The sequence below is a fragment of the Callithrix jacchus genome, chromosome 12 (genome assembly GCF_049354715.1).
Source record: "Callithrix jacchus isolate 240 chromosome 12, calJac240_pri, whole genome shotgun sequence".
In the NCBI taxonomy this organism is placed as follows: Eukaryota; Metazoa; Chordata; class Mammalia; order Primates; family Cebidae; genus Callithrix; species Callithrix jacchus.
Window position 1 is genome coordinate 14,597,440 of NC_133513.1, and position 487,587 is coordinate 15,085,026.

Below are 487,587 nucleotides of genomic sequence, written 5' to 3' on the forward strand. Positions count from 1 at the left end.
ATATTTCCATTCACCCTCCCTCTTTCTCTTCCTCTTTCTTCCTCTCCTTTACTCATTTTTTTTCTTTCCTTCTCTCAAAAAAAAGAAAAAAAAAAAAGAGATGCACTGGAATAACTGAGGACAGTCTGGGGGTGGTGTTTCCAGGGGCTGTCAGGGGAAGTGGCCCCCAGCCTTCTTGGTGAGATCCCTGAGCATTAATCCCACACGTAAGTTTCACTCCGCAAACATGGGTTGTAAAAACATTATAATCTGTCCAGGTGCAGTGGTTCATACCTATGATACCAGCACTTTGGAAGGCCAAGGCAGGAGGATTGCTTAAGGCCAAGAATTCCTGACCATCCTGGGCAGCATAGCAAGACCCCATCTCTACCAAACACACACACACACACACACACACACGTCAGGGTATGTTGGTGTGCACCTATGGTCCCAGCTACTTGGGAGGCTGAGGCAGGGAAATTGTTTGAGCCCAGGAGTTCTAGGCTGCAGGGAGCTATGATTACACACTGCACTCCTGAGCAACAGAACAAGACCCTGTCTTTTATTTTTTTTAAGCCACAATCCATTGTTTTTTCTAAATTAAATGGAATGTGTTGCGAGCTACAATCATTTTATTTATTTATTTTTGAGATGGAGTCTTGCCCTGGTGCCCAGGCTGGAGTGTGGTGGTGCAATCTCGGTTCGTTGCAACCTCTGCCTCCCAAGTTCACGCGGTTCTCCTGCCTCAGTCTCCCCAGTAGCTTGGATTACAGGTGTGCGCCACCACACCTGGCTAATTTTTGTATTTTTAGTAGAGATGGGGTTTCATGATGTTGGTTAGGCTGGTCTCAAACTCCTGGCTTCAAGCAATTCACCTGCTTCAGCCTCCCAAAGTGCTAGGATTACAGGCACGAGCCATTTCTCTCACTCCCCAGAGCTGAGAGAAGGTCTCAGGATCATCTCGGGTCAGGAATGTGTGGAAAGGCTGTCCAGGCTCAAAGCCAGGCTGCTGGGCCTGCTCTGTGCCCTGACTCCAACCTCTAGGAGCTCTCAGAAGTGTAGCTTCACTGCTCATGAGCCAAGCCTGGGGACCAGGACCCTTCCCAGCAGCCAGGAAGTGTCTTATTCTTAGCTCTTTTTATTTTTTATTTTTTTAGAGACTGGCCAAAAGTCTCTAGAGTCTGACTCTATTGCTCAGGCCAGTGTGCAGTGCTGCAACCTCAGCTCACTGCAACCTCAAACTCCTGGGCACAAGCAATTCTCCCACCTCAGCCTCCTGAATAGCTGGGATTACAGGCATGCACTACCACACCTGGCAAATTTTTAAAGTTTTAATTTTTTGTGGAGACAGGGTCTTGCTATGTTGCCCAGGCTGGCCTCGAATTCCTGGCCTCAAGCAATTCTTCTGCCTTGGACTCCCAAAGTGCTGGGATGATAGGCATGAGCCACCATGCCTGGCTCTGTTCTTAGTACTGAGGGCCCTCATGTACTTGTCTCTTCTCGGGACTCTGCCAAGTCCCAGGCTCTTTCTCAGCCTTGGGGACAGTTCCCAAATCAGCACATCCACTTCCAACTCCCCACCTCACCCCAAATCCTTCCCTCCGGCATCTAGAGCCATCCTGAAGTTTCTTTTCCTGAGTCTAGCACTCCTGGGTATGCTTGGGGACTGAAATGCTCAGACTGGCCTTACCTCTTGACACTGTAATTGTTCCTTATTTCCCATTAAACAGAAACCCTGCTTTGTGTAGTTCAGTGCCTGCTGCCAAGTCAGAGCTGTGACTTCAAGGAGAGTGGCCCAGCCACACCAAACCTCAATTTCCATATCAGTCCTGGGATCCAACATGACTTTCACACTACGTGTTACTTCTCTCTGTTATCTCCGAGAGTAAACCAACTCAATCTGGCTTAAGCAAAAAGGGTACTGACTGGGTCATGTAACTGAAAATTGTAGGCATAGGTGTGACTTCAGGAATGCCTGGATCCAGGCACTCACACATGGCATCGGGAGTCCCTCTCCTGGCTGTTGGTTTCAGTTTTCTCTGTGGGGGTTTCATTCAAGCACTGGTTCCCTCTTTATAGTGGCAAGGTGGCTGCCCAGGACATGAAGCTTATATCCAAGGTCTCAGCTCCTTAAGAGTAAGTTCCATCAGAGTCCAAGTTGGGGCCGAGTGTGGTGGCCCACCCCTGTAATCCTAGCATTTTGGGAGGCTGAGGTGGGTGGATCACTTGAGGTCAGGAGTTCAAGGCCAGCCTGGCCAACACAGTGAAACCTTGTCTCTACTAAAAAAAAACCTCATGAAATTTAGCTGGGTGTGGTGGCACTTGCCTGTAGTCCCAGCTACTTGCAAGGCTGAGGCAGTAGAATCACTTGAACCTGGGAGGCGGAGGTTGCAGTGAGCTGCGATGGTGCCACTGCACTCCAGCCTGGGCAACAGAGTGAGCCTCCATTGGCAATGTCTGGGTCATCTGTCCAGTCCTGAACTGGTCACTGTGTCAGGTAGAAGCACTGATTGATTGGCCAGGCCTGGGACACATGACCATCTCCAGACCTAGGAATGGCATCGTCTCTACCCAAACACCAAGAACCAGGAGTGGAGGAGGAGCAAAGCTTCAGAGGAAACTCCAGGCCTTGTCATCAAGCAGAGGAGGAAAGGAGGCCAAGCAGATGGAGACATCAAGTACCCACTGTGCCCTCATCGCCAGCTCCTGCCCTGGCCAGTGCACTCCTGGACCCATCGCTCCTCCCTGTCTTGTTCACATTCATCCTTTCACCCCAGCAGAGATCAGGCCAGGGGACTGGTGGCAAGTGAGTGAAGGGTTTCAGCAATGGGGCCCCCTACATTCCAGGCACAGTGCAAGTGGACCCCACATACACACACCCCCCCAAGAGAGGGGGCTCTCCTAGGTTGTACTGTATCCTCCCAAAATTCACATCCACCTGGAACCTGCAAATATGACCTTATTTGGAAATGGAGTCTTTGCAGATGTTGTCAAGATAAGATGAAGTCATACTGTATTAGGATGGGCCCTGTATATGGTACGACTGGGGCCCTTATATGAAGAGGGACCCTGGCACACAGATGCATACAGGGTGAGCACTGTGTGATGAGGAAGGCAGTGATTGCAGCGATGCTGCCACCAGCCAAGGAGCCACCATCAGCCAGGAGACAGGCATAGATCCGATTCTCCCTTTGAACCCCCAGAAAGAGCCAGCCCTGCTAACACCTTGGTTTTGGACTTCTGTTCCCCACAACTGTGAGACAATACATTCTGTTGTTTTAAGCTTTATGGTAATTTGTTACTGTAGACCTGGGAGAGGAACAGCAGGGTAGACAGACACTGATCAAGTAAGCAAACAAATTGCCCTATGACAGGGAGGTACAGGGTGCCTGTGTTGGGGAAGAATTCTCTGAGACTTAAGTGAGAGAAGGAGTTAGCTAATGGGGCCAAACAGGGGTCTGCACATGCAGCTCACTCTCAGATCTCATTCGCCCAGTGTTTTTGCAGGGATTAGGAACTAAGAATGGTTTTGCAGGAAGAGCGTCCCAGGCCAACAGGACAGCATGGGCAAAGGCCCTGAAGTGGGAGGCGCCCTCTGTGAAACCAGCAAGCTTTCAGCCACGTGGGTCTCTCTCAGGCCTTGTCTCTGCCACAGAGGGCTTTAAAAAGCCCTGAAACTGGACAGTGCCACTGCCCGTGGCTGTAGCAGCCATTAGGTGCCTGTGGTTTCAGCTCCACCCGTTTCACGTGTCTGTGTTACCAGACTGGCCCCCGAGGGGATCTGTGTGCCAGGCCCTGACCTGCCAGGCTTTGGAAACATCCTTGCCAGCGTCCCCTGACCTACACCCTGCCTTGTTGAGCGAGGCCTGGTTGCCCAAGCTGGCTGGGCCGGGCTGTTTGCTGTTTCCAACACACAAAGGACAGAATGCTTTTCATTGCATCTGAGAACTCCTCGAGGCCTGGCGGGAGATGTGGCTGGTGTGAGGGGTCCCGGACCTGCAGTACTGGGAACGCACCCAGTTCTGTGGCGCTTGGTCCAGCGGGGCCTAGAGCCGCCTGGGGGCGGGGTCTCGGGCTGTAGGGGCGGGGCTCCGAGCCGCCTGCGGGTGGGGTCTCAGGCTGTTTGTGGGCGGGGCCTCAAGCTGTCTGAGGACGGGGCCTCGAGCCGCCTGGTGGAGGGGCCTCATGCTTTGGGGGCAAGGCCTCTTGCTGCTTGGGGGCGGGGTCTCAGGCTTCAGGGTCAGAGCATGGAGCTGTTTGTGGGCGTGGCCTCAAGCTGTCTTGGGACTGGGCGTTGAGCCTCTCAGGAGCAGGGTCTTCAGGCTGCCTGGGGGCGTGGCCTCGATCTGCAGGGGCGGGGCAATCTGTTGGGGAGGAGGGTCTCGAACGGCTGAGGAGACCACAGTGCTTTTGCTTCCTCTAGGAGGCCCGCTGCACAGGCTGGAACACGCCATCTCTTTGCCTGTTTTCCCGTCGATAAATCCAAGACATTACTCTCATCATTTCATCATGCCTTCCTCTCTAACAATAGTCATATCTGTAACCCCTTGGTAAAGCAGTTGGAAGAATTAAACAATAGGAGTTGCTCTTTCATTCAGCAAATATTTTTTGAGCAGCTACTAGGTGCCAGGCGTTGTTTTAGATGCAAGTGATACTTCAGGAAGCAAAGTCAGACAGACAGACATGCCCTCCTGGAACTTACATTCTGCACCCTGTGGCTCACAGGCCAGATCTGGTTGACCATCTGTTTTTGCATGGACGATAAACTAAGAATGATTTTTGCATTTTGATTTTTATTTTACGAAAAAAAATTTTTTGGCCGGGTGTGGTGGCTCATGCCTTTAATCTCAGCACTTTGGGGGCCAAGGCAGGTGGTTCACTCGAGCTCTGGAGTTCAAGACCAGCCTGCCCAACACCGTGAAATCCTGTCTCTACTGAAAATACAAAAATTAGCCGGTCATTGTGGTGGGTGCCTGTAATCCCAGCTACTCTGGAGGCTGAGTCAGGAGAATGAATCACTTGAACCCGAGAGTCGGAGGTTGCAGTGAGCCAAGATGGTGCCACTGGACTCCAGTCTGGATGACAGAACCAGACTCCATCTGGGGGTTTGCTGTGTTTCCCAGACTGGTCACAAACTCCTGGCCTCCTGTGATTCTCCTGCCTCAGCCTCCCAAATTTCTAGGATTATAGGCATGAGCCACTGAGCCTGGCTGGTTTTTGTGTTTTTATATGGTTGAAAAATAATCAGAAGAATAATAGCATTTTATGACATGTACAAACTATGAAATTCATATTTCAGTGTCATAAATAAGGTTTCAGGGGAGCATAGCCATACCCACTTGTTTGTGCATAGTCTGCCAACTTTTGTGATATATGGGCAGAGTTGAGTAGCTGTGACAGAGCTGAAAATGGTCTGCAAAGCTGAAAATGTTTACTACCAAGCCCTTTACAGAAAAGGTTTGTCAACCCCTGTTCCATAGTCTTGTTATTTAAAATGTGGTCTCTGGGCCAGGCATAGAAGCTCACGTCTTAATCCCAGCACTTTGGGAGGCCAAGGTGGGTGGATCACCTGATGTCAGGAGTTCAAGACCAGCATGGCCAACATGGAGAAACCCCATATGTACTAAAAATACAAAAATCAACTGGCATGGTTGTGGGCTCCTGTAATCCCAACTACTTGGGAGGCTGAGGAGGAGAATCACTTGAACCTGGGGGGTGGAGGTTGCAGTAAGCAGAGATCGCGTCACTGCACTCCAGCCTGGGCAACGAGAGCAAAACTCCGTCTCAAAAATATAAATAAAATAAAATAAAATATCTGGACCAATAACTCAATATCACCTGGACATTTGTTAAAAATCCAGACCAACTGAACTAGAATCTGTATTTTAGCAAGACCACCAGGTGATCTGTGTGTACATTAAAGTGTGAGATGTTTTTTGTAGCAACAAGCATGGAACTGGAGGTCATTATCTTAAGTGAAACAAGGCAGACACAGAAAGACAAATATTGCATGTTCTCACTCCCAAGTGGGTACTAAAAAATGTGTACATATGGCAGCAGAGAGTGGAATAATAAACCATGGAGATTCAGAAGGGTGAATATGAATTCTCATCATTTACAGTGGTGGATTATGAGAAATAATTTAATGCTGCCAGGCGAGGTGGCTCATGCCTGTAAACTTAGCACTTTGGGAGGCTGAAGCAGGAGGATCACTTGAGCCCAGGAGTTCAAAAGCAGCCTGGGCAACCTGGCAAGACTCCATCTCTACATAAAATGCCAAAAATTAGCTGGGCATGGTGGCATGCACCTGTAATCCCAGCTACTGAGGAAGCTGAGGTGGGAGGATCGTTTGAACCTGGGCGATAGAGGCTGCAGTGAGCCATGATTGCACCACTGTACTTCATGCTGGGTGACAAAGTGAGAATCTGTTTATAAAATAACAATAAAAAAAAAATCACTTAATGAGTACATTGTATGTTATTGGGATGATGGAGATCCTAAAAGCCCTGGCTTAACCATTTCACAATCTGTGCATATAATGAAATTGTATTTGTACCCCATATATTTATGTAAATAAAAAATTTTAAAAACTGTGAGATGTGTAAAATGATGCAAAATGCAGAGTGCAGGCCCTGACACTTAGCAAGAGCTCCATGAATATTAGCTAATGTTGTAGATAGACTCATGGTCTCCCAAAAGGGTCTGACTACTAATCCCCAGAACCTGTGACCATGCTTGTTTACATGGTAAAAGGGGCTTTTCAGGTGTGATCAAATTAAGGCTCCTCAGATAAGGGAGTTCACCTGGGTTATCCCTGTGGGGCCCAATGATGTAATCACAAGGATCCTTTTTTTTCAGACAGAGTCTCGCTCTGTTGCCCAGGCTGGAGTGCAGGCTCGATCTCGGCTCACTGCAACATCTGCGTCCCGGGATTAAGCGATTCTCCTGCCTCAGCCTCTCAAGTAACTGGAATTATGGGTATGCGCCACCACGCCCGGCTAATTTTCGTATTTTTAGTAGATACGGCATTTCACCATGTTGCCCAGGCTGGTCTGGAGCTCCTGACCTGAGGTGGTCTCAACCTCCCAAAGTGCTGGGATTACAGGCATGAATCACTGCCCGGCCCACAAGGGTCCTTATAAGAGGCGGTGGGCAGGACAGAGAAGAAATGTGAGGCGTGAGGCTGGAAGCCGAGGTTGGAATATGTGCTTTGAAGGTGGAGGCACCTGCTTTGCAGGGGGCCTCTAGAATCTGGAAAAGACAAGGACTCGGATTCTCCCTTAGAACGCCCCGGAGGAACCAAGCTCTGCTGACACCCTGATTTTAGACGTCAGACCTCCAGAACGGTAAGAGAATAAATGTATCTTATTTTAAGTCACTAAGTTTGTGGAAGCTTGTAGGAGTAGCAATACAGAATGAACATAGCCGCCATTCTTATTATCGTTGTTTGTCGAAGGCTGGCTCTGCCATCTCTGCGTTCAGTTTCAGGCAAGTTATCGGGTCTCTCTGAACTTGTGTTTCCTGCTCTGTAAAATGGAAACAAGAAGTTTTCCTACTTTGGGTCATTGAGAAGCTTAAATGAGATAATGCACGTAAAGTGATTCCAGCTGTTCTGATTGTTGTTGCTCTTGTTTAAGTAAAGGCAGTGGCCACAGACCGGCTTTGTGTGACTTTGGACAAGTTATGTGACTTCTCTGAACTTTAATTTCCCCGCCTACAAAGTGGGGGTCATGACAGTATGTGCCTCCTGAAGCTGTTGGGAAGCTGGAAGGAGAACTTGAGCATAATTTCTGGGCCCATGCCTTGCTTGCAGAGAACGCAGGTGTCATTCTGGCCGAAGTGGAGCATGTGATCTCTAAGCTGCCCTGATGAGGGTCACCTGTGTTGGACCGCAGCTTCAGTCTGGCTGGCAGGAGAGTAGATGATTCCTATTCGCTTTGCCTTCCCAGCTCTTCCCGAGTGGACACTGCAACCCCACTGGCTTTTTTGAGATGGAGTCTCACTCTCTTACCCAGGCTGGAGTGCAGTGGTGCAATCACGGCTCACTGCAACCTCCGCCTCCCAGGTTCAAGCAATTCTCCTGCCTCTGCCTCCTGAGTGTCTGGGATTACAGGTGCATGCCAGCACTGCTGGCTTATTTTTGTATTTTTAGTAGAGATGGGGTTTCACCATGTTGGCCAGGCTGGTCTCGAACTCCTGACCTCAAGTGATCTGCCCGCCTCAGCCTCCCAGAGTGCTGGGCCTACAGTTGTGAAACACCGCACCTGGCTCCCATTATCTTTTGTTGTAACTGCAGCAGACTCACTGGGGGCCTTCTGTCCCCAAAGGGCCAGGGACTTGAGTTAGCTCATTGCGGAAGTGCAGGGGCCACTGAGCTGAGGAGGGGCCTGGACATCCCAATGTGAGGGTCCTTCCTATGCTGAGGTTCCGGCGCCCGAGGCAGGCGTCCGTCTGAGGCCTAGCCATGGGGCTTGGTTTCTATTCAGGCTGGAGGGTGCAGACTGTGTGCTTTGCTGGGCTTGGCTCCCTCGGAGTGTTTGTCTCCATGGGTTGCATCTGTGTCTTGGGGGTGTTCTTTAAAGGCAAGGACCTGATGGACTGCACACTGCAGTGCTCCATGCAGGGTCTGGCACATGGAAAATATGTATTTGGACCAGCAAACGAATAACCCAAGGGACTGAACATTCCCCAGCAAACAAAAAAGGAGTTTGTGTTAGTGGGCTGTCACCCAGGCCCCAGTAAAGGCTGGCTGACCAGGTCTTCCCTAAGCTCTGGGTGCTGCTGAAGTGGCCTAGCTGCTCTGGAAACAACAGGCAGCATTTCCTGAGTGGCTACTGCGTGCATCTCAGCCTCATCTCTCCTGACGAGGGCCTCTCGCTTCCTATGAAACCAGGCTGGAACCTCAGAGAGGTTGGATGGTTCACCCCAGGCTACACTCAGAGTGAGTTTGGGGCGAGAGGCAAGGACACGTGGGGTGGCTGCCCGGCTAAGCACCTGCACAGTGTTCTGTGGGAAAGGGAGCTGTTAAAAAATTTGTTTCTACCTTTTTCTTCTTGGGTTTAATTTCCCCCAAACATTTTGAAACAGCAATGACTCTAACATTTTACTAAATTTGCGTGATCACATATCCATCCCTCTATCCTTCCATCCATCCAAATTTTGGGTGCATTGTCTTCACATTTTTTGTTGTTTTTTTTTTTTTTTTTTTTTTAGATGGAGTCACACTCTGTTGCCCAGGATGGAGTGCAGTGTTGCTATCGTGGCTCACTGCGACCTCCACGTCCCAGGTTCAAGCAGTCTTCCCACTTCAGCCTCCCCAGTAGCTGGGACTACAGGTGCATACCACCATGCCTGGCTAATTTTTGTATCTTTTAGTAGAGATGGGGTTTTGTCATGATGGGCCGGCTGGTCTTGAGCTTCTGACCTCAGGAGATCTGCCTGCCTTGGCCTCCCAAAGTGTTGGGTTTACAGTTGTGAGCCACCACACCTGGCCCACATCAGTTACTTTTTATCCAAGCACCCTGTTCTTTTTTTGAAATGGAATTTCATTCTTGTTGCCCAGGCTGGAGTGCAATGGCACCATCTCAGCTCACTGCAACCTCCGCCTCCCAGGTTCAAGCAATTTTCCTGCCTCAGCCTCCGGAGTAGCAGGGATTACAGCCACCACGCCCAGCTAATTTTTTGCCTTTTTAGTGGAGATGGGGTTTCTCCATGTTGGTCAAGATGATTTTGAACTTCGACCTCAGGTGATCCACGCACCTCGGTCTCCCAAAGTGCTGGCATTACAAGAGTGAGCCACTGCGCCTTGCCCCAAGCACCCTATTCTTATTCTTCATAGGATGATTACAATTAGATACACACTATTTGTTTCCTTTTGGGCAGGGCCTTTCAGGTCTGTCTTGTTCCCTCCTGTTTCCCAGTCTGGCACTGGTTACATGTTCCATAAGTATCTGCTGAATGAACAGATGAACGAAAGGGAGACGTTACTGGTCTTTGGGTCTCCAATGCTGACCCCCATCACCCATGTCATGTCCCAACATGTCTGATTTCCTGAGAGCTGCTTATGTGCCAGGCATGACACTGAGCCTTCTCTGAAGCAGCCCTCTGAGGGAGGCATCCCTAGATCCTACATTTCACAGAAGTGGCAGCTGAGGCACAGAGAGGTGAAGCGACAGGCCCTGGGTCACACAGCACCTAGGGGCAAGTCAGGATGTGATTGCAGTTGCTCCAAACCCCGGGCAGTGCTCTGAGTCTCTGCACAGACATCCTGAGATTCCGAAGTGGGTTCCCATCATTTTCCTGCTCTCCCCTCTCCAGAAGCAGGACCTAGAAAATTTGAAGGGGCCCCAGTTACCCAACCTGGACAGCAACCTGGCTTGGGGCAGACCTGCCTCCCAGGCTCTGCATTATGTTCCGTGCTTTCTCATTGCCTCCCAAATTAGTTCCACGTTCAGCTCAGGGCCTGTGGTTTCCACTTGTTTTCTGTAACCAGAGCTCCACCAGTGCTTGGCACCAAGCTCCGTGACTCGGCGTCGGCTCAGGTTCCTGATTTCCTTGGACAATTTCAAATGATTTCTCACTGGCAGAGAAAAGCCCAGCTGGGGGTCAGTGAGCAGATCACTCCCCTTTCCCATAATCAGGCAGAAAAGGATCACAATTAGCAGTCCCTCCCAGGACACACAGGCTGTAGGAACAGGCCACCTTTTCTAATTTCACCCGGGAAACCACCTTGTGGGATGGCCCTTATGATCCCCGTCTCACAGATGGGAAGGTCCCAGAGAGGTTGGAGGCTTTGCTGAGAGTTGCACAGCAAATGAGTGGCAGGGCAGAATCTGCCCCTGAGTTCGCTGGCCCCAGTACCAAACCTCTTCCTCCCAGATTCCTTTCTGGCTCCAGGCTGCAGCAGGAACTGCTGGGACCCTGGGGACTCAGAGTGGTGAAAACCCAGACCTAGCCCACAAAGAGCTCAAAGTCGAGCAGAAAAAGACTAGATTGAGTGCAAACAGTGATCAAAGCAGCACCCGCCAACATGAGACAATATGTATTTTTAGACAGTGAGTCAGTCCCGATGATTCACAGGCCTGGCTAGGTTTGCAGGGCAGCCCCAGGACACCAAGGGCAGGGCAGGAGATGAGCTACCCGGGGGGCCAGGAGGCCAGAAAGGGGTGCAGGGCTGCACCTCCTCCTTCTCCATTGTGTTGTGAAGGGCTGGAGGTGGGGCTGGATGCTTTCCCACTTGATTGGAAGATGTATTTTTGAATAAGTACTTAACTAGCTCATGGTCACAGAATTAGAATGTGATACAAGCCACCTCCCATCATTTTACAAACATCTTCTCTGGGCTGCGCACTGTGAGGGATGCTCAGGAGATGGCAGAGCATGAAACTGACCTTCCAGAACAGCTGTGAGCACTTTCTCCGTAAAGTGCCACATATTAAATATTTTAAGCCTTGTGGACCATTACAACACTTAAGGCTGCAGTTGTAGCAGGAAGGCAGCCATATGCAATATGTAAATGAGGGGTGTGGCTGTGTGCCAGTAAAACTTGATTGACAAAATCAAGGAGCAGCTGGATTTGGTCTGTGGGCCATAATTTTCTGACCCCTCTTCTAGAAGATGGCTTCCTCCACACCCTGACTCCACTCATTTGCCCTCTGATGTGTGACTTTGGGACCCTTGATGGCCACACGGACTGTGGCCTCTGAGGCAACGTGCTGCTTTTGCAGGTGAAACTGCTATAGTACTCTGTGTTCCTTGAAGATGTGTGTGCATTTGGCCTCACAAGACCCTAGACATAGCTCTTTCTGGGTCATGTTGTACTGTAACCTCGTGGGTGGCAGTATCCATGTGTCCCTTAGTTCAACCTAGTGCTTGGTCCATGGTGGGTGATGGATGAACACTGGTAGAATTTGCAGAATGAACAGACCCAAGGCTGCGCCTAGTCCTGTGTATCCTCACTTTAGTGAGAAACTGGCAATAGAGGGGGTTGTGACAGAGACCAGGGCCCCCTCTGGTCTTCCTTCTTGTAATCCAGGGGTCTAGGTACTCCACTGTGTCACCCCCACCCCATGCACACACCATAGTCCAGGAGGGAGGTGCAGGGCATTGGGGAGGGCCTGGCTTATTGTGGGCACCAGCGCTGAACTCCGGCTTCCTCATCTGTGAAGTGGACGGGGATGTCTCTCCCATAGATTGCTCATGGGCTCAAGTAAATCTCTGCGCCGGCTCAGCCAGCAGAACTCAAGATCAGCTGTAAGTGTGCCTCTCAGCCCTTCTAAGAGGCTCTACCTCTTTAGCACCACTCTCACAGGTAAGTTAAGACTGGGGCATCCAGGGACTTGCTTAAGGTGATAGCTAGCAGGTGCAGGGTGGGGTTCAGACCCAGCCTCTCTGTGCCTCTCTTGACCATGGGTCACCCTCTGCAGTCGGCAGCAGGATGGCCACCCACTGGACTCTCCCACCCCTGCATCTCTAGCAGATGGTCTTGGATAAGGCAGTCTCATCTCATACCTGCCTGCCCCTCCACCCATGCCCCTGCCTTCCACCTGTACCCATTCAGTGGCCAGACCAGGGGATGGATGAGGCTCCTGACTGCCACATGGGTGTTTGGCGAGTGGGGCAGGCAGCCTGACAGAGCCGTTAGTGGCAACCTCCCACCAGTGCTTCCAGATGCCTGGACTCTGGGGCAGAAGCTGCAGAACTATCATTCTCAGATTCAGGCTCAAGTTCTGTGTCAGAGGACAGCTAGTCTTGTGACCTTGGAAAGTGCTGGAACTCTTCCAAGCCTGCTTCTCATCTGTGTAATAGGAATGGTACATGACATGCACGTATACATAGTGGATTCTTATTTGCGATCAAGTCCCTGGATTGGCAAACACTGAGTTGGCAGATCTGGAACCATTGCTCCTAGGGGAAATACAGGTTACATTCCTACAAGCCTCTGTCACACTTTCATCAACTGATCAATACCTAACCTGGGTTTATGTGTTTCTGTGTAGACACTTTATTTAATATATAAGTGATTCTTTAACATTGAACACAATGGCTGGGTGTTGTGGCTCACGCCCGTAATCCCAGCATTTTGGGAGGCCAAGGTGGGCCTATGGCTTGAGCTCAGGGGTGTGAGACTAGCCTGGCCAACACAGTGAAACCTCCTCTCTATTAAAAATACAAAAATTAGCTGAGAGTGGCAGCACGTGCCTGTAATCTCAGCTACTCGGGAGGCTGAGGCATGATAATTGCTTCAAACCAGGAGGCAGAGGTCACAGTGAGCCGAGATCATGCAACCTCCTGCCTCCTGGGTTTACAGGTGCGTCCAGCCTAGGCGACAGAGCAAGACTGTCTCCCAAAGTGCTAGGATGACAGGCGTGAGCCAGATAAGAAAAATTTATGCCACTTTGAGAACTTGCTTTGTGCCTGCCTGAGCTAAGCTTTTCAAGGCCTCACTTAAATCCTCACAAGGGTCTTGTGAATTTGGTACTGTTACTATCCCTGTGTTACAGATAAGGCACAGAGAGGCTAAGTAACCAGCCTACCATCACACAGCCAGCAAGAAAAACGCAAGCCTGCGCAACCAGGCACCATGCACACAACACCCCTGCTATGGGACTAGCCTAGTGTTGTTAACAGCGGTGTATTCTGAGCAGCGAGGGAACCCAGGCCTGTCTGGGTTCAAAGGCCACCATACCGGGGAAGATGACTCTGGGTAAAGTTTTGTTTTGTTTTTGTTTTTGAGACAGGCTTTCTTACCCAGGCTGAACTGCTGAGGCATGATCTAGCTTACTGCAGCCTCGAACATGTGGGCTCAAGCACGCTTCCCATCTCAGTCTCCCAGGTAACTGGGATTGTAGGCATGTACCACCATGCCCAGCTAGTTTTTCTTTCTTTCTTTTTAAATGGAGTCTCTATTGCCCAGGCTGGAGTGCAGTGGCACGATCTCAGCTCATTGCAATCTCGGTCTCTCAGGTTCAAGCAATTATCCTGACTCAGCCTCCCAAGTAGCTGGGATTACAGGTGCCCACCACCACGCCTGGCTAATTTTTTTTTTTTTTTTGAGACAGAGTCTCACTTCATTGCCAGGCAGGAGGGCCATGGTGCAATCGCAGCTCACAGCAACCTCCACCTCTCAGGTTCAAGTGATTCTCCCTCCTCAGCCTCCTTAGTAGCTGAGATTAGAGGCTCATACCACCACACCCAACTAACTTTTGTATTTTTAGTAGAGATGAGATTTCACCATGTTGGCCAGGATGGTCTTGATCTCTTGACCTCATGATCCACCCACCTCAGCCTCCCAAAGTGCTTGGATTACAGGCATGTGCCACTGTGCCCGGCCTAATTTTTGTATTTATGGAGATGGGGTTTCACCATATCAGTCAGGCTGGTCTCAAACTCCTGACCTCAGATGATCTGCCCACCATGGCATCCCAAAGTTCTGGGGTTATGGGTGTGAGCCACCACATCCGGCTCCCAGGTAGTTTTTAAACTGTTCTGTGGAGATGAAGACTTGCTATGTTGCCCAGACTGGTCTTAAACTCCTGGCCTCACGCCATCGTCCCAAGTCGCTGGGACTACAGGCATGAGCCAGTGCACCCAGCACATACATTTCTTAGTGTGCATGATAGGCACTCCATAAAGAGTGTTTTTAGCCTGGCCAACAGGATGTAGGGTGTTAGAGTTCAAAGAGACTTCAGCCCAAAACGGAAGAGGACTTCTTTTATTTATTTCATTTTTTTGAGACACAGTTTTACTCTCTTGCCAAGCTGGAGTACAGTGGCACAATCTCAGTTTACTGCAACCTCCACCTCCTGGATTCAAGTGATCCTTGTGTCTCAACATCCCCAGTAGCTGGGACTACAGGTGCCTAGCACCACGCCCATGTTGGCCACTCTGGTCTCTAACTCCTGACCTCAAGCGATCCTCCCACCTTGGCCTCCCAAAATTCTGGGATTACAGGTGTGAGCCACTGCACCTAGATGAGGAGGTCATTTAGATCATTCACTTCTTCATTTATTCAGTTAATCTGTGACTTGAGTACCTTCTGTGTGCCAGATCCAGGACTAGGAACATGGAGGAGAATGTATATGCAGGTCCTGCCCTCAAGGGGCTCCTAGTCCATGAGAGACAAACCCCCAGCAACCACAGATTCACATAAAAAGCAGGTTGCAACTGTGATGAGTGCCACCGAGAAGGGAGGAAGCACATGTGCCCAGCTTCAGGGGCCAAGGTGCGAGGGCTCTGGCCCATTGTGGCAGTCCCTTTCCAGACATTAGTATCTCAGCTACTCTTGTAGTTAGAAGAGGCCATGTGGTCTGGACGCGGTGGTTCACGCCTGTAATCCCGCTGCTTTGGGAGGCTGAGCGGGGGCAGATCATTTGAGGTCAGGAGTTTGAGACCAGCCTTACCAACATGGTGAAACCCCTTCTCTATTAAAAATTTTTAAACAGCTGGATGTGGTGGCACATACCTATAGTCCCAGCTACTCAGGAGGCTGAGGCGGGATAATCGCTTTGTTAGAAATAGTGAACTCTGAGTTTCTCTTTGAAGAATCAGTATGTCCGTATGCTCAGCTCTGCGTTTTAAAGTTTAACTCTTTTGTAGTTTAAGTAACCTTTTCTACCAGTTGTAATCAGTAGTTCTCATCTGTTCCCCCGGTCCTGCTCCATCCTGACTCATCCCTAGGTCACCTGCTCCGGTAACCTGCTCTGGTCACCTGCTTTCACCCCTGGTGACCTGCTCTGACCTGTCCTGTAACTGTTCTTCCTGCCAAACTACCCACCCCACCATTCTGGCTCGTACCCCTGCTCTCTTTAAAATAGCCAGTCAGAATTAGTTTAGACTGTGCGATCAACCCGAGTCAATAGGGGAGCAAGCAACATAGCAGAAAGGGCAACCTGCGTCAGGAATCAGAACCCCTCCCCCTCCCTTATCCAGGTGCACACTTGCCATTGCTCCATCTGTGAGACGCACCCTTCTATAGAAGTAAATTGACTTGCTGAGGAAATTTATATGAGTGCCACTTCTTTTGTGGCACCAAAACTTAATATATAACAGCTTGAACTCGGGAGGCAGAGGTTGCCGTGAGCCGAGATTGCACCACTGCACTCCAGCCTGGGTGACAGAGGGAGACTCCGTCTCAAAAAAAAAAAAAAAAAAAAGTGGCCATTCTAGCCAATGCAAAGGATAGACACTCTTTCTTTCTTTCTTTCTTTCTTTCTTTCTTTCTTTCTTTCTTTCTTTCTTTCTTTCTTTCTTTCCTTCCTTCCTTCTTTCTTTTTGTGGCGTGTTCTTGGCTCACTGCAACCTCTGCCTCTGGGTTCAAGCAATTCTCCTGCCTCAACCTCCTGAGCAGCTGGGACTACAGGCATGTGCCACCACACCCAGCTAATTTTTTGTATTTTTAGTAGAGACAGGTTTTCCTCATATTGGCCAGGCTGGTCTTGAACTTCTGACCTTGTGATACACCTGCCTCTGCCTCCCAAAGTGCTGGAATTATAGGCATGAGCTACGGCACCCAGCCTGGACATTTCTTCTGTCTCTGTGTTGACAAAGGATGTGGCAGCCACTTTGCAGCCGTGAGCAGACAGGCTGGAGGTGGAAAGCCAAGGGTGGCAGAGTGAGAAGACAGGAGGAACCTCAGTGCTTTTACAAAAATTTTTATTTTTGTTGAGACAGGATCTTGCTATGTTGCCCAGGCTGGTCTTGAACTCCTGGGCTTATGTGAGCCTCTTGCCTCCACCTTCCAAAGTGCTGGGGTTACAGGCATGAGCCACTGCACAGCCAGAACTTGGATCCTTGATGCAAAGCACTGCAGTGCTAACCTCTGACCTTCTTGTCAAGGATAGCCACTGTCTGCAGCTTAAAGTCACTGCCAGGTGGATTTCCTGTGACTTGTGGTTGAATGCACTCCTGACTTAGCTGCCCTGGGGGCCAGCTGTTGTGGTTGGGGTCTGTCAGATGGCGAGTTCACTGGGCACAGAATAGGATCACACAGCTTCTGACTCTTCAGAATTTGCTCTGCTCTGCTCACTGGTTCCCAAAGCTTGGGCCTTGGTTAAGCTGGGTTCTGCTTCCAGGTATGAATGCCGCCACCTCGTCCCTCAGGTATGGATATTCCAAACCACAACCCCTCCCCGGCCTCCTGCACCACCGTGTCTCCCACCGTGTCCCCACCATGGGTGCCGCGTGCTCTCTTTTTCAGCTCATCCCTCCCCCGCCCGGCCCCATTCCTCTAACAGTAAACTTGTTTACAAAGGACACTTTCCATCACCATCAGTGACAAACCAGTATCACTTGCCATGAAGTGAGGACATTGTTCCATTTTTCCCCTCTCTGAAATGGGGCTTATAATATTTTGCTGTGTTTGGTGAAAATGCTTAGAACAATGTATAGCTCTTAGTAAGTGCTCAGTAAAGGTGTGTTGTCACTGTTACCAAGAATAAGGTCATTGTAAATGCAAAGAAATACGCAATGTAAATAAATACCATGGTGGGACCATATGAAATCATGATCTGACTATTTTCAAGCTATAATCATAGCAGATGATTTGGTGTATTTTGTTTAACAATATATACGTACATATAAAGTGTAATAGCTGGGTACAGTGGCTCACGCCTGTGATCCCAGCACTTTGGGAGGCCAAGGCAGGAGGACTGCTTAAGCCCAAGAGTTCCAGACCAAACTGGGCAACATCGTGAGACCTCATCTCTATAAAAAGATTTTTTTTTAATTAGCTGGGGTGGTAGTATGCACCTGTAGTTCCAGCTACTTGGGAGGCTGAAGTGGGAGGCTGGCTTGAGCCTGGGGAGCTTGAGGCTGTAGTGAGCTATGATTGTACCATTGCATTCTAGTCTGGGCAACAGAGGAAGACCCTGTCTTGAAATAATAACTAATAAAGACTGGGCATGGTGGCTCACACCTGTAATCCCAGCACTTTGGGAGGCTGAGGCAGGTAGATCACCTGAGGTCAGGAGTTCAAGAACAGCCTGGCCAACATAGTAAAACCCTGTCTCTACTAAAAATTCAAAAATTAGCCAGGTGTGGTGGTGCATGCCTGTAATCCCAGCTACTTGGAAGCCTGAGGCAGGAAAATCACTTGAACCCAGGAGGCAGAGGTTGCAGTGAGCTGAGATGGTGCCACTGCACTCCAGCCTGGGTGACAAGAGTGAGACTCCATCTCAAAAATAAATAAAACCAACGAATAAATAAAGTGCAAGCCCTGGTGTGTGTGTCTGTCCTTGCCTGCACCTCCTCTTTCTCTCTCTCCCAGCACAGTATGTTATATGTATATATAAAAATAGAGAACAGTTAGCTATTCTAACTGAAAAAGCCCTGGTCTATGAAGCACAGAAAACAGTCTCGCTCTCACTGTGGTTACACTCTGCCCTGTGGGGACCCCTGACTCGAGGAGGGCAGCTGAGAGTTGGTTCCAGGCTTCAGAGTCACATGGAGTAGGGTTGGAACTGTGGCTCTGTCACATTCTCGTTACTGGGCAGGCAGGGGACAGCCTCTCGGGTACTCTGTCAATATCTCCCTGCCCAGGTGGTATGCGTGTTAATGTTAACTGATGTCATGAATGTAAAGTGCTTAACCCAGGCCAGGTGCAATGGCTCATGCCTGTAATTCCAGCACTTGGGGAGGCCGAGGTGGGAGGGTCACCTGAGGTCGGGAGTTTGAGACAAGCCTGGCCAACGTGGTAAAACCCCATCTCTAATAAAAATGCAAAAATTAGCTGGGCAAGGTGGTACACGCCTGTAATCCCGGCTACTTGGGAGGCTGAGGCAGGAGAATCACTTGAACCTGGGTAGTGGAGGTTGCAGTGAGCTGAAATCATGCCATTGCCCTTCAGCCTGGATGACAAAAGTGAAACTCCATCTCAAAAAAATAATAATAAAATAGAATGTTTAACCCAGAGCTCAGCGAGTGATAAGGCGTTTTCGTTTCTCTTCCTTCGTTCCATTATTAGAACATGTTTAGTTGTTATATCGTGTACCAGTCAATTAAAAGCATCTGTCACAGGAGTACAGACAAATAGTTCCAGGAGGGCTTGTGCTGCGCAAGTGGTGGGGAGGGGAGGCCCCCTTTCCCCCCCTTCCCCGATTCCCAGTCTCCCAAATGTGGTGTCAGTGTCCCGCCAAGCCGGCCTTCCTCCAGCTCCACCCTCATGGCCTGGTCCCTCGGTAAGCACCGTCCTTCCTGTTTCCTTCCTGCACCTCGTCGAGTCATTCATTTACTCAAGAACCCTTTCTTGATGGCCTGGGTCATGCCAGGCCACCTGCCAGCCCCTGAGGTCACAAAATGAGCCAGGAGGGCCCTGGCTTCCCAGAGAGCACAGTCACAAGATGGAGACAGACTCAGGACCAAACCCAGAGGGCCTCCCCAAGTTCAAGTCTCCAGTTCAAGAAAAACAAGCTGGTCCTCTCTTTAGAAAAAGCCTGAAGCAGCCAGGCGCAGTGGCTCAAGCCCGTAATCCCAGCACTTTGGGAGACTGAGGCGGGCAGATCCCTTGAAGTCAGGAATTCGAGACCAGCCGGACCAACATGATGAAACCTCGCGTCTACTAAAAATACAAAAATTAGCTAGGCACGGTGGCGGGTGCCTATAATCCCAGCTACTTATGAGGCTGAGGCAGGAGAATCCCTTGAACCTGGGAGGCAGAGGTGGCAGTGAGCTGAAATCATGCCATTGTACTCCAGCCTGGGCAACAAGAGTGAAACTCTGTCTCAAAAAAAAAAAAAGAGAGAAAAAGCCTGAAGCTCTGCACACTTCTGACGATTGGCTCCCATGCCCATCTTCATACCTCCTGCCTTTGCCCTTGGACCAGCCAGAATAAGACATTTATAATTTTCCAAAGGCAGGCGCAGAAACTAAGAGTGTAGGCTCTTTGCCTATGTCCCCCTCTCAGCCCTGTGACCTTGGGTGAGTGAAAAACACCTGTGGTCAGTACAAATAGATGCTATGGCCAGGCATGGTGGCTCACATCCATAATCCCAGCACTTTGGGAGGCCAAGGTGGGAGGCCCGCTTGAGGCCAGGAGATTGAGACCAGCCTGGGCAACACTGTAAGACCCTATATGCAAAAATAAAAAATAAAATAAGCCAGGTGTGATGTCTTGTGCCTATAGTCCTAGCTACTCAGGAGGCTGAGGCAGGAGGCTCGCTTGAGCTCAGGAGTTGGAGGCTGTGGTGAGCTGTGATTGCATTACTGCATTCTAGTCAGAGTCACAGAGCAAGACCCTGTCTCAAAACAAAAGTGAGGTACCCAACTGGAGCAGTTGGTGCCTCACTTGAGTGAACAGCAGTGTTACCAGCCAGGAGCAGGAGCCAGCATCAGCTTTCTCCTTTCTCTTCCCCTTGGCCAGCATGTCCTGGGGTCTAGAAGTCATATCAAGAATGATTCTGCGCCGGGCGCGGTGGCTCAAGCCTGTAATCCCAGCACTTTGGGAGGCCGAGGCGGGTGGATCATGAGGTCAAGAGATTGAGACCATCTTGGTCAACATGGTGAGACCTTGTCTCTACTAAAAATACAAAAAATTAGCTGGGCATGGTGGCACGTGTCTGTAATCCCAGCTACTCGGGAGGCTGAGGCAGGAGAATTGCCTGAACCCAGGAGGCGGAGGTTGTGGTGAGCCGAGATTGCGCCCTTGCACTCCAGCCTGGGTCACAAGAGCGAAACTTCGTCTCAAAAAAAAAAAAGAATGATTCTGATTCCCACAAATCATTAAAGGTGCTGTTTCTCAGCACTGGCTGAGTCACTGGGAGCTTTAAAATGTGTATGTCTGAAAAGGCCAGCCTCATGCCTGTAATCCCAGCACTTTGGGAGGCTGAGGTCAGAAGTTCAAAGCCAGCCTGACCAATATGTTAAAACCCCATCTCTACTAAAAATACAAAAATTAGCCGGGCATGGTGGCATGAGCCTGTAATTCCAGCTACTCAGGAAGCTGAGACAGGAGAATTGCTTGAACCAGGGAGGCAGACGTTGCAGTGAGTGGAGATCACGCTATTGCACTCCAGCCTGGGCAATAAGAGTGAGACTTCGTCTCAAAAAAATAATAAGTATATGTCTGGATTCCACATCAGCCCAATTAAATTAGGCCCGTGGATGCCATGCAGAGGCTTTGTTTTTTTTTTTTTTTTAAAGCTTCCCCCATGATTCTGAAGCAAAGTCAATGCTAATAATTTCTGTATTAAAATAAAAGATCAATAAAATTAAATAAAAGTTACATCTAAAATTAGCAAAGAGAATTTTAGATTTTTCTTAGGCCATTCTCCAACTTTTTCTTGTAAACGTTTTTATACAGGCAGAAAACTTGGAGGAAAAAAAGTACCATAAACCTACCTATCTATCCACTACCTAGATTCAGTAATTATTATTTTCTGTGGAGGTTAAAGATAAGTTAGACCTTAGATACATCACCCTTAAGTACAATTAACAAATTTCAGAATATTCTAATGGCCTGTCCACATTCCAATATTCTCAGTTGTCCTAATATATAAAAATACATTTTGCTATGCACAGTGGCTCACACCTGTAATTTCAACACTTTGGGAGGCCAAGGTGGGAGAATCTCTTGAGCCCAGGAGTTCAAGACCAGACTGGGCAACACGGTGAGACCCCATCTCTACAAAAAATACAAAAACTAGCCATGCATATGGCATGTGCCTATAGTTCCAGCTACTCAGGAGGCTGAGGTAGGAGGATCACTTGAGCCTCCCAAGCTGAGGCTGCATTGAGCTGTGACTGCACCACTGCACTCTAACCTGAGTGACAGAGCAAGATCTCATCTCAAAAAAATAACGTTTTATAGCCAAGTGTGGTGGTGGGTGCCTGTGATCCCAGCTACTTGGGAGGCTGAGGCAGGAGAATCGCTTGAACCTGGGAGGTGGACATTGCAGTGAGCCGAGATCACACCACTGCACTCTAGCCTGGGTGACAGAGCGAGACTTCCTCTCAAATAAGTTAATAATACATTTTATACTTTATTTTATAAATAATAAATTCATAATTATTATATATCATAAATATATTATGGGCTCGGGCAATCCTCCCCCTGTTGCCTCCCAAGTGTGACTAAAGGACATGCCACTGTGCCCAGCTGATTTTTCTATTTTTAGTGGAGATGGGGTTTCACCATGTTGCTGAGGCTGGTCTCAAACTCCTGAGCTCAAGCGTTCCACCTGCCTCGGGCTCCTAAAAACAGTGGGATTACAGGCATGAGCCGCTGTTCCCAGATACATTTTAGATTTTAAACCAGGATCCTATCACGCATGCATTGCAAGTTGCATTTGGTTGCATTGTTTCAATCTTTGGGTCTATTTTATTGTCCTGCCATTTCACCCCACCCATGACACTGACTTCTAGAAGAGTCTAGGTTCTTTTTATATTGTAGGTTATCTTAAATTCTATACAGCATTCCCACCTTATCCAAGGGGGATACCCTCCAATAACTCCATTGATGCCTAAAACTGTGACTAGTACCGAGCCCTATGTATATTAATAGTATGTCTCTTCCTGTAGATAGATACCTGTGACAAAGTTGTTTTAAAATTAGGCACAGTAAGCGATCAGTGACAAGGACTCATGATAAAATGGCACAATTATAACAATATGCTGTAACGAGTTTTACAAATGTGGGCTCTCTGTCAATATCCTGTTATAACGTAGTCACCTATTTTCTTTTTTTTAATTTGAGATGAAATTCTGCCCTTGTCACCCAGGCTGGAATATAATGTTGTGATCTCAGCTCACAGCAACTTCCAGCTCCTGGATTCAAGCAGTTCTCCTGTCTCAGCCTCCTGAGTAGCTGGGATTACAGGTGTGTGGCTCCAAGCCTGGCTAATTTTTTGTATTTTTAGTAGAGACAGGGTTTTCCCATGTTGGCCAGGCTGGTCTTGAACTCCTGACCTCAGGTGATGTACTCGCCTCGGCCTCCCAAAGTGCTGGGATTACAGGTGTGAGTTACCGTGCCTGACCAGTCACCTATTTTCCAACCACAGTTGACCGTGAGTAACTGAAACCTGGGAAAGTGATACTGAGGATAAGGAGGGACTACTATATTTGTCTAATTTTTTTTTTAGTCTGAATCTCACTTTGTCACCCAGGATGGAGTGTAATGGCTCAGTCCGGGCTCACTGCTGCAACCTCTATGTCCCAGGTTCAAGCAATTCTTGTGTCTCAATCTCTCGAGTAGCTGGGGTTACAGGTGCCCACCACCACACCAGGCTAAATTTTGTGTTTTTAGTAGAAATGGGGTTTTGCCATGTTGGCCAGGCTGGCTTCAAACTCCTGATCTCAAGTGATCCGCCTGCCTTGGCCTCCCAAAGTGCTGGGATTATAGGCATGAGTCACCGTGCTCGACTTCTGTATTTTTCTAATTCTTTCCTCATAAAGCTGTTTATTTCTGTATGTATTTATTTTTGAGATGGAGTCTTTCTCTGTTGCCAGGCTGGATTGCAATGGCGCTATCTCAGCTCACTGTAACCTCCATCTCCCGGGTTCAAGTGATTCTCCTGCCTCAGTCTCCCAAGTAGCTGGGACTATAGGCACGCACCATCATGCCCAGCTAATTTTTTGTATTTTTAGTAGAGACAGGGTTTCACCATGTTGGCCAGGATGGTCTTGATTTCTTGACCTCATGATCCACTCCCCTTGGCCTCCCAAAGTGCTGGGATTACAGCTGTGAGCCACCCATGCCCAATCTCGTGACGCTGTTTAACTTGTACATCTGTCCCATTTATTTCCCGTGCCCTGGAAAGTTAGGCCTAGATGAAACATTTTGGCACCCGACGGGTAACATGATGTTGTATCACATCACAGGGGAACATGCCAGCAGACTGTACCACTCAGGGGTGCTGAGTTTATTGCTTCATTTACTTCTTCACTGCCCAGTGTCCTCGTTGTCAAGCCATTGTCCCTGTGCCATAGGTAATCTGTGGGGTGCTGTCCTGGCACCGTGGCGTCTCGTCATGACCCTGGCCTGAATCGACAATTGCACTGGGGGTTTGCAAAACTGTGATTTTTCTAATTCCATTATAACTGCTACATTTTTACCCGTAATACTCTATAGAAAAGAGCTTTTCACTTTGGAAGGCTGAGGCAGGTGGATCATGAGGTCAGGAAATCAAGACCATCCTGGCCAACATGGTGAAACTCCATCTCTACTCAACATAAAAAAATTAGCCGGGCATGACGGCGTTTACCTGTAGTCCCAGCTACTCAGGAGGCTGAGGCAGGAGAATCACTTAACCTGGGAGGCAGAGGTTGCTGTGAGCCAAGATTGTGCTACTGCACTCCAGCCTGGGTGACAGAGTGAGACTCCATCTAAAAAAAAAAAAAAAAAAAAAAAAAAAAGAGCTTTTCTGGCTGGGCACGGTGGATCATGCCTATACTCCCAACACTTTGGGAAGCCGAGGCAAGAGGATTGCTTGAGCCCAAAAGTTTGAGACCAGCCAAGGCAGCATAGTGAGGCCTTGTGTCTACAAAACATTTAAAAATTAGCTGAGCGTGGTAGCATGCACTTGAGGGGCTACTTGGGGGGCTGAGACAAGAGGATTGCTTGAGCTCAGGAGTTGGAGGCTACAGTGAGCTGCGATTGCATCATTACACTCCAGCCTGGGCGATACAGTGAGACCCTGTCTCGAAAAAAAAAAAAAAAAAAAGAGGCTTTCCCCTATTTTTGTTTTTTAAAGTATGGTGAATTCTTTTAGAGTGAGTTGTGTTTTTTAAAGCTACCTCAGCAAACATTGGATTGAGGCATGCTGAACCATTGCTCCAGGGGAAATATAGGTTTGGTTCCTGTAAGTCTCTAGTCATGTTGTCAATCGATGAATACATAACCTGGTTTTAGCTGTGTTTTTCTTTGAAGATGCCTTATTTAATGTATATGGTTGGTTCATTAACATTGAACTAAAGGTCAGCAGCACTGTAACTTGTGTTTGAGTGAAGCTTGTCTGACATACACGTTTTCTCTGTGAGGCACATCACGGTCTTCCTTGCTTGGAAACATTGGACACCAAGGCCGGGCATGGGGACTCATGCCTGTAATCCCAGCACTTTGGGAGGCCGAGGCAGAGGGATTATCTGAGGTCAGGAGTTCAAGACTAGCCTGACCAACATGGTAAAACCCGTCTCTACTAAAAATAGAAAAATTAGCTGGGTGTAATGGCACTTACCTGCAATCTCAGCTACTTGGGAGGTTGTGGCGGGAGGATTGCTTGAACCCAGGAGGCAGAGGTTGCAGTGAGCTGAGATCGCACCACTGCATCCCAGCTTGGGCAACTCCATCTCAAAAAAAAAAAAAGAAACATTGGACGCCACCTTAGCAGTACACTAAGACCATTTTAAGTGATAAAATTACCAACAAAAATGCAAACATTGTGGCACATCTAGTTAAAAAGACTGCAAAAAGGACTCTTGTTTACAGTATGGGAGCTGAAACGAAGCCGAGTGTCACCTTTTTTGACCTCCTCTGGAAACACGTGCATCAGGGGACTAAGATTTTATTCACTGCTTTGCCTATGTCTGTGATGGACAATGACAGTGTTGCAAGTGCTGTTGACTTGGGGGTTACAAATAAATTCTACTGAGTAGACATATGTGCAAATATCAGATACTTGAATAGTGAGGATGATTATCAATATGGACACATGGATTTTTATTTATCATTATCAACATTATTCTTATAGATGTTTAAAAGTCCCAGTGTGGCCAAGGGAAGTCCCTTCAATCTGGCTTCTATGTCCCTTTGATGTGGTTTTTTGTCTTTGGTAGCTTTCTTGATTTTCTGTACAAGATACTGTAAGCTTAGCTGGAATCAGCCATTTCTCCAAAGTGCCTCAGTTCTTAGTTAAGAGGAAATGGTGTTTAGAAGCCAAGACCTGGGTGTTAGATGTGCTCATTGCTGCTGGGGTGTCATTACTCCTAGACTCTTTCAGTGGACAGAGATAGAAAATGTATTTTTAAAAAATTAGGCATGGGTTGGGCATGGTGACTCATGCATGTAAATCCCAGCAGTTGAAGAGCCTGAGGCAGGCAGATAGCTGGAGCCCTGGAGTTCAAGACCATCCTGGGAAACATGGTAAAACTCCATCTCTACAAGAAATACAAAAATTAGTTGGACTTGGTGGTGCACACCTGTGGTCTCAGTTACTTTGGAGGCTGAAGTGGGAGGATCACTTGAGCCTGGGAGGCAGAGGCTGCAGTGAGCTAAGATCATGCCATTGCACTCCACCCTAAGTGATAGAGCAAGACAAGAAATTTTCTCAAAAAAAAAAAAAATCATGCATGAATACTGATAAATCTTATATGTATACACATAAAATTGAAAACTTGGGAAGTGAAACAGAATATAACGGGAATATCAACAGTGGATAATTGATATTTCCAATTTAAACTTCACATATCAAGAGTGTTTTCTTAACTATTCTATTGCGTTAAAATATGCATAACATAAAATTGACCTTCCTAACTTTTTTTTTTTTTTGAGACAGAGTCTCACTCTGTCATCCAGGCTGGAGTACAGTGGTGTGATCTTGGCTCCCTGCAACCTTTGCCTGTACAAGATACTGTAAAGAGATGCTGCTCTATTTTTAGTAGAGACAAGGTTTTGCTATGTTGGTCAGGCTGGTCTCGAACTCCTGACCTCAGGTGATTCACCCATCTTGGCTTCCCAAAGTTCTGGAATTACAGGTGTGAGCCACTGACCTTTTTAAGTTCAATGGCATTAAGTGCATTCACGTTATTGTGCAGCCCTTGGTACCACCCACCTCCAGAATGTTGAAACTCCACATCCTCCTCCCAGCCCTCAGCAACACCATTCTAGTTCTGTTTCTATATATCTCACTACTCTAGGAATCTCATATGTGGAATCACACAGTGTTTGTCCTGCCATAACTGGCTGCTTTTACGAAGCATAATATTTTTGACAATCATCTGTATTATAGCATATCAGAATTGCCTTCCTTTTTTAGGGCTAAATAATATTCCATTGTCTTTATATACCATATTTTGTTTATCATTCATCTGATAATAGACACGGGTGTTAATTCTACCTTTTGAATTATTGTGAATGATGCTCTTTTGAATATTGGTATGAAAATGGCTACTCATCCTAAGTGCATTTATTTTTATTATTTTTTGAGGCAAGATCTCACTCTGTTGGCCAGGCTGGAGTGCAGTGGCACAATCACAGCTCACCACAGCCTCTACCTGGGTGCAGGAGATCCTCCCATCTGAGCCTCCCAAGTAGCTGGGACTACAGGGGCACACTACCATGCCTGGCTAATTTTTCTTTTCTGTAGAGACTAGGTTTTGCTGTGTTGCCTGGGCTGGTCTCAAAGTCCTGGGCTCAAGTGATCCTCCCACGTCAGCCTCCCAAAGTGCAGGGATGAAAGGCATGAGCCACCGTGAGTAGTTGCCTCATGGTAACTACTTTTGTATTTCTGTCTCTTTTTTCACACACTGAAAATCTCCGTTCCTAATGACATTGGTATTTATCCTACACTATGTATATAATTGTTCAAAACTTTTAATAACAGCAACCTCTAAAAATCAGCCTACAAGAGCTAGAAAGCAGATTGGTAGTTTTCAGGGCCTGAGAGAAGGGTGAAGTCAGGAGTGGCTGATGCGTGGGTACGAGGCATTCTTTTAAGGCCATACAAATGTTTCAGAGCTAGATAGTAGTGATGGCCACACAATCTCCTGAATGGCCTAAATGCCACTGAGTTGTAAACATTAAAACTTTTATTAATTTCGTATTTGAGTTTTACCTCAATTAAAACACATACACACACACACCTGGGTGCTATTTAAAATGCTGATGTCATTTTTTTTGTCCTTAAAATATGTCACTGAATATATATCACCCTGAGGAGGTACAAGTCAGATCACTGTGTTCAACAGTTATTATTAACAGAAGTAAGTTCTCGGCTGGGTGCAGTGGCGCATGTCTGTAATCTCAATGCTTTGGAAGGCCAGGGAGGATGATTATAATGTCGAGAGATTGAGATCATTGTGGCCAACATGGTGAAACCCTGTCACCACTAAAAATACAAAAATTAGCTGGGCGTGGTGCTGTGCGCCTGTAGTCCCAGCTACTCGGGAGGCTGAAGCAGGAGAATCGCTTGAACCCAGAAGGCGGAGGTTGCAATGAGCAGAGATTACGCCATTGCACTCCAGCCTGGTGACAGAGTAAGACTGTCTCAAAAAAAAAAAAGAAATAATAACACTTTATCAGATGTTGTAATTTTTTTTTGAATTTGTCCTTTGCCATTCATTTTTGTACATTGCCTTAAAAAGAACAGGAATGTAAGATCTGTATGCGGCCCATTTTACCATCAGGAAGCTTCATGGTTTCTTCTCTCTGGTGCTGCGTACATTTTCTTTTTGCTTTTCTGGTGTCTTTGCATTGAAATATTTAACCATTTGCCTTTGTTTCCAGGTGCAGTAAGAATCAAACTCTGCTTATTTTCCAAATCGCTGGCCATTTTGAATGACAGATCCTTTGCCGCCTGCTTTGCTATGCTGCCTTTACTGCAGACTGAGCTCTCGCTAGGGACCGGGTCTCTCTCTGGACTCTCTTCCAGTCCATCCCTCTGCCATTCACGTTGTTGTAGTTACTGCACAGTGTCCGCTGTAGATCTGGACCAAAAATTCCCCTGGACCAGAGAGTGGGGAGGTTGGACTGACTCCCTTCGTAAGGGTCTAGTTCAAGGCAAATCACGTGGCTCAGACATTCAGATGGCCCATTCAGGTGATACCTTCTGCTCAGGTACTGTTTTCAGTGCCAGAAACAGAAACATGATGAAGGGGCTGGACGCGGTGACTCACGCCTGTGATCCCAGCACTTTGGGAGGCTGAGGAAGGCAGATCACAAGGATCAAGACCATCCTGGTCAACATGGTGAAACTCCGTCTCTATTAAAAATACAAAAAATTAGCTGGGCATGGTGGCGCGTGCCTGTAATCCCAGCTACTCAGGAGGCTGAGGCAGGAGAATTGCCTGAACCCAGGAGGCGGAGGTTGCAGTGAGCTGAGATCGCGCCATTGCGCTCCAGCCTAGGTAAGGAGGGAAACTCCGTCTCAAAAAATAAATAAATAAATAGAAAGATGATGAAGGTTCGGTCCCTAAGGCCCTCAAGGGTGACGACTGCAGTGTTGAAGTTGAGTTTTGAAGATTGGATAGAATTTTCAGGGCAGAAGAGGAAAGGCAGTGGGGGAACAGAATGTGGTGATCTTAGGGAGCATGATGGGGAGCTGTCCAAGCCCACTTGGACAGGAGATATCACGACCAGAGCTCAGGGCCTGCACCCTATGGCTGGAGCAAGGATAGGAGTGAAAGAGTGTCCCAGCTTTGGTCTTGGGTAGGGAGGCAGGGCCGGCACTTTTTCCCATTACCGGTCACTAGAGAGCCACTGCAGGTTTTATGCTAATAGAAGCAGAGTAGCCTGGTTGGCTCTGGTTTGGTAAGATGGGCCGGGGGTTGGGTGGGGAGGCAGCTGCTTAGAGGGACAGTGAGGGTCTGTCTGAAAGGTCTTCCCCATTCTCGTGCAAGTCCCTCTGGACTTAGATTCAGAGCCAAGGGTAACTCTGGTATGTTTGGAGGCCTCTCTGTCTCCTCCTGGCCTTGACTTGGCCCCGGGATGCGTTACACGGTGTGTCCTTCCTGTGGCCCAAGGTCTTCCCTCTCCTCTTCCCTCCCAGGACCTCCAGAAAGATCCAGGCTTGCTTGTAATCCCAGCACTTTGGAAGGCTCAGGAGGGTAGATCACTTGAGGTCAGAAGTTTGAGATCCGCCTGGGCAATGTGGTGAAACCCTGTCTGTAAAAAAAAATACAAAAAAATAAGCCAGGTGTAGTGGTGAGCCTGTAATCCCAACTACTCAGGAGGCTGAGGCAGGAGAATTGCTTGAACCTGGGAGGCTGATGTTGCAGTGAGCTGAGATTGTACCACTGTGCTCCAGCATCCCCCCCAACCAAAAGAAAAAATCCAGGCTCAATTCTAAGAGGCGCACTTGCTTTGAGCTCACACTTTCTTCTCACTCCTCAGCCGTGGCCTTGATGTGTGTCCTGGGAGGGAGATGTTAAGCTGGTGGGGGCCGGGTAATTCTGGTCCCTTACGGTGCTGAGGGAGCATGATGGGGAGCTGTCCAAGACCACTTCACCTTCTCAAAAGCTCCTTCAGATGCCCCAGGAGGCTCACTGGGCAGGCATGGAGATTGAGCCTGGGGACTTGCCCAGGACTTGGGGAGAGGAAGTGCACAGATGAAACTGTCCCCAGGCCTCTTGGGGCTTCAAGGAGGGGAGTGGACAGGAGAGGTGGGGTGTCATGGGGCTGGCTGCCAGGAAGGAGCTGGGCCCAGAAAGGAAAAGGGCCCCCAATCCCATGGGTGGTTGTGAAAAATCCCAGAGGGCCTGGGGCAGGTGGAGAGGGCGGGGACCTCCGTGCAGGTTCACCAAGCCTTGTGACTCACAGTCCTGCCACTGGGCTTCTCAACTTACCAGCTCAGTGAAGGAATCCCTATGGGTGCGGAGCCCTTTCTGAGTCGGCCTTTCCCCTCGAAGTGTCACTCATCGTCTGGGACCATGTAAACCCAGTTCCACCCCAAGTGTGTCCTGCCTGCCCTGTGGCCTCAGCCAGGGCCCCTGCGCCCCTCCCCATTTCTTTCCTCTACTGCAAAATGCGAGGATTGTACGATATGCCTGGTTCCCAGTCCACCATCAATACACAGCGATGCGGATGGTCTCGTGTCTCCCTCCTGCTCCTTCATCTTGGCAAAGATGAAGAACCTCCGGCTTCTAGAATGATCAGCGTGCAGACCAGGGCTTCTGCATAAAGCTCCCCTGATACTCAGCCAAGACACAGGCTGTTCTGTTTCCCCAGCTCCTCTCTCCACACCCTTCCTTCAGGCGATCAGGTAACAGGAAATCCGAGGGACATGGGCAAATCCCTTCCCCTTCCAGCCTCGGTAAAGCTCATCTCCAAGGCCAGAGTTGAACCCTGTAGACTTTCCCATGTCCAAATTCCAGGATCACTTTTATTTCTTCTTCATATGAATGAGATCAAATAACATGTGACCATTTGTGTCTGGCATCTTGCACTTGGCATGATGTTTTCCAAGCTCATTCCTGTTTTACTGTGGGGTATCAGGACTACTTTTTTTCTGAAGGAAGCACACATTCATAAGAAGTCAACTTTTTTTTTTTCAGACGGAGTTTCGCTCTTTTTGCCCAGGCTGTAGTGCAGTGGCACAATCACAGCTCACTGCAACCTCTGCCTCTCTGTTCTCCTGCCTCAACCTCCCCTAGTACCTGGGATTACAGGCATGTGACACCATGCCTGGCTAATTTTTTATATTTTTAGTAGAGACAGTGTTTCACCATGTTGACCAGGCTGGTCTCAAACTCCCTACCCCAAGTGATCAGCCCACCTCAGCCTCCCAAAGTGCTGGGATTACAGGCATGAGCCACCACACAGGGCCGAGGGCTTCATTTGTTAATGGCTGAATAATATTCCACGTGTGGACAAATCAGTTATTCATCCAGACATCTGGGTTGTTGCCCCTCTTTGGCTATTATCAATTGTGCTCCTGTGAACTCTCATGTATAAGTTTCTGTGTAGACAGATGTTTTCAGTTCTGTTGGGCATATGCTTAGGAGTGGAAGTGCTGGGTCCCAGGATGACTCTAAGTTTGTTTGTTTGAGGGGCCACCAGACTGTCTTCCATTGATGCTGCATGTTGTACGTGAGGGTCCATTCTGAATTCTCTATATTTACTTCCCTGTTAGGGGAAATCTCAGGGTTTTAGCAAAAAAAAAAAAAAAAAAAAAAAAAAAGAGCTGCAACAACAGAAGTGGCCGCCCATCCAACCACAAGCCTAATGAATTGTCCGGGACCTCCTTGACCCCTTACCCAAGAGATCCACCCTCTGAGGTGTGCTGTGTGGAGTCCGACCCGCAGACCCTGACCCAGCAAGAGATGGACAAATGCACTCAGACACAGATATCCAGTGAAAGAGCAGGCCAGGGGTCCAGGCCACTCACAGACCCTAAGGAGGCTGCTGGAAAGAGTCAGCAGCTGCAGCCCTCACAAGCTGGCACTGTGGGCATTTATTCAGTATAGATTTCCTGACAAAGGCTTTGAGTCAACACACTTGTGGATAATTAACATGGTCGCCCTCCCTGGGGACACCAGTCCTACAGGTGATTAAAGGCCAGGTTGGGAGGCCTAAGCAGACTAACTTATCTAGCTCAGTTTCTTTACATCCCTTGCTAGCTAACCTAAGCTTTCAGGCACCAATAAAAGAATCTGGCTGCCTTCAGCTATATCCTATTCCAAGGCTTTGGCAAGACCCTCTGGCCTTCCAAGAGTGTTTGCGTCCTTTTCCTACACATTTTCAGTCAGCACCCTGACTGAATTCCTACACTGCTGCATGCCAGCGCCTCCACCAGAAGGATGATGAGGATCCCAGAAAGTTCCATGTCCATTACTTTCATCCTGGCTGTAGCCTGCCAAGAGGATACTGTTAGTATTATGGACACTTTTTTGGATAAGAAAGTGAGGGCTCAGACATTATAAGACTTGCTGGGGCCAAGCCTGGTGACTCACGCCTGTAATCCCAGCAGTTTGGGGGGTCAAGGCAGGTAGATCACTTGAGGGCAGCAGTTTGAGACCAGCCTGACCAACATGACAAAACCCCATCTCTACTAAAAGAACAAAAATTAGCCAAGTGTGGTGGTGCACACCTGTATACCCAGCTACTCAGGAGGCTGAGGCAGGAGAATCACTTGAACCTGGGAGGCAGAGGCTGCAGTGAGCCAAAATCGTGCCACTGCTCTCCAGCCTTGGCTATAGAGAGAGACTCTGTCTCAACAACAACAAAAAGACTTGTTGGATGTCACACAGCCTCATAGCAACCCACCTGGGATTTGAAGCCAGGCGCCTGACTCCAGGCTTTGTGACTGTAACCATGAATCTGCATTGCCAATGCCTCTTGCTCCTGAGCTGGTTGGGCACTCTCTGCTTTCTGATATTTCATTAGTAGAGGGGTCTGGCTCTGTTTGGAGAAACTGGGGATGGAGATGCCATGCTGATGACAAGAGGCCTCCTTTCTCTGATCCCAGGGGAGAAAAAAGTAGGAAGGGGCCATGTGGCCAGCCATCTGCCCCCTGCCCTGTGCCCCTCACTCCAGCTGGCACCAATGTGAGTTCATGTTGCCCAAGCCATCTAGCTGATTAACCATGGCTGCCATCCCCGGGAGACTCCAGGAGCATCAGAATGAGCTGATTACTCAAACAGCAGGGCCCCTCCCCTCCTTGGCGCTCCTGCCTTCCTCCCCCTGGGGACCTGTCCTCAGCTAGAGGGTGTGGTGGGGAGGGAGGAACAGCTGGGCATAGTCCTGCCCATGGCTGCCCCAAGAAGAGGGTACCTACAGCTTGCTTTAGGACGAGGTTGTATAGGAAGGCTCCCAGGCTAGGTCATGTGCTCATGACCTGTCTGTCTAGAAGAGTCTTTGTTTTTTTTTTTTTTTTTGGGACAGAGTCTTGGTCTTATTGCTGAGGCTGGAGTGCAATGGTGCAATCTTGGCTCATCACAACCTCCTCCTCCCAGGTTCAAGTGATTCTCCTGCCTCAGCCTCCCTAGTAGCTGGGATTACAGGCGCCCACTACTATGGGCCCACTACCATGCCTGGCTAATTTTTTTGTGTTTTTAGTAGAGACGGGGTTTCACTATGTTGGTCAGGCTACTCTCGAACTCCTGACCTCAGGCGATCCACCTGCCTCTGCCTCCCAAAGTTCTGGGATTACAGGCGTGAGCCACCACACCTGGCCAAGTTTTTTTTTTTTTTTTTAGAGGAAGTCTTGCTCTACCGGAGTGCAAAAGCTCACTACAACATTTGCCTCCTGAGTTCAAGCGATTCTCCTGCCTCAGCCTCACGAGTAGCTGGAACTACAGGCATGTGCCAGCATGCTCAGCTGATTTTGTATTTTAGTAGAGACAGGGTTTCCCCATGTTGGCCAGGATGGTCTCGAACTTATGACCTCAAGTGATCTTCCTGCCTTGGCCTCCTAAAGTGCTGGGATTACAGGTGTGAGCCACCACGCCAGGCTGGGAGTCCTTATTTTTAATTTTTTTCTATTTCTAATTTATGATGCATTTCAAAGCAGGGGGTCTTTATTTTTTGTCTTTTTTAAGTTATAAAGAAATAGGATCTTGCTATGTTGCCTAGGGTGGTCTTGAACTCTTACAGTCAAACAATCTTCCCGTCTTGGCCTCCCAAAGTGCTGGGATTACTGGGGTGAGGAACCATGGCTGGCAAAACTAGAGTCTTTAGAGACCTCTCTGGGCCCTGGGATGCTGCCTTCATTCAAATAGCTTTAGTGAGATGTACTTTACATACCAGAAAATTCCCTCATCTGAAGTGTTTAATCCTATGAGTTTTAGTAAATCTATGTCATTTTGCAACCATCACCCCAAACTATTTTTACACATTTCCATCACTGCTAAAAAGAAACCTGGGCATCCTACGTTTTTATTTGTGAAATCTGTCAACCCTGGCATTAAGCTTCATCCTGATTGGCCAGCCCTGAGCTGAATGACAGCCCTCAGCCACTACATGCAGGGGCTGGGACTGGTCTAAGCCATCAGGTTAATCCTGTGGGAGGGGGTGGAATATGGGTGTCAACCCCTCCTCCCAACCACTGGGCTGAAGGGCTGAGGGGTGCTGGGGAGACCACCCTCCTCCCCCACCATCTCTGAGAAGACAACTATTGTGTGTCCTTCTCCTGCCCAACCTGGAAGACTGACTGGAATGCAAAATCCATAGGCCCAGGTGACAATCGACCCTCGGTCCCTCCTCGTCGCTACTGAACCACCGTTCACCCATTTTGCAGATAGAGGGACTGAGGCAGGGATCCTGGGGACAAAGCTGGCCAGCCACTGAATAGCTCGTCACAAAGCGGCACCTCTTCGGCATCTCTCTCTCTTTGTTTTTAAGACGGAGTCCCACTCTGTCACCCAGGCTGTAGTATATTGGCGCAGTGTAAGCTCACTGTCACCTCCGCCTCTCGACCTCAAGCAATTCTCCTGACCCAGCCTCCTGAGTAGCTGGGATTACAGGCATGCACCACCATGCCTGGCTAATTTTTTGTATTTTTAGTAGAGATAGGATTGCACCATTTTGGTCAGGCTGGTCTCGAACTCTTGATCTCAGGTGAATCCCCCACCTTGGCCTCCCAAAGTGCTCGGATTACAGGCATGAGCCACCACAACTGGCCTATTTGGCATCTCTTAATCTTTTTATGTCTGGGATTTTGACAGGGCTGGAATACTGCTGTCACACCCACCAACCAGGAGGTACTGTCACCCATCACTTCTGTCTCAGATTGGGGAGGACGTTGTGAGGTATTGTTATTCTTTATCTGTGGCCCAGAGTGTGCTGGCAGTTAAACCCCATTAGAGAGGGTCACTCCTGCTGTCACAGAGGCCCAGGCTGCAGAAATGACTGGCCCAGGTGACATGGTGACTTAGGAGGCAGGCTGAGCTCTAACCTTGGGCTACTGGTTTCTGATCCCAGAGAAGCTGTTTCTGCTCATACCAGCCCAGATGAACTTGACTTTCGAGGTCTCTTTCCAAGAAAGACCTGGGGACTTTCAGCTTTGTAACCCTACCCACCCCTTGTACTTACTACACTCAAGAAGGAATACACCAGAACCAGCCTGCGCCCTGACCTTTTTTTAAAGACAGGGTCTTCCTATGTTGCCCAGGCTGATCTTGAACTCCTGGGATCAAGTGATTCTCCCATTTTAGTCTCCCGAGTAGCTGGAACTACAGGCATGTGCCGTCATGCCCAGCACCCGCCTCTTTTGTGAAAGGCTAGGAAGGGGCCCTCCTGGGTCTAGGGGTTAAGAAGTGAGGGCCTGAGACCCCCCCTCTTCTCAGAAGGTGGACAGAATGACCCACTAGTACTCCTGGCCAAATACATGATGATTCTAGGTGGTACACAGGGGAGCCAGGTTTTCTTTCGTAGTTACTTTCTGTAAAGCCATAGGGGGTAAAATATAAGGAGCCCCTTGAACTGTGCCTTCACCAGGTTGCGATAGAGTACTTTCACTTCCAGTGAATGATGAATGAACGTTTGTGCAGTTCTGCTGTAATACAGCCATTAGGTGAGTGGCGGTGAAGATCAAATGTGTGGAGATGGCAAATCCTCAGGGATCTGGGAGCCTGGGGTGAAATTTGGCAAATACAGTCTCCGTGGAAGCCGCTGGAAGGCACAGCCCACAGTTTCCTCCAGCCTGAACTTCCTGCTGCAGTCGCAGCCAAGCTCCGTTGATGGGCTTGGAAAGAGTGACTCCAGGCTGGCCTGCCTCGGAGGTCAGAGTGACCGGGAGCAGGCACCATGCCTGCTGCCTGATGCACCACGCCCCTTGGTCAGCAGCTCCCATGGCCATGGTGGCCCATCCCCTTAGCCTGCATGTGGGTCAGGGGCTGGAACTCTCCCAGCCAGGAGCTCCCTGTCTCTGGCTCACTCTCTCTGCTGACGTCTGAGGAACCCCCCTACCCCCCACCCCCATCAGAGCCAGGTCTGCAACACATCTCCTTTGAGTCCTGCCCGGCTGCTCCACTGCACCTTCTTGCCGGGACTCTACGGGGTGAGGGGGTGCAATCGGACGCCCATTAAATAGATGCCCCCCAGCCAACTGGTATGTCTAATGCAGCACAAAGCTCAGATGGCCAAAACTGGGACCCCAGCTCTGCCACTTGCCCTCCATGCCTCATTGAGGCCTAGTGCAGATTGAACAAGCTGAAATAGTAACGCACTTGGAGCAGGGCGTGGCATTCAGGAAGCGCCATGTAAGTGCACATTCCTGCCGCTGCTGCGGTTAAGCCTCTGGGCTCTCAGCCAGCATCATTCCTCATTCTTGAGTCACTTGCATTTTGGGAGCATCGCTACTTTGAGGTATAAGTCTCTTTTCTTTGGAGAGAGGGTCATGCCACTGCCAGGCTGGAGTTCAGTAGCACCATCATAGCTCACTGCAGCCTCGAACTCCTGGCCTCAAGCAATTCTCTCACTTCAGCCTCCCTCGTAGCTAGGATTACAGGTGCACCATCATGCCCAGCTAATTTTTAAATTTATGGTGTGGAAATGGGCTCTTGCTGTGTTGGCCAGGCTGGTCTCAAATGATCCTGGCCACAAACGATTCTTCTGCCTCAACTTCTCAAAGTGCTGGGATTATAGGCATGAGCCCCCGTGCCTGGTTGTGTCAGGGTTTGGATGTGTGGTGAGAGCGGGCGCTGTCTGCAGAGGACACAGGCAGGTGGAGGGATGGTGTCTCCACCCACCCTCAGCTCCTTCCTAGCTCTGGCCTGTGCCCAGACAGGGTGATGGGGTGGGGTGTCCAAGAGCCCAAGAAGTGGGATGGAGACCTTTGGGTCAAACATGTCTTAAGGACAGTCAGCCCTGACTTCGGGATGCGAGTCACTCTTATCAGTGCTTCACTCTGAGGCACTTCTTCTGGGAGATAGATCCCCAGGTAGAGGCCAGGAGAAAGGGAGAGGCTGGGACATGTGAAGTCCTGCGCCCTGCAAAACGTGCTATCCTTTCATTGTGAGAATCTTTTTTTTTTTTTTTTTTTTTTTGAGATAGGATCCTGCTCTATTGCCCAGATGAGTGCAGTGGTGTGATCTTGGCTCCCTGCAACATCCGCCTGCCGCGTTCAAAAGATTCTTGTGTCTCAGCCTCCTAAGTAGCTGGGACTGTCGGTGGTCACCCCCACACCTGGCTAATTTTTGTATTTTAGTAGGGATGGGGTTTTACCATGTTGGCCAGGCTGGTCTCCAACTCCTGACCTCAAGTGATCCTGCTTCAGCCTCCCAAAGTGCTGGGATTACAGGTGTGAGACCCTGCACCTGGCGAGAATCTCTTCTTGATAGCTGATAAGTCTGACCCCTTGCAAGCATCGGGGCATGGCCAAGTGTGCATGGCGGAATATGTTTCAGCTTTTGAGGTGCCATGGTAGAATTGTCTCCAGGTTCTAGGGGAGAAGGCATGGAAAGGGACCAGGGCAAGTTTCAGGGAGGAAATGTCTGCAAAGGAGTCGGTCTTGGGACAGAGCAGAGGTATCCCAGGAGGAGGGAACTGGCTGTGCAAAGGTTGTGGGGCACGAGGGAGCCTGTGGTGTCAGCTCAAAGGGGTAGCTTGAGGCCCATCAAGCTGTTATTCCGGGGTTTTTTTGTTTGTTTGAGACCGAGTCTCACTCTGTCACCCGGGCATTGTGGCTCACACCTGTAATCCCTGAATTTTGGGAGGCCAAGGCGGACAGATCACTTGAGGTCAGGAGTTTGAGAACAGCCCAGCCAACATGGTGAAAACCCCTTCTTTACTAAAAGTACAAAAAGTTAGCCAGGTGTGGTGGCAGGCACCTGTAATCCCAGCTACTTGGGAGGCTGAGGCCAGATAATGGCTTGAATTTGGGAAGCAGAGGTTGCAGGTTGCAGAGCCGAGATTGTGCCACTGCACTCCAGCCCAGGCGACAGTGTAAGACTCTGTCTCAAAAAATAAATAAATAAATAAATAACCTGAGGAAGGGGAGTGAACCAGCACAGCTCATCCTCCCCACATTGTCCCCGCACCTCCACTGCCACCACGCATGCTGAGAGCTCTCGGACCCCTGCAGTGACGTCTTCACTCCCAGCCTTCCCAGGCCCAGGAACCAACTCCTCCCCATCCCCCAGACTCTGGGACAGCCCAGAGAGCCTAAGCTGCAAATGCCACCTCTTCTTGGAAGACTTCCCTTCCCTCCGACCCTGTCCCATTGGTAGCCATCGCAATCTTTACCCTCCTCCACCCCACCCAGTTTCTAAGAAGTTCACAGCAGCCCTGGACATCTTTCAGCCCTGCCCTGCAGGTGTCCTGACACACATGTGACCTGGTGTGGCCGGATTCCACAAGGGTGTTTAATCGTTACTTATTCCCTTTACCACATGTGTGAACATACAGCCGTCTGCAAGAATTCCCGGGCTGAGTAGCATGTGAGTCAGCGCTCCGGTGCACGCCTGCGTGCGGGTGTCTGGGTGTACGTGAGCCCACCCATGCATATCGGGTTGGTAGACTTACATCTCCATTATGGAAAATTTCAAAAATGCGCAGTAGAGAAGACCGAGCTGTCATTCCGGCGTCCCCACCCTGGCTTCAGCAGCAGAAGCATTTTGCCAATCTAGTTTCACCTCCTTGCCGACTCCCTCTGCAGCCTCTTCCCTCTTGGCTGAAGTATTTCAAAGTGAATTGCTGACATCATACCATGCATGTCATATTTTAAAACTTTACATTTTGATATCATAATAGATCCACAGGAAATTGCAAAGAATACCAATGTGGCCCGTTTATCTTTCACCTAGTTCCCTCCAGTGTGCATCTCACATGAGCTACGATATCCAACGCCCAATAGTATCTGTCATATCAAAACTTGGTAATTGACATTGGTATTAATAAAATGTGTGTGTATAGTTCTGTTTTTTATTTCTTTGAGACAGTCTGTCTCTGTTGCCCAGGCTGGAGTACAATGATGCCATCTTCGCTCACTGCCTCTGCCTCCTGGATTAAAGCAGTTGTCATGCCTCAGCCTTCTGAGTAGCTGGAATTACGGGCACCCACCACCACAACCAGCTCATTTTGTGTTTTGGGGGTTTTTTTGTGGGGCTTTTTTTTTTTTTTTTTTTTTTTTTTGAGATGAAGTCTCGCTCTGTCACCAGGCTGGAGTGCAGTGGTGCCATCGTGGCTCACTGTAACCTCCACCTCCCAAGTTCAAGCAATTCCCTTGCCTCAGCATCCCGAGAGGCTGGGACTGCAGGCGTGCACCGCCATGCCCGGCTGGTTTTCTGTATTTTAGTAGAGACGGGGTTTCACCATGTTGTCCAGGATGGTCTCAATCTTCTGACCTCGTGATCCGCCTGCCTCGGCCTCCCAACGTGCTGGAATTACAGATGTGAGCCACCGCGCCCAGCCTGCATTTTAAGAGAGACAGGGTTTCACCATGTTGGCGAGGCTGGCCTTGAACTCCTGGCCTCAAGTGATCCACCCACCTTGGCCTCCCAAAGTGATTACAGGCGTGAGCTACCCTGCCAGGCTGCATGTATAGTTTTATGCCATTTTTTCCATGTGTAGACTCACACAACCACCACTGCAACAAAAAACAGAACTACCCTGTCGCCACCAAGATCCCCAGGTAGTCACACTCACCCCATTCCCCCACTGTCCCTGGCCCCCCAGCAGCCATTCATCTGGTCTTCATCTCTGTAACTTTGTCATTTGAGAATGCCATAGAAATAGAATCATCCGGGATGTGACTTTTGAGGTTGGCTTTTTCCCCCAGGCAGGTTAAACGCCCTTGAGATCATCCAAGCTGTGGCAAGTATTGGCAGCTCATTCGTCTTATCGCCCAGTGGTATTGCGCGGTGTGGACGGACCATGGTTTGGTGAAGCATTCGCCCATCAAGAGGCATCTGCGCTGTTTACAATTTGGAGCTCTTATGAATAAAGCTGCTGCAGGTTTCCATGTGGACATCAACTTTCGTTTTTCTGGGATAAATGCCCAGGAGTATGATTGTATAAATGTCTAAGTTTATATTCCGTTTTCAGGAAACAGACAAGCTCTTCTCCAGAGCGGCTGTGCTGCGGATCGTTGGAGGGGGAAAGGGAAGCGTCTGTTGCTGGTGGCCCAAGGAGCTGGCCTTGGTGATCCTGAGCAGCCTGCATTCAGCTCCCACTACCCAGTACTTACTGTGTCCTGGGTGCTGTGCTAGGTCCCTGTTACAGGATGTTTAGTTCCCACTTGACAGAAGAGAAAACAAAAGTTAGCAGGCTGAGCAAACCGGCCCCAAGCCAGTTAGCAAATAGTAGCATCAGAATTCAGATCCAGGCTGGGCGCGGTGGCTCACACCTGTAATCCCAGTGCTTTGGGAGGCCTAGGCAGGTAGATCACTGGAGATCAGGAGTTGGAGACCAGCCTGGGCCACATGGTGAAGCCCTGTCTCTACTAAAAATACAAGAATTAGCCAGACGTGGTGGTGGAAGCCTGTAGGCCCCAGCTACTCAGGAGGCTGAGGCATGAGAATGGCTTGAACCTGGGAGACAGAGGCTGCAGCAAGCTGAGATTGCACCACTGCACTCCAGCCTGGATGACAGACCCTGTCTCAACAAAAAGAAGAATTCCAATCCAGCCCTATTGGGGTTAATATTTAACCTGGTTGAGTGGCAGAAATTGGTGCTGAATATTTTGAGGGGACAGTGAGTAGACCAGGGGAGTTGGGGGGAAGCCGTGGCAGGAGGAATACAGATTCCACTGACAGAAGGGGAGAAAGACTGGCTGCTTCTCTTTCCTGGCCAGACTCACCTGGCTCCTTCCCCCCTGACCTTTGCCCTGTCCCTCCTTTCTCCGTCACAGGGGAAGCTGTTGCTCTGTTGCTCCTGGGTCGCCTTGGTCTCGATGGGTGCTTCTGTCTCCCATGGCACCTCAGTCCGCAGGGGAGAATCCTCACACAGCCCCATCTTCACCAGAACCCCCAGCCGCCCCATTGTCTTGGGAAGCAGTGGGTAACACAGAAAACTCGCTCTTCGTCCAACGCTGCCGCCAGCTCTGAGCCTGCACCCTCTTTGTGGGGCTTTGGTCGGGTGAGGGGCTATTGGTGGTGAGGATGGCGATGCTTACCCTCTGCTGGCCTCTGTAGGTGGCACCTGAGTATATGATCTCTCATGACCGGCGTGATTGCCAGGCAGCGGGTGATATCACCACCACTTCAGAGACACACAGCGTGGGGCTCAGCTAGGTGAAGCTCATCCAGCCCACAAGTGGCAGAGCTGGGATTCGAAATCATGTCCATCTGACTCCAAAATCTGAGCTAAGTAGTTAGGAACGGTATCTTTTTTTTCTTTTCTTTTCTTTGAGACAGAGTCTCACTCTGTTGCCCAGGCTGGAATACAGTGGTGTGATCTCAGATCTCTGCAACCTCTTCCTCCCGGGTTCAAGTGACTCTCCTGCCTCAGCCTCCTGAGTAGCTGGGATTATAGGTGCTCACCACCACACCTGGCTAATTTTTTATATTTTTGGTAGAGATGGGGTTTCACCATGTTGGCCAGGATGTTCTTGAACTCCTGACCTCAAGTGATCCACCTGCCTCGGCCTCCCAAAGTGCTGGGATTACAGGCATGAGCCCCTGTGCCCGGTCCTGGAAGGGTGTCTTGTCAATGCTGCTGGAGGGGGCTTGTCTTTCATGCCCAGGATGGGGCAGCCTGAGGCTCTGTGGTATGTGGTAGACTCAGGCACAAGTTGCCCAGCTGCCTGGCTGTGGGTCCTCCGGGGTCCAGGTGCCTTTCCACAGGGACCTCTCTCTGCTCAGGAGCCACCAGAGGGCTCAGTGTGAACCCTATGCTTCTGCTGTTTCCCCCACGGCTCTTAGGTGAAGCCTACACTCTGGCCTGAGGTCACAGGCCTGCCCTTACGTCACAGCTAACCCTCCTAGCTGTGTGAGCCCAGGCAGGTGGCTCAGGCTCTCTGAGCCTCCTCACCTCACCTCTTCCAAGTGGGGAAATCAGTGTTTCCCATTTCAGGAAGGCCCAGCCATGGACACGCTGCTGACCTGAAAGACACTCAGTGGTCAGAAGGAGGCTGTTGGGCCTGGAGGGTAAGGCCCCTGCACCCCTGGCCCCAGCCCTGGTCCCTACACGCAGTATGACTCAGAACAAGTGGCTTTAGCTCTCTGGGTCTCCTTTCCCACTCAGCAAAGATGGCCCTTCTGCCAGGTTTGCATGGCTAGCCCAGGAGGCGGCTCTTTGTGAACTGTGAGGTGCTACACACATGTGAAGCTTTTCTGGTTCGTCAGACCACAAGCTTGGGACTCTGTATTTTTAATTTCTGAGTCTGCTTCTCTTTCGTGGCTCTGATTTCGTTGTTGTTGTTTATTTAATTTTTCTGTAAAGATGTATTTTTACTATGTTGCCCAGGCTGGTCTGGAACTCCTGGGCTCAAGTGATCCACCTGCCTCTGCTTCTGCCTCCCAAAGTTCTGGGATTACAAGTGGGAGCCAGTGCACCCAGCCTGATTTTGTTTTTTAAAGTTTAGCTGGGCAAGCGTATTTCTGGTCAAATCGCAGTGTCTGTACAGCTGCACAGCTGGGGGAGTGGGGACCGGGATCCCTGCTCCAGGCCTGCTTTGGTTGGACATTTCCTGAGCATCCGTTGTGTGCCAGGCCCAGTGCTGGGATGGAGAAAGAAGCCAGGCAGGGTGTCGGCCCTAGAGGCACCCCTGTTCTACTGGGACATCAGGAGTAAGTAGCCCATCCGATCCAGGGTGGGAGGCACGGCAAATGAGGGGCGTCGCAGGAGGGAACCTGATCACCCTCCAACACCAGGCGGGGTGGAAGACAGCTGATCAGGGAACTTCCAGAAGGCACAGGAACCCCAGATGAATTGTAAGAGATTGAGGGGGTCTGGGTAGGCAGAGAAGTGGAGAGAGACCCTTCCAAGCAGAAGGAACAGCGCAAGTAAAGGCTGGGGGTGTGAGTGCAGTCACACAGCCTCCTCAACCCCCATGAATCGCAGGCATGTGAACTGCCCAAATCCCCGCCACGGGGCTCCTCCTGCTGGATAATGAGGTTCCCCTTAAGGCTGGGATGCTTCTACCATACCCAGTTTGCACCTTAGACGGGTGAGGTGTCCTTCTCTGTCCTCAAGTTTTCCCAACCAGCCCTTTCTCTGTCTGGCTATCTATCATCTATTCATTATCTATTTACCCATCCATCCGTTAATTGATTTAACTATGCATGTTTTCATCTGTCTCTTCATTTGTCATTTATCCATCCATATAATCCAGCCGTTCATTTATAAAGCATTCATCCATCCATTCATCTATCTATCCATGTATCTACCTGTATATCCATCTAATCATCTGTTTCTCTATGTCTGTGTTCACCTGTCCATCCACCCTTCCTTCCTTCCGTCCTTCTGTCCATCCTTCTGTCCATCCATCTGTCCATCCATCCACCATTCCATCCACCCTTCCATCTACCTATTCAGCCAGCCACACATCCAACAAATAATTGTTGAGTGCTGACAGTGTGCCAAGATCTGCTGGGCAGAGCCTTGGTGGGGAGGTGCAGGGCAAGTGATGAGCAGATGTGGGCCAAGGTGTGCCTCACTCCCTGCGAGGGCCCTACCCAAGACAGGCGCAGACTTGTCCCTAAGGTTCCTCCCCATCCTGGGCTGCCTAGTCTTGTTAGGAGGAGGCGGCCTTCACCTCTGGGCTTGGGAAAATGTCCCTGGCATCCTGCTCTTGAGAGCATCACTGCATTCGTCTGTTTTTATACTGCTGTAAGAACTGCCTGAGACAGGGTAATTTGTAAAGGAAAGACGTTTAGTTGACTCATAGTTCAGCATGGCTGGGAAGGCCTCAGGAAACTTACAGTCACGACAGAAGGTGAAGGGGAAGCAAGCACCTTCTTCACAAGATGGCAGGACGAAGTGCCGAGCAAAGTGGGGAAGAGCCCTTATAAAACCATCAGATCTTGCGATAACTCACCATCATAACAGTACAGGGGAAATCATCCCCATGGGTCCATTGACCTCCACCTGGTCTCTCCCTTGGCATGTGGGGATTACAATTCAAGATGAGATTTGGGTGGGGACACAAAGCCTAACTGTATCAGTCACCTCTGCAGACAGAGGGTGAGAAAATGCACCCAGACCGCTGAAGGCCACACTCTCCTCAGGCCACCTGCCTCCCTCCTGCTCTGGCCTCAAACACCCGCCCCCCCTGCCCCCCCCCCCCCCGCCACTGCCTTTTAGGGAAGGATGAACTCTGGGCATACTCGGTCACTGCTGCAGATCTCTTCAGCTTTTCTTCCTCATCCCAGGCCTTTGTGTTTCCAGACAAGATGCCAAATATGTGTGCTGCCCACTGAGCATTTTTTTGGTTTTGTTTTTGAGATGGAGTTTCGCTCTTGTTGCCCAGGATGGAGTGCAATGGCGTGATCTCGGCTCACTGCAACCTCCGCCTCCCGGGTCCAAGTGATTCTCCTGCCTCAGCCTCCCGAGTAGCTGGGATTACAGGCACGTGCCACCATGCCCAGCTAATTTTGTATGTTTAGTAGAGATGGGGTTTCTCCACGTTGGTCAGGTGGTCTTGCACTCCCGACCTCAGGTGATCTGTCTGCCTCAGCCTCCCAAAGTGCTGGGATTACAGGCATGAGCCACTGTACTCGACCACATTCTTTTTTATAAGATGGGATCTTGCTATGTTGGTCAGGTTGGCCTTGAACTCCTGGCTGCAAGCAATCCTCTCATTTTGGCCTCCCAAAGTGTTGGGATTACAGGCGTGAGCCACAGTGCCCAGCTCCATTGATCTTCTTGGTTAGACCATTCTCAGCTAGTCCCAGAGCCTCAAGGCAGCCTTTTTAGTTCTTGGGAAAGCCAGTTTCCACTAATGTTACTGAGGAGCCCTTCTTATGTCCCCCAACCTGAGCTTATGTCCCTGAACTTAAGACCTGAGCTTGTATCTGTTCACTTAAGATGTGAAAATTCCAACCTACCACCCCTCCGGTTCAGGGGGCTCCAGGGTACAGATGGGGCTGGGTAGGGGTGCCCCCCACTGCAGAACCAGAGTGCCAGGGAAGGCAGGGCCATCCACTGGGACCTAGAAGACCCAGCTGGCGATAGAGCAGTGGTTCTGCCTGTGATGGACAGAGGAGGGGCCTGGGGCAAAGAATGAGAGGCAGGAGTCAGCCTGGCCAGGAAATAGCAGAAGCCGGGCCCCTTCCCTGCTCCTGTCATTGGGGTCTGTGATCCCCCGCCAGGCCTGCCCTCCCAACACCCCTGGTCTCCGTTGTCCCCCGAGACCAAAGGGCATGGTACAGAGCTGACATCATCCGATGTGTCTGCAGTGTCAACCACCTGCACGAGATGACACTCAGATCACTCCAGGAGCTGGAGTGTGTCCTGGTGAGAGGTGAACCTGTGTGACCGTCATAATCAGGAAAAAACATTAAACTGCTCCCAGCACTTTGGGAGGCCGAGGCGGGTGGATCATGAGGCCAGGAGTTCAAGACCAGCCTAGCCAAGATGGCAAAACTCCGTCTCTACTAAAAAAAAAAAAAAAAAAAAAAAAAAAAAAAATTAGCCAGGCATGGTTGCAGGCACAATCCCAGCTATTCGGGAGGTGGAGGCAGTGAGCTGAGATGCAAGAATTGTGTGAGCAATTCAAGAACTGCTTGAACCTGGGAGGCAGAGATTGCAGTGGGCTGAGATCACACCACTGCACTCCAGCCTGGCAACAGAGCAAGACTCTGTCTTTACAAAAAGATATATATTAAGCTGTGTGTAGCCACGCATACCAGTTTCCTAGGGGTGTTGTAAAAAATTACTGCAAACCGGGTGGCTTAAAACCACAGAAATGGGTTTTCTCAGAGCTCTGTAGGCCAGAAGACAGAAATCAAGTCATCCACCAGGGCCACTGGGTATATTCACAGGCAGCTGGGGTGAAAATTTTAACATATCTTTTTGGGGAACATAATTGGGCTCACAGCACCATAGGGTTCTGATTTTGTTTAAAACCACATTTGTGGCTGAGTGCAGTGACTCAGACCTGTAATTCCAGCACTTTGGGAGGCCGAGGCAGGAGGATCTCTTGAGCCCAGGGATTCGATACCAGCCTGGGCAACATAGCCAGACCCTGTCTCTACAAAAGTTTAAAAAATTAGCCAGGCGTGGTGGCATACACCTGTAGTTCCAGCTCCTTGGGAGGCTGAAGGAGGAGGACCACTTGAGTCCTGGAGGTAGAGGCTGCAGTGAGCCATGATGGTGCCACTGCACTCCAGCCTGGGCCACAGAGTGAGACCCTGTCTCTAAAAAATTTTTTAATTTGAAAGACAAAAGAACACACACTTTCATATCACGTTCTGTTTCTTGATCCAGATGCTCGTTACATGGGGGTTTTTGCCCTAAAAATCCATCAAGCTATACATTTATGATCCATGCATTTTTCTGCAGATATGTTGTATTTCAGTCAACATATTCTCAAACACACACGTGCTGCAAATAGCCGATGTGCCATGGGGTCAACAGAGGCCTCCCTGGTGGTGGGTTTGGTGATTAATTTCATTTTCTCCCAAGTGTTCCGAGTTGTCGGCAGTAAGCCTGCATTCACTTTGTGGCACAAAAACAGAAAATAAATGTGTGCCCTTAAAAAAGTGCTGGACATGGCATCTTCCCTCCCAGATCCCTCCCTGTCCCCAAAGCTACGGTAAAAGGTGGTGAGATTCGAATGGAAATTTGGCTGCCTCAGGATTCTTTCCGAATTCATATTTTTAGCGCCATTACGCACCGCTTCAAATGTCCTGCTAATGATTTGTGGTCCTGGTTATACAAACTGTCTTTCTGCGGAGTGATTTGTGTGGCTCCAGCCGGAATCTCACCTGTGTCCTCTTCCGGAGGGCAAGGTAATAATAGCGCTGACCTCATGGGTGGCCAGGAGGCTTAGTTGGGATAATGCACATGAAATCCCATGCCCAGGGCTCTGGCACAGGGGAGCAGCTGCCACAAGTACCCTGCTGATAAAGGAATACCCAGACTGCGGGGCAGGCGCCTCAGGGGCCTCGGTTCATGGCTCAGCTTGTTTGGGGAAGTCTGACACCCTCCCCTGTTCCACATGATCATCCCTGTGGGATGGACAGGAATGCTGGGGGCAGCCCTTCCCTGGCATGTTCCCTGTTTTGTTCCCCCGATTTATTTATTTATTTGAGAGGGAGTCCTGCTCTGTCATCAAGGCTGGAGTGCCGTGGTACATTCTCAGCTCACTGCAACCTCCACCTCCTGGGCTCAAGTGATTCTCTTGCCTCAACTTCCCGAGTAGCTGGGACTGCAGGTGCTCACTACCACGACCGGCTACTTTTTGTATTTTTAGTAGAGATGAGATTTTACCATGTTGGTGAGGCTAGTCTCGAACTCCTGACCTTAAGTGATCTGCCCACCTCGGCCTTCCAAAGTGCTGGGATTATAGATGTGAGCCACAGCGCCCGGCCCCAACCTTTTAATGAATGTTGGTGCCCTTTTCCGTCTGTCTTCCTCATTTGTTAGGGTTCTGTACTATTTCATCCTATGCGTTTAAGGCAACGTGCTGTGACGACTGTTCCGTGATCACAGGAAAGCTCGGATGAAGCTGATGGCGGTGAGATGGTGGCAGGATGGGGGCGACAGACAGAGAGGGGGCATGTGTCCTTCTGTCTCCTGGGTCTCTACTCCTACCCAACCCCGCCAGGGCTTTGGAATTTGGGCTGAATTATGTATAAACCTGGTCTCCTTGGGCAGTATCTGTTCAAATTACCAATGCGGAAACCCTCTGTCCCAGAGGGTCTGGGGCCCAGTAGCAATCCTACAGATAAACTGGGGCTTGTGAGACCTTACTTACCTCAGAGGTTATTTTTTTGCAACATTGTAACGCGAAAGATTGAAACAACCTAAACACTCTTCAGCAAGGCACTAGTTAAAAATAAATGCCTCGGGGCTTGGTGGCGCATCCTGTAATCCCAGCACTTTGGAAGGCTTAGGCAGGAGGATCACTAGGTCAGGAGAGCGAGACTATCCTGGCCAACAAGGTGAAATCCCGTCTCTACTAAAAATTACAAAAACTAGCTGGGCATGGTAGAGCGTGATCCTACCATGGTAATCCCAGTGACTCAGCAGGGTGAGGCAGGAGAATCGCTTCAACCAGGGAGTCGGAGGTTGCAGTGAGCCGAGATCGTGCCATTGCACTCCAGCATGGCGACAGAGTGAGACTCTGTCTCAAATAAATATATAAATAAATGGCACAATATGTATAACTGAATATACAATGCAGCTGTGAAAAACCAGGGAGGAACCCTTTCCAAGCTTTATTAGGTAAGAAAAGCAAGTATGCAGAAAGCAAGTATACCTCTTTGTGTAAGAAGGGGAGGACGTGAAAATAGGTTTGTGCAAGCTTACATTTACATAAACTGTCGCTACTAACTGAATGGCAAATGTTCCTTATGGAGGTGGAGGTGAAACTTAGCAGTTAGGGGACATGGCTGGGGCGGGGTGCAGATTTGTTGATTGCTTTTGGTGGACCGTGTACATGCACAAGTTTTCAAACTTTTCCGCTTAGAAAAATGTAGTGTGGTTAAACAGCATGTTTTGAAGGGAGCAGTCGGGGTTTGAGCGTCACACTGGATCTTGTTTCAGCCTCTCAGCTGTATGACCTTGGATAAGTTACTCAACTGCTGTTTCCCCATAGATGGAATGCAGTTCCAACCTGAAATAAACTATGCCCAGCACGCAGCATGAGTTAGTGGTGACAGTGGGCTTCCTAAAAGCACGAAAGTTTCAGACAGCTTGCTGGGGGCCAGCTGTGAGCATTCTCCTGCCCGGCTGCTCTTTGTGTCTTACGTACGCGTTGGGGATCCTGAGATGATGGGAGTTGCTCATTATCAGTGCAGGGGCCTAGCCCCCCTCAACCTCCCCTCCCCCTCCTCTCCTCCCCCTCCTTCCTACCCCCTCCTCCCCTCTGCTTCTCCCCCTACCCCTTCCTCCCCTCCCCTTCTTCCCCTCCCCCTTCCTCCCTGCTCCTCCCCTCCCCTTCTTCCCCTCCCCTTCCTCCCTGCTCCTCCCCTCCCTGCCTTCCCTTCCCCCTCCTTCCTCTCCCTTCCTCCCCTCCCCATCTTGCCCTCCTCCCCTCTTCCTTCCCCCTTGTCTCCTCCCCTTCCTCCCCTGTCCTACTCTTCTCCCCACCATTTGTTTTCCTCTACTCCCCACTTTCTGCCTTCTCCTCCCTCTTCCCCTTCCTTCCCCTTCCTGCTTTCATCCTCCTGCCTCCATCCCTCCCCCTCCTCTCCTTTCTTTCCCTCCTTTTCCCCCCTTCTTTCTCCTCCCTCCCTCCCCTGACACTACTCTTCCCTCTGTCCTTCCTGCCCCCCCATATCACATGCCTTCTCCCTCCCCTTCCCCTCCATCCCCCTTCCACTGCCTCCCCCACCTTCCCCTGTATGTATTTTGGTTAATATCCAAAATGCATAAAGAACTCCTACAAACCAATAGCACAAAACCAAATAGCTCCAAAAATGGCCAAAGGACCTGAGCAGACTCTTCTCCAGAGAAGACGAGCGCATGGCCAAGAGGCAGACAAAAAGGTGCTGAACACCACTCACCAGCAGAAATGCAAATGAAACCACAGTAGGCTATCGCCTCACACCTATCAGGGTGGCTGTTCTCAAAAAAACAGAAGGCAACAAATGTTGACAACGTTGTGCAGAAAAAGGAACCCTCGTGCACTGTGGTGGGATTAAGACGGTGTAGCCACGATAGAAAATAACATGGAATCGTCTCGAAGGAGACAGAACCACCACAGGACCCAGCAGTCGCACTTCTGGGTGTGCATCCAAAAGAATCAAAATCAGGATCTCAAAAAGAGATTTGCATATTCACTGCAGTGCTATTCACAATATCCGAGATACAGAATCGACTCAAATGTCCATCAGATGATGAGTGCACAAAGAAAACATGGTATAGTCATGCAGCGTAACATTACTCAGTCTTAAGAGGGGAGAGACTGGGTGTAGTGGCTCATGCCTGTAATCCCAGCACTTTGGGAGGTCAAGGCAGGTGAATCACCTGAGCCCAGGAGTTCAAGACCAGCCTGGCCATCACGGCAAAACCCCATTGCTATTTAAAATACAAAAAATCAGGTGGGCGTGGTGCTGTGCACCTGTAATCCCAGCTACTTGGGAGGCTGAGGCACAAGAACTGCTTGAACCTGGGAGGCAGAGGTTGCAGTGAGCCAAGATCGCGCCATTGCACTCCAGCCTGGGCAACAGAGTGAGACTCGTTCTCAAAAAAGGAAGAAAACTCTTAAATTGAGAGTCTCCCTCTGTTGCCCAGGACTTCACCCATCTTAGTCTCCCAAAGTGCTGGGATTATAAACGTGAGCCACTGTGCCCAGCCAAGATTAACAAATTCTAAGGCTGGATGCAGTGGCTCACACCATAAATTGAGCACCTTGTGAGACCAAGGTGGGAGGATTGCTTGAAGCCAGGAGTTTGAGAGCAGCCTGGGGAACAAAGCGAAATCCGGTCTTTACATAGAAATTTAAAAAAATTGGCCAGGCACAGTGGTTCACGCCTGTAGTCCTAGCACTTTAGGAGGCCGAGTCGGGCAGATCATGAGGTCAGGAGATTGAAACCATCCTGGCTAACATGGTGAAACCCGTTTCTACTAAAAAAGTACAAAACTTAGCCATGCATGGTGGTGCGTCCTTGTAGTACCAGCCACTGGGGAGGCTGAGGCAGAAGAATCGCTTGAATCCAGGAGGCGAAGGTGGCAGTGAGCCGAGATCACACCAGTACACGGCAGCCTGGGTGACAGAGTGAGACTCTGTCTCAAAAAAAAAAAAAAAAAAAAAAAAATATATATATATATATATATATATATATCCCTGGCACTGTGGCACGTGCCTGCAGTGATCCTCTCACCTCAGCCTCCCAAATACCTGGGAGGCTGAACTTGGGAGGCTGAGGTGAGAGGATCACTTGAGGCCAGGAGTTCGAGACTGCAGTGAGCCATGATTGCACCATTGCATTCCATCCTGGGTGACAGAGCAACACCCCGTCTCAAAAAAAATTAGAAGTTCTAGAAATCTGCTGTATAACATAGTGCCTATACTTAACAGTACTGCATTATACACTTAGAAATCTGTGAAAAGGGTAGACCTCAAGCTAACTGTTCTTACCAGAATTTTTAAAAATAAAAGTCAGTGGTGGGGGCTGGGCATGGTGGTTCACACCTGTAATCCAAGCATTTTGGGAGTCTGAGGTGGGTGGATCACCTGAAGTCAGGCGTTTGAGACCAGCCCAGCCAACATGGTGAAACTTTGTCTCTACAGAAAATACAAAAATTGGGTGGGTGTGATATAATCCCAGCTACTTGGGAGGCTGAGGTAGGAGAATCGCTTGAACCCGGGAGATGGAGGTTGCAGTGAGCTGAGATTGCACCACTGCACTCCAGCCTGGACATCAGAGCAAGACTCCATCAAAAAAAAAAAAAAAAAAAAAAGTCAGTGATGGGAGTTGGCTTCCTGGATATAGGTGTCAGTTCCTTGTCTAGGGTTTCAGAAACCAAAGCCACAAATGGCATTGGTGCCACTCACGAATTGCCCCTCTCGCTGAAGGCAGTGAGTAGGAGCAGGAACCTCTTTGATTGGAAGGAAGGAAAAGGATGAAATGACTAGAGAATTAAGAAAAAAAAATCAGGCTGGGCGCAGTGGCTCACACCTGTGATCCCAGCACTCTGGGAGGCTGAGGTGGGTGGATCACGAGGTCAGGAGATCAAGACCATCCTGGCTAACATGGTGAAACCTCGTCTCTACTAAAAATACAAACAATTAGCTGGGTATGGTGGCACACGCCTGTAGTCCCAGCTATTGGGAGGCTGAGGCAGGAGAATCACTCGAACCCAGGAGGTGGAAGCTGCAGTGAGCCGAGACTGCACCACTGCACTCCAGCCTGGGTGACAGAGTGAGCCTCTGTATCGAAAAAAAAAAATCAGATTTTCATCCTCAAACGCTGGCTCGTTTGTGAATCGTTTTGTAAGTCAAATATCACTCCCTGATTTACCTTTGAGGGGAGATATATTTTCCTACACTGATTTGCCTAAAGCTACCTGCATCCAATGCTCCTGGGGTCATCAGATTCTTGAAAGCTCTTTGTGCCCAACCTGAACGTCTCTGCATCTGAGCGCCCCAGGTATGTGGCTAAGGCCTCCTGCTTAGGGGTCCAGCTAGTCTGGATTGCAGTCCTGGACCTGCCGTTTTCTGCCTGTGTGACCTTGGGCAGGATATTTTGCCTTTCTGTGCCTCAGTTGCCTTCTGTGTACACCCAGGAAAACACACATCACCTGTGCTGAAGGTTGTCAGAAGACTCAAATGAGACAGTGTTTTTGTAAGATGCTGAGCACTGGGCCCACTAGACGTGGGCATGCAACAAACAGAAATTGACTACCCAGTGTTACACTCTGATTATCTTGGGGAGAGACTTGGGGCAACCGATTAGAGAGATGATTAAAGGGTAGAAGAGGCTGGGTGCAGTAGCACACGTCTGTAATCCCAGCACTTTGCAAGGCTGAGGCAGGCAGATCACAAGGTCAGGAGTTCAAGACCAGTCTGGCCAACATGGTGAAACCCCATCTCTACTAAAAATATAACAATTAGCTGGGCATGGTGGCGTGTGCCTGTAATCCCAGCTACTCAGAAGGGTAAGACAGGAGAATTGCTTGAACCTGGGAGACGGAGGTGGCAGTGAGCTGAGATTGTGCCACTGCACTCCAGCCTGGGCAACAGAGCGAGACTCCATCTAAAAATAAAAATAAAAAGGCTAGAAGAAAGCCCAGCATGGTAGCAAGTGCCTGTAGTCCCGGCTGCTGGGGAGGCTGAGGCAGGAGGATTGTTGTGCCCAGGTGTTTGAGTCCAGCCTGGTGGCCCACCTGTAATTCCCAGTGCTTTGGGAGGCTGAGGTGGGCAGATCACCTGAGTTTAGGAGTTTGAGACCAGCCTGGCCAACATGGTGAAACCCCATCTGTACTAAAAAAAAATAATAATAATACAAAAATTAGCTGGGCATGGTGATGCGTGCCTGTAGTCCCAGCTACTTGGGAGACTGAGGCAGGAAAATTGCTTGAACCCAGGAGGTGGAGGTTGTAGTGAGCCAAGATCGCGCCACTGCACTCCAGCCTGGTGCAACAGAACGAGACTGCACTCCAGCCTGGCAACAGAGCCAGACTGTGTCTCAATAAATAAATAAATAAACTAGCCAGGTGTGGTGGCGCATGCCTGTAGTCCCTGTACTTGGAAGGCTGAGGCAGGAGAATCACTTGAATCCAGGAGGCAGAGGTTACAGTGAGCCAAGATCATGCCACTGCACTCAAGCCTGGGCTGCAAGAAGGGAAACTGTCTCAAAAAAAAAAAATCAATCTTGGGCATGGTGGCATACGCCTGGAGTCCCAGCTACTCAGGAGCCTGATGGAGGAGGGTTGATTGAGCCCATAGAGACAGAATCTCATTACGTTGCCTGGACTGGTTTTGAACTTTTGGGCTCCAGTGATTCTCCGCTTCAGCCTCCCTGAGTGCTGGGATTGCAGGCATAAGCCATTGCACCCAGCCCAGTGGTGTTACAAGAAAAATATTAAGCAAAGAAAGTAGACAGGAAGAAAAATCATCCTGACTCAAGCTCGGGAAGCTCTGGGGTTGAATGGCGGGTGGAGTTCTGGGATAGAGAGCCAGGGGCATGACGGGGGAGTTTGGAGCAGTGAGATGGGAACCACGTATTTATTTATTTATTTATTTATTTATTTATTTATTTATTTATTTATTTATGTGTTGGAGTCTTGCTCTGTCACCCAGGCTGGAGTGCAGTGGCGTGATCTTGGCTCACTGCAACCTTTGCCTCCTGGGTTCAAGAGATTCTTCTGCTTCAGCCTCCCAAGTAGCTGGGACTATAGGCACACACTACTGTGCCCGGCTAATTTTTTTTTTTTTTTTTAATAGAGATGGGGTTTCCCGTATTGGTCAGGCTGGTCTCAAACTCCTGATGTTGTGATCTGCCTGCCTCAGCCTCCCAAAGTGTTGAGATTACAGGCGTGAGCCACCGCGCCCAGCCACGGAGCCAGGTATTTTTGAAGGGATGCTCCATGACCCTCTAGTTACCTAATATTTCTGGGCCTCAGTTTCCTCACCTGCAAAATGGGGCAGGTGATGACTGTGAGAATTCAGTGAGATCAAGCAGATGATGCGCCTGGCACAGGGACAGTCACATCCTAACGCCCGTGGATTCGGTTTTAGGGTGTAGGGAGCTCAGTGCATTGTGGTGCCCTGGATCAGACCCTAAAACGGAAAGAGCGCACTGGTGGGGACCGAGGGGAACCTGACGACGCCGGAGGGCAGTTGACAGTCACGGCCAAGGTGAGCAGCTGTTTGGACTTGGTCGGGTAAGATGCTAGCATTGGGTAAAGCTGGGCGCGGGGACTCAGGACCTCTCTGTACCATCTTTGCAACTCTTCTGTGAGTCTAAAATTTCTCTTCTTGGCTAGGCGCAGTAGCTCACGCCTGTAATCCCAGCACTTTGGGAGGCCTAGATGGGCAGATCACTTGAAGTCAAGAGTATGAGACCAGCCTGGCCAATATGGTAAAACCCTGTCTCTACTTAAAAAAAAAAAATACAAAAATTAGCCAGGCATGGTGGTAGGTGCATGTAGTCCCAGCTACTCAGGGGGCTAAGGCAGAAGAATTGCTTGAATCTGGGAGGAAAAGGTTGCAGTGGGCTGAGATCACGCCACTGCACTCCAGCCTGGGCCACAGAGCAATACTTCATTTTAAAAAAAAAAGAAAAGACCCTATCTCTTTTTATAGAGATAGGGTCTTGCAATGTTGCCCAGGCTGTTCTTGCACTCCTGGAGTCAAGCGATCCGCCCACCTCGGCTTCCCAAAGTGCTGGGATTACAGGTGTGAGCCACTATGCCCAGCTGCTGCTAACTTTTGAGCAGGGGAAACTGTTTTCATTTTCAAGTGGGCCTCCTGACAAATTCTGTGGCCAGTCCCATGGGATGTGTGGGCTGTCTCCCCACCCCCCCACCACATCATCACATTAGTTTTCTATGGCCCTGTGGAGAATTTCCACAATCAGTGGCTTAAAACAACTATTTGTTTTCTTACAGTTCTGGAGGTCAGGAGTCTAAAATAGGTCCATAAGGCTTCATTCTTTCTGTTTGTTTGTTTTTAGAAACAGGGTCTCACTCTGTCACCCAGGCTGGAGTACAGTGCTATGGTCACCCCTCACAGCAGCCTCAACTTTCCGGGCACAAGCAATCCTCCCACTTCTGCCTCCCAAGTAGCTGAGGCTACAGGTATCCACTGTCACACAGAATAATTTAACATTTTTTTTGTAAGAACAGGGTCTCAAACTCCTGGCCTTGAACTCCTGACCTCAGGCAGTCCTCCCACCTCAGCATCCCAAAGAGCTGGGATCACAGGTGTGAGCCACTATGCCCAGCTGCTGCGTTCTTTCCGAAGGCTCAGGAGAATCTGCTCCCATGCCCTTTTCAGCTTCCAGAGGCTACCTGCTCTCCTTGGCTGGTGGCCCCTTCTACTGTTTTCAAAGTTGTTGATGTAATATGAACGTCTTCTCTTCTCTCTGACCTCTGCTTCCATCCCTACCTCTTCTGACTCTGACCCTCTTGCCTCCCTGTTGTGAGAATTCTTGTGATCATTTTGGGTGTACTGGGATAATTGTATAATCTCCTCATCTCAAAATCTCTTATTTAATCTCCTCTGACAAGTCCCTTTTGCTACATATGGTGACATATTCACAGGTTCCTAAGATTAGGATGTGTGCATCTTTGGCTCAACAATGGTTGAGCCAGCTACAACCATAACCTTGATAGCTGGGTATGCAGGGCCTCATCTGCTCACCACTGCATCTCCTGACCCGGCATGATGCCTAGCACATGGTAGATGCTCCATAAATAATTGTGCGCTAAGTGAATGAGTGCGTTGAGGCATTGTGTATGGCTGGAGCACCGGGTGTGGGGACCAGGGAAGGCAGGAGACTGGCTTGGGCAGGGCCTGGACAGTTGCTTTTCGGGATGGAGCTCGACTTATGGGTGGTGGGCAGTGGTCAGTGAGAAGCTGACTTTAGATGACAGAAGCCCAGAGAGGTGCCAACTCATGGGCTTGGTGCCCCCTTGGTCTTTCCAAGTCCGCCCAGCTGGTGTAGCATTTCCTGACTGCCTGGGGCAAGGGCACATGGCCCTTTCTCCCCATGCCATCACCTCCTCTGCCTTTGGGGATTGGGGGTGGAAGCAGTGAAGCAACCTGGATATTGCAATCCACACTGAGCTGTGCCACAAAGGGAGTTGTGTCATCACAGCGGGGACGCAGTGACCCAGTGACCTGGCGGTCATGCCCTAAGCCCCTGGCTCTGTCCTCAGACTGGCCCTGGGATGGTTTTTCTTTTGGTTGTAGCAAATGCTGAGTGCCGACTGTGTACTAGGCACCCTGCATGCTAGGCACTGTGCTAGATCTGAGGATAGGGCAGTGACAAGAGACAGGGGAGTGAGGGCCCTCGGTACTGAGAACAGGGCTAGGGGCAGTGGCTCACCCTTGTAATCCCGACATTTTGGGAGACCAACGTGGGAGGATTGCTTGAGGCCAGGAGTTCAAGTCCAGCCTGACAACATGGCAAGATCCCTGTCGCTACAAAAAATACCAAATAAAAAATTAGCTGGGTGTGGTAGAGCAAACCTGTAGTGCCAGTTACTTGGAAGACTGAGGTGGGAGGATTGCTTGAACCCAGGGATTCAAGGCACGATCTCGGCTCACTGCAACCCCTGCCTCCTGGGTTCAAGCGATTTTCCTGCCTCAGCCTCCCAAATAGCTGAGACTACAGGCACATGCCACCACGCCCAGCCAATTTCTGTATTTTTAGTAGAGACAGGGTTTAACCATGTTGGTGGGGCTGGTCTCGATCTCTTGACCTTGTGATCCACCCACCTTGGCCTCCCAAAGTGCTTGGATTACAGGTGTGAGCCACTGTGCCTGGCTGAGACCCTGTTTCTAAAAGGCAAACACACAAATGGAAACCGCGCACTTGACCCAATAACCACACTTTGGGCATCCTTCTGCAGATGGGGAGAGAGGTCAAAGAAGCATTGCTGGTTGATTGAAGGACTGCAAACGGCCTACACAGCCATCCCTGGGGAAGGGGTCAAGGCCTTAAAATGCATCGAGGGTCATTGCTAATGGGTAATATTAGCAAGCTGTGAGAACGAGACTGATCTTTCCGTATTAGCCTGGGACGACGTGTACGGAATTTGCCCATTTCTGTAAAAATGCCAAAACCACATACATGCCGGTGGATGACTGCGCAGAGAGAAGGGTATGAAAGGAAAAATGGGCGCTCGTTACCTCCTCTGCGGAATGTGGGGGTGGGGAAGGGTCTGGAGATTGCGAGGTTAGCGGGAAGGGAAAGAAAGAAACCTGGCTTTTTCTTTGTTCACCTCTCTGCTGTGTGGCTTGTTTCAAGGAACATACATTGCTTCTGCAGCTCAAAAGGAAAATCCGATAAAAAGGATTTTTAGAAATGTACTGAGCTAGGCTCTGTGCTAAGAGTGTGCTGTCTGTGCTTGGAGCAGCTGTCAGCTCTCATAGACCCTCTGTGAGCACCGTGGGGTGGCTGCCTTCATCACCCTGATTTTTTGCATGGGAAACTGAGGCTCAGAGAGGTTGAGTGACTTGTCTAAGGAAGCACAGCTGGCAAGCATCACAAGTGGTGCCTGGGGACAGAGAAGGGGAAGGTGGAGTCTTACAACACAGTTTCCAGGTTGAGGCGGGGGCAGCACACAGGGCTGGTGAGAAAGGAGCAGCCTCGGCTAGCGAGGGTTGAGTGGCAGCGCCTCCACTTGTGATGTCTGCTGAGTGAGTGTGGAGGCTCCTACCCACAGAGGGAAGGGAACAGCCAGCTGTTCATATTTGATTGGGGCTTAATTTCCCCAGCCTTCCCTTTCAGTGTAGTGGGCACTGTGGCTCATGCCTGTAATCCCAGCACTTTGGGAGGCTGAGGCGGTAGGATTGCTTGAGCCTGGGAGTTCAAGACCAGCCTGGGCAAAATAGTGAGACTCCCATCTCTACAAAATAAAATAAAAAAAAAAAAAATTAGCTGGGTGTGGTGGTGTGTGCCTGCAGTCCCAGCTACTCAGGAGGCTGAGGTGGGAGCATTGCTTGAGCACAGGAGGTCAGGGCTGCAGTGAGCTGTGATTGAGCCACTGCACTCCACCCCAGGTGACAGACTGTCTCAAAAAAAAAAAAAAAAGGCCAGGCACTGTGGCTCATACCTGTAATCCCAGCACTTTGGGGGTCCGAGGCAGGCGGATCACATGAGATCAGGAGTTCAAGACCAGCCTGATGAACATGGAGAAAACCCCGTCTCTACTAATAATACAAAAAAATGAGCCAGGTGTGTTGGTGGCGCATGCCTGTAATCCCAGCTACCTGGGAGGCTGAGGTAGGAGAATCACTTGACCCCAGGAGGCATAGTTTGTGGTGAGTTGAGATCGTGCCATCGCACTCCATCCTGGGCAACAAGAGTGAAACTCCATCTCCAAAAAGGAAAAAAAAAAGGAAGCCTTATGGTCTGGCTTCCCTCTTCCCCCACCTTAACCCAGCCACACGGTCCCAGTGCCTCTGGTCTATCCAAGGAGGGCCACACCTGCAGATGTGTAGCTTCTGGAAGGGCAGCAAGGGGGCTCAGCTCCAGTGATGGCCGTCAGGTTCAGTTTCTCTCCAGAGCCTCAGCAAATGGCATGGAACGTTTCCAGCACCGAGGGGAGTGTGATCATGCGTGAGAACCATGCCAACACACTCACCTCCAGATGGGACAACATTGGAACCTGACTACTGTTGAGCATGATGGAAAACATGTGGCTAGAACTAGAAACCCTACAGGGAAGTAAGGTTTTGTCGCTACTGCAGTCATTCATTCAACAGATGTTTTGTGAGCTGCTAAGCCTCGGGCATGTTGGAGGTGCTGCCTATGGTGTGTGGAGGTGAAGGAGAGTAGAGTCTCTGGCTCACAGGGCTTCTGTTCTGGGGTTGGGGTTTGGGGTAGGAAAAAAAATACCACGTGAACAAATAAATGAGGATGTTGGCTTTAGAGTTGAGTTAGAAATGATCAGAAGCAATGAATCCTGCAGGGACCTGGGAGAGGTGCTGTCCCAGGCAGAAGGAATAGCATGTGCGAGGGCCCAGGGGCAGGAAGGGGCTTATCGACTTTGAGGAATCAGTGGGGCACCAGTGAGGGGGCTCTGTGAGCTGGAGGAAAATGGTGGCGCTGGGCTTGGAGAGGCAGTCAGGGTAGGGATGTGTGAACCGGGGCCAGGGTGAGAGCTTAGATGTTCCTGTAGTTTTCCAAGGGACACTCATTGAGGGTTGTAAGCAGAGTGATGTGGTCTGGTTTTACCATAAAAGATCACTTTAGCTTCTGGACTGAGGTGGCTACTTTTTTGTATTTGGTAGAGATGGGGTTTCACCATGATGGTCAGGCTGGTCTTGAACTCCTGCCCTTAGGTGATCCACCTGCCTGGCCTCCCACAGTGCTGGGATTACAGGTGTGAGCTGCTACACCCGGCCCTCAAGTTCCTTCTTACATAAGTGATTTCTACTCCTGAAGTCCTTATCTTATAGTCCACTTCTGGGAGAGAGGAAGCTAATTTCTAATACTTCTTTTCACCCTCCAATCCAGTCTCTAAGTCCTATCAATTCTTCCAAAATGCATCTCACATTAATGTGTTTCTCAACTCCACAGCCGCTGCCCTGGCCCAAGCCACTGCTGTCTCTGACCTAGGTAACTGTAATAGGAGCTTTATTAATGCCCCTCCTTCCATTCTTGCCTCACTTCGATCTGTTGTCCATACGGCAAAGGTATCTGTCAAAATGGGCCTGGTGGCTCACACCTGTAATGCCAGCCCTTTGGGAGACCAAGGCAAGAGGATCACTTGAGGCCAGGAATTTAAGACCAGCCTGAGCAACACAGTGAGATCCCGTCTCTAAAAAAGTTAGCTGGGGCTGGTGGCTCACACTTGTAGTTCCAGCCACTTGGAAGGCTCAGCTGGGAAGATCCTTAGAGCTCAGGTGTTTGAGGCTGCAGTGAGCTATGATAGCACCACTGAACTCCATCTAATTAATCGAACCCACTCAATCAAAAATGAATTTTTTTTTTTTGAGACGGAGTTTTGCTCTTGTTACCCAGGCTGGAGTGCAATGGCGCGATCTCAGCTCACCGCAACCTCTGCCTCCTGGGTTCAAGCAATTCTCCTGCCTCAGCCTCCCGAGTAGCTGGGATTACAGGCACGCACCACCATGCCCAGCTACTTTTTTGTATTTTTAGTAGAGACGGGGTTTCACCATGTTGACCAGGATGGTCTCGATCTCTTGATCTCATGATCCACCCACCTCGGCCTCCCAAAGTGCTGGGATTACAGGCGCCTGGCCAAAAAAAAAGAATTTTAAAAAGTAAAAAAAAAAAAAAAAAAAAGGTAAATACAAATAAAAATAAAGAAAATAAATGAAGAAGAAAAAAGATTACTCTTCTGGTCACAAGTTCCCATTACTTTCCCAACACACTAGGAGAAAATTCCCGACTCTTTCCTGTAGCCTCCAAGGCTGGCAGGATGCGGTCTGACCCACCCTTCCTTCCATCTTTGTCTTAACTCACTTTCCTCCCCACTCTCTCTGCGGCAGCCAGACCTTGAGAGCTCAGTCTCTGTTCTTTCTTGGGGACATTGCCTGTGCAGTTCCTTTTACCCAGATATCTTTCCTGCAACTCTGTATGTTTATTCTTGTGGGCCCGGTTTGAGCATCATCTTCCTAGAGCAATCTTTCCTGATCACATGATCTAAAGTTATTCTACTCGTCACGTTCTCCCCTCAGTACCTATCGGTTTCTTTCGCGATACTCTGTATTTGTAATTGTTTGGTTATTGGTTTACTTTTGTCTGTCTTATTCCCGAAATGTCGAGCTTCATGAGATCACAGACCGTGTCTGCTGCTTGCTGCCACATGCCTCACACCTTGTACGGTGACTGTCACATGGTAGGTGTGCAGCAGTGGATTGTTGTATAAATGAAACACTGACGTTAATGTCTTGGGAACCCACCACGGGACATACCTCTCTTCACATAGATGACTTGGCAGGGTATTTGTTGGTACTCAGGGACTCTGTCCCCTTCATCTCTGCCACCACAGTCTCTGCCTCTGAGAGGCCCAGATCCTAGGATGGCAGACCTGAGTTATAAAATCCTGGCTTGGCATCTTTGCTGCGTAACAAACAATCCTCAAAATGTAGTGACTTAAAAGAATAACTTATTTGTCAGGCTGGCTGCTTCCTCTGACTTCACTCATGGCCTGCAGTTGGCTGGGGTTACTGGGCTAGAGGGTCCAAGGTGACCTCCCTCACGTGTGGCAGTTGGCCCTGGCTGTTGGCTGCATTGCCTCAGGTCTCCTTCATGTGACCTGTCACCTTCCAGCAGGAAAGACCAGCTTCCTTACTGGAAGCTTTGGGTAAGCATTCCGAGTCAGTTCACACAGAAGCTTGGAGGCGCTGAAGCCTGTTCTCAGGACCTGAACAACACTACTTCTGGCATATTCTATCAGGTGACGTAAGTCAAGAGGACAGCCTGTATTTAGGGGAATGGAGAGAGAGACTTCACCTCCTCTGAGCCACAGGGAATTTCTGGCCATATTTAATCCACCACAGTGGGCCATGAAGTCTGGGGCCAGCCACTTACCCTCCTGGTGCCTTACTTTCTTCTGTAAACTGGGTTTTTTGGGATCTATTTCAGAGTCATTGTGCAAATTAAACAGATGATGCATCCGAAGTGCTTAGTGTAGTACCTGTCCCTTAGAAAGGCCCTAGTGGATAGGAACCACTGTTAGTATTACTGTTATAATTACATTGGGAACTTAGCAAATTGGATGCATGGATAGATGGGTAGGTGGATAGGTAGGTGGATGGAAGGACAGGTTAGGTGTATGGATGGATGGGTAGGTAGGTGGGTGGATGGATGAGTGAGTTTGGGGATCGATGGATGGATAGGTGGGTGGATGGGTAGATGGATGGATAGGTGGGTGGATGGGTAGATGGATGAATGGATAGGTGGGTGGATGGGTAGACGGATGGATGGATAGGTGGGTGGATGAATGAGTGGGTTTGGGAATGGATGGATGGATGGGTAGATGGATGGATGGATAGGTGGGTGGGTGGATGGATGGATAGGTGGGTAGGTGGATAGATGGATGAATGGATAGGTGGGTGGATGGGTAGATGGATGGATGGATAGGTGGGTGGGTGGGTGGATGGATGGACAGCCGGGTGGATGGGTAGATGGATGGATGGATGAGTGGTCGAATGGATGGGTAGGCGGATGGATGGGTAAGTGGGTGGATGGGTAGATAGATGAATGAGTGGATGCATCGATGGGTAGGTGGGCAAATGGATGGATGGACAGGTGGATGGATGGATAGATGGATGGATAGGTGAGTGGATGATGGATGGGTAGGTAGATTGATGAATGGATAGATAAATGGATGGATGGATGGATAGGTAGACAAATGAATGCATGGACTGACAAATGGCTTTTGATGTTCAAACATGTAGCCTGCTGACTTACCTGTCGATGATAAGTCATCTTATTTCACGGCGTTTAAAATAAACAGTAGCTCTTTGCTGTTGAATTCAAACACCCTTCATATCTAAAGAGACCTGACCTCTCACTCAGCTTACTTTTTCGTCATCTGTGTTTGTGTAGGAAGAGCAGTAGTGGGGTGAGTGTCAGGTAATTCTGCTTCAGGCTTTGTGTTTGGGAAATATGCAAGCTTGTGCCAACACCCTCCTCTCACTCACACATGCACTCCCATCCACAGCCTTCGTTAAATGCCACCAAACTCTGTGACAAACAGCCAAGCTTGCCACTGCAGAGTTCAGCAGCAAAAGTTTGCCAGTACACATCCCTACAAGCTGGGGCCAGGTGCAGCCAGGGTGAGCAGCTGTGAGGGGCAGCCCTGCTGGCCCCTGCAAAGTAGAGCCCACCTCCTCCCAGGTCCTACTTCAGACACCTGGCTATACTCCCTGGAGCCAGAGCCTGTGTCTGGGGCTGCCATGGGTGAGGCTGGAGGCGATCACGGAAAAGGTGGCACTGAAGAGCTTTTGGCTCTGGGTTGGCCAGGTGAGTTGTGAGGGCTTGGGGACCACTGCCACCTGCTAGTGACATGTTTTTCTGCACCAGCCTGACACTGGGTGTGCAAGAGATGGGGAGAGGGAAGAGGTGGGGAGAGGCTGCAAAGGTAGATTTTTTTCTTAGGGCTGCTTTAATCAACTGTCACCACCCCTTGAGGCAAAACAACAGAAATTCATCCTTTCACAGTTCTGGAGGCCAGAACTCTGAGATCAAGGTGTTGGCAGGGCCCTGCTTCCACTGCAGGCTCTAGGGAATAATTCATTCTTGCCTTTTCCTGGCTCCCGGCGGTTGGCCATCCTGGCTGTTCTTTGGAATGTAGTTGCATCACTCTAGTTTCTTTCTTCTCATGGGCTTCTCTGTGTGTTATCTCTGAGCATTCTCTGCTCTTTTTCTTTTTTCATTGAGACAGGGTCGGTCTCTGTCACCCAGGCTGGAATGCAGTGGTGTGATCACAGCTCACTGCAGCCTTGAACTCCTGGGCTCAAGGAGCCTCCTGCCTCAGTCTCCCAAGTAGCTGGGATTACAGGTGTGTGTCACCATCCTCGGCTAATTTAAATGTTTTTCTTTTTTTAGAGATCGGAGTCTCACTGCGTTGCCCAGGCTGGTCTCAAACTCCTGGCCTCAAACAGTCCTCCCACCTTGGGAGACTCCCACCTTGGTCTCCCAAGGTGCTGGGATTATAGATGTGAGCCTCTGTACCTGGCATTCTCTTCTTATGAGGGCCCTGCTCAAGGGACTTAGAGCCCACCTGAATCCAATGTGACCTCATCTTAGTTTGATTACATCTGCAGAGACTGTATTTCCAATAAGGCCACATTCTGAGGTTCTGAGTGGGCCTGAATTTTACAGGGACACTATTTCAGCCAGCACAGAAGGTAAGGCAGAGGCAGAGAATGGGCATGGGAGAAAAGCAAGGGTGCAGAGCGCAGAAATTCTGCAACATAAACCGGAAGGCCATGAGCAGTGCTGTCTTCAGACTCGGGCAAGCATGGCCCTGTGATCTGGAGGGTGATCCACGCTAATCCTCCTGCAGCCAGGCCCTGCCCCACAGGGCAAGGAACTGTGGACCCAGAGTGATGTGCCCACCTGATACCCGTACCCTCCTCACTTCTGAATCATGTACTGGAACCCAGGACCCTGGGATTCTTTGCCTCAGCAGCACTTAACCTCACACCAAAGGCTTTGTCTTGAATCTGCCCTACTCAGAATGTCCACGCTCACCAGCGTGGGCCTAAAGGATGGCAGATTACGGGGCTCCAGAAAGTACTTGGACTCTGAGATGGGAGTGCTTCCTTGTGTACTGGGCTGCTGGAGGTCCAGGATGGAGAAGGTGTGGTCTGCAGAATTCCAAGGAGTCTGGAGGAATTTTCAATTCAGACCCAGCCTTCCAGCTGGGCGTGGTAGCTGGCCAGACATGGTGACTCACGCCTGTAGTCCCAACACTTTGGGAGGCTGAGGCAGGTGTACCACCTGAGGTAAAGAGTTTGAGACCAGCCTGGCCAACATGGCAAAACCCCATCTCTACTAAAAATACAAAAATTAGCCAGGCATGGTGGCAGGTGCCTGTAATCCCACCTACTTGGTAGGTTGAGGCAGGAGAACTGCTTGAACCTGGGAGGCAGAGGTTGCAGTGAACCAAGATCGTGCCACTGCACTCCAGTCTGGGCAACACAGAGAGACTCTGTCTCAAAACAAACAAAAACAAGACCCAGCCTTCCAGGTGGTAGTGAAGGTGTGTTTGTCAAAGAGGGAGGATAGACATGTTTATGCACATGGTGCGTTACCTCGATTTGCAGCTCATCAGCACACAGGCATCCATACACGAGCCTCCATTTCTACCCTTACCCTGGGCCTTGCGCACGTCAGATCTGAGTCAAGCTGGAGGCATCCAGAAGCCTCTGGACTCAGGGTCCAGATTCACGGTTGGTCCCATCGCTCTCTGAATCATGTCAATGTGTGTGTGTTGGTCTCCCTCACTGGAATATAAGCTTCATGAGAACAGGGACATTTTTTTACTCATCTGTAAAATGGGATCAGTAATAGTCACTGCTTTATAGGCAGCTGGGGGAGTGGATGAGTTGAGGTTTCGAGGCACAGAGCCCAGGGCCTGGCTCTATGATCAACTGCCATCTTAGGGCTGCCATGATCCACTTAGGGTTGCCATGATCAACTGTCACCAATCCCTTGAGGCAAAACAATAGAAATGTATCTTTTCACAGTTCTGGAGGCCAGAACTCTGAGATCAAGGTGTTGGCAGGGTCCTGCCAACACCTTGCGATCACAGCTCACTGCAGCCTTGAACTCCTGGGCTCAAGGAGCCTCCTGCCTCAGCCTCCCAAATAGCTGGGACTACAGGTGTATGTCACCATGCTTGACTAATTTAAAACATTTTCTTTTTAAGAGATGGGGGTCTCACTGCGTTGCCTAGGCTGGCCTGAAACAGTCCTGCTGCAGCACACCGTGAGCATGTGTACCTGCTGCTCTTGCCACCTCTGTAGCTCCAGCACAGGGAACAGTGCCTGGGAGACACTAGTGAATATTTTCAGAATAAACAGTGGCGTGGCTGAGGATGCAGGGAGCTGTGTCCCTGCCAGCTCTTGGGCTTGAAGACTTTGTGACTGAAACCTGGGTGGGACCAAGGGGTTGACTGCAGGATTCTCAAACATCCCCAGAGGCAAATGTGTGCCTTCACATCCTGAAACCCAACCAGGCTGGACACAGTAGCTCACATCTGTTATCTCAACACTTTGAGAAGTAAAGGTGGGAGGATCTCTTGAGGTCAGGAGTTTGAGACCAGCCTGGGCAACAGAGTGAGGTCTTATCTCTATAAAAATAAAAATTCAAAAAGTAGCCAGGCGTGGTCCAAGCTACTCGGGAAGCTGAGGCAGAAGGGCTGCTTGAACCCAGGAGTTTGAGGCCGCAGTGAGCCACAACTGTGCCATTCCATTCCAGCCTAGGTGACAAAGTGAGACTCTGTCTCAAAAAATAACAATAGGCCAGGTGCAGTGGCTCATGCCTGTAATCTCAGCACTTTGGGAGGCCAAGGTGGGCAGATCATTTGAAGTCAGGAGTTCTGAGACCAGCTTGACCTACATAGTGAAACCCCATTTCTACTAAAATACAGACAAAATTAGCCGGGTGTGGTGGCAGGTACCTGTAATGCCAGCTACTCAGGAGGCTGAGGCAGGAGAATCGCTTAAAGCCAGGAGGCAGAGGTTATAGTGAGCTGAGATCTCGTCACTGCACTCCAGCCTGGGCAACAGAGCAAGATCAAGACTCCCTCTCAGTAATAATAACAATAATAATAATAATAAAACCCAACCTGCCCCAACAAGGCAGTGTGATCAGATTTGCATTTTGAGACAGTTCCTCTGAGTGTGACGGGGAGCTAGACTGGAGAGGGGCAAGAGTGACTACAGGAGAACTAGGAGAGAGGCATTTCTAGAAGGCCAGGGAGAAGTGAGGGCAGCCTGGTTATGGGTGGGGACATGGATGAGACAGGGAAAGAAGCTGCTTCCAGGGCCGCCAAGGGAATCGATGGGCAGGACTTAGGTTGAGATGTGGGAGAGAGGGGACCTGGAGGAGTCAGAGGTGGTACCTGGTTTCTTTCTTTTTTCTTTTTGTTTTAATGAGGCAGCGTCTCACTCTCTTGCCCAGGCTGGAGTGCAGTGATGGAATGGTGTGGTGTCAGCTCACTGCAACCTCCACCTCAGCCTCTGGAGTGGCTGGGACTACAGGCACATGCACCACACCCAGCTAATTTTTGTATTTTTAGTAGAGACAGGGTTTCACTATGTTGGCCAGGCTGGTCTCGAATTTGTGACTTCATGATCCACCTGCCTTACTTAGCCTTCCAAAGTGCTAGTACAGGCATGAGCCACCGTCCCCAGCAGATACCTAGTTTCTAGTTAGCATCTCTAGAGTGGCAGATGAGGGATGTCGGAAGGAAATCAGTTTCAGGGGAGGCTCTTGAATTCAGTTTTGGTCAGTTGAATTTGAGGAGCCACAGAGACACTGAAGAATTAGCCCAGGTTTGAAATCCTGAGCACATAGTGAGCATGTTACCTGGACAAGCCTCCCTCACCTTTCTGGGCCTCAGTTTCCCCATGTGCAAAATGGGGTGCCTCACTCCGTAATTGTGAAGACCCTATGCAGGAATATAATAAGCAAACTGCCTGCCTTAGAGTCAAGGCACCACGCAGGGAAGCAATGTAATCGTTTACTTCCACTCTGTCAGCAGGAAGCAACAGACACAGGTAAACTGGCTTAAGCAAAAAAAGAATTTACTATTCCGGTAACTGTCAAATCCAGGAAGTAGATCTGGCTTCCCTAGAGCTGCATCTGAGGCTTAAGCATTGTCACAGGGGCTCCGTATCTTGGAGGGCTTCTTATATTTCTCTGGCACCGTCCATGTGTGTTCCCAGTGGGCACCAGCTCAGCAATGGTGGGGCTGGGGAGTCTTTTCTTATCTAGCAGGAGTCTTGAGAAGATTCTGATTGGCTCAGCTTGGTCAGGTGCTCATCACAGAGCCAATCACAGTAGCCAGGCCTGGGTCACATGACTTTCTGCTCCTGGAAGATGGCCGCAGACAAGTAGAACCAACAGTGCAGCTGCTGACAGGTTCCCAGCCGGTCCGATGGGAGTTTCAGTTGGGAACATGTGGAAATGTGGTTTGTGGCGTACAGTAGAAACTCAATTCATAGTGATGGTTTTCATTATGATTCTGGAGGTATCAGGTCACCAAATGGCCCTCCGTTTGGTTGTTTAAAGTCCTTTACAAATGTGGCCTTCACCCCAAAATCCCAAGTTCAGAGATGTCCTCAGCCTCCTCCAGATAGTCTGTCAGCATGCTTGGGAGATGGGTGGAAGAGGTCAGTCCTGGGGGACTTGAGGGACCTTTTCTGCAACAGTTTTAGGGATCACATTGTCTGTGGCCAGCATGAATGGGCTCTGAGCATCCCTGTCACTGATCCTAACCAGGAGACCCAGGGACTCCCCATGCCTCCTAGGGAAATTCCAAGGCCTCTGGTGTCCCCCAACAGCCAAATCAAGAAAACAGGTTCTGCAGAGTTACGCAAAGACCTTTGCGGTTCATAACGTCAGCGAGAACATTCCAAAACCTCTGAGCGAGCTGTAGTGTGGACGCTCCTTTCAACAACCTGGTTCTGATTGGAGCTGCCTGGGAGCTCCCTGCCAGTTAGCAGCCATGCTGCGGAAACCTGGAACTTTATAGCTTAGCAACGAGAAATCTGGAAGAACTCTGGAATTAATTTAAGGAAAGGAGAAGGAAAACACCAAGAAGGGAGTTAGCAGCCAAATAATCAGGCTGTGCGTTTGTATTAGTACCTTTGCTGCCAAGGTAAGTAATGAAACTTTTCAGCATTAATTACCAGCAAAGAGGGAACCAGTGACATATCTTGTCTCAGACTCTGGGGCTGATGTTTTTCTGTCGTCCTCAGCTACTGCTGAAGCAGGGGTGTGAGCAGAACTAGGAAAGTGTGGTCGGAACAGGTAGAATAATTGAAAACACACCAGTCCTGCCTGCCACGTCCTCCTTCAGGAGCCTGTCTCTTTGCCAGTCTTTTTCTGGGGTCATCTTCCATCCTGCAACATCATGGATAGCAGCCTGACTGAAATGGGAAGTGGAGATCCAGATGGCTATAGAGGGTTTCTGTGATTTCAGAAGGAGGCACAGTCGGAGATGATAGCAGTTTTTTTGTGGGACCATTCAGTGACTTCCCCCCACCCTCCCCATTTTTTTTTTTTTAAGATGGAGATTCGCTCTGTCACCCAAGCTGGAGTGCAGTAGCACAATCTGAGCTCACTGCAGCCTCAGCCTCCCCAGTAGCTGGGACTGCAGGCATGCACCACCACATCCAGCTAATTTTTTGTATTTTTAGTAGAAACAGGGTTTTGCTATGTTGGTCAGACTGGTCTCAAACTCATGACCTCAGATGATCCACCTGCCTCGGCCTTCCAAAGTGCTGGGATTACAAGTGTGAGCCACATGCCTGGTCCATTCAATGACTTTTGAGTGTCATTCATGTGTCTCCACTGAGACAGGCTACAAAACAGTGAACGTCACACACCCACCCCTGCCCCTGTGGGCTGACAGTCTAGCCGGGGGGGGGGGAGGCTAGATATTAATAATCAGCTAATTATACAAATAGCTGTGTGATTACATTTGCACTGATGTCACAGAAGAAAGGGTGGGATGCTAAGAAAAGGGTTACGTGGGTGAAGGGAGGGTGCAGTGAGAAATCTTATCTTGTCCTTGCTTAGAATTTCGTAGGGGTGAGGTGGGGTGGATTGCAGAGAGAGACTGGACCAGGTGTACAGAGGCAAGTGCACCAAGGGTCTCCTGGGCCAGCAAAGTTTATATAGTTTGTCCTAAGGCAACGGGGGGAAAATGAGAAACCATTTAGGTTTGCATACTGGGGCATGGGACAATTAGGTTTATGATTTCTAGCACTTAAGTTGCTTTGGGGGTAGAATAGGATGCCAAGCCATGGACCCCTGCAGAGGCCACTGAGATGACATGTGGGCGGAACCTCCAGGGTATCGGAGACACAAAACCCTAGTCCTTCAATGGGGTCTTGATGGTTGTTGTCAGCCAGCTTCATCCCAAAGCCTCATTTCCTGGAAATGACAATTTAGACACCTTATTGTCTGTGGGGTGGAATGCCCAGCTAATCCCAGTTGGCCCAAGGTTTTCCTGGTTTTAGCACCTCATGTCTCCAGTCCCAAAAACCTCCTAGTCCTAGGCACAAGGGATGGCTGGCCACCCTGCTTTGGGACAGTATTCATTACATGGACCCGAATAGGGCTTCCCTGCACCATCTCCCCAAGCAGCATGAGCACAGACAGGCTTAGCCAGCAATTTGCGATGTGGCCCCAGTCAAGTTACTTGGCCTCTCTGGGCCACTGTTTCTTCATCTGGAAAATGGTCTGGAGAGCTTTTCAGTCTCCTGGCAGCACTGATTTCTGAGCCCTGCTTTGGCATTTCAAAGCTTCATCAGTGCACAGAGCGCTGAGCACAGAAGACAGGGGCCTCATACCAGTAGTGTGGCCTTGGGCAACCTATCTCACTTGTGTCTAAGCTTCTTCCTCCACAAGATGGAAATAACATGACTTAGCTCATAGAAATGTAAGCACTAGTCCAGGTGCAGTGGCCCACGCCTGTAATCGCAGGACTTTGAGAGGCCAAGGTGGAAGGATCACTTGAGGCCAGGAGTTTGAGACCAGCCTGGCCAACATGGTGAAACCTCGTCTCTACTAAAAATAAAAAAGTTGGCCGGGCATGGTGGCTCACGCCTATAATCCCAGCACTTTGGGAGGCCAAGGCAGGTGGATCACGAGGTCAAGAGATCGAGACCATCCTGGTCAACAAGGTGAAACCCCGTCTCTACTAAAAATACAAAAATTAGCTGGGCATGGTGGTGTGCGCCTGTAATCCCAACTACTCAGGAGGCTGAGGGAGGAGAATTGCCTGAACCCAAGAGGCAGAGGTTGCGGTAAGCCGAGATCGTGCCATTGCACTCCAGTCTGGGTAACAACAGCGAAACTCCATCTCAAAAAAAAAAAAAAAAAATACAAAATTTAGCTGGGCATGGTGGTGTGTTCCTTTAATCCTAGCTACTCAGAAGGCCGAGTTAGGAGAATCACTTGATGGGAGACAGAGGTTGCAGTGAGTTGAGATCATGCCACTGCACTCCAGCCTGGGCAGCACAGAAAGACTCCATCTCAATCAATCAATCAATGTGAACACTAAATGAAATGATCCTGTGTGTTTGCCATAGCTAGATACTCAGTAGTTGGAAGGTATGGATGTTCTGGGTAATGAAAAGTATGACTGGGAGTTTCGACTGCCAATTGTTTTAAAAAGTGGGCTATGGGTAAGCATCCTGACATACATGGATGTTGTCACAGCACTTCGCTCTATGGAGACTGCTTTTCACCCCTGAGTCGAGTTCCATGAGTTGGAGATTAGATCCTTTTTTGTCACTGTCCATTCATAATAAAGATTTGTTGAGCAACTAACTGAACAAAGGTCACATTACGCCCTCCTTATATATTCTTTTTATTATCTTATTTTGAAACAGGGTCTCATCTGTCCTCCAGGCTGGAGTGCTGTGGTGCAATCACAGTTCACTGCAGCCTCGACCTCCAGGGTTCAGGTGATCCTCCTACCTTAGTCTCCCGAGCAGCTGGGACTACAGGCATGCACCCCCATTCCCCACTAGTTTTTGTATTTTTAGTAGACACAAGGCTTTGCCCTGTTGCCCAGGCGGTCTTGAACTCCTGAGCTTAAGCAGTCTGCCCATCTCAGCTGGGATTACAGGCATGAGCCACAGCACCTGGCCTATTTTTAAAAAATTTTTTGTAGAGATGAGGTCTCACTATGTTGTCCAGGCTGGTCTAAAACTCCTGGGCTCAAGCGATCCTCCTGCTTCAGCCTCCCAAAGTGCTGACATTATAGGAATGAGCCACCATGCCCAGCCCCCCTGCCCTTTTTTTCTTTTTTTTTTTTTGAGACAAAGTTTCACTCTTGTTACCCAGGCTGGAGTGCAATGGCTCAATCTTGGCTCACCGCAACCTCCGCCTCCTGGGTTCAGGCAATTCTCCTGCCTCAGCCTCCTGAGTAGCTGGGATTACAGGCACGCGCCACCATGCCCAGCTAATTTTTTTGTATTTTTAGTAGAGACGGGGTTTCACTATGTTGACCAGGATGGTCTCGATCTCTTGATCTCATGATCCACCCGCCTTGGCCTCCCAAAGTGCTGGGATTACAGGCTTGAGCCACCACGCCCAGCCCCTTTCTTTCTTTTAACATTAAATAAAACTGTATGCCCATTTTATAGATGAAAAAATGAGGCTCAGGGAGGTTACTGATCCTGCAATTAAGTGGTGAAGTCAGAATTTGAACCTGGATCTGATTCAGGGTCCTATTCTCTCCACTGACTGGCCCTGCTGCTTCAGGGGGCACAGAGGGAGGGCCGGGGTGATGGGGAAGGGATGGAGGGAGGCAGCTCTTATGGGAGTTCTCCCAAGACAGCAGCAGCACAGGGCCTGGCACAGGACATTGGAGGCCTGGCCTCACCCTTATGGGGACCAGAACTTTGTGGATGCGCCTTTTCCTCCCCACTGGTTACCATGGAGACGGGGGTGGGATGTGTGAAGATCTATCTCAAGCCTACTACTACTCAGGCTTGTCCCAGAGATGCCAGCAGTAGGTGGACGCAGTACTGTCGTTCTGTTGGTTTCCTGTGGTCTGAACCTTGGTTATAGCATCTCCATAGAAATGTTATGTGTTCCTCTTCCCGCTATATTTCTTAGAAATTAGTAGTTAGGTCTAGAAGTGAGTCTGTAGAAGCTCACTTAGATCAATGTTTGATTTTTTTTTTTTTTTGGTATGACTACTTCCTGTTGGGGGTTATGTGCTTCCGTTCAAAGGCACATAATATCTGGTTGTTCCTCTTTGTGATGTTAGCAGCTATTGTTGATGATCATTGTCTAGCTCTGCAGTTTCTTTCTTTTTTTTGAGGTCTTGTTCTTGTCACCTAGGTTAGAGTGCAGTGGTACAATCATAGCTCTCTGTGGCCTTGACCTCCCGGGCTCAAGGGATCCTCCCACCTTAGCTGGGACTGCAGGTACATGGCCATATCTGGATAATTTTTTTTTTCTTTTTGCAGAGACAGGGTCTTGTTATGTTGCCCAGGCCTGTCTTGAACTTCTGGCCTCAAGCAGTCCTCCACCTCGACCTCTGAAAGTGCTGGGATTGCAAGCATGAGCCACGACACCTGGCGCATTATTTCATTAGAGATTACAACATGGTGGCATACTGATTCTATGATTCTGTCTTTGGTAATAGAAATAGGTCTATAAAAGATATAAACTTCTCAACGATTTGGCTGCCAAAAAGAATGGTTTGTACCAGAAAGGATAAATGTTTCTTTCCCTTTCTTTGACAGTTTTCAAAATGAGTTGGTTTTCCAATATCCTCCAAAGGTGACAAATGAATTTTTCTTTTCTTTTCTTTTCTTTTTTTGAGACAAAGAGTCTCACTCTGTCACCTGGCTGGAGTGCAGTGGCATGTCCTTGGCTCACTACAACCTCTGCCTCCTGGGTTCAAGCAATTCTAGTGCCTTAGCCTCCCAAGTAGCTGAGACTACAGCTGTGCACCACCATGCCCCGCTAATTTTTGTATTTGTAGTAGAAACGGTGTTTCACCATGTTGGCCGGGATGGTCTTGATCTCTTAATCTTGTGATCCTCCCTCCTCGGCCTCCCAAAGTGCTGGGATTACAGGCCTGAGCCACCATGCCCAGCTCTTTTAAAGTATCATTGTCAACTCCTAGATTTGGACATGTTTCAATCCATTACAGTCATTATTCTTTTTTTTTTTTTTTTTTGAGACAAAGAGTCTCACTCTGTCACTCAGGCTGGAGTGAAGTAGCACAATCCTGGCTCACTGCAACTTCTGCCTTTCAGGTTCAAGCGATTCTCCTGCCTCAGCTTCCCAAGTAGCTGGGATTATATGTGCACACCACCACACATGGCTAATTTTTTGTATTTTTGGTAGAGACATGGTTTCACTATATTGGTCAGGCTGGTCTCGAACTCCTGACTTCAAGTGATCTGCCCACCTTGGCTTCCCAAAGTGCTGGGATTACAGGCGTGAGTCACCGCACATGACCAACAGTCATTATTCTTAATGATGCTCAAATGCTTCCCTTGGGAGTCTCTCCACATTGTCTCCTGCATCCTTCTCAATATGACGCTGAAGATCATTGACAGCTTTCTTGCTATGAAGGAAGCAAGGAATGACCAGATGTTCCATGCTCCCGTTTACTTTTTTTCTTGCCTCTGACCTAGAATTGATCATGTCTCCATGCCCTCTCTAGTTTGAAGTGGTATTTAGAGACCATAACCTGGCTGCTAGGTGTTCACTGCTACTGGATGGCTCATTACTTCTAAACTTTGCTGTGGACAGAGCTAGCAAACACCTGCTTTACTTTGTAAGACAAAAATATAGCACAAATTCGTACTGATGTTTCCAATTCCAATTTGGGGCTACAGGTTTTTCACCTTGTTTCTGTGATCTTACATGGGTATCTGCGTTCTCATAGTAGATGAACCAGCTGCTTCCAGTGTCCTCTGTGTGGGTCCTCACACCTCGCTGCTCACCATCCTGGCCGCACAGTGGCATCACATGGGGAAGTATAAAAACTCTCTGATGCCTGTCCCCACCCACCTTAATCACAGTGAAGTCAGATTCTCTGGGCCTGGGACACTACCGTCATTCTTTTTTTTTAAAGAATTGCAGGTAGGCCAGGCATGGTGGCTCACGCCTGTAATTCCAGCACTTTGGGAGGTCAAGGCAGGCAGATCACCTGGGGTAAGGAGTTTGAGACCAGCCTGGCCAACCTGGCAAAACACTGTCTCTACTAAAGATACAAAAATTAGCTGGGCATGGTGGCAGGCACCTAAAATCCCAGCTACTTGGGAGGCTGGGACAGGAGAATCACTTGAACCCAGAAGGTAGAGGTTGCATTGAGCTGAGATCGAGCCACTGCACTCCAGCCTGGGTAATGGAGCTAGACTCTGTCTCCAAAAAAAAAAAAAGAATTGCAGATAATTCTACTGTGTAGGTAGGGGTTAGAATCCTGCTCTGTTCCTTGGTTCTTGGCCTAGCAGATGAATTCTGTCTTCAAAGCCCATTAACGTAAGCTTGAATTCTGGCACTGCCAGGTTCTAGCTATGAAATCTGAACCTGACGGGCGTGGGCTCACGCCTATAATCCCAGCACTTTGGGAAGTTGAAGCAGATAGATCCTCTGAGGTCAGGAGTTTGAGACCAGCCTGGCCAGTGAATCTCTATTAAAAATACAAAAATTAGCTGGGCGTGGTGGCATGCACCTGTAGTCCCAGCTACTCAGGAGGCTGAGGCAGGAGAATCGCTTGAATCCAGGAGGCAGAGGTTGTAGTGAGTTGAGATTGTGCCATTGTACTCCAGCCTGGACGACAGAACGAGACTCCATCTCAAAGAAAGGATATCTGAATTAGTGCTAATCGGCAGCACTTGTACAGCCTTCAAATGGTCTATATCCGCACTGTCCAGCGTGGTAACCTTCAGCCACACAGGACTGTCGGGCACTTGAACTCATTGCTAGCGCAGCCTAGGGAGTAAACTTTAAAATTTATTTAATTTTAACTAATTTACACACCAGTAGTCACAAGGGGCCATAATAGCTACTGTCTTGGACAGCACTGCTGTAGAAGATTACCGAACGTCTCGTGGCTTCACATCTGTAAAATAGGGAATAATAAGGGTTATTTCACGGGATATTGTCAGGATTAGACATAAAGTATATAAAGTCCTGGTTCCCACAAAGCACTCAATAAAATGCTGCTTGCTTATTAACATCAGCCTGATACTTAAAAAAAAAAAAAAAAATTGGAAAACAAATGTTCAGAAGCACCCTACCACAGAGGCTAAAAACTCGGAGCCATTCCAGAGAAACTCAGAAAATACTCCTTAATTGTACAAGTTCAATTGCAGCAGGAGGTTATCAGTTACAAGGGCTGTATTTCATTACAGAGCCAGCCGCAGCTCAATAAATTAAGCAATCACTCAGAATAACATGTTGCCTTAATCCCCTCTCTTGGAGCGGTTCCAAGTTGCTTGGTTTTATACGCGCTCGGCCCTGAAAGGCAACTCATACTGGGCTCATTTCTCTCCCCTCAATTCATCAGCCCCGCTCTGGAAACATCTTTGCATCTCCCAACTGGCAGGAGAGAGGATTCCAAGCCAAGCAGCCCTCCTTTTATCAAAGCTGGAGCCTTCTCCATCCTCTGGCCTTGACACGTTCCACGTTTCGTTTGCTAAAATTACTGGCAGGTTTATCTGCAATGAAAAAAAAAAAAAGACACCTCTTAGCAGCCCAGTTCTGGGCATGTAGAGCTGATTCTCGGCGGCTTTTCCATTCTCGTCTTTTCTCTAGTGGTTTATAATCTCACAGTAGAATGTTGTTTCCCCTGGAAACTTGGCACGGGAGGTGTCAGCCTGGGAACATATTTGTTTGTGTAAATTAAAAGAAGAATATGTTTTGGCCATATTTAAGTTCTAACTGCACTAAAGAAATAAATACTGACTTGCAAAACACTTCTCGCTGCTGCACGGTTCTGGCTCACCTCCCCAAACTCTGCCTTTGTTAATAAAACCCACACTAACAAGAGCTCTAAATAGCTTATCTGCTCAGACAGCTACAGGGACGACCTCAGAACCCATGTCCACCTTGGCCCCGGCCCACATTGAAAATCCACTTACCTCATTTGGGATTTGCTTCTCCTGACACACTGAATTCTTGCTGGAGTAGAAAAGGGTATAAGAAACAGCACCCTTACAGGCATAGGGTTTTTTGTTTTTTGTGGGGAGGATAGGGTCTTACTTTGTCACCCAGGCTGAGGTGCAGTGGTGCAATGACAGCTCACTGCAGCCTTGACCTCCTGGGCTCAAGCAATCCTCCTGCCTCAGCCCCCCAAGTAACTGGGACTACAGGCATGTGTCGTGATGTCTGGCTAATTTTTGTATTTTTTTGTAGAGACAGGGTTTTGCCATGTTGCTCAGGCTGGTCTTGAACTCCTGACCTCAAGCCATCTTCCCACCTCAGCCTCTCAAAGTGCTGGGATTATAGGCGTGAACCACTGAGCCCTGCCTCTACAGGTATACCCTTGATGTGCATGTGAATGATAACCTTTTGAAGGCCCTGGGCAATAGCTGTAGAAATTTAAAATGCACACCTCTTGGCCGGGAGTGGGGGCTCACACCTGGAATCCCAGCACTTTGGGAGGCTGAGGCAGGAGGATGGCTTGAGCCCAGGAGTTCAAGACCAGCCCAAGCAACATGGTGAAAGCCAGTCTCTACTAAAAAAATACAAAAAAATTAGCCGGATGTGGTGGTGTATGCTTGTAGACCCAGCTATTTAGAAGGCTGAGGCAGGAGGATGGCTTGAGCCCAGGAAGCAGAGGTTGCAGTGAGCCGAGATCACTCTAGCCTGGGCAATAGAGCGAGATTGTCTCAAAAATAAAAAAAAAAAAGCACACCTCCTCTGACCGAGAAATTCCACTTCTAGGAATTTATCCTACAAGTATTCTTGGCCACATGCCAAAGACTATAGATGTTATAAGGGCAAAATCCTCGAGTTAACTGAAATGTTGGCCAGTAGAAGACAGGTTAAGTATGATGCGGTGCTGGAAGTCATTAGGAAGAATGAGGTGGGACTGAGAGCTGTCGGGATGTATTATAACACCCCCAACTTTCTACCACTCTGAGCCAAAACAAGGGCATGCTTTCAAAATTTATGAAGATCGTGCAAACTGCCCACAGTGGTCACGTCTTATAAAGTAAGGTTAGAGTTAAAGAAAAATTGCAGGGCAGACGTGGTGGCTCAAGCCTTTAGTCCCAGCACTTTGGGAGGATGAGGTGGGAAGACTGATTGAGGCCAGGAGTTCGAGACTACCTGGGAAACATAGTGAGGCTCTGTCTCTACAAATGATATTAATAATTAAAAAGAACTAAATAAAAATGGTGGCATGAGCCTGCAGTCCCAGCTGCTCTGGAGGCTGAGGTGGGAGGATCGCTTGAGTGCAGGAGTTCATGGCTGCAGTGAGCTATGATCACGTCACTGTACTCCAGCCTGGGTGACAGAGCGAGACCATGTCTCTAAACAAAATGAATAATTAAGACAGGCAAATCGCCCCTTTATTTCCACCTTATTCTCTTTTGTATTTTTTTCTTACTATAGGCACAGTTGCATTTTGAAAATTTGGGGTAAAGAACATACAACAGTGTTTTAAAAATCATTTCCACCCTCTGAGCTGCAGTAGTAATCATACCACATAATCCTCTCTTTATTGCATGCCTGCTGGGACAGTGGAGCTGGGAGGGGGTGAGAACCTTTGCTTTTCCGATTTCTTTATGCAGAGAACCTGCAGTGGGCTAAATGGTGGCCCCCAGGGAGATAATCAGTATGTCTACTTCCAAAGTGAATCACTGGGAAAAGACTGATTAGGGATCTTGAGAGGAGGCATTTGTTCTGGATTATCCAGATAGGAACGAAATGAAATCCATGTATCCTTATAAGAGAGAAGCAGAGACCAGGACAGAGAGAAGAGGAAGGTGAGAAAACAGAGGCAGAGACTAGAGTGATGCAGCCACAAGCCAAGGAATGCCAGAGCCACCAGAAGGTGGAAGAGACAAGACATATTCCCTAGCGTGCCTGGAGGGAGTCCAGCCTGCTAGATTTCCAACTTCTGGCCACCAGAACTTTTAAATAAATCTGTTGTGTGAAGCCCTGTGGTCTGTGATAATTTGTTATAGCAGCCCCAGGAAAAAGATGCAACTATAGTTTCCTTATACCTATTAGAAGAAGAATGAACTGCACAGGCACTTGAGAAAAGAAGTTTGGTAGACCTGTGTTTGTTGGCAAACACAAAGAATCTATTCGACATATTTATTGAGCATCTGTTAGGTGACAGGCACAGTTCTAGGTGCTGAGGATACAGCCAGCACAAGATGCTTGCCCGCCTGGGGCTGACATTTCAGTGACATAAAAGTAAACAACGTAGATGGAACACAGAGGAGGGTAGATGGGGGTAGAAGGTGCTAGAGAGTGTGAGAAACCAGGAAGGAGGGACGGGGGTTTGCAGGAAGGGGTACTGGAATAGAGGCTTGAAGGTGAGGGGTGTGTCTATCTGAGCGAAGACAGGTAGAAAAAGGAAAATAGGGGCTGGTCATGGTGGCTCATGCCTGTAATCCCAGCACTTTTGGGAGGCCAAGGCAGGTGGATTACTTGAAGTCAGGAGTTCGAGACCAGACTGATCAACATGGTGAAACCCGCCTCTATTAAAAAAGAAAAGAAAAAGGTACGAAGTTAGCTGGGTGTGGTGGCGCATGCCTGTAATCCCAGCTACTTGGGATGCTGAGGTAGGAGAATTGCTTGAACCCAGGAGATGGGTTGCAGTGAGCTGAGATTGCACCATTGTACTCCAGCCTGGACGACAAGAGCGAAACTCCGTCTCAAAAAAAAAAAAAAGAAAAAGAAAAACGAAAACAGGCAGAGGGAACGAATACAGAACTTGAGCCTATGAGTGACACACTGGTTGGACCAGAAATAATAACAAAGAACTCCCCTTTTCTCCTTCTTCCTCCCCTGCCTCCCTCCGATACTTTCGACCTGCCTGGTGTGTACCAGGGCCTGGGGTACAGAGATGAATGAGGCCTCATCCTCAAGCTCGATGTCTCCCCTAGTTGGGGGACAGTCATAAACAAATCATTACAAATAAAATGTAGGCGTCACAGCAGAGGCCAGGGCAGGCTGCACGCGCGGGCTAGAGTGGGAAAGTGCGCGTGGGTTGGGGTTAAGGTGGGGGAGGTGGAAGTGAATTGATTAGAGCAGGACTTGAAATCCTAGCACATCCGTTGAGTTTCAATTCAGCTGGAAATTAGTAGGAGGGCCAGTGGTGAACATGGATATGGGTCTGGGATTCTTTGAAGTACAGCCGGCACATCGGGAGGAGAGTAAGAGTTCTGAGAATGACCTGTCTTTTTCACTTCTGCGCAATTCACGGAAAGGAAAACAGTCCCCAAGTCCTGAATCGGGACACCGTGGGTTGCAAACAACAGATGCTGAAGTTGATCTGAATAAGGTGGAATGAGGTATTTTATTCACCGTGTAGCTACGATGAGGACAGGGAAGAGGCTGTGTGTTGCTCTCTGGGATCCAGGGACTGGAAGCTCTGGGTTCTCTTCCTGCCTTATTCCCCCTCACTTCATCTCTCATTTCTCCTTTTCTCTGCTTATTGGCCTTATTGTCTGAGGCCACTGGTAGTTCCAGGTCCACCTCTTTAAGGCCTGGATGCCAAAGAGGAGGAGAGAGAAAAAGAAACACCCTCCCTACAAGCTCTGCAGACAATCCTGAATTTGCCCTGCTTGGTCACATGACCACAGCTGGAACAATCACTGTGTCCCGGCTCAGAAGTGGGCTGCTGTGATTGGTCGTGCTTAGTCACATGACTATGTACCAATTACTGTAGCAGAGGAACAAGTACTGTGGGCGGCCATATTTGGCCACCTTCCCATGGCATGGCAGGTCTGTTACCAGAAGTGGAGAGAGTGTGTTGGCAGGAACAAAAAGCCACCTGCCTCCCCGAGGGCCTTCTGACTGTGTTACTGCTACATTCATTCTTTTGGGAATTGTCTCACTCTTGAGCCAGACTCTTCTTTAAGATCCCACTCTGGTTGTCTACAAACCCCAAAGCTACCAGCCAAGATTTACCCAGACTTGTCGCTGTAGTTCTTTTTTGTCGTTGTAATTACGCGATTTTGATCAGATTCACAATGTTTTTTTCATTGGTTTATGACTGCCTCTGCCCGTAAGCGTCGGAACCTCATCTGTCTTTTGAATACATACCGCTAGCTCATGCTCAGTCCCCAGCGCCTGTGTACAGTAGGTAGGCATGTCGTGAAATGAATGAACATCCCTCAGAGAACGGGAAGAGCTGCAGAGTCCGCATCTGTTCCCCATGAGTCCTTTTCCGCCTCCCTCTCACACCTTTCCTAGCCACCCTATACGACATGACAAGGCTCTGTTGGTGTAAGTGCACTTGGATCCTGTTCATGTAAGTCCCTGGATGTCAACCCAACATACACTGGAGGTTCCGAATCTCTGGCTGTTTGAGTAAAGATGATCCTTTGGCAAGGATAATGGAGTTCTGTCTGAGCTCAGAGGGACTGGGCACCATGACTGGTTGGCAGTGTCTCCCATGGCCACCTGCCATGTTAGGCATCCCTGGTCCTGCTCTGTGTTGTTTGCTAAACAGGGGGACCTCTGTTTTGTTGTTGTTGTTTACTCAGGAGTGTCACTCTGTCAGTCAGGCTGGAGTACAGTGGCGCTATCTCAGCTCACTGCAACCTCCACCTTCAGGGTTCAAGCTCTTCTCCTGCTTCAGTCTCCTGAATAGCTGGGACTGCAGGTGTGTGCCACCACGCCCCTTTTTGTATTTTAAGCATAGATGACGTTTCACCATGTTAGCCAGCCTGGTCTCGAACTCCTGACCTCAGGTGATCCACCAGCCTCGGCCTCCCAAAGTGCTGGGATTCCAGGTGTGAGACCTGTAGTCTCCCAGCCCGGCCATCTGCTGGGATATCGGAGTACACTCAGACTCCAGGACAAAAATGGTGTGGCCAAATAGAACAACTGCGGGCTCTTAGGGAAGAAGGCTTAAGACAAATGGTTTTCGTTTTTTTTTTAGTGCTCATGACCCACATGTCAGGTGGGGTCATCTTATTTTTGGAGATTCAAATGAAATGGGTTTGAATCTTGTCCCACGTGCCAGGGGAGACCCAACTGTCCTAGGAATCTTTCCAGGGATTGGAGGTACTTCTGTCTCACCCATACACTTAAGGCTCTAAATTCCTGCGTCCGTTGAATCAGTTCTGCCTGGGCACTTTTTGCTAGCCCCAGGAGAAGGCTGGCCATCAAAGGCATGGAACCTGTGCAGTGACACCTGCCCACGTTGTTGCCATCTTCAACTTTATAATAATATTTGAACAAAGGGCTTTCCATTTTCATTTTGTCCTGGGTCCTGCAAATAAGGTGGCCGGTCCTGCCACACTCAGGAACCATTCCTTCCTATCCCTCATTGATTCTGCCCCAATTCCTCATTCTCCCCAAATCCCATCCCACACAAGGATGTGGGTGTAGAAGATCCGCAAGGTTTGGGACAAAAGAAAATATCGACCTTTCAGCCAAAGAAACAACATCAAATGCAATGCTTGAGCCGCCTCTAGAAACATCACAGGCAAAAGGCTGAGAACTGGATGATGGGTACTGGGCGCTTGTTACATACCACATACTACTTTCAGGTATGGTGGGAAATTTCCATAGGACAAAGTTGTGGGGTTTTATTTGTTTGTTTATTTAGAGACAGGGTTTGGTTCTGTTGCCCAGGCTGGAGTACAGTGATGTGATCATAGCTCACTGTAGCCCCAACCTCCTGGGTTCAAGTGGTCCTCTCGCCTTGGCCTCCCAAAGTATTGGGATTAAAGATGTGAGCCATCGCTCACAATTTAAACTCTGTAATACAAACTTTAAAAAGGTAATTAAGGCCAGGCAAAGTGGCGTGTGCCTGTGGTCCCAGCTACTCAGGAGGCTGAGGTGGGCAGATGGCTTGAGCCCAGCAGTTCAAGGTTGTGGTGAACTGTGGCTGCGCCACTGCACTCCAGCCTCAGTGACAGAGCCAGATCCTGTTTCAAGAAAATAAATAAATAAATAAAAAGGCAATATATTAAGACTTGCCCCTGGCAGTTCCTCAAAATGTTAGGTTTGTCTTCCGGCCCAGCAATTCTACTCTGACCCGTATGCCCAAGAGAAATGAAAGCACGTGTTAACAGAGATTTACACATGAACGTTCATTGCTGCATTATTCATAGCAGCCAAAAAGTGTCAGCAGCCCATACGTCCATCACTGACAGTGGGTAAACAAAATGGTGGTCTATCCATAAGACAGAATATGATTCACCTTAAGAAGGAATGAAGTTCTGAGCCAAACTACAGCGTGGCTGAACCTTGAGAACGCTGTAGTCAAAGGATCCAGTCACAAAGGCCCACGGAATTGTGTGGTTCTTTTTATAGGAATTGTGCAGAATAAAGAAATGCATAGGGGCAGAAAGTAGATTCGTGATTGCTCGGGGTTGGGGGCATTGGAGGATTAGGGCGCAGGAGGGTTCTGGGTTTCTTTTCTTTTCTTTTGAGATGGGATCTCGCTCTGTCACCCAGGCTGGAGTGCAATGGCACAATCTCGGCTCACGGCACCCTCCGCCTCCCAGGTTCAAGCCATTCTCCTGCCTCAGCCTTCTGAGTAGCTGGGCTTACAGGTGCACACCACCACTTCCAGCTAATTTTTGTACTTTTCGTAGAGAAGGGGTTTCGCCATCTTGGCCAGGCTGATCTCAAACTCCTGACCTCTGATGATCCAGCTGCCTCAGCCTCTCAAAATGCTGGGATTACAGGCCTGAGCCACCGTGCCTGGCCCAGGGTTTCTTTTTGAGTTGATGGTGTTCTAACATTGATTATGAAGATGGCTGCACATCTCTGTGTATACACTCAAAGACACTGAATCGTATGCCTTAAATGGATAATAAAGCTGCTTTAAACAAAAGGCCACCCCTTCCTCTCTGACCCTCCTGCTAGGAACCCTCCGGCTCCAGCTCCCTGCCCTTTTGGGAAATCCCCTCTCTCTCTCCTCTACCCTCTTCCTACACACACATACACTCCGCCGCCATTCTGTCTTCAGCTATTTTCAGCCGGGCATGGTGGCTTATGCCTGCAATTCCGGCACTTTGGGACGCTGATGTAGGAGGCTCACTTGAAGCCAGGAATCCAACACCAGCCTGGCAACGTAGTGAGACCCCCATCTCTACAAAAGAATAAAAAAATTAGCCACGAGTGATGTTCACCTGTAGTCCCAGCTGCTCAGGTAAGCAAAGTGGGAGGATCAGTCGGACCCAGGAGTTTGAGGCTGCACTGAGCTAAAATGGCACCCATGTACTCCAGCCTGGGCAACAGAGCAAGACCCTGATTCTTTTTCTTTTTCTTAGAGACGGGGTTTCTCTGTGTTGCTCAGGTTGGTTACGAACTCCCAACCTCAGGTGATCCACCCACCTCAGCCTCCCAAAGTACTGGGATCACAGGCATGAGCCACCACACCCGGCTGAACCTGATTCTTTAAAAATAAATGTATTTTTATTCTCACTTCAAAGAAGTGGCTTCCACAGGTAACATGGACCATGGAGGTATTTTTCTAAACTACAATACTTTTTCCTCTTTAGAAGTTACTCAGTTGTCAGCTACTAAAATTACAATGTTCAGATCCCCAGGGTATTCTATTGTGGCTGTCACTAAGAAATCCTCATAGATCTAATTTCCAAGAGCTTCAGAATTCCCTCACAGAAGGAGCCAACCTAACCTCTCCAGAGACAGTGGTCACCTGTTCTGAAACCTAACTCTGTCACCTCGCAGGTGGGAAGAAAAGAACGTTGCCAGGGCCAACTTCATGATGTTCTAACTGAAGGGCAGGTTTTGCTCTGGAACAGGAGTTAGGAAATATTTATTTTTGTAAATAAAGTTTTATTGCAACACACACCCATATCCATTAGTTTGTATACTGTGTGTGGCTACTTTTGAGTTAAAATGGCAGAGTTGGCCGGGTGCGGTAACTCATGCCTGAAATCCCAGCACTTTGGGAGGCTAAGGCAGGTGGATCACAAGGTCAGGAGATTGAGACCATCTTGGCCAACATGGTAAAACCCCATCTCTACTAAAAATACCAAAATTAGCTGGGTATGGCGGCACGTGCCTGTAATCCCAGCTACTTGGGAGGCTGAGGCAGGAGAATCGCTTGAACCCAGAAGGCAGAGGTTACAGTGAGCCGAGATGGCACCATCGCACTCCTGCCTGGGCAACAGCAAGACTCCATCTGAAGAAAAGAAAAAAAAAAATGGCGGAGTTGAGCAGCTGCAGCAGAGGCCATACTGCCTGCAAAGGCTAAAATCTTCACCATCTGGCCTTTTGCAGAAATGGGCTGCTGACCCTTGGAATGGACAGTCCAGCCCTGAGCCCCAGCTCTTCACATGCTGGGCGTGTAGCCTTGGACAAGTCAGTGCAGCTCCCTAAGCCTGCTTCCTCATCAGTAAGCTGGATCTCCAACAGTCCCTTTTATATGTTGCACATGCAACTGAAATGACTTCATACAGGTGTAGCACCTAGTACATACAAAATATTTAGTGCACATCAGTAGTTATGAGGTTATTTATAAAATAAAGATGACAGCTTCTGCTTCACAAGTGTACTTGAAACAATGGATCACACCTGTGCAAACAGCTGGCAAAGAAAAGTATAAATATGTGTAAGTCAGGTGCAGTGACTCAGGACTGTAATCCCAGCACTTTGGGAGGCTGAGGTGTGTAGATCACTTGAGGTCAGGAGTTCGAGACCAGCCTGGCCAACATGGTGAAACCCCATGTCTACTAAAAATACAAAAATGAGCCAGCCGTGTTAGTGCATGCCTGTAGTCCCAGCTACTCGGGAGAGGCTGAGGTGGGAGGAACGCTTGAGCCCAGGAGTTCTGGGCTGTAGTGTGCTATGCCAATCGGATGTCCGCACTAAGTTCGGCATCAATATGGTGACCTCCTGGGAGTGGGGGACCACCAGGTTGCCTAAGGAGGGGTAAACCTGCCCAGGTTGGAAATGGAGCAGGTCAGAACTCCTGTGCTGATCAGTAGTGGGATCACACATGTGAATAGCCACTGCACTCCAGCCTGGGCAACTCAGCAAGACCTCGTCTCTTAAAAAGAAAAAATTAGCCAGGCGCGGTGGTGCGGGCCTGTAAACCCAGCTACTGAGGCTGAGGCAGGAGAATCACTTGAACCCTGGAGGTGGAGGCTTCAGTGAGCTAAGATCATACCACCACACCACTCCAGCCTGGGTAACAGAGTGAGACTCCGTCTCAAAAAAAAAAAAAGTTTACAATTGTTATAAATATCTTCTAGGCTTTTGAGACCATTCTTTGCTTCTTAGTACGGTTTAGATTTTGGAGTTTTGAATGTCAATGATCTTCCAATTTCAGAGGAAAGGGGATCTTTCCTCCAAACTCTCTCACTGACCAGTTCAGGGGACCACAACCCCTGACCCCCAGCTGGGTCTTGAACCTGCCTAGAACTAAAATCCAACTATTATTTGGGCTATACCCTGCCTCTTCCCCAGTGTAGGCACTCCAGAAGCCAAGCCCATTTGCCTTTATTTTTATTTATTTATTTATTATTTTTATTTTTTAATTTAAAGATGAGGGTTTCACCATGTTGGCTGGGATGATCTCAATCTCCTGACCTTGTGATCCACCCGCCTTGGCCTCCCAAAGTGCTGGGATTATGGGCATGAGCCACTACACCCGGCTTTATTTTTATTTATTTATATACTTATTTATTTTGAGACAGAGGCTCACTCTGTCACCCAGGCTGGAGTGTAGTAGTGCAATTTCAGCTCACTGCAATCTCTGCCCCCAGGTTCAAACGATTCTCATGCCTCAGCCTCCTGAGTAGCTGGAATGACAGGTGAATGCCACCACACCAGGCTGATTTTTGTATTTTTAGTAGGGATGGTGTTTTGCCACGTTGGCCAGGCTGGTCTCGAACTCCTGACCTCAGGTCATCCATCCGTCTTGGTCTCCCAAAATACTAGGATTACAGGTGGGAGTCACGACACCCGGCCCCCACATGCCTTCAAATACTTGTATTACCTTTGAACCCCCCTACCCAGAGCCCATTAAGCAGGAATCTACTCCAAGTTGTGGGCACACAGGTTTGGGGCAGGGGGAGGATCTTAGGGGACCCTCAGGGGCTGTCCAGAAGCCTGCTGGGGATTGGGGTGGTGGTGATTGGGATAACTGACACCTGACATTGCACCACGGACTTGCTTCCTTGGAAGGTGTCATTTAAGTAGGTTAGGCCCCGTGAGATATAGCAGTCTCTGATTCTGTGACTTCATGTTACAGCTATTAGCTGAGCATCTAATACAGACTAGGCCCTGAGGATACAGCAATGAAGAGGTCATGGCCTCTGCCCTTAGCAACTGTCCTGCCTGCCTTTTAATGGAGGCAATTCAGTCCCATAAGAAGTCTTCATATTCTCCCAGGATCTCAGTCCCACTACAAAACACCATGCTCATGACTTGGAAAATGACTGTGGGCCTGGCTGTGTGAGGCATAGCTGGTAGGAGTTAAGAGTGACAGCTCTGGAGTTCCTTGGGTCAGGGCAGAACTGGCTACATAATTTGCAAAATGGAAGTCTGAGTCCCCTTGTTCCAAAGTTATTAAGGATAGAGTGCAGTGGCGCTATCACAGCTCACTGCTGCCTCGACCTCCTGGGCTCAAGCCAGCCTCCCTCCTCAGCCTCCTGAGTAGCTGGGACTACAGGGGTGTGCCACCATGCCTGGGTAATTTGTTTGTTTGTTTGTTTTAAAGAAATGAGGGGGCCAGGCGTGGTGGCTCATACCTATAATCCTAGCACTTTGGGAGGCCCAGGCAGGTGGATCAATCACGAGGTCAAGAGTTTGAGACCAGTCTGGCCAACACAGTGAAACCTTGTCTCTACTAAAAAAAAAAAAAAAAAAAAAAAAATACAAAAAATTAGTTGGGTATGATGGCACATGCCTGTAGTCCCAGCTACTCAGGAGGCTGAGGCAGGAGAATCGCTTGGACCCAGGAGGCGGAGGTTGCAGTGAGCCAAGATCATGCCACTGCACTCCAGACAGGGTGACAGTGGGAGACTCCATATCAAAAAAAAAAAAAAAAAAAAAAAAAGAGGGTCTGGCTATGTTGCCCAGGGTGGTCTCCAACTCCTGGTCTCAAGCGATCCCCATGCCTTGGCCTCAGCGCAGTCAACTAAGTGTGGGTCCCCACCCCCCAAACCAGCCCTGCATCCGAGATCACACTGCTTGCCTGCTGGTTAGCCTCAAATACGTCTCTTCACCAGCCCAAGCCTCAGTTTCCCCAGCCTGAGATGTCAATGAGGCGCACCTGTGGTTCGTTGTGGCCATCAGGTGGGATGAGGCCTGTCAGGCGTTTAGCACAGAGGACAGGCTCAGCCACATGACCGATGATCCTGGCCTGCTGTGGCTGTCGAATTTCGTCTTACAATAATAGTTCACATTTAAAAATATACAAATAATAATAATAGTTCACATTTATTATTATATAATAGCTAAGACTTATATAGCACATCGTCAATGTCAGGTGCCGTGCTTAGTTCTTTACAGACGTTCATGTATTTCACCCTCACCGCATCCCTATGCTGTGCCCTAATATTCTAGTAACTGTAGATGGGGGAACTGAGGCACACAGAGAGGAAGTATTCTTGGCAGAGGTCACCTGACCACTCAGCACAAGAGTCCACGTTCAAACACCGGACAGCTGGCTCCGGGGGTCTCTATTCTTCATCCACCTTATTGTTGGGGCTCAGAAAACGATACCCCAAAATATGGCTCTTTGATGTGCTGAACGAAAGCAGCTTTAAGGTGTCTCCAACCCCACCCCCGCCCATCCTGTTTCTCCACCCTCTGTCCCTCTCAACGCCCAGGAGGAGGCTGCTGCCTGGAGTTCCCTCATCTACCTGGAAACCACACCCGCCAAAGAGGAACACAATTGCCTTCGACTGTTTCCCAGAAATTTCATTAAACAGAGAAGATGGAAACTCGTATGACAGAGGAAGAGAATGAACTGAAACACCACAGCTGGAGCCCAGGCAGACTTCGTCCCAAACTGTTCTGTGCAGCACTCCGGTCCCATTCGAATCCCTAAAGGAATTACTCACTGACCATTGTACCAGCATCAGACCTACTCATTCCTCCTAAAAATCATTCACTACCCCTCAGAGTGGCTACCCTTCCCCCATCTCCCTTCTCCTGTGATGGAGGTCTTTATTTTTACATATTTTTTGAGACCAGGCTGGAGTGCAGTGGTGTGATCTCAGCTGAATACAACCTCTGTCTCCTGGGCTCAAGCAATCCCCCTGCCTCAGTCTCCCGAATAGCTGGGACCACACGTGCATGCTGCCACGCCTGGCTAATTTTTTTTTGGTGAGACAGAGTTTTGCTACATTGCCCAGGCTGGTCTCAAACTCCTGGGCTCAAGCAATCCACTTGCCTCGGCCTCCCACACTGCCAGAATTACAGGTGTGAGCCGCCGCACCGGCGATGGAGGGTTTGTAAATATCTGGACCTCACTGGGTTACTGGGTAATCATTCTCCTGCCACTCCCCTGGCATTTATGCACGGCGAATAAATTTATATGCCTTTTTCTCCTATTAATCCACCTTCCAGTCTTTTTTTTCTTTTTTTTGGTAAAAAAATGTTTAAAATAAATATAACCGAGCACAGTGGCTCATGCCTGTAATCCCAGCTTTGGGAGGCTGAGGCAGCAGATCACCTGAAGTCAGGGGTTCAAGACCAGCCTGGCCAACATGGTGAAACCCTATCTTGACTGCAAATACCAAAAAATAAAAAATTAGCTGGCCATGGTGGTGCACACCTGTAGTCGCAGCTACATGGGAGGCCGAGGCAGGAGAATCACTTGAAACCAGGAGGCGGAGGTTGCAGTGAGCCGAGATTGTGCCACTGTACTACAGCCTGGAGTGAGACCCTGTCTCGAATGAATGAATGAATAAATGACAAGGTCTCACTACATTGTCCAGGAAGGTTTTGAACTCCTGAGCTCTAGTAATCCACACCTCAGCCTCCCAAAGCGCTAGGATGATGGGCGTCAGCCACCGTGCCTGGCCTGTCAGTTATTTTCAGCAATGCTTTAGAGGGTGAAGGGGCAGCCTTCCCTTGCCTCCTATGCTATATGTTCTAGGAGCTGACTCATGACAGACACCCATGCACGCTCCCTTCTGCGATCCTGACACCAAGTATTCACATCGTAACGGGATTATTTCTTTGCTTCTTTGATCTGCCTCCCCTGACTCAACTGTAAGTAAGCCCCGTGTGGGCAGGGACTGACTGGTTCCCTGATGTACCTCCAGCACCCAGCGCAGCACACGTCTGCCTAGTGAAGGAAGGGCAGAAGCAGGGTCCAGCCGCAGCAACTCAACCCAGAAGCGACAGCCACAGTTCCCTTGAGTTTTTAGCCTGCATGATTTATAAGCTTGTTTTAGGCAGCATTTGGTGGCATGTGCCTGTAGCCCAAGCACTTTGGGATTTGGGCGGCCAAGGCAGGACAATGGCTTGAGCTCAGGAATTCGAGGCTGCAGTGAGCTATGGCCACACCACTGCAATCCAGCCTGGGTGACAGAGAGAGACCTTGTCTCAGTTAAAAAAAAATGTTTTGGGGCAATCTCCAACAACTCAGGAAAGCATCTAACTGGTCCCAGGCTTTTCTCACTTGGGGCTCCCTGGCACTGCAGGTGGAGAGATTTAAGGGGCGCTTAAGATACCAGCCCCCATCCTGGCAGGCTGCAAGGGGTGGCTAGGGGGTTTGTTCTGGCAGCAGGGCCAGCAGCTGTCTGCAGGCCTCTCGATGCCTGCCCTAGCTGGCCAGCAGGGCCCCGCTGCCACCCCCCACCCCATGACGCAGCAGAAACTGAAACCAGAGTTGGCCCCTGCTGGCTGGGAGTGATCACCCACTGTTTCCCTGTAAAACCACCGTCCCGGGGGGCTGGCAGGCAGCTGTGCCCAGGTCCAGCACAGGGAGGCCTGTCAGGCGAGTGCCCCTCGAGGCCAAGGAGGTGCCCTGGCCAGAAAGGAGGGTGCTGGGTCATCGTGACCCTAAAACGAGAACTCCGAGGTATGGATGGATGCAGGAGAGAGGGTGTGTGGGGTCCCAGTGGTGTCAGTGAGCAGGGAAGGGTGGTTTCTCGGCCCCAGAAAGGAAGCTGTGTGACACCAGTTCTGTCATGCTGGAGCCCTTTATACATCTGAATTGGCAATTTCCCCCTCTCCCCTTGCCCCTTTCCACACAGACTACAGGCGTGCAGAAAATCCCTAAGACAAACAAGAACTCTTTAAAAGTGGACCTCTGGGCCAGGCGGGCGTGGCTCACGTCTGTAATCCCAGCACTTTGGGGGGCCAAGGTGGGCAGATCACGAGGTCAAGAGATCGAAACCATCCTGGCCAACATGGTGAAATCTTGTCTCTACTAAAAATAGAAAAATTAGCTGGGTGTGGTGGTGGGCACCTATGATCCCAGCTACTTGGGAGGCTGAGGCAGGATAATCACTTGAACCCCGAGGTTACAGTGAGGCGAGATCGCGCCATTGTACTCCAGCCTGGCGGTGAAGAGTGAGACTAAGTCTTAAAGAAAAAGTAAACAAAAAGTGGACCTCTGAAAGTTACAAATGACTTCCTTGATTTCTGCCCCATCCTCAAGCCCCCAGTGTTGCTTAATATTTTTCTTTAAAAAAAAAACCCCACACTTTTTTTTTACTGATAACAATTGATGGGAAAAGGGCCCTTGTCTCCCAACCCTAAATGGTAAATCAACCAATTGCCTGAAATAGAAATCAGCAGTGCAAAGAACACCTATCAGGATAATTTTCACCTTTAGCCGGGCACCCCTTAAAATCAGAGGTGGGCAAATCAGACTTAGGAGGCATCTATTCCGAGTTACGGGTTTCATGCCTGAGGGCTTTGTGTCTCAGAGAGGTTGACTCACTTGTCCATGGTGACACAGCAAGGCAGCCACAGAGCTCAGGCTGGAATGCAGGCCTAGCTGACTCCAGAACCCAGGCTCAGGGCTGGGCTGCCGTTTCCCCACCATCTGAATTTCCTCTGCAGTATCCATATTATCACCTTTCATGTTTAATGCCTGGACTACCCCATTTTTTTTTCTGAGACAGAGTCCGACTCTATTACCAGGCTAGAGTGCAGTGGCACGATCTCAGCTCACTCCCACCCCCACCTCCTGGGTTCAAGCCATTCTCCTGCCTCAGCCTCCCAAGTAGCTAGGACTACAGGTGCCTGCCACCACGCGAATTTTTTGCATTTTTAGTAGAGACGGGGTTTCACCATGTTGGCCAGACTGGCCTCTATCTCTTGACCTTGTGATCCACCCGCCTCAGCCTCCCAAAGTGCTGGGATTACAGGCTTGAGCCACCGCGCCCGGCCGGACTACCACATTTTCAAAGCACCTTCAGAGCTTATGTGTTGTTAGAGCTCATTATAACATCAGATACATCCAAGAACCCTTTGAAGCTGCAGCAGGGGGTGTTGCCCCTCCCTTGGTGTATGGGGAAACTGAGGCAGCAAGCGGGAAAGTGTTGTGTCTCAAGGAGCTAGCAGGTGAGCCAGGACTGCCCAGGGCCCCCTGCCAAAGCGATGATCCTAGAGGCCCTGGCTGCTAGGACCAGGCCTCGCCAAACAGGTAACACTTGTTTGTTTCCACTTTCCCACTTCCCGCTACAACCCCCCAGAGCAAACGCTGACGCTGACAGGGAGCCACAGCTGAACTCTTTCCCAGGCCGGATCTCAGTGTCTGCCCCTGGAGGGCAAAAGCACATTTGGCAATCAGCGTCTGTGCATGGCGTCTTTGAATTTTCACAGTGAGAACCAGTTCTGAGCACAAGAAGACATCTCTCGGGGACCCAGAAGACACTACAGCAGGAGAGTTTGGGGAACAGCTTTCTCTCTTAGTTGCCGGAGGAACTCCGAACTGAAGTCTTCCCGGCCCAGGCACCCCCGAGGAATACTGCAAGAGCAATAAGGATTTTTAGGGGCATTATGATAGTGGAATGGAAACACATCTGCCCCCAAAAGTCCCTCATTTTCCCTGCGGTAATGAACCAGCTGGCACGACGTGGTAGCACTCAGAGCACCAAGAGCCAAAACTAAAAGGGAAAAAATGTACAAAATTAGAGCAAACTTGAAACAAGTGAGTGCTTTCATGGTGTACGGCGGCTCCGAGCAGGCTCACGAAACGGGCCTCGTCTTCTCAATAATTGGCCAAATAGGTCTCAATGCAGCAGCTTCCATACAGAAAACCACAGATCTGGAATCCCAGAGCAGGTTCCCAGAATGGATACAAGGATTATTCCCTAAAGCCAGGCGCATCACAGGAGACGTGAGACGTTTCCTCCAAACCTCGAGTTACTGTTCCAGACCCTCATTAATGATCTAAGTGAACTCCTTCAGCACCTCCTCCTCTGGAATGTGAGAAAGTCAGTCCCCTTGGAAATGCTGATGAAAATATCTGGTTTCCACAACACGGAAGGAAGGGCTAAGGCTTGGGTCGGGGAGTTGAGTGGCTATCACTGGTGGGGCAAAAGGGGCAAAGCGGCCGGGCGTGGGCGCTCATGCCTGTAATTCCCGCACTTTGGGAGGCCAAAATGAGAGGACTGCTTGAGGCCAGGAGTTCGAGAACAGACTGGGCAACACAGCAAGACTCCCCAGTCTCTGCAAAAATAGCTGGGTGTGGTAGTGTGCGCCTGTTCTCCCAGCTACTCAGAAGGCTGAAACTGGAGGATCGCTTGAGCCCAGGAAGTTCAGGCTGCAGTGAGCTGTGATCTCACCACTGCGCTCCAGCCTGGGCAACAGAGTGAGACACTGTCTCAGAAAAAAGGGGACGGGTTTTACTGCTAAGGTCCCAGGTACCATCTCTTGGTCCAGCCACCAAGATCTGAGGAGTAAGGAATCCAGGGTGTCTTCCCCAGGGTATATGACCTTTCAGGTTCCTGCAGCCGAGTGCCTCCTGTGCCAGCCAGCACCCTCAGAGCTGGGAAAGGGTTAACCCCTCCCCATGGCTGACTCCAGAGGAGCTGACTCCAGAGGCTGGCATATCACACTGGGCCATCTCAGAGAGGAGAGGGCCTGAAAGCAGCCTCTTTGAGTTCTGTGGATGAATGGGAGTAAACTCAGTGCCTTCAGATTGAGAATGGGGTGAAAAGGCATCCCCATCCAGAATGGACTCCCCAGTCGCTGGCTGACTCTCTGGCACCCGTCGAGTGGCCCCGAAGCTCTGGCAGGGACTCTGGGCATCTATACCAGTGAGCACCCGGCCATCTCAGCCAGGCCTGTGAGGGAGCGATTCTACCCTTGCCATGTGACAGCCGGTAACTGGGGCCCAGATCTCTTCTTTCAGGTAGCACCTAAAATATTCTCTGGGTGAAGCTCGGGCTAAATACAGCATGGCCTACGAGCACCGGGTCTGGACCTTTTAATGCCATTCTAAGATACGATCGGGAACCCATGAGGCCTTTGGGTGGCGTGGAGTCCAGTTACTGGGGCCAAATGGGAGTCCCTTAGGTTTGGCTGACTCAGGGCTGGGTGCGACCTCCTGGAGTAGGCACATTTTGGTGCCAGGGCAGAGAGCTGAAGACTGTTTTCTTCTGTGTTTCAGCCTAGAATACCAGCCTAGGTCTCACTCTGGGCAGACCCCCAAGGTGGCTTAGTTAGTGCTCCTTTTTCTGTCCACCTGGCCCACTTATTTCCGCTTCTAGCCTGTAGCCCTGCCCCTCCAGGCCTGGGTTTTCCTCTCAGCCTGATCAAAGCAAAGGGCTCAGCTCCCAGGTGGGAGGCCTCACGGAGCTGGAGGAGAGACCAGCAAACACCTGCACAGTAACTCGCATGTGTTGTGCTGTGTTGCTGGCTGGGAGCCACGCCTCCTAGGCCCACCCCAAGTCAAAGGATTGTGGCCCGAGTGCCAGAGAGCAAGGACCGGGGGCTGGGCTGCATAAGCACAGCTTTGCCTCTGAGTCTTCTAGAGCCACGTTTGCGCTCACACAGGACAGATTTGCTCTGAGCCTGTGGGACAGCCTCATCTGTTCCCCTTTGAGCATTTGCAAGGCTGAGTTTAGCAAAGTGGGGTTCTGCTTTTGCCAGAGCCCACAGGGTCACCAGGCTATGAAATCCTGCTGAGTCTCTGGGGAGGCTCCCTTTAAGAGCCAAACACCCCATCTTCTGGCCAAATTGCTGCAGGCTTCATCCCGGGAGGAAAGACCCCCAGGCACCTGTCTGGACTTGTCTGGGCACCAGTAGTGGCTCTAAAGCCACATCTGGGCCTTGGCTGGCAGCAATCTGGGCTGTCTTGGGCACTGACACCAGTGCCAACAGGCCCCGTCCCGATCTCATGCGTGATTCCAGCAAGAGAGCCTCGAATTTTCACATCTCTGAGAAAACTTTCATACCACGCCTCACAGCTAACCTCAGGCTCAACCAGCCACTGACTCCTCTCCCTGCCCAGGCGAAGTCCCCAAGAAAAGCCCAAATCTGTCTCCCCCACTCCATCTTCCCAAAGCATTTTTTAAATGGCTTTCTTCTAACATCCAAATCTGGGTTTTTCACTTTCCAGGGGGGTCCGTTTGCTGCAGGGGTGCAGTCTTTCAGGGACACTGAGAAAGAAGTTTGCTTTGTGGTTCCATAAGCCTCGATGTTTTATAGAAGGAAGATGATGTAAAATCAGAAACTTTATTTTAAAGCTTGGTAAATATGTGCATATGTCTCCTGCAACTGGGGACGCTAGGAAGGCAGCATCTGAACATTGGCTGCTTTGAAAAGAGACCAGGAGAAGGGGAGAAAGGGTCAGCCAGGGGATGAGGTGATGGAGGGAACCCCAAGTCCACTCCTTCTAAATTCTCTCTTCAGCATCCATCTGTTTCCCTGAAAAGTCAGCTTGGCTCCTAGGCCTGAAAAGTCTAGTTGTTTATATCATGTCTATAAGTGTCAGTGTTTCTGTTCAGGGTTTATTTTCACCTGGTTCCAGATAGAAGAAGCAAAAAGAACTCTACACTTCCTGTGTTTGAGGTGCTCAGGCAAGGCAGAAAATGCCTGCTGAAAGTCATTGATCAACAATGTTTCGTTTGTACACGCACTCATTTGTACACGCACTCATGTGTACACGCACTCATTTGTACACGCACTCATTTGTACACGCACTCATGTGTACACGCACTCATTTGTACACGCACTCATTTGTACACGCACTCATGTGTACACGCACTCATTTGTACACGCACTCATTTGTACACGCACTCATGTGTACACGCACTCATTTGTACACGCACTCATTTGTACACGCACTCATTTTCTGGCAAGTGATTTTAAGTACCAAGTTCGCCTTAACTTTTCACTGCACTCATTTTCATCCTCGTGGCCAAAATAGCTGTATTGACTCTACAGTCTGAATTAAAGGAGGGTGAGCTGATCGACCTTTAGGAAGCTATCCTTGATCTGGCAAGAATTTCCATCTTTATGCACGTAGCGTGAGGCTGGGGAGTTGCTAGCAAGAGAAACAGAGACTGTTCTCTTGGAGGGACTTTTATAGCTTTCATTGGTTTGGGTCACAAATGCATATTTTATTTTTAAGGAAGTATGATATTCATCGCAGAACCACCTCTAAATATGTTACCCCTTGCCGTGCCTTATTCTTTGCTATGGAAAGATCTTTTTTGCCTGAGATCAGCTATGGCTTGAATATTGCTAAGAATGAAATTCAAAGTTGCTTTTTTTCTTAAATCCACACTTCTTTGGGGGTGTGTGGGGAGGGGGAAACAACTGCTTAATGAAGTTTCTCACACAGAAGCAAAAAGAGAAAAGCCAAAATATATTCAGTGTATCCAGCAGTTCCATGTTGAATTTTTTTTCCCTTATTGGTTGAGGGGGGTGTGTAGGAGGGTGGTGGGAAAGATCTGAAAAGAAGCTGTGAGTCTTTGCTGAATTAATGATGACTTCTCACTGCAAAATGCTGATTTATAATCTCTTCACCATACTAGACTGTTTCCAGACTTGGGGCGGGGCGGGGGGAAGTTTGCTAAATGTATTCATAATTACATGCACAGTTTCAGACAGCTGAATATAAGTGATGCTTGTGCTGTTGCGAATGCTCACCACTAAAGCAGAAATCGTTTCACATTTAGCACTAAATTCTGTCTGATTTTGCACACGTAACAAGTCAGTAATTTTAACACTCAGCTTCGTCGCCTCGATTATAGTTCAATATCTTGGAGAAACAGTCAGCGTTCCAGCCTCGTTAATTCACGTAAAACACCCTATTTGTGGAAGTTTCATTAAAGGCTAATTTGATGAGATATCCTTATTTAGCAAAGCAAATAGGATTTGACAGTCAGCTCCGGGTGGCAATTCAGCAAAGCACAAACACAATTCACAACGTGACAATTTCCTATCCTCGAGCCTTGCTGGAATTGTGGACTCCTGAAAATTGTGCTGTTTCATCGTGTCCCATACTAAAGAGAAAGAACTCTGGAAGTAACTGTTTTTGCCAAGGCAGCACAAACGTCATCTGTGTGTACATGTGGCCTGTCTTTCAAAATACGAAATCTATCAAGAATGCTGTGTTCAGAAGTTTTCTTCAGGTACAGCTCACTTTTCTATTCCCTGCAGTGTAGACTGAATTTAAATCTAGACTTGCAAATAGCTTAGGGTGTGTGGATGTCTATATAGGTTATGACTAAATAGGCTGTGTGTGTGTGTGTGTGTGCGCGCGCGCGCGTGCGTGTGTGTGTGAACACACTGAAGGTTCATGTTCCTCAAGGGGCGTTTATTCCCACTACCCATGCTTTGCAGACATCCCCTGAACATATTACCCAGCCTTTTATAAAATGCCTGGCTGGGCGCAGTGGCTCACACCTGTAATCCCAGCACTTTGGGAGGCCGAGGCAGGCGGGTCATGAGGTCAGGAGATCAAGACCATCCTGGCTATCAGGGTGAATCCCCATCTCTAGTAAAAATACAAAAAATTAGCTGGGCATGGTGGCACACGCCTGTAGTCCTAGCTTCTTGGGAGGCTGAGACAGGAGAATCACCTGAACCCAGGAGGTGGAGGTTGCAGTGAGCCGAGATCGGGCCACTGCACTCCATCCTGGGCAACAGAGCAGACTCCATCTCAAAAAAAAAAAACGCAAAAACAAAAAACACCTTCAACAGCAAAGTAGCAAAGAGTCACAGAGACGTGTTGCAATTCCAGGTGGAAGCAAACAGCTGGTTGCTCTTAATTCAACAAATGGAAAGACAAATCTAATGACATTACAATCCATAATTTCAGGAGTGCCTTATTTGGGGGTTTCAAACACTTTCCCACAACTGACATCCTACGAATTCCTTTCCAATCCAATCCTGTCCCTTAAACCACTGTGGGGGTTGTAGGGGGGATGTACTTTCCCTTCCTTGCATCGTTTTGCGGCCTCCCAAGGAGAAAACACACTCATAAGAATACTGCCCTCGAAAGGACCTTTTAGTTTCATGGAAAGTAGCAAACCTCTCCCTGCCTTCTCCCCCCAGCCGGGTTTTAGACGCGCTGCCTGGGGATGGTAGCTCTCTACCCTCACCCTCCCGGGAATGCCGGGGCCTGAATCCCTCGCTGTCCAGAATGACCCCAAAAGCGGGACTTTGAGGGCCAGTTGGATAAAAAATAAACTCATCTCGCCCTCAAAACCCCGATTCTGGGACCACAGCCTCTAAAACCTCTTTCTCAAGAAGTGAGTCCCCTTCACGGTTGATAGCACCGGGCTAGGCCGCCTTGGAGGCAGGAGTTTGGAGAATCTCGGATCATTGAAGGAACTGATACCGGGTGTTCCCTCGGGGACGCCGGTTCATCTCACCAAAATGCCAGGGGGTCGCTGTGGGAGAAGGGGGCATTTGCCCACCCCATGGCTGAGGGCAGGAGAATCGCTTATTCCGGGGTGTCTCTTCCCTCCCGGATCAATAACCAATTTCGCCCAGCAAACAGGCCTGGAAGCTTCCCAGAGAACACGAGGGGCGCCCCAAATGTCCCTTAGCAGCGCATAAATCGGGTGTCCCATGTGCTTCGTACAGTCTCCCCCACCCCCATCTCCAGCTAAATAAAGTTTGGTTATTTGTGTCCTTAATCGTCTCTCATTAAAGTCAAATTTGCTGCGCGTCCAAATTGGGGGAAATGATTTCCATTTTAATAGCTCAATTGGCCTCTGGGTTCTGGAAAGGCCACTCCCCCACGCACCTTTTCTCCTCATTTTAACCCCCTCCTTTTTCACAACTTCTCCTAAAAATAAATTATAAATATGGATGTGTCCTCAGAGGACATGAGCGGCGCATTCCAACGCTCCGCTTGGTGGGGATTGGAAGCAAAGAGAAACCAGAAACGCCACTCCCCCCACTCCCAAATCAAAATGCCTTTTCCTTTTTTTTTTTTTTCTGTTTTCTAACTTCTTTTCCTAACTTGGTGTCGTGTCGGGCACAGACACCCCGCTCCGCACCCCGGAACCTAGGTTTTTTTTTTTGCCCCTGTCCTGCAGAAGCTAAAGCCAACGAGCCATGGCTGCCTGCTCTTCGAGGGGAGGGCGCAGACAACTTTATTTGGGGGCGACGGCGGTAACTCTCCGGGGACGGTGGTTCCCGGCTGGTCCGGAATCCCCGGGGCCCGGCCCCCGCAGTCGCCGCCGCCCATGCCAGCGGGGACCGGGCGCACGTGGAGCAGCGGGCGCGGCCGGCCTGCTCCGCGCGCGGCATTGAGATCGGGGTCACGCAGCAAGTCAGTTTCCCGAGCGGGCTTTCCGGGGTGGGGGCGGGGAGGCGGGCGCTCCACCGCCTTGTCAATTTCCAAGCCCCGACAAGAGGGAGTCAGGGGGCGGCCTCGCCCCCTTCCCACCTCCTGGCCTCACATGCCCTCCTGGGGAGCGGGGGAGGGGCCGGGGAGAGGGGCCGAGGGGGAGCCTGGGGTGGCGGCAGTGGCGGCGATCGCAGCCCAGACAACCGTCTCGCGCCGGGTCCCGGGAGAGCCGCGCGCTCCCCTGCCGCCACCACCCCGCTCCAGTTCCCATCCACCCCGCCGGCAGCCGCCCCACACCCCTACGGCTTTGGGGGCCTGGGCACCCACCTGCCGCGATCCCTGCCCTGGCTGGGGGAAGGTGCCAGGCGGGAAGAAGGGGAGCACTCACCTCCGGGGGTGCAGGGTCCCCCTCCCCCCGGGCTGCGCCTTCCCAGGCTCCTGGCAGGCTTGCGCCGGGCGGGGGGCGCCCCGCGGGCCCTGCAGCCTCCGCCTCGATTCGAGCCCAGCCTTAAATCCTCCACTGTGGAAAGCTGGGTACTTCCAGAAAAAAAATCCGCCCCTCCCCAGACGAGATCCAAGTGATGGGCGGGGAGCGTAGAAAATCCTTTTCTGCAGAGAGCGCGCAGCCGACGGGGCTGCACCCGGCCTCCACGGTCCGCTGCCGCCACAAAGCCGCGCCCCCGGTCTCCCCCGCCCCCCCAGCGCCCTATGGCCGGCCCGGGGCGGGGGCTGGGCCAGCCGGGGGTTGGCCGCGCTGGGGAGGCGGCGGGGCGGCTCCTCCCCGGCCCGGGAGAGAGGACGAGAGCTTGGAAGCCGAGCGGGCCCGAGTGGGGGCTGGGGCGGGGGCGGGGGCCGGGGTGGGGGGGCGCCTTCCTAGAAACCCTCGCCAAATATAGTCAGCGGATAGGGGCATTCCTAGAAATGCGGCGGCGGCGACGTCAGCCTCGACCTGGGAGCGGGGGACACAGCCCGGGGTGCTCCAAACGGGGGGAACGGAGGAGGGGAAAAGAATCTCCACTTCCAGTACCACCGCAGCCCGGAGACGAAGCCGAGACCCGGCTTCCCTCCCGAGGGGCGTTAGGAAGTCTTCCAAAGGCGCTTGAGGTATCCCGGAGCTGGGGGCGCATCAACTGAAGATTCAGACCCGGTCTGCCCCCGTCTTTCGGGAACACCCAGTGCCAGTGCCAGTGCCAGTGCCAGCTGGCGCTTCTGGCCCTTCCCCCAATTTTCAGCACCACCCCCCCTTACACACACAACCCCCGTGAACAAACAGTAAAAGTAGGCGCAGCATCAGGCCGGGTCCCCAAGCTTCCTACACCCACCCCTGGGCGGTCCCTCACCTCCTCTGGATGGCTGGAGCCCCTGGATCCCCAGGGTTGAAACTGCACAGACATGCCGTGTTCCCAAGAACTCCCCCAAATACCAACCCACCTTCGGGCCAGAAAATAAAGTTATGTTTCCTCCTCCCCAGTCCAATGTCACTGTTGCTGCTTCCGGGGCTAAGGGCTCTTGGAGAGGTGCTGGAAATTGGGGGTAGGGCATAAGGGTGTCCCCGCCACCTGGCAAAGATCTGGCCTCTGGCGCTGACACTCGCACCAGACACAGTTGTAATACTTTTCATTTCCCGGCGGTAAGGGAGACGCCCACACCCCCACCCCAGCAGGTCATCCCCCTCCTAAAATCTGCTCCACCCAGACCCCTGCCCAGGGACCCCCAAATCTATCACAGAGGTGGCCTCTCTTTCGCAAAGAGAATCCACATAACTGAGACATGACTTGTCCCTCTCCAACGCCCAGCGTCTCCGTGCGAAGACGTGACTGGCCTAAACCTCGCAGAATCATAAAAAATGTATTTTGCTGTCCTCTGTTGGCCAACTCGGGTCACACAAAACATACCACCCAACCCAGCGGGCGGTCCTGATGCCGCAGAGGGGTCCTAGGGACCCCAGCCAGAGGGAGTAAGCTGCACTCCTGTCCTCCAGCCCTTGGCGTCCCTGCCCTCTCAGTCCCCTTTCTTATCTTGCAGCACAGATCTTGCTGGTGTCCCCTTTTCCTCATTGGGCCCTAAGTCCAGTAATCTGGAGAGATTTCTTCCTTGTTCTAGGGGAGGCAAGGACGGCTGTGTTCACTCTGGACCAAGGGCACAGGGACCCCCAAAGGATGGTTTTTCCAATAGCAACTTGGAGACGAAATGTAACAAAAAGGCAACAGCTGATCACTGTTAATAACAGACCCATTCCCCCAGCCCCAGAAGACCTAAGCACATGAAGACTACTAACTTACTGAACTGATCCATTTTCCAGATGAAAAGACTGAGGCTAGGCCAGGCATGGGGGCTTATGCCTGTAGTCCCAGCACTTTGGGAGGCCGAGGCGGGTGGATCACTTGAGGTCAGGAGTTTGGGACCAGCCTGGACAACATGGTGAAACCCTATCTCTACTAAAAATACAAAAAATAATCGGGCGTGGTGGTGAGCATTGGTGGTCCCAGGTACTTGGGAAGCCGAGGCAGGAGAATGGCTTGATCTTGGGAGGCGAAGGCTGCAGTGAGCCAAGATTGCGCCTCTGCACTCTAGCCTGGGCAACAGAGTGAGACCCCATCTCAAAAATAATAATAATTAAAAAAAAGACTGAGGCTTAGAGGTCAGTTGTTCATGGAACTAACACCTGCTTGCCCTCTGTGTGCCAGGCACAGAGCTGCTGCTAGAGCCGCCAGAACTACGGTGTCCAACAGCACAGGTCCCTGCCCTTGAGGAACCAGAAGTCTAGGGGAGAGCCTTGAGTCAACAGGTGAGCTGCCATCATGGTTCAGGCACTGTGGCAGAGTGAGGCTGGACTGGGGGTGTCCTACCCTGGCCCTCCTGCAGGGGTTGTCTCTCTCCAGCCTGCGGCATCCTCGCCAGCTTTGCACGGTGCATTGAAAGAGAGAGGCTGTGTCTCCCCCTGCTGCATGTCGCCAGCTTGGGGTCCCTGGGCACCGCTTCACCTCTCTGGGCCTCCATTTCCTCATCAGTAAAGTAGGAGTCACAAGGCCTGCCTTATAGGACGTTTTCTTTTTTGAGACAGAGTCTCACTCTATCGCCCAGGCTGGAGTGCAGTGGCGTAATCTTAGCTCACTGCAACCTCTGCCTCCTGGGTTCAAATGATTCTCCTGCCTCAGCCTCCTGAGTAGCTGGGATTACAGGTGTGCGCCACCACACCCAGCTAATGTTTTGTATCTTTAGTAGAGTAGTAGAGTTACGGTTTCACCATGTTGGCCAGGCTGGTCTCAAACTCCTGACCTCATGATTTGCACGCCTTGGCCTCCCAAAGGGCTGGGATTACTGGCATGAGCTACCACACCAGGCTGCCTTATTGGACTTTTAGGGGGACTGCTTGAGACAGACACCCTGTAGGAGCACATGCAACAGGGATTGCTTGAGCTCGATGTTATCACCTGGAGGAGGGGGTGTGAGAGCTGAAACTGCCAAGAAGGAAAACACTGGGGCTGGGCTCCGTGGCTCACACCTGTGATCCCAGCACTTTGGGAGGCCAAGAATCACGTGAGGTCAGGAGTTTGAGACCAGCCTGACCACACAGCGAAACCCTGTCTCTACTAAAAATGCAAAACTTAGCCAGGTGTGATGGCATGCCTGTAGTCTCAGCTATGCCAGAGGCTGACGTGAGAGAATCGCTTGAACCCGGAAGGCAGAGGTTGCAGTGAGCCGCGATTGCACCATCACACTCCAGCCTGGGCGACAGAGCAAGACTGTCTCAAAATAAGAAAATGCTGGGCTGGTGGGAGGGGTGGAGTCGAGGCAGCAGGCACAGTATGTGTAAAGGCCCGGCCACTCTGAGGAATGAAAATAGCTCAGCAGTGCTGGCTTGGGGGCCTCCAGGTGCTGTCCCTACCCACATCTGTGCCGTGAGCCACAGGATACTGGAAGCTCACCTCATCTCTCCAATTCAGGCACTGCCCGAGCTCTGGGACACCTAGATGAGTGTAGAAGGAAAAACCAGGCCGCCGAAGGCAGCCAGGGCCCGGCCTTTATCTTGCAATTGAAATCCCCTTCAGAGATGCCCCTGGATTCTTCTGAGGCCTGCCCTTGCCAGGCCTGGCTCGGTTTCCCGTGACTCAAGTGAGTGGCGGCCTGAAATCCAGTTCAGCAGTGGAAGCACCGCCAGACTCTAGAGAACAACCCAATCTCAGGCCAGAAACCCCGGAGGCCCACCCTGGCCTTCTCCCAGGAAGGAGCCCCACCCCCACCCAGGTTTCTGGCCCCAGGGCAATGCCAAGGCCCCAGCTAGAACTAGTGCTCGGCCACACCAGGGAGAAGGAGCCCTGGAGCCCACACCAGGGAGAAGGAGCCGCAGCTGGGCTGAGCCTCTGGGAAAGGCCTGGACTTCAGGCTCCCAGGCCTGCAGAGAGAGGGTGGGCACAGGCCTCACTCTGCCTGCCTGTGGGTGCTTTCCTTGGAGCCTGGGGACAGGGGACAGGAAGGCACTAGCTCCCAGTTACTGCCACCTCCTGAGCCTCCCAAAATAACCTCAGTGAGAAACTTCCCAAGCAAACATTCAAAACGTATTGTGCGATCGGTGTTACACACTTGCGTTGAACGGATGTAGGCTTGTAAAACACGGACACACAAGGTGCCATTGCCAGGAGACGATGGTGGCCGTGGGACAATGGTGGAATACAGGCGCTTCCAGAGGGATCTGTGGGAAAGTTTGTTTTTTTTAATTGTCTTTTTTTTTTTTTTTTGAGACAGAGTTTCGCTCTTGTTGCCCAGGCTAGAGTGCAGTGGCACAATCTCAGCTCACTGCAATCTCTGCCTCCCAGGTTCAAGCTATTCTGCCTCAGCCTCCCAAGTAGCTGGGATTGCAGGCATGCACCACCACACCTGGCTAACTTTTTTTTGTATTTTTAGTAGAGATGGGGTTTTACCATGTTGGCCAGGCTGGTCTCAAACTCCTGACCTCAAGTGATCTGCCCACCTCAGCCTCCCAAAGTGCTGGGATTACAGGTATGAGCCACTGTGCCCAGCTTGGGACACAGGTTGAAATGGTGTGATAGCTGACTTTCTCGTTCAACCCCATCAGAAGGAGGCTGTGATACCCACCCTGTGATACCTTCTGGAGAGAATGTTAAGAATCTAATCTAGGCCTGACTCAGTGGCTAATACCCATGATGGTGGAACTTCAGGCAAGGGTGGATGGAGGGCCACCTGAGGTCAAGAGTTCAAGATCAGCCTGAAAAACATGGTGAGACCCTCTATCTCTACATAAAAAAAAAAAAAAAAGAAGAAGAAGAAGGCTGGTGCAGTGGCTCATGCCTGTAATCCCAGCACTTTAAAAGGCTGAGGTGGGTGGATCACCTGAGGTCCAGAGTTCAAGACCAGCCTGACCAACATGGAGAAACCCCGTCTCTACCAAAACCACAAAATTAGCTGGGTGTGGTGGTGGGTGCATGCCTGTAATCCAAGCTACCTGGGAGGCTGAAGCAGGAGAATTGCTTGAACCTGGGAGGCAGAGGTTGTGGTGAGCTGAGATTGCGTCATTGCACTCCAGCCTGGATGACATGAGCAAAATTCTGTCTCAAAAAATAAATATAAATAAGTAAATAAAAAGCCAGATGTGCTGGTGGGCACCTGTAGTCCAGCTACTTGTGAGGCTGAGGCTGGAGGATCACCTGAACCCCGGAGCTGGAGACTGCAGTGAGCTATGATGGCATCACTGCTCTCCAGCCTGGGTGACAGAGCAATATCTTGTCTCTGAAAAAAAATCTAGTGTAAAAATCTTTCTGAATACAAGGTTTTAAGTCAAGTGTCTCTTAGAAGCTAGATCCAGCGCCACCTAGAAACCGGAAGTGTCTTCACCCATCCCAACCTCGGACCCATGACAGGGAGCAACTGGAAGGCCTTTCACTGTGCCCTTGCCCACCTGCCTCGATGGTATCTGCCCCTCTGCAAGGAATGGCAGAAATTTGGATCAAGGGTGGTGAAGTAAAACCACACTTTCTGTGGCCCAGGCCTTCGAAGCTGAGATGTCAGGTGAGGAGAGCCTACCCTTCCTTAAGGCCATCCAGGGCCTTATAAAAATGTTCCAGAGGCCAGGCATGGTGGCTCATGCCTGTAATCCCAACACTTTGGGAGGCCAAGGTAGGTGGATCACGAGGTCAGAAGTTCGAGACCAGCCTGACTAACACGGTGAAACCCTGTCTCTAGTAAAAAGGCAAATATTAGCCAGCCGTGATGGCACACACCTGTAATCCCAGTTATTCAGGAGGCTGAGGCAGGAGAATTGCTTCACCTCAGGAGGCGGTGGTTGCAGTGAGCTGAGATTATGTCACTGCACTCCAGCCTGGGTGACAGAGTGAGACTCCATCTCAAAAACAAACAAACAAAAATTCCATAGGCGCGATGGCTCACACACCTTGGGAGGCCCAGGCAGGTGGATCACTTGAGGTCAGAAGTTTGAGACCAGCCTGGACAACATGGTGAAATCCCGTCTCTACTAAAAACACAAAAATTAGCTGGATGTAGTGGTGGGAGCCTGTAATTCCAGCTACTTGGGAGGCTGAGGCAGGAGAATCGCTTCAACTCGGGAGGCAGAGGTTGCAGTGAGCTGAGATGGCACCACTGAACTCCAGCCTGGGCAACACATCAAGACTCAGTCTCAAAAAAACATATAGGGCCAGGCACAGTGGCTCAAGCCTGTAATCCCAGCACTTTGAAAGGCTGAGGCGGGCGGATCATGAGGTTTCACTATCCTGGCCAACATGGTGAAACCCCGTCTCTATTAAAAAACACAAAAATTAGCTGGGCGTGGTGGCATGCGCCTGTAGTCCCAGCTACTCGGGAGGCTGAGGCAGGAGAATTACTTGAACCCGGGAGGCGGAGGTTGCAGTGAGCGGAGATTGTGCCACTGCACTCCAGCCTGGCGCCTGGCAACAGAGTGAGACTCTGTCTCCAAAAAAAAAAAAAATATATATATATATTATATATATGTAATAAATATATATATTATATAATATATATTATATATAATACATATATATAAATATTAAAATATTAAAACATATATTTTTTCCTTGTAGAATATGTGTGTGTATAGATACACACACACACACAGACACACACACACACACACACATTCCAGTCTGGGCACAGTGGCTCCCGCCTGTAATCCCAGCACACTTTGGTAGGCTTGAGGTGTGTGGGTTGCTTGAGCCTGGGAGTTCATGTCCTGATGCTGTGCTGGGCATCATCTTCTACACCCGATACCACCTCACCATCAAAGCAACCCTACAAAGCAGGAACTGTCATTTATCCCTGTTTGACAGATGAGGAAACTGAGGCCACAGCAGGGCAGTCACTTGCCCAGGCGCCTCAGTCCAGAAACTGCTAGAAGGATGCTGGGAAGCTCAGTGTGAGCTGCCAGCCCCCTCATGCTCAGCTCCATGGGTGGTGACATCCTAACAGCTTCCAAAGGCGGGGAAGACGAAGACAGGATGTGGCTTGCACAGGGCCCCCCTTTGGGTACCCACACTTTTGAGCCGATGCTTCTATAGGTCTTTGATGTTATGGTCTACCGTGTCTGGAGTATCTTCTGCCAACCCTCTGTCCCCACGCCCTGGGCAGCTCTTCCACACCTTCCAAGCCCAGCCAGGAGATTTTGTTAGGTCAGTGCTGTCTCTGCTCACGCCCATGTGTGTCTGTCCTTTTTTTTTTTTCTTTTTTGAGACAGGGCTCCCTCGCATCGCTCAGGCTGGAGTGCGGTTGTGTGATCTCGCCTCACTGCAGTTTTGACCTCCCAGGCTCAGGTGATCCTCCCACCTCAGCCTCTCTAGCAGCTGGGACTCCAGGCATGTGTCACCACCAGCTAATTTTTTTCATTTTTAGTAGAGATGGGTGTATCACTCTGTTGCCCAGGCTGGTCTTGAACTCCTGGGCTCAAGCGATCCTCCTGCCTTGGCCTCCTGAAGTGCTGAGATTACAGCCTTGAGCCACTGCTCCCGGCCTCTTGTATCGGTCCTTTCCTTACCGACATGCTCATTAGTCCCCTGCCATTCCTCTGTGAGTTCCCTGGGGAGGCCACCCATCTCTCGTGACCAGCAGCCCTGGCACCATGCCAGGTTGGGCACAATGAAGACGTATTAGAAAATGAATGATAGGTGGGCAGACTGCTTGAGCCCAGGAGTTCGAGTCCAGCCTGGCCAACTTGGTGAAAACCCTTCTCTACTAAAAACATAAAAATTAGCTGGGCGTAGTGGTGCATGCGTGTAATCCCAGTTATTTGGGAGGCTGAGGCAGGAGAATCTATTGAATCTGGGAGGCAGAAGGCTGCAGTGAGCCGAGATCATACCACTGTGGCACTCCAGCCTCCATCTCGGAAAAAAATAAATAAAATGAATAAAAGAAGAGGCTGGGTGCGGTGGCTCATGCCTGTAATCCTAACACTTTGGGAGGCTGAAGTGGGTGGATCACTTGAGGTCAGGCATTCGAAACGAGCCTGGCCAACGTGGTGAAACTCCGTCTCTACTAAAAAATACCAAAAAATTAGCCATGTGTGGTGGTGCACGCCTGTGATCCCAGCTACTCTGGAGGCTGAGGCAAGAGACTTGCTTGAACCCGGGACATGGAGGTTGCAGTGAGCCGAGATCTCACCATTGTACTCCAACCTGGGTAACGGAGCGAGACTCTGTCTCAGGAAAAAGCAAAAAGAAAGAAAGAAACTAGAGGAAGGCCAAGCACGGTAGCTCATGCCTGTAATCCCTGCACTTTGGCATTTTGGGAGGCCGAGGCGGGAGAATTGCTTGAGTACAGAAATTCAAGACCAGCCTGGACAACATGGGGAGAGCTAGTCTGTACAAAAATAAATATTTTTTAAAAAGTAGGGTCTGGTGGCATGTGTCTGTAGTCCCAGCTACTTGAGAGGCTGAGGCAGGAGGATTGTTTGAGCCCAGGAGTTCAAGGCTGCAGTGAGCTATGATCAATCACTGTACTGCAGCCTGGGTGACAGAGACTCTGTCTAAAAAAATAAAACAAGGCTGGGCAGTGTCTCACACCTGTAATCCCAGCACTTCGGAGGCTGAGGCAGGCAGATCATCTGAGGTCAGGAGTTTGAGACCAGCCTGACCAATATGGAGAAACCCCGTCTCTACTAAAAATACAAAATGAGCCTGGTGTGGTGACAGGTGCCTGTAATCCCAGCTACTTGGGAGGCTGAGGCAGGTTGCAGTGAACTGAGATGCTGCCATTGCACTGCAGCCTGGACAAGAGTGACACTCCATCTCAAAAACAAAACAAAACAAAACACTAATGTAATTCTAACGCAAGTGGAAATGCAAGAGTTGATCAATTTACCTGTCGGCACAGTTTTTCTCTGGAAACCACATCGCTAGGGTTGTGGCACCAACTCTCAGACCAATGCCAACTTAAAAATAAATGCTGCTGCATTTAAAGTGTTTTGAGCAGAGGTTGCAATTGGCAGCCCGCAGGTCCAAGTGGAGCCCACAGATGTGTTTCATTTGGCTTGTGGAGAATTTAAAATAATAATAATAAATTTGACTTAGTGGCCAACATTTTTAAATCAGGAAATTTCATATTTTAAAAATCCAGATTTCTGGCTGCTCCAAAAAAAAAAAAAAAAAGGATGATCTAAAAGATTTGGCAGCAGAGAGCCTGGGTTCCCACAGGGCCACAGTCGCTCAGAGCAGAATAGTGGTATATTTGTTGGGGTATGCTCGCTGCTGTTACAGACAACCCCAATCTTTCAGTGGCTTAGCCCAATACATGTTTATTTCTTGCTCATTTCACCACTATCCAAGGAGTAGTGGGAAGGCAGCATTCCCAGAAGACAGGGATAACATGGGGGGCACCCTAGCATCTATTCACCATACTTTTCAAAGGAAGATGAGGGGCTTGTTATTTTCATGTTTTGAGAATTGCTACAGTTGTTGAATTTAACAAGGCCTAAGTTTGGGTTTTTTTTTACCCACAGCAAGTAAAAATCAGCTTGCTTACCTGAATTAGTAGGGCAGAGTGGAAGCAAAAAAAAAAAAAAAAAAAAAAACCCAGCGTGGTGGGAAACGTTCGTTGTGCGGCAGCCTGGTGATTTGCTCAGCAAAACTCAAGTTGATGTGATATAAACAACGTCTGCTGCTTCCAGGGGCCTGCCACAATATTTTCTTTTAAGTGCTACTCACGCCTGAAATACACTTCTGGTTTTGAAATGTGGTTCTCAGCCCATGTACGTCTACAAACCACCCGCTCCCTTATTAAGAGTTCCATTTTTAATTCTTGAATGTAGGTTTCCTAAGCGCATGATGTCAGCCCAGATGGGGGACCTGACGGGGCAGGGGGACGGGAGGCCTCCTTTTGGAGAGGGTCGGTGTGATGACAAGATGGGGCTTTTGCACTGGGACCTTAGCATCGTCTCCGTTTAAGTGGGCACTCCACGTTAACAACTCTGCTTCCCAGAGCCCCGAAATCTGATTGCTCCTTATATTTTCTTTTTTTCTGTTGTTAACTTTGTTCTGCTGCAAAAATAGTAAATCCAAAAGTCATAGCATCTCTTTGCCAAGGCCATGATATTAGGAAAAAAATTGAGAATTTTCTCTGCAATTCCTCCCCACCACTCACCCCACCTGGAGATATTATCAACAGCACAAGGCATGGGGAAGCCGTCACAGGGCTTCTCTACATCCCAAGACACCAGAACCAACCACACATATACACATATATGTAATGACAAATGTGTGTATTTATTTTTACAAAAACAAGATATCAAAAATTGGTTATACACAACGAATAAGTTTGAGAGCTCTGCTGTATATAGATAACAGTAGGAGATGGTGCACCTAAACATTGGTTAAGAGGGTAGATCCCATGTTAAATATTCTTACCACACACATAAAAGGACACACGAAAAGCTTTCGAGGTGATGGATATGTTTATTACCTTGATGATCCTTCTTTCTTTTTTTGAGACAGTCTTGCTCTGTTACCCAGGCTGGAGTGCAGTGGTGCAGTCTTGGCTCACTGCAATGTCTGCCTCCCAGGTTGAAGTAATTCTCGTGCTTCAGCCTCCTGAATAGCTGGGACTGTGGGTACACACCACCACACCCAACTAATTTTTGTATTTTTAGTAGAGACGGAGTTTCACCATTTCAGCCAGACTGGTCTTGAACTCCTGACAAATGATCCACCTGCCTTGGCTTCTGCAAGTGCTGGGATTACAAGGTAATACTTGATTCTTGATTGTGGTAAGACTAGCAGCAGTTGCATGCATATGTCCAAACTCATCAAATTATACACATTAAATATGTGCAATTTTTTGGTATGTCAATTATACCTCCAGATATCTTAAAAAAAAAAAAAAAAAAAAACAGGCCAGGTGTGGTGGCTCGCACCTGTAATCCCAGCACTTTGGGAGGCCAAGGCGGGTGGATCACCTGAGATCAGGAATTCAAAACCAGCCTGACCAACATGGAGAAACCCCATCTCTACTAAAATTATAAAATTAGCTAGGCGTGGTGGCACATGTCTGTAATCCCAGCTCCTTGGGAGGCTGAGGCAGGAGAATTACTTGAACCCAGGAGGTAGAGCTGAGATCACACCATCGCACTCCAGCTTGGGCAGCAAGAAAGAAACTCCATCTCAAAAAAAAAAAAAAAAAACCCAGAAAAACCCAGACTATCAGCTTTTCTCATTTAACTGTATTCATTATCATGTCAAGTCAATCTGTCAATCATTCCTTTAAATGGCTTCCCACCATGTCACGACACAGATGGGTCAGCATTTACTGAACCGTCCTGGCTGGCTAATGTTTAAAATGTTGTTTTCAGAACAACTCCATGACACAGGAAGCTAGTGAATGTGAGTCATTCCGAATTAACAACGGGAGAAACGGAGGCACGGAGCCGTTAAAGTGGCCAGTCCAAGGCTCTCGCCAGTTCCTAAGAGGTGTGAGGGGCGGAGTCTAGCACTGCTCTTGCTTCATGGCTCCACAAGATGTCACTGTTGAACTTGCTCCTGCACAGCCTCTGTTGCTGAAATAAAAATAGGATCCTCACAGGAACCTAGCTTCCCTCTCTTGCTTCAGAAGTCCTGTTAGGCTGGGTGTGGTGGTGCACACCTGTAGTCACAGCTACTTGGAAAGCTGAGGCAAGAGGATTGTTTGAGCCCAGGAGTTTGAGGCTGCAGTGAGCTATGATTGTACTGCTGTACCCAGCCTGGGCAATAGAGAGTGAGACAATGTCAATCTCTCAAAAAATAAATAAATGAAAAGTTCTGTTAAACCCTATTCTGCCACTAATTAACTGTGAATAATAGGAAGGTGGGTTGGAAGAGTTTAATTTCCTCTTTCCCAGAAAGCCACAGGCTTCTTAAGCAACTCGACCTCCTCCCTCACATGTGGTTATTTTGCATACTGGGGTCCCAAAGCATCTCCCTAGGCTCTGTCTCTACTGCTTCTCTTTCCTCCCCATCCCCAGCATCAGAGCCCATCTTATCTTCCCTTTACACGTCCAACAGAGATGAGGGATTGATTCTATGAAGAACAAGGCAGTTGACTTCAAGGACACCTTCAGACATGAAATTCACACAGAAGTTATAGAAATTCAAACATGGCTTTTTAGATTCACGAACACAAGTGGTTTAAATGAACACAACATATCTTGCTCATTCAGACACCTGATCAGCTTTGCCTGTTTAAGTGTAAACAGAACTTGCATCAAGGATTTAGCTCACTAGTTTCTGATACTGCAGCGTGTGCCAAACTGCTTGCAGCTCCGGCACCCCCAGACTTCAAGCAGAAGTTACAGTTTTGAGACCTGTGTGTCATCTTTCAGGCTTGAAAATAAAAAAAAATAAAACAGCAAGCACTTCTCCCTACACAAATATATATATCCTTAGTCATTTTGTGTAAATTTTTTTGTATAAATGGTAGCTATGGCATATTATGTAGATTGTGTTTTTCTTATGTGTTCTCCACCTGATGCAGACTGGCAATGGTGGGGACGAGAATGGGCTCTCTCCCGGGGTGATGTCACAGAGAAGAAGTGCTGGTCTACTCTGAGGATGGGGAGAGAAAGACAAGGATAGGAAATCTGGGTGGACAGTTCCATGCTCTTCACAGATACTGGCCTACCTGCCCAGGAGCAGTGGTCTTTTTTTGGGGTGGGGGTTGAGTTTCGCTCTTGTCACCCAGGCTGGAGTATAAAGGTGTGATCTCAGCTCACTGTGACCTCTGCCTCCTAGGTTCAAGTGATTCTCCTGCCTCAGCCTACCCAGCAGCTGGGATTACAGGCACACACCAGCATGCCTGGCTAATTTTTGCATTTTTTGGTAGAGATGGGATTTCACCATGTTGGTCAGGCTGGTCTCAAACTCCTAACACCAGGTTATCCATCTGCCTCGGCCTCCCAAAGAGTTGGGATTACAGGCACCCAGTCCATACATGATCTTTTGTGGCACCTTTTCAAAAAGAAATGAACGGGCCAGGTATGGTGGCTCATGCCTGTAATTCCAGAGCTTTGAAAGGCTAAGGCAGGAGGCTGAGGTGGGAGGACTCTGAGACCAGCCTGAGCAACATTCCGAGACCCCCATCTTGGCAAAATAAAAAAAGCCAGGTTTGGTGCTAGCGTCTGTAGTCCTGGCTACTTTAGAGGCTGAGTTGGGAGGATCCCTTGAGCCTGGAGGTTGAGGCTGCAGTGAGCTATAACAGCACCATTGCACTCCAGCCTGGGCAACAGAACAAGATCCTGTCTCCAAAAAAGAAATTAAGATTAAAAAATAAGAAATGAATAGATGCTCCAGTGGAGAAAAGAGAACATTCAGTATTTATTTGCTTTAATTCTGAATTATTCTAATTTGCCTGTGTCCCCAAAGGTTATTGTTGTGTTTCGGTGGGGGTTTTGGGGGACAAGGTGATTGTGGGGGGCGGGGAATTGCACAGGTAATACAAACAAATCATCTTGAAGAAAACCCATACAATATACAGCACATTTACCTGGTAAGAAGTAAAGGCACCCAAGGGCCAGGTGAGGTGGTTCATGCCTGTAATCCCAGCACTTTGGGAGTCCGAGGTGGGTGAATCATGAGGTCAGGAGTTCGAGATCAGTCTGGCCAATATGGTGAAACCCTGTCCCTACTAAAAATATAAAAAATTAGCCAGCTGTGTGGTGCATGCCTGTTGTCCCAGTTACTTGGGAGGCTAAGACAGGAGAATCACCTGAACGTGGGAGGTGGAGGTTGCAGTGGTGGTGCCACTGCACTCCAGCCTGGGCAACAGAGTGAGACTCTAACTCAAAAAAAAAGTGAAGAAGGAACCCTTTCAATAGCTTTTCTAGTCCACTTCCTTCCCAGGGGATGGTGCTATTTTGGTGTGAATGCTTCCAACCCTTGGCTGGTCCATGGGGACCAGCAGCACCAGTATCACCCCCAAGACACATTTTAGAAATGCAGCGTCTCAGGCCCCACCCCAGACCCCAGTCGCAAAACCTGCTTCTTAGCGCCATTCCCCAGGTTGAAGTGTAAGAAGCACTGGTGTTTGCTATTTTTATATCATTAACTTACCTATTTATATACATGTCTACACACCAGCTCCTTCCTGGGTTGAGAATATGGCTGTCATGGCCCGGCGTGGTGGCTCATGCCTGTAATCCCAGCACTTTGGGAGGCTGAGGTGGGTGGATCATTTGGGGTCTGGAGTTCAAGATCAACCTGGCCAACATGGTGAAACCCCATCTCTAACAAAAATACAAAAATTGCTGGGCGTGGTGGCACACGCTGGTAGTCCCAGCTACTCGGGAAGGCTGAGGCAGGAGAAACGCTAGAACCCAGCGGGTGGAGATCTTGGAATAAGCCGAGATGAGATCGTGCCATTGCACTCCAGACTGGGTAACAGAGCGAGACTTCATCTCAAAAAAAAAAAAAAAAGGTTGGGCACGGCGGCTCAAGCCTATAATCCCAGCACTTTGGGAGGCCGAGGCGGTGGATCACAAGATCAGAAGATCGAGACCATCCTGGCTAACACGGTGAAACGCCGTCTCCACTAAAAATACAAGAAAAAAATAATTAGCTAGGCTTGGTGGCAGGTTCCATTCGTTCCCGTTACTTGGGAGGCTGAGGCAGGAGAATAGCTTGAACCTGGGAGACGGAGGTTGCGGTGAGCCGAGATCGTATCACTGCACTCCAGCCTTGGCGACCCAGGGGAGACTCTGTCTCAAAAAAAAAAAAAAAAGAAAGAAAGAAAGAAAGGAGAAAAGAAAAGCAAATGACCCGGGCCCAGCTCAAAGAGCAGCTGAATGCGGAAGCTCTGGGGCGGGGCCCAGCAATCTGTGTTTAACGAGCCCTCTAGGGGAGGCTGATGCGAGCTCACAGGTGCAGAGCCCTGCGGTGGAAGGGGGACACTTACCCCCCGGCCGCTCCTTCCCCCTACCTCTCTCCCTGTCACTTCGCGAGAGCCGGTTCTGGCCAGGCCAGCTCACCGAGGGACGCCCAGAGTCCAGTTTCACCAGGCACACACGAGACGCTCCACGAATGCTCCCACCAGTTAGGAAACTCGGACTGATACAGACTTCCCCAAATTCGCTCAAGCTGGTTTTCAGAGTGCACCATACAGCCGTCCTGGGGGTTGGGGGTCACTGCACAACATCCTCAAAGGTATTCCACAACCCCGCGGTGCATCCTTTGCATGCAAGGAAAATCTGTGCGACCTGCCTGGAGCTCTGTCGACGGAGGCAGCCTCCACAGCAGCCTCTCCAGATAAGCGCCCATTTTACAGAGGGACAAGCCGAGGCTCAGAGAGGGAGTTCAGATTTGCGCGTCAGCATTGCTCCAAGCCTGGGCAGGGCTGCTTCTCTTTCGAACGCAATGCCTACAGTGGATTTCCTTTCAAAAATAGCAAACCAGACAGACACCAGCTGACTCGGGGTGTGGGCTCTGGATCAGGCAATGGCAGGGGTTTTGTTAGAGCGGATAAAATTGGATTTTCCTGTGCAGAAGAATGTGGAGGGGCCCTTAAGCCAAACGCTAGCAACTGAAGGTCTCCTTGCTCGAAGGGTGTTGGGGGTTCCCCGGGGCCATGATCTGCAGGCGATCCTTCGAGTTTGCGAACGCCGCCCACTCTTGGAGCCCTCTACTTTCTCCCAGGGTGTGAAGCGCCCCAGGGGTAGCAGGCGGTGCTGTGTGTAGGGAGCCTATCGACCGAGCCCGCCACACTTCAGGCCCAGACTCTCCGAGGCTGGACCACCCAGACTTCCACCTTCTGCGAGGGAAGGAGGGGAGCTTGAACCCAAACCCTTGAAGGAAAACAGTTAGCCGGCCGGGTCTGCAGTCCAGACGTAAGGATCCACTCGCTGAGTTCCGCAGGAGTCGACCACTCCTAAAAAGTCTCCACCCTATAGGGGAAGGCTGGCGGCAGGCACGGACGGGGTTCGAACCCGTGATCTTCGGTTTACGAGACCGACGCCTTACCACTTGGCCACCGCGCCTGCGTTGCGATGGCGGCCTCGCGAACCTCTATGCTGGCGCGGCTCCCGTGCGCTCGCCCCGCGGGCACGAGCGCGCACGGTCCCCTTCCCTGTGGTGGCCGGCGGGGCGGGGCTTCAACAGGCGCGCGCCGGCGAGCTCCGCGGCTCGGGAGAGGGGCCCGTGGGGTCCTCAGTCGCCTGCAGAGGGCTCGGGGACCTCTGGCGCCAGGGCTCGCTGGAGCCCCGGTGTCCCGGGGGGTCCTGCGGACTCACCTGGAGGCGCGAGTGGGCCACAGGCGGGGCGCCAGCCGGCGTCTTAGAACCCGGATTCGAATCTCGGCTCCTCCAGCGTTGCAGCGCCCTGGGGCGGATCGAATCCGAGCCTCAGTTTCCCCTCTAAAGAGTGAGGCGCTCAGGAAGCGAGGAGTGGTGGCAGTTTTCCTTATCAGCCCGACTTCGGGCCCTGCACCGCCGCCTTTCAAGGAGCCCACGCCCAGCCAAGGTTGCTGGATCGAGGCGTGAGAATTAGAAAATAAAAGCTCCTGCAATCCCCGCGTTTTGGAGGATCGCTTGAGCCCTGGAGTTCGGGGATGCAGGGAGCCGAGATCGCGCCACTGCACACCAGCCTGGGCGGCAGAGGAGACCCTGTGTTAAAGAAAAGAAAAAGAAGGGAGGGAGGGAAAGAAAGAGCCGAAAGTTTCTTCTTCCCCCAGTTTACCTGTTTAACCTGGGCGTGTCCTGGTCCCAAGACCAGCCCAGCACCCGGGATTTTGTTAGAAATGCAACTTCTCTCGCGCTCATAGCTGCTGACTCAGCGGCTAAGTCAGCCCGAAGGCACCTGACTGTTTAGTGCACGCTCATATTTATAGATTCAAACATGCCCTTTGATTTCCACACAAACAGACTGATTTACTGTTCTCTGCACTTTGAGTTTTCATGAATTAATGTATGATGTGTTAATTCAATGGCTCTTGGTAGGTAATACAATATAATCACCACAACTAATAGCGGCATTGTTTGAGAAATATATCAATTTCTATTATTCATGAATGTCATGTATAATATTAGCACAATGTAGCACATCACAGATACTAAAGTATATATTGTGATTAGTGCGATTATTATGCATGAACGAGTTACCTTAGTCTCTAGCAGCTGGATGGTTTTCCATTGAGTGGCTGTGCTGTAATTGATTTAATCTGCTGCTGGGAGCTGGGCATTAGGTTGAGCGGAGCTGCTTTTTTGCTCACAGAACATTCTGCTGTGTGTCTCTGCTTGCTGGTAGCAGTGAAGCTGTAGGGCATATAGGAGCATACACTGAGAAACTCCACCGTACACCAGGCAGGTGTGCAGGCAAATAGGAAGCTGAAAAACACCAGGGAGTTGCTTTAAATGTCAAGGTTTGGGCAGGTGAGTGGAAAAGGCATACTTTTCCCTCCAGGTATTAGGACTTCCACTTCCACCTGCAGTGCTGTGGCTGTAAGTGCAAATCACCTGGTAGCTCCCCAGTTAAAAGCAAGAATTGGAGAACGTTTGCAGAAGACGTGCATTAGCAAGCCTTGCTTCTGAAGAGCAGATGATAATACTGGCTTCCCTGTTCCCACCTGATTTATTTATTTATTTATTTATTTAGTGGTGTTTATTGGGTTGTTGGAATTATTGGCAGAGGCTAATGAAAAGAAATTAGCAAATGAAGGAAAATCACATGGGGGCTGAGCCCAGAACTAACTGGGAGGTAGAATGGAAATTGAATTTTAAAGGGTACTTTTAAAATCTTTGTCTTCTGAGAGAAGGGAGGCAGTTCAAAGCTTCAGGTGTCCCAGGCACATGAAAAGGGATGTATGTACCTTGATCAGCAGGCGGGATGCCCTTGGTATCCTCACGGTCTAGGGGGCCCTCTGACCCTCTGTAAGCCCTAAAATAGAGCACACAGGTGGTAGGTGTAGAGCAGATACGCCCGCTTATCTGGCAGGTGAAAAGCAGACCCGAGAGGCTTCGGAGCACGGAGACTTGGATGGCGGATCTGTTTGTCCTGGCCCTGGCGTCTGCTCAAGGTAGGTCCTCAACAAACATTGTCGAAGGTGCCAACATGCGTTCCCTTCCTTCCGCGTGGTTCTGGGGACCCTCCGACTACCGTACCAGCAAATGTCTCAGTAGTGAACTTTCAGCAAGCCTTTTGCTGACCAAGCCGAAAACGTTCAGTTTCTCGGTCATAAGGAATTGGCCGTCATTCACTCTTACTGAGAAACTAAGCAAACATTCCCTGTGCCCTGACAGGGTCCTGGTCCAGGTGAAGTCCTGACGGCACACAACGGTGACCCAGTCCCAGGCTTCCCAAACGCTAGGGCAAGAAACCAGGGTTGGCTGAAGCACACGGTGGTTTCAAGGGACTAGAAAGGTGGTATTTTAGGTGAGAAAATGTCAAAATTGATCTGGTGACAAAGACAAGTGCCATTATGGAATACTTTTGATCTTTTTGTTTCTTCTGTATAATTAAGTTGTCTAGATCTGAATAATTTATAAGCATCCATTTTTCCTTTGTGTGGAAACTTGGGCACTCTTTTCTGTTTTAGATATATTCTAATCTTTTTTGTCTTTTTCCTGCACCTCTATTTTCCTGTGCCTATCTGTAAAGTAGAAATTCTTAGGCCTGGTGCAGTGGCTCGTGCCTGTAATCCTAGAACTTTGGGAGGCCCTGTTTGGGAGGTTGAGGCAGGAGAATCGCGTGAACCTGGGAAGTGGAGATTGTAGTGAGCTGAGATAGAACTAGATTGTCTCAAAAAAAAAAAAATTTTTTTTTTTAAAAAATCTGAGCCCATGCACTCAAGCCCAGGAAGTGTGTGAAATCCCCAAAAGTATATATAAAGTTCATATGTAGTTTTCCTGGAAAAGGGATGTTGCAACTTACCAGTTTTGTTTTTTGAGACACAGTCTCTGCTCTGTTGCCCAGGCTGGAGTGCAGTGGTGCCTTCTCAGCCCACTGCAACCTCTGCCTCCTGGGTTCAAGCAATTCTCATGCCTCAGCCTCACAAGTAACTGGGATTTACAGGCTCGTGCCACCATGACTGGCTAATTTTTGTATTTTTAGTAGAGACGAGGTTTCACCTCAAAATTTTCTTGCTTCGGCCTCTCAAAGTGCTGGGATTACAGGTGTGAGCCACCACACCTGACTGTCATCAAGTTTTCAAAAAGACCTCGTGAGGGTCTTAGAAGACTGAATGCCTTTTTACTTCCTCTCTCCCTCTCTGATGGTACCTGATTAACCTAAGCCCCACCAAGACACAGTATCTATCTAAAGTGGTTTAGCTACAGCTGTGGGTGTCTAAACGTTTGTTTCAGAACAATACAATGGCAATGTTGCCACACTTTCTACCTCCAGGATGACCGGGGCTTCTCCCAGCTCCTCCATCCTGGCTCACCTTGCATGCCTGGTACCAGCTGCCCTCCATAGAGTGGGTGTGGGCAACAGATGCCCTTCCTGGCCTGTGAGGGGCTTGCACCTGTGTTACCTCAACTATGCCTTGGCGGTGGCTGGGCCTCACCTGCAGACGTCGTGAAAATGCAGGCTGATTCAGTCAAGTCTGAGCTGGGCCCGTGGGGTTTGCATTTCTAACCTCCCAGCTACTGCAGCTGGGCTGGGGCCTCACTTTGGGAAGCACTGCTTAGAAGTATTCCTGGAGAATGCTGGACGAGGTGGCTTACACCTATAATCCCAGCACTTTGGGAGGTCAAGGTGTGCGGATCACCTGAGGTCAGGTGTTCAAGACCAGCTTGACCAACATGGAGAAACCTTGTCTCTACTAAAAATACAAAATTAGTCTGGTGTGGTAGTGGGTGCCTGTAATCCCAGCTCGGGAGGCTGAGGCAGGAGAAGAACCCGGGAAGTGGAGGTTGGGGTGAGCCGAGATCTTGATGTTGCACTCCAGCCTGGGCAACAAGAGTGAAACTCTGTCTCAAAAAAAAAAAAAAAATGCATTCCTGGAGAAATTCATTTCCGTGTGGAAGAGCAAAAACTCTCAGGCTTAGATATTTAGGTCATCTGAGGTCACGACAGCAGGGTTTTTACTAACACCCTAAATAAAGATTTTACCTGAAGAAAACACACTTAGCTACTCAGAGTATCCCAGCTTCTTGAGGAAGGGGCACTGTGTTGTGAGGGATGGGCAGGGTTCTTTCTGTTTTTTAAAGAGACAAGGTCTTGCTCTGTTACTCAGGCTGGAGTGCAATGGCACGATCATAGCTCACTGCAGCCTCCAACTCCTGGGCTCAATTGGTCCTTCTGCCTCAGTCTCCTGAGTAGTTGGGACTACAGGCACATGCCATCATGCCTACTTGGCTAATTAAAAATTTTTATTATTTATTTATTTATTTATTTATTTTGAGATGGAGTCTCGCTCTGTCATCCAGGCTGCAGTGCAGTGGTGTAAACTTGGCTCACTGCAAACTCTGCCTCCCAGGTTCAAGTGATTCTCCTGCTTCAGCCTCCCTAATAGTTGGGATTACAGGCATCTGCCACCATGCCTGGCTAATTTTTGTATTTTTAGTAGAGATGAGGTTTCACCATTTTGGCCATGCTGGTCTTGAACTCCTGACCTCAAGTGACCCGTCCACCTAGGCATCCCAAAGTGCTGGGATTACAGGCATGAGCCACCGTGCCCAGCCCTCATTTTTAAATTATTCTGTAGAGGTGGGGGAATCTTGCTATGTTGTCCAGGCTGGTCTTGAACTCCTGGGCTCAGGTGATCCTCCTGCCTTGATCTCCCAGAATGCTAGGATTACAGGTGTGAGCCACCGCGCCTGACCTCAGCACCATTTGTTGAAATGATTACCCTCTCCCTGCTGCATTGCCTGGGTACCTTTGTTAAAATTCAGGGAGCTGTGTCTGTGAGGTCTATTTCTGGTCTTTTTAGTCCGCTCTGTTCATCCATATGTCCATCTTTATGCCAGTTAACACCAGTCTTGATCATCATATATTTATAGTGGGTACTGAAATCAAGTATTGTAAATCCTTCCACTTTTTCTTTTACAAAATCGTTTTGCCTATAATAGATCCTTTGCATTTCCATATAATTCTTAGAATCGGCTCATCAGTTTCTATAAAATGCCTTCTGGGATTTTTATTGGGAATGTGTTGAGTCTACAGATGAATTTGGGGGAAATTGATGACTTCACAATATGGAGTGTTCCTATCCATGAATATTTCATTTCCCCATTGTTTGATGCTGATGCCTATGAGTCTTTAATTCTGAATTCATTTCTTTGGAATTTAATTATGTGAGTTTTCTGTGATTTTTCAGTGGAGGAGTAGTTGAAATGATGATGGAAACTGTTTTCACCTCCTTTTAGCACTCTGTCCAAGCAAAAATCCCTGCCACGTGTGGGAATTCTGTCAGCATTGGCAGAATGCAGCGGGATGTGTGGTCTGTGTAACCAAAGATCTTCTGGCTTGAAAAGGGAGGCGAAGATGATTGTTTCAACACCCTTAACGAATAATGGCAACCACACACAACATGTTACCGGGATGAAAAGTAGATTTTTTTCTGCACAGGAATTACAGTTGTACAGCATGCCCTGGTATCACCTCATCAAATCAATCTTTGAACCTCTCTAACCTTGGAAAGTATCTCTTTAAATTGGTTCGTTCCAGAGCCAGAACAAGATCAAGTTGGCAGCTATGAATAATAAAAAAGTTCTGTTCTTTTTTCCCTTTCCTTTTTTCCCCCCAGATAAGCTCTAAAAAGGTCAACCAGATTATCTGAGCTACAGCATTAGCATGCAGAGTAGACAATGGGTTGATCTGTATAAGAAGCAGTAGACAGTGAAAGAACAAAATCGCTATTTCTCTTATCATTCTTCCTGCATGGAGCAGAGGCCCCACCTTCCCACCTCTAAGTTCCCTTCTTCCCTCCTTTCTCCTCCTCTTTTTCAGGGTTGACCACTGTTATGAATTTGCTTGGAATCGTTACATATCTTTTCCTTTGCTTTTCTGTTGATATTGATATATCCATAGGAAATACAGAGTTATGGGTGGGATTTTTCTCCCCACAAATAGTATTGTATTGTACACATTTTTTTTGTACACATTTTTTAATGTACGTATTTTGGATTCTATAGCACCAAAATATGCAGGTCTAGTCATATCCTTTATGGCTCTAGCTCATTCCTTATTTGCTGCATTCTAATTCACTAGGTGACTGCACCACAGTTCTGATAATTCCCTGGCTGGGTGCTGTAGCTCACTTCTAATGCCAGCAGTTTGGGAGGCCAAGGCGGGCAGATCACCTAAGGTCTGGAGTTCAAGAGCAGCCTACCCAACATGGTGAAACCCTATCTGTACTAAAAATACTAAATTAGCCAGGTATGGTGGCACACACCTGGAATCCCAGCTACTTGGGAGGCTGAGGCAAGAGACTCTCTTGAACCCGGGAGGTGGGAGACAGAGGTTGCAGTGAGCTGAGATGGCACCACTGCACTCCAGCCTGGGAGATAAGAGTGAAACTCAGTCTTAAATAATCATCATCATCCCCCTGTTGCTGGCCACCTAGCTTGTTGGCAATTTTTCTTCGTTACAAGCAGCAGCTTTTGCATTGCTGTAGGTGTCCCTCAAGCACACATGTGGACTTCTTGGCCATAGATACAAGGTCAATTGCTTTCCTAAGATGACCTCTTTCTGTCCTATTATACCAGCGTTATCTGCTAAAAATATCTGCTTGCTGGTGAGCAAGCTGGCCATCGGTCCCACTGGACTCCAGGACTGATGTTCGCTTTTGCTTGAGTCTCTCTCATTGTTAGCTTTGCGTGGGGTTAGTTGAGAGGAGGTGGAAATGATCGGCCTCACCCTTCGTGTGACAAGGTGGCTGACGTTTACCCAGCTTCTTGAGACATGTGTTATGGGTTCAAGTACAATTGTACCAAACCAAATTCCTTTGGTTCTTTTTAGTGTTACGAGCTTGTGTAAGACACAATATGTAAATTCCAAAATTAGTTCTTTCACATATTTTGTTACTTTCTATCAAGTGGCGGGAGAATCTCACATGATGAATGATAGATGGTATGCATTTCTCAATATAGAAAATAATCATTTCTTTCCCTTTATATATACTCATATTATACATTTCAAAAACTCAGACTTTACTCATATTATCCAGGAAGTAACTTTCATATAGTCACTTGTTCCCGGGCCTTGTATTTTAAAATCCCTGCTACATAAATGACACAATCTTCTGGGTTGCAACTTTTTAATTTTGATTTTAAGAGATGAAGTCTCACTCTGGCACCCAGGCTGGAGTGCAGTGGCTCAATCTTGGCTCACTGCAATCTCCATTTCCCGGGTTCAAACAATTCTCCTGCCTCGGCCTCCTGAGTAGCTGGGATTACAGACAAGTTTCACCAGGCCCAGCTAATTTTTGTATTTTTTAGTAAAGATGGGGTTTCACCTTGTTGGCCAGGCTGGTCTGGAACTCCTGACCTCAAGTGATCTGCCCACCTCAGCTTCACTAAGTGCTGGGATTATAGGTGTGAGTCGCTGTGCCTGGTCTAGGCTGCAGTTTTTTCTTAACTAGCACAGTGTTTTGGTGAATTTATGCTTCCTCTTGGGCTACCGTCCAGATACACACTCAAGCAGTATGTATGTGGCTAGAGACGGGCTCTATGCTATGAAGTTTAAAGTGACTATTTAAAAATGTCACCTCCTGTCATCAGACACCAATTACCATCTCCTCAGTTTTTGGTGTGGGAGGTGATTATTCGCAGTGCTGTTCTTGGCAACCTGAAAAGATAAATGGGTGGAGGGAAATGAGAGCAAAGTGTGGTGAATTTACTTACTGAGCCAAACATACCTTTTGTGTCTTTCCCTTGCAGCTGGCTTCAGTGCTGTAAAACTGTAAATGTTCACGTGAAACTCAGGTGTGAATGAAACTCAGGTGAAAATGTCGAACATGACCTTTATGTTTTTCCTTTTTCCATTGTGGACACATTGGAACTTCTGGATGGAAACGCGAATAACATTTTATCGGAAACATCTCCTTGTTCTTTTTCATGCTAAATGCTGTCATTGTGTGTTCTTTTAAAACTTTCTGTCTTTGTAGCTGTTTGTTGGATGCTCGCTTGTTGCCCTGGAAGTCTAAATGGGTTTTCTGTGGTGTTTACCTCTGCATCTTTTCCATTCGTTATAGTGTATTTGTATTTAATCCTCTGCTATCTTTAAACATAGGTGAGGCACAGTATCTCACACCTGTAATCCCAGCACTTTGGAGGCCAGGGCAGGAGAATCACTTGAGCCCCAGAGTTTGAGACCAGCCTGGGTGACATGGCAAAAACTTGTCTCTACAAAAATACACAAATTAGCTGGGTGTGGTGGCATAAGCTTGTAGTCCTAGCTACTCTGGAGGCTGAGGCTGGAGGATCACTTGAGCCCAGGAGGTTGAGGCTGCATGAGCCATGCTGGTACCTCTGCACTCCAGCCTGGGTGATAGAGACCCTGTCTCAAAAAAATGAATAAATAAAAAAATAAAAATAATGTGAGGGAAAATACTTAGAGAACATACAAACTGTAGCCAGACCTCATCCTATCTCAGACAAAAGGTACTAGTTCCATCCAGGTAAAAACACCTGTAGAAATCTAGGCAGTCTCTCTTTTTTTTTTCTTTCAAATTGAGTTGTTTGCATTGTTGTTTCTTTATGTCCTTTTTCATCCTCTCCCACCCCCAACAACTGCCATTCTGCTTGGTCACCATGTGTTAGTTTGCACATCTTTTTTTTTTTTCTTAGACAGTCTTGTTCTGTCACACAGGCTGGAGTATGATGGCACTATCTAAGCTTGCTGCAACCTGTGCCTCCCGGGTTCAAGCTTTTCTCCTCCCTTAGCCTCACCAGCAGCTGGGATTACAGGAACCCTACTAATTTTTATATTTTTAGTAGAGACAGGGTTTTGCTATGTTAGCCAGGCTGGTCTCAAATTCCTGACTTCAAGTGATCCATCCACCTGCCTCGGTCTCTCAAAGTGCTGGGATTACAGGCGTGAGCTGCCACGCCCAGCTAATTTTTGTATTTTTCGTGGGTACGGGGTTTCACCATGTTGGTCAGGCCGTTCTCAAACTCCTGACTTCAGGTGATCTGCCAGCCTCAGCCTCTGAAAATGCTGGCATTACAGGCATGAGCCACTACACTGAGCCCACATCCTGGAATTGTATATAAATGGAATCAAACAGTATGTGCTCCTTTCTCCTTGCTTCTTCCCTTCAGCATAACTGAGACTCACCTGTACTGTACATTATTGTACACTAAGGATTCATTCCTTGTTGTTGCTGAGTGGTATGAACATTTGAATCATTTCTGGTTTTTGGCTATTACAAATAAAACTACTGTGAACATTTGTGTACAAACCTTTGAATAAACACATGTGTTCATTGCTTTTAGATAGAAGCACAGTGGAATCCATGGGTAATATGTTTATTTTCTTTTATTTTTTATTTTTTTTTTGAGACAGAGTTTCGCTCTTGTTACCCAGGCTGGAGTGCAATGGCGCGATCTCGGCTCACCGCAACCTCCGCCTCCTGGGTTCAGTCAATTCTCCTGCCTCGGCCTCCCGAGTAGCTGGGATTACAGGCATGCGCCACCATGCCCAGCTAATTTTTGTATTTTTAGTAGAGACGGGGTTTCACCATGTTGACCAGGATGGTCTTGGTCTCTTGACCTCGTGATCCACCCGCCTCGGCCTCCCATAGTGCTGGGATTATAGGCGTGAGCCACCGCGGTGGGCCAATATGTTTATCTTTTTAAGAAACTGAGAAACTGTTTCCCCAAGTGGCTGCACCATTTTACATTTCCACCAACAGTGGAGGGGAGTTCAGTTCCCCCATAACCTGGCCAGCACTTGGCGTGTTCAGTCTTTTTACTTGTAGTTATTCTAATAGGTGTGAAGCGGTATTGCATTGTGGTTTTAATTTGCATTTCTTTTTTTTTTTTTTTTTTTGAGATGGAGTCTCACTCTGTTGAAGGCTGGAGTGCAGTGGTGTGATCATGGTTCACTGCAACCTCCGCCTCCTGGGTTGAAGTGATTCTCCTGCCTCAGCATCCTGAGTAGCTGGGATTACAGGCACCTGCCAACTTACCTGGGGAGTTTTTGTATTTTTAGTAGAGAGGGGGTTTCATGAGCTTGGCCAGGCTGGTCTTGAACTCCTGACCTCAGGTGATCTGCCCACCTCGGCCTTCCAAAGTCCTGGGATTGCAGGTGTGAGCCACTGTGCTTGGCCAATTTACGTTTCTTTAGTGCTAAGATATTGAGCATTTTTTTCATGTGTTTGTTTATTTGCCATTCATTTGTTGTGTTGGGTGAAGTTTCTGTTTGATGCATTTTTGATTTTTTTTTATTATTGAAATGTGAGATTCTGGGGTTTTTTTGTTTTAAAGGCTGGGCAAGTTGAGCAGTGGGGATGGAGAAGGAACAAAGACATTTATAACTGGTTGTGATCAATTAGTTGTAAAGTACACTCAGATCAGTGAGATTCTTGATATGTTCTGGATATAAATCGTTTATCAGATATGATTTCCAAGTATTTTGTCCCAGTCAATGGCTCTTTTTAATCTTTTAACAGTATCCTTTAAACAGCAAAAGTTTTAGATTTTGATAAAATAAATTTATCAATTTTTCCTTTATGGATCATTGTTTTTTTTTGTTATAGTTTAGAAAGCTCCACCTAACTCAGTTATACATGGTTTCCGCTACAAATTTTATAGTTTTAGATTTTATATTTAGGTCTATGACTCACTCAGAGTAAATTTTCTATATGATACAAGTTACAAATTGAAGTCCACTTTTTTTTTTTTTTTTTCTGGAGACAGAGTCTCAAACAGTTGAGTACAATGGTGTGATCTCAGCTGGCTACAACATCCGCCTCTGGGATTCACCTGACTCTCCTGCCTCTCCTGCCTCTCCTGCCTCAGCCTCCTGAGTAGCTGGGATTACAGGTGCACATCTGCAAATCCTACTGATTTTCTGTATTTTCAGTTAAGACTGGGTTTCACCATGTTGACCAGACTGGTCTCAAACTCCTGACCTTGTGATCCACTGGCTTAGGCTTCCCAAAGTGCTGGGATTACAGGCGTGGGCCACCGCGCCCAGCCTTAAGTCCTTTTTTTGCATTAGTTTCAGTATTTTTGTTGAATAGACTGTCCTTCCTCCACTGAATTGCCTTTGCACCTTTGCCAAAAATAAGCTGACTGTATATCTGTGGGTCTCTTTTTGACTCCGTTTTGTCCTGTTGATCTGTTTGTCTTATCTTTACTGTCGTAATGTAGCTTGTCTTGAAATCATGTAGCGTGAGTCTTCCAACTTCGTTCCTCTTTTTGACTATTCTATTTCTTTAGCATTACCATAGGAATTTTAGAATCTGGTGACAATTTCTACAAAAAAACTGTTGGCATTTGGATTGCAACTGCATTAAATCTGTAGGTTGATTTGGGGAGAAGTGACATATGGCAATACTGAGTGTTCCAGGGCAAGGACATTCTATATCATCTCTTGATTTACTTAGGTCTTCAATTTGTCTAAAAAGTGTTTTGTAGTTTTTAGTGTACAGACCTTTCACATCTTTTGTCAGATTTATCCCATGTATTTCCTGTTTTGGATGCTATTATCAATGGCACCATTTAAAGAAATCTCAATTCCCGATTGTATATTGCTAGTAGATAAAAATATAATTGACTTTTATATATTGCACTAATGTTCTGCAAATGTTTTTCTGTCTTTCCAGTCCTTAAGGGACTCAAATTTCTGACAGAGTGGGCTGCCGCAGGTGGTCTCACCGCACGGATGCTCATTTGTTTCATTTTGGGTAGTTATTATGATGTCTTCATATTCCCTGTATTTTTTCTATAATTTCTCATTTTCTGTTATTCCCAGTGTGCATTTTTCATCTCAGACGTTGTAGTTTTAATCTCTGAAAGGTCGATGTATTAAAAAAAACTGTTTTCGTTTCTACTTCACTTTCTGATCTTATGGAATTCAGTTATAATGGTTTTAATGTCCTTGTCTGCAAACTCTGACATTTGTATCAGTTCTTTTTTTAACAGCTTCTGCCTTTAATAAATCTTTTTCGAAATAACTTCCTGGTTGGTTATAGTTATTCTTATTAAGTGTGTCATTTTTTTTTGCTTGTATTATTTGTTGGATAGATCGGGAGCAGGGATGAGTTTATAATCCTCAGCGCTGAGGAAGGTTTTTTTTTGAATACTTCTCCCTTGCCTACCCTTATATTAGTCCCTTGCATTATGAGTCTTCAGCTTGGCTGGTGGCAACAGGCACTATTCCCAGCACTGTGTGAGTATCGGGAGCTGTTACCTGTAGTTTTGGGGGAGATGTTCTTTCCTAGGCCGTCTGTAGCGAGCTTCTACCCATGCACCCGTTAGTGCTCTGCTGAACACTAAAAGAGAACCTCTGTAGATTTCCAGAGTGTTTCTCAATGTAGTTCTCTTCTCTAATATTATGTGCTACAAACCCAAGCTGTCTCGGCCTCTTGGATTCGTTGCCCTCACTGCCAACTTAGGAGTCCACTGGCTCTACCTGACTTCCCTGGCAACAGGAGAGCTCACCTTGTTCCCTGTCCCTCAGAAATAACTTTCTTTTGTTATTTGATATCTGGCATTTTCCAAAGGGTTTTGTATATTTTGTCCATCTTGGTGGTTTCAGGTAGGAAGTCAAGTCTAGTCCCTGGTACTCCTGCTTTCAACCAAAATGAAGTCTTCCGTCTCATCGTTGGGAGGTAGTAAGTTTTACAGTGGTTTATGATGCATCAGTAAATAACCGGAAGACTAGATTTGAGGACACAAAAAGTCACTCTCAAAATAAATGTGCTTAAAATAAATGGATGTTTACTAAGACAATTGGATTTTTTTTTTTTTTTTTTTTTTGAGATGGAGTCTCATTCTGTCGCCCAGGCTGGAGTGGAGTGGTATGATCTCGGCTCACTGTGCCTCCACCTCCCTGGTTCAAGTGATTCTCCTGCCTCAGCTTCCTGAGTAATTGGGATTACAGGTGTGCATCACCACGCCAAGCTAATTTTTGTATTTTTGTAGAGATGAGATTTTACCATATTGACCAGGCTGGTCTTGAACTCCCGACCTCAGGTGATCCACCCACCTTGGCCTCCAAAGTGATTGGATTACAGGCGTGAGCCACCACATGTGGTTTTGATTGGTATTTGTCTCAGGTCAAGTATCTTTTCATGCGCACATTGACCATGTGTATATCTTCAGATTCTTTACCCATTTAAAAATTACTTAGCTTTTTATTACTGAGTTGTATTAGTCTTTTATACATAATTTAAGTAAAACTTTTTTGAAAAATCAGATACATGATTTGAACAACTTCCTCCTATTTTGTGGGTTGTCTTTAATTTTCTGAGCAGTGTTCTTGGGAGCACAGAAGCTTTTAACCTTGGTGATGTTTTTTCTTTTATTGCTTATGCTTTGTCTTCTTTCTTCCTTTTTTTTTTTTTTTTTTTTGGAGACAGCGTCTTGCTCTGTTGCCAGGTGCCAGGCTGGAGTGCAGTGGCACAATCTTGGCTCACTGCAACCTCTGCCTCCCAGGTTCAAGCAATTCTCCTGCCTCAGCCTCCTGAGTAGCTGGGACTACAGGCACGCACCACCACGCCCAGCTAATTTTTTTTGTATTTTTAGTAGAGACGGGGTTTCAGCATGTTGGCCAGGATGGTCTTGATCTCTTGACCTTGTGATCCACCCACCTCAGCCTCCCAAAGTGCTGGGATTACAGGCTTGAGCCATCACACCAGGCCTGCTTTGTCATATTTCAAAGGTTTTGCTGAACCAAAGGCAGCACAGATTATCTGTTGCCTTCTACAAGTTATATTGTTTTAGTTCTTTTAGTTTGATCTATTTTGAGTTACATTTTTACATGATATGAGGTGGGGAGTTCCCAAATTCATTCTTCTGCACGTGGACATCCAGTTGTCTCAGCACTGTTTGTTGAAAAGACAATTCTTTCCCCCATTGAATTGTTTCAGCTTTTTCTTGGGGTGGGGGAGAAGGGTGTGAAAAATCAGTTGTTCATAGTATGAGAGTTTCTCTCTGTACTCTTAGTGCTATCCTATTGATCTTTATGTCTGTTCTTCAGCAAGCACTACACTTTAAATACTGTAGCTTTGCTCTAAGTTTTTAAATTAAGATGTGTGCGTCCTCCAACTTTGTTCTTCTTTTTGCATGATTTTGGATATTTTAGGTCTCTCGAATTTCATGTAAATTTTAGGATCAGCTTGTCCATTCTAGCAAAGAAGCCAGCTGAGATTTTGATAGGCAGTGTGTCTAATCTGTAGGTCAGTTTGGGGGAATATTAACATGTTAACAATATTAAGTCTTCTGATCCATGAAAATGGAATGTTTTTCCATTTATTTGTCTCTTTCAGAAACATTTTCAGAGTATAAGTAGTTTTCAGAGTATATATATCTTGTACTTCTTTTGTCAAACAATTCCTAAGTATTGTTTGTGATGCTATTATAAATGGCATTGTTTTCTCAAATTCATCTGTGGTTTATTCACTGCTACCATATAGAAATGCAATTGAATTTTGTAACCTGTGACCTTGATGAATTCATTTTATTAGTTCTAATAGATTTTTAGGAAATCCTTTAGGATTCTCGATATACAAGATCATGCCATCTACAAATACAGATTGTCTTATTTCTTCCTTTCCAATCTGGATGTCTTTTATTTATTTTTCTTGTAAAATTGTCCTGGGTAGAAACTCTAGTACAGTGTTGAACAGAAGTTCTAAGAGTGGACATCTATTTTTTCCTGAGCACTTGGGACAAGCATTCAGTCTTTCACCACTGAGTATGATGATAGCTATGGGTTTTGTGTAGATGACCTTTAGTGAGAAAGTTTCTTTCTATTCCTAGTTCATAGCATTTTTATCATGAAGGGGTGTTGAATTTTGTCAAGTGCTTTTTCCGTGTCTACTGGGATGATCATGTCGTTTTTGTACTTTATTCTATGGATATATTGTTTTGCATTAATGGATTTTCAGAGGTTAAACTAACTTTGCATTCCAGGAATAAACCCTACTTGGTCATGCTGCATAATAGTTTTTACATATTACTAGATTTGATTTGTTAGTATTTTATTTAGGACTTTAGTTTCTACATATGTCAGAAATACTGTTTTTGATCATCTTTATTTTACTATGAAGTATTTCCAACTCACAGAAAAGAACAGGAAGAATTAAAACAAAATCAGCTAGTAAACATATTAGTATTTTACTATACTGGCTATAGAATTGTTAAACAAAATCTGAGAAAGTTAAAGCCCTCTTTCAGATGTTCCCCAACCAGACTTTTTCTTGCAGAAATATTCTGGATCTTAAAACTGACCTGAGTCCTTACCACCCATGTTTTTATACTTTATAAAACACACAGCCTTGTTTTAAAATGTTACTTGAATTATGCAGGCTTCATTCTGTACTTTTTCCCCCCTCAGCATTTTGTTTCAAGATTCTTAGATTCAGTTCATTCCTGTAAATGGTGTGTTGAACGGTTCTCCGATTGAAAGACGTATGAGTTACTTGGAATTTTTGCTTTGTAAATGCTTTAATGTTCATTCATTTACATGATTTCCTGTCTACATCTGTGTTTCTCAAGAATGTGTATCAAAAATACTGATTTGTTGGATCACAGAGTTTGTGTCTTCAATCTTGCTAGGTATTTAAAAATCTTGTTGCTCTTGAGCTTCGGTAGGTGCTTAAATGGTTACAGCAGTCCCAACAACACAGTGTTTAATAACAAGTCATTTTGTATGGCCCAATCAGCAGAGTTCACTTAAAATCCTCTAGTCTTGGAATCCATATTCTGGCTGGAGTTAATCTAGTAAAAAGCCACACATACAGTGGATGCCGTTAAACATTTGTGAGTAGCTACTTCAGAAAATGTGAGAAATTGAGGAGGCTTGAGTCACCCAGGTCTAATCAACGCAGTTTGTGGAAGCTCATGATAGATGTGAATTAATTAAGCTGTACTCCATTGTATTCACAAAGTATCTGGACAAAAGCAGAAAGGTGTATGTAGACTCTGCAAGAATGGTGCTATGGTTTGAATGTTTCTGTCCCTAAAATTCATGTTGAAACTTAATCCCCATGCAGTGTATTAGAAGTTTGGGCCTTTAGCCTTCAAGGTTAAGTCATGAGGGCTCCGCTCTCATGAATGGAATTTAGTGTCCTTATAAAAGGGCTTGTGACAGCGTGTGTGTGTGTGTGTGCATGCGCGCCTTTCTGTCCCTTCTTCTCTGTGAGGATGCAGCAGCAAGGCACCATCTTTCAAGCAGAGATCTGGACCTCACCAGACACTGAATCTGCTGGAGCCTTAATGTTGGACCTTCCATTCTCTAGAACTGTGAGCACTACCTTTCTGCTGTTGAGGTATTTTGTTATAGCTCCTTGAACAGACTAAGATAAATGGTTTGGGTTTGGGGGTTGCAGAAACTTGGTCTCAAATCTGTGTTGTTTCCTTTGTGATTTCAGGCAAGTCATTGGCCCTCTCTGTCCTTAATTGCCCTATTTATAAAATGGGGATAGTAAGAGTTCCTACCTTACAGAGATTATGATTAAATGAAGTTATACATATAAAATGGCACAGGGCCTGGCATACAGCAGCATTTATTTATTTAATTTATTTTTTTTTTGAGATGGCGTTTCACTCTTGTTACCCAGGCTGGAGTGCAATGGCGCGATCTCGGCTCACCGCAACCTCTGCCTCCTGGGTTCAGGCAATTCTCCTGCCTCAGCCTCCCAAGTAGCTGGGATTACAGGCACGCACCACCATGCCCAGCTAATTATTTTTTTGTATTTTTAGTAGAGACGGGGTTTCACCATGTTGACCAGGATGGTCTCGATCTCTTGACCTCGTGATCCACCCGCCCCGGCCTCCCAAAGTGCTGGGATTACAGGTGTGAGCCACCGTGCCCGGCAGCAGCATTTATTACGTTTGTTGTTAATACTATTGTCTGTCTCTCCTACCGTGTTTGTTGATTGGCACTGGGCAACTAGAGCAAGGAAAAGGGTGAAGCAGCATTTGGTCTTTGGTTATGGCATCTTCTTTTAGTCTCTGATTGTAGTTTCTGTATCTCTAGTGAATTTATGTCTTGGTCAACTTTCCAAGTTGTTTGATAGGCAATTTAAGGAAAGAAAATAGGCTACTTGTTTAAACAGCTCCGTAGACTTTTCTAGTGCTTACAAGAGTATTGTATCAGAACCATTGTAGTTTTTGTCTAAAGACTGTCATTAGACTTTTTGTCTTTAGACTTTTTGTCTAAAGACTGTGCAGAGAAGCTTTGTTGGAAATTCTGCTTAATGTGACTTAGGGGGTTACCTGTGAGTGAGAAAACACATCAAAGCCTTTATTATTTATTTATTTAATTTATTTAGAGAAGGAGTTTTGCTTTGTTGCCCACGCTGGAGTTCAGTGGCACAATCTTGGCTCACTGCAACCTCCAGCTCCCTGGTTCAAGAGATTCTCCTGCCTCAGCCTCCCAAGTAGCTGGGATTACAAGCATGTACCACCATGCCTGGCTGATTTTTTTTTTTTTTTTGTATTTAGTAGAGATGGGGTTTCACCATGTTCATCAGGTCTCCAACTACTGACCTCAGGTGATCCACCAGCCTCAGCCTCCCAAAGTGCTGCGATTACACCAAGCTCAGCCTCAAAGGCCTTTATTTGAATCTTGGATGGGAAACACTTTAAATTCTCAATTAACCTGACTAAAAGCCCTTTCTCAACACCAATCAAACTTCAGCTTTGTCCTCAACAGTACTAGCACTGGAATCACTTGGGGTTTGGATGCTTCTCACAAGTCTTCTGTATGTCCAATGGCAAGCATGAGGATGCTGCGGAGTGCACACTCATAGGGCCATCCTCCATGGATTTCCCAGCAGAATGATCTGTGACCCAATGGCATCCAACAAAAGCGGGAGAGTGTTGACTAGCATCCCTGTTTCCCATCTCCTCACACAATGTAGGCTTAATTTAATTAACTTGTCATACATATTAACAGAAAAGACAGGATATCAAGATGAGATTTCTTTCTGAAATTTAAATTAAAACACCCGGCCAGGCACAGTGGCTCACTTGTGATCCCTGTACTTTGAGAGGCTGAGGCAGGTGGATCACCTGAGGTCAGGAGTTTGAGACCATCCTGGCCAACATGGCTGAAACCCCGTATTTACTAAAAAAATACAAATATTGGCCAGGCATGGTGGTGACTATAGTCCCAGCTACTTGGGAGGCTAGGCTGAGGCAGGAGGCAGAGGTTGCGGAACTGAGACTCCAGCCTGGGTGACCGAGCAAGACTCTGTACAAAAAAAAAACCCAAAAAAACACCACTGTTGCAAGAAGAAAAAATTTCTCAAATTAACTCTGACCTTGCCTAAGGGGCTGTCCCCCATGACAGCTTCCCCAGAGCTCCCTGTGGCATCCCTTGCTCACTCCTTTGGGCTCCCGGGCTGTGCTCTCTTTGGCACAGCTTTCTCTCACTTCAGCAGCGAGGTCTGTGTTCTCCCCAAGGGCAGGATCTCTGCCTGGAACATATGATACTCTACAATTGGCTTAACCCTTTGCGCATCATCTCCCTGGTGTGTTGAGGCTGCACTCTGGCTCCCTAAGTGTAATGAACATTTTGTGTGTTTAGGTGATCAATATCTTTACTTTCGCCCTTTCTGTGTTTGATGCTATGTCCATTTTCTTAAATATTGATATCAATTATAGTTGTTAATAGGTTGACTCATTACTATTTTGTTTCTTCAATGCAAAGAGAAAAAAATAACCTTTTAACAAAACGATTTTAAACGTTGGCTTCTGGGTTGAAATTAAATGCCATCTTAGCAAAAGAATACTGAATTCTAAACACTATTTTATATGGTCTACAAAAATGCCTCATGTAGATTGCTGCTTCTGAAACTTGGCTAGATTGAAGGGTTGTGTGGGTCTTCAGGGACTGTGACGGCGGTGTATTATACTATCGAAGCGAGGGAGTTTTCACTGTGCGCGAGTGTGAAAATCAACCCTCTGGGGAGAACGACATTTCTAACTTTCATTGTGGAAGAAAGAAACTAACTTTGGTGTAATTCTTGACATGTTCAAGTTTGGCTCGTACCTGTGAGTTTTTATTTTGGATCTCATGGTCCTGGATCAGGGGGAGGGTGATAAGTTCACAGGCTTTGCCTGGTGGCTTTCCGTTGTGAGTTGTTTGCTAAAGGTCTAGTGTCTCCAACCAAATTTGTTCCTGATCCACACTCCACAACAGCTCCACCAACCCACAGGGAGTGGTCTTTCTTCTGCACAGCAGGAATCATAATACATCAAAATGTTTTTTATTTGAGACACAAAAATGCAAAATTGCTGAGATATCAAACATTTCCCGATCAGCTACAATACTGCCACTATGTACAAAATATCTGATGATAAATGTGCACACATATAAAAATACAGTATGCATTACCTATGTACAGTACATGTGCAAAATGTATGGCATTCAAACATGATACGGAATTGATTTCAGGGGTGCAAACAGCAAATACAAAGGCATCATGGTTTTTCTTTTAAAAAACAACATAAAGGCAATACATGAATGGACCCCCGATTGCCATAATTTTTTGTTTATTAAACTAGTGCTTCAACAAGCAGGGCTCTGTAGATTGGTATCTTTCTCCTTTTTTTCATAAAGTGAGATGCTAAGACGTAATGTGACAATGAAAATAAGAAGAGAAACACCTATCACATTGCATTTCTATTGCAAGCAAGAAAAGAAGAAAACTCATTTCTACATAGAAAAAAAAAACTTCGTATTACTACTGAATATTATTCTTAAACCAACAAAACAACTCTATACTATTTTACATGAAAACAATAGAGAAATATCTACATCTTTGTGAAAATTATAACCTTAAGTGGATAATACCTTTTTGGGACTGATCTTTGAGATCTCATGAGTCTCAAATTTTAAACAAAAGTGCCTCCTTTTGGCAAATACTTGGCAATGCCTTTGGTTCCTTTAAAGCAAGTTTGCATTACTATTGGTTACTTGAGGTCAACTACTTTTGGTAGATACTAAACCCTTTCCTCAATGCCTCCTCTTCCTGCCACATTAGCAAGATTCTTTACAGCATCACGTAGAGAGGTAACTGTTACGAGTTTGAGTGATTCTACAAACTTGGTTAAAGCTTTGTCTTAGTAGTTGGCATAAAGCTCTGTTAAACACTGTGGATGTGATGATATCTCCAATAACATATTTTATTTGACTCCCGACAGCACCTTGTAGATCCGAGATTGCCATCTTGTTGTCACAAAGCTGTGACATGACAGAGCAAAGTGTCTGCATGGCGGATAAGAGCTCTTCTGTAAACATGTGCAGCTTTTCGAATTATAGGCCTTCCATGAAAGATTTCAGGTAGAAATCCTTTGTAATGTGTTTCCTTGGATACTGCAAGAAAGGGCAAATGCGGAAAAAACATGGACCTGCTTATTGCCATGCAGACAGAGTCACTTTACAAATAAAAATGTAGCTCAGAGAGACTGCTGAATGAGCAAGTTATTGAAGGTTTGAACCAGGAAAAAAATAACTTTATCTTAGTTGTTTTCCAGTTTTGACTGAAATCACTTAAAAGATGAGTTGAAATGCAGTTAGGATGCTCTCCAGATACACATTGATCCACTTTTAAGCTATGTTCCTTGAAACACCTCACCTTCCAGTTAACGTGCTTCGATAATTTTGGGCTGATTTTTTGTGGCCTCTAGGGCAGGTGGGATGATTTGTATGGGTATCCTCTTGTCAGCATTCAACATTCATGTTTATAGTAATGGATAGTGAAAAATGGAGAGTTAGTTATTTGTGAATTTAGTTAAACTGACATGTGTTGGTCTGCTGGTAGACAGTAAATAGCTGTTCTCTTTAAATTTCTCTAAAAAGTGCCCAGTGGCACCATGAGCTCCCCACCAGAGTGACAGCCAGGACTCCTCTGAGGCTAGCACCAGGCAGGCACACGGAAGCTGATGAGGATGTATGCTGAAATGTGGGCTTCTCACAAATGTTTTAAACTCTGCCAAAGTGCTTTAAAATAGTGGCCTTCTCTAAGGCCAAGTCCATTTGAGGACAGTAAAGGGACTATCCCGTCACTTGTGGGGGACAGCTGTTTGGTCAACTGCTACGGCTGATTTCAGCCTGGGAATTCTGCAAGGACTCTGAAAAAAGCGATGCTGCCTGGAATGATCTGGGGTTGAGGGTCCAGGAAGCCTGGGTCGGCTCTGGTGACTAATAGGTAGTGTGCTCCTGAGCCGTCACTCTGCATGCTGACTGCAGAGCTCAGAGGCTATCTCATTACTATGACTTTGCTGCCCACAGTCAGTGGCTTGCAGGCACCACCACCCTGCTTTTGCCACTCTTTCTAAATAGCACTGAAAGCCAAAAAGTGTCAGTTACATGGATCACAGAACCATGTGGCTTTTAAAAAGAAAATTTAAATAAATCTTTTTAGAATTACAAAAATATTCATATGAAACAAACACATTATCTAAGCAAGAAATTCCACGAATTCAGAATACATCTATGTACAAATATGTGGCAAATACTATACAGTAGATTGCACATTTCAGGAAAAACACTAGAACGTGAACCACTAACACTGTCCTAAGAGGTTGCCTAGTAGACACTTTGCTGAAATGTACAAAATAACCATGTACCCCTAGACTTTCAAAGACTTTACAGAAGTTTTGGTAAAACTTTTAAAATTCATCCCACCCCCCCCAGCAGGAGGATCTGATATCTATGTACAGCAGAAAGGTAAGGCTGATACTACCGGGTTTTGAGAACATGTAGGGAAGTTAAGACCGGGGATGTGAGAATGAGTTTCTAAGAGTTAGTTATTTTCTTGGCACTATGATACTCTGCAATATGATATACAACAGTACTAGTGCTAAACTATACAAGTGCATAATGAAAATTCAACTGGCAATTTTGACTTGTGCTGTAATGGCTGTGAACTAACTTCAACAACGACAACCAGCCGTCTTTAGTCAACATCGACTCTTTCTCGTTGCACTCACCATCATGTGCAGTGAGTCAGCTCAGAGGGGCCTTGTTTACACAGTATCATCTTTGGTCATGTCACATGAGTGTGAGCACATAGCGTGTCCTCATTCTAACCTGGAACATGTAGTGGAGATCCTGGAGAGCAGCACTCGTGTCACAGGTGCCTGGCTGGCTGGTGACTCATGCAAGGAAAGGAGGGCCAAGCAGAATGGAGCAAATGGGGTGGCTTGCAGAATTGATGGCTAGAGATGCCTTGCCTTCTTAAACATGAAGTACTGGTATGTAAAGGTTTAAACACATATGTGAAGTGGGCACTTTAGCAATTCATAGTCAAAAGAGACTAGGACGAGATAGCATTTTGTGCACTGGACAGTGTATTTTTGGAGAGCAACCTTCCTGTGGCATGTTTCAAACCCTGTTTTAAAAAGCAATAAAGGGACCCAAGAGCTAGAAAACTATGTACACAATTCAGGATTATGGAAATATAAAGTTATTCAACGAGAGTCAATGGCACTAGTGTTCGGTTACCTCCTACAGTCCCACTGATATTTGGTGCTAATTTAATAAGCCATTCAAATCTGAATGAAGAAGATGCTCAGAGTCTAAGTATGGACCTGATAAACCCAGACAGACACCCACAGCAAAACACCTGTGGCCAAGAACTGTAGGAAAAATACTTTGCCAAGCAAATAGCCTGGCCCTGGAGACAGGCCCCCCTCAATGGAACTGGCTCGAGGATTCACAGAACATCTAGTGTGGTAAACTCTTGTAGGGCTTGGTCAAATGATGGTGTTCTGGTTAACAGAGAGTTACTGTATCCCATGCGTTGGTTTACCAATTTCTGAACACTTAAACTATTCATCACAGACTACACTGAACACAGTGGACTCTGCCTTGAACCGTTTGGAAGGCACATGAGCACTGTTAGTGCCTCTGAGTCAGGAAGTGCCAGTGAGCAGAGGGCTCCAGTGTGCTCACGCTGGAAAAGCAGACTTTTGTTATACATAGTAAAATTTATAAACCACACACACACAAATCAGAAATAAGATCAGCTCTTAGGCAAAACATAAAACCAGAAATGATTCACAAATTCTTTCCAAATACCGGGTCAGGCTGCCTCTCATATGTCAGTATGGAACATTTACCACATTGTGACCCAGGGGAACCGACCTGTCCCGAGGGTTTACACAAGGGTGAGGTGGAGAGCACAATATTATTATTTAAGAGAAACCTCCATGCTCTTTTGGTAATTTGTTTTTTTGTTTAGTTATTTACATTTTGTCATATGCCTAAATGACTAGCTTGAAATAATCCTGTGATAGTTGGCATTTTAGAAAAATCTTAAGAAATGACTTAACAAATATGTAATTTTTTTCTATATATAAAAAAACAAATAAAACCTCCAGTTTTTCAATCTTAGGCTTGACAATACAGTGAGAGCTCTGGCAGAACATCCAGTTACAAGCCTGTAAAATGATAACAGGGATTAGTGACAGAAGAAAGAGGGCCAGGGTGGGACCTGGAGGCCCACCTCATGGCACAGTCTGCCCTATACTCATCATGGGAATGTCCTGGGTAGATGACAGACCTTCCCCTTACCTTTCATTCTCCTAACTCACCAGCTCAGAAAGATATTTCCTGCTAAAGCCTTTTCTTGGTTCTCTGAGATGGGTCTGGTTACCTGAAAGTTAGTCAGCAATTCTTTAAATACAGAAATACATGTGGCTCAAGTACTCTAGAAATATTCGAGCTATTAGAAAAGTAGGACCTTGGATACCCATTTCCTTACCCCAATGTAGGCTGTACAAATCACAATGTCAGCATACATACAAATGTCTAATATATACATTAAAGTCAATCTAACCAACCCAGAGGGTTGCTAAATAATTTTCAGTGTTAATCAGTATACCTGGACTTCTGACAGTATTTTGTAGATATCTTCTGATTATGGTGAAAAATCTTCCATTTTAATTTAAATTTGGAAATACGAAGTAAGATTCCAAAAATTGCAAAATAAACTACACCACCAAAAAAAAACCATAGGTTTCTGAATAGAACCAAAAGTCTTCAGCCAAAGTTGTCACTGAACTGGCCAGGGCTCTCCACTGCCTTTGACCCCTGCTGTGTCTTGGGCCTGGCTCTGGCCATCTCTAAGAAGTACCAAGTGCAGTGACCTCTCACCTCCCCAACATCGGCCTTATTTTTTGAGTGGAGCTGTCTGCCTTTTATTTAGGGTCTTAAAGAGACCAGAGAGATTTAAATGTAGTTAATTACCAGAATCCTAACATCACTGTGCTGCATACATTACTTTTCTTTGTATCTAAAGGTACTTTGCATTCTTTACTGAAGTCTGGCAAAACAGATGAGTCTTCTTTGACTAGCGTGTTTTTCAGAAGGCCCTGCGCTATGTTAAATTGTAGAAATTCACTACTGAACACAATGAAATGTTTTCAAACTTGGGTTCCAGGCTATGACCTTCCACCTATTCTTTCTGTGACAACATTTGAATTGCAACAATGCAACTATAGATCTATCGCTAAAAACTGACCTTTTAGAATCTTCATGTTCTTAAACCTCATCAACTCTGACAGAAGAATCTGTGACGTTAGTCCCATGGTAGTGGTAGGTCCTGTGGGTCTAGAAAGTCGGCAGAGAACATGCTCGGTGCAGCGGTGCTGAGAGGAGTGAGTCCAGAAGAGGAGTTGGGCATGGTAATGTCTAACCACTCCATGTTGTCCAAGTTTGAGTCTGACAGGTCAAGAGACAGACAGGGAGTACCTGCAGCAAATTGGGTCTCAGAAGTCTCCATGGGCGAGTGTGAATGGTCCAGCACACCTGAGTGACTGAGCAGATCATTCTGGAGGTCCTCGATCAGAGAGAAGGGCTCTCTGTCTTCACTGCTGCTTTGTAGTGGAACAATTTCATTGGCTGAGGGTAAAGTTCCATCCAAGAAAGCTTCTAGTTGGTTCTCTAAGCTGGCAGATAAACTGCTCATAGGTTCTAAAGATATAGGTGGTGCCATTTGGACTTGGGGTGGTGGCCGGGACACCACTGTATTCACTGGCATTGTGGTGATGCTGGCTGTCACTGGTCTCATTTTGGAAATAGGAGAAGGCTCTTCTTTTATGGGGAGGGAGATCTCTGCAAAATAATTGAAGTAATTAGTATCTAAAGACTTACTGATATTTAAAAATTAATTACTAGGACAGTTACTTTCTTTCTATGCATGTCCACCTCAGGTAGGAAGAGAATGCTATTGGTCAGATACAATCCTTGATAACCTTTAGGATGATGGATCATTTTTGTTAAATAAACATGTTTATTACAGTCTTTTTTATTGTAAATTTAGTCAGCAGACCATCCAAGGCCACTTTATTACATTCTGATATGCTGTAAATTCTTTTCAGTAAGACTTAAGTATTAAAAGCATTTACAACACAGTAGACATATTATTTTGAGTCCTTATTTTGTCATTTAAAGGTTTAAGATAGGGATCATACCATCCCATGAATCTATAGCAGCAGGATACTCTAAATGTTGAAATGTACATCCTGAGTTTGTGCAGAGACCTGAAGTACATCCTCAATGTTATGAAAGAGGTAATTATACTCTTTTTACTTTTTTTTTAACATTACAGTTGGAATGGGTACCCAGTTTAGCCATGTGCGTTCTGTGTAAAGTTCTCAAAAGATGCAGTGGCATCTGAATTTGTTTCTGAATTAAAGCTAACACATGATTCCTTAAACCTTTTTCTTTAATATGACGTGGATCACTTGCTTACTTCTTTCACTTTTTGGTCTTGTTTTCTGAATTTATGGGAAATGTCTTCATAAGCACCAATTATATGTTATTCCTTGCCAGATCAAGTAGCAAATCAAAGGACCATCTTCTATAAATACTGGTGTTCAGTTAACTACATACATTAGAATAAAGGATCTTTTTCCCTGATGGGGAGCCAAATTAAAAAAAAATAGAATAAAGGATCTTCTAAAATTTTATGAGGATATGATTGGTTTCATTTATATGCAGATACACTAGGAAAACTAAATTTAACAATAGCTCTAAAAGCTCAGTGACTGGTATGTGTCAACTGTATGTACTGCATTTGTTTTTGAAGGGTTTATGTTACTTTTAATATCAGTAGTCATCTCTTAAAATTGTTTTGAAAGCTTTAGGTGTAATCTAAGTAACTAGTCTTTTTTTTTTTTTTTTTTTTTTTTGAGATGGAGTCTTGCACTGTTGCCCAGGCTGGCTAGAGTACAGTAGCACAATCTCAGCTCACTGAAGCTGCCACCTCCTGGGTTTTAGTGATTCTCCTGCCTCTGAGCTTCCTGAGTAGCTGGATTACAGGTGCCCTCCACCATGCCCAGCTAATTTTTGTATTTTCAGTTTCACCATGTTGGCCAGGCTGGTCTTCAACTCTTGACCTCAGGTGATTGCCTGCCTTGGCCTCCCAAAGTGCTGGGATTATAGGCATGACACTGTGCCTGGCCCTAAGTAACGAGTCTTACAACTAACTATATAAAACTTGGTTCTCGTTATTACTGGTATTAGTAAACAATAAGATGCAATAATATACTTACTGGATACTTTGTCATTAGAAAAATCATTCTATTTAGAAAATATCTCAATTGTTTGTGTCACATTTTAACTTCCAAGTTTAAGGTCCCTGCTACCACACCCGGATAATTTTTGTATTTTAGTAGAGATGGGGTTTCAACATGTTGGCCAGGCTGGTCTTGAACTCCTGACTTCAAGTGATCCACTGCCTTGGCCTCCCAAAGTGCTGGGATTACAGGAGTGAGCCACTGAGCTTGGCCAGCTTAAATTATTTTTGTAAGGCCAATACAGTTCTTAGCAAAAAATACTATTTGCGTATGAAGATCCGTAGTCAAATATCAATTCTCTGTCAATGTCAACTTCAGTACTAAATAATACCTGCTACAAATGGAGAACTTTAGATCACTATTTGAAAATTCAAATAAAACTCCTTTCATCAGGGTAATTTTAAGACTACTCTAAATATGCAAATACTACTCAGGAATATTTTAAAATAGTGATTTTCATACTTATTTTTAAAGGTAAGTAAGCTGAGGCAACAATAATCCTTGCTTTTTTTGTGGCTAATGTCCCTTTTTAATAAAGATGATATAACTCTATAAGATTTCATGTTATATTGTAGAAAATGCTTTGGCATTGACTTTGAATTTTAATGAAGATACTGGAGCCCATGCTTGGTAGCCTGATGTCACATCATTAATGTATTATTGGAATGTTTTAATACCATTACAATGACATATGCATGGAACAGGTTTTGAGGCTTTTCAGCATGGAATTTAAATCTGGTTCTACTGCTATTTGGTCTTTGCTTTTAGCAGGCATCTATCTGTGGATAAATCTCGCATTGTCTTATTCTTTTAAGCTATCACAGTTCACTGCAGCCTTGACCTCCTCAGCTGAAGCAATCTTCCTATGTCAGACTCCCTAGTAGCTGAAACCGCAGGGGTGTGCAACCATGCCCTGTTAATTGTTTAAATTTTTTGTAGAGTTGCTGTCTCATTATGCTGCTCAGGCTGGTCTTGAACTCCTGGGCTGAAGTGGTCCTCCAGCCTCAGACTCCTAAAGTGCTGGGATTATGGATGTGAACCACTATGCCTGGCTGTGAGTTCTTTTAATGGCCTAAATTTAACAGATATTAAAACAATACATTCAGTTAGAAGAACATGTTTCTCAGTATCTAAAGATAAGCTATGAGTGCTTAAGAAAAACTTTGATGTACTTGTGTTAAGATATGACTTCCTGTGAGGGTCTGATTTGACTTTTAACTTACCTCCACTCTTAATGAGGATATCAAAGAGGTCATCCATCTGTTGACTGTGTGCGTTGGAAATCTACAATGAAGGAGAGTACAAATTAAATTTCTTTCATACAAACCTGGAAGCATTATACAATCAGGAGTCCTAAGGGACTTTCTAGACAATTTAGTTCTAATTGATCATGGGATCATTTTGAAAACACTGAGGTCACCTGAGAAGTTAAGCCATTTCCCAAGATGTACAGCTGGTAAGCTGACACAGCAAGAACAGGGCTAGTTAGTACCCAGCTCCACTCACTTCTATACTTCACTGTCTTTCTTTTCTATCATTGAATTGCATTTTTAGAGGCCTCTAATACCTTATTTTACAAGTGTCTTTTTTCATTTGTATTTAGGTAAAAAATCTGTATAAAGGTGATCACACATTATACATATTTTCTCAGCTCTTACTGAGATTTACCTGACATACAACAAGCTGCACTTACATAAAGTATATAATTTGATATGTTTTGACATACAAATATACCCTTGAAATCAACAAAATCAAGATAATGAACATATCCATCGCTCCTAAAGTTTTCTCATCCCTTCATCCCCTGGCAAGCCCCAGATCTGCTTGCTTTCACTATGGATTAATTTTATATGAACGGATTCATAGTGTGTGTACTTTTTTGGTGGTAGGGGGAACGACTAGCTTGTTTCACTCAACATAATTATTCTGAGATTTATGCATCTTGGAGAGTGTACCTTAGGAATAGTTCATTCTTTTTTTTAATTGCTGAGTAGTATTGCATTATATGGAAATATAGCAGTTTGTTTATTCATTCACTTGTGGATGGACATTTGGGTTCCCAATTTTTGGCTTTTACAGAAAGTTATTGTGAATATTTGTGTACAGGTCCTTGCATAGATATTTGTTTTCTTTTCTCGTGGGTAATTACCTAGGAGTGAAATGAGTGGATCACAGGATGGGTGTAGGTTTAACTTTTTAAGAAATGGTCAGACTGTTTTCCTAAGTGACTTTTATTTACATTCCCACCCAGAGCACACGGTATAAGATTTCTAGTTGTTCTACATTCTCACCAATACTCTGTAGTCACTCTTTTCAGTTTTAGATATTCCATTAGGTGTGCAGTAGTATTGCACTGAGGTTTTAATTTGCATTTCCCTAATGACTAATGATGTTGAGCATCTTTTCAAGTGCTTATTTGCCATCCATTTATCTTCTTGGGGAAAATGTCTGTTCAAATCTGGCTACTGCAAATTTCTGCTTGCTGTTTGCATGGCAGATCTTTTTCCAACCATTTACTTTCAATGTGTCTCTATTTAAAGTATGCTTCTTGTAGATTCATGCATTAGTTACCTATTGATATAAAGTATTGCAAAACTTAGTGGCTTAAAATTACGTCACAGTTTTGTGAGTCTCAGGAATGGTTCTGATGGGTGGTTCTGGCTTGGGGTCTTTCATGAGACTGCAGCTACCGTCAACTCTAGGTGTGGCTGGGGAATGTCCTTGACTGGCAAGTTAGTGCTGGCAGTTGATGGGAGGCCTCAGTGCCCCTTGATGTGAGCCTCTCCAGATGGCAGCTGACGTGTCCACATGGCATGACAGCTGGCCTTTCCAGAGCGAGCAATCCAGGGAAGAGCAAGGCAGAAGGGGCATGCCTTTTATGACCTAGTCTCTGGAGTCACACACCATCACCTCTGCCAATTCTGTTTGTTAGTAGTGAGTTGCTAGGCTGAGTGCAGTGGTTGACACAGCACTGTGGTAATCACAGCACTTGGGCAGGCCGAGGTGGATGGATCACAAGGTCAAAAATTCAAGATCAGCCTGGCCAAGATGGTGAAACCCTGTCTGTACTAAAAACACAAAAATTAGCCAGGCATGGTGGCAGGTGCCTGTGATCCCAGCTATTTAGGAGGTTGAGGCAGGAGAATTGCTTGAACCCGTGCGGCAGAGGTTGCAGTGAGCTGAGATTGTGCCGCTGCACTCCAGCCTAGATGACAGAGTGAGACTCTGCCTTTTAAAAAAAGAAAAAAAAGATGAGTCGCTAAATCCAACCCAGGGAGGAATGTCACAGAATTTATAGACACATCTTAAAAACCACATATAGTTGAGTCTGACTTCTTTTATCCATTCTGACAATTTTTGCATTATGTGTTGTAATTATTGACATGGTTAGGTTTATCTTGTATTTGTCTTCTATTCATCCTTTTTTTTTTTTGTTTGTTTGGTTGTTACCCTGTTTTTCTTTCCTGTCCTTAAAACAAATTGGATGTTTTTGTATTCTAATTTTTGTTTTTTTTTTTTTTTTTTTTTTTTTTTGAGACGGAGTTTCGCTCTTGTTACCAAGGCTGGAGTGCAATGGCACGATCTCGGCTCACCGCAACCTCCGCCTCCTGGGTTCAGGCAGTTCTCCTGCCTCAGACTCCTGAGTAGCTGGGATTACAGGCACGCGCCACCATGCCCAGCTAATTTTTTGTATTTTTAGTAGAGACGGGGTTTCACCATGTTGACCAGGATGGTCTCGATCTCTTGACCTCGTGATCCACCTGCCTCGGCCTCCCAAAGTGCTGGGATTACAGGCTTGAGCCACCACGCCCAGCCGTCTTTTTTTTTTTTTTAAGATCGTTTTTCTTTGTCACCCAGGCTGGAGAGAGGCACAATCTAGGCTCACTGCAGCCTCAACTTCCTGGGATCAAGTGGTACTCCTGCCTCACCTTCCCAAGTAGCTGGACTACAGGTGTGCACAACCACACCTGGTTAATCTGTCTTTTTTTGTATAGATGGGGTTTCATCATGTCGCCCAGGCTGGTCTTAAACTCCTAGGTTCAAGTGATCCTTCCACTTTGGCCTCCCAAAGTGTTGAGATTGTAGGTATGAGAAATCATGCCAGACCTTTTCATTGCTTTTTTGTTTTTTAAAGCTATCCTGTATTTTAAAAATTGTTACCAAAGATATGTAATACATATCCTTAACTTCTCATAGGCTACTTAATGTTGTACACTGAATAAAACAGAGATCCTGCAACCATACGGATCCACTTATTCGCTCCCCGACCCTTTATTAACTATTCTAAGTACTGTCCACACATGCTATAAGCTCCTCAAGACAATGTTATCTTTGGTGATGAATTAACTCAATTTTTCTTTATCTGAAAACATCTTTAGTTCACTTTCATTCTTAAGGTTTCCTTTTACATCGCTGAGGACGATTGATATAGTTTAACTTGATACAAAATTCTGGGTTGACAATCCCTTCCTAAAAACTTTTAAACATGCTGTTGGACTCTTTACCAGTTTCCATAGTTTTTGATGAAAGGTTGGGATTAATCAAATAGTTGTTTGCTCTGTGTGTAATGTGTTTTTTTTTTTCTTGATGCATTTAAGATTTTCTCTTTTTCAACAATTTGACTGATCTGATTTATCCAGCTTGTTTATCAGGCATCTCAAAGCTATAAATTTGTCTTTCATCATATTTGTGAAAATTTCAGCCATTGTTTCTTCAAATATTTGCCTCTCCAGTTCTTTCTTCTCCTTCTGGGACTTGTTTTCTACCAAGGCTAGACTGTTTGTTTGAATTACATAACAGGGTTCTGAGGCTTTGGGAGGCCAAGGTGGGTGAATCATGAGGTCAGGAGTTCGAGACCTGCCTGGCCAACATGGTGAAACCCCATCTCTACTAAAAATACAAAAAGTTAGCTGGGTGTAGTGGTGGGCACCTGTCATCCCAGCTACCCGGAAAGCTGAGGCAGGAGAATCCCAGAGGTGGAAATTGCATTAAGCCGAGATTGCGCCACTGCACTCCAGCCTGGATGAGAATGAGAGTTCGTCTTAAAAAAAAAAAAAAACAAAACCCAAAAAAACAAAGACTTTTCCCCACTCCCTGTTACTCAGATAAGTTATGATCTATCTTCAGGTTCATGACATTTTTTCCTCTCTGCCGTATCCATTCTGCTAAATTTATTTATATATATTTTTTCATTTCAGATATTGTACTTTTTTTTTTAGGTCTTGAATTTCCATTGTTCTCCTAAAAATCATTTCTATATCTGCATGGATCCCTTTTCATTTATTACAAACTTATTTCCTTTTACATCATTGAGGATAGTTGTAAGAGTAGTTGCTTTGAAATCCTTGCCTGCAAATTCTAACATCTAGATGGGCTTAGGATTGGTCTCAGCCTTTTTCCTTTGAGAATAGGTTACATTTTCCCGATTCTTTGTATGATGCATGTAATGGATAAATGTTATGGATGTTAAATTGTGACAACTGAATTCTGCTATTATTCTCAGATGAATGGTTTCTATTGTTTTAGCGAACTATTAACTTGGTTAGACTGAAACTTCAACATCTTTCTTGGGCAGATGTTCCCGTCTTACTTTAGATCTTTTGTCTTCAGCTGAGCTGCTTTGTGTCTATTCCACGCCTGTATGGCTTAGGAGTCAGCTGGAGATGTGGGCACAAAGAATTTGGGGGTCTTCTCTCTAGCTTTTTCCCTCTGGTTGCTCTCAATTCAGTTCTCTGGATTCCCAGACCGTAAAGATCAAGGCTTTTCCACAGTAACGCTGCCTCTTAGCTTGACCCCAGAATAAAAGCAGCAAAAAGAGGGAACTCAGGCTACATCCCTCTCTCCCTTTGAGTGTTAATTCCCCACCAGATACTGACTGCTTCTATTTACTCTTCAATGCCTTCAGGTAGTTGCTTTTTGTGTCATGATCAAGATTAATAGCTATTATCTGTGGGAAGACTGAACTGATAGGGCCTTACTTAGCCAGTAGTGGAATTGGGAATCTGAGTATCTGAGTAAATGTACTTAAAGGAAGTTTAGTGCTCAGTGGCATATAAGGAGGTCCTCCAGGTGGCTACTCGTTTGAATAACCAAAAACCAGTATGTAGAACCTGTCTCCTTCAGTCTATAAACAGGAACCCAGAGACATGTAAATACCAGGTATTCCAGTCAGCTGTCTTAGGTTACAGTGGAAGGTTCGGTAAGTAAGCAGGACTTAGGAAGGATGGGTGCTATCTTTTTGTTTTCTTAAAAACTGCATTTAAGCTCTTGGGAATTCCCTTCATCTCTGCTCCCCTGTGAAGAGAATAGATGTCACTTCTGAATGGACCATGAGGGAGCACAGTGCAGTCCAGCACTGCCTATTTTACTTCTTATTGCAAATGTTTGAACCTATCTTTGAAATCTGACTTATCTCTCACAGACAAGGGCCTTTGCTGAGTCTGTAACTAAAGGGACGTCTTACAACTCAAAGTTAGTTCCCTCAGTACTCAGTGAATACAAAGAAGCATGTAGTAGGTTCCACATCCTCCAAGAGGGAGCCCTGAGTATCCCTGCATGTCCTTAGTCGGGGGGCCAAACTGACACTGTCCCCTGGACTGAGCAGCTTCTGCAGATGCTCACTCAGGCACCCAAGTGGGTCAAGGCAGCATAGGCATGACTGCTACTCCCTGGGTGAGGGACTGGCTTGTTTGCTGCTTGCTAGAAAAAGCACACAGCCCTTGGCCACGTTCCTTAGGTGCAGTTTGAGCCACTGCATGCACAGCCACCATGTGGCCCCAACAAATTACCCCATGCAACACAAGAGCGGGGGAACTGGCACAACTGCGCTGATGCTCCTGTTGTTTGCTGTGGGTAATAAACAGTTCCGCTCAGATACTATCTCTTGCTGGGCGCAGTGGCTCACGCCTGTAATCCCAGCACTTTGGGAGGCCGAGGCGGGTGGATCACGAAGTCAAGAGATCGATACCATTCTGGTCAACATGGTGAAACCCAGTCTCTACCAAAAATACAAAAAATTAGCTGGGCATAGTGGCGCGTGCCTGTAATCCCAGCTACTCAGGAGGCTGAGGCAGTAGAATTGCCTGAACCCAGGAGGCGGAGGTTGCGGTAAGCTGAGATCGTGCCATTGCACTCCAGCCTGGGTAACAAGAGCGAAACTCCGTCTCAAAAAAAAAAAAACAAAACTATCTCTTGGTGTCCACCTTTAGCACCCCTGGAGTGGTATCAGGGCCACTCCTTGTACCCTCTGTGAGGCTGGGGTTCTTCTGTGAATATAAGGTTAGTTTTAAGCTTTGACAGAAAGCTTTAGAGAGGAAGGGAGATTAGAGGAGTATTTAGGGTAACGTATGACAAGTACTGTTGTGACTGGGTACCTATCATGGGCCATATGCTTTTACAAATAGGAACCCTAATTTCTTCCATTGCTTGGTCTAGTTGGGGCTATTCCTGTTTTATCAGTGAAAGGAGGAAGGCTCAGAGGCCACGTGGTCACCATGTGGGTATTATGTGTGGTGAAACCAGGAGAACCTCCGCTCTGTTCCCCTCAAGTGCATTTGCTCACTGTATGAGCACGGTCATTTGGATGGGCTGGCCTGCTGTGGGCAGAGATTGCTAGAGACCAAAGAGAGATGAAGCAGGACCGAGTCAATTTAGGTGCTGGTGGCTTTGAATGTCAGCCAGGTGGAAGAATGATACCATGTGTCTTAGGTTACAGTGGAAGGTTCATTTTGATGCTGGCGTGACACATGGTGGCTTTAGAAAAGAAGGGACCTGTACAAAATATGTGTTTTAGTCATAATCACATCTATCCCTAACATGACTGATGCCCTTACCCCAAAGGAAAAGTTAAGAGACAAACCCTGCTGGGGACGGTGGCTCACACCTGTAATCCCAGCACTTTGGAAGGCTGAGGCTGGTGGATCATGAGGTGAGGAGTTTGAGACCAGCTGGGCCAACAAGATGAAATCCCATCTCTACTAAAAATACAAAAAATTAGCCGGGTGCAGTGGTGGGTGCATGTAATCCCACCCACTCGGGAGGCTGAGACAGGAGAATCACTTGAAACTGGGAGGCGGCAGTGGCAGTGAGCCAAGATGACACCACTGCACTCCAGCCTGGGCGACAGAGTGAGACAGTCTCAAAAAAAAAAATTTGGGGGGTACAAACACTAAATTTCTGAATAAATAGTAAATGCAGTTATACTGCTGCTGAAAGCAAATGGTTAGGGTCTTCATGATAAATGACATTTTGATTTTAAATAACCATGTAAAATACAAGGCTCCTGGCCATTATTTTTGTATTTCTATTGAGGCAAGTCAGTTTCAGACAAGGAATTCTGTATAGGTCTGCCTGAGACTGAAGATGAGCACATCCACTGTAGCCTTACACAGGGTGACCCTACCCTCACTTACCTCTGGCAGGGTGACCTGTGCGCTGCGTGTCTGCTTGATGGCCTCCTCATAGCGGGGGGGGTCTTTCGTCTTGGCGACTGGGCTCCCAAATAGAGAGTGCTGGACGACAAATTGCTGGGGTGGTGGGGGTGAACTAGGCTGTGTCAAATAAAGGAGGAGAACATATTACCTCTTGGCAACAAACCCTCTCTTTTCCTGGCTAGACTTGGCTCTGCTGTTCTCTGTGCAGTGGCCAAATTAGCAGGTTCTTTTAAGCACCTGTGAGGCTGACAGCACTGGTGGCCACCTCATGTGGGAAGGATCATCTTCACTGTAATAATAGCTGAGCTCCTCCTTCACAAGTTATCATCATTGTATCTTCAACAATTTTATCCCATTAATACTGATAGTCACTCCAAGCCCAAAGCACTAGGCTTTGGAATGATTTTATGTCCCTGTAGCACTGTCACTGATGCACAAGCATCACAGGGTTACCTTGCTGGGTGTGTTAGGTCCATTTTGCAGGGATGGAAGTGGAGCATTTCTGGATTGAAGAATGCTGTTGGAGGCTTTATTAATAAAGGGCTGCTGGGCTGCTGGAGCAGGATGTTTCTGATATGGAAGAACTGTATTTGATGATGCTGAGTTTGTGAAAACCTGTAATGAATAAATGTTTCTCCATTAATTTGTTCTTTGGCTTTTCCTAATGAAGTAAAGAAAACCATGTTTTACAGCAGAGGTGAGCAAAACTTCTGAAAAGGGCCACTAAGTATATAGTTTACGATCTGTGGGCTACCTGGGCTCTGTTGTTACCACTTGGCTCTGCCATGACGACCTGAAAGCAGCCACAGACAGCACACAGATAAATGGGTGTGGCTGTGTGCCAATAAAACTTTATCCACACAAACAGGTGGTGGGTTGGATTTGGCCTACAGGCCAGGGTCTGCTTACCCCTATTGTCAATCATAAGTGGTCTTTTTACACAGTAACTGCCTTTGATAGTGGTGCAGACAGAGCTTTGTAGAAAAATAGTGCTTGCTCTTTACAATTCTCCTCTTAAATGATAGCTGAGTTTCTTCTATTCCTTTGCAAAGTGATCTCATCTACTCTCAAGGCTTTAATGGCCATGATTAAGCTGGTATTCCTGAGCCACTGCTCTGCTTCCAACCTTGCTCCCAGGCATCAAAGCCACTAACATCATCTTCCTAGATACCTGAAATTTAAAATATTCCAAATTGGATTTTTCTCCTTTTTTCCACTACTCGCTGCTTCTCAGCTTCTGAAGGAAAAAAAGTTCTATTTTTTTTTTAAATTTAGGTAAATGGGACTATCAGTCAACTCTGCTTTCTCCCTCAGTGCGCACACATCTCAGCAATGCTTCTTGAATATGCCTCTGCTCTCTGCTGTCCTGAGCCTGGCCCTGACTATTTATCATAAGGATTCTGCAGCAGCCTTGCGGCACAGGCCCTCTGCTTACCCACCCACTGCTGTAAGGTGTTCTCAAGGCACAGCCCCTACCACAACTCACTGACTCTCCTGATTTGGGTAAAACCCTCATCTTTGGCTGGCATGTAAGTTTCTTATTACCTGGCCCCTTTTCCATCCTACCTAAAACCTCAACCATGCTGTGGTCACACTCAATTTTCCAGTTTCTTGAAAATTTATTCAAATACAAGCAAGGCGCAATTTAAAACTGGCCCCTTCTGAGAGGCTTTCTGTTCCAACAGGCAAAGGTGAGAACTTCTTGCTGTGGAACTCTAAAATGTTTTGTTTAACGCCTCCATCAAGAGCTACAAGTTTTAGGGTCTTTAACAAACATATGTCCATATTGCTGAAATTGTTACTATTACTACTTCACAGAACTCGGTTTGCTCATAAAAATATGTAACATGTTCTATACTGCTAATATTCTGAAAAACCTCTGTATTTCATAAGCCAGAAAGTCTCATGTATATTCTTCAAACAGTACAACATCCATGGTGATGAGTTCTGTAAACACATTCCTATTTGAAAAAATACAATTTCCTTATATTTGATAAAAAAAATTACTTCCTTTACACTAGAAGTAATGATTCCTAATTCTAGTATTTTGAAAAGTGAAAAAGCCCTAATTTATCTTATCTAAATATCATTTTTTCCTTTCCTTCCAATTGTCTTAACATTTGAACATATACTAAGCTTTTAATTATACTAAAATGGTATTTTCAGCTTTCCCCAAACTCAGTAACATACAACCATGATTCCTCGCACAGAAGAGATTCTCAAGCAGTACATGTGTTACATGTGACTGCTGTTGTCTGTCCTTAAAGCTGGTTTAACCCAGACAGTTCACACTATCCTGAGGCAGATCACAGGCACAACTAATTATCTGTGTTCTTTTATGTTGAAGAGTAAAACTCTGGGATTAATAATTTTAAAGGTTTAAAAGAGTAAGACCTGTTTTTGAGGCCTAAGATTTTTCTGACAAGGAGATGTGCACATAGCTCCACCTACTGGCTAATGGGGAATGTGGGAGAATTTTTTTGGTAGGAATTTGTATAGAGGACACTGAATCCTAGGCCATCAACTTCATTTTAAAGATGAGGTAATTGACTCTCAGGGTAAGTGAATTTTGCATGAGGCCAAACACCTAGGCAATGGTGGACTGGAATTGATAAGACCTTCTGGGAAAACTCTTAGAAATATATTTCAAGATCTTACTCAACATAAAAGTTTTAGAAGTATATTTTTCATGTTCAGATATCTTTTCTAAGGGAACAACATATATTGTTTTCTACAATATGTTTAATTTGAAAAAAATTATTTTAAAATTAATTTAATATATAAGGAATGAAGACAAACACTTCTGAAACTTTCCGTTGTTAAAGGGGTTAACTGTGAAGGTGAGCTATCTTTAGTAACGAAAAGCTCTTTTTCCATTCCAAATAACTAGAAAATCTGCAGCCAAATGGCATCCACATAAGGCTCATTCTATGGGAGATGGATTACAGAGCAGAGTGAACAGGGGCTTCCCATAGCTTCTACAAAGATGCTTGTTAAATGGATGATCAGAGGATAGTAAAAATCAGCGACAGTTTATTGCTCAGTGGCATTTACAAACCTTTCTGACTTGTTGAGGCTGACTGAGCACATGCTGTGGGAACGTGTCTTGTGTTTGAGGTACAGCTGGGGCTAAGCCTGGGGCCAAGGCAGCAGTTGATATTTGTGCAGCAGTTGCTATTGGAGGCTGAGTCTGCATTCCGGCTTGTGGTGAAGTCTAGGAGGTGAATTGAAGAAAAACATCAATTTAATTGTCAGAATCAAAGTTAGAAATCAGAATTCAGATGTAGAACCATTGGTCACTTGGGAACTGTACGTAAATAAAATAAGACCAAGTTTACAGATACATACTTCATCTGCACAGAAATCTGAATCTTGATGATTCTAAACTAGAGAGGGAAACACCAGACCAGTCAGTCACTGCATGCTCTTATTATTCCTAAGTAGCTAAGATTACCATTTGTAAATTTTGAGAAAGTAGAAATGGAAATAAGAACTTAGGGCAGTTCTACACATAATAGCTCAGGTACTGTTAAGACTTTAAGAGTAACAAGGAAACTTGTGAGACCTAACTGTCCCAATTCCTTCTTGTAACTCCATGTGCACTCCCAAAGGAGAGCCAGCAACAGGCCGGGTACCCTCAGACCCAAGAATAATAGTTTTTGTTTCCACAAAAGCAATGGAAGATTTGGACCAAAACATTTGTTTTAGGGATGTAAACAGACTTTAACAGATACTCTGAAGATAAAACAGAGGAATTAAATTTTTTGTACATGCCAAAGAGTCTGCAAGCCCTGCCGGCCCTGCCTCCTAACCACAAGGGTACAAGATGATTCCTCTCTACTGTTTCAGGTATTTGGGTGTCGAGGTTGAGGAGCAGTGGTCCAAATGGTTTCTTGTTCATTCGTAATGTATGCTTGGTTAAAACTTACCAAAACTGCATGACACAGAATACCCTCAGGTAAATGCATATGTTACGTGGGCACAAAAGGGAATTTCATGCTCATCAGTGTTTTCTCATCTCTTTCAATAAACATCCTCACTCCTAAATTTGTGGCCACGTTTTCCTTAGTTTAGGCTTCTTCATGTTAGCAGTGGTTTTTGAGAACTAAGTGTGGGATGCAGAATCTAAGAATGGGCGTAAGAGTAAAGGCTCTGCAGGCAGAACACCTGGGTTTAAATGCTACCTCCATCCTGGGGGAACTCAGTGTCCTCATCCAGAGATGGATGGTATCACTTAGATCTTCTAGGAGAAGGGACGGTTAAGTGAAGCTAGCCATTTAAAGTACTTAATGCAGTGCCTTGCACAGAAAAAGAGCACAGCGGCAGAGACTGTGATCACAATGATCACGTCACTGGCGTGTAAAAAATGTCTGCATGGATGCTACTGTGTTCATTAAAAGTAAAGGTAACAGAACTAGAAAAGTACCCTGTGTTTGTTTTTACTATATAAAAACAGTGCTAGATATTCAGATTTTTGAATAACCCTCTCACACATGCACACGTTTTCTCTGTGAGGTCTGCTCTGGATGCATTTATGAAAGAGCTCAGGTAATTCACTTCTTAGCAGGGTTTCCATGCATGCTGTGAGGCAAAGTAGTTAGAAGACACACTTCACACCTGGAGTTTGAGGCTGCCTACAGGGAGTTGCACTGAGGTGACACTTGAACCCTGGATGGACACTGGGAGCAGCAGTTGAGCAGTCTGTGTGGTCAGTAAAGCCTGGGGCTGAGCAACAACAGCAGGCGGTGGCTGTCCCTGGGAACTCACATAAAACTGCGAGACGACACTCTGCTGCTCTGCCTGGGCCACAGGGACCTCCTGCTTGATAACCACAGCCTTTCTGGCAACAAGGGTCTGGCCACCTGTCGAGACAGGCTGGCCTACAGAGTGGCTGGCTACTGGGATGGACTGCCTGGAGCTGGAGCAGTCAGGGAGTGAAGCCTCATCTTTGATGGAGGAGCCAAGGCTGCTGTGTTTCTGATCTGACTTGTTGACAGAATGACCTGGGGTACTGGGCTGGTATTCCAGGGGCCGCTGCTGCTGCCCTCGTTTTTCAACCTCAAGTTGCATTTTCAGCACTTCCACGAGCTTCTGCTCTTGTTCCAGTTTCCTCTTCAGCTCTTCGATTTGCTTCTCTTTCTCCTGAAGCTTGCGATCCTTCTCGGCTGCATCCAGTTCTAGGTTCGACAGAGTGCTGCTGGTGGGACTCAGACTGTCTTCACTATTTGTCATTCTCAAAGGAGACGAACACAAGAACTGTGAAGGAGACATCATGGTCATAATCTCAGTGAAAGTGTCTGCCATGTTTGTGTCATCGGTACTGAGACTGGACTGTTCGGAGGGAGATGGTGAAATGGGCAGAGGGGAATGAACACTGTCCACACGGGCTGTGTTGCTGGTTCCGGTAGATGGCAATTCTGCCTTGAGAGTGGAAACTGAGCTAGTCACAGTGTTGTGTAGTGTTGTAACAGGCAAGGCCACAGTGACTTCTGGGTTACTGGTGACAATGGCTGACGACGACACTGCCACGATGCCCCCAGCAGCAAGGCCGCTGCTGTTCACTTCCTGGTAGGGTTTCAGGCGCTCAATGAGGTCTGGTTTGGTGCCCGACACTGGCAGACCCCTTAACTTCAGTTCTGTCTTCAGTTCTGATACCTGGAGGTACAAACATAGTAGATCTCTTGGTATTAGAGCTTTCTGGCAAATTTATAGTCCACTTTGGTGATGGAAAAGGTGCCTATGTCTATCAGACAACTCCGTGTTACTGCACACCTGAAAGTGGAACTGTTTGTTTCTTTTCCATTTTTTTAGACAGAGATTCGCTCTTGTTACCCAGGCTGGAGTGCAATGGCGCGATCTCGGCTCACCGCAACCTCCGCCTCCTGGGTTCAGGCAATTCTCCTGCCTCGGCCTCCCGAGTAGCTGGGATTACAGGCACGCGCCACCATGCCCAGCTAATTTTTTGTATTTTTAGTAGAGATGGGGTTTCACCATGTTGACCAGGATGGTCTTGATCTCTTGACCTCGTGATCCACCCGCCTTGGCCTCCCAAAGTGCTGGGATTACAGGCGTGAGCCACCGCGCCCAGCCGGTAATTCCACTTTTATGTCAAAGTGGAGAAATACTACCAGGAATGATGATGACAAAGCTGTATTTATTGAGTAGCTGTCATGTGCAAGACACTATTGGAAGTGCTCTACTCTTTCCACTCATCTTCACATGACCCATGAGATGTCTGTATCATTATTCTTCCCATTTTTATAGATAGGGAGGCAAAGGAAGAGAGAGGTTGAAGCACTCACTCAAGTTACCACACAGGCAACAGAAGGCTTAGCTGTGATAGAAACCTAAAAAGGCTGGCCCTAGAGCTCATATTTTTAACTGTTATATTTTCCTGCTTCTCCCAAACTTGGCATTGAGTAGGGAAGAAAAAAATCACAGCCTCTGGAATCCAGCGGAACTGGTAGGTACCTGCACAAGATACATGCTCAGTAAGTGACAGTTGTTATTAGTGGAAGTAAAAAGGAAATAGCTTTATAAAGATTGTCATATTGTCGGTAAAGTTGAATGTCTACTGAAAACCGCTTAATGTCTGCTAGACAAATATGGCAAATCACTGACATATTTGTGGTACTTATGGGTTAAATAGCTCTAGTTGGAATTGTCACCTTTAAGTCATCCAGGCTAGAAGGCAGAGGTCCTGGCTTTCTCACAGGAGCAGCTGTATTCTGTCTTGGTATGTTAGGTGTGGTATTGTTCAATGCTGAATTCCCACTGTTATTATTTTTGTCATTGAGTGGCCTTCAAAAGAAAAAGAAAATTAGAGCATATAATAAAATAATTTCTAGATTTGACATTGCTTCTATCAACAGTTTGACTAACTTATGAAGAGAAAAATACCACGATGATAGATTAGAAGGCTCAATATTATAAAGATGCCAATTATATTAGATTGCAATGAAATACCTGCAGGTTTAGTTTGCTAGTGTGGTGGAAATTTAGGGGGTGAGTCTATGCTTCATATGGAAATGCAAAGGATCAAGAATGGCCATGAATTCTTGATGAAAAGCAAAGTTGGAAAGAGTCTCATGACCAGACATCAACACGTAATTAATGTGGTGTGTTGCTGATACAGGGACAGAACAACAGGCAAATGAGAGATCCCAGCAAATCCAGAAATGGTTTTCTGCATACCTGGACCCAGGAGTTAATAAAAAGAGGACACTGTGATGCAGCAGATAGAGGGCGGGACTTTGGATGGCACCATGCTGCATTGGAAATTCACACGGGAAAAACCAGGCCTCTTGACTGGCCTCACCTCACCTCATTCCAAAGTCTACATGTGAATTATGAAAATAAAGCTTTCAGAAAAACACTCAGGATAGTATCTTCATGGCCTTTGGGTAGACAAAGATTTATTAAATAGGACGTAAAAAGCACTAGGTAACAGTGAAAAGTCAAGCCACAGTCCAGGACCACAGATCTGTAATATATTTCTGACAAAGACCTCATATCTAGAGTATATAAAAAGGTCTTTCAAATCAGTAAGAAAGGGACAGAAAACCCAGTGGAAATGTGGAGGAAAAATCTGATAGGCATAGCACAAGAAAGCATATCCCAATGGTGAATACACATGTGAACAATGGTTCAACCTCACTAGATGTCAGGAAGATGCAAATCACAACACAACAGCCCTGCATTTTCAGTGGAATTGCTATAATGAGTAAGACTGGTGATACCAAGTACCTGGGACAACCAGAAAAATCACACACTTCTGGCAGAGGTGTGGACTGGTGCAACCACTTTGGAAAACTACTAAAGGAAAACATCTTTTCTTTGAAACTTTGCTTTCACAGTACTAAAGGAAAACACCTGCCTATCCTATGATCCTGCAATTCCATTCCTAGATAGACATCTAACAGAAAGACACAGGTATGTAGGCCAAAAGACACAGACTAGGATATTTACTATGGTGTTATTCATAGTAACCCCAACTGGAAGCAACCCAACTATGGATCAAGAGTAAGCTGGATGGCTACATTATGGTGTAGTCAGCGATGAAATATTAAACTAAAAAAATGAACTATCAGCACCAACAAAGATACACCTAGGTGTACTGTAAGATTGCATGTATATAAAGTTCAAAAACAGGCAAAAGTAATCTCTGGGGATAGAAGTCAGGATCATCACGGAAAAGGGACACAAAGGGGGCTTTTGGGCTACTGATAATGTTCTTGGTTTGGTTATTGGATGCAGGAGTGTATTTTCACATCAATTTTCACTTATAATTTATGGACTTCTTTATATGAAAGTTATAGTTCAATTAAAAAAGTTTATTTAAAAGAAGTTGGTGCATCACTTGTCAAATTCTACTACAGTTAGGGGCTTTGTACTAATTTCCCTCAACTCTTTCAGTATCAAAACCAGATCCCTATCTAATATCTTCCAACTGTGATACTCTTGGTAACAGTTGTGTTTCCATTTCTGGATGGTTGACACTTAGAGCCGATTCCATTGCAGCTTCAGACTTTACTATCATGCAAGGCCGTGATGCTGAAGCCAAGAGACTTGGAACTCCACACTCTGAAACAGGGATTTGAGATGACAGTTCCTACGGGTTGATGGTCATAGTTGGGTGAGCTTTCTCTGAGGAGTTTCAGGAAGCCTGTGGTTGAAGCCAATGCTGGCCTTTGTCAATAGCTAACTCTTGACGTTCATTTTGGGGTCTTCTAAAACCTGCCTGAATTTGTTGAAATTAAATATTTGAAATCTTTGGGATGAAGTTTCTTGACAATGGATGAAATGACAAATATTTTATGCATCATTCTCTTTTCCAAAAATTCATCTTTAAAATCTCAGAGTTATGAGAACATTTTCTTTAAATCAGTGTTTCTCATCCTTATTTTCTCACTCATTGTCCCCTTAAGGAGCCTTTTAAACATTCTTCTCCAAATCTCTCCCCCCATGAAGTTTCAACACCATAGACATACTGCAAATGTTTAAGGACTGTATGTAAGTCTGTGCTTTATCACTTAAGAGTAGTCTCCCTGCCGAGCCACCTTTTGCTGCTTTGTGAGTGCTATTATCCCCTTGAAAATGAATAATTATTCTACATAAGGAATTTGGTACAGACTGGTATTTGACTCAACCTTTTTTTTTTAGATGGAGTCTTGCTCTGTCGCCCAGGATGGAGTGCAGTGGTGTGATCTTGGCTCACTGCAACCTCTACCTCCCTGGTTCAAGCAATACCCCTGCCTCAGCCTCCTGAGTAGCTGGGGCTACAGGCACACATCACTACGTCTGACCAATTTTTTTTTATATTTTTAGTAGAGATTGAGTTTCACCATGTTGGCCAGATTGGTCTCAACTTCCTGACCTCAGGCAATCCATCCGCCTGGGCCTCCCAAAGTGCTGGGATTACAGGCCTGAGCCACCACACCGGGCCTTAACTCAATCTTTACAATATAAACATGTTAATCTATTTTTCTCCCAAAGCAATAGACAGGGGTGGGGGATGGGGGGAAGGGGCTTGCTGACGAATGTGATCACTGTGCAGATGAGATTCCTGAGTTCAGAGGGATGCAGTGGCCTCCCACTGTGCAGACAAGGTGGGTTTGACTAAAGCCCAGACCCTTTGGGAGCCTGCTCCTTCGTAGTGGCAAAGAGCTACATGATTCAGGTAAAATCCCACCCCTGTGGGCACTGTAGGACTTCCATGTTCAGTTTCTTGCAATAGAATTTTGACAAGCATAAACAATGCTTTAGAAAGCACGATACCCATTTTTAGGATCTGGAAATTGAACAGGACTTAGATTCTTTTTGGGGTGAAGTAATACACAAAAATAAGTGTTCTTTCTTCTCCTAGTATCTTGGGTCTTTTTGTATGATACTGTTCTTGGGTGAGCTTGGTTATTTTAGAGGTTCTGAATGTCTGAATAGGAGAAGGGAACTGAAGCCTTAATGGAAAGACAAAGAACTGGGAAGAGTTCAGCAAGCTCACACCTCTGATGGGTTCTTCCCATCTACAAAGCCAGTCACACAGCCAAATTCTTTCATTAAAGAAAAGATTGTTTAAAAGATATCAAAAAATCCTTTGTGATTTTCACCTTAACGGCGTCCTCATCTGGGAATGTTGTCAATAACAGCAATTCCTCCTAGACTTGCAGAAAGGATCAGGATGATGCACAGTTTTAAGCATAATGCATTGTAAATGGTGAATAACCAACCACAAGCCATCATTACCATTATTATTATGGGTGCCCAATGCCAAAGGAGGATGGTAGTGGAGGAGGCCTCCCGAGGGCCTGGACAAAGGTGTAAAGTAACAGCAGCTTGTCTCTGATTTTCTTCCAATTCTCTTTGGCCCTCACCTGATTCCCTTCCAACGTCAATAGCTCACTCGGGCCTGCTTGCTCTTAAAGTAATAACTGGATACAAAGTTCTTTCTCTCTTCATCTCCATGCTCTGATGTTTTAGATTTAAGCACTTCACAATTGGGTCTGAATTACTAATAGGTTTAATCTTCCTTAAGATATATGAATCTTAAGAGAGAAAAGAAAGAGAGGCTACCTATGAGGGAATGCTTAGGCTACACGTAGAAAATAGAAGTTTCTACAGATCATGTGATTGCAAGTTGAATGACTTAATCACAGATAATTTTTCCTCATTAAAAAAATGGTTTTGCATGTTTTTCTAGAGTCAAACGCAAATATTACTTTCTCCTGAAAAGCAAAATGAAGAAAAGATCTTTGCATTTTTACCTGTTTCCCAGAAAAATTGGGAATGTATATCCAGAAATTTTCTTTATTACATAATTAAAATTAGCCATTAATGTCTTGCTGCAAATTCAGTCTCAGAAATTGTCGAAATTCACTCCCTTCTGTCCCTCAAAGTTGGGCTCAGACTTTGAAAACACCTTACGTCTACGCAGTTGCTGGTCACCAAGGCCTTTCACTGTCTTCTGAAACACTCGGTCTGCTGTCAGAGCTCTTCACTGCCTCCAGATGCCCCTTCAATGCCAGTGTCCAGCTGTTCTTGCATTTCAGTCTCACTGCATCAGCAGCCCACTATGAAGCACTACGTTGTCTATCTGCTATGTCAAGTAAGGTCTTTTCTGCTCAGCTTCAAGTCCCCTTAGACATGACTCTACTTGATTCTGTCTTCCACTTTTTTCTTAAAAATTAATCAGATTCTTTGTTTAGGCAACTTTTCTCACCTTCCAACGAAGAGGTACTGCTTACTCTACATCTTCCTCTGTACTAGTACTCACAGCATTCCCCTGTGCCTGGAAAGGCCCTTCTCGAGGCTTCCACATACAAAGATCCTACCTTTTCCACCAGGCTTTCCTTGCCCATTCGAGCTTTCATGCCCATCTTTCTCTTCTTTTAGCTGTTTATGCCAGGTCTTGTACTTATGCTTTTCTCAGAGCATCTAGTACTGCTTTTGTGTTGTAATAATAGGCAAATCTGGGTGAATAATTGTGAAAAGGCATTTCTAACTTATAAAAGTTCAGAACCTATTTTGGAGGATACAAACTGGACTGGAATGCTGGCTATTCTCAGCATGTGGACTTCAGACACTGTATGATAAGCTCTGATAAAAAATAACTACCAAGCACAAGGAAATAACAATATTTGACTTTTGGTAACGTATAGTTCCTCATAAACAACCACAGGACACCCCGCGTTATGAGGATAGCATGGGCCCCACCGTACTTGAATGGTGCAGGCAGGATGGTCTGGTAGTTGTAGTGCTGCTTTTGCTGACTCAGGATCTGCAGCTGTAGGAACAGCTGCTGCTGCTGGAGCAGGCGGGCGTAGTTGGAGTCCATCTGTGGTTCATTCTTCTCACCCTTCTGATCTGGTGGTATGTATTGGTGGTACTTTAACTTCTTTACCCGTGGTTTGGGATCTTTGCACTTTTTGCTACGGTGTTTGTCATTTGAATTTTTGGGATGGCTTTGCTATTTTTGAGAAAAAAAGAAAATAACATTTAAAGAGATGTCGTCACATGAAATATACCGTATTGTGCGCCTAAATGATTTGAAATTAAAAAGAAATGTACCTTAGATACACATACGGTTACTTTGGAAAAAAATATGCTACATTCATTTCAAGAGCCATGAAAATCTTTGCAAACTAACTTTGACCAAGAAATTTTCTCCTGCTGCACTGTTCCCTTGGGGTTTGGGTAAGATACTGAGCGTGAGCTATTCAAACTCAATGCACACTGACCTTGGGTCTCCTGTGTGAACACCCTACCCAAGTAATAATATACACATATAATCTCCTAGTGAAAAACAGGCTACATGATAAATATATAGTAGAGAAATGATTAAGTATACTTCCTCAAAACCATGTAATAGCTAAAAATTTCTGAGGAAAATATGTGGGGAAAAAAAAGTTTATATTGTTTTCTTCTCATTGGAAGCTATCTCTAAAGAAGATAATACAAAAACTACTGAGTGATATGAATATGATCTTTTTTTCAAAAAGACTACATTTTTACTTTGAAACTGGGATGTGAGACCATGTATCTCTCAAGATTAGGAATCAGATGATGTTTTCCTGAGTTTTTGTCTTCTCCCCAGTTTATAATTTATCAGATCACTTTATACTTTTCACTATTCAGATTCTAAGATAACTTCATCTATCAAAACCCATCCAAACAAACAAAAAAACAAAATATAGGAAAGTATTCCTAAGCTGCTTTAGTGAATATACCCAACTTAATACAAAGACTTGAGAAGTACTCAATTAAATGGAGCTTTTGATAAGATCACATTATCTATATTCATATCCAAAGAATTAGGACACTGCCACCAGAGATAGGAAGAAAACAAAACTCACTGCATTCTATAGGTTAGGAATAGTCCTATTTCTAATGTTAGGCTATTCTAGCATTCATAGAATGTGACTATTAACATTCCTTTTTACATCCTTCCTTCCTTATATGTTTTAATATAATTGGGATGATACCATCCATCTACGCTTATTAACAATGTGCCTTTCTCTCTCTTCGCTTGATATGTCATGAATTCTTAAATCCCTCATATAAAAGAATGATTCTGCAACAATATTTTTATGGCCGTTTTTACATAACAGTTTATAGACATAGCCAGTGAGGTGCTGGAGCCAGCTCTTACTCAAGAGAGACAATAGTGCACCTTCCCCCAACTCTGCATTCAGCAATATCACATTGGTAGCCTGAAAATGGTCGCTGTGGGAATATTTACACCATGGGAATTGGCAAATGCTATAATCTGCCCTCTGAGCCCAGCCACTTATTAAACATTTACCCGCATACTACCGGACATAAGATAATCCAATTAATTAGTAGCCTATTTTTAAGAACTGGTAAATAAGAATTTGTAAAAAGTAACTATGTGTTGGAAATGATTTATTCTTGTTAATCTCATCTCATGCCTTCAGCCTTGACCATCAGGACCTGGCCTCCTCCTAGTTCTTAATGACTCCTGTGACACACCTGACATTCCCACTGCTCCTTACTTTCTTCAACATTACTTCAGTCACTATTCATGGTGATTTTAATATCCACACATACAATCCTTCTAACATTCTGCTCTCTCAGTTCCTTGACTTCATTACTTCTAGATATCTCCTCTCTCTCTGAGTCACTGTGTGATTATAGCCTAGGCCTCATCATTATCTAAACCTCACTTCCCAGCATCCTGGTATCTGATACCCACCAGGTGTTTTGTCATTTCACTCCATCCAGGATGCCAACTATAACAATTATTTGATGCCACTGAGACCTATAATCCCTTTCTGTTCCAACCTTTATATGTTCCTCACTTACCTCCTTACCCAGCTATATCCCACGGTCCCCTCACTTGCACAGTACCCTCTTTGTCATACATGCCTGGCAAAACACTTATCTAATTAATTCTCTGTCTCCTTCTGTTTCTCGACAACGGCTCTACTGATGTTTTGAGCTAGGTAACTGTGTTATGTGAGCCCATCCAGGGCACTGTTTGATATTTAACAACATCCTTGGCCACTACCCATTAGATACCCCTAGGAACCTCCACTCACCCCCCCTTGTCCCCCACATTGTTGTCCCAACCAGAAATGTCTCCAAGCATTGCCAGATGTCTGCGGTGGGAGACAAACTTACCCTGCTAAGAACCAGTGGTCCACTTCATACCTGTACTCATATAACTGAAAGTGGCTACAGGAAAAACATAAAACCATGCTGACAAGTCTCACTTTAAGCTCATGACTACCTACTTCCAAGGGCTCAATCAGTGCTACCTGGCTATCCTGTTACATTTTTCTGGTCCTTTAATTTTCCCACCCTTCTAGAATATTGCCTTATATCTTCTCTTCTCTCCCCAAAACTTTAATATTCCCCCAACCCCATCCTCACTGTCAACTGATGTCTCATTGCCTAAACACTGAGAACATGTAAGTGATCAGCACAGAGCTTACGCACATTGTGAATGCCTGCCTGTGCGGGGACTCTGAGTGCTTTTCTTCCTGCTGGTGCTGCTGTCTCAGGCTGGCCCTTCCTTCCTCAACTGGATTCTGTGTTCCCTTGGCGACACCTGGCTGTGGTTCCCTGCTCTTCTCCTGGATCACTCCCATGGGATCACAAACAGCTTTCCTGACCTTACAGTGCAGTGAAGCTAGATGTATTTCTTTGTGCTCTGAAGAAAAGCTTTCTGTAACACCATCTCCAGCTCTGACTTTCAGGCTTCCTTGTGACCACCCATACCAAGTTTTCAGAAACTGTTCTTGTCAAGGTCACTGTGCTTCAATGCAGCTAAACCAAGGCCAGTTCACAGCACTCATCTTAACTGAGGCACAGCAGCCTTTGATACAGTTGCTCTCTCGTCCTTGAAACGTGCTGGCTTCAGAGCCACCTTGCCTCACTCTTGCTGGCTGTTTTTGCTGAGTCTCCTTTGCTGGTTCTTCCACTCTCTCTCAAATGTTGGTGGTTCCCAAGGACTCATTTCTTTCATAGCTTTTTATCAGTACTTAGACCCTAGCTAATTTTACTGGGTTTCATGACTTTAAATGCCACGTATACACTGACAACCTCTCGCCTAAGGTCTGCACTCATCTATCCAGCTGCCTCTAAGCCATCTCGACTAGTTGCCCATGCAGCACTTCACACTCCGGGTGTACTCCTTTCCATTTCAGGCATGGCAACTACAAGCTGCTAGTTGTGCAGACGCAAAACAGTAGATGGTTCATGACTCCTCTTCACACCACATATCCAACCTGTCCGCAAATCCTGCCAGCTTAGCCTTCAAATGCAGCCAGAATCCAACCACTTCTGTTATCTTGCTGGCTGCCATTGTCTCCTGCTGTGCATTTTACCTGTCTCTGCTTCTACCTTTGCACCCTACTGTTTCTAACACATTTGCTCAAAATATTCCAGCAGCTTCTTCCCTTAGTGGTAATACAAAGCCTAACTTATTTTTTTTTTTCTTTGAGACAGTCTTGTACTGTCACCCAGGCTGGAGTATAGTGATGTGATCTCAGCTCACTGCAACTTTTGCTTCCTGTGTTCAAATGATTCTCCTGCCTCAGCCTCCTGAGTAGGTGGGATTACAGGTGTCCACCATCACACCCAGCTAATTTTGTGCATTTTTAGTAGAGATGGGGTTTCACCATGTTGTCCAGGCTGGTCTCGAACTTCTGACTTCGTGATTCACCCACCTTTGCCTCCCAAAGTGGTGGGATTATAGGTGTGAACCACCGCGCCCGGCCAAAGCCTAACTTCTTACAAGGCACTACAGATGCTGGTCTCTGGCAACAACCTGGCTGCATAGTTTACTTTTTACTCCTCCGCTATCGCTATTGGAGTCATATTGGCTTCCTTGTTCAGAGACTTCAGATTTGCTTCCCACAGATATCTTTATGGCTCACACCCTCACTTCTTAAGTGTCATCTGCGTATCCCCAGACCACCTCTTTTAAACGACACACCTCTCCTTGCCCCCCAGCATCCCTGTCCTCACATTATTCATCACCACCAGGCACACAATCTACTTGGTTGTCTGTTTTTCTAAGAGTGAGGATTTGTGATGTTTTGTTCCTTGCTTTATCTATTCCTAGTACCCAGAACAGAGCCCAGCACATAGAAGGTGCTTGAATAAGTATCTGTTGGACAAATGCATGGTGAATGTGTATGCTAATTTGAAATCAGTTTAATTATCAGGCATTTAAGGTATATACCTCAATGTCAGAAAACACTTTCACCTACTTATTCCTTCAGTCTCACAATATTAATCATGTCACTATTTACCTGCTTATTTCATTATAAACAATACATTTTATTTATTTGCTTATGAGACAGGGTCTCACTCTGTCACCCAGGCTAGAGGGCAGTGGCATGATCTTGGCTAACTGCAGCCTTGACCTCCTGGGCTCAGGTGATCCTTGCACTTCAGCCCTCTGAGTAGCTGAAAGTATAGGTGTGCACCACCATGCCAACTAATTTTTTTGAACATTTTATAGAGATGGGGTTTTGCCATGATGCCCAGGCTGGTCTCAAACTCCTGCGCTCAAGTGATCTGCCTGCCTTGGCCTCCCAAAGTGCTGGAATTACAGGTGTGTCACTGTGCCTGGCTATACATTTTATTTTTAGTCCTTTAAAATTGATCTTAAGAATGAACTGGGTCTAGGATAATTTATACTTAAAACAGGATTCAAGAATAATTGTTGTACAGTGATAAAAATAATTGACCCAGCCACGTCAGAAGGGCACCTGTAGAGGAGCACATAAACATAATATCCAGTGCTCCTCAGACCAAATCTGCTATTACCTGTCAGCCCCCACAGTGAAGGATGGGAAACAGCTTTCCTTATAGAAACCTTGAAAGAATTCTGCTCTGTTTCCTAATGTGTTCCTGTCTCCTCCTCTCGGCATAGTCCTAGAAGTCCCTTACCAACCCCTGAATTTCACATTCTTCAACAATGCTGCTTCCTTTAGAACCAAAGCTCTCCTTAAAGACATCAGTGAGGAGCAGACATTCAGAGACTGGGTAGGGCAGAGAACCTGTTTTCAAGATCAGCAGGGAAGGAGGGCTGGGCATGCAGACCTTCTCTGTGCCACTGGGGCTGCATGCATGAGGATACTTGGAGAGGAAGTAAAAACTGATTTCCCGGGCAGGGTTGCCTGCCACTTGCCACCCTATGTAATTTCTGGTCCCAGTGCTAAGCGATGGAAGATGGGGAAATACACTAACATATGTCCTGAAGCTACCAACACTCAGCCATGCTTACAAGAGCCTTCTCTCCTGGAAGGTCAAGAACAAGGACAGTCCTGCAGACAGAGGGCTGTAAGAAATAGGCATCATGGTCATCTCAAAGATGCTCCCTTGCCTCAGGAGAGTGCTGCAACAGGTGGGGGAGGCAGGAGAGAGCTAGACTTGGATTCGGGTGGTTGGGGCCCTTCCTGGCTCTGTCATTTCTTCTGTGGGCCTCAGTCTCTCCATCTGAAAGGTGGTGAAAAGGTAGCTAACTATAGTATCGTTTTTGAGTTTTAAAAATTTGAGATCTCTATTCTGCTAAACTATTCCTCACCTTATTCTCCTCACCCACCTTATCTAGAAGTTCTAAACACAATTTTGAAAAGTTAAAATCTGTTTTTCTTATGTTTCATCTTAGTGGCCTGGGTGGCAGAACTGGGGCTTTCTGCATAGCCCAGTAGTTTGTTTTGTTTTTTAAAGACACAGGATCTTGCTCTGTCACCCAGGCTAGGGTACAATGGTGTGATCATAGATCACTGCAGCCTCAAACTCCTGGGCTCAAGTGATCCCCCTGCCTTGGCTGCCTCATAGCTGAGACTACAGGCATGCACCACTAACTCTGTCTAGCTTTTTAAATTTTTTATGGATATAGTGTCTTGCTATGTTGTCCAGGCTGTTCTTAAACTCCTGGCCTCAAGTGATCTTCCCACCTGAGCCTTACAAAGCACTGGGATTCCAGAGGCAAACCACTGCATCCAGCCTCTAGTGTTTTAAATAGACCAAATTTTGTGCCATTTTTCTGAGACTATAGCACAATTTTAAATATGAAGACCCCAGTCTAGCAAGTCTTTGCATGGTTTAGTTTTCAAGACTTTGGCTGAAAGGCAGGCTGAGCAACTTAGATAAATGCTTTGTCTTCTGTTTACCGGGGTATAGACAGAGTCACATATAAAGCCACCCAACCCCCAGGGTGCATCCAAAGTACCCACCTTCACCAGTGCTGGGCCAGGCTTTGCTGAGGACACAGTGTTTGTGGGGAGGACAGTAGCTGCAGGCCGTGAGGGAGGCTGATCTGCAGTTGGAGGAGTTTTCAAGAATTCAGGAACTGCTGGGGACACTGAAGCGAACTGGTAGAAAAGGCAAAAACGTACAAGTCTGTGAAATTAATGATCATAAAAACAGAAAAATCGCAATTAAAAGGGAGTGACCTGGTTTTTAAGTCCACTAGAAAAGAATCAAAGGAAAAATATATGATTGTGTCTGAGGCCCAGCTGGTGGAGTAACATGCTTTGCCTCAGTGGAGCAATCATTTCGTCTTTGCTCCAAGAGCAGTGAATAAGTAAAGGCAAGTAAGGTTAGACTGACTACACTAGAATATTTTCTCAGAAAGATGGTCAGAACCATTCTTTTTTGGCAGGGAAAGAAAAGTCCAAGACACGTGTATGTCTGATCAAAACAATACTTGGTAGTCATAAAGTCCGCTTGCTACATAGGTTATGTGAACCCTGGCTAATGCAAACGTAACCTTCAGGCTTCCCTGCAGAGCCCGGTGAGTCCCTGTATCACACTTGACCCACCCTCTGGCAGCATCTCTTCCTAAATGCCCATGCACCCATATATCTGTAAATGTGCTCTACACTCTCTGTTTCTCTCTCCAAATCTGACTAGAACTCTCATTAACCATATTTCCCCATTTCTTGCAACAAGATTTAAAGAATATATTTTGGTAAGATTGACCTGTTTCACTGACAGCATTCTCTCACTTAAAAGAAGCAGTTTTGTTACCCAGGCCAAAATCAACAGTTACTGAATCTCAGTTTGGGGTCACATATTTTTAACAAGGCTTTACTAGGTTTTATGAATGCTCATTAGGAATCTATATTACATAGATCTTAAGTATTCATTTATTATAAAGAACAATTACTATTGTAATAAACCAGTCAAATTTTGCATATTGATGACTACTTGGACTTACCATACCAGGCTTATCTTATGGAAAAATGTCCTCCTCTATCACTTCCACTTCCCTGAACAGCTCTCAAATTCATTACACCAACAACCAAGATCAGTTCTCTTGTTAAAGTATTTGCATTGGAAAATAGCAAACTGTGTTTTTCCTCCTTAAAATAAATGACCTGAAAACTCTGAGGGCTATTAGCAGCAAAAAATATGAAGCTTGGCACATACTAGTTAACTCAAATATTTGTTTAATTGATGAATGGCCATTCCTTCTGGCTTTACTCAGTCTAGGTCACGTTCTCAAGCCCAGCTGAGACTGTGTGTGCGTGAGCATGCAATTCGTCGTGCGTGCCCATGTCAGCTCTCTCCCTGAGGTTTCAGCCGCTGGTTTCAGGTTTTCAGTTATTGGTAACTGTCAGTGTTGACAATATGAAAAAACTTACTTTGAAAGATGGCTGCCTTCAATTTCATTTTTAAACAGAAATGAGGGAAAGGGCTCGTCTAAGAGACTGGACACCTGTGTTCCAGCAGATTTCTGTCCCCAAAGAGCCTTGAGACATCCGGCTCCTCAGCAAATCTCAGACCAACCAAACCTCACACATAAAGTGAAAGATGACGTTAGCTGATCACTTCTTTACTGAATATGACTTTATGTGATTTATTTTCCTTTCACTTTGTATATTTTTTTGAAATGGAGATACTTATCTCTGGGTCAGCTTTCACAGAGGGGCAAGCATTCCTTGGCTATTATATAACTGTTATGTGAAGCAGACTCAAATGCTTGAATTCTGAACTCTATATAGATTTCCTTGCATATACGTCCTGCTCACCTGGCAAGGTATTTTACCAGTCCAGCCCTCACTGACTGATGATGAATTTGAGAGCAGTAAGTGTTAATCATATGAAAAATAACTCAGGAACATGGATGTGGTATCAAATCTAAGATTTATAAAAAAAGTCTTGCCTATATTACTAGACTGTGCCTAACAAACTGTAGCCTTGATTACTGATATGCCTATCTTATTAGCTTTTTTGGTATTTTAGCATGACTTTGCTACCAAGAAAACCACAGATTCTGGCATAACACAAGAATAACCCAAATGAAATACAGTGATTGTTGACTCTATCTAATCTGAATATGAACATATCAAAACTTCTAATTTTGCCAGCCATTTTAATGTGCCTTAGAAAGGACCAAAACATAACAAAAGCCCCTCCCTTCCCCTACCAAACCCCATTTGGACTGTATTAAGGGGTCAGGCTCCTAGTGGCTATAGTTACCAAAGAAGTGACAGTATTCCAAAAAGCATTAAAAGACTATCCAGGCATGGAGCTGGGGGCTACTGTAGCAAACTAATGCAGGAACAGAAAACCAAACACTGTATGTTCTCACTTACAAGTGGGAGCTAAATGATGAGAACACATCAACATGTAGGGGGAACAAAACACACTGGAGCCTTCTTGAGGGTAGAAGGTGTGAGGAGGGAGAGGAGCAGAAAAAATTACTATTGAGTATTAGGCTTAGAACCTGGGTGACAAAACAATCTCTACATCAAACCCCTGTGACACACAGTATACAAATATAACAAACCTGCATACCTGTGAACCTAAAATAAAAGTTAAAAAAAAAGTATCCAGGCCATGAGAGATACTTAAATTTATTTTGTTCCATATAAACTCAACAATATGTCAAAAATTTAAAAGAATACTTTTAAGATTTAAAATGCAAATAGGTTTAAATTGCCACCAAGACCTAAGTTCACCTGTTGTTCTACGAAAATTTAATTTCAAAATGATTCTGAATCATTTCCCCCAAAAAACAAAAAAAGCTGCAAACTTTGCTTTGTCTTATTGGATCTGACCAATGTTTCCATTACAGGCTACAGGTCTCATGAGGGCCAGATCTTTAATTTTCATCAGAAAATTATGTTTTCTGATGAAAACATCAGATATTTATGTTTTCATCACCATAAAACAAAATATCAGAAAATGGTTTTTAATGATGGATATTTATGCTTAAAAAAAAAAAAAAAAACTAAAAAGGCACTTGTGATCATAAAGACTGAGTTTTCTCCTACTAGAAATGGCTACAGGAAAGCTTTGCTACAACAGAAAAAAACCAGAATTCAGAGCAAAGCTCTGAGGAGATAAAAACTCTATCCTGTTTCAGGTGTCTGCACTGTTCCTGCTGCATTAGATGGTGCACATGCCAAAGGCCAGTCACTGCTCCAGGACTGTTTCTCTTTATTAGAATTTCTTTATGCTGTTTTGTATTGTATATTTTAAGTCAATAATGTGTTTTTAACATAGGATGCAGCGGAGTTCTTAACTAAGACGGCAATATGCAAATAAAAATGCAAATACTCTTTAAATATTGTTTAATGTTCTGAACATTAACTGAACATTAAAAGTGAATTTCCTTGCACAGAACTTTCAGTGGGTACCTGATGACCTGTTTGGTAGGGAGAATTTGCATGTATCCCTGCTTTAAAAGTGAATTAAAAAAACATAGTAAAATGTATATAACATAAAATTGACTATTTAACCATTTTTAAGTATATGGCATTAAGTACATTTATATTGTTCTGCAACCATCACTACTGGCACTTCCAGACTTATTCACGTTCCCAAGCAAAACTCTGTACCTATTAAACAATGTCTGCCTGGTCCCACATTCCCCTCACCCCCTGACAACCATCATTTTCTTTTCTGCTTTTATGAGTTTACTACTCAAAGAATGTTATGTAAGTGCAATTGTACAGTATTTGTCTTTTTGTGACTGGGTTTATTTCACTGAACATAATGCTTGAGTTTCATCCAGGTATTGCAGAATTTCCTTTTTAAAGGCTGAACACTATTCCACCGTACATCTATAGCACATTTAGTTTATCCATTCATCTGGCAGTGGACATTTGGGTTGCTTCCACAATCTGGCTATTGTGAATAATGCTGCTATAAGCAGGGATAGACAAATATCTGTTCTAACTCCTGTTTTCAATTCTTTTGGGCATATATCCAGAAGTGGAACTGCTAGCTCATTTGGCAATTCTATTTTAATTTTTTTGAAGACCGAACACTGTCCACAGTGGTTATAACATTTCACATTCCCACTAACAGTACACAAGAGTTCCAATTTATCCCCATCCTTCCAAATTTATTTTCTCTTCTTTTGTTAGTAGCCACTGTAATGGGCATGAGGTGGTGTGTTGGGGTTTTGATTAGCATTTCCTTAATGATTAGTGATGTGCAGTATCTTGTTAGATGCTTATTGCCTATTTGCATGTCCTCTTAAGAAAGATGTCTATTCAAGTCCTTCACCAATTTTTTTTTTTTGAAGCATAGATTGCAACAAAAACCACATTCAAACCTTTGCCCATTTTTGAATTGAGTTTTTATTTTGTTGTTTTGAGTTGTGGAAGTTGTTTATATACAATAGATATTAGTCCTGTCTTAGTCTGTTTTGGATTGCTATAAAAAAAATTTGGCCAGGTGCAGTGGCTCACACCTGTAATCCCAGCACTTTGGGAGGCTGAGGTGGGCGGATCAAGAGGTCAGGAGTTCAAGACCAGCCTGATCAACATGGTGAAACCCTGTCTCTACTAAAAATACAAAAATTAGCCAGGCGTGGTGGCATGTGCCTGTAATCCCGGCGACTCAGGGTGAGGCAGGAGAATCACTTGAACCCAGGAAGCGGAGGTTGCAGTGAGCCAAGACTTTGCCACTGCACTCCAGCCTGGGTGACAGAGCTAGACTCTGTCTTAAAAAAAAAAAAATTGAGGCTGAGTAATTTATAAAGAAAAGTTTGACTCATGATTCTGCAGATTGTAAAGGAAGCGTGGCACCAGCATGTGCATCTGGCGGGGCCTCAAGCTGCTTCCACTTTTAATTTATTTATAGCGAGCTCTCATGGGAATTAATGCAGTGAGAATTCACTTACCTCTGAGGGAAGCCATTAATCTATTCATGAGGGATCTGCCCCCATGACCCAAATGCATTCCATTAAGTCCTACCTCTAAATATGGGGATCAAATTTTGACTTGAGGTTTGGAGGAGACAAATATCCAAACCATAGCAAATCCTTATAAATAGTTTGCAAATATTTTTTTCCTTTTTTTGGGGATTGCTTTTTATTCTGTTGACATCTTTTGATGCACAAAAGTTTTAAAATTTCTTGTTATTTATTTTTGAGACAGGTTCTCTGTCACCCAGGCCGAAGTGGTGCTTTCATAGATCAATGTAACCTCAAACCTGGGTTCAAGTCATCCTCTCATCTCAGCTTCTGGAGTAGCTAGGACTTTAAGTGTATGCCACCATGTCCAGCTAATTTTTTTAATTTTTATTTTTTGTAGAGATGGGTTCTCACTATGTTGCCCAGGTTGGTCTTAAACTCCTGGCCTCAAGGGATCCTCCTTCTTTGACCTCCAAAACAGCTGGGATTACAGGCGTGAGTCACTATTCCTGGCTAAAACGTTTTGGTGAAATCTATTTTTTCTTCTGCTGCTTTGTTGTCATATCAAAAAAAATCAATCAAATATCATAAAGCTTTCTCCTACTTTTTCTTCTATGAGTTTTAGTTATTATATTTAGGTCTTTGTCCATTGAGTTAATTTTTGTGATGCTTGATAAAGGTCCATCTTCATTCTTTCTTGCATGTGGATATCCAGTTTTCCCAGTACCATTTGTTGATGACACTGTTCTTTCCCCACTGGATGGTCTTGGCACCTTTGTTGAAGATCATTTGATCATATTACCTAAGGGCTTATTTCTGGGCTCACTGTTCTGTTCTACTGATCAATCAATCAATCAATCAATCTATGTATGTATCTTTATGCTAATACCACAGTGTTTTAATTACTGTGTCTTTGTACTAAGTTTTAAAATCAGGAAGCATGAGACCTCCAACTTTTTTTAAATTCAAGATTGTTTTGGTTTTTCAGGATTTCTTAAGATTTTTCTACTTTTGCAAAAATCAACATACGGATTTTGATAGGAACTGTACTGAATCTGTAGACTGTTTTGGGTAGTAGTGACATATGAATAATACTAAGTTTTCCATGAACACAAGATGTCTGTGTTTGACACTTTGTAGTGCCTTGCTTTGATTCCCTTCTCCTCTCCTTTTGCATTGTGGAAAAATAGCCTGTCGCATGGCCAATAGTATCTGATGCCATCTTGAAGCAAAACTACCATGATGACTGGTGGTTGGCCCGTTCACACCAAGGTATTCTGCAGTAAGGTCTTTAAACAATGCCTATAGCATAGATAACCCCTCATAAAGATGCTATCAAACTTCCCCAGTGGTCACATCTTGGTGAGAAAGTCTGAAGATGTGACCAGCTGCACATATTTTATCCTAAAAGCTTGCTAGATAGATAAAGAGTATCTTTGGGAGGCTGAGGTGGGAAGACTGCTTGAGCTCAGGAGTTTGAGACCAGCCTGGTCAATATGGTGAAACCCTGTCTCTACAAAATTAGCTGGGCACAAATGAATGAATGAATACTTTCTGGAGGGCAGGTGTGGACAATCACTTGAGACTTTGCTTCTGTTTTTAAGTTCCTATAAAATATTTCTCTCTGAGAAACTGGATTGTCAGCCTCTTTCTTTGGCTTCTCAGCTTCTTTGGCTTTTGGGGGTAGATTTGTATTTGCTTGTTCACAGATTCTACAGGCTTTTTGTTTGTTTCCATAGGAATTACAAATAACATCTTAGAATTATGACATTCCATCTTAGGTTGATAACAACTTCATTCCCATACAAAAATGCTACTTCTTTACAGCCTCACCCTCTCTACGTTACTGATATCATTCACAAACTACATCGTTATATACCGTGTGGCCATTAACATAGATTTGTAATTTTTAATGAATGTGTCTTTTAAATCTTGTAGGAAAAAAAGTAGAATTACCAACCAAAATTATAATAATACTGTTTTTATATTTGTCCATGTATTATCTTTCTCAGATAACTTTATACTTTCATAGGGCTTTAAGTTACTATCTAGCATCCCTAATCATTTCAGATTGAAGGATTCCTTTTAGCATTTCTTATAGGGCAATTCTAGTGGTAATAAACTCCCTCAGCTTTTGTTTGTCTGGGAATGTTTTAATTTCTCCATTATTTTTGAAGACAGTTTTGCTGGATATACAGTTTTCAGTTAACGGTTTTCTTCTTTCCTCATTTTAAATATATTATCCCACTGCCTTCTGGTTTGCAAGGTTTCTACTGAGAAATCCACTGATAGTCTTATTGAGGATTCCTTGTGTGTGGCCAGTTACTTTTCTCTTGCTGCTTTTAAGGTTCTCTTATTTGACTTCAGACAGGTGAATATAATGTGTATTGTTGCAGGTCTCTTTGAGTTTATCTTCTTTGGAGTTTTTTGAATTTCTTGTACAGGCATTTTGGTCAACAACAGACTGCACATATGAAGATTATAATGGAGCTGCTCTATATGGGTGTAGTATTTTAAAAAAAACCATTTTCACTGTAAAGGTACACTGTAGTAGGTATAGTATAGGCTATATCATCTAGGTTTGTGTAAGTATACTCTATGATATTTCACAACTACAAAACTGTCTAACAGTGCTGATATGGTTTGGCTTATGACCAAATCTCATGTTGAATTGTAATCCTCAAGTGCAGGATGAGCAGCCTGGTGGGAGGTGATTGAATCATGGGCGCAGACCTCTCCCTTGCTGTTTTCATGACAGTGAATAATTTTTCACGAGATCTGGTTGTCTGAAAGTGTGTAGCACTTCCCCCTGTGCGCTCTTGCTCTCTCCTGCCATCATGTGAAGACATGCTTGCTGCCCCTTCACCCCTCTACTGTGACTGAAATTTTCCTGAGCCTCCCAAGCCATGCCTCCTGTATAGCCTGTGGAACTGTGAGTCAATGAAACCTCTTTTCTTCATAAACTGCCTAGTCTCAGTTCTTTATAGTGGTGTGAGAACGACTACAAATGCTTTGCTGAGAATGTATCCTTGTTATTAAGTAAAGCATGACTATACTTGCATATCCATGTATTTCCTTATGTTTGTGAAGTTTTGGGCCATTCTTTCTTTTCTTTTTTTTTTTTTTTTTTTTGAGACGGAGTTTCACTTTTGTTGCCCAGGCTGGAGTGCAATGGTGCATTCTCGGCTCACTGCAACCTCCGCCTTCTGGGTTCAAACGATTCTCCTGTCTCAGCTTCCCACGTAGCTGGGATGACAGGCATGTGCCACCATGTCTGGCTAATTTTTTTTTTTTTATTTAGTAGAGACAGGGTTTCACCATGTTTGCCAAGATGGTCTCGATCTCTTGACCTCGTGATCCACCTGCCTCGGCCTCCCAAAGTGCTGGGATTACATGTGTGAGCCACCGTGCCTGGCCCCATTATCTCTTTAATTAATCTCTGCCCCTTTCTCTCTCCTTCTAGCTCTCATAATAAATACATTGATCTGCTTTATGGTGTCCCATAATTCTCTTAGTCTCTGTTCATTTTTCTTTATTCTTTTTTCCTTTCGTCTTCAGACTCAGTTTCAAATAATCTGTCTTCACATTTGCAGATTCTTTCTTCTGCTTGAGTGTGTTGTCCAAGCCCTCTAGTGAAGTTTTCAATTCAGTTATATTTTCGATTATAGAATTTGAGTTTTAAAACTAATTTCTACCACATTCTCAGTTTGTTCATATATAGTTTGCCTAATTTCCTCTAGTTTGTTGTCCATGTTTTCTTTTAGTATTGGGTATATTTAATATAATTATTTTAAAGTCTTTGTCTAGTAAGGCAGATATGTGTGTTTCTTCTAGGATAGTTTCTGGAGATTAATTTTGTTCCCTGAATGGTCATATTTTTTTCTTTGTATCTTTTTTTTTTGCGGGGAGGGATGTGTGTGCAGGGTTTCGCTCTGTTATCCAGGCGATACAGTGATGTGATCCTGGTTCACTGCAACCTCTGATCCCCTGGCTCAGGTGATCCTCCCACCTCAGACTCCCAAGCAGCTGGGACCACAGGTGTGCACTACCACACCCAGCGATTTTAAAAATATTTTTAGTAGAGATGGGGTCTTACCACGTTGCCCTGGCCAGTCTTGAACTGAGCTCAGGCAATCTACTCACCTTGGCCTCCCAAACTGCTGGGATTACAGGTATGAGACACTGCACCTGGCTTTTTTTTTTTTTTTTTTTTTTAAATAAATGGGATTTTGCTGTTGTCCAAACAGGACTTGAACTGTTGGGCTTAAGTAATCCCCCTGCCTCAGCTTCCCAAGTAAGCCAGGATTACAGGTGTGTGCTACCATGCCTGGCTTCTTTGTATCTTTTGTTGAAAATTGGGAATGTGAAAAAATAGCCACCTCTCCCTATTTCTAGTGTTCTTATTTCTCCGCAGGCTCAGCAGTATCTGTTGTTTCTTTTCTTGACTTTTTAATAATTATTCTCATGGCATGAGATGCTATCTTACTGTGTTTTTGATTTGCACTTCTCTAATGATCCGTGATGTTCAAGGTCTGGCTATGTTGCTCAAGCTGGTCTTGAACTCCTGGGGTCATGTGATCTTCCCACTTCAGCCTCTCAACGTGCTGAAATTACAAGCCTGAGTCACTGCCCCCTGTCTAGATCAGGCATGAATAAAAAAACAGGGAAATCAGAAAAATGTGTTTAAGTCAGGGGTGTCCAATCTTTTGGCTTCCCTGGGCCATACTTGAAGAAGAACTGTGTTGGGTCACATATAAAATATATTAACATTAATGATAGATGGTGACCTAAAAGAAAACACTAAGAAACCTCATAATATGTTAACACAGATTATGAATTTGTGTTGGGCCACATTCAAAGCTGTCCTGGGCCACATGCATCCTGTGGGCTGTAGGTTGGACAGCTTAGTTTAAGCCATAGGATTAAACATGCAGCACAAAATGAGTATTAAATACATGAAAAAATCTGGCTCAGGCACACAAGAAGAAAAGTGAAATCTATGGTAGAGATTTCTCTCAAAAGTATGACTGTGGACCTCTATTACCTGCCTGTGACCAGTCAGGAAGTCACATATAAATTTGATATTACCCACCACTTGTACTTTACAAGAGGATTAGTCCATATGCATTGAAAATTAAATGGGTAGGGCATGGCAGTGGCTCACACCTGTAATCCCAGCACTTGGGGAGGCAGAGGTGGGCGGATCACCTGAGGTGAGGAGTTCAAGACAGCCTGGCCAACATGGTGAAGCCCTGGCTCTACAAAAATACAAAAAATTAGCTGGGCATGATGTCGGGTACCTGTAATTCCACCTACTTGGGAGGCTGAGGTGGGAGAATTGCTTCACCTAGGAGGCAGAGATTATAGTGAACCAAGTTTGTGCCAGACTGGGCGACAGAGTGAGACTCCTTCTCAAAAAAAAAAAAAAAAAAAAAAAAAAAAATTACCTATCTAAAAAAAAAAACCAAGCTAGTTCTTCACTACAGCCAAATAGGGGAGTGATCAACAGCAATGAAATTTGATATCAAACTCTTAAAACAAGTTATTTTTAAGATTAAAAACTAAGAATCTCAAAGAACCCCTGAAAGACAAGACATGTATGTTGCTCTTTTATGATCTTTTCTTTACAAGAGCATTTTAATAAACTGTGTCACAAGTCATCTTTGTGGCAGTGGTAATGATGGTAATTCTAAATCAGGAAAAAATAAGACTGCAGAGAGAGTCTCCAAGATTCCGTCAGTATTAAATCAGTAACTACCTGCTGTGTGCTGGAGCCCTGTGCTCAGTATGAGGTTACTAAGACAAATCCTGTCCTCTAGGAACCTGGTCTCTAAGGAGAAGCTATGTGTTAAGATCCTTTCTCCTTGAGCTGTGAATGTGAAAGTAAGCATATTTAGGTAGATACATATATTTTAAATATACTGAGTGAGATGCCTGGACAAATTCTATAACCAAACACTGGATAACAGTGAAAATAAAGTACAGAATTTGCCAAAACAAAACCTATCACCTCTAGATGACACAGAAATCTCAAAGACTTTACAAGCATCATAAAGTTTGCCTCTGTAGTTAATTAAAAAAAATGAAACCAAAATGAAGCATCTACAATGTATTCATAATTCTCTTAAGAATTACCTTTCTTTGACATCAGTGTAGCATAGTTACCAGGGACATGTTTCTTTAGTTACATGAATTAAAGTATAATAAGAATCATTGTCAGATTTTTAACTTATAAATACTAGAATTCTTAATACAAAGGGGTTTTATGAAGGACACAATTTTAAGAGATCTCTAGGCACACAGAACAGAAATCACTGAACAGGCAAAGCTATAGTGGAGCCAACCCTGACTCCAGGTTCTTTTTCTTTAATGTATACATAGGAACTGTGAACATCCTATAACGTGGGTCTTTTCTCATTACCCTAGTTGACAGATAAAATGCCAACTGGTAACAGTCTGCATGTAACAGGCAGAACTGGCAGCAGCACTGAAGGTACTCTAAAAACTAATGCTTAAACTCAGGAGCAACCCAAGGCTTAATGTGTGTTGCACTAACAATAAACAAACCATATTTATTCTTTAGGAAACAGTGCTATTCCTATTTTCCTTGAAGGAATTCTGGAATATCAGCTCACTGGGTAAGAATGCCTCTGGTTAAAGTGTCTCAATTAAAAACTAAGTAGTAACAGCAATACAGAGAAGAGAATTATAATCGTTTATGCAGGTAGAATGGTCATGAAGTTATAAACAATAGATGGCTGTTGTGACACAAATTCTGTATTACTAAGAGTTAAGGCCATGCTAATAGCTGTCTGACACCCTAACCTACTCAAACAGTAGCAGAGAACAAGCAACCCAAATGGATACGTGTTAACTGTTTTTTAGTGGTATCTACTCACATACTTGACATTCTTTTACCAAGTTTTTATTTTTATTTATTTATTTTTTGAGACGGAGTTTCGCTCTTGTTACCCAGGCTGGAGTGCAACGGCGCGATCTCGGCTCACTGCAACCTCTGCCTCCTGGGTTCAGGCAATTCTCCTGCCTCAGCCTCCTGAGTAGCTGGGATTACAGGCGCACGCCACAATGCCCAGCTAATTTTTTTTTTTTTGTATTTTTAGTAGAGGCGGGGTTTCACCATGTTGACCAGGATGGTCTCGATCTGTTGACCTCATGATCCACCCGCCTCGCCTCCCAAAGTGCTGGGATTACAGGCTTGAGCCACCGTGCCCGGCTTACCAAGTTTTTAAAGCTCAAAACCAGGGTACAGCAAATATGTGAGAACGCAGTAAGGTTTAGTCTTCTTTGCTCTTGCTTTCTGCCTGCTCACATCTCAGACCGTGGGCTGGTCACTGACCCTCATCCTTCTTCTAGGCCAGGGTCCAGCACAACTGAGGGGCCACGGTCACCCCTGCCCTGTGAACTTGGAGAGGACAATCTGAACTGCAGCCACTCACACTACCGCTGAGGAGTCGAAGCTATAGACGCTCTACTTTCAAATGGAAGAACAGAAATAAGCTTCCACAAGCACTACGTCAGTCTGCACTCAAGGTACTCAGTTCATTTCAGCGTTTACTAACACCAAGCTTACTGAGCACCTTTTCCGTACTAGGCCCTGTGCTAGATGCTCAAGGTATATGTCCTCTCTCTCTTCCCCTACCTCCCTCTCCAAAGTAGCTCTTGTATTCTAACAGTCTCTCACAGGCTCACATTTTAGCTGCAGGTACAGAGACAAACAAATTAACACATTTCAGATCACGGCAATAAGTGCAATGAAGAATATAATGCTGAAAGACATAGTTCCTAAGAAATCAATGCTCATGAGTGAGAAGAAATGCTGTAAGAAAATGGGCAAATATAATGAGAACACATGGACACAGGGAGGGGAACATCACACACACTGGAGTCTGTTGGGGGGGGTGGGGGCTAGGAGAGGGGTAACATTAGGAGAAATACCTAATGAAGGTGATGGGGGATGGAGGCAGCAAACCACCACGGCATGTGTATACCTATGTAACAGTCCTGCAGGATCTGCACATGTACCCCAGAACTTAAAAAGTATAATAATTTAAAAAAAAAAAAAAATGGGCAAATATTTTTAATCCCCATACTTCTGTGAACCTCAGCTGCCTCTCATATAAGGGTTAAAGCAGATAATTGCTAAATTCCTTTTTGACTCAAAAATTCTGCGGTGCCAGGCTTAGGGATATTTTCTGCTGAACTTGATCATTCCCATTAAGTTGTTCAGTAGTTTTTACTTTAAAATAACACTTAAAATTTCAGTAAGGCAAAAACGCCATAAGCAGAAAAACACAGCAAATGATGTATAGCACAGGAATTCTTATAAAGCCAAAGGAAACATTGACACTCATTAAAAGATAAGAACTGTACATGTCCAATGCAATTACCAATATACATTTCTTGCATTCCTTTGTATTAGATTGTGAGTTCTCAATAAATCTGAAACGTAATAGGTGCTCAATGTATATTTGTTGAACAAAGGAATTCAATTCCATCAATGATCAAAACATTCGACTCTCCAAGATTTCAGGAAATGATATTATCTACTTGTGATAAAGATATGGAAATCTTTATTACGTTCCTGAAGGGCAGTTAAGTGGCTGCCTTATGCCTAGTAAATCAATTTCAATCAAATTCAGAATTTTTTACTTGTGAAAATGTATTACCTTAATATATTAAAAAAACAAGGCAGTTTCTCTATTTAGGGGTCAAAACCAGAAAGATAATACCTGGGCTGGAGTGTTTGTAGTCACAGGAGATGGCGATTCACTAACTTTTGGCTCACTTGGGGATGAGGCTGACCCCTGTGACTCCTGACTTGCAGGCTGGTCCGGAGACAAAGCATCACTGCTGTCTTCGTCAAATGAGAAATCGCCCTGAGTGTGGGGATATTCCTCCTTCCCAACGCCTAAAAAAAGAAATGATTTTTGACTTATGTTGGCTTTGGAATACCGAGCTTAATGTGAAGGAGGAAAAGATTTTCCTATGGAAATTTATGAAGCGGCTTTAAAAAAAAGTCAAACCGATGTACTTTCCACAGTGCAAGAACACACCACTACCCATGATGCATTCTCGGGTAGAAAAGAAATAAAAATCAAACCTGCATTAGATTAAGACTTGGGGTCCAACCACCAGTTACAGGAAGTACTAGTGCCAGTAATCTTAATAACACCTGGGGATACAAATGGAATCCAGTAAAATCCAGAATGTGGGACATGCTAGAGGATAAAACAAGTCTGTTTTGTCAATAAATAAGTAGTAAGAAAAAAAAAAAAGATCCACCCAATACATTAAGATTTAAGAGACATATCAGTCAGAGGCAGCGTGTGGACCTTGTTTGGATCCTGAGGGGAAATCCAACTGTTAAAAGACAAGAGACAAGGGGGAAAATGGGGACATGACTGGGTGTATGTTGATAAGTTCCCACTTTAGGGAGCAACTCAGCTACACTGACATCTCACTTTTTTTTTTCTGCTAAAGCTTATACCAGAAACAAAAAGGGAAACATTAGTAACTGTGATAAGACCAGGATAAAACAGATACTACCCATTCTGTACTCATGTGCTATTCACCTTCCTGAACTAACACTGAACATGCTATTTATCTTTCCTAGAAGTAGATAAAATAATGAAAAGTTAGTAAACCACAGAATCTAAACGTAAGTTTAACTTAGAAACGGTTAGTTTTCATCATTCCTAAAGACTTCATATTTTGTACTGGTATGTGTTTAAAGCTCAGGCAATTTGTAGTCATGAATTCTGAGCAGTACAATCAACCATGATTCCACGCAGTCCTCAAGAGACGAACCCCAAAAGGTGAGATGAAATCAGAAAGTAATAATTAAACCTCAGACCTAACAAGGGAATCTGTTAACTGGCAGCAGATGCTAGTCTTACAATACATAATGAAATGATAGTACCATGAATCACTGTGTTAATTTCTAATTACCCCAAAATAATACTCACAATTGGTGCTAGCCTTTAAATTACATTTGTTTTATCTAAAACTTCCAAGTGTCTCTTTCTCCCCACAAATAGTAAATTTTTAGAGTCTTGCCTATAATTGCTTCTTTAACACTGGAGTCTACAGGAAGGATGTTTTTCTCTACCAGCTCCATAGGACCAGGTCTTTGAGCAATCTTTTCATTCAGATCATCTGCTAGTCGAGCTCTTTTCAACTTCATCTGAGTAGCCTGCAGCGATGGCTCTGCAAATGTTTCTAAAAGAGGAAACAGTTTTAACCATTATTTGAATTACTTTTTCTATTCCATAACGTTATTTCAGGCCAACTAACTGAATTTAAACTGATTTAGACATATTTTCGTGTTCTCAATGTATTTATGGAAGGAGAAAATGACTGTTTAAGAATGCTTCCAGTATGCCTTTTGTATTTTTTAGTCCTGGATAGCTTTACTTTGTCTATATAATTTGGATGCCCACAAACTCAAACTAACAAGTCCTTAAACTAAAAATGGGGTGCTGCTAATGTTTATTTATGGTAGGAGGATCAAATTCACTTTTATTAGGTATTGGGGATCCAGAGAATGAGCAAGACAGATGTGGCCCATGGCTCAAGAATTTGACAGTCCTGGATTTGGCATCTTTGGAAAGTCAATTCTTAGAAGGGAGACACACTGCCTCTTAGGGTTATAAGCTTCTCTGCAGAGGTCAGTGGGAAGAGCTATCATTCATGTTGATCCCTCTGTGTCTCGGCTGGTCATCATAATTTACAATTTGGGGCCAGGTGCAATAGCTCACGCCTGTAATCCCAGCACTTTGGGAGGCCGAGGTGGGCGGATCACGAGGTCAAGAGATCTAGAACATCCTGACCAATCTGGTGAAACCCCTTCTCTACTAAAAAAAACACGAAAATTAGCTGGCTATGGTGGCATGTGCCTTTAGTCCCAGCTACTAGGGAGGCTGAGGCAGGAGAATTGCTTGAACCTGGAAAGCAGAAATTGCGATGAGCTGAGACTGCACCACTACACTCCAGCCTAGTGACACAGCAAGGCTCCGTCTCAAAAAAAATAATTGGGTTTATTTCTAAATGTATATCTTTGTGTCAGAACATTCAACTATAATATACAATAATTAATGGTTGTATAGAGGCATCAACTCATCTACCTACAAATGCATGAAATTGGTACAACCAATCAACCAAATGTAAAACTATTATAAATACCATAATTCAAACCATCTGCTTCTTTCTGTCAATACTTGTATTTCTGGTAACTCTCGTTAATGTTTTTCCATTGTTCTAAAAAATATTTATAAATGATGAAAAATAATGATGTGTGTCCCAAAATTCTGAGTTGAAAGTTGCTTGCCTCTTAAGTTATACTACAGAAGGTCTTTTAATGAAACTCCCCATAAGTTGGCTTAAGATGAATTGATATTCTTTATTCTGTAGGTATTAATAGAATGTTCTGGCTGAAGCCCAAGGCTGACTGAAAGCACATGGCTAGGAGGTTACCCTGAAGCACATACGTGCAGCTTCTCTATCCACCAGCTGAGCTGCATGCGTGCCAAAAGTGAGCACTGAGTGTCCAGAAAATGATTCATATCTTTTATGACGACTACTGTCAATATATACTTAACTAAATGTCATGAGAAAATGATAAACTTCAAAAGTAAAATGATTATTTCTTGAAAACTTAAATGCTTTGGGAAAATTTGATAAAGGTGAGTCATTAAAAAAAAATCACTGTCAAATCTGGGCAATTAACTGTAAGAAATTTGGGGAAAAGTTTGTAAAATCTAGGATTTTACAGCTCAGATTGTTTTTTAAGTGTCTTTATTTCTGTTGTACCATACATGGAAACTGTAGGTGCCATACACTGTCTGTGCTTTATGCAGTGAAGATGATGTGAACTCCATTCACTGAAATTTTACCCAAAGAGGAGGCCCTAGCACAAGGTTGGAATATTGTAAATAAAGGTAGATTTCTACAAGTTAAAATAAAATGTATGTCCATCTCATTTTCATTATTTTCCCATACAACCAACTGTAGCCCCAATCTTCTGAGATAAAACAATTAACCATGTAAGATGATAGTTGGGAAGAATTGGACAGTAAGAATCACTCCTAGGTTGGTATTTCAATGCTTCTGGTTAAGATCTAGGTAGGACAGACTCTTTCTCCTCTCTTCCATTACCATCACCTGAGTGATAGCAATATATATGGAAAGAAAATATTCCGAAGTAAGTAAGTAGAGCCTGCCATTTTGGTATGTTTCTGTTACTGGTCTTATTACCTATATCTCCATGACTGAGGCTAAAGTCTAGCTGCTGAACTTCAGGAAGTAATTTAGACTCTTGCCTGCCAAATATCCAATCAAATCAAAATCGGGTTAATGTTAACATACAGTTAGGAGTGGTGGTGGTTTTATGATCCTTAAAAAAATAAAATGACATTCTTATTTCAGAAATCCCAACTTGAGAACAGATGTCTCAAAAACATCATTTGATTCATTGATAAAAACAGTGGATAGTATTTCTTTTGAGACTTGAATGTACTTTCCTTGATTTTAATTGTGGTTAATAAAGCTTGTTACAGTTGGAAGGCAAACTGAAAACAGATAGCATATTGTCACTACAAAAATGTCCCTTATAGGTCAAGATGTTTTCTGGCAAAGAAGCAACCACTTACTTGGCTACTTATCAGTAAACTTGCTTCTTTGAAAATTCACTTATCCCTGACCGGTAGCTGCTCTACCCTACTACTGGAGTTCTGGAAAAGCCTTTTTAGTCCAGCGGACTTCTGAGAACACAACCCAAAGTAGAGAAAGGGACATACCTCTCACCTCCTGCCCCTGGAATGAGGAGGACAGCCATAAAATAAAATTCTTTACAAAGAAGAGCCCCTACTTGGGGTTGTAGAGACCACCTTGATGCCTGGAACTTCTTTACCACATCCTTAATACTGTGAGTTTTTTTTCTATCATCGCAGCCTGTTAACTTCCCATGGAGTTCTTCTCACTATCTGTAATTCACTTGTTTTGCTTGTTTGTTTATCTGTCTCTGCTACCAGACTGCAAGCTCTGTGAAGTCAGGCACCCAGCTTTCTTGCTTACTTGTTGGGTCCCTGGGGTCTAGCACACTGGCCAATGAAGGAACACCTCTAATAATGGTAGCCATATCACCTGCTGAAGATTTCATTTCTGGACATGTCTGACCTTTAGGATATTTTTTCTTATGTTGAGCTACAATCTAATACTTTGTAATCAATCTAACTCACTCTAATCCTATCATTAGACCCAGAGAACAAACTTTCCTTCTACCTGAAGATTGTCTCTCAATTTTAGAGAAGTTTTCAGATTCTTTATCTTCTCAAGACTTAACACACCCAAGACTACCACAGAATCCTAGTCTTAATAAATTCGTTGAAGAAGCAAAACAATGGAAGAAAGTGTAACTTGGGAGTTTACAGTGGAGGTATAAGCTTTTGAGAATACTTTGCCTTTAGAGAGAATAACATCCTGGCCTGACCCATGTGTTAACCAAAAATGGAACGGAACTGTCCTTACCAGCCTTTAAGTGATGAGGCTACACAACTGAGATAATTTGGTGGAGGTGAGTGAAAGGTGCTAATGGTTAGCTCAAGGTGACTTGTTGTGGGTAAGTGGCAATGAAGAAAAAATGTAGGGGTGGGCACTGTACCAGGTAGACACAGACAACGTCCAAGCAGTTGAACATCTAGGGTTGGACTTTACTGCATTCTGTATGACTTAAGGGGGTACATTTCCCTCACTGATAAATCCTCTGGACCCCAATTTTTAAATTTTTTATTGAACAGTATGGTAGCGGTATCTGTGGTACCAGCTGGTGTGGAAGTGTTAGTCCACTACTTGGTTATGTGAAGAATCACACCTTCCCCGTATATCTAACATAATGTTTTAGCTTTGGGTTTTCATGTTGCTACCCAATTTGGAGGATGTAAGGTTGTAGAGTAAAAAGTTATTAAAATGGAAATAAAGAGAAATGGTGGAATTCTCACTTCTTTTCCTGAAAAAATACATCAAATTAAGAATAAATAAATCCTTTACCTTCTAAAATGTGCATCCTGACAAGTTCAGAACGATCTGGTCGACTCCGAATCTTGTGTTTCAAAAAATTTTCGGTCTTTAAAAAGAAAAAAAGAAAGTCTTACCATAAGTTATTTATTATGCATTGTGGTTTTAAATAAGGTACTCCATTTAAATAAACCATATACCCTTTTGGTCACGTGTTTGAGAGGAAGAGTAGAAATTAGTGCTTTAGGAAAACTATTATTTAATACATGCTTTAAATTGTAGGCTTCGAAAGTGTACAGGGACGTGCAGAGTATGTTGGTGTAAACTAAGCACTTTATAAACTTTGAAAACTTGTCAATATTGAAAGGTCATCTTTTGAAGATAATTAAAAAAAATTTTTTTAATAAACATAGCATTTAAATCACTTAAATATCTAAAATCAATAAAATCTATACTTCAGGTCCAGTAAAAATCCACCTAGATAACAAATTTCCTAAAAATCCTAATGTGTTTTCTTTGATAAGCTCATATTTTCTTAATTAGAAATGTATTCAACTCTTAAGAAAGCCTTAATATGGGTTTTAAAAGAGTAAGACATAATTACAGCCTTCTAGAAAAATTCTTAAGAAAATTTTGGAGTATTCTTATTTTCATGTTGCATGATAGAAATTTTCTCCAAAACAGAATGAATATTCATAATGGCACTTAAAAAATCTTAAACAATTATCACATGCAAGTATGATGGTGCCGTCTGAAAGAAAGAATAAATGTACAGGTAAAAAAGACCCAGTAGGGAAATCACCTAAGGATCTGGTGTCAGCACATCCTAGACTGTCTCTGTGCAGGGGTAACAAATGACAGAATTACCCCCTCTTATGCCTGTAAAAACTGTTATGCTCTGAGAGCAAGAAAGCAAAGAAGTATGATTTGTCCTTTCTGTACAATACAAGTTACTGGTTTTAAAAGAACAAAATTTGAATGTCATGTATTTTCTTCAAACCTCCAAGATCAAACTATCCCAGAGTAAATATTCTCTAGGCCATGTATCCTGAAAATACACTATTTTTTCCTCTATTGACATATTTAGGAGTAAGACTGCTACTTGTACACAGGTATTTTAGAATAGGGGAGAGAAGGAGAGAGAAGTAGAGCATTTTAAAGTGAAATGTCTTACTCTGGCTCGTTCCAAGCTTTTTATCTGTTCATGGAATGCCGCTGGGCTCTTCAAAGCTGTGAGAAGAAAAGAAATTATTTCCACAGTATAAATAGAATTCATACTTCAGTCCAATGTTATATCATGTTGATAATCCTATTAATAAATCACATCTACAGTTCCATTAGGAGACCCACAAAATTTGAAATCATAAATGTTACAGGATAAAAAAAATTATGTATTTCATACAGCAAGTAGACATTTAAAACATGGTTGTATACAAATGACAATGAAAATATCAGCTCAGACTAGTTCTGACCACTCATAGCACAACTTCATTGCTGAGGGGACTGTCTGACTCCTTGATGAGTCTTTGCTCTTAATGGTCATATAAGCTATAGAAAAAGCCCCTATGTCCTTGGGAGTGACGTAACCTTGAACACGGACAGGGACACACTGCACTTTGTGTCCAACAGAGCTGAGGTATCATTTATTCAGAACCCATAATAGGCTCTGTGCTTAACCATGGCTATGTTGAGGTGGTCTCACGATAACCTTGCCAAGATAGGTATAAGTCCCAGTACAGGTGAAAGGCTTAAAGAGGTTAAGTGAATTCTTGAAGCCATATAACTAGATGGTGGTCAAAGTGATATTTAAATCTAGATTTTTGAATTTGAAGGGTTCATGCTCTTTCTACTATACCCCAGGGCAACTCACTGTAAAGACACAGTGACTCCTTAATATGCTAACTGCTGGTAAATCAAATACTCTGTGGCATCCTAGTGTGAGGGTAAGCAGTGCTTACCCAATCGTCACCTACAACAGTTTTCCTATCAATTACCTTTGCAAACTCTTATCTGTGTATGTCCACCATTTCCCGGTACCACCCTGCACTTACAAGCATGGGCAGTCAGATAAGTGAATGGGACAGAGGACTAGGATTCCTTGGCTGTCACCTCCAAGACTTGACCAATCTGCTTTTACAGCATTATTTTCAGCTCTGGCGAATGAAGCACCACAGAAACTCCCAGGAGCCCAGTCCAATCAGGTCTGGCTAGGGACCGGCCCCCAAAAGCAGATTAGAGCTGGCCTAGTAATGGTGTCTTAAAAATCATAATTTGATCCTCTTTGATTGATTGGTTCATAGTCAGGAATGTGGTAGTGGAGAAATCTGGCAGATTATCAAAGCACCTTTTGACTATCATAATGCTAGATTGAAAATATTTAGATTCTCAGTAGTCCAGAAAAAGTTTTACTGGGAAAAACAGCTACTAAAGAGAAAAATCATACCTTACCATAAACCAAGAAACAGCTTATCATAGCCATGATTCAGAAGACTGAAAAGCATAAGTTGATTTTGTAATTTCTTTCTAGTGTTTTAAAACGGAGTAAGTTACCTCTTGGAAAGGTCAATTTTTATACAAAATCCGGATACACAGTCCTAACAGCCAACACCAAACAACCACTCCTTCCCACTAAAATATAAAACCGCTTCCAAACTTGGTGATTAAAGGTAAAGAAAACAACTAGGACAAATATTCTAAAATTAATCAACTCTAAAAAATTTCTTAAAGGAACAAACCCTAGGGCTACTAGGGAAATAATCTGTACTTGAGCCAAAAATATTATAAATGGAATGTTTATCAGTCCTGATACATTTAATTACTGTATATAGACCATAGTGTAGCACCAAAAATAATTACTTGGAATTAAATAAGTCTAAGAGAAGATTGTAAATTAATTTAACGTTTTTTGGCAAGTCTAATGAATTACAAATCCATTAGTATAGTCGTTAGTCGTTTGAAAACTAAAACATTAAAGTTTAAAGAAAGAATGAATGTTAGCCTAATTACAGCATAAGGATGTTCTCTGTGTAATATAAAATTCAAGTCCATCTTTTAAACTGTATCTGGTTTTTAAAATGTATTCTAAACGATTCACTTAGGTGCCTGATTTTTCCTTAGAAATCCACTTGGTAATTGTTTGTTGATTAAATGGATACAACTGAAAGCAGAGCAAAATGCAGGCTCTTCTTGGACATGCCTGTCATGTTCTGTCATGTTAGGGATGGCTGTAAGGCTGTAAATCTTACGTGGCATGATGCCCTGGTCCACGAGTTGTTCTCTCGTCCTCCTTTGTTGCAGCCTCAGCTGGAGCACTGTGAAAAGGAAATAATCACCATTGGAGTTAATTGGCAACTGTGGGATACAATTATTGTGATTTCAGAGGAGATACAATTAAGTTTTATCAAGCATCTTCTATTTCACAATTAAACAAGAAGGATAGTACCTGGCACCATGTAACCTGTTAAAGGAAAATTATTTTGTAATTTCTACCTGTTTAGTGAACACTAAAGTTTACACAGAATAAATTTTTTGTTTAGTTAATCCTAATTTGATCACCAAAGCTATGTATTTCTTATTTAAAACATTCATAATACTCAAGATAATAAAAATAGTTGGCTTATATATTAAGATATGCTAATATCTCTAATTCATAGAAATAGAAATGTGAGATTCTTTGACCCACCTTAATTTTTTTTAGAGCAAATTAATAGCAAAAATGTATTCTAAGGAAAGACTGACTATAAATAGCTTTAATGAGGGCTGTTTGCGTAATGAAAATTAGACCTACTATGACATACTCCTAATGACCCAAAGGGAAATTTCTAAATTAGGGACTGAAAGTTTAGTAATCTTTGCACAAACATAATACCATATCTCATTTTATATGTTCTAAGAAATTCACAAATCAGTTGACACCTTATTACTTTAATAAAAGAGTAAATTATTAGAACTGGCAGAGAACAAGACATACATCATGAAATGCAGGCATCCAGTTTGCCAAATTTAATCAAAAATTAATTTTTTTCCTAGATTTCTCAAGCAGATTCCTTTTATAAGCATCTACATGGTTTTATCTGGAAAATGAGACTATTTCAAAATAAAGGGAATACAGGAGGTGACTCTGAAAAATATTTTTCTTGCTTTGTTTTACATTCAAACCAAGTTTCCATTGTGATTTTAACTTGCCATTTTGATTTTTGTTTCAAACCATGGATGAAAACCAAGATTAGAATGAAGAGGCTGCTTAAGGGTTGTCAATATGCTAAAAAAAAAATTTACCTACGTGTGTTTCTTAAATGGTGGGAAGAGAAGACAGAATTTTTTTTTTTTAAATTATACTTTAAGTCCTGGGGTACATGTGCAGAACATGCAGCTTTGTTACATAGGTATACACATGCCACAGTGGTTTGCTACATCCATCACCTTGTCATCTATATTAGGTATTTTTCCTAATGCTATCCCTCCCCTAGCTCCCCTCCTACCCCCAACAGGCCCCAGTATGTGATGTTCCCCTCCCTGTGTCCATGTGTTCTCAATGGTCAACACCCACTTATGAGTGAGAACATCTGGTGTTTGGTTTTCTGTTCTTGTGTCAGTTTGCTGAGAATGATGGTTTCCAGCTTTATCCATGTCCCTGCCAAGGTCATGAACTCATCCTTTTTTATGGCTGTATAGTATTCCATGGTGTATATGTGCCACATTTTCTTTAGCCAGTCTATCATTGATGGGCATTTGGGTTGGTTCCAAGTCTTTGCTATGGTGAACGTTGCTGCAATAAACATATGTGTACATGTGTCTTTATAACAGAATGATTTAATCCTTTGGGTATATACCCAGTACTGGGATTGCTGGGTCAAATGGTATTTCTATTTCTAGATCCTTGAGGAATCGCCACACTGAGAAGACAGAATTTTCTGGTGAGTGGTGATGGCTGGAATGAGAGGTTCAAATGCAATGCACATGGTGTCTCCTCCTTGCAATAATAAAACCTCAAGGCCTGCACACACAGACACATGGACCCCATCCCTTGTTTTTCAGTTGGTCTTGTGCTGACTGCAAAGCAGAGGAGTCTTAGGTAAACTTCAGAAAGAATCTAAGCTGTAACATGGCTTTTAAAAATATTTTATCATTGTTAGATACGAATGTCATCATCTATTAGATACAGAAATAGCTTTCAGTTTTTGTTTGGTTTGAGGCCATAGGATAACAAAGCTTCACTGATACCCCACACTTAAAACTGAAACAACTGTCAAAATTCTGCAACATAAAGCAAAAGAAATAACGTTTCCTAAAAAAAGATATGCACATTCCTGACATTAAGATGTTCTGTGATACTTTAAATCAATTGTGCTCTAACTCAAAGATCTTTTCCCTAAGTTGATTGAGGATAGTATGTTCCCAATGTACTAGGAACAAAATAACCAAGGAGCTGACCTGTGCGTCTTACAACATTCAGAGACCTGCATACTCTAACATTCTTTTAGGAATGCTAGTCTGTATTTAAGATAGTCATATTCCAGAAACAGAATCTCAAGAAAAAGACAACTGAAAGCACAAAATGGTTGGAACAGTTCTCTAGTTCAAAGGCTGATACTTCTGGAACATGATGGTCTATGTCTGTTGGAGAATCTCTAGCAAGAATATCTTTCCTTTCCTCCAAGGGGAACCCTCAAAAGAGTAGAAAAGAGAGAGTAATGAAAACAACACTAGCCCTCTGTTTGGATTAAAACAAACAAAAAAACAAAACAAAATCGCCACACATTTGTGACACAGCTCTATCAGACAAAATACATTTTTTTGGGTGAATGGCAACTTTGAATGATGCATACATTTGCAACAACTTGATCTGCAAACCAACACTGATGACAACAGCTGGTTAGTCTTGGAAGCAACCCCTGATTGTACACTGGTCATCTCAGGTGCCTTCCTTTACCAGAAGAGCAGTCTTGTCAGCTGTATCATCCATGACCAGAAATCACACTTTCAAGCTAACATGGAAAGAGAGGTACCTGCTACTATGAGGGTAACACACAACATGGATGTATGTCACTCTGATCTGTTTCTATTTCCAACACTTCTGACACCAGATGTGTGAGCTTTTCCCTCATACCAACCAATTCTCCAACTCTGGATGCCAACTGGCTGTCCAATGATTCAATTCTGACACTATGTAGTTGGAGTTAGTGTTGGATCCTACAAGTTAAAATGCTCCATCCCAAGAGACTGCCCTCACTTCAGATGCCAATTGTTTGCCCAAGCCCCCAGACTTTTGACCAATGGGTTATAAAGTTAGGGGGTTCTCATAATCCCCTTCCCAGGTTTGATAATTTTCTAGAATAGCTCACAGAACTCAAGAAGGCACTTTACCTACTATTAGTAGTTTATTATAAAAGATACAACTCAGGGACAGCCAAATGGAAAACACAAATAGGGCATGGCATGGGAGAAGCAGTACAGAGCTTCCATGACCTATCTAGGTACATCACCTTTCCTCTGGTCATGCCTTGGTCTTTCTGGCTAGCAGGCCCTATCCAAAAGCTCCCTAAATGCCTTCAATTACCTGTCACCTCAGTAGAATATAAAAACCACTCTCACCACTCTAGAGAGTCCAAATATCTTAGAAAGAAGCTCTTAAGAACTGGGAAATAAGACCAAATGTATAACAAACAATGTTCCTATCACTCAGGACAATCAGGAAAACTTTAGAAGCTTCTGTGCCAGGAACCAGAGACAAAGGCCATATATTCACAATATCATAAACACCAATCACCAATTATTAAAACAAAAAGCCCCCACAAACAATTTGTGTTTTCTATCTCCTTTTCTATGTGGTCAAACAAGCAAACAACCCTACTTGTACTGCTTGAAGGTAGAATAATTTCCCCAATTAAAGCTCTCATTATTGCCTATACAATTTTCCCAAGAAGCAAGAACCTCCCACTACAAGTAGTATTCAAAGCAGCTGTGGTCATCAGCCTCCCCCAGGCATATTCATTTATTTAGAGCATATCTGTTAGGTGTCTGGATACAGCATGGGGTACAAATCCATGGGAAAGAGCAGCAGCAGTAGCTGTGAATGGATCTTTTTAAAGCAAAGACATTAGGAAGAACATGAATGGAAGGGGAGGCAAGTAACTAGCCATTTTGTTAAGTCTGTTGATTACCAGTTTTGGTTTTTTTTTTGGCTTTTATCTGCACCCATAGATGGACAGTACTGGACATATTATATTGAAAATAAAGCACTATGCCCTATCAAGAGATCAGGTACATTGCTACTTTGGGTTAGCATTAAAACACAATTACAGTTTGGGAGGCCGGAACAAGACGGGCAGATCACTTGAGGACCGAAGTTCGAGACCAGCCTGGCCAACATGGTGAAACCCGTCTCTAGTAAAAATACAAAAACTAGCCAGGCAAGGTGGCAGGCGCTGTAATCCCAGATATTCGGAAGGCTAAGGCAGAAGAATCATTTGAAACCAGTGAGCCGAGATCGTGCCACTGCACTCCAGCCTGGGCAATAGACTGAAATTCTGTCTCAAAACAAAACATACAATTATATAATACATTATATACTTTATACATACATATATATGTTTTAATTTTTTTTTTTTTTTTGAGATGTAGTCTCGCTCTGTCACCCAGGCTGCAGTGCAGTGGTGTGATCTCAGCTCACTGCAACCTCTGCCTCCTAAGGTTAAGTGATTCTCCTGCCTTAGGCTCCTGAGTAGCTAAGCTGATAGGCATTCACTACCACACCAGGCTAATTTTTGTATTTTTTAGTAGAGATGGGGTTTCACCATATTGGTCAGGCTGAACTCCTGACCTCAAGTGATCCACCCTCCTTAACCTCCCAAAGTGCTGGGATTACAGGCGTTAGCCACCAAGCCCAGCCACATGTATTACATATTTTATGATAAATTATATATTATTTGTTGATGTCAACTAAAATCAGTCATTCACAACTTGACAAAGGCTATTCTGAGAGCAACTACTACTTATAAAAAGTACTAATCATATAGGTACAGACTCATAATTTTAGAAAATATCAAACTTCCTTTCAGAACTTCTGTTCATCAAATTAGTAACAAAATTGCTGTATAAGTCACAGTAGATACCTGCACCTTAGACGGAGACCATCTAAGGCCAGGAAGAACATGGTTTGAATGATACAGACGCTTAACTGTCATGCAACACAGGAGTAGGGCAGAATGTGCCGGTGCTTACCCAGGACTGAGGAAGGAGTAAGGGACTCTGAAAACAGAGGACTACACTTTTAATGATCAGAGCGGCATTCATGGTTGTGGGATCAGAAATGCTTTATCAAGTTTCCCTGGGACTAAGTTTGGAGACCTTCTTCCTTTTCAGCCTCTGTGCTCACCCTCCGTGTTTATATTTGCATGGAGGGAAAAAAGGCTTAGACCACTGAATGTCACTCAGCCTTGCACAGTTGCCTGACACACTGTGCTTGTGTTGACAAGATTTCATATCTGTAGCCGCAACCAAAGATTAGGCACTGGCCTGGTACTGCTTTTCAGTAGCAGAGGCAGTTTGGCAATGGCCTCATGTGTCAAAACTGTACCGTAGAGCATTCTCCCCTGATGCCTTGTTGAGTGGATGAACTACACTACTGGGTTGACATCATAGCCTTCATCCTCTTGGTAAGTTGAGTCACATTCAGTGACTTCCACAGCCATCTTGCAATTAACTGCATGCAAAGAAAGGATATATATACAAAATATAGAATCCTCAGGGGAATAAACAGTTCAAAACAGTGTGTGTACAACCTTTCAGAAATAAAGGACATAAAGAGAAATAGATTTCGTGTTACAATTGCTCACATTTGAACATTTTCAAAGAATATTATTTTTGAAAAAGGTAAAGATGAAACAATCTAACACATGGTCCTAAGAAGTCCTGAGGTTTAAAATCATGGTTTAAAACAGGGTGTAAACCTGTTTGATTTTATCAAAAAAGGGGGCAGATATTAAAAAAGCATATCTCATACAGGTAGCATTGGATTCTCTGTGCAAAATATTAACCCCAAGTTGAGAATTCTGCAACAGCTCTATATTTCCAGATGACACAGACCACGAGAGGCAGGCAAAGCAACCTCATGGATGGAGAGAGACGAGGTTATAAAGCCATTTATTTATGGCATGTATCCTATCTTTCTTAACTAGCCTGGGTCCCAGGCATTTTTATTAAAAAAATTTTTTCACACATGATAAGAGTCAAGTATGTTCATTACACAAAATATGGAAATAGAAAACAGTAGGATAAAAAAACCTTAAAAAGGCACGGGCATGGGTGGCTCACGCCTGTAATCCCAGCACTTTGGGAGGCTGAGGCAGGTGGATCACTTGAGGTCAGGAGTTCAAGACCAGCCTGACCAACATGGTAAAACCCTGTCCCTACTAAAAATACAAAATTAGCCAGGCATGGTGATGCTTGCCTGTAATCCCTGCGACTCAGGAGGCTGAGGCAGGAGAATCGCTTGAACCCAGGAGGCAGCAGTTGCAGTGAGCCGAGATCGCGCCATTGCACTCTAGCTTCCAGCCTGGGCAACAAATTGCAAAACTGTTCCAAAAAAATAAAAATAAAAAACTGAAGTAAAAAAGAAAATCACCAATAATATCATCATCCAGAGAGACACAACTAGAGTTACCATATGGTATAGTTCCTCTGTCTTTTCTCTCAGCATAAATTTTGGTTCTCTGCTTCTACATATTCCGATCACTCTATAACTACAATGATAAATACTCTCTTTATTTTAGTGGCTAAATAAAATATTCTGGTAGGTGGATATGGCATAGTTTACTAAATAGTCCTTGTTTATCACTTAGATTGTTTCCAATTTTTTTAACTATAAATAATCCTGTGGTGGAATTTTTGTGTATAAAGTGAATTCCTCATGTCCAATTATTCCCTTAATTTGAATTCTTAAAAAGTACTATTCCAATGTAATCTACATAAAGCATGATCATAAAGTAATGAGACTTAAGTTCCTCATGTCTGAACTGTTGTCTTTTGCAACTGTAGTAGACATATGAGAACATGGATACAGATGGCTATCCATTTCATTTAGAGAAAAATATTTAATTATTGGTTTATTATCTTTTATCTCTTAGGGCTAACATTTACTGTTTCCTATTATATTTCAATAAGAAAATGCATATAATTTTGAAATTTTTACTTAGTACTTATTCCTTATCACAACAGATAAAAACAGTATTATGTCAATAGAGGTGTTTTGAATTTGCTCTACTTTTATGCAAGAAAAGTAAAAATTTGATTTTAATCCCATTTCCAAAAAATGAAAGGTAGCATATCCAATGATAAACTGAAAATGTCACTCCCAGCAATATGGCAGTTTAGATATTAAGTATCTTAAGTGTTACAGCTCTTTTAGAATTTGTCTAGCAGGTTTTCCATTAAAAAAAAAAGGATCTTCTTTTAGTTCCTTTCCCCTGCTTCTTAAATGGTTTACAGTACTTTTAGAACAAAATTTTAAGATTAGTTTCCAATATAAAAATACTGTGGGCCAGGTGCGGTGGCTCATGCCTGTAATCCCAGCACTTTGGGAGGTCGAGGCGGGTGGATCACTAGGTTAAGAGATCAAGACCATCCTGGTCAACATGGTGAAACCCCGTCTCTACTAAAAATACAAAAAATTAGCTGGGCATGGTGGTGCGTGCCTGTAATCCCAGCTACTCAGGAGGCTGGGGCCGGAGAATTGCCTGAACCCAGGAGGCGGAGGTTGCGGTGCTCCAAGATCACGCCATTGCACTCCAGCCTGGGTAAGAAGAGCGAAACTACATCTCAAAAAAATAAAAAATAAAAAATAAATATAAATAAATAAATAAATAAAAATAAAAATACTATAAGGCCAAATGTGGTAGTTCATGCCTATAATCCCAGTGTTTGGGAGGCTGAAGAGGGAGGATGGCTTGAGACCAGGAATTTGAGACCACCCTGGGCAACATGGTAAGACCCTGTCTCTACCAAAAAAAAAAAATATTAGCTGGCATGGTAGCACACACCTGTAGTTCCAGCAACTTTGGCAGCTCTAAGGTAGAAGGATCACTTGAGTCCAGGAGTTTGAGGTTATACAGTGAGCTATACAGTCTCAAACAAACAAAACCCAACCTTCCAAATACAACAATTTCTTTCACGTGATACTTATAACCCTAATTCAAAAATTTCACATGCTTTTTGAATCAAGATGCATCTTCTTCTCTATAGTTTCTATAAGTAGAATGTTGAATTTGTTGTTGTTGTTTGAGACAGAGTCTTGCTTTGTCACCCAGGCTGGAGTGCAGTGGTGTGATCTCAGCTCACTGCAACCTCTGCCTCCTGGGTTCAAGCGATTCTCATGCCCCAGCTTCCTGAGTAGCTGGGATTACAGCTGTGTACCACCACCTCTGGTTAATCTGTTGTATTTTTAGTAGAGGTGAGGTTTTGCTATGTTGACCAGGCTAGTCTCAAACTCCTGGCCTCAAGTGTTCTACCCGCCTTGGCCTTGTGATGTGTGAAATGTTATCTTTATATGATGTAAGTACTGTACCTTTCCAGTCTAAAGGGAAAACATATTTTATGTAGCATATTAATAACAAAAAGCAGTTTAGTTTGAGTTGAGCAAGCCAAGCCAAAGCATGGCTCTGGCCTTGAGTTTTCAGTGGGACATCTGAGGATTGTATGTTACCAAAACAAGGCAGAAATGACACTTTCTGGGAAGCATAATGGCAGGCAGGCATGATCTTGGAAATTCTTTCTGAATAGCTGGATTTCAGTTATGGGGTATGAAAGAGGGTGGGAGAGAGGAGAGGTGATGAGCAGCTATCTCTGAGTTAGAAGCTCCAATGTATATTATTTAATTATAGGACAATGGACAGAATAAACTTCAGAATCATGAGGAGTGAAAAAAAAAACCCTGAGCAGTAGTCAAGTGAGGGTTAGATGAACCATCTTGGCAAAAGCAAAGATGAAAAACTAAAGAATACTCTAGAATTGGCTATGTATTGACTCTGAAGTCAGTACTAGGTAATAAACAGATCGTAGTTTCAGTTGTTTATTTTTCAAACAGACGTCAGGGTAGTTAAGAGAACGAAGTGGTTGGACTTTGGCAAAAATTTATTATGTGTTCTTTAAATAGTATTAAGTGAAGGCCTGATCCTGTAAGAACAAGACAGTTTAGAAAAGCCCACTTCCTCATATTATCTTTCGAGCCTGGATACAGTAGGCATCAATTGGATTCTTTTCAATACCTGTTTCAATGTTTCATCAGATAGCAGTGTAGTGGCCAAATGTAGAATTGTGCTTGTTTAATCAGGTAAGGACTTGAAAACAATTACACTGAAAGGGCAAAAGACTGATGAACTACTTTTCCTTTCTCTTAAAAATAAAATGTTTAAAATGATGGTGGCTGTTACTAATTATCACTGCTACTATTACAGTAGACACTTGGTGAAAATAACATTTTCTTCTCCAAATATAAAACATAAGGCTTTAAAAATTTTAATTCCACAAAGATTCACAGATTTATAGTTCTCTGCTGTGAACAGTTTATCTTGCAGTCAAAGGGGAGAAAGTCACATCATGAACTTTCCTTCTGAGCCCGGGACTCAAACAGACCATGATGCGTACTGCTAGCATCTTGATTTAAGAATCCTTGTTTTATAATACATTTTTCATTTATTTGTTAAAGCATACATGTACAAAAGAGATATTTTAAAAAGAAGAGTGCAAATTAATCCATCCTACTTCAGACTTCCAGTCCTTCTCCCCAGAGGTAACCACTGTTAGATTTCTATGGCTCCAGAAGATGTTTTGTGAATTGTTCACTAAGGTTATATATAAAATATGCAAAGGAAGTATATGTGTGGGATAATACTATTTATATAGTTTGGTAATTTGCTTAAAGAATGTCACAGAATCTAGTTCATTCTTCTTAATGGCTGTATCTAACATATGGATGTATTATTCATATACTTATGTTACCAGATTTTTGCTATTACAAATAATGCTATAATGAATATCCTCATTCATTTTGGGGGCATCTTTTGATGACACAGCTATAAATTAAATTTCTAATAATGGAACACACACTTAAAATTCTAATAGGGTCGCTTTGCCTTCCAAATGGTTGTATCAATCTGTAGTGCCACTTACAAGGTAAGAGAATACCTTTTTATTTCTCCCCTTCCCCACAATGTACATCATTAAGATTTAAAATAAGTTTAAATTTAGAAACAGATTACCTCCTCTTACCTAAGGGTACTGGTGATATCATATCAAATAATATATATAACTAGTAAGCAGTAAAGATCTACAAGATATGAAAAGAATTAGTGAGAGCTGGGTTTCTGACTCAATGGGGAGATACATGCCATGGCTGTCAAAAGCTCAGGGCAAGCTTTCTCTTCAAACCAAACATTTATTTTTAAATTTCACAGAATTTTTCTGATGTTCCAGGATAGAAACCTTGGACACAGAATTTCTTTTCTTCTTCAGCTCCATCATGGCTGAGAGATGTAATGAACAGATTTGATATATATTTAGAATAAAATTAAAAGGTATGGTAAGGGATTGGATGGTAGGTTTGGAGAAGGAGGTCACAAAGATGATCCTGGGTTTCAGGCTTAAGCACCTGGGTAGAGCACTTACTGAGATAAGGAATGCATGCTGGCCATTAGGAAATACAGTCTTGGGCATGTTTGAATAGGAAGTGGAGATGTCAAAATGGCATTTGCCTACACAGGTCCGGATTCAGGAGATCTTGGTAGAGAATGGAATTTGGAAGTTGTTGCTTATGTAGTATTTGAAGCCATGGGAGTTTGCTGAGGTAGAGAATACTAATAGGAAAAGAAAGCTCTTAAGAAAGCCAACAATTAGAAGCCCAGTTACAGGTCAGATAGGGAAGGAAGATCCAACAAAGGAAAGCAGAGGAAGTTGCCTAAAAAGGCAGAGGAACCAGGAGAGTGTAAGAGTTTTTAAAGGGGGCATGATCAAGTATATCACTGTTTCAATCCCGGGAGGAGCTACTTGTGTAAAGCGATGGATCTAAGTCAGGCTGGAGGGGTCAGGAGTGAATGAGAGGCAAGAGTACGAGTGCAGTTAGTGTAAGCTGCTGGCCAGGCGCGGTGGCTCACGCCTGTAATCCCAGCACTTTGGGAGGCTGAGGCAGGTGGATCACGAGGTCAAGGGATTGAGACCATCCTGGTCAAAATGGAGAAACCCCGTCTCTATTAAAAATACAAAAATTAGCTGGGCATAGTGGTGTGCACCTGGAGTCTAGGCTACTTGGTAGGCTGGGGCAAGAGAATCGCTTGAAACCAGGAGGTGGAGGCTGCAGTGAGCCAAGACCGCACCACTGCATTCCAGCCTGGGCAACAAAGCGAGATTCCGTCTCAACCAAAAAAAAAAAAAAAAAAAAAAAAAAAAAAGAGAGAGAGAGAGAGAGAGAGAGAGAGAGAGAGAAAAGATGCCACCCAGGAAGAGCAGGAGAGAAAGTAAAACCCTGAGGGTGTCAAACTTGAAGTTGGAAGATACTTGAGCAAGTTTGTAACTGATGAAGAGCTAGAGAGAGAGAAGGGGAGAAGAAAGAACAGAATAAATAAGAGTGAATGAACAAAACCACAAGAGATAGCAGGTTCCTTGACAGCAGTAGGAAGGGGCCAGATGTACAAAGACATCCTTTTTTAAGAGACACTTCCTCTGTCATAATAGGAAGGCAATGAAGATTGGCTATTGCTGCAGGAAGCTTTATAGCTTTTGTCTGGGACATCTAGGGAGTTCCCTGATGATGGCTTTCAAGTTTTCAGAGAAGTTGAAAGAAAGGTCATCTGTTGCAAGTGAGATGGGTAAAGCGAAAGTTAATTTGAGGCTAGTGAAGGAAGATTGGAATAATCACTGTAGACTGTGAAGAGAAAGTTGAAAAGAGAAACATGGTTATGTATTACGGAAGCTCCAACTAGCAAAGGCAACAGCCAGGGGGAGAGAAATCAGGAAACAGCTTGGCATGTTATTCACTGGCTCTAAATGGTATTTTTATCAGAGGAAAAGACCACAAAATACAAAACTAGATACAAAACTAGAACATTTAGCAGTTCTTTCTAAAATCTTTTCTAAACTCTATATAATTTTAGTTAACAATTGCAACCCAGCAATTCTACTACTAGGTGAAATAAGACTTGGAAACAGGTATTCAAACAAATACATGTGCACACATGTTCACAGCAACTCTATTTACAATAGCCAAAAGGCAGAAACTGCCCAAATGTCATCAACAGATGAATGGATAAACAAATTGTGGCACGTCCATACAATGGAATATTATTCAATCATAAAAAGAAATTAAGTACTGATACATATACAGTGTAGATGAAACTGAAAAGCATTAGAAGGAAAAGCCAGATATAAAAGCTCACATATTGTATGATTACCTATTTACATGAAATATCCTGAATGGGTAAATTCAGAGACAGTGCAGACTGGTGGTTGCCAGGGATTGGGGGGAAGGGGGCATGAGAGCAACTGCTTAATGGCCAATTTTATGTTATATGAATTTCACTTCAATCATTAAAAAAAAAAAGAACAGCCAAACAGACTTTAGGATACTAATTTCTCAATAATCATATTTATTATTTCCTACCCACTCCTGGCTGGCCCCTATCACCACCATAATTCCATTAACTATTAATGATGACTTGATCTTTTAACAATTTGATTACTACAATAAGAACTACATTATATATCGCTCATCACACTGCATTTTCTCTCTCTCTCTCTCTATCACCTTCCACAATGCTTACCATATGTAGAAGTTTTAATAAACATGTTTTACTTAAGTTTGCATGGTATACTTAGAGCATATAACAGAGCTGCTATTTTCTAAGAAAAGAGAATACTATGTCATATTTAAGAATAAATTGGCAAAATAATTTTCTATGGGAAAGTGATTATCATGGGGGCAAAGTCAACACAGTTTCACTTCATTGTGGAAATCTGGAGTTTGGGGTTATTTTTAAATTGCTGATGATTGTGGGAATGAAGACAAAATGTAATTATGTTGTTCTGAAGGGTAAAAGAAGACTAAAAAGGAGAGGCTATGAAAAAGAAACTAAAGAAGGCCATGATAAAGTGGTAGATTTCTCCACTTAGAATTAATGTGAAATTCAAGCTGCATTAAAGAAGGGAAAGCATGGCTGGGCAGAATGCCTCATGCCTGAAATCCCAACATTTTGGGAGGCTGAGGCAGACAGATCATTTGAGGTCAGGAGTTCAAGACCAGCCTGGCCAAAATGGTGAAACACCTATTAAAAATACAAAAATTAGCCAGGTGTAGTGGCACACACTTGTAATCCCAGCCACTAGGAAAGCTGAGGCAGGGGGTGGTGGGATGGGGATGGCTTGTACCTGGGAGGCAGAGGTTGCAGTGAGCCGAGATCACACCACTGCACTCCAGCCTGGGCAAAGAAGTTAGACTCCATCTCACAAAAAAAAAAAAAAAAAAAAGGGAGAGAGAAAGCATTTAAGTACTCTCAGAGAAGATTAAATACATTTAAGTACTCTCAGAGAAGATTAAATAGTAGTAACTGAAGATCACAAATTTTGGGTTATATTTCAAGGGTGCTAATTTGCCAATTACAAAATAGATTCTTCTACAACAAATTTTAAAAAGTGGAATGCAAAGAGGCCAGAAATAAAATGGTGGTTTGTTCTACAAAAGCTGTGCTGGCCGGGCGTGGTGGCTCACGCCTGTAATCAATCCCAGCACTTTGGGAGGCCGAGGCGGGTGGATCACGAGGTCAAGAGATTGAGACCATCCTGGTCAACATGGTGAAATCCCGTCTCTACTAAAAATACAAAAAATTAGCTGGGCGTGGTGGCACGTGCCTATAATCCCAGCTACTCAGGAGGCTGAGGCAGGAGAATTGCCTGAACCCAGGAGGCGGAGGTTGCAGTGAGCCGAGATTGAGCCATTGCCCTCCAGCCTGGGTAACAAGAGAGAAACTCTGTCTCCAAAAAAAAAAAAAAAAAAAGCTGTGCTATCTGCACTGAGTAAGCAAACTTCCACCAGCACTTCCTGTCTGAAACAAAAGCAGGGCTCCACAGTGTGCACATATCAACTCCAGAAACTACAAAGAACAAATAGCATTTTGATCAGGAATTTTGATATCGTGACTATTTTCTGATTAAAAGGGAGCAACAATATCAAGTTAACTGAAAAATTGCTCAAATTAGTGTTTGAAAAAAGTTAGGCTCTAGACCAAGTGAAAATATTGCCTTTGATTTCAACATAAGAAAGTGTACTGCATCCTTATTAAGTACACAGAATTGGAAAAGGAGGGGAAGTGGCAGGTGGTATAGACCTTGGAGTTCTAAACCAACATCTCTTGCCTGTAAGAAAGTCCCACAATCTTCTCTTAGAAATTAAAAAGCAAAATTAAAGGAAAAACTAAAATGCTAACAGGACTGCCATTATTCCAGACTAACACGGTGTAGGTTTCCTGCAATCATCTGCCGCATGAGGTCAGGAAGACAATGTTTCAACATTCAGCTTTGGAAATTTACAGGAGCTCTGATAACTCTCTGGTTGGCTGCTGCTTCTGTTGCCATGGAAACAGACTGCTAAAAATGGGGCATGTTTCTTTAAACTCATCATACCTTCACACAAATTCCTTTCTCCTTTATGTCAAAAGTTGGAATGAATTTAAAGTATGCTTCTCGTGATATGACAGTATGATGTCAAGCCAGGGGGCCTGGTACAAAATGGCAGAAGTAACATTAGCCTGAGGCAGATATACATAAAGATATTACACATATCTGCATTTAAAAAAATCTCATTTGGTTAAAAAGTAGTAGAAATAAAGTCCACAGTGGGATCAATATAAGTATAACACAAATAACAGGCACTTCAAGAACAAAATCATCCACTTAACTGTATGATCACCAACAATGCAGAGGTTAAAACAATATTTGATTTTTCAAACAATTTTTAACCTGTAGGATCATGTTGGTTCTCCTCTTTAACTTCCAAATTCCTTACCTATATGGTTCCCAAAGAAGATAACGTTTACTTTTCTTATTTTGGGAGCAATAAAAATTCTACATTCCACCATGGTATTAGAATTTCAGTGTGCAGCTATAGGTAGAGCTAGTACTATGAGTTAAAGCTCTGCTTCTGAATCCCTCTATAGTAATGTACATTGTACAGAATACTGCATGTTTCTTAATACAAATTCATAAGGTGGGCTTTCTGAATAAAAGAATAATTAACAATGAAACAGGGATTCAGGAGAATATTGTTTACCTCCATTTTTTTCCAGAACAGTAAGCACACGCTACTCTGTTGAAGTCAGGTGATCCACATTCAATATTTTGGTTTTTCTTTCAATTTTGTGGATTCAGGAATGGGGCTGATACAAACACACACTCATATATATCTACATATACACATTTGTATACATACCTATGTTTACACACACACACACACACACACACACACACACACACGTGTGCAATTTGCCCAGCAAAACAGAAAGACAACTAAGAACCGCTATAACTTGTGTGTTATTCCAGTATCATAGCAACTGTGCAAGATGATCCAGATGATGATGGGACAAGCAGCCATGCACAGCCTGGAGGGGTGCTGCATTATCTCTTGCCACATACAACAGCCAATTGTTCTAGTATTAGAATGTCATGGTTCATAAAAGTAGTATGTGTAGAAACGTTCTGATGTTTGGATGTTTTTGGTGTTTAAACTCCAAGATAGACAATCTACTTCTCTACTGTTTAGATTCAAATAAACAAGAAAAAGTGCAACTCTAGCACATGATCAATCATACTGGAATGCAGAGACTGGACACTTGCACCTCCTCAGAAATCATATTCAGTTGGGAAATCGCCAGCCTGTGGGTGTTCACCTGCTTCAGCAGCCTTGAAATTGGTTTTACTTTGCCTCATACTGGAAAGGATGACTAAGTAGGGCAAATAGAGCTTTAAGGTGGGCTCCCTGTTTGTCAGGCTCCATCCTGGGAGCTTTACGGCTATCACCACATCTAATCATAATAACTCTACATGGCGGGTACTAATATTTATTTTTACAGAGGAATTAAGCATTTATCCAAGATCACACAGCTAGTGAGAGCCAAAGCCAAAATTAAGGAGGAAAATTTGTTTTTCCACAAGATAATTTTTCTAAAGGAAAAAAAAGCATACAAAAATATTTCCTAATATGCTTTTAAGTTTTGGCTACTGTACCAAATAACCTCATCAAATAACCTCATTAGTGCTTTAAAATAGAGATCACACTATCTCTATTTTATAAGAAATCCTGCACCTTCAAATTTCAATAGAAAAAGTTCTTACATCAGTAAGAATTGACTGGTGTTATGCACTGAATTGTGTCCCTTTCAAATTCCTATGTGTGACTGCATTTGGAGAAAGGGCCTTTCAGAGGTAAAGTTAAATGAGGTCATGAGGTTGGGACCCTGATCTGACAGGGTTAGTGTCCTCATGAACGAGACACCGGAGAGCTCACTGTCTCTCTCTCCCTTGTGCACGCACAGCAAGAAGGCTACAAGCCAGGAACAGACAGACCTGCCATCAGAAACTGGCCCTATGAGGCTTCCCAGTCTCCAGAACGGTGAGGAAAGCAACTTCTGTTGTTTAAGCCACGCAGTCCATGGTATTTTGTTACTGTAATCTGAGCTAATACAAATGGGAAGATATGAATTTTAAGATTACCCTCTTTGCCATTCTGATGACTATTCAAAAACCCTGATAAAGCTATCTTTAGGAAACAATGGAAAACCCAGTGTTTCAAACTTATCTACATTTTTTCCTGAAAGCTTTTAATAAATTAGAGTGCTGTTATGATAGTACAGATGGTTCTTTACTTAGGATGGGTTTAAGTTGAAAACTACAAGTCAAAAATGCAGTTAGTACTCTGATAAACCCATCACAAAGTCAAAAATCCTACACTGAACCACTGTGAGCATGTATCACCTTAATGAGGTGAGAGTGATATGATTAAATAGTAGTCAACATCTACCCTAATGCTGAATGTAAGCTTTAAAATGGTTTAAACAGTATGTGCCTTTTTTCCTTTAGATGATGGAATCAGGAAAACCACAGCAGCTCCAGGAACACTTTCCTGATTATTCTATCCCAGGAGATAAACATCCTCCCGTGAAGTAATATTTACCGAGTGAGCAGCAGATGTCATGGGCCAGCAGGTGCAAGCACAGTGGGGAACAAAACAGACTTAGTACCATCCTCATAGATCTTACAGTCTTGAGGGGGAGAAGGATATTAAATAAATAATCGTGATGGATACATACAAAGACTAAAAGGATCTAAGTCAGTCTGAGGAGGAAGCAGTGGTACCGAAGGACCTCTGTGAGAAGACAACATCTGAAGTGAAACTGAAAGGGTGAGCTGCAGGTGCTCAGGCCAGGGGCTGGGCAGGGGAGGCATTCTAGAAGGCAGAGTGATGAAGGAGAGGGAGTCCAGTGGTTCTGGAAACATAGGCAGGGCCTTTTACTCCACAGATTTTTGAATTTATCCCAAGTACAATGGAAATCAATTACGAGGTGTGAGCCAGTAGCACAACTGAATAGGATTACATTTTAAGATGATCGTGATGATTTTTTTTTTTTTTTTTGAGGCACGGTCTCACTCTTGCCCAGGTTGGAGTGCAATGATGCAATACGATGATCACTCCTGACATTAGTGGAGAGTGAAGGAATGAAGAGGGCCAGAATATGTAGGTGGGGGGGGAGAGGGGAAACCAGTAAGGCAGTGCTTTTTCTGCTGGAGTAAAGACATCTATAAATATGTTATCTGAGTAAAGGGGGCCTCAACAGGGCTGCTGGCCATGGTGATACAGTGCTGTGGACAGATGAAGTATTTCTGAGGTAGAACTGGCAGCTTTGGCGGCAGGACTTGGTGACAGGTTCTAAGGAGGTCAAGGAAGGTGTCAAGAATTGCTCCCAACTAGGTTCCTGGCAGGAGCCACTGGGTGGACAGAGGTGCCGTTTACCGAGATGAGGAACCCTGGAAGAATGTTTGGTGGGAAGAAATAAAAGGCCCACTGGAAACATCAGGGAGGCAGATGACTGCACAGGTCTGCAGCACGAGAGGCCCAGCCCTCAGTCTGTAATGCTTGCTCATGTGGAACAAAGCATATACAGTTTTTTTCTGTTGTCTTATGTGTGTGTGTGTGTGTGTGTGTGTTTAACTTCTATATTATAATTTAGTTTCTCACTCTTTGGGCTATCAACTCCCTGAATGCAGGGGTTTACAGAAGTTTAACATATCTGGCATTGTGCTATGTGAAAGCACTCAAACTTCTGGTAAATAAAACTATTCCTAATTTTAAAAAAATTATAGAACTTCATCTCAGTAGCAGTATGCACCTTTTAAAAATATTGAATAATGTCTGTAAAGAGTGATCTTTTACTTTTTCATTTGTATAGTATATTGTAAGAACCATATCTTGTATCTTTTTAAATTTACTTTTTGAGACAGGGGTCTTGCTCTGCTGCCCAGGCTGGAGTGCAGTGGTGTGATCACAGCTGACTGTAGCCTCAAACTCCTGGGTTCAAGGGATCTTTGCACCTCAGTTTCCTAAGTAGGTAGGCCTACAAGCATGAGCCACCACACCTGCCTAATTATTTTGCAGAGACAAAGACTTGCTACGTTGCCCAGGCTGGTCTTAAACTCCTGGGCTCAACTGATCCTCCTGCCTCAGACTCCAAAACTACTGGGATTATAGGTGTGAGTCACCATATCCCACTCTTTTAAAAAACGTTAATTTAATGGCAACTCCCTTGTACAACACTTTCAATTAGTGTAGAATGTTGGCAGAAAACAAGACATTCCAAAAGAAGTCAAAATAGATGGTTGCAAAATTCAGCTGCTTTGTAACATCTTCTATAAGTTTTAACTATTTGTCTATTTTATTTTTAAAATGATGAGAAGCAGCAATCAGAAAAGGAAGACCACCCCAAAGTGGCAGATGACAAAAATCAAACAATAAATAGTAATTTGAGTAATCTAATAATGATCCAGCAATCATTCTGTGCACGCGCAACAATCTTACATACCTCAACAGTACCTTCAGGGCACCACGGCATTATATGTGGGGTGAGTCATTAATATATAATGGAACTATAAATTATATCTGAAGGTATAATTCCAATTATTATATTCTGTTTAAGAGGGCAGAGAGGGGTACAATACTCTTTAAATACTTATACATAATAATAATGTGTCTACGAGATGCAGGACATTGGGGGATGAGGTGGAAAAATAGGCCAGACATTTCTTTCTCTACGACCTATTATGGGGCCAATAGTAAAGACAGTGCATATTTATATTATAACAGCATAAGGTGAAATGCCATAAAATGATACAGATACAGTTATGGGACTATACAGGAGAGAATAAATCATCATTCGCTGATGGGATCAAGTGCCCTTCTGTAAGAAACGGCACAAGAATTGGGCTTGAAGAGACAGGGCCTGCAAAGCTGGAGTGAGAGGAGCAAAGCACTGAGTAGCATTGTGCAGAGCTTTCTGTGAGGACAGAAATGGAAACGTTCAATGCAGCAGCCACTAGCCACATGTGGCTCCTGAGTAGTTGAAATGTGGTTAATGTGACTGAGGGCTGAATTAAAGAGAAAATTATTTCATTTTAATTATTTTAGATGTAAGCAGCCATATGTGGATAATGGGCAGCACAGGTAGAATATGTATAATTTCCATCATTTAAAAAAGCTCTGGTGGTTTGGTAAAGTGATTTATTTAATCTCTATGTATGTCCAGGTTGGATTATTTATATATCTCAGACAAATGTTTATTTTCTTCTCAAAGCTATTACAGACACATCCCAGTACAATATGTTAATTTATTCCACTGCTGGCTGGGCCAGATACCACAAACTTTCATGTACTTCATCTTGGGTATTAGCCAGTCTGTGGCAGAACTGGAAATATGGCCCCCCCAATTTTATAACTCCCTCCTACTCCCTTAACACTCATGGTTGAGCCACACAATGACAGGAACCCAGGTCCCCAAGTCACTTCTTGGAGGACAGCAGCCGAGGACAGTTGTTCACACTGGACTGTGTTTTGAGCAAGAAATGCACTTTGATTGTTGTGTATTAATTACTTTGACTAAAACTGCCCTGCATTTGGGGGTTGTCTGTTAGGGCAGTTTTAGTCAAAGTAATTAACACGACTCAGTTTTCTTTCTGTAGTATCTTACTTTTCGCCATTAGCGAGTCCTTTATATCAAATACCATTTTTTCCTCTTAAAACCCATTTGCTACCATTTTGGTTGTGATCAATATGGAACATAACTAGCCAGGAGCATTAGTTAATTATGATTCCTTTATCTCAGTAATGACTCATGTTAAAACACTTATCTGAATTAAATCATCTCAATTTATTTGATTTTTCCTGAAAATACCTAATTATCAATTCTTCAGTTGTCACATCAGAGTGGCTTGTAATAATACCCTTCTTAGTTATAGATCCAGAAATTAATTTAAAGCTCAAGTATGTTGAGTAAAATTAGAAAATGTTTGAAGCCTTTTGTAGGCAAGTTAAAAGTTGAGATTCCCTATTGCTGCTTTGACAAAAGAAACTAGTCTAAGAAGAATTTTCTATTTTGAATTTGTTCAGGGGGAATTCATAATATTTACTGCTGTTCTCTCCTAGAGGAGAAAATAAATTCTCCAACCACATACATTGGTTGGTATTTATCAAAAAGTTTATATAAGCATCAACAAAGCTGTGAGACGATATGCTTTATTATCCAAACAATTCTCTGCAGTGTGATGACAACTATTCATAGGTGGTCAGCACTTAGAACTTTCTCCTCTTTTAAATTTTCAAAAGGTATGACTAAATTTTCTTGTTAAGGCATCCCATCAATTCTTGAGTCCTACAGTATTTCCTACTAAAAGCTGTTTTCCCTTCATAATAATTTCAGCCAACTAGCATTGTCAACAACTACAAGAATTCTAAAATATCCGAATACAAGGAGGCAAGCAACTACTTGAAAAGCAGAGTAGCCTTCCAAGCCCTGAGAGTAGACACATGTCAGAAACACAAGAGCCCAAGCTTGTGTCTATGTGATTAAAAAATTAAATGAAGCAAAACTTATCCCTCCTTCATTACCTAGAAATTTGTAATTCAGACATTAAAAATAAATTCTAAAGGTTGCTCTTTCAAACAACCCAAAAACAAGCTTTTCAAAAATGAGTAGAAAACTACTGTTGATATAAAATATAAATATTTTTTAATGAGTGTCCTTTAAAACATGAGGTATAAACTATTAGGGATTATTAATAGTCATTTATATATTTGTCTCTTTTGACAAAACAGCATATATTTTATTAGACTCAAGGACTTTTTAGAGCAAAAAGTTAACCGAAAATATTTGAATAACTGCTGCTATCTTAATCAACTTCCATGAATTCATGTAAATGATGCAGGACCCAATACTTAAAAGCAGATGAAGTTCACCAGGAGGTTGTTCCGAAGTTAAATTCTACGAATCTGATAAGCTGAACACTGTTGTTCATTTGCAGGGAGGATCAGTGACATGCTGAATTTCGGGAGTTCAATTTTGCAAAGAGAACCAAGTTATTTTTTGGTTGTAACTCCAAATTTTAAAAGTGCCTATCATTTTTATTTTTTTCACTCTAATTAAATCCAGATATAATCCTTTCAATGTCACTAACTTTGAGGCAGCAAATTACCCTTAATGTCTATATATATTATTTTACCCTCAACACTATCTGTTAGAGAAAATGAGCAGAAGTATTTAGCCTGCTGAGATATAGAGCAAAACCCAGTTCAAAGCAACTACAGTGAGACATTAATTTTATCAACCAATTATTTCTGTGGAGTGTTTTAAATATAAAGTTTCTCTCCTCTACCTCTTTATATTAATGAATTTAACAAAACAATAAGATATATAATATTTCTATTTTGTAAATATAGGCAGGATTTTAAATATAAATTTTAAATAGAAGGAAAAAGAAACATGGAAAAAAAAAAAGAAGAGAGATGAGAAGCTGGCATTAACAAGGCATCTTATAAAATCACTTTGAGGTAGGTATTGTTTCTCCTCATTGTACAAATGAGGAAGTTAAGGCTCAGAGCAGTAAGCTTGTCCAGGATCACAAACCTGGTAAATGGTACATGTAGAATTTGAACTCAAGTATTTCTCACTCCAGAGTTTATGCTCTTTTGCCGTTAAACTATTTCACCCGTATAAATCAAAAGCATGGTCGGAATTGTTAGGGAAAAAAGTATATTATGTAATCATCTCAACTCTATTTTATGGTTCCAGATGATGACTCTCTTACGGTTTTTACATTTTTAATCCTTGCTTTCTATGTGCCTTAATCCCACTGCTGTTGTGACATCTTTTTATTTCTCTTGTTCTGTTTTCCTCTACTTTCCTAGTTTTTCGAGTACACAAAATATGTTTTAAATTGATAGTATTACTAGGAGCTTGACACTTGAACTTGACTTAAATGACAGATAATTCTCAAACTTATAAAAAATTAATGATTTAAGAAATTTAAGTTCCGCTCAATGAGACTCCCTAAATGTATCCTAAAAATTCCACTGGCATTGATTTTTATAAAAATCGACAATAAGACATGCTGTGTACAAGCAGAGGCAACTCCATTGTTTGCTTCCCAGCAACAGCTATTTATACTTCACCGTGTACCATGTATTTCGACCTAGGAGTTTTCCCTACCCATACCCAAAAGTAGTTCAACTACAGCAAGTCTAACTCTTGTTTCTTCTTATCATTTGAAAGAAGCTCAAATTGCTACTTAGGCCAATTAACACTATATTTACTCTCTGGGTCTCTATAAGACAAGCAAGAGCAAAAGTGGGGAGGCAAGGGGGTGGCTGATGGCAGCAGCTGAAAGCAGAGAGGCTGAAAAATTGGATTATTGTGGGGGTTTTTTTGCCTCCCAAAGATGACAAGGAAACCAATTTTCAAATTAAACAAGCATTGAGATGAGTGACTCTCATGTCTCAAATTCAGGAAAACTTATTCTCTGTAGAATAAGTTTTTCTTAAACACTGAATTTCTTAAACACTGGCTACAGTAAGGCACGCTGTGTACCAGTCTTGCCATGCTTCTGTAGCCAGGACAGAGGACAGCAATGCCCACAAGTTTAGCTATTTCCTTAAATCAATCAGTGAGGTACCTATGCAGTGTTTACTAACAATAATAATCAACAGTATTTATTCTCAAGCTTATTCTTTGCTTGCTTTGCTACAAAACAAAACGGAGCTATGCAATGTGCTTTTTAAAACAAAAACGATGCAAATGTGTATTACAACCAATTAACCTATCATTGTAGGATTTAAGAAAGAGCTAGCTACTTTCCTGGTTTTAAACAATAAAAATCATAAGCATCTTAATTGAAAAATGAATTTTTCTGGAATTATGCATTTGGACCTAAAAGAAGCAGTGTTCTCACCAACACTAAAAAGGAAATGGCCTCTCTGAAAAGAGAGAAGAAAAAAAAAGGAGTAAAATACATAAAATTAACCTGGGAAGATTTTACTGAAATGAGGACTGACTGCGTAAATCTTCTTACTGTATTAATTATTGCAAAAGCCCTACAGTTAGTTCCATCAGCTAATGAATCTTTAGTCACAGCTACCCAGAACAGCATCAAGCTTTCATTTCAAAGAACTTAGAACGTGTAAGGTACATGAGTGAACAGAGAGAGCAGACACACGGCATGGTAACAGACAGACACGCTCAGCTGACTGACCAGAATATGAATTTGGCAGTTTTGCCCCTGTCCAGACAGACTGACCTTCCTTGAGACTTTTCTGGTTGCTCCCCTCAAGGCATTCCTTTTCTTTTAATGGTTCAAAATCCCCAGCAGTTAAAATCTCTGGGAAGCCCTGTTGCTGCTTCTTGGAGCTATCGATCATGGTGAGAGGCTTCCGAAGACAGGCAGCATCAAGCAGGAGAAAAGCTTAATTTGCAGAAGAGCGAAGCGCAGTGCTCAGAACACTCTGGTCCCTGGGTCCCTGGTTGCTCCCCACAATACCCCAATCGCTGGGCAATTATGTCTTTAAGCAGCTGAAGGCAGCCATTACCCTTTAGTTCCCAGCTTGACCTGCAAATACACTCATGCTGCTGGAAGCCCTTAACTCTCTCCCACATCGGGAGGCAGAGCTACACAGGCACGATTCTAAAATCCCACCCCTTTTCCCAGCCAGCCCACTTTCCCTTGCCATTCCAGCTTCCCCCGCGCTGGGGACTTCAATCTGCAGTTTGATGGTCCGAATCATCTGACAAACACTGAGTCAAGCAGTTAAAAATAAATCGTCTAGTTGTTAAAAGAGAAGACTTTGCTGATACCTAAGAAGACAAATTGCTGCCTGTGGTCTCTCTCCCGCTCTCTATAAACACAGCTACAGGCTGTGGAAATACTTTATATTGGCGAGACAAGCACATTTATTACTCATTAAGTTCTCCAGCTACACAAACGGCATTCTAGGGCATCTGAAGGAAGCGGCTCTTAGCAGAGGCACACACTGAATAAACATGCTACCAGCATATATGAATGAAGACAAGTCATTTCACTACCAAAGTTCTTTTGTGATGTGCTTTGTGCTGCGTGTGGCTCTTCCTGGCAAAGCCGACGCTCTTTGTAATAGGGAAATGTACTGTAATTGCAGCTTTCTTCCTCTGGTAATTCAGACCCGAGCAGTTTTCCTTGGTGCCACTAGTCGGCTGAGAGAGTTAACATCGCCATGATTTTTTTTTTTTTTTTTTTAAGAAAAATTATCCTCCCATGCATTAAAAGCAGTGACACTGAGAGCTTCTATTTCATAACAGAGTAAACCAACGACCAGACCAAGTTTAATTTTACATGAGCTATCAAGGATGGGCACCTCTCCTGCAAGTCACAGGCTGCTGATCACTGCATACAGGGATACTGCAGGAAGGAAATCTCTAGATGCAGAAATTCTAGGCAAATGTGGAGATAAGCCTGTTTCCAAATACTCCAGATACAGATCTCTGTAGCCAAAATAATCTGATTTTTTTAAATGGTTCAAAGTGTGTTCCTTTGCAAAGGAGTTCCCATAAAACCCAACAGAGGTTAGAAGAGCAGTAGACTACAAATACAGTTTCATGAGGATCTATTTTGTCCACTTTAAAAAAAAAACAAAAAAACTTCTAGCAGAGTGCTTGGAATATTAAGTGCGCTCAATAAACATTTGTAGCATGGTTGAGTGAATGAAGTGAAGCAGAAGACGGTGTATCAGGAAAACTTCCTTTAATAATACCCAGAATTCTGAAGATGTCCTGGCTCAATAACAGCCACTAATTTTAGATGAGCAACTAAGTAAGTTCTCTAAAGGAAACACCTTTTCTCTTTAAAAGAAAATATACAGATACATTTTAATTGTGCAGCTGATGAGATCCTGCTGAGGGATAAAGAAAGGCATACATTGTTACAGCCAGAAAAATCAATATTCTTTCCACCAATCAAACACAGGTGGGACTGGATGAAGTATTCTGTTCACTGTCCCTGGTTACAAGGCTGGTGTGCACTAAACCCATATTCTTCTTGAAAGATTGCTATCTATCCTTTTTCAACATCTCACATGACATGCTTCTTGTCAACTGAAATTCCTTCTGAGGCAAGTTAAGTCCACCCTTGGTAGTCCACACCACTGCAGGAACAGTGACCAGCTTATCACACTCTCAAAAATGCCCTCAAACGTTCTGTTACTATCTCTGACCCTACGGCTTGTATTCTTCTAAACAAGCTACTCCTGCACGTTTCAAGGAGTAATAAAAATAACCATCATTCTTTGAGGACGTTCTTCAGGTTGGTCATTTAAATAGACGTTTTGCAAGGTTTACCGAATTTAACTACCCACAACCCCTATGGTGGCTATGATTATTTGTGTATGTTATAGACATTTTACACACCAAGACTCAAGTTACAAAGCTTCTCAGTGGCAGGTATGGAATTTAACCAAAGTCTTAGTTCTCCAAAGCCCAAGTCTTACTATGGCCTTGCCTTGCGTTCCGTCTTCTAGAATATGCCCCAACTCCAGGCTTTAGTTTCATCTTGAGACAGACTTAGCAGCAGAAGCCATGACTTTTATGATCCTCTAGTATTTCTACTCTTGGTGAGAGGAAAGAAAGTCAACATAATCATACTAAAATGATTTTATAAAAACATTTTAACTTCTCATGAAATAATAACAGCAGCCAACCTTATTTAGTGCTTACTATATGCTATAGACTAACTGCTTTATATTTATTATCTCATTTATTCTACAGCAAGACTTGTGACTTTAGCATTATTTTCCTGATGTTCACATGGGAAAATGGAGGCTTAAAAAACATCAGGCCAGGCGACATTTTGGGAGGCCAAGGTAGGTGAATCACTTGAGGCCAGGAGTTTGAGACCAGCCTGGCCAACATGGCAAAACCCTGTCTCTACTAAAGATACAAAAATTAGCCTGGCATGGTAGCATGTGCCTGTAATCCAGCTGTGCAGGAGGCTGAGTTGGGACAGTCGCTTGAGGCTGGGAGGCAGAGGTTACAGTGAGCCGAGATTATGTCACTGCACTCCAGCTTGGGTGCAGACTCCATCTCAAAAAAAAAAATAAAATAAAATAAAAAATAAAAAAAAATCAAACACTTTGTCAGACTTGGCATATCTTCTAAGTGGTGGCCAGGATTCCAAAGCAGGCAGCTTGGCTCCAGGGCCTACATGCTTAATTATACTGCAAAAAGAACAACAAAAACAATAAACTCCAACTTTTTTTTTTTCTGCTTCAGAATGTTGTTTTTAAATCTTGAAAAATGCCCAACTGTTTTTAGGTCACAAGTCTATAAATCTGAGCACACACACAATTACACCAGCCACTTTAAAATTATTTACCGTATCTCTGTGTGTGTGTGTGTGTATCTTCAGCATGTGTTGAATGTGTTTTTAAAAAGTTTATCTTTTAAGAAACCTCTGCATGCTTATTTGTATATCTAATAACTATCAAAATCCCAACAAGAAAACACATTATTCTGCTTAGAGTTATATCGAAAGTTGTGGCTTTGCAGTTCTGAAAGAAAGTTCTCTAGTGGTGAATGCACCTGAAAGAATATTTAGCTATTTAAAATTTTTTTGAAATAATTTCAAATTTACAGAGTAATTCCCCCAGAATCATCTCTGAATAGGTTCTAACATGATACTTCTTACCTTAAGTGCTCTGGTGTATAATTCCTATAAACAAAGATATTCTCCTACAGAACCAAAATATAATAATAATCATCAATATCAAGATGATACTGATGATTACTTAGATGGTATAGAGATATCAAATTAACACTGATAGGAAAAAAACAGATAAAAAGAAGAAACAAATTAACACTGATATATTTGCATTCAAGTTCCACCAATAGCCCCAACAATATCCTGCATACTAAAAGGATCTAAACCAGCATCACATAAGGCACTGAGTTCTTGAGTTATCAAGTCTCTAGTTCTTGTCCATCTTGAACAATTCCCTCAGTTTTTCTTATCTTTCCTTGAATTTTGATTACTATAGGTCTCTTATTTTAGAAGGATAGAAGTCTTATCCTCAATTTGAGTCTGTCTGCTGTGTCCTTATGATTAGGCTCAGGTGATGCATTTTCAACAGGAATACCCCAAAACAATAATGCAGTCTTTGTATCCTATCAGATGGTTCACAAATTCAAGTATATTCAGTAGTTGTCTCAAAACTGGTGATGCTTATTTTGACACCTTGGTACTGGCCAGATTTCTCCATGGTGAAGTTATTCTTTTTATATATATTTATTCTGTGGGGAGGTGCTTTGAGAACAATCCTTTGGTTAACTTGGCTGAATTATCACTATGATGGTTGCCAAATGGTGAATTTGAAAACTCCATCATTACCTCTATACTTATTAGTGGCGTATCGCACTATAAGAAAAAAAATTCTCTTTACGTGGTCTAAGTTACCTATTAATAGTCTCCTATTTCATGTAACAGCTTATAATCTGTGACTTCCATTATTTATCATGATGCCCAAATTGTCACATATTTGGCTAGTGGGAACTCCCACAGTTTCTTATTGTCATGATTCTATCATTCCTTGAGCAGTTTCTTACTTTCTTACTTCCTGGCACGGGATGCCCCAGGCTCCTCCTGTACTTTTTCCTGCCTTCTTTAGAACCTAAGGTCTGAATGCTAGGTATGCTCCTTGCTCCAAGGGTGTCACTGCTGCCAGGCCTTCTCTGCAGACAGAGCTGTGGAACATGTCTGAGTTTATATGTGTGTGGATGTATACACATACATCTGCATACATTTATAACTCTATATGTGAATGGATAAAAATATACATCTATATTTAAGTACATATATCTGTATTTATTTATATGTATTGAAAACCATGAGTTCATCACAATGCCTCCAATTCTATTCCAGTGCCACAGGTTCACTCTCATTTTCTTTTCTGTATTTGTGTGGCCCCTTCTCCTACTGGGAGAAACTTGTCTCCCATGGCTTCTGCCACCCCAGTCATGGACACCTGTATACAACACCCCTGCCACTGCTGTGGCTAAAACTGTGCAGAAAACCTCTTCACCCTAAACTGGTCTGCCTCCCCAAATCTCACAGGGCAGCTGCCTGGCTCAGCCCCACACAATGCCTTTTGGGATGCATTAGGGAGACAGGGAGAGACCTGCAGTATCCCTCAGTAGGAAAAGCCCCACCACTGTCACCTGAATTGCTTTCCAGTATGTTTGCCTTTGTTTCTTACTGTATGTGGTACATCACCTTGACTGTCATTTGGCTCTAACGTTACGAGTGACATTACCTTCAAATAATATGTGATGAACGTCACTTCTGCTATGATAAATCTGCTTCCACAGTGTTTGTGTGTATGCACACTCAACAGAGCTGTTTTAATATGAAAGAGATGACCATAAATCAAGTCCATTTTCCCACCACCCCAAGCAGATATTTAATAAGTATGAGAAAAACTGTATGGCTTAGAGACTAGGAATAATCCAAGAAAGTCTTCAGGGAATCAGAATACAAACAAATGCAGCTCAAGGGACTTACATAAAAACTTGGCAGAGTTAATATATGCTTATAAAACTACTGATAAAAAGAATACTGCTGTGATGATGCTGTACTTCACTATGAAAAAACCTGATAATATTTCCAACTGGGCAGTGTTTCACAATGTAAAACTATTCAAAAGTAATGAAAAAAGTAATTAGTAACAAATGCAAAGAGACTGGTAAATACTAAGGCATACTTTTCTGGTAGCATTCTTGACACAAAGGTTGAGTAAAGATAACCTTCTCTTTTCATCTTCTATGTCTCAGTACTTGGTAAAAGGTAGTCAGTAGCTATTTATTCAAGTGAATGATGGTAAACTTTGCGGCTTCCTTCACACAGGCTGAGCCAGAGTATCACAAAATCTACACAGATAATTAGTTTGGATGTATTTAGGGAAAAAAAAGTTCAGTCTAGAGTACACATAAATTTTTTTCCTAATACTACCATATTTTTAGTAAAATACATATTTGACCCATATTTTTCTCCCTTTCAATGTTATAAACACCCCTATAAAATACTATACCTTGAGATCATTACTAAATGGTTATGGTAAATCCCAACAGTTAATTTAAAATTTTTTTTTTTTTAAACAAAGGACAATTAAAAAGTGCTATCTCAAATCAGAACAACATGTCTTAAAAGTTCTTTACGGCTATGACTTTTAAAATATATATTGAAAAAGTCCTTTATTTTATCACTTTAAATATATATACTGAACATACACTACTTCAGATGTAAACAGATTAACAAATTAGCCCCTATGAAAACCACTGTTTCATAAGGAGGATACATTTTTCTGACCTTTCTGGGGTAATAAGATTTCCAAGGAAAGCATCCATGTTTCGCGGTAAGGTACTGCAGCATAACGGAACACCACAACAGGGCACAACAGCCTGATCATTGGTTTGTCATGTGTGCGTGTTGTACCTCACGCTGGAACAGACTGGCACACCAGCACATGCAGCACCTCCCTCCTCTCTGGGTTTGCTTCACCCTCTCTGAGGACATGAAAGGCAACTAAGGCTTTTCGGGAATAGAATTTCCCCATGCATGGTCTTATGATTGGCCTTTGCTGGGACTGAGAGAGAGTGTTGTGTGGGACAGGGGAATGGCAGCACAAGCAGAGGACACCTTGCACAGCTCCTCTTCAGGCAGCTGTTCCCATGACAGCAGCAGCGTACAACACAAGTAAAGTGTTCTGACTACACTTGTGTAACAGCCTGGGCCATTGGTCTTTTCCTGCTCAAATCATTAGCATGGATAATTACAAAATGACAGCACACTTTTGTCAACTTAAAAAAGTCATCCAAATCCTTTCTCCATTTCTAAGCTCTATAGTTACTTACATAAATACAACTGGCGACAAGATTTACAACAAAGAGCTTTCCTCAGATGATATAAGTCTTCCTCAAATTCTGAGATAACCTCCCTAGCTATGGATATCTGAAAGACTTTTAATGTCATTTCATCACCTCACTGATACAAATACATCTAGACATCATTAAAGTAACTCACTGAGGGCCAATGTGCATCTACTAATATCATTCTATGCACTGGAGACATGTTAGGTGTGTGTGGGACAGTATCTGTCTCTCAAGGAATATGGTCTAGAGCTTTTAACAATTTCTGACTGTCACTTTCCCTTTCTTCCCCATTCTTTTATTAGAATGTTCTTCATACCAGTGCTTGTAATTATCTGTGGGTTAAGAGAAATATTTTAAAATTTTCAATCTGCTGTAGACCAATATGTAGTCCCACTATGCATGGCCAGTAGGGTCATGTTAGTTTGGCGATATCCATACTAATCTGCACTCTGTTCAACAAGAGGAGTCCACTAATCATGCACTTGAGTGTCTTCCCAGTGTCATACTGCCATGAAAGTCTCTAAGCACTCCCGAGTTCTCAAGCAACCTCACAGAAGAATGGTACCAAAAAGCCTGTGGGATGGCACAGCACATGGACCACACTAACTAGCACTGCTCTCTACATATCTACTTCAGTCTAGCCACTCCCCAGGCTACTGGCTCATGCTCTATGTGCATTTCTTTTCCTTAGTTATCTTTAAGTCTAGGATAAACTATTTCAACCACTAAAGTCTTTCACTGTCTTCATATTCTGCCATTGTTCCTCACTTATCCCCTGCCCCCAACTTACTAATCTTAGTCAAGCAGTAGTCAATCACAGAGTCTTAGAATTTCATAGAACAAATACTAGGACACAAATTTCAGGAGTTCAAAGATGTATTCTTGGGTGTTCATGTATTCTTTATGGAAATGTACGCAATTTGTTAACCTGGAAAAAAAAATCTCCTTGATCACCTGGATGAGTTTTTTAAATCAAGAGTTGCCATACAGTAACAAAACCAGACACGTTTGAGCCTAGAGAAGGGAAAATGAAACCCGGACTCTAACAGTTTGAACAGAGAAAAGGAATGGGATCTATGAGTCATCACGGCATAAGCCAGACAGAGCTAGAGTAGTGAGGACCACTGTCAGGTATCAAGCAACAATCACATTTATGTAAAAATGCATCACATCACAGTAAGTTAATATTGATCTGCATTTCATTAGCACTGTGGATTTCTGTAATTAACATGCAAAGTGTTTCAGTTTTGTCATTGTATAAGTGCTACTAAGTACAAGGAGTTTACACTTCATTCATTTATGACTGTACATAACCCAGCAATGTTATACTAACAAAAATTAAGTCATCTGGCTGGTGTGGTGGCTCATCTGGCTATAATGCCGGTACTTTGGGAGGCTAAGGTGGGTGGATCACTTGAGTTTGGGAGTTCAAGGCCAGCGTGGGCAACATGGTGAAACCTCATCTCTGCAAAAAATTTAGCCAGGTATGGTGGCGTGAGCCTCTGGTCCCAGCTACTTTGGAGGCTGAGGTAAGAGGATCGCTTCAGCCCAGGAGGTTGAGGCTGCTGTGAGCTGAGATGGTGCCACTGTACTCCAGTCTTGTTGACAAAGTGAGAACTCGTCTCAGCAAAAACAAGAAAACAAAAAAAAACACCTCCCCCGTGTCCCACACACAGAAAAGCCAAACTAAGTCATCTACAAACTGTTTTTAAAAGTTTTAAAACTAGTTCACTTTGTAACTCAAATGGAGAGGAGATTCTACTGCTTGGCTTACACAACACTCTCTTAAAGTGAGAATTAAGCTTTTGCCTTTGTTTACCTAATCTGACTGAGTGTTCTATTTTACTATCATGTGAATTACGGCAAAGGTAGAGAACAATAAAAGCACAGCTTGAGAAGCCAAGGAGCCAAGATGCCAAGATGACTACCAAATCCAATATGAAGTCATGCCATGCCCTCATATAAACTCCAAAATGTTTTCTTTATCTCTTATAGACCATGAATCTCCTGCACCTCTATTCCAAAGCATTTTCATTTTTCTCAAGATTACATTACCCTACCATCTTCACAGCTCTCTCAGCAAGTAACTTGGGCCCCTAGATTCACTACTACTATTGAGATCTTCAGACATAAATTCTACAGCACCTTCCCACTCCCATCCTTCCTTGCGTCGTTGAGGAAGAAGTAAATTTTTTTTTCTTGCCATATGGAAGCCAATTTGTTTAGGTCTATAATCTCTCCTGCCTACTTACAAAACTATGATCAATGTATTATACCTCTCCACTAGGATCCTTTGTGTCTACCAAGATATTTGCATTTCCCCTCACTTTCCTCTTTTCTAATCTCCTAAGATTTGGACTCTCCATTTCTGCACCATCTCTGTTAATTTCAAACTTTGTACTAGCATCAACTATTAACTCTAAACACCCAGCTATGCGCGCGCGAGCGCGCACACACACACACCCCACCACCACCACCACCACCACACCCACCCTACATCTGGTTCATGTTCTTGCTTTCTAAATAATAGTTTCTAAATGAGTTTTCTTTTCATTCTTTCTTTTTCTATTTTAAAGACAGAGACTTGTTCTGTTGCTCAGGTGGTGCAATTATGGCTCATTGTAGCCTCAACCTCCCGGGTTCAAGCAATCTTCCCTCCTTAGCCTCCCCAGTAGTTGGGTCTACAGGCTCATGCCACAATGCTCAGTTAATCTTATTTTTCAGTAGAGATGAGGTCTTATTATGATGCTCTGGCTGGTCTCAAACTCTTGGGCTCAAGCAATCCTCCTGCCGTGGCCTCCCAAAGAGCCTAAATGAGTTTTCTTTCTGGAGTTCAGATATCTTTGTTTTTAAGATTATATGCTATACTCAACTAAATCATCTAATTTTAAAAGAAAGGCTTTTGCTAGATGGAAAAACAAAAATTAAAGAAAAAAAACAAACCCCAAACTTACAACAGCGAGTAATGGGTTAGCCTAGACTTCAGGTTGGTCCAGTTCTGGACAGTGCACTTAAACACCATGCCATGCTATCTTATTCATCGTTGCAGTCCCAGACACTATGACGGCTTAATTAATGCTGCCTCTACAAATAAACAAATGCCACTCAACTGACCAAACCTCTTCCATTCCTCTCCCCTATCTACTTAAGTCAGCCCACAGTTCTCAGCTTGGCATTCAAAGCCATCAGTGCTTTGTCTCTCACCTTCCTGACAGCGTTATTAACTCCCTACATGTTCCCTATGCTTCAGCTAATTCGAACTGCTTGGTATTCTCTAATACACTGTGTTGTCCTTGTTTTTGCACAAGTTTTTTCTTCCTGGAATTCCCTATTCCCTATCTCTGCCCAGGGAAACTGTACTTAAACAATCTTCAAGAACTAGTCAGCTAATCTGAACTGCCTGGTATTCTCTAATATGCTCTGTGTTGTCCTGGTTTTTGCACAAGTTTTTTCTTCCTGGAATTCCCTATTCCTTATCTCTGCCCAGGGAAACTGTACTTAAGCAATCTTCAAGAACTAGTTCCAATATCAGTCTTTTTCAGAAGCTTTCCAGATGTCTCTCTCCACTTCCGCGAGTCAGGTCTGTTCCTCTGCATACTCTGAACACTCATGATACCTGTCATCGGAGGACTCAGCACACCATGTGTTAACAATAATGAAGATGATGATGATGCCAGTTGTTAACGTTTATATGCCACTTACATTTTACTGCATTATATTTATGCATGATGTTAAGTGCTTTACATGTGTTCCCTCACTTTACTCCACTCAATAACTCTCTCTACTACTATCTTCATTTTACAGTGAGGCAATGAGAGGTCAAGTCACTTGTCCAGCTATACAGCTTTTAAGAAACAGAAGAGCAGATTTTTTTAACTTAGTATTGTTTCAGTCTAGCTTTGCTCAATGGTTTCTGTGAGGAAATTAGCCCTAATATTCAAAGGTATCCATTGTATATGATGAATTCACTTTTCTTCTAAGAATCTAAAATGGTATTTGGTATGTCATCCTTGGAAGAACTGAGAAAACAGTCACAGAAATCACATTTGTAGTGTTTAATTCTTGGGGCTGAAAAAGGCTGGATGTGTCCAACCTTTTATGCTTTTCCTTTTCCTCAGCATCAACACTTCTCGGTATACTTTTTTCATTTTCCTCAGATCCCTTCCCCATCTTCATAAAGTTTACAGTCTTTGAGAGCTGGAACTGTATCTCATTCATCTGATTCCTATAAGATCTATGCCAGTGTTTCAAGCAATTTTTACACGGTCAAGATTCTCTTTAATTAAACTCTTACATTTATAGCAGTCCAGGCTATATGATAAGCATCTTCCTTATAATTGGTCAACTAACAACAATAACTTCTTGTTATATATTTTTTGGTTGTATCTAAAAGACATCTCAAAATCAATTTTGCTGAGATATAAAGATGATAAGATGCATATCCATTTAAAGTATATAAATTAGTGAGTTTTGATGGAAGCATGCACCTATGAAACTACAGTCACATTTAAGACACAGGATATTTTCATCATTCCCGAAAGATTTCTCCTGCCCCTTTGCAGTTTCCGGATAATCACTGATCTGCTTTCTATAACTATCAATTAGTTTACCTTTCGAGAATTTCAAGTAAATGGAATCATACAGTAAGTGGTCTTCTGTGTCTAAATTCTTTCCCTTAGCATAGTGACTGCGAGATGCATCACACTATTGCAGCTCATCACTGGTTGGTTCCTTTCTATTACTGAGTAATACACTGTATGGATATACCATGCTTTGTTTATCCATTCATCTGTTTGATGAACATTTGTGTAGTTTTCCACTTTGAGCAACTATGAGTAAGTCTCTTATGAAAATTTGTCTATTAATCTTTGTGTAGATATTTATACTCATCTCTTCTGTGTAAAGGCTTGGTTATGTAGAAGGAGTATGCTTAGTTTTTAAAGAAATTGTGGTTTCTTTTTTTTTTCTTTTAGAAACCGTGGTTTCTTCAATATAAATTTATTGGCAGGCTTATTTGTAAAAGCCAAAAACTGCAATCATCTACCCAAAGTAAATGAATAAAAATGGGCAAATTCATATAAGAGAACACTACTCAAATAAAAATGAATTACATACAACATGGATGAATCTCAAAATTATGCTGAATTAAGCAGATAAAAAGATCACATACCATTTATGATTCCATTTATATTAAATTCTAGAAAATGTATATTATTCTATAGTGACACAAAGCAGATGAGTAGCTGCCTAGAGACTGAGACAGAAAGAGGAATGGATTACAAACAGGCATGAGGAAATTTCTAAGAGTGATGGAAACTTGTTGTCTTGATTGTGGTGATGGTTTCACAGGTGTAACATATGCCCAAATTCTTCAACTTGAATACTTCAAATATATGCAGTTAAGTGTATGTCAACTATAGTTCAATAAATGTTTGTTTTTTTTTGTTTTTAAGCCCACAATGGGACTTGTGGGAACAAAGAAATTCCTGTATGTAATACAATAACCCCGAAACAGTCTCTACTAATACAAAACTTAAATGCAACAGATTATTTACCTGGGCATCTAAACTACGAAAATGACTGAGCAGAACTGCTTGAAAGGATCTTAAAAAAAGAAATAAAACGAAAACAACAAAACCTATTCATCCATTCAAATAAATCCCATCTGTAATATGTGAAGAATGATTTCTACAGTGCACACTGATAGTGTAATGCAATGAGCTGTGACTGACAAGCCTATACTATTTGGTTAACTGATGCGAGTTACAGATCAGGCAAAGGGGTAATAATCCTAAAAACAGAAAATGTAAAATTCAAGTAAAAAGAACTATATAACACTGGATAACAGTGAAAGGAAAAAAAAAAATGAAAAAATTACATGTGACAAAGGAGGACACTTTTTCTTGGGGTTGGGGAATAGAGTCTCTTACTCTGCTGTCCAGGCTGGAGTGCAGTGGCATCATCTCGGCTCACTGAAATCTTAGCCTCCCGGGCTCAAGCAATTCTTCTGCCTCAGCCTCCCAAGCAGCTGGGATTACAGGTATGCACCACCATGCTCTGATCATTTTTGTATTTTTAGTAGAGACAGGATTTCACTATGTTGGCCAGGCTAGTCTCCTCAACTGATCCACCTGCCTCAGCCTCCGAAAGTGCTGGGATTACAAGTGTCAGACAATGAACCTGGCCAGGAAGACACTTTTTAATGCTAAAAGCTACATAATCAGAAATGAAGCTGTAACAGCTATTACCATGCACAAAACAACAAAGCAACCACTGTTACAAAACAAAAAGGATAAGAGATACAATGTGACTTGGAAACAATTAATAGGAGGCTTTAATCTGCCACTCTTAGTATAAGACAGATAATGAAGATAAAAAATAAGAATATATAAGGCCAAAACAGCATAATCAGTAAAGAGATCTTATTGATGTATATTGAACTAATCACGGCACTAATGATAGTGAATACATTTTCTCAAATATACATGGAATCCTAAAAAAAAAAAATCATATATTTAGTCACAGGGAAAACTTCAAGTCCCATAAAGTAAACAAACAAACAAAAAAAAACAACACTCTGATCTCAACGTAAACCCACTACAGATTAATAAAATAAAAAACTAATTGCGTATCTTGAAATTAATTACATCTTCTATTAACTCACAAAAAAGGAAAAACACAAACTAAAATAGACTTTCTAGAAAAAATTAGTTGTTTTGTATATCAGGACCTATGGCATGCATTTAAGCAGTGATCAGAGAAAAATTCAAATCCATAAACCATTATATCAATAAAAACAGAAGAATGAAAATAAAGTATATGACAAAGAGGAAAAAGATTATAAGACAAAGAACAAAGCCCCAGTGACCCATGAGATGATATAGAAAGTTCTACTGTACATGCAAGTGGAGTCCCAGAAGGATGGCAGAAAGAGAATGAGGCATAAGACATATTTGCAAAAATAATGCCTGAAAATTCTACAAATCTGAATTTGAAAAACATTTTGAATCTGAAAACCATAAATTTACAGCTCCAAGAAACCTGACCAACTTCAAGTAGGCCAAATTCAGACACATACAGAAATTAATAGCCTTCAGATACACAAATAATAAGCAGTTAGAGATTATAACAGTAGAGAAAACTCCATTAAGGACAGCAAATAAAGATAATAAAAACTCTTAGGAATAAGCTAAACAAGAAATGTGTAAAACTCATAAAAAAATACTGAAATAGGCTAGAGCAAATAGAAAGACAGTTCTTATTCTTGGGTAGGGTAATACAGCATAAAGATGTCAGCTTCTTTAATTTACAAATTTAGTGCAATCCCAGTAAAACACCAACAAGCGTTTTAACGGAGCTAAGGCAAGTTGACACTCAAGTTCATATGGAAAATGTGGGGGGAAGGGCCTTACCAGAAAAAAATAAACTCCAAGAGGATCAGAGACCGGGATTTAAATGTAAAAAAAAGAAAACAAATGAAACCGTATGAGTATGCTGAATAAATATTGATGGGATTCGTATAACCTGGACTTAGGGAAAAGTTTTCAGACTGTCACCTAAAATCTAGATGCAATGAAAAACTGGTTGGATAAATTTTGGCTACATTAAAGGAAAAACCCAAAAACATACTGAAGAGGAAAGGCTAATAGACCCAATATGTAGGTAACTCTAAAAATTGAAAAGTTCAAAAACTTGACCGAGAAATAAACAGATAATTCATTCCCTCCCTCTACAAAACATTCTGAAAGGGTCCTTCAACAACATATTGAAAAGATGTTCACCCTTACTCATAATTTGAGAAACTCCAGACCATGGAGGAATAAACATTCTCTTACAGTGCTGGCTGGAATGCAAATTGATGCAACCCTCTGGGAAAGCAATGTCTAACAAGACTACACATGTATTTTCCTTTTGACCCAGCAACCCTATCTCTAGGAATTTACCTGATAGATAAATCTCTGACATCATAAAAAATATACCCCAAAAGTTATTTACTGGAGCAGTTTGTGACAGCAAAATCTAACAAATAACTTAAATGTTCACACATAGGAGACTGGCTGAATAAAACTATGGTACAACTATACAATGGAATACTATATAGCTGTTTAAAATAAGGAAGATCTCTATGAACTGATATGATGTAGTTTTCAGAATACCGTGAATGAAAAAAGCAGATCGCAAAATAGTGTCAATATGTTACTTCTTGTGTGAGAAAGAAGAGGAAATAAAATACAGCTGCTTGTTTGTTGGGGGAGATGGGGGAGAAGGAAGGACAAACTAGAAATCCATGAAATTTATACCTTTGTTGGGTGGGGACACAGGTTGGAAAAGGATGGAGGGATGAGAATGGGATAGGAGAGAAAGGTGAGGAGTGACATTTCTCTGAGGACATCTTTTTACATTTCTTTGACTTTCAGAACCTATTTAACATTTCAGGTACTCAGAAATGCATAAAATTAGCTAGGATAGGGGACAACCCAAATTTGAACATAAAATAAATGAATGCAACTGTACTTCAAATAACATGGACACAGTGAACAAAGGACAGAACCAACATTTACTTCTGAATACAGATTTTGACCATACGCCTGTAGGCTAAAGACAAAAAGGACATGAACAAATATTGAACGCCAGTTAGTAGATATTTTTTAAAAAGCTTTGCTGAGATATAATTTGCAAACCACAAAGTTCACCTGTTTAAATGTAACCATTTATTTTCACAGTGGAACAGGTTGGCAATTCTAGAACTACTTTACGTGTATTCTAGAATTAAACACATAAAATATACTGTGGACAATGAGAGCCAGGTTCTAGGTTCTCACTGTCAGAGAACAGACTTACAAATACAGAAAGGGGAAAGGCTAAAGGAACACAGTGATGTGGGAATAAAATGGAGTTATCACTAAGGACACCTGGTTTTTAATATATACAGTGATAGAGCCAGAAACAGAGATGTGCGTATGTTTATTTTCTCTTTTTTTGAGACACAGTCTCACTCTGTTGCCCAGGATGAAATGCAGTGGTACAATCTCGGCTCACAGCAACCTTCGTCTCCCATGTTTAAGGGATTCTTTCACCTCAGCCTCCAGAGTAGCTGGGATTACAGGTGCCCACCACCATGCCTGGCTAATTTTCATATTTTTAGTAGAGATGAGGTTTCATCATGTTGGCAAGGCTGGTCTTGAACTCCTGACCTCAGGTGATCCGCCTGCCTTGGCCTCCCAAAGTGCTGGGATTACAGGTGTGAGCCACAATGCCCAGACTATGTGTATTTTCTATTTCTGTCTACTAAGAGGACCTACAAATAATGAACACACCTAGTTCCAAGACCTTAGTTTATAAATACTCTGCTAAAAGGTAGCATATTTTCTTTGAGAAATAGCTAACTCCAGGGCTGGGGCAAGAAAAGCTCCAGTTGAACCTGGAACATTTTGTTGTGCCAGAATGCAAATAAATGCTCAGAGATGATACTGGGGCCTGTTAAAAGGACAGAGAAACCAGCTTGAAGGAGGTCGCCAAATCTGAGACAGTCTGAGCATCAAAATAAATAATAGTAACAGATTATAACCCACAGAATCCATGATTCTATAATGATATAAGTTAAAAGGGAGAAAGAACGAAAACTTTTTTTAAAGTAGAATGTCATCTGTTAATAAATGTAAGGAATGATGGAATTAGAAAATTACCACTTAGCAATTACCCACATGTAATAAGACATTTTTTTCAAGGAGACAAGAATACTGTAAAATACTTTAAATGCCATCAATAAAAGTATAAATATGTCTAGAAAGCAAATGGAAATGTATTCAAGAATCCAGAAATAGGTCTCAATTCTCTGACCCTGTAACACCTATGACTATTCTAAATGAATATTCTGGAATATACATACATTATATATCTATTTATCATTGTGTGTGTATATATATATACACACACACACACACAGTACACATAGTATATATCTAATATATATAAGTATATATATACAGTATATATCATGTATATATATATATGCCAGAGTATTGGCATGTATATATATTCCAGAAAATTCTTCATGGAATACCTAATAACATGGAACAATGTTCATATCATATACATATATGCACTGGAGCTTATATGCAATGGTATTCACACCGGCATTAACTATAGCAGTAAATTCTAGGCATGATCTAGATGTTAATCAATAGGGGAGTGATTGAGTTATAGCACATTTCTAACAATATTGCAGAGCCATTTAAATTAGGCTTCAAAATCAGAAAATAATTATTGAATGCTTACAATGAGCCAAAGAAGTAAAAAGTAATTTTATTTCAGAAGTTTTATTTTTTTAACAGGGAGAGACAGGGTTTGACTATGTCACCCAGGCTGTGGTTTCAAAGAGAACCTCTTGCCTTCTGAGTAGCTGGAAAGCAGATGTCCATCACCACACCCAGCTACTTTTTAAATTTTTCATAGAGAGGCCTCGCTATGTTGAGCAGGCTGGTCTGGAGCTCCTGGCTTTAAATGAACCTCCTACCTCAGCTTCCCAAAATGCTGGAATTACAGGTGTGAGTCACCATGCCCAGCAGAGAGAAATCTTTAATAATGGAACAATGTTTGCTATAAGGGTGATAGGAGAAAAGGATGCAATAAAAACATGATCAGTACGATCTCCAATGAAAAGAAAAAAAAAACATGACAAAATACTTGAAAATGTTACAGTGGTTATCTGAGTGATAGGGCTTATAGTTTATTGAAATTGCTTGGCTTTTATCTTTCTGAATTTTATAAATGATCTGTAATGAACATACGTTATATCTATGATGAAAAAAGTCCAAACTCTAAAAAGACATTTTGTATCTTAAAATTTCTTTTTTTAAATTAAAAATTCTTATTTATTTTTATTGAGATAGAGTCTTGCTATGTTGCCCAGGCTGGTCTCAAGCCCCTTGACTCATGCCAGCTTCTCGCCCTAGCCTCTCAAGTAGCTGGAATTACAGGCATGTACCACCATGCTTGGCTTACCATTTCTTTAACTGGTAACCCAAACTGTCTCTTCATAGTAACTGCCTGTGTGTAATTCATTTAAACAAATTTTAAGGTTTTATATTTCTAAAAACTGATTTAAAAAACTGATAAATTAGACTTTATCTAAAACTAAAGTTTTTGCTCATAAAAAGATAATTCAAGAAAACAAATACGAAAGCCACAGAGCAGGATAATATATTTGTAAAACATGTATTTGACAAAGGATTAGAATCAAGGATATATAAACAACTCCAAAATTTCAGAATTGAAAGACAAAAACCAAGTTAAAAAAATGGGCGAAGGTGTTTTGATGCTATTATGTTTTATGAAATATTCAGAATCAGACCTGAGTGGAAATGACAATAATCTCAGAGTACAAACAGGGAGGAAAAGCAGACAATGGATTAAGGGGAAGAACATAAGAAGATGAAGCGCGGATAATTTGTTCTTGCTCAAATAAGGACATTTTAAGCAAACACTGAAGTTGATACACTTTAAGTCTTTAGAGAGATGTATACAGATATGTGAAATATGTCAAAATATGATTGATGGCCAGAGGGAGACAGGTAAGTGAGTACATCTGGGATAAACAAAGCACGTTAAAATACTAATGGCAGAATCCAAGTGGGGTATACATGAGAGCTCACTATAACATTTAATTCCCTGTGTGTTTAAAAATTACTATAAAAAACTGGGGAAAAAATGAGCAAAAGATTTGGAAAAAATCTGTCACATAAATAGCTAATGAGCACATTAAAAAGTGCTCAATATCATTAGATATAATGAAAATGTAAATCAAAACTTTAATGAGATATTAACACACACCCACAGGAACGGTTAAAATGGGGAAGACTAACTTTGCCAAATATTGGTGAGAATGTGGCACAACTGGAACTCTCATACATTTATGGGAGTATAAAACGATGCAGCCACTTTTGAAAAGGGCATGCAGATTTATAAAACTAAATATTCACCCAGCAACTACTCTCCCATATACATACTCAAAGAAATAAATACCTGTACAAGACTATTCATAGCAGCTTTAATCATACTAGCCCCAAATTGTAAAATGTCCAGGTTTCACTAAAAATAAAATGAATAAACAAATTGTGATCTACTCATACACTGGAATACTACTAAGGAACAAAAAGGACTGATACATGTAACATTAATGAATCTCAAAAACATGCTGAATGCAAGAAACCTTCTACAAAAGAACATATATTACACAATTCCATTCATATAAAACTTGAAACTCTAAAAAGAAAGATAAACCTACTGTATGGTGAACAAAACCACAACAGTAGCTGTCTCAAAGGGGCTGGGGTAGAAACTGATTGGGAAAGAGCAGAAAAGAACTTTCTGGGGTGATAGCAATGCTCTATAAACATGTTGGGCACTTAGGCGTATGCATATGTCAAAACATCCAATAGTGTGCCTTAGATTTGCACATTTTGTTACATATAGATAAGCAAAACCACATACACACTTTAGTTTTAAAAATGTAAACCACTGACCAATGGAACAGAATAGAGAACTCAGCAGTAAGACTGCACATCTACAAACATCTGATCATCGACAAACCTGATAAAAAAACAAGGAATGAGGAAAGAATTCCCTATTTCATAAATGTTTTAGGAGAACTGTCTAGCCATATGCAGAAAACTAAAACTGGGTCTCTTACTTACACCTTATATAAAAATTAACTCAAGATGGATTAAAGTCTTAAATGTAAAACACCAAACCATAAAAACCCTAGAAGAAAATCTAGGCAATAACATTCAGGACACAGGCAGGGGCAAAGATTTCATGACGCAAACATGAAAAGCAATTCCAACAAGAGCAAAAATTGACAAATGGGATCTAAATAAATTAAAGAGCAAAATAAACTACCATCAGGGCGAATAGACAACCTATAGAATGGGAGAAAAGTTTTGCAATCTATCCATCTGAGAAAGGTCTAATATCCAGAGTCTATAACAAACTTAAACAAATTTACAAGAAACAACCCCATTAAAAAGTAGGCAAAGGACAGGATATAAACAGACATTTCTCAAAAGAAGACATTTATGCAGCCAACAAACATCTGGAAAAAAGCTCAATATCACTGATCATTAGAGAAATGCAAATCAAAACCACACTGAGAAACCATCTCATGCCAGTCAGAATAATTATTAAAAAGTCAAGAAACAGACGCTGGTGAGGCTGTTTTAGGGTGAAATAGGAACCCTTTTACACTGTCAGTAGGAATGTAAACTAGTTTGACCAATGTGGAAGACAGTGTGGTGATTCCTCAAAGATCTAAAAGCAGAAATACCATTTGACCCAGCAATCCCATTTTGAGTATATACCCAAAGGAATATAAATCACTCTATCATAAAGATACATGTACATGTATGTTCACTGCAGTACTATTCACAATAGTAAAGACATGGAATCAACCCAAATGCCCATCAATTATAGACTGGCTAAAGAAAATGTAGTACATATACACAATGGAATACTATGGAGCCATAAAAAGGAACAAGGGACCTGGATGGAGCTGGAAGCTGTGATCTTCAACAAACTAATGCAGGAACAGAAAACCAAACACCACATTTTCACTTTTAAGTGGGAGCTGAACAATGAGAACACATGGATACAGGGAGGGGAACAACACACACTGGGGCCTGGCCCAGGGGTGGGGGCAGGGGGCAGGAGAGCATCAGGAACAATAGCTAATGCATGCTAGGCTTAACACCTAGGTGATGGGTTGATAGGTAGAGCAGACCACCATGGCACACATTTAACTATGTAACAAACCTACACATCCAGCATATGTATCTTGGAACTTAAACAGTGACAAACATGTAAACCACTTTTGTATTTTATACAAGGAATTGTTTAGAGGTAAAGTGTACTGATGTTGATATTCTTTTTTGAAGTGCATTAAACATTCTGATGGACTGATAAGTGGATAGAAGAATGCATATGTAATAAATCAAGTATAAAAAGTTAATTATAGAATCTAGGTGTTTATTATATGGATATATCCTGTAAAATTCTTTCAGCTCCTCTCTATGGTTGAATTTTTTCAAAATAAGATGTTGGCAAAAAGAAAAAAAAAGAAAACCCACCTGCACACATGCACACACACACACACACACACACACAACTCCCTCCTCCACACACAATGTATCCTTTAATTTCTGTTATTAGAAGGTAGTATGTTCTTCCATTCTTCTTAACTTTTAAACAATAAAACTGACATGCACATTTGGAAGTGGCTGCTCTATTTTGCAAAGAAAGCAAGTATTATTGTAATTTCTTCTTTCAAATCATTATGTTCTACTTCTTACTTTCAACTATGGGGAAGGAGAATTAGAAACATATGGCTCTCTCTGCACAAACGACCTCTTGTCATTTCAAGTGAAACATCCAAAAAGGGTTAAATTACAAAACAGTATCTGAAAACCAGGGAATGCTAAATGTTTTACAGAACAAAGTATACTGGAATTGAAAAGATACACAGAACAGTAATCACAAATTCAGGCTTATCACTGAAGGCAAAGGCTATTAACCATTTTTTGGCTCAGAATGACAAATTAAGAACTATTTCCTGTGAATCATCTAATTGGGTGAACAAAGAGAAAGCAGGAGTGTTTCCATGAACAAGGTTGTAGGGATGAGATGGGGAAAAGGGAGGACAGTGAGAACATGTACAAGAAGGCAGAGAGAACAATATGTACAAAATATCAAGTCCCAAGAAAGAATGATGTATGACAAAGAGTGAGTAGTGCAGCAGGGCTGAAGCACAGGGTACAGAAGGCAAAGGCGGCTAGGCAAAGTCCAGGACATCACAGGACACACAGTCTGTAGGGTGTTTGGTCTTTATCCTAAAGGCAAATTGGTGTCACTGAAGAACTGCAGAACAAGAGTGGCATGCCCAAATACACGCATCAGAAAGATCACTCAGCCTCTATGGGACTTAGAGGAACATCAGACTAGAAAGGAACAGATAAATTAGCAGCCTATTCCAATTCTCCACAGCAGCAAAAATGAGAAAAGAACAGATCGGAAGTCACATCTCAGAGCATCCTTCTATGCACCACACGACCTATCCACAATTGACTGTGAGGACTAAACTTTGCAGCAATACATCAAGCAATTGAATTATCTAAACTTACATCAAACTAATATTAGAAACAACCCCATCTGATAGGAAACTAAGCATCAGGAGAAAAGATTCATCATGGAAACTTATGTTTCTAGAAGCCAAGACAGCAGCAACCATCTGACCCTTTTTGGCTTGGAAAACAGTGCTAAAATCTTAAATATAAAACCTGAAAAGAAAAAAAGATGTGATTAGAAACACCAGGTAGTTTTTTTTTTTTAATTGGCTTCAGCTTTTCTTTTTTCTTCTTTTACCTGCAGAGTCAACCCTAAACCTCAATAACTATTTTACTTTAAGAAAGCAAAAATGCTCATAATTGAGCATCAGCTTTGGTGTCATAAAGATCTGGGTTCACGGCAACCAACAGAATGGGAAAAAATTTTTGCAAGCTACCCATCTGACAAAGGGCTAATATCCAGAATCTACAAAGAACTAAAACAGATTCGCAAGAAAAAAAAATCAAACAACCCCATCAGAAAGTAGGAGAAGGAAGGAGATAACAGACACTTTTCAAAAGAAGACATTTATGCGGCCAACAAACATATGAAAAAATGCTCATCATCACTAGTCATTAGAGAAATGCAAATCAAAACCACATTGAGATATCATCTCACGCCAGTTAGAATGGTGATCATCAAAAAATCTGGAGACAGATGCTAGAGAGGATGCGCAGAAATAGGAATGCTTTTACACTATTGATGGGAGTGTAAATTAGTTCAATCATTGTGGAATACAGTGTGGCGATTCCTCAAGGATCTAGAAATAGAAATACCATTTGACCCAGCAATCCCATTATTGGGTATATACCCAAAGGATTATAAATCGTTCTATTATAAAAACACATGCACACGTATGTTCACCGCGACACTGTTTACAATAGCGAAGACCTGGAACCAACCCAAATGCCCACCAATGATAGACTGGATAAAGAAAATGTGTCACATATATACCATGGAATACTACGCAGCCATAAAAAAGGTTGAGTTCATGTCCTTTGCAGGAACATGGATAAGCCTGGAAACCATCATTCTCAGCAAACTGACACAAGAACAAAAAAAAACAGCTTGTTCTCACTCAAAGGTGGGTGTTTAATAATGAGAACACATGGACACAGGGAGAGGAACATCATGCACTGGGGTCTGCTGGGGGCTGCAAGGCTAGGGGAGAGACAGCAGGGGGTGGGGAGATTGGGGAGGGATAACACTGGGAGAAATGCCTAATGTAAGTGATAGGGAGATGGAGGCAGCAAACCACCAAGGCATGTGTATACCTATGTAACAATCCTGCAAGAGCTGCACATGTACCCCAAAACTTAAAGTAAGATAAAAAATTTTTAAAAATAATGAGCTGGGTTCAGACAAATCCCAGTCTGCCACTTCCGGTCATGTAACTTTGAGCTTCCAAATCTCTAAAAGCTTCAGTTCCTATTAGTTCCTTATTTGTAAAACATAAAAGAAAATTCTTATCCATCTTGCAAGATTGCTGATGAGAATTAAGTGGGATAATGCAAAAAGCACCAAGTGCAGTGCCTGGCAGACATGAAGCTATCAATAAAAACAGATGCCAAAGTAAAGGAAACTATTGTATCAAAAGGGATACCTGCTCTCCCATGTTTATGGCAGCACTAATCACAATAGCTAACATATGGATCCAATTTAAGTGTCCATCAGATGAATGAAGAAAATGTAGTGTATATACATACATCCACCCCATCCCCACACAACACACGCAAACACACAATGGAATACTATTCAACCGTTAAAAAAGAATAAAATTCTTTTATTTAAAGCAATATGGATGGAACTAGAGGTCATTATGTTAAGTGAAATAAACCAGACACAGAAAGACAAATACTGCACATTCTCACTCATATGTGGAAGCTAAAAAAGCTGACCTTAAGGAGACAGAGATATAAAGTAAAAGAATGATAGTTCTGAGGCTGAGAAGGGTATAAAGGTGCAAGGCGGGTGCTGGAGATGAAGAGAGATTGGTTAATGGTATAAACATACAGGTAGATAGAAGGAATTAAGTTTTAATGTTCAACAGCAGAATAGGGTGACTTAGTTAACAAGAATATATTATATATTGCAGAATAGTTAGAAGAGAGGATGTGAAATGTTCCCAACATATAGAAATGATAAATGCTCAAGGTGATGGGTATCCTAAATACCCAGACTTGGTAAATGCACATTCTTTACATGTAACAAAATATCACATCACCCCCATAAATATGTACAAGTATCATGCATCAAAAAATGTTCTCATTCCATTTCTCCTAATATCTGTGTTTTCTAGTGAACATAAATAAAAAGTTTTTTGTTTTTTTTTTTGAGATGGCAGTTCGCTCTTGTTGCTCACGCTGGAGTGTAATGGCGGGATCTTGGCTCACTGCATCCTCTGCCTCTTGGGTTCAAGTGATTCTCCTACCTCAGCCTCTGAAGTAGCAGGGATTAGGCACCTGCCACCATGCCTGGCTAATTTTTTGTATTTTTGGTAGAGAAAGGGTTTCACCATGTTGGCCAGGCTGGTTTTGAACTCCTGACCTCAGGTGATATGCCTGCCTTGGCCTCCCAAAGTGCTGGGATTACAGGCGTGAGCCACCACGCCTGGCCAAAAGTGTTTTTTTTTTTTTTTTAAGTGCAATACAGATGCATGTGAACTATATGGAAAAAGAGCTTTCACGTGGCCTCGATCTTTCAGTATGCAATATTACTAAACAGCAAACATAGCTGGGGCTTCTATATAATATTAATTGATAGGATAATGCTATAATATAAGAAAATGTGTTGAAGATAATAATAGTCTAGGCTGCAATGACCTGATCTCCCTACAAATTATTTTCCTTACATGAGAAATTGAATCACTTCTTTAGTCTCTTTAAATGGTCATACCTGACTTATTTCCAATAGAGTCCCAAGAAAATCTATCGAAAAGACATAAAAATATTTTTAAAAACTAGTATGAAATGAAAGAAAGCAGCTTTTGAATGCAGTCTTGATTGTATACCCTCAATGAGATACAGTCTAAGAACGAAAAGAATGGAAAAGAAATCTTGACCTTAACAGATTTGTTAGTAATAGTAAAATTGCTGGTGTTGTAATTCTGAAATGATTTTACATACTGTAGGATTGAGCAAATGAGTAAGTATGTTGGTGTTTTTGGGTATCAAGGTTTTTCACTATAGGTCAAAATATATACAATCAAGAACTGGGGGAAGCCGAAGAAAAAGGCTATGGTGTTAGATTGAAATTGAAATTAGATTTAGGATTTTTCTTTTTACCTTTTTATGTTAGTGTAATATACATGCAGAAAGGTACACGTCATAATTATATGATTCACTGAATTTGTAAAACTGACCACATCCACACAACCAGCATCAGGAAAGCAAACATTTTCTGCATTCTAAGAGCTCCTGCCTTGTGCTTACCTTCTAGTCACTTCCTCCTGACAAGGGTAACCACTATCCTGATTTCTAACACCACAGAGTAGTAGTTCAGCCTGTTTTCGGACTTTGTGAAAATGGAATCATATAGTATGTACTCTTTTGTGATTAACTGCCTTTGCCCAATCTTATTTTCAAAAGATTCATGCATTTTCTTACAAGTAGTTGTAGTTCGCTATATTCCACCGGTGAAGTATTACAGTTTATTTAACCATGCTGCTGCAGATGAGCATTTGGGAAGTTTCCAGTCTTTCTCTACAAAAAATAGTGCTGCTATAAACAGTCTAGTAGAATGAACCATATAGAATTGCCAATGGTACCTACAAAACATGGTAATGCCATATAGTTAAAAAAAAAAAAAACCCATCATCTTTTTGGGGAGGGACAGAAGGAAACAAGGTCTCACTCTGTTGCCCAGGCTGGAGTACAGTGATGTGATGATGGCTCACTGTAGTCTTGGTATCACAGGCTCAAGTGATTCTCTAGCATCAGCCTCTCGAGTGGCTGGGACCACAGGCATGTGTCACCATGCCTGGGTATTAAAAAATGAAAAAAAGTTTTTTTGTTTTTTTTTTTTTGTAGAGATGGGGTCTCCCTATGTTGCCCAGGCTGGTTTTGAACTTCTGGGTTCAAGTGATCCTCCCACCTTGGCCTCCCAAAGTACTGGGATAACAGGCATGAGCCACCATGCCTGGCTAAAAATTCATCTTTTGATGAACATACATATGCATGTCTGTTGACTGTAAATCTAGAAGTGTAATTCTGACACCCAGGGTAGAATTATACTTAACATCTTTCTAAAATGGTTATACCAGTTTACGGACCCACCAATTGCTCTAAATCCTTGACAAACCTGGCATTTTCTTTTTCATTTTAGTAATTCTCGAGGTACTGCATATGTACTGCTCTGGTGACTAATGAATACACATCTTTACCCCTATATATGTATATCATTTGGATATCCCCTTTTGTGAAATATATGTATCTGTCAAAGCTCTTGTCCATGGATTATACTGGCTTGTAGAAGTCCTTCTATATTCTGAAGAAGAGTCTACTGTTCAATATATGTGCTGAGATTTACCTCTTCTTACTGGGTGAGTTTTCTCTCTCAATGATGTCTTTTGGTACACCAGAGTTCTTAACGTAAATATAGTGCAATCTATCAGATTTTTTCTTTTATGAGTAGTGCTATTTGTGTCCTATGAAAAAAAATTTTGTGCACTTTAAGATTATGTAGATGTTTCTCCCCTGAAAACTCTACTATTTTATCTTTGACAGTTGGATTCTGTGTATATGGTATGAGTTCAATCCAGATGAATTTCTTTCCACAGGACATCCAACTAATCCAGAACCATTTACTTAAAAAGACCGTCCTTTCCCCATTGTACGTGTTATCTCTGTAATCAATCAGGTGACCGAATGTTGTTCATTTCTCATTCTCCATTCTGCTGCATTGGTCAGACTCTCTGTCTAAAGTACTATATGTTATAACAGGTCTTCCTATCTGGAAACATAAGTCCTCTGGTTTTGTTCACCCGCTTCATGATGGCATAGCTATTCTTGGCCTGAACTCATGATTAAAACAAACAAACAAAAAACAAAAACAAAACAACACCTTCTAGCACTGCCTACTAAATCATGACCTGAATTCACGATTAAAAAAAAAAAGTCCTGGCATTTTCTACTAAAAAGGAATAGAAGCAATGACACCCAACTAACAACATGTCTATTTCTCAGATCTTGGTTTCTAAATATTATTCCTCACTAAAAGGAACCAGAAATTCTTAGTGCAAGGGCTAATTCCAAGATGATGCCAATTAAAGCATGAGATTACTCTGAAATATCTTATGCCAGAAGGTAGGAAAGTATTAAAAAATTAAGGTGGATGGGTCAAAAAAACATAAAAGCCACCATGAAAGGGGTCACAGTGGCCAAATTTGGGACAATATATGCATCAAAAATTATGACCATAATGGATAGGCTCTTTCCAAGTTTAAAAAATAAAATATCTGTAAGTCCATAGAGATACTTCTCTTAGAAAAGAAGCCTTTTTTTTTTTTTTCGGAGACAGAGTCTCACTCTGTTGCCCAGGGTGGAGTGCAGTGGCACAATCTTGGCTCACTACAACCTCTGCCTTCTGGGTACAAGCAATTCTCTTGCCTCAGCCTCCTGACTAGCTGGGTTTACAGGCACATGCCTATAATTAGCCCAGCTAATTTTTGTATTTTTAGTAGAGATGGGGTTTCATCATGTTGGTCAGGCTGGTCTCAAACTCCCGACCTTGTGATTTGCCCACCTCAGCCTCCCAAAGTGATGGGATTACAGGCACAAGCCACTGTGCCTGGCCAAGAAGGCTTTTTTTTCCCATAATAATGCTAGTGAATAATTAGAGAAGTAATGTCAGAATTAAAACATAATTTTGCAAGTTCCTTTATAATAATTTTAGGGAAGAACTGTCACTCAAATCACAAATGAAAGGAGGTTGGGAAACAGAAGTCTTATAGTCTCAAGGTATTACTCTATACATTACTTATTAATTACAAATGGAAATAGTATATTTACATAAGAGAAAGTAGCTGGAGCAGGGGAATGTCACCAAGTGATCAAACTTAATTTCACCAATAATGGGACAAACTGTCATGTATCTTCTGATATGATCCCATGAGGATCGATCGCCTATGTAGTGTTATCACTGACAATATTTAGCCTGAACTGCTCACTAGGACTGATCTGACAAATTCAAATTGGAGTTATTCTGCAAAATAACTGGCCTGGGGTCTTCAAAAATGCCAAGTCATGAAAAAAAAATCTTAAAAAATGAAGAACTCTGCAATGCTAATGGTTTAAGGCATATGACAACTAAATACAATGAGTGATACTTGACTAGATCCCTGATTTTTCAAAAAAGCAACAAAGGGCCGGGTGCGGTGACTCAAGCCTATAATCCTAGCACTTTAGGAGGCCGAGGCAGGTGGATCACAAGGTCAAGAGATCGAGACCATCCTGGTTAACATGGTGAAACGCCGTCTCTCTATATATATAAAAAAAATAAAAAGCAATGAAGGACATTTTGGGGAAGGAGGATAAGGGCTGTGTATTAAATGATATTAATATGCCAAGGTTACATTTTTTGAGGCTGATAACTACACTGTAGTTTACAGGAGAATGTATTTATTCTTAAAGATGCATAATGACCTATTTGGGCATACCTGTAACTTACTGGTAATTGATTCTTGAATAAAGTTAATAAATTGCTCTAACTCCAGGGGTTAAAAAGATCATGGAAAAACCATTGTTGCCCTACTTTAGGAGAAATTAGAAGGGGAAAATGTCCATTTGTATTTTTTCCACAGAAAAGATTCAATTGATTTATAGAATAAAGGCAGATTTTTAAATTTTTAAAGTGATATAAATTCCCATAATAATCTATTTTTAGGCATTCAATTTTACTAGGAAATGTGAAAATATATAATAAAGTAAAAAAAATTATTATTATTTGGACATCTTCTACTAGAGAAACTTTTAAAATTTCTTCATTTAGCTGAGTACCTTCAAAAGTACTGGGCTAGAATGAAAACACATAAAACTGACCACAGTTCTATGTTCCAGACTACCAAGGTCCTTGGTTGTAAAGTAATTCTTCCTAGCATGGCAACATTTTATGACTAAAGTATAAAGTAGACTACAACTTGAGAACACTGAACAATGAGTTTTTCTTTCTTTATATGAGTATCTAAACGAATATACCTAGTAAGGTCTCACCCTTTTGCCCAGGCTATAGTGCTGTGGCGTGATCATGGCTCTCCAAGTCCTGGGCGGAAGCCACAACACCTGGCTAAGTTGTTGTTGTTGTTTTGTATCTTTATGAGACACGGTCTTGCTATGTTACCCTTGCTATCTTGAACTCCTAGCTTCAAGTGATCCTTCTGCTTCAGACTCCCAAGTGTCTGCAATTACAGGCGTGAGCAACTGTGTCTAGCTCTTCACATGAATGAACTTTATATAGCACACCTATTATTTATGTTGATTAAACTTAAATGAAAGGGAATCTAGGCAAGTTCAATGAGGTAGATAGTTGACTACAGAATGTCTTAACCTTCAACAGACTTTTAAAATAAAACTATTCTGCTCAAGTAAAATATTAACTCTTTTTAGCTGTGCATATGATTATACCTTTTGTAGCTGTATTCTTTACATAAAAATTAAAAGCATCTTAAGGATCTTAAAAATACCTTTATATAAATTGTCTTTCAAATGAAAGTTATTGTTCTTTTACATAAGCAGAAAGTTATTTTTTCTATCATAATAGCACTATTTATAACCACAAGAAGTAGCTTTAGAGCCAATCATATACTTTAAAATTTTATTCTTTAGCTAGCTGAGTGTTTTCACATTATTTAATTTCACTGACCTTCGATTTGTAAGTCTTATAAAATGGAGACAATTAAAATCTACTTCAAAGGTAATATACCCTTGCCTAGTCAGGAAAGACACCCTCTCACTACTGGCAGAATTTAATACTTTACCTGGCTATTTACCAATTGGTTCTAGGCCTATCATTCTACAAGAAGGAAGAATGTGGAAATGTGCAGAAACACATGGAAAAATCTAACACAGTGCCTTGTTTGTAGGCGGATCTATAAAAATATGTGTTGATTGCTTACATTATCAAAGGGAATGAGAAAAAAAGTGGTTTGTTTTTGTGAGAAGACACATGATAAGAACGTCAAAATAGAAGTGCTAGGTATTCAATTTACATGACTATAGTCCTTAACAAAGCAAAGGTGGGGGAAATGTCCCTTATAAAAACTGTATAGCTTTAAAAATTCTATTGGAAAACATTCTGCAATAACACATTAAAACCAATTAATGCATTAATTCAAATAATTACATTTTCATTTGGGCCAATAAAATGCAACTGTATATATGAAAGTCATTTGATAAAAACAGAATATGATATACTCTAAAGTACAAAGTGTTAAGTATACATTGATAATTCTAATTTACAAAAACACGGTCTTTTCGCGTTTCATTTATTCAGTGATTCTCATTTATATGGCTTCTATCTGTAGTATCAGCAGGTCACTTGGACCAAATGAACGTGAAAACCAAACCCATTAGTTCTTGCTGGAGCTATATCTATCTGCTGTGGATCAGTTATTCTCCATCTCTTTGGCCAGTTTTGACACAGAAGCCTCCCTTACCAAGCCCACTACTAGAGATTCCTATCTGTTCTCTGTCTCCTAACTCCCACGCTGGCTTCTCAGCAACTGTGAGACAGACACACAACAGCTCACATGGGCAGTAAGGGGTAGCCTTGTGAATGAAGGTGGGAACCTTAAACCACTGGGCCCAAGGCTAAAAAGTAGGGTGTATGAACTTTGAGGAGCCAGATTATGTTTCTATGATTATGCTGATATATACTTTTGAGTGGTGTAATCAGATAATTTCAGTGATATTCTGTTTTATTTCTATTCTACCACTGAGAACTCTTTATTAACCTAAATTCTTCTTTAAAGGTCTGCTCTTCAATAAAGAATGAGAATCTATGACATGTTGTGAAGATTCAACTTGACAACAAGTAGGCTCTAAGTAGAATTCTCCCAATATCACAATGTAATTAGGAGCTACCAAATCACTCTGATATTCCCTATTATATGACATTTGTTTAAAAAAGATTTTTTCCTTCATTGATATAAAAGTACTATGTGTACATTATGAAAAATGAAAAATATAGAAAAGAGATGAGAACAGTTCATATGTATGTAAATTTCCAAAAATAATTTGATATATTTCATTCCAGGACCCTTTCCTACGCATGGGGCAAGGGGCAGTGGCTGATGGGAGGAGAAGTTGACGGGAGGGTGTGAAGAGGATGGTTAGTTGCACCCGTGATAGATCTATAATTTTATTCCTTGCTTTTTTTCTTACTATAACCTAGATTATCTTGACAAGAAAGTTCCCATTTAACATACATGTGAGAAGGAAAATATAGTCTTTAGTTATCTCTTTTAAAGGCTGAATCTTTTCCCAAGTTGAATCAAATTCAAACACTGAGGAAAAGAGACTATTTTAAAATTTCAGTATTTCTATAAGAGAAAATAATATGCAATCAATTATTTATTAATGAGGAATGGATTCTGCCAACCATTGAAACCTTTCCTCTTTGAGGCTTCAAATTAAAAAAAAAAAAAAGTTATTGAACCAATGGAACGACCAAGCCATTATCGCCAAGCAATCCCAGAGGCTCTAGCATGGCATCTTCTATGACAGTCTTGCTGACCATTGTGCACCAACAGCAAAAGTGAAAGCCCATGAGAACCAACTATAACTATTAGCCTTAGTCTTTAAACAACAATTTGGTTTCATTCATCCACTGATCAAAAAGCAGAGCTACTCCTCCCAGTAAGGTCTGAGGGTTTGGGTGAGTTCAAAAATAAACTGATACTGCTACTGCAGTCCTAGTCAGAAAGTTCAGCTATATGTACTGGAGGAAACATGTGTCATAGGAAAGGCACAGGTCTTATGTGAAAATCCCAATTCCAGACTCTCATTTTCCAGCCATGATGGAATAACAAACATTGAACTTAACTTCTTGCCATAAGAAACTAGAAAACTGGGCAAAATACATGAAAGAATTGCTTTCATGCATCGTGAAACAGGTAATGTAGGATTGTGGCCCCTGAGAGAAGGGAAACAAATGAGATGAGCCCCACAACTGCCCTAAGTTTCTGCCTGGAGGCAATTTCTAGACTGTGTGTGAGAGGAGGGGGAAATCACACAGGAGCCTGTTAGGCTTGTTGAACTGAGGAGACAGAGATGAGAGGAGAGCTTGAGGAGGCTAAGGCAGCTGAAGTTTCAGGGAAGATTTGTGAAAACCAGGATCTATGCTGAAAAACAGTTCCAGAAACCGGCCTAATGGTGCCCTGGAGTCTTTGCTGAGTGCTAAGCTGTATGTACACAGAGCAAAATTTCACAAGGTCGGGCAAGAAATGACCAGGGACTATACGCTAACTAATTCCCAGAGTGCATACAAGGTTGGGAAATGTCTGAGCTCCAACCAGCCTAAGTGAAAAGTCCTCCCTGGGGCACTTAGCAGGGCATGCAGCAGAGATACCTTTAAAAGAGGGTCTCCTTGGCATGAATGCTACCCTAGATCTTTTGTAACACAAGTTAAGAAAGGCCTTGAAGGTGATCCAAAAGTAATTTAGCTGCCTACCAATCCAAAGCCCAACTCTCTTTGATTGAAGACAACAAAACCAAATTCCAGACACTCAGTAATGCAACATTCACAAAGTTATATCCAAAGTTACTATTCTACTTACACCAGAAAGCAGGAACATGCAACTCTTAAAGAGGAGAAAAATTCATCAATAAAAAGACCCAGAATGATAAAAAATAAGTGAAATTATTAACAGCTACTGTAACTATATGCCAGTATTTAAAAGAAAACATAAATATAATATGGAGAAAAATGGAAAGTACAAAAAAGAACAAAATAAAACTTCTAGAGGTAAAAGAAAAATATCTAATAAACTTTTATTGGGTGGGAGTAGGAGCATATTAGATATGCATTTTAAAAGATCAGGGAATACTTAAAAAAAGGTGTATCTAATAAGGCACTGTAAAATAAAAATAATGTAAAATGGGGAAAAAATTAAACAAGGTAAGAGAAGAAGAACAAAGTGAGAGAGAATACATCAGACAAAAACACACACACAAAAAAACAAAAAACATACAGCAAGATGATGGATGATGGATTTGAACTCAATTGTGATGGGCTACCTTTAGGGTACCAGGGATCCCTGCCTCCTGGTATTTATGGCCTTTTATAATCTTCTCCCTTTGAGTAATTTGTTTCTGATCAATCATATATGGTTAAGTTTAAGGAATGTTACAAAAGATTATCACTCAATCTTGCCAGAAGCCTTCTCTCTTACTGGCTTTCATAAATAAAGCTGTCATGTTGGTGAGACCCAGGTGGCAAGGAACTGAGGATGGCCTCCAGCCAATAGTCAGTAAGGAACTCAGGCTCTGAGTCCAATATTTCTAAAGGAACTGAAACTTGCTAAGAGCAATGTTAAGTAAGCTTGGACATGAACTCTTCCCTAGTTGAACCTTCAGATGAAACTCTAGCCTTGGCTGACACTCTGATTACAGACTCCTTAGAGTCCCTGAGGCAGAGGTACTCAGCTAAGACATGCCTGAATTTCTGACCCACAGAAGCTCTGAGACAATAAATGTATATGCTGCGTATGGCTGCTATGGCTTAAAGTAACTTGTTACAGAGCAACAGATAAATATTATACCATACATACCAATAATTATCTTAAATGTAAATGCTCTAAATATTGCAATTAAAACTGCAAGGGATTATCAGACTAGAATATAAAAAGATTCAGCTCCATGCTATCTATAAGAAACCCACTTCATTTTTAAAATTCTTTTCTTTTTTTATTTCTATTTTACCTTAACAGCAAGCTTATGCTCAATATTTAAAAATGTTTTCAAAAATGGAGATGAGGTTTTGCTCTGTCACCAGGCTAGAGTGCAATAGTGTGATTCTAGCACATCGTAGCCTTGAACTCCTGGGCTCAAGTAATCCTCTCATCTCAGCCTCCCAAGCAGCTGGAAATACAGGTTTGTGTCACCATGCTTGGCTAATTTTTAAATTTTTTTTGTAGAGAAAGAGTCTTGCTTTATTGCCCAGGCTGATCTTGAACTCCTGGGTTCAAATGTTCTTCTCACTTTGGACTCCCAAAGTGTTGGAATTACAGGCATGAGCCACAATGTCCAACCAGAAACTCACTTTAAATATAAAAATACAGATGGGTTAAAGGTAAAAGCATGAAAAAAAGGTATTTCATGTAATTGTAAGCACATGATACTTAGAGGGCTATTGATACCAAACAGAGTAGACTTTAGGAGAAGGATCATTACCAAGGATGGAAGGACATTTCATAATACAAAAGGATCAGTTGGCCGGGCGCGGTGGCAAGCCTGTAATCCCAGCACTTTGGGAGGCCGAGGCGGGTGATCACGAGGTCAAGAGATCGAGACCATCCTGGTCAACATGGTGAAACCCCATCTCTACTAAAAATACAAAAAATTAGTTGGGCATGGTGGTGCATGCCTGTAATCCCAGCTACTCAGGAGGCTGAGGCAGGAGAATTGCCTGAACCCGGGAGGCGGAGGTTGCAGTGAGCCAAGATCGCGCCATTGCACTCCAGCCTGGGTAACAAGAGCGAAACTCGGTCTCAAAAAAAAAGGATCAGTTGATCAAGAAGACATAACAGAACCTCAAAATACATGAATGAAGCAAAACTCATACTGAAGGAGAAATAAATGCAGTTGAAGTTTTCAACATTCCTTTCCAATTGGTAGAACAAGTAAAAAGAAAATCAATAATAAAAAAGACTTAACAACTTTACTAAACAACTGAACCTAACTGACATTCACATAACCCTCAAAGGTACATGAAACATTTGTGGTCATTTAAGAAATTTATGTATTTTCATGACAGAATATATTTTAAATTGTTTCAGTGTAATAGTTAAAAACCAGTGGACCTTGACAGTTATAATCCAGGACTAAGTTCTTCAATTTCTTCAAATTAAAAATTTTTTTAGTCCTAACTTGATATGATTGATGGGAGTTTAAGTTCTATAGTCTAGAAAATCCTTCAAATTATAATATTTGGGTATTCAAATAAAATCTTAAACTTTTTGAAGGTGTAAGCATTTTCCTTCTCTTGAAGGTTCAGAAAGCACTGAGCAAGCCATCAAGGAGCTGCAAGATTTCTATGCACAAGCAAGCACAAAAGTATGCAACCAGAGGTTTCATTGGTTCATTGGCAAATTGTTATTCAACCAAATTCCATTTCTTTGAAAAAGATGAAGAGACTAACAAATATAGAGATTAAAAAAAGTTGTTAGAAAACATATTAGAGAAGTAATACTTTTTCATATTAAGATCATGTCTAGTTAAATATCACTATTATTCTTGGCTTGAGAGAAACACATTTATCTTTTTCAGCATATACATTTTATTTATATTTTAAGCATCAATAAAGAGCCACCCAATTCTCTAGTACAATCAATAACTCAATAACTAATTTAGACCGATTAAGCAATTTATTATTTCATTTTCATTTCCTTTTTCTTTTCACTAAGAAGACCTAAAATATGCTAGGTAATGACAGGTTATTAGAACATGATAACATGAATTTTAATTTTAGTACTAATTTTATGAAGCTTGGTTGAGTGCATCATAAATCAATTTATTTGTCTGTGTCCTATTTTTAAACTCATTCCCAAAATATATGACATTCCTAAACAGAATCAGATATCAAATCATATGAAATTTTTGATTGTATAGGACTTTTATTTAGCAATTAAAACTGTTAATTCAGTTAAAGGATTAAATCTAAAGGATTAAAATGAAACAGACAAAGCAGGAAACAAACCATACAAAATTCCCAACAAACCTGGTCCTTCCAACGTGGAATACTGTTCAAGCTGGAATTTTTTACATGCCACTCACAGACTTCACATGAGACCACCATGAGGCTGAGCCAAACAAATCCTAATTACCCATTTCCTTAAATTCTCCAGGCTATCTCTTGGGTTATGCCCTTCTCATTTATTTTTAGCATTATATTCTTTTTTAAAAAAAGAAATGTATAAAAATACACAATAAAATATTTAAAAAGGATCCACATTAATTGAAAAACAACTTATAGATCCAGCCCTCTAGTGACCTTAAAGCATCATGTAAGCAGCTGCCATCACACCAAGATTTCATAGAAGAGTACTCTACAACACTGGAACTGTTTCTGTTTTGCATATTCCAAAGGTCACTGTAAAACATATGGTATGTATATATTTATGTATACACAAATACATATATTTAACATATATTTCTTTATGCCAAGGTAATGTCTGAATTTATTCAATTTCTTTGTTAAATGATTTGGTTTATGATGAAAGAAAACTTAATTTAGAAATGTGATTATGACACAGATTCCCTGGAATCAAAAAGAAAAAGAATTTAGAAGACAACTCAGAACACAAAATCTCTTTAAACATTACAAGTAACTGTTTTATTACTTCGAAATACCAAAAGTCTTCTGAGTAGTACTTATCATATATATCAAATGTCTTTTAAAAAGAGTCTCAGCAACCATATCTACTATCTTAATCTCTTCAGAACAAGTATATAATAAGGAGAAAATTCTATAAATCAGTCCTCGATGACAGAGGGTTTGTTTAGGAGTTTACCAAATGGAACAACCCTGCTGGAATTCATTCAAGTAGCCTGTGAAAATGTCAGAATGGAGTCTGTTTTGGAGGTCATAGTCCCCAGGGAGTTCTGAGTTTTGGCCTGTTTGTCTTTTCACATGCTTTAATATTTGAAAATCCTTTTTTGTAGACACTGACTGATGCCCAGGGAATGCAAGGATTGTGGGAACTGGCAGTACCAACAAGAGACGAACTTCATGGGAAATCAGTGCCCACCGCCTTTGCCCTCTCAGCACTCATCAGATAAGCTGCTCTTCAAACGTTATTAAGGTATGTGGTCAGATACTAAGAAACTGAATGTCATTTTGCCTTTTTGAAAAAGAACTGCTTGTAGAAAATGGGAACAAAAGTCACTGGGACAATTGAAAGAAATGCTAAGTTATAAAACATCATGGTGAAAATTCTGAAAAACTACATTCACTTAAATATGAATTAAAATACAGTTGACGCTTGAACAATATGACTTTGAACTTCACAGGTCCATATATATTCTGATTTTTTTCAATAAATGTGTTGCATGAGGTCAGGAGAGCGAGACCATCCTAGCCAACATGGTGAAATCCTCTCTACTAAGATACAAAAAATTAGCCGGGTGTGGTGGTGCACACCTGTAGTCCCATCTACTTGGGAGGCTGAGGCAGGGGAATCCCTTGAACCCGGGATGCGGAGATTGCAGTGAGCCAAGACTGCACCACTGCACTCCAGCCTGGCAAAAGAGCATGACTCCATCTCAAAAAAAAAGATAAAAATAAATAAAAAAATAATAAAAGTGTTGCAAAATTTTTGACAGATATGTGAAAATAAGCGCAGATGAACCACACAGCCTAGAAATACTGAAATAATTAAGAAAAAGTTAGGTATGTGGTGAATATATAAAATATATGGGGATACTAGTCTATTTTATCACTTACTACCATAAAATATACACAAACCTATTATAAAAAGTTAAAATTTACTAAAACTTACATACACAGACAGACCATATGTGGCGCCATTTACAGTTGAGCAATGTAAATGAACATAAAAATTAACGGGAGTAGATACTGTACTACTGTGACAATTTGGCAGTCACCTCCTGTTGCTATCACGGTAAAACTCAAGTGCTCTTAGTACCGCCTAAACACCAAATGATGCTCATTGTATCTGTGTGAGCAGTTGTCTCTCCAGGAAATTGCACATTGAAGTAAAAAGTAATCTCCTGAGGCTCTCACGTATTTTTCATCATGTTTAGTGCAGTACCTTAAACTTTGCATAATGAGACTCTATGAAGTGCCACTCACTTCTGGAGGTGTTCCCAAGAAGCAGAAAAAAGTCATGACATTAGAAGAAAACGGTGAACTACTTGATATATATATACCATAGATTGAGGTCTGCAGTTATGGTTGCCTAGCATTTTAGACAGATGATTCATTTTATAAACAGACTATATAAACTTCCAGTATTGATAAATACAGTAAAATACTGCAGATGTATCTTCCTCATAATTTCCTTTATTTTATTTTTTACAATAAGGTCTTGCTATATATTGTCCACACTGGTCTTGAACTCCAGGCTTAAGAGATCTTCCTGAGTACATGGCACTACGGTGTGAGGCACTGAACCCAGCTTCTTATGGTTTTTCTTAATAACATTCTCTTGTTTCCAGCTTACTTTATTGTAAGAATACAGTTCATGACGCAAATAACATATATGGTGTGTGTTAATCAGCTGTTTATGTTTTAAGGAAGGCTGTCAGTAACAGCAGGCTATGAATAGATAGGTTTTGAGGGAGCCAAAAGTTATATGTGGATTTTTTTACTGCACGGGTTTGGGGCCCCAACCCGTATACTGTCCCAGGGTTAACAATACTGCATTCTCAAAATACACATATTAATAAATAAAGTGCTAATCATGTGCCTGCACTATTCTCAATACTTAAATTAGATTACTTGATCTAACCCTCAAAGCAATCTTACGAAGCAAATACTAGTGTGATCTCCACTTTGCAGATAAGGACACGGAGGCAAAGGGAAGGTAACTAATTGGTCCAGATTCACATAGCAAGTAATGGTGTGGCTAAGATCTAGACTTAGGGTGGCTCCAAAGTTGATGCCTCCATTATGGTATTTTCATGTCAGGCATGCAAGGCTGGGTTAATTATAACATGTACTGAGAGCCTAAGATGTGCCGTATATGTGCTAGTCATTTTAAATGCTTTATTTCATTCAATCTTCCCAATAATTGAGGAGGCATATGTAAGATTATTCCTAACTACAGCTTTGAGGGACCTGCCACCACACATTTAGTACAACAGAGCAGACTCTTAGTAGGCTTAACTTTACAGCCCTTCATCTTTAAAACTAGGTTCTTTTTTTCAGTTATCCACAAGAATCATCCCCAATTATTTTTCTGTATATAGTAAGGGAAATGACTTTTATCAAAAGATCTATGTGTAACAATTTCATGAAAATATACTACATCATGAACTTTCAACCTTGCATAAGAGGCTTAAAAATCTAGGAATTATTTTAGGGTAAGAAGCACAATGATCATTTAATAAATGTCTGCTAACAATAATTTTAAAAAGTATCATTTCCATTCTTGAAATATAAATTTTTTAATACCCTGGGAGAGCTGAGTATTCGGGAACAGCAAACTTTTCCTTTCTATAATACATGATAGTGGTTTGATCAAGTGGTCCAATCAACATTCTTCTTAACTGCTATGTCAGGATAAAGGCTTCTGTCAAAGAGGGTCTTCTATTTTGTAGCTATGAATCGCAAAGCTGCAGAGTGCTGACCAACTCTAACACTTGTCAGTTTTTAAACTTAGCCTATGAGAACCAAAGGCAAGTCGTGAATCAGACTTTTTTGCTTTTCTTATTATGCAGAGGCCATATATCAAAAATTTAACTGGTGAAACAGACACACAATGATTAGCATTTTCTTAATGAAAACAACAACACAAATGACCATAAAAATATGAATTTGGGCTTTAAATAGAGCTGAAAATAATTGTCTTTTAACTGATAGTTTGATGCTATGATAAAAATGTTAACACACACCTGCCAACCGTTAAAAATCATTGATAGAAAGATACTACATATTCTAAATTAGATACATTATTTTTGAGAAGAACAAATAAGTTGATTACTCTCTTCTTTAAATACCTTGGGAAAGTCTGACTAATTGAGAGAGCTGGCATCTATGTTTACTAAGACAGCTGTGAGGTCTGTATTAAACAGCAACACAGCTAATTCGTATCTAAGAAAAATTCCATTGGTTAGCTGAGATAGAAGTTATCTTCCATTCTTTGTTTCTTGTGCCCAATGTATAGCACACGGCATACTTGATAATGAGATATAAGAACACATGATGTAATGAGGAAGAACTGCCAGGGACACACATGGGCTGGAGATGTCATAATGGGCAAGGTGTGACACAGAGAATGCCTTAGACTTACCCATGCTCACACACTGAGTCAGCAGAGGAGACTGAAGTCCTGACTCCCAAAAGACTACACTTCCTGTCAATAACAGTGAGCGCAGTCGGTGAGGGCAGTAGAGCCAACATACGGATTAAGGTCAAGGAGTCAGAAAAACATGATATTTGCTTATTAGTCTAGGCGATTATTAATTACAAGCCAAAGAGAAAATTCCAACACACTGGTTACTTTAACATATCAGTCTTACTGTTTTCTGTCACAAGAGTACTTTATTTTTGATATCTTAAAATGTAAGCTAAATAACGAAGAAAAATTGTCGTGGATTACTTTTTTCCCCGTACACTCCCTGTGTTGTTTACTAGGCTCTTTCATAGGTATGGTAGAGAATAGGTGTCCAAAACCATCTTTTCTCTTTTTTTTTTGAAATGGAGTCTCGCTCTATTGTCCACGTTGGAGTGCCGTGGCACGATCTCAGCTCACTGCAACCTCTGCCTCCCAGTTCAAGCGACTCTCCTGCCTCAACTTCCCAAGTAGCTGGGACTACAGGCACGTGCGACCATGCCTGGCTAATTTTTTTGCATTTTTTAGTAGAGCTGGGGTTTCACTGTGTTAGCCAGGATGATCTGGATCTCCTGACCTTGTGATCCGCCTGCCTCAGCCTCCCAAAGTGCTGGGATTATAGGCGTGAACCACCACCCGGCCTTCTTTTTCTTTTTTAGCTACAAGAAGTCCTTATGATTAGGTTATGTGGCAGACATAAGTAGAAGGAGCCCCACTTTAATTTTCCTAAGTCTCTCAGCCCTACAGAGGAACTAATTATAAACTATTTAATTCCACAAAGTCTTGAGAGGTCTAAGTAGCTAGGAGGTTATAGTTGAGTCGTACTTATTAAACTTATCATTTATATTATGTATATTATATTTTATAATTGCTTTCTGAGGAACAGCAAAGACTATTTCTAAATAAATTTGTTTTAGTTTGTTCACCAGTCCATTATATAATATAAATCATATGGTGGGCTATTGTTTTATGAAAATTATCTCAATCTATATAGAAAATAATGTACTTCTATGACTTCAGTAACCCTAAAATGTTAAGTAAACATAAAACAAGTAAACAAATTTAAGATGATGTGGTCTCATCGTCAGTTTAAACTGCTAATTACTATTATGTTTTAAATCTTACTGTTAATAAATGTGTTAACTGTGATGGCCCAGGGGTATTTCAACAAGTGGACATGATTTAAAGACTAAATAAATTACTCAAAATGAGCTTCAGGGGTGCTATAATGGGTCCATGGTCTTGCTGATGCACAAGGCTTCATCCACCCCATCGTGGATAACTAAAGTAAGCCTATGCTAGCATTCTGAGGCTGCCACTTCAGCAGGAGATCAAATTCATTGCCAGCTACAAATGGGAGAAGGTAAAGTCACACACAGCCCCCTGCCTCCCTCCAAACACACTACATGGGTGTGTTCTGCAATGTACTGAAGAAAATGAAATCCTTAATAACAACACAACTGTCTAAATAAGACTCGGTAGAAAAACAGAAGGCAGACAGGGTTACAGGTGCTTATTTACATTGTGAAACAAAACCTACTAATGGGAGACATTATAAAGGCAATTATGACAGAGAATACCTCACCCTTAAGGTACTTACAAGGCTTCTTTTTTCATTTTGAAGGGTTCAAGAGATTTTTCACAAACAAAAAGAGTAGGAGAGCTGCCACAATTAATTAAGAATTTCATTTGCAGTTGCAGGGAACCTTATAGCTTGCTTTTAAAGCTATAGTTGTATTTACTATAAATCCTAAAGCCCAATTTTTAAAAATATTAATTTAGAACAACTAAGGAAAATTATATTCATGGAGTATACATTTCTCTTCTCAGTCTAAGTACTCTAACTCCTGAAAGCAGGAAAATAAGTTACTTAAATTTATAGGAATGTTTATTGATGTGCTCGAGAATTACATGAAACACTCCAGATCCTAAATATGTTAAAGGCAAAGCCAATGACAAGATTTTAGAGAAAATTACTCTTTTCTATTACTTCCAGTTATAGAAAGGGAAAGCAAGAACTCCACAACTCTGTCTTGGCTATTGAGCATCTATTTGTTTCCTGCCTATGACACTAGGACAATTTTCAGTCTGGCTATCTGCTCCAGAGAAAAATAGAAATTTCCTCTCTCTCCCTCACCAATCTCCATTCATTCATTATACCAGCTCACCCACAGCCTCAAGAACCCAGTTTTAACCAAGACAAATGCTCAATGCCCTGTGTATTTCCAGATACTTGGACTGACAGTAAGCTTAGCAGGTTAATGAGGAGTAGGGAAATGCCTTCCAGGTAAAACCCTCAAAAAAGGCCAGCTGTGAACATATGCCATCCATTTTCTATGGTGCAAGGCAAGCAGTTTTCTTTGGCTGGTTTCCATGGCTAGGCAAAGTTCACCTGACTGTTTGCAAATATGTTAATACATGTATTGAATTCAAAGCAAAGAGCCATGTTGGGTTCCCTTGTATGCAACAAACTTCTAAATAAATTATTTCTCTCTAGCAAATGATCATTCAAGAACTAAAAAAGAGCTTACCTAAATTTACTCAGTATGATAAATTTAATGAATGGAAAATCTTAGAAGGAAAGTTCAAGATGGGATTATGAGCTCAAAACCCTAACAACTGCAGTAAATAGTAATACCAAAGTTTAAAATAAGAACAGCAAATATCATTCTTCCTTACTGAGGCCTAAAACACACTGACTACTTCACAGTAAGTAGAGTTTTAAAAAGCCTTTTAATTCAGGAAAACCGAGGTAGACAATACTGATTTTACAAAAGTCTAAATCAGCTGGCCTGTGCTGTATTTGTGACTGTGTCAACATGACTGCTCCTCACCTTCAAAGTACCTGGACTCAAGACATACCAAAAAGTATTAAAATACCAAACAGTATTAAAAAATGAAAATCTGTATTAACTTCTCTACTCACTCCTATAATAATACTGGCAATGACTTAAAGCTTAAATTCAACAGCCAGTATCCCCAAGAGTTGCTCTGCCTGACAGCTTAACCGTCCTGCATATGACCTAAGAAGGAACAGCATCTCGCGCAGGGTCCCCTCAAAGTGTGGGCACAGGCAAAGGGCTGCAGCTCCTTCAGTGATGTTTCTACTCACTTTGTCTCTCCTTGGTGAGCTTTTCCAATTTAAACACTGAAGTCCTATTCCTTTGACTGGTTTCGTTTTTATTCCCAGTCTGCTCAGGCGAAGGAATGTAAATCGTGAAAAAGATGGATCTAATGTGTATTTTAAAATGTCGGGAAAAAAACAAACAAGCTCTTTCAAAAATGGGCAAAGGATATGAACAGACACTTTAAAAAGGAAGACATACATGAGGCCAACAAACATGAAAAAATGCTCATCATCACTGGTCATTAGAGAGATGCAATTCAAAACCACATTGAGATAACATCTCATGCCAGTTAGAATGGCGATCATTAAAAAATCTGGAGACAACAGATGCTGGAGAGGATGTGGAGAAATAGGAACACTTCTACACTGTTGGTGGGAGTGTAAATTAGTTCAGCCATTGTGGAAAGCAGTGTGGCGATTCCTCAAGGCCTTAGAAATAGAAATTCCATTTGACCCAACAATCCCATTACTGGGTATATATCCAAAGGACTATAAATTGTTTTACTATAAGGACACATGCACACAAATGTTCATTGCAGCACTGTTTACAATAGCAAAGACCTGGAACCAACCCAAATGCCCATCGATGATAGACTGGACTGGGAAAATGTGGCACATATACACCATGGAATATTATGCAGCAATCAAAAATGATGAGTTCGTGTCCTTTGTAGAGATATGGATGAATCTGGAGAACATCATTCTCAGCAAACTGACCCAAGAACAGAAAATGAAATACCGCATATTCTCACTCATAGGCAGGTGAGGAAAAATGAGAACACATTGAACAGGGAAGGGAGTACTACACAATGGGGACTATTGGGGGGAATAGGGGAGGGACAGCAGGGGGAGGGAGCTGGGGAGGGATAACCTGGGGAGAAATGCCAAATGTGGGTGAAGGGGAGGAAGGCAGCAAAACACACTGCCATGTGTGTACCTATGCAACTATCTTGCATCTTCTGCACATGTACCCCAAAACCTAAAATGCAATTAAAATAAATAAATAAAAATAAAATTGAGATTATTTTCGATGAAAAAAATGTCAAAATGAAGCTCAATGCCCTGCATATGCATTATTTTAGGAAAGGTAGATTCTGCATGTGTTTCTGTATATCCATTTTCCTTCATTAAGGCCTCACTTGTGAGGAAAAGTTAATTGCCTAAATGGCTGCCTTACTTTTGAGGTACTATTTTGGTCACATTCAAGGGTAAAGGAAAATCCCAGCTTCTCTTTACTAAGTATCTCCCCTACATGCTCCAGTAGTGGGAATATCCTGTTGCTCCACTATCATCAGCAACATAAATATGAATGTAAAACAAGGGAAGATCCAGGAATCATTACTTAAACATCAACTTTATTTTCCTTGTAAAGTTTATTTAAACACTATTATATATTACCCTTTTAGACACTAACCCCAAACTGAAATAGCTCCATTTTTCCCCATAACAGAAAATAATTCTAGTAAGTGAAACTCAAATGTTTAGGATTAACAATAAAACACAATCACCAAGAAAATCTGAATTTAATTATTTCATAATATCTAAACAGTACTTTGTATTGATTAATTTTGAGGCCAACACCTGCATTTTGTTTATAATATGACTTAAATGTTGCATTAAGACCTAAAAAATTAGTTAACATACCTGAAAAAAATCATTAAAGTAAGAATGTTATGGTCATTTCATCTATATATTACTTGATGTGAACATACTCTGCTCACATAACTATAAAAAACCTAGATGTTATAAAATTTAATATTTTTATTTTTATTCTGACGCTGACAAAAATTGTATTTATCATGTACTTTAAAAATATGTGTATACTGTGGAATAGCTAAACTGAATTAACATATCATTACTTCAAATATTTCCCTTTTTTTTGTGGTGACAACAATTAAAATCTACTCTCTTAGCAATTTTCAATACAATACATTGTTATTAACCTCGGTTACTATGTTGTACAATAGCTCTCTTGAACTCATTCCTCCTACCTAACTGAAATTTTTTATCATTTGACCAGCATTTCCCCAAAAACCTAGATTTCTGACAGCCAAATAAGAATGCCTTTTATGCCTTGGAATGGACATGCAAATTAGGTTAATATATCATAAGCGTGAAACTGTATGTCTGAATATAAAATAAGGCTTCTATAATAATTTCCTGAAGTCATTTATCAGAAAAGAGGAAACTGTCTCATAGTGGAGTCCCTGCATGGTATCTCAAAATATGAGATGTTCTTTCATTTACTCCATATTGAACAAAAAAGTACTCTTGGAGAAAACACACTGGTTTAAAAACTAACTTCATTTGAGACAGTGCAGTGATTTCTCAAGGACCTAAAAATAGAAATTCCATTTGACCCAGCAATCCCATTACTGGGTATAAACCCAAAGAACTATAAATCGTTCTACTATAAAGAAACATGCACATGTATGTTCCCTGCAGCCCTGTGTACAATATCAAAGACCTGGAACCAATCCAAATGCCCATCAATGATAGACTGTACAAAGAAAATGTGGTACATATATACCATGGAATACTACGCAGCCATAAAAAACAATGAGTTCGTGTCCTTTGTAGGGATGTGGATGAATCTGGAAACCATAATTCTCGGCAAACTGACACAAGAACAGAAAATGAAACACTGCATTGTTCTCACTCATAGGTGGGTGTTGAACAAGAGAGCCCGTGGACTTAGGGAAAGGAGCATCTCCCACTGGGAACAGCTGGGGCGGGTAGGGGAGAGACAGTGGAGGATGGGGGGGAATGCCAGATATAGTATGCAACTAAAATAAAAAAATGAATAAAAAATGTTTTAAAAAGTCAAAATTTAGTGATATGTAATAAAATAACAAAAAGCAAAATAATATAATATTTACAAAATATATGAATGGGCTTAAATATATATATGAATGGGTAAATGTAGCTGGGGCACAAATAAAACAAGATTGACCAAGAATCAATATTTGATGAACATGGGTGATAGGTACATGGGTTTTCATTGTTCCATACTCTATACTTTTCTATATATTTAAGAAATTTTCCTTAATAAAATTAAAATAGAAAAAGAAAAACCAACTTCATTTGAAGCTGTTTTCAGGTTTACAGAAATATTTTCATCAGAATTAGGAAAACAAAAAGGAAGAGAGAAAAAAAATCAAGACATTATTCCCAGTTAGAACCTTAAAATTCAAAGTGTTGGGTGTTGTTATAAAGCAGCCTTTTAAAAACTGCTTTTAAAAAAGTAATTAAATTTTATTCTCTTAGAAACAACACTAGTAACAGTTAATTCTGGGAAAGTAACTGTGCAGGTAAGGGACAAGATTGGGAGTAAAAGTAGGATTACCTACTTTTCACTAGGTAATCATAACATTTTAAATCATATGACTATATTATCTGCTTAAAAAAAGGCAAAATTCTGAAACAAAAATTAGAGCCCCATAAAATGTAATAAGCAATGACAAATCAAACAAGTGATCATGTTATAGAGTTTATAAGATAATTTTAAAAAGTCATTTTGTGAATGGTAATGGTGATTTAGACATGAAATTTTTCAGTATCAAATCATGCACATGTTAAAAAACTGCTGTAGCTCAAACAAAAGAGACAGAAATGAAGATGTATCCCGGAAATTAGTGCTAGATGGATGATGCACCCCTGTGCATCATTCTACTGCTGATAAAAACACTGACCACAAAGAATCACATATAGACTTTGAGTAGGATGGTTTTATGAACAATGAGAGTGGTTAAAACAATCCCACATTATTGCAATGCTTCATAAAATGTAACTACATACAAATTAAAACTTTCACCATTTCATCTACTTCCCTAAAAGTTTATAAGGGGAGATTACTCTGTATTTGGGCTTACCACCTAAAATTCTGGCATACATATTAATTTTTGCTGTAAATGACCATAAAGGATGAAGTCTCCTCACACTTTCCTCCCCATTACAGAAGACCATTATTGTGTACAACTATATATTCTGATTTTATAACAGTTCAACTCTTACTTTCTTTTACAGTAATAATTTGGACGTTATACTGCTCCAAGGGTACTGTGTAAATCTGATCACACTTAGTCGTGTTTTAGTAAATGGGGCTATGTTCTCTCAACCACTGTCTAAGGTAAATGGGGGCTCCTCAAAGATGGAAGGTTTAAAAGTTATCACCAATAAGTTAACCACAGCTTCCTGAAGGTTTGACGGCACTTACGCTAAGATGCTGCTTTAAACCTATCAAAATGGTCAAGGGTTGTGCTTAACAACATTCAGATACAAAGCAAAACACATTTTATTTGAAGGAGAACAAGTACATACTAAAGACATGTACCAAAGGCCTGAAAAGAGTGGTATGTATGTTTTTGATCCATTTTCCTAAATAAGGTAAGTCCAATAATCAGGAGGACTGGGAAACACCCAGGACCTAGGAAAGTAAGTGACAAGGTACCTAAGGAGGCATTCTGCAGAAAAAGCAGTTTTATTTCTTCTTTTTTTTTTTTTTAAAAAGTGAAATTTACAAATATACTATACTGGTATAGTAATTCCAGGTAAAATCCTTAATTGTTTTTTAATGTGTATGCTTGGAGTGTTTGTAAATTTTAACATTACTTTGTATTTGTTAGATTTTATGTCTTAAGTATTAAAGGTATATGTCATCTATCTCTATTTATTTATGTTAAAAATTGACAGTATTGTGTTTTCTGGAGATTCTGAAATATCTCTGTGAGCAATGAAAATTTCCTGAACAGATAATGAATAAATAGAAAATATTCATTTTGTAGACAATGATGAGGCAGCCAAAGACTGAGAATATGGCTATATCCAATATCCATTAATAAAATAAATACTCAAAGAAGAAGTTCCTGACTTCTTAATCATCACTGAGACAGCTTTCTCACTTCTGAAATTAAGGTGCAACACACTGGAGATGGAGAAAGTGGGAGGAGAATGTAGTCATATCCACAATTGATTTCCCTGGCACATCACAAGAACCTACTTTCCAATGCCATTACAGCATAAAATCATCTGCTTGTGCTAAAATGGCTAAATCTAAAGTTTATTTCCAAAGGTAACATCACTACCAAAGATACTTACTAGGAAAATAGTGAAAGAACTGGATGGAAAGTGAAAATCTGCCTGTTACCAAAAACCATCCAATATCTCTGTGGGGTTCTCCTCCATGACAGACTGCCAAACTGACCAAAATATTACCGCCCAAGAGGAATAAACTGGCCTCCCAAAGAGGAGAAATCTTTAAATCAAACATCCCATTGCACATGCTGAAGAACTCACCATTTTTCCTTTCGTTCAGAGGAGGTAAGTTTTGACTGGACTGCAAGGAGAGTTCCTGGAATTCGTGAGCCACAGCTTCACTTTGAGGACTTGGAGCAAGATGGGCTAAAGGTCCCACTTCATCCTCAGTGTCTATCGCCCCTGTGTGATCCATCGTGTTCCAGCCACTGCCAGCAAGGAGTACCAGACACCTCTTAAATGTGGCCTGTTGAAGACACTGCCAAAATAAAAAACGTGAAAAGAGATGGTGCAGTTATTTTTCTCCAATTTGCACAAAAGTATTAAAATAAGAATCCTGGGTTCTAGTCCAGTTTTACTGCTGTATGGTCATACTAATCCCATTTACCCTCTCTGGACCTCAGATTCCTTATCTGACACACAAAAATAACACACTTCCCACCTAAAAACAAGCAATTACAAGGTAAATAAAAGTTGAAATATATTTTGCATATTTTTTAATACCATGGATTAAAGAAAGTCATAGCCATTGGTGGCACTGAAGATTTAATGCATGCTAAAAGGAAAAGAGTCAACAAATGCTGATGAAAATAAAGAAGCAGTCTGGGTTGAAAATTCATCTTACTTCCTATTCATCAAGCAAGTTTAAATTAGTCAACATTCACAGCAACCAGTAAGGTTTCAGATAATGACTCTTCTATCAGCCTGAGTCTCAGAGTGAGAACAACAGAAAACAGAACTTTCAGCTAATCCACAGTGGATATACACTTCATGACAAAGAAACAAACTTTTATTTTAAGTCACTGAAATTTGGGGTTGTTATCACAGTATAACCCGGCTCATTCTGACTGATAGGAAAATCAACAACAGAAGTACCAAAGATACAATAAAAATTCTAAACATGTGACACTGGCTTAAAGGCTAAAAAGTGGGCAGCATAAAACTGTTACTGGAGGCTAGGTCAGTCCATGTTGCAGCAGTGGCAAAACAGTCCATAACATTGTTCGTCATCTGCTTATTTAGTAGCATTTCATCGCACAGTGTGTTCATCCTCTCACCTACTGATGGACATCCATTTGGATTGTTTCCAGTTTTCGACCACTACAAATAGGGATGCTACAAATGTTCCTGTACAGGTATCTATATGAACATGAGCTTTCACTTCTCTTGGGTAAACACCAAATATCCTACTGTTGATGGCATTTACCATCCTGGTATTTACCACTTCTCTTGGGTAAATACCATCTTTCACATGAAGTATGTATCCATATAGATACTTCTACAGGAGTGAAATGGCTGGAAACATGACAGGTCTAGGTTTAAATTTTTAAGAAACTGACAACTGTTTTACAAAGTGGCTGTACCATTATACATTCTTATCAGCAGGGTATGAGAATTCCAATTGTTCCACATCCTCAGTACTTCATTCGGTCAGTCTTTTTCATTTCTGTCACTTTAATGGGCAAGTAGTATCTCACTGTGGTTTTAATTTGCATTTCCTGAATGACTAATGATGTTGAGTATCTTTTAATTTGCCATCCCTATATCTTCTTTGGCTAAGTATCTGATCAAATATTTTGTTTATTTTTTTTAGGTTAGGTGGTTTATTTTCTTGAGTTTTCAGAGTTTTAAAAATATATTTTGAACACAAGTGTTTTATCAGATATATGATTTACAAATATTTTATCTCATGATATGGCTTTTTTATGCACCTAATAGTGTTTTTTGAACAGTAGATAATTTTAATTTGATGAAATCCACTATTGATCAATTTTTTCTTTTATGAATCATGTTTCTGTTGCTGTAGCTAAAAAAATCTTTGATTAGCTCAAGGTAATAGATTACTTCCTGTTTTCTTCTAGATACAGTTTTATGTTTTACATTTAAGTTTATGATCCATTTTAAGTTAATTTTTATTTATGCAGTGAAATATGAATCAAATCTTTCAGTTTTTTTGGCATATGTATAATTGTTCTATCATCATTTGTTGACAAGATGGTCTTTATTAAATTGCCTTTGCATTTTTGTTGAAATTCAACTGACTATGCATAAGTAGATCTATTTCTTGACTTTCTATTTAGTTCCCAAAAAGAAGTGAGCCACAAAGTGGGGTGGGGGGCAGGAGTATGCAGCACTGTGCTCCATCTCTGGCTGATCCCTAAACTATATATATGCAGGGCAGACTCCATGCAACCCAGCTAAGGCAAAAAGAACTGAAGTGAGATCTCTGGAGGTGCCCATCAAAGAAAAGACAACTTGCAAGAGTTCAGTCTGCTGAAACAGAACACCACTCTTAAGAAGAAACCGAACAGAATCTGGAGTCTCTACAACTGTCAATCTGAATTACATATCCAATGAAAATATCCTTTAATAAAGAAGGCAAAATTGTCACCAGCAAATCCAAATTATAAGAAATTCTTAGAAAACTTAGACTGAAGAGAAGTGATATAAGATAAAAACTTAGATTTCAGAAATGAAAAGTATCAGAAATAGTAAATGTGTAGATAAAAAAACTAAAGATTAGCTTTTCTTCTAAACTTCTTTATTATCATTCAAAGCAAAAATTATAACAGCCTGTTGTGAGATTTACAACTATATGTAGATCTAATATATATGACATAAAAGATGAAAGAGGGGTAGATACGTTCAGTGTTTTTACATTTCCATACATCATTAAAAAAGTAATTTTAACTTCAAGTAGACTGAGAAGCTTGTATACAACTACTTAAAACAACTATTTAACAAATACAAATAGCTTTAGCTAAAACATCACAGGGATATTAAAAATATCCAATTAACTCCAAAGAAGAAAAAGATGCATAACTAAAAAGAGATAGGACAAGCAGAAAACAAATAGCAAAACAGACCTAAATCCAACCTTTTCAATAATTACATTAAATGTAGATGGTCTCAACATTCCAATTAAAAGAGACAGGATGAATTTTTTAAAGCCTGTAAAGTATGCATATAAGTGATATACTTTAAATATGAAGAAATAATAGGGTAGAAAATGAATAGAAAAGGACAGGTCATACAAACAAAAATTCCAAGAAGCTTGTGATGACTATATTAATATCAAAAAAAGTATACTTCAAAAAAAATGTGTTAGGTGAATTTGCACGTCAAATTACTTATTTCACTAAGGAATATTAAAATACAACTCCTAGACTTTTTCAAAACTATGAATTTTCATTTCAAATTACTCATATGAAATAAAATCTGTTCATATCAAATTAATTCTAAGATACAAGTACCATAATGCCCTCATAATGGAAAGATGTACAAGCTCTGAACATCAGTGCTAATGATTTGGAAGATCCTTTAGGCACAGATTTTAAAAAATATTTTCATGCAGTATTATCTGTTCTTCATACTGAATAATTTTTTCAACCTATTATGGCTTGACTTTATGCTCACCTTAAACTCCCACACATCCTTCCCAATTATGAAAATTATAAGCTAAGGAAATCTTTATAAAATGTAGGAAAGGCAGAAGATTAAGTTTCCAAAAAATTTTAACTTAATATTCATGAATATTTTTGAGAGAGTATAGACTAAATCTACTCTGAAATTTTGCAAACTGTCATCTTAAGGTCTACTTAACTACTTGATGATTTTCTTTTGAAAATAAGATCCCACATCAAACATAAAATGGACTACTCTCTGTCCAGTAGTTAATAATTGAAATGTTAAAGAAATGGCATTAAAACAGATTATTTCGTTAGACCATAATTTAATAACGAAAGTAAAACAATCATTTAGTTTTCACTGGACAAATTGTGATAAAATAATAATTTGTCTAGAACTGACAGCATGAATGAGAAAGTCACAATCTTACAAATTCCAATAACATAACCGTAGTCCAAAACAAAACAAAGCCAATATTGATCCAGCATTAAGTACAGCATAATACTGTAAAATCAACCTGGGATACAACTTCTCTCAAAAAACAAACCAGTTCATTGAGATATTATGCGAGAGGTAGTGATAAAAAATACAGAAAAAAAAAAAAAAAACCCAAGAGGTATTACACTTTCAGTTTTCATTTATTCATTCACTAATTTTTTTGAATGGAGTCAAGATAACACCAATAATAATGACATTACGTTTTAAAATATACTGGGCTATTGGACTAAGGTAGTCCCCAAATCAGTGCTAATATGTGTTTTGAACTGAGGATACAAGTGCTTCTGAACTCTCCTCACAATATGATGATAATTTGGGGAGGTTTAAAAAAAAATCCCTGCTAGGTAGGGGTTTTTGGGGAGGAAATCTCCAGAGATTGTACTACAATCTGTCTGAGACAGAGTGATTCTACTGTGTAGCAAGCATTGAGAATCACTGGTCTAGTAGAACCTCTCGTTTTATACAGATTATAAATCATTTGCCCAATGAGTGGAAAGAGGTCAAAGGCAATTATTACTACATTTGTGAAAAACAGTAGAATATAAGTGGGATTAGTAGGTACAAAGTGTAATTTAGGAACTTTGTTTTGGGTTTTTTTGTTTTGTTTTTGAGACAGAGTCTCGCTCACCCAGGCTGGAGTGCAGTGGTGCAAACTCCGTCCACTGCAGCCTCTACCTCCCAGGCCCAAGTGATTCTCAGGTTTCAGCCTCCCAAGTAGCTGGGATTACAGGCCCCACCACCACAGCCAGCTAATTTTTCTATTTTTTAATAGAGACAGGGTTTCTTCATGTTGGTCAGAGTGGACTTGAACTCCTGACCTCCGGTGATTTGCCCACCTCGGCTTCCCAAAGTGCTGGGATTACAGGTGTGAGCCACCGGCCTGGCCTCTATTTAGGAATCTAAAGAAATAAATGTCTAACTGTATTTGGGTAAGTTAGGGAAGTCTTCAAGGATGAGTAGGAGTTCACTAGGCACAGAGTTTTTCTGATCAGTAAAAGGAAACAGCACAAATATCACCGAACAGCAAAAAGTTGGATAGGGCCAGTGTACAGGGCATGACACAGAGTGGCAGAAGATAAGGCTGGTGCGATAAAGTACAATACAATTATAAAGCAAAGTGGACTATAAAAACCAGTGATATGATTGATTTTATATTTTTAAAAGATAATTCTGACAGAGACCAGTTACTGATAAAGTCTCAGGCTGAAATGTTGAGGAATGAAGACAGCTGAAATGCAGAAACAGGAATAAATTCAAATATAGTCATGCTTAACAACCGGGATAAACTCTGAGAAAGGCTTTGTTAGATGATTTCGTTTTGTGCACACTTACAAAACTCTAGATGGTACAGCCTACTAGACTCCTAGACTGCAGGGCATAGCCTATGGCTCCTAGGCTACAAAAACCTGTACAGCATGTTACTGTGCTGAATGCTGCAGGTGACTAACACAGCGGTAAGCATTTGTGTCTCCAGACACAAAAAAGGTACCAGAAAAATAAAGCATTATAATTTTATGGGACCAATGTTATATGGTGCATGACTATACTACTGAAGAGGCAAAATGTCAAGGCTTGAGGACGGCTCATTTGCAAGGTAGAGATTAAAGAGCTGAGGATAGCTGAGGTTTGCAGATTTGGGCAGCTGGAAAGGCTGGTGGTATCATTAACACCAAGGCAGGTTTGAGTACTGACGGGCTACTCACAAAGAGTGTTCACTTAGAGAAACTACAGGCCCCCAAGGTCAGAATGCTGAAAAAGGTATAGCTGTAGAGATAGCCATTTGACTTCAGACAAATCATTTATCTCTTAGAGATCTAGTTTCCTAATTCTGGAAAATGGGAATGACAAATGAAGAGATGGGAAGAACATTTACTCAACTTGATATTAAACCTAATCTAGACTTTCCTTAATTTTGCCCTAATGACTCCTCTCTGGGTATCAACATTCCCATTTTATAGGTGAGAAAGTGAAGGCTTGGAAGGATTAAACAAACTTGAGAGTCTAGCATCAAAGTCAGGTTTCCAACTTCAGAGCTCATATTCCTACTATGATAACATGGTATGTATGTGCCAAAATGCAAATAAACTGGAGCCAAGAATTGGGAGAGACAGATGTTGGGGAGTGGAGTAGAGGGAGAAGGGGAAAAGGAAAACAAGGTTGTGAAAAAATCCATTTGTACAAATTCTTAACATGTATATTGAAGGCCTACATTATTAGGCACTGTACTGGACTCGGCCTCCAGTGATGAATAAATCACGATCCCTGCTCTCAAAGAGGGCAAGACCTAGTCAAATAGGCAGTTACCACACTTCAGTGTTTAACAGGAGCTTCATGGTCAATGAAGGAAACCCTCTCCTCTTGTTCCATTTTGCAAAATGCTGAAAGCATGACTGGAATTAAACTTCAGACAGGAAGAAGATGAAATCTACAGTAGTAGATGCACTACATATAAACAGGACATCTTTTTGATGCTAGGTTACAATTTTTTCAAATAAACAACTTCTAAGTAGGATTTGGATTTGTAGCTGTTGGATTTTTATGTGTGGCCATTAAGTATATAGAAAAATGTACTATAAAAATAGCAAATACTGACAATACACTGTATAGAAAAAGTTATATAACATTCCTGTGCTGGAAGTGGCTATTATAGTTCTAAGAATGCCAATGTGAGGATTTATTTTTTTAACTTCTCCACTAAAGGAATAACTTTCAAATGAACATAACATGGAGCAAACTGCACACTAACCCTCCAACATAATACATTCTTAATAAGTACTATAACACTTAAGTAAACATCATTTCCTGAAATATTCATTATAATCCAGCTATAAAAATTTGAACTAGCAAAAGTTTCAAACACATGCAGCTTTTAAATTAAAAAGAAAAGGAAATAGAAAATGTTATTTGTTCTCCAAGTAAAATGGCCAAAACCCAAGTCTTTTCAGTTTGAACAACTGTGCTTTTAACTGTATTCATAATGAATGAATCTCAAAGAATAAGAATTGATTAGAGGATTAATTTTAAGCAAGGATGATTTCCATATTTAGCAAATATTGGGTTAAAAACAAGCTGTAATTTTGTTTAATTATAATTACCATGATTTATATGCTAAGAAGTAAATGTTTATAAACAGATTAAACAAATGTTCTATTTAACAGATAAAAATATATTGTATTCCTGTGTCCAAGTTCTCTAAGGCAGGGAGACAAAGAAGGGAAGAGGTGAAAGAAAGAAAGAAAGGGAAAGAGAAAGGGAAACTGAAAAAAAGACTTTTCATTTTCTAGTGTTTAACTTTTGCTATTAGGAATCGATGGAATTTAAATTTACATTTAAAACACGTGAAAAAATGAAGTGTAATTTACTTGTCTAAGATATCATGACTAAGTGCAGCAGTGGGACCATGAGTCCCCTAATTTGTAATTCTGTTGTTTAGCATTTAATTAGCTAGAGTCAGAAACCCCAACAAACCGTGCCAGTTAGTTAGTTGGTAAACTAAAAAACTAAGAGTCATTAGAGGAGTCATTAAAAATGATACGCACAAATCTTAAAACATTATTCTTGAATCGGAGTGCATAAATGTCAGCTCATTTGCCAGCCTTCTGAAATAGGGTCAATGCTATCTCTTGTCTCTTTGCAGATGTGCCGGCCTTCTGGCATTAGCCACTACTATCTATGACTTTTTTTGCTTCATTAAAGTCGAACAAAAATTGAAAATATTCTGGGTACAGAATGCATCTATATTTTACTATTTTAACCCAACATTTTCAGTTTCTCATCCATACCTGATATACTATAGTATTATTTAAGCAACATATCTTCATTTCTTTTTTTTTTTTTGAGACGGAGTTTCACTCTTGTTACCCAGGCTGGAGTGCAATGGTGCGATCTCGGCTCACCGCAACCTCCGCCTCCTGGGTTCAGGCAATTCTCCTGCCTCAGCCTCCTGAGTAGCTGGGATTACAGGCACGCGCCACCATGCCCCGCTAATTTTTTGTATTTTTAGAGACGGGGTTTCACCATGTTGACCAGGATGGTCTCCATCTCTTGACCTCGTGATCCACCCGCCTCGGCCTCCCAAAGTGCTGGGATTACAGGCGTGAGCCACCGCGCCCGGCCCACATATCTTCATTTCTAAACATCCAAAATTTTCTGCACTCATATTTTGCCAGTTTACATAATGTTTCAATTACTACGACTGGCATAAACAGATTTAGGGACAAACACAGCTGACTTTTGGTTAGCACACAACTCAGTTAGTGACAAACACAACTCAATCAGTAACAATAGAACTACAACACCGGACTTTAGTACACCTCCTGGCCATAACCACTCAGCATGTCCTGAAACAAAGGGTATGGTGAGAGCTGGTAATCCAGAAAACTGGTCAAGTAGAGGATAGCTAAGACAGTTTCTGCCACAAAGCATTTTAAAAAAATATGTTAATTCCAGGGGCATCTCAAACCAGAAGCCTGGGTCTTTTTAAATATTCCGGAGTCTATTAATACAAATTACAACTAAGATATTATTTCATTACTAAGTTCTTGTAAAATGTGTTAATATTGTACTCTTAATACAACAGCTCAGAGTACACACCAAAAAAAAGTCAATCTTCAGTTTCACAAAACCAGTACAGTAGAACTTTAAGTTTCTAACACTATCAGTTAAATATGAGATCATCTATTCTGATTTTATCAAAGTTCTTCAAAATACTTTTGAGTTATTAACAATCTTAAAGTGTAAAATTTAGTAGTCTTTTAGTATATTCACAAGGTGTGTAACCATCACTATCCAATTCCAGAACATTCTCATCATATCTAAAAGAAAAATCTTGTATCCATCAGCACACAGCAGTCATTTCTTAATCTCTCCCTCAGCCTCTAGTAAATACTAATCTACTTTCTGTCTCTATTGATTTGTCTGCCCCAGACATTTCATATAAATAGAATCAGAATATGTAGGCTTTTGTGTGTATCTTCTGTCATTTAACAAATTTTCAAGATTTATCTATACTGTCCAAGTACCAGTATTTTACTCCCTTCTATGGTTGACTAATATTTCATTGTATGAATTTACCACCTTTTATTTATCCATTCATCAGATGATGGGCTTTGGATTGTTTCCACCTTTTAGCTACTAAGAATGTTGCTATTAAGTACACAAGTTTTTGTGTGAACATATTTTTTCCATTCTATTGGGTATACACATAGAAATGGAATGGGTGGGTCATAGGATAAGTCTATATGTAACCATCTGAGAGAATGTCCACATGTTGTCCACAGTGACTATACCATTTTACATTTCCACCAGTAAAAGCTGAGGTTCCAACTTCCCTACATCCTTTAAAAAAAAAATTATAGGTATCCTTGTGAATGTAAAGTGGTAGCTCCTTGTGGTTTTGATATGCATTTCCCTAATGACTAATGATGCTGAATTTCTTTTCATGTGCTTATTGGCTATTTATATATCTTCTTTAGAGAACTGTCCATTTTTTTTTAAATTGTACTTTGGGTTCTGAGGTACATGTGCACATCATGCAGGATTGTTGCATAGGTACACACAGTAATGTGGTTTGCTGCCTCCATCCCCCGTCACCTACATCGGGCATTTCTCCCAATGTTTTCCCTGCCCAACCTCCCCACACCCCCACTGTCCCTCCCTTGGCCCCCAACAGACCCCAGTGTATGATGCTCCCCCCCGTGTCCCTGTGCTCTCATTGTTAAACACCCACCTATGTGTGAGAACAGGCAGTGTTTGATTTTCTGCTCTTGTGTCAGTTTGCTGAGAATGATGTTTTCCAGATTCATCCATGTCCCTACAAAGGACACAAACTCATCATTTTTTATGGCTGCATAGTATTCCATGGTGTATATGTGCCACATTTTCCTTGTCCAGTCTTTCATCGATGGGCATTTGGGTTGGTTCCAGGTCTTTGCTATTGTAAACAGTGCTGCTATGAACATACGTGTGCATGTGTCTTTACAGTAGAACGATTTATAATCCTTTGAGTCTATACCCAGTAATGGGATTGCTGGGTGGGTCAAATGGAATTTCTATTTCTAGGTCCTTGAGGAAGCACCACACTCTCTTCCACAATGGTTAAACTAATTTACACTCCCACCAACAGTGTAAAAGCGTTCCTATTTCTCTACATCCTCTCCAGCATCTGTTGTCTCCAGATTTTTTAATGATTGCCATTCTAAGTGGTGTGAGGTGGTATCTCAATGTGGTTTTGATTTGCATTTCTCTAATAATCACTGATGATGAACATTTCTTGATAAGTTTGTTGGCCTTGTGTATGTCTTCTTTTGAAAAGTATTTGTTCATATCCTTCACCCACTTTTTAATGGGCTTGTTTGTTTTCTTGTAAATCTGTTTTAGTTCTTTGTCAATTCTGCATATTAGCCCTTTGCCACATGGTTGGACTGCAAAATTTTTTTCCCCCATTCTGTTGGTTGCCGGTTCACTGTAGTGATTGTTTCTTTGGCTGTACAGAAGCTCTGGAGTTTAATTAGGTCCCATTCATCTATTTTGGCTTTTGTTGCCAATGCTTTTGGTGTTTTAGTCATTAAGTCCTTGCCTATGCCTATGTCCTGAATGGTTTTGCTTAGGTTTTCTTCTAGGGTTTTTATGGTGTTAGGTCTTATGTTGAAGTCTTTAATAAATCTGGTGTTAATTTTAGTGTAAGGTGTCAGAAAGCGGTCCAGTTTCTGCTTTCTGAACACTGCTAGCCCAGTTTTCCCAACACCATTTATTAAACAGGGAATCCTTTCCCCATGGCTTGTTTTTGTCAGGTTTGTCAAAGATCAGATGGTTGTAGATGCGTGGTGTTTCTTCTGGGGCCTCTGTTCTGTTCCATTGGTCTATGTCTCTGTTGGTACTAGTACCATGCTGTTTTGATTACTGTAGCCTTGTAGTATAGTTTGAAATCAGGTAGCATAATGCCTCCAGCTTTTTTTTTTGCTTAGGATTGTCTTTGCTATGCAGGCTTTCTTTTGGTTCCACAGGAAGTTTAAGGTGGTTTTTTCCAGTTCTGTAAAGAAGGTCATCAGTAGCTTGATGGAGATAGCGTTGAATCTATAAATTACTTTAGGCAGTATGGCCATTTTCACAATATTGATTCTTCCTAACCATGAGCATAGAATGTTTCTCCATCTGTTTGTGTCCTCTCTTATTTCCTTGAGCAGTGGTTTGTAGTTCTCCTTTAAGAGGTCCTTTAAATCCTTTGTTAGTTGTATTCCTAGGTATTTTATTCTCTTTGTAGCAATCGTGAACAGGAGTTTGCTCATGATTTGGCTCTCTGATAGTCTGTTATTGGTGTATAGATATGCTTGTGATTTCTGCACAATGATTTTTGTACCCTGAGACTTTGCTGAAGTTGTTTAACAGTTGAAGGAGATTTTGGGCTGAGATGATATGGTCTTCTAAATCTACAATCATGTCATCTGGAAACAGAGACAATTTGACTTGCTCCTTTCCTAAATGAATACTGTTTATTTATTTATTTTTTTTCTTGCCTAACTGCTCTGGCTAGAACTTCCAATACTATATCGAACAGGAGTGGAGAGAGGGGACACCTTTTCTAATGCTGGATTTCAAAGGGAATGCTTCCAGTTTTTGCCTATTCAGTATGATATTGCCTGTTGGTTTGTCATTAACAGCTTTTATTATTTTGAGATATGTTCCTTTGATACCTAGTTTATTGAGGGTTTTTAGCATAAAGGGCTGCTGAATTTTGTTGACGGCCTTCTCTGCATCTATTGAGATAATCATGTGGTTTCTGTCTTTGGTTCTGTTTACGTGGTGGATTATGTTTATAGACTTGTATATGTTGAACCAGCCTTGCATCCCTGGGATGAAGCCTTCTTGATCATGATGGATAAGCTTTTTGATGTGCTGTTGCAATTGGTTTGCCAGTATTTTATTGAAGATTTTTGCATCCATGTTCATCATGGATATTGGCCTGAAGTTTTCTTTTTTTGTTGAGTTTCTGCTGGGTTTTGGTATCAGGATGATGTTGGTCTCATAAAATGACTTGGGAAGGATTCCCTCCTTTTGGATTGCTTAGAATCATTTCAGAAGGAATGATACCAGCTCCTCTTGTACGTCTGGTAGAATTCAGCTGTGAACCCATCTGAACCTGGGCTCTTTTTGGTCGGTAGGCTATTAATTGCTGCCTCAACTTCAGCCCTATTTATTGGTCTGTTCAAGGTTTCAACTTCTTCCTGGTTTAGGCTTGGGAGGGTGCAAGTGTCTAGGAATTTATCCATTTCTTCCAGGTTTACTGGTTTACGTGCTATAGAGTTGTTTGTAGTAATCTCTGATGGTAGTTTGTATTTCTGTGGATTCGGTGGTGATATCCCTTTTTCGTTTTTTATTCCATCTATTTGATTGTTCTCCCTTTTCTTTTTTATTAATCCAGCTAGTGGTCTATTTTGTTGATCTTTTCAAAATACCAGCTCCTGGATTTATTGATTTTTGGAAGATTTTTTTTTGTGCCTCTATCTCCTTCAGTTCTGCTCTGATCTTAGTTATTTCTTTTCTTCTGCTAGGTTTTGAGTTTTTTTGATCTTGCTCCTGTAGCTCTTTCAACTTTGACAACAGGGTGTCGATTTTAGCTCTGTCCACGCTTCTCTGGTGGGCATTTATTGCTGTAAATTTCCCTCTAGACATTGCTTTAAATGTGTCCCAGAGATTCTGGTACGTTGTGTCTTTGTTCTTGTTGGTTTCAAAGAAAACTTTATTTCTGCCTTCATTTCATTGTTTATCCAGTCGATATTCAGGAGCAGGTTGTTCAGTTTCCATGAAGTTATACAGTTCCGAGTTAGTTTCTTAATTCTGAATTCTAATTTCATTTCCCTGTGGTCTGAGAGACTGTTTGTTATGATCTCCATTCTTTTGCATTTGCTGAAGAGTGATTTACTTCCAATTATGTGGTCAAATTTTAAAGTAGGTGCAATGTGGTGCTGAGAAGAATGTATATTCTGTGGATTTGGGGTGGAGAGTTCTGTAGATGTCTACTAGGTCTGCTTGGTCCAGTTCTGAGTCCAAGTCCTGGGTATCCTTGTTAATTTTCTGTCTCGTTGATCTAATATTGGCAGTGGAGTGTTAAAGTTTCCCACTATTATTGTGTGGGCATCTAAGTCTCTTTTTAGGTCATTAAGAACTTGCTTTTGTGTACCTGGGTGCTACTGTATTGGGTGCGTATATATTTAGGATCATTAGCTCTTCTTAATGCATTGATACTTTTACCATTATGTAATGCCCTTTTTTGTCTCTTTTGATCTTTGTTGGTTTAAAGTCCATTTTATCAGAGACTACGATTGCAACTCCTGCTTTTTTTTGCCCTCCATTTGCTCGATAAATCTTCCTCCATCCCTTTATTTTTAGCCTATGTGTGTCCTTGCACGTGAGGTGGGTTTCCCGAATATAGCACTCCAATGGGTCTTGACTTTTTATCCAATTTGCCAGTCTGTGTCTTTCGATTGGGGCATTTAGCCCATTTACATTTAAGGTTAATATTGTTATGTGTGCATTTGATCCTGCCATTTTGATGCTAGATGGATGTTTTGCCCATTAGGTGATGCATTTCCTTATGTCTATGGTCTTTACCACTTGGTATGTTTTTGGGAGTGGCTGGTACTGGCTGTTCCTTTCCTTGTTTAGCACTTCTTTCAGGAGCTCTTGTAAGGCAGGCCAGGTGGTGACGAAATCTCTCAGAGATTGCTTGTCCGTAAAGGATTTTATCTCTCCTTCACTTATGAAGCTTAGTTTGTCTGGATATGAAATTCTAGGTTGAAAATTCTTTTCTTTAAGGATGTTGAATATTGGCCCCTACTCTCTTCTGGCTTGTAGGGTTTTTGCCGAGAGATCCGCTGTGAGTTTGATGGACTTCCATTTGTGGGTAACCCAATCTTTCTCTCTGGCTCCCCTTAGCATTTTTTCCTTAATTTCAACCCTGGTGAATCTGACCATCATGTGCCTTGGGGTTGCTCTTCTTGAGGAATATCTCTGTGGTGTTCTCTGTATTTCCTGTACTTGTATGGTGGCCTGCCTTGCTAGGCTGGGGAAGTTCTCCTGGATAATATCCTGAAGAGTGTTTTCCAGCTTGGATTCATTCTCTACATCACATTCAGGTACACCTATCAAACGCATATGAAGTCCTTTCACATAACCCCATATTTCTTGGAGGCTTTGTTCATTTCTTTTCACTCATTTTTCTCTATTCTTGCCTTCTTATTTCACTGAGCTGATCTTCAGTCTCTGATATCCTTTCTTCTGCTTCGTTGATTTGGCTATTGGAACTTGCGTATGCTTTGTGAAGTTCTCATGCTGTGTTTTTCAGTTCCATCAAGTCGTTTATATTCTCTAAGCTGTTTATTCTAGTTAGCATCTCATCTAACCTTTTTTCTAGGTTCTTAGTTTCTTTGCATTGGGTTAGCAAATGTTCTTTTAGCTCTGAGAAGTTTGTTATTACCCACCTTCTGAAGCCTGTTCCTGTAAATTCATCAGATTCATTCTCCATCCATCTTTGATCCCTAGCTGGTGAGGAGTTGTGATCCCTTGGAAGAGGAGAGGCTTTCTGGTTTTTGGTGTTTTCATCCTTTTCGTGCTGGTTTCTTCCATCTTAGTGGCTTTATCTACCTGTGGTCTTTGTAATTGGTCACTTTGGGATGGGGTCCCCAAAATTTAACATTTTCTTGATGTTAAATCTATTTCTTTCTGTTTCTTAGTTTTCCTTCTAACAGTAAGGCCCCTCTGCTGCAGGACTGCTGGGGGTCCACTCCAGATCCTGCTTGCTTGGGGATCACCCACAGGGGTTGCAGAACAGTAAGGGTTGCTGCTGGTTTCTTCTTCTGTTATTTTCGTCCCAGAAGAGTACCCGCCAGACGTCGGCCTGAATTCTCCTTTATGAGGTGTCTCTTTGGGTATACCGGGGTTGGGGAACTGCTTGAGGAGACAGTCTGCCACTTATAGGATCTCAAGTACTGTGCTGGGAGCTCCGTTGTTCTGTGCAGAGCTGCTGGGAAGGTACCTTTAAGTCTGCTGCAGCGGAACTCATAACTGCCTCTTTTCCCAGGTGCTCTGACCTAGGAAAGTTGGCTTTATTTATAAGTTCCTGATGTACTGCTACCTTTTTTCAGAGATGTCCTGCCCTGCACAGAGTAGTCTAGTTACAGTCTGCCCAGCTGCTGTATGAACTGCCTCCGTATTGGTGGATGCCCTTACCCCCACTGAGCTGGACCGTCCCAAGTCCAGCTGTACTTGCTGCAAAACTCTCAATCCAGAGTGTTTCAGATTGCTTGTTCTGTGGGGGTGGTAGCCACCAAGCCAGATTGCCTGGCTCCGTCTCAGCTCCCTCCCTTTCAGTTGAATGGGTGGCTCTGTCTTCCAGGCGTTCCAGGCACCAGTTGAAACCAGCACCCAGATTTGGGTGAGTTTCTGTGAGCCAACCCACGGCACCAGCCATGCTGAAAACTCGTGGCACTTTTTGGCCCAGGAATCTGCTGGTCTGTGGGCAGTGAAAACTTGTTTGAAAATGCAGTGAGCACTCACCCTCTGCCTTGTTGTTGCTGGGAACTGCACTCCGGAGCTGTTCCTATTTGACCTTCTTGGATCCTCGAGAAATGCTCATTTTTATATAGGGTAATTGTCTTTTCATTATTGAGTTAGAACAGCTTTTTCTTTCATTATATATAAGTCTAATGAATACCAGATCCTTATAGATTAGCAAATATTTTCTCCCATTATGTGAGTTGACTTTTCATTTCTTCATAATGTGCTTTGACACACAAACAAAATTTAATTTTGATTAAGTTAAGTTTTTCTATTTTTTCTTTGGTTGCTTGTACTTTTGACGTCATACCTAAGAAACCATTACCAAATACACATTTATGAACTTCTGCATCTACTGATCATGCTATCCTAAATTAGTTAAAAAACAGTTTCACTACATTAAGTATGAAACTGTGACTGCCTCACTCACTGATGAGGCTCTTGATTTGGTTTGAATTATATGTTCAAAATGAAATTGCAGGTAGCAAATCCTCTTCCCAAGGATAGTGTAAAATAGAACAAAATTGTCAAAAACAATAGTTTCAGAGCTCTAGAATTTTGACAAAAGGCATAAAACAAATACAGAAGTGTTTCTTTTCGACACAACTACTGTCCCCTTAGTAAGAACAAAAGATTCTGTGGCATTCTGCAAATCATTTGTCTGATAAAAACTTGCCTCCAGAATATAAGTACTCTTACAACTCAAGAATAAAAACATAAAACCCTCAATTTAAAAATGGGCAAAGGATTTGAATAAACATTTCACTAGGCTGAATGCAGTGGCTCATGGCTATATTATGAGAGGTTTCAGGCAGATCACTGAAGGCCAGGAGGGGGTAAAAACTCTACTCTCAGACCACACCATTTTCGGCACATATGTCCCATGAAATGGCATGAACCCCAACTATGCTTGCACAGAATGAACCTGTTACTTCATTTTTCTTCATGCCTTAGACCACCTCACTTCCTTAACCATAAATATCCCTAAGCCTTATTTTCACAGAGGTGGTTTTGAGAGCTGTTCTCCTGTCTCATTGCTCAGCAGCCTTGAGAATAAATCTTTTCTCTTTTGCAAAACTCATGTCACAGTGATTAACTTACTGCATGCAGACAGAATGGACCTGGACTTGGCCAGTAATACCAATGAATTAGAAAAGGAAAAAAGAGAATATAAATATATTCACTTTTGCTAAAATGACACCTTGGACAAAGATATAGCAAAGGAGTGGTCCTAGGCTGTGTGTGAGCATGAGTGAGAAGGTGCAATGGAATGGTTGCTGGCCAAGGGTAGAGTGGATTTTAGTATTGTTATTTTTGAATGTATGAATGTGTTGCCTATGTTTAAAAAGAAAACAAATTAAAGCTGAAAATCATTTTGAATATTGTTCAATTCTGTATTATCTTCACTTCATTTTGAGTCATCTGAAATTTGTTGCTTTTTGTATATTCATCTTAGTAGCTGATTAAAATACTGAACTAGAGAAATCCTTGCATCAACTAATAAAAATCTAAATTACAAAAATCGTGACTATGGGCAAGTTAGTTAACTCCCTAAGCCTCTTTGAAAAATGGGTATAAATAATATATCCCAGCCTGGCATGGCAGTTCACACCTGTAATCCCAGCACTTTGGGAGGCCAAGGTGGGCGGATCACCCAAGGTCAGGAGTTCGAGACCACCCTGGCCAACATGGTGAAACCCCGTCTCCACTAAAAATATAAAAATTAGCTGGGTGTCGTGGTGGTGGTCACCTATAATCCCAGCTACTCAGAAGGCTGAGGCAGGAGAATCACTTGAACCTGGGATGTAGAGGTTGCAGTGAGCCGAGATCGCGTCATTGCACTCCAGCTTGGGCAACAAGAGCAAGACTTTGTCTCAAAATAGTGATGATGATGATGATGATGATGATGATGTATCCCTTGCAGGGTGCCAAGTGAGATAATATATGTCAGGTGTCTGGAATTACACCTGGCTCTGAGAAACCATTAAAAAATTGCTCACTGGCTTCATTTTTAGCTACGGTTATTTCCTGGATGGAGGATTCACTTAACAAAGTGTTTAGCCCCTATTTCAGGAGAGACCTCATCAAATTAGAACTGTGATGGTTAAAGGTTCCTATTCTGTTGTCAGACTGCTTGGGTTCACATTTCAGCTGTGGAAATTTTCTAGCTGGTGGGTAAGTCACGAAAACTTTCAAAGCCACAGCATCTTTAGTTAAAGCTGGGGGCAACAAAGGTACTTACTTCACAGGATTGATGGGAGAAGTGAAGAGATAATAGATGTAAGGTGCACAGCAGAGTTTGAATGAATCAATAAATGTCAATAATGTTAGCAATTAGTGTTATTATTCTGTCTACCACATTCTTGGTTTCCTGCATCTATTATGTGAAATAACATAAAAAGTATAACATTATTCTTTAAGAAAAGAAATTTAACCTCCTTTCTAGCTTGTCTTGACTTTCTAATTAAACTTCAAACTTCCAAATTAAAAAAATTTATTTCTACCAACTCTTCTGACACACACAGAAAAATATTCTGGTGAATAAATGATAATAGGGTTTTAAAGTCGTCCTAGCTCAGGCATAATACAGGTTAGCTCTAAAATTAACAGAAGTTGAAATAAATATTTATATTTTGCATTGTTTTCGCCAATATTTGGGATTTAACAGGCATTTGGATTTCTAGATATCTGGCAACGTAACATGGCTATACATATAAACTAAGGTTCTTTTTTGTTGTTGTGTGTGTCTTTTTTTTTTTAAACAAAATTAAAAAGAAAACTCCTCTGGCTTCTAGAGAGACCTGGTATTGTTTCTAAAGTTACTTCTTGAAACTAGGTACCCAAACTTAATCTTAGTGAATTAAGAATTTCCTAAGGTTTTATTTTCTAAAGTTCAATCAGTAAAATAAATTTCTCCATGTACTTTTTATTCCTTAATACGTTATCTCTTTAGCTTTTCCTTAGAGTAGCCAGAGAAATTAGTAAGTTTGAGTTTAGTCCTTGAAAGTGATTATTCAGGGTTACAATTTCTGTGCTGGAAATGACTAAACTAATGAAGGAGAGGGTAGCTCAGGTTTCTGTCTTCCGCAAACTCTTTTTCAAGCAGCATTATTTTAATTATTTCCTACAAATACACTGCTGTCCTTAAGAGGAATATTTTTCAGATAAAGATGAAAAATTGTTAACTATCAATAAAAATCACTTGGAAATGACCTCAATATATTAAAAACCTCAGACAGACGTGAAGTACAAAAACCCATTTGCCAAGTAAGAAAAGCAACTACTGCAAAGGATTTCATGAAACAAGTTATTCCAAGAAGAAAAACAGTTAGAAGGTTTTATCAGATGAGTGGAAACAATATTTTTACAACATTTCTGGGAGATACTGTAAAAATCTACCAACTGGATAAAACTGAGGTGCTTGCTAGAGAAGAGTCTGCTCACCCCCACCCATCTCTACTGCTAGGCACAGCACCTCTGAGACTTCCCCTCCAAGCTGCCCCCTCCAGCTGACATAACCATTCTGTTTGCCAGGCTAGAATGCCATTAAACCTTGGGCAGGAATTCAGACTTTCTCTGAAATCTAAGAAGAGGCCTCAAGCCCACAGTATTTACCCCCAGGAATTTTGCCCATGAAACAGAAATGGCTTTGCTGGAGGGGCTGGCAGCAGTGTGCCTAGCTAGTGCTGCCACTGCATACACCCTTGGTAAGGTGGCCTCAAGAAAGGCAGAGGCAGCTGGGGTCAGCTCACCTCTCTGAGAAAAACAACAGTGAGCATTCATCCATGTTAATGTAACATTCCAGTCTCTTTTCTCTTCAGCACACTGTACAGCAAACAATCAGAACCATTATTACAGCACTGGTGAAAGACAATATGCCAACCATAATGTGTAGGCTGCAGCCAAGGATTCTAGTGGGGTCTTTATTTGAAGTTCTAAGGGAATTCCAGTAGGTATCAAAGTACAAAAGAAAATGCAGAGTTGAGGAATCTCAAGAGAGACCTTATGAGAGGAGAAGACGGCGCTATAGGAGCAACTCAGGATTGCAGCTCCCAGTGAAAGCGCAGAGGGTAAGTGGATGCCGCATTTCCAGTCAGATCTTTATTGCCCACAGACCAGGAGATTCCCAGGTGTAGGAGCCCCAAGGGCCGCCAGCGCGGCTGTTTGGGCTGGCGCGGCTGTTTCAGCCAGCGCCGCAGCGCAGCAGCACTCCATACAAAATACACTGGTCAGGCTGCCCTGTTAAACTGGCATTTTGAGATTTGGGAAGGCAGATTAGCACATTCATCTGATTAAACAGGACTTAAACAGTAAGCCAGGCCAGGAGAGTCCCGGGCAGTGACGTTGTTTCAGCCGACGCAGTGGGTCACTGCACGGGAAATCACACAAATCCTGGTGCCCTTTCAGCAGGCGACTGGAACACCTGGGAGACAGTCAACCGTTCAACTTAAAAAAAAAAAAAAGGCTCTGAGGTAGGGAGCCAGGTGATCAGCCTCGGCGGGTCCCACCCCCACAAAAACAAACAAAACAGAAACTAGAAACACTAGGGGTTGAGAGTTTCAACGGCAAGCACAGCTGAACCCAGGACGGTGCAGTTCAGTGGGGGAAGGGTGTCCGCCATTATCGAAGCACTCCACCCCTACGGAGGTACTCTGCCATTGCTAATGCAGCCTGCCGTTGCCGAGGCAAGCCGCCATAATGGAGAAAGTCCGCCATTACAGAGGCGGCCCACCATCACCACAGCAGTTCTAACCACACCCATATAAACAGGACTACAGGGAATTACACACAGCAGCAGGGCAGAGCCCAGAGCAGCAGGGCGGAGCCCAGAGCAGCTCAGCATAACCTCTGCAAGCAGGCAGTGACTAGACTGCCTCCTTGCTGGGCAGGACAGTGCAATGGATACTCATAAATAAAGCCCTAACTCCCCGGGACAGAGCACCTGAGGAAAAAAGGGGCTTTATGAGTTCTGCTGCAGCAGACTTAAACGTACCTGCCTAGCAGCCCTGAATGAAGAATGGAGCTCACAGCTCAGCACTTGAGCTCCTATAAAGTATAGACTGTCTCCTCAAGCAGCTCCCTGACCCCCGTATATCCAAAGAGTCACCTCACAAAGGACTGATTAGACTGACATTTGGCAGGCATCATTCTGGGACAAAGATAGCAGCAGAAGAAACTGGTAGCAACCTTCACTGTTCCCCAGCTGCTATAGCTGTTCCCCAGGCAAGCAGGGCCTGGAGTAGACCTCAGCAGTCTTACAGCAGAGGGGCTAGACTGCTGGAAGGAAAACTAAGAAACAGAAATACTTCATCATCAACAATCTGGACACCCACTCAGAGACCCAATTGGAAAGTCAGCAACTACTCAGACGACAGGTGGATAAATCCACAAAGATGGGAAGAAACCAGCACAAAAAGGAGGAAAACACCCGAAACTGGAACACCTCGCCTCCTACAAGGGACCACAACCCCTCACCAGTAAGGGAACAAAGCTGCACAGAGAATGAGTGTGATGAAATGACAGAATCAGAGTTCAGAAGGTGGGTAATGAGAAACTTCCGTGAGTTAAAAGGACACGTTCTAACTCAATGCAAAGAAATTAAGAATCTTGAAAAAAGATTTGAGGAAATGATAACAAGAATGGACAACTTAGAGAGGAATACGAGTGAATTGATGGAGCTGAAAAACACAACACGAGAACTTCGCAAAGCATGCACAAGTCTCAACAGCTGAATTGACCAGGCAGAAGAAAGGATATCAGAGGTCAAAGATCAACTCAATGAAATAAAACAAGAAGGCAAGATTAGAGAAAAAAGCGCAAAAAGGAATGAACAAAGTCTCCCAGAAATGTGGGACTATGTGAAGAGACCTAATCTATGTTTGATAGGTGTACCTGAATGTGACGAAGAGAATGAATCCAAGCTGGAAAATACTCTTAGGATATTATCCAGGAAAATTTCCCCAACCTAGCAAGGCAGGCCAATATTTAAGTCCAGGAAATACAGAGAACACCACAAAGATATTCCACAAGAAGAGCAACCCCAAGGCATATAATCGTCAGATTCACCAGGGTTGAAATAAAGGAGAAAATGCTAAGGGCAGCCAGAGAAAAGGTCGGGTCACCCACAAAGGGAAGCCCATCAGACTCACAGCAGATCTCTCGGCAGAAACACTACAAGCCAGAAGAGAGTGGGGGCCAATATTCAACATCCTTAAAGGAAAGAACTTTCAACCCAGAATTTCATATCCAGCAAAACTAACGTCCATAAGTGAAGGAAAAATTAAAATCCTTTGCGAACAAGCAAGCACTCAAGAGATTTTGTCACCACCAGGCCTGCTTTACAAGAGCTCCTCCTGAAAGAGGCACTACACATAGAGAGGAACAACAAGTACCAGCCATTCCAGTAACATACCAAATGCTAAAGAGCATCAACAAAATAAAGAATCTGCATCAACTAATGGGCAAAACAGCCAGCTAGCATCAAAATGGCAGTAGCAAATTCACACATAACAATATTAACCCTAAATGTAAATGGGCTAAATACACCAATCAAAAGACACAGACTGGCAAATTGGATAAAAAGCCAAAACCCATCGGTGTGCTGTATCCAGGAAACCCATCTCACAGGCAAGGACACACAAAGGCTCAAAATAAAGGGATGGAGGAAGATTTACCAAGCAAACGGACAGCAAAAAAAAGCAGGAATTGCAATTCTCGTCTCTGATAAAATAGACTTTAAAGCTACAAAGATCAAAAGAGACAAAGAAGGACATTACATAATGGTAAAAGGATTGATAGAACAAGAAGAGCTAACGATCCTAAATATATATGGACCCAATACAGGAGCACCCAGATATATAAGGCAAGTTCCTAAGGACTTACAAAGAGACTTAGACTCCCACACAATAGCAGTGGGAGACTTTAACACTCCACTGTCAACATTAGACACATCAACCAGACAGAAAATTAACAAGGATATCCAGGACTTGAACTCAGACCTGGACCAAGCAAACCTGATAGACATTTACAGAACTCTCCATCCCAAATCCACAGAATATACATTCTTCTCAGTACCACATCACACCTACTCTAAAATTGACCACATAATTGGAAGTAAATCACTCCTCAGCAAATGCAAAACAACTGAAATCATAACCAACAGTCTCTCAGACCATAGTGCAATCAAGTTAGAACTCAGAATTCAGAAACTAACTCAGAACCGCACAGCTTCATGGAAACTGAACAACTGGCTCTTGAATGTTGACTGGATAAACAATGAAATGAAGGCAGAAATAAAGAAGCTCTTCAAAACCAACAAGAATGAAGACACAACATACCAGAATCTCTGGGACACATTTAAAGCAGTCTCTAGGGGAAAATATACAGCAATAAATGCCCATATGAGAAGAGCGGAGAGATCCAAAATTAACACCCTATAGTCAAAATTGAAAGAGCTAGAGGAGCAAGATCAAAAAAACTCAAAACCTAGCAGAAGACAAGAAATAACCAAATAGACAAGAATAACCAAATAGATGCAATAAAAAACAATAAAGGGGAAATCACCACATATCCCACAGAAATTCAAACAATCATCAGAGAATATTACAAACAACTCTATGCACATAAACTAGTAAACCTGGAAGAAATGGATAAATTCCTGGACACTTGTGTCCTCCCAAGCCTAAACCAGGAGGAAGAGGAAACTATGAATAGACCAATAACAAGGTCTGAAGTTGAGGCAGCAATTAAGAGTCTACCACACAAAAAAAGCCCAGGTCCACATGGGTTCACAGCCCAATTCTACCAGACACACAAAGAGGAACTGTTACCTTTCCTTCTGAAACTATTCCAAATAATCCACAAAGAGGGATTCCTTCCCAAATCATTTTATGAGACCAACATCATCCTGATACCAAAACCCGGCAGAGACTCAACAAGAAAAGAAAACTTCAGGCCAATATCCATGATGAACACAGATGCAAAAATCTTCAATAAAATACTGGCAAGCCGATTGCAACAGCACATCAAAAAGCTTATCCACCATGATCAAGTAGGATTCATCCGGGGATGCAAGGCTGGTTCAACATACGCAAGTCTATAAACGTGATTCACCACATAAACAGAACCAAAAACAAAAACCACATGATTATCTCAATTGATGCAGAAAAGGCCTTTGACAAAATTTAACAGCCCTTTATGCTAAAAACCCTCAATAAACTCAGTATTGATGGAACGTATCACAAAATAATAAAATCTATTTATGACAAACCAACAGCCAATATCATACTGAATGGGCAAAAACTGGAAGCATTCCCTTTGAAATCTGACACTAGACAAGGATGCCTTCTCTCACCACTCCTATTCAATATAGTATTGGAAGTTCTAGCCAGAGCAATCAGGCAAGAAAAAGAAACAAAGGGTATTCAAATAGGAAAGGAGGAAGCCAAACTGTCTCTATTTGCAGACAACATGATAGTATATCTAGAAGACCTCGTTGTCTCAGCCCAAAAACTCCTGAAACTGGTAAGCAACTTCAGCAAAGTCTCAGGATACAAAATCAATGTGCAAAAATCACAAGCATTACTATACACCAATAACAGACTGAAAGAGAGCCAAATCAAGAATGAACTGCCATTCACAATTGCTACAAAGAGAATAAAATACCTAGGAATACAACTAATAAGGAACGTAAAGGACCTCTTCAAGGAGAACTACAAACCACTGCTTAACGAAATAAGAGAGGGCACAAACAGATGGAGAAACATTCCATGTTCATGGTTAGGAAGAATCAATATCATGGCCATACTGCCCAAAGTAATTTACAAACTCAATGCTATCCCCATCAAGCTACCAATGATCTTCTTCACAGAACTGGAAAAAACTACCTTAAACTTCATATGGACCCAAAAGAGAGCCCGCATAGCCAAGTCAATTCTAAGCAAAAAGAACACAGCAGGAGGCATCTCACTACTGGACTTCAAAGTATACTACAAGGCTACAGTAATCAAAACAGCATGGTACTGGTACCAAAACAGAGATATAGACCAATGGAACAGAACAGAGGCATCGGAGGCAACACAATATATCTACTACCATACAATCTTTGATAAACCTAACAAAAACAAGCAATGGGGAAAGAATTCCCTGTTTAATAAATGGTGTTGGGAAAACTGGCTAGCCATGTGCAGAAAGCAGAAACTGGACCCCTTCCTGACACCTTACACTAAAATTACTTCCAGATGGATTAAAGACTTAAACGTAAGACCTGGCACCATAAAAACCCTAGAAGAAAATCTAGGCAAAACCATTCAGGACATAGGAGTAGGCAAGGACTTCATGACCAAAACACCAAAAGCATTGGCGACAAAAGCCAAAATAGGAAATGGGACCTAATCAAACTCCACAGCTTCTACACGGCAAAAGAAACAGTCATTAGAGTGAATCGGCAACCAACAGAATGGGAAAAAATTTTTGCAGTTTACCCATCTGACAAAGGGCTGATATCCAGAATTTACAAAGAACTCAAACAGATTTACAGGAAAAAAACAAACAAGCCCATTCAAAAATGGGCAAAGGATATGAACAGGCACTTTACAAAAGAAGACATACATGAGGCCAACAAACATATGAAAAAATGCTCATCATCACTGGTCATTAGAGAAATGCAAATCAAAACTACATTGAGATACCACCTCACACCACTTAGAATGGCGATCATTAAAAAATTTGGAGACAACAGATGCTGGAGAGGATGTGGAGAAATAGGAACACTTTTACACTGCTGGTGCGAGTGTAAATTAGTTCAACCATTGTGGAAGACAGTGTGGCGATTCCTCAAGGACCTAGAAATAGAAATTTCATTTGACCCAGCAATCCCATTACTGGGTATATATCCAAAGGACTATAAATCATTCTACTATAAGGACACATGCACACCAATGTTCATTGCAGCACTGTTTACAATAGCAAAGACCTGGAACCAACCCAAATGCCCATCGATGATAGACTGGACAGGGAAAATGTGGCACATATACACCATGGAATATTATGCAGCAATCAAAAATGATGAGTTTGTGTCGTTTGTAGGGACCTGGATGAATCTGGAGAACATAATTCTCAGCAAACTGACACAAGAACAGAAAATGAAATACCGCATGTTCTCACTCATAGGCGGGTGATGAACAATGAGAACACATGGACACAGGGAGGGGAGCACTACACACTGGGGTCTATGGGGAGGGACAGTGGGGGAGGTAGCTGGGGAGGGATAGCATGGGGAGAAATGTCAGATGTGAGAGAAGGGGAGGAAGGCAGCAAATCACACTGCCACATGTGTACCTATGCAACTATCTTGCATGTTCTTTACATGTACCCCAAAACCTAAAATGCAATAAAAAAAAAAAAAGAAAAGAAAATGCAGACTTCAGTTTTGAACAGCTCAACCCTATATACCAGCAAGGTACACAGAAAACACAAAGGAAAAAAAAATAACAGGAAATAATGTAGTGGTTTAAAAATATGTTAATAGACAAAAAACCTGAAAACAACCTACTGCCCATCAGTAGGGTTAATAAATTGGTACATCCACTGCACTGAAATTGTGCTACAATTGAAAAAAATAAGACAGATCTACATGTACTAAAAGGGGAAAATGTACATGATACATCATTAAATAGAAAAACTTAACTACCGAACAGAATGTACTATGTGTATATATATATAACATTTACACAGAAAGAACAAGAGAAAGAATGGGGCAGGCAGGGAGAGCGGAGGCAGGCTGGCAGGCTGCATGCCAAAGACACGCAGAGAGAAGGTGAGAAAAAAGGGATAGGGCAAGAGACAGAGAGAGAAGAAAGTCAGGAGGCTGATAAGAGAGTGACAGAGAATGTACACACCCAACTAGCTATCTCTGAGTATACCATACAATAGCTATTTGCTACATGAGTCTACTTAAATATAAATCAATTAAAATTAAAACAAAAAAATTCAGTTCTACAATCGCACCTGTCACATTGTAAAGGCTTGACAGTCACATATGGTTAATGGTTACTGTACTGATGTTCAGAATAAAACATTTCCATCATTGCAGAAAACTACTGGTGAGTGCTATGTATACCCTTTGGTATTACATAAAATTTTTATAATAAGCATGTGCTACCTTCATAGTTTGCAAAGAGAATAAAGACATTTCCAATTTGGAAAAAAAAAAAAGCTTTCAGGGCTTTCCCCCTTATTCTGCATCTCTTTTAATACTTCTTTTTCAAACACCACAGAAGCACCAGAGTTTTCATAAGGGCTTAACAACCTAGGTCAATTTTCTCTAAGTTATTTAATTTTTACTAACTCAATCCTACTTTATAAGAGCTCAAATGTCACCAAAATAAGGAATACAACAGCATACATTTGGAGCATCGTGACATCACTCTTGTTCTTTAAAATAGAAGAAAGATCATGTTACTCATCCCCATCAGAAGCAGGGGTGGTTGACAGAAACCCCTTAGAGTTTAGATAAACATTTTAAATGGAAGCTTTTCTTCAAAAGTATAATGACACTTAAAAATACCATTCATTTTTTTCTGATTCAATTCAGTACAAACTAGAAAAGGGAAAATAAGCCTAAAGCTCAATGAAAAACAACAACAAACAAAAATAGCTACATTAACTGAAAAAGAAAATGGCAATGCTAAGAACTAGCTTTCAAACTAAGACTAAAGCACAGAACATTCATAATAACCAGTTTTAAAGACTTTCTAATGTAGGTGAAGTTTTAAGAGAGTAAGAGTTTAAAGAGAGCTAATCAAAAGACTTCGAGAAAAAATATATACATATATATATGAATTTGTGGGGAATGCACAAATAACTTCTTGAGACCCTTAATCTCCTTTCGAAAAAACCACTCATTGCTGCTGAAAGATTATAGCCCAGGACCTACTGCTATATCCACGAGCACCTAATGACCCATGGTCCCACAGACAGACCTAACATGTGTCCTCAAAGTTCTCCACAAAGCCCTTCACAAAATCAAGTCCACCTACTTTCCTAGCACAACCACCCACTATTCTGTCCCCCACACACTAAGTTCTAATCATAACCATCCATTCAAGGTTCTTAACAGGGCCTTGCATAATGTATCAATATATAAAGCCACAGTGATTAAGATAATGTTGAAGTGACACAAGCATATATTATTTTAAAAGAATGTATTATAAACCAATGAAGCAGCCCATGTATACTAAGCAACCTGAGTATGTGATAAGGGGGCATCACAAATCAGTGGGGAAAAAGATAGGCTTTGCGATTAATGACACCGGCTTATGCAACCAGTTTATTTCCATGGAAAATTATTCCCTATCTTATATGCACACATTAAGTTACACATGGATTAGACTTACACTGAAACAAACAGAACAAACTTTTAGAAGAAAACATGGTAGAATCTCTTTATGACCTCAAAGTACTCAGAGTACAGAGTGACTAAATGTGATGTAAAAAGCGCCAACCATAATGAACAGACTGACAAGTATGACCTGATTATAATGTAAAACTAGCACCCAACGAAGCACACTGCAAAGTGGAAAGACAAGCCACGATGGAGAACATCTTTGAAATATGATGAAAACATGAAATGCAAAATATCAACAAAAGATCAAACTATAACATATAAGGATACAAACATATATAAGAAAACAAAAAGCATAGAAAAGAAAATCTGACAACCCACAAAAGAAGAAACTGAAACACCCAAATAAACATAAGAAGTGATGCCCAAATTCACTAGAAATGAAGGAAATGCATTATTTCAAATTGGCAAAAATTTGAAAGTCTGACAGTACCAAGTCTTGGCAAGAATATGAAGCAACAGGAATTCTGAGACAGTGATGTCAGGAGCTGAAACCTCAAAGCTACTCTGGAGAATCATCTGGCCACATGCAGTGAAGCTGAGGAAGTGTAGGACCCTACACAACAACCGTTCCACCTCTAGGTGCTGTTAAATTCAGCTTAACCTAAAGCTGCTATACGAGGACATTATTTTAGACTAAATGCCTACACTAAGCCCCAACAGGCCAAACCAAACCAAACTACAATTGCTTATACTAAATATATGATCAAACTAAAACTTAAGTCTAAAACAGGCCAGAGTTTTTTCTCGTATAAACAAAAAATTCCAACACAAAAAGGTCCCCTCTGCTCTAACTCTTACAAAAAATTATCTGAAGTCCTTGCTCTCACCTTGCAAAGTCTACTGGTCTACTATTTCCTAGTAAAACTTAAAGCCAAAGTGACATTAATGCCTAAAGTTTTGGTCAATCTCTCAAAAGTTAAATTTTGAGACTGATCAAAATGGAAAATCTATTAAATTAAATTTAGTTTAAACCTGACTCCTTACAAATTTTAAATTCAGCCTAAAGGTTTCTCCAACCACAAGAAACTATAACCTAACTAAATATATAAACAAATGATAACCTACTCTTGTGCCAATCACCGGGTTTCAGCCAATCAGAGGTAGCCAACTGTCAAACTATGTTCAAGTAAGACCAGCAATGAACTATAACCAATCTGTTTCTGTACCTTGTTTTTCATTTTCTGTATGGCACTTTTCTTTTTCTATCCATAAATCTTCAACCACATGACTACACTAAGGCTTCTCTAATTCTAGTCTAGTACGCGGGCTGCCCAACTCACAAATTGTTCTTCATTCAATTAATTTCTATTATATTTAATCTTAAGGTTTTTCTTAACATCCAAACCCTAGAGACACTGTCAAATGTGCATGAGCCACATACCACAATGCTGGAGATAATCAAAACCTCTTACTGTCAGAAGAGTGGATAAACTAGTGCAGTCCTAAAATATACAACAAAAATGAAAGAATCACTGCTACACACATTTCCATGGAGAAGTCTCACATTAAGTGCTACATGAAAAAAGCAAGCAGCAGAAAGATACATACAGTATGATATCATACTATGCAAAGTTCAAAATCTTCAAACCAAATATAGTTTTATATATATAAATAATATAGTATTCATATATATTATACATATATAAATATAAATAATATAATATGAACTATTTATCTATCTATCTTAACAGTGTATACAGGCATGCACCACCATACCCGGCTAATTTTTGTATTTTTTGTAGAGACAAGGTGACGAGGTTTTGCCATGTTGCCCAGGCTGGTCTCCAACTCCTGAGCTCAAGTGCCATGTTGCCCAGGCTCGTCTCCAACTCCTGAGCTCAAGTGATCTGCCCACCTCCATCTCCCCAAAGTGCTGGGATTACTGGCGTTAAGCTACCACGCCAGGCCTCCCCAACTTTCCCACATAGGAGAGACAAACACACACTTCAGGATGATGGTTCTTCTGTAGACAGAAGATGGGGAGGCTAGGCACAGTGGTGTAACGCCTGTAATCTCAGCACTTTGGGAGGCCGAGGTGGGCAGACTGCTTGAGTTCAAGAGTTCAAGACCAGACTGGGCAACACAGTAAAACTCCACCTCCATTAAAAAAAAATACAAAAACTAGCCAGATGTGGTGGTGTGTGCCTGTAGTCCCAGCTACTCAGGAGACTGAGGTGGGAGGATCACTAGAGTCTGGGAGGTGGAAGTTGCAGTGAGTCGAGATCATGCCATTGAACTCCAGCCTGGGTAACAAAATGAGACTGTCTCAAAAAAAAAAAAATAAAAGAAGATGAGGAAATGGCATCTGAGAGAGGCACACAGGGAGCATCAACTCCATGTGCAATGTTCTATTTTGTATTATTTTTTCTTTTAATGTAAATCAAAAGTAGCAAAATGTTAAGATTTGACTAAACTGGGTGGAGGTTATATTATTCTGTTTTCCTGTATTCATGAAATATTTCAATGTATGAAGTAACATATTTTTAAAGGAAGAGAAAAAGGGGGAAGAGGCTGAAATTCACCAAAATGGTTGCCTCTTTATATTAAACCTATGAATGGCTTTTGTTTCCTTTCTAGTCTTCCTGATTTTCTAATTTTTTTCCCCCCCATAAAGTCATCCCAGGTACTTCTAGTCCGGATTATTCTCCATCTTACTCCTAAAACCAACCGTGCACTTTCTTGCCGCTTTGGTACAGAACTGAGCACTGCAGTTGGCACCATCTTCTCTACTGGAATGCAAGTTCTTGGAGGGACTGCCACAAGCATTCTTATTTGTCTAAAAGTTATCGTTTTAATGCCTACAATGTGCCAGTTATTGTCCCATGAGCTGCAGAAACATAAATGAACACAACAGTCATTGTCCCTTCCAATGAGCTTAGTCTCAAGGAACAGAAACATTTAAATAAAACACAGAAAAAACTATATAATTAAAACTGTGAAAAATGCTGTGAAGGAAAAGAAGAGATGCTATGGGACCATATACTAGGAAGGCTTGATCAAGACTGGATAGGAGGAGTAGAAATGTGCCAGGAAAGGAAAGGTGTAAGGGTCTTCTGGACTGAGAGGCAAAATTCACCAGTGTCTTTCCCGCTGGGCAGGGAGCACCTCAAGGGCAAGGACTCCTTGTGATTCCTATCTGTGCCTATCATTTATACAGTGCTTTCACAAATGCTTCTTGGTTGATTCTAAGATAGCCTCCAGCAGATCAGGAGATTCTGTGGCCTGTAACTCTAAGGCAGGAAATAATTTCTTGGTGGATGGCCCAAAGACAAAAGGAGTAGTTATCTCAATACTTTGAAAGTAATTTGCTATATATCCTCATATGCCATGTTCTGAGAGAGCTGAGCTAGACTCTCTCTTCATTTGTCTATCCAACGCTTTCCTTGCCCAGTACCCTCCTCCCCACCTTATTAATTTAATTCAATATATTTAAGGGGACCTATGTGTCCCAAAGCAGGAATATGAAGATGTCATTAAGCATAGCCCCTTCCTCAAAGAGTCTTCCTTCTAGACCGGTAGATCTCAATGAGGGGTAACTGGGCCTCCTCACCCTCAAAGATGTTTGACAGAGTCTGGAGACATTTTTGGTTGTCACAATGGGAAAGAGGGTTACTGGCATCTAATTGGTAGAGACCAGGGATGCTGCTAAACATCCTACAATAGCGCTTACAATGACCACCCCTCCTCTGCCCCCACTAACAAAGAATTACTCAGTTCAAAATGTCAGTAGTGCCAAGGTGGAGAAATCTGGTATGCGTTATTTAGAACCATGTCTAGAAGCTGACTGCTAAAACAAGGCAAATGTCAGGGGCCAAGTGTGAGATGTACAGCCGGTCAAGTGTTAGAGGCTAAGGAGGGTGTTAAATACCAGGTTGTGAAATGAGCATACAAAAATGTTAATTGTGCTAAGGTTGAGAAGCTTGCTCTAGAGAATTAGTAACAAAATTATATCACAATGCAACAGAAGCATAGGACATTGCCCAAACAAGGATACTTAATCTAGAACCAGGAGTGGAAAGCTTTCCCTGGAAGTGAAATGTAATCTAAGACCTGAAAAATAAATGAGTTAGAAAAGGGACCTGATGATGGAGACAGGATAAAGAAGCTATTTCAGACAGAAGGTACAGTCCGTAGGCAAACAGGACTATGGAACAGAAGAAATACATTTACAAGAAAAAAAAAATGAAAGAAAGGCTGGAGAGGTAAAATGGGCCCAGATCATGAGTTTTGTATGATGGGTTAAGGAATGAGTGCTCCCCATCTGTACAGCAGTAAGAAGCCAATGAAAGAATTTGCACAGAGGAGCAATACAAACCAAACTTGTTTCAGGCTAATTACTCTGGAGAATGGATTGCTAAGGAACAAGAGGCAAGGAGATGGAGTGGGAGGAGGCCCCTGTGATCCAGGTGACAGTCACAGCTTGTCCTAATGATAGCCCGGAGCATAGAGGCGAGAGGAAGCATTCAAGGGAGGCTCAGACAGTAGAATCATCAATCTAAACGTGCACCTAATACAGTTCTCTGCAAGTAACTCCAAAGACCCAAAAGTCTAAAACCCGTTAAGTTTTTTTGTAATTCATCTGTGGCCCAACCTGACCAGAATTATGTGTAGCAACAACAGAATCTGAGCAGATTTGAGGCTATTTGTAGTGTATTTCTTATTTACTGTGACTATTTCAAGGAAGAAATATTAATGTCTGATTATGGGGTACTGCCCCAAACTTCACTGGATGGTACATGTTATCTTTTTAAAATACAAAAAAACCTGTATTTAAAATGCAGCTGGGCCGCAGAGTTTAAGAGAAGGTATTGAGGACCTGTACAAAGTGCTGAATATAAATTTTCATCAAACCACATTTTAAATTGGGGCAAATTGGGTTACTGAATGATTACTTGTTCAAAATATTTATCTGTCACTATGCTTACTGACAGTATGAAACATCCAGATAACACATGATTAATTTTTTGGAACTCTGCCTTAAAACCCCAGAAATTTGGCAGTGTGATCATAGCAGGGTTGAAGCAGTAGGATCCGGGGAAATAACTAAAAAAATTATTTCACAAAAATCTACTTATTTAGTTGAGAATTCTTCCTCCTGGCATTGCTGCTCAGAAGAAAGAGTAGGTACAATGCGTAGCAAGAACCAGATCTTCCCCTCAGTATCATAATTCCAAGGAGTGTCCGTGTGGCGCTCAAAGGGACTTGAGGTCATCCTCCCAATCCCTGTTAGCACAGGACTTTTCCCAGTAGAGGAGACCCGATCCTTTCTATACTTGTGTCAAGTGCTGCAAATACTTTTATTAAGTGGTGACAAGGGAGAAGAACCTAGGACTCCCTCTCATTCATTCATCCTTTCATTCAAAAAATACCTGTGAAGAGCTTTCTGTATGCCAGGCACTATTTACTGTAGGTGCTGAAAATACAGCGATTAACAAGACAGACAAGGTAGCCAGATAGCCCCTTAGAAATTATGGATTTGGACAGGAAGCATATAATTACAGTAAGGTGCAACAAATTATTATGGGAAAACATAGTAATGACAATACACAGCAGCGGGGACCCAATGCACTAGAAAGGAATCTACAAAGAAGTCCCTGAAATGCAGCATTTAAACTGATACCTACAGGTTAGAAATTACTGGTCCAGGAAAAAAAAAAAAAAAACGAGAGAGAGAAGAAACTGAACTGAAGCAAATGAGAAAATAGGAGAAAATAATGGTTCAAAGTGAGGGTGGGAGGCAAAACTCGGTGAACTTCAGAGCCAGCACAAGCATGGTGGAATACAGCCTCAAGTGCAGGCAGGAAAGGAGCTTTTAACCAGAAGAAATCCTATGTGAAATTGGACTACACTTTCTGATGTTCTGGAAGGTAGTTAGCACCCAAAAATAGAATAAATGTGGGAATTGAGAATGAAAATACATACTCAAAGGTTTTTTGCTTATTTGGGCTAGAAGAAAATAATCCTTCCACTATTAAAACGTACCTAAAATGCTCTTCAAATGGGTAAAATGAATAGTTCTATATTGAAACATTTAAAACATTTACAATGAATCCAAATAATAAAATTAGGTCATCAGCAACATGCTGCCAACTTTGTAAAGCACTATGGTCTGGCAGGGTATTTTAAAATAATAAATTTACCAGAAGCATAATTGAGATATTCAGATGTCAACTAGGAAGACATTGGCAACATTAAAGTTTCCAACCACAAATATATCAGTATAAATCATACTCTATATTTTGAACCTATTACAGCTTGAAAAGCAAATACTAGTACTTGACCCTAAAGATCCAAAGGAACTGCCAATCCATAGCAACTTTTTACTGACATGCTCTTAGTATCCCACGTCAGAGCAACAGACTTTTAAAAACTAGCATTAACACACTAGTTCTACATATGTAATATTTTTTATTCTAAAAAAATTCAAGAGACCTATGAAACCAAAAGAGTTTATTTTACATTTAACTAAATGTACCTGGAAAATTTAAGGAAAAAAACAAGCTTGACGTAGGGAAAGGGCAACACCTCACAACTGCTACTTTCTTTGTGGACATGCTTTCTTTAAACCAACCCTCTTTCTCCAATTTTTGTTAGAGTCCTCTAATGATCACCTAGCCCCTCCTAAATTCCTTTGTGACTGTGTAGTTTTTCTCTCCATGTCATGTCCTGCCATCATGCTAGGAGCTGGAATTACTTCTAATTATCCAATGTCCCAGTAACTTAACTTCCTCAACAACAGGAACTATCCCATTCTCTCGACTTCAACCTCCCACAATAACAATCACATCCTACACCCACTCTAGATCCTGAATTCTGAAACGACCTACTGTGAATAAATCATTTCCTCCTTCTTTAGGCTTCCTGTATCTGTTCACTGATCCATTCGTTCATTCATCTACATTCAACTCATATTTATAAATGTCCGCCATTTGCCTATTTCTCTGCTAGGTGTAGAGAAAAAGCAATTTAAAAAATAAAGACATGGGTTGGGCACAGTGGCTCAAGCCTGTAATCCCAGCACTCTGGGAGGGTGAGGCAGGTGGATCACCTGAGGCCAGGAGTTTGAGACCAGCCTGGCCAACCTGGTGAAACCCTGTCTCTACTAAAAATATAAAAATTAGCCAAGTGTGGTGGTGGTGGGCATCTGTAATCCCAGCTACTTGGGAGGCTGAGGCAGGAGAATCACTTGAACCTGGGAGGCGGAGGCTGCAGTGAGCTGAGATTGCACTGTTCCACTCCAGCCTGGGCAAGAAGAGTGAAACTGTCTCTAAGAAAATTTAAAAAAAAAAAAAAAAAAAAAAGGACATAATAACCTAGACAGAAATCTCTGCCCTTGTGCGATATATCAGTAAGTAAGTAAAATATACACTGTCAAATCGTGATACGTGCTAAAGAGCAAACTAAGGCAGGAAAGGGGTTGTGAGTGTTTGGCAAGAGGAGTGCCACTTCAGATAGGGTGGCCATAGAAACCCTGACACTTCTGTTCATGGAGACACTGGAACACACACCAGAAGGAGGTAAGGGAGCAAGCTATAATGATAATCTGGAGAACGAGTGTTGGATGGCAACAGAAAGTGCAAAAGGCCCCCAGGGCAAGAATATTCCTGGTGTGCTCTGCGCACCAAGCAGGCCAGTGCCTGGAGCAGAAACAGCGAACTCAGCTAGGGGTCAGGTCACACAGGCCTGGAGAGATGGAAATGAAAACATCAGACTTCTACATGAAGAACAAACTGGTGGAGTAAAAGCAGAAGCAGGGAAACCTGGCTCTCACCTGAAAAGACACTGCTTCCTTCGCAGACCTTTAAGCAGTGGTGATTTTTACCTCTCACAATCCTCCAACTTTACTAGGCTTGAAGGCAACCCAGCTCATCACTGTGGTTTCCAAACCACTCTCCCTGCCTGCTCACTGGAGCCCTCAGCTTTGAATCTCCTACATTTGAGCCCTGCCACCCACCCTTCCTCAGCCACTCACCTCATGATCATTCCCTAAACTAGCAACACTCCATGATCTCCCCAGTTGCATGCACCTACCTCTGACCACCGCCTCCTAGCTATCTCTCAAATTCTGGATCCAACCCCATGGGGGTCTTCACATCACTAATTCTACCACCTTTTTCCCTTCCTACCTCCCTTGATATGGGCTCTTGCTCTTTCTGTTTCAGGGTCACTCACTTAAATCCCATTGTTTCTTTATACCTGTTCCTCAGAGCTTCAATGCTGATTAAATCCCACTCTGCCCCTATTCCACACTGCCCTTAACAGTGAAGAACTGATGGGGTGGGAGGACAAAAATCAGTGAAGCAACGCCCTTGAGAGGTCAGAGGGGATGGTACCCGGTAAGAAGGAGTACCCTGGACAGGAGCTGAGAGTGCCCAGCCACCATATGAAGGGACAGCTGAGCACAAGCACACACCCAGGTGGGTGGGTGGGAGGGTGGGGCAGTGGAGCTCCCAGATGTTCTCTTCTCATTGCTTCTGTGTTTTCAGCATTTAGGAGCAAAGCCATCCTGTAATCCCAGCACTTTGGGAGGCCGAGGCGGGTGAATCACGAGGTCAAGGGATTGAGACCATCCTGGTCAACATGGTGAAACCCCGTCTCTACTAAAAAATACAAAAATTAGCTGGGCATGGTGGCGTGTGCCTGTAGTCCCAGCTACTCAGGAGGCTGAGGCAGAAGAATTGCTTGAACCCATGAGGCAGAGGTTGCGGTGAGCTGAGATTGCACCATTGCACTCCGGCCTGGGTAACAAAAGCGAAACTCCGTCTCAAAAAAAAAAAAAGAAGCAAAGCCATCAAGTGAGGGTGAAAGAAGCAAAGAGGCGTCAGAGGACTGAGAAAAAGGGGGAACCGGGGAGTGAACAATGAATGGACACAGCACCTCTCTGGGACTTCAGCACCTCCCTCTTCCAGGTTAGTTAGGCCCTCCCTCTCGTTTGCCTCTTCCTCTAGTTTGGAAGCTGGCAGCGAGTGGTAGAGGGGACACAGCCACTTCAGCAATACCAATACCCGACTCTCAGTTTCCCCATCCAGATCCTTGAAGCCAAGCACCACTGAGCAAACCCAGAAAATGGAAATGAGTCCACCGAATTCATGTTAAGTAATGAACTGGATTCTTGACGTTTCTCAGTAAGTACTTTATTCACCTCTAGTTAATGTTCACCTCCACGTCCACAGCAAGTGGGGATTTTCTACTTTCTTCAGGACCCTAGCAACACCCCTCATCACTGAGCAGATGAACTTGGGTTCTATCTTATTAACAGCAAAGGCCACTTGATGTAAGCTTCTTAAAAATTCCTTTCTCTCTAACTCAAAATCTCTAACATCTACTTGTTTTTCCCTCCTGCCTCACAAGTGTTCTTTTCTTCTTTCTAGGGTTAACCCAGCTCTCCCTCTACCACCTGCACCTCCAATCTGCAGAACTTTATCTAGTTATCCTTCTGCTTTTTACCTCTTGAGTTCCTAAATTTATAGGCTAAGGTATTTAGATGAAAGAAAAAAAGGAAGTTACAGAAGTAGGAAAAAAACATGGCATGCTTATGTAAACAAAAAATGGTATTGATACATGGCAGGGTGTGTTAGAAAGAGAAAATAAAGTTAGATTGATAGGGTGGGATCAGATTACAGAGGATCTTAAAAACCACAGAGCATGTTGATGATTTCTGAGCAAGAAAATGCTCATGATGGAAGCAGTGTTTAAAGGAGATGAGATTCAGAGCATGGGATTGGATGGGACAGGACGAAAAAGGAGGGATTCACACTGGGAACAGGGGCAAGTTTGGGACCTTGCGGCAGAGACAGAGTGGGCGGCAAGATGTAGTCATCCTGACAAACATAACCAAAACCTGGTCTCACGTGGAGCAGTGAGGAGGAGGAAGGGAAAAGACAATTCCTAGAGAAAAATGGACAGAACCTGGTGACTGACAGCATGCTGTGGGTGGTTTCAAGCCGAAACTCCAGGAGAGGGTGGTGTGACTGCTGCAACATGGAAGGCATGGCACTGTACTGGTAAAGAACTTGGAACCACAGCACCTTGAAGCTAGAAGGTGCCAGGATCTCTGAGGTTATGGGATTCAGTTTATAAACTCCTGGTTTATAAACCAAAGCCATCTGGTTTTGGCCTTTGCACATAGCTGGTCCAGGAGGGTTAGCTCTCAGCCACTAGGGCTTCAGCGGTGGCTGGTCTGGCTCTAGCTCAGGACCTTCCTGAAGATAAGCTTGCCTTGCCCTTTCATAGGAGCCCAGCTCAGACTTTGAGACTTCTGCAGACACTGTTTTGATGTTTCTGTAAGTCCGTATTTCAAGGTAGCAAAGTAAATAAGACATAAGCTCTACTCAAAGGATCATTAAAATGATTTTGAGAATAATGTGCAAACGATATTGATCCTTATGGTTTCCTTCTTCCTCTCCTATTCTGACTCAGGAACAGAATTTATGATGCTGTTTGGCTCGTTTGTGATGAAATCTTCAGCCATGTGTATGGTTTCCTGGCAAACACTGGAATTTATATTTGGTATTGGTGTGGTATTGGTATTGTCAGCTCATAGTACTCTACTGATAACAAGAAGTACTCTATAATTTTTAGCAGGGCCTCTAGATTTCCTTACGGGCAACATTCATTAATAAAAAAGGAGTTTCTAGATAATTTCCTAGTGATTTTAGAACCCTGAAAGAAGTTTACATAAACAAAGCTCCGATGGTTCCTATAGTAACCAGAGACTATTACTTACACTAAATAAAAATGGACAACTTGGTGACCTCATTTTCTCCATTAGTGTCAACAAGGACTTTAACAAGGTACCACTGACTGTGGCAAACTGTCCATATTAAAATAGCTATTCAGAGTGGACTGTACTGAACTATTTGAACGTATTAAGTACCAGTACCTGCGGTAATGACAATTCTGCAATTAAAATGTACCTAATTCAGGGATCAAATCTGACCTTTTGGTTTATGTTTTCTTTTTACTTGATTTCCTCATACTATTCATTTTGAAATTAAAATTTTTTTTTACCACACACTTCAAGCATCTCAAAAACTTAAACTGAGTGCATCTGTTTGCTTAGAGGCTTTGAAACATTCTCTTTTGTGACTAAGTGGCAGGTGCTGTTCAGTTTATTTTTATGTGCGTAAACTAAGCCCTTGAACTCAGAGTGAGGAAAAGCATTGAGCTTAAACTGTAGAAAGGAAGGAACTACACAACAGCTTCCTTTGGAACAGCCTGCTTTTTCAGCTTCCTGTATAAAAATAATACCATATTTTGATAGAAATTGCTAAGAAACAATGAATAAATTATATTTAAGCCTTTAGACAGGTAAGCCTTAAAACCTTTAAAGAGCAAACAATTTCTTCTAATAATTTTGATATTTAAATCAAGCCAGCAATAGAAAACACGATTAATAAAATAAAAATGGGTACAAAGTTTGAAATGGATTATACAATTTTCAAATTACTATAAAGGGGTGCACACTTGCTTCCAGTAAATGACAGGCATTAACACTTCTGGCCTTAAAAGTCCCAAATACCAAGCTAATGTATTTGGCAGGGGAGATGATAGGGGAAAGGTTTTCTTTGTTGGTGAAGCTACTATCACCATGAAACTGTTTTGATTAAAATATACAAACATACGCACACCAAGTTCACTATTAAATACAGCTTTTCAGACTCTAACTCTAATACTTATTTTCTATTCTCAGAAATAACTGAGTATTCTCTTTAAAAATAAAATGCATCCAGAATCTCCAGTCCAAGGGGAGAGAGAAGTAACCTCCTGGGGTACAAGACTTAAATGCTACTACTCTCCAAACTTCCAGGAAGTGGCCAAATTTCCTAGCAGTTAACTCACTTGACAATCTCTCTCACATACTGATTTTACCAGCTAACATTGACACAGCCAAAGAGAAGATTATGTTCTCCACTGGCTCTAAATTCTCTCCCTGCATAATTCAGTATGTTACTACTATGCATTTAAAAATTTTCTATCAATGGTTATTAAATGAACTTAGGCTTATAATGAAACTCAACCTCATGTCCTCAGAATGTTCTTTCCTGAATGCTAAAAGTTCATCTTATTCAAATACTCAAGATTCACATGTGGTAGAGGACTCCACATACACTTGTTTTGTCGAGGAAAGAGCACTACAGACATGCAAAACTAAGTAATTCCATTTCCTGAATGTTCTTTAACCCACCCCAATACTAATCCTTCACAGGATCTAGCATCGGGCCCAGCAGTTTTTTCAAATTCTGGACTCTCAGAAGCATGTGACCCTGGTCTAAAGACTGAAGCCAGGTAGAAATTATTAGTTCAATTTACTGTAAGCACCAACAATGGAAGAACCACAGTGCACTGCTGAGGCCTGGTAGACCCATTGCAATAAAGGGGTCCCTGGTGGAGAAGCAGCAGGAGGAACAGAAAGGAAGGGGTGGCCAACATCTGAAACAAAAGTTCAGGTCTTCCTGTCCTTACCTGGGATTAGACACTTGGAGAAGATGATAAAGCGGTGTTAGAACGAAGGTAGGCAGGTCTTCCAGAAATCTCAACAACCCTTACTGTGCCCTCCTCCTTGGTGTACCTCACATGGGTATGCTGACCCTGTATCCTCCTTTACAGCAACTGTACCCCATGTGAATTACATTCATCTGTTTATCTTTCCATCTTCCCCTAAGTCTAAAGTTCACTGAGGTGGAGGAGGTCATTTTTTTCACCAATGCATCTCTCCTTAGTTTCTAGCACAGTAGCTGGCACAAGGCAGTCATGCAGAACTGGTTCTTGAACTATCTGTTGAAGTGTCCTAGAGACCAAAATGAAGTCTGTCTTCTAGTACATTCACCTCTCTTCCCTCAACTGTGCTAACCATTTATTCTATGCCTAGTGTTCTTAAATGTTACATCTGGTCCAAAACTACTGTCTGGAAAGAATATGATAAACCCTTGTTCTAAAATGAAAATGACAGATGCGTGGCTGACTACTCCTGGTGGTCCTACAAAATGATGGAATTTCAATAACTCAGATGTAAATGGGAGAGAGATTATAGGCGTGAGCCCCAGAATCACACCACAAGGGCAACTGCTTCTCTCTTATGGCCAACAGGTCCACCACACAGAAAAGCCTTTTGCTTTCTCTCTTTTTTTTTTTGTCTGAGACAGAGTTCTGCTCCTATACCTATACCTCCAGGTTTGTAACCTATACCTCCCAGCTTCAAATGATTCTGCTGCCTCAGCCGCACGAGTAGCTGGGATTACTGGCATGTACCACCATACCCAGCTAAGCTTTTTTCTGCTAATTTTTTTTTCTGAGTTTTCAACTGCTTTGGTTTTAACTGCCATCTCTATGCTCTGTTCTCTCTCTGGTAATCTACGCCTAGACCTCCTGGAAACAGTAAATGGGCCACACAAGCAACAATACTACTGTGATATACTGAAAACCTACACAGCCATTTAGTATAGTCAAGCATACAATTTTACTCTTATTTTCTGTTTGTCCACTTTCATTCTTAACTAAGTTGGAAGCTGCCTAGGGAAAGGAGCAAAGTATAATTCCCCACACTGAGTCCCAGCCCAATGCTGAGCTCAAACTAGGTATTCAATAGGGTACTACAAACAGGATTTGTCATCCAGCAAGCATGGGAAATGTTTTAAAAACATGATACCCTCACTCTTACAAAAGCCTTCAAATTTACCAGAAGATAATACCGTTGCTGCCAAAAAACAATTCATGTTTACTTAGAGCTTGCTGAATGTCAAACTTTGAGCTCTGCCCTTTACAAAGAGTCTCCCATTTAATCCTCACAGCAACCCCATGAGGTTTGGAGAGGCTAAATAAGTCACTCACAAGTTACACAGTCAAGTGGTGCTGCTGATAGGCTGATTCCAGAGTCCTACACTCCATCAGCCCATGAATTCAAAAATCAAGATCTCCCAAATATTTCCTAATAGTATGGGTAAGAAGTATAGTGATTTGAAAGAACTAATTTAAAATAATTCCTCACCTCTCAGCCCTTACCTACACAGTTTCCCTTGTGGGAACACCATCTTCGTCCCTCCTCTGTGCTGGCAAATTGCTACACATCCTTAAAGTCATCACAAGCATTCCCCAACTCCCCTCAGCAGCACTCCCACCACACCTGACACTCACTGCCATTCTATCTACCTCCTGCTCTAGTCCATGGGTCTGTTAATTATTTACCTGGGAGAATCTGAGCTCCATGGGGTTGAGAACCTTGCCTTTTCACTTCTGTTCCCAGGTTTTTAGCACAGTACCTACCACACACACAAGTGTACAGTAAATATTTGTTCTTGAAATCATTGTTGTGGTAGCATTAAGAGACTTAATTTGCAGCATCTATCTTTCACAGGAGATCTGTATCACAATCTACATCATAACTTTCAACAATTCACATTTGTTTCCATAGCAACTAGGCAAAGTGCTCCTTATAATACTAGGAAAGGAAAGCTCTACCTTAAGGTTCAACCCACTGAAATACTTCACACTCATTTGCTTTTGCTCTTAGTGTGAAGAGACAGAATGACAGCCATTTAACTTTATCTCTCTAAGAACAGCTTAACTTCAATAATAACAGTAAAGCTTAATTTTTTTATATGTACTAGAGTCTCCATTAACAAAAGGACAGCATCTTATTACTTCACAAATCTAAAATACCCGTAAAAGTCCAGGTGCTGTGGCTCACACCCATAATTCCAGCACTTTGGGAGGCTGAGGTGAGAAGATCGCTTAAGGCCAGGGATTTGAGACCAGCCTGGGCAACACAGCGAGACCCCATCTTTACAAAAAATTTTAAAACTGGGTACAGAAGCACCTGCCTACAGTCCCAGCTACTCGGGAGGCTGAGGCAAGAGTATTAGTTGAGCACAGGAGTTTAAGGTTGCAGTGAGCCATGGTTATACCACTACATTAAAGCCTGGGCAACAGAGGAAGACCCTGCCTTAAAAAAAAATTCATAAGAGAAGAATACATCTAATCAGGCCACAGCTATCTAAACTGGAACATTTTATTTTTTAAAGTAAATATCATTCCTTTCTGACAGATGGCCTTTTATAAAAGATGTCAACAATTTAAGAAAGAGACAAAGGTCTCTTCTCTGGTCTAGTTTAAAATACAGTATAGGTTTGATCGAAGATGGCCGATGAGGAGCAGCTCAGGATTGCAGCTCCCAGTGAAAGTGCAGAGGATGCTCTCCAGGCAAGTAGAGCCTGGAGTGGACCTCAGCAGTCCTACAGCAGAGGGGTCAGACTGTTAGAAGGAAAACTAAGAAACAGAGGAAATAACTTCATCATCAACAAACTGGATGTTCACTCAGAGATCCAATCTGAAAGTCAACAACTACGAAGACAATAGGTGGATAAATCCACAAAGATGGGAAGAAACCAGCGCAAAAAGGATGAAAACACCCGAAACCAGAACGCCTCTCCTCCTACAAGGGATCACAACTCCTTGCCAGCAAGGGAACAAGGCTGGATAGAGAATGAGTGTGATGAATTGACAGAATCAGGCTTCAGAAGGTGGGTAATAAGAAACTTCTGTGAGCTAAAAGACCATGTTCTAACCAAATGCAAAGAAACTAAGAACGAGACAGAAAATTAACAAGGGTATCCAGGACTCGAACTCAGACCTGGACCAAGCAAACCTAATAGACATTTACAGGACTCTCCACCCCAAATCCACAGAATATACATTCTTCTCAGTACCACATCACACCTACTCTAAAATTGACCACATAATTGGAAGTAAATCACTCCTCAGCAAATGCAAAAGAATGGAAATCGTAACAGTCTCTCAGACCACAGTGCAATCAAGTTAGAACTCAGAATTCAGAAACTAACTCAGAACCACACAGCTTCACAGAAACTGAACAACTGGCTCTTGAATGTTGACTGGATAAACAATGGAATAAAGGCAGAAATAAAGATGTTCTTTGAAACCAATGAAAACGAAGACACAACATACCAGAATCTCTGGGACACATTTAAAGCAGTCTCTAGAGGAAAATATATAGCAATAAATGCCCACATGAGAAGCAAGGAGAGATCTAAAATTGACACCATATCATCTAAATTGAAAGAGCTATAGGAGCAAGATTAAAAAAAAAAAAACTCAAAACCTAGCAGAAGACAAGAAATAACTAAGATCAGAGCAGAACTGAAGGAGATAGAGACACAAAAAACCCTTCAAAAAAATCAATAAATCCAGGAGCTGGTTTGTCAAAAAGATCAACAAAATAGACCACTAGCCAGATTAATAAAAAAGAAAAGGGAGAAGCATCAAATAGATGCAATATAAAACAGTAAAGGGGATATCACCACAGATTCCACAGAAATTCAAACCATCATCAGAGATTATTACAAACAACTCTATGCACATAAACCAGTAAACGTGGAAGAAATGGATAAATTCCTGGACACTTGCATCCTGCCAAGCCTAAACCAGGAAGAAGTCAAAACCCTGAATAGGCCAATAACAAGGTCTGAAGTTGAGGCAGCAATTAAGAGCCTACCACACAAAGAAAAGCCCAGGTCCACATGGATTCACAGCTGAATTCTCAGACATACAAAGAGGACCTGGTACCATTCCTTCTGAGACTATTCCAAATAATCCAAAAAGAGGCAATCCTTCCCAAATCAGTTTATGAGACCAATATCATCCTGATACCAAAACCCAGCGGAGACTTGGCAAGAAAAGAAAACTTCAGGCCAATATCCATGATGAACATAGATACAAAAATCTTCAATAAAATACGGCAAGCCGATTGCAACAGCACATCAAAAAGCTTATCCAGAGAACAATCCAAGATGGCCGATCGCTAACATCCCGGGATTGCAGCTCTCAGGGAAGGCGCAGAGAACTAGAGGACGCCACACTTTCAGACAAAGTCTGGTAGCTCACGGAGCAGAAGATCCCCCAGTGGTGGAAACACACGGGTCGCCAGCGCGACTCTCGTGGTCGGCGCAGCGGTTCCGCCGGCACCTCGGCGCGGCAGCTCTCGGAGCAGAGTAAACGGGACCGGTTCCCCTTCTGACCGAGGTTTGGAGCCCCGGGAAGGCAGAGTCGCCTACTACGGACACAAGAAGGAAGCCCGACAGGAGAATCCTGGGCAGAAAAGCACCATCAGTTTTAACGCCGCTGCTCTGGCCCTGGGAACTAACAACCTGGACGTCCACTCAAGAGACCTAATCTGAAAGTTGGTAATTTCAAAGACGACAGGAGGATAAATTTACAATGACGGGAAGAAACCAGCGTAAAAAAGATGAGAATACTCAAAGTCAGAACGCCTCTCCCTCTAAAGATGATCACAGTTCCACATCAACAATGGAACAAGGCTTGATGGAGAACGAGCGCCTCCTGATGACAGAATCACTCTTCAAGGAATGGATAATAACAAACTTCGGTGAGTTAAAAGAACATGTTGTAGCCCAACGTAAAGAAACTAGGAACTTTGACAAAAGGCTTGATGAAATCCTATTGAGAATAGACAACTTAGAGCGGAGTATGAGTGAATTAATGGAACTGAAGAATACAATACAGGAACTCCGAGAAGTATGCACAGGTTTAAACACTCGAATTGTTCAAGCAGAAGAAGGGATATCAGAGGTCAAAGTCCAACTTAATGAAATAAAACGTGAAGAAAAGATTAGAGAAAAAAGGATAAAAAGGAATGAGCAAAGTCTCCAAGAAATGTGGGACTATGTGAAAAGACCAAATTTACGTTTGATAGGTGTACCTGAATGTGACGGAGACAATGAATCCAAGCTGGAAAATACCCTTCAGGATATTATTCAGGAAAATTTTCCTAAACTAGCAAAGCAGGTCAACATTCAACCCCAGGTAATACAGAGAACACCACAAAGATATTCCTCAAGAAGAGCAACCCCAAGGCACATAATCGTTAGATTCACCAGGGTTGAAACGAAGGAGAGGATACTAAGGGCAGCCAGAGAGAAAGGTCGGATAACCCACAAAGGCAAGCCTATCAGACTTACAGCAGATCTCTCGGCAGAAACTCTACAGGCCAGAAGAGAGTGGGGGCCAATATTCAACATCCTCAAAGAACAGAACCTTCAGCCCAGAATTTCATATCCAGCCAAACTAAGCTTCACAACTGAAGGAAAAATAAAATCTTTTATGAACACGCAAGAACTCGGAGATTTTATTACCACCAGGCCTGCTTTACAAGAGCTTCTGAAAGAAGCATTACACACAGAAAGAAACAACCAGTATTAGCCTTTCTAAAAATACACCAAAAAGTAAAGAGCACCAACATAAAGAAGAATTTACACCAACGAATGGATAAAACAGCCAGTCAACATCAAATGGCAGTAACTCTAAATTTAAATTGACTAAATTCCCAATCAAAAGACACAGCCAAAACCCAACGGCATGTTACATCCAGACCTGTTTCACATGCAAGGATACACAAAGACTCAAAACAAAGGGATGGAGAAAGATTTACCAACCAAATGGAGAGCAAAAATAAATAATAAATAAATAAAAAGCAGGAGTTGCAATTCTTGTATCGGATAAAATAGATTTTAAAGCAACAAAGATATAGTGGTAAAAGGATCAATGCAACAACAAGAGCTAACGATCCTAACACCCAGATAGGAGACTTAGATTCAATGAGACAGAAAATTAATAAGGATATCAAGGACTCGAACTCAGATCCAGAACAAGTAAACTTAATAAATATTTATAGAGCTCTCCACTTCAAATACACAAAATATACATTCTTGTCAATACCACATCACACCTACCCATTAGTTTAAATGAAACATTGATTGGCCATTATTAATACCCAATTTTTTTCAAAATAAAGCAATATTTCCATTTACTCTCCCTCTTTCTCTTCCTCTTTCTTCCTCTCCTTTACTTATTTTTTTTTTTTTCTTTCCTTCTCTCAAAAAAAAAGAAATCAACTTGTAAACCTCTAGATCCAGGTTGGCAATGTCTCTTTCATTGCTTGATTTCCTTTCTTCCCTTCCCTCCCTCCCTCCCCGCTTCCTCCCTTCCTTCCTTCCTTCATCCCTTCCTTCCTCCCTACCGTCCTTCTTCCCTTCCTTCCTGCCTTCCTCCCCCCCCGCAAAAAAAAAAAAAAAAAAAAAAGCTTATCCACCATGATCAAGTAGGATTCATCCCGGGGATGCAAGGCTGGTTCAACATATGCAAGTCTATAAACGCAATTCACCACATAAACAGAACCAAAAACAAAAACCACATGATTATCTCATTGAGGCAGAGAAGGACAAAATTCAACAACCCTTTATGCTAAAAAACCCTCAATATGTATTAATGGAACATATCTCAAAATAATAAAAGCTATTTCCAACAAACCAACAGCCAATATCATACTGAATGGGCAAAAACTGGAAGCATTCCCTTTGAAATCTGGCACTAGACAAGGATGCACTCTCTCACCACTCCTATTCAACACAGTATTGGAAGTTCTAGCCAGAGCAATCAGGCAAGAAAAAGAAATAAAGGGTATTCAAATAGGAAAAGAGGAAGTCAAATTGTCTCTATTTGCAGATGACATGATTGTATACCTAGAAGACCCCATCATCTGAGTCCAAAAATCTCCTGAAACTGATAAGCAACTTCAGCAAAGTCTCAGGATACAAAATCAATGTGCAAAAATCACAAGCATTCCTATACACCAATAACAGACTGAAAGAGAGCCAAATCAAGAACGAACTGCGATTCATAATTGCCAAAAAGAGAATAAAATACCTAGGAATACAGCTATCAAGGAATGTAAAGGACCTCTTCAAGGAGAACTACAAACCACTGCTCAACGAAATAAGAGAGGACACAAACAGATGAAGAAACATTCCATGTTCATGGTTAGGAAGAATCAATATTGTGAAAATGGCCATATTGCCCAAAGCAATTTACAGATCCAATGCTATCCCCATCAAGCTACCAATGACCTTCTTCTCAGAACTGGAAAAAAACCACCTTAAACTTCATATGGAACCAAAAGAGAGCCCACATAGCCAAGTCAATTCTCAGCAAAAAGAACAAAGCGGGAGGCATCACACTACCAGACTTCAAACTATACTAAAAGGCTACAGTAATCAAAACAGCATGGTACTGGTACCAAAATAGAGATATAGACCAATGGAACAGAATAGAGGCCTCAGAGGCAACACAACATATCTACAACCATCTGATCTTTGACAAACCTGACAAAAGCAACGGGGAAAGAATTCCCTGTTTAATAAATGGTGTTGGGAAAACTGGCTAGCCATGTGCAGAAAGCAGAAACTGGACCCCTGCCTGACACCTTACACTAAAATTACTTCCAGATGGATTAAAGACTTAAATATAAGACCTAACACCATAAAAACCCTAGAAGAAAATCTAGGCAAAACCATTCAGGACATAGGAGTAGGCCAGGACTTCATGACCAAAACACCAAAAGCATTGGCAACAAAAGCCAAAATAGACAAATGGGACCTAATCAAACTCCACAGCTTCTGCACGGCAAAAGAAACAGTCATTAGAGTGAATCGGCAACCAACAGAATGGGAAAAAATTTTTGCAGTCTACCCATCTGACAAAGGGCTGATATCCAGAATTTACAAAGAACTCAAACAGATTTACAAGAAAAAATAAATGAGCCCATTCAAAAATGGGCAAAGGATATGAACAGGCACTTTACAAAAGAAGACATACATGAGGCCAACAAACATATGAAAAAAATGCTCATCATCACTGGTCATTAGAGAAATGCAAATCAAAACTACATTGAGATACCATCTCACGTCAGTTAGAATGGCGATCATTTAAAAATCTGGAGATGACAGATGCTAGAGAGGATGTGGAGAAATAGGAACACTTTTACACTGCTGGTGGGAGTGTAAATTAGTTCAACCATTGTGGAAGACGATGTGGCGATTCCTCAAGGACCTGGAAATAGAAATTCCATTTGACCCAGCAATCCCATTACTGGGTATATATCCAAAGGATTATAAATCATTCTATTATAAGGACACATACACACGAATGTCCATTGTAGCACTGTTTACAATAGCAAAGACATGGAACCAACCCAAATGCCCATTGATGATAGACTGGAAAGGGAAAATGTGGCACATATACACCATGGAATATTATGCAGTCATAAAAAATGATGAGTTCATGTCCTTTGTGGGGACATGGATGAATCTGTAAACCATAACTGACAGGAACAGAAAATCAAACACAGCATGTTCTCACTCATAGGCAGGTGTTGAACAATGAGAACACATGGACATAGGGAGGTGAGGATCACACACTGGGGTCTGTTCGGGGGAAATAGGGGAGGGACAGCGGGAGGTGGGAGTTGGGGAGAGATAGCATGGGGAGAAATGCCAGATATAGGTGAAGGGGAGGAAGGCAGCAAATCACACTGCCAAGTGTGTACCTATGCAACAATCTTGTATGTTCTTCACATGTACCCCAAAACCTAAAATGCAATAAAAAAATAAAAATAAATAAAATAAAATGCAGTATAAATCAGGTACAAGAGGTAGTATGAGAACTTCCCAAGGCCCCTACCAGCTCAGTAATTTTCATTCAAAGGAAAGAAAGAATGAGTTCTGTTTTTCATTCTTAATTAGAATGCTCACTTTCTGAGTTTACTGACTTCTATAACATTAAATTTTCCATTAGTTCTGGTCATTAGTTTACCTTTTTTTTTTTTTTTAAGCAGATGGCCCCATACTTTCATCCACTCCCTTCACTCCTAATTATCAGACCAAGAAAAGGGCACTGATGTTATCCTGACAGTCCTAAGTTCTTAAAAGGATAACGAAGCAAAAACGTCAATATACTTCAGTGCAAGTGTGCTCTAACTACACTCAGTTACAATGTCTTCAGCATGGCAGCCCAACAAGATGTAGATATGATCAATCAAACATCCAAATTGGGAGGGCAATCCAATGAGTGGATTCCACTGAGCCAATCCAATGAGCTATTCCATGAAAATGGACTGAGGTGCCTATATCCCTGCATGAAACCAATCCTAAAGGAAAAGACTGCATATAAAGTTTACTAAGGTTCTCATGCTTACGTTTTAAAAACCTGTCTCAAAACTTACTGCTGGAAATAACTGCATACGAAAAAAAATTCTAATTTTTTTCGGTTTGGATTCCTTACGACAAATGGGGTACTTTTTGTTTACAAAGAAAACTCCAACACTTTGAATAATGAAGCCTTCAAACAGTACTGAGATTTATTGATACATCTGAAAACGAAGGTTCTGCTACAGGAAGAGACTCAAAGAACGGCACCACGTCCTGCTGCCTGAGTGTAAAATGCACAGGCATCAGTCTACTGCATGAGCCTCCTTGTAAGGTCTGCTTGCTCACCAATACTTCTGCTGCTGTGGAGAACATGAATTTCAGGAATAAATGAGACCATTAATGTTGCCCCTTGAAATCTCTATCGGAAACCCATAGAAATGGTGAAAAGGTAACAAATGAGAAAGTGCTCATTCTATGCTTAGCCCAGACAGTCAAACCTTTGTGGGTCCTTCCTACCTGAATAACTACACAATGTTCAGTTTTTCTGGCTAAATTTCACTTCAGGGCTCGAGTGCATATCTAAACACACCCTCTACTCTATGCCATGTCAAAATTCATTTGTAATTAAGTTTTTTTCACTCTGCTTAAGAGCACCCTCTGAAAAGAAACTGTCATCCATCAAGTAGGCAGATTATACTTTAGTACAAATGTCGCTTCATCATGTGTGATTTCATTTTTTTTCCCCTCAATCTCGGCCAATAATACTAAATCATGGTTTCTACGACTCAGCAGCCAGAAACTAGGCAGAGATTCTCCCACAGGGAAGTTACAAATTAACCTGACTGCAGAGAGCTTAAATTCTTAATTTTGTTCTTAATATTGTTCTACAGTAAAGATAAGAGAAACAGAGGCAATAAATTAAATTCTTAAGTTTGTTCTTAATATTGTTCTACAGTAAAGATAAGAGAAACAGAGGCAACCAGCCTCTGTTTCTCTTATCTTTACTGTAGAACAATATTAAGAACAAAATTAAGAGGTTTCTTTTACTGCTACAAAATTAGTAAAGAGGTTTCTTTACTGCTATTCTTTCAATTTCAGTAATTTCTATTTCAACATCTAATTTATGCCAATCCTTGGCTAGACTGACTTTGTGAAGGCAGTAGAAGACATTATTTGCAGCAAACTGGCCAGGGTGTACAACTAAAGCAAAAGTGTACTAGCTGCTGCAAGATTTTGTTTCTCTTGATTTCAGCAATGGAAACAGGAATCCACGGGTATATCCCAGGGTCCCACAAAGCCTCTGAATCTAATCAGCAGTGGGTAAAGGCACAAGGGCTGTCAAGGGTACTAAGGAAATCCCTGAACTCATTCTTACAGCTCAGACATTTCCTTAGTGAAAAAATAAACAAACATCCTCCCTCCAAAATATGGAAGAAGAAATACCCTTGTTAGGATAAACTGTATATTCTCACTCTCTGAACTTTATTCATTGAACTCAAGGCTTCCTATTCAATGCAATTTCCCTGGGCACCTTTGATCAGGAGTTTTGCTGGGTGCTGGGATACGGAGATGAGCAAGACCTATTCCCTGACTTTAAGGTTAGTTAGGAAGCCAGACAAGAAAACAGACAATCACAACACAGTGTGGGGTAAAGAATATTAGATGAGAGCAAAGTGTTGTGAAAGCAAGATGTGCAGGGGAAGGGGTCTGAACACAACTGGGCAAGGATCAGAAAAGGGATCCCAGAGAAAATAAGTGCTGGAGCTGAGTCTCAAAGAACAACACTGTAAAGGAAAGGGAGGTGTGGAGGAAAGACAGGACACTCCCCGCAAAGGGAGCTGATACCCAAATCGTCTCTCTACTCCAAGACTTTGTATCACTGGACATTCCCTACTTCACTTTCTCCTTTCACCTTAAAGCTAAAACAACAGAATGCCCCCAGATAGGAAAATTGCACATCCTCAAGTACCTAACATGAAAAAGAAAAGGGCGCGCACACAATATACTGTGTGAATATTATTAAACTCCAAGGCATGTAACAGTAGAAACAATACCATGTGTTAGCACATATTATAGTGTTTGCTGGATACACTGTTAGAAAGTTTGAGAACAAATGAAACTGAAGAGCTAATCTTTAACACTGAAGAGCTAACGGTTCTTAAGACAAATATAAGCACATGGAAATTCAGTTGCATTTGTTTAATTAGAATGAAGAATATTTTTGTAAGTCTCAACTAGATATAGTGGGTGGGTCGGATTTACTCTAGAAAACACAAAAGTTTAAAGTAAATAGCTTCTTATCTGCATAAGACCCTTAATTATTTTCTTGAGTCCTTGAGAATGGGAAAATGATTCCCTATCCAAAATAATATTAAATATACACAAGTGATAACGCATTTTCTCATTTCACCCCTCAGCTGGAAGAAAGGTATCATTATCATCTCTACTTTACTAATGAAGAGGTGAGGCTAAGCTAGTGAGTAAGAGTCAGGATTAGAACCCCGTTTCCTGACTCAAGAGTCTAGGTTCTAGTCCTTGCACTGTCAGAAAACTTGCTGCTTAGCCCAGTTGCTGTTTTCTCCTCTATGAAATTAAGTTAAAATTTTGAAAATCAAACTCTCAAAGGAGTAGCTCGCTCTTTCAACCACAAAAAATTTTTTTTAAAGACTCAGGTTGCACTTTTTTTTCTTTGAAGACAAACTAAAATAATACACACAAACCCTCTGCATTCGTGGCCATTTGAAAATAACTCCTCTATTTTTCTCCTTTTGTTTCTTCCCTACAATTGACCACCAGTAACATTAGTGCCTCTCAGCAAACAGCTGTTATGTATTTTTCAAAATACCTAAACATAGTACCTTGATTTAAATTGGAGAGTAACACAAACTTTCTAATAGGGACACTGAGAAGATGTTATTACATGAAGCTAGTTTCACTGCATTTATGTAAAATAATCATAAAATTCTATGCCTTTTTACTAACGAAAATCCGTTTTTAAAAAAACTTAGAACTTGTCTTAAACAAGGAATAGTTTGTTAGAGAAATACTGTTACTAAGTGAGCCTAAGTTTTCAGTGGGATACTGATGTAGACCTTCATAATCTCGCCTCACTTCACCCCCAAATTTTCCTCTTCTTCAACAGAATCTTGTCAGCAACACTTGCCAAAACTATCACAGCTACAGTTACCATGACCACTGCAAACAGTCTTAATAGAAATTGAAAGTAGATTTGTCAATTAAACCCAAGGGAACATTAGCTATATGCAGAATTACTCCTGGCATATTCTAACTCATTTTTCACAACACAGCAACCAAGGAGATCTGTAGTCAATGTGAAATAAACTTTAAGAACGAATAACGTTGGTTTGGTCTCATAGATTTATCCACAGACTTTGCCAAAATATGAAACTCAGACATCAACTTCTCCAAGGGGGGTCTCCTCATGCCACTCCTCACAAGCTAGTCACCATTCTGTATATTCCCTTTGCGCCTCTATTTGCCTCTACCATAGTATAATATTTAGTATACTGTAAGCAAAAGGACACATGCTATGCATCTTAACAGTCTCTTCTCTGAACCTCAATATCCTTATATGTCTTAGAGAGAAAATTGCTCAAATCAGCACCTTAAATGAACTACACTTTACCCTTAAAATTAGAAAAAATTAGCAAAAAAAAAAAAAAACAAAACCCCACAAAATTATATATACACAGAGAGAGTAAGCAGGGAAAAGAAAGCAATGAAGAAAAGAGTAGAAAAATCAATGAACAGAAAACAGAAAAACATCAATAAACCAAAAGTTGGTTCTTTAAAGAAGGTAAATAAAATGGATAAATCTCCAGTTGGACTGATCAGGAAGAAAGAGAAAAGACACAAACTGCCAATATCAGGAGTGAGCAAGGCAGCGGCACCATAGAGTCTATGCTAATAGCGGAATATTATGAAAAACTTAAGCCAATAAATTCAACAACTTAGATGAAATGGACAAATTCGGTGAAAGATACTACTAAACTCACTCAAGAAGAAATAGATAACCTGAATACAAGACATCTATTTTAAAAACTGAATCTGTAGTTTAAAATCCCTCAAAGAAAACATCAGATCTGAATAGCTTTACTGGTGAATTCTAGCAGACATTTAAGGAAAAATTTAATATCAATTTTATCCAAATTCTTTCATAAAATTGAACAGGAGAAAATGCTCCCATCTTGTTCTATTAGGCCAGCTTTAACTTGATAGCAAAACACAAGAGGCTCTTATATCCCTCATGAGTGGAGATACAAAAAAATTCTAAACAAAATTTTAACAAATTAAATCCAACAACATAAGAAAAGGTACATGACCAAATGGGGTTTATTCTAGGAATGTAATGCTGGTTTACCATGCCATACACAATATAATTCACCCTATTAACAAATTAAAAAATAATAACCATGATTATCTCAATAGATGCTGAAAAACAGCTAACAAAATCCAACATCTGTTCCTGATAAAAACTCTCACCAAACTAGAAATAGAAGAGAACATCCTCAACCTGATAAAAGGACTCCACAAGAAACCTACACTACTATCACACTTAATAAAATACTGAATGCTTTCCCTTTAATATGACAAACAAGACAAGCGTGTCCACCTTCACTACTTCTATTCAACATCACACAGGTTCTGCTAGAGGTTCTGGCTCAGTTCAATAAGGCAAGAAAAAGAAGTAATTAGGCACTCAGATTAGAAAGGAAGAAGTAAAACTGTCTTCATTTAAAAATGACATGATTGGCCAGGCACAGTGGCTCATGCCTGTAATCCCAGCACTTTGGGAGGCTGAGACAGACAGACCACAGGTCAGAAGATCGAGACCATCCTGGCCAACATAGTGAAACCCCGTCTCTATCTACTAAAATACAAAATAATTAGCTGGACATGGTGTTGTGCACCTGTAGTCTCAGCTACTCGGGAATCTGAAGCAAGGGAATCGCTTGAACCCAGGAGGCGGAGGTTGTAGTGAGCTGAGAGGGCAGCACTGGACTCCAGCCTGGTGACAGAGCAAGACTCTGTCTCAAAAAAAAAAAAAAAAAAAAATCCAATAAAATCTATTTTAAAAAGCTAATAGTGAGTCTAGTAAAGATGAAGAATGGCTGGGCACAGTGGCTCACGCCTGTAATCCCAGCACTTTGGGAGGCCAAGGCAGGCTGATCGCCCGAGAGCTTGAGAACAACAGCCTGGCCAACATGGTGAAACTCCATCTCTACTAAAAATACAAAAATTACCTGGGCATGGTGGCATGTTCCTGTAATCTCGGCTACCTGGGAGGCTGAGGCGGGAGAATCATTGGAACCCAGGAGGTGGAGGCTGCAGTGAGCTGAGATCACACCACTGCACTCCAGCCTGGGTGACACAGCAAGACTCCATCTCAAAAAAAAAAAAAGAAACAAAGGATGCAGAATATGGCCAGGCATGGTGCCTCACACTTGTAATCCCAGCATTCTGGAGGCCAAGGTAGACAGATCACTTGACCAGTTAGGGCAACATGGTGAAATCCTGTCTCTACAAAAAATTTTTAAAAAGTTAGCCAGACGTGGGGGCAAGCACCTATGGTTCCAGCTACTCAGGAGGCCGAGGTAGGAGGATCACTTGAGCCTTGGGAGGTGGAGGTTGCCGTGAGCTGAGATTGTGACACTGCACCACAGCCTGGGTGACAGAGTGAGAACCTCCGTCTCAAAAAAAAAACCCCCACATAGTTTGTGTTTATAATTTTACATAGAAAATTTAAAAAATACTATTTTAATAACACCAAAAATATGAAATATTTAGAATGAATCTGACAAAAGATGTGTAAGATCTCTACTTTAAAAATACTGCCTAGATGAATTTAAAGAAAATATAAATAAATTGAGAAAAATAACATGTTCATGGTTTAGAAGACTCAGACTCAATGTTGTTAAGAAGTCAATTCTCTGCAAACTGACTTATAAAGTCAATTATCTCAGTCAAAATCCCAGCAGGCTGTTTTGTATAAGTTGAGAAGCTGATTTTAAACTCCAAATGGATATGCAAAGGACCTAGAATAGGTTAAACAACTTTGCAAAAAATATAAAGTTGGTGGCCTAAAATTACTAGATTTCAAGACTTATTATAAAGCTACAATAACTAAGACAGTGTGGTAATGGCCGGGTGCGGTGGCTCACGCCTGTAATCCCAGCACTTTGGGAGGCCAAGGCAGGTGGATCACGAGGTTAAGATATCGAGACCATCCTAGCCAACATGGTGAAACCCCGTCTCTACTAAAAATACAAACATTAGCTGGGTGTGGTGGCCCATGCCTGTAGTCCCAGCTATTTGGGAGGCTGAGGCAGGAGAATCTCTTGAACCCGGGAGGTGGAGGCTGCAGTGAGCCAAGATCATGCCACTGCACTCCAGCCTGGTGACAGAGCGAGACTCCGTCTCAAAAAAATAATAATAATAAAATAATAAGACAGTGTGGTACTGGTGTGAAGACAAATAGACCAATGAAACAAAATAGAGGCCAAAATAGGCCCATACATATGAACAACTGATTTTTTTTTATAAAGATGCAAAGGCAACTAAATGAAGTCAGAAGAATCATTTCAACAAATGATGCTGGAACAACTAACTAGCCAAAATGCAAGAAATATGAATTCTGATCTACATCTTTCAGCACATGCAAAAATTAAATCTAAATGGGTCATATTGTAAAATTAAAGTCATAATGGGCCATATACCTAAGTGTAAACCCAAAACTATCAAACTATACAAGTAAACATAGGAGATAACTTCTGTGACCTCAGGTTAGGTGGAATTCCTAGATATAACACCAAAAAAAATGCATAAAACAACAAATTGATCAATTAAACTATCAAAATAAAAAAATGCTCTTTGAAAGAATATTAATAGGGTGAAAAGTCTGAGCCTGGGAGAAAACATTACACATCATAAATCTGATAATCTATATCCAGATTATATAGATAACTCTCAGAACTTAATAATAAGAAAACAAACAACCCAATAAACATATAAAAGATTTGATACTTTACCAACTACTGGCACATCAGTACATGAAAATATGCTCAACAACATTAGTCATTAGGAAAATGCAAATTAAAACCACAAAGAGATGCTTCTACACATCTATCAGAATGAATAATGTGAAAAGACTGACCATACCAAATTCCAGACACAGAGCAACTGGAATTCTCATGTACTGCAGGTGGGAATATTAAAGAAAATGACAACTTGGAAACAGCCTGGCAGTTCTGAAAAAAAGATAAACAGACATCCATCCATCCTACTGCTAGGTATTTATCTAAGAGAAAACAGAGTCCATACAAAGACATGTATATAAATGTTCAGACTGGTTTTATTTGTAATAGCCCAAAACTGGAAATACCCAAATGGGCTTCAACAGTGAATACATTAATAACGACAACCAAACAGTGAACAGATATACAAACTGGCATATCTATATACAACAAACTATGTCTAAAAAGGACTGAACTATTGATGTACTCAACAACACGGACAAATCTCAAAATAATTAGGCTGACTGAAAGAAGTAAAACAAAAAAGAGTACATATGATATGACTCGACTTATATAAAACCCTAGAACAGGCAAACTGATCTAGAGAGACAGAAAGCAGATCAGTGGTTGCCTGGAAACAGGGTCAAAGGAGCATGAGGGAAGGATTACAAAGTCATACAAAGAAATTTTGGGGGGTGATGGATATGTTCATTATCCTTATTGTGGTGATAGTTTCATAGGTGTACACGTCAGAAATGATTAAATCGAACACTTTATGTGGTTTACTACAAGTCAATTAAACTTCAGTAAAACTTTATAAAAAACAGTTTAAATTTTATTATATCCCATTTAAATTGTCCCTTTTTCATCAGTATGCTGAAAATCTTTCACTGTTGCAGAGCAATTGCTGTAACTGCTTCAAATACGCCTTTTCCTTTGACCTTTAGTCTATATAAACATAACTGCAAAAGTAAATTACTACTGGATGGAAAAGTGAACAAACCAGTCTTCCTGGATTGCACAGTGGTCTGTTTATTGGCTTCAAACGAAACCTGAATGTTTAGCTGAACTACCAGTACTGTATGCTTGGTCACTTAATACTGAAAATATTATAACCATAATCTGCCCTAAAGGAATTCATTAATTCAAATAAACGTTTACTGCACATGTACTCTATGTACGGCATTGTTGTAAGCGTTGGATTTTATGCAGAATGGTCAGTACTAAACTGCAAAGCTGCTCTGCTTTATCTTCTCTTAGAGTAATTTATAAGGTCATAATCATTGCATTTAAATAATACAACTAAAGAAAATCAATGGAAATAGGCTATAGGCAGACTAAAACAATGATTCTTCTAATACAAAGCTAAGATAATAAATGCTAATGATGACTTAAGAATTGTAGTTCAAGAGCTAAGAATTCTAGAATGAGAGGTATGTCTTGAAACCTAAGTGAATTCAGGACAAATATAAAGAAAAGTAGTTCTACAAACAGTGAGAAGAATGGAGCTTGTCAGCTCCAAGAAGTCCTTCTGGCTTGCTACTAAAGAATGTAAAAAGTTTAGGAACACAGACCCAAAATGATTTAAAAAAAAATTACTAGGAGGTTTTAAGTAAATTCTCTAAAGGCTGGTAACAAAGACAACATTCTGTACCACAACATTTTCTTTATTGTCGATTTTAGAGAACTCTACACTAACTAGATCAACTTTGAAAGTTACATCTTATAGAAGATGTAAGTTTATGAATTTACCCCAAATAAAACCCAAAAGGTCCACATCTCTTGCCACAATATGTAGGTTATTTTATAGCTACTCGAAGGCATCCATTTGAAAACCTTTTATTATCTTTTTTCCCCTGCAGTAGTACTTCTCTTTTAGACTTTGTTTTTTTTGAGGGGAGTTTCACTCTTGCCGCTACGCCCAACTAATTTTTGTACTGTTAGTAGGGATGGGGTTTCACCATGTTGGTCAGGCTAGTCTCAAATTCTCAACCTCAGGTGATCTGCCCGCCTCAGCCTTCCAAAGTGCTGGGATTACAAGCATGAGCCACCATGCACAGCCTAGACTTTTTCTCTAAAAGAATCCAATGAACTCAAGCATTGAACACATAATCAATAAAAATCCCTTGTTAGAGATAACTGCTGGTGACATATGCTTCAGATTTCCTTAGAAATAGTTACTTCTTAGGCCAGGCGCGGTGGCTCAAGCCTATAATCCCAGCACTTTAGGAGGCCGAGGCGGGTGGATCACGAGGTCAAGAGATCGAGACCATCCTGGTCAACACGGTGAAACCCCCTGTCTCTACTAAAAATACAAAAAATTAGTTGGGCATAGTGGTGCGTGCCTGTAATCCCAGCTACTCAAGAGGCTGAGGCAGGAGAATTGCCTGAACCCAGGAGGCAGAGGTTGCGGTGAGCTGAAATCCCGCCATTGCACTCCAGCCTGGATAACAAGAGCAAAAACTCCGTCTCAAAACAAAACAAAAAGAAAGAGTTACTTCTTTTCTAATTCTCAGGTTGCTGTCTGAGCACGGTGAATCACATCTGTAACTGAACACTTTGGGAGACCAAGGCAAATCACTTGAGGTCAAAAGTTTGAGACCAGTTTGGCCAACACTGTCTCTACTAAAACTACAAAAATTAGCTGGGTGTGGTGGTGCATGCCTGTAATCCCAGCTACTTGGGAGTCTAAGGCAGGAGAATCACTTGAACCCGGAGGCAGAGGTTGCAGGAAGCCAAGATCATGCCACTGTCACCCAGTCTGGGTAACAGAGATTCTGACTCGGTCCTTAATTAATTAATTAATTAATTTATTTATTTATTTCAGGTTGCCTCTAAACTGTCATGTTTTGTGTTCTCAAAAGAACAATTTAAACAATAAGCTTTTAGTAAATCTTGTCTGACATGATTTCTTGTCACACGTTCTTAACATATTATACCCAATTTATATCTACATTCTGCTTGTAAGCCGTTATAAATAGTGCATTCAGCATAGTTTGTAAACATTCTTATTCCAATAGAAAAGCAATAATCATTAAAACAAAAGATGAAAAAACAAACAACAGTATTCAGTCATTTTACCTTCTCTTGTTTTTCATATTTTGAAAAGTGAAAATGGTTCTCTTTGGGGTAAAATGCTAAGAAAAGTATCCAAAAGCAAAGACACTAAACAGCTGATAGTTAATGAAATCTGTCCATTTCGTTCACAGTATTTTCTTATAAAAATGGTGAAATGAGGCTTGATGCAGTTTGAGTTCCACTCAAGTTCAGAACCTGTTTGTGGTTCTCATGACACCTGCACTGTCAATTACTGCCTTTCCTTTTGAAGGAAGATACTGTTCCATGGTTTAACAGGTATAAGCAATTTATAATGTGCACTTTATATGCAGCATCTCCATTTATCCTCAGATCAACTCTATAATGGAGCATTTTATAGGCAAGTAAGGTGTTAATAATCTTAAGTAACTTGCCCAAGGTCACAGAGCCATTTCCCATTACTAATAGCATAGAGGGCTATTGAATCCTCTAGGAGGGAGTCTCCCAAGCCAGGCCCCAAATGGAACCACACCTGCCTGAGAATGTGGACTCATTTCACCATAAGCACCTGATGTTTAATTACTCTCAGTGTGGTTATTATTCTCTAATTCACTTTAATCTGACTGTATGTCTTAACATGGGACAGAAACAATGCTGTAGCAGATCTGGATATACCCAACAATTTACCTTCTATGCAATGCCTTTCAGGTAGCCTTTGTTACCATAATCTTGCTAAGTCAAGCAAGTTGTCTTTGGTAAGACAAGAAGACTATTTCAGACCTATGGGATGGCCTAACCAGCAGTGCTATTATTATTCCTGACGATGTTTAAAGTGGCTTTAAATATTTAAAATAATTCTGATATGAAATGCTTATCATACAAGCATACAATGATCAGTGCTTATCATACAAGCAAATAATTAGCATAAAGTTGTAACAAATAGGATACATAAATGGTTAATTTATCCTTTGTTTCTCCAAAAAAGACTCCACATTCATTAATGACAGCATGAAACAGTGGCTTTTTGAATGACACTCCTGGAGCCCCAGTGGAGTGCCAGCCCCGCTTTCCTCTATTCCCTGACCAAACCCCCTATTCTATCTGCTTTATATACTGGGGTTTCATGGATAACACATCAATTAAAGAAATTTACAAACCATGTAACTCCTACTCTTTTAAAATTTCTGTACAGCATTTTGCTAACTTTGAGATACAGAGTGAAACTTAAGATTTTATTAACAGGAGCAAGAACTGAGTGAATAACTTCTGCAGTCTCTTTGTCCATTATGAAAGACTATTCAGCAGGCAGCATAAACAAGATTTGTCAGCTATTTAACACTATAAAAAATACAGATGAAGCATATTATAAATCTCTCATCTACTTACATGTATATGTAAAACTTAGAATCAATTATCAAATTAATTATATCTGCTAGACAACACTTCAGCCTAAATTCTACCTACATTTAAACAAATGTGGAGAGAGATCCAAGATGGCCGATCACTAGCAGCTCGCGATTGTAGCTCCCAGTGAAAGTGCAAAGAACGAGAGGATGCCACACTTTCAGACGAATTTTTCTTACTCACGGACCAGGAGATTCCCAGTAGAGGAGCCCCACAGGTCGCCAGCGTGACTCTTGTAACCGGCACAGTGGTTCTCAGGATAGAGTAAACAGGACTGGGGCCCCTTTTGGTCGACGTTTGGAGCTCGGGGAAAGCAGAGTTGCCCATTCAGCTGATTGAAGAAGGGATTCAGGAGGAAGCCAGACCAGAGATTCCCAGACAGAAAAGCACTAAGAATCTTGATGCCACTGTTTTAGCCAGCGCAGTGGGTTGCTCAGATTTCGGTGCTGGGAATCAACAAGTTGGACATCCACTCAGAGACCTAATTTGAAAGTCGGTAATTAAAAAGACGACAGGTGGATAAATTTACAATGACGGGAAGAAACCAGTGTAAAAGGGCTGAGAATACTCAGAATCAGAATGCCCTCCCTCTACAGAGGATCACAGTTCCTCATCAACAAGGGAACAAGGCTTGATGGAGAATGAGTGCATTCCAATAACAGAATTAGGCTTCAGAAGATGGTGGATAATAAGAAACTTCTGTGAGTTAAAAGAACATGTTCTAGCCCAATGTAAAGAAACTAAGAACCTTGAAAAAAGGTTTGACGAAATCCGAATGAGAATAGACAATTTAAAGAGGAATATAAGTGTATTAATGGAACTGAAGAATACAATACGAGAACTCCACAAAGTATGCACAGGTTTTAACGGTCGAATTGATCAAGCAGAATAAAGGGTATCAGAGGTCAAGACCAACTTAATGAGATGTAATGAGAAGGCAAGATTAGAGAAGAAAAAGTAAAAAGGAATGAGCAAAGTCTCCAAGAAATATGGGACTATGTGAACAGACCTAATTTACGTTTGATAGGTGTATCTGAATGTCATGAAGAGAATGAATCCAAGCTGGAAAATATTCTTCAGGATATTATCCAGGAAAACTTTCCTAACCTAGTAAGGCAGGACAATACTCAACTCCAGGTAATACAGAGAACACCACAAAGATATTCCTCAAGTAGAGCAACCCCAAGACACATAATTGTTAGATTCACCAGGGTTGAAATAAAGGAGAAAATTTTAAGGGCAGCTAGAGAGAAAGGTCAGGTTACCCATAAAGGGAAGCCTATCAGACTCATAGCAGATCTCTCAACAGAAACCCCACAAACTAGAAGAGAGTGGGGGGTCAATATTCAATATCCTCAAAGAAAATAATTTTTGGCCAGGCGCAGTGGCTCAAGCCTGTAATCCCAGCACTTTGGGAGGCCGAGGCGGGTGGATCACGAGGTCAACAGATCGAGACCATCCTGGTCAACATGGTGAAACCCCGTCTCTACTAAAAACTATAAAAAATTAGCTGGGCACGGTGGCACGTGCCTGTAATCCCAGCTACTCAGGAGGCTGAGGCAGGAGAATTGCCTGAACCCAAGGGGCGGAGGTTGCGGTGAGCTGAGATCACGCCACTGCACTCCAGCCTGGGTAACGAGCGAAACTCCATCTCAAAAAAAAAAAAAAAAAAAAAAGAAAAGAATTTTCAATCCAGGATCTCATATTCAGCCAAACTAAGCCTCATAAATGAAGGAAAAATAAAATTTTTCACAAACAAGCAAGCACTCAGAGATTTCATCACCACTAGGCCTGCTTTACAAGAGCTTCTGAAAGAAGCACTACACACAGAAAGGAACAACAGTATCAGTCATCCCAAAAACTTACCAAAAGGTAAAGAGTTATCTTCATAATGAAGAATCTACATCAACTAATGGGCAAAATAGCCAGCTAGCATTAAATGACAATACTAAACTCACAAATATCAGTATTAATCCTAAATTTAAATGGATTAAACACCCCAATCAAAGACACAGACACGCAAACTGAATTAAAAAGTCAAAACACATCGGTGCACGCTGTATCCAGATCCATCTCATAAGCAAGTATACACAAAGACTTAAAACAAAAGGTTGGAAGAAGACTCACCAATCAAATGGAGAGGAAAAAAACCACAGGAGTTGTAACTTTCATCTCTGACAAAATAGACTTTAATAGTAACAAAGACTAAAATAAACAAAGAAGGACATTACATAATGGTAAAAGGATCAATGCAACAATAGGAGTCAATGATCATAAACATATATGCACCCAATATAGGCGCACCCAGATACGTGAAACAAGTTTTCAGTAACTTATAGAGAGACTTGGACTCCTGCACAATAATAGCAGGAGACTTTGACACTACATTGCTAATATTCGACGGATCAACAAGATAGAAAATTAACAGGGACATTTATGATTTGAACTCAGACCTGAACAAGTAAACTCAGTGAATATTTATAGAATTCTTCACCCCAGATCCACAGAACATACATTTTTTTCAGTATCACACTACACCTATTTTGAAAGTGACCAAATAAATGGAAGCAAATCACTCTTCAGCAGCATTTACACAGCATTTCACAGATTTAAATAAAATATTGGTTAGCTGTTTGTTATTTTCTTCCCTTTTTCCTTCCTGTCTCTGCTGTTAAGCACAATTATCGGCATAAAAGAGGTTTTTAATACCTATTTTTAGATCGCATTCCAGCCTGGGCAATAGAGCAAGATTCCTGTTCTCTCTCCCCCTTTCTCTTTCTCTCATTAAAAAAAAAAGAAAGAAAGAAAGGAAAACAATATCCTCACAGAACTAGTAAATTTGATATTCACATAGCTGGCTTTTTGTTTTCATTAGTCTAAGTCGTTTATTATTTAAAAAAAAAAAAGTAGTTCCCAGGTGATTCTAATGAGTAGCTAGGAATGAGAGCTTCAGCTTTCAATGTCTTCTAAATATAAGATCAGTTCATCAAAAATTTCAAAGGGTTCAACTCTTCCCCACCTTCCCTTCCCTCTACCTTCACAATTGTCTTATTTGGCCCTTTCAACAGATTTCTCACCTCCACTGCACTACAGATATTGGTAAAGCTGTCCCTCTAAAACACACACACACACACACACACACACACACACAAAACAAATGTATTTTAATTGTTTCATACTTTCTATACTTGGACACATTCTTCCCTTAATTCAACTAAATCTAGATAGAGATTATTTAATGCCCCATTATTAAATGATCCTTTTTAAATTACATTTATCAGTCATTTTAAAAAATGGAAATTAAATAGGTGGAAATACTGCATATGTGAAAGCAATCTCGTCATTTTACATGGTGCAACAGCAGTGAGCCCGACAAGCCCAGAGACAAACCGTGCAAGGGATGTAGGCCTCTTTCATCCAGGCCATGTGTTTACCATCATCTAGAAGACCTGCTTCCTCTCTCCCTGACATCAATGCTGTGAACTTTTCCCTCCACTTTAAATGAGACTACCTTTGAAGAATTAGCAAAGAACAAAGCTGACTACCTTTTAAAGAATAGAATCATTTCAGAAAATGGAAAAGGCTGTGTTATATTAGATATATTTTAATTATTTTTCTAGGAGCTGATGAGAGGTGCCTCCAGAAATCAACATTTTAAAAACTTCAGCTCTATAACTGATTTTAAAAGTGATAGAATTTGCAGGGGTCTGGGATCCTGGTACAGAAAATTTCCATGTAATTACTTAACTAAACTATGCAGAACTCCAATCCGTAATTTTGATCTCATCATTAAAATCTAAAATATACTCTCCCAGTCTTTGAGTAGCTTTGGTAAAATTCAAAATATACAAAGTCTAAGTCTATTAGATATTTGTTCGAACTTTATCTGAAAGAACAAGCATTAATTTGCAATTCAAATGAAAATGTTATTTTTTAAATGCTATCTATATATCCTTTAGATTAATTTAAAAAGCTGACATGATGTAACTCGATTTGAGTTCTTAGAGAGAAATGCTCTACTAAATTACAACTTGTTAAGATACTGACCTGTATTCAGAACCAAATTTGATTAAAGTTCTTTAGTAAAAAATTAATAAATAAAAATGGGTCACATCTCTACCTCTGATTAAAAAAACGGAACCTAGGCAATATGCAAAAACACTAAAAATATATACAGTTTACTATAATATCCTGTCATAAAGAAGGGTGGCAGGACAAGAGTGCTTAGCCTATAAAAAGTAATACAGTTGTATTTATGCTTTAAATTTTAAAAAACCAAACATCTCTCTCAAGTGTGAATATTGCTCTTTATAGAAATACAACTGTGCTTTTCTAATATTTACATAGTAAAAATTATAGCATATCCAAGCTACCAATGGTTTGGTTTTCCTGACTATAGAGGGAAGAGAGAGTTGGAAGCACACTGACTTCAAAATTAAAGGGTAAAAAAACCAAAGTCAAATTCCGTTTCTAGCCTAGTATTCCAACAGTCATTAAAAGACAGGAATCAGGAGTCAGATTTCAAGATGCCAAGATCTGAAGTCTGTAATTCATTTTATTTTTATGTAAAAGATGAAACTAAGTTAACATCTGCTATTTAGACTATAAAATGTAAGTCTTGATGTGAGCTGAATTCTTACTTTTAAGGTGAACTTCCAGTCCTTTCCATTCACAAATAGGACTTGATTTATTAAGTTTCTTGCTTTCTATCTCCAGAGTTGATCAAAGCACATTTTCTTAGTACAATCTGTATTGTTCCAAATGTTTTATAAACATCTCTTGTGAGAGTTTACAGGAGTGATCTGAAATCATATCCAAGGTTTCATCCTATGAGTCAGTTATTCTTAAAAAGGAAACAGAATCTCGTCTTTATCACCTTTATTTTCCTATCTATCACAAGTGTAATTATAATCTGTCACAAAATTAAAAAAAAATCATTGGCAGGATTGTCAGCAGATAATTACTAGCATTAAAAACTAAATAAAATGAAAAAGGAAAGAAAATGCACAACTTCACTACCTGGACATAAAAATTACAGGTCTAGACAATATCTGAACTTTTATAAAGGTCCCTTCCCAATAAGTGTAACTTTCAAGAGATGTCAACCATCTAGCCCTACACTGATAACTCCTAAATCTGTTTCCTATCTGTACCTGAGATCCAGTCAATCAATTCAACTGCTTACCACACATGATCACCTGCATTCATTCATTCATTCATTCATACATAGATATATACTGTATACCTATTATGTGCCAAGTACAATATGCTGGGCTCTGGAGAGTCACAGCAAAGAAAATAGTCCCTATCCTCTCAGGTCTTTTAATAGTGAAGGAAGCCAAGTCAACCAAATAATCACAAAACTACATAACACAGCCACAATTTCTGAGTAGTGTGGGACTAAGCTGATCTAAATTTTACTCACCACACTTGCCTTGCATACCCCTGAACCTTTTTATTGGACAGAAATTGTGCCACCAGAGGTTACCAAAGCCACTAATTTGGGAGGCATTCTTGACCTTTCCCTTATTCTCAGATCGTTTCAATCTCTGGGTCCAACCCATATGCCTAGAGTGAATGTGCACAGATGGCTCTGCCACAACAACCCTTCTCCACTTCTTCTGGGAATTCTCAGTGTGATGGTGGTAGAGAGCTTCCAACAAAGACCCCAAAACCTACCTGTGGGGGCACGAACTCCCAAGGCCAAGAGTGCCCCTGGGATTTTAAAACCAAAGCTTGGAGAGAAAAGCTCTTTCCTTCCTCTTGGTTGGTGACTGTGAAGATGGTTCCTGCCCTATGATAACGTACCATTTCTAATCCCTTTGGTCCCTGAAATTGTGCTGGTTTCTACAGCATTTCATTCCTTTTGCAACCTTCTCTAGGAATCTTCCAATTAGCTCCCCTTTTAACTTAAGACAGTTTGAGTAAGGTTTCTGTTAACCTGCAGCCAAGAGTCCTGATAGTGCCTCCTAAGCATTTCCAGCCTCTATCTTCTACAACTCTACCACTAGTGCCCTAGTACAGGTCCCCATCAAACGTCACCTGGACTCGTGTAACAGCCTAATGGGTTGCCTGTCTCTAGTCCTGCCCCTCACATCCAGCATCCATAGTATAGTAATTAGAGTGACCCTATCACCTCCCTGCTGCTGGACTCTTCAACAGCTCCCCATCACTAAGGGCAAAATCTAATTCCTTAATGGGACACATCCAACTGTCTATAATCAATCTTCCTCTCTAGCCAGGCAACTGTCACTCCTTGCCTCATATTTTATGTTGCGACTATAAAAAACTACTTGAATTTAGACACACACACACACACAAACACACAAACACACACCCCATGCCGAGCTGATTTTGAAAACCTGAAGAAATTAAAGTGGTCTTCCTTTGGGCTCACTTTTAGGCATCAGAGTCATCACATCTATGTCTACATTTTACTGTATCAATAATCCTAGATATGGCTGCTGTGAGATATCTGCTGCCAGTTCACTTGGCATACATAGCAGCAAGTAAACAGAAGAGAGAATCACAGACTATAACAAAAAGTTGTGATCACCCACCCATCTTTACAGACTGAGCACCAGTACCAACTCTTCTATGACGCATTCTCACCTGAAAGAGAAGACTGCTCCCTTTTCCCTACTGGCACCACCATGATCCTCTGTGGATGCTTTTAGCACGGCATGTGAGCTCCTGTTCCTTAAGGATAGGGCCACGTTCCACTCACCTCTGAATCCCCAAGCCCCGCAAAGTGCTCAGTATGTATTAGACACAAATGTTCATGGGATGGTGCATGCATTCTGAGCTACACAGAAAAATGAAAGACATCTTTCTGATTTAAAAAACAAAAAGCACACTGGGTGTGAGGTTAGGAAATTTGGTTTTCTCACATTGAATAAACTGAGAATATTCGAAACCACAAAAGATGTTTAATACCTTTTACCCACTGTATAGTCAGTCAACTCATTTTGTACAAATTTTGTAAATGGGAGATGTCTAGAAACAAATTAAATTTTTTAACTTATAGAATAAATTTATAAATTTAACTTATAGAAAATTTCAAACAGAGGGAGAACGGCACAAGCAACCAAAACAAATTGGAAAACCAGACTTCATCAAAATTAAAACACTACTTTGCTTCAGAGAACAACATGAAGAAAGTGAAAAGACAATCAAAGAATGGGAGAAAAAAATGTTACAATTCATATATCTGGTAAGGGTGAGGGTGTTTAGGGGTGTGTGTGTGTGTGTGTATACAAAATATATGAAGAACTATTACCACTCAATAAAAAGACAGCCCATTTTAAAAATAGGCAAAGAATTTGAATAGGTATCTCTCTAACAAAGATATACAAGTGGCCAAGAAGCACATGAAAAGATATTCAGTATCAGGCTGGGCCTGGCGGCTCACTCCTGTAATCTCAGTATTTTGGGAGGCCAAAGCAGGTGGATCACAAGGTCAGGAGTTAGAGACCAGCCTGGCAAACATGGCGAAACCCCATTTCTACTAAAAATAAGAAAATTATCTGGGCATGGTGGCAGTCGCCTATATCCTAGCTACTCCGGAGGCTGAGGCAGGAGAATTGCTCAAACCCCAAAGGTGGAGGGAGCAGTCAGCTGAAATCATGCCATTGCATGGCAGCCTGGGTTGTAAGAGCAAGACTCCGTCTCAAAAAAGAAAAAAGAAAAAAAAAAGACATTCAATATCATTAGTCACCAGGGAAATGCAAATCAAAATCATGAGATACCACTTCATATCCTTTAGGATGGCTACTGTGAAAAACAATCATGAAAAAGTGTTGGCAAGAACGTGGAGAATTTGGAACTCTCAAATGCTGATGAGAATGAAAAAGGCGGACCTTCACACAAAAGCGGGTGCACTTTGGAAAACAGCTGGGCAGTTCCTCAAAAAGTTAAACAGAGTCAGAGTTACCATACGATCCAGCAACTCCACTCCCAGGTATATCCCGAAAAGAAATGAAAATCTGTGTCCACTAGAAAATTCACATGCAAATGTGCACAGCAGTATGATTCAAAATAGCCAAAAGTGGAAACCACCCCAACGACGAACAAACAAAATGTAGTTATTATCCATACAACAGAATACTACTCAGCAATAAAAATGAAGTTCTAATACATGCTACAACACAGAAAGGCCACATATTTTATGATTCCATTTATATGGCATGTCCAGAATAGGTAAATCCACAGAGATAGAAAGTAGATTAGTGGCTGCTAGAGGCAAGAGAGAAGCAGGGGAGAATGGAGTGTGGATATGGCATTTCTTTTTGGGGTGATAAAAGTATCCTGGAAAATCAGTCAGACTTGACAGGTGTACAACTCTGTGAGTATACTAAAAATCATTGAATTCTACACTGTAAAAGGGTAAACTTTATGGTATGCGAATTATATCTCAATAGAGCCGTTATTATTTAAAATGGTCAAAGTCATATAATAACACCTCTATGCAGAGGCCTGGTTGAACCATTCTGCCTGCTACAGAATAACCTGTTGTAGAAACACACAATTTGTCTAAATGAGGAAATAATTTATTTTCCTACCAATAAATCCCAACAGTGACCAACCATAAAACCAAATCCAAAATAAAAAAAAGGAAAAAACAAAAAAGCATGCAATCTGCAATTTGCTGGCAGGTACAGAATGAAATTAACCAAAGACTGTACAAAGAAAAAATGTTTATCAGAACTGCTTACTTCTCTTTGATTATACAGACTTAACAAGTCAAAGTCCTTTTTACTCATGAAAAAATATGCCAGTTTCTTTATTAGCACAGAGCAAGGAAAAACAAGCATTCTCTCCCATAACCAAATTAACATCCCGCAGGTCTGTTTGTACTTGGCAGTCATGAACCTTTCATCTCAGAGTGCTGCTAAATTAAACAAGTCTCTGCTGTATTGAACATGATGAGCCAGACACCCTGGCAGGCTCCTCAGCTTCATGCACTGATGTTGAAGAGCATTAGAAATAAAGAGGATGGTAAGAATGATGGGGGGGGGGGCTCATAAAGTAGCCTTATCCTCATTCTGCTCAGCATTTCCATGGTCTACAATGGAAACATTCTAACAACTTTCAAGCATTCTAACACCACCTTTCCCTACCCTGGGGAAGAAAGCATGGATTTTGGAGCCAGAGAGATCTGTATTCACAGACATGTTTTGTTTTTAACCTACTAGCTGCATGCCCAAGTCCGTTTTTCACAATCTCATTCAGCCCTTCTACTCTTTCAAACTGGGGTAATTACATCTATCCTCAAAGAACTGTTATGAAAACAAAATGAGGTAACATATGCAAAAGACAATGCACAAGGCTCAATGTATATCCCTACCATAAAAATCCTCACTGCTCTAAAATCTCCAAAAAACATGGACATTTTAGAGTTTATATCACAGTGTAAGTAATGGTCACTGGCCATCCTTCTTCTACCCAAGAACATCTAAACAATCAAAAGATCCTATGAAGATTTCATATGACATAAATCATTCCCCTCCTTCCATCTCCACCTCTCATAGACTTGAAGGTAACAAAGCCATGAATAAAGTCTCTCAAATGCATTAAATCAGGGCATGGCACAAAGTATTCATTCACTTAAGAGGTTCTTAAAAGCACAGAACTCAGACACACACAAAAAGAAACACTGTAAGAGGGAAATGCATATTTTGCAGTGCAATAATTGGCAATCTTTCCATAAAGATTGATGCAATCTGATTATAATTCCCAAGTGTCAGTAATCAGTTCTTTTCTCCCCCTCCCCCATCTTTCGCTTCGAGCAAAAATCAGTTCTTAAAGTAAAAGAAAAAGGAAGTGGGATGGTTTCAAGCACTCCAGAAAAGATGTAGGAGGATATCCTTTCCCACTGACAGCAATTAATGTTTGAATGATAGTTGCTAGAACGATCAGACTGAAGAACTCTGTTACATTAGAACAGAATGAAATATATTTAAAATAAAACTTACTGGGTTTAACATACACAAACACTTAACCTTCACCTTGATCTAGGTGTCCTCTCTGAGCAAACTAAGGAAGGAAAAGCTTGTGTGAAATTCCAGTATTTGCCATTGCCTAGCTATCATAAGGGAGGAACTGATGGTTTTCAGCCATATTCCCATGCTGGACATCTATTTAAAGAGACTAGCCAAGACTCTGCAGCAATACAGTCAGACTTCCTCTCCTCAGGTCAAGATAAATTTCCAGCATGCCACAACACTAAGCAAAGCACCCAGAGTTACGAAGGAAGAAAATTTCTCAAGGGGGATAGGACATTCAGAGGGTAAGTATATATCCTTAACCCTGACAGTTTCACTGACTATTGAGCTCATCATGGAACTTGTTGCCCAAAGCTATTGACTGTTCTCTCCTCCCCTTTCCAAACTCTACTCTTAAGACTTTGTGTTGAGAACACTCTTGGGAGAGACCAATTCAGCTGCAGATACTACAGTACTAAACCCACAGTGGTGGCTTTGCTAGGGATCTATCATCTGTACTGCATAGAAGCACTTCAATTTTTTTTCCCCAGTTAGCATTTAATAAAATTCCATTTGAATATTCTACCGCCACAAATTCTATATAAGACGACAAAATTTTTCTCCTCTGCCCAACTTTCCAATCAAATGACTATTTCCCCTGCTAGTCTAAACTTTAAATTTTGCGCCTAAAATAGGAAGAAACTGTTACAAATGCACAAAATCCAAGCTATTAAAGATGCTGAGAAAGTCCTAAAACCTTCTGTTTAAATAGAATGCAAAAAAATGTTACAAATGCAGCTAAGAGGAGAAATAAATAATAAAGCCTTAATTTCAATTAAGACTTCTGTTTAACTACTGCTAGTAATCCCTCACTTTCCAGGAGTATTTTTTAGAATCAGGGCTTTAGAGCATGCAATTAAATAAAGTCATCAGTAAAATGAAAACTACCACTGCACTGCCACATAAAAGACTGAAGAAACCAGAACTTTAGTTATTTTAGAAAACCAATACAAGATTATACCATTAGCCACAAGAAGGTATCAGGAGTTTTAAAATCTAGAAAAACGTCATTAATTTAGACCCTAATATTGAAGGCTCAATTATTTCAAGCCTGCCTACATTTAACTTTGGATTACTTATTAAGAAAGGAGATGCTAAGCAAATGAAGTATAAATAAAAATTGCTAGAGGATTAATCAATTTAAGATGTTAGACATGCAAATAACTGCTGCTCAAATACTGATTAAAACTAGCTCACTGGCCGGGTGCGGTGGCTCACGCCTATAATCCCAGCACTTTGGGAGGCTGAGGCGGGTGGATCAAGAGGTCAAGAGATCGAGACCATCCTGGTCAACAAGGTGAAACCCCGTCTCTACTAAAAAACACAAAAATTAGCTGGGCATGGTGGCATGTGCCTGTAATCCCAGCTACTCGGGAGGCTGAGGCAGGAGAATTGCTTGAACCCAGGAGGCGGAGGTTGTGGTGAGCCGAGACCACGTCACTGCACTCCAGCCTGGGTAACAAGAGTGAAACTTAAGTCTCAAAAAAAAAAAAAAAAAAAAAACTAGCTCATGAACTCTTTGGAATCCCATACTCCAATAGAAACAAAGTATATGAAAAGAGAGACAAAAACACTCAGTGCTTAAATCCATTAATTGTTCCATCTTCTCTGTTTAGTTTGGCTGTGAAAAATTGGTTAGGAATCAGAAAGCCTTAACAGGATATTGAACAAAGATTTATTATACATTCTTCTCAAAGGCTGGCAATCAATTTCTCTGCTTCTATTTTTAATAAAATTTTGCTGAGCTACAATTAAAATATAGCTCAATTTATCTCCATTATAATTAAAAATATATTTTGGGACATTTATTTTAATCTTGTCTTCAAATAACATAACTATGAAAAACTTTCCCATGTCTATACTACAAAACATAAATATTATTTAACAAGATCTAGTATCCTACCTAATTTAGACACCTACTTTGCCCTTAACAATAGCAAAAACACACAAAAAAGCAGAGTTGAAAAATAAATGAAATACAGGCCAATTCAAAACTTCAAAAAAAAGTCACAAAATGTTAAGGTAGCGAGTATCACTATAATTGCCAATGTTTAGATTTAGGTACATATAAAAATCACAGATGCTAGTTTTCTTAACCAAATTAAAATTTAAGGCACTTCTCATTTCCATCCTAATACTAACTATGACAATATTTACCAACCATTAATTCCTTCAAAAACTATGTGGGTATCTGCTATGTGCATGCCAGGTCTTGTATCCAGGGTGCTGGATGTAAACCAATGAATAAAATACCAGTTGTACTACTTGGTCCCTGTCTTGGTGGTATATAGCCAACAATGTAAACTTGGAGTGAAAAGAAAAGCGTCGACATTAAAGGCATATTATTAGAAGATGTATTTTCTTTTTTTTTGAGATGGAGTTTCACTCTTATTGCCCAGGCTAGAGTGCAATGGTGTGATCTCAGCTTACTGCAACCCCTGCCTCCCAGGTGCAAGTGATTCTCCGGCCTTAGCCTCCCGAGTAGCTAGGATTCCAGGCACCCACCACCTCCGCTCCCCAGCTAATTTTTTGTATTTTTAGTAGAGATGGGGTTCCACCATATTGGCCAGAGTGGTCTCAAACTCCTGACTTCAGGTGATCCACTCATCTCAGCCTCCCAAAGTGCTGGGATTACAGGCATGAGCCTTCACAACTGGCAAGATGTATTTTCTATCTAAAGAAAAAAAGGTGACTTTTAATTGGCTTTTTTTTCGATATGAGATCTTGCTATATTGTCCAGGCTGGACTCCAACTCCAGGCTCAAATAATCTTCTCACCTCAGCCTCCCAAGTAGCTGGGATTACAAGCATTTGCCATCATGCCTGGCTAATTTTTCCTTATTTTATTTTTTTAATTGTTTTGTAGAGACAGAGTCTCGCTACATTGCCTACACTGGCTCTTTGATTTTCTTGTTTGAAAAAGCTCCTCATAGTTAACTGGCTTTTTATTAAGCCAAAGAACAAACCGTAGGTCAATGCAAAGTTGGTATCTGCTTCATGTGAAACCTTCCACAAGTAAATCTTACCTGATTAAAATAAAATCTAAGGCAAACATAAAATTAAAGATCACACTCATATCAGAAAATCCTTTAGACAGAAGAGATTCAACATCAATATACACAGGTTTACATATGAATGCATATTCACATAATCCACTTAACTCAATAATATCAACACCCAAGTTTGTAAGTCATATTCTATATGCTATTCCACAATTGATATCCATGTTTGAAGCATGCTAAGAAATTAGTTTTTAAAACTTCTTTATCTTCTTAATTTTTCTCAAGACAAGGTTTTGCTCTGTCTTCCAGGCTGGAGTGTAGTGGCATGACCTAGCCTCACTACAACCTTCACATCCTGGTCTCAAGTGATCCTCCTGCCTCAGCCTCCTGAGCAGCTGGGACTACAGGTGTGAGCCACCATGCCCAGCTAATTTTGCATTTTTTGTAGAGATAGGATTTCACCACGTTGTTGTGCAGGCTAGTCTTGAACTCCTGAGCTCAAGAGGCCCACCTGGCTCAGCCCCTCAAGTTCTGGGATTACAGGTGTGAGATACTGTGCCTAGCCTTAAAGCTTCTTGAAACTGCACTGTAAGTGAATAAAAAACAAAGGTAGAGTTCTCTATGGAAGAAAACTTTCAGTATTCAAAACAGTAACAGTCACTCTATAGTTTAAAAATATTTATAATGAGTTAATAAGGGCAACAGACTGAAAGACAAAGAACGCAATATACTTCAACATTCTTATCACATTTAAAGTCCAAGAGCATTTCATCTATGCATGAGAACCACAGGTATGTTCCCAATAAGAAAACTCTTCACGTTAGTAAGAATGTCAAATTAGAAGTCTCTGAAAACACAAAATGTATATTCCAATTAGAAAACTTGTTATCTGAAAAAAAAAATACTACTTTTTGTCTCCTATTAGATTGCCAAAGATTAAAAAGATTAACAGGTTACATACAGGAGAAGATAGTGCAAGATGGCAGAACAAGACTCTCCAGTATTCATCCCAAGGCAGAAACATCAATTTGAACAACTATTCACCCCTGAAAACACCTTCACAAGAGCTAAGAACAGGTAAGAGATCATGGTACCTGGTTATAGCAAAAAAATTTAAAAAGACACACTGAAAATACTAGAAAGGATAGTTTTACATTACTGGCATCACCCCTCCGCCAACCCTAAGCAGCACAGTGTGGAGAGAGATACCATCAGATAGGGGAAAGAGAGGGAGGTAAGCATAGGACTTTGCCTTGAACCCTAACACCAGGCCCAACACAGTAAAACCCAGTACCCAGCAGATCTCCATGGCCCTTGACTCTATGCCAGCACCCAGGGACTGTGCCTCCAGACCTGTCCTGGAGCCAGGTGGAAACCTGTATGCCCTGTGAGGCAGACTCCATTTCCAGTCTACATCACTGCCAGCCACCTACAGCAGGCTTGGGCTTCTGAAGCCTCAGTGGCTTCAGGATTTAGACATCCAATTAGGAAAGGAAGAAGTAAACTTGTTCCTGTTTGCAGATGACATGACCTTACATACAGGCAATCCTAAAGATTCCACACAAAAAAAACTGTTGGAACTAATAAACGAATTCAGTGAAGTTACAGGATATAAAATCAATGTATAAAAATCAGTAATACTTATATACACTAACAATGAGCTATCTGAAAAAGCAAATCAAGAAAACAATCCTATTTACAAGTTACCAAAAAATAATATACTTAGGAATAAATTGAACCAAGGAAGTAAGATTTCTACACTAAAAACTATAAAACATCAATGAAAGAAATTGAAGACATAAATGGAAAGATATCCCATGCTCATGGATCAAAAAAATTAATATTGTTAAAATGCCCATACTACCCAAAGTGTACAATTGATTAAATGCAATCCTTATCAAAATAGCAGTAACATTCTTCACACAAATAGAAAAATATACTAAAATTTGTATAGAACCACCGAAGGATATGAACAGCCAAAGCAATCTCATCATTTTATTTATATTTTATTATTTTATTTTATTGAGACAGTCTCATTCTGTTGCCCAGGCTGGAGTGCAGTAGTACGATCATACAGCTCACTGCAACCTCCTGGCTCAAGCAATCTTCCCACCTTAGCTCCTGAGTAACTGGGACTACAGTTGCAAATGACCACACCTGGCTAATTTTTATTTTTTGCAGAAACAGGATCTTACTTTGTTGCCCAGGCTGGTCTCAAACTTCTGGTTTTCAAACTGTCCTCTCTCCACAGTCTCCCAAAGTGCTGGGATTTCAGCCACTGCACCCAGCCACAATCTTGAGTAAAATTTAAAAGTTGGCACTATCACACTACCTGATTTTAAATTGTACTATGAAATTATAATAACAAAACAAGCATTGCACTAGCTTAAAATACACACACATAGATCAATGTAACAAAATATAAGAACCCAGAAATAAATCTATGCACTTAGAGTCAACTGATTTTTGAGAAAGGTGCCAAGAACAAACAATGGGGCCAAGTCTGGCCAACATGGTAAAATCTTGTCTCTACGAAAAATACAAAAATTAGCCGGGAGTGGTGGTAGATGCCTGTAATTCCAGCTACTTGGGAGATTGAGACAGGAGAATCACTTGAACCGGGGAGGCAGAGGTTGCAGTGAGCCAAGATTACACCATTGCCCTCCAGCCTGGGTGACAAGAGCTGTATCAAAAAAAAAAAAAAAAAAAAAATACAAATAGCTAACCAATGCATGAAAAAATGTTCAACAGCACTAATCAAGTAAATCTGAGTTAAAACCACAGTGAGATATATCACCTCACTCCTATTAGAATGGCTATTATCAAAAAGATAAAAGGTAACAAATACTGGCAAAAAATGTAGAGATGAAGAAACCCCTGAATACTCTTGAAAGGAATGTAAATTACTGCCATTATGGAAAACAGTGTGAGGGTTTCTCAAACAAATTTAAAATGGAACTACCATATGATCCAGCAATCCCACTACTGGGTATTTATGCAAAGGAAATGAAATCAATATGTCAAAGAGATAATCTGCACTCTCACATTTATTGTAGCACAATTCACAAAAGCCAAGACATGGAAGCAACCCAAGTGTCCATCAACAGATGAATGGATAAAGACAATGTGGTACATATACACAATGGAGTACTATTCAACTATAAAAAAGGAAATCCTGTCATCTGTGACAACATGGTTGAACCTGGAGAACATTATGTCATGTGAAACAAGCCAGATACAGAAAGACAAATACCACATGTTCTTGCTTATATAAGGAATCTAAAAAAGCTGAACTCATAGAAGCAGAGAGTAGAGTGATGGTTACCAGAGATATTAGAAGGTGGGGGAGGGAGGGGAAGTTGTGGAGATGTTGGTCAAAGAAGACAAAATTCCAGTGAGATAGAAGGAATAATTCCAAGAGATCTATTGTACAGCATGGTGACTATTGTTAATGATGATATACTGTATTCTTCTAAAATGCAAAGAGAGTAAATGTTCAACGTTTTCACCACAAAAATGATAACTATGTAAGGTAATGCATAATTTAATTAGCTAGATTGAAACACTCCATGATGTACATGTTATACACAATATATAGATACAATTTTATTAGTCTATTTAAAATAAATAAATAAATTTGAAAAAGTTACATATACATAAACATTAACAAAACTCTGTGTGGGCAAGATATGGAAAACAGGACTCTTGTGAATTTTGAGTGGGGTTATAAACTGGTAGCCTCTTTAGAGAACAGGTTAGCCATGTCTCAACATTTTAAATGTGTATAATCTCTGACCCAGCAGTTACACGTCTAAGAGAAATGAACAAGTATACAATGATGTCAGCAAAGGGCTGATCAATACATCTTTATCTACAACAAAGTAAAACTAGAAATAATCAGGTCATCAAAGGCATAGTTTAATAAAATATGGTGCCTCTAAAAGATGGAACATTACGTAGCCGGTAAAATGACATGTATGATTATGTGTATTTTTTCCAATTTCTGCAGAGACATACAAAACATTTTTCATTAAAAAAGACCAACATATACAGGTAAAACAATTTATTTAAAATTTTGTATATAAATTCTATATTCAGATTGCTAAAACTATATTCACCAAAATATTAAGAGTAGTCATTTCTTGGTGGTAGGAGTTGCCTAACTTTTGTCATTATGTTGTTTCATATTGATAGAAATTTTTTTCACTATTCTAATAAAAATTACAACAAAATTTTATTTAAGAAAAAGAAGAGTTCCTATCTCACCCAAAGTGGCTTAAAATTCTTTCAACTCCCTATTTTCAGAAGAAAGTATTCACTGAATGTTACAAGTATAGATAACCACGAAATAATTAAGGGTTTCTCCCTGCTATATTTCCTTCTCAGTACCATGCTTTAGAACGATGAGAAAACAAGAATTTAAAGATTAGATTAAAAAAGGTGGAGAAAGCCAAATGAAATTTGAACAGCCCACATTCCTGGCATCTACCTTAAGAACTCTAGGTTCTAGGAACTTAACCACTCCTAAAACAATCTCCCTGTTACACCTCAAGAATGCAGGTTGTGAGAGGTAAAGAATTAAAAAAAAAAAAAAATAGTTTCTTCGTTAAAAAAATATTAAAAACTTACCTCAGTAAGAATATTTAATTATTTTCTTCTCTTACATTCTCTTTCTTAGCACCTTTATTGTGAATCTGAAAAAAAAAAAGATAAAAACTACTTTTTATTGAACACCTAATACATTCCAGACAGGATGGTCGCAGAAAGTCTCCTGGAGAATGTTAAGTCTAAGATAAACTGGAAAGAACAAAATAGAAGTTATGAAAATGGAATGGTCGGGAAGGAAAGTAAAAATTTGAAAGTGTAACTAAAACTTTTCCTAAATTGTTCAAGAATCTATAAACAACTGTATTCAAACAACTGTATTCAACAAACAAGTCAGGAGAACTGTAGCAGGTTAAGAGTTGGGATGCTGGGCTCAGAGCATCTGCATTAGAATCCCAGCTCTACCACTTTCCACCTGTGTGATCTTGGGCAAGTCACTTCTCTGTGTGCCTGTTTTCCCATATATGTAACAATATCACCCAATTCATAAGATTGCTGAGGGTCATCGGAAATAATCCACATTGGGGACTCTAAAGCATTTCCTGAAATAGATGTTCAATAATTATTTTTATTATAATAAATTATATAATAATAAATCTGCCTTCCACCATTTCCACCACCAGTATTATTTACGATAATTATTATTAATTGGCTAAGCACAGTGGCATACACTAGTAATCTCCGGGCTTGGTGAGGCGGAAGTCGGCAGTTTGCTTGAGCCAAGTTGAGACCAGCATGGGCAACATCGTAAGACCTTATCTCTTAAAAGAAAAAAAAAATTAGCCAGGTGTGGTGGTGCATACCTGTAGTCCCAGCTACTCAGGAGGCTGAGATGGGATGACTGCTTGAGCCCAGGAGTTCAAGGCTGCAGTGAGCCACCCATTGTGCCATTGCCTGTATCATGTACAGGCCTGTGAGACAGAGAACCCGTCCCTAAAAAAAGAAGGGAGGGATGGGCGTAAGCTTTGTATTCCAGGAGCTTACAGTGTCCTGGGTGAAATAAGAGTTACCTAGACACATAATATAAAGCAAAAGAAAGATCAAAGTCAATTATTCATTCATTCCACAAACATCTGAATGTCCATTCTTTGCCAGTATTTTTGCTGGGTGCAGGGCATTCTTTGGTGTGCAGGATGAACAGAGTTTCTCTCCTCACAGAGTTTACAGGCCATCAAGGCCCAAGCTGCATGACAGACAAACTATATGCAGACAGATACTGTTTTTGACTATGTGGGGGACAGTAACAGATCTGAACTGGCAGAATTAGGTAGCAATCTATTTTGGGTGGGAGGGATGGGGTTTCAGGAAACACACCGCCTCTGGGAAACATAAGCAGCATCATTGTTAGGGTGCATCCAAGAGAGGCTGAGGCAGCAAGTCTAGAAGCAGAAGGGGAACTTGAACACCAGGCTGTTTGTTCTCTGTTTTTAGGTACGTTAATTGTCCTGCTGAAACTGAACAAGAGCTTACTTTTAACTTCAATTCTAATGTCTTGTAATTGTTTTTCTTTATGGTTTCTTCCTTCTTTGAAAGTGAGTAGGGTAAGAGTGGGGAAAAAAACAAGTCAATGGCAACCTCAGCCCATGTTGGCAACAGTGGTGGGAGTGAACCAAGGGCACTAAGTGATGAGTTTCACGTTTTCTCTTTCAATCCTTCCAGCATTCTTACAGACATTATTGCTCCTTTTACAGATTAGGAAACTGAGGCTCAGAGAAGTCAAATAGATTTTAAGTTCATAAATTTAACATAGTCTTGATTCTTTAAAAGGTGTTTTCTGGAACTAGACAAAATAATTCTAAAGTTCACATGGAAAAATAGGCAAGAATTGCAAAAAAAAAAAAAAAAAGCAACGCGGAGAAACTAGAAAAGACATTAAAACATTTTATAAAACAAGCGTACTACTAATATATGAATAAAAAAGACTAATGTCATAGAACAGAAAGTGCAGAGATGTACCCCAATGCATCCAGAAATTCATTACCACCATAAAGCTGGATTCAGAGATGAATACTGAAACCAACAGGTAAAGATTAATTGCTAGTCACAGGGAAAAATGAAAAGTTGAATTATGTATCATTCTGAACACCAGAATAAATCCTAAATGGATCAGAGATTTAAGTGTTAAAATAAAACCATAAAAGCAGTAAAAGAAAACATGGGCAAATTCCAGAAATCTTGGCGGCCTCTGACGTAAAATCCAGATACCTTAAGAGATTAATGTTAAGTACATAAAATGTAAAGAAAGCCATATTTAAGCTTTCTTTATCCAAAATACATGAAAGAAAAATTTAAAAACAAGTGACAAGTTGAGGGAAACTGCAACCTCACAAAGGGCTAATCTCTTTAACTTATACATTTATAGAAATTGAGAAGAAAAAGCAATCAATCCAAAAGAAAAATGTGCAAAGGGCATGAACAGATAGTTCATAGAAAAAGGAATACAAATAGCCTTTAAGCACATGAAAAGATGCTCAGCCCAATTCATAATGAAGGCAATGCACATTAAAACTACATGGAGTTATCATTTTTCATCTACAAGACTGACAAAAATCCAAAGGTTGGTTAACTGTTGGAAAAGTTATGGAGAAACAAGGAGTCTCACACATTACTTATAGGAACTGAAAATAGTGCAGCCCTGGAGAAGGAAAGTATTTATCCCAATTATAAACACACTGCCCACTGTCTAGGAATCCTAGTTCTAGGAATGTATTCCATAGATAATGCCTGCAAATATACAAAATAATACATGCGCAAGGTTATTCAAAATAATACATGCACAAGGTCATTCAGCACAGCATCATCTGTGAGTCTAAGACTGAAAACAACTCAAATATTAATCACTGGGGGCTAAACAGCCAATGTATATTTTACAGCTGTTTAAAAAAAAACTGTTTTCTGGGCCGGGCCCGGTGGCTCATGCCTTTAATTCCAGCACTTTGGGAGGCTGAGGCAGGTGGATCACCTGAGATCAGGAGTTTGAGACCAGCCTGGCCAACATGGTGAAAGGCCATCCCTACTAAAAATACAAAAATTAGTCCAGCCTAGTGGCTTGCACCTGTAGTTCCAGCTACTTGGGAGGCTGAGGCAGGAGAATCACCTGAACCTGGGAGTTAGAGCCTACAGTGAGCTGAGATGGTGCTACTGCACTCTAGCCTGGGCAACACAGCAAGACTCTATCACACACACTCTCTCTCTCTCTCTCTCTCTCTCTCTCTCGCGCGCGCGCGCGCGCACACACACACACACAGTGTAAACAAAAGTTTCGTATATACTAATATGAAAAGATGTCAAGATAATATTAACTTTAAGAAAAGCAAAGGGCAGAATATTCACATAGTATATATATTTTATGTAAAAAGAGTATACATAGTATATTAATCTTTGCTAATCTGTATCTACACACACAAAAAGATGTCTATAGGAAACAAATGAAAGGTTATTTATGGAGAGAATCAAGACAATTGGAATTTAGATTTCTCCAAATATGCCTTGTGTCATTTAAATTTTGAACCATAGTAACATTTTATCTACACAAAAATAATTTTTAAATGTTAAGAGGACCTCACAAAAAGAAGCGAAAGAGAACTACCAATAAAGCAGAGTTTATGTTTTCTCTGAAATTAGTGATCAGCAATTTTAGTGTGGCCATCACCATAAATTATAAGACAAGGTGCTTTTGTTTCCTCCAATCAAGACAAAGTATATAATTATAATAATCTATTTTAAAAAGCTATTTGGTGTGGTGAGGAATTAGAAGACAGAACAGGAAGAGGTAAAAAGAGAAGGAGCCCTACTCTGATGATTTCAAAGCATGGTCCTTGGACCAGCAGCATCAGCATCACCTGGTAATTAGTTAACAATGCAAATTCTATGGGCCCAGCCCGGACCTACTGAATCAGAGAGACCCCTGCAGAGGAGACTAGCAACCCTTGTAATACACACTCAAGTCTGACAGCCACAGATCTGGTCCCGTGATTCTTACATGTTCCTGTGCATTACCCAGGAAGGGATCTTTTAGAATGCAAATTCTGTTCCACTTGGTTTGGAGTGAAGCTTAGAGTCTACATTTCAAACAAGCTCCAGGATGCTGCTGATGGTGTGGGGACCACACTTTGAGACCCAAAGCCCAAGTCCACCTGCGGAAGAAGGTATGAAAAGAGTGTTCACGTAATTGAGTTTGCTGTAAAACCTGCACTCAATATCACATAAAAAAGTCCTTACACAGGTTTCCTAGCTGAGGCATACCATGGAACTAACTACCCATATAAACTGTGTACTTCACACAGAGTAAGTATGTTTTAAAATATATTTCTTAAACAACAATAATGACTATGATTCACTGAGATCCAATTTAAGGATGCAGCATTTGAGAAAACCTTCATTTGTAAGTGGATCTTCCAGAATGGAAACAAACAAACAAAAAACACACACAACAAAACATATTCATACAACTGCCTGGTTACATTATCTGATTAACTTTACCTCAAACACACTAACCACACCATCTGCACCTCGTGAAAATTCACCAAGCAGTTTGTTCCCTTTTAAACATTTTTTTAAAAATGGTTCTTATATTTACAAACATTGATTCTCCATTTTTTTTACAGGTGGAGAAAATCTCTACAGGAATCTTCTTAGTAAAGAATTCTAGTTTAAAGGGTTTAGAAATGTTATGTATTGCCGGGCGCGGTGGCTCATGGGGTCAAGAGATTGAGACCATCCTGGTCAACATGGTGAAACCCCATCTCTATTAAAAATACAAAAAAAACTAGCTGGGCTTGGTGGCACGTGCCTGTAATCCCCAGCTACTCAGGAGGCTGAGGCAGGAGAATTGCCTGAACCCAGGAGGCGGAGGTTGCGGTGAACCGAGAACGCACCATTGCACTCCAGCCTGGGTAACAAGAATGAAACTCTGTCTCAAAAAAAAAAAAAAAAGGAAATGTTATGTATCTCCATTTTGCAAGTCACCCTTCGAATCAGGTTTTTGCTATTAAACATTAATCACGGTTTCGTATTACCTATTCATGAAATAAAATTATATAATAAAAATTATGTAATAATTTTTACATATTCCCTATTTTATTGACTCTAAGACGCCATCAATGTCGACACACTCCTATTTAATGTCCTACTAAGAAAGAAGAAAAGTTGCCAACTAAACAACATGCTAATTTTAAGATGCCATTCTATCTCACATATGCACCTTAAAAATCAGTAAAATAGCCCTGTAATCCCAGCGCTTTGGGAGGCTGAGGTGAGCAGATTACGAGGTCAAAAGATCGAGACCATCCTGGCCAACATGGTGAAACCCCGTCTCTACGAAAAATACAAAAATTAGCTGGGCATGGTGGCATGTACCTGTAGTCCTAGCTACTTGGGAGGCTGAGGCAGGAGAATTGCTTGAACCCAGTAGGTGGAGGTTGCAGTGAGCCAAGATTGTGCCACTGCACTCCAGCCTGGCACCTGGCGACAGAGTGAGACTCTGCCTCAAAAAAAAAAAAAAAAAAAAAAAAAAATCAATAAAATACCTTAATTACACATCAGAGATATGCACATAGTATTCATTTTCTAGTTAACATTTGTGTCTCTCAAATGTAAAACTTCATAAAGGCATGAACTATTGTCCATTCAACAATCTATCCCCTATGCCTAGAAAATTGGAACATTTCAATCAACATCTTTTACACACAGGTGAATATTTTTTAAAGTTCTCATTTTAAAAACCAGTAATGCCCTCTTTTACCCTGGCACAAGATACTGCTTGCTCAAATTAATATAAACTCATTACTCTCAATCTGGATAATTTTCCACCTCAATAGTGTTCAATGTCTCTAACTCTAGATAATTTAAAGTTTGGCCTTCTATTTTGACAACAGTCATTACCTACAAGTCTGTTTTCAGAGCACCTTGCAAACATAACATGCAACTTATTATTAGTGTTATCTATTTTGTTGAATAGATAAGTTGCATCTTACAGCAAGAAGCAACTTATCTATTCAACAAAAAACTCCAAATAAACTTTTTTAAACAAGAGTTAAAGAAATGTATAATGTAGGTGACATTGTTACATATGTAAATATCATACGTAGGTAACATATAAGTGGTCTGAGATTAACTTTCTTAACTCAATTTGCATTTTCCCCTTTGCAGCAAGACTAGTAGAGTTTGAAATGAAATGACAATTTCTAACAAATCACACCTTGAGGACTACTGGCCTATGTGATTATAGATAATTTTGATTTTTACCTTTGAATACACCTGCATTTTCCATATTCTCTAATAAAAATATTAGTAAGCACAAGCAGCTGTTTAAAAGGTGACTACACTAGTTTACACTTAACTAAGACTTTTCATTCTACATACTATTGCTGTCGCCTCCCAACTCCATTCTAATCTCAATCTACTACTTGATTCAAGTGTTTAGTTGTCAACATTTCCATCAAACACAGGCAATCTTTCAGACAGAGGGAAACAGGTACTAACCTGGCCTCCCATCTGAGATTCTAGAATAATCAATGAAAGTGCCACTAACCCAAAAGCATGCCTTTTTTGTACATCAGACACTTCGGAAAGAAAAAAAAAAAATTTTAGCAAAAACTGTCAGTTAAATTGTAGCCCCCTTCCTATTATAATTGACTAGATAACATTGCTCTTCAGGTGTTTCTCCAAGGAGCTGGAACTGCCCCTAAGGAGCATTTTTAGTTATCAAAGAGACTGGAGGGCATCGCTGGCATGTAGGGTTTGGGGGCCTGGATCTAGAAGACTTCACATAACACATAGGTGGGACAGATCTGTATAACGAAGATTCGCCTGGTACGAATGTTTCCAATGTCCAGGCAGATTAAGCCCACTATAAACTGGCATTACTTTACAGTATTTAAAAGTTTTTACAAGAAATTGCGGGGAAACTCCAGTAGGAGAAAGTGGCAAGGGAAGCTTAAACACAGTGAGGGAAAACTGTCTAAACATTTGTGATCGCTTCCTCACACCACACACCGTTAACATACAATTGCAATATCAGAATACTGAGCATATATTCACAAGTGAGATACTGATATTGAACCCAAAATTTTCAACCTTGTTAATATTTTATTATTACTGACGGTAATTGTTAGGAAGCCAGTACTGTCCCTTCGAGTAGCAGTACCTCAAAGTGTGTGACACAAAAGATATTCTACAATATAGTCTGAAAATATGGATCTGTGGAGGGCTTATGCTAACATTATTTGCGTGCTGACTGAGACAGTCTGTGGTCTTGCCATGTTATCCCTAGTTCAATCTAGGTTTTTAACTCGCAAGAAATAGGTTATCCCAACCTAGGTGTTTCAAACCCCCACTCCCCACCCACGCAACCTCCATCCGTATCTCTGCTCTTTGGTTGGATAAGGGGGCCTCGCTCTGCAGCCCAGGTTGGAGTGTAGTGGTGCAATCACAGCTCACTGCAGCCTTTAACTCCTGAGCTCAAGTGATCCCCTCACCTCAGCCTCCCAAGTGGCTGAGACTATAGGTGTGGACCACCACACCAAGCTAATTTTTTCTTTTCTTGTAGAGATGGGTCTGGCTATATTGCCCAGGCTTGCCCTTGTTTGAAATAGCTCCTGGTAATTTTTTTTTCTTTGAGGAGTCTCGCTCTGCCACCAGGCTGGAGTGGGTGGCGCCATCTCAGCTCACTGCGCCTCCCGAGTTCAAGCAATTCTTTTGTTTCAGCCTCCAGAGTAGCTGAGACTTACAGGTGCGTGCCACCACACCCAGCTAATTTTCGTATTTTAGTAGAGACAGGGTTCACCATGTTGGCCAGGATGGTCTCAATCCCTTGACCTCGTGATTGGCCCAGCTCAGCCTCCCAAAGTGTTGGGATTACAGGCGTGAGCCACGGCACTCGGCCTAATTTTTTAAACCAATCCAAACGTACTCATTATAATAAGCAGGCACAAGCACTACAGTATATGCTGTCGTCTAGCACAAGAGTATGTACTAGATGTGAATGATACAGCAACGCCTGTCATATACTGTTCTCTATTTCACTCTTAAACTTCAAACCAACATACTGCTTTTTAGTGATGTGTGTAGGGAGGTTACATTGTTTATGAATTTCATTCCAGGGTAGTAAAGTGGGCTTTATAGATGTTTGCTACAAAGGGGAAGAATGGGCTTTGATTCTGTAGAGGTTGAGAACCACTGTTACCAAGAGTGGAATCGCGTGCTGAAACAAAAATCAAACTTTAGAAGTGTTTCCTTTGCCTAAGGCATGCCCTGAGCTCCAATATTCCACTTCACTGGGCCTGACACCCCACCCCCAGCACACGCCCGCAGCTCTCAGCCCACCTCTGCTCCCACGCAGGGCCAAACAATGGTTTTTGACCATTTGGGGGTCGGGGACCCTTTTAGGAACCAGACAAAAGCCCTGGAAAAACTCTCTCCCAAGAAACCCATACACCAAGCTGCATTCAATTTCACGGCGCTCCCAAACACCCCTCTGCAGCCTCGTCGGGACCCCGGTGTAAAAGGACCGGGGGGAGAGGGAGGTGAAAAGAGGAAGGGGGCGCCAGGGTCCGGGTCCCCTCCCACCACCTCCCCACAGTGTGGCTTCGGCCCGGGCGCTCCAACTCTCTGCAGCCCCGGGGGGGAAGCGCGCAAGTTAAGTGCCCAGCACACAGCAGAGGCTCCATAAATGCCGCTGCCACTGCTAGTAGGGCCAACCCGTCGTCGAGAGGGACACTGAGGCGGCCCCGGAGTCGCGTCCGGGCGCGAGGACCAGTGGTGGGGGCACCGGCCCGCGGCCCCAGCCGCCCCGCCCCGCCCCGCGCGAGTCCCGGGGACAGCGCGCACCAAGCGGCGCTGCAGCAGCTGTGGGGACGAACAGGGACGGCCGCCCGGGACGCGGGACGTTCACCGGGCCCACCCTCGCGCCCGGCCCTCGGTCTCGGCCGCGCTCACCCCGCCTTAGCCCCCAACGGCCGCCGCGCCCGCCGCTCACCTCCCAGACCGCCGCCGCCACCGCCGCCGTAGCTCCCGCCGCGGCCGTGCGATCTCGCGAGACTTCGCTCCCCTTGGCACTCCCCCTCCCTCCCGGCGGCGCGCGGGGACCCCAGCCTGTAAGCAGCTCGGCGCGCTCCCCGGACGCCGCCCACCCAGCCTCAAGGGTCAAGCCCGTCCACTATCACGACTACCCCCCCAACTTCTTCCCCGTCCTTGCGTGCCCTCTGCCCACCCCCGTGACGGGGAAGGGTTCAAGCCCAGGTGCGAAGCGGCCGTCTCCTCACCTGGCCGGCCGGGTGCGCGTGCGCATGCGCCTGTCCGGGGCTTAGCCCTGACCCTCTGCAAAGGTTTGGACGGCGGCGGCTTAGGTGACCGCAGCCACCCGTCCGAGTGCTCGCTGCGCTGCAAGCACTTAGCCCCTTTCGGTCCTCGCACTGCTCCCAAAAGTGGGTATTACTAGTCTCCCCATTCCTGAAAGGGGAAAAATGGAGGCCTGGCAAGCGAAGTACATTAACGGCTCCATGTCACACAGCCAGGGTGTTAGGATCTGGAGTTATCTGATGCCCAACCCAAACGCCAGTTCTGCACCTCAGTGTCAGACCCCAGGTCCTGTCCCTTTCTCCGCTCAAGGCTCAAGGCGCTGCCTTTCAGCCCCAGTCTTCACTCTCTTCCAAGATTCACCAAGGTGAGAGGAGGAGCTCCTAGGAGGTCGTTTGCTACAATCTCTCTGGTTTCATTGGAGCTGGCGACAGTAAAGTGCTTCTCCCTCACTGCACAAACTTCCTAAGGCCTGTGAAGCCCCTGTGCCGGCTCTGAAGGCTGTGTGACTATTTTTATTCGGGTCTGTCTCCTCCTTAACACTGCTGGCGTTTTGCTGGTAAAGAGAATGATGGAATGGCACACAGGACAGAGAATAAGAATGTACATGGTGTTAGTACAGAGAAAAGTGTGACTTCTTCCCAGGGTTAAGTCTTAGTGTAATTTTGTAAAATCGTTTGTAAAGAGGAGGGGCTAACATTTAAATGCAGGCATATCAAGGTCATATCAATATTCTTGCAATCCTGGAGGTGGAGAAAGTAACCTGTTTCCATTGTGAGACAGAATTTGAACCTGGGTCAGAGTCCAGAGCCCAGCACTGCCTTGTAGGAAGCCCCTGTTCTGCAAGCAAGTGAACATGAGCTAGCTCACCTGGGCCGGCTGCCCGAAAATCAGGAGAGGCGAAACCCTATCTCTACTAAAAATACAACAATTAGCCGAGCATGGTGGAGGACGCCTGTAGTCCCAGCTACTCGGGAGGCTGAGGCATGAGAATTGCTTGAACCTGGAAGGTGGAGGTTGCAGTAAGCTGAGATCACACTACTGCACTCTAGCCTGGGTGACAGAGCATGATTCTGTCTCTAAAATCAAATTAGTTTTTACTTTTATTTCTGAATGAAATAAGTAATTCTGAAAACAATATTTTTTGAAATAGAATTATTCTAGTACTTCCTCCTAATCATGAAAGGAGACCAGCTCTCCTGAAGCAATCTCTTCCCAATTTCATGGGGGATGGGCAATCTGCTTTATAAAAGGCACCCCTCATAAAGGAAAAGCCACTCAAATATTTTTAAAGATATGACTTGGAAGTCACTTCATAGGCAAAAACAAAACCAAAGAAAAAATTGAGCTGAAACTTCTTAAGAGAATTTTGGGCTGGGCACAGTGGCTCATGCCTATAATCCCAGCACTTTGGGAGGCCGAGGTGGGTGGATCACGAGGTCAAGAGATCGAGACCATCCTGGTCAACAAGGTGAAACCCTGTCTCTACTAAAAATACAAAAACTAGGTGGGCATGGTGTTACGCGCCTGTAGTCCCAGCTACTCGGGAGGCTGAGGCAGGAGAATTGCTTGAACCCAGAAGGTGGAGGTTGCGGTGAGCCAAGATCGTACTATTGCACTCCAGTCTGGGTAACAACAGCAAAACTCCATCTCAAAAAAAAAAAAAAAAGAGAGAATTTTGGTGTGGTTAAGGGTTAACAGCAGACTAGGTGCAGTGGCTCACCCCTATAATCCCAGCACTTTGGGAGGCTGAGGCAGGCAGATCACTTGAGGTCAGGAGTTCAACACCAGCCTGGCCAACATGGTAAAACCCTGTCTCTACTGAAATAACAAAAATTAGCCAGGTGTAGGGGGGCACATACCTATAATCCCAGCTCTATGGAGGCTGAGGCACAAGAATCACTTGAATCCAGGAGGTAGAGGTTGCAATGAGCTGAGATCACGCCTCTGCACTCCAGCCTGGGTGGCAGAGCGAGACTCCGTCTCAAAAGAAAAAAAAAAGGTAGGAAGTTAACACCAAAGTGACATCATAGGAACTGAAGTTGCCACTACCCTCAGGTCTTGCTGTGCCAAATTCAGGTTTCTATCCTAACACAAGGTGTGCCATACTTTCCCATCAGTGACAAAGGCTCCCTGTGGAAGTGATCATCATGGGGTGGGCATAACAAGACCACAAGGGCATTATTGTTTGCAAACAACAACAGTAAACAAACAAAATGGGTAATTCTGGCCAGGCATGGTGGCTCTCTCCTGTAATCCCAACACTTTTGGGCCAGGTGTTTGAGACCAGTCTGGACAACATAATGATACCCTGTCTCTACAAAAATTTAAAAATTAGCCAAGCATGGTGGTTTGTGCCTATAGTCCCAGCTACTGGTGAGAGGGAGAGGGAGTAGGAGGCTGCGGGGTGCTATGATCGTGCCACTGCACTCCAGCCTAGGCAAAAGAGTAAGACCACATCTCTAAAAAAACCAAAAACGCAGGCCAGGCACAGTGGCTCATGTCTGTAATCCCAGCATTTTGGGAGGCTGTGACGGGTGGATGTCAGGAGTTCAAGATCAGCCTGGCCAACATGGTGATACCCTGCATCTACTAAAAATACAAATTTTGTCTCCTGTAGTCCCAGCTACTCAGGTGGCTGAGGCAGGAGACTTGCTCAAACCTGGGAGGCAGAGGTTGCGGTGAGCCGAGATTGTGCCACTGCACTGCAGCCTGGGTGACAAAGCAAGACTCCATCTCAAAACACAAACACAAAGAGTGTTGATTCTAATATACATGCCTCTAAAGGTTTAAAGTACGGTTTCCATCAAATTAACCAACAGCGCTTAAAAATAAGAAATTTAGTGACCAGGCTCAGTGACTCATGTCTGTAAGGTGGGAGGATCATGAGGTCAGGAGCTTGAGACCAGCCTGACCACAATTGTAAAACCCCATCTCTACTGTAAATACAAAATTAGCCAGGTGTGGTGGTGGGCACCTGTAGTCCCAGCTACTCAGGGGGCTGAAGCAGGAGAATCGCTTGAACCTGGGAGGCAGAGGTTACAGTGAGCCAAGATTGTGCCACTGCACTCCAGCCTGGGCAACAGAGCAAGACTATTTCTAAATAAATAAATAAATAGAAGTTTTAAAAAATAAAAAATAGGCCTGGAACAGTGGCTTATGCCTATAATCCCAGCACTTTGGGAGGCTAAGGCAGGCGGCTCACAAGGTCAGGAGTTCAAGACCAGCCTGACCAACATGGTGAAACCCCATCTCTACTAAAAATAAAAAAATTAGCCCAGCATGGTGGCACACGCCTGTAATCCCAGCTATTCAGGAGGCGGAGGCAGGAGAATTGCTTGAACCCAAGAGGTGGAGGTTGCAGTGAGCTGAGATTGCACCACTATACTCCGGCCTGGATGAGAGAGACTCCATCTCAAAAAAAACAAACAATAAAAATTTTTTTTTTATTTAAAATAAGGTATGGTTTCCAAAAAAGCACTCTTAAAATGTCTTTTGATCCAAGAAGAATTTTATGAAGTCCTATAATAGGGTTTGTTTTATGCACATTCATTCAATAAAAAATGTATTAAGCACTTCAGTGCCAGCTACTATGTTAATAACTATGAGCAAGAGAGGTATTGTCCATGCTTTCGTGGCATTTGTGGTCTAGAGGGAGAGAGAGGTGTTAATCAAATAATTAAACCAACAAATGTTTAAATACAATGTAATAAGTAGAATGAAAAAGAAGGGCAAATGACAAAAAAAAATAGCTGGGTGGAAGGATAGGAAAGAACTTACTTGAACTCAGTTCTGAAGGATGAATCAGAACTATGCAGAAAGGAGAGGAGAGAGCATTCTAGAGATCAGCAAAAAGTAGGTAAGTGCTAAGTGTTGGTGACTGGGAGGTCAGGGTGGACCAGGGCCTTAAAATACATCTTTCTTTTTTTTTAGATATAGGTCTTGCTATATTGCCCCTGCTGGAGTGCAGTGGGGTGATTATAGCATGCCACAGCCTTGAACTCCTGGGCTCAAGGGATCTTCCTGTCTCAGCCTCTTGAGTAGCTGAGACTACAGTTGCACCATCACGCCAAGCTTTAAGAGACATCATCAACATCATACTGAATGGGCAAAAGCAGAAAGCATTCCCCTTGAGAACCAGAACAAGACAAGGATGCCCACTCTTACCACTCCTATTCAACCTAGTACTGGAAGTCCTAGCCGAGCAATGAGGCAAGAGAAAGAAATATAAAACATCCACATAGGAAGAGAGGAAGTCAGACTATTCCCGTTTGTAGATAATATGATGATTTATACCTAGAAAACCATAGTCTCAGCCCCATATCTCCTAAATCTAATGAACAACTCCAGTATAGTTCCTGGATACAAAATCAATGTACAAAAATCAGTAGCATTTCTATACACCAATAGCATCCAAGCTGAGTGCCAAATCAAGAATGCAATCACATTTGCAATAGCCACACAGAGGGTAAAATACCTAGGAATACAGCTATCCAGGGAGGGTAAAGAACTCTTCAATGAGAATTACAAAATACTGCTGAAAAAAATCAGAGATGACACAGACAAATGGAAAAACATCCCATGCTCATGGATAGGAAAAATCAATATTGTTAAAATGGCCATACTACCAAAACAACCTACAGAGTCAGTGCTATTCCTATCAAACTACCAATGAAATTCTGTACATAATTAGAAAAAAACTATTCTAAAATTCATACAGAACCAAAAGAGAACCCAAATAGCCAAAGCAATTCCAAGCAAAAAGAACAGAGCCAATAGGTGGGCAGGAGGGAAAAAAAAAAAAAAGAACAGAGCCAGAGGCATCACATTACTGACTTCAAACCATACTACAAGGCTACAATAACCAAAACAGTATGGTTCTGATACAAAAATAGACACATATACCAATGGAATAGAATAGAGCTCCCAGAAATAAACCACATCTATAACCAACTGATCTCTGACAAATTTGACCAAAACAAGCAATAGGGAAAAGATTCCCTTTTCAATAAATGGTGCTGGGATAACTGGCTAGCCATATGCAGAAGATTGAAACTGGACCTCTTCCTTACACTATGTATAAAAATCAACTCAAGATAGATTAAAGACTTAAATATAAAACCTCAAACTACAAAAACTTTTGAAGAAAACCCAGGAAAAACCATTCTAGAAACAGGGCCTGACGAAGATTTTGTGATGAAGATGACAAAAACAATTGCAATAAAAATCAACAAATGGAACCTAATTAAACTAAAGCACTTCTGCACAGCAAAAGAAACTATCAACAGAGTAAGCAACAAAACCACACAATGGGAGAAAATATTTGCAAACTAAGCGTCTTACAAAGATCTAATTCAAAAATCTGTAAGGAACTTAAATTAACAAGCAAAAAACAACCCCATTATAAAAGTGGGCAATGGACATGAACAGACCTTTTTCAAAAGAAGACATATACACAGCCAACAAGCAAAGAAAATGCTCAACATCACTAATCATTAGAAAAATGCAAATCAAAACCACAGTGAGATACCATCTCACACCAGTCAGAATGGCTATTATTAAAAAGTAATAAAATAACAGATCCTGACGAGGCTGTGGAGGAAAGGGAATGCTTATTCACTGCTGGTGAGAATATAAATTAGTTCAGCCACTGTGGAAAGCAGTTTGGCAATTTTTCAATGAACTTATAACAGAACTACCATTGGACCCAACAATCCCATTATTGGGTATATATCTGAAGGAATATAATAAGCATTCTTCCACAGAGATACATGCATATGTATGTTCATTGCAGCACTACTTACAATAGCAAAGGCATAGAATCAACCTAAATGCCCATCAATGGTATACTGGATAAAGAAAATATGGTACATATACACCATGGAATACTATGCAACCATAAAGAAAAAGATCATGTCCTTTACAGGATGGACATCTCAATACAGATAGGCTACAGATACAACAGCTGTCTGCTACATTCTGCCCATCCTTGACCTAGCACTGGCTGTGGCAAAGGTGGTAGGACTGAGCTCAGATTGACCAAATGGAATGTGGAGCTGCAGGCCATTATCCTAAGTGAACTCATGCAGGAACAGAAAACCAAACACCGCATGGTCTAACTTGCAAGTGGGAGCTAAACATTGAATGGACATGGACACAAAGAAGGGAACAGTAGACACTTGGGCATATTTGAGGTGAGGAGAGGAGGTGAGGATCAAAAAACCACCTATTGGGTACCATGCTGATTACCTGGGTGACCACATAATAAGTGCACCAAACCCTGTCGACATGCAATTTAGCTGTAGAACCAATCTGCACATGTGTCCCTGAAATTATAATTAAAACCAATCGATTAGATTGTGTGATTTTGGCATAATATATAACAATACATGTGATTTTAAAAAAAGACATCTTGAGACACATGTGCACCCCGAGCACAGGAAGGCAATGGAGAGAAAGAAACCAAACCAGAGGCAGAAGGGTGTTGTGAGCAATGTTGGTCCCCACATACTCATCATTCCTGTTGGTCAATCTGAGCTCAATCCTCCACCTCTGCCACACCCAGTGCTGGATCAAAGATGGGCAGGATGTAGCAGATAGTGTCATACCTGTAACCTATCTGACCTATCTGTCTTTGAGGAAATCTCACATTGTGAGTCCTGGCACCCCAGAGAAGATATTGAGCTGCAAATCTCCTGCCTCCCTTGCAACCAAGACAAGCCATGTGATGTTGGCTCTGCCACCAGGAGGTAACCCATGAGAATGTTGATGTGATCAGTGGCCAAAGCAGCCAGCTTTGGGGATAGTGGTTGCAGGGTCGAGCTCCCAATGGCACAGCAGTCCCCGTGCTGACGGCGGCAGCAGCGGCTAAAGTGAGAGCAGCCTCCTGGCACTGATGCTTCATGGCGCAGGAGCAGGGTGGAGGTTAGTTCGTCAGGCCAGGCCTGCAGTGTGGTTTGGGGCATTTTTCCTAGAAGCTTAGCCTCAAGTTCTTTTCTCTGGCCCTTCCAATGATTCTGTGGGATACCTAACATCCTCTATTGCATTCCCCTTTCTACTTAAACCAGCTTGCATTTCCATCCAAGGACGTGGACCCCTTACAGGCCAAAACCAATCAGAGCCTGTGAGACATGGACAGGGGCTTACTGGGGGCTGTGGGGAGGCAAACTTTCTGTGCTGTAAGAGAGAACCCAGGAAGCCAGCCCACTCTCCCTGCTTACCTGGAACCTCAGTTGCCACCAAGGGCTTTCCCTGCAACTGTGAAGGGAATGGGCCTTAAAACAAGGCATGCATGGCAGAGACACCAAAAGATCCTGGAGGCTGGATGGGTGGCTCACGGCTATAATCCCAGTTCTTTGGGAGGCTATGGCACAGCGATCCCTTGAAGTCAGGAGTTCAAGACCAGCCTAGGCAACATAGCGAGACTCTCACCTCTACAAAATATAAAAATTAGCCAGAAGTGGTGGTATGTGCCTGTAGTCTTAGCTACTAAGGAGACTGAGGCAGGAACATGGCTTGAGCCTGGAAGTTTGAGGCTTCAGTGAGCTGTGACTGTGCCACTGTACTCTGGCCTGGGTGACAGAGCCAGAACCTGTCTCAAAAAAAAAAAAAAAGTCCTGGGTCCTTGATGATATCACCAAGCTGCTGGACTGACCCCAGACCCAAAAAGCTCTGGACATCCTCTTCCCTGAGCTAATGCATGTGGTCAAACCAACTCTAGTTGGCTCCTCTGTTTTTTGAAGCCCAAATATTTACACTGGTATAGGGAGGAAGGAAACAATTTCTGGGGAATAAGCACGCATCCTCCCTGGCTATGTCAGAAACCACCTTAAATTCTGTGCAGTTTTAAAATCTGTTCCTTCCCCACAATACCAATCCTACTCAGGCAAGCTCTACCTGGCTCCAAACACTTCATTCCGGAAAACACATCCTTTCTTGGCCCTCTCCCTCTGTTGAGTCTCTCTTTGATGGGTGTAAAGTGGTTCTGTTACTTGCCCAGCTCACACTTCTGGTAAGTGGCAGAGCTGAAGGTCTGGAGGCAGTCCAGATTCCAGGCTTTTAACCACTAGGTTGAGTGCCATGCACTATCCAGCTTCGTTGCATTAAAAAAAAAAAAAGTATGACCTTGAGCCAGACCGAAAATAAAGAAAAAAAAAAAAAAAAAGAGCTCAACTCCAGCTCCATATTTACTATCTGGCCTTGAACAAGCTTCTGAAGTCTCGCTGTAAAATGAAGTTAGTGATGCAGCTTCATAGAGCCTGGCAGTCATCTGTGCTGTCTACCAATGACTTCAGGCTCCCCAGCTTCTGGGCACACGCAGAGCTTCACTCTTCCTGGTCCACTTAGGTGAGGTGATCTGACTAGCTCTGGCCAAGGAGTGTAAATCGAGGGTGTATGTGTCTCTTCTGGGCCAGAGCTCTGTCTCTCTGGTCGGGCAAACAGCAATGTCCATGATGTCGGTAGCTCTGCTGAGAAGAGCCCCCAGCCAATCCATCAGGGGCACATAATGAGCAAAACACAAACTCTGTGTGTTTTAAGCAGCTCCTGGCTGATGGCTGCCATAGTGTGCACTAGCCTGTCCTGCCTGAGTTATCTAGGATGGTCACTTGCTCAGTGATTCCCTTGAACTTATTTCTGCTGTGGTTCCAAACCCCACCTGCATAAGAGTAAAAGCTCAGGCAGCAGTCCTAAAGATTCTGGTTCAATACCTCTTGGATGAGGCCCAGATCTCTGCAGATTTCTGGAGCTCCCCAGGGACTGCCAAGGATGAGATCCCTGCATTACCATGGACCACTCATGATGTTACAGAAGGATGCGGTCCCTACCCTTGAGGGCCACATAGATTGGACCAGAGTGGTGCCGAGAAAGAAAAATGAAAATTCAAACAGGATAAGACACCTGACACCTACAAAATGAAGTGAGAATATATGAGAGCTTTATGAACTATAGAGCTTGACCTGTAATAAAAATAGAGGTGCGAGGTGCTCCCTGGCAAATCCATTCACCAATTGTGTGACTCAAGACCAAGTGTATAGGCTCTCAGCCTAATGTATATATCATAAAATCATGTGTCTCAGCTGGGCACAGTGACTCACACCTGTGATCCTAGCACTTTGGGAGGCCAAGGCAGGCAGATCACCTGAGGTCAGGAGTTTGAGACCAGCCTAGCCAACATGGTGAAACCCGTCTCTACTAAAAATACAAAAATTAGCTGGGCAACGTGACATGCGCCTGTAATCCTAGCTACTCCAGGGGTTGAGGCAGAAGAATTGTTTGAACCCTGGAGGTGGAGGTTGCAGTGAGCTGAGATTGCACCTCTGCACTTCAACATGAGCAACAGAGCGAGACTCCGTCTCAGAAAAAAAAGAGAAATTAATGTGTCTCTCTGTTTTCCAGATACGAAAATTGAGGCTGGTGGCTTATGCCTGTAATCCCAGCACATTGGGAGGCTGAAACGGGCAGATCATGAAGTCAGGAGTTCAAGACCAGTCTGGCCAGGATGGTGAAACCCATCTCTACTAAAAATACAAAAATTAGTCAAGATTGCACCACTACACTCCATCCTGGGCTCCAGAGTGAGACTCTGTCTCAAAAAAGAAAAGAAAAGAAAATGGAAGCTTAGAAGGGTTCTGAAATGTAGCCCATGATCATACAGTGAGTATATAGCTGAATTGGAATTCAGACCCGGGTCCTTCCATATTTAAAGTCCAAAGCCCCGCTGTTCGCACAAGGCCCCTGGTTATCTCTCCAGCTTTAGCTATTGTCTTCCCCTTCACCTTGAACCTCATCTTCTAGTCAACTCCGAGCTGCCGCTCTTTTTAGGCATATGCCATGCCATTTCACACCTCTGTTTTGGCTCATGCCTGTCTTTCTACCCAGCATGACTTTCCTCCATTCTCACACCCTTGCCTGCAAACACCGGAACAGTCAGGGTTTGGAGGCAAAATCCGCAAACATTCAGTTTGATGTGCTGTGACCATCTCCCACAGGGAGGCCTTGCAAATGGCCCTGCACCTGCCGACTGGATGCCTCGGTCATTCAATTGTATCTGGGTGGAGGCCAGAGCTTGTCGTCTTGTCCTTGGGTCATCTGATTGGCATCCTAACACTTGTACTAAAATGTCAGCCATGACCACCTGAATACTTAGCAAAAGCAAGCCTACTGCGTACAAGGCAGACCCTTCCAGGTAGCAGGGAGAGGAGGATACAGAGAGGTTGATTGACGGACTAGCAAAATTACAGCTAGGTGGGAGCAGTAAGTTCCAGGCTTCCGTAGCACTGTGTGGTGACTGTAAATAACTATATTATATATTTTCAAAAAGCTAGAAGAGAGAATTTTGAATATTTACAACACAAAGATGATAAATGTTTGAGGTATGTTAATATATGTTAATACCCTGATCTGATCATTACACTGATTCCAGTATTGTAAGTATCAAAATATCTGTATCCAATAAATAGGTACAATTATTATGTGGCAACTAAAAATAAAAGGAAAAAATACTATATCAATAATGAGTTATACAAAGGATTAAATAAATATGTATTAGTTTAGGCTGGGTGTGGTAACTCATGCCTGTAATCCCAGCACTTTGGGAGGCCGAGGCAGGCAGATTACTTGAGGTCAAGAGTTCAAGACCAGCCTAGACAACATGGTGAAACCCCATCTCTACTAAAAATAGAAAAAAATTAGCTGTGCGTGGTGGCACGCACCTGTAATCCCAGCTGCTCAGGAGGCTGAGGTACGAGAATCGCTTGAACCCAGGAAGCAGAGGTTACAGTGAGTTAAGATCTCACCATTGCACTTTAGCCTGGAAGACAGAGTGAGACTCTATCTCAAAAAAATAAAAATAAGGCCACATGCGGTGGTTCATGCCTGTAATCCCAGTACTTTGGGAGGCTGAGGCGGGTGGATCACAAGGTCAGGAAATCAAGACAACATGGTGAAACCCCGTCTCTGCTAAAAACACACAAATCAGCCGGGCATAGTGGCTCGTACCTGTAATCCCAGCTATTCAGGAGGCTGAGACAGGAGAATCGCTTGAACCCAGGAGGCAGAGGTTGCAGTGAGCTGAGATCACACCACTGCACTCTAGCCTGGGTGCCAGAAGACTCCATCTCAAACAAACAAATAAATAAATAAATAATAAGTATGAGTTTTTTAAAAGGCCCATCCAGTAAGACACACAGAATAATATTTAAGAAAGCAAGTTCAGAGTTCTAATCTAGTCTTTGCCACTTTTAGTTTTGCAACTACAAGCACCATATTTCATTCCTCTGGACCTCAGTTTCCCAGATGTAAAATGACACATCTGAGACAGTACCTACCTCACACAGTCATTGTGAGAATTCAATGAGATTAATGTGTTCAGCAAACTTGGGCACATTGCCTGGCTCATAAGGAAGAATTGGACTAGATTCCAGCTGCCATCATTATTTCTATTCCTGTTGCCTTCTTTTTATTATTACAACTATGTAGCATGCCCCTGTAGCTACCATTATTCATATTATTCACCACATCCTCCCTCCCTTCCCGCCAACCCTAAGTGACTTTGCTAAAGATTCCTTCCGAGAACGGATAGTATTCTTGGAATTCTGGAAACGAGTTCTTCATTGTCCCTGATGGTTCAGGGGCCCAGTGGTGATTTTGCACTCCTGGTACCCGCAGGAAGCTGCCCAGTTGGCTCCCCAGGAAGTTGGTGCCTGCCAAGTCCATTCCATCCAGGCTTCCTGGATACAGCTAAGAAAATATGGGCTCTCCATAGGCTCTCCCTCCCACTGACTTGACATCTCCCTGCTCTGGGGTATTCTGGGTTCATTCCTGGTCAGCCCAGGTCACTGTGAAGGTGGCCTCCACCCCTGGCTCTGGGAGTGGCAGGATCCCAAACAGGCCCGTGGGCCTCTGGAATTGTTGATAACACTAAAAGGAATAATACCTGGAACACGCTTATTTTCTTTCCTCCCAGGAGGAGCTCAGAGTTGGACTTTTTGGTTTTGAATAACAAGTGCTTCATTTGCCATCAGAGTGAGCCAGTCTTGCCTTTCCTTACTTATCTTTCACATATCCGGAGTGTGGTAGGCGAAATTTGGGTTTTCAGTGAAGCATTCCTTGGGGTTTCATAGTGAACAACTCCAAATGTTATGAAAGGACGGAAAAACAGAAAATTCCTCCACACCCAAAGTATTACAAGAGCAGGGAACTTAAGGAAAAAACCAAGTCTCAGACAGTGAAATAAAGGAAAACATAAGCTTGGCTTTTCAGATTGAAAAGATTCTGATGACCCACCCATGAAAGGTTTTCACTAGGATCTGCTTGGAGGTGAAAATTCACAGGGTCTGTGAAAAGGAAAATAAAGACAGGAAGTCAGAGGAAAAGGAGAGAGAACAGTATGTGTTGGAAGATGGAGGGGACAGAAATCAATGAGAAGGTGAAAAGGCAAGAGATAAGGTACCCCAGGAACAAGGACTGTCACCAAAGTAAGAGGGCCATTGGGTGACAGTATTTTCCAGAAGGCTGGTGCAGAAAACAGGCACACACACAATTTTTTTTTTTTTTTTCTGGAACTATGTTGACACACAACTGCTCAAATAAATTTGCATTCCCATCTCAACTGACTCATTTTTTGGCTGGAACAATGAGCTCACATTCCAGAACCCAAGCCGACCCTCTTGCATCCCACTGCCAATAAAGTATAAAATGTGTAATTAGTGCTTTTTGCAGTAGGAAGGATCGTGAAGTCAGCTGGGCTCTCTTTCCTGTAGCCTCTGTCTGCAATATCTAGCATTCAGTGTTGCATTCTTATGTCAGCCATTTCCGTAGGAGAAAAGACAAGAAGAAGGGTGAGAGGGGACATTTTTACAGCTTACCAGGATTTAAGCATCAGTCTTTCAATTAAAAATCAAAGTTACAAATAGGGAAAAGAGGGATGTTAGACTGAGTGCTGTGATGATGAAATCAGTAGTATTGGTATGAACTAAAGGTTTCTTAATATGTACAGATAGTATAGGTTGATTGGATGGATGGATGGATGGATGGATGGATGGATAGATAGCTACATAGACAGATCCATGTGTACATGGACTGGTATGTATAATATATTCTCAAGCTCTGAACACTGAGAGACCCCAGCAATGAGAATTCTCCAGGAGTAGTGAGCACACATACCATTCAGATCTTGGTTTCTAAATACCATTCTCTAAAAAAAAAAGAGAGAGACAGAGAGAGAGACCAGGGCTTCTTGGAGAAGTGGTTACATTCAGAACTGGAGCAGAGAAAATACAAAATGCCCCTAGAATACCTTGTGAACAATGCCAGAAAATAGGGAATTGCTTAAAAAATAATGAGAGCTTATTGGAAGGATATAGAACTCCTCATGGCCAGAGCTGGAACAATTTGAGCAACAAAGTAATGATAGTTCTGGATTATAAATCATAAAATATATACCCATGAGTCCATAAAAGGAAGAAGAAAGGAAGAAAAGGAGCAAGCAAGAAAATGGGGAAGGAAAGAAGGAAAAGAGGAAGGAAGCAAAGAAGGAAAGGAGGAAAGAAGGGAGGAACTCTTTCCTTAAGAAGAATTACAACTGGCTGGGCATGGTGGCTCATGTCTATCATCCCAGCACTTGAGAAGCTGAGGCAGGTGGATCACCTAAGGTTTTGAGTTTGAGACCAGCCTGAACAACCTGGTGAAACCCCATCTCTACTAAAAATACAAAAATTAGCTGGGCATGGTGGCAGGTGCCTGTAATCCCAACTACTCAAGAGGCTGAGGCAGGAGAATCACTTGAACCTGGGAGGTAGAGGTTGCAGTGAGCCAAGATCACAACATTGCACTATAGCCTGGGTGACAGAGTGAGAGTCCATCTGAAAAAAAAAAAAGAAGAAGAAGAAGAAGAATTACAAATAATAGGCCGGGAGGGGTGGCTCACAGCTGTAATCCCAACACTTTGGGAGGCTGAGGTGGGCGAAACCCTTGAGATCAAGAGTTCAAGATCAGCCTGGTCAACATGGCAAAACCCTGTCTCTATTAAAAATATAAAAATTATCAGGGCATGGTGGCGCACACCTGTAATCCCAGCTTCTCAGGAAGCTGAAGCATGAGAATTGCTTGAACCCAGGAGGCAGAGGCTTCAGTGAGCTAAGATTGTGCCATTGCACTCCAGCCTGGGTGACAGAGTGAGACTCCATCTCAAAACCAAACCAAAACAATAAACGTAGAAGCAATGAGGGAAATAAAAAAATAACCATTAGTATATCATAGTACAAACTGCTGCAGGCAAGATCCATGCATGGAGGCTGAAGTGCAAGTGAGCAAACCTTTCAGGAGAACGAGATAGTCTTGAAGTATCTCCCCCGAGAGATTAATTAATGACAAAAAGAAAAATGGCAACTTTATAATCAGGAAACCCAACAGACACCACATTAATCAAGTGATTGAGGTTAACATCCCGAGTAATAAGTCATGTTGATATATTCATATGACAGATATGATTCAAAAACAAGGGTACTTCGGCTCTATCATTCTTCTCCCAAATCCATAACCCTTGTCTAATCATGAGAAAACCTCAGACAAACTCAAATTGAGGGACACTCTACAAAAACGTCCCTCCAGTATTTTTCCAAAGTTCCAGAGTCACAAAAGACAAGGAAAAGGCTGAAGAATTGTCAGGGGCTGGAAGAGACTAAGGAAACCTGATGGCTAAATGCACTGTGGGATCCTGGTCAGAAACAGGTCATTAGAGGAAAAACTGGTGAAGTCCGAATATGGTCTATAGGTTAGTTAATAGTACTGTACCCATGTTATCTTCTTAGTTCATTTTGATCATTGTTCTATAGTTATAAAAGATGCTAATGTAGGCCAGGTATGCTGGCTCATGCCTATCATCCCAGCACTTTGGGAGGCCGAGGTGGGTGGATCACCTGAGGTAAGGAGTTCGAGAACAGCCTGGACAACGTGGTGAAACCCCATCTCTACTAAAAATACAAAAATTAGCTGGGTGTGGTGGCACACACCTGTAATCCCAGCTACTCAGGAGGCTGAGGCAGGAGAATTACTTGAACCCGAGAGGCAAAGGTTGCAGTGAGCCAAGATCGTGCCATTGTACTCCAGCCTAGCCGACAGAATGAGACTCCATCTAAAAAAAAAAAAAAGAAGTACTGTAATCCCAGGCAATCCGAGGCGGGTGGATTGCCTGAGCTCAGGAGTTCAAGATCAGCCTGTCCGACATGGTGAAACTCTATCTCTACTAAAATACAAAATATTAGCCAGGTGTGGTGGTGCACGCCTATAGTCCCAGCTGCTTTGGAGGCCGAGGCAGGAGAACTGCTTAAGCCTGGGAGGTGGAGGTTACAGTGAGCCGAAATCGTGCCAATGCACTCCAGCCTGGGTGACAGAGCAATACTCTGTCTCAAAAAAAAAAAAAAAAAGATGCCAAAGTTAGGACAAGCTGGGTAGAGGGTCTATGGGAATGTGCTGTTGGTTTTGCAACTTTTCCTTAAGTCTGAAATTCTTTTGAGGTAAAAAAGTTTTTTTCTGTTTAATGTGGTGCTGAATTTACCTGTCTACTGCTGATAGGGTTTTCTAGCAGCAATGTGAAGCTAGAAACCCTCTGTTCTAAAACTGGCATAAGAAGTAAGGCCCGTAAGAGTTTCCATTCCTGGGGGGAGAACTTTAAGGGGGAGCTTCATTCAATAATAAATGCTTATTAAGTACTATGATGGACTCTGAGGATATAAAAGTGAACATACAGACATGATTTGTGTCCTCAGAGAGCTTACTGGCTAGGGGGAAGAAACAGAGCAAAACAAACTACAGAAAAATTAAAATCATTGTGAGCTGTGACAAATGCCACGAAGGAAATCAATACGGAGGTCAGGAAAGGAATTCCTAAAGTGAAGCTGAGAGCTAAAGAATGAAAAGGGCCAGGTGCAGGGGCTCACGCCTGTAATCCCAATATTTTGGGAGGCTGAGGCAGGCAGATCACCTGAGGTCAGGAGTTCCAGACCAGCCTGGCCAACATGGTGGAACCTTGTCTCTACTGAAAATACAAAAATTAGCCAGGTGTGGTGGTGAGTGCTTATAATCCCAGCTACTCGAGAGGCTGAGGCAGGAGAACGGCTTGAACTCAGGAGGTAGAGGTTGCAGAGTGCTGAGATTGCGCCACTGCACTCCAGCCTGGGAGACAGAGCAAGACTCCATCTTAGAAAACAATAATAAATAAAATAAAATAATAAAGAATGAAAAGGATCTAAACATGTCAAGAGTGGGAGAAGGAGAACTCCAGGCAGAAGGAATAGCACGTGCAAAGCCCCGAGTCAGGAAAGAGCTTGGTGTTTGAGGGCAGTGGCACAGATCGCCATGAACACTAGAGAACAGACTCCTCAAATAGTAAGGAGGGTTCTCAAACAAGTAAAAACAGAACCAGCACACGATTGCAATCTCACTACTGGGTATTTATCCAAAGGAAAGGAAATCCATATGTCAAAGAAATACCTGCACCCCCATGTTTTCTTGTGAGTGTATTGCTTTATCTTACAGGCAGCCTCACCCTGGCTCCCACGCTGGATGCAGCGGCACAATTATAGCTCACTGTAACATTGAACTCCTGGGATCCTCCTACCTCAGCCTCCTCAGTGGCTAGGACCATAGATGCCCTTCACCACACCTAGCTAATTTAAAAAAATATATTTTTTGTAGAGTCAGGGTCTCACTATGTGGCCCAGGCTACATCAATGTTTATTGCAGTGCTATTCACAACAGCCAAGATATGAATTCCACCTAATCATCTAACAAATGAATGGATAAAGAAAATATAAATATATGTATGATATAAATGGATACTATATACATCCATTTATACACACACACACGCAATGGAGGACTGGGCACAGTGGCTTGTGCCTGTAATTCCAATACTTTGGGAAGCCAAGGTGGGAAGATCACTGGAGACCAGGAATTTGAAACCAGCCTAGGCAATGTAGTTAGACCCCATCTCTAAATAAAAAAAAGAAAATGTATATATACAATGGAACACTAGTCAGCCATAAACAAGAATGAAATCCTGGCATTTGCAGCAACATGGAGAGAACTGGAGGTCATTATGTTAAATGAAATAAGCCAGACACAGAAAGACAAATATCATATGTTCTTAATCACGTGTGAAAGCTAAAAAAGCTGCTGTAATGGAGGCCGAGGGTAGAATGATGGTTTCCAGAAAGGGTTGGAGTGGGGATGAAGAGAGGTTGGTGAATAGGTACAAACATAGAGTTAGATAGAAAGAATAAATTCCAGTGTTTGATAGTACAGTAGGGTAACTGTGGTTAACAATAATTTGTTGCGTATTTCTTTCTTTTTTAATTTTTTTTGAGACAGAGTTTTGCTCTTGCTGCCTAGGCTGGAATGAAGGGTGCAATCTCGGCTCACTGCAATCTCTGCCTCCTGGGTTCAAGCAATTCTCCTGCCCCAGCCTGCTGAATAGCTGGGATTACAGGCATGAGCCACTGCACCTGGCTAATACTTTGTATTTTCAGTAGAGACGAGTTTCACCATGTTGGTCAGGCTGGTCTCGAGCTCCTGATCTCAAGTCATCTGCTCGCCTCAGTCTCCCAAAGTACTGATATATACAGGCCACCGCGCCCAGCCTGTATATTTCAAAATAGCTAGAAGAAAAGATTTGAAATGTTCCCAGCACAGATGAATAAGTATCCAAGGTAATGGATACCTTAAATACCCCGATGTGATCATTATACATTCTATACATCAAAACATCACATGTACCCCATAGATGTGCACAATTATTATGTACCAACAAAAAAATTTTAAAAAAGAATAGAATCCTCGATCCTTGTCTATACCATCACTGCCACCATGACTCCTCCTCCCTCATTTCATGTAACCCCCCAACAATCCTACCAGGTAAAAATAAAGGAACATCAGCACCCCCATGCAAAACCCTCTCTAAATTTATTTAAGAGGCAGCCTCACTCTGGCTCCCAGGCTGGATGCTGTGGCACAATCATAGCTAAATGGTCGTGTCAAAACAAAGTATGACCACATTGCATTTTAAGGTTGTGTAAGGGTGGGTTGCATGCTTCACACTAATGGGGAAATAAATCTCTCCGCTGGTCTTTTCCCCTTGCAAAACTTGATGTGAGAGGAAGAGACCAGATTGGAAGGCCTGGGTCTTAGCAAAGCACATTCACGTGAGGGAAGACGTGTAAAGGGAAGACCAGCACCGAGTTCAAAATTAGGGAGTTGAAAAGAAATGAACTGTTCTGATCAGAAAAAAGGTGAAGAATATTTGGGAAGCAAGGTAAAAGAAGATCGGAAAGGAACGACGTTTGGGGAATTCTGAAGAAAGATACTTAATATTCATTTATAAATTTGCATTGAAAACTCCTTCTAGAGCCCATGAACCTTATAAAGTCTGCCACATAGGCAGGTCTGGTGTGTCTGTGAATAAGTGTGTTCTGTGTATTTGTGTGTGCATCTGTGAATGTGTGTCTATATGAGTGTGCTTGTGTATCTATGTGTATGTATGTGTGTGTTTGTATGAGTGCATATACATGTGTCTGTATGCTTAAGTGTGTGTGTGTGTGTGTATTTGTGTGTACTGTGTGTGTCTCTATATCCATGGGTGTGTATTTGTATAAGTGTATCTACGTCTTTGCATATGCCTGTATGTGTGTATGCATTTGTTTTTGTTATTTTTTTTGAGACAGAGTCTCGCTCCTGCTGCCCAGGCTGGAGTGCAATGGCGCAATCTCAGCTCACCGCAACTTCCGCCTCCTGAGTTCAAGCAATTCTCCTGCTTCAGCCTCCTGAGTAGCTGGGATTATAGGTGCTCGCCACCATGCCAGGCTAATTTTTTGTATTTTTAGTAGAGACGGGGTTTTACTATGCTGGTCAGGCTAGTCTTAAACTCCTGACCTCAGGTGATCCACCTTCCTCAGCCTCCCAAAGTGCTGGGATTACAGGAGTGAGCCACCACATCCGACTGCATATGTGTATTTATACGAGTGCTTCTGTGTTAGTCTGTATGTCCATGCGTGTGTATTTGAGTATGTCTGTGTGTGTGTATTTCTACAAGCGTGTGTGTTTGTATGCATATGGGTATGTATGCATGTGTCTGTGTATCTGTGAATGTCTACGTGTGTATGGGTCTATGGTGTGTCTACAGGACAGTGTCCGTGTGTGTCTATTTGACTGTGTCTGTGTGTGTCTACATTGGTGTCTGTGAATGTTTCTGTCTCTGAGTCTATGTGAACTGCTCTATCTGTCTCTGCTTCACTGTGTCTTTGTCCCTGTGTGCCTCTGTTTATGAGTTTGTGTGTGTCCGGGTGTGTTTGTATCTGGCTTTGTCTTTGTATGTGTGTTGAAAATCACATCACGGGACTGAATTCCTGTGACAGTAAAGACAAATAAATCGCCATAAGAATCAGAGGGAGAACAATAAGTCACCCAAGACAGGAGGAAGTCAGGCCCTAGGTGACAGTGAGAATGTAAGGAATTCTATGACATCTTTGCAAGGGCATTGGAATTTCCCCAGGGTCTGGAATGCGGGTGGGGGTGGCAAGTCAAGACACTATGGAGACTTCCAAGGCAGGGAGACCCGCCCACATACTGCACCTGGAGTACACTGTGTTATCTCCATTTTGCAGCTGAGAAAACTGAGTTTGAAACTAGTTCGTTCTATTTGGCATGATTTAAATTTTTGTTAATTATTTGGGGAGTTAAATAAGTAGCATTCAGCTCACTGGAAACCATTTAACATTTGAAGTCCTCCTGAGTGCTTAAAAAGTTTGAAAGATTTCACCAGCTGGAGCAACACAAGACCTTGTCTCTACCAAAAATTGAAAAAATTAACCAGGCATGGTAGCATGTGCCTATAGTCCCAGCTACTCGGGATACTGAGATGGGAGAATCCCTTGGGCCCAGGAGATAAAGGCTGTGATTGCACCACTGCACTCCAGCCCGGGTGATAGAGCGAGACCTTATCTCAAAAATAAATAAATAAACAAATTGAGACTTTGGTCATGTTAGTGGTAAATTTAGGAGAGTTTTTATTTGTTTGGCTGCTTGCTTTTAATTTCTATTTTACAAAAATTCAAGACAACAGAAAAAGTTGTAAGAACTGTAAAATAATCTCATATACACTTTATCTAGAGTCTACCTCTGTTTACATTTTTGCCACATTTGCTCTCTCCTCTCTCTCTCTCTCTCTCTGCATGTGTGTGTGTGTGTGTGTGTGTGTCTTTCTGGGTAATATCTGTAAGTCTATGTGTCTATATACATGCATACAACATATACACACACTTTTTAAAAAAGCATTTGAGAATCAGTTGCCAATATCATGATCTTTAATTCCTGGTCAGTCACGTTGGCTAACACCTGTAATTCCAGCCCTTTCCAAGGCCAAGGCAGGCAGATCACCTGAGGTCAGGAGTTCAAGACCAGCCTAGCCAACATGATGAATCCCTGTCTCTACTAAAAACACAAAACTTAGCTGGGCGCAGTGGCATGTGCCTGTAGTTCCAGCTGCTCGGGAGGCTGAGGCAGGAGAAATGCTTGAACCAGGGAGGCAGAGCCTGCTGTGAGCCAAGATCATGCCATTGCACTCCAGCCTGGCAACAAAAGTGAAACTCCATCTCAAAAAAAAAAGAAAAAAAAAATCTAAATACTCCATGTATCTCCTAAGAACAAGGACACTCTCCTCCACAACCACACTGTAGTTACCAAATTAGCAAATTTAATACTGACGCCATCGCCATTATGCAATGTACAATCCATAGTCAAAGTCTGCCAACTGTCTCAATGAAGTCACTTCAGTCATTTTAGTTTTTCTGATCCAGGATCCAATCCACAATCCTACCGCATTTATATGCCATTTTCCTTCACTCTCATTTAATATGGAACAGTTCCTCAGTCTTTTATGACATTGACCCAATTCTCTTTTTAACCAAGAGAAACCAAGCTTCAGGCTCAGAGTTTCACACTAGTAACAATATCCAGCTAGAATAAAATCAACTTTTGTTTTCTGAGTATTTATGTCCCAATTATCATCTATTTATGGCAAGTGACACTGGCTTCTTATTTAGGGGAGCGATATAGGATTTCTTTAACGTTTTTCATTTAAAAAGTAAGTTAGGGCACAATGGCTCATGCCTGTAATCCCAGCACTTTGGGAGGCTGAGGTGGGCGGATCACCTGAGGTCAGGAGTGATGAACATGGCTTGAGCCTGGAAGTTTGAGGCTTCAGTGAGCTGTGACTGTGCCACTGTACTCTGGCCTGGGTGACAGAGCCAGAACCTGTCTCAAAAAAAAAAAAAAAGTCCTGGGTCCTTGATGATATCACCAAGCTGCTGGACTGACCCCAGACCCAAAAAGCTCTGGACATCCTCTTCCCTGAGCTAATGCATGTGGTCAAACCAACTCTAGTTGGCTCCTCTGTTTTTTGAAGCCCAAATATTTACACTGGTATAGGGAGGAAGGAAACAATTTCTGGGGAATAAGCACGCATCCTCCCTGGCTATGTCAGAAACCACCTTAAATTCTGTGCAGTTTTAAAATCTGTTCCTTCCCCACAATACCAATCCTACTCAGGCAAGCTCTACCTGGCTCCAAACACTTCATTCCGGAAAACACATCCTTTCTTGGCCCTCTCCCTCTGTTGAGTCTCTCTTTGATGGGTGTAAAGTGGTTCTGTTACTTGCCCAGCTCACACTTCTGGTAAGTGGCAGAGCTGAAGGTCTGGAGGCAGTCCAGATTCCAGGCTTTTAACCACTAGGTTGAGTGCCATGCACTATCCAGCTTCGTTGCATTAAAAAAAAAAAAAGTATGACCTTGAGCCAGACCGAAAATAAAGAAAAAAAAAAAAAAAAAGAGCTCAACTCCAGCTCCATATTTACTATCTGGCCTTGAACAAGCTTCTGAAGTCTCGCTGTAAAATGAAGTTAGTGATGCAGCTTCATAGAGCCTGGCAGTCATCTGTGCTGTCTACCAATGACTTCAGGCTCCCCAGCTTCTGGGCACACGCAGAGCTTCACTCTTCCTGGTCCACTTAGGTGAGGTGATCTGACTAGCTCTGGCCAAGGAGTGTAAATCGAGGGTGTATGTGTCTCTTCTGGGCCAGAGCTCTGTCTCTCTGGTCGGGCAAACAGCAATGTCCATGATGTCGGTAGCTCTGCTGAGAAGAGCCCCCAGCCAATCCATCAGGGGCACATAATGAGCAAAACACAAACTCTGTGTGTTTTAAGCAGCTCCTGGCTGATGGCTGCCATAGTGTGCACTAGCCTGTCCTGCCTGAGTTATCTAGGATGGTCACTTGCTCAGTGATTCCCTTGAACTTATTTCTGCTGTGGTTCCAAACCCCACCTGCATAAGAGTAAAAGCTCAGGCAGCAGTCCTAAAGATTCTGGTTCAATACCTCTTGGATGAGGCCCAGATCTCTGCAGATTTCTGGAGCTCCCCAGGGACTGCCAAGGATGAGATCCCTGCATTACCATGGACCACTCATGATGTTACAGAAGGATGCGGTCCCTACCCTTGAGGGCCACATAGATTGGACCAGAGTGGTGCCGAGAAAGAAAAATGAAAATTCAAACAGGATAAGACACCTGACACCTACAAAATGAAGTGAGAATATATGAGAGCTTTATGAACTATAGAGCTTGACCTGTAATAAAAATAGAGGTGCGAGGTGCTCCCTGGCAAATCCATTCACCAATTGTGTGACTCAAGACCAAGTGTATAGGCTCTCAGCCTAATGTATATATCATAAAATCATGTGTCTCAGCTGGGCACAGTGACTCACACCTGTGATCCTAGCACTTTGGGAGGCCAAGGCAGGCAGATCACCTGAGGTCAGGAGTTTGAGACCAGCCTAGCCAACATGGTGAAACCCGTCTCTACTAAAAATACAAAAATTAGCTGGGCAACGTGACATGCGCCTGTAATCCTAGCTACTCCAGGGGTTGAGGCAGAAGAATTGTTTGAACCCTGGAGGTGGAGGTTGCAGTGAGCTGAGATTGCACCTCTGCACTTCAACATGAGCAACAGAGCGAGACTCCGTCTCAGAAAAAAAAGAGAAATTAATGTGTCTCTCTGTTTTCCAGATACGAAAATTGAGGCTGGTGGCTTATGCCTGTAATCCCAGCACATTGGGAGGCTGAAACGGGCAGATCATGAAGTCAGGAGTTCAAGACCAGTCTGGCCAGGATGGTGAAACCCATCTCTACTAAAAATACAAAAATTAGTCAAGATTGCACCACTACACTCCATCCTGGGCTCCAGAGTGAGACTCTGTCTCAAAAAAGAAAAGAAAAGAAAATGGAAGCTTAGAAGGGTTCTGAAATGTAGCCCATGATCATACAGTGAGTATATAGCTGAATTGGAATTCAGACCCGGGTCCTTCCATATTTAAAGTCCAAAGCCCCGCTGTTCGCACAAGGCCCCTGGTTATCTCTCCAGCTTTAGCTATTGTCTTCCCCTTCACCTTGAACCTCATCTTCTAGTCAACTCCGAGCTGCCGCTCTTTTTAGGCATATGCCATGCCATTTCACACCTCTGTTTTGGCTCATGCCTGTCTTTCTACCCAGCATGACTTTCCTCCATTCTCACACCCTTGCCTGCAAACACCGGAACAGTCAGGGTTTGGAGGCAAAATCCGCAAACATTCAGTTTGATGTGCTGTGACCATCTCCCACAGGGAGGCCTTGCAAATGGCCCTGCACCTGCCGACTGGATGCCTCGGTCATTCAATTGTATCTGGGTGGAGGCCAGAGCTTGTCGTCTTGTCCTTGGGTCATCTGATTGGCATCCTAACACTTGTACTAAAATGTCAGCCATGACCACCTGAATACTTAGCAAAAGCAAGCCTACTGCGTACAAGGCAGACCCTTCCAGGTAGCAGGGAGAGGAGGATACAGAGAGGTTGATTGACGGACTAGCAAAATTACAGCTAGGTGGGAGCAGTAAGTTCCAGGCTTCCGTAGCACTGTGTGGTGACTGTAAATAACTATATTATATATTTTCAAAAAGCTAGAAGAGAGAATTTTGAATATTTACAACACAAAGATGATAAATGTTTGAGGTATGTTAATATATGTTAATACCCTGATCTGATCATTACACTGATTCCAGTATTGTAAGTATCAAAATATCTGTATCCAATAAATAGGTACAATTATTATGTGGCAACTAAAAATAAAAGGAAAAAATACTATATCAATAATGAGTTATACAAAGGATTAAATAAATATGTATTAGTTTAGGCTGGGTGTGGTAACTCATGCCTGTAATCCCAGCACTTTGGGAGGCCGAGGCAGGCAGATTACTTGAGGTCAAGAGTTCAAGACCAGCCTAGACAACATGGTGAAACCCCATCTCTACTAAAAATAGAAAAAAATTAGCTGTGCGTGGTGGCACGCACCTGTAATCCCAGCTGCTCAGGAGGCTGAGGTACGAGAATCGCTTGAACCCAGGAAGCAGAGGTTACAGTGAGTTAAGATCTCACCATTGCACTTTAGCCTGGAAGACAGAGTGAGACTCTATCTCAAAAAAATAAAAATAAGGCCACATGCGGTGGTTCATGCCTGTAATCCCAGTACTTTGGGAGGCTGAGGCGGGTGGATCACAAGGTCAGGAAATCAAGACAACATGGTGAAACCCCGTCTCTGCTAAAAACACACAAATCAGCCGGGCATAGTGGCTCGTACCTGTAATCCCAGCTATTCAGGAGGCTGAGACAGGAGAATCGCTTGAACCCAGGAGGCAGAGGTTGCAGTGAGCTGAGATCACACCACTGCACTCTAGCCTGGGTGCCAGAAGACTCCATCTCAAACAAACAAATAAATAAATAAATAATAAGTATGAGTTTTTTAAAAGGCCCATCCAGTAAGACACACAGAATAATATTTAAGAAAGCAAGTTCAGAGTTCTAATCTAGTCTTTGCCACTTTTAGTTTTGCAACTACAAGCACCATATTTCATTCCTCTGGACCTCAGTTTCCCAGATGTAAAATGACACATCTGAGACAGTACCTACCTCACACAGTCATTGTGAGAATTCAATGAGATTAATGTGTTCAGCAAACTTGGGCACATTGCCTGGCTCATAAGGAAGAATTGGACTAGATTCCAGCTGCCATCATTATTTCTATTCCTGTTGCCTTCTTTTTATTATTACAACTATGTAGCATGCCCCTGTAGCTACCATTATTCATATTATTCACCACATCCTCCCTCCCTTCCCGCCAACCCTAAGTGACTTTGCTAAAGATTCCTTCCGAGAACGGATAGTATTCTTGGAATTCTGGAAACGAGTTCTTCATTGTCCCTGATGGTTCAGGGGCCCAGTGGTGATTTTGCACTCCTGGTACCCGCAGGAAGCTGCCCAGTTGGCTCCCCAGGAAGTTGGTGCCTGCCAAGTCCATTCCATCCAGGCTTCCTGGATACAGCTAAGAAAATATGGGCTCTCCATAGGCTCTCCCTCCCACTGACTTGACATCTCCCTGCTCTGGGGTATTCTGGGTTCATTCCTGGTCAGCCCAGGTCACTGTGAAGGTGGCCTCCACCCCTGGCTCTGGGAGTGGCAGGATCCCAAACAGGCCCGTGGGCCTCTGGAATTGTTGATAACACTAAAAGGAATAATACCTGGAACACGCTTATTTTCTTTCCTCCCAGGAGGAGCTCAGAGTTGGACTTTTTGGTTTTGAATAACAAGTGCTTCATTTGCCATCAGAGTGAGCCAGTCTTGCCTTTCCTTACTTATCTTTCACATATCCGGAGTGTGGTAGGCGAAATTTGGGTTTTCAGTGAAGCATTCCTTGGGGTTTCATAGTGAACAACTCCAAATGTTATGAAAGGACGGAAAAACAGAAAATTCCTCCACACCCAAAGTATTACAAGAGCAGGGAACTTAAGGAAAAAACCAAGTCTCAGACAGTGAAATAAAGGAAAACATAAGCTTGGCTTTTCAGATTGAAAAGATTCTGATGACCCACCCATGAAAGGTTTTCACTAGGATCTGCTTGGAGGTGAAAATTCACAGGGTCTGTGAAAAGGAAAATAAAGACAGGAAGTCAGAGGAAAAGGAGAGAGAACAGTATGTGTTGGAAGATGGAGGGGACAGAAATCAATGAGAAGGTGAAAAGGCAAGAGATAAGGTACCCCAGGAACAAGGACTGTCACCAAAGTAAGAGGGCCATTGGGTGACAGTATTTTCCAGAAGGCTGGTGCAGAAAACAGGCACACACACAATTTTTTTTTTTTTTTTCTGGAACTATGTTGACACACAACTGCTCAAATAAATTTGCATTCCCATCTCAACTGACTCATTTTTTGGCTGGAACAATGAGCTCACATTCCAGAACCCAAGCCGACCCTCTTGCATCCCACTGCCAATAAAGTATAAAATGTGTAATTAGTGCTTTTTGCAGTAGGAAGGATCGTGAAGTCAGCTGGGCTCTCTTTCCTGTAGCCTCTGTCTGCAATATCTAGCATTCAGTGTTGCATTCTTATGTCAGCCATTTCCGTAGGAGAAAAGACAAGAAGAAGGGTGAGAGGGGACATTTTTACAGCTTACCAGGATTTAAGCATCAGTCTTTCAATTAAAAATCAAAGTTACAAATAGGGAAAAGAGGGATGTTAGACTGAGTGCTGTGATGATGAAATCAGTAGTATTGGTATGAACTAAAGGTTTCTTAATATGTACAGATAGTATAGGTTGATTGGATGGATGGATGGATGGATGGATGGATGGATAGATAGCTACATAGACAGATCCATGTGTACATGGACTGGTATGTATAATATATTCTCAAGCTCTGAACACTGAGAGACCCCAGCAATGAGAATTCTCCAGGAGTAGTGAGCACACATACCATTCAGATCTTGGTTTCTAAATACCATTCTCTAAAAAAAAAAGAGAGAGACAGAGAGAGAGACCAGGGCTTCTTGGAGAAGTGGTTACATTCAGAACTGGAGCAGAGAAAATACAAAATGCCCCTAGAATACCTTGTGAACAATGCCAGAAAATAGGGAATTGCTTAAAAAATAATGAGAGCTTATTGGAAGGATATAGAACTCCTCATGGCCAGAGCTGGAACAATTTGAGCAACAAAGTAATGATAGTTCTGGATTATAAATCATAAAATATATACCCATGAGTCCATAAAAGGAAGAAGAAAGGAAGAAAAGGAGCAAGCAAGAAAATGGGGAAGGAAAGAAGGAAAAGAGGAAGGAAGCAAAGAAGGAAAGGAGGAAAGAAGGGAGGAACTCTTTCCTTAAGAAGAATTACAACTGGCTGGGCATGGTGGCTCATGTCTATCATCCCAGCACTTGAGAAGCTGAGGCAGGTGGATCACCTAAGGTTTTGAGTTTGAGACCAGCCTGAACAACCTGGTGAAACCCCATCTCTACTAAAAATACAAAAATTAGCTGGGCATGGTGGCAGGTGCCTGTAATCCCAACTACTCAAGAGGCTGAGGCAGGAGAATCACTTGAACCTGGGAGGTAGAGGTTGCAGTGAGCCAAGATCACAACATTGCACTATAGCCTGGGTGACAGAGTGAGAGTCCATCTGAAAAAAAAAAAAGAAGAAGAAGAAGAAGAATTACAAATAATAGGCCGGGAGGGGTGGCTCACAGCTGTAATCCCAACACTTTGGGAGGCTGAGGTGGGCGAAACCCTTGAGATCAAGAGTTCAAGATCAGCCTGGTCAACATGGCAAAACCCTGTCTCTATTAAAAATATAAAAATTATCAGGGCATGGTGGCGCACACCTGTAATCCCAGCTTCTCAGGAAGCTGAAGCATGAGAATTGCTTGAACCCAGGAGGCAGAGGCTTCAGTGAGCTAAGATTGTGCCATTGCACTCCAGCCTGGGTGACAGAGTGAGACTCCATCTCAAAACCAAACCAAAACAATAAACGTAGAAGCAATGAGGGAAATAAAAAAATAACCATTAGTATATCATAGTACAAACTGCTGCAGGCAAGATCCATGCATGGAGGCTGAAGTGCAAGTGAGCAAACCTTTCAGGAGAACGAGATAGTCTTGAAGTATCTCCCCCGAGAGATTAATTAATGACAAAAAGAAAAATGGCAACTTTATAATCAGGAAACCCAACAGACACCACATTAATCAAGTGATTGAGGTTAACATCCCGAGTAATAAGTCATGTTGATATATTCATATGACAGATATGATTCAAAAACAAGGGTACTTCGGCTCTATCATTCTTCTCCCAAATCCATAACCCTTGTCTAATCATGAGAAAACCTCAGACAAACTCAAATTGAGGGACACTCTACAAAAACGTCCCTCCAGTATTTTTCCAAAGTTCCAGAGTCACAAAAGACAAGGAAAAGGCTGAAGAATTGTCAGGGGCTGGAAGAGACTAAGGAAACCTGATGGCTAAATGCACTGTGGGATCCTGGTCAGAAACAGGTCATTAGAGGAAAAACTGGTGAAGTCCGAATATGGTCTATAGGTTAGTTAATAGTACTGTACCCATGTTATCTTCTTAGTTCATTTTGATCATTGTTCTATAGTTATAAAAGATGCTAATGTAGGCCAGGTATGCTGGCTCATGCCTATCATCCCAGCACTTTGGGAGGCCGAGGTGGGTGGATCACCTGAGGTAAGGAGTTCGAGAACAGCCTGGACAACGTGGTGAAACCCCATCTCTACTAAAAATACAAAAATTAGCTGGGTGTGGTGGCACACACCTGTAATCCCAGCTACTCAGGAGGCTGAGGCAGGAGAATTACTTGAACCCGAGAGGCAAAGGTTGCAGTGAGCCAAGATCGTGCCATTGTACTCCAGCCTAGCCGACAGAATGAGACTCCATCTAAAAAAAAAAAAAAGAAGTACTGTAATCCCAGGCAATCCGAGGCGGGTGGATTGCCTGAGCTCAGGAGTTCAAGATCAGCCTGTCCGACATGGTGAAACTCTATCTCTACTAAAATACAAAATATTAGCCAGGTGTGGTGGTGCACGCCTATAGTCCCAGCTGCTTTGGAGGCCGAGGCAGGAGAACTGCTTAAGCCTGGGAGGTGGAGGTTACAGTGAGCCGAAATCGTGCCAATGCACTCCAGCCTGGGTGACAGAGCAATACTCTGTCTCAAAAAAAAAAAAAAAAAGATGCCAAAGTTAGGACAAGCTGGGTAGAGGGTCTATGGGAATGTGCTGTTGGTTTTGCAACTTTTCCTTAAGTCTGAAATTCTTTTGAGGTAAAAAAGTTTTTTTCTGTTTAATGTGGTGCTGAATTTACCTGTCTACTGCTGATAGGGTTTTCTAGCAGCAATGTGAAGCTAGAAACCCTCTGTTCTAAAACTGGCATAAGAAGTAAGGCCCGTAAGAGTTTCCATTCCTGGGGGGAGAACTTTAAGGGGGAGCTTCATTCAATAATAAATGCTTATTAAGTACTATGATGGACTCTGAGGATATAAAAGTGAACATACAGACATGATTTGTGTCCTCAGAGAGCTTACTGGCTAGGGGGAAGAAACAGAGCAAAACAAACTACAGAAAAATTAAAATCATTGTGAGCTGTGACAAATGCCACGAAGGAAATCAATACGGAGGTCAGGAAAGGAATTCCTAAAGTGAAGCTGAGAGCTAAAGAATGAAAAGGGCCAGGTGCAGGGGCTCACGCCTGTAATCCCAATATTTTGGGAGGCTGAGGCAGGCAGATCACCTGAGGTCAGGAGTTCCAGACCAGCCTGGCCAACATGGTGGAACCTTGTCTCTACTGAAAATACAAAAATTAGCCAGGTGTGGTGGTGAGTGCTTATAATCCCAGCTACTCGAGAGGCTGAGGCAGGAGAACGGCTTGAACTCAGGAGGTAGAGGTTGCAGAGTGCTGAGATTGCGCCACTGCACTCCAGCCTGGGAGACAGAGCAAGACTCCATCTTAGAAAACAATAATAAATAAAATAAAATAATAAAGAATGAAAAGGATCTAAACATGTCAAGAGTGGGAGAAGGAGAACTCCAGGCAGAAGGAATAGCACGTGCAAAGCCCCGAGTCAGGAAAGAGCTTGGTGTTTGAGGGCAGTGGCACAGATCGCCATGAACACTAGAGAACAGACTCCTCAAATAGTAAGGAGGGTTCTCAAACAAGTAAAAACAGAACCAGCACACGATTGCAATCTCACTACTGGGTATTTATCCAAAGGAAAGGAAATCCATATGTCAAAGAAATACCTGCACCCCCATGTTTTCTTGTGAGTGTATTGCTTTATCTTACAGGCAGCCTCACCCTGGCTCCCACGCTGGATGCAGCGGCACAATTATAGCTCACTGTAACATTGAACTCCTGGGATCCTCCTACCTCAGCCTCCTCAGTGGCTAGGACCATAGATGCCCTTCACCACACCTAGCTAATTTAAAAAAATATATTTTTTGTAGAGTCAGGGTCTCACTATGTGGCCCAGGCTACATCAATGTTTATTGCAGTGCTATTCACAACAGCCAAGATATGAATTCCACCTAATCATCTAACAAATGAATGGATAAAGAAAATATAAATATATGTATGATATAAATGGATACTATATACATCCATTTATACACACACACACGCAATGGAGGACTGGGCACAGTGGCTTGTGCCTGTAATTCCAATACTTTGGGAAGCCAAGGTGGGAAGATCACTGGAGACCAGGAATTTGAAACCAGCCTAGGCAATGTAGTTAGACCCCATCTCTAAATAAAAAAAAGAAAATGTATATATACAATGGAACACTAGTCAGCCATAAACAAGAATGAAATCCTGGCATTTGCAGCAACATGGAGAGAACTGGAGGTCATTATGTTAAATGAAATAAGCCAGACACAGAAAGACAAATATCATATGTTCTTAATCACGTGTGAAAGCTAAAAAAGCTGCTGTAATGGAGGCCGAGGGTAGAATGATGGTTTCCAGAAAGGGTTGGAGTGGGGATGAAGAGAGGTTGGTGAATAGGTACAAACATAGAGTTAGATAGAAAGAATAAATTCCAGTGTTTGATAGTACAGTAGGGTAACTGTGGTTAACAATAATTTGTTGCGTATTTCTTTCTTTTTTAATTTTTTTTGAGACAGAGTTTTGCTCTTGCTGCCTAGGCTGGAATGAAGGGTGCAATCTCGGCTCACTGCAATCTCTGCCTCCTGGGTTCAAGCAATTCTCCTGCCCCAGCCTGCTGAATAGCTGGGATTACAGGCATGAGCCACTGCACCTGGCTAATACTTTGTATTTTCAGTAGAGACGAGTTTCACCATGTTGGTCAGGCTGGTCTCGAGCTCCTGATCTCAAGTCATCTGCTCGCCTCAGTCTCCCAAAGTACTGATATATACAGGCCACCGCGCCCAGCCTGTATATTTCAAAATAGCTAGAAGAAAAGATTTGAAATGTTCCCAGCACAGATGAATAAGTATCCAAGGTAATGGATACCTTAAATACCCCGATGTGATCATTATACATTCTATACATCAAAACATCACATGTACCCCATAGATGTGCACAATTATTATGTACCAACAAAAAAATTTTAAAAAAGAATAGAATCCTCGATCCTTGTCTATACCATCACTGCCACCATGACTCCTCCTCCCTCATTTCATGTAACCCCCCAACAATCCTACCAGGTAAAAATAAAGGAACATCAGCACCCCCATGCAAAACCCTCTCTAAATTTATTTAAGAGGCAGCCTCACTCTGGCTCCCAGGCTGGATGCTGTGGCACAATCATAGCTAAATGGTCGTGTCAAAACAAAGTATGACCACATTGCATTTTAAGGTTGTGTAAGGGTGGGTTGCATGCTTCACACTAATGGGGAAATAAATCTCTCCGCTGGTCTTTTCCCCTTGCAAAACTTGATGTGAGAGGAAGAGACCAGATTGGAAGGCCTGGGTCTTAGCAAAGCACATTCACGTGAGGGAAGACGTGTAAAGGGAAGACCAGCACCGAGTTCAAAATTAGGGAGTTGAAAAGAAATGAACTGTTCTGATCAGAAAAAAGGTGAAGAATATTTGGGAAGCAAGGTAAAAGAAGATCGGAAAGGAACGACGTTTGGGGAATTCTGAAGAAAGATACTTAATATTCATTTATAAATTTGCATTGAAAACTCCTTCTAGAGCCCATGAACCTTATAAAGTCTGCCACATAGGCAGGTCTGGTGTGTCTGTGAATAAGTGTGTTCTGTGTATTTGTGTGTGCATCTGTGAATGTGTGTCTATATGAGTGTGCTTGTGTATCTATGTGTATGTATGTGTGTGTTTGTATGAGTGCATATACATGTGTCTGTATGCTTAAGTGTGTGTGTGTGTGTGTATTTGTGTGTACTGTGTGTGTCTCTATATCCATGGGTGTGTATTTGTATAAGTGTATCTACGTCTTTGCATATGCCTGTATGTGTGTATGCATTTGTTTTTGTTATTTTTTTTGAGACAGAGTCTCGCTCCTGCTGCCCAGGCTGGAGTGCAATGGCGCAATCTCAGCTCACCGCAACTTCCGCCTCCTGAGTTCAAGCAATTCTCCTGCTTCAGCCTCCTGAGTAGCTGGGATTATAGGTGCTCGCCACCATGCCAGGCTAATTTTTTGTATTTTTAGTAGAGACGGGGTTTTACTATGCTGGTCAGGCTAGTCTTAAACTCCTGACCTCAGGTGATCCACCTTCCTCAGCCTCCCAAAGTGCTGGGATTACAGGAGTGAGCCACCACATCCGACTGCATATGTGTATTTATACGAGTGCTTCTGTGTTAGTCTGTATGTCCATGCGTGTGTATTTGAGTATGTCTGTGTGTGTGTATTTCTACAAGCGTGTGTGTTTGTATGCATATGGGTATGTATGCATGTGTCTGTGTATCTGTGAATGTCTACGTGTGTATGGGTCTATGGTGTGTCTACAGGACAGTGTCCGTGTGTGTCTATTTGACTGTGTCTGTGTGTGTCTACATTGGTGTCTGTGAATGTTTCTGTCTCTGAGTCTATGTGAACTGCTCTATCTGTCTCTGCTTCACTGTGTCTTTGTCCCTGTGTGCCTCTGTTTATGAGTTTGTGTGTGTCCGGGTGTGTTTGTATCTGGCTTTGTCTTTGTATGTGTGTTGAAAATCACATCACGGGACTGAATTCCTGTGACAGTAAAGACAAATAAATCGCCATAAGAATCAGAGGGAGAACAATAAGTCACCCAAGACAGGAGGAAGTCAGGCCCTAGGTGACAGTGAGAATGTAAGGAATTCTATGACATCTTTGCAAGGGCATTGGAATTTCCCCAGGGTCTGGAATGCGGGTGGGGGTGGCAAGTCAAGACACTATGGAGACTTCCAAGGCAGGGAGACCCGCCCACATACTGCACCTGGAGTACACTGTGTTATCTCCATTTTGCAGCTGAGAAAACTGAGTTTGAAACTAGTTCGTTCTATTTGGCATGATTTAAATTTTTGTTAATTATTTGGGGAGTTAAATAAGTAGCATTCAGCTCACTGGAAACCATTTAACATTTGAAGTCCTCCTGAGTGCTTAAAAAGTTTGAAAGATTTCACCAGCTGGAGCAACACAAGACCTTGTCTCTACCAAAAATTGAAAAAATTAACCAGGCATGGTAGCATGTGCCTATAGTCCCAGCTACTCGGGATACTGAGATGGGAGAATCCCTTGGGCCCAGGAGATAAAGGCTGTGATTGCACCACTGCACTCCAGCCCGGGTGATAGAGCGAGACCTTATCTCAAAAATAAATAAATAAACAAATTGAGACTTTGGTCATGTTAGTGGTAAATTTAGGAGAGTTTTTATTTGTTTGGCTGCTTGCTTTTAATTTCTATTTTACAAAAATTCAAGACAACAGAAAAAGTTGTAAGAACTGTAAAATAATCTCATATACACTTTATCTAGAGTCTACCTCTGTTTACATTTTTGCCACATTTGCTCTCTCCTCTCTCTCTCTCTCTCTCTGCATGTGTGTGTGTGTGTGTGTGTGTGTCTTTCTGGGTAATATCTGTAAGTCTATGTGTCTATATACATGCATACAACATATACACACACTTTTTAAAAAAGCATTTGAGAATCAGTTGCCAATATCATGATCTTTAATTCCTGGTCAGTCACGTTGGCTAACACCTGTAATTCCAGCCCTTTCCAAGGCCAAGGCAGGCAGATCACCTGAGGTCAGGAGTTCAAGACCAGCCTAGCCAACATGATGAATCCCTGTCTCTACTAAAAACACAAAACTTAGCTGGGCGCAGTGGCATGTGCCTGTAGTTCCAGCTGCTCGGGAGGCTGAGGCAGGAGAAATGCTTGAACCAGGGAGGCAGAGCCTGCTGTGAGCCAAGATCATGCCATTGCACTCCAGCCTGGCAACAAAAGTGAAACTCCATCTCAAAAAAAAAAGAAAAAAAAAATCTAAATACTCCATGTATCTCCTAAGAACAAGGACACTCTCCTCCACAACCACACTGTAGTTACCAAATTAGCAAATTTAATACTGACGCCATCGCCATTATGCAATGTACAATCCATAGTCAAAGTCTGCCAACTGTCTCAATGAAGTCACTTCAGTCATTTTAGTTTTTCTGATCCAGGATCCAATCCACAATCCTACCGCATTTATATGCCATTTTCCTTCACTCTCATTTAATATGGAACAGTTCCTCAGTCTTTTATGACATTGACCCAATTCTCTTTTTAACCAAGAGAAACCAAGCTTCAGGCTCAGAGTTTCACACTAGTAACAATATCCAGCTAGAATAAAATCAACTTTTGTTTTCTGAGTATTTATGTCCCAATTATCATCTATTTATGGCAAGTGACACTGGCTTCTTATTTAGGGGAGCGATATAGGATTTCTTTAACGTTTTTCATTTAAAAAGTAAGTTAGGGCACAATGGCTCATGCCTGTAATCCCAGCACTTTGGGAGGCTGAGGTGGGCGGATCACCTGAGGTCAGGAGTTTGAGATCAGCCTGGCCAACATGGTGAAATCCCGTCTCTACTAAAAATACAAAAATTAACTGGGCATGGTGGCACGTGCCTGTAATCCCAGCTACTCAGGAGGCTGAGGCAGGACAATGGCTTGAGCCGGGGAGGAAGAGGTTGCAGGGTGCCGAGATTGTGCCATTGCACTTCAGGCTGGGCAACAGAGTGAGACTCCATCTCAAAATAAATTAATTAATTAAAAGTAAGTTAATTTAAAAGAACACATTAAGGAAGTCATAGAACTGGCATATAGATTTAGTCTGAGTTTTCCCAACCTCAGCACTATTGGCACTTGGGGCTGGATAACTCTGTGTTGTGGGGGCTGTCCTGTGAACTGCAGGGTGTTTAGCAGCCTCCCTCGCCTCTACCCACTAGATGCCAGTAGCATCCCCTGCTCTCTCTCTCTCTCTCTCTGGTTGTGCCAACCAAACATGGCTCCAGACATTGCCAAATGTCCCCTGGGAGGCAAACTCACCCAGCTAAGAGCCACTGATATAGCCAAAACCCATGAGAGTGGAGTGTGATTGACAGGAGCTTGGGAACCTTGGAGTAGAGCTTCTGGCCAGTTCAGCTCAACCAGTGTTTACCAAGTGCTGCCACATGCCTGGCTCTGCATAGGTCCTAGGGAGACAGATGAGGAGGACACAGTCCAGCTCTCTAGGAGCTGCATTGAAATAAAAAGGGGGTAGTGGATGTTCAAGAGGCAGAAAAGGTGGGAGTTGGGAAAAGCTCTACCATCACCCAGAATTAAGCGTCAACCTGGTGACTCTCACAGCAGCCCTTCTGCCCAAATAATTCCTTTTAAGGCATGAATTAGATCATATGATTCCCCTGATTAAAAGCTTCCAGTAACTTCCCACCACACTTAGAATGAGATCCAAACCTCTTATAGGACCTCAAAGGCCCTGCACACTCTGGCTCCTGTGTCTTCCTCTGTGGTTTGGATTTGCCTCACTGCCCATTATTCCCAGGCTCCAGCCACTCTCTCTCAAGGTCTTACCACACTTTTTTCCAACTGAAGGTCTTAGCACCGTGATGTCCTCTGTATGGAATGCTCTGTCCCAAGTCTTTATAGAGCCAGCTCTGGGTCACCAGGTCTCTGTTCAAATATCACCTCCCCTGACCACTTTATATCCTCGATCCCATCATCCTGTTTAATTTCTTCCATTGCATGTTCTGTGGTTGACACTGTAGGTTGGCTGACCGACCTCCACCATCAGTGCCTGCCCAAGACCATGGGAACCCACCTCTTGCATCGGCAAGACCTGGATATGAGACATGGAATCAAAGGAAATCATTTTGGAGCTTTAAGATTTGACTGCCCCATAGGATTTTGAATTGCATGGAGCTTTTAGCCCCTTTGTTTTGGCCAATTTCTCCCATTCGGAATGGGTGTGTTTACCTAATGCCTATACGCCCACTGTATCTAGTAACTAACTTGCTTTTAATCTTACAGACTCATAGGTGGAAGGGACTTGCCTTGTCTCAGATGAGACTTTGGACTCTGAACTTTTGAGTTAATGCTGAAATGAGTTAAGACTTTGGGGGGACTGTTGGGAAGGCATGATTGGTTTTAAAATGTGAGGATATGAGATATGAGATGGGTCAGGAGCGTAGTGATAAGGTTTGGCTGTGTTCCCACCCAAATTTCATCTTGAATTATAGCTCCCATAATTCCCACATGTTGTGGGAGGGACCCAGGGGGAGATAATTGAATCATGGGGGTGGTTTCCCCCATACTGTCCTCGTGGTAGTGAATAAGTCTCATGAGTTCTGATGGTTTTATAAGGGGTTTCCCCTTTTGTTTGGCTTTCATTCTCTCTTGCCTGATGCCATGTAAGACGTGCCTTTTGCCTTCTGCCATGATTGTGAGGCCTTCCCAGACACATGGAACTGTGAGTCCATTAAACCTCTATTTCAAGCTGGGTGCGGCAGCTCACACCTGTAATCCCAACACTTTGGGAGGCTGAAGCAGGTGGATCACCTGAGACTGGGAGTTTAAGACCAGCCTGACCAACATAGAAAAACCCGTCTCTACTAAAAATACAAAATTAGCCAGGTGTGGTCGCACATGCATATAATCCCAGCTACTTAGGAGGCTGAGGCAGGAGAATTGCTTGAGCCTGGAAGGTGAAGACTGTGATAAGCCAAGATCACACCACGGGCTTCTAGCCTGGGCAACAAGAGCAGAACTTCGTCTCAAAAACAAAACAAAACAAAAACCCTCCATTTCTTTATAAATTACCCAGTCTCAGATATGTCTTTAACAGCTGTGTGAAAACGGACTAAAATAGTATCCTTCTCCTTAGTGGCCACCCAGGCAGAAATGACCATCTGACCCACATCTGGTCCAGGAGAGATGCAGAAATTGGCTGTCACTGCCTGATACAGGGACTGCCCTTCCCCTTCTTCATCTTCCTGCTAAACTACAAGTGTGACGACTGGAGCTGTTTTGCCATCCTATGACCGAAAGGGAAAGACCATACACATGTAGATCCTTCAGCCACAGAACCAGCACCAGCATCCTCTCATTTTCTGCTCTGGAGAGAAAAATAAAGCCCTAGGGTTTAAGCCACTATAGTGAGGTTGTCTGGAACCTGCAGCCAAAAGCATCCCTAATTGACATACTATGTGAGATTCCTATGTTAATTTAGCTGTTTGTTTTTCGTCCATATCCCTTTAGTATTCTTTATGCACCATGAGACAGGAAGTCATGTCTGTCTTATTCATGACTACATCTCCAGCTCCTAGGCATGGGACCCGACTCATGATAGAGTTCAATAACTGTTAACCTGTCTGTTCTCTAGTTCCCTTATATGTAAATAGGGATCATCTCAACACCTTGACAGATCGTAAGGATTACATGAGTCAATATGTTTTATATATAGCACTTAGAGCAGTGCCTGGCACACAATCACGGCATAAAGAGTTGTTATAATTTGTTGACTTAATGAAGTAATTAACTAATGGAAGAAAGGATCCCTTCTCTGTGTGCTTTAGCAGCCGTGTCCTCTGGCTTCCTCCTCCTCTTCAAATCAAAGCTGTGTTTACTTGGTGCTGACAAGTCAGGCTATTGATTAAGAAACATGACCATGACAGTTGGAAGAAAGTCACACCATTTACAGTGAGCTGGGGGATTAGCACTTTTAGGGGGTGGAGAAGGGGAGAGACGCTGACACACAAAAGGGTAGGGTGCATAAAGCCTGGCATATTCCAAAGGGCAGGCCAAGAAATGCTGGAAATGAAATCCAATATGAGTTTTACTGTTGTGCACCGTGGGAAGAAGAGAACTGTGCTTTGCAACTGGTGCCCAGTGAAAGCTACTTAGAGGTCAATTGGAGTTTATAGGGATGGAGATTCAACATGCATTGTAGGGGGACAGGCTACAGCCTGCTGGGATCAAAGAGGTTCATTCATTCATTCATTCAACAAAATATATATGTGTATTTTTCAGACAGGGTCTTGCTCTGTTATCCAGGCTGGAGTGCAGTGGTGCGATCACAAATCAGTGTAGCCTCAACCTCCTAGGCTCCAGCGTTCCTCCCATCTCAGCCTCTGGAGTAGCTGATACTAGAGGCATGCACCACCACACCCGGCCTCACTCAACACCCTACTATGTGTCATGTAGAGAGGAATCTCGCAGAGAAATAGTAAGTGCTGCCTTAACCGAAATGATCATACTAGGTGATTTCAAGGGACCCCACTGTTTTTCTTTCCTGATTGCCTTGCAAGCAAGTAGATGCCGGCCCCAAATTTCAGATCTCACATGACTTAGTTCATGACCAATACTACTGCTACTAGCTAACATTTTCCAGTACCTACTCTGCGCTAGACACTCTGCTGAGACCACTTGACCAGCTATAGCCAATACCACTCACTAGGAACTTAACACTGATTTCCCTCTTCTCTTTCACAAAAAAATCTCACTTTTATTCAGGTGGCACCAGAGGACACAGGCACCCACATTTGACTATCAGCATCCAAACATGTGCCCTAATGAACACAGAGGTACTATTTCATTCATTTCTTAGAAGTCAGTGAGATAGAGGTTAGTGTCATTCCCATTTTACAGTGGAGCAAACTGAGGTTCAGAGAGTTTACATGAATTGCTTCTATCTGATGAAGGTAGAATGTGAATCTAAGCAGTTTGATCCTGGAACCTATGTTCTTTCTATTTTGGTCTTTCCCCATTTGTACAGACTGCACATATAAACATTTTTGCATTTAACCCTCCCAAGAACTTGGCAGGTGGTGTTACAGGTAAGGGTTTCAAATATCTGCTGATACATGTTCTCTGATCTGTGTGCTGGCTTTATTCTCTCAGTCACCTCCCTCCTGCTTTTAAGGCTGACCTCTTGCAGCCCAGTGGAGTGGAGAGCGTAGAAAAAGAGGGAGAGAAAGGCGAGAAGCCGTCAGCTGTGTCAGGATCTAGGCAGAACTCCTAGGAGGCGAATGTTAGATAGAGCTTGGAGAAAGTCAGAAGCTGAGAAGCTTTTGCATCATTTTCCATGTGCCATTCTGGAAAGAGACAACATTAAAATCAGCTTACAATAGAGTTAGGCAGAGGGAGGGTTCAAATTTTGCATCCAGAAGGTTCCAGAATATACCAGGTACCCTGTGGAGGGATCTATAACACGGTGCTGATGGTGATAATAAGAGAGACTGATTGAACTTGCTGTACAAGGGGTGCAGTACCTCTCAAATTGAGAGCCACACAGTGACCAGAAATGAGACAGGGGCAAAAGGTACATAGCAATCAGACCCCAGACTAAATTTGGCACCACAAAGAGCCAAGGTAGGGCTGGTCAGTGGGAAGATGTCTTGAGTGGACTGCGTTGACCACCAGCTGTCCAGGAGTCTATCAGTTGTAGACCCAGCCACTGTGAGCTGCTGGGACAGAGTGGGGGCAAGGGACCCTATTGTCACAGAGGTCAGCAAGGGCCTCCTGAGCAGCATCCTGACACACTGGGTTTTCTTCTATATATCCCAGATGCCATCTTGATGCAACAGAGGAGGGGAAGGAACTCTGAAATGACAAAGTTTCTCAAACCCAGAGGATATGGCAATACCATTCATTGGCAATTTCTAGCTCCTCTTGATCAATGAAGACCTTATGGGCAAAACTTGGGAGGAAAATTGGTGCAGTTATGGAACATTCAGAAGCAACTTTCGCTTTGCACAGCTGAGTTGTGGAGGGAGTGTGTGCTCTGTTTAGTCCTGGCACACAGAATACCTATTTCTCCAGATTTTAGCAGAAAAGCAAACTGGAAGTTACTATGAAAATCACCTACTTTCTCTGAGCCTCAATTTCCCTGCTTTTAAAATGGGAATAATAAGGGCCACCTCCCAGGATTATGAGGGTAAAATGAAGATCAGCACCATGAAGGAGCATGACGAAGGTCACATGCTAGACATGGGACCACAGGCTCTCCTTGCCTTCCCCTCCACTGTCTTCCCATGGATGCTGTCAGGAGAGACACCTAGAGCCAACTGGAACCTGAATGGCAGCTTGTGACAGAAAAGAAACAGACAGGTGTCATTTATTTATTTTATTATTTTGAGACAGAGTCTCACTCTGTCACCAGGCTGGACTGCAGTGGCGTGATCTCGGATCACAGCAACTTCTGCCTCCCGGGTTCATGCCTCAGCCTCCTGAGTAGCTGGGACTACAGGCACGCACCACCATACCCAGCTAATTTTTGTATTTTTAGTAGAGATGGGGTTTCACTATGTTGGCCAGGATGGTCTCGGTCTCTTGACCTCGTGATCCTCCCACCTTCATCTCCCAAAGTGCTGGGATTACAGGCCACCACACCTGTCCGACAAGTCTCACTTTAATGCTTGTGGAGAACCTAGGTGAGGCTCCCCTTGTCACCAGTTGTTTATCGATACTTAGTAGACTGAGTAAATAAATGAAAGAAAGAATGAATGACAAGGCCTTTGCTAGGGACTACAGGAGTCTTGGACACCAACTGTTGTCATGTGAGACTCCAGTGTGTTTTGGTGGGATCACATAAATGGCAAAAGAAGTCATTTTTCAGTCTTATAAGGTGACAGTTCAGATGTTACCTCCTCCAGGAAGACCTCCCTGATGCTCCCAGTCTGGTTCAGTCACCTACTGAGTGCTCCTATCACTGCACTTTATGACTACTCTGTCCATTAAGGTTTTCTCTCTTGATGGTGAGTTCTTATAGGCAAGATTCGACCCAAGGTGGGCATGCAGACAATCACAGGAGCCATTTATCAAGTGCTTTCCAGGTACCGAGTGCTGGGCTAAGTGCTTTAGCTATGATATCTGTGATTTCTGCCATAACCGCAGGAGCCAGGGCCGCCTTATCACACCATCATACAGGTAGGAAAGCTGAGGCCGAGAGATGCTGAGCTGCCTGATATTCCTTGTTTCTATAGCTTTCTTTGCCAGACTGCCTGGCCTAGATTCTTGAGGTTTGGGAACAGCATAAACCTCAGAGTGTTGAGGCGGTCTGGTTGGCTGGGTGGGTGGGTAGAAAGATGGAACAATGAAGAACAAGTACATGCCAGCAGCTGGCATCCATGTTGCATGCCAGACACAGGACCACAGCCTGAGACCACCCGAGGAGAAATGCCTTGTAGCCTCTGAATAGGGAGTGTTAACCACACATTCTATAGGACCCATCTGCTAACTGATTTGGAACAAATGGGTGCTTGAGAGCTTGTGTGTTATGTGCATGCATGATGCTTCCAGCAGAGAGAATGGGGAAAACAAAGCCCGAAGTCCCCTCCAAATCCCAGCAACACATACAGAAGTACGCAGAGGTGAGCTGACATAAGATGCAGACAGCAACACGAAAACATCAGCGCTAGAGTCAAGAGGGAAGAACAGTGCAACACCCATTGCATATCCCATTTTAAAAATAAAACAAGGCCATAGGCTTGCTTTTCCAAGGAGCCCCAGACGGTCTCCAGAAGTCTCCCAGAGGACCTGTTCCTTTGCGAGCCTTTCCTGCCCAAGCTCCGGGCTACCCGTAAATCTGACCCTCTCTGGGGCCAGGGGGCCTCAAGAGCTTGGAGACTCACCGGAGCAAACAACTTAGCAAAAACAATCTGTCCCATAAACAAAGCCGGTGGAAAGCATCCAGGCCCACACAATGGAGCTAATCTTCTGGGCACACATTTCCCGTCTGGGGTATTAGAAAGGATACCGCTTCCTTCTAAGTGGAGGTAAACGCCACTTGGCCTGTGGCTCCAAGAACAACAATCCTCTGTAGATTCCCCCCTTGTTTGAAACATAACAGGCAGGTATTCAAAAGTGAGGAGCTGTTCTTCTCCCCTTCCTTTCTTTTCTTAAAGAAGCACTGCAAATTTAAAGACCAGGGAAGTTATGGGGAAGGACATGCTTTATGAACCACACCACCCGGGGTTCTGAGTTAGCTCATCCCACTGACTAGCCCTGTGCTCTGGGACAACTGAATTAACTTCCCAGAACCGTAACTTCCCCACGGTTCAAGTGAGACTGTCTACAGATGTCCAGTCCCACTTGTTCTCATGGAGATGTGAAATAAAATGTTGAACGCCACTATCAAAAACAAAACCAAAAAAACTCAGTGGCCAGACCTGATGGCTCACGCCTGTAATCCCAGCACTTTGGGAGGCTGAGGTGGGAGGAGCACCTGAGGTCAGGAGTTCAGACCGGTCTGGCCAACATGGTGAAACCCCATCTCTACTAAAAATATGAACTTAGCCGGACATGGCGGCAGGTGCCTGTAATCCCAGCTACTCAGGAGGCTGAGGCAGAAGAATCACTTGAACCTGGGAGGCAGAAGTTGCAGTGAACTGAGATTGTGCCATTGCACTCAAGCCTGGGGGACAAGACCATAACTTGTCTCAAAAACAAACAAACAACCCAGAACATAACACGTGTTGGTGACGATGAGCAGAAATCAGGACCCTTGTGTGCTGTTGGTGGGAATACAAGATGGGGCAGCATCATGGAAAACAGTACGGAGTTTCTGCAAAACATTAAAAGAATTACCATGTGATCCAGCAATGCCGCTTCTCGATATATACCCCAAAGGATTGAAAGAAATTTATATGCTCATGCTCATAGCAACATTATTCACAACAGCAAAGAGGTGGAAGCAACCCAGATGTCTATCGATGGGTGAATCAATAAAGAAAATGTGGTAGATACACAGGATGGACGTTGTGGATGAAATTCAGCCTGAGAAGATGAGATCCTGCCACGTGCTGCAACACAGATGAACATTATGCTAAGTGAAATGAACCAGACATAAAAAGACAAATATGGCCAGGTGCGGTGGCTCATGCCTGTAATCCCAGCACTTTGGGAGGCTGAGGTGGGCAGATCACAAAGTCAAGAGATTGAGACCATCCTTGCCAATATGGTGAAACCCCATCTCTACTAAAAATACAAAAATTAGCTGGGTGTGGTGGCAGGCACCTGTATGTAGTCCCAGCTACTTGAGAGGCCGAGGCAGGAGAATTGCTTGAACCTGGGAGGCGGAGGTTGCAATGAGCAGAGATCCCACCCCTGCACTCCAACCTGGGGACAGAGCAAGACTCCGTCTCAAAAAAAAAAAAAAAAAAAAAAAGAAAAGAAAAAGGAAAAAGATAAATACTGTATGATTCCACCGATATGAGGTATCGTAAAAAGTCAAACTCAGAGAACAGAAATAATTGCAGTTGCCAGGGGCTAGAGTTAGGAGGAAGTGGAGAGCTGCTGTTCAATTTGTATAGACTTTCGGTTTGGCAAGATGAAAAGTTCTAGAGATCTGCCGGATAACAATGTGAGTATAGTTAACACCACCAAAGTGAACACTTACAAAAGGCCAAGATGGTGAATTTTACATTATGCGTTTCCACCGCATTTTAAAATCGTTTAAACACTGACCGTCCTCCCTTCCTCCCTCCCTCCCTTCCTTCTTCCCTCCCTTCCTCTTCCTCCCTCCCTTCCTTCTTCCCTCCCTTCCTCTTCCTCCCTCCCTTCCTTCTTCCCTCCCTCCCTCCCTTCTTCCCTTCCTCTTCCTTCCTTCTTCCCTCCCTCCCTTCTTCCCTTCCTCTTCCTTCCTTCTTCCCTTCTTCCCTCCCTCCCTCCCTTCTCCTCCCTTCCTTCCTCCCTCCCTCCCTTCCTTCCTTCCTGACACTGTTTTGCTCTGATGCCCAGGCTGGAGTGCAGCAGCATGATCATGGCTCACTGCAACCTCAAATTCCTGAGCTCATGAGATCTTCCTGCCTCAGCCTCCTGAGTAGTTGGGACTATAGGTGTGTACTATCATGCTCAGCTAATGTTATTTTATTCCTTTTTAAAGTGTTGTGGAGAGATGGGGGGTCTCACTATCTTGCCCAGGCTGGTCTCAAATGCCTAAGCTCAAGTGATTCTCCTTCCTTGGTCTCCCAAAGTGCTGAAATTATAGGCACGAGTCATTGTGCCTGGCCAGAGATGGCATTTTTCTACCTATCAGACTGGCAAAATATCTGGCAATATGGAGTTAGTAACAGGCTGTAATCCCAACAATTTGGGAGGCCAAGGTGGGTGGATCACTTGAGGTCAGGAGTTCAAGTCCAGCCTGGCCAACATGGTGAAATCCCATCTCTACTAAAAATACAAAAATGAGCTGGGTGTGGTGGCAGGTGCCTGTAATCCCAGCTATTCAGGAGGCTGAGAAAGGAGAATCTCTGGAACCTGAGAGTCAGAGGTTGCAGTGATCTCAGATTGTGCTACTGCACTTCAGCCTGGGCAACAGAGCGAGGCTCCATCTCAGAAAAAAAAAAGAGTTAGTAATATTATGGAGCAATGGAAACACTCCTACTTTGTGGATGGGAGTATAAATCAGTATAACTATTCTAAAGGGCAACTGGCCCCATCTATCAAAACATGCACTACACATATTCTATAACCTAGTGATTGATCTTCTTATTATTTATCCTAGAACATGTAAGAGGATGTTCAGTTATTATTGCTATAAAAGCTAAAAATTGGAAAGAATCTAAATGGCCATTAGTAGGGGGATGGATAAATATGAATGGCATATAATAGGTTGGTGCAAATGTAATAGTCACTTTTGCCATTGAAGGTAATGTTAAAAAATGCAATAATTTTTGCACCAACCTAATACTTACTAATCCTTATATAATTTAAGGCAATGGACCCGATCTATTTACATCAATGTAGATAGATCTCAAAAACATTATTGAGTGAAAAAAATCAAGTTATACAATAATAGATAATAGATATAGCATATCACAAATATAAATTAAAAGTACATGAAATGCTAATATGCTATATGAAATTATATTTGTTTTTGTACATACAAATTATGCATATACAAATATACATGTATATAAATGTACAAATATACTTGTGCATACATATACAGATAAGGTAATGAGAAAACTAGTGAATCAGGAAATAAAACTCTTATTAAGCGTCCAGTCTCTGAGATGGCTCTCAACAGTGCTTGCCTTCTGGTATTCACATCTTTGTGTTGTCCCCTCCCACGATGAAAAGGGCTGACCTGTGCTCTATTCATTCCACAGTCTCCCTATAGGATACTATGAAATTGATGGCATATAATTTCCAAGGCTAGGGCATAAAAGGCATCACACCTCTTCCTGGCTCTCTTTCTCCAAAGCCCGTTCTGGAGGAAGCCAGCCACGTAGTGAGGATACTCAAGCTGTCTGTACAGAGGCCCATATGACAAGGAACTGAGGGCTCCCTCAACAGCCAACACTTACTAGAGCCACCTGAAAGGTGGATTCACTAGTCCCAGGCAAGCCTTTAGGTCACTGCAATTTCATAAAAGACCATTGATATAGTTTGGCTGTGTTCCCGGCCAAATCTCATCTTTGATCATAGTTCCCATGATTCCCATATGTTATGGGAGGGACCCAGTGGGAGATAATCAAATCATGGGGGTAGTTTTCCCCATACTATTCTCATGGTAGTGAATAACTTTCATGGGATCTGATGGTTTTATAAGGGGTTTCCCCTTTCGCTTGGTTCTCATTCTCTCTTGCCTGTTGCCATGTAAGATGTGCCTTTTGCCTTCTGCCATGATTGTGAGGCCTCCCCAGCCATGTGAAACTGTGAGTCCATTAAACCTCTTTTTCTTTATACATTACCCAGTCTCATATGTCTTTATCAGCAGCATGAGAACTGACTAATATAACCATGAACTAGAACTAGCCAGCCAAGTTGCTTCTGACTTCCTGATCCATAGAAACTGGGGTATAATAACTGTGTGTAGGTTGAAGCCACTAAGTCTGAGGGTAATCTCTTACACAGCAACAGGTAACTTGTACAGATACAGTTGCCTGCCAAGGCTCTGTGTCTGAGGCCCACTCACCACGTATTCTGGTAGGCATCAGAAAGGAAAGAAAGATACATTAGCAAATCAAACATTTTCTTCTTTGAGTCATCAGAAAGACTGCTTATTCCTCAAGGCCTGTTTCTGTGTTTGAGATGAAGTCAGTCCCACCATAGCAGGAGCACACGCCTTGAGAAACACTGATCTGGTCTGTCATGGGATGAATCTTGTCCCTCCTTCCCCTAAATGTATATGATGAAGTCCTAAGCCATAGAACTTCAGAAAGTGACTATATTTGAAGACAGAGTATTTAAAGTAGTTATTAAGGTAAGATGAGATTATCAGGGTGGCCCCTAATCCAAAATGACTGACTTTTTATAATAAGAGGTATTTAGAACACAGACATACACAGAGGGAAGACCATGTGAGGACACAGGGAGATGATGACCACCTACAAGCCAAGGACACAGGCCTCGGAAGAAACCAACCCTGGTGATATCTTGGTCTTGAACTTCTAGCCTCCAGAACCGTGAGAAAATAAGTTTCTGTCGTCTAAGTCACCCAGTCTTTTGTTATGGCATCTCCAGCAAAGTAATAACGTAACAGCTCAAGTATGGAGATACCGTAACATACCCAACATACTTGTTTCACCAGTAACGACCCCAGGTCCAAAGGCAGAGGTGACTTGGCCAATGTCGCAGAGAAAATACTTCATACAAAGCAGAATACCAATGAGAGCTCCTCTCTGGACTTCCAAAAAGTGAGACCAAGTCCCACAGGTGGAGAAGGATTCTCAGTCAATGCTTGCTGACATCAGTTGAGCTACTTGTTTCTGGTTCATGATGATAAGTGAGGAGCCTCTGCCCTCAGCCTTCTCTGCCTCATGCACTATGCTTTCTCCTTAAGAATCAGCCCCAGTTAGACCTTTCTTTGCAGATTTACCTTCCAATGGAAAAGCAGCCAGTCCAGGGAATTGTGCTCTTTTCTAGGAATCAAGGACCACAGCCAGGAGAGCATCGAATATAGAGGCAGTGACCAGAAGCCCAAGAACTTTCAAAACACAAAGTTATACAGAGTAAAACAAGTCTCACATCCATCTAAAAACTCTCAATGGAAGACACCCTTCCCCCATATGAAAATCTCCAGCCCCCACCCACATGTCCAGCTGCCTCTGGACAGCTCCATCTGGGTGTATCCTCAACACTTAAAACCTGTCAAGCTGAAAATAATCATCCTCCCTCCAACACCTCCGCCTACCACAGTCCTGATTTCATTGAATGTCATTGCCATAACAATAACCGTGATCTACCATCTACTGAGCACCAGCAATATGCCAGGTCCTTCACAGGAACCATCAATCAATCGAATGCAATCATACAAAGCGACTGTCATTGCCCTTCTACAGATGAGGACATCACCAACCGTGATGTGGTCATGCACCTCGTAGGTGGCAGAGCTGGGATGCAAATCCAAGCCTACGCAACTCCAAAGAAAACTGGTGGCCCACTGGCCAATTTGATCTGCAGATGGGTTTTCTTTGACCTCAAAATGGATTTTCTTGTTGCTTAAAAAAAAATCATAATTAGCAAGGCTCAGTGGCTCATGCCTATAGTCCCAGCACTTTGGGAGGCCAAGGCAGGTGGATCACGAGATCAGGAGATCGAGACCAGACTGGCAAATATGGGAAACCCCATCTCTACTAAAAATACAAAAATTAGCCAGGTGTGGTGGCACACACCTGTAGTCCCAACTACTAGGGAGGCTGAGGCAGGAGAATCGCTTCAACCCCGGAGGCGGAGGTGGCAGTGAGCCAAGATCACAGCACTGCACTCCGGCCTCGGTGACACAGTAAGAATCTGTCTCAAAAAAAGAAAAAAAAAGTTTGTAGGTAGTTCAGGTACTACCTACCTAGTACAGAGGTTACATAGGGATTGGTCTGTTTCTATGCTAGATTGGGAGGGCAGCATTCAAGACTCACTCATTCCTCTATCTCCCAGGAGCCCAATAATCTGTTAACTCACATTAAATAAGAATTGGTGACCAAGGCAAGGTTAGGTATAGCCTGGTTGCTTCTATACTCACTAATAGAAGCAAAGAATAACAATGAAAATAAAATAATAGCACACACATATATATATATACCCTTTGCCCTAGCAGTTTCACTTTAAGACACCAATCCAAAGATACACACACACATATGCAGAAATCACACATATATGAGGAAACAGATGCAGCATACTAACTGATGCATAAGACTGGATGCTGGTAGGAGACTCTTAGTCCCACCTGTCAACTTGACCCTCTTCTGTGGGAGATATGATTGGCAGAGCACTGACTCTCAGGCCAGATCTCAGATCTGACTAGGCGACTGATCCCAACTAGAAAGAACTAGTTGTATCACTAATAATCAGGGAAATGCAAATCAGAATCACAATCCAATACCACCTTACTCCTGCAAGAATGGCCATAATCAAAAAATGAGAAAATAATAGATGTTAGCATGGCTGCGGTGAAAGGGAACACTCCTACACTGGGTGGGAATGTAAGCTAGTACAACCACTATGGAAAACTGTGGAGATCCCTTAAAGAACTAAAACGTGAGGGCCGGGCGCGGTGGCTCAAGCCTGTAATCCCAGCACTTTGGGAGGCTGAGGCGGGTGGATCACGAGGTCGAGAGATCGAGACCATTCTGGTCGAAATGGTGAAACCCCGTCTCTACTAAAGATACAAAAAATTAGCTGGGCATGGTGGCATGTGCCTGTAATCCCAGCTACTAGGGAGGCTGAGGCAGGGGAATTGCCCGAACCCAGGAGGCGGAGGTTGCGGTGAGCCGAGATCGCGCCGTTCACTCCAGCCTGGGTAACAAGAGCGAAACTCCGTCTCAAAAAAAAAAAAAAAGAACTAAAACGTAAACTACCATCTGATCCAGCAATCCCACTACAGGGTATCTACCCAGAGGGAAAGAAATCACTGTATGAAAAAGATACTTGCAGCCGGGCACGGTAGCTCAAGCCTGTGATCCCAGCACTTTGGGAGGCTGACGCGGGCAGATCACGAGGTCAAGACATTGAGACCATCTTGGCCAACATGGTGAAATGCTGTATCTACTAAAAATACAAAAATTAGCTGGGAGTGGTGGTGTGTGCCTGTAGTCCCAGCTACTTGGGAGGCTGAGGTCGGAGAATTGCTTGAACCTGGGAAGCAGAGGTTGCAGCGAGCTGAGATTGCACCACTGCACTCCAACCTGGTGCCTGGCAACAGAGGGAAACTCTGTCTCAAAAAAAAAAAAAAAAAAAAATATATATATATATATATATATATATATACACTTGCATACACACGTTTATAGCAGCATAATTCACAATTGCAAAAATGTGAAATGAACCCAAATGCCCATCAATCAATGAGAGGATAAAGAAATGACTATATATATATATATATATATATATATATATATATATATATATATTCCAGCATGTATATATTCCAACGTATATATATGTTCCAACATATGTAGACATATATATATGATGGAATACTACTCAGCCATAAAAAGGAATGAATTAATGGCATTTGCAGCAACCTGCATGAAATTGGAGACTATTATTTAAAGTGAAGTAAGTAGGGAAAACAAGCATCGCATGTTCTCACTCATAAGTGGGAGCTAAGCTAGGAGGATGCAAAGGCATAAGAATGAACAGTGGACTCTGGGGACTCAGAGGGAAAGGCTTAGAAGGTAAGAAGGGATACAGGACTACAAATTGGGTTCAGTGTGTACTGCTCAGGTGATGAGTGCACCCAAATCTCACAAATCACCACTAAAGAACTTACTCATGTAACCAGACACTGCCTATTCCCCAAAACTTATGGAAATACTTTTTTTTTTAAAAAAAAGAAAGAACTAGTTTGTGTGGCCTTGTGCAAATCATGACAGAGCCTCAATTTTCTCATCAGGAAAGTGGGGAAGTGACATTACACACCTCATGGAACCATTGAGGATTAACATATGACAAATGCTTAAAATAGTGTCCGGCGCACATTTTAGTAAGTGTAATCTAGGCTTATTAGTATTCATTTTTTTACTGGAATGAGTTTTATTACTGCCACTCTACAGCTACCAAAAGCCAAGATAGCAGCTATGCATTTTTGCACCAAGGCCACATAAATTGCCTATTCAACAAAGAGTTAAATTTCTGAGACCGAAGAAGGCAGGAAGCGGGCTGTGCTGCATGCAGGTCAGTTGGAATAAACACAGATTTGGGGTCAGGAGATCTGGATCTGGTGACCTGCCACTTCCTGGCTGTGCCTCTCTGTCGTTATGCAACTCCTCTGCACTACTGTCCCCTGGTTTATAGGAAAGGGACCATCATCATGTGGGCTCGGGGAGGATTGCAGTCTAATGCAGTCTCCATGCATTGGTGTAGGGGTTACAGTTGTTTAGGGTGAACTGAGCAACTTTGGTGGCTTCCATTACTCGTGGTTTTGAGGGCACACACATGGAGTAAAACCACTTCAGAGGTGAAATCTCCAAAAGCTCAAGGCCAGGTAGTTTCTGACCACGCTTCTGTCTCCATGGGGTAGAGGAAGACATAGACATAGCTCCCCAGGACCAAAGGCAGGGTTGGCTCAGCAGAGAAGCCGTAGAGGAGATCGGGGCCGGGAGGGCCAAGAAGCAGTACCGGCTGCAGGACTGGGGCGGTGGGGCCTTCCTTCCTAGTTGCTGAACAGCCCTGTTAGGGGTTGAAATGTGTCCCCACAAGAGATAGTGAAGTCCTTACTCCCAGTACCTGTGAATGGATTGTACTTGGAAACAGGGCCTTTGCAGCGGGTCAAGTCAAGATGGGGTTAAGAGTGGGCCCTAATCCAATAATACTGGCATTTCGGAGGAAATTTGGACACAGAGAAAGACAAACAGAGGGGAAGGACAACGTAAAGACACAGGGAGAACACGGCCATTTATAATCCAAGGAATACCTAGGGCTACCAGAAGCTGGAAGAGAGATGTGGGACAGATTCTCCCTCACAGCTTCCAGAAGGAACCAAACCTTGCTTTTGGACATCTGGCCTCCGGAACACTGAGCCAATACATTTCCGCTGTTGAAGGCACTCAGCTGGTGGTACCTTGTTACAGCAGCTCTAACAAACTATACAAAGCCCGAATGCCAAGAAGCAGCAGCAAGGCCCAGGGCCTGAGCTCTCTCTGACCCAGCAGAGCCTTAGGAGCCCTGGGAGAAGGGTGGGAACGCCAAGACAGACCAGAGCTCACAGCCACACACAGCGGGGAGAAGTAAGGAGCACCTTCCGCTTTGCTCCTCCATTGCCTCCCCCTCGTAAATGCTGGATTTCCTTTTTATGAACCACTTCACATTCATCACAAATTTTTTTTAATTTATTATCATTATTATTATTATTTTGAGATAAAATCTTGCTCTGTCACCCAGGCTAGAGTGCAGTGGCGGGACCTTAGCTCACTGCAGCCTCTGCCTCCTGGGTTCAAGCAATTCTCTTGCCTCAGCCTTCCAAGTAACCGAGATTACAGGTACACACCACCATGCCTGACTAATTTTGTAATTTTAGTAGAGACAGGGTTTCACCATGTTGGTCAGGCTGGTCTTGAACTCCTGACCTTAGGTGATCCACCTGCCTTGGCCTCCTAAAGTGCTGGGATTACAGGTGTGACCCACTGCACCCGGCCTATTATTACTATTTTGAGAGAGGATCTTGTTCTGTCACCCAGGCTAATGTGCAGCAGTGTGAACATGGCTCACTGCAATATCCTGGGCTCAAGCAATGCTCCCACCTCAGCCCCGCAAGTAGCTGGGGCCCCAGGCATGTACCACCACACCTGGCTAATTTATATATGTTTTGTAGAGATGAGGTCTTGCAATGTTGCCCAGCCTGGTCTCAAAGATTCTCTCAAAGAGGATCTTAAAGTGATCCTCTTGCCTCGCCTCCCCAACGCTGGGATTACAGGCATGATGAGCAACTGCACCCGACCTCTTTGTCATTTTAATTTTTTGTAGAGATGGGTTCTTGCTACATTGCCCAGGCTGGTTTCAGACTCCTGAGCTCAAGTGACACTCCCACCTTGGCTCCCAAAGTGCTGGGATACAATATGGTTTTTTGATGTCTGTTCTAAGAATGCAAGGGCCTGATGGGACCCAAGGTCTCAAGCTTCACAGCCATCAGTCATTTTCTAATACGCTTCCTGATTTTTGCAGACCCACTAAAAAGAAAACTATGAAGGGAAACAAAACTTTTTCTCTTCTGTGCCCACAGAGAAGAGCATGTCTGTGGTTCCAGCTACTCAGGAGGCTGAGGTGGGAGGAGTGCTTGAGCCCAGGAGGTCAAGGCTGTTGTGAGCCATGTTTGCACCACTGCACTTCACTCTGGGTGACAGAGCAAGATCATGTCTCACTTCTGACACCAAAAGTGTAGATTTTCCACACCAAGCAATTCTCCAAATCTCTGCAGACACCAGCTAGGTGTCCCATAATTTAGTTAAATTCTGGCAGTAGCTACCTGAGGTTTGTATAGACCCCACAGGTTAAGGGCTCAGTTCCATAAGATTGCCCCCACTTCAGCCTCCAATCACAAGCAGTGGGTCCACAGGTTACTCACAACTTCTGACAAATTGGAGGTTCCTATGATCCCCCTTCTCAGGTTCAATAATTTGCTAAAACAGCTCTCCAAACTCTAAGAAATATTTGCTGGACACTTGCAGCAAAAAGAAAAAGAAAAAAACAGAGAAACATTTATGTACTTTACTGGTTTATGATAAAGGATTCAAGTTCAATATCAACAGTTCGATGGATGAGATACATGAGGCAACGCATAGGGAGGGACTGGCACACGCCCTCTCTGGACACATCACTCTCCTGGCACCTTGAATGTGTTAACCAACCCAGATGCTCTCCGAAATCCTGTCCCTTCGGCTTTTAATGAAGCCTTAATTATGTAGGCATGATGGATGAAAGCATTGGCCATTAGTGATTAACCCACCCTCCGGAACCTCTCCTCCCCTGAGGTCAGGGATGAGGCTGAAAGCTCCAACCATCTAATCACATGATTTGTTGCCATGGCAACAAGCCCCCATTGTGACTCTGTTTCCCAGTCTCTGGCCTTTTCAAAAGTCACCCCATTAGGCCAGGTCAGTGGCTCATGCCTGTATTCTCAGCACTTTGGGAGGGTGAGGTGGGCAGATCACTTGAGGTCAGGAGTTCGAGACCAGACTGGCCAATATGGTGAAACTTATGTCTCTACTAAAAATATAAAAATTAGCAGGGTATAGTGGAGCAGGCCTGTAATCCCAGCTACTCAGAAGTCTGGAGCAGGAGAATTGCATGAACCTGGGAGGCGGAGATTGCAATGAGCCGAGATCACACCACTGCACTCTAGCCTGGGTGACAGAGCGAGACTGTCTCAAAAAAATAAAATTTAAAAAAGTCACCTCATTAACACAAACTCAGGTATGGATGAAAAGGGCTTGTTATGAATGACACATCTTTATTACCCTGGAAGTATTCAGGCCCTGGGGACAAAAATACAAACATTGTCACAAGTGACATTCCTTTCACTCCTATCACTTAGGAAAGTGCAAGGGTTTTAGTAGCTCTGGTCAGGAGCTAGGAGAAAGACCAAAATATATAGATTTCTTAGCATATCACAACATCCCATCCACTTACTCTTGGTCCTAATAGTTAACATTTTCTATGCACTAAAAGACAGTACTAATATTCATTTAACCATGGATCTGATGTGCCGCTTATTTCTCTAGCACATATTAAGATACATAACTGTTAAAGTGATCAGTGTTTTTTTCATGTACCAAAGTTTGTGAAACATTGACCTAATCCTTTTTTTTTCTTCAGACAGTCTCACTCTTCACCCAGGCTGGAGTGCAGTTGCGTAATCTTGGCTCACTGCAACCTCCTCCACCTCCCAGGTTCCAGAGAGTCTCTTGCCTCAGCCTCTCGAGTAGCTGGGACTACAGGTACGGACCACCCCACCCAGCTAATTTCTGTATTTTCAGCAGAGATGAGGTTTCGCCATGTTGACTAGGCTGGTCTCGAACAGCTGACCTCAAGTGATCCACCTGCCCTGGCCTCCCAAAGTGCTGGGATTACAGGTGTGAGCCACTGCGCCTGGCCTAAACATTGACCTAATCTAATCCTATCCTTTCTTCTTTTTATTTCTTTTCCAGTTTGATTGATGAGGCACCGGAGATGCATGAGCCTTACCTGAAGTTTGCAGGTGCCTGGCTCCCTCTCGAAATGTCTCGTCAGATCAGAGGCTTGCAGTGCTCAGCTCTGTCTTCACAAGACAGTCCCCCATAGCTTAGATGCTTCTTTTTTTGTTTTTTAGAGCCAGGATCTTGCTTTGTTGGCAGACTCCAGTGCAGTGGCTTGTTCATGGCCACTGCAGCCTCAATCTCTTAGGCTCAAGTCATCCTCCCACCACAGCCACCCGAGTAGCTGGAACTACAGACGTGCACCATCATTTTAAAATTAGTTTAAAAACTAATTTTTAATTTGCTGTGGAGATGGGATCTTGCTATATTGACCAGGCTGGCCTTGAACTTGTGGCCTCAAGATTCTCCCTCCTTGGCTTCCCAAAATGCTGAGATTACAGGCATGAATGATTGCACCTGTCCCTGGATGTTTGTTAATGGGCAGGTCTCTCTTTTGGGGCTACTGGCCATGGGGCAGAACAATTCTTTTATACATTGCAAGACACTCTCCATCTTGTATTATATACCAGCAGTGGGCCTCGGTCATCAAGAAAACCTAAGGCCTCAACTCCATTTTCAGAGTCCCCAGTTGAGAATCACTTCTAGGGAGTGTCCCGGTCCTAACCTGCAGGATTCCTGCACTTCAAGTCTTAACATTCTACGGATAGATCAATGCCTCTTGCACGCCACGACATAACCTTGGATAATCAGTTTGAATTCCCAGTGGCTCTGGGGTCCACTAAGGACTGGTGAAAGCACAGACTCAGGATCCAGGCTGCCTGATTGGATAGGCTCTGCCACCACCTTGGGAGACTTAATGAGTTTGTGCCTTGTTTCATCTGTTAAGTGAGGTTGAATTAGCACCAGCCTCAAGAGACAGTTGGGAGCATCGAAATGGTTTTTGGCACACAGTAAGCAATTAGGGACAACTCCAAACACTCCCTGTGCATTTGCATTGTCTACCATGTTCAGCCATGTACCTTGCACGTCTTATTTCACCCCCAGTTTGGTCCCATGAGGTTCATAGTATGATTCCATTTCACAAATGATGGAATGGAGCCACAGAGAAGTGATGACTACAGCCTTAGCACCCACAGCAAGAAAATAGCAGAACCAGGGTGTGAACCAGCTATATCTGACTCTGTGGCAGCGTGGTTAGAGGGCCGAGGGGAGAGCTCTGAGCTGGAAGTCAGCAGAACAGGGGCTGCTTTGCCACTGTTTGTGCAAAGTGCTGTTGGAAAATAAAGGCTTTGGACTGAATGCTTTCCAAGGCTCCTACTGACTCCTAAGACCTGTTGTGTCTTCTGTGAGACCCAGCAAGCTGAGCTAGAGGGGAAGTCAGCCACAGGCCTTGCAAAGGCAGCAGAAGCCCACCCTCTGGGAACACCTGGCTCCCCTCCTCACTATGCCCGCAGAGGTCGGTCGGCCTGTTGGCTGATCACAGGTGGCTCTCGCTCCTCCCTCGCCACACCCAGCATCCAGCCGACTCTCAGGGCATCTGAGGACGCGGAGAATGTTATCTCAGCCCTGACAAAACCACTCAGCCTGGAACGCCAGGGCCCAGTTTCCAGGGAATGAACTTGTGGAGGCCGCAGGTAACCCAGATAGCCAGTCTCTGTGCCATCCCGAGGATGCTGCCCACGGGAACTTCCACGCCCAGGAAGCAACACACAGGGCAGCCGCTTCAGCTCTGCTTTGAGAGCTGGACAGTGACTCTCAGAGACAGACATGGGGACTGGAGAAGGAGGCAGCTCCAGCAGCTAAAAATACCTGCCAATTCTATGTCATTCTCTGCATGTACATACATACGGTGACGATGAAGACGATGATGATGGTAACAATATCTCTGCCATTAGTGAGCACCTATGGGGTACCTGGCATGATACTAATGGCTTTACACACACACAAATATATATTTATATATTAGTATATCTCAAAATATATATTATATATATATATATTTGAGATGCAGTCTTGCTCTGTCACCCAGGATGGAGTCTTGCTCTGTCACCCAGGCTGGAGTGCAGTGACAACATCTCGGCTCACTGCAACCTCCACCTCCCAATATTTAAATAAATTTCAACATTCATATATTTTTAATGGATAGTCTCTCTCTGTCACCCGGGCTAGAGTGCAGTCGTGTGATCATAGCTAACTGCAGCTTTGACCTCCTGGGCTCAAGCGATCCCAGGAGGGATCCTGAGCCTCCCAAGTAGCTGGGGCCAAAGGTGTGTACCACCACACCTGGCTTTTTTTTTTTGAGATGGAGTCTTGATCTGTCACCCAAGCTGGAGTGCAGTGGTGCAATCTCCACTCACTGCAACCTCCACCTCCTGGGTTCAAGCAATTCTCTGGCCTCAGCCTCCCGAGTAGCTGGGATTACAGGCACGCACCACCAAGCCCGGCTAATTTTTATTTTTAGTAGAGACGGGGTTTTACCATGTTAGCCAGAATGGCCTTGATCTCCTGACCTTGTGGATCCACCTGCCTCGGCCTCCCAAAGAATTTTTTAATTTTATCTTTTGTAGAAACGAGGGTCTCGTTATGTTGCCTAGGCTGGTTTCAAATCCCTGGCCTCAAGTGATCCTCCTGCCTTGGCCTCCCGAAGTGCTGGGATTACAGGCGTGGGCCACTGTGCCAGTCCTCTGGTTGTCTAATATGCACACCCCTTTGAGATTTCCCCAATGCTTGTTTTAACTCACTTCCAGCTAGATACAAAGGAGACAGCAGTGGAAAGACCAAACCCATCCACAATGCTGGGGCCAACCTTCTGCACCGGCACCTGATGAACATGATGAGGAGTGAGGTGAAAGGATCATATTCCCAGAGCACAAACAATCAGCCTGGCCCTGAGCCCGTGACCTGAATGATCTCAGTATATGCACGAGTCTAGCAAGCTAAGGAGATATTAGTCCCAATTTATAGGTGGAAACACTGAGGCTCCATGAGGTGAAGTGACTTGTCCCATGATCACAAAACTAGGAAGCTGCTGTTGGGATTCCAACACTAGGCCTAAAGGGGCTCCCAATGGGGCAGTAAAATTCCAAGTTGCAGGCAGGCAGCTCAAAGCAGCTCTTAGCTCAGGCTTGTGGGAGGGGAGAGCTGTGCAGGAGAAGGGGCCTCATGTCCCCAGTGCTGCCCCAACTGAACGGCCAGAAAAGAGCCGTGGGGAGATCCTGTCCCTTCCCAGTCCTGGGGCAGCACTGCTGCTCACTGTCCACCTGCCTGCTGCTTTTCCAGGAATCATCAGCTCTGTCACTCATCTTCCTGCTGCAGGAAACTTGAACCTTCCTGCACCTGCCCATCCAGGAGCCTAAGGCCACAGGGCCTGGGGGAGGAGTAACTTGAGCTGGAAGACCTAGGTCTGTCCTCTTTTTTGCTACCTTCAGAGTCAGACTAGAGCAAACATTGCACTAGATTATTCCTTTATCCACAAGTATTGCTTTTTGTTTGTTTGTTTTTGAGACAGAGCCTCATTCTGTCCCCAGGCTGGAGTGCACTGGCACGAACTCAGCTCGTTGCAGCCTCCACCTCTTGGGTTCAAGCTATTCTCATGCCTCAGCCTCCCAAGTAGCTGGTACTACAGGTGTGCACCACCATGCCTGACTAATTTTTGTATTTTTAGTAAAGTCAGGATTTCACCATGCTGGTCAGGCTGGTCTTGAACTCCTAAACTCTAGCCATCCACCCACCTTGGCCTCCCAAGGTGCTGGGATTACAGATGTGAGCCACCGTGCCTGGCCCCCAGTTACTTGTTAACTTCTATTTGCTACACACCATGGTAAGTTGCTGGAAAAACAATAGTAAATAAGATAGGGCTGGTCTACAAAGATACTTCACCCTTTGTCATGGCTGTGACTGCTCTATCATTGTCCCCAAACTTTCATAAGGAATCATCTGTAAAGTTTAAAAAAATTAAACTTTGAAGTAGTTTAAGACTCACAAGAACCTGCAAAAATAGGAGAGCCCCCATGTATTTTTTTCACCCAGCTTCCCCAGTGATAACATCTAATCAACCACAGTCCCTTTTCAAAACCAGGAAGCTGATACTGATACAATGATATTCACTCAAATACACTTTCTTCAGATTGCACCAGTGTTTACATGCATTCATTTTAATTTCTTTAGTGTACAGTATTCTGAAATGTCATCATATATAGAGACTTCTGTATCTACCATCATCATGCTCAGGATAAAGATTTTTTCTATCACTACAAAGAGACGTCCTCTTTGGGTCCCATTATAGTTGCACTGTCTCTAACCCTAACCCCTGGTGACCATCAATCTGTTCTCCATCTCTATCATTTTGTCATTTGAAGACATTATATAAATGGAATCATACAGAACATAGCCCTTTGAGATTGTCTTTTTTTTCACACAGCATAATATCCTTGAGGTCCATTTAAATTGTTGAATGTATTATTAGTTCATCCCTTTTTGTGACTGATAGCAGTTGGCTTATCTATTTGTCTATGGATGGAAATTTGGATTGTTTCTGGTTTGAGACTATTACAGATAAAGCAGCTGTGAATATTCATGTATGAATTTTTGCATGGACATACATTTTCATTTATTTGGTATAACTATTCAGGAGTACAATTGTTGGGTCCCATGGTGAGTGCATGTTTAACTGTGTAAGAAACTGCTACACTTTTTCCCCAGAGCTCCTGTACCACTATACATTCCCACCGGCAATGTCTGAGAGATCCTGTTGTTCTACATGCTCCCCAGCACTTGGTATGTCGATATTTTTTTAGAGCCATACTAATAGGTGTTTAATTGTAGCTCACTGTGGCTTTATTTTGTAGTTTCCTAATGGCCAAAGATGTTGAACATCTTTTCATGTGCTCGTATGCTGTCCATATATCCCCTTCAGCAAAATGTTTGTTCATGCCTTTTGCCCATTTTCTAATTGGATTTCTTCTTTTCAACCATTAAGTTTTTAAAGTTCTTTATGTATATTCCAGACTCAAGTCTTTTGTTGGACATGTGTTTTGCAAATATTATCTCACAATCTGTGCCTGACTTTCCATCTTTTTGACTGGTTCTTTCATTAAAACTAAAGTTCTAAGTTTTGATAAATTATGAATTTTTTCTTTATGGATTGCACTTTTGCTGTAATGTGTAAGAATCCCTTATCTAACCCTATATCATGAAGATTTTCCCATATGTCTTGCTGTAAAAGTTTCATAATTTTATGTTTTATATCTATGCTCTATTATGAGTTAATTTTTATATAAGGTCTGAGGCTTGATTTGAAGTGTATATTTTTGTCTATGAATGTCTGATTGCTTTTGTATCTTTGGAAAAAAAATCAGTTGTGGGTACTTGTGTGGGTCTATTTTTGAATTCTCAATTCTGCTCCATTGATCTATGTGCCTGTACCACACAGTCACAATGATTTTAACTATATAGTAAGTCTTAACATCAGAGTAAACCTATAATCTCCCACTTTCCTTTTTGATATTATATTTTAGGTTCTTTACCTCTCTGTGTAAATTTTAGAATCATATTGTTTATATCCACAAAAAAACTACTGCAGGGATTCTTTTAGAAATTGTGTGAAACCTATAAATCTATTTGGGGGGAACTGACATCTATATTATGTTAAATCTTCCAGTCCATGAACATGGTGCATTTCTCCATTTATTTAGGTCTTCTTGATTTCGTTCATTAAAATTTTATAATTTTTAGTGTATATTTTCTGTATATATTTTGTTAGGTTTATATCCTAAGTGTTTTTTTTTCCCTGAGTGATTGTACATGGCATTGTGTTTTTTTCATTTTGCATCCAAAACTGTCAATTGCTAGTATATGGGAAAATGGTACTTTTTTTGCATGGTGCCCTTGCATCCTGTGACCTTGCTATAGTAAGTTATTAGTTCCAGGAGTTGTTTTTGTTTTTTTAGGTTCCTTATTGCTCTTCTAGGAATCCCCAGTTATTTTATTCAGCCTCACAGACTTCCATCTCCCTGCTCCAGGAAACCTGAGCCTCTTGTACCTGCCCAGCCAGGAGCCTAGGCTCACAGGGCCCCGGGAGCAGTAGCCAGGAGCACGATGACCTAGGACTGGGCTCCTTTTTCCTACCTTAAGTCAGACTAGCGCAGACACTGAATGAAGAAAATTCATTTATTCTCTAATACCTACTGAGATCTTACTAGATGTGAGGCAACTTGATAGGCACTGGGTAAACTAAGCAAACTAAGATGTAATCAGCCTGTAAAGGTATGATCCATCCTTAGGCTGAGCAACATAGGAAGACCCCAGCTCTACAAAAAATTAAAAAATTGGGCCAGGCGCGGTAGCTCATGTCTATAATCCCAGCACTTTGGGAGGCCTAGGTGGGCAGATCAGTAGGTCAAGAGATCAAAACCATCCTGGCTAAAACGGTGAAACCCCATCTGTACTAAATATACAAAAAATTAGCCAGGCTTGGTGGCACAAGCCTGTAGTCCCAACTATTCGGGAGGCTGAGGCAGGGGAATCACTTGATTCCCAGTAGGTGGAGGTTGCAGTGAGCTGAGATCGCAGCCACTGCACTCCAGCCTCCAGCCTGGATGACAGAGCAAGACTCTTGTCTCAATAAAATACAAATAAAAAAATAAAAAATAAAAAATTGATAGCTGGGCTTGGTGGCACATGTTTATGGTCCCAGCTACTTGAGAGGCTAAGATGGGAGGATCACTTGAGCCTGGCAGGTCGAGGCTGCAGGGAGCCGTGATCGCACTATTGCACTTCAGCCTGGGAGACAAAGTGAGACCTTGTCTCAAAAAATTAAAAAAATTTACTTCATCCTTCTTATGGCTGGCTGTTTACTGCCCCACGTCTATCTTGAAGCTTTTGTGATCAAGTACCCTGTGAAGTTTTGAACTTTGAACAACCCTCAGTTGGTGCATATTGTTTGTTTACACATTAAGACATGAACTGTTATATTACTAAATTATGTACATTACAAAAAAAGGAAAAGCTATATGGCATAGAGATTAATCCCACTTAATTGGAAATCAAACAGCGCAAGTTCAAATCCCAGCTCCACCAGGGACCCTGGGGAAAGTTACATAACTTCTCTGTGTCTTTGTTTCCTCATCTATAAAATTGAGATAATAATAGCACCTGTCTCATAATGCTGCTATAAAAATGCATGCAAAAGCAGACCCCGAGGCAGAGCAAATTGGCTTTTCTTATTAAAATCTATAAAGTACAAATGAAAATATAAAATTAAAAAACGGAGATAGAAGTTTTACACTTATTTCTTGCACCGCCTCTCAGGAGGCGCTGTATTTCATTTAACATTCCTCTTTTGATGAGTGTTTAGGTTGTCCCATTTTTGGTACTACGAAGAACGCAGCAATGGCCATCCTTCTTTGTGATGTCTTGGGTCTAACTGCCAATGCAACTCCTAGGCATTTTCTGAGAAGTGAAACTGCTGAGTCATGAGAAATGCCTGTTTTTAATTTTAATAGCTACTGCCAGGCTGCCCTCCACAGTGGCCATATCAATTTACATTGTCTGGGCATTTCTATTTCTCTACACCCACAGCAACACTTGATATTGTCAGACTTCAGCTACCCCTATCTGAGGAAGGGGAGAAGGGACCAGTAGGAAATATGCTGTCCAAAGGAGACATCAGCTGTAGCCGCAACATTTCAATGTGCTTATAAAATGTATGCTTGATGACTTCTGTAATGAAAAGTTAATCGTAAGCAACTCCCTTCAACATAATAGCTCTGATGACGCTCAGATCTAACAGGAAAATAGATACTGAGCAAATGTACAGACAAAAATTATGATTGCAAATGGTAAGAAGGGCTGTGAAGGACACCAACGGAATGCAGCACTGTGATTGCTGATAATAAGATGGATGATGGTGATGACAGCAGCTGCCACAATGTGCCAGGCACAGTTCTTTTTTTTTTTAGATGGAGTTTCACTCTGTCGCCCAGACTGGAGTGCAGTGGTGCGATCTTGAACCCATGAAATAGAGGTTGGCTCACTGCAACCTCTACCTGCTGGGTTCAAGTGATTCTCCTGCCTCAGCCTCCTGAGTAGCTGCGATTACAGGCATGCGCCACTATGCCCAGCTAATTTTTATATTTTTAGTAGAGACAGAGTTTCACCATGTGGCCAGGTTGGTCTTGAACTCCTTACCTCAGGTGATCTGCACGCCTCAGCATCCCAAAGTGCTGGGATTACAGGCATGAGCCACCGTGCTCAGCCCTTGCGCCAGGCACAGTTCTAAGTGCTTTGCATATTTCTTCACTCCTTGTAACAACTCTTTTGGGCAGATGTTGTTACTCTTTTCATTTTACAGATAATGAAACTGAAGCACAGAGCTTACAATGCCCAGGGCCACATAATAGAGGAATTAGGGTTTAAGCACAGGCAGTCAGGCTCTAGAGCCAGGATCTTACTTTGTCACCCAGGCTGGAGTACAGTGACACAATCATGGCTCACTATACCCTCGACCTCCTGGGATCAAACGATTCTCCCACCTCAGCCTCCTGAACAGCTGGGACTACAGGCATGGACCACTAATCCTGGATAATTATTTTTATTTTTATTTTTTGTAGAGACAGGGTCTTGCCTTATTGCCAAGATTGGTCTTGAACTCCTGGACTCAAGCAACCTCCTGCTTTGGCCTCCCAAAGTGCTGGGGTTATAGGTGTTAGCCACTGTGCCCAGCCCTGGAGCCCATATTTTAAACCACCTCTCCTGGTTAATAGCTGCTCCCTTTCCCAGAGAATTACTGAGGGTGGCAGAGGGGGAAAAAACACAACATAAGAGCGAATAAAAACATAAAATTAAAAAATAGAGATAGCAATGCTATATGTTAAAATACTGTGTAAGAACAGTATTAGGTGGGGCATGGAGGCTCACGCCTATCATCTCAGCACTTTGGGAGGCCAATGCAGGTGGATCACTTGAGGTCAGGACTCGAGATCAGTCTGGTGAACATGGTGAAACCTTGTCTCGACTAAAAATACAAAAATTAGCTGGGTATGGTGGCACACGCCTGTAGTCCCAGCTGCTCGGGAGGCTGAGGCAGGAGAACTGCTTGAACCCGGGAGGTGGAGGCTGCAGTGCAGTGAGCCGAGGTCATGCCACTGCACTCCAGCCTGGTGCCTGGTGATGGAACAAGATTCTGTCTCCAAAAAAACAAGAAAAAGAGAAAAGAAAAATTAGCTGGGCATGGTGGCAGGCACCTGTAATCCCAGCTACCTGGGAGGCTGAGGCAGGAGAAATGCTTGAACCCAGAAGGCAGAGGTTGTTGCAGTGAGCCGAGATTGTACCACTGCACTCCAGTCTGGGCAACAGAGAGAGACCCTATCTAAAAAAAAAAAAAAAAAAAAAAGAACAGTATTAGCAATGACTTTTATGTATCTGCTGAACTGATGAAATGCTTTTTGCATATACAATTATATTTAAGCTGAAACTATAAAATGGGATAATGACAGAGTTGTTAAATCCTGGCTCCTAGCTCCTCCACAGAGATAGGAATTGGAATTCGGGGATTTGCTCACAGTTAGAGTAAGTGTTGGAGAAAGGGTAAAAATCCTGTTATTTCACCTCCTTGTCTAGTGTGGTATGCAGGCTGGCTCCCAAACATATGCAGACCCTACTAGTCCTTGGAATCTGTAAGTGATGTTACACGGCAAAAGAGATTTTGCAGGTGTGATTAAAATTACAGACTTTAAAACAGGGAGATTATCCTGTTTTTTTTTTTTTTTTTTGGTGGTTCCAACATAATCATAGGAGCCTTTAAAAGCAGAGAACTTTCTCTGGCTGGAGTCAGAGAAATGTGGCAGAAGACATCAGCGAGTTCTACTTTTAGTTCCTTAAGGAATCTACCATTTGATCCTGCAATCCCACTACTGGGTATTTATCCAGAGGAAAAGAAGTGATTATATGAAAAAGATACCTGCATATGCGTGTTTATAACAGCACAATTTGCAACTGCAAAAATGTGGAACCAGCCCAAATGCCTTTCAATCAATGAGTGGATAAAGAAACTGTGGTATACATACGATGGAATACTACTCTGCCACAAAAAGGAATGAATTAATGGCATTTGCAGCAACTTGCATGGAATTGGAGACTATTATTTCAAGTGAAGTAACTCAGAGATGGAAAACCAAGCATTGTATGTTCTCACTCATAAGCAGGAGCTAAGTTATGAGGATGCGAAGGCATAACAATGATATAATGGACTTCCAGGACTCAGAGGGAAATGGCAGGAAGTGGGTGAGGGATAAAAGATTACAAATGTGGTGCAGTGTACTGCTTGGGGATAGGTGCACCAAAATCGCACAAATCACCACTAAAGAACTTACTCATGTAACCAAATACCACCTGCTCCCCAATCATCTATGGAAATAATTTTTTTTAAAAATAAGAAGTCAGGGAGATTCAAAGCACGAGAGGGATTTGTCCTGCTGCTGCAGGAGCAGACCACATGGGAGGCATGAGAAAGAATGCAGGCTGCCTCTACGAGCAAAGACCAGCCCCAGCAGGAACGAGGCACCTCAGTCCTACAACCACAAAGAACTGAATTCAACCAACAACCTAACTCACCCCCAGAGCTGGCCCTGCCAACAACCGATTTTATCCGTGCAAGACTCTAACGGCGGACACAGCCAAGCCATGTGCTACGCATGGGCTTCTGACCTCCTGAACTGTGACATAGCAAATGGATGTCATCCTAAGCTGGCATTGGTGCCACCATGCTACAAGTGATTGGCAGGACTTGGTCTAAAAATATCTCCTCCACTGACCTACCACATGGGCGGATATTCCTGCTTTCTGAGGCACACCTTAAAATTAAGGTGTTTTTGGCCGGGCATGGAGGCTCATGCCTGTAATCCCAACACTTTGGGAGGCCAAGGTGGACAGATCTCCTGAGATAAGGAGTTTGAGACCAGTCTGACCAACGTGGAGAAACCCCATCTCTACTAAAAATACAAAATTAGCCAGACATGGTGGCGCATGCCTGCAATCCCAGCTACTCTGGAGGCTGAGGCAGGGGAATCACTTGAACATGGGAGGTGGAGGTTGTGATGAGCTGAGATGGTGCCAATGCACTCCAGCCTGGGCAACAAGTGCGAAACTGTCTCAGATAAATAAATAAAATAAATAACTAAAAGAAATTCAGGTGTTTTCCTACAGAAAATCTTGTTGTTAAGTTCAGACACTGTCTGAGATGAGGCAATGCATTAACTGCCTATCAGTAATCACCACGCAACCAGAGGAGTTTCTCACCCTGAAATACCAAAGAGCCATGATTCAGTGCAGAGTCCAGAAGTTCTAAACAGAGGAAGATCCTGCCCTGAAAGGAAAGCTCCAGGTAGGAGACAGAAGTGGCAGGGCTTTGAGTAGCATACAAGGGTTAAGGGCTCATTGGTGACAGGAAGGAGAATGGTCCCCATTATAATTTCATCTGGAGCTACTACGGTCTTGCAGCCTCTTGTCTTACTGCCTTTACATCTGATGTTCTTCTGCCAATAATGCCTTTCCCTCAGTTCTTCTTGGGGTGACTCCTTCTCATCATGCAGGGTCAGCTCATCAGAAAGGACTTCCATGACCACCTGGCTAAAGTAATGTCCTTCTCCATGACCTCCTGCCACTCTCTCCAATGGTATTCACATTTTCTTTCTTTTTTTTTTTTTGAGATGGAGTTTCGCTCTTGACACCCAGGCTGGAGTGCAATGGCGTGATCTCGGCTCTCAGCAACCGCTGCCTCCCGGGTTCAAGCGATTCTCCAGCCTCAGATTCCTGAGTAGCTGGGATTACAGGTATGCACCACCGTGCCCGGCTAATTTTTGCATTTTTATTAGAGACGGGGTTTCTCCATGTTGGTCAGGCTGGTCTCGAACTCTCAAACTCAGGTGATCCACCCGCCCTGGCCTCCCAAAGTGTTGGGATTACAGGTGCGAGCCACTGCACCTGGCCCACATTTTCAGGTATTTATAATTTCTGTTTCAATTTGGCTATAAGCTTCAAGAATACTGGGACTTGGATTGTTTACTGAAACATCCCTAGACTGCAGCAATGGCTGAAACGCCATGGACAGTCAGCAAATATTTGCTGAGCAAATGGAAGACTACGCAACAAGGCAATGTTTGATAAATACAATAAAAACATAAAGGATGAAATTCTATTAGAGTGTAGAGAAGGATGGGAGAGGAGTCATTGAAAAGGTCAAGGATGCTTACATGCGAGGCAGAGTGTTTAACCCAGATGGGATTTGTTCCAGGGGAGGGGAAGTTAACAAGCAAAGGCAAGATCACTGGACAATGCAGGGGGTGCCCAGGCAGTGGGTGTCAATCCAGTTTGGCCAGAATGAGGGTTGCATAGATGGGGTGAATATACTGTGAAGCTCATGAAGCTTAAGCTGAAGGGTTTATCACACGCTTAGGTACTGCCAAGGCCCTCGTCTGGCCCTAACAAGGGTCTCACGTGGTATGTTTCTGTAACGTTTGCAAGAATAGGATAGTTTAACCGCACTCAGCTAAGACTGATGTTTCCTTCCATGACTTCCCTTCCATTTCTCCCATCTCCTGCTGTGTTGGGCAGCATTGGAATTTCTGCCAGTCATTTTTGGATCTATAATAACTGAAGGAATTTGAGTTGGGGATACATTTGGTTAGGTTCAGTGGGATGTATTTACACTGTTCAGTTACTCCCTTAGAGCTAAGTACCTGCTAGCTGGCTTAAGGTAGAAATGGTTTTCAGAAATATGCTTACCACTCACTGGGCCAGCTCACCTGGAATTAGGATGTGAAGACTGCACTGCAATCCTGGTCTCCGATAAAACAGACTTCAAACCATCAAAGATCAAAGAAGACAAAGAAGGACACTACATAATGGTAAAAGGATCAATGCACCAAGAAGAGCTAACGATCCTAAATATATACGCACCCAACACAGGAGCACCCAGATACATAAAGCAAGTTCTTAAGGACCTAAAACAAGATTCAGACTCCCACACAATAATAGTGGGAGACTTCAGCACTCCACTGTCAATATTAGACAGATCAACGAGACAGAAAATTAACAAGGACATCCAGGACTTGAACGCAGAGCTGGACCAAGCGGACCTAACAGACATCTGCAGAACGTTCCACCCTAAAACCACGGAATATACATCCTTTTCAGCACCACATCGCACTTACTCTAAAATTGACCACATAATTGGAGGTAAGTCACTCCTCAGCAAATGCAAAAGAACAGAAATCAGGCAGCCTGAATGTCCCCACGTATGCGGTTCATGGAAGGAGAAACAAGGTTTGAGATACACAGAACCAGAAGCTAATCTGTAGAAAATCACTGCAAAAATTTTCTATATGCAAAAACAACCTGATAGAGATTATGATGGCTAATTTTATGTGTCAACTTGACTGGGCTTCACAGCAAAAGAAGTGCAGGGATGGAGCCGTGCCCATGGAATTCACTGGTCTTACCATGTTCCTCACCATGCTGAAGCGGCTGGCTTCATAGAACATTGCAATGGTCCTTGGAAGACTCAGTTACAGCACCAGCTAAGCGGTAATACCTTGCAGGACTGGGGCAAGGTTCTCCAGAAGGCTGGATATGCTCTGAATTAGATCCAATATATGATGCTATTTCTCCCCTAGCCAGGATTCATGGATCCAGGAATCAAGGGGGTGGAAATGGAAGTGGCACCACTCACCATCACCCCTAGTGACCCACTAGCAAAATGTTTCCTGTTCTTGAGACTTGATGCTTTGCTGGCCTAGAGGTCTTAGTTGCAGAGGGAAGAAAGCTGCCAGCAGAAGACAAGACAATGATTTCATTGAGCTGGAAGTTAAGACTGCCACCGCACCACTGGGGCTTTTCATGCCTCTGAGTCAACAGCCTGAGAGAGAAGAAGGACGTAATAGCCAAGGATCAGTAATTGTGCAGAGCCAGGATGAAAAACTCAAATGCTCATAGGGGCCAGGCAATAAAGCAAGTAAGTGAAGGAGTTTGCAATGTTAAACTGATGGGTATGTTATTCACTTATATAAATAAATGCTTTCTTAAAAAAATACATGGCTTCTTTGGTCCAGTTTTCATCCTCATGGGTACAAGAATGATTTCTTGGCCTTAAGGGATATATGACTCTGAAAGGGCAATGATCCTGGACTGTGGATTCTCCGTGTTAGTGCTGGGGACAGGTGGGGACTGTGGTGAACCCAAGAATTACCCAGCTCCCGCTCATGATGCCAGGTGCAAGTGGGCCTGGTATTATCAGACCTGATGTAACAAGAGGGGCCATACAGCCTGATTTTCATGTGAACTCCTAATCTCTACACAGCATCAATGCATTTATTTATTTACTTTAAAAATAACATGTAGCCCAGAAAATATTTATCTATGAGTCAGATACAGAACCATGTTGGAGCTAGAATTAATGAGCTCAGTGAAAATAAACAATGAAACTAAAATCACAAAGAGGATGCTGATGAGCATGTGTGTATTTAATATATGCCAAGGACTGTTCTAAACGCCTTGCCGAAATGAACTCATGTAGACTTCGCTGCAACCCTATGAAATTAGGTATTATTATTCCCTTTTTTAAACTGTGGAAACTGAGGATCAGAGAGGCCCAAGAGCATGTAGCTAGAAGTAGCAAAGCCCGGATTTACAACAAGCAGTAGAGTTCCAGAACTTGGATTCTTCCAGAAAAGACCTCTAGATTCCACACTCAGGAACAGCGGTTATTATCTTAGGGATTGAGGGTGGGTTTCAGGAGGCACATGGAATCCTGGAATTCTATATATGTTTTTATGTGAATACAAGAGTGTGTTTTTCTTAGAAAGGAAGCTTTCATAAAGTTCTCAAAGGGAGGCCAAGTGCAGTGACCCATGCCTGTAATCCCAGCACTTTGGGAGGTCGAGGCAGGAGGATTGCTTGGGGCCTGGAGTTCAACTAACCTTGGCAACATAGCAAGACCCCATTTCTAAAAAAATTAGGCAGACATGGTGGCACATGCCTGTTGTCCCAGCTACTTGGGAGGCTGAGGCAGGAGGATCGCTTGAGCCCAGAAGTTTGAGGAGGTTGCAGTAAGCTGTGATCATGCAGTGAATTCCAGCCTGGGAGAAAGAGAGAGACCCTGTCTAAAAAAAAAAGCAATACATGCACACTCACACACACACACACACACACTCACACACACACAAATATATACATATATATGTGCTGTAGTCATTCAGTTCTCTTATGGTTGCAAGGGATACAAAACTCATGCCACAGAGATTTCACACAAACAAACACACTGTCTCCATCCATCTCTTGTTCCATTTTTTGTTGCAGACCATTCTCTAATTTTCTCTTCCTGCTGTTAAAAAGATTGCACCAGCTTTGGCCCAATATCAAGCTAAGTTCTATTTGAAAGGAATATGTTACATCTCAGAAATGTCTGCAAAAGTCTCCTTACATCTCATTGGCCCAAACTAAATGACAAACTCAGACTTAAACCAATTGCTTATGATCAAGGGAATGTGATGATCTAACTGGTCAATTCTGAATCACATGTTCAAATCTGGAGCCAATCAATACCATCCCAACCACATGGCCTAGAAATAGGTAAAGGTCCTTTAAGGGAGGTATGAAAGAGCCACAAATATACACCTTAGTTACTGGTGGAGGATTAACTACTATGCCTTGGAGAATCTGAATGGGACTTACCTAAATTAAGTCATGTTTAAAACCACTGCAAAAGCTGCAAGTTCCATATTATTATTTTTTTTTTTTCTGACTGGGAGGACCTTACCCCAGGGTCTTCTAGGAGTTATTGGTCAGATGGTGATTTGATTGCTGCTCTCTAAATAGAGCTTTCACATCCCAGATGACTCTTCTAACTTTCTGCAGAGCTCCCACATCTGTTCCTTCATTTTATCTAAATTTAACAGCACTCCTGTGAGTCAGAGAAGTGAAGTAACTCGCTTAAAGTCACACAGCTCAGCCAAATATCCTGCCTCCCAGCTTACAAACAGAGCAGTGGGTCCACCCATCTCAATCCTGGGGTACTGACAAGAAATAATTTGGGGAAGTTAGATAAGGTGGAGGCAGAAGTCCAGACAACTAAACATGAAGGATGATGAAGGTAAAAGATGAACCAGCCAGCCATGGTCTCTGGATGCATAAGCTCCAAGTGTGGAGGAGACCCGAACAGAAAAGCAGACTGTTCTCTGTGTTTATCTGTAAGCACAGGTAAGTACAGAGCCTTCTGGGAGAGCCCACTGATTTCGGTGGAAACAGCCTTCTTCAAGTGAAGACGGGAGGGAGTGAGCCTGCATCTTTAAGGATCACACAGTCCCATTTTAATTATTAACTTGCTGCATTATTAACTGACCAGCTGTGTGAGGCAGAAAACCAAGGGTCAGAACTCCAGGGCAAAGTTTCATTCCTGGTGCCGCCTCCAGTCCAGTGGTTCCCGACTCTTGTTGGGGCCCTTTCAGAACTTGATGAATGATAACAAAACTTCAGAAAAGTACACGATTTGTCTGCAATTTCAGGATTTGGCTAAGAATACAGTGGCAGGTATTTCCTGCCAGTGTCTTGTGGGGCTTCCCACATCAGGTCTCACGTGGCCCCAGGTCCCCTATATTTATTTATTTAGATTGTTTTTGAGACCGAGTCTCATTCTGTCTCTAGGCCAGAGTGCAGTGGCGAGATCTCGGCTCACTGCAACCTCTGCCTCCCGGGTTCAAGCAATTCTTCTGCCTCAGCCTCCTGAGTAGCTGGGACCACAGGCCTGGGCCACCATGCCCAGCTAATTTTTATATTTTTAGTAGAGATTGGGTTTTACCGTGTTGGCCAGGATGGTCTCGATTTCTTGACCTTGTGATCCACCCACCTCGACCTCCCAAAGTACTGAGATTACAGGCGTGAACCACTGCACCCAGCTCATCCCCTATATTTCTTGGTCTATTTCTGAGAAATGATAACTCCTAAAGGTGGATATAGGGAGAGGAGGAAAGGAAAGGGATGAGGAAGTAAGACGTAACAGCACAGGCCTGAATTATTTGGAGAAGAGAGAAACTTCTGTTTGCTGAATTGCCTTTCACTAGGTACTGGTCAAGCAGAACTCTAAGCAGTTGGTCCCGTGGATGAATGTGCATGCTTGCGTGCCTTGGTTCCCAACCCTCAGCCATGCAGAGACCGCCTCCCAGCCTTTTGTTTCATTTCACCTGCATTGTGACTGTTTTCCTTTAAAGCAATACACTTACACTTAAATTTCTTTTGAAGGGAAACTTTCTATTACTCCCAGAAACATAGACTTGTGAGTGTTACTTGAAAGGGATTAAACACTCAGAAAACAAAACAACAGTATTAACTCCTAGCTAGCCTTCATAACGGTCCTTCTCTAAGCCCAGAGATGCACTTTCTATTTAAACAACAAAGAAAGGCAGGGTGCGGGGAGTGTGGAGGTGCCGGGGGATGAGAATAGCAAGGAAAAGAGATGTTAGACACCGAACTGAGACTTTTTTTGCGGGTGGGAGGGAGTCTAGCTCTGTCCTCCAGGCTGGAGTGCAGTGGTACAATCTCAGCTCACTGCAATCTCTGCCTTCCTGATTCAAGTAATTCTCCCTGCCTCAGCCTCCCAAGTAGCTGGGATTACAGGTGCCCACCACTATGCCTGGCTATTTTTTTTTTTTTTTTTTTGCATTTTTAGAGAGATGGGATTTTTACCATGTTGGCCAAGCTGGTCTTGAACTCCTGACCTCAGGTGATCCAGCTGCCTTGGCCTGTCAAAGTGCTGGGGTTACAGGTATGAGCCACTGCACTCAGCTTTTTTTTTATTTTTAAGACAGAGTCTTACCATGTTGGAGTGCAATGGTGCGATCACAGCTCACTGTAGCCTCCACCTCCAGGGTTCAAGCAATTCTCCTGCCTCAGCCTCCCAAGTAACTGGGACTGTAGGCATGTGCCATCATGCCCAGCTAATTATTATTATTTTTTAAATTTGTAGCTGCAAGGTCTCACTATGTTGCCAAGGTTGGTTTCAAACTCCTGGCCTCCAGTGGTCCTCCCATCCCAGCCTCCCCAAAGTGTTGGGATTATAGGCGTGAGCCACTTCACCCAGCAATGAGACTCTTGATATTATCAGGACTGAAGTGACTGCAAGAAGATCGTCACTTTCTCACCAAATGCTTCACTCTTCCTTCATTCTCCACATAATGGGGAAAGACTGTGATTTATTTAACAAATATTTATTGAGTTGCCTACTAAGTGTTCTTGGCCTTAGGGGAGGGGAGGACATGGGGAATAGACATGGTCCTGCCCTTCTGGAGGGAATATTTTCATGGTGAAGACAAACAACTAAGCGAAAAATAAATTAATCTCAAATGGGGTTGAGTACTGCTTAAAAAACAAACAGGGGTTACAATAGTGAGTTGTGGAGGCGTGGGAGGTGCGAGGGTGGACTTCACATGCTGCAGGCAAGATCAGGAGGTAGTTTGGGCCTCCAGTGAGTGAGACCAGTGTTTCCAATAGAAACGTCATGTTCAGGGTCGGATTCTTAAGCAGTGGGAAAGCGGTTAGCAACTGTAACTTGATATCCTAGGCATAATCTGAAGGACACTACAGAGACCTCCTCTTTGCCCCTGATTCAATCAGAAAGCAAAGCAGATGTTAGTGTTAATAGTTTTCCAGTCCAGTGGCCAAGAGAAGACAAAATGTCATACATGTGGTTATATTTAAAGGCAAGATTACAATACATGTTCAACAAACGCTGGATGTTGCTGGAGCAAGGGATTGCATTTATAATCGCCGTTGATTAATCTAATTAACTGCAAAGGAAGACACCTATTTTCAAGTTCAGCCAAAACCATCCGAGTACACAGTACTTACAGTATTTTCCCCAATTCTTTCCTTGTAAGGTTGCAACCTGCCATGCTGTTTTTAAATGCCCAGGTCCTGGTGAGATAACATGAGGGTTTCCCTTTGCCATCTGGACCTGATTGCCATGGAGATAAAGGCTCAATACCCTTAAGAAGTTAGATTCTAAAATATAATAAATTGGTACCACTGCTTCTGATTGCAGTTGATCAATTTCTGGATAGAGACTATACAATCTATGGAGACACCTAACACTCTTAGAAGTCACTGCTCCATGCTGTGCCCCTCATCCCTGCCTGGGAGCTCCGTATCTCTACCTCCCACCTTACTAAGCAGTACCTCTGCCTTCACTCAGAGTGCTCAGGACGTGGGTGTAAGCCACTCAAAAAACAGTTCTTGAAATCTTAGGTTCAATACCGGCCTCCTAAGTCCCAGCGATTCCCAAAGGAGTGAGAGGTGGGAGGTGGCAAGGATGAAAGGCTGATTTTAGCTCTGCATTTGGGGCTCTTGAATCATCTTTGTTTGATGGGAAACTGGAAAGACTGGGGGAGGATAACGGATTAAGCGCATTCCATTGAAAAGAGCTCACTCGGATATCAGGAAAAAGCCAGATGATAAAACTAGATTTACAAATCACAGGCGGTTTGCCTCCTCATCCGCTGCAGGCTGAAAGCTCTAGGGTAATGACATTTTAGGCTCCCTGAGGCAGAGGGGTTAGAGTATGGGCTTTGCACTCAGACAGCCATGGGTTCAAATCCCAGCTCTACCATTTGCTGCATGTTAAACATGCATACATTGCTTAACCCCTTGAGCTTCAGTTTTCCCATCTGGGAAATGGGTATGACACCACCTGCTTCTCAGAGTTGTGCTGAGGATAAGAGATGATGCCTATGAAACTGTCAAGGTCAGTGCCTGCGCTATAGTTTGCACCTGCATTCAGTAAACAGTAAGTTCTTGCTGCCACCCTCATCGTCTCCAGATTTTCACTTTTCCCTCCCACTTTCCTCTGGAGACTGCCTGCACTCTAAGCCATCTCTATGATGTCATCTGACCCAGATCTTTTCAATTTTTCCTTAGACCAGATCTTTTTCAGGGGCAAGGCTGGGTGACAGCCATCAGTCCAAGCTGTGGCCAAGGAAAGTGCTCTATCCCTGTCCCATGGGAATCCCCAAGTGGGTTCCATGTAGCAATAACGAATGCTTGTGAGCATTCCTTGAGGAATAATAATGATAATTATTATTGAGACAGAGTCTCACTCTGTTGCCCAGGCTGGAATGCAGTGGCAAGATGTTGGCTCACTGCAACCTCCACCTCTCAGGTTCAAGCGATTCTTCTGCCTGAGCCTCCTGAGTAGCTGGGATTACAGGCACCCATCCACTACCACGTTCAGCCAATTTTTGTATTTTTAAGTAGACACAGGGTTTCACCATGTTGTTCAGTCTGACCTCAAGTGATCCGCCTGCCTCAGCCTCCCAAAAAGCTGGGATTACAGGTGTGACCCACCACACCTGGCGAGAATTATTTTATTTTGAATGGAATTCTGTGGTCATATTAACTTAAATACTTAGAGGTTCACAGTGCACATGCATAGTAAGGGTTCTGAGAAATTCTGAAGCAAATAAAGCCACTTAGCTTTGTTTATGCTAACTTTCCCACTTGATCTGACCTAGTCACACCCTAGGATCCATCCTCTTTCGTTGGAGTGCTTTCCTTTAAATCGTCTCAATTTATCTTCCCAAAGCCCTCTCACCCACTTTCACAGATGGGGAAATGGGGTTCAGAGAAGTGCAGTGACTTGCCCCTGCTGGCTCAGCTGGATAGCATCAGAACCAGCTGCTTTCTTCCCGAGTCCAAGGCTCTTTTCTCTACATCTCAAGAAACAGCTAAATATATCACGTTCTGGCTAAACCACAGAATCTGTCAATCACTGCCTGGGCTTGGGATGATGTCACCCAACAATTTCATTTTCCCAACAATGGGAAAACCAGAAAAGGGAAGTGATTTGTCCAAAAGTGACAGAAACAGAGGTGGCAGAGCCAGAACTGGCACCCAGCCTATTAACCCGCAGGCCAGGCCATCTTCACCTACACCTGATGCTCGCGTGTCTGGTTCAAACCCCTCAGTCATCTTCATTACATAAATAAAAAACAGCTTCCTAGGCCAGATGAGGTGGCTCACACCTGTAATCCCAGCACTTTGGGAGGCCAAAGTGGGTAGATCACCTGAGGTCAGGAGTTCGAGACCAGGCTGACCAACATGGCAAAACCCAATCTCTACTAAAAAAAAAAATCACAAAATTAGCTGGGCATGGCGGTGGGCGCCTATAATCCCAGCTACTCGGAGGCTGAGGCAGGAGAATCACTTGAACCCAAGAGGCGGAGGCTGCAGTGAGCCGAGATCATGCTATTCCACTCCAGTCTGGGCAGTAAGAGTGAAACTCTGTCTCAAAAAAAAAAAGAAAGAAAGAAAGAAAAGAAAAAACAGCTTCCTTCCCTCCCATACTAGAATACACTGTCCAATAGATCTTTGTGTGATAACAGAAATGTTCTATAGCTGTGCTATCCAGTATGGTAACCACTAACTACATGTGGCTATCGCTCTCTTGAGATGTATCTAGCCCAAATGAGGAAGTATATATAATTTTTTAAGATAGTGTTTCAGTCTTATTGCCCAGGCTGAAGTGCAATGACGTGATCTCGACTCACTTCAACCTCCATCTCACGGGTTCAAGCGATTCTGCTGCCTCAGCCTCCCAAGTAGCTGGGACTACAGGCGCAGGCCCCCACACCCAGCTAATTTTGTATTTTTAGTAGAGACAGGGTTTCTCCATGTTTGTCAGGCCAGGGTCAAACTCCTGACCTCAGTTGATCCGCCCGACTCAGCCTCCCAAAGTGTCGGGATTACAGATGTGAGCCACCATGCCCTGTTGGAAGTAAACTTTTAATGCTATTTAATTTCACGTAATGTACACTTGAATGGCCACATTCGGCTAATGCCTACCATATTGGACAGGGCAACTCTAGAGGTCAGAAATCAAGGCCAGGCATGGTGGCTCATGGCTGTAATCCCAGCATTTTGGGAGGCTGAGTGGGAGGATTGCCTGAGCCCAGGAGTTCGAGACCAACCTAGGCAACACAGGGAGACCTCATCTGTACAAAAACAGCTGGGCATGGTGGTATGGACCTATAATCCCAGCACTGTGGGAGGCTGAAGTGGGAGGATCACTTGAGCCCAGGAGTTTGAGACCAGCCTGGGCAACATGGCCAAACTCCGTCTCTATAACAAATTTAAAAACTAGCTGGGCATGGTAGCCTGGGCCAGTGGTCCCAGTTACTCAAGAAGCTGAGGCAGGAAGATTGCTCGACATTGAGGCTGCAGTGAGCCATGATCATGCCACCACACCCCAGCCTGGGTGACAGAACAAGACCCTGTCTCTAAGAAGAAAATAAATCATATCACATTGAGTCTACTGAGACCCACTCAGTATAATTATCATATGAGTAGAAGATCCTCATAAGAACTGTTGAGGCTAAACTGCCTGGGCCTCATTGGGGGCTAAACTCCCTTTCATCAGGGCATAACCTGAGATGTTTTTGTTCAAGTTACTTCTTCCTTCCCTGGCAGCATCCCACCCAGCTTCTAATCTAAGCTCAAACGCACCCTCCTTCAGGAAGATTTGCTGTTCTCGCTTGTCCCCACCAAGCAGAGTGAAGGGATTCTTCTTTGGAACTCCCACTCTCCCTTATTTATCTCCAGATGGATGAAAAAGGAAGAGGATTTCTGTTTTGCTAAAAGCCCTCTGGTGAGCAAGTGGATGAAAGAGGAGAGAGTGTGCCTGGGGCGGGGGTGGAACGGGGAGTTGTGTTGGGGCAAACGCTAGATAGCTTGAGAGACATAAAGAAGATGTAATCAGAGGAGAGGGGTGATATGTGATTTAACCTTCTCCCCTATCTGCCCTACAACGTCTTTAGTGAAAAGTTGACATTACAAACCACAGTGACACGTGGATAAAACTCCGTATGTTGGGGAAGAAGTGCAAATCATATGCTTCACAATAAGAACACTCAATATCCCAGGAATAGAAGGGAACTTCCTCACCCAGATAAAGGGCACCTGTGAAAAACGCAGCGCTAACGTCATGCTTAATCGTGAAAGACTGAAAGCCTTCCCCCTAAAATCAGGAATGAGAAAAGGATGTCTACTACTGCCACTGCTATTCAACATTGTTCTGGAAAATTCTAGGCAGAACAAGTAGGCAAGAGAAAAGAAGAGGTATCCAGAATGGAAAGGAAGAAGTAAAACAGTCTCTGTTTGACAGTTGCCATAATCTTGTACACAGAAGATGATGATGAATCTACCAAAAATACTATTTGAATGACTTAATGAGTTTAGTATGATTTCAGGATACAAGATTAATATGTAAAAAACAGTTGTGCCAGGCGCAGTGGCTCATGACTGTAATCCCAGCATGTGGGGAGGCTGAGATGAGCGGATCACGAGGTCAGGAGATCAGGACCATCCTGGCCAACAAGGTGAAACCCTGTCTCTCCTAAATATACAAAAAAAAAAAAAAAAAAAGCTGGTTGTGGTGGTACGCACCTGTGGTCCCAGCTACTTGGGAGCCTGAGTCAGGAGGATCACTTGAACCTGGGAGGCAGAGGTTGCAGTAAGCTGAGATTGTGCCGCTGCACTCCAGCCTGGGTAACAGAACAAGACTCTGTCTCAAAAAACAAACAAACAAACGAAACCCAGTTGTAGTTCTTCTATATGTTGACAAGGAGAAAACTGAGAATGAAATTAAGAAAAATTCATTTATAAGTGCATCAAAAAGAATAAAAATGGTGGCTATACATGGTGGCTCATGCCTGTAATCCCAGCACTGTGGGAGGCTGAGGCAGGAGGATCACTTGAGCCCAGGAGTTTGAGACCACCTGGGCAATATGGCAAGACCCCATCTCTACAAACATTTTTTAAAATTAGCCAGATGTAGTGGCCATGCCGGCAGTCCTAGTTACTCAGGAGGTTGAGGTGGGAGGATCACTTGAACTCAGGAATTTGAGGCTGCAGTGAGCTATCATCTGCACACTGTACTCCATCCAGCCTGTGTGTCAGATAAACCTTGTCTCTAAATGAAAATAATTAAATAAACAAATAAAAGAAAATGTTAAAAAGGAATGAAATACTTAGGAATACATTTAACCAAAGAAGTATGAGACTTTACACTGAACAACCATACAACCTTGTAGAAAGAAACTAAAGACCTAAATAAATGGAAAGACACCCTATGATTATAGATGGAAAGGTTTAATATTGTTAAGATGGCAAAGTTCAAATCGATCTACAGATTCAATGCCATCCTGTCAAAATACCAGCTAACTCCTTTGCAGAAATTAACAAACCAATCCTGAAATTCATACGGAAATTCAACAGAATCTGAACAGTTAATCCTTAAAAAGAACAAAGTCGGAGGGCTCATACTTCCTGAGTACCAAAACTTAGTACAAAGCTATAGTAATCAGACAGGATGGAATTGACATAAGGACGGACATGTAGCACTGGACTAGGCTTGACAGTCTAGAAATAAACCTTCACTTTTCTGATCAGCTGATTTTCTAAAAGGGAGCCAACACAATTCAGTTTTTAAAATGGTGGTAGGACAATGGAGTAGCTACATTCAAAAGACTGAAGTGAGACCGTTAACTCACACTGTAAACAAAAACCAATTCAAAATGGATCAAAGATCTAAAAACTAGAAAACTCTTGGAAGAAAACATAGGTCTTCACGACCTTGGATTAGTCAATGGATTCTCAGATATGACACCTAAAGCACAAGCAACAGCAACAACTGCAAAAGAAAAACTGGACTTTATTTTTTAAGAGATGGGTCTTGTTATGTTGCCCAGGCTGCACTTGAAATCCCAGGGTCAAGTGATCCTCCTACCACAGACTCCTGAGTAGCTACAAACGTATACTGCCATGCCCAGCTAAACTGGACTTTAACATGGAAAACTTTCGTGCTTCAAAGACATCAAGAAAGTGAAGACAACCCACAGAATGAGAGCAAATTTTCACAAATAGTATATTTGATAAGAGACTTGTACCTAGAATCATATGCTTCGCAATAAAAGAACGGCTGCCACTCAGTAATAAAGAGATGAATAACCCAATTAACAATAGCCAAAGGATCTGAATAGACATTTCTCCAAAGAAGATAAACAAATGGCTGACCAGGATATGAAAAGATGGTCAGCATCATTTGCCATCAGGGAAAAGCAAATCAAAACCATGATGAGGGCGCGGTGGCTCACGCCTGTAATCCCAGCACTTTGGGAAGCTGAGGCGGGTGGATCACGACGTCAAGAGATCGAGACCATCCTGGTCAACATGGTGAAACCCCATGTCTACTAAAAATACAAAGATTAGCTGGGCATGGTGGCGCGTGCCTGTAATCCCAGCTACTCAGAAGGCTGAGGCAGGAGAATTGCCTGAACCCAGGAGGCGGAGGTTGCAGTGAGCCGAGATCGCGCCATTGCACTCCAGCCTGGGTAACAAGAGAAATGCCGTCTCAAAAAAAAAAAAAAAAAAAAACCATGATGAGACACCACTTCACACCCACTAGGGTGGCTATAATAAAAAAGACAGATCATAATAACCATTGGCAAGGATGTAGTGAAATTCGAACCAGCATCACACATTGCTGGTGGGAATGTAAAGTAGCGCAGAGCTTTGAAAAACTGTTTGGCAGTTGCTCAAAAACTTAGAGTTACCATATGACTCAGCAACTTCCCTTATAGGTATATAGAAGAGAAATGAAAACATATGTCCACACAAAATCTTGTACATGAATGTTCACAGCCGTATTACTCATAATAGCCAAGAGCGGAAACCACCCAAATGGTCAACTGATAAATGAATAAATAAACCGCGCTGTATACAGATGATGAAACATTCTTTGTCAATCATGAAGAATTGATCCCTGCTGCGACATGGGTGAACCTCAAAACATTATGCTAAGTGAAGGGAGTCAGATTCTAAAGGTTCATGATTCCATTATAAATGGCATTCCATATGTGGAATTCCACATATGGAATGTCTAGAATAGGAACATTTCCTTTCTATAGAGACAGAGGAAATTAGTAGCTGCCAAGAGAGAATGGGGAGACTGGTGGGTGATGGCTACGAAGGTGGCCGTGTTTCTTTTTGGCGTAATGAAAATGGTCTGAAATTGATTGTAGTGATGGATGCACAACTCTGAATATACTGAAACCATTGACTTGTACATTTTAAATTGGTGACTTTTATGGTATATGAGTGACACCTCAGTAAAGCTGGTTTCTTTTCTTTCTTTAATAGACAATGTCTCACTCTGCTGCCCAGGCTGGAGTACAGTGGTGAAATGATTATAGCTTCCTATAGCCTTGAACTCTTGGGTTCAAGCAATCCTCCCACCTCAGCTTCCAAGTAGCTGAGATTATAGGCATGTGCCACCATGCCCAGCTAATTTTATTTATTCTTTATAGAGATGAGGACTTGCTATATTGCCCAGGTCAAACTTTTTGGCTCAAGTAATCCTCTTGCCTCGGCTTCCCAAAATGCTGGAATTAGAGGCATGAGCTACCATACTGACCAACAAAGCTTTTTTTAAAAAAAGCAAAAAAGAAACTTGCATATGGGTACATATAACATATTATTTATATGAAAATACTGAAATATGCAAACAATACTATTGTTTAATAACACATACAAGTGCAGAGAAGGCGTAAAGACACACATGTGAATTACAAAAGCACAAATTTGGGGTGGTAGATACAAGCCCAGCAGAGGATGTTTAGTTAGTGCATGAGGGAGACACAGGCTGCTTCAACTATAATTGTAACAGTTCCTTTTCCTTTTTTTTTTTTTTGGTGGGGGGGTCACAGCCTCACTCTGCTGCCCAGGCTGGAGCACAGTGAGTGGTGTGATCTTGGCTCACTGCAAGCTCTGCCTCCTGGGTTCAAGCGATTCTCATGCCTCAGCCTCCCAAGTAGCCAAGATTACAGGAATGTCCCACCACACCTGGCTAATTTTTTTTTTTGAGATGGAGTTTCCCTCTCGTCGCCCAGGCTGGAGTGCAGTGGCGCAATCTCAGCTCACTGCAACCTCTGCCTCCCGGGTTCAAGCAATTCTTCTGCCTCAGCCTCCCAAGTAGCTGGGATTACAGGCATGAGCCACTACGCCTGACTAATTTTTGTATTTTTAGTATAAATGAGGTTTCACCATGTTGGCCAGGCTGGTCTCAAACTTCTGATCTCAAAGGATCCACCAGCCTCAACCTCCCAAAGTGCTGGGATTATAGGCGTGAACCACCACACCCAGCCATAAAATTTCATTCTTAAGCTTTGCGGTGGAACATGGTATTATCTCACATAGCTTTTCTGCTTGCTTGAAATTCTTTGTGGACTAATTTCCCAGGCATTCTCCAATGCTGCAGAAACTGTACATGTATATCTGATGGATGAGTTGGGGGATTGGCTCAGGGAGGCTCTGGACTAGAAGAGCCGGTCCCTTTCAGGCTCCCCACACTCAATAAACATTTCCTGTGTTGAATCCAGCAATCTCTGGGAACATCTCCAGAGCATTTTTTTCTTATAGTTGGTGTTCTGCAGAAAATAGTCTGGGCTTTACAACCATCCAGACAGCTCTGGTTTGAGTCCCCACTCTGGCCTTGTTACCAACATGGCCTCTTGCCAATTACTTAATGCCTCTGGGCTTTACTTTCCCATCTGCTAAATGGGAATAATACCACTTACTCCTCGAAGCTGGTGATGATGGAACGCAGAAGCCCTTGCAAGGTGCCTGGTTTCCCCAACCTGATGAGGACGAGGCTCTCGTGTCAGCTCCACTCACCTCTCTGCTGAATCTTTTGGGATGATGCAGGTTGTACTGGACCCTACACTCCTTTGCACAGTGTGTGACTGGCCATCAATCAATATTCCTTGAGTAGAGCTGACTTTAAGAACCTAAACTTCCGGTCCAGGTTGGCTCCCACCTGTAATCCCAGCACTTTGGGAGGCTGAGGTGGGCAGATCATGAGGTCAGGAGTTCGAGACCAGCCTGACCAACTTGGTGAAACACTATCTCTACTAAAAAGTACAAAAATTAGCTGGGCATGGTGGCGTGCCCGTGTAATCCCAGCTACTCAGGAGGCTGAGGTAGGAGAATTGCTTGAACCCGGGAGGTGGAGGGTGCAGTGAGCCAAGATCGTGCCTCTGCACTCCAGCCTGGGTAACAACAGCAAGACTCTGTCTCAAGAAACAAAACAAAACAAAAAAACCCTCAACTTCCTTCCTTCTTCCCTTCCTTACTACTTTGAAAAGCAAAGGGAACCAAAGGCCTCTGAAAACACTTCCCTTCATTCCTTTTAAAAACAAAGAAATACAGAAATAAGCTGCCTCTGTCATTCTCCATGGATCATTTTGTATTCCCAGCTGCGGTTCATCAGTTCCTGGAGGCTCACAGGGCAGGGCCAGCTCCCAGCCGTCAAAGAATGGGATGATGGTGTGTGAGGATGTAGCCTTCCCCCTCCAGTCACGAAGGCCCCTCCAATCATGCAGGCTCCTTCAGCCCTTGTTGGAGCACAGAGAGTTAGATGCCATGGCCCAGGCCTTTGGCAGTGAAATTTAGTCCCTGCTGACTGCAGCCCGGTACCGGGAAGAGAACCGGGCCTCAGAAACAGGGCCTGAGATGCAGGTGGATAGATGGGAGCTGGGTCTATGCTGGTAGCTGGCCGGGGTAGATGGAAACACTGGCTGTCCAGAAGAGCTTCTGGAGAAAGCTGTCATGGAGTTAATTCCAGTGACTGAACAGAACCCAGGAAGCGCATTCTCTGAGCTTTGGGCTCTGAAGCTTCCTCCTTCAAATGTCAGTTACAGCACAGAGCTCAGCTCTTGGCCATTCCTTCACTCCCTCTGGGACTTGGCTGGTTTGTTTTGGGAGGGCTGTACTTCCTGTGTCTGGCTTAGGTCTCAATGCCATCTGAAGTCTTTGTGGCCAATGGGAAAGGGAGCAGGGAGACAGAGCCCCATGGGGCCCTGTGGGCTGTCCCTGGGCCAGTGGGGAGAGCCTGATCATGGTGCCCCTGAATGGCCCCAAAGGCGGTCAGAGCACAGGCCTTCTTGATGCCATTTCTGCCTGACCCACAGTAACCCTACTGTGACTCGCTGGGGTTGCAACTTAGCTGAAAAGTGATCATCATTCTAGCTTCACCCGTGGACCTTTGGGATTCCTCGAGGCCCCATTTGTCCAGGGCCTGACCCTGATTACCTGTGGTCCTTCAGGCCTAGGGCTTGCCATCATGGAATAGGATTGGTGGTTTTGGGAACCAAGGGAAAAGTGACAGTCTATTCTCTCCACCCTGGTTATTTGTCTGAGATCCAGCTAGGCCATTCTACCATGCACCCAGATGAAGGTCCTATAGAAATCAAGGTCCAGGGCTGCTACCAAGTCTTCTAGCTTCTCTGAGGAGCTCCTGCCGCTCATGGCTTGCCACCCACAGCCCCTGCCTTCCTCCCACCCATCCTCCATTCTGCTGCCCAAACCACCCATAGAACCCTCAAAAGGAACTGTGTCACGAGCATGCATTATGGACCCTGCTTGGCTCTCCACAGATGGGAGGCCCACACGTGGGTTTTTGTTTGTCCTGCATTGAGATGTTTTAAAAATCTGGAAGTTGCCCATAAAAAAGTAGCTTTCCAGCTTGAAACACCTATTCCTGCATAACTACAGTTGGCTGGAGCTAGTGCAAAGCTTCCTTAGGCAGGTAGTTAGGGAACAGTCCTCACCATTCCCTATTGTCTCACATCCAGCCTCCTTCCTTCATGAAATGCAGTGCCTGGTGCCTGCATACTTCTGAGTTTCCCTGCTCTAGTCTCTAGGCAAAGGCTTGTAGCCTGCGGGGAGGGAAGGAAGAAGGAAAAAGTATAGAGAAAGGAAGGAATAAAGGAAGGAAGGGAGGGAAAGAAAGATGGAGGGAGGGAAGGAGAAAGGAAGGAAAGAAGAAACAAAGGAAGGGAGGGAGGAAGGGAGAAAAGGAGAGAGAGAGAGGAAGGAAGGGAGAGAGGGAGGGAGGGAAGAAGGAAGGGAAGGAGGAAGGAAGGAAGGGAGGAAGGAAGGGAGAGAGGGAGGGAAGGAAGAAGGAAGGAAGGAATGAGGGAGGGAGGGAGGGAAGGAGAGAGGAAGGAAGGAAGGAAGTCCCCAGTTCTGTTGCTGAATGCAGAGGGGCTCAAGCAGTGATCTTCCCTGCCAGGACCTATGTGCATGTTCTGCAGAGCAGGCTGGGAGACGCCTCCGTCAGGGAACCGCCATTGCAATGCTGTAGACCTGGGAACAGCAAACTGATTGGGGGCTGTTCTCTGATTTCCAAACCGCAGCAGGGAAGAGCACTGTGAGCTTGCGGGGGTGGAGGGTGGAGAGAGACAAGAAAGCAGGAGCAGAGGGAAGTGGAAGGGGCAGAGGCGTGCTGCTTAGCAACCGCGGAAGAAAACGTAGAGAAGTGACAGGACCATTTCTTCCAGTGCCTGAAAGGGAGGATTAAGAAAAAAATACAAAAACCTCGTCACACGCCTACGCTTGCTCATCTTGTTGTGGCGGCTCTCGGAGTGTTGGCTGGAATTCACAGGGCTCCTCTGCATGGGAGGGCCGTTGTGGAGGATGCCTAACCAGACACGTGTGATGTGGGAAAAGCTACAAAGAACTATGTCCTCAATAGCTCAAAGGGGACCATCCTCGTGGCCCCACAAGGGGAGGGAGAGAAGCCTTGCCGGAAAGATGAAAGGACATAACCTCACCTGTCTCATCTTTTCTCTCTCACTTCCTCCTAAGTATACCAACATCTAAAGAAAGGTGTCAGAGGACTTTCCTTTTCTCCATCTTTCCCCAGAAACTCACGAGCAGCCCCAACCCCGTTCCTTCCTCCCGACCGAGAATTCTCTGTTGCTTTTCTTCCTTAATTTGATTTTCTCTGGCTCAGAATCGAGATCAAAAGAGAAAATTCTTTCCAGCCTTTTAGGAATAATTCCCAGAATCTCCCCCTGGAAATGCATACATAATTACCATAATTATTTTTAAAGAAATCTTCCGTGTTCTCTTACCCGCCTCTTTTCTATCTCTCCTGCAGCCTTGGGGAGGAGGATGGGAGAGGGAGACATCAAGAGTGTCTTTGTGGTTGCTGGTTGACCAGTATAAACGGTATTTGCACAGAGTGGCGGACTCACTAGTACATGAGAGAATCGTCAATGATGCAGGTAATTAACATGAAATGTACCCCTCCAGCATTCAACACAGCAGAATCACCTAGCAGAAGTTATTTTCTTTCTAATTTGTTTTAATTTCACTGAGTCTCAAGCTGGTGCTAGCCTAGGTCATTAACACCTCCCAGACACTTGCTAACCTTGCATTTTTTTTTTTCTAATGGAGTCTTGCTCTGTTGCCCAGGCTGGAGTCCAGTGGTGCCATCTTGGCTCATTTCAACTTCTGCCTCCTGGGTTCAAGTGATTCTCCTATCTCAGTCTCCCAAGTAGCTGGGATTACAGGTGCCCGCCACTTTGCCCGAATACTTTCTGTATTTTTAGTAGACACAAAATTTACTACTATTTTTAGTAGAGTTGGAACAAGGATATAATGCCTCATGGCAGAGGCCTGAAAAAGCACCCAGATTGCCAGTCCCTATTCAAGGAAGTAGGCTCCGCAGGTGTCAGGCTGCGGATCAAGCTAGGGGAAGGCTCCGGTCTGAGGACAGTGGGTCCAGTTGGGCCCACTCGGTGCAGATGGCACCGGGGGAACTGTGGATGAGAGTTGTTGGAGCCGCCGGCCTGGTTTTACAGCCTGTTTGAAGCCCGTCTCTTCCCTGTAATTACAGAAGTCAATTCATCAGTGTTTACCATGGGGCACAAAGCCAAAGAGTGTGGACGGCTGCAGAAGTCACCTTTGCTTTTGGTGGCCAAACCTGATTTTGCTCTGGGCAATCATTGTTCACTACTCTCAGATCTGGGTTTGAGCAGACTGGACCCGCCTCAGGCCGTCCTTTCCTGTCTTCATTCCTCTAGGTCCAGTGATAGGTTGTAGATGGGTAGTGAGATGCAGAGGATTTTGCTGGGAATGCTGGAGCTGGCTCTTTCCCACTGGCTTTGAACCCAAGAAGGGGAGATGCTGGAATCCCTGTAGCCCTTATGAGGAGGGCACTCAGACCAGAGAATGGAGCCGAGAAACCCAATCCTGATGGTATCGGTTCCATCCTGGATCCAGCTGTGCCTGAAGCTAGGCTCTACCCTTGGCCACCTTTGGGGCTGCCCGCCAAGCCAATCAATTTCCCTTTCGTGTAATCCAGTGAGGATCAGTGTTTCGGTCACTTGCAGCCATAAGCGTCTTAACTGATGGAATGGCTCATTGCAAATCCTTGGCCACTGAGAGAGAAACAACTCAAAGGGTATGTGCTGTGGCCCAGGGTGAGAGACATTGTCGCATACACCGGCATAGGAAAAGCTATCATTGTCACAGGAAGCGCCAACGTTTAGATGATCATGTACCTGGCATGCAATGGTTTATTTAATCCTACATAGGTATATTCTGATCACCATTTTAAACATTAGAAAACTGAGGCTCAGTCCAGGAATGGTGGCTAATGCCTGTAATCCCAGCACTTTGGGAGGCTGAGGGGGGCGGATCACCTGAGGTTGGGAGTTCCAGACCAGCCTGTCCAACATGGAGAAACCCCATCTCTAAAAATACAAAAAAATTAGCCAGGCGTGGTGGTGCATGCCTGTAATCTCAGCTACTCGGGAGGCTGAGGCAGGAGAATCGCTTGAACCTGGGAGGCAGAGGTTGCAGTGAGTTAAGATCGTGCCATTGCACTCCAGCCTGGGCAAACAAGTGGGAAACTCCATCTCAAAAAAGAAAAGAAAAAAAACTGAGGCTCAGAGATCCTCTGTGGACCTCAGTGGCAGAGCTGGGGCAGGTTTCTTGACACTGTGTAGTCCCAGCCGTCCTTCTGTAAGTAGGTTTCTCACTGGCAAATACAAAACTCGGACATGGTGTGATTGGGAGATGACAAAGGGGACAGAGAGGTGTGGCTGTCAGGAGACACACAATGATACTTGTGTCCCAGGTGATGTGAATGCCACTCCCAGGTGCTGCATGTACCCAGCCTGCATAGCTGTCCACAAGCTCTGCATAGAGAGAATCAAACTCTTTTTACTTCTGATCAAAGACAGAAAGGCAGAAAAGGCCCTGGCTTTAGATCAGAACACATTAGCACTAATGAGCCATGTGATTTGGGGAAAACTGTTTCATCTTTCCAGGCCCCACTGCTTTTCCCATCTGAAAAATGGGGAGACCCTGGCCCTTGCCTCACTCACCTCACCAAGCTCCTGGAGCATCAGATGTGAAAGGTGATTTTCAGAATTAAAAAGAGACGCTATGGGATGGAGGGGATCGATCCCTTGACTTGCCAGCTGTGAAAGAGCAGGTATAGACAGATGGATGTTAACCAACAACCTACGCATCCCCTTCCCTGGCCAGGGGCTTGGAAGAGGCGGTCCAAGCAGTGACCCGAAAGGAACTTTTCTGTCCCTGAAGTGGAGAGAAAGAACTGTGAAGCCAGAGAAGCAAGCGTTGCTGCTACAGGCACTTGGGAGTTTATTTTTACCCTGTTATCTCTATCCTGAAATGTCAGGCTTGGAGCTGCCTCTCTCTCTCTCTCTCTCTCTCTCTCTCTCTGTCTCTCCAGCCTCCACCCCAATGTGGCAACACAGCCTGGAAACAGGCCCCCTCTCCTCCTCTGCTTCCTCTGCCTTTCCATGAGAGTCACAGTGCCATGGTGACAGGAGGCATGGAAACGCTGAAATAGAGAAGTGGGAGGCGAGACCATTTATTTGGGTCCTGGAACAGGCTTACTTCCTCCTTGAAACTGAAGGTGCAGAGGAGGCCTGCAGTGCTGTTGGGTACCTACTGCAATGTTTGTATCATATGGGCTCTTTATGCAGCAAGGAAACCCCACTTACACCGGCTTATATAATGAAGAACATTTAACTGGTGGAGCAATAAAACTTCCAGCAATAGGTCTGGCTGCAGGCGAGGTTTGATCCTGGGGCTCCATGGTGTCACAAGGACACAGCATTCTCCATCTCTCACTCTACCTTCTGTGGTGTTGGCTTCACCCTCAGGGACCATGCAATTCTCCCCGACGGCCCCGAACAGTTCCAGAATCTTCCCCATAGTCACACATGCCTGCAGTGGTTCTAAACTTTGCATCTTCATCCTGCTGGCTTCCATGGAACAGAGAGAAAGCTTCTTTTTCCTTTTCTTTTCTTTTTTGCCAGAAGGCTCTAGACAATGTCTTCTTGAGTTTCATTGGCTCTGACTTGGTTCTATGCCCATCCCCGAGTCAATCACTTTGGTACAGGGACAGGATGTGAAAAATGTTTCTGACTGGCTTGATTGAGCCAAATCATATTCCCAAGAAGAGGGGCACAGTGGCTTCTTGAAGCACACATAGGGCATTGTCCCCAAAAGGCAAGAAATATGCTGAGCTACAATCAGGGACCTATTACATGGTTTATTCACTTTGCAGTTTCACCCTCTTCTACCCAGGAAAGCCTCTGAGATTAGAAGTGACTGCTTCTCGTTTTAACAGAGTCTTGCTCTATTGCCCAGGCTGGACCGCAGTGATAAGACCTTGAATCTCTGGTCACTGCAATCTCCACCTCCCAGGTTCAAGTGATTCTTGTGCCTCAGCCTCCCAAGTAGCTGGGACTACAGGCATATGCCACCACACACAGCTAATTTTAGTAGAGATAGGGTTTTACCACGTTGCCAAGGCTGGTCCTGAAATCCTGATCTCAGGCAATCTGCCTGCCTCAAGCCTCCTAAAGTGCCAGGATTACAGGCGTGAGCCGCCATGCCTGGTTTCTTTTTTTTTTTTTTTTTTTGAAACAGGGTCTCACTCTGTCACCCAGGCTGGAGTGCAGTGGCATGAACATGCCTTACTTCAGCATCAACCTCCCAGGCTCAAGAAACAGGCCAAAATAAATTTAATATTTTCTTTCTTTCTTTTCCTTTTTCTTTATTTCTTTTTCTCTCTCTTTCTTCTCCTCCTCTTCCTTCTTCCTCCTCCTCTTTCTTCCTCTTCCTTCTTCTTCTTCCTCCTCTTTCTTCCCTCTTCTTCCTTCCTTTTCTCCTTCTCCTTTTTCTTCTTTTTTGAGACATGGCTGGAGTGCAGTGGCGTGATCATAACTCACCACAGCCTCAAACTCCTGGACTCAAGTGATCCTCCTGTCTCAGCCTCCTGAGTAGCTGGAAGTACAGGCATATTTTTGTAGAGCATATTTTTGCCCATTCTGGTCTTGAATTCCCGACCTCAAGAGATTCTCCTGCCTTGGCCTCCCAAAGTACCTGGATTACAGGCAAGAGCCACTGTGCCTGGCCAATTTCTTTTCTTTCCATCTGTAGGTTTACCTGGGGCTCTGAGTGCAAAGAATCCCAGGTCTATGACTCCCAAAATTTCACTGTGGCTACAGAATCTCCCCAAGGTAGATCAATAGGTTCAGGCTGGAGTGTCATATTTTCACCTGCCAAAGGCTTCCTCTGCATTCAAAGTAAATTCACACTCTACACCTGGCCTGCCCATGATAAACCCTCTTGCTGAGCTGTAGCCACACTTACTTCTTGTTATTTTATTTTTATTATTATTATTTTTTTGAGAGTGAGTCTCACTCTATCGCCCATGCTGGAGTGCAGTGATGCCATCTCGGCTCACTGCAACCTCCCCCTCCTGGGTTCAAGCAATTCTTCTGCCTCAGTCTCCCGAGTAGCTGGATTACAGACACCCACCATCATGCCGGCTAATTTTTGTATTTTTAGCAGAGACAGGGTTTCACCACGTTGGCCAGGCTGGTCTTGAACTCCTGACCTCAAATGAACCTCCTGCCTCGGCCTCCCAAAGTGCTGGGATTACAGGCATGAGCCACTGCATCCAGCCTTCTTGTTATTTCTTAAGCCAATCTGCTGCATGCTTCATTGCCTTCCACTTCCTGTTTCCCTATGTCTAATGCTCTTCCACTTCCTGTTTCCCTGAATCTAATGCTCTTCCACTTCCTGTTTCCCTGCATCTAGTGTTCTTCCTTTAAATCTTTGCATAGCTGTTCAAATGCCACCCTCTCTGACCAGCCCAGCACATAAAAACACCTGAAATTATTGTGTGTGTCGATGGTTTGAGTATCTCTCTCCTTTCTCTAGACTGTAAGCTCTACGAGGCAAGCATCGTGCTTATCTTATTCACCAGGTTTCTGGTTTTGTGTCTGGCATATTGTAGGTACTCAAATATTTGTTGAATAAACGAATGAAAATTCTTTTTTTTTTTGAGACAGGGTCTCTCTCTATCACACAGGCTGGAGTGCAGTGGTGCAAACATGACTCACTGGAACCTCCACCTCCTGGGCTCAGGCTATGCCCCTACCTCAGCCACCCGAGTAGCTGGGACTACAGGCACATGCCACCATGCCCAGCTATTTTTTTTTTTGGTAGAGACAGAGTCTCACTGTGTTACCCAGGCTGGTTTGAACCCCTGGGCTCAAGTGATCCTCTTGCTTCAGTCTCCCAAAGTGTTAAGATTACGGGTATGAGCCACCATGTCTGACTGAAAATTCTTTTCTGAATATCCTTGTAAACTTTTTCAGGGCAGGGCAATTTCTTACATTTTTCTTGGCTTTTACTTGGTGCCTACAAAATGCTGGGCATAAAAGAGAAAAATATGGTAATATTTTTTCAAATAAACTAAAACTGACTGCTGTAGGAATTGGCTCAAAGTCACCCCCACATTAGAGAAAGATACTACATGATGCTAACTGTTTCTTTGAGGAATTTCCTTTGCAAAGCCATCGCATGTGAACATTTGAGATGCTCCCCATGTCTGCATGAAACTGCAGAGGGGAACGTGGGGCCATCGTTCTATCCTGGTCTCTGAGTGTGGTGATAAAGCCAACACGTACAGGCAGTCTAAAAATGATGTCATGGGATGATACTCTTGTTTGCTCCTTAACCCAATGAGGTGGAATGAGAAGTGTCCTCTTATTTGCTACTCTTTCCACTGCAAACTGGTAAGTCAAGGTCACAACCTTAATCTGTGGATCACCCAGGTGGAACGCTCATTTGTGCACTATCTCTCCCTGAGATCTATCAGCCTGTGACAATTCTCAGGACAATCAGGTAAGAGTGTGGATGGCCCCGTGCAGCTTTAATGGAAACTCAAAAGCACACCTCCTAGACACCCATCAGTTGTCCCGGTACTCCACAGACAACACACCACTGGGGGCATCTCAAGTATGCTCAGTCTTCATCCATTCTCTGCTTACCCAATAAGGCCTATTTCTCTCTTCTACTCTCACATGGGACCTTGGCCTTTGTACCATGGGCTCACCAATATTTGTCATGATATATTTATTTAGGTGATTATTTCATTAATATCCATCTTCCCCACTGGGCTCCAAACTACTTAATGGCAAGGCGCAATCTCTTTTTCTCACTGCTGTATTTTGTCACTCAGTCCTGTGCCTAACACGTAGTTCATTCATCATAAAAACTTTTTGAATGGAAGAATGGATGAATGGAAGAAAGAAGAGAGGCTGAATGTTTTCTCTGTCAGTCAGATCCTATCACCTCACTACCACCCTGTCCCCTTCATCAAGGTGTCTTCTGTGCTCACAGTAGTATCCAGCATAGAGAAGAGGGACCACAGATATTGGGAGAAATGAATGAATGGACACTGCTCTTTGCCTTTTCAGAGAAGCCTGGATACCTTCTTCTTTTTTTTTTTTGAAATGGAGTCTTGCTCTGTCTCAAAAAAAATCTTGCTGGAGTGCAGTGGTGCGATCTTGGCTCACTGCAACCCCCGCTTCCTAGGTTCAAGTGATTCTCATGCTTCAGCCTCCTGACTACCTGGAAGTATAGGTGCCTGCCACTACACCTGGCTAATTTTTGTATTTTTAGTAGAGATGAGGTTTGGCCATGTTGGCCAGGGTGGTCTCGAACTCCTGATCTCAAGTGATCCGCCCACCTTGGCCTGCCAAAATAATGGGATTACAGGCGTGAACCACCATGCCAGGCCACCTGGTTACCTTCTTAAGGATAAATTCACGGAGAGGGAAAATGAGGGGAAGTTACATGATATGGTTTGGCTGTGTGTCCCCACCCAAATCTCATATGGAATTATAATCCTCAGTGATGGAGGAGGGGTCTAGTGGCAGGTAAATGGATCATGGGGGCAGGCTTCCCCCTTGCTGTTCTCATGACAGTGAGTTCTCACTAGATCTGGTTGGTTAAAAGTACATGGCATTTCCCCCTTTACTCTATTCTTCCTTCTCTAGCCATGTATGGTGTACCTGCTTCCCCTTCGCCTTGTCATGATTCTAAGTTTCCTGAGGCCTCCCAAGCCATGCTTCATGTACAGCCTTTGGAACCCTAAGCCAATTAAACCTATTTTCTTTAATAAATTACCCAGTCTTGGGTAGTTCTTCATAGCAGTGTTAGGAAGGACTAACGCACTTCAATATACAAATACACTGAACCAAGCCCAAAGGCTGCATTTAGGTCACTCCCTTCAGAATCAGTGGGGCTGGTTCTGGAAGTCACTAAACCACAGGGCCAGCAAGGGAGGAGCTTAAAGTGCAAACTGAATTTGTTTGCAAGAGACAATGCTCCTTTGGACTCAAGTACAACCAGTCCTGGGGTTAGATGTTTAAAGTTTAAGTGGGTCATGGCTCCTAGTCCTTATCACATAGCCTGAAAATAACAAAACAGCATCCCAGGAATGGTATCAGACCTTAGGAGATAACCTGATCCCGGGTTCTGCTACCAAGTCAGAGGGAAACTGAAAAGAAATGGATTTTTCTTCTCCAAGGCCATGCCCTCCTTAATGGGATATATCTGAGTCCCAACGAGGTCTCTTTGTATCTGAGGATCAGACAACAAAGGGATGGAGATATTTGGTCTTTGCCAATCATTTGTAAGTAATAAAGAGTTTACAGATCTGCAATTACCAATCCAAAACCAAACACCAAAAAAAAAAAAAAAAAAAAATACGATCCCAAAACCATACTAAGAAATCATCATAAAGCCAAATCTCAAAACACATCCACGTTTCAAGCCCACCCTAGCCCAGCAAACAAAAGTGGCTCACCTTTGAACTACAGAATCCCTTCCAGAACCAGAAGGAAAGGGAAAGGGATTTACAGGTCGTCTCAAAGTTGTAGGCTCTGGCTGGTCCCCAAGATGAGTTCATTACTTATTCTTAGACACTGGACTCAAATTAAACAAACAGCACCTATAAATAGAGTGAGGATACGCTCAGCTTGGTGTCACTGGAAGGTCCTTTTTGCAGGGACAGACGAGCTAAATGGATGTTCTCGGGTTACCCTGGTGGTACTACGTTGGGGAAGAGTTGTACTTTTTCTCCCCCTGTGTTGTCCAGGAGAGGGGAAAGAAGCAGGTGAGTCAGACATCGGGATTCAGCCCGATTCTGTCTTCATCTCTAGATGCTCACTCACATGCTGAGTTAGAAGGAGCTGTAGAGGAAGGATGACGCTCTACAAATGTCCAGCTGAGCAATTTGGCTGCTCCCCCTGGGAATGGATCCCAGTTCAGACTGCATTGACAGAGTGTTCTGGTCTCTGAGATTGGATTGCAAACTCCCTACGGGAAGGCACCAAGTGCTAGGATTTCCTCTTGGCTTCCCTCGTCCTGCCAAACGCAGGAATGGCTAGGGTGCCCATGGCGATTCTTGAACTGTGAAATCAGAGGACCTCGTTATGCACGTCAGTCTTTATGGTGGGGAACAACATGGGCCTGTGTTCCGGATCTGCTCTGGCTTTGGTTTTAATCACCCCAAAGAGCATGATTGAGAGGCGGAGTCATCACATCACTGTGATAGATGAGTGGGGGCCAGAAACACCTGGAATAACTGTGAGTAAACACAAAGCCGTGGGGCAACAAGGCCCACTCACTGTCACAATAACCAGGGTCAGTAACCTTCATTCAGCCCTTGACGGGTAATTCTAGGCACTATTCTAAGCGCTTTGTAAAAACTCACTTATAGGCTGGGTACTGTTGTTTATGCCTATAATCCTAGCATTTGGGGAGGCTGAGGCAGGAGGATCACTTGAGCTCGGGAGTTCAAGATTAGCCTGGGCAACACAGCAAGACCCCATCTCTAAAAAAAAATAATTTAGGCCAGGCGTGGTGGCTCACACCTGCAATCCCAGCATTTTGGAAGGCCAAGGTGGGCAGATCACCTGAGGCTGGGAGTTGGAGACCAGACTGCCCAGCATGAAGAAACCCCATCTCTGCTAAAAATACAAAATTAGCCAGGCATAGTGGCACATGCCTGTAATCCTAGCTACCCTGGAGGCTGAGGCAGGAGAATTGCTTGAACCTGGGAGGCAAGGTTGCAGTGAGCCGAGATCACGCCAGTGCACTCCAGCCTGGGCAACAAGAGCCAAACTTCATCCCAAAAAATAAAATTAGCTGGGTATGATGGTGTGCGCCTATAGTCCCAGCTACGCAGGAGACTGAAGCAGGCGGATCACTTGAGCCCAGGAGGATGAGGTGCAGTGAGCTGTGGCCACACCACTGCACTCCAACCTGGGCAACAAAGTGAGACCCTGCCTCAGTAAAAACAAGCAGAACATTAAAATAAAATAAAAACTCACTTACTCTTTCCAAACCCCTATGAGGTAGAGACTATTATTATTTCTATTCTACAGATGCAGAAACCGAGACATCAACAGATTATGTGCCTTGCTCCAGCCCATACAGCTGGTAAACCAGATTTGGAAGCCAGGCAGTTTAGCTCCACAGTCTGGTCTCTGATAGTAAAAATTAAATACTTAAGAGTATCTATCTGTTGGTTTTCCTGTCCAGCTGCCTTCCTCCCTCCCTGGATGATCACAGGTCTCTGGTACCACCTCTTCCTACTCTCAGCCTGAGTGCTTCTGGTGCCTGATCTTAGAGGGGATCCCCTGACTAGTCCTGACCTAGGCCTGAATCTCCCATCAACAGGACTTGCAGGCATGGCCGTGGGACATACATATGGCAATTGCAATGAACCTCAGGACTTTAACTGGGAATGCTAGGATGAAAACACACTGGATTTCCCTCTGGAATTGAACTGAGAGCAGGTACTCCTGACAAGTGCTGTGGCTACCTTGCTATCCCAGCGGGACCCTGGCTGAGAATGAAGTCAGTACTGAGAGGAAGCAGCATTGAAAAACAGATCTTGGCTGGGCTTGGTGGCTCATGCCTGTAATCCCAGCACTTTGGGAGGCTGAGGCAGACAGATCACGAGGTCATGAGTTCGAGACCAGACTAGCCAACATGGTGGAATTCCATCTCTACCAAAAATACAAAAATGATCTGGGTATGGTGGTACATGCCTGTAATCCCAGCTACTCAGGAAGCTGAGGCACAAGAATCGCTTGAACCCAGGAGGCAGAGGTTACAGTGAGCTGAGATCACGCCACTGCACTACAGCCTGGTGACAGAGCAAGGATGGGTGCAGTGCCTCATTCCTGTAATCCTAGTATGCTGGGAGGCTGAGGTGGGTGGATCACAAGGTCAAAAGTTTGAGTCCAGCCTGGCCAATGTGGTGAAACCCTGTCTCAACTAAAAATACAAATAAAAAAAAAAGAAAGGAAGAAAGAAAAGCAGATCTTGGTGGCATCCTGTGAAGCCTGAATCCAGCTGGGCCTAGTGCTGGGACCCACACTTCAACTTTGCACTTTCACGAATCAATTTTTCCCTTTGTTGTTTAAGCTGGTTAAAGTTGATTGGTCCTGCTAATAACTGGGCTCCATCCATAAACAACAGCCCAGTCTCACTCTCTTCTCTAGCCCTGTTGGGCTATTCAGAAATGCATGCCGTGGCCAGTGCAGTGGCTCATGCCTATAATCCTAGCACTTGGGAGACAGAGATGGGAGCATTGCTTGAGGCCAGGAGTTTGAGACTAGTGTGGTCAACACAGCAAGACCTCATCTCAAAAAATGTTTTAAAAATTTTAGGATGGGTGCAGTGCCTCATTCCTGTAATCCTAGTATGCTGGGAGGCTGAGGTGGGTGGATCACAAGGTCAAAAGTTTGAGACCAGCCTGGCCAATGTGATGAAACCCTGTCTCAACTAAAAATACAAAAATTAGCCGGGCACAGTGGCACATGCCTATAGCCTCAGTTACTCAGGAGGCTGACGCAGGAGAATTGCTTGAACCTGGGAGGCAGAGGTTGCAGTGAGCTGAAATCACACCATTGCACTCCAGTCTGGGCAACAGCACCAGACTCTGTCTCAAAAAAATAAAAAAAATAAAAATAAAAAATTTAAATTTAAAAAAGAAAAAAAATGCATGCACCATCCTGGTCCTTTATAGTGACTTAGTGGCTCCATTCTCCCAATGGAGGACCAGGATCATAGATGCATTTCTTCATTCTCCATTCTCCTGCTCAAACCCCAAACTCCCGCTCCCTGCAGAGGCTTTTCCCAGGTTGCAGCAGTCACAATTATCCCTGCTTCCCTTGGTTGCCACTGTATGGAACTTGTACACTTCCTTAGCACTTACTTCATTCTGCCTTGAAATATACTTAGTAATTTGCAAGTCATTCATTCACACTTCCTGAACGCTTGCAATGTGTCATGTCTTGGTGAGGGGCTGGGGATTCAGAGCGAAGAACATCCACACGTATCTGAGGTCTGACTCAGGGTCAGGCACGCTGCTTAGCCCTTAGCAAACATCAGTTGCGTCGTTTCAACTGTAAGTGCTCATTCGCATGCTAAGTTAGAAGGAGCCGTGGAGGAAGGACGCCACCCTCCAAATGCCCTGGATGAGGAATTTGGCTGCTCCCACTGGGAATGGATTCTGGTTCAGACTGCACTGACAGTGTTCTGGTCTTTTAGATTAGATTGAAAACCCCATAAGGTGAGTAGGAAAAGTATCTCCATTTTACATGTAACCGGGTGGCAAACCAAGGAGACACTAAGATCTGGTAGATATAAAACCACAAAGTGAGGTTCCAGATGAAGATGTCGATTTTCACAGCACTTTAGAGCTCGTCTCACACTTGAACCCCTCCAGTTTCACAAATCCCTAGTTCACAAAGAGCATATAAAAGAAGCAGTAGGTAATAAGAAAGGATTTACGAAGGCCAGACGCGGTGGCTCATGTCTGTAATCCCAGCACTTTGGGAGGCTGAGATGGGGGGATCACTTGAGGCCAGGAATTGAAGACGAGCCTGGCCAACATGGTGAAACCCCGTCTCTACTAAAAATATAAAAATTAGCTGGGCATGGTGGAGCAGGGCTGTAATCTCAGCTACTTGGGAGGCTGAGGCAGGAGAATCCCTTGAACCTGGGAGGTGGAGAGTGCAGTTGAGTAGATATTGTACCTTTGTACTCCAAGGTCCTGGGTGACAGAGCTTGACTCCATTAAAAAAAAAGAAAAAGAAAGAGAGAGAGAGAGAGAGAATTTATAAGGATTTTTTTTCCTCCTTTTTTGAGACGGAGTCTTGCTCTATTGCTAGGCTGGAAAGTGGTGGCGTGATCTCGGCTGGCCTCCTGGTTTCAAGCGATTCTCCTACTTCAGCATTGTGAGTAGCTGGGGCTACAAGGCACACGCCACCATGCCCAGCGAATTTACATATTTTTCGTAAAGATGGGGTTTCACTATGCTGGCCAGTATGGTCTCAATCTCTTGGCCTCACCATCCGCCCACCTCAGCCTCCCAAAGCTGGGATTACAGGCGTGAGCCACTGTGCCCGAGCAGATTTTTCTTTTTTTTTTTATTGCAAATACTGTGCCATCCTTCACCTCCCAACAAACACACACACAGGTGGGGATGTTTAGCCTATTCCCGCACCTTAAGTACAGTGAGAGCAGCTTCTCCAACAGGCTGTGGAGAGTTTGATCGGTTTGCCATAATCTAATGAGTCAAAATCATTTATTTTGATTTAAACTAATTACACATTCAATCCATTCTCATTCTTTTTGGCTTCATTTGTAAGCTAAACCTAAGATTAGAGAAAGAGAAGTGACTGTGGGGGACTGTGTGTGACTCAATCCTGAGCATCTGGACAGGGAGAGACCGTGACTTGGAAGCTGATATCGATTTGCACCTCCAAAGCTTGTTGTGACCGAGTATGTTTTGTAGGACCATCTTGGCAGACAGATCATCTTAGATATTATCCTACAGGGCGGCTTAGAAGGGTAAGAAGTCCTCATCAGAGGCTGGAGGTGGACCACCAGAGTCCCAGGGTGTGGAGGGATTCCTGGGTGGCCTGAGCTGTACTGCCCAATGCTGGGGTCTCTCTAGGTACCCAATCATTACCCCACAGGGCACCTGAGCATACCCAGAAGGTGCAATACCATATTTTTTTCTTGCCAGATTCAATGACTATCTAAAGTTTTATTTTATATCAACAGTTTTTGGGGAACAGGTGTTTTTTGATTATAGGAGTAAGTTCTTCAGTGGTGATTTCTGAGATGTTGGTACACCTGTCACTTGAGTAGTGTACACTGTACCCAATACCCACTCATTTATCCCTCACCCCCCACCCTTCCCCTCGAGTTCTCAAAGTCCATGATATCATTCTCATGCCTTTGCACCCTCATAGCTTAGCTCCCACTTATGAGTGAGGACACACGATGTTTGGGTTTCCATTCCTGAGTTACTTCACTTAGAGTAATGGCTTCCAAACCCATCAAAGTTGCTGCAAAGGCCATGATTGTGGCCCTTTTTCTGGCTGAGCAGAATTCTGTTAACAACAGAATGGTGTGTGTGTGTGTGTGTGTGTGTATACATATCCACTATATACAAAATTCTATATATATGTCCTAGAGCCTGCATTCCTTGCCATTGTACTCAGAACGTGGTACCTGGAAATCCATGGCCACCATCCTCTTGGGGTACCAAGCCAGCCTGGAGATAGCTGCTGCTATGCTCTCTTCATGAAAATGGAACCAGTGACAACCCAGGCTGGAGTGCAGCGACACAATCTTGGCTGACTGCAACTGCTACCTCCTGGGTTCAAGTGATTCTCGTGCCTCAGCCTCATGTGTAGCTGGGATTATAGACATGCACCACCACGCCCAAATTACTATCACCTTCTTATTGGTTAGGAAGCTGAAGCTCAGAGATTAAGTGCCTTGACCAAGGATACATGGTTAATAAATTGAACCAAGGCAATTCAAATCTCAGGCCTACGTTCTCAACAACTACATTAAAGTTTTCACTGAGATACTGTTTATTTTTATTTATTTATTTATTTATTTATTTATTTATTTATTTTGAGACAGAGTTTTGCTCTTGTTGCCCAGGCTGCAGTGCAATGGTGTGATCTTGGCCCACCGCAACCTCTGCCTCCTGGGTTCAAGTGATTCTCCTACCTCAGCCTCCCAAATAGCTGGAATTACAGGCATGTGCCACCACGCCTGGCTAATTTTGCATTTTTAGTAGAGGCGGGGGGTTTTTCCATGTTGGTCAGGCTGGTCTCGAACTTTCGACCAGAGGTGATTTGCCTGCCTAGGCCTCCCAAGTGCTGGGATTACAGGGTGAGCCACCATGCCTGGCCGAGACATTGTTTATTATCTTTATTATTATTATTTTAAGAGACAGAGTCTCCCTGTGACCCAGGCTGAAGCACAGTGGTGCAACTGATAACTCAACGCAACCTCAACCTCCTGGGCTCAAGCAATCCTCTCACCTCAGTCTCCTGAGTAGCTGGGACCACAGGGGCACCCAACTATGCCCAGGTATTTTTTGTTGTTGTTTGGTAGAGACTGGGTCTCACTATATTGCCCGGGCTGATCTCAAACTCCTGGCCTCATGCAATCCTCCCACCTTAGCCTCTCACAGACGTGAGCCCTACACACAGCCCTTGTTTATTACTAATGGATTTTTTTAGACATTCCCACTGGGGGAGTAGAAGAATAACTTTGGCACGTGGCTTGGCTTGAGCCCATAATGGGACAGGGCTCATGCTAGAGAGACTCATGTCATGGTTAGTAAGTTCTATGGGATATTAGTGCCTGCCTGAGACTAGGGTCCATTCATGATCTCCTGAAAGGTAAGAAGACCGCTCTTCCTATCATTGCCTTTATAGCTACAAGTCTCCAGGCGTGGTGGCTCATGTCTGTAATCCTAGCACTTTGGGAGGCCAAGGTGGGTGGATCACAAAGTCAGGAGTTTAAGACCAGCCTGGTCAATATGGTGAAACCCTATCTTGACTAAAAAAAAAAAAAAAAAATTAGCCAGGTATGGTGGTGCCTGCCTGTAGTCCCAGCTACTTGGGAGGCTGAGGCAGGAAAATTGCTTGAACACGGCAGGCAGAGCTTGCAGTGAGCTGAGATTGTGCCACTGCACTCCAGCCTAGGTGACAGAGCAAGACTTCATCTCAAAAAAAAAAACAACAACAAAGCAAAAAAACAAGAAAACCATAGCTACAAATTGTATTTCTCAGCCCACCCCCATCTCATGCACCCCGGTTTCGCTCTCAATAAGTCAAGACCATCTTCTAAACACTGAGTCCTGTGTGGTTGGATTTGATTAAGTCAACTTCTTAATTGGCAACTGGCAAAAACACTGGGAGAAGGTCCATTTTCATTCAGAGGGCGTGGTGGCTAACTCCTGTAATGCCAGCACTTTGGGAGGCTGAGGCAGGCGGATCACTTGAGATCAGGAGTTTGAGACCAGCCTGGCCAACACAGTGAAAACCCTTCTCTGCTAAAAAAAAAAAAAAAATTAGCTGGGTGCAGTGGCATGCATCTGTAATCCCAGCTGCTCAGGAGGCTGAGGCAAGGGAATCGCTTGAATCCAGGAGGTTGCACTGAGCTGAGATCATGGCACTACCCTCCAGCCTGGGGGACAGAGTGAGGACCCTTTCTCAAAATAAAACGAAACAGAAAGGTGATAGTAGTATCTTCCTCTTAGTATTTGTGAAAGTCAATAGATTATTCACAAATATTCCAATGCCCCTTCCCTTTTAGGCACATGATAAGTTTGTTATTATTAGAGTTTTTGCCCACTCTGAAGTTAACTATTACCAAGTGACTCACTGGCCAGTGAAGTGAAGATGAAAGTGACTTCTTGCTACTAAGTGGAAGCTTTAAGAGTTGGTGTGCAGTCTGCCTTTTCCTACTTCAGCAGTTTCCATTAGCCTGGGTTTCTGAGTGTCTCTGATGAGAGCTATTCCTCCTTCCCAGTTCTGATCATCACTAGACATGCAGCAGAAGTGAGAAGTAAACCTTTGTTGTTTCAAGTCTCTGATGCTTGGGGATTGTTTGTTATCACAGCATAACCTAGCCTATCCTGACTAATACAGTGTGGAGGATTAGATATAGAAAACGATGTACAGCTAAGACACCTTTATACACACACTAGGACAGCTGTAATAGGTTGGGCATAGTGGTTCATGCCTATAATACCATGATTTTGGGAGGCCAAGGTGGGAGGATTGCTTGAACCCAGGAGTTCAAGACCAGCCTGGGCAACATGGTGAGACCCTGCCTCTACAAAAACTACAAAAATTAGCCAGGCTTGGTAGTGCACACCTGTAGTCCTAGCTACTTGGGAGGCTGAAGAGGGAGGATCACTTGAGTCTGGGAGGCTGAGGCTGCAGTGAGCTGTGATCATAACACTCCAGCCCAGGCAATGGAGCAAGACCCTGTCTCAAAAATAAACAAATAAATAAATATAAATAAGAATAAAAATACAAATAATGGCTCTAATGAAAAAGACATAGTATCAAATGTTACCAAGGATGTGGAGAAACTGGAGTCTTCATATACTGTTGGTGAGAGTGTAAAATGGCACACTCACTTTGGAAAACAGTTTGAGCACTTCCTAAAAAGTTAAATGTAAGTTTACACTACAACCAAGCAGTTCTAGGTATCCATCCAAAAGAAATCAAAACATATGTCCTGAGAAAAAACTGTAGGGGTGAATGTTCACAGCAGCGTTATTCCTAACAGCTAAAAAGCTGAAACAATCCAAATGTCCTTCAACTCATGAATGGACACAAATGTGATATATTCATATAATGGATTATTCAGCAATAAAAAGGAAGCTACCTCTTAGATGAACCTCAAAAACATTATATTAGGAAAAAGAAGCCTGATGCAAAAGAATTGAAAGTTGCATGATTCAGTTGCTATGAAATTTCTACAGAAGACAAATTTGTATAGCCAGAAAGTGGATCACTGTTGCCTGAGGCTGAGGATGAGATAGAGGATTGACTGCAAACAGGTTTGACAGAATTTTGGGAGGTGATGGAATATTCTAAAGCTGATTTGTGATAATGGCTGTACAACCTTATACATGTTTGAGTTATATACTTCTTCTTCTTCTTTTTTTTTTTTTTTTCTGAGACAGAGTCTTGCTCTGTTGCCCAGGCTGGAGTGCAGTAGTGCAATCTGGGCTGACTGCAACCTCCACCTCCCAGGTTCAAGCAATTCTCCCGCCTTAGCCTCCAGAGTAGCTGGGATTAGAGGTGCATGCCACCACACTTGGCTAATTTTTTTTGTATTTTTAGTAGAGACAGAGTTTCACCATGTTGGCCAGGCTGGTCTCAAACCCCTGACCTTGTGATCCTCCCACCTTAGCCTCCCAAATTGCTGGGATTACAGGTGAGAGCCACTGCACCTGGTCGCGTTGTATACTTCTAATGGGTCAATTTTACAGTATGTAAATTGTAACCTAGCAAAGCTGTTAAAAAACACTTACGTACAACATCTGGCACATAGAAAAATCTCAGCAAATGTTTGTTATTATCAGTCATTTTAGGAATGAAATGCTGTGGTTGAGATCTTGTAATGAATTGATGAGATATGATCCACATTCAATGAAGGGAGGCCTGGCAGTTGGGGATTGGCAGAGACCCCTATTCTTCCATCCCCAAATTTTGTATTTCCTCTTTGCTGACCACCACATGCGAAAGACCAGTGGAGACGTACATTGTCCTGCATCAAGTTCCAGTTAGAGATCAGCAATCAGGATGCTCCACAAAATTGCTCCCTGGCAATTTTGTGTCTGAGGTCTCACGATGCCTAGAAATTGAGCCTTTTTGAGATATGACAAGAAGACTCAACCTGGTTTGGCTGAAAGGTGTGGGAAGCCAAGGTGGGAGGATTGCTTGAACCCAGGAGTTCAAGACCAGCCTGGACAACGTGGCAAAACCCTGTCGCTACAAAAAATACAAAAACTAGCCAGGCATGGTGGCATGCACCTGTGGTCCTAGATGCTTGGGATGTTGAAGTGGGAGGATCGCTTGAGCCTAGGAGATTGAGGCTGCAGTGAGCTGTGATCACTCAAAGGCATTTGAGGATTAAAAAAAACCATTTGAGGATAAACCCTTATCCTCAAACCTATACTAACAAAGGTGATTAATATTTTCAACCAAGTCTCATCATACACTCCCTTTTGTCTTATTAATGCTCTTTATTTTATTTTTGAGATGGAGTCTTGCTTTGTCTCCCAGGCTGGAGTGCAGTGGCACAATCTCGGCTCACTGCAACCTTCGCTTCCTGGGTTCAAGCGATTCTCCTGCCTCAGCCTCTAAGTAGCTGGGATTACAGGTGAACACCACTGCACCCGGCCAATTTTTAATATTTTTGGTAGAGATGGGTTTTTGCCATCTTGGCTAGGCCTCTCGAACTCCTGACTTTAAGTGATCCACCCACCTCGGCCTCCCAAAGTGCTGGGATTACAGGCACGTGCCCCTGCGCCTGGCCCTTAACGCTCTGTAGTAAGTCCTTATATCAATCTCACCAGAGCCAAGAGGAGAGAAGAGATGGTTATGGTAGAGGGTAGGGGTTGTTTCTTGTGCCAGGGCATTAGAAACTCACTCAGTGTATAAGACTGTCCTTCATTTACAGTCATACATTCCCAGGCCAGCTGATGTAATTCCAAACAAGTGCCACCTAGGCCCCAGGGTCCCCCAGATAGGACGGAACTGATTCAGAAAGTGGGATGAAGTGGGAAGGGTCAGTTTCCATCCTTGCTAGAAAGACCAAGTTCAGCCCTTTGCTAGAAACCACCTTGGCTCTCTATTAGAAATCAGCAGGAAGCAACCACACAAAAGAGATGATGCATGTGGTGGCATTATCTGAAGAACTGGCTTTTTAGACATGTAGACAGGACCCCAGTAGAGAAATGCTTTTTGATCTTTTCTATTCCTGGGTCCGCTCTCCTAACTACAGTGTTTTTTCTGTGTATCCGTCTCTCTGGCCACTCACTGGAGAAAAGATAAAGCTTAAACGGTTCCGTTATTAAATAAAAGAATAAAACTCTGAGCAATTAACTATAACACAGAGACCAAAACTAATAAAATAAATCTAAGGACAGCAGAAGGAAAAAGTAAAAGATAAAAGTGGACATAAGCAAATTAGAAAACAGAAAACAATAGGATTGATAAAAACAAATCAAAGAGCTAGCTCTTTTAAAAGACCAATAAAAAAAAAAAAAAGACAAACCTCTGGCAAGGTTCCACGAGAAAGAAAGAAAATACAGATAAATAACACTAGAATTCAAGAGGGACCAGAAACATAGATTTGGAAGACGATGAAAGTTAAAAGCACACTGTGTTTAAATTCCTGCTAATAAAACATGGACCAAAGTCAGACAATAAAATCTGCTCAACAGGATGGAGAAAAATTCGACTAGACAACAAGTCATGGAAAAATCTGATAAAATGATAAAAGAACTCCGTTACTTTGATGAGATGTACTGGCTCAGATGAGTTGGGGGCTGAGGGATGGGTCAGTAAATTTGGCCAAACATTAAGGAAAGAGGCGATTTCTATAGGATTTAATTGGTTCCAGAGTATCAAAAAATTTAAAAGTGTCCCAGTTAATTTTACAAAATAAAGCCAATGCCAATAACCAAATACTGAGGGTTGGGGTCAGGGAGAGGGAGAGAAAGGAGACCATGAGCAACAGTCAAATTATTTAGGGATAGTGTACTGTGTTGAATAGTGTCCCCACAAAATACATGTCCACTCAGAACTCAGAACATGACCTTATTTGGAAATATTCTCTCTGCAGATGTTGTTTTTGTTATTATTATTATTATTGTTGAGATAAAGTTTCACTCTTGTTGCCCGAGCTGGAGCACAATGGTTTGATCTTGGCTCACAGCAACCTCCATCTCCCAGGTTTAAGCGATTCTCCTGCCTTAGTCTCTTGAGTAGCTGGGATTACAGGCATGGTGGCACATGCTAATTTTGTATTTTTACTAGAGACGGAATTTCTCCATGTTGATCAGACTGGTCTTGAACCCCTGACCTCAAGTGATATGCCTGCCTTAGCCTCCAAAAGCGCTGGGATTACAGGTGTGAACTACCACACCTGGCCTGAAGATGTAATTATTGAGGTGAGATTATACTGAGTTAGGGTGGGTCCTAAATCCAATGGCTGGTGTCCTTATAAGAAAAGGAAAGGGGCTAAGTACTGTGGCTCACACCCGTAATCAAAGACTTTGGGAGACTCAGGTGGGAGGATCAACTGAGCCCAGGGGTTCAAGACCAGCCTGGGCAACCTAGTGAGTCCACCGCTTCTACAATAAATGATTAGCCAGTTGTGGTGGCACACACCTGTAGTCCTAGTTACTTGGGAGGCTGAGGCAGGAGGATTGCTTGGTCCTCAGAGTTTGAGACTGCAGTGAGCTTTGATTACACCGCTGCACTCCAGCCTGGGTGACAGAATGAGACTCTGTCTCTAAAAAGAAACTTTTTAAAAGAAAATAATAGGAGAGGACACATAGAGATTCACACAAAGAAGGACATGTGCAGATGCAAGCAGAGACTAGAATAATGCGGCACAAGCCAAAGAATGTCAAGGATTGCAGGGACCTGCCAGGAGCCAGGAAGGGACCGGGAAGTATGCTGGCCTAGAGCCTAGACCTTGATTTCCCAGTCTGGCCTCCAGAACTGTGACAGAACACATTTCTGTTGTTTTGAGCCTGCCAGCTCACTGTATGTTGTTATGGCAGGCCTAGGAAACTGATGGAGATGGAGATGCAGGTATTTTTCTATTGCTTTGGTGATTTCAATCATGTTATAAGGGAAGAGAATATATGGGCTGCATCTACCATCTGGGAAACGAATACGAAAGTCTCAATATTGCTTGCTCTTGTGGGTCTCCCACAGATGGCCTCATGCCCACCTAGAGGATTCACTCAGTAACAGGTTTTCCCCCAGCCTTTGGGGGCCTTGGGGCAAGAGTGTAAAGGGGGCCCATATACAAAATGGCCAAAATCTTTCAAAGCTGTAAGTAAGCTGACAATGTTCTTATCCCTATCTGGCAAATACACCTTCATAACCATGTGGCAAGCCACATTTGAATTTAGAAGTTTCCCAGGCTCCTCAGAGTTCAGAGCTATTATCTGGTGACCCCAAGGGAGTTGGATGCCCTTTCCCGATAGCCCCCATTTCCATCTTGCGTCAGGAAAGGCCTTGTGAGAATAGGCATGGGCACCCCAGCCCAATGTCCATGCTTTCTCCACACCCCACACAATCAGTCTCTTTGAAGGGCCCATGGCAGAGGTAGTAGTAAAGTGCTTTCTGGGTCAAAAAGGAGAAATGAGATGGCAACTAGCAAAAAAATTATGGAAAAGGGGAGGTGGGCAGAAGTTATTGGGTGAAATCTGCATTCAGAGGGGCTGTATTTTTCTGTACAAATGCTAAGTTGTAGAAGTCAGAATGTAATAATTATTAGTAATAGGACCAGCAGGGTATTGGTTATCAGGGCCAATGTCAGGTTAATCACTCTTTTTCAGATATATTGGAACTAATTGATAGGAAGTCAATGGTACTTCTTATACTGAAAGAGTAAGATCCTCATCAGTAGATAGAGATGTATAAGAACAGTCATACAACCTCTGTGAAGTGCCAGTATCAGGCGATGCAGTCTTTGGTCAGTCCTCAGGTTTAGGAGTACACTGACCAGCAGTGTGGTCTACTCTTGGGAGCATGGACCCAGGAAAGAGGCCCTGAAAGCAGGCTAAGACCATTTAGATAGAGAATTCAGGGGTCTCAGGTATCTAGAATATGGTCTAGAAGGCAGGGGCACAGGGTCATGGCACCCAGGACCCCATAATTTCCACGTAAACGGGCCTGAATGTACTGGCAGGGTCCATCTCGTTGGCCCTACGGATTCCTCACCTGCTGGGGAGGAGTGTGGCTGAAGGAGGAACAGAGGAGGCCATTAAAGCAAAGGCAGAAGCTGCCCTGGCCTGGTCTAAGGGCTGCTGTTTAGCAGGTTGTCACATTACAAAAGGAGAGATCCACCTGTGCCTGGGTGCAGTGGCTCAGGCCTGTAATCCCAGCACTTTGGGAGGCTGAGGTGGGCAGATCACCTGAGGCCAGGAGCTCAAGACCAGCATGGGCAACATGGTGAAACCCCATCTTTATTAAAAATGCAAAAATTAGCCAGGCGTGGTGGTGAGTGCCTGTAATCCTAGCTACTCAGGAGGTTGAGACAGGAAAATCACTTGAACTCAGGAGGTAGAGGTTGCATGCGCGGAGATTGAGCCACTGCACTCTAACCTGAGTGACAAAGCAAGACTCCATCTCAAAAAAAAAAAAGAGAGATCTCTACAGCACACTGAAGATGATGCATTAATAACTTTGTGGGGACATCAGAGAATGGAACCACATACAAACCACAGCATAAACTAGTAGATGTCCCTGTCCTTTCCTCCTTCCCCGTCTTTCCTCAGTCTCTTTAAAAAACTCAATATTTATTTATTGAGAACAATCCAGTTTTAACCTTTGCCCCTAGCAAAAGAGAAGCCAAATAATCATCTATTGATCCAATGGTATGCCTGGGGAAATCTGGTGAAATCTTATGACCTCTCCCTTCCCTCTAAGCAGCATCTCACATTCTTTGCCAAGAAAACAAGGAGAGGACAAGGGTGGTCATGAAATAGGCAATAGATTAGTTTTGACTTCAAAAATATTTTTCTCCTATTTTGTAACCATTAAACAAAAACATTAAGAAAACTGATATGTTGTCAAACTCTTCCATGACAAAAAAAAAGAGAAACATGAAAGAAAACAGAATACAACTCTACATTTAAAAGAATAATATAATTTGACTAAGTATAGCTTAACTCCCCAAATCATACAAGCAAGGATGGTTCAATATTAGAAAATTTATGGATTCATAGCATTCAGAGAAGAAATTCATAACATTCAAAGAGGAAAATCACACCAGCTAATAGGATTTAAAGTTCTCTTTTCATACAATGCTTCTGTTAAGTTGGAGAGACACAGAGGCTCTATATTGAAAAATACATTTATCTAGAGTCAAGAGTCTACAAGCTAACTGGGCAAAAATGGAGGCATTTTGACTCAATCAGGATAAGGCAAGAATGCCTAGTTTTGCAACCCAATACATACTTAAATTCTGGAACTTCTAGCCAAGGCGGAGGCTACTGTGAGCCTAGGTTGAATCTGACCATCAGATGTCCCATATTTCACTTGCCTGATTTTTTAAAATTCCAATTTAGGCCAGGCATGGTGGCTCACGCCTTTAATCCCAGCACTTTGGGAGAATGAGGCAGGCGGATCACAAGGTCAGGAGTTCAAGACCAGCCTGACCAACGTGGTGAAACCCCATCACTACTAAATACAAAAAAATTAGCTGGGTATGGTGATGCATACCTGTAATCCCAGCTACTCAGGAGGCTAAGGGAGGAGAATTGCTTGAACCCAGAAAGCAGAGGTTGCAGTGAGCTGAGATCGCACCACTATACTCCAGCCTGGGTGATAAAGCGAGACTGTCTCAAAAAAAAAAAAAAATCAAATTTATTTCCAACATTTAAAATACCTGTATTATTTGACATTTTAAAATACCTGATCATTGGCATATCTTTTTTTTTTTTTAAATCTGACCATCTGTTAACACTAGACCTATTTCTCAAAGGGCAGAAGTTGACTGGGACTAAGAGGCAGCACCAACCCCTTAGACAAGGCCTGGGATCTCTGCAAAGGCCTCGCTTGGCTCAATTTACTCATTTATGTTACTTGACTGGGCCTCATGGGTATCTGAATTCTTGAACCCATGCTATAAGACAAAAAATATAAAAAGAGGTATAAATATTGACCACTAAAACAAAATCATTATTTTTACGTGAAGTAGATGGTCTCCCCACACTATTCAAATTAATCTGCTGAAAAACTATTACAATGAATAAAAGTTCTCTAAGATGGGAAGTTATAAAATCTATGTAGTTAGAATGGCCAGGGCTGGGGGAAGGAAGAAAGCTCAGTCGCAGTTTGCAGCGACAACAAATAAATACCTTTGAATTAACTTGGCAAGAAATGTGTGGGACCTCTAAGAATCAAAGTACAATACGTTACTGAAGGAAATGAAAGACGACTTCCACAAATGGTAAAACATGACATTTTCTTAATATTGTAAGGATTTCCCTTATTGTGAAAATAAAATGAATGAAATATAATTCCAGTCTAAACATCATTTTCTTTCGAAACTTGACCAAAAGAATCTTATATGTTCATCTGGAAGAATAAATAATTGAGAATAGCCAGTTAGCCAGCAAAAATGTCAGCATCTGTCCAACAAATTATTGAAATATATTATGAAATGGGCTAGGCGCAGTGGCTCATGCCTGTAATCCCAGCACTTTGAGAGGCCGAGGTGGATGGATCACCTGAGATCAGCAGTTTGAGACCAGCCTGGTCAACATGGTGAAACCCCATTTCTACTAAAAATACAAAAATTAGCCGAGTGTGGTGGCATGCCTGTAGTTCCACCTACTCGGGAGTCTGAGGCACGAGAATCACTTGAACCCAGGAGTTAGAGGTTGCAGTGAGCTGAGATTGCACCACTGCACTCCAGCCTGGGTGACAAAGCAAGACTCTGACTCAAAAAAAAAAAAAAAAAAAAGAAAAGAAAAGAAAAAAGAAACAGAATTGAAAACACAGAAACATATTCGAGTGTAAACATAAATACAGAATAAGACAAAGGTGCTAATTAAAATCAGAAGGTAAAGAAAATACTTTTCAACCAATGATGTTGGATAATGGCTCACCATTTTGAAAAAGCTTAGACCCACCACACGTCACATATTGATATGAGTTTTCAGTGGAATAGAGATTTAAATGAAAAATCAAAGCAAGAATACCAGAAGAAAATGTGGGTGTATTTTATATATTCTCAAATGCAAAAGGAATTTTTTAAATACCAAAAGATTTAATAACATACACATTTTTTTAAATCTGAAAGGCAAAAGCAAAGAAAAAAAGACTTTTAAAAAAAGGTCTGCAACATTTATGTTGCAACTTCCTGCTCTCAGTGGATATAATTCTCAAAAATATGAGTGGCCAGTCATGGTGGCGTGTCACGCCTTGTAATCCCAGCACTCTGGGAGGCCGAGGTGGGTGGATGATTTGAGGTCAGGAGTTCGAGAGCAGCCTGGTCAACATGGTGAAACCCCATCTTTCGTAAAAATACAAAAGTTAGCTAGGCGTGGTGGTGCATGCCTGTAGTCCCAGCTACTAGGGAGGCTGAGGCATGAGAATGGCTTAAACCTGGGAGGTGGAAATTGTAGTGAGCTGAGATCAGGCCACTGCACTCCAGCCTGGGCAACAGAGCGAGACTCAGTCTCAAAAAACAAAAAATAAAAATAAAAAAATAAATGAGAGAGAGAACATTTGATAGATAAAAGGGACAATTTGCACATACATACCCTTCCCTTCCAACACACAAATGGCCAAGCAACATATGAAAAATCTAATCTCAATAGTAATTGAAGAAATACAGGCCAAGTGTGGTGGCTTACACCTGTAATCCCAGCACTTTGGAAGACCATGGCAGAAGGGTGGCTTGAGGCCAGGAGCTTAAGACTAGTCTGGACAACATAGTAGGACCCCATCTCCACAAAAAATGTACAAATTATCTGGGCATGGTGGCACACGCCTGTAGCCCAGCTACTTGGGAGGCTGAGATGGAAGGATTGCTTGAGCCCACAAGGCCAAGACTGTAATGAGCTATGATTGCTGCACTCCAGCCTAGGTGACCAGAGCAAGACCTTGCCTCCAAAAACATTAATAATTTTTAAAAGAATTAAAAATCAAAATAGTGAAATGTCTCTTGAATTTAGCATATCGATAAAAGGCACAGTGATACTTTCCTAGTGAAGGCGTAGAAAAGTGGGCTCTCTTATCTTGCTAATGTGAACATAAGTTGGTTAAAACCTTTCGAAAGAGTAATTTGGCTGTATATATCAAAAACTTAAAACATGGTCTCATCTTTTATTTTTTATTTTTATTTATTTATTGTGAGAACGAGTCTCACTCTGTTGCCCAGGCTGTAGTGCAATGGTGTGATCTCAGCTCACTGCAACCTCTGCCTCCCGGGTTCAAGTGATTCTTCTGCCTCAGCCTCTTGAGTAGCTGGGACAACAAGCGCAGGCCACCATGCCTGGCTAATTTTGTATTTTTAGTAGAGAGGGGGTTTCACCATGTTGGCCAGGCTGGTCTCAAATTCCTGTTCTTGTGATCCGCCCACCTCAGCCTCCCAAAGTGCTGGGATTACAGGTGTGAGCCACCGTGCCCAACTGATCTTTTCTTTAGGAATTCTTGTTAAAATTTATCCTGAGAAAATGATCATGGATGCGCAGGAAGGTTTAGTGTGAAAGATGCCCATTTCACCATTGCTTCTATTGGTGAACAATCAGAAACAATGTTAGGGTCAACAAAATAGCTCTATTTTAATAAAATCCACAGCTGACAAGAGTGTATGGGAGCACTGGCCAGCATCCATTCTGACTGGTGGCTGTGATGCACATTTGACACCAACTTTAGATATCACCCACACAGTGAAATACTCTGCACCATTCAAAGAGGATGATGCGGAACATTTATGACATTGACAAACTGTATACAATGGGAGGCAAAAAACTTATATGTGGCATATATACGAGAAGATTCCATTTTAAATAAAAACTAATATCCATGCAAGTAAAGGCAGAAAAAATGTCTAGGAGGCCAGGCATGATGGCTCATGCCTGTCATCCCAGCACTTTGGGAGGCCTAGGCAGGCAGATTGCTTGAGGCCAGGAGTTCAAGACCAGCCTGGGCAACATGGTGAAAGCCTGACTGAAAATACAAAAATTAGCCTGGCATGGTGGTGCATGCCTGTAATCCCAGCTACTTGGGAGACTGAGGCACAAGAGTCACTTGAATCTGAAAGGTGGTGGTTGCAGTGAGCCGAGATTGCACCTCTGCACTCCAGTGTGGGTGACAGAGTGAGATTCTGTCTCAACAAAAAAAGAGAGAAAAGAAAAGGAAAAATAGTGTAGGATACACAGCGAAGTGCTAGAAATAACTCTAGCCGGTAAAATTCTATACATACATTTTTTACCTACCCAGATTTTTAAATAATTGCCCAAAAATTAAACTATAATTTCTTTAACGGAAGTTCATTCTTTTTTTTTTTTTTTTTTTTTTTTTTTTTTTTAACTAGGGTAATTGTCAGCACTGGTAAATGGTATTCCAGGGTTAAGAAAGGTACTGTCTATATCATATCCATGGCTAGGGTTAAGGACACTGGATAGTCACATGCTACTGGTCATATAGTTGGTTGCAGCCTTTCAGGAGAATCTGAAATGTCTGAAGTTTCTGGCACATTAGTATGTACAGAAAAAGTCTGAGTGATGGGATTATGGTTTTTCTTCTTTATATTCTTCTTCATAGTCTAAATTTGAGGAGTTCATGTTATGTTTATAATCAGGAAAAAACCTGTAGTACAACTAATCAGTGTGTGTGTGCGTGTGTGTGTCTGTGAGTATTTTGAGCTCTGTTGCCCAGACAGGAGTGCAGTGGTGCAATCTCGGCTCACTGCAACCTCCGCCTCCTGGGTTCAAGCGATTCTCCTGCCTCAGCCTCCTGAGTAGCTGGGATTACAGGTGTCCACCACCATACCTGGCTAACTTTTGCATTTTTAGTAGAGATGGGATTTCGCTGTGTTGCCCAGGCTGATTTCAACTACCGGGCTCAAGCGATCTACCCACATTGGCCACCCAAAGTGCTGGGATTACAGATGTGAGCCACCCACCTGGCCCTAATCAGGATCATAAATCCTTGCCCTGGCTACAATTCCCACCAGGACCTGGGTCCTGCCAAGCCCCTATATTCTCTTTCCTCTCTGGGTTGCTCGGCACCTTTCCTGGGATTCTGTCGCTTCCTCCTTCCCACCTCTACTTTCACAGTTACTTTCCTGCCAGGAGAACATTTTCTTCTTTGAGCTCTGGATTAATCTGACAGAAATTAATTTGATGAAAGCCAATTCATCGAATTAGTTTTCCAGAATGAAGCATTGGCCAAAATTACCCAGTTTGCCTATTCTCTAAAGCCAAAAGTTTTAATAGCTTTCACTATTTCACAACTTTACAGGAAATGCTGAGTTTTGATTACTGGTAATAAGAATATACTTTTAGCCTTTCTTATAGAAAATTTTTGATTTACTTTTTTTCCTGCAACATATTTACAATTTTGAGACATACTGAAAAATTATATAGCAAATGTCCATATATTATCTACATTGTAAAATGGTTTACATTGATTTTTAAAAATAATTGCTAATTCTTTTTTTTCTTTTTTTGAGACAGTCTCACTCTGTCACCCAGGGTAGAGTGCAGTGGTGCAATCTCGGCTCACGGTAACCTCCGCCTTCCAGGTTTAAGCGATTCTTTCATGCCTCAGCCTCCTGAGTAGCTGTGATTACAGGCACATGCTACCACGCCCAGCTAATTTTCTTGCATTTTTAGTAGAGACTAAGATTTTGCCATGTTGGCCAGGCTGGTCTTGAACTCCTGGCCTCAAAGCATCCACCTGCCTCGGCCTCTCAAAGTGCTGGGATTATAGGCGTAAGCCACCGCTCCCAGCTGGTAATTGCTAAATGAATGTTCTGATCATCATCTTTGTTCACTCTTTTGGTGTTTATGCAATTTAAGAGGCTTTTAAGTTGGTTTTATTCATTGCTTCTTTTAAAATTCCTATTTATGGTTAATGCAGGTCAGATATAAAGTACTAATAATATGATTTATTATGATAATTCATTCTGATGAAATTAATTTTCTCTCACTCATGTATTCAAAATTATCCTTGTTAGAAATCAGAATTTCAGCATTTTTCAGGAAAGGATTATTTCAGTTAGTTCTGATATTTTTAGTATGGTTTTAAATTTAATTACGATTTTGGATTTCTTTGGGACATTTTACATTAAAATTTAACATGTTTAACACTGAATTCCAACCAAATTCAATTTTACATTTAATGCATTTAAATTTAAGCTTGATATGTCATTAAAGGAACTGGCAAGAGATTATGATAAATGTTTATCGTTTGAAGGATAGAAAAAGACATTCACAAGAATCAAAAAAGAATTTAGAAGAAACTGAAGAAAATCTGCTTGACATGAAAGGCTAAAATTTTGCTTGGTAAATACAGCACTTCATATGAAAAAACCCTTCATTTGAGGCTTATTCCTACTTTGTCACATTTTAAAAAGTATCATTTTATAAGATCCATTTGCCAGGTACCGTTATCAGTCATATTTATTTTAGTAGCCACAAAAGTAGATCTCACAATCAGAAACCAAACTGAATATCCCAGGAAGGCTACCGGGTCACTTTGGCAAGTTCAGTGTACGGGTCATTTGGCAAACTGGATTTCTGCACATTGATTTTCTGTGAGTTGATCATGAGATGAATTGACCAGGAACGAAGTGAGTGTTCTATGCGGATTATTTTAGTTCGTTTTCCTAATAAACTTAGGTTCTTTGTACTATGATCCCCATTTTACAAATGAAAATACACATGCTTTGGCTGGGTAGGGAATTTAAGATACTAACTTAGGCTGTGTGAGCCCAGAGCTTGTACCCTTAACCTTGTACTCTTAACTCTCCACCAGCTCTCTGCTGCTGATGGCAGTATAAACTGTTACAGTATAATCAGTTACATCAGGCATCGCTTCCTCCAGGGAGCCTCCTCTGACTTCCAAGACTAGGTTAGATAATCCCCTCTCTGTTCTCAGTGTACTCTGATCACGGTATGTCCATGTTGCTTTGAAAGCATCAGTGTGTTCCCCATAGTACTGAGGGTGGGACTATCAACTGTTTCATCTTGGGTAGCCCTGGCACCTAGCATAAGATTCTGGCACAGAGGACGACGTGATCAGTGAGGTCGTGCCGGATGCCACTGGATCACAGAGCTTATCCACTCTTGAGTACTCAGACAGAGAACATCAGCTCTTTTGTCTCGTGTTCCCGTAGCTCTGGTGCAGGGTCTGGACTGCCGGTCCAGTCACACCCAGAAAGTGATCCAAGCAGCTGCATGAGGCGTCTGTTCCCTGTGCCCCCGCCACCCCCAACTTGGTTTCTCAAAATGGAAGGGTGGACTGGTGGTAGGCTGCTCTATTATTCAGTATCACTTTCAGGAGGGCAAACAAGAATAAAACAGGCTCGAGGAAAACAGCTTTCTCACGTTTTTTCTCTTTTTCATCATCCTGTTTCCTTCACTATACTTAATACAAGCTGTTGTGCTGTTTGTTTGTCTCCTTATTCTCTCCCCGATGAGGCAGTAACTCTAGGAAAGTAGAGACCTTGTCTGACTTATTCTGTACTATATTGTTAGGGTCTAACACAACACCTAGCACAAAGCTCGCTCTTCGTTAATATTGGTTGAACGAGTAGGCCTTAGGTTCCTCAGCTTTATCGCTAAAGCTTCTTCCAGCTCTAATGTTGGGTAACCCGGGGACTATTCTGGTAACCTAACCCAAAGCATCTTATCAAGCTGCCCAACATATTAGGGAGAAAATAGAGAGGAGCAAGTAAAAGTTGATTTAGTATCATTTGTTTAACATTACTACTATGATTGTAACTGCTTATCTTTTTAAATTATGTATAATTTATAAATATTTTCAGAATATTTTCTAACTTATTTAAATTTTAAAAATCTCCAATTAAAAATTATCTTTAATGAAGCAAAATATAGAAAGAAATGAAGGAAGCATGAGGTTATAAGTTATGAGGAATATAGAAAGCTAGGATTGGAATCACAGATCCAAAAAGATTGGAAGTATTCTTTTATAAATCAGAAAACTGACAAGGGTGTTTACTATCATCCCACCTATCGAACAATGTATTCGTGGTTCTATAGTGTAATAAGACAAGAAAAATAAATTAGAAGCATAGGAATTGGAAGGGAAGAAATAAAACTTAACAGGATGACCCTACAGAAAAGCCAAAAGAAGATACAGTTAAGGAATCAGAAATTAGATTTAACTAGGTTCCTGGGTGTGACATTAAAATGAAAAATTCCACTGCATTTACTACAGGACCAGCAGAGTAGAAGATATAATTAAAGAGAAGAATTTTCAATGGTACTAGGGAATATCAAATGTCTTAGAATAAATCTAATAAAAGATATCTATAATCTCTACATGGAAAATTATAAAACTTTATTAAGACATAGTAAAGAAGGTTAAATTAATGGAAAGAAATATGTCCATGGATAAATATTGGAAATAGGTCAGTGCTCCCTAGATTGAGCTTTAAAGATAATTGCAATTAAAATCCCAGCAGAGATTTTATGGAGCTTGATAGGATGATTCTAAAATTCATTTCAAACAGTAAAGGGCCAAGAATTACTAAGAGACTTGGAAGAGAAAGAGTAGAGAGAGGTATGGCCCTACATATATCAGGCTTACTAATAAAGCTGTGGTAAGAGAGAAACACATTCGACAACAGAACAGAATTAAACCCATGAGCAGACTGTATATAAAGTGGAAATGTGGCATATGATAGACATGAAGAAGGATAAAATTTTAGCTCTCCCATGACGTCATAAATACATAACATAAACTTTAAAAACACTTAGTACAAAATACAGTTAAATATTTTAGATATTGTAGAAAGGACGTATTAAACAATTTCTTAAACACTATCTTAAACAAAAAAGATTAATTATAAAAGAGTGATATATTTTGCTATATTAAGAACTTTTCGGTGAGGGGCTAGGGGAGGAATAGCAGTGGGTAGGGGGATTGGGGAGGGATAGCAGTAGGAAAAATAGCTAATATAGATGATGGTGGGAGGAATGCAACAAACCACAGCCACGGCACGTGTGTACCTGCATAACAAACCACAGCCACGGCACGTGTGTGTACCTGCGTAACAAACCACAGCCACGGCACGTGTGTGTACCTGCGTAACAAACCACAGCCACGGCACGTGTGTTCCTGCGTAACAAACCACAGCCACGGCACGTGTGTGTACCTGCGTAACAAACCACAGCCACGGCACGTGTGTGTACCTGAGTAACAAACCACAGCCACGGCACGTGTGTGTACCTGAGTAACAAACCACAGCCACGGCACGTGTGTGTACCTGAGTAACAAACCACAGCCACGGCACGTGTGTGTACCTGCATAACAAACCACAGCCACGGCACGTGTGTTCCTGCGTAACAAACCACAGCCACGGCACGTGTGTACCTGCGTAACAAACCACAGCCACGGCACATGTGTGTACCTGCGTAACAAACCACAGCCACGGCAAGTGTGTGTACCTGCGTAACAAACCACAGCCACGGCACGTGTGTGTACCTGCGTAACAAACCACAGCCACGGCACGTGTGTACCTGCGTAACAAACCACAGCCACGGCACGTGTGTGTACCTGCGTAACAAACCACAGCCACGGCACGTGTGTGTACCTGCATAACAAACCACAGCCACGGCACGTGTGTTCCTGTGTAACAAACCACAGCCATGGTGTGTACCTATGTAACAAACCTGCACAATCTGCACACGTACCCAGAACTTAAAGTATAATTTAAAAAAATTTTTTAAATAAATAAATAAAATTTAAGGGGGAAAAATAAAACAAAATACTTTTTAATAGAAAAAAAGAACTTTTGTTCATTAAAGGACACCTTAAAGAAAGTAAAATGAAAGGCCGAGTGCCGTGGCTGAAGCCTGTAATCCCAGCACTTTTGGAGGCCGAGGCGGGTGGATCACGAGGTCAAGAGATGGAGACCATCCTGGTCAACAAGGTGAAACCCCGTCTCTACTAAAAATACAAAAAATTAGCTGGGCACGGTGGCATGTGCCTATAATCCCAGCTACCCAGGAGGCTGAGGCAGGAGAATTGCCTGAACACAGGAGGCGGAGATTGTGGTGAGCCGAGATTGAGCCATTGCCCTCCAGCCTGGGTAACGAGAGTGAAACTCCATCTCAAAAAAAAAAAGAAAGAAAGAAAAGGAAAGAAAGTAAAATGAAATAAACAAAGAATTAGTATTCAGCATATATTCAGGCTGGGCGATGTGGCTCATGCCTGTAATCCCAGCATTTTGGGAAGCCGAGGCAGCTGGATCATCAAGTCAGGAGTTCAAGACCAGCTTGGCCAATATGGTGAAACTCCGTTTCTACTAATAATACAAAAATTAGCCAGGCATGGTGGCACAAACCTGCAGTCCCAGCTACTCAGGAGGCTGAGGCAGGAGAATCACTTGAACTCAAGAGGTGGAGGTTGCAGTGAGCAGAGATTATGCCAAGAAGAGTGAGACTCTGTCTGAAAAAAAAAAAAAAACTATAATAACAAATTTGTCATGTACCTAAACCGAAAGGGGAATTGAAATATTTGTGAATAATCTATCGACTTTGACAAATACTAATCAAATCACTTGAACTAATCAAATCACTTGAATCACTTGAACTTGGAAGGTGGAGGCTGCAGTGAGCTGAGATCATGCCATTGCACTGCAGCCTGGGTGACAGAGTGAGACTCTGTCTCAAAAAAAAAAACTGAAAGAAGAAAACATATCAGTTCTAGGAGCTGAGAAATAAAAGAAAAAAAAAAGCACAAACAACTGTTGAAAAATAGGCAAAAACCATAAACAGATACATCTCAGAAAAAGAAGGGAGACATGAGGCCACTCCAGGAAAAGAGACGCTCGGCACTGAAGGTAAAAATGCAAATCAGGGCTATAAGGAGGTACCGTATTATCCATAATCAATCAGCAAAAAGGAAAAGTCTGATAACATCAAGTGTTGGAGAGAATGTGTGGATCCATCAGTTCCCATAGACATTACCGATATGAGTGTGAGGGCAAGCACTTCAGAAACGTTCGGCCCTCTACCCTGAAGTTGAGCATACACAAACCATCCAACCCAGCAATTTCACTTCTAGATACATACTTAAGAGAAATGTTTGCACACGTATAAGTCATAAGACTAGGCACAAGAATGTTGATAAAAGTACTGTTTAGAGTAATATCGACAACTTGTGGAGGAGAGGAGGCCGAGCAAGATGGGCAAACAGGAGCCTCCAGCAATTGTCCTGTCCACAGGAACACCAAATTGAACAACTATCCACACAAAAAAGCATCTTTATAAGAACCAAAAATCAGGTGAGCAATCACAGTACCTGGTTTTAACATCATATTAAGGAAAGAAGCACTGAAGAGAGTAGGAAAGACAGTCTTGAATTGCCAATGCCACCCTTCCTCTTTCCCCCAGCAGTGGCTGTGTGCACAGAGAATCTGTTCATTTGGGGAAGGGACAGCACAGTGATTGTAGGACTATGCATCAGAACTCAGTGCTGCCCTGTCACAGTGGAAAGCAACATGGGTCGGAACTCAGCCAGACCCAACAGAGAAGGAGCATTTAGATCAGCCCTAGCCAGAGGGGAGTCATCCATCCCAGCAGTCAGAACCAGAGTTCCAGCCAGCCTTGTCACCATGGGCTAAAGTGCTCTGGGGTCCTAAATAAACTTAAAAGGCAGTCTAGGCCACAAGGATTGCAATTCCTGGGTCAGTCCTGGTGCTGTGCTGGACTTGGAACCAGTGGACTCGAAGGGCACACGACTTAGTGAGACACCAGGTGGAGCAGCTAAGGGAGTGCTTGCATCAACCCTCCCACAACCCCAGGCAGTGCAGCTTGCAGCTCTGGGAGAGACTCCTTCCTTTCACTTGAGAAGAGGAGAGAGAATAATTAAAAACAGGCTTTGCCTTACAACTTGGATACTGGCACAGCTACAATAGGCCCCCAATGTAGCTCCTGAGTCCGAGATCCTGAATGAAACTTCTAAACACACCCTGGGTCAGAAGGGAACCCAGAGCCATGAAGGGAGAGACCAAGTCCTGGCAGGATTTATCACTTCCAGACTAAGGAGCCCTTGGGTTCTGAATAATCAGCAGTGGTAGCCAGGCAGTACTCACTGTGGGCCTTGGGTAAGACTCAGAGACATGCTGGCTTCAGGTGTGACCCTCCACATTCCCAGCTGTTGTGGCTATGAGGAGACACTCCTCTTGCTACGGAAAAGAAAAGAGAAGCCTAAAGGGGACTTCGTCTTGTAGCTTAGGTACCAGCTTGGCCACAGTGGAGTAAAGCACCCAGTGGACTTTTGGGGTCCCTTATTCCAGAACTTGGTTCTCCAATGACACTTCTGGATGTGCTCTGGGCCAGAGGGAAGGCCATTGCCCTGAAGGGTGAGTCCCAGGCCCAGCAACATTCACCCAAGCTGACTGGAGAGCCCTTGGGCCTTGCGTGAATGCTGGTGGCAGCCAGGCAGGACTCACCATGGCCTGGGGTGATGGTAGCCATGGGGAGAGGCTCCTCTGCTTGAGGAAAGTAAGGAAAGAGTGGAAGGGACTTTGTCTTGTGGCTTGGGTGCCCGCTCAGCCATAGTAGACTAGAACGCCTGGTAAATTTCTAAGGTTTCTGATTCTAGTCCTTGGCTCCTGGCATCTCTGGAGCTGCCTGGGGCTGCAGGGGAGCTCATTGACCTGAAGGGAAGCACACCAGCCTGGCTGGCTTTGTCACTTGCTGATTCTAGAACCCCAGGGCCTTGAGTGAGGTGGTAGCCAGGCAGTGGTTACCAGGGGCCTTGGGTGAAACTGAGCAGTGTGCTGACTTCAGGTCCCACTTAGCACAGTCCCAGTGGTAGTGGACACAGAGGTGCTTGTGTCACTCCTCCCAGCTTCAGGTAGCTCGAGAGAGAGAGAGAGAGAGAGAAAGAGAGATTCCATTTGTTTGGAGAAACTAAGGGAAGAAAGTAAGAATCTATGCATGGTAATCCAGAGAATTCTGGATCTTATCCAAGACCACCAAGGTGGTACGTCTGTGAGCCCACATGAGCCACAGTGTTACTGGGCTTGGAGTGCCCCCTAATGAAAATATGTCTATGGCAAACAAAAACTTAGATTATAACACCCAAGTCCCTTTCAATACCTGGAAACCTTCCCAAGAAGCTCAGACAAACAAGCTCAGACTACAAATACTATAATAAATACCTAATTCTTTAATGTCCAGACACCAACAGACATCTACAAGCATGAAGACCATCCAGGACAACATACTCTCATCAAACAAACTAAATAAGGCACCACTGACCAATCCTGGAGAGATGAAGATAGGCAACCTTTCAGACAGAGAATTCAAAATAGCTATTTTGAGGAAACTCAGTGAAATAAAGACAACACAGAGAAGTAATGCAGAAGTCTATCAGATTAATTTAACAGAGATTTAAATAGTTTAAAAGAATCAAATTCTGGAATTGAAGAATGCAATTGACATATTTTTATTTTTATTATTATTATTATTTTTTTAGATGGAGTTTCACTCTTGTTACCTAGGCTGGAGTGCAATGGCGCGATCTCAGCTCATCACAACCTCTGCCTCCTGGGTTCAGGCAATTCTCCTGCCTCAGCCTCCTGAGTAGCTGGGATTACAGGCACACGCCACCATGCCTTGCTAATTTTTTGTATTTTTAGTAGAGACAGGGTTTCACCATGTTGACCAGGATGGTCTCGATCTCTTTTTTTTTTTTTTTTTTTTTTTTTTGAGACGGAGTTTCGCTCTTGTTACCCAGGCTGGAGTGCAATGGCGCGATCTCGGCTCACCGCAACCTCCGCCTCCTGGGTTCAGGCAATTCTCCTGCCTCAGCCTCCTGAGTAGCTGGGATTACAGGCACGCGCCACCGTGCCCAGCTAATTTTTTGTATTTTTAGTAGAGACGGGGTTTCACCATGTTGACCAGGATGGTCTCGATCTCTTGACCTCGTGATCCACCCGCCTCGGCCTCCCAAAGTGCTGGGATTACAGGCTTGAGCCACCGTGCCCGGCCCCGCAATTGATATATTGAAGAATGCATTGGAGTCTCTTAATGTCAGAATTAATTGAGAAGAATTAGTGAGCTAGAAAATAGGTTATTTGAAAATACACAGTCAGAGGAGACAAAAGGAATAAGAATTAAAAGCAGTGAAGTACATCTGCAGGATCTAGAAAACAGCTTGAAAAGGGCAAATCTATTGGCCTTAAAGAATAAGTAGAGAAAGATGATGGTAGAAAGTTTATCCAAAGCGATAATAACAAAGAGCTTCCCAAACCTGAAAGATATCAATGTCCAATCACGAGATCATAGGCCAGCAAGGAGATTTAACCCTAATAAGATGACGTCAAGACATTTAATAATCAAACCTCCAAAGGTCAAGGATAAAGAAAGGAGCCTAAAAGGAGCAAGAGAAAAACGTCTGGCAGCAGACTTTTCAGTGGAAACCTTGCCGGCCAGGAGAGAGTGGGATGACGTACATAAAGTGCTGAAGGAAAAGAACTCTTATCCCAGGACAGAATATCCAGCAAAAATATCCTTCAACATGAAAAAGAAACACAGACTTTCCCAGTCAAACAAAAGCTGAGGGATTTCATCAACACCAGACCTGCCCTACAAGAAATGCTAAAGGGAGCGCTTCAATCTGAAAGAAAAGGACATTCATGAGCAATAAGAAATCATCGGAAGGTACAAAACTCCACGGTAGGTACAAAGAAAACACAAGATACTATGACACTGTAATTGTGGTATGTAAACTATTCATATCTTAAGTAGAAACACTAAAAGATGAACCAATCAAAAATAACATCTTTTCCAGACATAGTGTAACATATAAACTATAAAAAGTTAAAAAATGGGAGAAATGAAGTTAAAGTGTAGTTTTCATTAGTTTTCTCTTTGCTTCTTAGTTTGTTTATGCAATCAGTGTTAAGCTGTCAGCGGCTTAAAATAATGAGTAATAAAACATTATTTGCAAGCCTCATGGTAACCTCAAAACAAAGAACATACAACTGATACAAAAAATAAAAAGGAAGAAATTTAAACATACCGCCAGAGTAAAACACTTTCTGTAAAAGGAAGACAGGAAGGAAAGAAGGAAGGAAGACCACCAGACAACCAGAAAACAAATAACAAAATGCCAGGATAAATCCTTAAGAATAGTAATATTGAATGTAAATTAACTAAACTCTCTAATCAAAAGACATAGAATGGCTGAATGAATTTTTTAAAAAGACTCAAAGATCTGTTGCCTCCAAGAAACCCACTTCATCTATCAAGACACACAGAGACTGAAAATAAAGGGAAGGATAAAGATGTTCCATGCCAATAGAAACCCCAAAAGAGCAGGAGTAACTATACCTATCTATATCAGACAAAATGGTATCAAGACAAAAACTATAAAAAGAGACAAAGATGATCACTACATAGTGATAAGGAGGTTAATTCAGCAAGAGGATATAACAATTTAAATATACATGCACTCAGCAGTGGAGCACCCAGACATATAAAGCAAACATTATTAGAGCTAAAGAGAGAGAGATCAGCCCCAGTACAATAATAACTAGAGACTTCAACATCCCACTTGCAGCACAGGACAGACCATCCCAGCAGAAAATTGACAAAGAAACAGCAGACTATCTGTACAATTCACCAAATGGACCTAATAGATATTTACCGACTATTTCATCTATGAGCTGTAGAATACACATTCTTCTCCTCAGCACATGGATCATTCTCAAGGACAGATAATATGTTAGGCCACAAAACAAGTCTTAAACAATTCAAAAAAGTTGAAATTATATCAACTGTCTTCTATGACCACAAGGGAATAAAGCTAGGAATCAATAACAAGAATTTTGGAAACGATATGAATTCATGGAAATTAAAACAATATGCTACTGAATGACCTGTGGGTCAGTCTTAAGAAATTAAAAAAGAAATTAAAAATTTTCTTGAGACAAATGATAATAGAAACGACATACCAAAAGCTATGGGATACTGTGAAAGCAATACTAAGGGGAGGGTTTATAGCTATAAGCACCTACATCAAAATAGCATAAAAACTTCAAATAACCTAACAATGCATCTTAACGAACTAGAAAAGAGCAAACCAAACTGAAAATTAGTAGATGAGAAGAAATAATAAAGATCAGAGCAGAAACAAATAAAATCGAAATGAAGAAAACATTGCAGAAGCTCATGAAATGAAAAGCTGTTTTTTTGAGAAGATAAACAAAATCGGCGCACTCTTAGCCAGACTAAGAAAAAAAGAAAGAAGACCCAAATAAATAAAATTAGAGATGAAAAAGAAGATACTACAGCCAATACTGCAGAAATTCAAAGAATCATCAGAGGCTACTAGTGAGCAACTATATGCCAATAAGCTGGAAAACCTAGAAGAAATGGGTAAATTTCTAGACACATACAACACACCAAGGTTGAAACATGAATAAATCCAAAATTTGAACAGATAAATAACAAGTCATGCAGCTGGACGTGGTGGTCATCCCAGCTCTTTGGGAGGCTGAGGCAGGCGGATCACGAGGTCAGGGGTTCAAGACCAACCTGACGGGCATGGTGAAACCCCGTCTCTACTTATAAAATGCCAGGCGTGGTAGTGCACACCTGTAATCCCAGCTACTTGGGAGGCTGAGGCAGGAGAATTGCTTGAACCTGGGAGGTGGAGGTTGCGGTGAGTTGAGAGAGCGCCATTGCACTCCAGCCTGGGCAACAGAGCAAGACTCCGTCTCAAAAAAAAAACTGAGTAACTCAATCAAAGCCATAATAAAAAGCATCCCAGCAAAGAAATGCTCAGAATGCAGTGGCTTCACTGTTGAATTTAACCAAACATTTAAAGAACTATACCAATCCTACGAATCCTACTCAAACTGTTCTGAAAAATAGAGGAGAATTCTATGAGGCCAGTATTACCCTAATACAAAAGCAGACAAAGACACATCAAAAAAAGGAAACTATGTGCCGAAACCCCTGATGAACACTGATGCAAAAATCCTCAATGAAACACTAGAAAACTGAATTCAACAATACATTAAAAGATCATTCATCATGACCAAGTGGGATTTATCCCTGCATGCAAGAATGGTTCAACATAGGGAAAGCAATCAGTGCGATACCTCATATTAACAGAATGAAGGACGAAAACCACATGATCATTTGATTTAATGCTGAAAAAGAATTTAATAAAATTCAACATCCCTTCATGATAAAAACCCTTAAAAAACTGGGTGTAGGAGGAACATTCTTCGACAAAACAAAAGCCATACATGACAGACCTACAGCTAGTATCATCTTTCCTCTGAGATCTGGAACATGACAGGGATGCCTCCTTTCCCCACTGTTATTCAACACAGTACCTGGAAGTTCTAGCTAAAGCAGTCAGACAAGAGAAAGAAACAAAGAACATCCAAACTAGAAAGGAAGAAGTCAAATTATCCTTGTCTGCAGATATGATCCCATATTCGGAAAGACCTAAAGACCCCACCAAACAACTGTCAGAACTGATGAACAAATTGAGTAAAGTCAGAGAATACAAAATCAACATACAGAAAGCAGTAGCATTACCGGCTGGGTGTGGTGGTTCAAGCCTGTAATCCCAGCACTTTGAGAGGCCAAGGCTGGCAGAGCATGAGGTCAGGAGATGGAGACCATCCTGGCTAAGATGGTGAAACCCTGCCTCTACTAAATATATAAAAAATTTTCCAGGCGTGGTGGCACACACCTGTAGTCCCAGCTACTTGGGAGGCCGAGGCAAGAGAATCGCTTGAACCTGGGAGGTGGAGGTTGCAGTGAGCCTAGATCACACCATTGCACTCCAGCCTAGGTGACAGAGTGAGACTCTGCCTCAAAAAAAAAAAAAAGAAAAAAAGAAAAAAATGAAACCAGTAGCATTTCTATGGGTCTATGGTGAACAATCTGAAAAAGAAATCAAGAAAGTAATCCTATTTATAATAGCTACACATAAAATAAAGCATCTAGGAATTAACCAAAGAAGTCAAAGAGCTCTACAATAAAAACCATAAGATGCTTATGAAGGAAACTGAATAGCATGCCAAAATGGAAAGATATTCCATGCTCATGAATTGGAAGAATTAATATTGTTAAAATGTCCATACCACTTAAAGCAATCTATGGATTTAATGTAATCTCTGTTGAAATACCAATGACATTTGGAAAAAAAAAATACCGAAATTTATATGGAACCACAAGAGACCCAGAATAGACAATGCTATCCTAAGCAAAAAGAACAAAACCAAATAAATCGTATTACTTGACTTCAAATTATACTACAGAGCTTTGGTAACCAAAACAGCATGTACTGGCATAAAAATATAGACACATAAACTAATGGAACAGAACTGAGAACTCAGAAACCAATCCAAACATCTATAGTCAACTCATTTTCAACATAGGTGCCAATAACATACATGGGGAAAGGACAATCTCTTCAATAAGCGGTGCTGGGAAAACTAGATATCCACATGCAGAATAATGAAACTAGACCCCTGTCTCCCACCATATATAAAAATCAAATCAAAACAGATTGAAGACTTAAATCTAAGACCTCACTCTAGGAAACTACTACAAGAAAACACTGGGGAAACTCTCCAGGATATCGGACTGGGCAAAGATTTCTTGAGTAATACCCTACAGGTACAGGCAAGCAAAGCAAAAGTGGACAAATGGAATGACATCAAGTTAGAATACAATCAACAAAATGAAGAGACAACCCACAGAATGGGAGAAATATTTGCTAACTATCTGACAAGGGATTAATAACCGGGATATTTCAAGAGTTTGAACAACTTCATAGGAAAAAAAATCCAATAATCCAATTTAAAAATAGACAAAATATTTGAATAGACATTTCTTAAAAGAAGACATACAAGTGGCAAACAGGAATATAAAAAAGTGCTCAACATCACTGATTATCGGAGAAATACAAATCAAAACTATGATAGGATATCACCTCACTCCACTTAAATTTTTTTTTTTGAGACGGAGTTGCACTCTTATCTCCCAGACTGAAATGCAATGGCATGATCTCGGCTCACTGCAACCTTTGCCTCCTGGGTTCAAGTGATTCTCCTGCCTCAGCCTCCCAAGGAGCTGGGATGACAGGCACCTGCCACCAATCCCAGCTAATTCTTTGTAGTTTTAGCAGAGATGAGGTTTCACTATGTTGACCAGGCTGGTCTCGAACTCCTGACCTCCTGATCCGCCCACCTCGGCCTCCCAAAGTGCTGGGATTATAGGCATAAGCCCCCGTGCCTGTCCTAAAATGGCTTTTATCCAGAAGACAGGCAGTAACAAATGTTGGCGAGGATGTGGATAAAAGGGAACCCCTGTACACCACTGGTGGGAATGTAAATTAGTAAAACCACTGTGGAGAATACTTTGGAGGTTCTTCAAAAAATAAATATATAGCTACCATGTAATGCAGCAATTGCACTGCTAAGCATGTACCCCCCAAAAAGGAAATGAGTTTACCAAAGAGACATCTGCACTCCCATGTTTACTGCAGCACTATTCACAACAGCCAACATTTGGAAGCAACCTCAGTATCTAGCAACAGACAAATGGATAAAAAAAAAAATGTACACGACGGAGTACTATTCAGCCATAAAAAAAGAATGAGATCCCATCATTTGCAACAACATGGCTGAAAATGGAGGTGAAGTGAAATAAGCCAGGCATAGAAATACAAACTTCCCACGTTCTGACTTATTTGTGGGAGCTAAACATGAAGACAGTTGAACTCATGGAAATAGAGTAGAATGATGGTTATCAGAGGTTGAAGAGGGTAGTAGGGGGTGGGAGTGGGGCTGGTGAGTGGGTAGAAAAATATGTTATATAGAATGAATGAGAACTAGTATTTGACAGCGCAACAGGTGACTACAGTCAACAGTAACCTATTGTACGTTTAAAAATAATTAAACGTGGTGGGGAGTGGTGGCTTGCACCTGAGGCCAGGAGTTGGAGACCAGCATGGCCAACATGGTGAAACCCTGTCTCTATTAAAAATACAAAATTAGCCAGGCTTGATGGTGGGTGCCTGTAATCCCAGCTACTCAGGAGGCTGAGGAAGGAGAATAGCTTGAACCTGGGAGGTGAAGGTTGCAGTGAGATGAGATCATGCCATTGCACTCCAGCCTGGGCAACAGGAGTGAAACTGTCTCAAAAAAAAATAATGAAATACACACACACACACAGGAGTGAAACTCTGTCTCAAAAACACACACACACACACACGTATAATTGGAATGTTTGTAACACAAAGACAGGATAAATGCTTGAGGTGATGGATACCCCATTTACCCTGATGTGATTATTACACATTGTTTGCCTGCATCAAAATGACTCAGGTACCCTATAAATAAGTACCCAGAAAAATTACCCCTACTATGTATCCAGAAACATTATTTTTTTTTAAAAAAAGGATCTGTGAACAACCCAAGTGACCAGGAAGAAGAAGGTCGCTGATCAACTGTGGTATGTTCACATAATGACGTATTCGAGAGGAGCCCAAACAAATGAAGGACAGCAGTGGGTAACAGCAGGATACATCCTACCAGTGTCAGCCAGTCCTAAAACAGCACTTTTTATAAAGTTATGAACAGCACATACACACACTTTTTGGACTAAACATAATATGTACGAGAAGTAATAAGACTATATCAAAAAGAAAGCCAGGGAAGAGCAAACCACATACATCGGAATGAGGGTTCACTTTGGCTTGGGAGAGGTAGGGAAACAGGATGGAGTGTGGCTCTGTATGGTTAGATGTAGGTTATAATCTTATTGTCAAGGTCCTATCTGGGCTGTGAGGAGTGGTCACTTCAGGAGTACTTTCTGCATTATTATAAATTACAAACTAGGCCGGGTGTGGTGGCTCTCACCTGTAACTAGTACTTTGGGAGGCCAAGGCAGGTGGATCACCTGAGGTCAGGAGTTCGAGACCAGCCTGGCCAACATGGTGAAACCCCATCTCTATTAAAAATTCTAAAATTAGCCAGATGTGGTGACGAGTTCCTGTAATCCCAGTTTATTAGCTAGGTGCAGTGGTGAGTGCCAGTAATCCCAGCTACTTGGGAGGCTAAAGCAGGAGAATTGCTTGAACCTCTAATACGAAGCTTGCAGTGAACTAAGATTGCACCATTGCACTCCAGCTTGGGTAACAGAGCGAGACTCCGTCTCAAAAAACAAAAACAAACTAAATGAATTAAAGCAGGTCATGCATGGATCCATGATATGTATAATAAAGCAATAATTATTCTTATTCTACGCACTAGTGGCCCAATTAAAAACTAAAACACCTATGTTAAACAAATAGTAGTGTATGATCAAATAAACAAGATGATGAACTAGAAGAAATCCAGGAAGCTTGAATCTGGACTACAGATGGAAGACTCGGGTTGAAAGGACAGATCAAAGGTTTGGAGTCCCAACTAAAAGCCACATCACAAAAGCTTCTCCAGGACAGCTTGAAGAAGTACATTATAAAGACCTACCTGGAATATGTCTTTCCTTTTATACATCTTCTCTCCCATTTCAAAACTGCCCTGTGACCCCACTCATCCAAACCTGCGAACAGCCTGAAGATCGGAAGATCGGAACAGCTGAGGACATGGGTTCCTCACTTTGCAGGATGACTGAACGCTCTCATCTGCTCAACTTGTGCTATCTTTTTCCTACAAGGCATTAAATGTGAAATAAGCTCTTGCTTGGCAGTCTGCCATGGAGAAGTATACTTTTACAACTCCTGTAAGGTATGCTCTTAGCACCCCAGAACGCTGTAATACAGATCACAGTGCTACAAAGCTTTGGTCATTTCCAGGCAATGAGTGTTATTTTCAAAAAAATATACATAACGAGTACTTTACTGTAATTCCATCATTACAAATACAAAGGATGGCTCTGCTTTTTGCACTCTTTAAGACTTGGAGAAAACTACAACTTGTAACTCCAAACTATGGGCTGGGCTTTACTGTCCTGGCACACAGAAGATACTTCATCAATGTTTGTGAAATAAACTGACTTTTTTTTCCAAATAATTTTTAAGACACCAAATGTCAAGAGAAAATACTTGTTGAATGAAACATTCTTCTAATAGATCATATTTACATAGCAGGAAATGACCTACAAAGTATGAATACATTAAGGAGATATGTCAAAGGAATTGTTAAAATTTGGGCCTGTCTTTGGAAATTAAGGACATGGACAGACATTATATGTGAGGTCAGCCACCATGGCAAGAACACACCTTCAAAATAGGAACAGAATCCAGAGGGTCAAAAAATGCGCGTACACACACACACACACACACAAATATACATACAGATTTAGCGACAGTGACTGACAGGTTAAGAGATTCAGAAAAAGCCTGCCTACATTAATGACCCTCTGTTTGTTTTGAGACTGAGTCTCGCTCTGTTGCCCAGGCTGGAGGGCAGTGGCACGGTCTTGGCTCACTTGGACCTCCACTTCCCGAGTTCAAGTGATTCTCTGCCTCAGCCTCCTGAGTAGCTGGTATTACAGGTGGCCACCACCATTCCTGGCTAATTTTTGTGTGTGTTTTTTTTTTTCTTTTTTTGAGACAGAGTCTCACTCTGTAGCCCAGGCTGGAGTGAAGTGGTACAATCTTGGCTCACTGAAAACTCTGCCTCACAGCTACCTTCATGCAATTCTCCTACCTCAGCCTCCTGAGTAGCTGGGATTACAGGTATTTGCCACCATGCCCAGCTAATTTTTGTGTTTTTAGTAGAGACAGGGTTTCACCATGTTGATCAGGCTGTTCTCAAACTTTTGACCTCAACTGATCCTCTCGCCTTGGCCTCCCAAAGCGCTGGGATTACAGATGAGAGCCACCACGCCCAGCTGACCCTCTTGCTGAAATGGCAAATTCTCCAAATCACTTGTGTATACCGAATATGTTTGCCAACAGATGGCAGCAGGAAAATGTTGGCCTCACCAGTGACTGAAGGGAAAATGAAAGAAAATTAATTCCTTTTGGATGAAGTTAGCAGTCAAAATGCAAGACCTTTCTCATAATGTTGACAGTCAGAAAGCAGGTCTTCCCAAGAGCATGGGCCTGGCATGGTGGCTCACTCCTGTAATCCCAGCACTTTGGGAGGCAAAAGTGGGCAGATCACCTGAGGTTGGGAGTTTGAGACCAGTCTGACCAGCATGGAGAAACCCTGTCTCTAAAAATGCAAAAAATTAGCCGGGCATGGTGGTACATGCCTGTAATCTCAGGTACTCGGGGCCTGAGGCAGGTGAATCGCTTGAACTGGGGAGGGGAGGTTGTGGTGAGCCGAGATCACACCACTGCACTCCAGCTTGGGCAAACAAGAGTGAAACTCTCTCTCTCTCTCTCAAAAAAAAAAAAAAAGAATACCTACAGCAAGAGGAAGGAGAAGTCTCCTTTTCCATCTATGAAGGGCCTTTATTTGAAAGGAGAGAGAGATCACGTACTTTTCAGATTATAAGCAAGTCCATGCAGAGACCATGTTCATATTTTCCCATTTGAAGTTACCTACATTAAAATAACAACCGTGCCACTCCACCCTCATGGTTGCTTGCTCTTTGATTAACCTGGCTTGCCAGAATTTGTTCTCTTTTTGGCCATCTAAGCATGCACGTGTTCATTTCCCCCTAAATTAATCTGCTCCCCGGTGTGCTGGTTTCCAAGTGTTAAGTCATTTCACGTGTGCGTGCGTTGTGGCCACAGCCCAGCAGCACACCTCCTGCATGCCGTCATCCTGTTGGCTTGACTCAACCTGCATTTGCTGAAACCTGAAGGCAGAAACAGCCTTCTGTCCTGTGGCCGCCTGGGGTGGGGTACCTTGAAGGTGCTTCTTTTTCCTTTGCTACTAGGTTGGTGTAAAAGTAATTTCGGGCTGGACCCAGGGGCTCACGTCTGTAATCCCAGCACTTTGGGAGGCTGAGGTGGGTGGATCACCTGAGGTCAGGAGTTCAAGACCAGCCAGACCAATATGACAGAACCCCGTCTCTACAAGAAATACAAAATTAGCTGGGTATAGTAGCGGATGCCTGTGATCCCAGCTACTTAGGAGGCTGAGGCAGGGGAATCACTTGAACCTGGGAGGCGGAGGTTGTGGTGAGACAAGTGCAGGCCATTGCACTCCAGCCTGGGCAACAAGAGCAAGACTCCATCTCAAAAAAACAAATCTAACTGCGGTTTTTGCCATTGAAAATAATGGCAATAATTGCAATGACTTCTTAATAATTTTTATTTTTTTTTAAATTTTCTTTTTTTTTTTTTGAGACAGTCTTACTCTGTTACCCAGGCTGGAGTGCAGTGGCACAATCTTGGCTCACTGCAACCTCCTCCTCCTGGGTTCAAGTGATTCTTCTGCCTCATCCCCCCTAGTAGCTGGGATTACAGGCATTGGCCACCACACCTGGCTAATGTTTGTATTTTTATTAGACACAGGGTTTCACCATGTTGGCCAGGTTTGTCTCAAACTCCTGACTTCAGGTGATCCGCCTCCCTTGGTCACCCGAAGTGCTGGGATTACAGGTGTGAGCCACCGCTCCTGGCATAGTAACCACAATTACTTTTGCACCAATCTAATACCCAACATCTCCCCGCCTCCTCCAAATATGTCACAAACCTGGGTTTCATCTATTCTGACTGTCTTCATTCCCTTTCTTTTGCCTAGTGAAATAAGGAGGTGAGTAAAAACAAATGTCACCTACTAACACACCCTCTGGGAGTTTTGAGATCACCATTGGATGCTGTGGCCTCATGGTCCCTTCAGCCAGGTACTCTTTGTATGTGTTTGCACTCAAACAGAAGCAATAGGTTGGTTTGGATGGGAAGGGAGGAAGTAATGCTGAGCTTCACGGTAAATCACGATAATAATTAAACGCCACACGGGATGACCAGCGCTCTCTTCATTGTTGCCTCAAGGCCACCAGTGCTCATCCTGCTCAACTCCTGATGTGAGTCTCTCCCTTGAAATTCCCTCCTGTTTTCATTCTGATTGCTGGATTACTCAGTTTCTTCTTCTAATATTCTGTCTCTTATCTTCCCATTTCCTAAATGTAGGCATTTTTAGTGTTCTGTTAGTGTTTTCTGGTTTCTTTACCTTAACCACTTATTTATTCAACCAGTGTCTTCAGTTCTCACTTCAATGCCCATGTCTCCTACATCTGTTAACTACGTTTCTTCTAAAAAATATTTGAAGTATAATTTACATACAATAAACTTCAGTGTGCGCTTCATGATTTAGACACCTATACATTGCAAAACCATCACCACTAAAACGAACATTTCTATCAATTTCAGATGAGTTTCTTTGTGAGCACAGCCAGTTTTTATCCTTACTCTGGAAGCTCTATTGGTTTTGAAGGGATGTGACATCATGCAGAAGCCCAGGGCTTAACATGAGGTTACTGATAGTATTCAAGAATTCAACAGAACCCTGCTGAAAAATTCACCTCTTTCTCACGGGGAAAATTCCCACTAAGACTTGAGAGTTCAAGTCTGACTAGGCTCTGTCCTGGGGCGCAGACTCGGCCTCTGATAAGAGGCAGCCAATCTATCCTGCGTTTGTTTATAATGAGTCATGCCGGAAGTCAGGCATCTACTTTTTGTCTCTCACTTGTCATGGTTAGGCAAAAATCGGAGGCAGATAAACCCCAATTCGGAGTGCATCATCCTTAAATTGTCCGGAGGCTCCAGCGTAATTTAGGACGTGTGACTTAATGGGGACCCCTACCGATGGAGACCGGGAGCGCCACGTCGTGGAGCTGAGGTCTACTTTCCTCACGCAGCTCAAGGTTAGATCTTAGTGAGTTACAGATTTATTTGCAAGAGGGATGGGAAAAGGCAGCTGAGTTTTCAGTTGCGTTCTTGCATCCTGTCCACCCCACCCCCACCCCCATCTATTAGTTACAGAGTGCCGCATGAGTCACAACTCTCAGCCCAAGCCCACATTGGAGCAATTAACCACATAATTGCTTCAGTGATGAACCTTCCCCCAGCTGCAAGCCGCCCCCGGGGCAGAGCTCTAGGCTGTGAGCCAACAGCCTTCAGTTGTACGAATTGTGACGGGCCGGGTTTAAAACGCCAAAGTTGCAATTCTTTTAGTCAATGCCTTCTTGGCCCCAGTTTAAAATTCCTATACACAAGTCCTGATGGGAACATGGGGATGTTTCAACTAGAATTAATGTCACGATCAAGTCAACATAAAATAGATTTATCTGCCGTTTCAATGCATAGAAGCAACGTGCTCTGTTTTGGGAACAAATTACCATAGCAACTCGGCCGCCCCAGTTACAGTAAGCAAGCTCAGTACGACCAAAATAAAAATCCTTACCCAGTTTGTAGGATTGGCGAGTGAGAGTTGCTGAACATCGACTTTCAGTTTCCAGATGACATTAGCCAGCATATATTTTGGGTTTTAAAAAATCGCTGAAAAGGAGGCTTTAAATAATGATAAAACTATAAAGCCAGGTTATAAAGAGAGAGGGGTTCTAGGCTGTTACCCCGCTCCCTTAAACATGCGGACCTCACCGCCAAACAGCAGCGTTTTGTTGTTAAAACACAAGGCTGTTGAAAAGGCTCATTACACTTATCATGGTGAGCTCGTTCTGCTTCACGTGGGCGGCGTGGGGGTAGGGGTTAGGGGGCAGGATCAAGTAAATGCTGGTCTTTAAGAAGAGGCAAATCAATACAAAAACAGGTTTTCTGTAGGTGTGAAAGGAAGAAAAGCAAAACCATTTTCGTTTTTTTTTCTCCACCCCCTTCCCCCACAATTCTAAATTTTGGTTCCACCTAATTCTCTGTTCTCTCTCTAGTGTCTGTC

General features: G+C 43.0%; 1 protein-coding gene, 2 long non-coding RNA genes, 2 other non-coding genes and 1 pseudogene across 41 annotated transcripts; 1 reads left to right on the plus strand and 5 right to left on the minus strand.

Moving 5' to 3' along the window:
* Positions 1 to 70,300: 70,300 nt before the first annotated feature.
* Positions 70,301 to 100,565, minus strand: LOC108594044 (uncharacterized). The gene is made up of 4 exons (XR_004731711.3): positions 100,272 to 100,565; positions 76,730 to 76,862; positions 76,024 to 76,105; positions 70,301 to 70,437 (listed from the first exon to the last, which is right to left on the minus strand). It is a non-coding gene; the product is annotated as an uncharacterized LOC108594044 (long non-coding RNA).
* A 10,038-nt stretch (positions 100,566 to 110,603) lies between these two features.
* LOC144578589 (uncharacterized) lies at positions 110,604 to 115,197 on the minus strand. The gene is made up of 4 exons (XR_013524625.1): positions 115,012 to 115,197; positions 114,439 to 114,916; positions 113,873 to 114,013; positions 110,604 to 112,935 (listed from the first exon to the last, which is right to left on the minus strand). It is a non-coding gene; the product is annotated as an uncharacterized LOC144578589 (long non-coding RNA).
* Positions 115,198 to 116,285: 1,088 nt separating this feature from the next.
* TRNAT-CGU (transfer RNA threonine (anticodon CGU)) lies at positions 116,286 to 116,357 on the minus strand. Its single transcript has one exon. It is a non-coding gene; the product is annotated as a tRNA-Thr (tRNA).
* Positions 116,358 to 135,690: 19,333 nt separating this feature from the next.
* MRTFB (myocardin related transcription factor B) lies at positions 135,691 to 487,374 on the minus strand. 36 transcript variants are annotated; one of them, XR_013524632.1, is made up of 21 exons: positions 487,099 to 487,374; positions 482,263 to 482,442; positions 445,748 to 445,891; positions 343,712 to 343,841; positions 342,933 to 342,997; positions 263,947 to 264,163; positions 191,864 to 191,929; positions 189,793 to 189,848; positions 188,652 to 188,727; positions 184,665 to 184,826; positions 183,338 to 183,516; positions 169,669 to 169,806; positions 163,174 to 163,421; positions 158,128 to 158,260; positions 156,077 to 157,114; positions 154,518 to 154,673; positions 151,913 to 152,074; positions 151,439 to 151,576; positions 144,251 to 144,311; positions 140,969 to 141,561; positions 135,691 to 136,815 (listed from the first exon to the last, which is right to left on the minus strand). XR_013524632.1 is itself a non-coding variant. In XM_078344720.1 (21 exons), the coding sequence occupies exons 7-21, from the start codon at positions 264,098 to 264,100 to the stop codon at positions 141,026 to 141,028; spliced, it is 3,303 nt and encodes a 1,100-aa protein (XP_078200846.1). In that variant the 5' UTR covers positions 264,101 to 264,163; positions 329,900 to 330,061; positions 342,933 to 342,997; positions 343,712 to 343,841; positions 445,748 to 445,891; positions 482,263 to 482,442; positions 487,099 to 487,374; the 3' UTR covers positions 135,691 to 141,025. The 36 variants fall into 36 exon arrangements, 29 of the variants coding, with proteins under 29 accessions (XP_078200846.1, XP_078200848.1, XP_078200847.1 ...); XM_078344720.1 differs by adding an exon at positions 329,900 to 330,061 and having other exon boundaries at positions 135,691 to 141,561; XM_078344722.1 differs by lacking the exon at positions 343,712 to 343,841 and adding exons at positions 329,900 to 330,061; positions 430,141 to 430,258 and having other exon boundaries at positions 135,691 to 141,561.
* On the plus strand, positions 199,007 to 199,068 carry LOC118146555 (U7 small nuclear RNA). The gene has a single exon (XR_004732411.1). It is a non-coding gene; the product is annotated as a U7 small nuclear RNA (small nuclear RNA).
* Positions 199,904 to 210,760, minus strand: LOC144578524 (uncharacterized; annotated as a pseudogene). The gene is made up of 2 exons (XR_013524465.1): positions 210,731 to 210,760; positions 199,904 to 209,822 (listed from the first exon to the last, which is right to left on the minus strand). The product of XR_013524465.1 is annotated as an uncharacterized LOC144578524 (transcript).
* Positions 487,375 to 487,587: the final 213 nt, after the last annotated feature.

What these genes read in the sequence shown, in the direction of transcription:
- MRTFB (XM_078344714.1), bottom strand. Translation starts at nt 264,100, where the DNA reads ATGGATCACACAGGGGCGATAGACACTGAGGATGAAGTGGGACCTTTA. An exon ending in CAGGATGCACATTTTAGAAG is followed by an intron (nt 184,827 to 188,651) that starts GTAAAGGATTTA and finishes TTCCTCTTTTAG; the next exon opens with AAACATTTGCAGAGCCATCG. An exon ending in CACAGGTCACCCTGCCAGAG is followed by an intron (nt 144,312 to 151,438) that starts GTAAGTGAGGGT and finishes CCTTCATTGTAG; the next exon opens with ATTTCCAACGCACACAGTCA.